Source organism: Botrytis porri, assembly GCF_014898465.1.
Source record: "Botrytis porri strain MUCL 3234 chromosome Unknown BPOR_002, whole genome shotgun sequence".
Taxonomy (NCBI): Eukaryota; Fungi; Ascomycota; class Leotiomycetes; order Helotiales; family Sclerotiniaceae; genus Botrytis; species Botrytis porri.
In genome coordinates, this window is record NW_024066076.1 from 2,500,681 (window position 1) to 2,957,295 (window position 456,615).

The following is a 456,615-nucleotide window of genomic DNA, read 5'->3' on the forward strand; positions in this document are numbered from 1 at the left end:
CCACCATCACCAGACCTCATCCTCAAACCCCTCACATCGAAAAACCATCCTCCAGCACCTACATAAACCAAGCCCCCAACTTCCCACCCTGAAACAACAACAGCGATACATCAGCCTCCATTGACCTCGTATTCTTGTCCGTACCCTCGGTTCTCTGTCGAAGATTCCTAGCTTTCCAGACCCAGTTATTACTTACATATATAGGTATTGAATGTACATCCGCAAACTCATACTACTCAAAACCAGCACAGTATATGCATAGGACCAAGTAACAATAAAAAGCAAAAGCGATAATAACAACAACAACAACAACAACAACAACAATAACGAGATCATCATTGCTACTTATCCCAACCACAATCGACGAGATTTCATTTTCTTGCTCCATCCCTCTCCCTCTCCCTCCCCTTCCCAATCTCCTCCCAAAAAGTACAGATATAAAACAGAACTTCCATTCTCACCCAAAATATCAAAGCAACAAAGCAACAACCTAACCTCCATCCCCTCTAGCAAAACCCCCTCTCTCCACAATTACCGTCTCCAGACCCTACATCCTGCTCAGGTTCTCTGAGTTCTGCAATACAAATACAAATATAAATATCCGAATCAAAAAGGAGGAGGCTTTTACACAAGCCCACTTCCGATTTTGCGTATCAGATCCATCTCGTTTTATCATATCATCTCATTACTTGCAAGTAAGCGCTCTGTATAAGTACAAGCGCCCCCATTAGAATTTAAATGCAAGCAACACTTGGTATAAAAACTCTTTAGATTCCGGAACTTCTACATTGATTATATCAAATATAGCTAGGTACTGTGTGCTATGTGCTAATCAATGAATCAGGGAGAGAGTGACTCGGGAAATGTTATGGATGGATGGGCGTAGATAGATAGATCTTCGTGGATGTAAACTATATAATTCGACTTGTGGAGAGGAGAGGAGGGGAATGGGAGGGAGGTGTGGACGATATAGTATGGATGGAGAGAGAGGAAAAAGAAAAAGAAAAGAATGATTAAGTATAAAATAGTGAAAGATAAAAATATCAATACTCCTACCATACCATATCAAAACGCCCCCCAACAACGAAAAAAAGAAAAATCCATCTGACAGCAGGAACCCCCCCCCCAAAAGAATGATAACAATAACAATGACTCCACTCGCCTCAACTCGAAAAGAATGCTAAGGATCCCTCCCTACGCTCGCGGTTCGAAATTATCTCCATACAATTATATCTTTTTTCTTTACATAGATACGTACTCATAAGCAGCACAGCACAGCATGGTATACCCAACTCATACTCAAAACTTGATCGAGTATATCAACCTCTATGATATATAGATTATGCAATCTATGACTCCGATTTGGAAATTGGGTATTATATCCCCATTCCAATATATACATACATACAATAGTGTATCTATACATATCTTTCCCACTTCCGAGAACCGAAGATTGACTGACATAGAAGGGGAGTTGTGCTGGATTGAAGTAAGCAAAGATGATGAAATATGTAATAACCAACCTCGCGAGAAGACTAACGATGGAGATAAAGTGATTTTTTCTCTTACGTTTCGATTTTGCTGTCTGTATATGCTTGATATGAGGGGGTATGATCTGCTTTCCCCCCTACAGGAAAGAAGTACACCTAACTCACAAATTCCAACCAATCACAAATACCACTCCAGCTCCCAATAAATATAAATCTAGAATCTCAACAAAACAAAACCCATCCAATCCCATCCCATCCCATCCATCAAATATAAAACACATCACAAACTCAAACCCGCAACGCAGAATAATTAAAGAAGGCCAGGCCCGAAAACCCCTCGATCCAGCCTCTCATCCCATCCGAGCCTCGCTAATCTCGCCTCTCAAACAACCCCCCTTCATTCCTTCCAGCCCCGCCATTTTATCCAATTCACGAATTCTAGTTCGCGCAGTCTGCGCAATCGAACGAAAACGGATGAATGATTCAAACAGCCATTTCCCAAAAAATAGATACTTTGTCAAATTTATCTCTAGCCACAAAGCCACATCACAAAAGTCCTGCAATGCAATTCTGGAACAGCTGTCTAGGTAAGTGGGGCAAAACAACCCCGGATTCTTTGATATCTCGTCATGCAGGAAGGTAAACTAGAAATGGATATCGTAAGCCCAAAATGGGAATGGAGGACTGGAGTTGAAGGATTAGATTGCACTAGTTAGTTTTTCTTCTTCGAAAATGGGAGAACTGTTTTTTTCACCACTCATATCTCATCTTATGCAGTATTGTTTATCTCAACAACTTTTTCTTTTCTTTTGATCGGATGCGAGTTTGATCAGAATGTGACTCTTCAATTCCAAATTCACATCCCGGAATTTTCAGTCCGGTACCCTCAATGCAACCTATCGGCTCGGCAAATCAAACATATACCAAAGCCCGTAACCGAACCAGGAGGGGTTGCATTTGCAGAACGCATGAGCCTTGCGGTTATGCACATGAAATGATGGTTTTTTGTTACTAAATCTGTGTGTATATATTTGTGTATGCAATTTGAAAGCTGAAGGAAAGTAATATCATATCATGCATGCAACTTTTTTTCAGGAAGGAGAGTAAACAGAACTTTCATCACAAAATTTTCCCCTCTAAAGAAAAAATAAAAATATAGACTCGACGCAATATCGCATGATAGAAAAAGCTCAGATTCCCATGTGCACACCGTTAATGTGGAGGTTGAGCCTTGTCCATCCTGCATCACACCAGCCAGCGCGCAACCCCAACCCCAAACTAGCAGCAGAGAAAAATCAGAGCTTTGCGAGCTTACCGCGCCTTACCGCTCTTTGCCCACTTACTGTTTTGAGATGGTTACAGGCTTTTGATAGGATTTCGACAGAGCTAGCTGGAGTGTACAGGGCTGGCTAGCTATACACTTGTACAGGCCCAGTTACAGGCTGACAGGGCTAGAAAGAGCAGAAAGTGATCCACGCCTCATCGTTACATTTTACCGGTACACTTACTGGCTCTTACTTTGTCGATTTTTTTCTGTCTCCAAAAGATGAACTGATATTTCCCCTCGTGAATTTCTGATTATGCAATTCGATATCTGCGCGAAGACCGAGAATGCGTAGATAGAAGTTAAACGTATAGTGCAGAGAAGATGCCAAAGGCGTTACCGTATCTGAATCATGCTGCAGAACATTGAATCGTAACTGCAGATTTTGGATTTCTTTCATATATCGTACAGGAATTGGTTCGCCAGTGCCAAATAGGAAGAAACGAAAGGGGATTGTACAACGAGTGGTGCGTGGGTAGATGCATGTATCGTCCATCACAGCTGTACTTTGTGTACTTATTCAGTGATGGATCTGGGTAAATAATGAATACGAAAGTATATGGGTTAGGAGAATAAAATATGATGAAAACCCAGATACAAGCAGATATGGTTACAGACTTACAGTACAAACTATACATACTGTACACTGAAGTTTCAAGAAGAAGACAAGATTCAGCCCCCAATTTATTCTGCCCCCAAATATCTTTTAGCGGCGAAGACAACTTAATTGTAAGTGGTGATTGGTTCAAAAGAAGAACATGTCGTAAGCGTTAAAAGATGGGAATAAATTGAATAAATGCTGGCATGCATAGTAATGCAAGGAATATGCAATATATATTATATTATGCATGCATCAATCCTCCAGTGCAAACCTCCCTGGGTGTGGGTTCAGATTGGGTTGTCAGATTTGATGTTGAATTTCTATTTGCTGATAGTGAAGACTGGAGAATGCCAGAAAACTTAAAACCGACTCAGGGGATGATTTCATTGCCTTGACAGAAATGATTATCGGCGGAGGATTGAAGACCGTTTCTTCTTCTTTTTTCGCTCCAAGTGTGATGCCGTGTCGAGGATGTGTGACATGTCAACAATGCAACCATAGCAAAGATGGGGAGATGATCAATGGGACGGGGATGAGGATGAATGTTGATATGTGAGATATAGATGGGAATGATGTAGATGATGAGATCAGAGCCCCCTCCCCCTCTAAAAAGCTTGGGATTCAAGAAGATAATGATGGAGAGCTCGGGTCGCGATGATGTAGATGAAAACCATGGAATTCCTTCGACTCCCCAGATCCAGATCCAGGTTCAGGATTCCCAGGTAAAAGGACTCCCAATAAAAATGATACAATGGTGGCCCGAAGGATTCCAATGAATTCTTATTAAAAAGATAAGACGCAACAGGATAAGATTGACTCGATAATCAACACCATCAAGTGTAGTCGCATGGCCATCCTCACATTCCCCCATCAGCAGTCAGTCAGTCAGTCAATCAATCAATCAATCAATCTCATGTACAGTAGGCATGACGCGTAAAAGATCCGAACCAGTGGGAGAATAAACTTTGAGTCAGTTCACCACGTTCGCGAATGAAGGATTAGATATCTTGTCTTTCACGTTTCCAACCATTCTTTCTGTCTAGTTCTCGCGGGGAAAGGCTACTAATAAGTATACTATCATGTTCCAGGAAGATGTCAAGATTAGATGGAGAAGACGATCGGATTGGATTGGACAGGACACTGGCTGACTGGGCACTGAGCAGTAAGTGAATCAATCAGTCATGATTTTTACTTTATGCCCAGTGTGCGAAGAGATGCACAATGACAGCCTCGTCCAAGCGTAAGTTTTTTTCTGCCAGCCGCCAAATCCCAATGTCTCTTGTATGTGGTCGATCTTTTGAGAACGATGTTGTAAAAAAACGAGGGTGGTGGTGGGTGGTATGTGGAGAATTATGCATGTAAAGCTGTGTCACTATACAGATTAATATGGCACAGCTCGATCCATCTTGATTCTTGAATGTTTTGAGCGATGATGAACGTTGATAGGTATGATTTTGCGAATGTACGTTGTATAGTTGATGCAACTGTACATTTTCTCGTCTGACACATTACTCGTGTTGGCCAATAAATGCCGAATTTTGACGATGGGCGGGAAGAGATGAATATGGATTCCGTATGGGATGGTAATCTCCTACTGACTGGCCACTTCGAACCAGGGGAGATTGAAAAGGTTGTCGTCTCATTCCAATCTGATGATTTTCTGGGAAAGGTAGGTAAACCGTAATTATTCGAAATGGGAAACATCCCGAGTCCAAACCGAGAAATAGATTCTTGTGAATAATAGATTAGTCGAATACAAGAGGAGACTCTAGGACCCCGAAATTTGAATATCAATAATTCAATCATTCAAGCTTATCCTTGAATGGAATCGAATCTCCATTTCCACTTCTCTCATCCATCTTTCCTCCGAAAAATTCTAGAAGCCAAAGAAAATCAATGTTGGCTGCACCTCAAGACGGTATACTGGGATACGGTAGTACCGTAGAACCGCAGCACCGCAGCACTCTGAAAAAGTTGTGGACCATTCGGAACCGATCGTGATGAAACTAATCATAGGCTAAACCGAAATCAACGTTTGAAGATTTTTTTTGGCAAAACATGTGGATGTTCATTGGTTTGTTTGAAGATGGTGGATTGAGAATTGGAGAAGTTCAAGGTTGACGAGACGACGAGACGACAACTTGACGAATGATAATCGAGTAGCTTCGGGCTTTAAAAAGAAACCTTGTCGTAAACATGGATCTAGCTTTCAGTTATGGAGCTTGACGTTATGGTAATATCGTTTGTGGTATGTGGTAGCATGCACCTTTGTGCGAATCTTTTCAAGTGAGTCTCAGAGTGAAGTAATCATTTTTGGATGGTTTGATCAGACGTGTTTTGAATCCTCCGTAGGCTGCATCGATATCTAGATGGAAGTCTTGTACTATTTTAGATAGTCTAATTGAAACCCTCTGTTGCTTATGGCAACTCTTTTCTCGACGCAGTTCATACTGGTTCTTTACTCAAGTCAAGTCAACAGTATCTAGGAGTCTAGATACTTGGATAGATAGATAGCTTAGGAGCTACCTACATCATAATCACCTACTTATCCCTTGGTGCAAACTAAACAAGAAAGGTTCAATGTTTGTTGATGCTGCACGGAGGTACCTCGTACTCAGATATCTCTGTTGGTAATACCGGTGATAATCATAACACTAACCTCTACATATCACGAAGAAAAGACTTTACCATTAGTCTTTTTAGTTTTTGGGTTTAGTTAGTTTCGGTAAGAAGCCAAAGTGATCAACCTCTCTCAAAAGTCAAAAGGACCAGTCTCATTGAAGTTTGAACTTGCGGGGCAATTATTCAGACCCTCTTTTCGTGCTCAAGGAAAATCCCCTCTGTAGCCCCTCCAACATCATCTAAAGTTCTAAACTGACCACCTAGCCACGAGCCAAGTATCCATAAATAATATAAAGACTCGACAGACTCGACAGACTCGACACATGAGTCTATGGAGTCTATGGAGTCTATCGAGTCGGATGGAATTCGCGACTCATGTGGATATGGCTCAACAATTTCAACCACTGATACGTTCTCCTTCGCACTTTCTTGAGGTTATTTCGAGAATTCCACTCACTCCACCAGACCCTGCATTGAAAAAACTCGGTACGAAATTCGTCAAGTAAAGCGTCATCCTTGATGAATGATGGAACTTTTCGGCATATCTTTCTATCCCAGGTTTTCCCAACAGATGAAGAAGTCATCAACCATCTCATTCTACCGGTGATTCCGTATTTTGTACGAAATGTTGACGCTTGAGATGTGAGGGATAAGGTAATTGAGTTTTGACATTATTGAGAAGATTGTTAGTTATGATTCTTTTGGTAGGGTTAGTTAGATCTGAAGTTAAATCATGGGGAATCTCCAGAGTCCAATACATAGACAGGTATTTACGAAGCATGAGATTCTAAATAGAATTAGAAAAGGGCAAGTGTTTACTCCTTGTCTAATGAATTAGCTTTGAATTTTGAAGATATGATATCGATTGTTCTATCTCTGACCCCCTGGATGTCCTAGATGGGATAAATAGTTGATCGTTTGGAATTTGATTCATTGAATGCTACACTACAAACTAGTTTTATATTAAACAAGAAGATGATGATCTTTAAACTTTCTACTTTTGATCTACGTTAGTAGATTCTCTTGTCTAAATCATAGCTAAGTAATGATGATATCGGGAAAGCGTCGGGGGAAGAATACTTCGGTCTCTCATGTGTTGTAGGGAATGCATAGTTTATCTCCCAACTATTCTCAGATTCAGAACAACTTATCCACCGATACTCGTACGTCTATTGATACATCCATTGACACATCCATTATATACATCCCTTATTCATCATAAACACCATTACTATTAGCAGCAACAATCTTCCGATTTTGAAACAACACTCGGACTTTTCCATTTATCCATTAGGGGAATATCATTATTGAATTTGGACTAGAAATCCCCCGTTGTTGAAGTAACGATACACAGACCAAATCGATTTCTTGTGGTTCTATTTGAAGTTCTAGTTGTATGGAGAACTGCTTTCCATCATCGAACCTATACTCAGGATATTGACAGTTGACCAGCCAGCTCTCATCATAAGATTGAATGCTTAGAGAAGATCTATTCACATTTTATCTACCCATCCATCTACCTAGAGCTACCTCAGCCTGCCTGCCTACCTACCAACCTACCAACCTACAGAATATCTACGTATTCTGGTGTACGGGAGTACGATAATAAGACGATTCATCACCCCTGGTCCATACCAACCGCCTCCCTTGCCGCCATCAAGAGACCCGTTTCCCTACACCCACGCAACAGCCAATCAATTCAGCCCTCAATTCCCAAAAAGTGGACGAGAGGAGAAAAGAAAGAAAAAAAGATTAAAAAAGTCAAAAATCAAAAAAATTAATACCAACTTGGAATCCCCCAGTCTTGCCTTGGTGTAAAACTCACACATCCACGCCATCTGCTGCATTCCGAACGACCTTGTACCCAATGAAAAACGATACAATCAATTAATCCGTTGTTACGAAGATCATATTGCAGGAACAACAAACCTTAGACCCCTTCTTCGTCAGATTTCCCGCGTCGCAAAACTAATTTGTTCCTCCCACCCTCCTCTGTTCCACTCCCTCCCAGATAGAGTATCGACCGACTCAAGAACCACCCAAACAGCAATTCCTCATATTTCTCTCTCATCGTCGTACTCTTTCTTGACCTGGAATTATCTTTGCACAACAGTAACAATCACTATTCCAAAGTTGCTTCACTTTATAAATCCTTAATCATGGGCTATGAAACTCGCGGAAAACAATTGAATTGGGGAGTGATCGGTATAAATTTACCACAGACTCACGCTGAGAAAGCGGCCGCTCGACTTTCACCGCCTTCCATAGCGACGTCGACATCGGAACAGCAACTTTCGAAGAAACGGTCACGTCGAAATTCTTTCTCATTATCGCCTCCACCCAAACGAAAGAATTATACAATTCCAGAAGATCTGAATACGCCGCCACTCTCACCACCAGCCGAGGATAGCTCGTTCGAATTCCACAATGTTGGAACAAAAGATGAGGCGAAAGAGAAGAAAATAGACGTGGTTGAAATTAAAGTTGAGGAGGGTAAAGAGAGTACATCCACGGGTCAAGGGGACGAGGAGAAGGAAGACGTCGAAGAAATCGACTTGACGGAAGTAAAGGACGAAATTGTTGAAGGAGTCATTGTTCAATTACAAAAAACTCGCAATAGACCTCATTTAGTTAAGGAACTTGCAGCTATTTTGTCTCCAACCGTTAAAATCGTGGAACAGTAAGTGCACAATCATTCCGATTCATTCCGTCATCTCTCGAACCTGTGAACTAATAAAAAGTTTAGATCTGCCAATCCGTGTGCAATCATTTCCTCTCGACTATCCAACTATCTAAAACGACCATGGACTGCGTCATCACCTTGTCCAGTAGGAAAAGAGTTAGAAACTGTACATCCGAGAAGAACTTACTTTTACTTGACTACTTACGCGCATCAACCATTTCCTAATCCAGCACAATTAGCTCAACGATCGATCATCACCCCATCTATTTCAAGCGCAGATTCGACCGATGAACCAGAACGAACTCGTGATGATTCACCTGAAGTCGATTTATCTTCCGAGGAATACGATGATGATGATTCAATTACACCACCAACTCCAACTGGTTCCTTTGCTGGTCGTTTCGAACGTCCCGTGAGGAATCATCGTGCTGCATCGGTTGGTCTTGAGAAAGATGAGAAAGAATTCACGCAAACAGCTCGTGGAATGCAAAAACGAAGATTTAGTGGTGAACCACCATCATCATCTTTGGCGAAACCATCTGATATGAACGACATGCCTTCAAATATTTCAGATACCCCGATGAAATCTGTGGAATCTGACCCATTTTTTGGAGAAAGCCGAGGTGGTTTAAATGCATCGTTGTTAAACACGCCGGGTTTTATGAATAGCCCCGCGATGAAACCTGTTTTTGCGTCGAAAAAATCATGGGATTCAACTGTGGAAACTTCTCAAGCGAATTGGGCGCCAGCGAAGATTGAAACATTAGATTGGGATATGAGAAGTCCGGAAAACATCGAATTAGATGAATTAGATGGCATGCTTGATGGATTTTAGATTCTCAATCTTTTCCTTTTTTTTTTATGAGTATACGCACACGAAAGATTCTACCAGTGTTGAATCAGGAATCTCTTGATTCCTTTGTACAAAAATATTTTTTTACTTATTATTTGAGATTTCTGTTGGGAGAGTTGTACGATTTTTTTACTAGAAGAGATGGAAAGATGAATGGATGAATGGACTGGAAAATGCGAATACAAAAGGAAAGACAAAACAAAACCGGTCCTGGGGATTTATTAGGATATTTTTAGGGGTACTCTCGTTTTCTCTACATGAGATATTATATGTTTGAAGTCGGGTCTTTTCTGCGTTGGTGTTTCGGATGGTGGATACTTGTTTTGCGGGAGTGCATTATGTTTCAGCCTCTTCTCTTTCCTTTTCTTTTGTAAACAATAACTTTCATGACCCGAGATGATTGGAGATGGATGGATTTGGGATATGATATGATCGTGTAGTCGTAAGATCATTAGGTTGGGAAAGGGAGGGAAGGGGGACTTGGGAATGGAGGAAGTGAAATGATTCGTTATATCGAGTTGAGCGGTTTGGTCATAAAGCGTATGATTCAGATGAATATGAGCGAATACGAATTTCTCACGGATATACATATTTCGTTCAGGATGAAATCAATTTCTTAATTAAGAGATGGAAAAGGATATTGGGAGATTATATATATACATCTACATATACACGAGTAAATATACATATAGATGAAGAATATGAAACATTCCTCCACCTACCCAGATTTTGGTCTTTGGTATACATATGGGTGATTGGGATGTGTTTAGGTGAGTTCTTAAATTGAAATATACACGTGTAGTGTACTTGTAAGATGTTACTTTTCACTTTGTTTGTCTGTCTACTGTGCCCGAGTATTCATTGTGAGAGGAGAGATTGAAAATGAGGAATTGGGGAAGTGAAGAAGTGAAGAAGTGAAGAAGTAGTGGTGGTGGATCTTGGAGATGGTGGTCTTGTGGTTTGAGTGGGTAGGTGGATAGATAGGTATCTTGGGCTTTTATGATCGATTTCTCAATGATCGATATCTAATTCCTGGTTTTCTGATTTGGGGTCTCATATTTGTACACGCTATTTCATATTTCATATTTCGATTTCGATTTCGATTTTTTTTTTTTTTTTTTTTTGGAAAGGTATGCAGGAGTGGAGGGGGGAAATGGAAGGGGGGGAGGCATATATGTGTTGTGGTCTTGGATATCTATCTACGTACTTATAGGGGTAGTTCTGATTTAGTTTCTCATTTGGGGGTTGCGGAGAGGGATGGAAAGGAGATAGAGGGGGATAGAGGGGAATAGAAGAGAGTAGAGGATAGAGGATAGAGGATAGAGGATAGAGGATAGAGGATAGAGGATAGAGGATAGAGGATAAAGGATGGGAAAAAGTGATTCCTTATTCTGGATGGATGTGTTGGACTCCGGATCTCCGGATCTCCTTGTGGGCTTTTGTAGTTTTTGGGTTTAGGTTTGTGCTGGGAGAGGGGGGCATGGATGGATGGGTATAGTGCGTTGTATTGCAGAGCAGTGTGTTGCAGGGTAGGGAAGGTAGGTAGTGTAGCGCCATTTCTTGCAAATGCCGAACACTGTTTAGATACTTATGGGGTGAAGAGGAAGGAAGTCAGGAGGTGAAAGTTAGGGTTGGTAGGTGAAGTATGAATGGGTCTTAGATGTGAGGTGGCGAGAAGGGTGGCGAGAGAGTGACGAGAGAGCGAGGCGAGAGGAGGTGCAGAGAGATAGAGTTTCCGAGTGGGAAGACTGGGGCAGGTACTAAACTGGAAAACTTTAGATGAGACCAAGGGAAGTGGATAGTGGATAGTGGGAGCTGTAATTATATGAGGGTGTGTTAGTTAGGGTTGAGGTTGGAAGGATGCAGATTTGTTGGTTTTGATATTGGCAATAGAGATTTTGTTGATGAGTGTTGTCGATGAAATGCACTCACTGCTGCATATATTGCGGTGAGTAAATACCTTTCATTAGATTATTCCGATTATCAATTCGCTAATTCTGTCATTGTTATCATCGCTGTCGATTATCTCCGCTGCCAAAACTAGCAAAGGAATATATTAGGTTTGGAAGCAAGTCTCTTGGAATCAGAATACAGTGTTTTGCCTGTTTGATTGGGAACACACCGGGCGGAATCCCTTTGCTCAATAGATGTCTCTTGATTGTTTTTTGTTTGGGGAAATTGGATGTTAGGGAGAGAAGTTATTTATACACATGTACAGGGTTGTTGAGTAGGTGTTTGAGTGAGTGAGTGAGGGGAAAAGAGGGGATGGTGAGGGAATAGGAGTAAATCATGCAAGGTAAGTTAGTGATATGATGCGAGATTCAGAGGTTTCTTGTAGACTGGGGAGTGTGGATGTCTGATTGTTGTTTGAAGAAGGTTGATGTGAATATTTAAGTGCGGATTTTGAGAAGGGGCGGAGAGAAGAATGAGATGATAGGGCATGATTGTGCTTTTATTCTACATTATTCTTGTGTATCTCGTTAAGAGTGCTATGGTGATGCAGCGGAGGTAGTTAAATGGTGGGTTATGCGAGCTGGAGAGTTAAATTCCTACTCATGGTTGTTGGGGATCGCGGTGTTTGGATGGTGAGGCGAGGTGAGTGAGCAAAAGAGGTTGAAGGGAAGTGTTATTGTCGTTTACTTTCCTTTCATTGCCGATGATATTTTTATCACCACCTCTATCATTGTCAGCATTATCCGCTCCGTCCACTTCTTCCTTAATTTTCCCCAGTCCTTTTCCTATATCTTCTGACACAAATTCTTCCTTCCACGCCCTTGAGCCCTGTCGGATAATCAGGTTTGCCCTGCATCTGTCTTGAGATCGAAGTCCGGCCTCAAGCAGCCTGCAATTCTCGAGTGGATGTCTTTAATGAAAACAAAAGGGAGTATTTGTTGTTTATATCTCCACAGCTCTACCGCCCAAGAAAAAACGGTACGGTATATGAGAAGCGATGAATGTATATCGGAGTTGAAGTGGAGAATGATGTTGGGGATTAGTGCGTGCTGTTTTGATAAAGTTCAAGTGAATTTGAATGTGCTTGCTAAACTATTAGCATTCCCTCTGAACCAATGGGGCAAATGAATGGGTTATTTAAGTTCTACGTCTCTTTTATGCTTTGCTATCAATGACAAAACCTCAGGTGGAAATTGAAGACCCATGGTTGAATGAGTGGTGATTTCTTCTTTGGTCATGTGCAAATATGAAGCTGCATTCGAGGAGCCTTTAGTATTCGAATTACAGTCATTGTATACTACTACTAGCCATTTGTATAAATAATTGTATAATTAGATTAAAAATTAAATGAAATTTATTAAAAATTATGAAATTTATTTTTAATAATTTTCTATATTGAGGAATAAAAAAATTAAATTAATAGAAAAAAATTCTTTAAAATATTGAAATTTACTAATAAAAAAAGCGAAAATCATAAGATGAAAGTCACAAACATATTTTTAAACAATATAATTAACGATTTAAAAGAATTCAAAAAGTATTAAAAATATGATTCTATTAAATATTAATATCGAAATAATATAACGTAACTTGACTAGAAGTGGGTCATGTTATGATATAGGTTAAAATAACCTTCTTATTTCTTTATTTTACGTATTTATTCAATATATAATGGATTGAAAGTCATTAAATCGTAGTGAATTGGAAGATAATATTCAAAAGGCTATAGAAAGTCTAAAAAATAAACAATTTATTTCAATTCGAAGTGTTGCTATTTATTTTAAGATTTCGAAGTCAATTTTGATAAATCGAATGGCTGGATGACAATTATGCTCTCAATTTCACGAATCCTTTTAAAAACTTTTTAATGTGAAAAAGAAGATTCTAATATGATGAATCTTATAATTAACAGCTATTGGATACTTTACAATTCTTGGGTTGTTGAAAGAAATGGTTTAAGAAATTCTAAATCAATGTGTCATTTTCGTGTCATTATCTACCCCTCCATTCTTTCAATTAAATCATATAGGTCAATAATAAATCTATAGGTTTTTAAATCGATATTTCAAACTTAAAGAAACTTATTCTTGTAAATTGGAATCTGTAAGGTATAAAGAAGCCACATTTGAAATAATTTCAATATGGTTTTCAACATTTCAAGTACAAATCGAAGAACGATATTATAAACTCAAGAATATATATAATATGGATGAAATAGGATATATAATTGAAGAAATAGAATCAATATGTATAATCGTAGATTCTATTCTCAAATCGAATTGGAAGGTTACAGTAGGAAAGTAAGAGTGGATAACTATATTGGAATGTGTGAATGTAGATAAAGGCTCTTTACCCTTTATAATCATTTTCAAGGCTCAGAATACCAATACTGTATAGATTCCAACTAACACTCCTCCAAATTGATATTTCTCAACAAGCAATAGTAAATGGACTTCTAATAGTTATGGCTTTGAATAAATATGTAAGGTTTTTGAGTCAGAATCTCGAAAAATATTAGGAGATCAGTTTCAATTATTGATTATGGATGGTCATTTTAGTTATATTACAGAAAGTTTGATTACTTTTTATATTGAGAAGGAGATTGATTTTCTTATTCTATTACCTCATTACTCGCATCTACTTCAGCCATTGAATATTGGAGTGTATAGACCAATAAAGCGATATCATACTCAAGAGGTTGATCGATACTCTCGAACAGGAATACAATGAATACAACGATCTGATTAAATACAGCTTTTTCAAAAGATAAGAGAAAAAGGTCTTACTTATCAAAATATCAAAAGCGGATGGAAAGGAGCAGGTTTGAATTCATTTAGTCCTTGTTAAGTTCTAAATAATCTTCCAACCCCGCTTTTATCATTACCTTCCATTTCAAATAAGTCAACTACCCCACTTTCCGACCACCCCCTGTTTCCGACCACCTAAAAAATTCATATTATCTACACTTAAAACTTTAATAACTCAATAACTATTGAACTTCAATGAAATCGCCTGTAGAATCACTTTCTATAGCACTAGAGCTATCATCTACCTCATCTTCACGATCTCCAGCTTCAATTTGTGTACGCCTTATAGCTCTAATCCCTGCGAACTTCGAATTTGGAGATACCACAACCTTTCGCCTTTTTCTAGGTAATGCTTCATCTAATTGATATTCTAGCTTTCTAATCTTATTCTCTGCCTCTAAGAGTTCATAATACTTAGCATCGAATCCTTTTATAATCTTGCGAAATAGTAATCTTCGTGTTGGCAAATCGATCTCCTTCTCTTGAATCATTATATCTCTATATTTTCTGATATCGGCTCCTTTTTTGAGGGGTTTTCCATTGAATAAACGATGAATATATATTCCATTGAAGAATAGGATCATCATCAGATTCAGGATTAAGTGATAAAACCTCTCTATTGCTATTTTCAAGCAAAAGTCGACTCATAAGAGGTTTAGCCATATTTTTGGGCCAAAGACCACTAGCTTGCCACCCAGACTTGATATTTTGAATAGTTAAACCTTCTATTCTAGCCTTCTGATAGCAAGAAAGGAAATTGCGCTTTCCAATTGGTGAGGAATCGGATAATAGACTTAATTTATTAAGTTCGATTCGATATGCACTTTTTAGGGGTGAGAACACAGATAAATCGAGTGGTTGTAGTACGTGTGACGTATGTGGTGGGAGAAATAAGAGATATATGTTGTTATTAAAGCATTCTAACATAAATGCTGTAGTTTCATGGCTTCCGTGTCCGTCCAAAATGAGGAGTCTTGAATTTTCCGGCTGAATAGGGGTAGTTTGAGGGATATAGATCTTTTTCAGCCATTCTAAAGCTGTAGCATCTGTAGTCCATCCATTTTCTGTAGCGGTAAAGTTCCAACCCTTGAATAGAGTCAAATCTGTTGGAAACCATTGTTGCTGAACTGATTTTCCCTTATATATTACAAGGGGAGTAATGCTTTTTCCATTGGCTGAAATGCATTCTATAAAAGAGGTCCAAATTCGAGATCCAGGTTGCTTTTTTTGAATAAATCTTCGATCAGTGCTTCCTACTACTAGTCCATTAAGACCCTGACCCTCCATTATACCTGCTTCATCCATATTCCATCTGTTGGCCGGCTTAATAGCCTTGATTTCAGGGATTGCGAGGTTCCGGAACCACTTCTTAATAATATCAGATGTAGCACCTGAAACTCGTGCAGAATCGATTTGATGTTGCTTCTTAGTTCCAATATTAGGATGCCTTCGAAAAAAGCTATGTATCCATTTCTTTCCAAGTGAGGGATCCTCCCCTCGTACAATAAGGAGGTGCTCTGCCATCTCTCTGATTTGACGATGTGTAGGGCTAGTACCAAGAGCTTCCTGTACTAATATCCATTCTGCTAGTCGATTCTCCTGAATTGGAGATAACTTTTGAAGTATTTGGGCGCCTTTTTGATGCGAAACTCCACCATATATTCGATCGTGAAGTGTGGTACGTGGAACACCATAATCCAAGCTAGCTCTTCGTATGCTTGCTCCATTTGTAATCGCTCTAAGAGCCTCTGCGATATCTTCTTCGGTATATCTATTCTTCATATCACAATTATAATAATATCAAAATTTCAAATTAATTGATTAAAGCATTGTTGAGTTATTCAAAGTATAAATTTTATAATTACTCAAAGCGGTGTGGTTTTTGAGGTGGTCGAAAAGAGGGGGTGGTCGGAAAGTGGGGTAGTTGACTTACACTAGCAAACCCAGAAGATCTAGATCTCTCTTTGCTTAATAGCTCTCCCCCGAATGATATTAAGCTGCGATAAGCAAATAAGGTATTCAATTCAGCTTTATCCGCTAATAATCTGCCTACTTCTTCAGTATAGAGATATACAAAGCGAATAATTTATCAGATTGAAAGCTTAAATACTGAAAATGCTATTCTTTGAAAGAAACTTCAAGAATATAAAGAGTTACTTGAAATACAAAAGAAATGAAAAAATGAAAAGAGAATAAAATTAAAAGGTGAATTTGTATTTAGTATTGAAAAAGTATTGAAAATTATTGAAGAGGTTGAATAGACATTCTTACCAAAACGACGATATGGTAGATTATTCAAGTGTCAAATTGATTAGGTAGAAGGGGAGATGGAAAAGGAAGAGGATAGTGATAGTTCAGTTGGATTAATGATAATTGTAGATCACCCTGTAGCATGTAGGACAAGGTCAAATAGGAAAATATGATTTTTGTGACCCATATCATGACATAACCCACTTCTAGTCAAGTTACGTTATATACTAAAATTCAAATAAAATATTTAGTTGAAGTTATTGATTTTATATATAATAAAAGTAATAAAAATAGCTTTTTAGATATGATTTTGATAATTGGCTAGTAGTAGTACGTTAGTATTGTAGCAAAAGAAGAAATGTCAAATGGAAAGATAAGGTAATGTATCGTTGGCTTTTCCCCTCAACATTGTTGCTGTTCTTGAAGTTATTATCATTGCTTCCCTTCATCTATCTCTCAAATGCTAACAAGATATTTGACTTTACGAATTCTAATATACCAAGCTAGGTATATCAATTCAGTGTGGGGAATATGGCGGGTCGTTTCTCTATTGTTTGAACAACTCCTGACGTATGGTTTGGACGAATTGGATTCTTTGATAGGCAAAGGCAATGTGGAAGAGCATATTTATATATTCCAAGTTGAGAAGTCCTTGATACTAAAGGAGAAGAGCCCTGATTGACAGAATAAAGGCTGATACGATCTGGAACGAAGTTCGAAGACGGAACGGGCTAGGCTACACAAGGTATAGTTAGCGGATGTGGAAACAAGTATTGATGATGGGTTATAAAGAAATCTCACGATATTCCTATCTTACATTGTAAAGGAATACTCGTGCGGCCAGAAAGTATGCCATGTGCTCGGAAGCAAGCATCATACGTAGCTAGAGTCATGGTTACGTAGATTTGTGATAATAGATTTGTAGATATGGAGTTTAGACGATGATGGTGATAGCAAGAAAATAAATGGAGGCGGAATTTAGATGTTGCTGTCGCTCTGTTCTTGCTCGTCATCTGCTCATTCACTGTTGTTTCTATCACGATTATCATCAATCTTCCTTTGCACTAAGTTGTCTACATGAAGACCTCGGAGATCTCGCAACAGCTTCTTCGAAACCTCCTTGGGCATTTGTATAATCGAACATGAATTTTGAGTTCAGAGATTTAGTACTCGCAAGAACAATTAGTGCACCTTCTGAAGGCGCGGTAGTGATTTTTCGGATTCGGTATACTGGCGTTATCCAAGACAGTCAAATATCGACTCTTTCCTGTTGGACCTAAAGATTTACTGGCATTCCCAGAGGCTCTTGCTTCTATGTTGAAAACCAATTCAGTACGAACTCGCTACGTGGTACGTCATCAGCTACCATCTTGAAAAAATCAGTAATGAAAACTTACTGCATGTAATGCAAACATATCAACTTGTTCATGCAATCTTATGGGAATAAAAATAGATCTGTCGACTTTGCGACGTACATATCAAGATGGAAGACATTGGCCTATTGAAGTGATCGATTCTGAACGCCTGTGATGATGTCAAAGATCAATCATGAACAGTCCTCTCACAGCGGAGAGACTCCCACTATCTATTTCTCCGTCCGACACCGCGAAACCTATATCTCCATTATTCAAATCATGATCTGAATAATTTCACTGAAAAAAAGCTTGTCCATTCACCCACAGAAGAGATTGAGCCTCACAATCAAAATTCGAGACGGCAGATGTGCAACTATTTTCCTCCTAGCTAATAAAAAGTGCTGAGCTTTCGATATCAAAAATAGTGGATTTGTTCGAGGCCGCAGAGGATGTGAATTTCAACTCCGATGGAAGACTTATCCAGATAGTGTGGAAAGACGAACAACGGTAATAGCCTATCAACGTATCACCCGCTGCGGAAAAAAACAAGTACAGATTGGATGTTGGTAAGATTAAAGAGGTATTTACAGCAGATATGGATTTAAAAATTCCAGTACTCCCACAGTCAAATTCCAAAATTGAATCCTACAAGCTGGCGAGAGTACTATTGTTGGTGACATCACCAAAAGTAGCCCAGTCCTGAATAACCAGAACTTTTTCCAAGTAATTTTCGTCAACCAAATCGTCATCGATGACGCCGAGAGTCAGACAACAAATACTAGCTGTGGAGAGAACGAATCTAAAGCGACACTTCGGGACGAGACTTCAATGTAGAAGTAAGTTGTGCAATTGCTACCACTAAGCGAGGAGTTCCTAAGTTCGACGATGCCATTGTGCGAGTAGATAGAAGTGGAAATGGTATTAGAGGTAGATGGGTTGATTGGGAAAAGTGAGACATCGAAGGAGGATTGTATCGTTATAAAGAGTGCCGATTATCTGGAAGAGTTGAGAAATCTATAATGACTAGTATTAAATGGATCATTGAGATAAAATTCAGTTTCACTTGAACTTACAGATGATTGATCACTAGTGGCAGTTCTATAGATTACATCGAACGACTTCTATCAGCGTAAAGATATTGAACCAGTGTTGTACAACCCTGGATTGAGAACTAACTCGGCGAAACCAGTGTCAATTAGAACTTTAACTGACTGTTGAGGCTCCGGCCGTTAAGGTTGCAAACCAGAATCCTTGGAAAACATTAATTATAAAGCGGGAGAAAACAAAACTAGAATATCAAAGCCCTAACCTCGTCATAAGTCACAGGCTCAGTGACTCGCGTTTGCCTTTAATGCAATGGGGCTCTCAAGGACCTTGGGATAGAAGCTTGAACAGACGAGATGAGTGCTAATTAAAGCATTAAGACAGGCTCCAGTCAATGATCTTGTAGTCAAAGTACACATACACGTAGGAATGTCGAGAAAGTTCATGAGAGAGGAAATGAGCAGTTCCTAGAAGATGAGATGGGAAAGCAACAGAAATACGATAAACAGAATTATACACCAATATGCAACAGACCAATCTTTCAGCATCTCTCAAGATACCAAAACTGATTCACTTCAATCCTCTTAATGAAGACCTAGTTGCGGACAACTGAGCCAGTCCGATGGTAGTTCTCATACTGAGAATGATTTGGGGATCTCAGCTGACCTGATTGGGGCAACCCATCTTTCAAATTTCACATCAAGCATTTGGAAATATCAACGGTGTATGCAATAAAGATTCACATAACGTGAAACTCGGACCGAGTGTTGATTCTTAACACAAGTTCCATACCAGTTCTGAACGAGTAGACGAGCGAGTAGCCAGAAGAAGGGAAGATAAGGGGCAGGGATTTTCTCGTAGACTACTAACCGCTTTAAGCCACACTAACCCCCTTCCAGATATACCCTTAATTTTATGTGAAAAGTGGGGGTGACATATTTATGTCAACATTTCTTGAGCAATCAACGATAATTGGTGTTTTCCGTGCAAAAAGGTGGGTATTATCGACAACGACACGGCTCGACAGTCTATACTACCGCCACGTCTTGTAATTGACTTGTAAACCGCGTGCGAAAAAAGAAAATGAGCTCCAGTATTATGCGATTCCGATACGGTGGTAGTAAAGTCCGATCGGGTTGCATTACATGCAAGTAGGTAGTATTCTGGGCCGAAACCCTCCGGAGAATTCTTTTCATTAAGCTTATTTGGTATTAGGGCGCGCCGGGTGAAATGTGACGAAGGCAAGCCGACATGTCAACGATGTCTCAAGGCCAAACGAACTTGCGGAGGATATGCACCTCCATCATCCATGTCCACCTCCTGTAGCCGGCCACTCAAATTCGTTGTATATTCTGCTTCCTCGCCTGTTGACGCATTAAGTCTCCTACCCGGTATCACACCAAGAGAGCAAAGATTCTTTGATTTCTTTCGGCTTCGAACAGCGGTAGAGTTGACGGGACCTTTCGAAGCGGATCTTTGGTCTTCTGTTTTGTTACAAACGGCTCATGCAGAATCGGCTATTTTTAATGCTGTTGTTGCCTTGGGGGCTCTTCATGAGAATTTTGGGCATTCAAGAGATGTCCAAGCATTGGATTCGAATTATGCCTTGATTCATTATCAAAAGGCTATTCAAAGAATAGTCAACCCCAAGGCTTTAAACATTGATATTGTTCTTATGATGTGCCTGGTTTTCTCCGCTTTTGACAATCTAAGGAACAATTATGAGGCTTCCTTAACCCACATCGCTGGTGGTATAAAGATTCTTATCGAGGAAGATAAGAGACTTGGGGGACTCAAGGATGGTTCTTTGCAAAAGGATGTTTTTCTTCCTATGTTTGCTCGGTTAGAAAATCAAATTACAGAATGCGGACAAACAGCCACTGCGGCTAATACTACACGCCTCCTTCAACTGCCTACCCTCAACATACCTCATACCTTCACGACAGTAGAGGAAGCGCAGAATGCATTCGATTTATACCTTTCTTATCTATGGAATATGATGGAGCAATTGGGAGAAGCCAACAAACATCGTATACCTCCTCCTCCGGTGCTTCAGCGCTACCACAGATATGATGGCCTTTCAAGATGGTTAGATCCTTTGGATCCATTACGAAAACATATCGATTTTTCTACATGTCAGACTCCACCAATTCATGGAGCAAATATGCGATACGGATTTTCATCTTGGTGCGCGGCGTTTGATGCTTCCGACTTTCCACCATTCCATCCAGCAGTTCTCTTGTTACAAATGAGTCGTACGATAGTTTCAATTCTCCTCAATATCGATATAGCGATAGGTGAAATAGCTTGGGATTCTTACCTCCCCCAATATCAAATGATACTTGATTATGCCGAGATGACCTCTCCAAATAAATTTATGATTAGTCCTAATCAGGGAGGAACTCCTCCAACCTTTCATTACCATCGCGGCTTCCTTACTCCTATCTATTTAGTTTCCACTAGATGTCGAGATCCGTCAATGCGTCGTCGAGCTTTGCGTATTCTTGAAAATTGTAATCGAAAGGAAGGCATTATTGATAGTATGATATACACTAAAATTGCCAAAAAAATGATGGACATTGAAGAAGGAGCCGCGATTGAAGAAATGAGGAAAAAGGGCACAAGTCAAAACCTTGGTGATTATATTATAGAGAAGGCGGAGCAGATATCGGAAAAATGCAGGATTAGAGAGTCTATCGCCAAATTTGTGCCAGGAGGAGGAGGATTGGTCGGATATAAAAGAGAAGGGATATGGCACACGGTAGATAATGAAGAACCAGTATCAGTTGATTGGCAAAAGTAATAGTACTTATTGAGCGTTGGCGAATCAGGCTAAGGGGGACCTTATAAATAGAGATGGTGGAAACTGGCAGTGCTGTGTACATTAAAAAAAGGATACTTAATAAGACACTATAATCGCAGATATATACAGAGGAAATTATGATTTCTTCAGAAGATTCAAGCGCAATCAAAGCTTCAGACATCATTGGAGGACCAAATTTGAACCACGAGGAGTGGTGAAGATCCTCCCTAGCCTGAAAGTCGAGCACGTTTTGAAGCCGCAACACATCGCGCTCAAGGTATGAACTAGCACGCAATATACGATATAAAAAGTGTTCAAAATCTTACATGAAGCTCAATTTGTACGTTCCTAACTAAGCATGAGAATACGGGAAGGGAAATAGCTGAGCCGGTACATCATGCAACAACAAACAAAAATCTTTTTGATGCAAACAAGTATGATCGACGATAAAACTAATGATAGGGCTGTGGATGAATCTTTTAGGAGGAGAACCATTAATCAATTGTAATTACCCGTTATCATTTACACCCATTGATGATGTTGTGGCATGGATAAAATCGGAGAACGATCCGAGAAATGAATGACCGAACTATCAGGCCAGTTATGCAGCAGTCAATTTCGCCAAGAGCTTTTAAACGTTCATCCGGATGAGAATTCCCCCGCAAAATGACTTCGGCTGAAAAGTGTTCCAGAAGACATGCAACAAAAAGTATTTGGAAAAAAAAAAAGTGAAGCTCGAACCGATGATCATAAAGTCAATAAAGCCAGTTATCAAGTAAGTTGATTCCTGTACTAAGCTTGCGCTTGCAAGACGTGGCAAAGGAGTGTGAGTTGTGTAAAGACAAGTAGTACCTAGGTATCCAAAGCGAGTGGTTGACTATCGATTTCTGGTTTGCTTCCTCCTCGAGATGCAAGACATTGATATGCAGCCGAAAAGCTTTGATGTGTTGGTAAATGCATGAAGAGCCATGTTGTAGATATCGTCAAGAACCCCGCACCTCGATTGTAAGATTACCAACTTTGGGGACTGTCTCAAGATCTCTCGCAGCCACTGATATATACTCCACCGCCAGCAACTGTGTTCGGATAGTTCTGCGTAGGATATAGTGCAACGTTTCTACCCAATGGCGTATCAGCTACATCACATTTAACATTTTTGGCGTGTTATCGATGAGATCCGTGTGCGCTGCGAAAAGAGTGGCAATGGCGGGGTTGCTGAACGGGACGCACAAAGTGTTGAAACGCCCGCGGGACGAAAATTCAGGTATAAGGATATGAAAAGCAGGAAAATTTGCAGAGCTCGAGACGAAACCTCATCGATGTGAGAAAGAGAATGCTCGACGGGGAAGCCATAGTGTGCGAGAGCGTAGAGGATTAACGGATACAAAATGAAGGGGACAAACCTCATGATAGTGACTAGATTTGAGAAAACCAATAGGGAGAGTTACAAGCCCCCATTAACATTTTAGAATACACGGCTATTGATACGTACCTAGGTATGCATATATATATATGACAAAGAGTTTTGAGGTAAAAGGACAACAAGATATTATTGAGCTGCAATATCCGATCAATGCCGTTAACCTCAGGCCGAGCGTGCCGGAAAGGCTCAATCGACTCTGGTGGGACCACTGGTGGGCTCGTAGAGATGATATGAAATAGAAAGTTTGCAAACCTCGGTGCAGTTCTTAGTTGTTGTGGATTTCTTGATGATTTCGTTTTCAGGGTCGTTCCATGATCACTGTACCAGGTAAGGTTAATGTCCCTACGTAGCGTAATGGTAGTTTTGATACCCCGCCATACCTTGGCGAAAAGTTTGATTCCTTGTGTCCCTTGAACCCCAGAAACTTCACTCGCAGTTCACGACATGGAAGAATTTTTTGACGTAATAATATGCGAATGTCTGGATTCATCTAGCAAGGCCTTTCAATATGAGATACAGATGCTAGAATGTCTGGAGGCTTTAAATTGTCTACAGAACTCTTCACCTGACCAAATCGGTTTCGAGAAACCATGAAAAACAAATTTGCTGAGAATGAGATGTTGCGTTGTTGGGAAAGTTCTCGATCAATGTGCTTGCCATCTTCGGAATCTAGAGGGTCTACATTCGCCGTATCTCATGCTCTTATGCAACGTTCAAAACTCTGCTTCGGGTATGATTTAGATCTCACAGACACCAATGCAGATAGCCTTCTGCAATGGAAGTTGCAAGAACGTGGTCGGGGTTTGACGTGCTTGCCTGTTCCTGTTCACATGGCTTGCTCCTTCCTCTGCTCTGAAAATTGCCCTTTATCTGTCACTATCTCGTTCTTGAGTGGGGATGGTCAAATTTGGTCAAGTCAGTCGAGTTTGCCCCCTCATTATCTCTCTTTCATCTTTCCAAGGAATAATTCACACTGGATTCTGCAATATCATGATCAGGAGAAGACCCCGAGTCCTAAATCTCTCTGCTTGATTCATCATATCTCCCTTCACCAATACCTGAGTATTATCATTGCATGCTATCATATATTTTCATATCGCCCCTCCAGATAGATATTGGTATATGAATAACAAAGGTAAATTGCCGCAACCTCTACAATCTCTACAATCTCTACGGCAAATCCAGGCAGAATCATAGCGAGAAAAGCCTTTGGAAGAGGAAAAATCTCCAAAGTATCGGAGAGCTCGCACCATTCAAAAGAATAGGACCTCAATGCCAATATATCGTCTCACCATTTAAACAGAGGCGAAAACCATCCTCTCGACTCTCGTCGTATATCGCAACTAATTCCGGTGCAAATAAATCTCCAAAGAGCCTCAACAACATGCTATTCTCTTCTTTTTACATTACCGTGCTTCTTACGGTGATCTGCAGTGATGTTTTAGTTCAAAGCCTCTCATCTACGGACGAATATAGAGATGCGGATTTGCAGCAAACAGGATATTTGTAAGTACTTTTCTTCCCATATACTAGAGCAAGATTCTGAATAATCATCAGGACTAATCATAACATGGACCCGGGAATTATTGACAGTTCATCATTTGGTCAGCTGTGGAAAGTCGCTTTCAATTACCAAGAACAGGTTAGTAATGCCACCATTGTTTCAGCTCAATCTCAGAATTGAACGGCAAGATATTGTACGTGATACCCGTACAGATCAACCATCAAAATGTCTTCAAGCGTTGACTTTTGCATGATTCTAACTACAACGTTTGTGATATGAAAATGCCTTTTCTGGGTATAGGATCATTTTAAAAGTGCATGAAAAACTGCTGACAAAAACAGTTCTATGCTAAACCATTAACTTATACACCACTTACAGGCGGCCCCCAATTGGTATTTCTTGCATCTAACCAAAATTATATCAGAACCCTAAATGCCGAGACTGGAGTTCTTATAAACTTAAGACAAGTTCATACTCCTTTCTTACAATCTGATATAGGATGTACAGGTAAGTTTGAATGTGAAAGAATGATTGGATTTCATTGAATAACATGTTGCAAGATATTCCCAATTACATTGGTATCATAGGTAAATAAGAGTTATGTCCTTATCTTATTCCACCACTAATCAAGTTATAGGCACACCAACTATTGACCCCGCCACTGATATAGTATATTTCTTTTCCAAAACTTATATTCCAAATTATAGAGCTCCAGGAAAGTAAGTATCAGTGGTTTAACAATTCCATCATCTTACTGCCTAACTCCGTTCCCTGATTTCATACTATCAATTCTTCATTCTTCTCATTTGGCTTCAGAGTATATCATTGATAAATCTTACTGACTCTACGATCTCGCAGTACTGGAACAGCAAATGGTGTTTATTACTTTCATGCGGTCAATATCAGTACTTTACTTGACGTGGATTCTTACCCAATTCTTATTGACGGCGCAATCGCAGATAATGCCCCCGAAAAGTATTTTATAGGAGGGGTTATTCTACAACGTCCTTCATTGACACAAATTGGAAGTGTAGTATATGGCTCCTTTGGGGGCCATTGCGATCTATTCAATTACACTGGTCTTGTCATGGGTATCGACATTAACAAAGCCAAGATTATCACAAACTGGGCGGTTGAAAGTGGACCATTAGTTCCACAAACAAATATTTTGCTTGACGGAGGTGGAGGCGGAGAAGGTGGTATATGGATGAGTGGAATGGGATTGGCAACTGATGGAGCTAGAATTTTCCTTGTATCTGGTAATGGTGGTGTAAGTATGCCATGCTCCCTAGCAGTTACTCAATGCCACTTGGTAACTGACAGTCTTCTCTAGGCTCATCAAAACCAAGGGACACCAGCTTCAGGTTCGAGTGGCTGTCAAACACTAGGAGAGGCAACCATAAATCTCGCCTTGGACAGCGCAGGTGTAATATCCGTATCGGATTACTTCCAACCTTATGACTATCAGAACATGGATGCTGGTGATCAAGATTTTGGTAGTGGAGGTATTGTTCTACTCGATCCCATAGTATTCAAAGGCACAGGTGTAGAAAAAATGGCCGTTACTGCTGGTAAAAACGGAAAAATTTATATCCTAAATGCGAATAATCTTGGTGGATACAAGCTAGGACCTGGACAAACGGATAATATCTTGCAAACAATCGTCACGAGTGCTGCCGTCTTTGGTGCATGCGGCTCTTATCCTCTCGAGGGTGGTTTTATCTACTGCACTCCAGTCGGGTTGGCAACATCAGTCTATCAACTCACATTCACATCTAGCGGTCTTCCCCAATTTTCCAAAGTTGGTCAAACGAATGAGGTCTCTGCAGGTCGTGTTGGAGTTGGAATACCAACTGTCACTAGCTTCAATAACCAAATCGGTACAGCAATTCTATGGATGACAGACCCTGATGCTGGCCTCCGTGCATGGTATGCTGTACCCCAGAATGGTGTTTTACAAACAATCAAGCTATCTCAAATAGGAGGCGCAAACAAATTCCAACGTCCAGCTTTCGGAAATGGTCGAGTATATACAACAGATTCAAACGGCGTTCTTTATTGTCTCGGAGCTCCTGTTAATCTTCCCTGTGAGTATCACTATTTTCTTGAACAATTCTTCTGTTTGATTCTTCCAAATGAAACAGCAATTTATGCTAATCTGTTGTTAGTAAACTGTTCCTCTCCAATTGATTTCGGCATCATTGCGCTTGGAGATAAGTCTTTCCAGACTGTCAATTGTACAACAAATATTGCGATTACTTCAATAAACGGTGCGACTGTTGGAACCGGGTACTTCTCCGTTGATAATTCAACATTGCCAACAGGTCCATTGAAAGCGGGGGCCACATTTACATTTCCCGTCACCTGGGACTTGACAAATGTTCAAATTGGAGCAACGCCGAATACATCTTTTGGAAATGTATCTCCTGGAATAAAAAGCACACCTTTGACAATTCTAACGACAAATGCTGTCGCCGGCTTTGCTACTCTTTATCCAATAAGTTTGACTGGTACAGAGGTCTCCTCAAAGCCCTTCCTAGCTATTGCTCCGACTACGGTGGATTATGGCGGAATTATTATCACAGATGAAAGTGATATAAATTCCCAATCGGCTATCTTTACGATATCAAATAAAGGGTTGATGGCGATGACAATCCTGGGGTATGCATATACTGCGGATGACTTAGATGATAGTCCGATATTCATCAACAGCACCGTGATAAATGGGACATGGGATTTGGGGTTTGGTTATTTCAGTGCAGTAGGTCTTCCGGAAATTGGAAGTCAAATTGCTCCTAGCTCGCAAATATCTATCCAATCTTCCTTTGAACCAACCAATGGAACCAGATCATATAATTCTTATTGGCAAGTGTGGTCCGATGGAGGTACGGTCAACATTATTCTTGAGGGTATTGCCTCAACGGCTCCAATAACCAATTTTTCAATTAGCAATGGCGAAGGTGGATGGCTTCCTCAAGCCAATCTTCTTATGGACTTTGGCAAAGTAGCACCTGGAAGTTCATCTTCCCAGCAAATACGGATTTGTAATGTTGGAGGCTCATCACTAGAGATTAGTAAGAGCAAGCCACCAAATGGCGTCTTTCACATTAGTGACCCAACGGAATTGCACGAATCACAACAGATAGCTGTCAATGATTGTGCATATGGAACCGTTATTTTCTCAGCAAATGTGGAACAATACAATCAGCCAGACTTCGTGCTCAACAATACTTGGACTTTGAATACAGATGATGTCAACTGGGGAGTTCACGTTGTCGAAATCACTGGAATCGTCATCTCGAAGAAGGTTGGCCCAGTAAATTCTACAACCGGGAAAACAATCTACAATTATCTCGGATGCTTTCGGGAATCTAACATTGGACCACGTCTGTTACCTAATCAAGGGTATACGCCCAACGTCACTGGAAACAGCAATAATATGTGCCAAGAAGCATGTTATGGAATCGCACAATACAGCTTTGCTGGTACAGAATATACTAGCCAATGTTGGTGTGGCAAGTAAGTTTCCAAGATTCACTATTCTCTTTGGTTTTACTGCCTACATTTGTTCCTCGATTTCACCCTTCATGTTCGTATTTCATTCCATGTGCTATTTCTGGTTCTTCATGCAACATTCACATTCCACTTGCTTCATTTGCTTCGTTTTCCTTCGAAATCTGCCCTTTATGCGATCATAAGGTCGAGGCTTTTCGTGTTCTGTCAAATCCCCTCAAGTAATATCTGCAGGTTCTAAGTAGCACCTGGGCATTATTTGATTTATCCCCGAGGATCGAGATTGGGTTTAGCGTATCCACAAGCGAGAACGCTAGATTCAATCCTGGCCCTTTATGGGATTACGTACGAGAGATCCCCTCGGATCAAATACTGGAGGATCTCCCAAAGATTTTCAACATCCATATTGTTCTTGTATGCAATACTGACTCCTCAAACTTATAGTAATCCACCACCTCTAGCTTCACAAGATCCTACTAATGCACTGTGTAATTTTGCTTGCCCTGGTGACCCGACCGATGGATGTGGAGGAACTGGCTATATCTCCATTTTCTATAACCCTACAGAATATGTGGCTGGATCTGATCCAGCATTGTATGGTCCCAAGACAGTCAATAGTGTTGGTAATTATAATTACTTAGGATGTTATAGTGAAGCGACAAATGATCGTGCTTTGGGTGGTTTCAGCCCTCAAGCACCATCTACAGGATTTACAATCGAATTATGTGCAACTGCTTGCAAAGGATTTACATACTTTGGTATGGAGTATGCTAACGAATGCTATTGTGGGAAGTGAGTATATCCTCGTTTGACTCCAAAATTTCCACCTCGTAATGCTGACTCCGCGAACTTATAGTGCATTAGGTGTCGGCTCGGTCAATCAGACTAGTGATACTCCAAGCATTAATGGATGTTCCATGCTTTGTAAGGGTAATGCCAAAGAATATTGCGGTGGACCAGGAAAACTTGATGTATATATGCTTAACACAGCAACTTCTTCGTCGCCATCTATGATCTCGACAAGTACAACTGCGTCTACTACCAGCTCAAGCGGTACTTCTTCAATTTCTACGACGGAGAATACTACATCAACTTCCATATCAACTTTGTCGTCCTCAATATCCCCAACAACGTCAACACCCTCAACAATATCAACAACCTCGGTATTTCCTACGCCCACAGGGCCCATCACGGTAACAAATCTTACCGGCTATAACTATCTAGGATGCTACAGTGAAGCAACCACAGGTCGTGCCCTCTCTGGTCTACGACCCGCGCCTCCTATCGGAGGATTCACAATAGAGTCTTGTCAATCGAGCTGCTCGGCTTTTGAATATTTCGGAATGGAGTATTCTAATGAGTTAGCCTGATCCAACCTCCACTCACTGCATTGTCGCAACTAACTTTCTTTAGATGCTATTGCGGTGCAACCATAAATGCCGGCTCAGTTCTTCAAGAAAGCATCATCCCGAGTGTTAATGGATGTGATATGTTGTGCGCTGGAAATTCTGGAGAATATTGTGGAGGTTACGTGTCCAAATTTTCCATCCCATTACCTTCCTACAGAGATACATCTACTAATACATAACAATAGGTGGTTCCAGACTCAACATGTACCAGTTTAATGGCACTATCTCGGCACCATCAGGACCAATCACAGTCATGAATTTAACGGGCTGGAATTATTTAGGATGCTATAATGAATCTACAAAAGGTCGTGCTTTGAGTGGTTTAGAGAATCCAATTCCGGGGATGAATACTAGTGTGGAGGCTTGTTCTATGGCCTGTGGTGGGTGGACTTATTTTGGTGTTGAGTATGGTGAGTACATTTCATGTTATCTAGGTTACAAGATAGAAAGAGATGGAAAAGTGATAGTATGACTGGGGTTAAAATTAGTGCTAATGATGACTGCGAACTTTAGGAGATGAATGCTACTGCGGATCAAACATAAATGCAGGCGCAACACTCCAATCAGGCCTATCACCGAGCATGACAGGGTGTAATATGGTTTGTGCTGGCAATAGGACGGAAGTATGTGGAGGGAGTTTGAGGTTAAATTTATATCAGGTCATGTGAGGGAGGAAGCTATGGTTAGAGAAGAGCGTTAGAGGTATGTTCATCCATAACTGGACATCTAGCTGGGCGCTTTTGCTTATAATTGGCCTTAAGCTTCCGTCTCTGACGAAAGATTACTGCCAGAATGAGGACATGAGAGATGGTGGGAATGGAAGGAAGTGGAAACACAGGAAATTGTTGCTTTTAGACAGTATTTCATCATTGTGGTGGCTTCAAGTGAGCTTCTCAGCAAAATGAGCTTCATATTTTCTTGAGTTAGAATGGATTTATCAAAATTGCTAATCTGAAAGGAAAATGATGATTTGCGGCGCACAATGGATGATTTTGGGGAGGTAATCGTTATGTCCAGAAGTTTGATAATGAAGAGGAAAATCGTGCCGGTTGAGAGGTTTCGTGTAAGGAATACATAGGAAGATGATATGGGTGATCATCTGATGTATGACGGAGGAGGGAAAATGTGTAGAGTAGTGATAAATGGGGGTTTGGCGATGAAAGAGATAGGAATGCTACAATAATCGGCATATTTAGTTGGTTAATAAAGAGTATCAGTAGCACTGAGGGCCTCGGGAATTTATGTTTATCTCTTCGTTGTTTCAAATAAGATGACAGTCATTAGGACTATATGATTTGCGTGGATACTCATCTGAATATTTAAAGTTTAGCTCTTTTAATACCTTAGATTCTGTCTCAGAGGTCGAGATGTTGAATTTTGGGATTGTAGCTTGGATGATAGTATAATCTGGGTCCTCATAATCTGAAGGATAACAGAACAGCAGGAATAGTTATGTTTGTGTAGAGTTTGGGGCTGGTATTTATACTCCTGGCAAACTTTTAACTTCTCAATTATCGGAAAATAGAGAACGATCTGCTAACTTCTATGTATTACATATAGAACGTGTATTCTTCATTTAGCGACTATATCTCCTCATTTCTAATGTCAAAGCCCATATCTCCCAGCTCTCTCAAAGTCAACGCCAGCCTGCAAATCTCAAGTCCTTGTTTTCTCCGGTGATCCATTATCAACAAACTTGACGGTAAAGCGGAGAAAGCTTGCTGGATGAGAATCTGGTAATGTGGTAAGAGCAGTATCGACCCTTGATTCTGGTTAGTTTCGGTCAATAATCCACTGTCGTCTCGGAAAATTATCTGTAGCCACGGAAGTCCTTCGCACGATTAGAGAGTACAGTAGCGGTCGCCAGGATCGAGAACTTGGTTTTAACTAGGCGACGGTTTTATGTGATGTGAGCCATGGTGTCACGATTCTTTGAAATATGCGCTTCGTCTACGGTGATGTGATTGAATAAACCTTCAATAATGAGCGACAGCGAGATTGCGTTGATTATTTAACTATGGAACTTATTAGTGGTTGGTAGAGGACTGGCATATTGGAATCCGCGAGAAACTTACCCGTGTTCAGAATCCGACGATTTGATAATCATACCCAACCCTGTGGCATCGGCTAACAAACAAGTTTTCACGTTAGGGTTATCCAGTATCCTTATCATCTGTCTCATTCCGGTCACTTGCTAGCTTTTGCACCGGAAGGTTGGAATGTTGGAAGGAAAGCGAGGATATTAAGGATTGAAGCTAAAGAATTTATAATCGCTGATGTAGCTGTGTGGTTGGTATTCTGCAATATCCAGAAAACTTTCCATCTTGGCCATTTTTGCCATGGTAGCGACTGATGCGGCCACAAAAGACTTGGAAGCGTTTAAATTGAAGAGAGCTTCGAATCTCCCTCTCTCGAAAGACGCTCTCGTCGTTCATAACTTCGGCATCAGTACCCACATCTCTTTCTGCAACTTTGACGAGCTAAGAATTTGTCCTTGAAATTTCTCAAAACTACTTGGATGTTGAGGTATTGTCCACACTGAGTGTTCAAGATCGTGGTTCTTATTCCGAGGTGCTTTCAAAATCGTTATTTGCTGTATAAATTTGCATACATCAGGCAATTTCAATACCACGCGTGGGGCAGACGTCATCTCACCTGCTGGTGTTCGCGAGGAACTACCAGAAGCGGCAGATCTTTGGTTTAAAGAAAATGATGGAGGAGGACGTCGATCAACATTTATAGCTGTCTGTTCCGACAATTGATCCAGGCTTCCCATGTTAATACCAAACGAACTCATGCGTGGTGATCGAGGAGATGAATGCTGTATTACCTTCTGCAACTCTTTGGGAGTGGACTTATTATCTGGTGTGTCTCCGAACACACTCCCAGATGGATGCCGATTAGTGACTCCCTTCACGCTAGGATTTTCGACACCAGTGCTTTTTCTCTTCGAGGCTTTGATTTTTGATGGTTTTCATCCGCGGTAGCTCCAACAACACACATCCAGTGTCTGACCTGCTTCTCTTTCTCACTCATCTACCTATTAGTGGATAGACCGTTGCGTCTAGTCGAATTAAAGATATACAGCCGATACAAGCATAAGACATAGTGATCAGCATCCTGCCAACCCTTCATATGCGGATCTGGATCAGAGTATTTGCCGTCACCGTATGCCCGTCCTTCGATGATCATCTTTTGGACTGTTACAATAGAGGAAACTTTGGGATTAGGTGCTGTTAAAGTGCGCGGGTGGATAGCACTCTTATATAATAAGTCGAAATGGAGGCAGAAGTCATGGGATTGCAGAAAATCGCTAATGGCGTCTGCATTAGGAAGTCCCAGGTCAGGAGGCCATCTTTCTAAAGTTCTGAGAGGCATTGTGATCGATATAAACACCTGCCGACTTGTTGGTAGATGGACTATCTTCACTGGATAAGAGCATGTCTGCCAATGTCTTTGGCTTCTTGGCGTCTGCTGCAGCACTTCTAGCACCCGCTGATAATGCCATGCTTGTAGTGCTGCCTGTCTCGAGTTTCGAGCAAAAGTGGTCTAGCTGTCGATCATAGAAGAGATCGAAAAATCGAAAACTGATAAATTGGAAAGGTCAGTTATGCTTCTGAAAAAAGAATTTTTCAGGTGATTACCTTGGAAAGAGAAATTGTGATTGAGAAAGATACTCCGGTAGAAGAAATCGAAGAGTTTGAGGTGTTTGGAGGTTTGTATTGATGACGGTGGCGGTTATGGTGGAGATTTTTGTTGTTGTTGTCGTCGTCGTCGTTGAGGGTTAAAGGATGGATGGAGGAAATTGAAGATTGAAAGCGTGAAAAAACAGTAAAGCGTGCTAGTCGATCCAAAATTGAGATTGACGCTGAGTTCAAAAAGAATTTTTGATTCGTCAGACGATTTCATTCCAAGTGAGTCTTGTTTTCAGTGATGACCAATTTTGTTTTCACCGATATGCAGTCTTGGATTCCATGAAAAGGTTGTTGGGAAATTGATGAATAAGAAGTTAACACAAAATTATATAAAATCTGGCAGAATTTTTTGGGAAACACCGATGAAGGCTGAAGAAGATGATTTGAGGGAAAGTGATGCAGCCGCATGGTCTGCATCCCGCGCAGACTCTTCACCTCGAACACCTTGTAAGCGACCACGGCCTTATTACAGTTATATGGAGGATGAAGACGAAGACAAGCTCGATGTTCCGCTCAAGAATGAAGCTTCCGATTCAGGAGAATTCCCCCTGGCAAATGATATTTGCAGCTCTTCAAAACGTCAAAAATCTCTACAAAATGACCTTCCAATTCCTCGTGGCCAGTTCAATCTCTCTAGACCACGAGTGAATGAACGTTCTGTCGAATTTCCTTCCAGCAATAGAAGTGATTACGAAGAATCAGAAGAACGTGGATCCAGCGACAATGAGAATGATGAAGACAGCTTGTTTGTAGCTGCGTAAGTCCCACCATCTCGAAACGAGGCAAAGGTAACGAAGAATTTTCGTCAAAGACCATCCAGATGCGCTGAAGAATGGTGGAGTCGCCCAGAAAATACGAACACCAAATTGACCAAGTCGCAAAGTCGCCGGGCCTTTGCAAAAGATGGAGCTGAAGACAAATTACAAAGCATGATGAATCACGATCCTCTTGCAGGGAAGGGTTCCGAGCGTACTGGAGCACCAACTCAATTTCTTGATGTATCCAACAAGAGTGAATGGTTCAAGTTATTATCCAACCTTAATCTACCCGGAGATTGTCGAGGAGATCCAAGTTCATTGAAAGTTGCGAGTGAGAGCTTTGGACTTGGCAAGATCAAGCTTATACATCTTGAGAATGACAAGAGTCTTCACAAAACAACATGGCTGCTTAAAGGCATGAAAACTCGTGAGTGGCACAAAATTTCTGTTTCATTGATGTTCACTAACTTCAGAGTGCAGCATTATGGCATCACCAGCTCATCAGTGTTCACTGGATGATGGGTCGGGAATTTTCCAGGGAGGGACCCAAAGGGGAAATTAATGCAGATGCCATGGGACTGGGCAAAACCGTCGAAATGCTAGCGGTACGTTTAAGCTATCAATACATACTCGTCAAACGCTAAGGTTCATTGCAAGGCAATCGTCGCAAATCCGAGACCTAAAGGTGCTATTAAAAAGAAGATTGGACCTACACTGATCATTTGTCCTGCTTGCATTGTGAGTCTTGGTTCACGCTGCATGAAAGTTTTGACATGTTCTAACTCGGATCAGATCGACCAATGGCAATTCGAGATCGAGAAACATTTGGAGGAAGACAATTACCAAAATGTTGTTATTTATAAAGGAGGCGCAGGTCCCACAAAGGCGAACTTGATGGGTGCAGATATTGTGCTCGCTTCTTATAGCCAGGCCAGAATCAGTTGCCCTTGGCCGCCAGAAACTATTTTGCGAAGACTGAGAAAAGAAGCCACGAGTAAGGGTAATAAAGCACCGATGAATCCAAAAGCGGTTGAAGACTGGATGATAGACATCGCGAAGAGCAAGGTGGACTTCTGCATAAAATTTCCTGGTATCGAGTAAGTCCATGTGCCAGACTATTCTTTTATTACATTGGTTAACATAGCCTACAGGTGGTTCTTGATGAAGCAGTATGTACTCCATAATCACTTTGAACAATAGTCATTACGCAGCTAACATACGCAGCAAAACATCAAAAATGAGGCTGTTCGCACGAGTCATGCAGCGAATGCTTTATTAGGTCAAAATAGATGGGCCATGAGCGGAGTAAGATACTCCTCCTTCGACCCAACAGCTTCTATCATACTAATGTTATAGACACCAATGATGAACCGACGAGAAGGTGATATTCTTCCTTCTATCTCTAAACTCCAATGACTGATTTGAGAGTAGAATTGTACCCCTACTTTAGGTTCCTAAAAGATCCAGCAATCACAAACCTCTCCATGCAAGTCAAATCGCTCGGTGGTAGACATTATGACACTAGAACTAACAAACTATACAGGTTCACGCGCGAGTTCTGTGAAGAAAACAATGTTTGTGATTATCCTTTGTTTTTATTTACCTTCTATTCAATATGATAGAAAAGATGTGACGAGCGAATTGATAAGGTTCTAGGCTGCATCATCCTCAGGTGATTAAGAGTTACTCAGGGAGTCCGTTAGACCTAGACATTGTTCATGACTAATCTGACAATAGACGAACAATGACCGATAGAATACTTGGGAGAGAAGTTGTGGAAATTCCTCCTTTCACGAAGAAGAATAACCTGATAATGTTTAATCAGGCAACTGAAATACTTTATCGAGCAGTTGAGCAGCGATTCCGCGACCTCGTGAAAGAAGCATTCCAGAATGACGATCCGCGGAAAAAGATGCAATATTCCATTGTTGCTGTACTTCGACTCCGACAGTAAGCTTTGAATTGTACTCTTGAAGCTTTTCACTAACCTGGCATGAAGATTTACTGCACATCCTCTGATCATTGAGTCGCAAATGAAGGTTATTCATCCTGTGGTTGTTATTGACACAAAAGATGTTCCAAGCTCATACTGTATAGATCATGTTCGATATCAAGGAGCTCAAGGAGATCCAAAAGCAAGTGAATGGCGCAGACCCCCAGTTACACTATCGTAAGTATATCCCTCATATACCTTTCTTTTCTTGTCTAAGGATTCCTAGGAATTGATCTGTGGATCAGAGATCTGGAGTGTGGGCGCGAGAATCCCAGATCTTTCAAGTTTCAAGATGCAGATGCATGTGGTATTTGCGATGAAGTAGAAATTGAGGATGCGCAGCAAGTTCGTACTTGCAAGAATCGTCATATCTTCTGCAGATCGTGCATTAATCATTATTGTACTACTCAAGCTGCCACAGAACAGGTTGATGTAAGTTTAATTCGAGAATGATTCCCACTCTTCACATTACTAATCATGATTAGGATGGTAAAATGAAATGCCCAGCAGCTTTTTGCGAAGGAACATTCGAATACGACCGTCTCAAAAATGTCAACAGTACCCCAAAAGAAAGATCATCTAAGCAGAAAAAGGGAAGAGACGTATTGAGATATGTCCCTCCTCTAGGAGCTCGATCAGAATGGTTAGAAGATGTCGATGCTGGAAGATTTGGTCTACCACAAAGTACAAAATTAGCAGAAATTCGAGAACTGCTTGTGGAGTGGAGAAGAGAAGCACAATCAGATAAAACCATTATCTTTGTTCAGTGGAAGGCGATGATCCTTCTCATTGGCATGATGCTCGAGGAAGAGGACTTTAATTTTGTGTATTACACCGGTGATATGAGCAAGAGAAAGCGTGCAGCTGCTATGGATTTATTCAAGAACATGAAAGAAGTTACCGTTATGATCATGGGCTTACAGGTTGGAGGTGTTGGGCTTAATATAACCTGTGCTAACAGAGCAATTATGGTTGACCTGTGGTGGAACCAGACAATAGAAATGCGGGCAAATGCTCGAATCTATCGAATCGGGCAACTAAATGAAACTCACTTTCGGAGAGGGGTCGTGAGGCGCACCGTTGACATACGTCTTGCGTTGATGCAAATGAGAAAGAATGCTTTGATTGCAGGAACTCGCAAGGCTCTTGGCGATCATGGTCAAATGTCAGCTTTGGGTCGTGTCATTGAGGATGAGAATGGCAATCCTATTGACATCGTTGCGGATTACAGAGCCCTCGATAGAGCGGAAGTTCTGGCTTGACTCAAACCATGCGATTCTGATATGACAGGACCAGGTGTATATCATAGTTCAGGTCAAGAAGAGGACGCAGGAGAGGGCGGTGCTAATGAGCCGATGGAAACTGAAAAGGCAGGCCCGGAGATCGACGCGTACCCAGAGGCAAACGCATTTGAAACAGACTTCAACGGCGAGGCTTTACAAAAAGAATTTAGAAGAACAAACGATATTGCTGACAACGATTATGAATTTCCGCAACTCTGATGTGGACGCAATCCTTGCTTTTGTTCGAACAACCATCGCCTGGCAGTTTTGCAAAGACGTCGACTACAACTTTTTCCTCGATGACATTCTCATAATGATCACGAGATTACTCTTTGATTCATCGGTGAGCACATGGAGGATCCAGACCTCCAGCGAAACACCAATTCCATGTCATCCTCGCAGTATCCGACTGAATCCGTCTTTTCGTCCTCAGTAGTTTTTGTCATCAGCATTTCCGTCAACTATACCTGAGGATTTCGAATTCCAGATGTAGTTGGCGCCTATCGACACATTTCTGCAGAGATTTTTAGTCCGCCCGGGAGAACTATCGAAGAAAATTGCAATTTCAACGTCTTCAAAGGCTCCCTCCCCACCAAAAGTTTTATCCCCGTGCTTTCATCAATATTCACCTCGCGTCACCAAGTTCTAAGATCCACCTCCATCGCATTTTCAATTCGACATTTTTGCTGTCATTAGCAACTGTCTTTGCTCCTTGCTCTGAACTGCTGCTATGATCAACAAAATTTATCGACCTTCGCTAGAAACCTTTGCTGTCATCCCCGAAATTTGATATTCCGCATCTAGAATATCTCCTATCCTTAACGACACACGGCGACTGCTCAGCTGGGACGAATGCAAGGATGGAAATCTAGAATTCCCCTTCCACAAAAATATCACAAATGGCACCATTTCATTAGCACGACCCCAGTTATCTTTTCTCAAAGCGAATTTAATCTTGATAAATTTTTCTTTAGACGAGAATAAGGACGCAAGCGAAAAATAGTTAGTTCCATACATGTCTTACCATTCTCGGGATGTGAGAAAAAAATGATCATCAGTTTTTAAATAATGGGGCAAATTATACTGCGTGATATATGTGACTTCGATAGTGAAGTGAAAATGTAAGAGTTCTAGATCCTCCTCACTGTACACGTAATTGTGACGATTGCATTATTTAGAATATTAAGGTAAAAAGCTAAAAGAGCTTTTAAAAAAAAAGTGGTAATATACAGAATTGTAAATTATATAAGTCCCTAAATGATTTATTAATAAAATAGGATTATTATATTACTTTTTTTTTTTTGAAAAGTTTGTTTTTGAGCGTATAATAGTAGTATTTTAAATATGGTTCTATAATTTAGTTATATTATAATCTATATTTTCTATTATTTTTAATATTTGATTTATAGTTTTAATATTTTTTATAATTTAATTGGTAGTGTTGTTGATTGTTTTATAGAAGTATGTATTTTATAGTTTTATTGTTTTTATAAGAAAAACTTTGAAATTAATAGGAAAGGGTTTTGAAAGTTGTTAAAAAATAAAATGAGTGAAAAAAAGAAAATCTGTTTGAGATACAGTTTTTGTTGATGGTGCTGATAGAACGATAGAAGTGTTAGTAAAGTATGAATTGATTTGATAGATTAATTAAATAAGCTGTTTTGTTATAATATTGATTATATAAATATATTAATGTTTTAAATTAATTAAATTCTATAGTTTGTAACGTAACGTATGGGGAACTCGGACATATGGGGAACTCGGACACTTTTAGCCCATCACCAACTTGAAAACCGCAATAACTTTTATTATGCATACCCAATCACCTTCTACATCTGCTCAAATTGAAGAGAAGCTTCAAAAGGCTATAATTTCACTTCAATTGAAAGAATTTAAATCAATTAGAAAGGCTGCAGAGCATTTTGAAGTCCCTAAGTCTACCCTAGCTGATAGGCTGGCTGGGAAGAAAACACGTTCCCAAACCCACGAAATGGCTCAAATTCTTTCAAACGCAGAAGAAAATACTCTTGTACGATGGATTTCACGACTTAACATCACTGGATTCCCTGCTACACCTATGTTGGTGAAGGAAATGGCCGACGAAATTCGTCTTCGACGCGTTCGGGTCGCATCATCTCGAAATCCTACCTCGACAGAAATTCCACCTATAGGCCACGAATGGATCTATAGATTCCAAAAACGACATCCAGAACTTAAAACATACTATTCATGTCAATTAGAGTCTAATCGGACTAAAGAAGCAACTCCGGAGAATATTCAGGCTTGGTTTGACACGTTTCGCACGCGTCTCATTAAGCGAAAGTATGAATTAGATGATATGTATAATATGGATGAAACCGGATTTGGAGTTGGAAGTACTCAAAGTACGCGCATTATAGTCGATTCTACTCAGAAATCGAATTGGAAAGTTACAGCTGGCAAGCAAGAATGGATAACTGCATTTGAATGTGTCAATGCAGCTGGAAATGCTCTATCACCTATGGTCATTTTCAAGGCTCAGAATACGAATTCTGCATGGATTCCAAAGGACACACCTCAAAGCTGGCAGTTCTCTACTAGTACAAATGGATGGACCTCAAATAGCCATGGATTAGAATGGTTAAAAAGGGTTTTCGAACCAGAATCCAAGAAAGTGTCAGGTGACCGACCTCGACTTTTGATCATGGATGGCCATTCAAGCCATATTACAGATAGCTTTATTGCTTTCTGTATAGATAATGATATTGATTTACTTATATTACCTCCTCATTGCTCTCACTTGCTTCAGCCACTTGATATTGCGGTGTATGGGCCAATGAAACGATATCATGCTTTAGAGGTCGATCGATATTCTCGAGCTGGTGTAAAGCGAATCCAAAGAGCTGAATGGGTAGAACTCTTTCAAAATATTAGAAAAAAAGCATTGAATTCTTCTAATATTAAAGCTGGCCGGAGAGGAGCTGGTTTAGTACCTTTTGCCCCACGAAAAGTACTCGATTCATTACCATTTAACTCCTCCCAGCAACCTTCTACTCCACAAATGAGAACCCCCAATCAAGACCTAGACTTGTCTATATTCAGGAGTTCTCCTTCAGATGGAACAGAACTAAGGCAAGCAAATCAGATCTTTAATACAGCTCTAGCAAGCAGTGGTTCTCCTGCATCGCCAACTCGTCGATATGCCAAGAGAATGACTAGGCTTGTAGAATCTCAAAATGCTGAGATAGCCCTACTTCGGAAACAGCTCTCTGATGCTCAGGAGGTAATTGAGACTCGAAAGAAAAGAACTAAAGGCAAAAGAGTCAAATTACAAGGTCAATTTGTCTTTAGTACTAAGGAAGTATTGAAAATGGTACGTGAGGCGGAGGAAAAACCGAAGGAGAAAAAGCCACGAGGACGGCCACGCAAACGCCCAATTGAAGAATCAGAAGAAGAGATTGAAGAAGAAGAGCTAGAGAATAGTTCAAGTGATTCGGAATTGGAATTGGAGGATTGTGTGGCTCGTAGAACAAGATCGCGTGTAGAATAATTGAAAAAGTGTCCGAGTTCCCCATATGTCCGAGTTCCCCATACGTTACGTTATATTAGATTTAAAATCTTTAAATTTATTGTAGAGTAAGAAAACTTTAAATAATATAATAGTAAGGTATTAGCTTATTGGTGAATAAGATTTGTAAAATGAAACTAAAAAAAGGTTTTAATCGAAAGTCGTATGAATGATTATATTAAGGGAGTAGGTGTGAAAGGTAGTAGGTATTTAGTGAATGAGCTAATAATAGAAAGCTTTGTAGGAGCGATTATGTTACGACGGCATCCAATATACCGCGTCACATGGTCAGGAAGTCACGTGATGGACCTAGAGGATCTAGGGGATCGAAGAATAAACATCTAGATCCATAGGATCCAGAGGATCCAGACAAGACAGAACTGTAGGTTCTGCAGAGCAGGAAGGTCTATATAAGAGAACAGATTTCATTACAATGTAGAGCTTCGTGCTCAAGAACAATCATTAGTTTCATTACTATAGTTACGAGAATTGCAACCAGTTACAACCTTATTGAATTCCTACTTGAAGTCTAGTCTAAACCACCTCGAGAGATCTCTAGACACTTCCACGTGACCCTAGAGGCAGCTCCCGTAACAGATTAAGAGCTTTCAAATTTTATATAATCTTAGTATAATATAACAATTGTATTATTTAGAATATTAAGGTAAAGAGTTAAAAGAGTTTTTAAGAGAAAAGTAGTAATATACAGGATTGTGGATCACATAAGTCCCTAAGCGATCCACTAATATGACAGGATCGTCACAGTAATACTTTTCTGACTAAAACCTTTGAATTTTCAACTTTTCAGATCCTAGTTTAATCATTCTCATATGAAATAAATTGAAGGATTACTTCTTTAAATTATAAAGAATTAATAAAAATATAAAAAAATTATTTCATTTTTTTATAAATTTTTTTTAGTATAATTATAAATATTTAAAATAGAAAATTTTAGAGTGCTAATGTTCTTTAGAAAATTTGCTTATTTTATGTAGGAAAAATATTACAAGTTAGAGTTTTTAACTTTTTTAATTTCAAGCTGATATAAAACTTCAATCAAATTAGTAAAAAATAAAACATAAATTTTTCTATATTCCAACAGATTTCAATTATTGATTCAAAAAGTTTCAATTCAATAAATAAAGAATTGAAATAGTTATTCAGTTATTCAGTATTTTAGTTTATATGGGAAAACAAGAATTTTGCAGGGATTATGTCACAAACCATCACGGTGTGCGGTAAGTAAGTTCGATATCTCTTACTTTGATTTCCTTATCGTATGAGATCTTCCCAATACTGTCATGGCTGTCTCTTTCAGAAAGGATATGTGCGTAGTATCTCCCTAATAATGATGCATTCTGATCCCTAGATTGGGATGTGTCCAATCTTGTACTATAGAGGATTGGTTATATAATATCCCACCCAAGCTCTGTAGTGGATTACATATCTTTTTGCCTTCCATCTTCCCATTTCCATTCTCCATTTCCATTCTCCATTAGCTTCTCACGTCTTGCCATCTCCTCGTCCAGAAATCCCTCTTCCCTTTCCATTCTCCAATTTTCTCCTCCCTCTCCCTCCTCCTATTTTCTCCACCTCCTCCCATATCCAAACTCATACCCATCCACCTCCGCCTCCGCCTCCACATCTACCTCTATAGTCCCCCCCCCTTACCCCCGTTTCCCCCAACCTAACCCTCGAACCTGCTTCTCATTCCACTACCTACTCTAAAGACCAGAACAATCCAGCCCCTTCCACAAAAACTCAATCAAACTTCTTCCAGCTCTTTCTCTCACCCCCTTCTTCCAGCCCTTCTCCCTCATCCTGTGATTCAATTCCTTCAAACAATCCACTCAAATAGGTACCCTATAATCTCCCTACCAGTCCCCTCCAGAAAACCCAACCCAACACATCTCAACCCCCAAAACACAGCATATCAAAAGAAGACAAATCAATAACACCGCAGACATAGCAAACCGAAAAAATTCGACAGGCAAGGTGCACGAAATCAAAATGGTATCATTACTGCTTTAATAAATTTCCCTTTAAGCACCCACGGTACCACCCACATATCCACCAATCCATCCCCCTCCCTCCCTCCATTTCATTCCCTTCCAATCCCTTTGCTTTATCATCCAATTCCCTCCTCGGAAAAAAAGTAAACCCCCTATCTCAAAAGAAACAAATGTAACTCAATGTAAAGAAAAAGAAATGTACTTGATATCCATCCACTTCCATCTCATGCCATCTCAACCTAACAGATCCTATCCCATTCCAACATATCTCCCACCTCCAAATGAATTCTCCGACTTTATCTGCATAAAAACATACCAAATAAGAGAACCAATCGAAAGTCTTTTTTCATATTTCCTGTTTCGTACTTGCGACTTGCCATTCACAACAAATCAGATACCCCGCATATTTGTCTTCTTTAGCACCACAAAGATTCAAGATTGGGTTTCAAACCCCATCTCGAAACGAAAGTAAAAACTAACACCGGACCTTTCCAACTTCCTCGTGACTGATCCTCAGCTTCGGCTTAAAAGGGAAAACTGATTTAAGCCCGTTGATTCATCGTATTAAGTAATTTATTGAAGCACCGTCTTCAAGTCCAGTGAGTAAGTCGTTAATGATCGATCATGAGTAGGCTTTTGATCCACTCACTCCCAAAATTTCATCCAAATCCACTGCTGGCCGGAAAGTTTTGCGGATGAAAGTTTCATCTATCTCTGCCCAGCATACCCTTCATTAATCTCTGCCTCATTTCCTCGCCACCATCAAAACCCCCTGCACTACCACCCGCTCCGTAACTTCCACTTCCCGCCCTATTGTTCCTTAATAAATCATTCGCGCCTCCATCAAATGCATTGCCCAATCCAGAGCTCGTACCATAAATACTGTTTGTATTTGCATTACTTCTTGAACTACCACCACCCAAACTATTCATGTTCGTTTGACCGTAAGCGGACGCGGATGTGTGGCCCAAGGTAGGAAGATCGAGAGTGGGGAGGTCAATGTAAGAAGGATCTGCGTATTGATTATAAGATTGTTGTTGATGAGTGGTTGGGGTAGCACGAGTATAGGATGAGGTTTGATTCAAAGCGGAAGGTTTATAATCAGGTTGCGAGTAGGATGGAGTTGCAGTGGAAATAGATGTTGTGCGAGGATTATAGGATGTTTCTGGTTGCGAATAAGTTGGTGAAGGATTAGCCAGGGACGATGAAGTTCGGTATGACGTATCAGGTTGAGAGAAAGAGGGTGATGATTGAGCTATGGTGTGAGGACTAGCTGTTCGGTAAGAATTTTCGGCATGTGCGAATTGTGGTGAGGCTTGGGTCATAGTACCAGCTCGGTAGCTGTTACCCATCTGAGGCGATGGTTGGTGAGCGCCATATCGTTGGTTTGCTTGCGGATTCGAGGAGTATTGTGAGACATAATTAGTACCACCATGATTCGGGAAATAACTATTCGAAGCATTTCTCGGAACATTTTGCGACATCTTTTGAGTCTGATCATCGCGTGGATGGCCTTGCTGTGACGTCTGATGTTGCATTTGAACTTGCTGAGGTTGTTGAGAAGTTTGCTGAGTCATTTGTTGTGGTGTTGATTGTGGAATTGATGCAGATTTTTGATGTTGACGTCCCTGAGGTGTGATTGTCGAAGTTGTCGGAGTAATACTGCGTCCATTCTGTTGTCCAAGGTCTTGTTGGAATCGAGCATAATGAGCTTCCAATCCATCAGCAGGTCGAGTTACAGGTGTATTTTGTTGCGTCTGTTGGATGCTTTGTACTGAAGTAGCCGGGGAATCTGGAATAGAACTTGTTGAGATGGGAGGTGTAGCGTTACTGACGACCGAAGAGCCAGGTTTTTTGCCAGTGGAAGGACCATTGGTGCCGGGAACCTTTGGCTTTCGCTGCCGTTTAGGAGGTGGTGGAACAAGAGTTTCAACCATTGGAGGTACAGATTCCCATTGCACATTAGAGGTATCTTTCTGCACAACGGGAATTTCAGCAGGCGCGGGTAGAGGACTGATGTTCTTAGAAGTATGACTAGTTTGTGATTGCGATCCTGACATGTTTTGAGATGTGGTCATTGGAGCAGTTTTAGGCTTATTGGGACCACGCTTTCGTTTTGTACCGCCAGCTGTAGGAGTACCGTTGTTTACAGGTGTTCCTTGAGTCGAATTGAAACTAGTAGGACCTTCTGCAGGTGTTTGAAATGCTTCAATAACGGCACGTTCCTCGGGGCTATATTGATCTGGTGGGGGAATTGAAGAAGTATGATTATGGTTATTGTTCGAGTCTGTATTCCAATGTTCTGCCGAGTATGTGAGTTGTGGCTGACCACTCTTATTGTTTGTGTCTGTCACTGGGACAATTGGTGATTCCTTCGTAGAAACGGGTTTATCAGCTACCATCTTTGCAACTGCTGCGGATTGATGCTGAACGTTTTGTTCCGATGGTGTTGGATCTGCTGTGGTAGTATCGACATTATTCAATCCCCCAGTATTCTCACTCCCCGTTGATACTTCCTTTCCCTTGTTTCTTGATCCTTTAGGTCTACCTCTTCTTCGCTTGCTTGTAGATTCGGTATCAGGAGCATGATTCTCGATTTGTCCTCTGAAGGGAGTGGCTGGTCGATCTGACTCTGTCTGAATCGGTCGACTAAAGTTTGGACTAGCCATTGCCGCCGATGGGAGTGGTGCCGCTGCTGTTGTTACCGGTATTGGTGGAGCTGACATCGGGGGCGCAGTATTGACTAAAGCTACGGATTGAGGTAATCCCCAAGTGGGAGCTTGAACAGCAGGGCCATATCCAAAACCGTTTGCGGGACCAGGCGCCTCGGATGTACCATTCTCTGGACCTTTCGAGTCTCTCGGTGGTCTTCCACGACCCCTCTTTCCCTTGGCAGATGGTGGTTCTTGTGGCCTTGGTATTGGTGGTGGTTCAGGGTTGGCTGAAAGATCGGGAAATATTTCTGCCAGCCATCCTATGAATAATGCTCCAGTCTCTCTTGTATTCGCGCTTTCAGGAAAGATACCATCTTCCGGTGGTGGTGCACCAGGTATACCTCCAAAATATGCCACTGCTTTACAAACCTGATCGACGACAGTAACTGGATTGATGCTTCTTAATAATGTCAACAATCGCGCTTGTTCGTATTTAGTCTCATCAGGAGTTAGCGGCCTCGCACGTTGTTTGTGTTCATCTCGTGAAGCAAACGGCGACGCGCGATTCCCACCTTCATTTTTTGCCGCCTCGAGTCCCCTCTTTTTCGGCGGAGCATATTTTTCATTGGCAGCAGCTTTCGCTCGTGATGCGGTATTCTCGCTCGTCCTCCTTGCTGCAGCATCACGTTCAGCTGAAGCATCTTTCCCTGGTGCCTCTTTCTTTCCTGGCGTGCTGGCTCCCATATGCATCACACCAAAATTGCCCTTTTTATTATCGGTCTTGCCTTTTAACTTTGATGGTACGGGGTTTCGAACCCTTCCATCTTTATTGGGACCTAGGACCCCATCGGTAGCCTGGTTCGAATTCAATTCTACCAACTCCAATGGCAACGCGCCGAAACCGCCTCTGGGCGAGGAAGATGATTGATCTTTCTGTATGGATTTACCAGGAGCAACTGTAGGCGTAAGATCCGTGGTATTCTGACCCGACGGAGGGCGCGATGATTGTGCCATCGAATTCTTCGTGGTGGATGTGATGTCGAGAGCGAATTTACTAACTTGGTTCGCGTTGGGTGATTGTATTTTAGAATGGAGCTCGGTCGCATTAACGATATCGGTGTCAACAAATCGATTGATATGAAAGTGACCAAAATTACCTTTACCTGCTACAACTGAAGATAAACTAGATGACACTGTTGACATGATCGAGATTGAATGTAAGATGTTGTCGCCATCCCAATCTCTATTTTGTTGTACAAGGGAATTAGGTAGTTTTAGGGTAAGAGCTACTTTGGTTTAGGTTAATTGTTAACCACGGGATCGCGTTTAACTGAATAAGCTATGGCCCCCAAAAATTGTAAGGGAAGGCGAGCGAGGCAGTGTTTACTAGGGACGAGCCGTAGATAGAGAGATAGATAGATAGGATAGACCTTGGTATAAGACCAGATAAAAGGGTGATTGAGAGGGAACAAGAGTGAATCATGCAAAGTGTATATATGTCATTTACTAAAGTCGTTAGTATTTACCCCAGAATTGAGACAATTGATGCTGGTTTATTGTGGAGTGAGAGAAGATTGGTGATTAGTATATCTTCAAGTTTCATAGTCAACATCATCCAAGACGTGATTATAGCTGTTAATTCTGATTGATACATCTATGATCATTAGGTATCTGTTTTACGGTATATTGCTATATAGATAAACAGGTTTATAGTTATTTATCATGAAGAGTACTTGTTGTTACTGGATTTTGGCCTGATACATATCTTATTATTTACCTGCCACTGGATTTATGCTCTTTCTCTTGCTCAGCCTCCTACCTAAACCATCCATTGTTGTATAGATCGGTACCTATGTATATACACTGGGCAATCTATTATACTATTCCCTCCATCTCTCCCTCTTCCTCGGCCTCCCACCTAATTCACTGTTATCTATATCACACAAAACCTACAATATCACCATTATCACATCTCAGTAGACACATATCTTGTCATCCCCTCAACCTACCAACCCTTCACCAAATCCAAATCATCCTCATATATATTGACCATCACAACCCGAGTATATATCATTAATCCTCCAAAACACTTTATCGACATTTAGACACCTGTATATCCATTTCTTCTAACAAGAGTCTATCTATCTACAAGTCAAAACTCCCTTCCTACCACTAAATCTCCTCTTCTCCCTTCTCTCTTCACTGCCTATATCACGATTTACGTCACTATATTACCATTTTCACATCTCAAACCACCATTCGAACCAACTTATAAGTACCTAACTTACTACCTGAATCACTCACCAACCAACTAAACACATCATCTCAAACCACTCTACGGGATACACCTACCTACCCAACAAAGCCTATCCAGTATCCCGCAAAGCCATTCCATCCATCCGATCTCAGCCCATCTCAGCCCATCTCAGCCCAGCCCATCAACCCTCCCAAAATACAACCATATTTGCGCCGCTTTTCCCATTCCCAGCTCACTACAGCACCACCCATACCATACCATACCATACCACACCAACAGCTAAAACCAAGTCCGTCAGCCTTTCCTCATTCTCCCACATCTATATTAATTACCCTATACGAACAATTCTCTCAATTTGATAGGCCGAGAACCGCATAAACAATACTAGGTATATCAATGCTTACTAACAATACCTTGACACGAAACGTTGACCAACTGTTTGTTTTGTTTGATTTTGTTTCTCAAGGCGAAATTAAGTACCTGAGCAAAGTACCTACCTACATAGAAATCTACTCGAGTATGAAATGCTGTAATAAGTAATGGACGATTGGTAATATCAAGATCAAAATGCACAAGTAAATCGATTTGGGAATACCTAGTTTGTAAATACCTAGTGTGGTATTTCATATTGTACACACCAACCATTATAATTTGCAAGCCATCCTTTCTCCCAGTTCTGTGTCCCGTCGGGCGTTTACTCTCATCTCAACAATAGCAGGTTGATATGAAGCCATTAAAGAGGTATCAATCGCAACGGGGGTGGCGTACCTAGCCTTCTGTCCCACCCAATCCATCCTGATGTCCATCAACATCTCATTTAAATTATCATAATGAAGATCGAATGAGAGTTTTCACCTCCAAACCATATCATCATATCATACAAATATCTATGGTTTGACGTTCCACAATTCCGTCGTCCATCCTCTTTCCTTCATTTTCTTGCTATTTTTCGATGTTGTACTTCTCTTGCTTTTGCTTGACACGAGGAGAAGCTCTTTACTTGATGAGGCGAGAGCATTCACAAGTTCTGGCATTCTTCCGGTTTTCGAGAAGAGTTCCAATAGATCGGAATCTTCGGCAGCAACGACAGTAGCTAGATCCATAGAAACCAGTAAGAAATCACGTGTCAACATAGGTCCAGCGATCTGTAATGTTGCGATCCAAGCCAAGATAGTCTCAGGGAGATAGGTTTCTCGTAATCTTGCAAATTCAGGCTGATCTATGGAAATTCGTTAATTTCTTTGCCGAAGGATTAAGGAGATCTGCTTACCTTGTAGACTTGTTGTCAACCATCCATCAAGTAATGGGTCTGCATAAAGTTTAGCTGTTGGAAGAATTTGGGCTAGGGACCGCTTGAAAGCTTTAATATCACTAATTTTAGTGGCCCTATTGTAACAATGTTAGTATAGAACTAATCTCAGATACCAAGTGACTCACTCTTGCATGAGATAGTATATACCCCATGCGCTCTCTATGCGATCAAAAGTCAATGCCAATGTTTCGAGTTCTCGAAAGCTCTTTGCTTGCTCAACCATATACTTTTTAAGATATCTCTTTTTGTCTGCTGAGCCATCAAGGACTTCAGTCAGATCTTCATTGTCTTCCGATTCCAAACCTGAGAAATCGAGGCTCTCGCCCAATAATGCTCGAGTTTTACTCAATGCGATTTCAGAACTTGGTATTCTTTGGGATAAATTGAACGCGGCGGCAAGATGCATATTTTCTAATAAATTAGTATCTTTTGAGGGCTCTGGATGGTGAGAACTTACTATAAAACCGTTGATATAGCATCCTGCCAACCATGAATGTCTCAGACCAAAGTCCATCCACAAGTAGATACCACTCTAGACTTCTGATAAGTAGAAGATCAATCCTATCCAGGGTCTCGGGATCCTGTCCCATAAAATCTCTCTTTATCATCTTGCCTCCTTTGCCATCATCTACTATTATCTGAAACTCCTTAGGTGAAGGATAATCTTTAGCTCCATCAGGATGGTCTGAGAGGAGGAATCTTGACTGGTAGTTCACAAATTGTTGAACATCCAATCCAAGCTCTCTCATTAATCTGATTTGGGTGACTCGTTGTTCATGATCTGTAATATCAATCAAAGTACGACTAAGTGTAGCGTATCTTCTTGCTCCGGAGAGTTGAGAACAATATAGAGGTATGAGTTCCCCTTTATTGGCAAGACGCAAGAAGCTGATGTACGCAACGATCACGTTTTCAATGACTGACTCCTTAAGTACACCACCCAAGTCTAGCCCGAGACCTCTGAAAATAAGGATAGCATGAGTGAAAACTCGCAAACTGTCGTGGTCACCCAAATTGACATAATTGGTGATGTCCTGGTCTTTAGGTTCTTGATTCGTTCGAGGTATTAAATTTGAGGTGGTCTCGGCGTTCGCAAATTTTGATAGTGCCAGACCTTGTTGGTAAATGAAGTCGGCAAATTGCTCTCCAATCAACACACCTTGAAGCAATTTCATCGGCTGTGAGCTTTCCCCTGCAGTTCGAGAATCTGTCTTTAAGCTTTCTACCAATCGTTTCCCGGCAACTGAGTTATCCCCATGAAGTACAACAGCATCAAGTGCTCCAAAGCCCAAAGTTCCATTCATCAATACCTGTGTTCCCGATTGAATGTAGTTATCGAATTGTGTTCTCAGCAAAGCATTGTAATGTGCGAAAATCAAGTCATCCCATGATTGACAAACAGGTTCAACACTCGAGATGTCACCAGAGAGAATTCCATATACTGCTCGCTCGTACTCATCATTACCGCCTTTTCGTGCAAGTGCAAAACACATGCGTCGCCAAAGAGCACCAGATGCGATATCCCCTTCCTCGTCATCTTCCAATGACTTTTCATCCGGTAGTCCAGACATGCTAACTGCTCTCCATACTTCGGTTCGATCCATACACCATTCTCTGATTTCAGCTGGGCTTCTGCCTCGGCGAAGCATTGCATAACACCCCAACCAAATGGCGCGCTCGAAATATTCGTCTTGTACCTCCAGCTTTCGGCCTTGACGAGTTACTGAATCAGGATCCAGCTGAGTGACTAGGGGTTCAGTTTTGGATGCATTCCACATCATTTTTTGGGTTTCATTAGAATTGAGGTCGACAGTTCGAGGCCAAGAGTGTTGATTTTTCTGAAGCTTGATAGCTGCTCTGGTGTGTAACCATCCATGCGCGATAATATCTCCCCTCTCCGCATTTTGCTGTAAATCCTGTACTAAAACGTCAATTTCTTCACCCGATTCCTCAGCCGTATCCTGAAGCCATCGAAGCACGGTTTTTCGTTCCAGGGCTAGATTATCTGTCTGTAGAAAACGATCCCAAGCTTCTCGTTCACTCGAATACTGATTTAAAGGCGTTTGTTGAGGCTCGAACTCTTTTCCGTTATCTGGTCCGGGAAATCGTAAGTGTGCCAATCTTCTCAAAAGGTCCCAAGTTTGCGCCTCCTGTTCCCATCTAATCAGATCCTTCACTGTTGTTCTGGAATTGGTTATAAACTCCTCTTCCTCGTCCGAGTTTTCCATGTCCACTTCACCAGTATCTTGCGTGATTTTGAAACCTCTCATCTTCTTCCTCCAACTCAAACCCTCCATTCTTCGGCGTTCGGATTCATGACGATCCCGTAAACGGTCTAGAGTATCGAGAGCAGTTCTATGATAGAGCTCAATCAAATCGAATGCCATCTCTCGTCTCTCATCCCCATCTGTCACTCTTAAAGGATTGTAACCATCAAGAAATTCCGCAAACTTCTCCACCTCATTTCCGACTCGATTCGCAGCATCTTGAAGGGGGTATAAGACGGCTTCTGTTTCTCCAGAACTTTTTAACATAGCTGGTTTTTCATATGCAACTACCAATCACAGAAGTTAGTAAATACAAGGCGCATAAACATCATTGAAAAATCATAAGAATTACTGACATCGCTCTTGCTCTTGCTCTTCTCCATAGCGCGACATTCCATCGTAAGAAGAAGGGTCTTCAGAAAGTTCTCTTTCAAATCTTGATTCCTGCTGCGCGTAAGGTTTAGCATTCTTGAATATTCTGAATTGCATTCCAAAGAAACTTACAGCTATCATTTGCCAACTTCCTTCACGATGATTCTAGAAAAAGGAAACTTCAAGTCAGCTTCAATTCCCGTGTAATTCAGGCTATCAATATTTATTTACCTGTGACTTTGGTACATCCAATCCATTTGTGTGGTTATTCATCGCAGAATTGCGCGTTGACATGGGCGCCATATTTTACAATGCGATGCGATACTTGGAAAGGGAAAGGGAAAGGGAAAGGGAAAGAAACAAGAAAAAGTAGGTAGTGTACAATTTGTTTAATGTTGATATTATATGGACGGACCAAATCCTCAAATCAACAAATTGAAGCTTCGGCCTTGGAACAATTTGGTCGTGTCCTGAAATGTCAGGGATTATTAATTTTTATATGCGGTCTTAACTCTTCAGTACTGCTAGGTACCAGGTAAAGTTTAGCGCAATATGCAATTTAACGCTAAGGAAATCTTCTATTTAAGAGATTTCTTGCTTGCAAATTTAGACATTTCTTCTTTACAATGTTTTTACCGCCCTTCTAATTAGAGTCTCGAATCAAGCCTTCAATGTTTGGTTAGGTCCGTTGGGATCTCTTTGCGCGCTCATGATCGGCCATATTAAAGACTCTCCCTGTTTCCGTTACCTGACCTTTTCGGAGGTGTGAAGGATGGCAGTAAACTTGGAGAGTTACATCTTTTCGTAAGAAACTCGACTGTAATATTGATGTGCCTAAAAACGTGATTTGTGATGATGGTGTTTTATGTAATGTATCTACCAATATCGGCGTACTTTGAGAGTATACTATGAGAGTTGCAGTATCAATGAATGGATGGATATAGAAAGCTCTCAAGATCCCTTCTTATCTGGGTCGCACGTCTATTACTTTATGCCCGTCTCTCTTCTGATCTCTGCTTCATCTTCAACCGTAGCAAATTTGCCTTGGGACAGGAGACACTCTTTGCGTCATCACCATTCTTCTCATAGAATGCATTACAGCAATCATATAGTGCATCAATCTGCGATCTACACTTGTCTTGGTTGTAATTATTCTTTGCAAGACAATCTAATATGTCAATCATCAGTTGAGTTCCTAATTGGCTTTGAGAGAAAGATGCTGACCTTGGATGGCACACTTTATCCAGCTCAGTATTGTCAGCTATTTGCAAAAGGCAATGTGGATTGGTGGGTGTAACATACAGCTTTGGAATGGCAAGGTTGTTCTATAGTTATATCATTTTTGAGTGGCTGAAAGTCCATAGATATTAGTATCAATGACTTCTAAAAGAAGAAAAGGCAATTTGACTTGATAGAAAAATGGTATCACCATATTCAATCTGGGTTCTCAGCAAATGAACCACCAGGGAGTTTCCTTTTGACTGAATGTATATAACTGTGGCAACCTGGGTCCTTAGATACTGTAGAGATCTTTGATCGCAAATACGAGAGCTGCAATCAACCTCTTTCAGAAGGGTGTCCAATTGTAGATAGAAGTCTGAAGTTATTGTAAGTTCTTTTTCATTCATTCTTTGGTTCCTCAAGAATCTTTTTATATCTAGATGAAAGGCTACAATAGCCTCCAGCAAACCACACTACACCAATCAGAACCCCTCCAGCCACACCACTCCTCTTTCCTTTTTGTGTCACTACCTACCTAGGTAAAGCTTAGCGTCATCAGCCACAAGCGTGAATTTGACTTCCTCATAATTCCTTACCCACCACTGGACTTTCTCTTAATCTTCGACCAACACAACTGATAACTTTTACAGACACTTTGAAAGTAGGTCGATTTACTAAGGTCAAATCTACTCCTGTATTGTAAGTTTATTTCATACATAATAATCCTCTTGTTTCATAAACTAACTAATTTACCACCACCTACAGCCTTGAATTCAGAAACACCCACCCCACGAATTTCATCTACCCATTCCCTGAACTTCAACTTTGAAATGTCCGACAATGAGGGATCCCCAGCTGGCGAGCGACCCGAAGCCCCTGTTTCCGAGCACTTGAACATCAAGGTCACCGATAACAATAACGAAGTCTTCTTCAAGATCAAGCGTTCCACTCAGTTGAAGAAGTTGATGGATGCTTTCTGCGAAAGACAAGGAAAAGCACCAAACTCCGTTCGCTTCCTCTTTGATGGCAGCCGTGTTCAAGCTACAGATAGCCCAGATAAGGTGTGTATTCAATTTGTATATTTTGTGGAGGATCTGATATTTGTATTCATCGGGGAATATTTCTGTGCTACGGTGTCGCATCACTTTTGACTAACGCATTTTACCTCAGTTGGATATGCAAGATGGTGACACTCTTGAAGTCCATCAGGAGCAAATTGGTGGCCAATAAATCATCCCTTACTTTCTCATCCATTCCACTACACGACGATACGATACCATAACAATTCGGCACACGCACGATAGGGAGGGGCGAAATGGTACCAGGGCTTAGGATAACTCTGGTTGGAGATGACTGATAGCTCAGACCGAAGGAGAAGAATGTGCAACGCTGCGTTGGCAGTTAACATTTAACATCTTGCAAAGCGAAAACGATCTTCTAATCTGGGCTATTTTTTCCTTGCGTTTGGGGGATGACTCGTCAGTTTTACGTCGCGGTATTGGCGTGGTCTAGGGAGGCGTCAAATAGTGTTTCTTCATACTTCAGGGCATATTTTCTGGCTGCAGCCACGAAGGACAGAATTTAGATGCTTGTTTTCCTTGGGTGGAAGAAAATAAAGATGTTCTCAAATTGTGACAGGATTTTTCAGTATCGCGTCTGATGTGCGTTTTGATTTGGTTGTGATTTTTAATGTGTTTCTAACATAAGATTTGCTGTTATATTGGGAGTGCGTGCGCTATGAAGTACTTTCCACTGCCTTCATTTACTCTCTCATTACATTGTTGTGACTTTGCGAGGAAATCATCCTACAATAAATCCCGAATCCTCGGTATGAGTATCTAGTGTGAACTTCCATCTTCATGAAGGATATAATTCTTCGTTGCTACCAAACCGGCGGCCTAGAATCAACATGGCTCATTGCTCTGGAATAGTAACTTGTGCATCTATACATGCACACATTCGATGCGTGCTACACCTCGGCGTAGAATGCGTAAGAGTACAGAACATATATGCATGGCCCTCCTCTTACTTCTAAGCTCTATACCTCGTGCTTATAACTCCAAATCAGATCTCTCTTAGCCCTCAACCCTTCTTCCATCATCCTTCTTCATACTTATCTCCATTTCTCAATGAAACCAACTAATCATCCCACACCCCTTTCTTGATTTTTTCTGCCTCCTGCCTCCTCCTTTCTTCTTCATCTTTCTCTTCTTTCCTCCTCTTCATCTCCTTTTCCTTTTGCACCCGTTCATATTCCCTCTGTTCATCTGTTTTCTTCGGTGCGCGAACACCCAATGCACCTGCTATGAGTCGTCGAGCTACAGCATCTGTTTTTTCCTGTCTGCGTTCTGGGCCCCGCGCAGAATTGGGAGAGGAGGATGAGGGGCCGGGGTAACCATAGGGATTCTCAAATTCTTGGGCAGAGGAGGAATTGATGGGTTTTTTGGAGGAGGAAAATGGAGGAGGTGGAAAGTGTTCGCTAGGTGGAGGGGGTGAAATAGGGGTAGGTGGTGGTGCGGAGGGGAATGAAGAGGAGGTGGGGAATAGTGTGGTTTCTGTTGATGGGGGTTGGGGAGGGTCGGTTTCGGTCTCGGTGTCGGAACCAGAGGAGGCTTCGTCTTCCCAGGAGTCGGCGAGGGATTTGGATTTTTTGGCTCGGGAAAAGGGTTTGGGGGAAGTGGAGGAGGGATTAATGGTGAGGTTGCTGAGGGTGTTGGAGAGGTCTGGGAGAGGAATTAGCTGCGGGGTTCGTGGGGGGAAAGGAAAGATGGTAGAGCAATTAATATACCTTTTGGTTCAACTGTCATGATTGCGATTGAGATTGAGTGAAAATGGTTATTTGTGTTTGCTCGGTGTTCTAATAGGTAGAAGAATTCAATTCAACTGCGTTCAATGGTCCAGAGCAGGAAGTGTAGTGTGTGTGCGGGTAACAAACGATCCCTCACTCATAGAGACGCGTAGCGCATTCTCCAGCTCGGGATATCCACGGCTAACCCAAAACGAATTCTCCGCATCGTGGATTGGTGGAATACGCTCTAGCTGATCTTTTACCTCCCATGAATTATTGCTTGGATGGACGAACGGACGGCGCAAGACACCGAGTAGATACATATCAGGTGACGGGAACGGGATATCAGAACTTGGGTTTTATCATGTGGAACGAGGTATGCAGCATTCTACTAGGCTTTTTGTGTACGAGGTGGAAAACGGAAAATGAGTGTGTGGAGGTACCGTAGAGGTCCAGATTTCAATGCAAGAGATCGTGCGTACCTACCTACTACGTACTTTGCTTCCCCACATATGTGAAGACGGGGTTTAGGTGATGCTCAAGCTCAAGCTCAAGCTCGTCGGCGTTTATTCCCAATACATGTTCCCGAGGCTTGAGGTTTGTAGCTTGAGATACCTACATCTTTCGATTACTTCGTGACAACTATATTAAATATTGCGACGGCGAGACTATTTTATGATTTGTTTATACCCCATAGTTTGTCCATTTTATATTGTACATACTCCGTAGTTTCTTTCTACCTCCGAACAGACAAAATGATACGTTCAAAAGCTCTCACGCGGGGTAGATTTGGGTACTCCGGCACAAGAACGTTGAAGCATTTTGTACGTAGGGATGATGGTAAACATACACATGAGGATAGATATGGAGAAACAATCAAGAAATTGAAGATCGGAAGCCATACTAGAGTTATATTTCAGGGGTTCACAGGTATGATAATGTGTAATTGACTGTTTTGGGGGGGGTGTATCATGACTGACCTGGTACAGGTAGACAGGTGAAATCCCAAAGTTAAGAATCTTTAATGATTCCCATGCTGATCTCAATATTCTATGAAGGCCACAGCAAATGCAAAAGAATCGTTAGAATGGGGAACTAATATAGTTGGTGGTGTGACACCTGGAAAGAGCGGAGAGCATTTGGGATTACCAGTTTTACCTACTGTAAAGGAGGCAAGTATATCACGATTATGGATGTTAACTATACTAACAACCGGAGGTAGGCAATGGAACAACTTAAACCAGATGCAACTGGAATTTATGTAGCAGCTCATCAAGCACCAAGCGCAATTGAAGAAGCCATTGAAGCAGAAGTTCCTCTCATTGTTGCTGTTGCTGAACACATCCCTATCCATGATATGTTAAGGGTATGATTCCAATAATTTACAAGAAAGCAAAACTGATATGTTTAAGATACATAATATACTGGATACTCAATCAAAAAGTCGATTAGTTGGTGCAAATGCCCCTGGAATTATTTCGGCAATTGGAAAATGTCGAATTGGTTTCCAACCCCTTTCTTGCTTCACACCAGGTCGAATAGGTATTATCGCTAAGTCGGGAACTTTGAGTTATGAAGGCACGTTACTAGGCAGATGATCTTGATCAATACTAATATTGATAGCCGTCGCATCAACGACCAGGGCCGGGCTTGGTCAAAGTCTTTGTATTGGAATGGGTGGTGATGTATTGGCTGGCACTAATTTTGTGGATGCTTTAAAGATTTTCGAACATGATGATAATACTGAAGGAATCATTATTATCGGTGAAATTGGTGGTGAAGCAGAACTTGAGGCTGCAGCTTGGATCAAGGAATATAAAAAACGTTCCCCAAATCCCAAGTAAGCTTCCTACAGACGTTTTGAATTATGCTAACCTTTCGTAGACCTATCACAGCACTAGTAGCTGGTGTTCATGCAGCTCCTGGTAAAGTCATGGGTCATGCTGGAGCTTTCACTTTACCAGGAGAACCTGATGCGTTGACAAAAATCAAAGCATTCGAAGATGTAGGAGTTACTATGGTCAATCATCCAGCCAAATTTGGTAATGCTATGAAGGCTTTATTAAAGAGCTCCGGAAGATCCAGTAATGGCGTGGCTACAGGTGGTCATTCTCAAAAGCGAGGTTACCATACAATGAGGGTATGTCCAACACCAAGCATTTCACAAATGAACATGACGCAAAGAAGAACCATATATCTCAAAGAGGGAGATGCATTTAAATTGCTTGACGAAAAGAAAATCATTAGAAGCCCAGCTGGTCACACTTACCACCTTGCTATTGGCATTGATCGAAGTAACCGATGTCCATGTTTAATAATACAGGGGCCGGGTAAAGAGAATGAGTCCCCTACAAAATCGATAAAGCTTCCGTTTTCATACGATGCAGCCAGAATGTCTAATGTCCTCCATAAATGCAGCTTTCATTTGGGATTGAGATCTCAAAGCAGGTTGTTGAAATCACTCATTTTCGGCTTGTATGGACTCTTCAAAGAAAAAGAAGCCTTCCTCCTCGAATGCGTCGTAAAAAATCAAAAAGCAACGAAACTAGAAGGTCATCAGAAAATGGTGGTTGTGAATGCACGTTTTGGTTTCGATGATGCCGCATTTAAAAGTACGAATCGTCAATCAGAGATTCATTCTCTTCCCCGCGCAGATAATCAAGATCCTGCCGAAATAGCTGCCGAAAAAGACGGTATAGTATACATCAGACTTGCCGGTGATGGTAATATCGGGACACTGGTGAATGGTGCAGGGTTGGCTATGAATACCGTAGATGCTTTAGCAGATGCAGGGGGTAAAGCTGCCAATTTCTTGGATACTGGAGGGAAAGCAACTGCGGAAACGGTGAAGAAGAGTTTCGAGGTGATATTGAGAGATGAGAGGGTGAAGGTGGTTTTAGTCAATATCTTTGGGGGGTTGACTTTAGGAGATATGATTGCCGAGGGGATACTTTTGGCTTTCAAGGAGTTGGGAGTTAAGGTGCCGGTGGTTGTTAGAATTAGAGGGACGAATGAGAAAGAAGGGCAGAGGATTGTAAGTTTTCTTTTTCTTTTAGTTGTGATCTATTTATTGGTTTGGAACGTGGTGAGAAGAATAATTGTTTACTGACTTTTCTCTTAAAATTATAGATTGCTGAAAGTGGATTGCCACTATTTGCATATGATGACTTTGATGAAGCCGCGGCTAAGGTGATAGAATTAGCGAACTCCAGTGGAGCTTGAGACTACTTTTTAGATTCAAGTATCTAGTATGAATATCAAGATGCCTTCGACTCTTCAGTACTCTATCAACAGAAACAGGAACACTACCGAGGAACTTCACAGGTGGCGTGATCTACCAAGAATTTAGAATCTGAGAAATATCTGCATGAAGGATAGCTCCGAATGTTAAACAAGTACGAACACTTGCTAAAATTGCACTGAATTTCCATCTCAAGAATAAACAATTAACTACTGCCAGTCCACTGCCATCACTGTCTCCAATCTGTCATTTTAATCACTCAACCGGTAGTCGTGGTTCTTTGGAAGCACGAATCTCTAGAACCTATTCCTCAAACTCGTAGCGAGCCCTGAAAGCAGTTCTGCTTTCCAAACAAACTGTCTCACATCTATCCTAGGTATGCCTGGTTGCCCTATTGTGTGGAAATTATATACCCGTCTGAGATATCCAAATCCTTCTTTTTAGAATCCGTCTGCGAATCTACTATCTCATCATATCTAGTTATTGGTAGCGAAGTTTATTTACTGTCGAATGATAAATATACTACGCGAGATATTTGATCTAGGTTATTCGTCTAATGTCTTATTTCGTGATATTAACATTGTATCATACTGCGATTTAGGGGTTCATTATCGTTCGCTTAATTTTACCCGTATGAATCTATGAATTAGTTGTCATCTATACCTACCTACCTACTCGAAGTTCATACGGCGAGCGAGATGAAGGGTCGTGGGATAGTTATCGGACGGAATGTACTACGCTGTGTCTGGTTTTTCAATCTCTAAGTTTCCAATCAATTTCTAGACAGTCTAGCGGCGTATAGTAGTACTAGAGCCATATTCTTAGGCCACACAGTTCCAATGTCACCATAAGATCTGCGCTTATGCCATATAATTCTAAGTTGGCAATGGAGGGGTAGGTAAGATCAATAGAAAGAGCTTTTATATACCTACCTGAATATTATTCGGGACGTTAAGAAAATTCGCTTAAAGATCGATGTGCGGAATAGAGAATGGGAGTAAAGATCGGGTGGGGGATGGAGATTGTGTTGAGAGGTTGGGAGTGGGGATTGTGGATTGTGGAGTTTGATTTTGGGATTCGTGTGGTTCGAAGTTTCTTAATCATTTGTTGCAAATGCTTCTGCTGGAGTGTAGCTACAGAGATTCACTCTGTCAGCGAGTCATTTTGTTGCCTCTTTTGATTTGCAATCTGTCATTGTGAGTGGTTGTTTATATATACACAACTTGCTCTATTTCTGTGTTACAGTTAGGCACTTGAGGGACTCAACGACAAGAGCGTGGGGAGAGAGGGAGTTTGTGGGCCTAGGAGGAATTTCTTTGGTATTGGTTGAGGAAGAGGGAGGGGTGTCAAATTGAAAGATGGGGATGGGTTTGCGTTTACTCCGGTGGAGCTTGTATATTTTACGGGTAAGAGGGGGATTTAGTTGTTGATTTGATTGTTTTAGATGTTCTTATGGTATTATTCGGTAAACGGACGGTAGGATTAGATTAATGAATGATTGGATCATATGATTATATGATTGGAATAACGGATGGGATTGGCATATGGGATTCACAGATGGGATGGTATGAATGGATGTTGCTATTTCCCGTTTTTTCGATATTATCAAGAATGAAGAGAATCGGAGTGTGTATCGGATGATGTACATTGCAGCACTGTCTTTCAAAAAGGAGCTCGAGGGAGCGAAATCAATGTTAAGTTCATCTAGAGGTAGATAGATATATTGCTAATAGCACAGCTTTCAAGTCCAATCCAGCAAAGCCATGTCCCAGTCGTATAGCTTGGTTTCAGCAATATTGGACTGCGTGATTCTAGGAGTTGAGCATTTATAAAAGGCTGGGATTGGAAGTTTTGGAATGAATGGTGAATTGGGGAAAGAAATAGGAACACCTTGATGCCCATTCTAGTTCGTTGTTTTGGAGACTGTGAACTGGAGATCATGTGCTTTGAGTGAAATATCAGGGTTTTGGTCAATATAGTAAGTCTATTCACTTCGACCTGCATTTGCAACTAGAGAACTACAGAATCATTGATATACTAGACTTGGAAGTTACTTGTGTCTGGAGCAGGGACGAGTACTATTGGGTGAGTGGTAGGAGTGGTTTTGTCTCCAAGAGACACTTTTGGTAGTAAGTCAACTACCCCACTTTCCGACCACCCCCTGTTTCCGACCACCTAAAAAATTCATATTATCTACACTTAAAACTTTAATAACTCAATAACTATTGAACTTCAATGAAATCGCCTGTAGAATCACTTTCTATAGCACTAGAGCTATCATCTACCTCATCTTCACGATCTCCAGCTTCAATTTGTGTACGCCTTATAGCTCTAATCCCTGCGAACTTCGAATTTGGAGATACCACAACCTTTCGCCTTTTTCTAGGTAATGCTTCATCTAATTGATATTCTAGCTTTCTAATCTTATTCTCTGCCTCTAAGAGTTCATAATCCTTAGCATCGAATCCTTTTATAATCTTGCGAAATAGTAATCTTCGTGTTGGCAAATCGATCTCCTTCTCTTGAATCATTATATCTCTATATTTTCTGATATCGGCTCCTTTTTGAGGGGTTTTCCATTGAATAAACGATGAATATATATTCCATTGAAGAATAGGATCATCATCAGATTCAGGATTAAGTGATAAAACCTCTCTATTGCTATTTTCAAGCAAAAGTCGACTCATAAGAGGTTTAGCCATATTTTTGGGCCAAAGACCACTAGCTTGCCACCCAGACTTGATATTTTGAATAGTTAAACCTTCTATTCTAGCCTTCTGATAGCAAGAAAGGAAATTGCGCTTTCCAATTGGTGAGGAATCGGATAATAGACTTAATTTATTAAGTTCGATTCGATATGCACTTTTTAGGGGTGAGAACACAGATAAATCGAGTGGTTGTAGTACGTGTGACGTATGTGGTGGGAGAAATAAGAGATATATGTTGTTATTAAAGCATTCTAACATAAATGCTGTAGTTTCATGGCTTCCGTGTCCGTCCAAAATGAGGAGTCTTGAATTTTCCGGCTGAATAGGGGTAGTTTGAGGGATATAGATCTTTTTCAGCCATTCTAAAGCTGTAGCATCTGTAGTCCATCCATTTTCTGTAGCGGTAAAGTTCCAACCCTTGAATAGAGTCAAATCTGTTGGAAACCATTGTTGCTGAACTGATTTTCCCTTATATATTACAAGGGGAGTAATGCTTTTTCCATTGGCTGAAATGCATTCTATAAAAGAGGTCCAAATTCGAGATCCAGGTTGCTTTTTTTGAATAAATCTTCGATCAGTGCTTCCTACTACTAGTCCATTAAGACCCTGACCCTCCATTATACCTGCTTCATCCATATTCCATCTGTTGGCCGGCTTAATAGCCTTGATTTCAGGGATTGCGAGGTTCCGGAACCACTTCTTAATAATATCAGATGTAGCACCTGAAACTCGTGCAGAATCGATTTGATGTTGCTTCTTAGTTCCAATATTAGGATGCCTTCGAAAAAAGCTATGTATCCATTTCTTTCCAAGTGAGGGATCCTCCCCTCGTACAATAAGGAGGTGCTCTGCCATCTCTCTGATTTGACGATGTGTAGGGCTAGTACCAAGAGCTTCCTGTACTAATATCCATTCTGCTAGTCGATTCTCCTGAATTGGAGATAACTTTTGAAGTATTTGGGCGCCTTTTTGATGCGAAACTCCACCATATATTCGATCGTGAAGTGTGGTACGTGGAACACCATAATCCAAGCTAGCTCTTCGTATGCTTGCTCCATTTGTAATCGCTCTAAGAGCCTCTGCGATATCTTCTTCGGTATATCTATTCTTCATATCACAATTATAATAATATCAAAATTTCAAATTAATTGATTAAAGCATTGTTGAGTTATTCAAAGTATAAATTTTATAATTACTCAAAGCGGTGTGGTTTTTGAGGTGGTCGAAAAGAGGGGGTGGTCGGAAAGTGGGGTAGTTGACTTATTCGCTTCTGGCTTCAAACTCTAAGTGAGACTCCTACTTCTTTTACCAAACAAATCCTTGGTGTATGAGAATGCGGTGGCAGCGAGAGCTACTCTGGAGGGTGTCTGTATTTGAGTTGCAGAATTTATGCTCTGTTTTGTGAGTTTTTGTTGGAAAATTAGGAGAGACGTAGGGGGAAGGTAATGAGAGAAGAGTGGGGAATAGGGGGGAGGTAGAACATACCTTAACAGCTGGTTTAAGACATTGAATTTACTATATGTTCCCAGAATTGTGCAGATAGATTAAGAAGTGGTAGCATCTAGTCTCTCCTTATGTGGTAGTTATGTCTTACCATGTCTATCAACCAAGCCATTCGAAAGTAGGAGAAGAAAAAGATCAATGAGTTAGTCAGTATTATTGTGTAGCTAATGTTGAGATTAATATACTTGCTTCGTTTGTGATATTGGGTGGAGCGTGATATGCGATCATTTTGAATATGTCGTTACATACGTCCGCTTGACAATGCCATTCCAAAGGATGTTAGTTGCATGCCACTTGATTTGAATCACGGAGACTCGAGCTCTTCTCGTGCCCACGGTACTTTCTAGTTTCTAAAACAAGATCTAAAAGCTGTAGTAAGACATAAAGTGGAGAGGAAACCCAAGGATGTATTATAAATTAAATACTGTAGAATACTAACTCCATTTGAAGTAAGACTGGTCGAATCCATCTAACTTAAAACTCAGTAAATCTCTAAGATATCAGGATCAATTAGAACATAAATACATCTGAACATGGTGTATAATTTTGAGGTTGAAAGCCGTGAGGCCTGTATGCACGCAATAAGCACTAGCGTGTATCACGTGTATATTCATCTACATCGCAATAATTACTATCAAGTTAAGGTCATTGGTGGGATTTACGATACCACCTTGTCGTACACGGAATTTGCAACCACAGGGCTTCGGACACTTATGAAGGTCTCCAGACTAGCCCACATTATCGACTACTTCTGCCGACCATTCCTCGACAGCTTAACATCTCCTTTCGAGTACAGGAATTCTCCCAACGAAATACTCCCTCGTACGCCATTCTTTCTCATAGGTGGGTGGAAGAAGAGGCTACCTTTGAAGATGTCAGAAATGGCGACTTCAATCAGAAGAAGGGTTTTGCGAAGCTAGAATGCTGTCGCAAAAGGGCCAGGGAAGATGAATACGATTGGGTCTGGGTTGACACATGTTGCATTGACAAATCAAGCCCCGCGGAACTTAGTGAGGCCATCAATTCAATGTATCGTTGGTATTAAGAATCTGCAGTTTGTTACGCATATTTATCAGACTTAGAGGAGATCGGCTCTTTGGATCAAAGCAAATGGTTCACTCGTGGATGGACATTACAGGAACTCATAGCACCACGTCATCTACTACTATTTGATATGCACTGGCGACTATTAGGAACAAAGAACGAGCATGCAGCTGCTATCGAACGCATCACAGGTGTTCTCAGGGATGTCATACTCGGAAATCTTTACCCGGGATACTGCAATGCTGCCCAAAGAATTTCATGGGCTTCAAAACGAGAAACCACCCGGAAAGAAGATATGGCCTATTGCTTGATGGGGCTGTTCGATATTCATATGCTGCCAATGTATGGGGAGGGCTCCGAAAATGCATTTCTTCGACTTCAGCAAGAAATTCTTAAGCGAACTTCGGACCAAACTCTATTCCTATGGACGGCTTCTCATGAGCCCTACAATCAAGGTCTACTAGCAACTTCCCCAAGTGCGTTCTGTACTCATTATGAATGCTTCAGTTGGCTGCCGTCTTACTTGACGATGTACGATGGTTTCTGGAGTCCCTATGCTTCCCTCATTCCGTCAAATCATACACCTAGCAGTTTGCAGTACAACAAGCAAACTGCTAGGTATGTTAATGGCCCTTCAGTCGATGTACAATCTGCTTTCGGATCTAATGGCCTACAGTTATCTCTTCTTTACTGTGACAACCACAGTCAAGGTTCACATAAATTCAACAATCCACTTCCACAAACGTACATAATAATTTGCCTCGACGTTTTGGCTCGGAGCGAGGATAAAATATTCCTAACTCTGATACGCGAATACGCTCCGAATCCTTATATTACTAGAATGAGTATAGATAGAATGGGGGCTTTTTGACGTCCGGCTTCCACAACACTTGAATCCAGACCTCGAATCAACATGCCTTTAACCATGGAACGAAGAACAATTTCCGTTTCTCAAGTAGATACATCAACACCTGGCAGCCCTATGAAGTTCGGGTTTTCCCCTATAATGTTTGAAGTAAGATTCATCAAGGCTTTAATTTTTCAATCTGATGGCTCAAACAGTCACTTGAGTTCTTTTTCTCAACCGTTTGAGTGTGTTGGGGGTGTTGTCTTATTTGAGTATATATTGCCACAACACTGTAATCACGGACAAGTGATGCTGGCATTTGGGACTCGACAACGACTTTCGCCCACCTGGTGCACTTTAGTCAAAATATCCGTCAAAAACCCTTCGGACTTAAACATTAAACACATATATTCCGAGAAGAATGCTCTCAACTCTCGTTTGACTTATCGTGCAGATATTTTTCTAAATGCTTGCCCACATTTTGCATATATCAAGATTTTCAACTATGTAAATACCATACATTTTGCTTAATGAACAGCTCAATCACAAATCTTCAGTGAGATTAGTGACTTGATAATCTTTTTGGTCCAGTGAATGATTCGATGTAAGGAGTGAACATCTCGGTTAGGTTGAGGCTAATCCCCCTCTTATTTAGCTACACTCACATTTGCTAGGATTTCATTGCAGTCACTGGATAATTTATCAATGTACGGGCTAATGATCGTGCTTTAATATGTTGATTGTTGGTATCCATTTTCTGGGAGCAGTTTAACTGATGATGCAGCAATTGGGAAGATATGTAATTTTCATTGAAAACACTGAGGCCATGGCTTCTGACTACGTAAGAAAGCGATCGATGAAATCATGATGAGTTCATGGATTTGGCCTGTATTCCCTCACTATACTGAGGCCCCTACATACAATTCCCAGATAAATGCCCCACAGAATGCCCGTCCCATCTCAAAGGTCGCTATTTCAACAATCCTTTCCAGCCGCAAAGCCCCGAGAAGTGATAATGATGAGAACCCGATACCTAGCAACTGTTGTACCATCACACGCAGCAACTTACTGCACTATATATAGAATCCTTGCATGCGACAAGATAAAAGCGCACAGTCAAACTACACCAGCCAGAAATCTTCTCCGTCTTCGAAATCACACTTCTACAAATTCACGAGTTATATTCCGAAATTCGCAACAGGATCATCGTAATCATATCATCTAGTCTATTCTAATCATCGATTGCGTACCTATATCATGAGCTATGAAATCATCATCCATCACTCTCATCATCTGATGTTTCTTTCGGAAAAAATGTTCTTCTGCTAATTGTCAAGACTACAAAATCTAAAGATTTACATTCATCCATCTAATTTTAACTGTGCCACAATGCCTAATCTACACAAGAACAACTGGAAACCGACTCTAACCTCAATAGCGTTCATTTATTTGAAGCTCGCACAGCATTTCTCTCTATTAAAGGTATTTATTCCCTTCTAGTTCTACCCAGAGTATTTATATACAAATTAGTGAAGACAAAAGAGACAAATCCGGCAAGAGCCAGGAAAGAAAAGTGGATACTAGCACTCCATTCTTTTCAACCCATGTGAGTGAATCTACACTATTATTCCATTTTTCACCCCATGCTAAGCTCTCGATCCTGGGTTGAGAATTATCTACTTAAATTGGAGACTTTGCAATAGAGATAAGCTTTTGAATTATTGGAGAAGCGAAGATGTTGCGAATTTCAGGACATCACCACATTATACTTTGGCCTTGGATGGTATTGAGGGGAGGATCACAGACCAGACATACCAATGAGCTATCAACACTAACGTGTTCCTCCCTCCCACTTACAGAGCTCTGAGTTACAACTTTATAACTGCACTAATATTCATAACTCCAGCCCAAAACGACAGGATTTTCGATACCATATATCTTTAAGAATATAATGGAAGTAACAGGCCAAACAAGCAAGTCTCACAGCCTATCTGTGACTTGTACCACCATTTTGAATGCAAAATGCTAATAGAGTGGGATTCTGGCGCGTAGTCGCACTGGCTATAGATGATTAATTTAATAGGTGAATAGACCAATTAGCACCCTCAATATTCGGCATCCCTTGTTAAAGAGTAATATCGCCTATCGTTGCATCACGAAACATAGCAACAGATGCCGATGAGAGCAGTCTAGGGCCGCTTGATTGCTGCAAAGCCCCACAGACTCTGGGTAAGGTAAGAGATCCATAGCTTTTTCATTCAAACAAAAATATTGGGACATTTTGTTACACTTCTCATATCGTGAGCAGAGAGGTGTCAGAGAGGTATGTGACAACCTAAACAGGAAACAGCAAGTTGAAGTTTGAGATGACAGTAATACTTATCGGATGATAATGGCAGAATATTACTGTTGTCCTCGAATTGCTTTCTCGTCACATTCTTGCTTCAAATCCTGAGAATTTTCATATCCGATCAGAGGTTAGAGAAGAGTCAAGACACCATATTACAATCAAATTGAAACATACTGAAATTCTCTTTTAATAAGTAATAATATTTGGAGTTTGTGATTGAAAAGTTGTGGGAGGCTTTCTCTCCAAAAGTAGAAAATCAATTCCATCCCCGCGCATTTCAGAACTGATCCAAAATTCAAGTGTGGAAGAAGATTCACCTCAATGTCTTCCCGCACAAGGATAGTTATCAATACGTTATGACCGATTCAGTTCATGAGCAGCTATGTAGTCTCAATCCATCTTGTGTAGCAGTCCCTCAATCCTAGCGTTGTAGTCTTCATTTCCTGTTCTCCACAGGTCACCACAGTTCTCGTCTATCATTGAGAAGCTACATTGTCACTGTTGTATTTCTCCTGGCAAAATCAGTTGCAAAGTAGAGATGAAAACTAACAAGTCTCTCTGATGATTCACCTTTGATTCACTGCCACCCTTTACTCTGTTTAATTAAGCGCCAATCAGGTTCGCCTTTTATATATCGACCGACCACTCTTCCGTGCTTACATTCCATTAATTTTCATCCCACCAAAAGAAATGCAAGAAATATTAAAAAAAATGCAAAAAATATTAATCCTGTTCGGGAAAGCGCCGCAGGATTGAATTAAAACCAGGCGAACTGATTTTTAACAAACAAAGTCTTCGGTTGTGAAGCAGTGATCCTGTTTGAGAGGATGTGAAAACCAAGTGCGCCACCACTGAGCCAACTGGACTTTGTTTGTTATGAAATAAGGTGTGTTGTTTTTGCATTTAACGAGCGCTGAATAGTACTGATGTTGTTGATGATTGGTATTTGGTGGACCCGAGCTTCTCGTAACGTTGGTGGTCGCATCGCGAATTTATGAGCTGTACTAGAACTGTAGCCGTCGAGTCGTTCTGCGTTACGTTTCCTTTGACATGATAATTTTGAGTTTGGTTGAAAGTTTGAACCATCCGGCAAACTTGCATAATTCATTTGGATTCCAAGAACGGCGCTGAGTACTGGAAGTATCCACAGTAATCAAATACCAATCAGCTGCTATTGATTCAGGCAATTGCGAATCCATTTCCCTCATGAATGATAGACTTCTATACAGCAGACTTTGAAATGTGAATACTTGCTCAAATTTGAGAGGAATTCATCTCGTTCTGATCACAAATTGGACAAGTCTCTTGTGGAAACAAAATGTATGGCCAAGCGTCTTCCATCTAAGCAATTACATGCTTCTCGTGTAGACATCGTGTATGATCTAGAGAACTGCAAATTCATCCAAGCAAAGACCATGCGTCATGTGTAACTGTGTAAAGATGTAGCCAAGCCACCAGTGGTTGTCCCTTTCCTGATCTTCAGCTCTCAGATATTTGAGATTTGAAGCCCCTCATCTTAAAGGGCCTCAAGCTTCCTTCATCAACAGCAAGAAAAGACAAGACGTGCGTGTACCTACTAATCTCCAAATGAAGTCTGCATTCCGTAGAAATTCCTCGAGAAGTGAACCAAGGGCGTTCCAAAAGCTCCTGCACGTGGTGGATCTTTGTCTTTGAAATCTCCGTTCAATTCTACCGAATGATGAAAATTCTTTATCACGACTCAAGACTCACGATTTACACTCGTAAGCCCTCGTAAACGACTCCATGGAGTTAATATCCAAAGTTTCAAAAGGAAGAAAAGAGCCTTGCTATCTTCTATACCCCATACGATTAATATACTCGTATAGTTATCATGTCATGTCAGTCAAATAGTGGATCATATAATGAGAATCAAACATATCATCCATGATAGTGAAATGAGTTCTTCCCGATGATCTGCCACGAAACAAACGGTGAAGGATCGTTAGTAGTGTAAGTGCGGAAATATGTATGACTTGAATAGAAAATAGAAAGATCTCCATAGCATCTCGGTAATGGCATATTCTCGGTAATATGCCCGACTTGATTCATTTTGGGATATGGATGTTGTATGATTGTATCGGAACATTTTTGTTCCCATGACTATGGATTGATTTATGGTGGAGGGGGTGGACTTTTCGTTTGTGAATTGGGGGAACTTGGCATGCTTGGGTTAAGCAAATTGCTAATCTGCATGCAGGGTGATGGAGATTTGAGAGGCAGTAGGGTGTTAAGCGTGGATCAGAAGGAGGATTATCGTAATATAAGACTCTAGAAGTGAGGAGTTGTGGACACGCAAGTCCCTAGTTCCTTGTTCTACTATAGAATATCTACATTCTCAAGAATTGCCATAACTGGTAGGTCCAATCCAGGACCAATCCATATAGCAGCCTGGAAAGGAAGTGTGCATTGCGATTACGCTTTGATGTTGGGCCAAGAATTTAAAGAATATTGGCAGGGAAAATTCTCCGAAGATTGATACTCGGGTTGGGCATTACGATTTACGAAGTAGAATATCAGAATATTATCGGAATCCGCGGGGCAAGGGATCAATTAACTTGATACATCTTACAGTCTCTTATCAACATCGCAAACTGGAAGTACTCCATACAGATAAGCCCCGCCACAACGGGAGAGGTCATAGATGATTATGTTGGAACTTGGCATTGAATAGAATACTGGGGTTGAAAAGAAGAGGGTGTTGGATAGTCATAGACATCATGTTAATGCTATGAAATCAATAGATCAATCCTTCACTTTACTTTTTTCGTCACATGAGGATATACTTCGTATCTAAGAACCAATTCCGCCATAGCTTCGGCGCGTAAATGGGTAGAAGCGGATGTGCTAGTTGGTATCAAGATGCGGGATGGTCTTAGATCTCTTGCAGATTATGACAAACTTGGAAGCTTGCTTAAAGTTAAATTCGAGCCCGATTCAAAAATCCGATAACCGGAAACACTCTTTGAGCCTTGAGGTCTAGAGATGTTTCCGTGATTCTAGAAGATATTTGGGGATACTGGAGAGGATGTATGCAAACAAACATGTACATAGGTACATACATATATACATACATATATGTAGTATGAGTAATCAGCTACCCTTCGCGGAGGTCTATGGAGGGATGAGAAGAGAGGTCACTGGATAAGAGACCGCTGGCCTGTTCTGCGACCGTAAAGCTACTCTATTCTCATGTACCCTTCCTTCCAGGCTGAGGATCACTGTAAGATACAGTAGGACAGAGATCTCATTGAAATTCTCCTGATTGGTTATGTTTACATAGATTAAGCGGTGAACAGCGAAAAAGGAGGAGGCGAATATGCAATGGTTAAGTGCTTGCAGCTTGCATATGCAAGGGCGCTCTTTTCTCTCAGTGCCAGTACCTTTTTGTAAGAAAAATTTGCTGTGCCGTTGTGCAGAACATGATGTCTTACCTAAAAGAGGATGCTCGTGTTCTGCATGAGTTCTTAGGGATACATTTCAAATGTAAATACGTGCATGATTTGAGTAATACGGCTAGGTCATGCTGGGACGCGTGAATGATACATTGAATCAGGCTTTGTGCATTTAATATGCGATTGCATGATGTCGTTCACAAACAGGGCAAGTAGACGTGACAAGAACGCGTCTCAATAATCCTTCTATATACGAGACCAAAAGTGGCTTTTCTGACGTATCATTTTCAAAGTAGATTTTGAAAGCGGGATGAAATGCGCTGGTGTTTCAGATTGGGGTCTAAAATGATTAGAAATTGGGGGTATAGCCGAAAGAATCAACCAATCTCCTGGGAATTTTGCGATTGGTATCGTATTTTGAGTTCGTACTCGGTGAGAAGGCTGAAGACTGAGCTTTGGCATCGTGCTCTAGGTGTAGTTCTAGAAATTTATTTGATTGTTAGCTAACCATTGGAAAGCTAAGGTCGATCCTCCAGAACCTACATAGTTTGATAGCCAAGAAGGGGAAAAAAGCCATAGATGGTGTTTGTGGAGTAGACAATTTAACTAACATGTCTTGGATCTTGCCTCATAGTGAAGTACCTACGTAGGTAGTTAGTCTTCACTGCTATTCATCCGCACTTCGGAACACGCCAAAGGATTAGATATGAGATAGAACTGAATGAGGGGGAGAGTGTCCGTGGCTGACATTCAATTTCCTTTGAACCGGGTCACGGTCATCCAAAACTTTACTCTTTTTCTCGCGCCGTCGTGGGTTTGGATGAGCTAAAGATTCTAATTATGATGACTCGTGAGACATTGAAAGCTTCATACTATGACATCTCGTAAGGCATCCGACGTTACCGCATCAATATGACGATTTTTTACATCGCAGAAGCTTAAGATTCGGGAAGTATTAGTCGTTTCGACCAAGATGAAAACGCGGAGAAGCGATAAAGGGGTTTCTATCTTCATGTTCTTTACCACTTCATGTTTGGGGGATCGCCATGTGCCAACATCAGCAACGCCCACAACAAGTTAATACCTATGTAGCTGTGTGCGCTTTGATGTTGTGTTCCCCCAAATCGGAGTGAATTTCAATAGCACAAAAGAAAGTCAAACGGCTTTCGTAGATCATAATATACTTTGACGAGTTTTGTGGAAGTGCGGAAGTTTCCTTTTCATTGGTCCACTCGGAACATTCGGTTTATATTCTGAAGTTGGTTGTTACACCGAGAGAACTCAAGCCTTTGAGAAAGGTATGAAACTATGAGATGGGCAGGGGAGGGGCAAGATAGCTAAGATATCAGGTTAAGGAACCGTAGGTATCATGTCAGGTACCGTTCTCAGCTGACAGTACTACTGAATATAGGCAGAAGAAGTCATATCAGTGGCACGCATGCTCCACGTTTTGTATGGAGAAGAATTTCAATATCACATAACCTGCCTTATCGAGTAGTGCAATAATGGTACCACATCGAGGTTTGGACAAATTGATTGCAGCTGACATTAGCATCGAAAAACAGGATAATCGGAGTTCGAAATGAGTATCTTGAACCGGAGTTTGTGAATCAAGAATTTCTACTTCTCTTCACCCAATTGAATGCTAGTCTTTGGTATGTATTGGATTGCAGATATTTTGCACATTTAGGCTTGAAAACTTATCCCTCCGCCACTCCACTCAATCTCACAGAGCTTTCAATCTTGAACGACAAGCAAGGACGAGGATGCCATGCTGACATGATTACCAAGATCCGATCAAAATTTCTACTACTCGTGTCACCATTCGAAACCCTGTTTGGATGATTCATCGACATGACGGGCTGAGATTGACTGCGTACTACATGAATCTGGAGGCGATTTATGATTATCGCCCCGTTGCCTACTGCACTGGATGACTTGAGTTCCTTAGGTATTCACCGCTTCATCGCTTCAAGATCTCTTCCCGTCGAAATCACAATAGTAAATCTCGGGAAGCCTTCTGTGACTTGATTCATGTTCCTTTTTTTCCTCCGTTGCATGAATTAATGGAAGTTTACTATTTCTAGATTCTAGCCTACGATACGGGACCTACTAAGATATTGTTCACTACTAGTCACTGTTTATGTTACAGTGCGTCAACTGACTAAACCGTCACATGAATGACTTGCTCTAGATGTGCATATTTTGCGGCGGCGAACGTGGTATTTTGTGGTTTAAATCCGTTGAAGATCCGAAGAGTTCGTTTGTCGAAGATTGGAGTTTGAACAGGGTAATTGATAGAATAATCCACTTCTTCTCGGCACGTTTCTGCACGGTCTAGTTTCTATATTAGCAAATGACAAACCCAGTCCTTTTCAATATCAACCACTCCATCACGCTCGAACCCGTCCTCTTGTTGACTAGCTTTAAAATCATTTTAATCCACTCTTGAATTGTATAACCCTAGCCATAAGTTTTTTCCATGTCACGTACCTTGTAACTCAATATGCGAGGCACGTTTCGGCAATGGCGTCAAATATCATGTCAAGTTGTCATTCGTTCACTTCAGTGACTACGCAAAATCTCCGAGGACTTCAACTAGGTTACATCGGAAAACAGCTCAACATCAACCACTCAATGGTCTTCAAAGACTATTGGTTTTGAACCAGGGAAACTGCTGGAGCCAATAGATATTGATTTCAGTGTTTGTTCACCCCACCAAGAATAGTTTACACTTACCCCTGGGTCCTCGATCAGGCTGGGTGGGTGTATTGACCGCCCAAGGTCGGAAAGATGACCAAGGATCTAATTCTGCACTTCTGCAAACCCACCTGCAGCTCAGTTCAGTTCTTTGTTTGTTCGATGATACCATCATACCATACAGCACATACGCATCCATCCATCAAATGATCCCGATCTCACAGACCACAGGTAAGACGCTTATGTCGCTCCATAGTCCAACACAGACATTTTCTCCACTTGTAAAAGTAGGTCCAGCTACTAGATACGACCATTGCAAGATTTATATAGGTACTGGTGCCTACATTTTGAGTTGATCTTGGACCTTCATTACGTCTGAACTAGATCTGTCAGGATATTTGGGCTGGTCTCTGAGGATCAATAGATCCTAAGACTCGTTCTCTTGTTTCTTTACCCGAGCCTTCTTCATCCTCTTCCGTTCATTACGATATTTTTCAATCAAAACCAAGAAGTGAGAAGTAAGAAAAGGACCCAGTCGGTTCAACAGTCTAACGACTGATAACAATGTTTTGATAATTTAAATCGAGCTTGATTCTTGCTCCTTGGCCAAGCAACCTCACTTCATCATAATGCGGGGCATTCACTTATTGTTCGCAACGTTGATGTTATGTCTTCTATCGTCCGCTCAAACACTCGTTGCTATAAATGGTTTCTCAATATCAGAATCATCACCTTCAGCATCTCCTAGCACATCAAAACCAGAATCCTCGACATCGAGGAAGGATGAATCGACATCTACGTTATCTACAGCCACATCATTGATCACAAACACAATCGCTATCTCTTCTATTCTATCAGCCTCTTCAACTTCTGGATCAGAGCAACTTACGGGCAATGCCCAAGTTGCATCAACAGCCACAACAAGTGATTCTCTATCGACACCAACAGCAGCTTCATCTACAAGCTCTGGTACAAATCGCAATACACTGATCATCATTCTCGCTTCTGTCCTCGGTACACTCGCTATCATTGTTGTTTCAATTGCTTTATATCTTTTTAGGCGATATCGAAGGGAACGTAGTTTCACTGGAAGAGGAGTGACTCCGATAGATGATAGCGAAATCGAGTCATGGCGACGCTCTGGGAACGAAAGAAAAGTGTTTATGGGTGAGGACTTGGTATTCGACAAAGAGACTGGAGGGCGAGATTACTTTCAATCCAACACAATACAAATGGCGCACTCTCCGGGTTGGACGTGGACTGCTTCTCCTACATCTACTCGAACACGATCTACCTTTTACCCTTCAGGTATCTCAGGATACGTACTTGATACTCCTACTTTTCTCGCCCAGGCTCCGAACGCTAGAGTTGGTCTTACCGACGAAATCATGCCGGGTGCAGAACCATTTATAAAACCAGCAGAACGACATAGATCAAGGTTATCGAAGTCAGGTGGTCATTCACGCACGAAGAGCAGGAGGAGTAGTTTGAGTGCGAGAAGTATGTGGAGTATTAAAAGTGGCAATGGAGGCGAATCAAAAGAATTGAGAGCCAACGACAGGGTAGCAACATGGTACGATCCAGAAGATGACTTTCGAAGCCATAGAGATTACAGTCACAACAGAGACTACAACGATTCACCCATGTCATTTCGAGAAATGACACCAGGTCCGGGGGCGCCGGGGCCAGTCACACCATTATCACCAAGACCACCACCGCGTGCTGCGTACCCGTCGTTCTGGGATAGCGACCGTGAGATTGGGTTAGCCATCTCATAGTATTAGGCCTGGACGCCAGTTTTTCTTTAAATGCATTGTTTGGGTTATGGGGGGCAGTGGAGTTCGTTTGTTATAAATGATGGAGGGTTACTTATATTGATACCAAGGAGGATTTGTTCATATTGATGGAGATCGACAACTCGATGAAGAAACCGTGCTGATCGGTGCAACATTATTGGCACTTGTAGATTGGGAATTTGAAATTCACCACTCGATGAAAGATTTTATTTATGATATGCACAGTCTGGTGACTGAAGCAACAGGAGAAACACACAGAGGCATCATATAGCATGCAGATACGACAATTTAAATGTAAAATCAATACCCAAATAAGCTTTGGCTTCAATTGTTCCTAGTATCTCAATTCGTGAAATCTGTAGATTGCGCTCACATATTTGAAAAGGTCAAAGTAGCGTCGTCCGAGAACTCTGCTGAAGGTTGGTTGAGGAGATTATTGACCTCGCAAGCTAATCTTCAGCAGAATACCTTGAACTTTCAAGATACAAGCAGGCGTCAAATGATACAGCCTCACTAACAATTCAAAAGCCATACCCCTCGAAAGCCACAGTGTTAAAACTTTCACGTGACTCTACACGGGTTTCGCGTCAGCGCGTTTCCCAGGCTTAAATGATTCACCGCCTCCCAAATGAGGAATGAATTGCCCAATCGCATTTGCTTAGAGACAAACCCATAAACTAAACTTCTATTTCCATTCTCGACGTCACTACCACCGCACATCCCACTCCTCCTTCTTACGAATACGGATATTTCAAAATGCCGCCACGAAAGAGCGATGTCGCGAAGCCGGTCGTTGGAGATGAAGCTACACCTGTTAAAGAAACGACAGTAGTTCGAGAGGGAATTAGTATCGAGGTTTGTTTTTATAGTTACTTCCCTCAGACGGACGGGACTCCAGATTCTTCTCCTCGATTGGTATTGCCCGAATCGGGTTCCATTGACGCTGGGTGACCTCAATTACTTCGATTATCTCCTCGCATTCGAGCTACATGTCAAGCTAATACATATGGTGATGGGCAGGATCTTAGTCTCCCGAAAAGTATCGTAACGCGATTGGCGAAGAGTGTGTTACCGCCCAATACGCAGATCCAGGGAAATGCAATGTTGGCGATGGGGAAGAGTGCGACGATTTTTGTGAATTATTTGGCTACACAGTGAGTAGATTAGGGTTCATTTGAGGACCGGAAAATTGGGAGGAGCAAAAGCGATTGAAGATTGGGGAAACACTGATAGTGAAAGTTTAAAAGGGAAAAGAAGAATGGAAGCGGGAGACATTGTGTGGGCAAATTGCTAATGCGATTATGGATGAAATAGTGCGAACGAGCACGCACACAGCCGAAGTGTTAAAACGATAGCGCCGCAAGATGTTTTCAAGGCGTTGGATGATATAGAATTCCCTGATTTTAAACCGAGGTTGGAGGCGGAACTTGCGAGTTAGTACTTCATTCCATATTGGATGGGGCATAGGTGTTTAGGGAAGGCAAACCAAGGGGAATACCACATGCTAATCATGCATCAACGAATATCAGAGTTTATCGAACTGCAGAACGACAAGAGAAATACACATAGAAAGAAAGTCGCAGCGGATAAAGTAGCTGGAGGTCAAGCGGGAGGTGAAGACGGAGAGGGCGATTTGGAAATGTTGGATCGAGAAGGGGATGGAGAGCCAAAAGCTAAAAAGGTTAGGCGAGATGGAAGCAGTGGGGGCAGTGGAGAAACACAAGAAGAACATGATGAGGAAATAGATGCAGATGAAGAGCATGATGAGGAGGTGGAGGGGGAAGAAGGCGAGGATGAAGAAGAAGGGGAGGGTGAAGCAAGGGAAGATGATGACGGAGAAGAGAAGTTCGATGTTGAGGAAGCAGAAGAAAAAGAGGTAGATGACGAGGCGCTGGATAATGGGGAGGATAGTGATTGAAGCTAGCATTGTTGTGTGTGGCCATCAAAGAAGGGTGAATGTAAAAGGAAATAAACTATTTGTTAAGGATCGGAATTGGAAAGGAAGCGAAGCGTGCATTTGCAATGATGGAGTTTGGTTTATGGATATAGGTTGTCAAGAACAAAAGTCCGCCAGGCATAGCAATATATGATTGTAAATTCTATCCGCCAAGGTTCCTTGAATCTAAATTTTACAGCGAAGGGTGGTCCAAAGCAAGAAAATCTTGTATTTTCGTTTCTGGGTAGAGAAAAGACTAGTGTCTATCGCCGTCGAAAAGGAAGAGGACGAGAACCCACAATAATATCTCGAGCGAAGTAATCCCCAACCTGTACAACCAAACTTTTGCATGAAGTTAACACACAAGTTCAATCAAATTGCATGACCTTCTGAAAATATGTGCCAGGAAATACGGCAAGGGCACATGCATTGGGAGTATCTATAAAGCACTTTTCCTAACCACATCTCATTGCCAAGTCAGACATGCATCATGTTTCATCTGAAAATATCTCACGTTTGAAGAATTGCACTATATTGCTAGCCATTTCTATGATTACAAGTATGCCCTCCGAATCAATACACTACTAACAAGAATATGCCGTGGTTTTGCAACATCAAACCTTCAAAGACTGAGAGGAAATAGAGAACGAACATCGTCAACAAGCGGTAAACGTTGCCGCAAAGCGAGAAACGAAAGAGTGCATACAAGGGAAAGCTCTGGCAAGCTCATTCTAATGTACGTTTTCTCACGCAGTCAAACGCAGAAGATATATCATCAGGTAAGAGTTCTGGAACCTCCTTATCGCACCTTATAAGTTTTGTGACAAAATCCCTGTAAAAATAGCGTTTTTTATATAAATTAAAAAAGTTAATAACTTTTTCAATTCGATGAATTTATTTTCAAAATTTCAAAATAAGTAATGAATATTATATATTATTGAAAAAAGTATATAGTTTATTTTTTGTTATTTTTGTTATTTTTGTTATTTTTGTTATTTTTGTTATAAATTATATAGATTTAAAATTGAAAAATTAGAAAATTTCTGATTTATAATACTTTTTCTATACAAAATAAGCGATTTTTTAGAAAATTTATGATTTTTATCTTTAATAGCTTATAACTTCTTTAATAAGATATTTAAAAATAAACTAGCTTTCATTTTATTTAATTGAGATACTTATTAATTTATTTTAGCTTTCTTTTATTATTTAATAGAAAGATTCAATAAATAAACAGGGGATTTAAAAGTTAAAGAACTAATAGTTTTAGCGAGAAATCGAAATCTGTACGGTGAGGAGGTTCCAGAACTCTTACAACAATGTCCAGGGTGATGTTGTATGCCGATTCTGGATTTTATATATATATATATATATGCAAATCGCAATACTAGACTCTCAAAAGTATATCATCATAGTGCTTCGGGGGGTAACAGGCTTTTAGGTTCACTTCCCTGCTGTGTGGTGAAATACAGATTCGACGCGAGCGAGCACATCAGGGAGAAGGCATTCTTGATCTCGCGCATGGACCACGCTATCTATCTCCTGAGGTCATACCGATAGGTATCTAGGTACTTTGTGTATAGGAGAGAATTGCCGTATCTAGAACTATTACAACGTTTGATATAGTTTTAATACTCAAAACCATTTTATTATCCGAGAAGATCTTCAGCGAACCCTCGGCAAAATTTCCTCAGCTTCATCCCTTTAGACAAATTGTGTTCCTGTTGAGACTCTACTTCTCGATGTCATCACCTACTAGGAAGCATTAGAGGTGTTTACACCTATCATATGCTGTATTTCTCGCCACTGATATGTTAGAATGCACCGGGTAGCGAACAGTTGGATTGAACTTCTCTTCCAAAGGGCAGAAAACAAATCCAGGTCCTCGAATATTTAAGCAAGATTCGATTCTTTCGAATTTGAGAAAATGACTGTGGCATTAAAGGAAGAAAATACAGCGCCTGCTCCTTCACACAAATCAAGCCAAACAGATAATGTAGAAATTAATACAGAGATCAATATTCAAGCCATAATCCCAGATTACTCTTCCGGAGAAGACGAAGAAGCGATCAAACCCTCTTCCTCCACTCCCATTCCCAAACCGAATTGTCAAAACCTTCGCAAACGATCACGATCTTCCGCGAGCGTCGTGACTGCATAATATTTCGAAAAGTTCGGTTACCACCAGCAACCGAGAAGAAGCTCAGAGAAAAGTTCGCTGTCCGTATGGCGAAGGATGAAGAAATAGCAAGATATAAGGAGATGTCGAATCCTACCACAAAGGGAGGAAAGGTAGCGAGACAAAGTTTCTGAGAGCGCGACGGAGCAAAAACAATTAGCACGAGATCTCGCACGAGATAAAGAAGTACAGGTCAAGAATTCAGATCTCCAGGGATTTACTACTGACGACAAAATGAACTAGCGAGCGATGGTGGATTAACGATTTTGGATAGATACATGAGGGTTATTAATTGGATCACATCTAAATAGTATCTAGTATGAAATCCTTGTGTGAGGACTTAGTTATCAATGAAAGCGCAATGGAGTATTTTGATCGCTATATAATCATGTTGTAGAACGAATTTCTTGTCCCAAATGAAGTGAGCAGAGTGGAGTTCTACTTTTTAGTCTGTTCCGTTTTACTATCTGATATTGTAACTGATATGCTCATGCTCGTTACTGTAACAAGTAACATACAATCGTCATTCAATCTCCTCTCTACCACACCTCTAATAAACTACTATACACCTTTCTCACTACTATTATCTTTAGGCTGCGCACAAATTATCTGTACTCATAGATTATCTGCGAATGATTCGCTCCACAGGTTATTCGTTAAAGGTTTTATTTGCTCTATAGATTATTTATTAAAGCTTTAAAATTATTTGTTTTATATAGATAATCTACAGATTATTTACAAATAATTCATTTATTTACAAATAGATAGATTATTTATGGATATAGGGTTATTTATGAATAATTTGTAGATTATTTATAAATAATTTGTAAATATAATGTAGTTTATTAGTGGATTGGTTATATTAATGAATCGATCACTTTTACCTTGAATTATTATTCTATATTTAATAACTATGTATTTTCTTTATAATTAATTATGAAAATTCATTTTAAAGAAGTATATATAATCTTAGTTATTTAAGTTATTAAATTAGATAAAAAATTATTAATTCGAAAAACAGCTTAGTTTTATTATATATTTCGAATTATATTGGGTGATAGAATTTGAAGTAAATCTAATATGATTGAGAGTTGATTAAAAAGTTATAATTTGATTGAATTAGAAGAGAAGGTATTTATTTAATATATTTTTAATATGAATTTGAAAGATTTTTTATTTAAATTTAAGAATGTGGAAGATATAGTGAATTATATTTTTGAATTGAAAGATATGAAATGTGTTGGGAAGCTTTGGGTATATTGATTTGTAAAGTATTAAATTAAATTAAAAATATGTTTTAATTGTATTTATAATTTTCAAAGAGTTCTTTATAAGGATTTTAAGTTTATTAAAAAGTGGTTTCGATTAGTTATAAATATATAAGCGAAATATGGTATTTTGAATAAAGATTTTTATAATTTCAATAAAACAGATTTTATAATGAGAATTATATATATAGTAATGATTATTATTAGTGATAAGAAATGTAATAGAAGTAAATCTATATAGTTAAGTAATTAAGAATAAACTATAATAATAATATATGGAAATGGAAAGAACAAAACTATTCCTTTATTTTTAATGATTTAGAAATAGGTCCATCTTTTCAATTGATATATCAAAACCAATCTTTTTATAAAATAAATTATTAAATTTATATCTAATAAATGAATAAATAATAAAATAGGTTTAAATGATTGAAATACTTCAATAAGTATATTAAGAATTGAAGAAAGAGTAAATATTGAATATTAATACTGGATAAGTATGAAAACTATAAATCAATAGTTTTTTAAATATATTATAAAAAGAATAATATTATATATTTATGTTTATTATTATATTTAAGTTATTTAACTTAACTATTTGATATTGATTATTTTAGTAATCTAAAATGTTTATATAATAATTAAATTAATGAATTTATTAAAGTATATATTAATTATATTTTGAAGATTGAATTCTTTGTAGTTTTTAAAACTATATATAAGAAATCAATTACCTTTTAGAATATGAAATTAGAATTTCGAAGAATAGGTTTAATTTTATTTAATTTTGAAATTAAATATTCAAATTCATATATTTACTTTTCCCTTTTTCAATTTAAATTAATAAATCTTTTAAACCCTTTATAATCTAATTAAAGCTCTTTCTCAATTAATATTAATTAAATCTTAAATAACTTATTATTAAGTAAGCTTCTCTATATTTATATTTAAAATTATATTAATTCTACTTAAAAATATAAAAAGATTAGCTTATAAAAATACACTTTTAAATATAAAGAATTATATACTTTGAATAATAAATAAAGTATTAAGTAAATATTAATATATATAAAAAACTTAATTACATTAAAGAAAAGTGCTTACTAAACAAAAAACTCTTGATATATTATTTTAATAAAAAATTGATATTTAAATTTAATATAATAAATATTAAAAAAGAAGGAATTCTAATAAAAAAGTATTTTCTAATTGATATTGTAATAAATATAAAAAGACAGGTTATAATGTAAGAATCTGTTTGTTACGATGGGTAACAGAATGCCATGTGACAAGTGTCACGTGGTGGAGTCCCCAGGAGCCAGGGCTCCAAGGAGGTCCTTGGGAGCCAGGACTCCAAGAAACTCCAACCAACATCAGAGTACGAAGATCTATATAAGGGAATGGGATTTCATTACAATGTAGAGCTTCGTGCTCAAGAACAATCATTAGTTTCATTACTATAGTTACGAGAATTGCAACCAGTTACAACCCTATTGAATTCCTACTTGAAGTCTAGTTTAAACCACCTCGAGAGATCTCTAGACACTTCCACGTGACCCTAGAGGCAGCTCCCGTAACACTGTTAAAATAATGTAATAGATTCTAGATTATTAGATTCTTAATAATTTTAATTAATTGATTTAATTGTTGTTGAATAATATAACTTTGAAATGACAATTCGAGGTAAAAGTGATTGATTTATTAATATAACCGACCCACTAATAAACTACGTTATAGATTCTCTACTTTTTTTATTTAAAATATAAAACTATTTTTAAATTATTTTTTAGTTTAAAAGTAATCCAAACTTAAATTTATATTAATTTTTATATTGATTATAAAATTATATTAATATTATAAGAGATTATAAATAGTTATATAATATATAAATAGATGGATATTTGCGGGTAATTTGTACTTGTTTTATAGGTTACCCGTCTAGATTCTGAATTATCTGCTTTGTAGACAGATTATCCGCGGATTATCTGTCGAGGTTATTATTTGCCCTGCGGGTACCCGTTGCGTAGCCTAATCATCTTGAATATCGGAGACGAGAGGTTGACGTCGACAAAACGCAGTGTAAGGGGGCAGGAATACTACGTCAATAAAACCAACCGTTCAAGTAGATCAGATCAGTAATGGCAAATAGTTGTTTCAAGAACAAAAATAAAAATGGGTAGGTGGTACGATGAATTGCGTTATAGTAATATAACCATGGGGAGTATCTAAATACATTTTGTTCAAGCTAAGCGAAGTAACAAGGAAGCGAATGAATAACGTTGTAGGGACAAGGGGTGAACACGCGAGCTTAACGATCAAATTCACTATATAGGATCAGAATTCCAATGCTATCAAAGATGAGAGCATGATGATATTGTTTTTGAGAATAATATATATAACAAGTAAGTGTCTCAAATCAGAGACTCGGAGACAACCATTTCCTCATCCTCAGCTTATAGCTTATATCTAATCGAGTTTCTCTCTTTACTTCTGTTGCGATCACAGACTAGAGCATATCGATAGAGGTTAATCAACTAGAATAAGAAAGCCAGAGAGGAAAGAGATCTTTAGAGATCTCTTTATCTCTTATATAATAACAATCGCTTAGTTCAAGCTAGTCTTGGACTAAGGTAAGCGTGATGAATAATCGCAATGTCATGTGATATTCGTCACAGGATCAATGATATCACACCACATAAGTCGGGTAACCTACTTTCGGGCCACCCCCCTTTTTGGGCCACTTTTTACACCAAAAATGGAATTTTTAACTCTTTTATTTATAGATAGAATTTATTGAAAATTTGTATATATATAATTCGGATCTTTTTGAATTTAATCTGAAGTTTTTAGATTTTTAGGATTTTTCTGTATTGAGATCTAGATGTTACGGGAGCTGCCTCTAGGGTCACGTGGAAGTGTCTAGAGTTCTCTCGAGGTGGTTTAGACTAAACTTTAAGTAGGAACTCAATAAGGTTGTAACTGGTTGCAATTCTCGTAACTATAGTAATGAAACTAATGATTGTTCTTGAGCACGAAGCTCTACATTGTAATGAAACCCATTCCCTTATATAGACCTTCGTTCTCTATCCTGGTCTCTAGGACCTCTCCAATATGTTGGATCGTTAAGGATCGCAACGCGCTCCAGGAGCGCTGAAGCTCCTTGACGCTCCATCACGTGTAATTTATGTCATGTGACGCGGTATGTTGGATGCCGTCGTAACACTAGAGCTTCAAAATATCGATTTTTAAATTTATATAGAAATCATATATAAATTTGAAACTTTTATAAAATCTTTAATAACTTTTTAATAAAAATTATTAAAAATAAACTATAAAAATTTATTATAAATTTATAATATATTTATTTTAAAGGATTCAGGAAAAAAGGAAAATTTCCTATAAATAGATATTTAAAAGAATGCCCTCAAAATTACAGGGATTATTTATATTACTCTAAACTCACTATATACTATATCTCTATATCTATTAATTTCTTTTTAAAAAAAATATTTAATTTCTATATAAATTTAAGTTTAAAACTTTCAAAAAGATATATAGTTTTCTTTTAATAGTTATTATTAAAAAGTTATTAAAGATTTTATAAAAGTTTTAAATTTGTATGTGATTCTTATGTAAATTAAAAAATCGATATTTTAAAGGTCTGAATCTCAATATAGAAAATTCCTAAAAATTTCAAAATTTCAAAATAAGCTTAAAATAGCTTAAATTATATATATTCAAATTTTTATTAAATTAGATTATATATTGATAGAGATATTAATAGACTAAAAAAGCGATTTTTAATGTAAAAGGGTGGCCCTAAACAGGGGTGGCCCGAAAGTAGGGTGGTCGATTTAATATTCCAAACAATATTCCACACCCTACATATAAGAGAGTGTAGAGCACTAGATATATCAATTGTCCTGGCGACCGAAAGCGATGTCCTTTGACGAGCCGACAATAAAACAAACAAAAAAGGTACTGCAAGTCAAAGTCGAAGATATGGGTGATCAGGAGAAGTGCAGTATCGCTGGTGAACGGTCCACGCTCTAAAATGTTGAAGGCGGAGAGAATCCAGCCAGTCATCTTGAGCCAAATGGGTGGCTTCGAGCTCAAGTTGAAGAATTGATAAAATAGTGACGTTGTGATGACTCCTATGAGACTTTTGGAAACCGTTGTATTGATGACTCGGTATGCAAGCTGGGCGCGCTGGCATAAAATGTGAAGTCTTCCGGATATAAACGAGGCCATGCATAACATTAGAAACATGTACGTTATGACAGTGACAATGGTATTGAGAGTGCTTTCTGCAAGACACTTTCGAGAGAAGAACAAGAATATTGTGAAGGAGACTACAGCAATTAATGCCTCAAATCGTTTTTGAAAGAGTTTCTTCGCCCCAAACGTAGCCTGAATAGGTTCAAGACAGTCGAGATGACAATTTTCGCCGCTCGATACCGGAATGGAGAGCACGAGTGTTAAATCTGGCGGATGAAGCACCCTTTCCTGTCCACACACAATTCTACATTGCCAAGCAGGTTGCACAATTTGAAGAGCCTCTCCAAGCACGTCCATATTCCATAACAACGGTGGACTGATGCCTGCTGTGTCGCGCTTAGCAAATCCATCTAAGCTAGCATTGCTATTTGCTCTACAGAAGTTCGAATTAACGATAATCTAGAATTCATCAGCGAGGTCTGTTTTGGTGTGTAGTCAGTCACACAACATAAAATATGACTTGCAACTTACCGGCTGATCCGAAAATGATATACATGCCGTGAAAAGAGCCAATCGATTTGCTTTTGCAGTGGCATCAGCAGCAGTACTCGAAAGTATCCAAGTAGATGTTCCATATGTGACTGCGGCGATAAGACCGAGTAATGTTACAAATAGCGTTAACGGGCTAGTTTTAATTTCTGTATGTTTCAACCAACCCCACAGGGCACGCTTCGAAACTAACTTCGTAGGTGTAATTCGCGGTGCTAGAAACACCGGATAGACGTTTAAAACTGCTGCTCCAGAGGAAGCACGAGACGCGGGGTTGCTGAGAGAAGTATCAGTTGCAAGATGCTCACTCGAGGACACAACGAGATCTTGTCCTGCCGAAGTTGGGGGAAGCGACCCTGAATGAGTTGTCATCTCAATCGATGCCATCTTATAGTTAGTTGTCTTTCAAAAGTTAAGATGGATAAATCAACCAGACCATGAGAAGTGTTCACGGAGTTTATTGATTCACAATCTCACTGATGAGGCTGAGGTGCTATTTCTGATTGGTGGACAGTAAGGCTTGATCACGCCCAATGCCAGGCTATGCACCACAGCCACTTCAAGAAAATATAGTTATCTGTAACATCTATCTTTGACTTTCAATCTAGCCGACATTTCCCAGAATTTGGATTCGATCTCCAACAAGAGCGACTAGTTTCTTCCCCCTTGGGTTGCTTGTGCCCGGATCACAGAAAGTCCACATATCCATATCGTACCCTTCCTGAGAGCAATGTCAGTGTCAAAACCAACGAAGCTAGAATTGGAGGTGATAACCTCAAATTAACAGAGGTATGTGATCTCACCTGTTCCGGTGTACTGGTCAATATCATGTAACACATCAAGTAACTAGATTAGCAAAACCTTCAACCGACTATCTACATCTACCAAACTTACCTACTTCAAACAAATTCTCCTTGAAATTAAGACAGACACAAATGATAGTACCACCCCTCGTGATCAGTGTATCACACTCCAATCCAGGGCCAACGATACTACAACCCCTATAGAATATCAATTCAAGAGAAAAGAGAAACCCAAACTCAATCTTCCTCCAAGCATTCCATTCCATTGCCCTTCCAACCTTCTACCATTCACCAACCCTGTCCTCCTTCCCTCCTTTGACAACGCCATCAACATATCCATACCTTAACAGAATTCCAAAGTAACCAACCATCACATCAAGCTGCACTAACAGACGAAGTCCCATCATCTCGATGTTTCTATATCAAAGGTCATATCAACTTGTCCAGACTAGTAGTATATAGCAAAAAAAAATGAAGAAAAAAAATGATGCCGATTGTATAATCCAAAATAATTCAACTACACTCCCAAAATATATTTACATCGGACAAGAAGACCATACAATCGATCGAATGATAAGATCCTTCGCATTTGCACCTCATATGGTGTCACATACACCATTCCCCGAAAAGACCGACATATATATCGACTTTAAAACCCTAGATTGTAACTTTCTTCCAAAAGTAGTTCTCACTCATCTGTGTTCTAATGCCCAATGATTTCTATGAACCCATCAACACCTCTCCCCCCTACCCTCTCCCTCTCCCCAAAAATTACATTAAACTCAACGAGAATACGAAGAAGAAAAAAAATACACACAAAAAAGCTGCTCTGTCCACATCCCAAGGTTCCCAGGTCCAAAAATTAGACCGACTATAGATGTTTCATCTCACTCTGCCCATTCGACTATATGCAATACCCGCTAGAAACTTTTCCAGATAGAACGAAGACTCGCAAATTCCCTTTTCTCTACGCACACTATTGCGAAACCCAGATACATGGTCGAGATGTAAAATCAAAGCAAGAAAAATACAAGTTTGAAATCACAACAATAAAAGCACCAAAGAGATGATTCAACACAATCCATTCATTCCATTTGATTCCAAGACCAAGTAAGATACTTGCAACCAACCAACTAATTCTTCTCCCTATCCCCTTCGTACCATCTGGTTTCTAAAAATCCAGTATATACAATATACAACAAATAATCATATAAGCCACTGCTTCCCATTTATCCCTATACCCTTATGTATCTGTCCCTGTGTCACAACGAGGTCTATTACCAAAACAATTACAACCATCTCCATTCCTTGACCACCACTCATCATTGGTTCCACCACCTTTGGAACAATATTAGATAAAATACCATTCAACTCCACCAAGATATCTGTCGACCTTAGTATATATAATATGATGTAAAAGCCACCAAATTGGCTCATTCCATTTGATGCATTTTGTCGATGACTTAAAAAAATAATGCCAATCAATAATAAATAAAACTCCATATTCACCCATCCGTTGAGACTCATTAATTCCGGAGCTCTTGGGTGTTCGACAAAGTAAAAATGCTGATAGGAAATCACCACCAGACTGACAAACGCTAAAGCCGCTTGATGAAACAATCTCAAAACCACTCTCAGCCTCAACATCCCCAGATTCATTATGATGAAGAGTTAAGAGTAGCAAATCTCCCCTCGAAAGCCTTCAATCTTTCTTGTTCAATTGTCTTCTGTAATTTCCTCGTTTCACGTACGGCCTCTTCTCTTTCGTTCTGTAATTCCATTACTTCGATCTGTGCGATATTCATACGGCCGACAACTTCCTCCATCTCTCTATCTGCTTCTGCAAGAGCAGCTTCAAGGTTTACAACTTGCTGTCGCAAAATCTCAACCTTCGAGTCCTCGGTTACTGACATTCCTTTTCCGGATGTGGTAATAGAAAGACGCGGTGTCTTCTTCGCATTTGCGAACAATGGAGACATGGGAGATTTAGGCCCAAATGAACGAGGAGAGCGGAGTTCCGACTTAACGCGAAGAAGCTGGATATTATGGCTGTCCTTGATATCACGAATCTCATCTTCATGACGAGCAATTCTGACTTCAGAGATATTCTGAGCAGCCATAAGCTTTTCCTCAAGAGCCCTGAGCTTAGTTTGAAGGAATGTGATCTTTTGAGCATTGGCTTTCTGCTCCTTCTCTCCTCGCTCAATAGCGTCAGCTAGACGCTGTCTAAGAGTGCTATTTGAAGCAAGTTGTACTCTGACTTGTCCAGCCAATTCCTCAACCCGTCTGGCGGATTCACGTAGCTCATCTGCCAATTGCATCTCCTCTTGAAGATGTACCTTTTCGGAATCTCTCAAAGATTCTGATTGCTCTTTGACTGCCTCAAGCTCTTGTTTTACAATGTCTCTTTCTGTAATTGCGTCAGATAAGCTTCTATCCAACTGCTCCATAGCTTTTGCAGTATCTTCGTCATTAGAGGCTGAGATTTCAAGAGCCTTGATTCGCTCCAAGGAAGATGAGTAAGCCGCCTGAAGATCCCGGTACGATCGCTCGAGTGTCTCGGAGGTAGCGTGTGAGCTGCCGGGCCTAGAATCTGTACTAGATCGTTTGATCAATATGTCCTTCTCTTGTAACAAGCTTCGTAGTGAGCCAATTTCCTGTTCAGCACGATCGAGATCCATCTTCAAACCACCTAGACCTTTTTCACATTGCCACTTCTGCTCAATTGCTTCATCAGCACGGCGACGAAGGGTATTGATTTCCTCTCTAAGATTTGAAACTTCCTTATCGTATCCTTGCCGCCTCGGGGATTGGTTCATAGCACGATCTCTTTCCATTTCCAATTGGCGAATTTTCTTTTCATTTTCACGATTCTGGTGCTCTTGACGTTCAAGCAAACTTTTAAGAGCACGATGTAGAGAATCTCGTTGAAGTTCAATATCCTTTACTCGTTCTGCCAAGGCTTCTCTAGACTCAGCAGTCTTGACGGATGTTGTCCTAGATAAGCCAGGTGATCTAGCGGTGTTGCCAGTGTGCGCAAGAGAGTTGGCCCGTTTCAATCCACCTAGACCCCCACTCAAACCACCGAGTGCACTGATACCACCGATGCTCATTATAGATGATCTCGACCTGGGTAGATTGCTTATGCTGTCTTCTTCCGAAAGAGAATTGAACTGGTTCATCTCCATTTGTAGCCTTTGGGCATTTATTAATGTGATATTCTCCTTCTTGAGAATCTGAATTTCTTGATTCATCTTGCTTTGCTCGTAGGTCAACTTTTCATGTTCTGCAGCTTGTGCTTCAAGTCCTTCGACACGTGCCTTGAGCTGAGGAACAATTTCATCTCGTAAATTGTCACGCTCGTTATGTGAGGTTTCAAGGTCTGCTTTGAGTGCAGTCAAAAGATCTTCGAAGTTTTCCCTGATCTGTTTCTCTTCGGACAATTTGCGTCGAAGATCTTCACAAGTTGCTTCCAACTCTTTAAGTCGTCCATTAGCATCCACGGAATTTATAGCTGCAAGATCAACCTAGGGTATTATGTTAGTTCTATTCATTCCTTTTGACTGGGAGAGAATTACCTGGGCCGCTCTTTCCTCTAAAGACCGAATTTGTGTTTCGAGTTGCTTTCTTATAGCTCTCTCATCTTGTAGCTTATCTGTGAGCTCTAATTTGATAGAAGCCTTCTCTTGCTCTGTCTTCCTCTGTATTCGATCAAGCTCATCCTGCTTAGGGTCGGGTTCTCCATATCTGGGAATCACACTTGTTCCAGAATCTGAGAAATAATCACTTGTCCGCTTGCTACCATTTGTTCCTGAATTTTGGGCTTCGAGTTGTAACCTGTCTACAAGATCTTCCAGATCCATCTCCCTTCTTATGGAAGATGCCAGCTCTTGGCTGATTTCTTTCAATTCTCGCTCCATCTCTTCAACTAGTAGAGGAGGTGGACTAGGTGTCGCTATGGGTATTTGTAGATATGCGTTTTCGAAGTAATGGGCAGCATCTGCATTGGCTTTGGGAATATCGATCGCGGCCGGTGGCGCTTTAGTATGTGCCCTTGAATGGGAGTCTTCAAATTCCGAGAGTTTATGCGGAGATGCATTTGACGACGGTAAGGGTGAGTTTGGTGAATAATCTGCCTTATCTTCCGAAAAGGTCGTCGTTGAACTCGATGGGGATACGGCACCTCCCCAGCTACTAAAGAAAGAACCGAGTTTCCCTGGTGATTTGGGTTTTTGTATAGTTGATGTAGAGTCGTGAGATTCGTGAGTATAGGTTCGTGCCGGAGCATTAGGTATAATATTATGTGGTGGTGTAGCTTTGGATGAGAAAATGGACATAGTAGCAGAACCCGGACGACTTCCTGGACTTGAATCCCCGTACCAATGACCGGTAGATTCAGAATCAGAACTTAATGGCGAATCGCTAACCAATCTTTCATGCCTCGAGGCTCCCGGTGGACGTGAATGAGACGGGACTAAAAGGTTCGGACTCTTTGGACTAAGGATTTGTTCTTCGTTATCCGTTGGTTGTTGTGGTAGCGTTGGCGTCACTGAATTCCAAGCGATATGTTCGCTCGAAAATCTCCTAATTGAGTAGACTTAGCATCAACATGAAACAGTGAATATGGTTGATAGGATGTTAGAGATGGTGAATGCCTGGTAAACATACTTTGATGACGGTCGTTCTTGTTTCGAAACACTCTTAGAGCTTTTAGAACTTTTGGAGCTCCTTGAACTTCTTATTGAACTTCGGATGGAATTTCTACTACTAGAACTTTCTGGGGAAAATGGTAAAGCGCTTTTGAGGTCTGACGGAAATTCGTAAAGTGTTGGACTATCAGCAACATTCGTATACCGAGAATATGGAAGATCCGGCTCTGGCAATTCTTCGATAAATGGACTGAAGTATTCCGCCGTGGAATACCTGGTGGAGAACCTGGTTGCCAAAGGCGAGGCACTGACAGGTAAAGGTTTGCGACGAACGGAATTTACTGACGACGTGGAAGTTGTTGAATATGCGCGTGATCGGGTTGTGGCTGACTGTGTTTGTGAGAACTGCGAATATGTAGGATTCTTTGGACGAGGATTTGGCCGATGTTGGTTTTCATGTGGATTTGGTTGTGGAATGGTGACCGGGGTAGTTGAGTCCGTGAGATCAGATGGATTCAATTGAGTATTCGAAGCGTAATGAGTCTCGGAATCAGGAGTTGAGGGGTGAGCTTCTGGTTGTATATCTGCGACGGACGCCATTCTTTCTATAAGGCCCAGATAGCAATATCAAAACATTCGGGTTTAGATGAATACCGGAAGAAGAAAAGGAAAAAGATGTGCAGTCAAGGAAGGCCACTGAAAGAGGTTTGGTTCGAAGGGGGGGGGGAATTGAGGTATGGGAGATAGAATGGATCAAGAGGTCGAAAGAGGTTGAACCCCCGACTGTGAAAGATAAACGATCACGGGAGTAATTGGGCTTAATGATGTCCAGGATTGAAATTGAGGAGTAAGCTGGGGGTGGAAGAGGAGGAGAATTAGGTTTGCTCTTCAGATTTGGAGATGGAAAGTCTTTCGATCAAGAATTGAGATCCAATGGAGAGGTGGTAGACTATGAATTAAGATTTACCCTTAGCAATAATAGTAAACAATCGAATTTACCATTCACCAGAATCTCTCTTCATTTGTGCTTAGTTCTTACTCTTTTCACTTCACATGGGAAAATGAGTTTTGGCTCAAATTGGTAGTGACTGCTGCCGTTGAACCAGGATCAGGATGTGAAAACGGAAAAAAATGGACGCGCTACTCATTTGGAGTTAGTACCTGATTACGGACGAACCTAGTGCTACTACCAATATGGGTTAGTCCGTTGGGAGAGGTGGATAGATACAATGGAAACGGAATCAATTTCAGGTACACTTCAATTTTCATTGGTCGAATCGTTCTCAGGGTGGATCATCAGTTAACGCAATCCCAAATTTCGATGTTCTGTCCATCCAATCTTTGGCTACACAGTAATAAATCATGAATCGTCAACCGCTTCATTCTAAGCCAATAAACTCAATAACAGGACTCTCACCTGTTGATTTGATTTCTCTGCCGAAGCTCTGCGTGTGCGCGCCAATGTGCATATATGCCACATTAATGGTAATAACTGAGTGGAGAGGGAAGAAAGAATAGGGAAGACAAGGACCAATAGATCTGATCTTCTCCTTGCCGACAGACCCATTACCCCTGATTAACAGAGGTGCAGTAAGTAACGTTGAACGTATCAAAGATTCATACTGCAATATGCACGCTTGGCTTTGATCAATATCATATTATCAAGATCCATCCAAGTCTCCGGTGTACTTGTGCTTAGTCCTCGAATCATCGACGAAAGGATTCATCTATTCATACAATCATTACGAGGAACAATAAGCAGCCAAATAGTCATCTTATTACTGCACCCATCACATCATTGGTAAACCAGGTAGTATTCAGCCCCGATGCGCATATCATCTTAAACATATGCAGCATCCACAGCGATTTACACACGACTCTGATTGCGCTTTTCACGCAGCCAATGCTGTGTAGACTGAACATGAGGATAACCGCACAATCGTGACCCTACCTCAGCCTATGTAGCACATAAGGTTTGAGTGAGACGTCTTACAATTACCTTACATCATAGGGCTTCAGCCAAACAGATAGATCATTCGATGATTACCACCACGAAATTACTACTGTTTGTCTTGAGACAGTCTATCATAAACATCCAAGTTCAAACTATTCTTAGAATATTATAACCTTACTGTACATTGAGATTCTCCCATTCATATGACCCATCCTCTGATATCCGAATCTCCGTATACAGACAAATAAACAAACTACAAAGCTACATCCATTGCGTACATCAAAATGGCACCTCATCCTAGAGGAACAGATGACAATGAATACTATACCTATGTAGTAGGTCTAAGAATCCTTTGGTGAGCGCTAAACATTCCCTAACTTGGTCCATTGTACCATTGAATGGCCCGTTTCGGTAGGTAGCCAGGCACTGGAAATTAGTATACCCCTCGCTTGATCACAGCTGCCATTGCCACACGTTGCTCTAGAATCCATCTGTCCATTTCTTCACAGCCACCCGATCGAAATTTCATTCAACGTAGATTAACAAATCAGAGTAAATTTAATATTGTCTCTTGATCCTTTACTCGAAGGTTAATTCATCTACCCCCAAAACTCTCATCCGTTTTAACTTCCTACAAAACCAGATGGTAATGTTCCAATGTTCTATATCATTGCTGTATTCACTACAAGTGCTCCATCGCGAGAAGCTTAAACCTCTTAAAGTTTTACCGAATACCAACACCATCTCGACGGATGCTTCCACAACATAACACATACCGAGAACCGAAGGTACAAACTACACAAAGTCTAACCTTACTCTCGAGTATCATGTACAAAATAATCATATTGAATCCCCGACGACTAGAACTGGCCACAGTTGAGAAACCCCCAAACTCAATTCCGAAATTAAGAATCCCTTCATAGTGTTCATCTTACTAGATGTTCTACTACATACAGTCTACAGAAAGAACTGTATAGACTATCTACTACATCTACTCTATCTACTCACCTTGGCTACCTGCCTCCAGCTCCACTTTTCATCTCCCTGCTGACTGATGGATCTAGATCGATCTTGAAGAAGATATTCATCAAGATTCTATTTCGAGCCCATTTTATCAAATTTGTGAATTATGCCCTAGAAGAATTATAGAATTAAAGAATTACACTTCTCCATGATAGAATTACTAATTACATTTCTCTGCACTCCATATTACCTTTCCGTGTCTACTTTTACATTTTTCATGCTGCGAACCCCTTCGATGCCAGCATAAACCTACAAGCCTTACCTACCCATTTACACAATATGTCAAAACGCTACCCGTCCTGTCAGCTCCACTCGTCCATTCCATTCATGCACACTTTCGTTTCTATTCCCTTACTTCCATACATAGGAACCTATGCATATCTCTCTTCCATCACCCCCAAAATCGAAACATCAACGTTTTTTTTCCCCTCCCCTCTCCTCTCCCTTGTTTCGCTTTCCTCCCAAAAATAAATCCAAAATACATAAGCTCCACATCCATACCTCGTTTATCATTATCATTATCATCATCATCATCCATGTACCGATCATTCATTCATTCATTCATTCATTCACATCTCCACCTCCAATATCCATTTCATTATCCATCAATTTATCCATTCTCCATCCATCCATATTCAAGGCTTCAAGAAAATCAAATCCAAGCTCCACCGTCTAAGCCTCCCCCTTAACAAAGCAAAGATCGTCACCCATCTCCAAATCCCCATCCCTTTTGAGAAACACCGAAATTGGAGTGGAGGAGGAGATGAAGCTCGAACCAAAGAGGTATCCGATCGCGTCGTTCATCGAGGTTATCGCGTAGATGCTTGATAGACGCCGGCTTCTTTACCTTTTTCTCTTCAAAGTTCGATTCAATGGTTGAGAGGAATTCTTTACTATAGGCTTTGGTAAATGTATCTCTTTTGATCTACCCGCGTTAACTTCAGGAAATGAAAATCATTAGAGGCTATTATTTATTGCTGAAGAAATCTCAAGCTATTGATTTCGTCACATATTGCGCGGTTCATGATCCAGTAATATGATCGAAATCGTCCTCTTCTCTGGAAGTTTCTCATGAGCGTGTGATTTGAAATTCGTCATCTGGTTGATATCGTATCACTGCAAGAATTATTCACATCCAATTCCACCTTCGATTGATGAAAGATAGTCTGCAGTCTACATAAACACACACGGGTGAAATATGGGTGTATTGTGATAGAAATCATTCTTGTCTGCCGCCCTATCTTTTTCTGCATTGAAACCTGGGAGTATCAAAGTTCTTGTCCTGATACCCCTGATCTACATATATTTTCTATCACTACTCATTATCGCTTCAAAATGTATGATGTTGCTTGTGTGATCATCAATCATCACCCAATGCTATCTCTTCACCTACCCATCGACGAGATACCTATCTATCCATTATTCTTTAATCGACCATCCATCCATCCATCCATTTCCACCAAACCGCCCAGAAGTGTCCCATCTCAAACTCCCAATTCCATTGCAAACCCTCACAAATCCACACATGTCCCGTCCCCCTACCCACAATATCCCTTCCTTCCCCTCTCATTCTCACATCCCACATCCCAAGAACCACCCCCCGAAGAAAAAAGAAAAGAAAACCACTCAAAAACATCATTTGTCCTCGGAGAGACTCGAACTCTCGACCTTTGGATGGCTAAAGTGACTGTTTACAATCACCTCATATGAGGATATGAGACCAACGCTCTAACCAACTGAGCCACGAAGACTGGGGAATTTGATCATGTGATGATTTATGAAAGGGTCATCTGTTTTTGAAAATATATACGACGTCTATCATTTTTTGAACTTGCAAAAGGTGTAGGTATCAAGACAAAAAAACAGAAGTAGATCACGATGGAGACGGAATTAATATAATATACTAGTTTTCTATGCTGATTTTTCAATTACTTATTATCTTCTATAAATTTTTCTTTCCTACCATCTATGTTAACCCATCAAGCTCTTTTGAAGAGACACGAAAATCTTGTCTACAGGTATTCTTTCTCTGGAAGATAACTAACTAACTACTCGAGTATATCATCTATCCTTCCCCATTCCATCACATATATACCTACCATCTCGTCCATATCCCTCCCTCTTTCTCTCAGTTCAGCTCCTCTCGCAATACCATTAACTCGAACCTGTATTACCATCACAAAGCAATCCCGACGTTCCATGCTATTGATATCCTCCCCTCTTTCTCACCCACTTACCACTACTTCGACTAACTCCTCTCGTTATCTCACATCCCATCTCACGTCTACATCCACTTCCACTTCTACTTCTACTTCCACACCCACACTCAATAAGTATAGATACCTATCAAACATTCACCCACCCATTCATACTCATTGACCCTCCGCATCTTTTATTCATCCCCTCTCCCTCTCATTCTCACTCCTATCTATGCCTTGATCCACATTCCTATTGGCCCCCTTTCCTTCATCCTCTCATCCTCTTCCAAGTCGCCCACATCATCTCTTATCATTTCCCATCCCTACCTCTCTATTTACATATCCTCTGCATTCATTCATTCCCCTTCATCCCAGATCTCCCAACCAGAAACCAGTCCAAGTTCCAAATTCCAAGTCCCAAGTTCCAAACCACCCCGAATACTAACCCACCTACACACCTCAAACTCACACCTCAAACTCACCCCTCCCCCTCCCATATCCCTCCACCCAAGTCCGACAATACCCACTAGCGCTCTCCATCTCGTCATTTAGCCACCCAGTTACACACATTACCTCCAATACTCTCTATCCAATCCCAATCCCCAGTACTCAGTCTCAATTACCATCCTTCTCCAAGCTCCAACCTCCAAGCCCGATTCTATCCACCGCAACTATGTTATATTTTCTTCCATGTATCCTTCATTCACCTATCAAATCAGATTGAAGTCAAATTTCAAGCTCAGCCTCGCGCCATTCATCCCATCACCAAGTAAGCATACAACACATCAAAGGATTTGAGAACAATAGAAACCCGCTCACAAAGGGAAATTTCTGTACAATAGCAATTATTTTGTCAAAGGAGATACAAATCGAGGAAAGTTTCGGCAAAATTAAATATGGGTAGGAGGAATTTTCAGTGCTGTTGGTGTGACTATTGATCCCCAAGTTCTTGAGTTTACACAAATCAAATAATCAAATTCACTTCATATCACTAATATGCATGTATCAAATAATAAAAGTAGAGAAAGAACAGTAATCTTAAATTGCTATCCCCCACTAAATCCAAAAAAAAACTCTTCTTCTAACCATCAAATCATGATTAGATGAGTGTCTATCTTCAATTCAAATCGAATCAAGTTGAGCTCCATGCACAATAGCAACTGAGAATCCTCTCCAAGACAACCTGCCCAGGGTATTCTCCGACTATATTGAAGATGTTGAAGTTCTCCGTAACGCCGAATGCTATGTATGCCACACCTCCCATCCCCGAAAAGAGTAATAATCCATTGCCCGCCATATCTACGGTCTATGTTGAAAGACTTTTATCTCCGTTTGTGTCTTTTGCTGTATGTAATCCTTGAAAAACAAATGAGAAGAAACTCAGAAATAGTGCTTTTGTCATGCAATAAAGCGCTGTTCAAAGCAGGTGTAATAAAAAAAAAGTGTGAATGATATCATAAAAAAACTCCCGCCATATATTGGCCCCAAAGGTCGTTGAGACCATGCCTTTCATCAATCATTGCGCCGTTAGATATCCGTAGGAAATACAGGGAATCCTGGTTGTACAAAGACGTTGAGTCTTGTACTGATGTTGTGTTTGAGTTTATTATATTTTTATTTAGAACTTGAGGGTCTTGGGCTTCTCCCAGCTGAATTCTTGGCTGGTGAAGTGACCGTTCTTGGCAGTCTTGAAGTAGATTGGCTTGGCCAAATCAAGCTCCTTGACAATGACACCAGGTCTCAAGTCAAAGTTGGCTCTGATAATCTCAACAAGTTCATCAGAGGTCTTGTCGGATGTACCATATGTGTCAACGAAAATAGAGAGTGGCTCGGCGACACCAATGGCGTATGAAAGTTGGACGAGAGCACGTCTGGCAAGTTTTGCATTGACCAAAGACTTGGCAATCCATCTAGCGACGTAGGCGGCAGATCTGTCGACCTTGGAGAAATCCTTTCCGGAGAAAGCTCCACCACCGTGAGCACCCCATCCACCGTATGTGTCGACAATAATCTTTCTGCCAGTAAGACCGGCATCTCCTTGAGGTCCACCAATGATGAAAAGTCCGGATGGTTGGATCTGAGAAGGACATGTTAGCAAATTGTCATTGCAGAATAATTACAGTTAACTTACGTGGTAGATAGTCTCCTCAGTCAAGTATTCGGCTGGAATAACCTTCTTGATAATCTTCTCCAAGATCTCCTTTCTCAAAGACTCGGTGGTGATGTTCTCGTCGTGTTGAGCACTGACAACAACGGTGTGAACCTTTTGTGGGACAACAGCTCCGTTGTCGTGCTTGTACTCAATGGTAACTTGAGTCTTGGTATCAGGTCTGAGCCATGGCAAGCTTCCGTCTCTGCGAGCCGCGGACATAGCAGCGTTAAGCTTGTGTGCCAATTGAAGGGTCAAAGGGAACAATTCAGGAGTCTCATCAGTGGCATAACCGAACATGATACCTTGATCACCAGCACCCAATTGCTCAAGAGCTTGCTCGTAGTGAAGACCTTGAGCGATATCTGGGGATTGTTCTTCAATGGCAACCAAAACGTTGCAAGTCTTGTAATCGAAACCCTTGGAAGAGTCATCGTATCCAATATCCTTGATAGCTCCACGGATAACCTTTTGGTAATCGAGACGTGCCTTGGTGGTAATCTCACCAAAGACCATGACCATACCAGTCTTGGTAGCAGTCTCACACGCAACCTTGGAGAGAGGGTCCTCAGCTAAGCATGCATCGAGAATAGCATCCGAGACTTGATCAGCGATCTTGTCTGGATGTCCCTCACCAACAGACTCGGACTAGAGAGAACGATCAGTACAGCAAATTTGTTATCGAGTCAAAAGGCCAGCTTACGGTGAAAAGGAAAGTTCCTTGGTTGTGGTGTGAAACCCCGTTTGATCCGTTGGCTTGAACCATCGTTGCGGTTGGTATGTGTGAGGAGATGATGGAGAAGAGAGAGTTGTTGGGGAGAAGATGGGAGAATAAGATAAATGATTGAAAAGTGTTGTGTTTGTGAGAAGAAGAGAAGAGACAAAAGGTTGAGGGGTCGGAAAAGAAGGATCTATGTAGTATGTAAGGAAAAGGAAAAGTTTTGTGATTGGGATTTTTGGGGGGAAGGTGGGGTTAAACAAAGAATATGTCTGTGCTACGAATTCCAATTGGTTAGGAATGAAATGGGAGAATTGCACCATATCTCCAGGGCTGGTACAGAATACCTCCCTAGTACCTAATAGAGACTGCCAGGCTGGCCGACAGTCCAGTACATACATAGCATATTTTCCCATGCCTAGGTAGGTATGATATTGGACACCTCACCGCTGGCAATCCTCTCTTTTCTTTTGATTTTGCAAAGTCGTAATTTGTATGTAAGATTCACAGAAGCTCATGCAAGATTGATTCCATACATCCCATGTTGATTCCATGCAGGGGTATTTGGGATGAGGGACTTGCAGTTCCAGCTGCCTTTATCAGGTTATCATACAGATATGAATGAGGATCTGGAGATGTTGAATGTATTGATTGGTTGATGGTGTCAATAGTGGCTCATTGGCTCCAATCACCTAGGACACATCTCGGACGCCGAACATTGGGATTCAAGATGCCCTTCGCTCCGAGGTTGCTTGTGGTATTCTGTATCATACTATGCTTGGGCAATCTAGATCATCGCATCCACTCCGTTATGCAGCACAGGTAGTTTCTTAAGTAACATTACCGCCGAAGAATTGTCAATAGATGCTCATCTCGATCGGTTTGATAGTTTGTCTGGTGTCGATATATTGTTGCGGTCGTTTATTGAGAAAGATTCGTTCACCCGTACCGAGACGGGCCTTGCCTAGTATCCCGTAGGCTAGGTGGTACTAATTTTCTACTAATTTCCTACTAATTTTCTAGCACCTATGCCTAATGATGATAACGAAAGCTCGACTCCTTCTAGAAACATTCCATTCTCAGCCTCGAGTCAGCCTTGTGTGAAGAAACTTTTATTTGCTTGGGTAAGCAGAGAAGGAGAAGGCTGAACCTTTTTTTCTTTTCTTTTACTGATAGAAGCTACCCCACTATCAACATTTTACAACCTTCTGATAATACTTCGTAGGTCTTCACAAAATATCATTGCTCTCCTGGGCTCATTATTTACATACAAATACAAATACAAACACTGTTGTCGTCGCACATTCCTCACCACTAGTACCAGGTATCTACCATAAACATTCAAGATGAGTAAATTCGGTGTTTTAGTAATGGGACCTGCAGGAGCAGGGAAAGTAAGTCTTTCCATTCTATGCGCGCCTTTTTTCTATTTCTGGGCCTTAGCCATTCCCAATCTAAGTTCTGATTTTTGTGAATCTTCTCCTAAATCAAGTCAAGAGAGGTATATATTTACTAATCCCTCACTCCATCGCCTCTAGACAACTTTCTGTACCGGTCTTATAAATCATCTCCAAAATAATCGTCGTTCCTGCTTCTACATTAACCTTGACCCGGCCGCCGAGACCTTCTCCCACGAACCCGATCTTGACATCAAGGATCTTATATCCCTTGAAGATGTCATGGAAGAGATGGGTCTCGGCCCCAACGGTGGTCTCATCTATTGTTTCGAATTCCTTCTCGAAAATCTAGATTTCCTCTCTGAAGCCATTGAGCCTCTTACCGAAGAATATCTCATTATCATCGACATGCCAGGCCAGATAGAATTATACACACATATCCCAATTTTACCTGCTCTAGTAAAATTCTTGACCAAGACGGGCGCATTGGATATTAATCTATGTGCGGCGTATCTGTTAGAAGCGACGTTTGTGGTTGATCGCGCGAAGTTCTTCGCAGGCACTTTATCTGCTATGAGTGCGATGATTATGCTCGAGGTTCCACATGTCAATATATTATCCAAGATGGATTTGGTCAAAGGACAAGTCGCAAAGAGGGAACTCAAAAGATTCTTGGATCCGGATACGTCGTTATTGGATGATGATCAGGAAGAAGATGATGGGGAGGGAGAAGCAAAGGATGCGCAGACGTTGATGAAGGGCAACAGTTTCCGCAGATTGAATAAAGCGGTTGCGAGTTTGATTGACAGTTTCAGTATGGTATCGTATCTGAGGTTGGATGTGCAGAGTGAGGATAGTGTTGGAGGAATCTTGAGTTATATTGATGATGCTATTCAATTTCACGAGGCGCAGGAGCCAAAGGAACCAAACGATGAGGTGGAATATGATGAGGCAGAATAAGCGGGTTTGGTTGGAAACTTTGGGACAAAATGAAAATGCGCTACGTGGAATATTCAGACAGCGCAAAAATCGGTAGTCAAGTATATTTCGAATCTTGACACAAGCAGAGGCGCAAAGCTGGTTAGGAGGCATGGATTTGGAGGCGGTACCGAACCGGCGTTAAGGAGAAATAATTGTATGATGCATAGCGTTGGCGTTTGTTTGGTGAATTATCATATCCAAGAATATCAAAAGAATCGAAGATTGGGGATATTTACAGATTTTGTATCTTTGTCCCGAGCTTGCTCTTCAAAATGTGCAAATGTCCGTATAACGTCATAATATGTTCATTGTTAAGTTGCCCTATTCGCTGATGATAGATGGTAATTACAACGCTCATCCAATCATTGCCGATGCTCTGAAGCATATATCCTTCTATCCAATGCATTTCCCATCACCCAACCGCCTCTTCCTCTCCATTGCTATTCCCCATTTTCCTCACATCTAATCACTACCTCATCCAAACCAAAACGCCAATCAAACCCACCAACCCACAATATCACAAAAAGAACCCCCCACCAAACCAAATCATACCAAACCGAACCCTACCTCCTCATCTCTTGCTCCCTCCTCGCCTTCAAATACTCTTCCCAAAAAGCATCCAACAACCACCTCCCCCCCTCCACCAACTCCGTCCCCGTCCTCCCCACCCCTCTCTGCAAAACCACCATCCCCACTCCCCCAAGCACCCCCCAAAACACCAATCCAAACACCAGGCGCATTCCCCACGCCACCATCCTACGCATCAAACTCATCAGGAAGAATATAAACCAGATAATTACCAAAACACCGACCACGACAGCGATTCCGGGACTTTGACTCGCGACTTTGAGAGAGGCTTCCAGGAGGGGGAGGAGTAGTGGCATGAGGTTTGTGACGGTGAAGAGGTAGAGGGGGCGGAGGAGGGAAGTGTAGATGGTTTGGAGGAGCGGGTAGGCGCGGAGGAGATACGGGTAGGCTTGCATGAGGTAGGGAGACAGGTGCTGGTAGATGTCTGGGGGAGGGCAGTTAGCTTGGATTTGGTGGTGGAAGTAGATAGACATACCATTTACAACAGGATTCGCCTGCATGAGCGCCAGAATATCCATCTTGTGAGGTGAGACTGAGACTGAGACTGAGCGAGTAAAATAGGAGAGTTCGGGGTTTTTTTGCTTGTCGAGTTTCCTAAAGGTTCTTTATAGGGTGAAGAACTCGCTCTGATTCTTTGTGTGTGTGTTTTTTGTTTTTTTATGGCAAAATCCCCGAGAATGAAATAAAGTAGAGTAAAATAATAATATCCTTTCTTTCTCTTCAATAAGAAGCTTATTGATTGTCTCCTTGATATCGATATTGATCGTTCGTTCCTTCTTTACTTCCAGTAGCAGTAGCAGTAACAGTAGCAGTAGCAGTATCTCAATCTCAACCGCATCAAATCCAATCCGATTGAATTGAATGTGACGACCAGATCAGACTTTAGATACCCAGATATTTATACTAGGAATTCAGCTCTGAATGCTCCGCTCTGCAATCAATCAATCAATGAACTAAACAAATCAATCAATTCCCAGAACCCAATCGAAAGAACCAGAAGCAATCGACGTGGATTTATTGAAACATTTTCTTCTTCTTTTCTTTCAAATGCAAATGCATATAAAGTTTGTTTATCATTATCAATTTGTTCATCGCGGTCCCCGCCATGCTCCACTTGCTATTGTGTTGCTTGCTTGCTTCCCGGTTAACGGGAAGGTAAGCTAACGTTAGTCGTGTTTGTGCTGGGACGAGACGTCAGGCATATAAGGTTACGGGTACCAAGGTAGGCCGGGGGTTAAGGAAGAAAGAAAAGTAGACATTGTCGTTTATTTCAAACATCATATTGGAAAGTCTTTAGATAAGTTTAATAATTTATTATATATTCATGTATTTATATCTCGCAAATACCTGTGAAAGTGTGTATACCAGGTACGATATGCGATGCAACGCCAAATTATAAATAGTTCATACAATACGCCAATGCTATGCTAATAAGCCCGAACCTTCCGCAATGCAGCCAACCAGTCATGAAAACCATTCCAGTAATTGGTCTTAATTCAAATTACTCCTGTCAAATGCAATCATATCATGCCAAGTCATCAATATCATCATCATTCCATCCTAACGCCTCATAATACGATACCTCTTTCTTATAAACTTGTGTAGGTTTCATCTTTTCTAGTGCTACTGGCACATCTCTTATATTCTCTTGGTCTTCTTTCGAGGAGCCCGCAGGATAGGTGTAACCTGATATCCATTCTGATATTTTACGAACTAGAGTGCCTTTTATGGGTGTTTCCTTTAACGGTATTTCTTTCAGTGGTGTTTCCTTCAATGGCGTTTCCTGTATACCAGTAAACAATGTTGAAGGTGAAGGTCTTTTGATTGGTGTTTCCAAGTTACTTGGGACAGACGATAGAAAAGGCCTTTTGACCACGGAATCAGGAATGCTGTTGAACAGTTGTGCGCTAGAGCGGCGCATTTGCAACGGTGAAGAAGGTGGTATTGCACCATAATCAGCGTCAAAGTTTGTAAGATTGCTCGTAGATCTCAATGAACTTGACATGGGCTTTCGAGTTGGAGTCGCTTGTACAGAATCTCGAAAGGGGTCAAGATCATATGAAGGGCGAGCTTTGGATTGTGGTATAGTAGGTACACTCGATGGAGGAATGATGCCAAGCTCCATCTGGTCAAAATCACTAGATCGGCCAATAGTCGATTGAGATTCACCGAACATGTCTTTTTGACGGTTGGTTTTGGGAGTGGCTTTGATCTGTACCGATTGAAATGCTTGAAACAGCGGATTCCTGACAGGCTTTTTGGATTTTCGAGGATGTCCAGCAGAGGCAGATCTTCGTTCGGCAGTCTCAACTAAAGCTTTACCAGCTAGCTCACGATTTGGTTTCTTTAGTGCCGATATGGCGTCCTTCAATTCTGCTTCAATGGCAGCTTGTTTCTTTGCTTTCGAATTAAGGTCTGGCGCAAGTGTACTCATATCCACCTCTCTTTGGGAAAATCTTTTGGAGTTCAAAACTCCGCCTCTATTAACATGAAGAGGCTTAAACTCGGCAGAAGGTATGCTAGACAAAGATGGTGCTTCACTCGTCTCTCTTTTCAGACCGGGGATGGTGGGATCGGTAGCCGACCTCATCAAGGAAATAGCTCTATTTGAGTCTATTGACATACTACGTCTCTCTCTATCGTCTGTCAATACACGCTGCAAACTCTTCTTTTGCTTTGCGGGGACAGGACGCTTGGTGATAGTTCCTGGCCGAGTAAGCGTGTTTGAGAAACTTGCAGCTTTAGAAACCCTAGGTTTTGAAGCTGATTTGGTAATGGGTCCTCCAAGTTTGCGATTTATTGCATCACAACGATCAGGGAGACGGGCCGAGAAGAAAGGGACAATGACTTCTATACAGAAGTCCTTGAGAATATTGTCAGTATGCTTCAAGGTATTGTTGGACGTTAAGCCAGAGGTTGTATCTGGAGCCTTGATAGCTTCACTTGCAATGGACTGCCAAATACACAGTCGGTCAATGTGAACATCAATAAGCATCGTGAGATGATCCTGTTTTCGAGTCTTGGGTGTTCTTTCTTTGCTTTGTATTATCCCATCGTTAATTGGTAGACTAGGTAACCCTCCGTCTAAATTCTCATTTGTCGAAACTAAAGGTTGAAGAGCAAAAATCTCAAGTATCACAATCATTTGGAGTTGTGTTTCGCGAATACGTAGATTTGCTATACGAGTTTTTGCTAACTCTTCTTTGGACGACCCTGGAGCTCCGGGCTCTATCTCCTCGTCATGGCTAATCCACCATTGCTTAATGAGCGACTCCTCATTGGGATACAGCCCATTCTTGCCAGGCTTCATTTTCTTGTTGCTCTTTCTCTTTTTTGGTTTCACTGTAGTATCGTCGGCACTCTGGTCATGAATATCGATGGATGAGACGCAGACAGGTACACCATCGCGATATTTCTTGTCCAGAAGGGTACTTGATAGTACAAGGCTCTCTAAGAATGCGATGTGTTCACCCATATCGAGATTTGCGTCAAAGTCGATGTGAAATGCTGCGCGTGCTCGTGATAATGGACCTTTTGCAAAATAGGCTAGTGAAGTTTTGGAAAGATAAAGTGATTCGAAGTACTGAGTCCGAACGTTATCGAAAATATCAGTGGACGTGGCTTGTGTCTTCGTCTCCAAAGCAGGTAAACATATGGTTGCTTGGGTATCATTTTGAGGTTCGGATGCGGGCACTTTTTCAGCGACAACTGATTGAGGGCGAGATTCTGGCAGTAGTGGCGTAGATGGGCGTTTGATCATAGACTGTATCGCTTCGATAGCGAGTCTCTTTTTTTTGGTATATTTGCTCCCTTCTGGTGTGATGAATGGTTCGGTCGAGGTTTCGAAATGAGTTGCACCGAAAAGGAGTCCCTTCACCGGCACATCTGTGCGCTCGGTCTGGGCTACCACGGCCGATGATCTCAACTGATGTAGGTTGATCCAAGAACCCAGTTGTAAGACTACATATAATCCTCGCGATTCTCTCTCGACAGCGTATAAAGTGCGATTGTCATCTAACCTAGCTATGAGAACCATTGGCTGATTTCCCATTCGTTCCTCCAATTCCAGTATCTTAACATGGGTCTCGAAAAGTCGTGATTGGGGCAAAGAATTGGTCGCAGATCCTATGTCTAGATATGAGAGTGGTAGTTGTGACCGTGGTAATAATATTATGGGTTGAAAAGTTCGAGGTCGGGTGTTGGCTTTGGATGGGTATGGCTATTCTTGAATCAGACATGATATTGTAAACATACGTAAATGGATTACCTACCTTGACAACGAATGTATCTTTCAACAAGTCCTCCAATGAATTGTCATCTCTCTTCCGCTTTTTGCTTCCCAAATTTCCTATATCATCGTGACAAGTTGATTGTGAGCTTGGAGTCAAGACACCAGATTGTCGACGCGCTTGATGAATCGACGCGTCGGAGAAAGGGGATGCATCTTGACTTGACATAGCACCCGAATATTAATATTTGTTATATCATGAGGAAGATATTTTATAGAGTGATCTTTAATTGATATAAGGCAAAGACTGTTTGAAAAAGTTATGTTGTTGGTGAACGATAGGTAATACCTTGACAATGTAAAAAGCAATTTGCAATATAACATTTCTATCTCTACATCTAGATTCTAGACGCGTTCCACGCGAGGCTACCAACTGACAGGGATTGAGCACCTAAGTACTTTTTAGCACCGGAACTTTTTCTCCGATACGATCGATCATTGGAACTTTTTACATCGTATATCAAAGCAGCCTTTCTGAAAGTTCGGCTCGTACTCCGAACGTATAAGATATACTAGCTACCTACCGACCGACCTATTTGCCTTTGAACGCTCAGACGGGCCAAATAAAATCGTTTGGCTTGTGTACCAGAAAAGAGGGTACGACAAGCCTCCAGTTCCGAACAGATCACTGGCATCGAAAGGTTAAGATAGATATGATGTTGAGACAACACGAGCTACTTTCACACTGTAGATCTTTACATCTGTATCTCTGCTTTGAATGGCACGTACACACTCTGACTGAGTACAATACTATATCATATGTGCTGTCCATGCTGTGTTCAACTAACATCAATTAAGAATTTTCAAGATGCTCCAGCCGCCAACAAACTATAGCCTACCGTTCCTTCTACAGCCTCGAGTCAAGGTTTCCAATTTTGAACTCCCCTCGCTCCCTCGCTTCTATCATAGGTGGTAGCTCGGTAAATGGTGGCTTGGCTTTCGAGGATTCACTTTGAAACTTATCAAATATGGAATCCAAGCTTGTCATTGGAAGTGGAGGATATGATCGTCGTGGCGGGTGGCAAATGAAATAATGTCGCGAGGTGAAGTATGGCCCGCATGGATGGTTTTGTTTTTGGAATGACAATCATGACATCCCGAGGTTGGTACTAGGAAAATGAAATGAATTCCTTAATAGGTGATGGGTTGTGAGCAAAGAGCAATATCTACCATACAATGAATGTACCGCAGTATCAGTAGTATTAGTAAAACGATACAACGAATCTCCTTGGCCTTTTCAAGGAATTCAATTCTACTCTGTATCATGACAGGAAAGAATGTTTGTTGGGTATCTATCTGAATATTGTTTATACGGAGCACCGAGAGCACCGCTGTCTCCCTCTCCCAATTCATCTACTAGGCATCTAGGTAGGTACTACTCAATCACTATTGGAGCTAGGTAGATATCTAACTCAAATCATTCACTTCCCGACGTCGGTGTTCGGCATTCACAGATGGAGGAATGAATACTAGATATATATACGTATACGTATAGGTCCTGGGTATACTTCGTAGCTGGGGACCAAAGTGCATCCGAAGACATCGACATCGACTACGATGTACTAGTCCAAAGCACAAATCGGATAATTTTCCATAATTTGGCATTAGAGCGGGTCTCGAAGATCGATGATTGTGTCCCAATCAACAATCCCTAGTCCTCATCTTAAAAGCTACCCAATAGCCTTACCTACCTTCTTGAGTCTTGATTGGTATCATCTCATCTATTCCGTATAATATTTATGAGATATTTCAGCTAACTTACAGGTGATCAAACATATATCAACATACCTATGTAAACATATATAAAAATATATATTCTCTCGTGTAAGAGTTGATTCCTATTCCGATTGGAAGCTTCTCAAAACAGAATCCCCATCTACCTATCTACCTACCTACCTACCTACCTACCCACCCACCTAGTACTCATTTATCTCTCTCGGTCTACATACCTAGGTGCATCAGTGCGAGAGTCAACCTAGATTTTTTCTCGACTTTCGACTTTTCTCTCTTATATCTTCATCCCCCATTGAGAATTTCTCCCAAATCTGCTTTCTACGTATCTGAATCGAAGTTCTAGACATTCACCAAAAACAAGTACCACTTCAATCCATACCTATCACCACTTTCACTCTCTCACCCCCCTGCTTTATCGGTACCAGGATGACTTCCCATCGACGCTAAACAAAGAGTAAATTAGGTACTTTTCGCAACCTCTGATTTTTCTAATAACTAGTTTCACTCTTGACTATGAACTCGGAGATTTCACCTCGTGCTGTACGTTTCACAAACGGAGACGACAATCACAGGTTCGAATCATTAAAATCTTCGGTGATCATGGAGCGCCCACATGTTGAGACCAGCGACTCTGGAGGCTCTGGTTCTTCTGCAGATTCCCACGACTTTGTCGAACATTTAAGTCCGGATGCTGCACACGATGCACATCCCGATGCATTTCTCCCTATTGAATCTCGACCCCAGATGAATAGTCTGAGTTCAAGCATGCGTAGTCGAGGCAGCAATCCAGAAACAAATGGGGCAATATACAGCCGCGAAACGGCTTTCAGCCCTCCACCACAAACACCTTTGAATGGCGCAACGGCCAGATCGCAGAGGCCTACTGCACCAGCCCGAACTCCTTCGAGTACATACGCGCCTGCGCGACGACCCCCACAAGCTCCATACATGTCAATTTCGGATCGTCATCGATCCGGTTCAAACTCGAGATTTAATAGACAAGATCCTAGTGGCGCATATCGTGCGCAAGAAAGAGCTTACGTGCAAAGATTACGGCAGAATGATCCACCCTTCGAATATTTCGCTGAACCTTACACACCTAGTCTTGGATATGGAACAGGGTCAGACACTGAAGAGGAATCGCCATCAGAGTTACAATTCGACGGTGATCCCTTCGATCAAGAGACTGTACTTTTCTACAACAACGATGACATACAACCTACTCAGGAAGACTTGAAAGATCCCGCAAACAGAGAGCGTCTAGAATGGCACGGGATGTTAGCATCTGTGCTAACCGGAGATGTAGTTAGGCAAGAGAAGAAACGTTTAATTGGTAATTCAGAAAACAAAGCAGAGAACATTGGGACAGAGATTTGGCTTGGTATACGATCGAAGGTTTGCGGCAGAAGCTTAGGGGCCCAGCGACGAATATTAGAAGACACCCGGGCCAACCTTGACACCGTTTTAGAGGAAATCATCAAGTTTCAGGTGCAAGGCGAGAGTGAGGCTGGAAAGTCACCTATTGATCAAGTGCGGGGCATAGTTGCAAAGATTGAGAAGTGTGAAAGTCTATACCCATCTCGCACTGGCTTGGAAATGGCGAATAAACTGGCAGCGTCTACACAATTCGCTGCTACCTGCGACGCTGTCATATCATGGCACAACACCACCGAACTCATCAACATTGAACTTGCCGTCCTGCAAAACTGGGTAGGAAACCCGGAACTCGACTTCACCAAAGTGAGAGAGCGCTCACCTTCAGGACACGGACTCTCCGATGAATCATCATTTATTGATAGATTGCTCAAGGAGGATGGGTTAAGATCTCTACAGGGTGATAAAAGCATACTGTTAGGTGTATCTGAGGTTATCATGAAAGCAAAGAATACATTGATCGAGAACTCCGAAGGTTTTGCGAAACGTCATTTACCTCCTTATATCGAAGAGTTACTCACTCTCATAAACTTCCCATCGCGCCTCATCGAAGAGATTATCAAGGTTCGACTAAATTATGCCAAAAAGATGCGAGAATCCACACAACAGAACGCAATGATGGCCGAGCAGATGATTTCGCAGTTCAGAATATTACTGAAACTTGCCATATTGATCAAGCAGGAGTACCTTACCATATCAAATCCTGAGCCTGGGTGGGACTTACCACCTTGTATTGACGAGTCATTTGACCAGGTAGTTTTAGATGCACTTAAGTTTTACTTCAAGATGCTCAATTGGAAATTGGGCGGAAACAAAAACACTTTCAAAGAAGCTGAAGTTCTTGAGCAAGAATGGGACTTCTCCAACGAGATCGGGCGACATCTACAAGGTGGTGATGTTGAAGTGGCGGAGCAATTTAGTTCTTTAACCCACAAGGCCTTCTTCCGACTGAATACCACTTTCGAAAAAGAGATGGTGAGAAAGCCAAAGGAAACAGCTTCTGAGATGACGAAGCGATATAAGCAGAGTCTAGACTCCGTTCGTGTGCGGCAGCGTATGTTGCAAAGATTTTCCAGGGTTTTGAGTGATCGTTTCGAAAACTCGACGGACTTCAGCATTGCTATGAAGCAGAGTGGTTTGCAAGAACTCTACTCCAGGCTTATTGAAACCGGTCACTTCTTGGTTTATACTGCAAGCATCGAGCACGATGGTATTTTTCTCATAGCCTCTCCGTCTTTGTACAATCGACCCCAAGACATCCAGTCTATTCTAGGAACTTGCTATCAGACTGAGGATACACAACAAGACCCTAGCAACCCTTATATATTAGTTCTTCGCCCCGAGGTCCCAATAGGATGGGATGGTCGACAGGTCGACTCAGCTCTGATAAACATCAACATAGATTTGAAAGTTGGACATCTTCGACTTATTGCAGATGGATCACAAGCCAGATTATCAAATGCTCGAATGGCGTTTTTAGATTCGATCGGAATACATCTGGATATGGTGGTTGAACAGAGATCCCATCTCAAGAAAGTGCACATTAAATTGACCGACATCAAGAAAGTCGTGTATAAGCTATCAAACTTGATTATGGACAGCGTGGAAATTGTTCGAAAACAAACAAAAGGGTTGGAATGTCAGGAACTCATCCAAACCTGTTTCATCTTCGCTACCGAGTTTGGTCAGCGGTCTTTGCCTTATATGGATCGAAACCGAAAGCAAATGAACAACATCAAACTCACAAAGATTGCCCTAGACTGGGTGAGCTTCATTTGTGATGACTGCGTTCCCACGGATCGTAAAACATTCAGATGGGCGGTACTTGCACTTGAATTCGCAATGGGCATGACTCAAGGCCAACATATTCTAGCTCTAGGGGAAGACGAGTATACAAGACTTCGATCCAAGGTCTCTGGATGTATGTCTCTATTGATTTCACATTTTGATATCATGGGTGCAAGATCAAATTTGGCCGCTCAAGCAGAGAAACAGCGGGTGGAGACATTGAATGGCCAATTTAGGAAGATGGATATCAGGGGAATGGCTGACGATGAGGAATCAGCTGCGTTTGTTCTTTCACAACGTCTTGAACTGATAGCTGAACTTGATGAAGAACGAAAGGTTATCGAGGCGGAAAGACAGGCTCTCGGCAGGGTTCTTGAAGAAAATAATGAAGCAGACCGATCTCTCACACATCTTTCTGCTTCTCCATCCAATATCAATATGCGCTGGCAACAAGGTAACTTCGTTGGTGGTGGTACTTTTGGATCAGTGTACGCTGCGATCAATCTGGACTCTGGTCATCTTATGGCTGTGAAAGAGATTCGTCTACAAGATCCTAACCTGATTCCTACAATTGCTGCTCAGATTGCCGATGAGATGCACGTCTTGGAGGTTCTCGATCATCCCAACGTGGTTTCATATCATGGAATTGAAGTCCATCGCGACAAAGTCTATATTTTCATGGAGTACTGTTCTGGTGGGTCACTTGCAGGTCTTTTAGAGCATGGGAGAATCGAGGACGAACAGGTGATAATGGTGTACGCTTTGCAACTTCTTGAAGGTCTAGCATATCTTCACGAAAGTGGCATCGTTCATCGTGACATCAAACCAGAAAGTAAGTTATCTTTTTGCCTCATTCATATCACGATCATCTCTCTAACAATCAACACAGATATTCTCCTTGATCACAATGGTGTAATCAAATATGTAGATTTTGGCGCCGCAAAAGTCATTGCTCGTCAAGGTAAAACTCTAGTCACCGCAACTACAGCCAGTCTTGCCAACAAGAACAAATCTATGACTGGAACGCCTATGTACATGTCACCCGAAGTAATCAAAGGAGAGAATCCAGGACGAGCTGGTTCAGTCGATGTCTGGTCACTCGGTTGTGTTATTCTTGAAATGGCTACAGGTCGTCGACCCTGGACATCTCTTGATAATGAATGGGCCATCATGTACAATATTGCCCAAGGCAATCCTCCCCAAATGCCGTCAGCAGATCAACTCAGCCCTCAGGGTATTGATTTCATCAAAAAATGTTTCATTAGAGACCCTAAGAAGCGTGCTTCGGCACCAGAACTCCTACAACACGAATGGATTGTCGCAATCAAGAACCAGGTTTCTATCGAGCCACAAACACCAAGCGATAGTGGAAGTTCCCAGTCTAGTACCCGAGGAAGTTTCACTAATTGAGGCACTATCAGTTCTCACCTTCGTCAACTAGTCTTGTCGGTGGTTACAACATCTTTCTTCTACTTTTCAAACAAGAAAACTTTTCCTTTGCATTTGCATTCGTCATTATTGTTTTTCAAGTCGTTTTGGGAAAAAGCGCAGTACATGAAGCGCCTTTGGTGGGCATTTGGGTTGGGCACAATGGGTCGAATTGGAACTACATGTATATGGGGAATATACATTTACACGAGATTTTTTCATCAGCGATTGAGTTGGGAGTTGTTGTTTTTCGTAGCATATACGTGTTTATGAGGAAAGTTAGGTTGAACTTTCTAACGTCTATTTGGTTCTGCGAACATAAATGTAGTCTCGAGTTGATGTCGAGGGTAAAAATGGAGAAGAAGCTAGAGGTTGAGATGAGGATCCAGATGGTTAGGTGTAATACATGCATGGAAGAAATGGGCAAACCGAAATTCGTCTCGAGGCGGCGAAGGAGGTAATCGCGGTACGATGTCAGTAGAAGATGAAGTCAACATTGAGAAGCGTGGCCAGAACACCTCTCGTGATGAAAGAATGGTAGTGGTAGAGACTTGTAGTATAATCAGAACAATAATGAAACATGATGATATTGCCGGTATGACAGTATGACAGTATACCATTACAATAATCTTCAAGTTGATTTTCACCCATCAGATCTTTGACAATTGCTCTCAAAATTGACTAATAACCCGGGTACAACATATCGGACACTGCTCGGCGCTTCCACTCAAAAGCCCCACCCCTTTATGCCGCAGAGGCGATATCCGCGCTCGTGATCGACGGTTTTGACATGGAAAACCCAATCATGAAGTATGCAAACTAAGAACAAAACGCAAGGCTGAGAAAGATGCCGTGAGTTTTCGGAGATGTAACGGGAAGGGTCCCAGTTTTTTCATGGTCTAAACTTTAGAAGATTGGAGACGGTGCGGAGATGCAGGTTGGGATGGAAAAGTCTTCGACTGTGGAGGGTGGATGGATTTTGTGATGGTAAAATAATCTGTACGATGTACTAGAGGGGTTGGTGTGGAGATTCTAGAGGGGGACATGGATGACGAGAATGGCGAGAATGGCGAGAATGGGAGGGGGGTTTTGGAGGAGGGGTGGAGGGCTATATTATGTATATCTTGGGTGATGATCCTTGTGTTATTTGGATCTTTGTTTCTGTTTTTATTTTTTTGTCTTTTCGTTGGGAAGGAAATTACGAAGGAGTTTTTTGGATATTGTAAAGATTTGAATTCTTCATACGAGAATTTTGTCAATTCTAATTTCTCAGATTGTACGCAGTTCAAGTAGAGTCGAATTCTAACAATGGCTGCATCAGAAGATATCGCCAAGCGGGATGTATCATCGATGACAGCGGGGGGAGAGAAAGATAATAAAAATAACACGGCGGAAGAATCGAGAGATGGAGAATCAGATGCTGAGTCTATGAACACTAAAGCTGGATCTATATGGACGATTCTGGGATCTGTAAGTTGTATATCTATACGACAGTAGTTAACGATGAATGTATTAATAAAATATCCACAGGCAATGGCGAATTATTCAGACGGATATCAACAGGGTTTAGTAAGTTTCCTTCATTTCTCTTCTCCCTACACCACCAGAATAAACGGCATACAAATCTAACCAAAACACAGGCTTCAAGCACAAACGTCATATTCGCCCACCTCCTCCGCCCCAAACTCTACACCTCCACAATCCGAACCCGCATTTCCAATGCCCTCCTCATCGGTTCCGTAATCGGCATCCTCATTCTCGGTTACACATCCGACAAATTTTCCCGCAAAGGCGGTATGCTCTTCACATCCACCCTCGTGATCCTCGGATCTCTGCTCTCGGTCTTCACATTCCAAATTCCTTCCTCCTCACACATGTTCTGGTACCTCACCATCGCGCGCGGCATCGCCGGCGTCGGCGTCGGCGGCGAATATCCCACTTCCGCCGCCGCGGCCCTCGAAGGATCCGCCGATTCGTTCGATGCGAAAAGAGGACCCATCCAAGTCTTCATCTCGACGCTCATGGCCACAACCGGTTCGCCTACCTGTACACTGGTTTATCTCCTCTCTCTGGTCGCCTCGGATAATAATCTCAAAGTCGCATTTCACGCCATCTACAGCACAAGTACCATTCTCCCGCTCTTCGTCATCCTCTTCCGCTTGCGCATGACGGACGGAAAACTCTTCCAGAAATCGAATCTTAGGAAACGAGCTATTCCCTGGCGCTTTGTGCTCCGCAAATATGGATTACGCTGTCTGGGCACCAGCACCGCATTCTTCCTCTACGATTTTGTCAATTTTCCAAATAGCATCATGAGCGCCGCCATCATTGACGGACTTGTCCCCGGGAAAAACATCCGCACCGTCGCGATCTGGCAATTCATCCTCGCCATCTTCCCTATCCCCGGTGTGCTGCTTGGCATGTGGCTCGTGAACCGCATTGGAAGAAAATGGACTGGGACTCTAGGGTTTTCAGGCTACATCATCTTGGGCTTTATCATCGGGGGATGTTATGGTACTCTTACCACATCGGAAAATCTGCCTGCGTTTGTGGTGCTGTATGGATTGTTTGCGAGTCTGGGACACATGGGACCCGGTGCTACGATTGGGTTGATGAGCGCGGAGAGTTTTCCCACGGCGATTAGAGGGTTGGGGTATGGGGTGAGTGCGGGGTTTGGGAAGGCGGGCGCGGCGGTGGGGACGCAGGTTTTTACGCCGATTCAGGAGGTGGCGGGGAAGAGTAGTACGTTTTTTGTGGCGGGGGGTGTGGGGGTATTGGGGGTGGGTGTTTATTGGTTTTTGCCTGAGGGGAGGGAGGTGGATTTGAGGGAGATGGATGAGGAGTTTGAGAGGGGGTTGAATGGGGAGGTGAGAGGTTAGGGGATGGTTGGGGTTGGAATAGAGAAGGCTCGAGTATTGGGATCGTATGGATAGGCGCACACTATTGATAGTATGTAAAATATAATCTGTCTATCATAATGTGATTATCTCGCCACAACATATCCATGCTCTTGATATTGCTTCTCCAAGATAACACTTGTCTCTCATTATATATATATATATATATATATATATATATCACTACTCAAGTCGATAATTCACGAATGGACATAGCAAGTATGATTCCCAGCAGTCAATGTGCATTTCAAGAAGAACAAAATTATCTTCTATCCCATCCATTCCAGCACATGCACATGCACATGCATATACAACCTCTAACCCACTCCTTAACTAAAGATTCCAGAAGGAAAGAGGAATGAGAGCTACAAGTACGAAGATCAAAGTCAAACAAATTCAATAGGAAGACAAGACACTATTCCAAGGAGAAAATGAGTTTGAATTTTTTTATTTTTTTTAAAAAAAGCCTAAAAAAATGGCAAGACTCCAGGCAGAAAAGAGGAAAATCGAAGAATTCATTCAAGGATTTTCTTCAAAATGGTTGAGAAACGTAACCTTTCTCATGACATTATCAAAAGTAACCTCTTCGATTCTGTAATCCTTCACCCGAATGACTACTACTATTTCTCAATTCCTCAACCAAACACACACACCAAATCTCCATCCCACCAATCCAAAAGTCGTAGATCGACTTCCTCTTTTCCCAATTTTTTTTCTTCTCAAAATCTCAACTCAAGAGAGAGGGAGGGAGGAGAAATTAAATCAATTTTCTCAACGAGATGCAAGAACCGACGAGTCATCAAAAGAAGGTGCTCGAAGATCCAGCGAAGATCCGACGAGAAAGAAAGAAGAAAAGAAAGAAAACGAGACATCATCGAACACCCGCACCGTCTACTAGATATCGAATGACTCAACCAAAGTCCGCTCGCTGCATTCTTCCTCACGAAGAGCGAAACAGATATTGCATGAAGTATACCCAACGTGGAGGAATATACACTATCCGTCTTAACATCTAGCTGCTAGTGAGCTAACCGCAACTTCTTTCCTCCGTACTTCGTATTCGTTTTGAAACTAGCGAAGGTCAGGAACCTGATGGTTAGAAGTCAAAATTATATCCATGAAACCGATGGCTCTTGAACTCGCATTGCGCATGTTTTCGAGAACAAGGGATATTTAAGATCCTGCAAATTTCCAACTCTGTAGAGAGAATAGCGATGGCAGGGTTGATATTGTCTAGACAAAAATTTCAGGGCGATGGTTACGTATATTAAAATAATGAGACTGGGGATATTGCCGGCTTAAGCTATCACTGGCATGTGGATTCAATTAGATCTCCGGTACATGCTTTTGCTGGAAAGTCGTAGGGTTATCTTCTCTTTCCGACTTTGATAGAGAAAAGCATCACTAACTTGGAATATCATAGTGCTGAAGCTTGTATATATCTCCCTACTTGAATGACGACCGTCGTACCAGTCAGCGCATCGTCACTCAGTCATTCGACAACATCCCCGAGAAATCGTACTATCTATGCGAGTACGATCATACCGGTGGCGAGGGGGATCCATATATCGACCCTGGCCTACTGATCCCCACAACCACCGTAACTTTCAGCGGCCCCGCGCGACGTCCACAGTCACAACATACAATGCTACATTCTAAGGCTCTGCATGCTAGAGGCGTCGGGCTGAACTTGAGTGGAAAATCCATCACGTGCCCGCCTATACATTAGAAATAGACCGTCTATCTGTCCAATTAGGGCGCGTCCAACAGCGACTATTACCCCATGACAGAGTGCGAAAAGGGATTTCTCGATAATTTGCGCTGGTGTCAAACCCGATTGGAGATGTACGAAGACGGAGGATAATTATATGGATATCTATGTGCAATTTGATACTGTTGTCGGGTAAGTCTTCTTCCTCCCATTCTTTGCTGTTATGTTCCTCCAGCTAATGATCCTACAGATGCAAATATTGGGATTTTCAGCATGCGTTCCAGACGGCCAATAGGGGCACGGGAGGATTGGAATGTATTCGTGAAGCTTGTGAAGAAAGTAGTCCTCGCGAGGACGGTTCCGAAGGTGCTGCCGAGGGAGGACAGGCGATTCTTGAAGGGATCACCGTTTCTTTAAAGGAGGCTAGCCTGTAATTATGAATAAAATGAGTGATATTAAGGGAACGATTAGTATAAACGCGAAAGCTGCGATGAAACGGTTTACAGAAGCTCGGAGGAATTCTTTTGAAGGTGTAGAAATTTATATAGTATACGCGTGTTACATACTAATTGATGATTAACGATAGCATAACTACAATATGTCGATGTACAAGACAGTGGGTCTATCTGCTCCATATATTTCTTGTATCCATGTCATCAACAGCAAACGACCTCCTTCATCTTCGCATATTATAATGAATCGAAGCCAGGAAGGAGGAAATCGTAGAAGATATCTGTTTGAAGCACTTACTAGCCCTCTACGTCTAGAGAGAAGAATTCATTCAAGACAAAAAAGGGAAGTGTAAGATCAAGCCGGTGATAATATAATAAAATTATACCTAAGCAAAGAATAGCATCGCCACACAAGATGTTGTGACGGTGAGATATAGTACAAAAGTGAATGAATGTATCACCAACGCCACTGACCGAATGAGATCATATGAACAAAAGCCAAGCCCAGATTAACCCATTTCTGGAGGCGAGGCAAATGCAATTAGCCTTTTGATTCCTAGGGCTTGGTTACAACGATACACTAAATGGAGTTCTGTATAACGTGTGGCGTGGGGAGGGGCGAGATTACAAGGTATCTACCTCTTCGTCTCGACATGTACGGTGGAACTTGATGAAGGAAGACATGGGGAAGTGATATTCAAGAGAAAGATACAGATTGTAATATGATCTGATAGAATTTCACACGTAGGCAAAGCAAGCATTTTAGAGATGGAGGAAAGAGGTGAGTAGTAGAGTGAACCATTCATTCACTCATTAACTTCTCGGGTCAACTCTAAGAATTGGAGCACTTGATCCAAATGAAAGACAATTAAAAAAGGGTTATGAGTCCAGTGCAATAACAACAACAGCAATTATAAGGTTGAAGATAAAACTCTGAGCTGTATTTCGTTTAAGCCTTGTACCATTGTGGAGTGACACCAAACTCAAAAGTGCTCATCTACTTTCTCGAGATTTCATGTAATCAATGAGTTTGTACAACAATAAGACCACTCATATTCAAGCAAATCATGGCAGCTGGCTTGCTTATGGGCGTACGGTAGGAAGCCCCTCGGCGGTACCTGAACACTAACCCTTACCTGCACATGCACATGCATGATCAAATCTCCTGTTAATTCATGAAACCTTGTGGGGTTGAGACTCCTTTTCTGCTGAAGCTTTGAACCATCACTTGAAAGTCCACCCGCGCAGGTTTTTTGTGACTCGATATTTTCGGTCAGAGATATTCGGAGTATTACACAGTTCAAGTACTCTTATCTCGGCCACATTCTCCTCCAAGGCTGGTTGGTAGGGCGGCTCAAAGATTCCCAAAATAGAAGGACCCCCGGCCGTTTTAAATCAATCAGTTCGGAATGGATGGTTAGGGACCGGATATATGGCAAATGGATGAATGAATGGCATGTTAATAGCTTTAGTTTCAAGTGAATCAAACCACTAAAGTTTAGTTCAACTGTTTCAGGGGAATTGCCCACGCGTAAGAGGCGTAGAATGTTTTTTTAAGTATAGAATTATCAAGTGTCTTGAAACTAGTAGGTATTGTAAAAGTTCCCGTTCGTTAAGGTTGATGGTTCATTATTGATGATTCGTAGTGGATATCTTTTGAAATTTGATCGACCCTGGATGTAGAATGTAGTATTCGCATGTAAGGTATGTATTCGTATGTATGTGTAGATATATGTGGTTCCCATGTTATGATTCGGGAGAATACACCGAAGAGATGATGCGCCAAGAAGGCAGAGTTACCTTTCACACGTTTCAGCTATCGATTTGATAGATGAATTAAACCGGTTCAAATTTTAACGACTCTTGGAGGTAACTAGGATGGAGAGATGGATGGAGAGATGGATGGAGAGATGGATGGAGAGATGGATGGAGAGATGGATGGATGGATGGATGGATGAATGAATGGATGAATGAATGAATGAATGAATGATTGAATAGATGATTGAATGGTAGGTGTAGGTAGCTTGTACCATCAAGCTTTACCTACCATTCTGATATAATCTCCAGGTTCGAGGGTCTCTTGAGGTCTTCCAAAGCTTCCAAGGAGATACCTACTCCTCAACTAGAACGATCCTGGCGTAGCTTTTCAATGTTTGAGATCCTATAGATGAAATGTCTAAGATGATCTAATCACGACGTTATTCATACCAGCGCCATGTAATGTTGATAGATGCATGCGATGGAATTCCAAACAAGCAATCATAGATCTTCTAGAAAGCGACCAAGTTGGTAAGTTTTGGAGGGAGAAATGAAATCAGATCGAATCAGATCAGCATCATCATCATCATTAGATGGTTAATAATAAGCCTTGGATCAACCAACCGGATCCACTGATAAAGTTACCCACCCTACCCTGGCCCCCTAGTAGAAATCCATCGATTTTCGAACCCAAAGAGCCCCACAACTGCACTTGTCATCAATTATAGATATCGGCCGAACCAGACCCAATCGAGAAAGTCTGCGCAATGTGAGGATTGGAAGAATCACGCACACTTCTCATCTCGCCATATTGTTCGCCCGCTCGTTCATGACGATAAGAGGATCGAATACAAAGGGTCTTGGTCATGTTATCTCTTTCATCGTGTCATTGAAAGTAGAAAGAGACCATGAGGAGAAGGATGATGATATGGTAAACGAGATTGACCAATGTAGGTAGTAATGGTATGGTAATATCTCATGTTTGTATGTAGGGAGATGGGGGATGTTAAGGCTACCTATCATATGAATTGCTGACTCCTGACTCCCTCCTGTATACCTAGTAACATACTTTGTATTTCGTGCCTCGTCCTCGCACAATAAAATGCTATACGGCTCCTACCAAATACCGTGAGCCTCGCTTCCATCTGCCGTGGAACCACAAGGCTGTGACTGTAAGAAATACCTACATTCCCAGGTAGTACTCGAGAGTTTGTCGTATATTAAGATTATATAGATAGTAGTGGTAGTAGTAGTGGGATTGGTAGTGATACAACATAAAGCAAAAAGATCTGGGCAAAATTGACGGAATGGATTATGCCCGATTTGAAGCTTTAAACCTTCGATCTGCATTTCGTTCCTCTTCATAGGTGGGACCAACTCAATGGAACAAAACCGAGTATCAGGTACATTTGTCAATCGGTCAATCGGTCAATCGGTCAATCGGTCAATCGGTCAATCCTCCACAATTCGATGTTTGTATGCATCCATTCCATCTCTTGGTACTAATATAATAAGTAGGTGCTGAGTGTACTCCGTAATGAATTTCCCCAGCCCTGAACACCTAGTAATGCATGCTATCATTTCTCTCAAGGCTGATAGTTTCCATGAGTCTCATAGGTTTCCGATATCTTGGCAAACCACCCATGAAAGCTTCTTTGCTGACTTCGGGAACTAATAAAATACGATGTAGACAGTCGAAAGCATTTCTGCAGAGTTAAAAGCCATGGCACGTGGGGGGGAATACCAAAGAGAACCAATCACATTGGATACCAACCGTCGGATCTTCTTATCTCATGCTAACTTGATGAGGAAACTACCTTGATTAAACCCTGCTGCTGATACATGCTTTTTGATAGGTCAAGACAGGATAATTTAACCCCTGTCTATCTTTTATCTTTTTACATTCCCTAATAATATAAGTGTATGTAGGTGTGTATGAAGAAGGATAGGCAGAAGATGGATTATACACCAGGAGTGAAGAAGGAATGGGCCAGGGAGTCAGTCTTCTCAGTCTTCTCTTTCTTCTCTTTCTTCTCTTTTCTTCTCTTTCCCCTCGTAGAAGAGATAGAGATGGAGATAGCTAGTGATGACTGATGGAACAAAGTAAAAAGAGATGCTGATACCAACATCAATCCCCAACACCGTATCAATACCAACCCCAACGCCAACCGTAATACTCATAATTCAATCCAAAGATAAGAAGAAATAATATCCGGAATTTCTCTTATTAAGTTTCAACACACACACTCCTCCATATCGGAATCACCATCCAGATATAGAAATTGACCAACTCAATAGAGAAAAGCTACCGATATCTTCTCACATCTTTTTCCATCTTTCACATGTTACGCAAACCCCAAAGAGGACAAGGAGAAAAGGTTCACATAGATTAAAGATTTGCCCCAAACAAACAGATCAACCATTGGTCCTTGTGTGACTACCCGGGTACGTAAGGAATAATATGAATTACCCAGGTGTACGCAGTGAAAAAAGAAAAAAGACGAATCAGATGGCTATTTTAAATCTCAGCATCGACTTATCTTTTCCTTTCCTCTCCTCTCCTTTCCTTCCCTTTCCTTTAGCGGAATGAAACTTCTTTTTACATCGTAGTCAAATAACGGGTTCGTTCCTTGTCACGATACACCTCCACATCTTGCTCATCTGCACGCACGTACAGGCTCCAGCTTCGGATAAGGTTGGATGTAAGCATGGCATGACATGGGATACTAGTAGGTTTGGTTGGGTTTGTCGGTGGTAGCTTGATTATTACTTTGCTCGTAAATTGGAGCTTTCTTGGATTCGATTGGAATCCATAAAACTATTTCCCTTCCCCCTCCTCCTCACCTCTTTCCTTTTTTCCGTCATTGTACTTCCTTCCAGTGGTGTTGAATAAAATTCAAAGAAAGGTAACTTGAGTCTTGCCAGTGATTAATCAATATCATCACTATCACTCCTCACTCATTTTGTCCTCTCTTCACTCTCGACTCTCACATTCACCTAAAACTCAGCTCCCTTCACACACGTTGGGATTGCATAACGATACCAAAATTCACCAACAGGAAGCTTCCCACATCAGCCTCTCACCTTTGCATCTGTTCACATTAATCTCTTTATATAATTAATTCTTTCCGACTTCGCCCGTTATCTTTGCCATTGAATACTCACAGCCCTATTCATAGCCCAGTACCTTATCCGACTTCGGCCATCTGGGTATAATACTCTTTAGTATCTACAAAGTTCTTCTTCTTCTTCCTTTTGCAATTCGACCTCCTCTCACGCCAACAACCTTTCCCTTTCGATCTGTGAGCTTCTTTGCTAGCTACGACAATTTATCCTTCATCTTCTTGATGACCTTTCAGTCTCATCTGAAGACAACTATACCTCATTTGCTCCAGTAGAGTTTACAATTTTTTGACGGAGGTCAAGTGTATTCAAGATGGTTGTTGAATACAATGGTACAAATGCCGCTGGGGGTGATTCATTGACTGAGGACCTCAACATCTTTTATGATGTAAGTTTTGGTACACAAAACCCCTCAAATCAGACCTCGGAACTAACCAAGTGTAACAGGCTGGTGACATTGCTTGGATGATCACTTCCACTGCTTTGGTCTTGCTCATGATTCCTGGTGTCGGGTATGTACTTCCTATACATGCATGGCTGTACCATAGATACTAATCGTTCCATCTTCACAGTTTCTTCTATTCCGGTCTTGCTCGTAGAAAGTCTGCGTTGTCGTTGATTTGGCTCTCAATCATGGCTACCGCAGTAGTTTCTTTCCAATGGTTCTTCTGGGGTTACTCTCTCGCCTTCTCTCACAGCGCTGGAAAATATATCGGTGACTTGGAAAATAGTAAGTACAACGTCTTCTAGAACATGGTACAACAGTAAAGACTAACCACTCGATTCGAATAGTCGGCTTCAGAAATGTCCTCGCAGCACCATCTGTTGGTTCCACCAAAATTCCCGATCTCATGTTCGCCGTCTACCAGGGTATGTTCGCCGCCATCACTGTAGCGCTCGCAGTTGGTGCCGTCGCAGAACGTGGTCGCATGCTTCCAACCATTGTTTTCATGTTCGTTTGGTCAACCATCATCTACGATCCCATTGCTTGCTGGACCTGGAACGCCTCTGGATGGGTTTTCAAGATGGGTGGTCTCGACTTTGCTGGTGGAACTCCTGTGCATATTGCTTCGGGTTGTGCAGCTCTCGCATACAGTATCATGTTGGGCAAACGTCGTGGACATGGTACTCACGAATTGAACTACCGCCCACACAATGTTACACACATTGTCATTGGAACTGTTTTCCTATGGGTTGGATGGTTTGGTTTCAATGCTGGGTATGTTTGATCCAACTTTCTCTGCTGGACTCAACTTTGCTTCATGTTTTATTTCACATGACTTGAAGAACGACCAACTTTTTAGACGAAGAACTAACAATTGTATTCTTTAGTTCCGCTCTTGCAGCTAACATGCGTGCTGTTATGGCCGCAGTCGTTACCAACTTGGCCGCCTGTGTTGGTGGTATCACATGGTGTGTCCTCGATTACCGTCTTGAGCGCAAATGGTCCACTGTCGGTTTCTGCTCTGGTGTTATTGCTGGTCTCGTTGCTATCACTCCAGGATCTGGTTTCGTTCCTGCTTGGGCTTCCATCATCTATGGTGTTGTCGGAGCTGCCGGTGCTAATTATGCTACCAAGCTCAAGTTCGTCCTCGGTGTTGATGATGCTCTGGATATCTTCGCCGAACACGCCGTTGGTGGATTCATCGGAAACATTCTCACTGCTTTCTTTGCTGCTGATTACATAGCGCATCTTGATGGTTTCACCGAGATTCCAGGTGGATGGCTTAACCGACACTGGGTCCAACTCGGATACCAACTTGCCGATTCTATTTCCGGCGGTGTTTACTCTTTCGTTGGAACATGTATCATTCTCTTCATCATGAACCTCATCCCAGGTCTCTCCCTCCGCGCTACCGAAGAGGCCGAAATTCTCGGTATCGATGATGCTGAGATCGGTGAGTTCGCTTACGATTACGTTGAGCTTACTCGTGAGGTCTTGAACGATACATCCGAGACTGGAAGCAGATACTCAGGTCGCGATACTGCTACCACTCCTTCTCCTCACCACGAGAAGGAGGCTAGACATTCTGCTCAAGATATGGAAGCTTAAATTATCACCTTTGATAAGTAGCTCCAGTCTTTAGCCTTCTTTGTCTTTCGTCTTTTTAGATGCTCAGCGACTTCGCATAGATATGGTCTTGAACAATCATGATTCATGATCCGTAATTTTATTTTCCTTTCTGTTTACCTACTTCTTCGCCATGATATCAAGTTCAATGTTTATTTTTTTTTCCAACAAGAAAGCTAGCAACTCACTCGAGATACCACATTTTTTTTCTTTTCTTCAACGTTTTTCTTCGATGTATGAAACTGAGGTTTACTTACGGCATACATCTATACAGTGACTATACATGCAAACTTTGCGTGTAGTTTCTGACTTTTTGTATTTATTGACCATTGAATGGACGGTGAAAAAGTTGGTTACGGGAGGGAGGAGGTGAGGCTTTGTTCTCGCGGGGTGTTCTCTTTTTCTAATCTCGATTTGGATTCTGATTTGTATGTACCGTAGCACACAATGATGAGGAAATTGGGATCAAATGATATTGAATGATTTTTAATGAATTTTGAGATGTGTGTGTTTGTTTTTGAATATGTGGAGATGAAATGTTGAATTGAGTTGGTCATATCCGAAGATGATGGGAGGATAAATGGCGGAAGCGATAATACGAGGAAAATATGACGATGATGAAGAATTCGATAACATGATACAACTAACATACAAGCACAACACGATACTAAAACACAAAAGATAACAGTATTGGACCCTCTCTACCATAGACGTATATATGTATACAGATTTCATGACGAATAACCACCGTAATTTTAAACTCTCGACAATGGACCTGGAAATATTTTCTCTTACGCTATTTTTATTACGTGATGGAAATGGGAGTTCCGGGGATGAGGATCGGGGGGGGTGCTTTAGTGAGATGATGGGCTTTGAGATTGTGGGTGGGTGGATGGATGTGGATTTGGATGTGGATTTGGTAAGATTGGAGGGAAGGGGGAGGGGAGGAGAGAAAGAAGGAAGGAAGGAAGGAAGGAGAGAAAGAAATCCGGGGAAAGATGGGTATGGTGGGTAGTTTGTGTGGAAGGATGCTTTTAAGGATGGGGATAGGTGGTAGTTTATGGATGGATGATATCGAGTATTGAGTTGGGAATTGGGAATTGGGAATTGGGAATTGGGAATTGGACTTGATTGTATATCGAATAAGTAAATAGGTAGGTAGATAGATAGGTGAGTATATATATAGATGTGTAGATATATACATACTGTTGATTCGAGAGAACTACTAGGAGGTGAGTAGGTGTATGAATATTAAGTAGATACTTGGAAGTTGGGATGTGTGTTGGTGTTAGTGTTAGTGTTAGTGTTAGTGGTATTAGATTACCTATCATCTATCTTTTTGCTATATAAGTTGTAAGTCCTAGCGCTGGGGATTCCATAGAGATAGGTAGGTTAGAAGAGAAGAGCAGAGAATAGGATGGGATGGGATTGTGATCATGTCAACTCGGTGGGACATGTGATATGTGATGTATATAGTGTATGGCGTTGTATTGGAAAGATGAGAGGTGCTGGATAGGTAGGTGGGTAGGTACTTCGTCGGCAGATCAATTGCGAACTGGACATAATACAATCTGGTATATTGGCTAGGTAGGTGGGTAGGTAGGTCGACTAGGAAGGAAATCGAAGATATGTATATAAACTTGGTTTTGATACTCAAAATTCCTCAATCTAGATTCTAAAAGCGAATTTATTTATTTTTGAACAGCCTCTTTGGATCTTTGGTATATGCTATATATCTATGTTCTCCTCATCCTCCATTCTCGACTATCAACTCTCGAATTATCTAGCTAGTATGTATAGTATGTACTCAAGTAGTTGTTATATACCATCCCTGAAAGATGGTCATCTAGGTAATCGTTCAAACCCAATTACTATTTATCTACTGCCCATCTCTCTCTTACAACTTACACGAATCGCATGTATCGTACAACTTAAATCTCCTCCCAATCCCATATCTTTAAACAACTCTGTTCAGATCAAATACAAACAAGTATGTAACATTATATTATATATACACACATATATATATACCTAGTTTTCTTTGAAGGGCTGTAGGTAAAGGGGTTTATTATCTAATTTCGCAGCTCTCGAAGTATCATACCGTTTTGATTTCTTATTTGTAGCGATTGGATATATTATACGTCGAGTGTATGTGACATCGAGTGTATGTGACATCGAGTGTATGTGTACAAGGAAAACATGACGAGATAGAAAACTTTCTTTTCATTATCCATGAAATCAATACCTACTTGAAACCTCGATTCAATGCTAATAACAAACCATCTCACAGATTGGGATCATGAAATTGTGTTGATGTGACCAAGTAAATGATCATACACATACTAGGCTTATATCCAAAGACAAAGATACTAAAAGCCAATTGCAAGCGAAGAGACGCGATGAGATATGATAAATCCCTAGTACCCTGAAACATACATTCTATATTAATATACTCATAGCTATGACCATAAAATCGTACCTGCCACTTTGGCTCTTCACTCTTCACTCCTCACTTCTCACTCCTCGTGCCTTCCTCTTCCTCTTCCCCTTTCTCCTCAAATTGTCAACCTAACCACACAATACATCCACTTCACTCCACCTATCAATCTTCCTTCCCACCAAAAAAAATGAAGATATAAATCCAAACAAACCCCATCCCATGTCATAACCCGAGCCCCCCCAAAACCCCCAAAAAGGTTCCACCGCGTCCGATGTACATCCTTTGTCTCCAAACCCCTCAGTAGCCCCATCTCCTCATATAAATGTGCAGGTATGACGAATTGCCCATTGATCTATCCATACAAACCCCCAAACCCCACGCAACACAAGATACTCCACAGATACCTACCAGCGGGCCCCTCTAGTAGGTATCTGCGTCTCACGACAGTCTACTCCCCTTGGTTGCATAAATGTAAAAGTATGACGAATTGAACATTTATTGTGCCGCTGCGCCATGGACACAGGGCGGGGGGGAGGAGTTATGATGGCTTATGTATTAAAGATTGTGGGAGTGTGGGGAAGGGAAAGGGGGAGGTGGATGGAGACTTTCGAGTTGGGGAACTAGGAGATTTGAGTTTGTGGGGTGCTGGCTGGCTGAATTGTGAGAGAGATGATGGAATGTGGGAAATGAAATGGGGGATATGGTGTTTTGGAGAAAAAGAGATTGATAGTGATGGTTGAGAGGAAATGTATAGGATTGAATGAATTTTTCATGCATTTGAAGTTATCATCTATAGGTGACCTTTCTTCGGGGATATTACTTCGGATAGACCAAAACGAGATAGTCATGAGCCGAGCACTTCGAACCCAGTACTTTTGATTACCTAGGTACTATCTTTAATCTATTTCCACTCATGATCAGGTGTTTAAGAAGATATAGACATTTGAAAACATTTCTTATATGTGAGGAATACGTTGGCTCAGGCTTGCCTTTCCTACTTCATAAACATCCGTGTTTGAATCCAACGGCATTCTATGATTTCTCTCTGGTTACCACCTTTACGTAAAGGTAAAGGTTTAAACACGCGAGAAAAAAAATCCATATGAATGAGCTCCCGTTGGTACACTAAATGGTTCAGCAGTATCTGGTTTTTCATCATAGCCGACGGGGGATGTGAAAATGGAAAGAAGTTAAACAGAATATGTGAATGAAACTGATTTGCATATGTGAGATAGGTTATGAAATTAAGGTAGTTCCTTTCGTTCGTCCAATTTCCATCTTTGCTGTTCGAGCACCGAATTGTATCTAGTGATGTAAGTAATAGTCAGAAATATGGAATCGGTAGGTAAGACTCACAGCACGTTTTTTCTCAGTAGCAACTGATCTCATACCCAAATTATAAGCCAAGAGTCTTAACACTTTCTTACCGGGCTCTATATCTGGCGTCTCAGGGCCTCGTGATTCAGATGTAAACCCACATTTTTCCCATATAGGAGATTCGACAGCCCACTTCACTAAGTCTTCATCCAAATATGGGAACCGAGCTTCTCTTCCCCAATGTGATATCACACGATCATCTCGACCGAGATTGCGTTTACCAAGTCTATTCACATCTAATTCTAGTTCGTCTAAAAGAGCAGAGAAGCCATTCCGATTAAATGCGGTTGCATGACGTGTATACCCACCGAATAATTCATCGGCGCCGAGTCCAGAAAGAAGAACACGCGCAGGCGTCGTGTATAGGGTTTCCCCTGTATCAGTGGCTTGCGATGCTAAACCAACACCGCGAGATGCAAAGTATAGAGCAAAAGCTATCGATAGATCCATTTCGGTATTATGTGGATGTATCAAGTCTACAATTTTTGCTCTGTGCTTCATTGTTTCTGTATAAGGGATATTTATCTGCTTCGTGTCAATTCTTGAGAACCAATGTCGAGTTAAATTATTGACTCACTGCAACAAATCTCCATGTTCGGCCAGGACAAACAATTTGAAGCTCTTGATGAGCTTTCCTCCCCGTTTCTCTATCGGGACAGAGCTCATATGGAGAAGCTTTCTTATCCAGTACTTGAGTAGTATCCAGAGGCGGAGGGTTTGCCCCTTTCTTCAGCCGAGGTCCGGTTTCTGCAGCTTTAATGACACGAGGATTTTCAAATGCAACGTTGAGAAGATCAATCTCTTGATCTGATGGTAGTAAATCGTGTGCCAATCTTGCCAAGACTGTACAATCAAGTCCACCTGAGAATAAAATGGCAAGCCTGACATTGTGAGAGTGACCTATACTTGGAGGAGCGGGAATAGTCAAAACCCTAGGTTTCAGAGACTCACATAGATAATGTCGTAATGACATTACTGATGGGGAATCAAGGCCGAGTATATGACTTTCATCTTCAATAGTTTTGTTGAATTTACCAAGTGAAGGAGCCTGTAAATTTTGAGTTAGTACTGACTTTATTGGGACAGAATCATAGCTAAATGACAAAATAATTGAGCATTATAAGGAATACCCACCGACGAATCAATCTCTGGATTTTCCCAATCGAACTTTTGATATGGCAATAGCGATCTCGAAATATAATCATTCTGTGAATAAGACATTGGTGAAGGAAATTTGTTCTTATCAACACAGGAAAATTTGTAAATGCCATCTGCTTCAATTTCTTTCCAATCGCCCTTGGCAGGATCAGCTGTACTTGCAAACTCTATAGATCCAGCTGGCCCCAGATCTCCAGATTCATTATCAACATTGTAAAGGAGAGATCTGCGACCAAGGCGATCTCGGCCACAATATATAGAGCCGTGAAAACTATCCAAGAAGACAAATGCAAACGGTCCAGAAATACTTCGTAAACTCTTAACTATAGCAAGTGTCGCCTTTGATGTCGAGGTAGCTGTTGAAATAGCTTTTACAAGCATCTCATATATGACTTGGCCATCATTACCATTAACGAGCTCACCACCAACCTTCCATGCCTCACCATTCCAGCAAAGAATTGAGCCAGAGTTGGTAGCAGACGCGTCAACACCGGTTGAACCACCAAATGGCTGTGGAGTGATATGATCTCCCCTCAAAGCTAAGACCGTTGATAAAAAAGACAAGAAGTATTGTGTTCCATCACTTGAAGTATAATTTGACTGTGACAAACCTGTGTGATCAGGACCTCTGTCACAAAGAGAGTGTTTCAAAGCATGACTCGGAGTTTGCAATCCTCGCGTGGATATCGACGCGTAAATACCACACATCTGCGAACTTGTTATATTGGTAAATTCCTAATTGACCGAATCCATTTACTTCGTGGATAGAACAGATTACCTAGGTATCTTCAAAGTTGTGCTGTCGTTTGGTGTTTGATTCTATATTGGATATTGATATTGATAAGGTTCAAATTGACTTTTAAAATTTATTTTTTAAGTTCAACCTTGTGTTGCACTACGGATCGTCATTTTAGCGAATCGACCAGATTACTTCATTGTCGAGGGTTGAGGAAACTTAGCAACCAAGATAATTAATTATCTTGTCCAATAAGAAGAGAAATAATAGTTTTGGTGCCTGGCTCTCAATATCCTTCTCAAAATACTCGAGTACACTCTGCAAATCTACGAAACCTCTTCTCGAAGCTCTAAGATACCCTGGACCTTGAAGCTCGAATACCCCGCTAATCCTACAATTACACAAACGCCGATCAGAGGCGCTCGCGGATGTATGTCGTCTCCCACGCAGTTGGCAGAAGTTGTTCAGATCCCAGATGGACTATCACATGGGCTCTCATCGATGGTAAGCTCGAATGAAAAGCTTGACAATCACAATGCTGAGCCAGCCTCGCCAACCAGTAAAGACATGGAGGACCAGGATGTTGGCAAAGAGACACCGTTGGCAGACGGAAGCGAGCCAGCGGAAGTCAATTCTCATACGACACTGGACAATACTTTGGATTCACTGAAAGATAAGGGAAAGGGCAAAAGTACGGAAGGAAACACTGTGGACGAGCTACTAACCGCGACCAACGAAGAGCCCGTACCGCAAGACATGGAATCATCTACTGCGACTTTGAAACCCATTCAAACCCGACCCCCGAATATTTCTACACAAAACATGTCACTAGTTGATCAATCGTATCTGGATCCTACCCCAAAGACACCTGGCACCTCTCGGCCTCCTTCACGATCTGCCTCGATTGCAAGAACACATCATCTACATGCGGAAAGATTGGATAGATCACCTACGAGATCTGACGCAGGTTTCGACGAAAAAAACAGCGCAAGTGAAGACGAACGAGAAGGAGGGTCTAGGTCAGAAATACAAAGCATAATGGATCAATTCGGCGAGGACAGACAGGGCCCAGGGCATGAAGAAGTAATGTCTCCTCGTCTTGAGTTTGCTGGCCCGCTTCTTGGCAGTCCAGTACAACACCCACCTCGGAAATCGAGCCTGGAACCCTTAAATGCAAATATTCTAAGCCAGAGCATAAGCGATTTACAAATATCATCAGCTCCTTCATCAGGTCAACGAACGAGGAACGACTCTGACGTCGGTCCAGCTGTCCCACCGAAAGCAGACTCTATACGTAGCTTTGGTAAAATGCAGGACGATCGTTACTCCTCCACCGATACCCCATTATCACCCCCTCCTTTGCATCGGCCCCCACCTCCTGAGCCAGAACCTGAACCGGACCTACCTTTCGATTTTCATCGATTCTTGGAACAGCTGAGGCACAGAACAGCGGATCCCGTAGCAAAGTTCTTGCGGTCATTTTTACAGGAATTCGCAAAGAAGCAGTGGATGGTACATGAACAAGTTAAAATAATAGGCGATTTCTTGGCTTTCATCACCAACAAAATGGCCCAATGCGAGGTATGGCGTGAAGTTTCGGATGCAGAGTTTGATAATGCGCGTGAAGGCATGGAAAAATTAGTTATGAATAGGCTTTATACCCAAACATTCTCTCCGGCAATTCCTCCGCCCCAGCCTATCCCAGGTGCAAAGCCAAGAAGGCGGGGTGCTGATCGACCCATGGGTCCCGGTCGAAGAGGACAACATCAAGAAGATGTCGAGAGAGATGACATCCTTGCTCAGAAAGTCAGCATTTATGGTTGGGTAAAGGAAGAGCATTTAGATATACCACCAGTTGGCGACAGTGGAAAACGGTTTTTAATCTTGGCACAGCAAGGTAAGATTGGAATTCATGTAAGGTCAGATATTACTGCTAATCATGTCACTAGAAATCCTGAAGATCAAAACCTACAGAGCTCCACGGGACAAGATTATATGTGTTCTCAACTGTTGCAAAGTGATTTTTGGTAACCCCCTAAGCTGGTTATTTTACCGAACATTCTTACTAATTTCAATCAGGGCTACTTAAACATTCAAAAACAGATTCATCGGCAGATTCTTTCATGCCTCTCCTAATCTACGTTGTCCTTCGAGCAAACCCTGAGCATCTTGTATCCAACGTTCAATATATTCTTAGGTTTAGAAATCAAGAAAAGCTAGGCGGGGAAGCGGGATATTATCTTTCATCTTTGGTTAGTCACTTCAAGTATATCTGCGCATTACAACATTAACTCGTTTGAAGATGGGCGCTGTCCAGTTTATCGAAAATCTGGACCGAACAACTCTCACAATTAGCGATGAAGACTTTGAACGAAATGTTGAAGCCGCTGTATCCGCCATTGCTGAAAAGCATCAAGCTGAAGTTGCTTTAAGCCCCGTCCAACACACTCCGCCAACACAGCTTTCTGAAAAATCCGCTCTTAGCCGTCCCGAGGTAACTCCCCGACATTCTATGGAAGGCGAGTCGTCAGCCCCCAGAAAATCAACCTCATCGAGCGAGTATGAAGCTGGGGATAGTGTAGACGAGAAAGCTGCCATGAGCGGTCTGCTCCGTACTATTCAGAAACCACTTTCCTCCATAGGAAGAATGTTCTCGGATGACCCTTCCCCTCCAGCTTACAGTGGACCCGCAAGGACCCCTAATCCGGGGAGTACACCGCGAATGACACCATCGCCACGAGTTAGCATGGATGGACCCCAGCCCCCACATCGGAGGCCTAGTGAACGTGAATTAAACGTTAGGAATAGGATGACAGCCGAAGATGCAGCTGCAAGACAAGCAAGTGCCGAGGCTGCAGAGGCACATCGCCTTCAGCGCGCAGAGCACGAGAATGTTGTAGAGACTCTTGCAGGAATGTTTCCAGATTTAGACAGGGAGATTATTAGTGATGTGGTTACTCAAAAAGAGGGAAGGTGAGGATTAGCCCCTTCAAGAAAACTCCCTTAAAAGTTTACATACTAATTGTTAATCTAGGGTTGGTCTGGCAGTCGATGCATGTCTTGCCCTCAGTTCTTGAACAACAAGACACGAAAGCAGTTTATTATCATATTATCACGTTTAATATTCACAGGTTTTATGCATTCAGCGGGTGGAATCATAGCGTTGCGTGGTCGCATTGGCGTTTTCCTCGTGTTGAATCTTCTGGTATATCCCTAGCGCATTTCGGCTTCAGAAGATCAGTAGCGAGAACGAAAGTAGAAGGAAGATACGAGGTGGTGTTTTATATAGTCGTAATTACTTTGTCCGAAATAATGAAAGATGATTATGACAGCCTGGCCGTACTTTCATATTGAATATACTTCAGATGGAGATCAAAGAACCGTATATACCATCTGAAAGATGGACATATATTTCATAGCGTGCAAAAATCTCGGTTGAAATTGCTTGTGCTATCAACCAAATTTTGTCTCGGGAGGTATTTTGGTATTACCATGATTTATTCATTTCCAATATAACTGAGGATATATCTTAATCATGGCCAAGAAGAAGAATAAGAGCCAAAATAATGGCGATTCCCCAGAAATCCAGGTTCCCGCGGCTTCTACGCCATTACCAGCATCAACTACATCAACGAAGACGAAAACAAAAGATACCAAGTCGACGCAGCAACCCTCAACATCTGCACTTATTATTTGTCGCAACAAGTATGTGAATTGTTTACAATATCAATCCCCTATTACACAATTATGCGCAGATGTCATGGCTGTTTTGCGGATGCCATGCCTGATCTTATGAGGCGAAATTGTGCATCATCAATTTTTTTCCAATTTCCCTCAATGCGCGTCCCGCATTTATATTAAACTCATCCGACTAACACTTTCCTCGCAGACATTGGCGTTATATCTCTTCCTTCCATGGACCATGGCTACAATTGCCCCCCGAAGTTCTAGAAGCTCTCGCGAACAACAATTATGCCCTTCCTCGGCCCCGACCGATTGACCCCGCGGTCTTCTTCGATATTCTTAAAATCCGACAGCTTGTTGACGATGCCACGAATCTCGCAGTGCGCGCCGCCAGTGGTGTAACATCTTCTTCTCTCTCGAACTCTTTGAATGCTGGAAATGGCTTATTAGGGAAAGGGGGGACGGCGCTGGGCCTGGGGATTGGGGGAGGAGGGGGGAATGCGAAATTGAGTAAAGAACGAAAACATCGGATGCGAGAACAGGCTACACAAAAGCTATCCAAGGCATATCATCTGGATGAGATCGCATGTAGTGTCGCGACGATGCAGTCTGCATCTACGCTGGAGGATGTGGCTCAGCTTGTCCTACAGAGAAATCCCAATGATTCGGATGCCAAATACGTTCACTTTTTTCACGAGAAGATTCCTTCGCGGCAGCTGGCAGAATGTACAAGTTTAACACCATTGGATGAAGTAGTAGCAGACAGGCCGAGTGAAGGCGAAATATTAAGGACCCGCGCCGTTACAAAGATATTCAAGGAGGATTTTGTGGGAGCGACGCAAGATCTTACTTCTGCTTTATCAGTCTGTAGATATTATCAAAATCAACATAAGGCAGGCCGACAGCAAATACAGCTAGCAAGGGAAGCCGCTGCCGAAGCCCAGCGAAACAACGGTGGAAGATGGAGAGACGAGTTTAAGTTAGATGAAGAGGACCACCCGAGTAGTCTTGAGACCCAACTTCTGTTTCACCGTGCTGGTGTTTACTTAACTATTGCATGCCAACACGTTAATGCTGCTCTGCCACCTTCGTCCCACCATCACGGTGACTTATTTACATTCGAGGCTGTAGACAAGGCCATGAATAGTCCCTGGCCCACCAACGGAGCGGCAAGTAATGAGGACACAAGTAATGGAGAGAAAATTAATGGAAAGACCAATGGTGCGAACGGCACGTCAAATGAAGAGCCCCAGCTATCCGCAGCTGACAAAGAAGCACATCGAAAACGCCTGGAGGCACGGAAAGTTGTGAAGACAAATGCAAAGAGGGCTTTAAGAGATTATGTAGCATATCTATCGCACCTGGACTACACCCCTGGTCTTCCAGCTGAGATCACAGAAGAATTTGTTCGCAAGGTGAACTTAGCTGCGAATGGTTACAAAATTCCTCGACCACCCCAGAGCAAGCATATTAAGCGGGGCCTTGATTTGGAAAGCAACGCGTCATTGAGTAATGGCCAATTGTCTGATGCGCTCGTTCCTCATAATGGCCATAACGGAAGAAGTCGTCCTCAATCTAGCACTTCTCGACCCCCCGATTTGCCTTCTCTACCTCCGCCCAAGGTCTACCAAATTTCATCTCTATTCTCCTCCACTCCACCAGCCGATCTTCCTCCCTACCCAGAAACAGCCACAGCTTTAACGACTAAGCAACAGCTTCGCGCATCCCAATCTGAGGCAGCCCAGCACATACTCGCCCAGGCCGATTGCCACGAAGCCCTTACCTATCACCCCCTTTTAACTGATGCCCTCCATTCCCTTTTACTTTGTCACTGTCTCGTGCAGACCTCCGCCCGTGAGCTCCAGCGCCACGCCCACATGGTTGCGCGACTTGCTCGTGTTTGCGACGGCTACCCTATTTTCCAAGCCTCGAGATCGCCGTCTCGCGCCGACTGGATTGAAGTGATTCGCCGCAATGACAATTGGATTTCTCTCGCCGCATCATGGGAAACTCTTTGCGCACCCGCGCCACTACCAGGTCAAAGTCCGACCAACCAACAAAAAGAGACAGCCGCGGAAAAGAAAGAGAGATTAAAGCAGCAAGCTATCATGGAAGCACTTGAAGATGATCGTGTCCATGATGAAGCTAGTTTTCATGCGGCAGTTGCGGCTAGACAGAGAAGACAGGAAGAGGAAGCTAGGAAGGCCGAGGGAAGAGAAATGCCTAAGAGATGGGCGCAGGAAGATGGAAAAGAGTATCCTATCAGTACTGATAGGGCTCAAGCGATTGTTAGATGGATCCGGGAAGCCCCTCCTGGGGGCGATGGTACTGGGCTAAAGAAGAAGAAAAGAGGTGTCAGGGGAAAGGGGAAGAGTAGTGTGAGTAGCCTTAACGGGTCAGGAGGCGCTACTCAAAACCCAAAGCCTTATAGGGAGGGAGAAGGCAACGAAGAGTTCGAGAGGATTGAGGAGGAAGTCGACTGATTGCCTGTCTCAGCGCACCAGATACCAATTTGATACACAATTTTGGACATGCGGCAAATCATTATGAAATGAGGCAGTCAAAAACAAACAATTACGTGTATATATATTTGCGATTAGCGTGTCGTCTAAGAGAAGTGACAACTCTTACTTTAGCGTATCATGAGTTTAGAATGCATCAATCAAGTCATCAAGCGGTAGAAATAATATTACAGCCATCGATTCCATACATATCATTCTACTTCTAAAATGAAAGCAGGGGTGAATAGAAGAAGCGATCTACATTGCATGTCACGGTCGCCCTTCACTCAAGATCAATCTTGTCCATTATCCGTTGAAGCCTATAGTCTCGTCTTTCCCTGTTATAAAACCAAGGTATCGTGCGTCTAGATTGACGTCGTATCATGGCGAAAGTAATGTTGAGCCTGTAGATCACGTCGGTGCCTGGCTTAGTGCGGGGTTTCTTGTCATCTTTATGTTTTTGCATCGGTGTTCATGCCCAGGTGATATTGTAAGCAGGAGAGGTGAGGAGTTCTATAAAAGGTGGTTTGCGCTTGTTTTACTTTGAGATAGTGTATGAGTTTGTTTTTGATTGTGTTGATATTAAGATTTCAGATCACCGGGAGTATTGGAGTATTGCAACAGAATCAGCAGTAACTTCAGGAAAAATGGCAGGAAACGTCGATCCTGATGATCCGAGGAAACTGACAGATTTTAAATTATTATCTTTCGATGTACATTCCACGTTAATCGACGAGAAAGGTGCGTTTCTTACTTCTCTCATTACCTCTTTCGCCATCACAGCAATGAAACATATCCGTAAGCACCAACTCCCCCTTCCCTCCAAACCCCCTCCTCTCCCGACTCCCTTCACCCCTCGCACCCAACTCTCTCACTTCCCACGCCTCCACCCTCCAATCCTTCCAAACCCACGAACACCACCTCCAAAAAACCCACCCTACACTCCCCTACCCCTCCATCCTTTATCTTGCCTACCTATCCTTTGCACAATCTCTATCCATCACCCCTCCCCCCTCCCCCTCGACTCTCGAATCCGAAGCCCACGAATTCTCGCAAAACATTCCAAACTGGCCCGCGTTTCCGGATACCGTTTCAGCGCTACAGAAAATGCATAAATATTATAAACTTGTGATTTTGTCAAATCTTAATGAAGAGTCTATAGAAAGCACATAGAAAGAACGATTTGGAATAATATGGATGTAGGATGGGATGCGGTGTATACGGCTCAGAGAATCGGGAGTTATAAGCCCGATTTGAGAAATTTTGAGTTTTTGATTGAGCATATGGGACAGGATCTGGGGGTGAAAAAGGAGGAGGTTTTGCATACGGCGCAGAGTGAGTTTTCTATTCTTACTATCTTAGAGGGTGGGTTGCTTGAAGAGATTTGGAGAATATGTAAATGGGATGAACACTACTGATGATATTAATCTAGGTTTGCGAGCCGATCATGTGCCTGCGAAGAAAATGAATATGACTGGAGTTTGGATCGATAGGGAAAATGAAGGTCAGGATTATGAAAAGTTGAAGGATGAAGTCGCTTATACATGGAAGTTCAGCACTTTAGGGGAGATGGCCGATGCAGTAGAAGAGGCATTCGAAGCCCAGGAAAAAAAGGTATAGATGCCAACAAACAGCAGTAGTATGCAAGCATAATATCTGGGTCTCTAAATACGTTCCATGAGTAACAACGTAGTACACTTTGTGACTTGAAGATTTGAATGATAGATATATATGCAAAGAACCCAATGACACGTGAAGTCGATCCCTCCTGTAAAACCCAACACTCAACACCTAACACCGAGTAATGATTTCGTAGCTCGTTCGCTCATCTCGACATGGATATCAAATAAAATGAAAAATCGCGACAAAACATTCAAGCCCTGCGGCTCTGCGGGGAGTGTGGCTATGATACAGACATTGTTTTCTACACTGCTACTTATGATCGAAACTCAACCGCAAAGGTTATTCATCAACTAGCTCATTGTTCATATTTGATGGGGAGCTCATACTGTGGGACGTGATTCATAAAGTTGTTGATCTCCGTTATCCCTTCAGTTTCTAAGCTGTGCATCAATTCTGTCTGTTGCTCTTGACTTAAACTACCTGTTCTCAGTTCTGCTTCGAAGTTGTCCTGTGAGAACAAATGAGGTGGAAAGTTGTAGTATTCAGGTTGCGAAAAATAAGGCATATTAGTTACTAACGAATGCTGCATCGGTGGTAGTGGCGCTTGAGGCGGTATTTGGTGCTGCTGTGTGTTTGAGATAGGACCCCAAGGTATAGGATAAGATTGCGGTTGCTGTGGTTGTGTAAATTCTGGTGGAAAGTAGCTAAACCTACGATCGGATTGCCCACTAGAGGGACTTACAAAGATTGAATTGGACCGGAAGGACGGTTGCAGCGGAGGTAAGGGATGGCTGTAGTCATATGGAGGTATTTGCTCTGGCATTTGGTTGAAGACGTATCCGAATTGTGGGGGGGATTGATACGCATTGTTAAGCTGCGCATTGTGTTGCGAGTGAGGAAGTGAGGTTGGTGTTGCGCTGGAGTGTTCGGATGCAGACGGCGAGTTTGCGTCGGTCAGCGACGGGGAAGTGGCAGAAAAGGATGAAAGCGAATTATCGCCAAGTTCATAACTTTTGAGGCATGCTTTGGTGAGAGTCATGTAAAGTTCTGATGTTGCTTGAGTTCCTGGCCACCGTTCGCGAGAACGTGCAACGATGTCTAAAGCTAGAGAAATATGTTCTTCAAGTTCTTCCTTCGGGTGAAGAGCACGAACTTCAGAATACGAAATAGACCATAGTACTGTATTTATGGCCATAAATAGCGATAGGAGAAATGGCCATGTCAAGTCTATCATGGCAGTTTTTATTTGCTCGCTTTGCGTCCTGATATTACTTGAAGCAGCATCATAACACATTATCGCGGAACGATAGGACGGCTGGGGAACTTGAGGTGAAGGACGAAACAAGAAAATTATCATTGTATTGTACCTCCCGTTAAACCTAAAAAAGTATATTAGTACAACCATGTTTTGAGGAGATTAACTTTCGAATGGGTCAAGCCGAATTGCGTTTAAGTATAGTTGAGTATGAAGTGTTACCTACCAGGTTTTACTCCATGCGGGCTTTTCAGGAGAGGCCTCGAGCCAATCTCCCAGTTTCTGAAGCATCTGGGCATACCAAGGATGCTCCTCATTCTTCGGCTCATTTCTTTTTCGCAAATAAAGCGTTCTCCGGATCTCTGCTTGCAACAGTCTCATTCGAAAGAAGTGGATGGCTAACCGCTTCTTATCTGACATGGGACCAGGAAGGATACCATCAGCAGTTATGTACTCATCATCTACTGTTTGAAAAAACTGTATGTTCAAATGGTCTCTCCCAATTGCGAAAGCATTCGGTCTGCCCATTGACTGCGCTAAACCAAGCTCCATAGATAAAACAATCCAAACAAGCCTTCGCCGCATGTCGAGCTGTAAAGGATCAACTATACCAATAGATACTCCTTGAGTAATGGTCTTCTCTTCCGCTAGACCTAACTGTTGACACAGTCTCGTAGCAAGTCCAACAATATAGTATATAGCAGTGCGAGTGGGGGTGAGCATAGAATATTGAGCGATCAGAACAAGACACTGTAGCGTCTTGATGTCTTTCGCTCTTATAACATCTTCAATGTACCCCATAGCAGCCAAATAATAGCTATCAGCAAGGCCTGCATACTGCATGTCCAGCTTTTGCATGCTTATAGCTAGAACCATGCGAAGGACGAAATTCTTGTATGGATCGTTATCTCCATCATAAACTTCTTGAAGATTCTTGGCGAACGTAGGCTCGTGTAAAGTAGGGAGCATATACTGGGCTGTGTTGTGGTTAGCGAAAATTAGAGGAGTTCAACGTCACAATGCGGATGAGGGTATAAGCCAAAATTGAGCTCACAATCAGCAATAAGTGATAAGGCTTGTTCGCCAAAGCATAGTTAGCAGCTTGAAAAGACACGCATGTTCTTGAGACTTCACTCAGTTCACTTTTATCCTTCAAATTTACCATTGGTATCACGAAAAACACAAATGCTATGAAGCAATTCACTACTCGACAAAACAAAAAGATCGAAAGAAAATCATTGACTGACCTTTCTGATTAAATACCTCCACCAATTTATCGGTCACTAAGCGACTTGGTAATGTTGGCGCCGGCACAGCAGATATCATAGGATAAGATTTCTTTCGTTCCGAGGCTATATCTGGCGACTGTGCAGGACTTCGACGTTGCCGCACTTCAGGGACGAGCTCCCGTATACTCCTGGTATCTGTGTATTTCTTTGCCTCCTCCATCACTATCCGAGTCATTGCAATGCCACTTGAAGGCCCCAAGTATCGTGGCGTCTCATCATCATCGTTAAGTCGGATCAAGCCTCCAGGGCGTACAATATCTTCCGAGTCTGGAGGATTTCCCTCTTCTTCAACCAATTGGCTAAGTTCCATCTCAAGTGCCCGAACTTTTTCTTGCAATTTTATCACATATGTCCTAGAGATTTTCTTGCCTTTCGTTGTATCGAAGTACTCACATACTGCCCCCGCACGCTCGCAAGGCAAGCATCGTGGTAAATTGGGATCACACCTTGTTTTCCTCTGGAGAATAACAGAAACATCATCAGTATTTCTATACTATAAATTGGTAGATTGGCTAGTGTATTACAAACCTGGCGGCATCTGCAGCAGGCAGTCAAGGTATGTGCGATCCTCGGCGAACTATCCTCGCTCTCATGCGAGCTTTCTCTTGCGTGAAGGGACTTTGCATCGCGAGCTCTATTGACAGAGCCTAAGGCTTGTCTGAAGAGGTCTGCTGTGTCCATCGACAAAGTGATAATGTTAGATAAGAAGGTTGGTGTTGTCGTTGTAGCCCCAAACTTTTGTAAGGCTTATCATCATCGTTGGGGTGGGTTATGTTATCGTTGAGAGATCGTCACCAGAATTAAAGTTGTACTGAACTAGGTGCGCTATCCTCAGATAAATAATCAAAACTCCAAAAACACCTGACGTTGTTTTAGTCAAAGAAATTTATATTCGGAGCCATGCGAAGAAGTTGTGGCAAAGAACAATGGTCGTTACAGAGGCATCGTAACAAGTGGAAATCTTGACCGTTGGGAATTTAGGATGGATCGCAATATTGTATGGGTAAAATCTGGGAGGGGGCAATTAGGATTAGGGATTAGGGATTAGGAATTAGGAATGAAGGAAGCCATCCGAGTCAAACGACTTTTGAGAAATATCCCCGCGATCAAAATGTGGTCCTGTGGAGCAGGGGAATTCATCCTAGTACGCCCTCTACTTCCTAGGTCAGATTTGTCGATACCACGGGGTTGCAAGAATGTTGATCTATCATACCAGAATGGGCATACCAAAATGTCTCGAGAAACATAGAATCCCCTGCTTAATGGAGGACACATCTAGTAAGTTGATGTTGTTCTGGCTCGAGTTGTGATTATATACGCAGATATACGAAAGTTCAGTGCGAGAATTGGTCTTGCAGCTCGTATTAATACATAAGAGCTTGGTCTCCTCATACGTATGAGGTGAAGATTGTATCTATTAGTCAACACACCTATCGAATCAGACGCCTCCCTATGTCAACAGCGAAGGCCTGAGTGATATTCTAATTCCCTCAATGATTAATCCAACACATTGATGCTAAGTAGTAGGGTAATTCAACGACATCGCGATGTTTTATGGCATGCGAACACTCATTATCAGAAATTGAAGTACTGGGTGATAATACTTGATTGAATATTCTATCCATATTCTAGCCTTCTGAATGATTACATCTCTTACCGAGGGACATTGAGGGGTGGATGTTGGGGTGTGCCACAACCGGACAATTGGATTATCGAAGGATTATTGCTTACTATGGTCGTATTATACCAAAGCTCGAGACCCTCAAGAGATACCGTAGTATTCCTTCGTTCATAATCTTTTCCTCTGCCGCCCTTCCTGTCCTCCTTTCCTTCCTTTCTCTGTCTGGTTCTATTGCCGTTCGAGATAACAGAAGAAAGCAATCATCATGCTTCATTGACACACATGCCCGCAGCCATGAGGCGTCGGATGGTAAGCTGTATGTATTTACCGGGTAGTGAGTGTAGTTATGCACATTGGGAGGAACCGACAAGCCATTGGTATCACGATGACCAGTATTCCGGACTGACAGAGTGAATATACACTCTCAGCGATCGAGAGTAGTGCAGTCTCTACCTCCCTAGGTATTCAAAGTAGATTCAGTATTCCATGACCGTTGAATGTCCTGATCATTAGTTTCGAGAATTGAAAGCTTCTGATTGTCGGATTACCATCCGAACCATTGGAAATTATGATAGGTATCGGCTAAAAGTAGTAATAGACGTTGGCTTCTCCTGGAACGGCTCGAACGGTTCGACTGCAGATATACTTATTACTGCATTACAGTTAGCGTACTCGTAATGTTTTCTCGATCGATTTTATTGGGTCACGGGATCAGGACTTACACATCATTCTAAACTATGCCGATGCACGATACACGCTCGAGACACGATCAGAGCTGGTCGTGCAGGAATAAGCGGCCGTTTCTTTCTTCACCTCCAACGTTGTCCTTGTGTCTTTGCGTCTTTGCGTCTTTGCGTCTTTGTTTTCTTTCAATCACTTCTCAACTATCCTGCCATCTTATGCCCTACAACTTCACCTACTCCATACACTAGTGGGGCGTGAAAACCAAAAGATCATCAATCATCAATTTTGCCCGCTCGTAAGATTTACCGAGTACCGAAGGAACGGCTGTACTCAAGGATTCTGCAGCAATCCATTATCAAAGTGCACATATCTTCAGTGGACAATTTGATGCAAGTCTTTCGGGCCCTCCGAGCATCATCAAGTCACATTAGACTCGAATCCTCTGTCTCTGGGTTCCTGGCTACATATATAAGTTGGATCGTGAAAGAGTAATTTTCAAACGCGCAACGTGTAAATTTGGTGGAGGGAGGCAAAAGTCGACTTTTTTCGACGTTCAAAATAATTATTTCTCCGCGTATAATTATACGGGAAGTCGAGTAATTAAGGCGGCCAGCAAGTACTATTCATCTATCGATACACAAGAGCATGAATCCTTCCTGAATGCAACTTTCCTTACACCCTTGGACCCCGCTGCGAGACGATCCAGACGGATTAATACTTTTGCTTCCGCTGCAATTTTAGACAGCAAATTTGTTGGTCAGAGTTCCGCTTCTTCAGAAGGTGGGTTAAGAAATTCCACTTTCGTCTGTCTTTGTGGATCTCTAAACCCATTTCAGTGCGGAATGGTTGCTGTTATTCATTCGCGCATGATACTGTCTTACCCTATGCTATTTGCTCGTGGATTTCTAGATCCGGCTCCATGGCAACTGCGATAGATTCTTGCCCGAGTCGCGCAATCAAACGAGAGAGAAGCTATTGACAGGTAGTACCTTGCATAATCTGCAACATGCATGATCTGGCGGATGGTGCTTAGGAGTATAGGCTGCGCTTCATTGAACCTGCAACTTTCCTTTTCAGTCAGAATTTGAGTTGAATCACGAGGCCTTATATTCAACTGACGTTCCGTAGCTACCCCTTAATGGCAAGAGGGATATGACATATCAATAGTAAAAAGTCTTCATCTGAAAATTCCGAATATTGAAAGACCTAGTGCTAGAGTAAGGATGCGTCGAGCCGGGCAAAGCGCGGCTGATACCCCGCTCCTACGAGTATCTAGGCCAGTCTCAGCATGTTCAAGATGTCAGTCCATCTACCAATAATTATAACTCCATTGGCTAATGCATACTAGGTCGAGCCGCAAAAATTAAGGTCTGAATCTTCCGACCTCGAGCGTAAACTCACTAACACCATTTGAAGTGCGATGGGAAATTACCTGCGTGTACTGCGTGTGAGAAATCTGGACGACTAAACGAATGCTCAAGTGCAAATGATCAGTTTGCGAAGGGAAAGGAAAGGAGGTAAGACACCGCCGCAATAACATTTATGCATACCTAACCGTCAAAGTTATGTTGCTTCTCTTGAATCACGAGTCGAGAAACTCGAGAAGCGCCTGGCATACGCTCGGTTGAGGAAAGCATCTGTTGCGATGCATGACGTTGATACGCCAACAGAATTGCCAGATCGGAAAGACTCTCTGGCTACTATCAGAGCCGCGATTCATGGAAAAGCAGCTAGAAGGAGAGAGGCTGCTGATGTGAATGAATTAGTCTCCGACTTTGGTTTCCTGTAAGACACCAATGCTCATCATCTTTGGGGGACTTATACTAATAACTGTAGATCTGTCCATGCTACCACGCGCGATTTTGAATCATCAACAACAAATATGACATTTGCTAGACTCATCCTTTCAGCGGCCAACCATGACGAACTGCCTGAATCCGATTCTCTACAATTACCACTGAGATCTGTGGCGACAGCATCGATTCAATATTATCTCGATAACATTTTTGCTCTCTATCCAATTGTCTCTGAGACAGCTCTATTCAATGCATTAGATAAAATTTATCAAGGTGGCAGTCAGCCGGTGACTGATTTTGAGCATTGGCTATTCTACATGGTCTTAGCCATATCATCTACCGCTCAATCCCGAAATTATTTAGACTCCAAATATGAGGAAGGTGTTTCTTGGGCTGGCCGTGCTCTTGCCTACGCCGATCATGTTCTTATGCCTGGTCATGTTTCTCAAATCCAGGCCTTGGTCCTGTTTGTTCAGTATGCAATGCTGGATCCAGCCCACTTTGACAGCTGGCAGTTGATGGGGTTTGCTTGCCGGGCAGTTGTCGATCTGGGATTTCATCAGGATCCGCCTAAAGAGCAACAACCAGACAAAAAAGCATTAGATATGAGGAGGAGGATATTTTATTGCGTTTACTCGCTCGATAGGTAAGCAAAATTCTCATCATATCAAGAAAACCCAGTGGATGTTAATAAGACTAGATCTATCAGCATGGTTCATGCAAGAGCATTTTCCTTTACGGACGACTCATCTAGCGTTGAATATCCATCCGTATCACCCTCGTTGCCTCCAATGGGTCAGGCAGATTCAATAGTTGGACCCCATTCCATGGATTCCGCACATCTGTTGTGGCAGTTACGACGTGCTCAGTCAAGTTGGTATCAAGAGCTGTTTCAGTCCAGTCGAGAACCATTGCCACATGGCTCAACATATCTCTGGAAGATGTGCCAAGAAATGCGGGACTGGTCTAACTCCTTTCCTGATTCACTTCCGCTTGCCTTCAAGGATTTTTTCGACTTGGAATTGCTCTATAGTTACGTTTATTGTCTTGCCCCATCATGCCGAGTTCACGTAGTATCAGATTATGCAAAGAATCTGATCTTCGACTACGCCATAACATACATGCAAAAGATTTTTCCTATCAGTCAAGATCCTATCAATAAGGCATTCTATACCTATCATGATGCTCTACGAGTTTATTTCATTGGAAGTCAGTTAATAGCGGTGTTGTCAGACAGTCAAGATCAGATATTCAATGGCTCATGCAACACTGGTGGAAGGAGCTCTCCACCACCATCTCTTCCGATAGTCACTGGATCTGATCACATAGATCGGAGCCTCAACTGTATAAACCACATCAAGGAGACTTTGAGGACATTCGGTCAGAGATGGGAGGATTCAAAGGCACTTCTGTCGAGTTTCGACACTCGAGCCGAGCCAATCATCGCAAGCCTGCACCGGAGAAAACAGCAACAGCAACAATATATCAAAGAAGGGTCTCCCATTGATCATAGCCCGAATTATATGTCACCACCTGGCTACGATCATAGAACTTATCAAATGAAGAATGAGTGGCCAAATATGATCCCAATATATCCGGACGCCTCAGGATTTGGCGGAGCCGGTCATGGAGCAGGAGCAGGAGCACCCGGCTTGTAGAACAAATAAAGTACTTGACCAACCGTCGACTACCAACTCTTTTTTGCTTTTGACTTGCTTGATAAAGTATCAATCTATCGATAAATTCATGACATCACCATCGCTTGAACTCGCAGCTTCCTATAACGGAAAAATCCGATTACTATGGAAAGAGTGACCCCCGTTTATCAGCTGTTCACTTGAACATGCTGCTCGTGCCTTCTTCGCCTTCTAAATTTCATTCTTTATTTCTTAGGGCCAATCTGGTTGCCTACACCTTTCTGTTCCTTTCATCAAGCCTCCTTCATCTGCAATCTTTCAGACACGGTTGTGTCGTATTGTTAACACACTTTTGGAGACAAATATCGTTCTCAGCATTGTAAAATTATTTTACTTTATATCACTTTTACTCTACTTGTATAAGTTGGCCAGTTGGTTCATCCGACAGGATGCCGCCATTCTTTTCGTGAGTAAATGTGTTCTTTTGAAAGTGTGCCTTCTGACATTTCCAGACCAAGGAAACCGAAGGCACCTAGTCGTATCGATACAGAGCAGCGGGCTACTAACTCGCACTACTACACAGCTTTTAAAGTTGTCCTGAAAATTACCGTTATCACTCTCGTTATTTGCATTGCTTTCTTACCAACAGTGGCACTTCGTAACAAACACGGACATCGTTCTGACGAAGTTCTTGTTAAAAATCTGGAACATCCTGCCAACTTCGATGTCTCGACTGAACTTGAACGTCAAGTTACTCATGTTCCACTTCGCTTTGTGAAGTCTGCGAAGTTACTTGTTCAACAATTACGCATTCGTGACTCGAAATTGGAAAAGTTGACGGATGCTTCTTCTAGCGAACGGGTCGAACGATCTGAGGACGTTACTGATGCTACTACGAAAGGTAGTCAATATGGGGATTACTTACTTGGTGGCTCAAAGCGCCAAGCCAAGTCTGAAATCGAACGATTACAGCATTGTTCTCCAGAGATCAAAAGCAAGAACGAAGGGAAATGTATCAGACAATTGCCTCTTCCCATTAGAGACGATGACCGTGTAATTTCAAAGCGTTGTTCTTGGCAAGAAAGACGCACGCACGGCGGAAGGTGTGTCTCTCATGAGTGGCAACCCACACGTCGCTCCTTAATCGTGGATGAAAATACTGCTCTTTCCTCGGTTCATACGCTCACGCCCACTTATACTCACACGCCTGAGGTCACCAGCACTTGTTCCTACGATAGTGGGGTCAAGAACGGAGGAGTATGCCCCAAGGGATTAGTAAATGGTCTAAAGCCAGCGGAGAACAAACCAATTTCTATTTTGGTCAGGCCACCACCTGTCGATCCCAATAGAAAACAACAATCACGGGAAGCAGCAATAGATGAGGAGACCAGTGTCAACTACAGACCCTATAAGGCAGATTGGTGTAGACATGGCTGGGTTCGTACCACTGATGGTTGGTGTATTTATCGAGGTAGCTTTGAATACCAGACGATCAGACCGGAAATTCTTAATAATCCACCCACTTCTAAAAGATCGGTACTATTAGAACCACGGCGTCGTGAAGCGATACTGAATGAACCAACTAAACTCGAATCTAGGCCTTTTCCGGCTAAATCATGTCCAGAGTTTTGGGTTCATACCAATGACGGTTGGTGTTACTATCGTGGCTCATCGAGTAAGCTGTTGGGATTTTGGGGACCCGATACAAAGAAGTCATTATCTCCAGAACAAAAACGTCGCGATGATGGTGTGAGCAATGGGGCCAAAGAAACAAACACTGGCCAAGATGACTCATTTCATTGGATCATAAACGATGACGGTACCTGTGTTCCTGAAAGCACACTATGGGCTGATCACGAAGATCCGGGATTCTATTCGGGGATTCATTCACCATTTGACTCCGGGCTTCACACAGTTGAGTCCATAAATTCAGATATCCCAGATGACTGCATGGGTGCAGGCTTTCCGGCTCCTTCGTGCCCATCTCCTTGGAAGCACGATGATGGCTGGTGCATATGGCTCGGTGATGGTATCGACGATTGGGATTGGAAGAGATCATTTCTAGAGCCTGTTGGATCAACTTCTCAACGTCGTAATAAAGCTGAAGACCAGAAGACACAGGTTCCTTCTTCACTGACTAGTAATGGACTTTCATCTACCATAAAACCTAAACTTTCTGTTGCAATATCGTCATCGAAGCATCCCGCGACTACCACTGCTACACATACTTCTGGTTCCAACTCTATCTCTACCGCCATCTCCCCTACTACCACTCTCCCTTCCCGCACAGTTGGAAAGTGTGACCCCCCTTGGATCCGTACTATGGATGGCCGGTGCTTCTTCGATCCCAATTATGAACGCAAGCATCCTCAAGATCCATTATCCCGGCCTCGAAAGACAATCCGGCAACGACGCGGTGGTTCCATAAGCAAAGAGCGTGATGTTGCTCCCAGTTGGCAAGCTGATTCATGTGAGCCGCCTTGGATTCGTACTGATGAATATTGGTGTATATATAGACCAGATTACAAGCATGGAACACATGCATCTTTGCCTGAGAATACAGAACAATCCAATACCACGAGCCAATCCAATGATACGACACAACCGAGTGCCACAGTAAAACTAGATGTAACAGATCAATCCACTGCTACAGCTCAACCAACTCCCATACAAACAGTAACTTTAATCCGCCACTGTATCAGTGACTTGCGAGGAAATCTTCAATGCTTTGATGAGTCGCCTGGACATTGGCCTGCAACTACACAAGTTTCATCAGCTCATCATCGTCGAGGTCTTTGGCCCGCCGATTGGGTACCACAAACACCAAACGACTGTGATCGTTTTCTCGGAAACACATTTAAGCACTACCAGTGTCTCCAATCGGTCAAACATAGAAACGTCGGATTGAAACTCATCATGGCTTTCCTACTTCTCGCTGGATTTGGTTCTCTTGTATTCCTCATCATCACTTGTGTTAATCGAGCTACACGTCCGAAAGCTCAGCCGTTTCGACAATTCAGCGGGATTGTTGATGCAAATGGTATGACTCAACATTCAGCACCTGTGTGTAACACTTATCCTTGGAATAAGAAAGGAGATACAACGAACCAAATGGACGGAGATCGATGGGCTAGGGGTCCGCCTGCTTACGATCCCTTGAGGCAATTAACTCCAGAGCATTCAGGCAGTTTAGTGGCCTGTACCAGGAAAAATAATTGCGCAAGTGGTAGTTCGGATTCGAATCAGAGTTGGATTAGAAAATTGTGTAATAAATGTTTCAAGAGTCGAACTAATTCGTCGGGCTCGGATAGAGAAGCACAGGCTGGAAGTTTGGGGCATGGGTTGAGGAAAACTAATCATAGGATTGATACGCTGAGATTGCCGAGTGCAAAATTGGCGACGGTGAGGAGGGCAAGTGGATTGCCGAGTGAAGAGAATGGAGATGCGTTCGTGGGTGGAAGTATGGAGACGGTGGTTATTGGAAGTGTAGGGAAGGGGTCGGGAAGTGCGGTGGGTATGAGGGGCTCGGATAGTGGTTCTGCTGGGATTGCGGGTGATACTGATGGTGATCTTGCTGGTGCAGCAGCGAGTGCTTTGATGAAATTGGGAAATCTTAGTGGTGATACGCTTGTGGAGCCGGCACCGACGATGTTGGAATGTAGGAAGGGAAAGGGCGGAAAGGATGTTGGGATGGGGGGTGACTTGAAGACGGGAAATGGTAATGCGAAGAAGGTGGAGTTTCAGGGGGAAGAGGAATTTGAAGAGGTGCGTGGTTGGAGGGATGTTGAGAGGGTTGAACCGTTGAAGATTGAGAAGGTTGATAAGGAGAATTTTAAGAGGAAGGGAGAGGGAGAGGAAATGGGTGGTGAGGTGGAGATGATGTTGATGACAGTTGTGGGGGAGGAGAATGATGAGGATGAGAGGAGAGAGAAGTTGGAGAGGAGGTCTAGTTATGTTTGTGTTAGTGGATGTTAGGTGTGGGAGAGCGACAGAGTATTCTTTGAAGATAGATGGATAGGAACGGAGATTATGACATGGGTCATACGGTATTGGGAATCGACGGTTAGGAGGCTACAACTTCCTTCTTTTCTTTTCATTTCCGTCGGATTATATCCCTATTCATGAAACCAAGAAAGAGAAGAGAAAATAGGATGGAGAAAAGGCGAGGCAGCGGTGGTGTATTCATTATTTGCTCATCTGGAGCAGGAAGATTGTGGTGTCTGCAGGAGATGATTTTGTGGTTTTGTTTTGTTTCTTTTGTCTTGTCTTGTTTTGCGTATTAGTCATTCGTTTAGATAGATTTATAGGGTTCAAATGCTAGATGCTAAGTACTAGCCAGAGAGTTCGAATCGAAGTGCCTTTTTACTCGTCCACTCGTTTACTGATTTATGTGTCTAAAGAAAAGACTGGTGACTGTGTGGTTGACTATTTCATATATTGTAGTGAGGCGAAGGAGGAGGGAAAGGGGAACCATAGGTGGGTGGAAGGTTTCCCCTGATGGAAGGGGAAGCGAGAGGAGAGTCTTGACATTCGGGATTTGCAATCGGCATTACAATTACTGGGAAGGTGATATATCGAATTACTAGGTAGGTACCTCACCTCGAGGCTCGTAGGGATACATGAATATTCACACTCTTGTTTCCATATCATATATGCTAAGCTCACTTTAGCTAAAGATTGTGTTCTATTCTCTTTCGTTCTGTGCACTTTTAATTTCTCTTGCAATACAATCACAGAGTATGTAAATCTTGTGTCTTCATTTCTTCGTGCATTTCTATCTATCTATCCATCTACCACTTTCTTTTTCGCTCTCTCCTCTCGTCGCCTTTTCTGACTCACTCACTCACTCTCCTCTCCAATCCTCGCACCTCCATCCGCTTCGCCAACATAAAGAGAAGAAGAGATAATAACTAAATAACCAAAACAGGGGTATCAAAGAAGAAGAAGAAGAAAACCTCTCCAAATCTCCAGAAAACTACCTTTCCCTTCCCCCCTCCAAAAAATTATAAAGAAGAAAAAAAGGATTATGTAAGATATATTACGTTGTGTTGTGGGAGGTAATACCTAGGGAAGGAGTTCCCAGCAACCAACAAACACCCTGCCTGCCTGACCTTGGAATACCTAAGCTTCCGCTCCCTCTTTAGAATTATTGCCGTGCCGTCTTAAATTTGTGAATAACCCATTTTTCTATTGTTCCCATTGCCGTTATTGTTCGACCCATTCCCCCGCATCATATTGATTGATGGTATCCCGTTATCTCCAAAGAATTAAGAGAAAATATTAACAAATGAAATAAAGCTGTTATTTTTTGCATGGCGACATGGTGAAGAGACAATGAAGTCTTGACTCGAAACAAAATCAAAAGGCAAAAAAGAGAGAGAACGAGAGCGCAGGCTATTAAATGGCCCCCTCTTCACCATCCAAAACCCTCCTCGCAGCATCTAACCTCCGTCTCCAAATTCTCGAATCGTAATTTCCCGCTTCCGTGTCCTGCAATTCCAAAACACATTTTCCCAGGCTAGCGACTAATCGTTCAACGAGGATTTGGTCGTCTTTGGAGAGCATCTGTACTGGTGATGTTCGTGTACGATTGCGGTTATTTTCAAGGGAATCAGAATAGATTGGGTGGGAATTGGTGCTGGAGGCAGTACCAGGTGGAGTAAAGACACTGGGTTGTTCTCTGGGTTTGACGGAGAGAGGGGCGCTACGTGTCGTGCTGGCAGAGTTTGCTGAGTCGAGGGAAAGGTTCCTGGAGTGGACGCCAGGTATTACATCAATATCGTATAATCCAGAGCCTCGAGCTATTCCAATATCGTTGTAGTCATTGATAATAGTATTCCTGGGGGGTAAAGATCCAAATGTAGATCGTTTGGTTGCAATAGAAGTGGTTGTAGCTGGCTTATAAGGAGAGATTGTGGGTGAGTCCGGGGCGTCAATTTTACGAGTGTCGGTAATAGGAATAGCTAAATCAAAAGGATCTTCATCTTCATCTTCATTATATTCATCCTCCTCCACGTTTGACTTGGCAGTTGCGAAAGTTGCTAGAGTAGAAATCGAAGCGTTACTGTCAGATCTAAGATGTACCATGGAAGATCGTTGACTGGGGTCATGGCCGTTCTCTACAAGTGGTATTGGAACTGAAGGTCCTCGAGTTGTTTCCACAGAATCCTCTGAGCTAATGCTTCCTCGTCTTTCTCGACTCATCGTACCCATTGCGCTGTACAAGAAAAAATGTTCATAATCGAATGCATCTTCACGATCTTCGTGTGATACCTGTTCGGTTACTGATTCGTGATAAATTGATGCATCACTGTTGTCCTCGTTGTCAAATTCGTCAAATTCCGAACGGTCGTCACTGTAACTATCATTGCTTGAAATTTCAGACACCTCTGAGCAAGTATCATAGCCCTCCTCCTCAACTACTTGTGTTTGATTCTGATGGGCAGGGAACCCAGGTGGCTTTACCTGGCCCTCATCAACATCTTCATATATACTTGTAGCATCCGATTCGGCATATGTTGGAGCTTGTCTCGTAGATACTTGGGTCGGCTGTGCAGTGTACCCCTTCTTCGTAGGGTCGCCACTCTGAATCCCATTCGACTGAACATGATCTACTACTGAATTTGCCTTGGGAACGTCTTGACTATTAACACCTCCACTGTACCACTGTTCTCCTACCGTAAAGGGACTTGGAGTACGTAAACTTTGGAGACTGCGACGTTTCATATTATCATCTCTAGCACGATCTCGCAAAGCGGACAATCTTCCTTTCAAATCACTCATTTGATGTTGTATATCCTGCATTCTTATGCTTGAAGTTGACGAAGAGCGACTTAAAAGTCCGTCTCGGGTAGTTGAGTATTCTCTATCAGTCTCGGTCCTTCCATTAGTCCTGTCGTCAAATTCAGGAACGCCATCCTCGACCAGCGGTTCAAGATGCGATGGCTGTGAAGGAGAAATCCTGCTATGTGGTGAAGAATGCCCGGATCCTCTTGGCCTTCCATTTTCACTGCTCTCCTCCTTAATCATTCCCGGAGAAAGTGGCGATGCTGGTTTTGGTGTATGCGATCCCATAGAACTTCGAGCTCTGTATGTAGCTGCCGCGCTCGAGGCGCGAACAGGAAATGCTGTGGCTCGCGAAGGAGATATGTTATTTTCGCTCCAGACCCTCGAATGACCAGGACTCGAAGCAGTTGAATCTGTATGAAAATTGGAAAATGATCGTTGTCTCGAAGGAATACCACTGATGCGCCGGTCGACTTTTAGGAGAAATGGATTGGTCAAAGGACTACTACTGTAAATCGAAGGCATGGAAATTGATGGCGTTACAATAAGGGAGCTTCGCGCTCGTGTTAAATTCCCTTCCATATTCTAAAGAGGCAATTGTCAGTGTGTGAAGACATTTTGTGACATGTTGAAACTCACGTTGAGTCGACGTTTGGCATTCAATAGAATTTGTTCCGCCCTCCTACTCAAAGCGGCACTCGAATTCAGATCATCTTCCCCCTCTCCCAAATTTCCTTCCCTGCGCGACAATCTGCGTGTCTCTTGTTCCACAAGTTCTTTGCGATAAGGATCCGTATATGATTCTGCCACACTCTCCTCATCATCACCCTGGAAATTACTATCATCCACACTGACTGTATCATCGATATCTCCAAACATGGCCGATTGTGGCTCTGACGTGACGGTACTAGTAGATTCCAGAGATATTTTTCTCTCGTGCGTTCCGGTCTTGGTTCCCGCCCTCCTCAAATCATGTCCCAATGATACTGAACTTACGCGATGACCATTCTGAAGCTGCTGTTGCTTGATGAACCTGCGTTCAGCGGGACCCGGTAACTTCTTTCCTGGCGTACTTTCCACCTCTGTGACCTCACCTATATCTGATAACATTGTTCCATTCCCATAGATAATTGGCGTGGTTGGTGTCCTAGGCGGCGGGCCACCTAGATAATCTGAATTATTTGATCGTTGCCATGGTTCCCCCGACGAAGAAGTAAATTGAAAAGAGGTATGCCGCGATGAAGGTTCTGAGTCGTAATTCGTTTCATTATGTAGTGGGAGGATCATGTCTGGTTCAGTTAAAGTTGGACTTTGTGAACCAGGTCGAGGTGGATAAACCATGATTGCTGTAGTACTGGAGGATTGACTCTGCATGATGGCCTAGCACCAGGCACTACCACGAGAGCTGAACAAAGTTTCTTTTTTTTTTTTTTTTCCCTCTAGAGTCGGGGAACTTTGGAACAATGTATTAGGTACTGAGTCTGACAATTGAGCATCCAATGAAATATGTGTATTTATTTTGACAGTTTTTTTTTGGCGCCAGCAGTTGTTGGTAAGACGATTTATTCGTCGGTGATTATTGATTTATAGATTGGGCTTCTGGTGTGCTATGAGGGTTGATTTGGTAGGATTCGGGGATAGGGGCCATCCGGTTTCGTTTGGTCTATATCACGGTCGTGCGAGGTTGCAGTCAATTCATATATTCATGGTGAATAGTTACCAAATTTGACAATTGGATATTTTCAGGAGAAGGAGGAGAAGGCGGAGAGAGAGAAGGAGAAAGAATAAAGTGAAGTGAAGTGAAGTGTAGGCAGGGGAGAGAGATAGAAAGGTCTATGAAAGTTACTGGTATCTATCTATCTATGCTCTCCCTCTCTTCATTATTCGACCTACCAGCCTACCTAGTCCCCTAGTCATAATGATTACTTTTAATTCTCCCTTTCAATACTACACCGTATTGCATGCATTGCATCTTGCATCTAGCATCTATCATCTAGCATCCAGCATCCAGCATTTGTTCGCATATCCCCACGCCACGAGCAAAATAATGTCGGACATCGACGGTACAAGCTACTTGTTACCTACGTCGAATCCCAAAGTATTAGCTACAGCAATAGCACGAGTACCAAGTCCATACCTGGGAGGCATTGTGAAGGACAGACAGTTCACGGTTCACACATTGCACTGAGAACTGAGATTATTTCTCCGTGGGTGGTTTTGTATGGAGATTCATATCCAAACAAGTTCCACAAGTTTAATTTCTATACTTCGTAGTATTATGTATCCCGATGATCTTCGTCGGTAGTGAAAGTGGAGGTGGAATTTGGAACTGGCATTGGAGCTGGAATATGAAGGGCGGAGCTTGATGAATTGATTTTTATATTACTGTCATGTTTATCCTTTTTGATCCTTTATTGCTTGATTTCTTTTACTTCTCTTTCTCTTTCTCTTTCTCTTTCTGTGTTCCATTCTCCTCTTCATCTCTTTTCTTCTTCTTCTTCGCAACTATCCATTCTTGCTACATGCTAGGTACTAGTCAAGCTGGTATGAATACAGTACTACCTACCTACTCACCCATGAAAATGAAGGAGTTCCGGATGGTACACAGAAAAGTTTCTGTAGTTGCAACTGTACAACCCTCAATCCAATCCAAGATTATCTTTCACTCTCAACTCAATTCGTCCCACCAAGTGACCGACCACTATAATAATCTGTAAGGTACACCATACATACACAGATTAATAAGACCCGGCTTATTATATGCACAAAGCACCTTCGACTCCGGGGCCACAAAATAGCCCTGGATGGTCCCATCCTTGTAAAGCCACGTTGATATACGATACTGATGTTAATCTTTTACTCAAGAAGTGCAAGGACAATTGAAATTTGACTCCATAGGAAACATCAAAGCAATCAAAATCTAGAACGTGAAGAAGTACACACCATAACCTTACATGGTAGAAGAAAAAAATAAAAAAAATAAAAAAAATGGAAAAAATAGGAACTTGGATCACCAGGGCCATCAAATTCATAAAATAAGATTAAAATCATCGGATTTTCACATTGAGCATTGGAAATACCCCGTTATGTTGGGTTCTCGAAAGGGAGTCATTTCTCGATTTCACCTCTGATCTTCTGTCAAAGAGCGTATTCGTTACTACATGATCATTGCCGAAAGTATATAGATAGCAGTATGAATTTAAATACTGGTTGATGATACTGCAGTTGTATCAAATCCCCTCTCTCCCATCGTTCAAACTTCAAAATGATTGATAATGAACCCAGATACACAGGGAAAGAGGGTCAACGACTCAACGCCGATTCAACGGTCATAAAACCCTCCGAAATTGCATTCAGTTACGAAGCGGCAACGTTTTTAATTGAGTAATATATTTCATCTATGGTTCATATATCATATTGCTGGCATGAGATTTGGAGATAAAGAGTCGTATCATTCATTATACACGATGATTGCGACATGTTTTATCAATCATTTCAACAAGGCTGAATGCCGAAATATGTATTCGTCGGGATAAGGAGAGGAAATTCCATAGTAGGTTGGTTATGGGGTCAAAATATGAGTTGTGGGGTGGGAGTCTGACTGCTAACAAATCACAATCTTTTCTCTCTCTCAATGATGGAACTGTACACGATGAACACCGACAGGAATTCGGATTTGTATGTTGAACTGGCTATGGACCCGGTATATATTCAGCATCTCAGTGGATGAGTCATTATCAGACTATTGGTAGACTACTTGCCCGGAAAGTGGGAGGAGTCATGGAGGTATAAGTATATTCTCCAAATGCTCATTGATCACGTATCTTCAATGAGATAATTACAACACATCATATCCATTACCCTAACAGTATCTGTATACTCAATACCAAATATTCAACACGAGATTTCATACTCATACTCAAACTCATCTATTGTTCTACACCCATCCATTCTCCAAACCCATCCATTCTCCAAAAACTTCCCATCCCACAAACCCCCCTCCTCTCCACCGCTTTCCAAACCCCTCTCCATCATGCCCCCCATCCCCATCTCCCCCAACCCCTCCTACTCCATCCACCCCTGCACCCCCACCGACCTCCCCTCCATGCTCACCACCTACAACCTCTCCTTCGCCAGCGACCCCTTCCGCCTCGCCCGCTGGCCCTCCTCCCAAGTTTCCCCTTCCGTCTTCACCTCCTTTCTCACCAACATCTTCACCAAATATCTGCAAACCCCTCACACACACACCTGGAAACTTGTAGAAAATTCCACCGGGAATACGGCCGGCTGGACGCATTTCGCTGAACCACATGTGCTGAGTCGAGAGGAAGAAGAGCAGAGCAAGATAGAAGAGGAGAAGGAAGAGAAAGAGAGGAGAGAAAGAGGAGAGGGAAAGTTTCCGGAAGGCTCGGTGTTGGAAATTTGTGAGGCGAAGATACAGGGCTGGGATAGAATGAGGGAGAAATGGTATAAGAGGGAGGAAATGTTTTGTATGTCACTTTTTCTTCTTCTCCTTGTTTCCGTTTTCTTCGTAGTTTTCTTTGGGGTTTTCGGTGCTCTTGACATTTCTTAGCGAGTACTTCATTCTTCCTATATTACCCTTTTCGAGTTCTTTCCTTTCATTTCGAAGAAAATGAATAGTCACCTCGTGTCAATCTCATTTTGCACCAGAAAGAACGCCCTTCATTTCCATACTCTTCCCTTCCCCTCACTATCATTACCCTCTCCCTGATTTCCCCATCCACCACCTTCCCATACAAACCCCCAAAACCCATCTAACCCCCACTCAGTAATTTACTTCCTCTCCATCTCTCCCCCCTACCAAAACCTCGGTCTTGGTACCCTCCTCCTCACCGCAATCACAAATCTCGCAGATGCCCAAGGGAAAAGTAGTTATTTAGAAGCGACGGCCGCAGGGTATCCGGTGTATGTGCGCGCGGGGTTTAAAGAGGTGGATTGTATGGAGGTGGATTTGGGAGAGTTGGGGGTGGGCAGGAATTGGGCGATGGTTAGAGGGGGGAAGAGTAGGAGAGAGGATGGGGAAATGAGATGGATGCGTAGATAGATGGATAGGATGTATTGCTTTGCACTTACTACATACATTGCAACACTAGAAATATATATAGAAAGCATTCAAGGATTCATCACATGTTTAATCGCTCGTATATATCGAGAGATAATTGACTAAATTAAGTAACCGACTGACTGACTGACTGACTGCATGTATGATCAATAATAAAACTAATAAACCAAAACCAATCCAATGCACTCAGTAGTTAACATCTAATCGCATATCCAATTACGATATTCTAAAACAACGCAGTGTTTACTCCAACCAGTATGCCGTAAGTTCATCATCCAACCTAGAAATCTTCCTGCTTTACCCAAAAACTTTCCATCTGAGTTCAATTCCAGGTCTTGACTTGGGTTCCTGACGCATATTCATAGTCTGTATGAGTATTCCCAAACCCGGAACCTGGGGCAAATATGAAGATTGGTATTTCCCCTCCACAACCATCAATACACCACCGCCTGCTCGCAAGCACCAAGCCCCCCGACAAAAGTCCCCTACCCCTACCCCCTAATGCAAAACCCTCCCCCAGGGTTCCCTCCACGGCACTCCCAAGGCCTCAAAAATGGCCCTCTCATCTCTCCCCTCCACCAAAGTCCCCTCGGTGACTTTCTTCCTACTCTCCCACTTCCCCCCTTTCATCCCACCTCTCATAACATCTCTATACAAACCACGTTGATTCAACCTCATCCCCTTTTTCCCAGCGAGTAAACGCATACTCCGATTGAATATATCGTCGCCGGTGAAATAGATGAGTGCACCGCCGATTTCGGACGCTGGGACAAGGAGGAAATCGATGCGGCGCCAGGGGCTGAGAGGAGTGTGTTGGGATTGAGAAGAGGAAGAGAAAGGGGGAGAGGGGAGAACACAACATCCGTGCCATTTTGACCCTTCGTTATTATGCGGTACTGCAAGGGCTGCGGTCAGAAAGTGGGAATCTGTGAGAGATTTTACGAGAGAAGAGAGGAAGGGTGTTAGTTGTGTTGTCTTGGTAGTGTGGGGTTTAGAGATGATGATATCGATATCGCCTGATGTTTTTGCGCCGCGACGATAGGAACCACCGATTGTGATTTCGATTTCGGGATCGATGGATTTGCTCGTTTCGATGATGAAGGTACCCAGTTGTTCGATTTCATGGCGGGGAATCCGGAGTTGTAGATCATCGTAGTGTTCGATGCCGATTTGTTGACTGGGGGTGAGTTTGATGTTGTTTTTGAGATCGGCAAAGGAGCGATGGCCTTGAGAAATCCATTTTGAGGCGAGCTTGTAGTTTACACCATAGATGCCCATGAATAGTTTGAGTATTTTATCATCTGGTTCTGCTTCTGCGTGGTCGAGACGGCGGAGATGACCGGTAAGGACTATTTCTTCGATTTTTTTGGCGATGCGTTGCCCGATTTTGGGGATTACGATGGCTTCGGAGAAGGTGCGGATCAGGGCGGGTTGGTTTTTGAGTTGGCCGCATGCGAGCATGTAGGAACGGGTACGCCATTGATCGCCGATTCTTTCATAATAGTCTTTCATCCGTGACAGAATTTGGATTGTGTGATCGTTGGGATTGGGTTCGTCGGAGGCGGTTCCACCTGTCATGCATTGGAAGTTACTTAGACTTCCTTTGCCCGCAGGAGCTGTTCGACGGGTTTTGGTGGGAGCTTTTAGAGGGGAGCGACGACCATCTTCTGAGTCTGATTCATCAATGGTATCATCAAATTCACTGAAATTCGATGTTAGATCATCGTCAGAGTTGTCATGATCGAGTACACCTTCGGTTGCCCTGGCTAATTCGATTGCTTCATTTAGGATACCAAAGTCTGCGTGATTTGGGTTGGGAGAAGATCCTTGACTAAGGTGCTGCGAGCTCTCTTCCGTTAAACGATTTGGATCCGTTCCCGGTGACCCTGGTACAGAATTTGAGGTCGAGGGAAAAGAGACCCGTTTGACGGTTGGTATTGAACGTTGACTACGTTCAGGTGTTTCTTTTGGAGGCACATATTCCCACTTATTAGGTTTCCTGTTACGAGGTTCTAATTGAAGAGATTCATTCGACTGTTGTGACATTGATGGTATCGGCATCTGCTTCTTTTCGACGACTGCATCTGGATTTTTGACCTGATATTTCTTCCCAGTTGGTTCATACAGGAATTTCTGTTCAATGCAATCTAATAACCATTCCTCATTTACCATACTGGCTCCAGGTGGAAGAACTCCGAGGTAGGTCACAACATCCTTGCGTGTCGAGGAGTTGTCAATGATAAGATGCGTGATGGGCTCGTTTATATCTCTAATCCATGTTGCGCCGCGCTCTCTTGCTTTAATGATGCGAAAACGTCTAACTGGAGATTTATCATCGTTAGGAAGGAAGAAAAAATTAAGACCTTGGAAGACCCGATCCTTTGGGGGAACAAACTTTAGAGGTTTCTCTTTCTTCTTGGTGGGTTTTTTGGTGGCCCCGTTTTCCTGGGCATCTCCTTTTCTCTTTTTGCTAAGCATTGATGCGATTCCTGTACTATTGGTAAGAACTAAGGTAGCTGATGTTGGATTTGATGTGCTGCGTTGATCTTTAGTTGGTCTTTTTGCTGAGCTATCTGCACTTCTTAAAGATGACGAAGTTTCCTTCTCAAATGAACTACCAGTAGAAAGCGTAGCACGCGATTCACTTCGAAGACCAGACCTTTTACGAGGTGACTCAAACGGTTTCTCCGTCGTACTATCTACCGTATCTTTAGCCGTACTTACACTCCCTTTTGGCTCCGAATGACTTCGCTGTAATGTTGGAACATTTTTGAGAAGCGGTTTATGTAGCTTTCGAGGTGGTGGTAGATTTGCATCCTTAGATAAGGGAGGTAGCAAACTACGCTTTCTTTGTGATGGAGCATCCAAAATGGGATTCTTGCATTTTTTCAAAAATTCTCTCGATTCATTGAGCTCCCCATCATCTGAATCCGAATGACTTAAAGCATAGAGCTGTGTGAAGTAGCTAGCTTTGTCTGCCTATTTTTGATGTCAGATGAGATCATTTGGAAATTCTCCGTTGCGTTTTGCTTACCATGGTGAGTAGCGAATAGAAATACAAAACAAGAAGCAATATATATCCATAGACTCCAAGATCAAACCATGAGAGGTTTTATGCTTGTAGGTTTTGGGAAAATCGTAGACAAAACAATGATGCGTGATGTCTCAGAGTGTGTGATTCCTTTGTTTTGATATTGCGCCTGGTGATCGATCCCGCCAAGAAAATGTACGCTAGTACTGGGTTACCGAGCTACCGCTCCTTTCCCTTCAGCAAAACAACATCAAATTCTACTCCCTACGACTACAACCAACATCAAATCTTCAAGAGTGTCGAATATTAATTGGCTTTTGAATATGTGTGGAATGTTTGAACTTTGACACCACCTCAATCCGGCTCCCAACCCGGTATCAACACTTTTAAGACCCCGTGCCGCCCCGTACGCCCCTTTCCTTCTGGATTGCTGACTTCCGAAAGCTCCTATCGATATCATCAGTCTCAACGGTATTCATCCGATCATGAATACTGCAAATACATTTCTCCGCTTCCTTGACCTCCCTTTGGAGCTGAGAGTACTCATATGGGAGCTTGTTGCTTTTCACAAACGTATTCTAGAATTGAATTACGACATTGTTGATAAGAAATTTGTCAATTATGGCCCCCCTCCAGCCATACTCCATACGAATAGAGAATCCCGTAAAATTGCTCTCCAATCTTACAATATGTCATTCGGAACGGATACACAGCCAGCGGATATTTACTTTAATCCCGTTTGCGATACAATATATTTCAGTTCGAGACAGTATGTGGATGAAGTGATGGCTATCGCAAAGCATTTTTCTATCCAATCACCATCTCAACCCTACCATCATCAGATTCAATCCATTGCTCTGGCGAAACAATTTTGGGGTGCAGCTGGTTACAGCCTTCCATTTCATCTTTCTCGCGCTCTGGGAAGCATTACTCGTTTCCGTTCGACTTTTCCGCACATGAGAAAAGTCATCCTAGTGAGAGGAATCCCAAGCGAGAAAGAAGTTGATTCGTGGGACCGCTATTCAGGCATAACGCTATTGGAGTCAAACATAGACGAATTCAAAGATGATATTTTGAACCTTGTTATGTATGCATTTGCAGAGGATGCGAAGGCGCGACCGGACGAAATAATCGAGGTGAAGGTAATGGAGCACCCTCAAAAAAGATGCGATTCTCATTTCCAAGATCAGGATCATTTGGTTCTTTGGTAGGACACTAATATTTTCGCATTCTAAAGCACCAATAGCAATCGTGCGGAAAGCACGCAGCACAGCACTTATCTGTTTGGTTGATGGCATATCACCTTATTCACCAACTCGAGCTATGCAAGAGTTTCGACTCATGAATATGAAGTATACAGCATAGCAGGCATTACCGGGTTGCACAACTCACATGTCAAATAATTTCCCTGTCACATATTTGGTGTTAAGCGTTTGGACGAAACACAGAGATACCCCCTTGTTTTTGTGTTGAGAGTACATAGATCAAAAGTAGCCTGCAGCTTGCAGATTCTGGCAGATTTCCACGCGTGTAGATACTCACTTTGGATGCTCATGTGGCTTTATCCTTTATCCAATATTTTACAAGGCGGTGGTGAGATCTCCACCCCCTCAAAAGACTGGTAAGATGGGTAAGATGGGTAAGATGGGTAAGATGGGTAAGATGGGTAGGATGGGTAAGATGGGTAGGATGGGTAGGATGTGTATAGATTTATTGAGGCGACCCGAAATTCAATCAAATCCTTTGAAATTGGGTGTAACACTTAACACATAAACAAACAACAATTAAGCAGTGTCTCAACGCTTTGTTAATTTACACATTTACACATTTACACATTACGATGACATTACGATGGAAACTTGGGTAGCAATTTAAAGCAGGCGTAACCCTTAATTAATCGTGTCTAGGTACGTACTACCTAGGGATGTTTGTCACTCCAATACACTAACCCCGCATTACGATCTATTATCCGGAGTTGAGTCTCCACTATGTATGGTTTATTGCAGGGGATGAAAACGTATTAACGGTTCTAGCACCAGATATACTTCGTACATACATTGCCACTCGTAATAAGTATGGTGTGGGTGGCATTGGTGGATGTGTCGCCATTTCATATTGTCAAGAGATACTTACTTGAATACACATACATGTGCATACATTAGGAGTTTCCATGATAAGTATCTACTCCGCTGAAATGGTATGGAAGCCTGTACCAACAATTAGTTCCTGTTGCTATTCGAAAAACATTTGAGTATGCATTAGCGCGCTTGGTCGAAAGCAATTTAAAAAGATACTGGCCTAAATATACTGGGGTAAAAGGTTTCGGTTCCAGATCCCATGTCTGTATCCCGTGGAATGAGAAAATGCCTCCTTCGCTGGAGTTGCAGGTTTGAAATCTCGGTAGGGTATTTCGAACCAGAGGATTGGGATTGTTCTTGTCCTTTAGGTAGGTGGAATTACAATGAAAAAGCCACCACTTGTGTTGTCGATTTGTTATGATTCGCGGATTTTCTTAATGTGGGATTATCCGCTTCTATTGATCTTCCACAGAAGCTTTTTCTGGAGTATGGGGGATTGCAATTGTCATCTGCTAATGTTGGAAAGTTCCTTGGTCATTGGTTCAAGGTTGTGCCTTAGTCTACCGCTATACTTTCCCCGTTCGTTCGGTTACCATTTCGAGTTTCGTTGGCGTAAGCTTCATGGTTATAAGCTTCAAGGGGGAGCCAAAATCGCTGAGAATGGGGTGCGGGAAACGGCCTGCTAGGTTATCATCCTTGTCGCATCGAGACCGTGTGCAGGCACAATTTACATAAACGACCGTAAACTGCTCAACATGCGATGCTCACGCAATAAAGTGTGGGTGGAGCCTTGTAAGAAGTTCTAGCGGTCGATCTTGTCTCTTCCATTTTTAATTGACAATCTTTCCACTTTTTCGTTGTGGAATTTCTCTTGTATTAATATCAATATCGATATTGAGATCTACCTTTCATTCTATATCTGATAAGGCTGGGTCCTAGTTGACCAAAATGGGGATCTTTAACGCGGATAAGACGAGGGTGTACAACTGGTAAGGCTTACAGTACTTTTTTGATAGTAATGGTGACCTAACGCTACATAGGTATATCTCGCTCGTCGCAGCATCATGCATGGTGCTATATGGATATGATGCATCTGTATACAATTCCGTACAAGGCTCAAAGAACTGGGTAGCTTACTTCAACCACCCAGTATGTTTCCTATCAAAGAGTCAGCATTTGATCCAGACTAACAAACGATCAAGGATACCGAAAAAATTGGGGCTGTCAATACTGCCTACACTGTCGGTGCCATTATCGCTGGATTCTTTCTCGGTGGTCCAGTAGCAGATTGGCTTGGTAGAAAATGGGGTATGGCAATTGGTTGCTTTGTGACTATTGTCGCTACTTTCATTCAAACATTTTCTCCTCGAGGTCAACTTGGATGTTTTATCGCTGGTCGTGTGATTATTGGTCTTGGTCAGGGTGTTGCATTGAGTATGTTTGTTGAATCCTTCTGTTCAAGTTTCTGCTAATCAGATATACAGCGGCGGGACCTGTGTACATTGGTGAACTTGCACCACCTGAGATTAGAGGAAAAATAATGGCCTTTGTGAGTTTCACTGTACCGAAGTTTTGGGGAACTCAGAATCGCATGCTGATATAGACTTGTTACAGTGGCAATTGTTCTATTCAGTTGGTTCATTCATTGCCTATTGGATTAACTTCGCCTGTCAAAAACATGTTGAGACGCTTGGAGAATGGGGTAAGACTCTCACTGTTTACTTTCACGTTCTTAATTTTCAGATGTGTTCAACCACCTCTTGTTTATCCTTTCACTTCAAATCCATATCAACTCATCTCCACCACCAACTAACACACCCACCCCACAGACTGGAAAATGGTCGTCATCTTCCAAATGCTCGTCCCCATCATAATCCTCACCCTCCTCCCCTTCATCCCCGAAAGTCCTCGTTGGTACATCCAACACGGCGGACGTGTGGAAGACGCCCGCGTCGCTCTCCGTCGCGTACGTGCCACAGAACAAGACGTCGAAGACGAAATTCTCGTTATCCGGGAAGCCCTCGAGTTCGAAAAAGAAGCCATTTCCTCCTCCTATTCTGCACTTTGGAAAGATCGCTCGGTCCGAAAACGTCTCATCCTAGCTTTCATCTTGAATATCGGGCAACAGCTTACCGGACAGGGAACACTGAATACATACAGTACTGCGATTTACAAGAAGGTTTTCCCGGATGCTAGCACGATTGCGTTGATCAATGCGTTGAATGCTACGTTTGGAATTCTCTTCACGCTGAATGCGGTGTGGACTGTTGATCGCTTTGGACGAAAATTCCTTCTTATTGTGGGTGCGATCGGTATGTCGATTTGTATGTTGATCGTTTCGCTCGTGGGTACCCTCACCCCGAATACTGGCGCCAAGGGAGATTCAAAGTCCCATCCTGTTGCCATCGCGATTGTATTCCTACTGTTCCTATTCATCTTGTTCTATAAACCCAGTTGGGGAGCTACGGTGTGGATTTGGACCGCGGAAGTCTTCAGTATGAATGTTAGAGCTCAGGCGGTGGGTATGTCGAGTCAGATGCAGAAGTAAGTTATGAGTTTTCTTGTCCTGTCTCCTCTTGAGATAATCCCATAGATTACTAACACTACCTAGCGTAGCAAACTCCATCTTCCAACAATTCTTCCCAACCTTCTTGAAAAACCAAGGCTTGTACGTTCCCTCCCCTCCACCCCTCTCCTTCCCCTAGATAACTAACCCCTCCCCCACAGTAAAACCTTCTACTTCTTCTTCAGCATCAACATCTTCCTCGCGCTTTACGTCTGGTTCCTCGTCCCCGAAACGAAAAAAGTATCGCTTGAAGAAATCGACGTGTTGTTTGGTGGTTCCAACCACGTCGAGAAAGGTGGTAATCTGCTGCATGTACATGATGCGCATCATGCTTCGCTGGGCGATAATGTGGGAACGGGAGCCGCGGTGGAGATGGGGGGTGTGGGTAAGGGGAGAGAGATAGGAGAGATTAAGGAGGAGGAGATTGGAGGGGGGAGATAGGGTGGGTGGGGTTGGAGACTGGTATGAGAGTGGGTGTACGTAGATTGTGAGTTGTAAGATGAGTGAATATAGGGGAGATGGACGAAAAGCTGGAATTCGAGTTCTGATATTTTGATGATTAAAGATGAGGTTTGGTTTTGGGGGATTAGCATTGTTTGGCTTGGTTTGGTTGGCATGGGATGGGATAGGATGGGATGCTCAATGGCTGGCTATCGCTCAGACCAAGAAGAAACTGTTTACTTTCATTCTCTATACCCTTGTCGTCTTGCAATAATTATGGGTGCAATTAGGGTTAATTTAGGATAAATATCATTATTCAATTCAAGTCTGCTTTTTACAATCTAAATACATTATCTCCAATCAACTCGAGTAAACCTTTCTAAGATCTTCAAAGATCCAACTGCAAAGCCATTTACCCCTTTGGTTCAGGTTTAACGACGATCGTCGGTAAATCCTTGATATCTACATGCTCTTGCGTTCCTAGATCTACCACCCTTACGGCTTCTACTCCCACAATCCCTTCCTTTAACGCCATGAATTTGAGTTCAACTTCGTAACATGCTGATGGTGCAAGTGGCCCTACACGAGTATCTGTACTTAGACAAACTAGTTCGCTGGATTCCATTGCTGAGTTTCGCTGTATGGCATATATTATATTTTCATCGAGGACAGCATCCGCAACTTTTGGATCCCGACGTGTGCTGCCATGACCAGCCGAAGGAGGGCGTGTTACACGAGCTTCAGTTCGACGTCTTTTTGGTAATACAAGAAGAGCAAGCTTCCGGGGTCTGTCAGATCGGTTCACTATGAAGATCGACCAGATGAAAGGATGACCTGGGTAGATAGGAGATGTAGATGGAGAGGAAAATGTCATGGTAACGCCAAAATCTGGGACAGAATTTTGATGACGATGATGTGGGCGTGTTGGAGTGGTCGCTTCGATTGTTGGAAGAGCATCGGGATGATTGATTGCTAGAGAGGAAATCGTTGGAATGTTGTCAAACGTTGCGCCGATAGATAGCGCAGAGGGTCTGTGAGGACGTTGAATAGGTTTCGTAGGTTGACCGAAGCCGTTATTAATCGGGGGTGTGAAGTCTAGAGATGTTGACCATTGCATCAGAATCTGTGGCTTACAGACAGAAGTGACATTGGCATTGGCGGTGATAGATATGTCGATGGCTCGAATTTGAGACTTGTTAGTAACATCAATGTCATCAGGCAATATCCGGTAAAGAAAGCTAATATCGTCTTGAGGTCGACAAGTGATTGGAAGCGCTAGCCCGGGGATTTGATTTAAATCTTGTACCTGTCCGCCATGCACCTTCAATTGTATATCTGTGAGTATGATGTCACAATTCGCAAAAGAAGTAATATCAATATCTAGCGAAGCTATTACTGAAGTGTTGTTGGGTACACTACTTGGTCTGGAATATCGCACACGGGCATTTATAGCTGGGTATACTTTGATTGATTGCCGTGAGATGTTCTTGAAAGGTCGAGCTAAGTCGCGAGAAATTTGCGCTGCTGGTGCAACTCTTGCGACTCGCAATGCAGATAGTCGTGGCCTGATACCGTTCAGATATGCATCACCACTGAAAGCTTCAAGTAGATTCAAGCCCGATGGGATCTGACTTGGGAGATATTCCTGTCGCAACGCATCCGTGTCGACCTGTTCCGCTGCTTTGAGATTCGCCGTGGCCGCGAACACCAAGGAGGGATTCTGCAAGCGTAGTCGTGGTCTTGCAAGAAATGCAGATAATTTCCATATCAAAAGTATATGCCCGTTATTATTGGCGCTATCAGCCTCGTCTGAGCCCTGCACAACTATCAATGGCTCATCGTTTTCCTGCACGGAGCCCTTGTAAATCAGTTCACGCCCCACCGAGCTATCTTGATGCTCGCCATTCGCATTGATGACCTGGCCTTCTACGCTGATTATAAGTCTATTAAGATAGGATCGAAGAGACCGTTCGTCAAAGTAGGGAGTTCGTAGGATGACATAAATATTGACCGTTTCATCTAACATCTACGAATGAGTAAGATAGAGAGCTTTTCCAGTAACTCGGGGGACTAACCAAAAAATAGAGCTTGCCTTTGAGGAATGGCAGCTAATGAAGAACCATTACCCTCATCAAGCTTTTCTACACTCCCGCTTAAAGCCTCCTCTATATTCAAATCGCTGGCCAGTGGAATGATTGTGTCCAGGATTGAGCTCTCGGTGAACTCCAAGCTGCTCCTAGGAATTGGCTCTTCTTGCGATTCTTCCATCATTGTGAGTGATGAGCCTTTAAAACAAAAATAAGTACAATAGACTATAACTGGTTATATATTTGTAAATCGCATAATTTGTTAAGAAAACGAGTATGTGTTATGCCGTTGGAAACTCACATGAAAGGAGTTCTGGATGGTAGTACTGTAGAGTAGTGGCTAGCTTCCGTGCTGAAAACGCGCTAAATAGCGGCCGAGCAAAACCGCGAACCTTTTTCTGGAAACCGCAAATGCGATCTTGGTCTGCGCTTTTAGTAACAACTCAACCAAAAATTCGCTTTCTGCTTTCAGTTTCATCAACATGAACGGAATGAATGGTCACGCAGCTGTTCCTGCTCTCTGGCAGGAAGCGCGAAATGCGGATGGACGGGTTTATTATTATAATACAATCACGAAGGCGACGCAATGGACCAAGCCGGAAGATTTGATGACACCTGCAGAGGTATAATTCTTATCTCCCTAATTCTATCTATCATATAGCTTTCACTGACAACTTATTTAGCGTGCCCTATTGAATCAGCCATGGAAAGAGTATACAGCGGAAGGGGGGAGAAAGTATTGGTATAACACTGAGACGAAGCAGAGCTCATGGGAAATGCCAGATGTATACAAGGAAGCTTCGTCAAAAGAGGCTGCATCGCCTGCAGTCGCCGCTGCACCGTACGTATTTTCCGAGAAACGCAAAGAATGTGATTCTAATTTTGATTTATTAGAGTGCCAACCTTCGTCGCAGGAGGTGGATTCTCGGCCTCTCAGTATGACCAACCGCGAGATAGAGAACCTTTAGGAGAAGCTCGTCAAATTGCATACGGCAATGATGTCAATGGAAGCCGTGCCCAAGCTTTTGTGCCTGCTAATAATGATCCCGATTATTCCACCTTTGAAGAAGCAGAAGCAGCTTTCCTCAAGCTTTTGAAACGACACAATGTTAAGCCTGATCTTACATGGGAAGAAGTTATGCGATCAATTATCAAGGATCCTCAATATCGAGCGCTCAAAGACCCCAAAGACCGAAAGGCCGCCTTTGAGAAGTATGCCATTGAGGTTCGCCTACAAGAAAAGGACCGTGCAAAGGAGAGACTTGAGAAACTCAGATCTGATTTTGCTATTATGCTGAGAAGCCATCCAGAGATCAAACACTACACTAGATGGAAGACAGCTCGACCAATTATTGAAGGAGAGACGATTTTTCGCTCTTCGAATGACGATGATGAAAGACGTCAGCTATTTCAAGATTATATCATGGAACTCAAGAGGGCGAATACGGAGAAAGAGGTCGCAACGAGAAAAGCTGCGATGGACGATCTTGTTGATCTTTTGAAAGGATTAGATCTCGAACCATACACAAGATGGTCAGAAGCACAAGGTATCATCCAGTCAAACCCACGTTTCCAAGGTGACGAGAAACTCAAGGCACTCAGTAAATCGGACATGTTGACTGCTTTTGAGAATCATATCAAATCTCTTGAGAAGACATTCAATGATGTTAAACAGCAGCAGAAGACCCAAAAGCTAAGGAGAGAGCGTCAGAATCGAGACCGGTTTGTAGGCCTCTTGCGAGACCTCAAAGCTGGGAATAAAATAAAGGCAGGAACAAAGTGGAGCCAAATTCATCCTTTAATTGAAAATGATGACAGGTACGTCGATATGTTGGGTCAATCGGGATCTTCTCCTCTGGACCTATTTTGGGATGTAGTCGAGGAAGAGGAACGCGCACTGCGTAGTACACGAAATGATGTTTTGGATGTTCTTGATGTAAGTTCAATAGATACTTAATCTGGTGAAGCTCAAACTGACCAACTTGTAGGATAAACGGTTTGAACTCCAGCAAAAGACTCCGTTTGAAGAGTTCCTAGCACTGATGCAGAGTGATCGACGAACTGCTAACATTGATCGAGACTCATTGTTGCTAATATTTGATCGGGTTAGTACCCCTTTGTTGCAACAAACTTGCCCTCGGCTAACTATCGAAATAGTTACGTGAAAAGATTTCTCGAAGAAATGAGGATGATAAGCATCACGCAGAGCGCCATCAACGCCGAGCTGTGGATAACTTGAGATCCTACATTAAGCATCTCGAACCTCCTATTCGCATTGGCGATGATTACGAACGGGTTCGCGCTCGTTTTGAAGGGTCCGAAGAATATCTTGCCGTAACAACAGATGAACTCCGTCGCTCAGCTTTTGACAAGGTAATTCGCCGGCTTAAAGAGAAAGAGGAAGACGCCGAAAAGGACCGAGCCAAGCGTCGTGATCGAGCCTCAGTTGATCGACCAACACACAAAATACGCGACCGAGAGCGAGACCATCGTGGCTCCGGGTCCACCCGCTCTAGGCGTAGCCGCTCCCCAGAACCTGACGCGTATGAAGCAGACAGGCGAAAAGCTATCGCAGACCGCGAAAAGAACTACCGAAAGGGCGGCATGGCTGATACATTACTTTCTCCAAATCGTCGTGATAGGCGTGATCCTGATGCCCATGATCGTGAACGCGACCGGGATAGATTAATGCGGGATCGTGATCTTGACAAACCCCGCAGTAGACGAGATGATTCAATGAGTCATTATGAGCGAGAAAGGAGAGACCGCGAGGATGAGAGAGAGAAACTCTACAGACGACGCGGGGATCCTCGAGGTAGCATCGATGAGTTGCCTTACGGGGACGAAAGATCCAGTGCACCAAGAAAGAGAAGAGAAAGCGAAACTGAAACTCGCAGGGATAGTAAGGTTCGTTGCAGTTCATTATCATTATTATTCCGTTCCTCCCCCCCCCCGAAATGAATATCTACACTTTCTAAACTAACACCAATGCAAAAACAGAGAACCAGAAGAGAAAACACACCCAAACAACGTGAGCGCTCCCCAGTTCCCCCACGTGAACGGCGTCACAGGACTAGGACACCACCCGCTGCGAAAACCCCCGCCAAAGAAGAGCCTGCTGTCCATTCAGGTAGTGAAGAAGGCGAGATCGAGGAAGAATAGAGAAATAGATTGGACCTCTTTTTATGGTCAAGGTCATCATGCACCAATCAAATTGAAGAAAATTCGCCCTACCTGTACGTATCTGCACGCACCGTACTTCTATTTTTGGCTTGATGATATCGGCAAGCAGGCAGTTCACGATCGCGTGGTATTCAGGCAACGTTAGGCATTGTTCCAATTGAGCAACGGGGATGATAGAAGAAAGGGGGGCGAAGTGAAGAGAGAGATGAGAGCATGAAAAATTCGGTGTGTATTTTTTCCTTCTAGTTATTTATTGATTCTTCGCATTCAATATCCTCTCCAATCACATTTAAAAATCATCAAGTTTGTAAAGTAATAAGTTTCTACCATTACCATGTACTAAGAATTGAATTGCAATTCTATTGCATTGTACCCCTTCGCCTTGAAAATTGCCACTCGTGAAATGTTTTCACCCATCTTGGCGGCATGACATCCAACATCTTTCAATGCCCCTCAATCTACTTCTGATAAATCAGCCTATGCATGGCCTGCTCACCAAATCTTGGCGGTCATCAAAGTAGGACCAGGCATCGAGAGGATAGACTGCCGCCACCCTTGTTAGCCGCCTGGATCATCATCCTGGTCGGATGAGCCTTCCTCCATTACCATGCCTTGCCCATCGCTTTTCCTAGTCTCCTGAAATGCCGACCCCGTAACGCCATGCAATGCCTTTTCTGAAGGGTAAAATGAATCTTTCTCAAAAACCTCTTCAACTAGTAGCAGCCTTGTCATCCTCATCCAAGAAGAACTAGAAAATGTTAGTAATCATACACTTCAACTAATAGAACTTGGTACTTGCGTAGTTGCCGTTCAACTTCTGCTCCTGGTCTAATTGGGAGTTAAGCTTGTTGATACGAGGTCTGTAGTTAGATGGATCACGACGGAAAGTGACATCGAGGTTCTTCAAGAATTTATTGCAACCAGTGAGTAACGACTCGGGGGTATTGGCGCGAGCGTCGATACCAGGCTGGCCATCAAAGACAATAACACGATCCGCGAGGTAAGTAGCCATAATGAAATCGTGCTCGACAATGAAAGCGGTCTTCTTCGAGTGCATGATGAATCTCTTAATGACACGAGCAGCAATGATACGCTGTTCGGAATCAAGGTAGGCAGAGGGTTCATCAATAAGGTATATGTCTGCGGGGATACCAAGAGCAAGGACGATAGCCACACGTTGCAATTCTCCTCCGGACAAAGTCTTGACTTCTTGATCGATAAATTCTTCGAGCTTGAGAGGCTTGACGACGTCGGTCTGGAATTGAGGCAGAAGGAAGGCAGTCTTGATCTTCTTGAAGAAGAGTTGTCTGACTGTTCCCTCGAACTTTGGCGTGATCTTTTGAGGCTTCATACTGACCTTCATACCTGGAACTTTTTGATTGCCATCGGGTTGAGTGGCACCAGCAAGCATCTTACAGAAAGTAGTCTTACCAGTACCGTTCTCTCCCATCATAACGACAATTTCGGAATCGGTGAAATCTCCTGCCTCAATAGACAAGTGGAAGTTGCCAAGAGTCTTTTCCATGGATGGATACTGGAATGCTCGAGATCTGTCTGCCATGAATTCATCGGCAGCCTCGGCAATCTTGAAAGTTAAAGACTCTTCTCGGAATCGCAAGTTCTCAGTTGGGATGTTACCATCTAAGAAGATATTGATACCTTCTCTGACAGAGGCTGGGAGAGTGACAACACCGTAGACAGCGGGTTTTCCGTACAGAACGCAGATGAAGTCCGACAAATAATCCAACACCGAAAGATCGTGCTCGACGCAAATAACGTAATCATCTGGTCTCAACAATGATCGAATGATTTGAGCAGCAGCAAGACGTTGCTTTACATCTAGGTAAGAAGATGGCTCATCGAACATGTAGCTACATCTCAGTCAGTATGAACTTTGGGGTGGGGGGAGGGGTTGTCAAGACCACGTACACATCGGCCTGCTGCACGCAAACAGTTGCAATGGCGAATCTTTGTAATTCTCCACCGGATAAAAGATTGACGTCACGGTCCATAATATGATTCAACTCTGGAACAAAGTCAGTACAGTACTGTCAAGCTTGAATGATTGGTAACAAAGCATACCCAAAATGTCGCAGACCTCCTTGAAATTCTCCATTGATGCAACACCTTCGATCAAACCTCGAACGGTCTTATCTGGCCCTTTGATGGCTCTTGGAATTCTGTCAACATATTGGGGCTTCACAATTGCTTTCAAATCGTCTTCCAAAATCTTCGTGAAGTAGTCTGTATTCGTGTAAGCGCATTTCAAGAAATGTTAAAGATTTGAGGAACAAACTTTGTAACTCAGAGCCACGGAAGTATTTGATAACATCTTGCCAGTCGGGTGGGTTATCATATCTACCCAAATTTGGCTTTAATTTTCCACTGAGAATCTTGAGTGCTGTACTCTTTCCAATACCGTTGGAACCAACCAATCCCAAAACTTGTCCCGGACGTGGTGTAGGCAATCGATGCAACTTGAAACTGTTGGCGGAGTATCGATGAGTTACGTGAGACTCCAGATTTGTTGGCAGATTGATAATGTTGATAGCACCAAATGGGCACTTCTTGGGGCAGATACCACAACCAATGCAAAGATTCTCGGAGATGAAAGCGATTTTCGACTCGGGGGTAACTTCGATACAGAGGCGACCACTTCGAACGACCGGGCAGGACTTTTTACATTCTTGTCTACATTTCTGTGAATATATAATTAGCAACTTGCAGAAAGTGCTGAAAAGAGTAGACGCGTTTATTTACCTTTGGCTTGCACTGTTCAAATGGTGGATAATGTCAGTGATGTTCATATGGCGGGGTATGTGGTGGGGCAAGGCTCAACGCAAAATTTGTCGCACCTTGTCAGTACTGATGATAGCAATACTAGAGGTAGGAGAGTCAGCAAGCTACTCAAGCATAGGTGTTGAATATCACAGAGATGCGAGCTATACTGCTCAGGCGACTTTGTAAGTAGGCGTTCGTACCGGGTAAGTTTGTCAGACATCTTGGATGCTGTTGCTCTCTCTCACAGAGCACTAAAGATTTGTGGGAAAAAAGAAAAGCAGAGAATTCTCTGGGAGACCCTTAAGGTTATCGACGGACTTGTGCTTTTTTCGTCTTCCACGGTTGTCGTGAGTGTAGCGGACTGAAATGCTGTAGAAACCTTGCGATGAATATGAAGTTGGTTGGTCTTGATGTGGTTGTGAAAGATAAAAAGTCTTTCAGTGTTCAGATTGAAATTCGATTATTACACAATTGATATTATTGGCTGTAGGAGCTTAAACCTTAGTGCGGTTTCACTGTAGGATATTTTGGCAGGAGCCACTATTCTCTTTTGTACCCACTGGAAACAATAGAGTAGATCTGCTAAGACGAGTCTGTAGTCTTTGTAAAAAGTCGGGGTAGAAAGATTCATCTACCTTCCATCCATGAATGATACATATTACAAGCAATTAGATATTGCCCTTCTCATACCAGAACCATAAGAAATACACAATGTTGATACTCGATGCCTTTCGTTAAACCGGTGCTGGTGGTACTAGGTAGATACTGTAAATGGGCAACATGCCTCCATGCCAACCAGTGATCTAATTATCTAGATATGAGTTCAAAATCATATATTAATTCCATCTGTCTATTTTATCCAGGAAAACTCGATAGATGTGTTCATCATCTTTTCCCTTCATCAATGATATCAGTTCCGAAGGCTTCAATACCTTCTGTTTTCTATCAAATCCATTACATAGATACCTACTAGGTACACAGAGACAACCAGATGCGAAAGAATGCTCGAGGCATGTTCCATTCTTGCTACAAGAAACGACCAGGAACATCAACATCATATTGTTAAAAGTGCATATCAAATCAACCAACCAATATATTCTTGTAAATATTCATTTGTATAATAGCTTCCCTCTTAAATATTAATGCTGCTAGTTTTTAGAATATTTGCTCATTGCGAAAGGGTATTGTTATACTGTTGTATTCACAAGAATACAATCTTTACTTTTGATGGTTTTCATCATTGTAGGGTTTGTCTGGCTAAAGTACGGCTGTATCACGTGATACACTAAAACATCCTAGCTTCTGCTCGGCTAAGTACGGTAGACTTGTGGTTCTCCTCTGACCAACTGCTCATGTCAATCATTATGGGAAATTCATCACTGATTGTGTAGACCTTCAGATCCGCTCTCCAATTTTAACGTCCGAAGTACCCAACATCACTACCATCTACCTTCATATTCTTCAAATTAAAGATTGACTCTCAATTATTTTGAAATCAGGGGGGCCTTATTAAATATGGCTTGTAAGTTTTCCAATTTTCCCACAAATTCCACGCAAAACTATGATATACCTATTCCCATCATCAATCATAATGCATCTGCTATCCTCGAATGCCATCATTTCCATCTTCATATCTCCTCATGCAGTCTTCGAACTATATAGAGTCCCCTGATCTTCACTCATGTCACTCTCCCGTTGCTGTTTTCTTGTCCTTGTCATGCTCTTCGGCACACAAAGCTCCTATGAGCTGGCCTCAATCAGATTGTATCATTTCCATCGACTTTCATCGCGAGATTGCTATCAAGCACACGAGAATGCGCCGATGACATTCAGTATGTCGTTGTTGCTGGGCTCATTGCAATCTTGGTGTATATAGGATCGCGGCTTCTTTCCCTTCACGGGCGTGCAATTGTCAGAGTTTTCACCACACCCATTCATGGGTTCATACTGTTCATATTAGCTAATATCGTCGTCGCAGCCCCGCAGGATACAATCGAAGTCATGAACTCGACATCCCCGTTACATATGTCCAATGGACACGATGAATCATTTGCAAGATCCTCGCCATCAAATGATGACGCACCAGGCGAAAGTGAGTCAGAACTATCTGATGTTGGCAACCCTACCGTCGATGAACCCTCACCGGCCTCCTCAAACCAACAACCAATGTTTGGTGGTCAAGATTCCGATGCAACTGAAGACTCGTCACCTGAAGATCAAGAACAATCCGATGATGCGGACTTTGATGAAGAAGAAACTCCTGCGGCTGCAGCTTTCAATGGCCAACGATCAGAGCGTTCGAGCACTGTCGAGTCGTCGCGTCCTGCTAAACGCAAGCCGGGCGTCACTGATCAAGATCGGTACATGCTAGAGAATCCCGAGCTTTATGGTTTACGGAGAAGTGTAGGAGCTTTCCAATCTCACATCCCTCTTGAACTAGTGCTAACGGATTTTTACAACTACAGGCGCGACCAGCACAAACTCGAACTATTGTATGTCGTTCCCGAGTCATCCAATTAATATGCGAAATACAATCCAGTTGGTTATAAGTGCTGACTATTACAGGTTGAGTCTGATGATGATGATGAAGAGGAAGATTCCGATGCTGTTGCAGCTCATAGAAATAAGCGTAGGAAGCCAGAGCGCTCCCAACAATGTAAGCGCCTTCTTGTCGCGAGTGAACTGGCTGTGGCAGAAATCTAATCTTGTGTACAGCTTCCAAACGCCAAACACCAGCTCTGCAATCTGCATCTGCCTCTGATACTGACGAAACAGAGGATTACGGTAGCTTACGAGCACGTAATACTATCAAGAAGAATCGACGCCGCCAATTAGAGACCGGCAACATCGCACTTCAATATCAAGAGAAGCGGTGGAACAGCCGTCGTGCTGCGCAGGTCACAACCGGTGCTTACCAAGAGAGCGATCCCGACTTGGAAGATGAATCTGAATTGATGACCCCAAACCAGTGGGCGGAAGATGTTGAAGATACCTCACCATATATCGATGTTGTCTTGAAGCACAAGATCAAAGCTGATAGAGATGCAAAAGATGAGAACCTTACAAAGGACGATTTTGAGTACTATATCAAATGGCAGGGCAAATCGCACTGCCATGCTACTTGGGAGACAACATCCACTTTGGCAGGAGTTCGTGGTTTCAGGCGCCTCGAAAACTATTATCGAAAAATCGTCATCGATGACATCTACATGACGCAAGGTGCTGAGATACCACCGGAAGAGAAAGAAAAATGGATGCTCGATAGAGAGCGTGATGCAGATGCCCTAGAAGATTACATAAAGGTTGAAAGGGTTATTGGCTCGCGAGAAGGTGATGAGGAAACCGAATACTTCATAAAGTGGAAGGCTCTATACTATGAATCTTGTACATGGGAGACTGCCTCTTTCATCAGCGAGAAGGCTCAAGATGCTATCGACCACTTCTTGGATCGCAGCTCTAGATCTCTGGTCTCAGACCGAAAGGAGTCGAACCCAGATACCAGAAGCCCTCACGTCCCTATTCGTGAGCAACCAGATTATATCAAGAATGGTCAATTGCGAGATTTCCAGATCACAGGTCTTAATTTCCTAGCTTACAACTGGTGCAAGAATAAGAATGTCATTCTTGCTGATGAAATGGGACTTGGCAAGACTGTCCAGACTGTTGCTTTTATGAATTGGCTCCACAACGATAGAGGCCAAGAAGGTCCGCATCTTGTCGTGGTACCTTTGACAACCATCCCTGCTTGGGCTGATACCTTTGATAATTGGGCACCAAGTCTCAATTATGTTGTTTACAATGGTAAAGAGTCATCTCGTCAGATCATACGTGAGTATGAACTGTTGGTCGATGGAAACCCCAAGCGTCCAAAGTTCAATGTCCTACTCACATCTTATGAGTACATTCTGGCCGACTCTGTTTTCCTGTCACAAATCAAGTGGCAGTTCATGGCCGTCGATGAAGCACATCGTCTGAAGAACAGAGAATCTCAACTATACCTGAAGTTGCTCGATTTCAAGGCTCCCAGTCGTTTGTTGATCACCGGCACCCCGGTCCAAAACACTTTGGGCGAGCTGTCGGCCCTCATGGACTTCCTCATGCCAGGCGAATTGGAAATTGAAGACAACATGGACCTTACTGATGAAGCTGCTGGTGAAAAAATTGCTGCACTCACCACCAAAATTCAGCCATACATCCTCCGCCGGACAAAGCAGAAAGTCGAGAATGACCTCCCTCCAAAAAGCGAAAAAATCATTCGTGTCGAGCTCTCAGATGTTCAGCTAGATTATTACAAGAATATTCTTACTCGCAATTATGCAGCTTTGAACGAAGGTTCCAAAGGCCCAAAGCAATCGTTGTTAAACATAATGATGGAACTCAAAAAGGCCAGCAATCACCCCTACATGTTTCCGAATGCAGAGGAGAAAATCTTGAAGGGAAGCGAAAGACGAGACGATCAGCTGAAAGGTTTGATTGCCAGTAGTGGAAAGATGATGCTCCTTGACAGATTACTTGCCAAGCTCAAAAAGGACAATCATCGTGTTTTGATTTTCAGCCAGATGGTGAAGATGCTGGACATTCTCGGTGACTATCTTCAACTTCGTGGTTACCAATTTCAACGCCTTGACGGTACTGTTGCTGCAGGTCCAAGACGTCAAGCCATCGATCATTTCAACGCCGATGGAAGCAATGACTTCTGCTTTCTCCTTTCTACACGTGCTGGAGGACTTGGTATCAACTTGATGACGGCCGATACGGTAGTCATTTTCGACTCTGATTGGAATCCCCAAGCTGATTTGCAAGCCATGGCTCGTGCACATCGTATTGGTCAGAAGAAGCCTGTAAGTATTTACAGGTTTGTCTCAAAGGAAACCGTCGAGGAAGAGATTCTTGAGCGTGCTCGTAACAAGCTCATGTTGGAGTTCATTACCATACAGCGAGGTGTCACCGATAAGGAGAAGAAGGAGCTGCGAGAAAAAGCTGCAAAGGCTGGCAAGATTGATGATCCTAAATCATCCGAGGATATTTCCCGTATCCTCAAAAAGAGAGGCCAGAAGATGTTTGAACAATCTGGTAATCAGAAAAAGCTTGAAGAGCTGGACATTGACTCGGTCCTTGAGAACGCTGAAGAGCACCAGACTGAAGTACCAGAAGGCATTGTCGCCGATGGTGGTGAAGACTTCCTCAAAAGTTTCGAATATACTGACGTCAAAATCGACTTGGAATGGGACGATATCATTCCAAAAGATCAGTTAGAGGGAATCAAAGCCGAGGAAGAAAAGCGCGCTCATGAAGAATATCTCGCCAAGGTCGTCGAAGAGAATGCACCACGTAAAGCAGCCATGAAAAACACGGCTGAGATTGAGCGAGAGCAACGACTTGCAAAGAAGCGCGAGCGTGACCAAGTTAAGCAAGAAGAGCTCGAGGAAAAGAGAGAAGCCCAAGCGAATCGTTTGGATCCAAAACGTCCTCTGAACGAAAAGGAAACGAGAAACTTAATGAAAGCTTACCTCCGTTTCGGCTCCATGGAGGATCGTGGCGAAGAACTTGTAAAAGAAGCTCGTCTTGTGGGCCGCGATGAGGACTTGATGAAAGCTACATTGAAAGCCCTCACCGAAGAAAGTAGCAGACGTCTAAAGGCAGAGACCGAACGGGTTGAAGCACTAGAGCGCGCAACCAATAAGCCATTAACCAAAAAGGATAGAAAGGCAGTGTTGTTTGATTACTCTGGAGTAAAGAGAGTCAACGCTGAGACTATCATGGAGCGTCCAGGTGAAATGAGAATGCTAAGAGATGTTGTCGGAAACTGCCCCGATTTCAAAACCTTCCGCGTCCCTGACGCTTCCAAAGGTGCTCATTACTCATGTGAATGGGGTGCAAAGGAAGATGGCATGCTTCTTGTCGGGATCCATAGGCACGGCTATGGTGCTTGGACGCAGATCAGAGATGATACCGACTTGGGACTCGGAGACAAGTTGTTCCTTGAAGAACATCGAGTGGACAAGAAAGAAGAAAGAAGCAAGGCTGATGAAAAAGTCGCCAAGGCTCCTGGGGCCGTTCATTTGGTCAGACGAGCCGATTATCTTCTATCTGTTTTGAAAGCCAAGTATTCCGATAACCAAGCTGCCAAGCGTGCCGTAGAGAATCATCATCGAAACAACAAGAAGCACGAGCGTAATGGATCCAGAAGAAGCGAGGCAAGAGGGTCAGTTTCTGCTTCTCCCGCTCCACCGATCAAGAAAGCATCTCGACCATCTGATCACAGTAGTCGTGATCGAGAAAGAGATAGAGCACGCAGTCACAACTTCAGTGATTCCCGTGATTCTCGTCGGGAGAGTGGAGGCTATGGTTCTTCAACGCCATTGAAAAGAAAGTATAGCGACGGAGACGATGAAAAACAACTAGAACGTCGCCCCAAATATCGTAAATCCGACAATGGTGAACCTGCACAGAACGACATGCTTCGTAAACTCTTCAAGCCAATCAAGGAGAGCCTTCGACGTCTTCAAAACGGCACAGCTAAGAACATTCCCAACAAAAAGGAGCGTGCTACTGTCTTGAAAGAGGAGTTGTACAGTACTGGACTGTTTATTGACTCTATCACTGCACCTAAAAAGGATGGTTCGGTCGACAGTAAACTGAGAGATAGCCTTTGGTAAGTTTCTCCTTCACGTCTTCAAAAGATATATTTACTAATACTATTCAGGGAATATGTCATGACTTACTGGCCCAATCCAGGACAATCCACACAGGCAGTGGCATCCATGTATTCGAAAGTCAGGAGAGACAGGTTAGAGTCAAAAAATTAAGATGTGAATTCGTAATGTAGGTGTTTGGGAAAGTGCTTTCACCTCACGTCTAGAGGGATTAATGTCTTGAAGAACGTGTTGCATTGGCGTTTAGATGATGGGAATTCATTATAATTTACATTGGCTCAAATCACGGCAAGGGCTGGCGTACGGTTTAGTGGGTTATGGGAAATTTCTTGGTGGGCGGAGTTGACAATACTCATTGCATGGGAGACGGCGGGGGGATCATTGTGCAAATTGCACCGGCGTTTTATCAGGATCAAGCAACTTTCACCAGTCAATTGATCCACGAAACAACACGAGAACATGTACAAAAACTGCGAGCTTTGAATGATCGTCAGAAGGCACTTGGCGCCACTTACTTAACACCATGATAGAGTTAGCTATTTATACAGACTTTGATACAATACGATGAAGTTTCAGTCAAAGAGAAGAATGTTTGCGATATACTAGTCAATTGATTGTGATTGTATGCGTCAAAAACGAAAGGATTGCCTTTCGATTGTCTTGCAAAGTACTCGAGTAGATAGATATATAATACTAGCATGATAATCTACTTTCGATACCTTCTTTCTAGATGAATGTGCTGGTGCAAATGCTGAGGTTATGACTTGCATGTCAATTCATATTACCTTATTCACGTACAATGTCAAATCTATCTTCTCAAGGTCTCATTACATTGATTGAAGTTCTTCAAACCCATCAGACGCTAATCTCCGCATTTTTTGGCATTGAACCTTACCTTACCTTCCTACTAGGTAACTTCTCCACGCGTGCACGGTCAAAGTTGGAGATCCATTACTTAGTCTCATCTTTTTATCTGGGTACCTACTAAATAAGTGGTAATCTTTTATCTTGATAAAACCTAATATTCACAACATAAGACACCATCAAATTCAAAGGTCTGCCAGCCTCATGTTTCTTTGTTCATCTATATATACATCATCGAACGATTTTTCAAAGTCGTGTACTACGATATCATAGATCGAAGTTGTACTATAACCTAGAGCTGATGTTCATGTTGCGTTGCATTTCGTACGTATTGTACGACCCGTGAGGTGATGGAGGATGCCATCCTAGTATGATTGCTAGTTCTAGGATCATACTGGTCGCTCACTACAGTGGGATTTGCCAGTATGGTTGGGGAATGTCACTGGCCAATGGAAAATGGAGAGTATATGGCGGGGGGCGCGAGCAGATAAGAGGCACAGTAGTGTTATGGATGGGACAGATTGTGATGTGGAATATGCAACATTGGATTTATCCGTAATGTCATGCGAATACGGGGATAAAGTGTTTCAAAGGGTGTTCGCTGGCTGGTCAATGAGGAGCCAAACCCCAAAAGTATTTTGTTTAGGAAACAATACCGAGTATGTTTGTCCAAACACGCTTTGATCTTGTACCGAGTAAGCTCTAGATCTCGTGTCAAGTTGAGGTCTTGTTGGAGCCTAAATGATCAAGTGACAGTTATGCAAATATTTCCGACGGCGAAGAAAAGTTTCATGATGTTTACAACATGAAGGCTAGGAACTAGAGACGGGCTGGCATGCTGTACAGTATTATTGTCGTGGATATGGACCACTCATGATACCTCGCCGTACTTGTACTTCAAGAACGAGCGTATAATGTCCAATTCGAGGACGAAAACCGAAGGACGAAGGAACATGTCAAACATTCTTATGTGATAATAGTAACAGGACTGGTATTCGGAATTTTGTTTATTCACCGATAGCCATGGGCTAGAATATTGATAGTTCTGCTAGTCCACCTACGCAAGTGCTCGCGAGGGCTTGACTTGGCTTGCTCGCTTACGGATTATGGATACAATTTCTGCATGGCTCAATAACGGTATATCGGGGATAGTTGGGGGTTAAGCTTTTGCAAATCTAGGATATCTGCCATGCCGTCGTCAGTCAAGAGTTCAAGTCTCTCGTCTATAGAGCTTGTTATAAGATTGATGAACCCTTATCACTTGCTACCTCTAGAACCTTATTATCATCTTTTGCGTTCACTAGCCCCGTTGCTTTTGCTATCGTTTAACGCTTTTCTCCACACATTCCTCCTTTATTGTCGATTATGCCTTGTTCAGATTCTTACTTTCTCTATAATCCGTCCTACAATTCGGTCCGACTCATTCATTTTACAAGGGCTTAAGCAGAAAAACTGCCCTAGTATAATGTATCATATAAGCCACACGAATTGTATGGCTTACATGACACCACTTCACCCCATGCCCCCTGTTCCCCGCATGTCTCAACCCCGATAAGTCGATCTTCCCCACGAGGGCAACACCTCCGCATTTTACTACCCAAGGGATAAATTAGTCTAGAACCGACCTCTTCCTTCATACGGCTCACTACAGCAACAATGATGTATAAGAGTGAGTGGAAATTGAAAGCAGGTGTGGATGAGGGAGGAGCAACTTCCTTTGCGTTTGCATTGTTTTTGTTTTTATTGTTAGTGTTTTCAACTCATCAACTGTGAATTTTCTTTTTGGATAGGTGTCAATGCGGGTTCGGTTCCAGTAAGCTTATTTCTGTAGTATAGAGAAAGTTCGATGCTGAAAACAAGTCCCAGTAGTTTAATTTCGTATTCCAATGTTTTCGAATGACATACTACCGGTATGTTATTCGGAGTAACTGTTGTATTTTTGATTGGCCTGTCTAGATAGATAAGCGAATGTCAATATGTGAAAATTGACTGTAAAACGACATCTCCGCATTCTACGACGCAGGGTATCGTTTGGCCTGAAGTCCCCGACTTACTTTAAACGGTCTAAGGAAGATGAATGCAATAATCGTATATAACCCCGGCTACTTGGCAAATGTATAAGAGGTTCACAGAAAAAGATTTTCCTGGGAAGAATACGGCGTACAGACCGCGTGCACACAATCTCAGTAAAATGGCTGCAGCTTAGCAGGGGTTGCTCCTTTGTGTTTCCTTACTTTTGACGGCTCAAGGAATTCTGTTCTGAATCATTCCCTACATATTGACTAGTAAGAGTAGGTCCGGTTAAAACCATCGACTTCAGCAGTGACAAGCTTTTGTTTGTTGGATGCATACATAAAGTGCGGAGAAACCCCAGAGCTTTGCAATCGATTCTTCTGATCTCTGTTGATATAAACAAGCCTGTATCTTCAAATCTCATATAGGCAGGCAATAACAACTTTTCATATCAATTGAATAGCAATAGTCTTCATCATGCCTGGAGGAGCAGTTGTTCATGGCACGACCGATACCTCTCGGGTAAGTAATGTTTCCTCAGCTATTTCTCGCTATTGTGTATCTTCGTTGAAGTTCTATCGAGGCTAGTATCTTCAACACCTCATCAATGTTTGAACTCATCAGGTGTCTACCTTTATATTTCACAATACTGACTTGATAATTTATAGATCGAGGCGCCAGTAACTGTCAAGGCATACTTGATGTAAGTTCCTTATATCAACTACTAAACTTTTGAGACCAAGAACAATGACTAAGTTTTGCCCAGGTGTGCTTTTGCAGCATTCGGTGGTATTTTTTTCGGATATGATACAGGTTGGATGTCTGGGTATGTTCTCCTGACTCATTAGATGCTGTCTCCATTTGTTGATACTTTGAAGTGTCTTGGCGATGCCCTATTTCATCACTCAATATACTGGATTACCACAACCCCCTGCAGATGCCCCAAAAGCCACTTTGGACGCATTCGCCGTCTCTGCTAGCAATCAATCCTTGACCACCTCTATTCTATCTTGCGGTACTTTCTTTGGAGCTCTTATTGCTGGTGATATAGCCGACACAATTGGACGTCGTATGACTATCATCCTTGGTTGTGCAATCTTCTGCGTGGGATGTATCATGGAAACCGCCTCCACTGGCCTGGGCCTTATGGTAGCAGGTCGTCTAATTGCTGGCGGTGGTGTTGGATTCATTTCTGCTATTAGTAAGTCTTATTAAGTATCAGCTCTCAGCCTCAAGTTGTCTGACCGGTCATCAATTATAGTCATCTTGTACATGTCAGAAATTGCTCCGAAAAAAGTCCGAGGTGCCCTTGTCTCAGGATATCAATTCTGTATTACAATCGGAATCTTACTTGCCAATTGTGTTGTGTACGCTACACAGCATCGAACTGATACTGGCTCATACCGAATTCCCATTGCAGTTCAATTCTTGTGGGCTATCATCTTGGCGATTGGCTTGTTCGTTCTTCCCGAATCACCCCGTTATTTTGTCAAGAAAGGTCGTCTTGAAGATGCAGCCAAATCTCTAGCCAACGTTCGTGGTCAACCAATCGAATCTGAATACATTCAAGTAAGTATATTCGAATTTGCAACGCGAAATGTTTTCCTAACATGCATATAGGATGAACTTGCGGAGATTATTGCAAACAATGAATACGAACTCTCCGTTGTCCCACAAACATCATACATTTCCCAATGGACCAATTGTTTCAAAGGTTCGTGCCTTCGGTCGTCCCGAATCCTTCATGCTGTACTTACATACTTGCAGGATCTATGTTCGATGGTTCCAGTAACCTTCGAAGAACTTTTACGGGTATCATGCTTCAATGTATGCAACAATTCACTGGTATTGTAAGTACTTCTCTAAATTTTCAACATCTTCAAGTCACATCATTTCATCCTTCGAAACCAGCTTTGGGAGTAAATCAGTACTAATAATTATTTCACAGAATTTCATCTTCTATTTCGGGAATGTCTTCTTCAAATCCCTCGGAACGATCAAGAATCCCTTCTTGATCTCCCTTGTTACCTCATTGGTCAACATGTTAACGACCCCTCTCGCTTTCTGGACTGTCGAGCGATTTGGTCGTCGTACCATTCTTCTCATTGGAGCTTCTTGCATGATCACCTTCCAATTCATCGTTGGCATCATTGGTGTCACTGCCGGGGAGGCTGACAAACACAACAGCTCTGCCGTATCTGCTATGATTGCTTGTGAGTATTTACCAATTTGCGTCTCAATATCTCCATAATCCATAATTTACTCTGTCAATATACACATCAAACTAACCCACCCAGTCATCTGTCTCAACATCGCCGCCTTCGCCACCACCTGGGGTCCAGCCGCCTGGGTCGTAGTCGGCGAGATCTTCCCTCTCCCCATCCGCTCCCGCGGTGTTGGTCTCTCTACCGCCTCCAACTGGTTCTGGAACTGCATCATCGGAGTCATCACTCCCTATCTCGTCGGCACCCAAAAAGGCGACGCGAATCTCGGCGCCAAGGTATTTTTCATGTGGGGTTCTCTCTGCGTGTTAAGTTTACTATTCGCGTACTTTTTCGTCTCCGAGACAAAGGGCTTGAGTTTGGAACAGGTTGATCGAATGTTGGAAGAAACGACCCCGAGAACGAGCGCAAAATGGGTGCCGCATAGTACGTTTGCTGGGGAGATGGGTTTGGCGGGAGATAAATTGGGGGAGCATGTACCACATGTGGAGAAGGGGCATGCGTCTGGTGAGGCCGCGACAGAGGTTAATAAGGATGTTGTTTAGGGGTTTTCTTGGAAATCTGGCATGAGCTTCCATTTATGGCGCCAGGATAACTTTTGTGCGAGGGGTCATTAGTTCTCTGGGTGGATGTAAATAGAGAATGAGGTTTTGAGTTTGAGTTTGATGTACACAGTACAGTACCACTTTGTCGAGTAGGTGTCTGATAGTTGTTTCACGAGTAGAGTTGAAGTTACTATACCCAATAATTATTCTGCTTCTTACATTATATCTCTTGCGGTGTTTACTTTATTTCATGTTTGGTTGGTGCTATGCTAAATACTGCGTCTCTATTTATATCGATATACGATATTTCCGATGGTAGGTATGTATGATGTATGTTTGCGGTAGTATCAATGTACTATTCTCTGAATTCTCACGTCTCTAGCTTGTTTTCTTTAGGTTTGTATATATTTTTCTTCAATGTCAACTCTACCACTTTGATCCTCCTCATGTACAATGCCCCTTGCTCCGCTCTTCGGAGCTTATACTTCACCCTGACGTATAAAAGTCAACGTATAATCTAAAAGGAAGCACATAGCATGAAATGTGTTTATTGAATATCCCACAAGAAACTAGATAGGAATTCGAGAAGAATGATATCGAATACAAGCATCAATGTCCTGTTAAGAAATCCATGGGTTCGAAGTATACGATACTTGACTTTCAGTAGTAAATAGGGGAGATTGTTGTCGTTGTTACGTATATATGTCATTTTGTTGCAGGGTGTGTTGATTTATTGCATCCCGTATTCTTTCTTTATTGTGTATTCCATAATCGTATGCATGATATCTCCTGACCCTGTCTCACACCCAAGTAGTAACTTATCACCTTCAGATCAATGACCTCTTGAGGATATTCGGGAGAAGTGCTCACCCACCTGCCATCAATTTGTCAGATGCAAAAGTACGAATCATTTTGCGGGTTTGCAATGACTTTACAAAGGATTTTGTACTCGTCAGATGTCTAGTTTTAGGAGAATTGAGACAGCGGGGGTATTGAGAGGCATGGAATTATTCATATAGCAGATTTACTACAGAGTTGATGATAGAAAATATCTTCATCTTCGAGATATATAAGTCACTCTGATTCTTTCATGCTCATCTTTCTCTATATCCTCATCCTGTAATTTAGCTCTTCTATCATCGATAGGAGAACTGGAGATTTCGAAAGAAGAATCATACAAGAAGAAGTTGATGGCTTTATTGTAACCAAAGAAAATGACTGGGATCAGTTATAGCAATTGAGAGTATTGAATGGATCGAATCTGCTATGTGCGTCTTGAGAGTGGAGAGGATGAGTATACCCATGGTGAATAACAGTGACGGCAGTGGAAAATTCTTATTGCTGTGGGTGAAAGACGGAAGTACTGTCGTTTATATTACTTGATTTGTGTGGAGTTACTGTCGAATTTCGTCGCCTTGGCTTAGGAGATTCATTCAATGATATTAGCGCTCTTCCCTCCTTCTTTCTAGGGTCAAACAATCCACCAAGAGGACAATAGATATCAGCCACGAGTTTCCAAGGCTAGGTGATTTCTTAACAAAGTAATCCATCTTCATATGGTATGGTCTCTTACTATGCTTACAATCAAGTATGAGATGGATATTTATACTCTCTGATATGGGATGAAACAAAGAGGGAGGAACGGGAGAGTAGCTATAGTGTGTCTTCCTTAACCGAAAACGATGTCACAGTAGGCAGGCATATAAATATTTTAAAGGAGTGGAAGTGTGGCACGCTACCCCATAGCGCCGCTTACCTAAGAAGCATACATAAATAGCATAGTCTCGATAGAGAAGAATAGGACAGCTTTTACAACTATTCCATGTTTGCCCCCACAGGAAGAATGAAATTGTAAGATATAAACAAAACTGCTTAGAAAACATTCAAATAGGAATTGATTTTGAATGGAGAAGCATACGATATCTTGATTGGAGATGAGAATGTGAAAGCGGTGGAGGAAGCCGCTTCCCCCCATTTCCTACACAATTATAGAGAGAAATAAGTATCAGAATCGGATGATTCGCTTCCCCACCGGTCGAACCCATTTTCATTTCTTACTCAACTGGGAGTCTATATAAATCTCCAAGTAAATAGACCTGTGCAGTAGATAAAATCTGTAAGCCGAAAAGATCGCCTGTGAGGCAGTTTTGTTGATCAGAAAAACGAATGTAGGGAATTAAATCGTGGTAACTCTGGGAGCTGAATGGCGGAGAAAGAGACAAGCAAAATGATCGAGCTGAGGACTGGGAAAATTGTATGTTTTTGAATGATTGTAGATGCTGATGATAATAACGACGACAACGAATGTAATCAGAACGTAGAATAGCAGCAACAGCCCATTTCAATGGCAATATAATCTTACATTTCTTCCATCTTTTAGAGATACTATCCCGATATATTCCAGATGGCCCTCTTAAGAAAAGAGACCACTAGCACAAAATACCCGTCTACTTTCCACCCACCCTATACCTGCTTCAGGTACATGTCCTGTTTTGCTTGTCCCATTCAACGTTGAAAGTACCGGTGTTTAAATACCTATTACTTAAAGAAGTAGTCGATTTGAGTGAGTGTTACACAACTTGTAACAGCAAACTGGAGGATCACTCGATAGGGAAAGAGCAATGCTTTAACAGTGGTGAATATCTTTGGTCAGACACGTACTATTCAACAAACCCTAAAGGTACCGGAATACCAAATTTCAAAATTATTCACTCAAACGATATCCAGAATATCTAAATTCGACACTATATAAAGCACAAGTATCGGCACTGGAGGCAAGTATAGTCATGGAAATTTGCGCCGAAAGTCGCCTACTCAGGAGCTCGATCTAAGACGGTCTTGCGACCAATATCTGGAATTCTTGATAGCTGTTGAAACTCACTGGTGGTTAGGCCGAGATTTCCTCTTTTGGTGAATGGGTATGAAAAGGTAGCGGCTATGGAATATTGATGATTTTAACAACTGTATATTCTTTCTTACCGTCAAAAATTCATCATCACTGTATTCTCACCATTCCAAATTTGAGTCCATAGCATCCTCCTCCATTCTCTAGACTATAGTTCCTAGGCTAGATATGCATTTGTCTATTTATTGTGAGGGACAGAACGCTGGAGCAAGCGTAGCAAAATTAATTTTTAGTTGTTGATGTTGGAAGAGGAACTTAACATGTAGTTCTCAGTAAACAATGACTCCCTCAAATTTATACTTCCAAATCAAGACTCAATAAATACGCGATGTCACTCTTCCAATACCTTCTCCAGCCATCATAGAACAGGGCTATATATCGATACTGTGAACAACGTACAGTTATACACAGAGGATTTGTGCAATACTATGATTCACCACGCAATCGTATCACGAGACCTCTCTATATCAATCCACCACTCCCCTATAAAAACTTGAATCTAAACGAATCACTATAAAACAGACCCAAAAAGCCTTCAACAATCAAATGACCGGGAGCAAAAAATGCGCGAGAGTTTAAAGATGCTTGGGGGAACTATAAATCAACTCCCTAAACTATGAATCTCACCCACATAATCCTCCGCTGTTCCACCTTGTATAGACACTAGCTAGTGAGAGAGAGGAAGAGACGAGAACTCTATTTGAAGAGAAGATAGTGAGTATAACGACAGTAGGGATGCTTTGTTAACAATAATAATATGATTATTCTCGTCATCTGAAAACATCTCACCCTCTTCCCGAATTTCAATCTACTACTGCCAAAACCACCATCTATCATTCTCTCAAACCATCGCAAATCAGTACACATATCCCTGTCCATTTGGTCTTCCCGCACAAATCCAAATACACGACGCAGAATCTTGTCTCGAGCTGTTAAAGAGGCAACAGGGAACTTTGAATCAACCTTGAGAATCATTCATTATACTCTTCGGTTGATACCGTAGCAGACCAGACTTGCTCTAGAATAGAGGAGAGGAGAGGTAGATACTTATACCCATTCCACATATATATTTTACTGAAACTTTACAGCAGATATATACGGACTCCATAAAAAGGTGAGGAGTATCAGTCCAGTGTATACTTTTCAAAGCGGGGAGAATGTCCTTGATTTTCAAGCGATTCTGTATCCACAACCAGAAATCCAAGCAAGAAAAACAAAGAGGGGAATATAAAAATCTCCTTCCCTTCTCTATTCTAGAGAATTCTGCTCTCGAGTGTGCTGGAGGCAGAGAAGCTACAACAGATATTTAGGATTGTGTCCTATCCCATCCATCCATCCATCCATCCATCCATGCAAAACAGCAAAAAAAACCCTCAAACACCAAATCTCCACTCAATCTCTCATCTCATCTCATCTCACCAACTCACCAACTCACCACCTCATCTTCTCCACCTCCGATACAGATGGGTACCAACCTACATAAATATATCCCCCGACAATCAGAAACCACATCGACAATAAAAACTGCCTTGTCCCATAATGTATGTAAATCACAGCGACAATTTCGCGTAAAAATCAATGGTAGTATAAACCACCATCACTATCACCATCACAGCAGTAAACCCTTTGCCCCCCCATCCCTCATCCCTCTAACACTCCTGCCTTTCACACACCCGATACACAAACCCAAAACTCAATATCCCAATCCACACCCCAACCCAACCCAACCCAACCTACCCCAACATCCAATACTCAGCCCCCTCCCCTCCCCCTCCCACTCCAACCCCAATTTCTCCAAATCTCCACCCAAAATCCATCCTTCCTCCCCCTACCCCTCACCTGCCCTTCTCACACACTCTACCGCACAATGGACAGACATAGACAGACAGTATGATTATCATATCCTCTCCACATTAATCCCTCTTGCCGACCACAAATCCATACCTATACACCTAGTATAGTGTACTTTTGTACATAGGGAATAGCTTTGCGGGTCGTACATAGCACTTGCCTACTGTTACGCCTAAATCCATATCTCTAGACGACCCCTCCCCCTCCACCTCCTCAAAACAGGAAGAAGCAGAAACCAATCAAACCATTCACATTCACATTCACATTCAAATTCAAGACATACAGTGTTAAAAAGCTGCATGCAACACACAAAGCACTGTATCATTACACATCCCCCCACGCTTGTTCCCAAAGTACCACACATATGTATGTACAGAAAGGTATCTCGATACCTTGTATTGTGCATGTACTACTTTAAGACTATAACATACTCTGTTTTTCTCTATCCGCCTCCATAATCTGCATCCTGGCGACTTTCGCTTTCTTTGCGTCTTTTCGTTACCGATTCCTTAAAGTGAAACCTCCCAACACACCCATGAAAGCCCATGTCAAGCCTCCCTACTCCCCAGCAATGCAAAAAACCAACCCAGTATTCCTTTCCTGCATTGATCCGACTAGGGATCAACAGAAAAACAACCAAAACGCCTGCCATTTATTTCATAACACGAACAAATGGACTTCCCAGAAAAGTCAAAATTTAAGGTTACAATATTATTTGTATCATAGTTGCATGTAGAATGCTAAGCCGATACACGAGAACCATCCGTGATCCATATGTGTGATAATAAAACCCAATACGCCGCCTGTAATGTGATTTGGAACCATATCATGTCATTAGAATTCGTATGATCATGAATGGACGAACGCCAGAGACTCCAAATCCTGTAGGTTTATGACAGTAAGATATCAAGCTGCCTAATATAAAACATGAATGTTCTGTAGCGGTTGAATAATGTAACAAAAAATGGTCTTATTTACAAACAAGGAAACAAAAAGGTGATGAATCGACCTCAATACTATCTTAATCAATGAGGTGCTCCATTCTGTTAGGTTTAGAAGGAGGAGTGATCGTCTCGTTGCGATCAAAAGGAGGACTTCCAGGAGGACTCGGAGTCTCAGGAATAGTGCGTGTGCCAGATAGAGGTGAGGATATGACTTTCTTGGAAGGAGTAGTGTCTTGACGACGTGTAGGTAGCGGTGCGACCTTTCTAGGGGAAGTAGTTCCTGAACGATTAGGTAAAGGTATTGCTACAACGGGCACAGTGGACTTTAGATTTGGAAATAATGCGGAGGTAGGAGTATCTGAGAATGGACTCTCCAGTTTTACTGATTCCAATTTTTCCGCTTTCGAGGGCAATTTCTTCCTAGGATTGCCCTTAACATTCTTGGCTTCTCCAGTGCCCGATATTTTGGTAGTGGCCATGGAGAGCTTCAGGTTTTCTCCAGGCAAAATTTGCTTCTTCGATTTTGTATTCGTCTTGGGCTTTGGTGGTGCCCTTGGTTTCTTGACCTTCGCATCGGCCGGCGCCTTCCTCTTTGTTGACTTTGTTGCAGCTGCCTTCTCTGATGGTCCCGTTGGTTTTGTGATTGCCTTCAACTTCGAAAAAGCGTTTGTGGGCGTCGGCGATTGCACCCTTGGACTGGCTCCTGGTGTTGGGAATGCATCCACGGCTGCGGTACTGCGGGCAGGTGTAACCAGAACCTTGTCAATTCCACGTTTCTTTGCATTTGTAGCCTCGCTGAGAATCAAAGGATATTGCCCAAGGTCTTTGTCATCCCATTTTGGCAAGCCTGCATGGCGAGCAACCTCATCGCACTCGCCTCGCACAATCATATCCCAACAATCCTTGAATTCGGGACCACCAGGCTCACCATCGAGGTTTATCCAGGCAGTGAATCCATTCTTGCGATCCCGAGTGGTGCTGCACATTTCCTTTACAAGGCGCCGAATTCCAGGTATCTTAAGACTCGTACCGACAACAATGACCGCATCAGCCACTTTCTTCAAATCCGCTGCGCTGACTGCACCAATTGCCTCTTCGTCTGGATTGTATTCGTTATATAGAACCATTCTAGGTCGCATCCGGCCAATTCCGTGCCTTCTCGAACCTGCTGCAATTCTGACCGAGTCGATTTCAACACAATTACCGCAATCTGGCGCTTCTGGACCTTCAAATTGGGCCCCATCAAAATCTTCCAAGTGACCACATTTTGAGCAAACCATCTTGGCCAAGCCGCCGTGAAGTTGAATCGTCTTGGGCCAGGGTCCTTTACTATTCAATGGAACCGTTGTGGCAAGGGGCTCCAATGAGGTATCAATCCCATCCACATTCTGACTGTAAAGTCGCAATAATCTGCCTTCTTCTGCAAGCGTTGCCAACATATGGTGAAAGGGGGTAGGTTCGGCATTTTTCGTTAAACGGGACAGTTCGCGAACCATAGAGTGAAACGAGGTTGTCGAAGAATCATCTTTGTATACCGACGCGTCGAATAGTTCTTTTCCAGACGATTTTAATTTATGCTGACTTCGAAGGCTTGAGAACAAGCCAGTGGAGGATCGAAAATCGGGTACTATGATATTGTTAGCAAGGATTGGAGTTGTTAAACTTAATCTGACATACTTCCGGCGGAGACCGAAATACCAGCACCGGCCACGACCACAATCTTCCGCTTGCCTCGCAAAACCCTTACCAAACGCTTCATTTGCGCATCTTGTTGTGCAATTTCTTCTGGCGACCCTTCCCCAAAGTTGCGCAAGTCGAGATACTCGGTTGTTCTGGGTTTTGGCTCTGTGGATTTTGGCTGCGTCATCTTACGACGTTTCGCCGGTGGAGGGCCATCGCAATCCGGAGCATCACCTGCCTCGGATGGAACTCTCGTGTCTGGTACACTACTACATGGTGGAGAGGGGTAATCGACGGCTGGCGAAGGCGATGATGGTTCTGATATGGTGCCTATGCTGGAGAGGGGCGATGAGAGGGGCGATGAGCTGTTCATCGTGCTTCTTGAGTAATTGAAGGATGGGAACAAGATGAAGTATTGAAAAAAGGGGATTGTTCTAATTGCTCCGAGTAATCATTTTTTGACTTGGATATATTTAGGGGATATTATCGAGAGCCAATTCCCGGTTGGATTGGAGAGTGATTGTTGGGTTAGATGTTGGTGTCGGTGGATTGAGAAGGCGATTAAGAAAGAGGATGCAAAGTCATATTTCTGGGAAAGTAGGTACAGACAGACGGAGCCTTTTAAGTTTTTGATATACATACCGCTAGTCAGTTAAGTAAGTAAGTCATTCCATCCCGGATGAATGGTTTCGCCTAACGATAATTCAGAATGTCTTTTGTGACGGACTACCTGTCTAGGTAGGTACTAGGTAGGTAGGTAGGTATTCATAGGTATGTACAATGTAAAAATCCCCTTTTAATTCCTGTTGATGAAATGAATACAATAGCATCCATTGTTCATAATTTTACCCAGATTTCTGTTTGTTCTTCTTCTTCTTATTATTTTTTTTATTATAGAGGGGGGTTCTATTGTGACTGGAATCATGTTCTATTATTCTCTGATGCGGTACCATATGCCTTGTTTCCCCATCAATTTGACTACGCAGGACGGAGTACATGATGAACTCAGACCCCTAAAAAAATATAACGACTTCTTCATTTGTCATTAGAGTAAATGTCTTACATATATGATAAAAATACCCAATTATAGTTAAGTAGTTAAATATTGTATAGGTAAAATAGACTAATTGAATTGTGATGCTATTAGGGTTTCCAAACCCCTTCGTATGTGAACACCGTTTGCATTTGTTGTGGTTTATACTCGTAGTGAAATTTTGCCTTTTCTTTTTCTTTCTTTTGTTCTCTCATGCTATGACGCTTCATTCCATTTCTTCATTCACCCAGCAACATCTCTTATTTCACACTTCACAGGCTTGGGGATCCACCGAGCCACTCACATGAAGTGATTACCTAATCAGGTAGGGATTCTCCACCCAACCAACCTTAAGAAGTTAGTTCTAATATGGCTCTAGCCTTCCCTCCCCATTCTAATCCTTACTAGCTTATGCAACAGGCGAGGGTGGAAACTTTTGAGAACAAATCACTTGAACAAGGCTGGAATCTTTCAATCCTTCTCCAAGTGCAATTCTCGGGGGGACAAACATATAGCCTCAGCCTTATCATCACTTTCCATGCTTACCTCGTCGTGACCATCATCAGCATCATATATTCTTATTGATTATCTTATTAATTTTTAGAAAGCAAACTTCACACTAATTAATTAACACTTTCTTCTCCATTCTCTTGATTTTACTGGCAATATTTCGTATTCAACTCCCACCACCCATTACCAAAAGGTGATGCCACTCATGATGGAAGACGTCGATACTATGGAAGTCGATATGGATGACCTCTTTGGTGATGGCACGGGTTTGTCTTTGCCATCTAGACCACCGCCATCGAAGGAACTTCATCAGAGGATTGATGAACTGAGAGGAAGCGGATGTTGCCAGTAAGAAATAACCCCCGGTTACATCAGTATTTTGACCTACTAACCTTACCATTTAAGAGGTATCGCCTGGTCAAAGTGGGGAAGCATTGCTTCTATAACTCCAAGCGGATCTGGTCTGGAGTTAAGGAATTTGAGGTGTCACCCGGAAGATGGTACATGGGGTTTAAGTGAAGCTACAGTAATACCACAATTGACTAGCAACCTCGATGGTGGGCCGTTGAAGCATCTCTCCTGGAGTCCCACGGGCTCCGAGTTAGCAGTCATTGATTCCGCTGGCCGTGTGACACTTTTGCAAATATTCTCTTCTCTAAATAAACCTATGATGTGCCGTCCTTGTGGTCCAGAACAAGCGGATGATTTACATGCAGTTGTGGGTTGTTTCTGGCTGAATCTAGGTCCATTTCAGAATCGATCTGTAAGAACCGCCCTGTGAATGATTTTGTACTATTCTAACCAAGTCTTCAATAGGCCCCTAGAGTGCAGCAAGGACCAGCGATTAAGGAAGCATCGGGCTTTCGGTATGATGCCTCTACAGCGCCCAATCTTGGACCTACACATCCCATTCCCACCAAATCGGCATTTTTATATGTCACTTCTAATGGATCTCTACGTCTCTTGTGGCTACAGAGCAATGGCAAATGGCTCGAGTCACACACAGAACTAGAAAGTATTGTTTCATCCGACGATCTAATCACCCATGCAGCGATATGTGCAGAGAGAAGTAAATGCTGAAATATGAGCTTGAGAGATATTCGACTAATTATATCGCTAGGCCCATCCCTTTTAATTGCACTTGCTACTTCCTCGAAGCAGTTGCGTATATTTCGAGCTGTTATACACTGGGGTCTTCCTCAAACGCAAGATAAAGGAAACCCAATGACAATGACCTTGAATGCAACGCTACAAACCAAGCCTCTTACGGTTACGAGTTGGTTGCATGATGTTCCAGGTGATACTTTGAATGCATCTCATCTGGAATCATCAATGGTACAGCTTTCTCACCTAAAGTTTTTATCTCCAACAGTAGATAGTAAAAATCACATAACACCACCAATTGTTATGGCTGTTCGTTCTTATCTACCTAGATCGACGTCTCATTACAACCAAGAGGTCTATTCCACTGTAGATAGGTGGGAGTTTAGGGAAAGGGCACAACAACCAGTACATTCTGCCTTTGATAATTTGTCATCGCGTAAGAGTACCGATGGCTCACAGCCGACAAAACCTGGGGTAAGTTGCATGCTTTGGTCTACATACACTGTGCTCACATTTCTAGGTTATTGCTCAGCTCAAGAAACTTGAAAGTCTGACAGTAAATAAAGTTATCGTTGCCGTGCAAACTATGTATCTTGGAAGGGTCATCAGCTTTGCATATAGTGATAGTTCGGTCGATTATCGTGATCGAATCACTATGGTTGAAACGTTCAATGATGACGATTTAGATCGGGTTGTTCATCTTTCTCAAATAGGATTTTCCTACACTGAAGACGAGCCCTGTGAGTCTTCATTCACCGTGTGAAACTATCTTCTAACCATTTTTTAGGTTTACAAGTTGCGTTGTCCCCAAGTACTTGCTCGTTGGTGCAGATAAGAAACGACGGCAAGGTCAAATGGAAGCAATTAGATTATCACTTGGGAGATGTTGGGTCAACAATGGAACACCGTATGTTGATATTTCGTTTGTCCAGAAGCAAGAAATGCTAATAAGACATAGCACGGTATGCGGCAATGATAGCTGCTCTATCCATATCTTGTTCTACGTCAGTTATTATGTCTATAAACTATGATGATATAATTGCTACTGCTCACAATCTTGCAAAGACGAAAGATAGTAAGTTTTTGATGAATTAGATACATTTTGTTTACCGATTGACCTGTGTTAGATCTTGCATACGATTGGCTCAGTGAACTAGCTAAAATTCTGAAAATAATTGCTGATTATTCGGAAGAAGCACACTATGATGTACTAATACGAAATACCATGATACAATTGTGTCTTAGCATTCAGAATTCGCTAGGCTTCACAGGAGAATTCAATGCTCGTAAATTTGCTGGAAAATTCTCATGGCTCGTTTTACAGTTGCGAAATACTGTTGTGCTTGTCACCATGGCTGCAAACATGAAAGTTCCCGGTCCAACTCATGATACGAAATCAACGCCTCTCGATGATCCAGGTATGCAATATTTCCATCTCACTTTCTCGGAAGGCTAACAAGACCTCTAGAGGTAATCACTGCCCTTGCTGGTTCTGTTCGCTGGGTTCTAGATCTCATGGCCTGGATAACCGACACTCTCCTCGAACTTCCCAGTACCCTTCCAGAAACTCTTTCCGTAACAAATCCAACCAAACTCTCACTCCCAGAACTTCTCGCCTACCTCCATACCACCAACAACGTAACACTCCATCTCCTCCTTTCTTCTCCTACCCGTGGCTTCCTTACTGCTATCTGTCGCCGCCTCCAACATCTTGACTACGTAGCTCGCAAAGCCATCGCAACCAATACCAATCATCCAAATCAAGGAGGACAAGGACAGCAAAGCATTTCCCCGACACTGAGGACCGCTTATGTACAAATTGCCAATTTGACGAGTAACTGCATCGTCCGTATCAAAACATTCGAAGCTCTCCTCTCATCCCTAACCTCCTCAATCAAATCCGCATATACAAATCATAAACCCCCTCTTTCAGGAAACACAAATAATAGCATAGGTCCTTCGCGTAATAATCTCGAAATAAAAATGCTTCTGGGCGGTGAGATCCCCACAGCATTCAAAGCAGTTATCATCGATCTCTTCAGAGGCATACAAGATAACGAACCTAAAACTCAAAACGATTTGGGAGCCAACACAGCAGCACCTGGTTATCTATCTAGCGTTCGTCTCGAAATCGATCCCGCAAATCTATGGTTCGCAGATTTCACAATGTTGGAAGTAGACGAGGATGAGGAATCGGTGGCGAAGAGAAAGCGTTCAGGGGTGACGATGGACTGTTTCAGGAAAACTTGGTTGATCAACCCTCCCCCGACTTCCTCGAGATCATCTCTGAGTAAAGCAATTGAAAATGTAAACTCGGTGGATAAGGATAATTCGCTACCAACGATCCAGGGACTGGCTACACCGCAAGGAGCAGGCGGCAGTGGTAATACAAATGGTAATGCAAATGGTAATGCGAATGGTAATGCGAATGGAGGGCATGGAAGTGGAAATACAACAAAGCGCTGGAGAAGATGTGCAAGATGCGCATCGGTTATGGAGGATGTGTTGAGTCAGAGGCCAGCGTTGCAGTGGTTGGTTATGCAGCAGAGAAGATGTTTCTGTGGAGGCTATTGGGATACGCTTGTTAATGGGGAGATGGTCGCGTAGAGCTTGGGATTGGGATGTGGTAATGTGTGTGTGATGGAGTAGAGAGGAGAGAAATGAAGAGAACGGAAGGGGGAAAAAAGGACTAAAGCTGAGAGATTTGTGGATATTGTAGAAATTGGCTACACTGGATCTGTGAATGGATAGTTGGATAACTGAATCAGGGTTATAGGCGGAAACCTAAATTGTATTTTGCTTTCAGAAGGGAAAAAGGAAGACATATGTAATACATACAACATGCACATCTTGACCTTCTCCTCTGCTTTATCATACCACAACATTGGACGTCCAAAATCTCATATTCTTAAACATTCAGATGAGATTCTTCATTATTGATTATTCTACTACCAACAACCAACTGAACTAATAACTAGCATTATCATGATATAAAAGAAGGATTCCAAAGATCCATTGGATTTAGGATGATTCCAATTCCCCCAACCAGACGTGTCTTACGTTCGAAATCGTAATTTACCATTCGGCGACAAAACTTGAAAACAAAACTGTTGGCCGCCCCTCCCACGTTGTAACCAGCCCCTAAACTTGCGTTGCGTCGCATCGCGTTACATTGCATTAAAGAAGATCATTAGGTACCTTTCCCACCCCTCCCATCCCATCTATCTTAATTCATCCCATCCCCCACAATATTTACAACCCCCTTCCCATCCCAAACCGAGCCCCGACTCCCGAGCCCCTAAGGTAAATTGAATCCTCCATTGACCGCATCCGCTAGCTCACTCGTGCCCGGTCTATTCATCGCATATCTCTCATAAGAATCAATGTATAATTCATCCGCACTAGTGGTCGCTTTGACAGACTCGTTATTCTCAACCGCATCAAACCAGATCGCCCAACGACTGCCCGGTTGCGGATCTTGCCAATCTCGATAATGCTTGAGTACACGACGGCAACGAAGAATCCATGGCGCGAAATGGACATCGGTGTAAGTGAGTGTTGGGCCGAGGAAAAATGGACCCTGAGGATCGCACACGTCTACAATTTGCGAGATTTCATCGCGAAGTTTTGCGCTCAATTCTTCTTGCTTTTCATAATTTTGGGATTGAAGAAGTGCGTAGAATGTGGGGATAATTTTACGGTCAATCTAGATTGTTGTTAATGGATTGGACGAAAGAAAAGGATTGGGGAAACATACGTGGTCGGCCCAGAGTCTGCTATGAGCTTTAATTCGCGCATCCTGTGGAAATAGAGATGGGCCGGTTTGAAGGTCTTCGAGCTGTAGGGTGTTAGATGGTTGTGATATGATTATCGAAGACTGGGAACTGCTTGAAATCCAGTATAGAAAACTAAGAAAGTGTAAGGCTTACATATTCCATCAAAACAGTACTTTCCCCACAACCCCAATCTCCATGACGAATAGCAGGAACCAATCCTCTGGGATTGACCTCTAACAAGGATTGAGGTTTTTTATATGGATCAACTTCAATATATTGATACTGAATACCTTTGGCTTCCAAAGCAATCCAAACTCGTTGAACAAAAGGACTGGCACGGAATGTTAGTCCAATGCGGCTTTCTACTGATATTGCAGGAACTTTTATGTGAAGGAAACCAACCAAAAGCAACTGCCAAATAACTTCAAATCATTCTCCTTGGTATGTTTCTTTACGGTACTCAAAGCTAGGCCGCTGGCTCTCTTGTGATAAGTTTTCTGTTCCCACGTTGTGTTAGTCATTTTATATGTGCAACTATTGCTTATGATCGAAGGATTGAGATTAAGATCTTCTGGGTGAACCGTTTCGATTCATGTTCCGAAGGCATTCAATGTTTAGAAAAGAAAATGCTAAGGGAGGCTTGTTATGATGTAGTTATACATTACGACACGAGAAGGAGCGGGGCAGAAAAGGGCAATCGCGACCCAAAGATCTGCGATGGCCAAACGCCCTGTCGCTGCATTTCTGGCGATTGCACTTCTCCATGTGGTGTTTGCTGGATAATATTACTGATAAAACTAGAAGATCTTACCTGGGTCTTTTTGTCCTCCTTCTCTCTCTTTTGAAGAAATCGAAGAATACTGTTCTTTTTGATCTCATCACTTCTCGCCAGATCATGCTTGTGAGGTCCTGCAACGCCATCACCCTTGCCGTTGCCACCGTTTCCATTGACACGCTGGATTTCATAGTATCGTTGACCTGTGGCGCCTGGATGATTGGGTGGGATATTTATGTTGTTGAGAGGAAGGGCAAATTGCTGTTGGTGAGGTCCAGCTTGCGCAAAAAAGTTGTTCGCTTGGGATGGATCTGCCGATGCACCTCCATCTGGTTGAAAATCTGCCCGCAACATAGCACCCGGAAAGTACTCTGTAATCTTGATTTTGACATCGCAAAGATCTCTTTCTCGCGCAGTGCGCTTTCGCTTCTTTTTGTTCGGATCATCGGATTTGGCAGTTCCTGGCGGCCTACCTTTGAGACGACAATCCCAGTAGTGAGAAACAAATGGCTTGCGCTTGTATTTTTGAGTTGACCGATGAGAGTAAACGTTATCGACATGAGGAAAATATGTATTATACCTAAAATCGAATCATTCAGCAAATTTTTACTCCGAATCTGAGTTGGTGAATTTACTCTTCTTCACTCAGAGTGATCATCTCATTGACATTAAATAGCTTCTCTCTCCATGCCGCCAAATCCGGAGGATTGGGGACAATCTTGTGAGAATGATGTCCAATGCTTTTCTGATCTGTTTCATCAGGTGTGCCAAATAAATTATCATCTTGCTGCAAATCTTGTGGCAAACCTTGCTGCAATCTGCCAATTGGGTTATGGTGAAGAGAGGGACCTGCAGTCAAGATTCCGAATTGTCCTGATCCAGGATGTTGTTGCTGAGGGGTATGGGGGCTGCCATCATTTTGAATGCTGTTTTGAAGTCCGGTATTTTGAATGCCAGTATTCTGAACATGCATTTGAGGGTGTCCATTATTTCTTTCGAAAGGGATTGGGGAAGGATATTGATGAGCAATAGGATGTCCTGCATTTGGATCCTGCAAGCTTCTCAAGTCTGGGTGATAGACGGAATTGTTATCATCTTGGACCAAACCCGACAGATCGAGTCCTGCCTGGGATGTAAGAGTGTGGTGGTGAAGATGAGGTTGACCATGCTGGAGAGCTTGTTCTGCTTGTGGCTGCAATTGTCTGTATGTTGTGGGTATCTGCTGGTGAAGACCTGAATTAACTTGATCCATTCTGAAAAGCAGCACGGAACATGCGTGTTTGGAAACACAACACTCGCTGCTTTACTGTGATATGATGCTTTGGCGCGTCGCCGCTATCCGATCTACTTTTGATTGTTAGAGTGGAGTTTCGTAAGCCAGAACTAAAGAAGTAAAGCATTGTTACAGCCCTGGCTTTTTGAAGGTGCACTGTTCAGGTAAAGTCTTATCCGGGGGTCTGGTTAATCTTCGGGCCGTCTTCTGCATCCAAGACTATTCTCGAACAACTGTGCAAATGTACTGTTCAAAAGCACAAGGGTCACTTCTCGAATGTTATTATACTCGTACCGGCTGATTTATAGAGGATTTATCTATCAAGCAAATAAAGCAAGCTGCAAAGTCACGATTTGCTTCAAGGTCCTAGTGGGAAAGCCATACAAGATATATTCATTACGATTTACCCCTCCTGATACCGCTCTTTCCTGGCCATGACAGTATGGGTATCTTTCATTCCCACATCCCTTCAACAGTACCAAACCCCATTCCCAATGACTCAAAAGTCTACCATCCGAAACCCTCGGCATGCAGAAAAATACCTTGAGCTCCAGTTCCCTTATGAACAGCCCTATCATTACTACATTTCGCGACCGTAGTCCTCACATTACTACTCAATCCAAGTGGTCCACAAACAGCAATCCCAGTTTCCCCCGCGGCTTTCACTAATAGTTCCCCTATAAGAGGATGGAAATCAGGTCTCCCACTCTGGAATACTGCGCATGGTAAAATTGATGATCGGGTTCCTGAAGTAATACTAGAAGCACTTGTGATTTTTGGCTTGGCGCTGATTTTAGTGCCCTTTTCATCGATAGATGTGATTTCATCGTCATCAGTATCAGCATTGACAGATATACAGCAGCAAGGACCGAGACTTTTGTCGCAAGTACAACAACTAGCTAACGTGTTACTGTCTCCGGTTGTAAAGTTGTTGTCGCAGGTTACGTGGATTCGAATTGTGAGCTCGATTCCAGCGGCCGTCAAGCTTCTCGGCTGCTGATGCGAGTTCGTCTGCAATCCATGATGTCCATGAAGTGTTCTTGATTATCCAAACGAAGACGATGCGCTGAACTGGAAGTCGTGTACTTTGTGCACGATATGCAATGTCTAAGAGAATTGGAAGCGTATAGGTTGTACCAGTTGAACCTGAGATGAGAAGAACAGTGTCGAAAGCAGCATAGTCAACAGTGTTACCATATGGTCCATCAATTCGGGCTTTCCATGGCGAATTCGATGCTGGCGAAATTTCTGCTGCGTATAATAGGCGACCTGTGAATCCCTTGTGGGCTTTAAGCAAGAAGACTAGCTTGCCATCATGTGACGATGGTGTGGAAGCAATCGTTGCTGGATGAGATTGCCCAATGCCAAGCTGAGGTATTGCTAGGAGAACGTGAGAGCCAGGGCTCCACTTCTTGATAGCTTTGCTTTCGATGCAAACCCGAGTAACACCACCTTCTAAAACATTCAATGTTGCCGTTGGGGTGCGAATGTTGTTCCAAGCATATCTCCCGGTACGGATTGTCCTGTCGATTATGTAAAATGCAATGGGGATATAAATGTAAACTCTAGAGTATAGAGCAGTATCTGGAAGATGCATCATAATGGCAATGATGAATCCGAAAAAAGTGATGATGTGCTGAATTACAAAGAACTCATAGGAGAAATTTCTGATAGGCGCGCAAGTGCTAATATTCATCCATAGCAGCATGGCATATGCTCCCCAGCCAGTTGAAATGCACGAATCGGTAGAATATTCCAGAGGCCCTAGGTCAGATGCATTCCAAGCTAAGTGAAGGAAAATCACATGCAGGGTAACAAGAAACAGAAGGATCCTTGAAGTCCATCGGTGAACAACATTCAAGCGTTCATATAAGATACCACTGACAAGTCCCAGTGGACTATTCTTTCCAGCTAGGAGTATCAATAGAGGGACTTGTGCAACAGCCAACCAGGATGCGCGAACACCCAATGAAGTAAAGTGTTGAGCACCCGGAACGTTGTTGTTCGCAAACTCGAGGATAATGACCCACACTAGATGCAATACCAAGAGCATGATAGTTCCGAGAGGAGGGATCTTGAAGTACTTCGCGGCAATTGCATTGTGTGGTATGAATTGGGAATACGATGCTTCCCGGCCAATTGCTGTTATTGTAGCTAGAAATATTGTCAAAGGATTGGATGGTGATGCTGGTCGTGCTTTGTTCGAGGCAGCAGCCCTCAATCTGTGAAATGTTAATAACTGTAGCAGCAACACTTGAAGATGAGCTTACCTGAAAAATATAGTAGTCTTCTGTGCGAAGTTGAAAAAAGCAGCTATGCCGATAACCGCACAGACTCCATACCAAAAATTTCTGGCAGCAGCATTTCCATCTATCTGAAAAACAGAATCATCCAATATTTCTCCCAAATAATCCGCAGCTTGCGTCATGTTGGACAGCTCAAAGCCAGTAGCATTCAACGCAGAGCCATCTGTTGGTGCACCACCCATTGTCATGCCATCTGACATATCCATCTTGAGAATTAGAGGAATTAATTAGAGATTATATAAAGACAATTAAAACACGGGTGAGTCCTGCCCTTAAAATTGTGTGATGATGTACACAGGAACAGAGTACACGGTATACAGCGTACAAAAACGTTGATACAAAGAGACTTTGGGAAACTTCAAGTGAACATCACAAGTGTGTGGTACAAAGGTTTATGGGAAATTCAGAATCTAATCTGGCGTTCTGAGAGAAAAAAGAATTGACAATTGAAACACGCTTGATGGCGTAGCGTGGGGATGTCGGTTTAAGAGAGTCTGATCAAACAATCATAAACTTGCTCAATGCAGGAAAGGTTATGACCCGCGTCAAACGATGGTTCTTAAGCTTACGACACCTACTTCGATATCGGACTGGTGTCTTTTTGAGCTCTTGAAGGTCGTTTGAATCGGTACCGGTGTTTTGTAGCAACAATCTGACTCACGGATAGAGAATGTGTAACAAAGTTTTAATGAGTGTACACTGTACATAATGGAAAACTGCGGACGAACCCCTCTCATGTGTGAAGACATAATCGCCAAGGGGGCCAAGAAGATTCTTCCAGCACAATTGTTTCTCGCAGACCTGAAAGTAAAAAGCTTGTCTCTGCTTTTCATGGTCCCCGAAAGCTTGTCATTTTAGCTGATCTTGTTATGGATTTCCAACTCAAAAGCGTCCACTTGTTTTGAAACTTTGACAGCGTTGAAGTCTGGGCTGAGCAGAATTGAGGGAGTTGTTGTAATTCTGGGTTACAGTAGCTCCATTAGAGGTGCCCCGGTTACATAGTCAGAATGATAACCGATCAAGCTTTGACCAATCCAATCACGCGAATTGCGGATGGGTGGGACATCAGGTTATCTGTCGAACCTCAACTCTTGACTTTGATCGGTGATATCTCAGAACATTAGGAGGTGAGATTTCCCAAGCTTATTCATTCATCATGTACCGAACTGGCACCCAAGATGTATCGGATTACCTAGGTAGTCTGAGCGAATGAACCCTGCCGAGTTTGACAGGTCTGATATCATTCAAACAATATTCAGATTAAAGCAACGACGAGACTCACATGTCTTGGATGCTTCTTGTTTACAGCTGCTTTTTAGCCCGCAATAGCACCATTTTCGGAGTTCTTGAATATCTTTGTTTACATTAGCGACCTGAGGGCTCCATAGTTCTTAACAAAATCATTGTTTTGATATCAACTCCAATCTGAACAACGAAGTCCTCAATTATAGTGAAGGTTTTGAGTTTTTTGATCTTGCTGTATTAATGAACCAATTATATTGAACTTTGGGATGTAAGTACGTTGCTTCGTTTCGAAGATCCTGTGCAGGCTGTACATGTTCTGCCTTTACACGCAAGAATAATAAATTGAAAAGAAAATTGCAAAAATCAATAAAGTAAGTGCACTAGGCTCCAAGCTATGTGCACCGCATCTGATTCAACCGATCAGGTGGATTGCAGCGCCTGTCCCTTTTTCTGAAAGATCAACTCAACTATTGGGGCAAACTATGCGTTGGCAGTAATGAAATCAAGATACATCAAGTTGAGCGATGTTTTCCATGATTACTGTTTCGTTGTCATTTATCGTTCTTCCAGATGGTCTTTATTGACAACATTATACATGAAAATTACCATTCGTAGCCTCTCTAAAATCGTACTTCGATGATTTCCGAGCTGCAAACTCCAGAACATTGATAATTCTGTTATCTGAAAATATTGAGGTATCATTGAACTAGTTGTCTTCATGCGTGAGACATTCCCAGCGGTAGAATGCCTCTCCGAGGTATATTTATAGACTTGCAATAAAGCCGGAGATACTCAAGCGGGTATCAAAGAAGCTCGCGAACATGGATGGAAAGCAGCAGCGATCAGGCACGAGATTCATGGTAGCCTGATACCTCACGCGATAGCTTTCAATCAATTCACGGTCGCCATATCGACTTTTCTAGACTTTCGAACTCTTTAAGTCGATATAAAGTTATACAAAACGCATAGTGGCAGTGCCATATCGTTTTACCAGAAGGGTTTCATAGAGGCAATCCTTCCGTGTGGGATTGTGTTTATGGCCCTGGAAGGACATACAAGTCACACCCTTAGATCCCGAATCGTTCAAAGCTTTACATATATCTAGTCATCACTACCATCTCATCTGAAAAGATTTTCTCACTCACTGTCAGAAGTTTAGTTTTTGTCGCTTAACCCTTGTCATTGCTCGGGTAATAGAATGTGTATTTGAGTTACTCCTCGAGCTACCCGCGTTGCGAACACTTTTACAATTCTCGATGGAGAGTGTTAGGGAAATCTATGACTATCCTACACCCAGCATTGAATTCCAGTGCCTTCTTATTTCTTGAGCCTGAGATGAACCATAACAATAGGAAGGTCAAAAGTTCTTCTACAAAAGATTTCTCATTTCGTCATTTGTGTAGTAAGGACCAAATTAGCTTGAATTATCCCGGAAGTCACCCTGAGTGGACAGATTCACTGTATTCCAAATGATCTTATGACTCCCATCCAATCATATGATACCTACTCATACCTTTTAAAAGTCGTTACATTTACTTGGTAATGAGGATCGCCAAGATATTCAAGAACAGACACCAGCAGAGCCCCTGATATATGTATATATAAGTCGTGAAGAGCCTGGAAATTTGCTCAATGAGTATGTCAGATAGATGACGTGGACAAAGATATGTGCTTGGCCTTCAACTCTTAAAGATGCGTTCCGACATGCATTTCGTATCTATAGGATTACATATCCGAAATATATCTCGTTCTGCGAGGACATACTCTTAAGACTACTTCGGCAAATAACAGTAAAAGATACTTGAGATAACAACTTTTGCTATCTATGCTCAATGCTTGTTGTGTTGTACTGAATGCTCGTCGGTTGTGGTTCTTAACGACAAAAGTCAAGGCATAGCTCCGGCCGATCTTGCATACTGGAAAAGCTTGATCACCGTAGGAGGTTCCATTTCTGAATAGCCTTGATGTGCTGTCGAAAACCTAAGTGAGCAGCTTTTCTGTGAAAGACTTACATGCTTGAATTATTGTTAAAGCTTCAAAATCTCTGACGAATTTTGTACAGGCTGGAACAACCAGCCCGTGGTGAATAGGATCGAGTTAATCTCTGCTTTGGGAGTTGAATAATCTTGATATGTATTGACTGTATTTCTTGGTCATGAAGTGTTTGTCAATGACTCAAGTCAATCCCAGTGGGTGGAGCTTATGATTCACCTCGCACACGGGACAGATCGATGCACTTGAGAATCCCGCCTCTAACTACCATATCCTATGGATACATTTAACGATACCTCCTTACAATAAACAGGAATCCATCCTATAAAGTATGTAAACTCCTAGATGAACTCAAAGTGGTGTTTGATTGCCTGTCAGCCAAGTTTCGCTTGGGGGCTGTAACTTACTGCACCGATACAAATGTTGTGCTTATATCTTCTGACTGCAATCCAGACATATGATCTGATCTTCCTGGCCTCATCTGTGTGAAAGTCTCACTGTCGTTTTTCGTTGTAGTCTTGTTGTCGTCTACCTTGCTAGCTTTACTCTGAATGCGAATCTGTTGGTCCACAAGCGATCGATTTGCATACTCATCGAAGTCCTTTGGACGTATTTTAAAAATAGCACTAGATCTCTTGCATGAATATCAAGATATTTTTGAAGCTGGCGATTGGCGTGATTTTCTCCCCGACTTACAGCTCGTTGTTTGAAAGAAAGGAACGTTAAATAAGAATATTTGGTAATACTGAGCTCTTTATTCTCTAGGTGATGGTCAGTCAAGACTCTGAAGTACCTGGAACTATATTTGAGAGTGCATGTAAGTGGTAGAGAAAATCAAAAGTTAGGTCTTCGATACCGATAGTGGTATAGATTGTACCTTTTGAAACTTGATGATAGATGTAGAGGGAAATGTTTTCGCCGATTTGATGGCTGAACATGTCTATTAACTATTGAATAGAAGCGGATAATAATTTCCATCTTAGACGAGACAATTGCCATTGTTTCTTTCTCATGCTTATCGTCATTCACAATACCGGACTGTCCCTCATTTCTCATTCCATCTTCTAGTTTATCTCTTCTATTCAGGACAATCTCGATGACTACTCTTCTCTCATTAAAGAAGTATGGATCCAGAAGAGGGGTTAGGTTTCACGAATGCTATACTTTTTCTATCGAGCACAAACTTGCTTTATTAATGTCCACCGCAGTAGGTTAGGAGATCGAAGATGAGTTACTACCCTACTGTCGGTAGATTCACTGCTATTCTCACATCACCAAACAGTGATCCTGGTGTGAAGTAAGAAGTGGATGATGGAACTAGCGGGGTTGGCGGAATATTGAATATCAAAGCGTAGATATTTGTTAGAAATTTCCTTTCACATAAATAACACGGATTACGACACCTATCCCTAGAATTTGCAGCGTCCGTTTACAAATAAAGGTCGAATGTTGAGGCTAGACGAACGAAGATTGTGGATTTCTTGAGTAAAAGATTTCTGCTTTTAACTTGGCATACACCCAATCATCAAATTTTCACTTCACTACAGAAAGAAGATTATTGCTGTCACTAAAACCATACACTATGACGTGAACTCTCCTCACGATTCCGTGGAAATTTCATTGTCGATACTTCTCGAACTACTGCGACTCTTCGGATGAGAATACATAGCCATCTGAAAACTCATCTGGCAAAGATAAAATCCGACAGGAGAAAGGTCTTGCAGATTTCAGAACTTAAATCCGAAGCTTTTTGGCATAGAGACTTTTCCTTGAAAGCTACACCAGCCAGATTTGTACTGCTACGCTTGAGCAGGTTTGAGATTCTCGAAGCCTTAGTCCTCCGTTCTCTTATGCGAGTCTTGGGCCGAATTTGGATCATTAACTTACTAGTATTGTTGTATTCACTTGGATCACCAACTATCCATTGACATGTTGATAATAGGGATCAAGTAGTAGATGATAGCGCTAGTAGAGCTAGAAGCACTTTTTTACATATGATAGGGAAGAAGTGTTGTCTCAAGATTAGATTGCAGGGCGAGGTTTCCATGTTGACGGCAATAAGTAAGTTTTCGTAGCTAGATCAGTTGCTACTTACTACCGAGTCGGTCACATCAGGAATGGCCATTTCCTGTTGAATCTTCACGCTAAGATGTGAAGACTGTATGCCTGTGTACTACTCGGATCTTGAGGAATAGCTTTAGGAATTTGATATCGTATAATAATTGTGCTGTCACTACCTATCTTCCGATCAACGTTAGAGTTTGACTGTCATTTCTTTCAGAGTTGTGTCTTATGTCTGTTGCATTACAGCCCACAGGGTGAAAGAAGCATACATATCTACATATAGTACAGTAGAATTGCTGTACTCACGAGATAGGAACTGCACTCCTACTAGACATTCAGAATGTATGCAAGATCCATAACTGTAGTTCCGATGTATAAAAAAATCTACCAGTCGACTATAGCTATATAAAATAAGTAGAGAAATTTAATTAGTTTATCAAGCCATACTCACGAATAGCGAAGAATTGTGCATTCGCATGCCCATATATTATTCACCTTTTGCTCTAGAACCAAAATCCAAATTCCCGCTCGTACCTTAAATATCTTATGAATGGATGTGGATGAGGGAATTTGTGAATATCTTCCAGAAGGTATATAAACACAAGGTATATAGCTCTTTTCCAGAGATACATCTAGCTATAGAGACGAATATGGACTGCCAAAAGGAGCTGTGTACCCACCGAATTCTAATCCGCAACATGCTCCCATCCCATCATACGAGACAGCAGAGGAGCAAGTAAATACTAGTAAGTCTTTGATGCTCAATCAAATCCTATTTTCATCATCGTTCGATGTTTCGTCTATCACTCGCGTGTTTTTGTTGTCAATCGGACGGATTCCTTTTGCTTGTTATCGGCATAGGTTACTTCTAGGAGGTAAGTCTATTATGTATATATGACCTCGAGATGATCACACTTGCATGAAATAAGTGTTGTCTGTACGTAGAAAATTCCCACCGATTGTTTAGCTTCTTTCAAGCATTAGTGACCGAGGTGCTGTAATTGTGTTGCAATTTCTGTATACCCAAAATAGTGCTAACTTTTTCGTTTATACACATACATTCCTGGAGTAAATTATTCTCGGAAGCCATCTTGTACATTCACTATGATTCCTCCTGGGCTTGATATGCTGCTTTCTTGTACATAGTACAAGTAGATTCCGCTCAGAGGATTGGTGAGTATCGAGAAACAGGTTGAAATTCAAATAGCTGCGTTGTCCTGCGCATGAAACGAGATTGTAATATACCGTAGACAAACTCTAGGTCAAATTGGTGGAACTTGAGATTGAACCCACGGAATAACAACCCCTGAGGCTATCCTCTTTTTTCTATGGCTCGAGAAGAGATGAGGTCCAGAGGACCACCCAATTTAGCGTATAGGAGGGAATGACCATCCTTCTTTTTAGTTATCACTCGTCTAGAAATTCTGACCTAAAATCTTCTCATCCCTTTACTCATTCCTCAATTATTGTCAAAAATAGCATCCCGACTATCATTCCCCATAAACATTATAACATCCCATCTTTCAAACCACCAAACCACCATACCAATTTCTCCAAGCACAAATTCGCATCTACACCTTCCAACTCACTCACCCACCCACTTCATTCCCTCCCCCCTGAACTCTTCCTCTTTGCACTCCACCCACCAATCCTGCTGGTGTTGATCGCGGTATCTTTTCCACTGACTCTCAAATCTCAAACCGCGAAAGAAGCCTTCCTTATAAGCACCAAAACCAAATCCCTCCAGTGAGTATTTGCGCGCATCAAGCGAGGAAGGAAAAGTGAGCTCGGGCATCTGCGGGAATCAAATGAGGGGTATCAACTCTATCAGGCTCTCAGCATTACTAAATGATTCGATGCGTAGCTTCTCAAAGTGAATCCAACCGCTGTGTAATAGATCGGTTGTTCTAAGCTGTGCCAAATTGATACAGAGGAACTTGTAGTGTATATTCGATCTCCTTCAAAAAATCTATCATACACAAGCGCTGGCCCCAAAAATCCAAGGTCAAACGTGCCCAACTTCCGAAGGATGTGTATTCGGAAATCGCAAAACAGCATACTCCCGACTCTCAGAATCTGCAAGCTTATTGGAACAGCACACTCCTCATGTCGAACGGGTAGCAGAAAGATATGGAGACACTATACCTTTGATGGAATACTGAAGAGTTCGTTGCCAATAACAGTATCGTAGACTACGGAAATACGTACAGCACAGTAGCAACAAATTATCTTCCCCCAAGGATATTGCGGAGTTGAAGCAGATTGCAAGACGGAAAATCACACAAATACCTAGCCTACTTCAACTGTAATACCCACAGAGATCAGTTAGCCAGTATGGATTCTGAACCATCAATACTCATCCGGTATGTCCCATTCCACAAACATCATTCTCATTCTCATTGTCATTTTCCAACCCCAAACTAAATCGCACTTCCCATTTCCTTCCCAACGTATATTGCATACCTACCTATACCAATATCTACAATCCAGAGCATGAGAATCGCACAAAATAGGACCACATCACTCCTTCCTATTGCCGACAACAAACTTACTAAATTCTCCTCATTCAACTACAAATCATCTAAATATATCGTGTCTTAAATCAAGCAAGAATACTCACCACCCACACCCTAATAGATAGTAGCGAATGGGGTATCTAGCCATCCCATCCCTCTATCCTTTTTCTCCTCCCAAAAAACGCGCATTTATAGCACAGCGCTGACCTCCAGAGTAACTCCCACACTACCGAAAATGAAATCCTTGCGCGTGCAAGAAAGCGGAGTACTACGATTCCTATGATAGTATTAGTATACAAGTGAATAGAATACAGTTGTAAACACGCCTCCCCCCTCTCCGACCCCCCCTCCCCCAATCCATAAGAATGATCAGATATAAAAACCTCCCCAAAGGCTAATCGATTTACGAGAAGCAACGAAAACGGATACGACGTCATGACAATGAACCCAGCGGCGGCCAAAGTCTGAATATAGAATTAACACAGGGGAAGCTCATTTTATACCTTTCGGGAGGGTCGTTAAGCATATTCATTCCATACTGACCCGACCATCTTGGTTGGTATTTATCTTTGACTATTGCCATTATTCGGAGTTTTCGTCACTTCGATCCCGTTTCCTCTTTCACTTGAATAAGGTATGGTGAATCTTGAAATTTTTGGGCCCTTCTTCGCGAGTAATGTACCCTTGCACTCAGCCTTACTGAATATGGGTATGTACACAGAATAGCACTGCGTGAATCATCCGCTTACATGTCATAAAACATCGGAGCAAACTGATTAACTTGATTAATTCTCAGGCATAGCCTTCACAAGGAAAGGTATCAAATCACCGAAATATCCACTAAAGCCATGGTATCATCCTAACCTATCCGTTCCTGGACTTTCATAACGCCGCATCAACCCTAGTATCATCATAAATCATCGTCATAGCATCCACCATTTTATTTCCTCAGAAGATCATCTCTGTAGAAGAGAAAGTAAAAACCCCAATCGTCAACATCTACCAATGTTTCATAACTAGAATCTGCTCTTGATAAGCCATCAAAACATTCCACGTCTCCTTACGCTTCATTCCCTCCTTAGCCCAGATATCTTCCAAAGCAGTCGTTCCATTAAAGTACTTTACGAACTTTGGCCACAATGCTTTTGCCTTGGGGTCAGTCCAACGCTTACCAATAGCTGCAATGTACATCGTCTCTACATGGCTAGCCTTGTGAGGATCAACAATGGCATAGGAGGATATGTATTTCAAGTGCTCTGCATTGTTCAAGGAAGGATGTTCAGTAGCTTCTGGAACGGGCATTTTCTCGAATTCGTCTTCGGCGGCTTTAGCTTCTGCAACTGTCTTAGCGGCGAGTCTTTCAAGGCGTGCAGCTTCGGCTGCTTGCTCGGTAGTGAGTGGTGCTGTTGAATCGAGAGTTGCCGCCTTCTCAGCATCTGTAGCTTCTTCAGAAGAGTTGCCTTCCGGGGATCCGGGAGCGGTATGTACAGGTGGGTTCTTTGTTCTCTCGATAGCTTCGGCTTTCAATTGGTATTCGACCTCGTAAATGATCTCAGGCCAGACCCAGATCCAACAAAAGGTTCGCAGATGAGTAACCCAGCCCCCACGAATGAGCCATGCAAGCATTTCCATATACTTTTCACGATGACTCTTGGAGGGAACGAAAGACTTGTAGGGGCGAGGAGCATAGGATATTTGGCCGAGGAAACTCTGTAAAGATGGAGCAAAAGGAAATGCTTTTTTCCACTGTTGGCTTGCTGTAATTAACTTGTGCATATCACAGTTTGGAGAAACGATAAACATGTCGCGAGCATGAATAGGTGGAATAGCAATTGCTTTGCGCCAATAGATCAAATGTTGTGCGAGAGTAAGAACTTCATCGAGACCAACGTTGTTTGCTTGAGCGACTTGGTGGAAAGACAATGTAGGTTTGGCCCATTTAATGACCTGAATCAAAGGTGCAGAAAGCTCTGTGTCTTCAGATGATATCTCCGCGATAACGTCAACCTCATCCTCTAGAAGTAGAAGTGCAAAATGCTTATCAAGCTGCGTAGGGTCGGGATTACCTTCCTCATCGACAAGAGGGTTTGCACTAGAAAGTAATACACCGGGTTTCGCTCGCTCGTTAGGGTTTGGAAAGCTCATCAAAAATGTTGGAATTGGGATATGAAGAGACAAATCAATGGGAGGCTTGGTGTCGAGACAAACGGTAGTGATGGTATTGTTGACAACGGCATCGTAAACGTCGCGCATTGCATCTGCCAATGTGGACTTGATCAATATTTGGCTCCACAATTGACTCATCGGGCGCTCTATAAACAAGTTAGATTGTAAAGTAAATTCGTGTAGAAGGAGGACTTACTATCTTCGCGTGCTCTCTCCTTCATTCCAAGAATGGTCTCGGATTCCTTCCAAACATAATTACTCTGAGCTTGAGCATGGTTGAGGGCCTTGTTGAAAGTCTTAATAACATGCTCATAAAGCTCCTCGATTCTCTCATCTTGTTCGTGCCTAGGTAAACTGACGACGAAAACAACGTTAAACATTGTCATTTCTCCATGATCATCACCTTCGTCCGAACTACTGCCTTTTTTTGCCTGACTGCCGCTAGTCGCCTGCCCTTCTTCTGCTTCATCCTCATCCTTGGCTACCTCTTTGCCCTTCTTGGACTTTCTCGGCTTCTTCCAAAATCCATCCTCGCGGATGTGCAAGGGATAGGAAACAAAGTAGAGATTGTCAATTGACAGCTCAAACTTCTTTTTATGGTATGCGCGTGGTGGAGTCAAGATACTCGCAAGATCAACGGTAGGAAATTCACCGAATTGTTCCCAAGGAACAATCTGTTCGCCGTCTCTGCCTTCAAGGTGATCGTCGTTTTCGATTTCCACGTGACGCGATCTACTGCCATTTCCACCATTCACCTTTTTTCCATTCAAATTCAGTTTTCCAATCTTTGAAGCAATTGGGTCTTCAAGATCGGAGAAGTCGTCACTCTCATCCTCATCACTCGCTGTCCGCTCTTCAAGCTCGCTCTGGTCTGTTTCCGTGCCATATCTATAATTGCGTGGTGGTGGAGCAAATGATGGTCGAGGTGGATAGTGAAAAACAAAGTGTGGTCCTGTTTGTGATTTGATAACAAGAGCAACGGCAATTAAGCCGGAATCAATGAAAGGTTCAGATTTATCCATACTGAAAACTCTTCCTTCAAGATTGTATGGAGGGTTTGAAGGTTGATTCTTGGAGGTTGTGGCTTGCTTTCGAGAGCTTTGTTTTGGTTTGGGAGGCATATTGATGAAAGAGGCCCGTGCAGAATGCTGGCCCGAGCTTCTCATATATAATGTTAGTAATTGTTACCCCTAATAGGAGTTCAGAACTTTTTCAAAAAAACAAAAAAAAATACTTACAGATTCTAGATTGTTGTTGTTGGAGAAAGAAAGAATTGAAGTTGAAGTTACTGCTGTTATTCACAAGTTCTCACAATGGCCTGCTCTCGGCAGTCTAACCAAGTTTGAATTGAACTTGCTTAGTCGTTCGAGAACCATTGTCAGTAGCAACCATCACTTACAATATTGTCATTGACATTGATATACAGCTTGAAGTAGAAATCATATTTGAAACAAATGATGACATTCCTACAAGATGAGAGTGATGTTGGGTCCTATAGAAAAGCAGGTATCAGCTCACAACTTTGAGTAGCGAGACGCTCCATTAGCCTCCCTTTTGACTCCATCTTATCTTTAATCCTGTTGATATATCTGAATACTTTGCTTGACTGAGCTATATGCTCAATTTAGTGATGTATACTAGGCGGTACTGAAAGGAAATTGCTTGACAAAGCTGGAATTCCTACTCTCACTTATAAACCGAAGTACTTTGTTGACAATGACATTGATATCCACCGAAGAGAGATCACTCGGTCAAGTCAATCCCATATATATATTCCAACCGTTATAACTACTAGTTATACCTAATCTATTATCAAAACATGAATAATGTATAACATCTCACAACTTCACCAAATTCCATAAACCTCGCTAATACGCCCAAATCTTCCTTTATCCTCGCTTCAACCAACCAACTAACCAGAGATATACTATTCTTCCTTCTCCTCTCCTCTCCTCTCCTCTCCTCTCCTCTCCTCTCCTCTCCTCTCCTCTCCTCTCCTCTCCTCTCCTCTCCTCTCCTCTCCTCCTTCACATCTTCATTCCCCCTTCCTTCTCTAGCGAAATCTCAACTTAAACGGAATGCCCCGGCAGAGAAATACACGATCAAACATTACATAGACTCAGTGAATGAATACACAAGTTATTCCTTCTTTAGGAATAAAATCTCACAAAAGGACACAAAGTCGAGACATCGCCACCGGTTACCCAGGGCACAACTTCAACTATCTGCAACTCACAACTGTAGCCCACAATTTCAAACGTCACATTCCAGACCCATATTTCAATGCACAAGCTAAGTAGAGGAGTAAAAGATAAGTGAAGGTGTTTGACGGGTACTAATTCTTGAAACCCAAATGAAGTGAATCTGTGGTCATAACACATCGCTTTCCCATTCCTCTCTATCCTCATCATAAACACAATAGTGATGTCTATACCCAAGCCCCAAGTTAACGCTCCGAACCCAATAACTACAAAGTTCAAACAGGGCAATATTTGTCTCATTCCAAAATCAGGCTCAGCTCGCGCGGCAAGGCTTCTCATCCCAAGTTCGCATAACCACCGCAATAATCATCAAGAAATCTATTACATAGCAATTTAGGTTCAAAACACGCACTAATTTCATTGTGTCCTCCCTCGCTCGTCACCTCCTTCATCACACATTCGTTTCTTTTCCATCCTCAACGCGGACCCTACCCATCCCATTTAATCCATTTCCATCTCGATCTCTATTTCTACTTCCATCTCTATTTTCATCTCTATCTCCATCTTGATTTCAATCTTAAGATCAATCTCCATCTTCGTCCCCATTCTTCACACACTCCATCACCACTTGCATGAACTCCACCCCCAACCCCAAGAACCCAATACCCATCCATCATCTTCGCTCACAAATCCGACAGGAAAATACAGCGTATCCCTCACCCCAATCCCCAAGACCAACTCCCCATCTCCACCCACCTATGAAATCCCACCCCCTTCCACCCCCCTCAACCCATCAACCCAGCACCCTCTAAACCCACACAAAATCTCACCCAACAAACACCATCCATTCCCAATACAAACAACAACTCTATTCTCCATCAATCCTCCAGCGCGAGCAACACACATTCCAAGCCCTGCACAGAAACCAAAAAGGACAATAACCATCCGTAGTATAGTATACCTAAGCTAGAATACCATTCATAGCAACACCAACAAAAACAACTAGCAAAATCACACAAACACAGAATTCCCAAACAGCGTTCCTTCCTTTCTCACTGGATGTTCCAACTAAATCTACCTATCTCATCAAACCTCATCTCAGCTCCAAAACCCATCTTAGGACGATTGAACCGCAACGCAATCCGACCTTAAACTCTCGTATAGGATTTTATAGTTGCCATCTACCATCAAATCAAATCCCGCGACTTTATTTTCTTTTCAAGTGAAAGATTGGAACGCAAATCAATAGATGAATGGGATGGTATTGCGAGTGGATATGTGACAGGAATTGAGAGCAGAGGATCTAAAGAGGTTAATAGTACATTTTCGGGTCCCAACACTAGCTCGGAATCAACGACGGACCGACGGCACAAACGCCGAAGAAAAGTTTTCGGCAGAATTTTACTACAGGGTTCAAGCACCGAAAGATTTGAGTCACAGCCGTGTTGGGAAGGTGAAAGAATTCAATGCTTCATTTCAGAGGCGTCATGTAGAGATTGCATGATTGACCGATTACTAATAAACAAAATCCTATTCTATTACCAATCATAAGCCACAATATCCATCCCCTACATACGAAAATTTCTTCTTCACACTCCAGAAAAATCCAGAACTGCAATCAAAAAAAAGTATTAAAAAAACCGATCAGACAACCATCAAAACCCACCCAGAACCAGCGTCCTAAGACCACCAATCAAGGGACGAGATCATCACCACTTTCTATACAATCAAATCTGTCACCAGACTCAATCGCCTTCCTTGCGGAAAGTGCGAAAGCAAAAACGGTTTCACTCTAGGGTTTCGAGGCTCGACTCATCGTCTCGGTTGGAGTCTGTGGCTCTTGTAGAGAACACAGAAGAAGGACGTTTACTAAAGAAATGATTCTTTGACTATTGAGAAGAGGAATATCAGCAAGTATTGGATGGATGGATGGAGGAGGTGAAATAATGGGGTAGGAAGTACTCACAGTATTGTCGATGAAGAAGAAAGGTAATTCGGGAGGGAAGAGAGACTTATATAGCGATAGGGGATGGTCTGTGCGTGAAAGAATTTTCAAAGGAAAATTAGTGCGAATATCAGGTGATGTGTGCAAATGGGACAAAATGGAACGGAAGAGTTTGGTAGGAAGGTTGGGCACGAATCGGAACTTGGGGATTGGGAAGCGAAGTTTGGAGAGAACCGTGTGAAAATTGAGGAAATGGAAATGCAATGGCAGTTTCGGCGATGAGAATTCAACAGTCTTCTGCACATTCAAGTAATAAGTACAGAACTACCCAATTGATACATCGCATCAAACCATCTCGCACTTTAGAACTCACAAATCATTCTACACACAAGTTTCCCATTTACTGGGTATATCTAACATCTTCGATATCATTCGTAAACACACCCGCACCCACTCACACTCCCACTCCCACTTATTAACCATTTATTACTCTCAACCCTCCCTTCCCCTTCACCCCTTCACCCCTTCATCTCTCCCGAGTCCCAGCTATCTAATCAATCCCCACCCCCATATCTGCATCCAGATTCCAGATTCCATACCCACGAGCAACAAGACCCAGTACCCAGTGCCCAGTTTCCAAATCTCCATCTCCATCTCCATCTTCATCTATAAATAAACAACTTCCGCATTCACAGGAATTCACATTCAAAGTCATATCATCTATAGTCTCTCTCTTTATATATTTCGCATACAGTATAATCGTTTCATTCCATTCATTCTGTCATTCAATCATTCATTCAGATCATACCACTCTATACCTACCCATCAACATCACCATCACCATCACCATCTCATCCATCCAATAAACACTTTCCCCCCCAAATTCCCCAAATTCCCATCTTCCCCACCTCCAACAAAACCAAAGGAAAGAAAGAAAGAAAGAAAACGAGCTGGACCAAAAATCAAAGCACATCATCAAGCCATCAAAACAATCTACCGCACACATACGGAGTACAGAAAGAATCAAACCCCCAGGAGTCAGAACCAACATCCCACCTCCCAAATTCCCATCTTCAACTCAACCCCCACTCACACCGCTCCAGCATCCAGAGGTAACACAAACTACAAACTACAAACGCACAATCTCATCATCTGTATCCGCATCCACATCCTCCCGTACGTATCCATCTTCCAATCCACAACCAACCAACCAACCAACCAACCATAGGATCATCACACACATCAACGCATCACACTATCCCCAACCCCCAATCCACCGTATTCTCTCCAAACTTTAAAATTCACAAGCTCACAAACTGTTCAAATAAATAACTTGATAAATAAATAAAATTCATAGCCAAACCAAACCCAACGAGATCAACATCCCAAAGGATGAAAACCAAAAAAATCCAAAAATAAACAAATAAATATCCCAACTAAAACTAGGTACGTAGATCAAAAAATCATCAATTCATAAATAGTAAAATCTTCTCTCCAACATCTCATTCCCATCATCCCCATCATTCCCCTTTCCCACTTTCGTAATAAATCGTCCATCATATCCAAATGCGTCATTCCACACTAACGTACCCCCCCAATCCGTCATCCGTTCCATCCTTCGTTCCACTTCGATGCCCGCGCGTTACTACAAGTGTGTGTGTGCCGAATGCGGGTAGGTATGTACGTTGTACGCTGTACATTATTACACTATGCATTGCGCCGGACATAAGCTGTGAAGCTATGCTTCTTAATGGCGATGGGAGCGAGCTAATATGGAGAAAATATACCAATCAGTTATGGTTCTCATGTAGATAAATTTGGTAACAATATAAAATGTAGACTGGGACTGTAATGGGTATGTAGGATCGTTATAAAATTTCTTCATCTATCTTTGACCATGTAAAATGAAGAAATAGTAAAGTAACGAAATGACAAAGGAAATGTAAATCTCAAAAAATTCAAAAAATTCAAAAAAAGAACAACGTCTGGGTGTTATGGAAAACATGTGAGAGATAATGAAATTCGTCAAGGCATGGAGAAAATCTGTGATGTGTCGTGAATTTATAATACCATCCTTGCGCCGAAGAAAGACCCCAAAGGTAAAACCAATCATCATTACTTCTTTCCGTAATATCGTTTGCTGTTTCTGGGTTTTCATGATATGGTTATAGGCAAAGCTTGAACAAAGGCATTGTGCTTGGTAGAAGCCGGAAACAGGAGCGTGATTGTTGTGTTTGTCGATATGTGATGAGATAGTTGAATTATCTCTCATATCCAACAGGAGGAGCTGGTAACCCCGTAGAGTATGGATTTCCATCATAGTAACGAGGACCCGAATTGTGGCGACGATCATCATATCGATCATCATAACGACTGTCATAAGCCGGAGAATATGTGTCGCGAGAATCTTCTCTTTGTCTTCTGCCACCACTCTCCAATTGTCTCTTTTGTCTTTCGAGACGTTTCTTATGACGTTCACCCTTTTTCTCTCGAAATTCTTTACATTCGTGTCGTATCTCATTTGCTTCCTTGATTTCCGAAATGGCTCCTTTAATACCAAGTGCGGCAATGCCAACAGATGCTGCATCTTGTAATGCGGCCTTTGCTTTAAGCTTCCTTGCCTCCTCTGGGGTCATCTCTCCTTCTTTAACAGCCTTGTGTCGCGCATCACGTGCCTCCATACTTGCGTAGACATTATGTGCTGCATGTATTGTGGCAATAGTTGCCAAACCGGCTGTAACAAGTTGCTTACCTTTCATCTTTTTAACCCTCCTCTCATCCTCTGAAGACGAAATCAATGAATCGTCGCTATCATATCCATTCTTTCCTTCAGCAATCTTCTTGTTTCTCTGTCCATCCCTTGCCCTAGCACCTCCACGGCTGTCTACACTTCCACGAGAGTCGGCATGACGTGGATTGCCATACACATCGCCTCTCGAGTTCTTAGAGCGTCTTGGGCGTTCTTCGTAAGAATCATAATCATCGTAATTATCACGATTGCGGCTACGGCTACGATCGCGGTTACGACCGACTTCATTGGCAACAGCTCCGGCTCCAGCTCCAATACCAAGAGCAGCCAGGCCCTTTCTTGCCATCGAGCTGACACTCTTGCTTCTGCTACGCTTGCTACGATCTGGTGATGGACTGCGGCTGTAGTCATCTCTGCGTCCCCGAGACTGAGAACGGGCTCCTCGAGATCGAGATTGGGAGCGAGCCCTGGATCTAGATCTGGAACGATCAAGTAATTTCTTGCCAGCGATGGCTCCAAGACCTGCAGTTGCAAGAGCGGCAAGACCGGTTCCACCACCTCCACCACCTCCACCTCGGGATGAAGAACGTGCTCGAGATCTAGATCGAGAGCGTCCAGTAACAGGATCTTCTTCGACTTCCTTTCGTGATCCGTTAATAGCACGATTTCCAACGAGACCTCCAACAACTGCCTCAAGGATATGACGCTTGCTCTTCTTGTCAGAATCTCTGTCGATAGCCGCATCTATACCACCAGCTCCGATGGCTGCAGTAAGGATACGCTTTCCCTTCTCCCCACCCCAGGCTCCAGGCTCGTTTCGGACTCTGAATGCTTCGGCAGCACCCGCTAAAAGGGCAGCTTTGGCAGCTTGTTGATATTTGGCAGTGCCCTCACCTAATCTGGACTTTGATCTACTTCTCTTGGAGCCCGATTCCTCATAGTAGCTATCTCCGCTACCTCTGCGGCCTCGATGGTGTTCAGCACCCTTTGCCGCAGCTCCTAGACCGGCGAGAGCCATAGCACCCTCGACAATTGACTTGCGGCGACCCTTCTTCTTTTCAGGTTTGACCTCCTCGTCTTCGGAGTAATAGGATTCTTGAACTTCACCATTTCGACCTCTGTGAGCAGCATATTTCTTAACTTTCTTTTCCTTATTTCCATGTTTATCGTAAAGTTCTGTTCCTTCGTACGCGGCAAAAGCTCCGGCAGCTCCGACCATAGCAGACGCTATTGGGTTTCGCTCGACTGGTCTACCCTCGGCAGATCTGCGATCCCATAATTCCTTTGCACCAACCGCTAAAGCAGCTCCTCCAACGGCGGCAGCAATTTTTTGATTTCGTGAAAGCGATCGTTTATGTTCGACTTTTGTATCTTCGTAATAATCACTTCGTCGATCGAGATCTTGGAAAGAGCGTCGTGGATCGCCTCTGCTATCGTCAAGGTACTCTCCGTAGCGACCATCACGCCCTACGGAACGAGATCGGCGGGCTGGCGCGCCGTACCTAGACTCACGGACGGTCGTTCGCTGGTCTACATAGGCACCACCGGCTGGTGGTGGAAAATCTCTTCTCACCTCTTCGATTGACAAATCGCTATCTTCACGACGAGGTTGACGTACGAGTTCTCTGGTTTGAATAACTTCTCTTTCTCTTTCTCTTTCTCTGACCGGAGCGTCGGGAGCATGGGTTACTGTAGGAGCGGCTGAGCGAACATACGTTTCTTGAGTTTCGACGTAACGTGGCTCGTCAGCATATCTTGGTTCGCGATCATGTTTGCGATGACGATGGGAATGGTGTCGACGTGGTTCTTCGACCGTCTCATACTCATAATCGTAAGAAGTCATGATTGATGATTGATGGCGGGGTTATTTTCGATTTGCGACGGGAAAGTATTTTTCGGGCTGTTCACTTCCGAGAAAAGTTGTGAGGGACAGCACTAATAATTAATTAGGCTTTTTGATTTTGAATCTAATAAGTTTGCTATTCTGGACTCTTTGTAAATTATTCGAGTCTATAGTAGACGATGTAAATAATTGTTTTGGTGTTTTGTTTTGGTGTAAGAGTTGTGATGGAAGAAATCAAATCACAACAGTCATACCCCAAAAGTCAGGGTAATGTCGTAATATGACGAGTGAGGGGAAAAATGAATCAAGAAGTGAATGTCGGTGAGATGTTCAATACTGGGTGGGTGGATGGGTAGGTAGGTAGGTAGTTACAGGGCCAGGTAGATAGTCAATATGAAAAGCGAGCACAAGTTACAACAACATGGGCAGCGCTTGAATATCATACGAAGGAGGTGGCTGGAGATGGGAATCAAATGGAAAGGCAATGAATGAACTTCTTGTTTTGGGCGGTTCTATCGGATATGTATGATATGTATGATTATGAGTGTGGTGTGAACCATACTTTGTACATATGATAACCTACCTAGCACCCAGGCTCGCCAGGTATGAATCCATCTGAATCCGTGTGTATGATAGGTAATCTTACATAGCGGTATATATTATATATTTGATAAATTATCCATAACTTATCCACAATTTGGGGGAATTCTCTCTTCTTTCATTTGGCGCGCGGTTGAATTCCTGAATACTAACTTAAAAGTATCGAGTCCCTACTACGCAACTAGCCAGGTACTTTATGAACCTTTTTTTAAGGGTCGTCCGGGGATTTGCCTGGTCTTGAATGGCTCAGCTAGCTGCCTGTCGTGATAAAAGCTGAAGATTTTCCAAGTGTGATGCAAGAAGAAGAAGAAGAAGAAGAAGAAGATGATGATGATGATGGATTCAATAGCATGCATGGATCATATCAATTTATCACCAACCGGAAAAGAAAAAGCAAACATGCTTGCCATCTGAGATCTGACAAACCTACAAAGTCATGGGCGGATCACTCCACCACTTCATCTGTTCCAACCTTCTAGAATCTAGAATCTATATCAAATATATACAAGGCAACCCAATAGAGTCCCAACACTCCACGACAATCCTATTCTGGGAGTAATTTCCGTGTGTTGAAGGTTGAAGGTCTGTTGGAAACCTTTTTCGAGGATACACTTGAGAACATGAGGGTGATGACACTGATGACACTGATGAGCTTAGCATCCGTACTATTGGCGGGGTACTTGTAAACGTTATCGTCATTGGGTATCTTCGGGCTCAGCGCGCCCAATCAGTTAGTAACAGGATTCATCTCTTTTACGAAGGACGTTCTCCATCGTATATATATGTATATATGTATGTCTTTTAGTTGATATAAGACTCAATATACCTTACCTAGGTACTGCCAGGGTTATTCAACTGCGCCCGTGGGATGAGATCGAGGGGCTGAGATCGAGTGTTGGCTTTGCGGGAAAAATTGTATCACGAGAACAAATCATCGATAAGCCAATAAATCCTTCTGCTTTTCCTAATAAAATAAAATAAATAAAACAAAGTAAAATATCTGCTTCGTGGCGAGAATGTTAATACTTCCTAGGTACCCAAGTAAAATTACCCAGCCATTGTCAGTAAAGTTGAATCCCTTGTTACACCGTTCCAAATATTTCATAAGGCTATTGTTTTCCGGGATATCCTTCATAATGGTGATGAGCTGTTCGATGGAAGTTTTCCATAATTCGAATCTTCAGGAAACATGATGTCATATCGGTTTTGTAACTCCACTTGGTATACTGTTTCTACGATGTATTGATGCTGTCTAGTATCTCCAGCTACCTACCTAGGTATGTATTGATGCTCGGAAGTTCCTTGTTGACTTTACCATACACGCACGGGCACAGGAAAGAATTTGGACTCGGTCTTGCCCGCCCCCCTTTATTTGATTCTGGGGGAATTTGCTTAGAAGTTAGAACTGAGAAGTTAGCATCTGAAAGCTAGAAGCTAGAAAGCCATCAACCTTAAGGTAAGGCTCGGAGAGGCCCGAATCATGAGATCAAAATTCAAACTGTATTGGTGATAGTCTACAATGTAGAGTGTGTAGTGATCATTAGTCAAATGATGCTTGTTTTCTTTAGATCTGGAACTTGCCCGAATCATCATCTTCTTCTTCTTCTCTGCCAACATTTAGTATGCATCTTTGCATCCCCGCGAGTGGCTGTGTCGGAGTTCTGGCATTGAGGCTTGTACTTTCTGTCGCCAACGAAGATTCCTTCATGAACCCCTGCACAGAAATCTTGTATTGCTGCAGACATCACTTCATCGTACACCCAACACCCAACACCCAACACTCAAGTGAAATCTCTATCCATACACAAAAAGACACACGAATTTTGCGATCATTACTAAATGCTAAAATGTATCTAGAATTACAAGAGACTGTACTATGTCGAGTCTTGTGAAAAATGGGGTTTATCAAACGAAGGATTGGGTTCTATGTGCCGATGTTATATGTCTTACCTTTTCCTCCCAAGACCAGTTGAATTCTGTAACTGTTTCCTACCCATCCATCTTTGAAATAATACGACGATGGTTCCTTGGAAGAAATGAATCTCCGAAATATTGCTGTATACGTTTCTGTTTAAATCAAATCGAGATGTAGTTATCAAGAACTGGTGGATAATGTACTGCGTACCAGGTTGTCTTCAGAAAGATCATCTATGCGGAATGATTCGAAAGAAGGATCCAAGCGATATACTTCTATCCATGACCACCGAGAAATGATGGACATAAAATCGAAGCTGTTCAGTCATCTTGAACCAGTCTCTATGTTTGTTTGCTCGTCTATTTAGGACTGGAACATCTTCGTAACATACCAAGATCGAGTAGATTTCTGGTCTCGCAGCCAGACGAGGTCATGCGACGATAGCTAGCGCATCAAAGTATAGCAGAAAGCCCAATGCTACAACCACCACATCAGTGAATCTTTCTTATATTAGTGTCATCCAGAAGCGCAATTAAAGAAAGCCTTCCACCCCAAAATCCTAGCAATCACATAACACTCTCGTCCAATATTCGCCTATTCACGTGTTAGACACGTGCCACTCCAACATCAAGAAGTTTTGTTCCACATCTGGGGGCCTTTCTAACGTTTGCGATTGAGATATTTTTTAGATTTTGGAAACAGAACCGGAATTCTGCATACTTGCAGATCTCAAATGCGAAGTTTCAGGGGGTTTGCAAGGGAAACGGGGCTCGTCGTTTTTGTCTTTGTTTACTTTTGACTTTTTTTGGAGGATGTCGAGGTTATTTTGATGCCAAATTGACCTTGATGGATGGGCAGAATTCACCATTGAGAGCTTTCGTCGGGTGTGGGAAGTGAAGTTGTAGAGCTCGGACAGTAACCTGAATTGCGGGCGGTACGGGTGGATAGTGAATGAGTGAGTCCTGAGGAGACTTTGTTGCACATCTGAAGTTTCCAGTTAATGTACTCTTCTATCTCTTGGTCAAACTTCGTGTAAGTGACCCCGGTGGGTGACTGGGGTTTGGAATGCGCGTCTGAGGTGCTTTTGTAATATTGCGATCGTTCGCCTATTTGTAGATTTCTTGGGTTTCGCTTGAGTGTTCCAACTTCCATGGGAAGTGAAGTGTGGACATGATCTATATACACCTAGTATTTCATCCTAGTCATCCTGTGTATTAATAACATACGACTAGATAAAGGATGGTACCGCCATTGTTCCCATTTCATCTCATCGATTCCAGACATCTCATCCCATCTCACCCTTCAAAATTCACCCAGCTACACATCAGATCCCTTTTGTTGCACATCTGAATTTCACACCACAATGCGATCGGCCATCCATTGGTCCGAATCTCAGTTTCAACCTTTGCGCTCGATCCACTAGCTCCCCATAGGGCTCCCACAGCTACCATTAGCTCACAATACCTCAGCCCTACAAGATTTCCCCAGATTCCTCAAAATTTCAAAGAACCAATAACCTTCCGATCGCAAAGCTCAGGCCCCTTTGCGCTCGATTGCAAATTCCTGAGAGTCTATAATAGCCACTCATTCTTAGCGCTCTTTCCTATTTGGGTCCTGAAACTTTTCACTTTTTGCAGATGTGCAACAAAAGATTTGGAGGATCGGGGAATGCTTGAGATTGGTCGGTTGCTTACTTGGACCATGCGTAGGGCTGTGATGGCTGGTAGCTGCGGTGTATTCACTTTGTTTCGGGGGGCAGGGGAAGGTGAGGAGGTTTCAGGGCAGATTCCTCTGGTCTTGTCTCGTGGTCTGCGGCTTTTGGTTTTGTTGCATGTCTGTAGATTTGAATAGCTTCATGTTTGTTCCTGAGAGGGAGAGTTGATGTTTTGAATCTTGTGGTAGGAGGGGGAAGGACAGCATATGTCTGATGAAGTGTTAAAGGAAGGGGAAATCAATTTGTATGCTGTCGCTGGCGCCTATCTCGTCTCATCTTTGGATCTCATCTTCATCCTTGTTTCCTATTCATTCATTCACTTGTCAATTTCTATCTTATCTCATCCCATCTACTCAATTCTTCCAAAATCTTACTTCGCTATTGGCTACAGAATTCAACAAAAGTTTTGTTGCATGTCGCACTTTTCACTTTGATAGTCGGCTCTCATAAACGGCCGAGGAAAGCGAATTGTCCCCGTGAGATTTTGGTAATGTTTCATTAAAATCGTATTTTTTGTGCTAGAAAATCTTATTTTTGATATACAATTATTCATTGTGGTTTAAACAATCATAAAAGTGGATATGTTATTAGCTTTATCAAAACAATAACTATCCAGCTATATAATTCTCTATAAAATTAGTTCAGATTTATTAATAGAATTGGTGTTAGAATCTCATAGGAACAATCCGCTTTCTGGGAACATTCGGTTCCCCCAATCAGGAACCAAATGGCTGTTTATGAGAGCCCACTATTACACCCTTTTTATATCTTCTCAGAATACAAGTTCCAGTAGGCTAGGCTATTGGGATGTCTTTAATTGAATGATAAAGGGGCTGAATGTCAAGTCCTTTGGGCAATTGAAAGAATCAATAAATACCTGGGTAGTTGGCTGTCTTAGTATTTCATCTCAATCTTGAGGCTGTGGTCTAATGGTCGGATGATTAACGATGAACTTTAATTCGTTTGTTGATCAAGCTTCAGGCAAATTCAAATTGGCAACTTCGTATAATTCATCCAATAAGTTTGTTGGTTTACTTGAGCCTCACTTGCTCTTTTTAAGAATCTCTCGTCATCATCAAATTGTGGGGGCCAAGTACCGTCTTACCAAGTAGCAATGCTACCTAGGTTTATTTTGTATGATTCACGGCCTCTCAAAAGCAGAAAGGAGGCTGGCTATTACGATTTTATAGCCGAAGCAAATGGTTGCCTCTTAAAATTGTCTTGCCAATCAATTTCGACAAAGCTAACTGAATTTGATCATTGGGTGTAAGGAGCTTATCCACTGACGCTGCAGTAAGCAGCACCAGCCTATTTTAACTATCGAAATGTAATCCACATGAAATTCGAAGTGTCTAGAGCGCTTGTAGCCCTCAATACTTCTAGCAGTATCTACTTTTGATTCGAGGGCTTAATCTTATCAAGAAACTTGATTAAGTTTACCGAAGGATTCGAGTTACACATCGATTTTGTGAGGCTCAAGATGTTTCGTATGCGAGGCTTCTTTCTGGGCCTTTGGCTGATCATGAAGACATTCAAATTCAGATAACTATCCTAATCTAGACAATGATACAACGTATTGTTAGCCTTTCGTTCACATGTATCTGGAAGGTGTGGTTTGGAATCTGACAGCATGTGGTAAATATACATATAAAGGACTGCATAGTCTGCATACACGCATCTATGCTAATCATTTCATTTCGAGCCCCAAAGTGAACTAAGCCCATCTTCCTCTTGCCCCACATGAATGTCATCACACGATTTCCACGCATGTATCTCTTTTATCTCCTCTCCATACCATCAGTCCTCGCGGACAACACTCAAAGGAACGCCTTCACCGCCGAAGCCTCGTGTTATTCCCTCCCATATGGTGGGTGGGGCTTCTTCTCCCACATTCTCACATATTACACCGTCATTGTCATATGTTGCCACAAGAGACCCGCCACACCATGGATAGACTCTACTCCAGACAGTACATGGAACAGGCGATTGCGATAGTAAAGCTTCTCTTTACACTCGTACCAGTCATCAAAACCATGGTTACATGTAACCACGCCTGGTGCACCTCCCCTCGATACATCATCCCATCTCGCGAAAATCAAACTTACTATAAATTCCTCAGGCAATTCGAAACCATCGCAGCGATGAAATTAGCTCTCTCGCTCACTTCAGGCTTCATCGCTATCTTCCCATCTCTCTGGTGGCTACTCCTCTATCTCCCCGGTACCATCTCGCTTGCCTCATCTAATTTCTCGTCGCGAATGAGCACCATCACTGCGGTGTTCGGAGGCGTGGGGTTAGCAATCTCAATCGCAACTGTAATTATCTTTTGGCTTTTTCTCTCGGGTAGCGGAAGAAATCCTTTTGGAACGGGTGCACTGATTGGACTTAGTGGATATGCGTCTTTTGTGCCCATTTGTTTGGGTTTCGGCGCGCTGTATTCGGATTGGGAGTTGGCGATTGCGGCAAATAATTTGATGGGGTATCCATCTGGTGCGTCGAAGAGCGTGCAGGCGTTGTGGGTTTTGTGTATGATTGGGAAGAGATTGAATTTGTTGACGATTTGAAGGAGTGGGTTTGTTAATGTGAGTGGTTGTGGGAAGGAGGAATATCTCATGATTGTGATGGGTTTTGGTATGCTAATTCAAAGAAGTACTCTTCTGGGTCAATATTCATGAATAAAGCTGTCATTAATTTGAGACTCATTCAGGCATTCGTTTAGCTCATTGAAACAAGGATCTGGAAACACAGATGTGCAATGAAATCTTTGCAAAGCTATAATCTCATGTGTTTTGCCAATACATATCTTCACTCAAAGTTTAAAGCGAAGATGTTGCGGGGGGAGAATTCCTGGTGAGTGGTCAGAATGAAGGTGAATTCAGGAGTATCCCAAGCAAACTTAATCAAACACGCTCCTCATTACATGTCAATTCTCCTCAATTCTCCTCAATACTTCAATCCCCCCATGATTCCTCATCCCTTCTCTTCCGCTCACTCAACCCATAAACCCTTCTCCTTATGCCACCCCTCGATACTAAACTCCCCATACCCCTCATAAACCTTCTTCTTTCCCTCCGGCCACCTCACATATTCCGGCTTACTATCCCCTTTCACACAAACCATTTCTTCCGCAATCGGTAATTCCGTATCAATTGCACTTGCAAAAGGATGAATTAGCTCCGGCCATGTTTTATCCCAGAGCCAGAGCATCGATGCACATTCGCTACAGAAATTGCGTTCGGATGTGCATTTTTTGGCGGTGGGTTTGCCACGATCGGCGGTTGCCGTGTATTTTCTGAGAAGATTTAGATATCAAGGGAAGGGGGAGGGGGAAGAGAGGAGTACTTGATGTGTTCTTTGCCCTTGGTAATCTCGAGGGTAGAGGCTATACCGCCTAGATTAACGCATCCACCATATCCCCCACATTTGCGACAGATGGAACAAGCACAAAGTTGGTATGGAACGGGAGTCTGGGATTGGAGAGAAAACTCTACGAGGCCGCATTGGCAGCTTCCTTCTAGTTTCCTGAGATGGATATTAGCACCGTGTTTCAGAGCTTTGAAGAGGGGTAATCTGAACGGGGACTTGCATTGGCATTTTGAGTGTTTGGGGTGATATATGAGGTGAGTTAATAGATAGGCTACTTATAAGTAGGACAACTTTTTACAAGAATATTAATTTCTCAATACAAATGTTTCGTTTTCTACTCAAGTAGTTGTCATCAATGTTGACCCCTCATTAGAGCTCCAATAGCTTACGTCATAAATCCGGGGTTAAAATATCGGAACAATAGAAAATCCTTCTCCGACCAGGTCCATCCAAATTATCGATAACATCGGATCATTTTAACGGCAAATACACATCAATAATCATGAGTACATTTGGAAGCCCGGGTGGGCGTATGGTCAATAACAAACCTTCGCCGTATGTTACTCTCACGATTCTCCAGTTTGTGATGTATTCTGGCAAAGAGATAACTAACAATTGGATTGGGAATACAGACCAGAAAGAGGAAGTTTTCCATTGGATCATGATGGTATGGTTTACTTTTCTCTCTTGAATACGAATTCACGAGTGCGCAAATGGAAAGGGTTTTGGAACTTGGAATGACAGAACGATATACTAATGCGACAATGCGACTACAGGTGAATGCAAATCAGTAATGCAAAGTTATCTCAATTGTATGAAGAAAGTTCGAGGCATGAATGATCCAGAATGTAGGGATCTGGCGAAATCATATTTGTCCTGTCGGATGGATAGGTGGGTCACTGGCTTTCATACATATCTTGGGTTGGAAATTGGGATTTGGATGAGGGTTTAAGATATTGAGGACTAATGATTGGGGCGTGCTGCAGGAATTTAATGGCAAAGGACGAATTCAAGAACTTGGGCTTCGCAGAAGAGACCTCAGAGACGAAGGGTGCGGATAAGAAGGATGATGTAAAAGAGGGTGGCGACGATGCGAACAAACATAAGAATGAGCTAAGGTGGTGAGGGTGGTTGTGGATCGGTTCGAGGCGAGTTTAAAAGAAACGAATGAAATTTTGGGGGAAAGTGAGAGGTTTCTTATCATCTTCTGTAAAACTACAGCATTGGGTCGGCGTTTTTGGGGGGGGGGGGGGCTGTGGGATGGATGTCTGTCAAAACGTTCGAATTAAATTATACGGAGATTCATTTCCGCACATGCAAGAGAATATTGTTTCAGCTACAGCGTTATTCTGGTGCTGGTAGTCGCGTCTCAATATCATTTCTACTCCAAATATCAATATCACTCATGTGTTTCTTTGGAATTGACGATCCCATTGGGTCTAGATTCCAGCCATCATATTTATGATCTGCTATATTGCCTAACAAGTCGTGGTTTCAAACACGATACTTTCAAGTACGAGACCGTCGACAAGTGTAGACGATAAATGTTGCCTTGACAAAAACCCTGCCATGTGGAGTTGAAGGACAAAGTATGTGCTTCTCCATTTCCGTCATCTCCAGCAAGCGATCTTCCACGAGACAGCTCAAGAGGTATATCGAAGGACCCTATAAAGTATTATGTAAGTCTGATCAAATAGATTTACTTAGGAATGAAAAACATGTTTAGAGTACTGAATAATTACCAGGACTATTTCTCCCAATTTTCAGTTTGCAACAACATGTTTTGGATAGATTTGCCAGCTGAACAAACCGTCGACATTCGAGTGACATATTGAATAACCATATTCAATTACAATTTTTCGGATTTTGTTCTATGGTCTTAGAATACTATGTATTCTTGGTGGAGCAACAACAGGTCTAATAAATTATGCAAAAATGGAGTGTTAGTGAAGCGTGCAATATTTATGGTGAAGAGGGGACACCACTCCCAATTACTCTCGGGGCAGCCCTATCTATCAAAACGACACCAAATAGACAAACTCCAATAACAATGGATCAATGAAACTTCCACCCAAATTCCCAGAATGAACATAACTAAGCTTGCCGTGGTGGTGGGTGGCTCTTGACGATGCGACGATAGCAAATGAGCAGTCCCAGACTTAACTGCTCTTTGATAATGGTTTACGAGCATGCTCCGTATGATTCCTGGCATTCTTTGGTCTAGAAACCCGCGTATCACTCCTCGATTCTCTGCTCTGTTCCTGAGGATTATCTATCGCAAGAATAGATAGTGCTTCCTCATGTTTTGCTTTGAGTTTCAAAGAACTTGAAAGAAGTTCCTGTACTACTTTCTTCTTATCCTCGTTCTTCTGACAATCATCTGATTTCAAAATTCCACTATATCGATCTAAGGTGAGCCGTAAATACACCCCGATTGTCTTCATTGTTCTCGTTGTCTCCGATGTCTCCGATGAACTCCCTGGAACATCTTTCGATAAGTCATCATGAGCTTTTACATTACCTCCTCTTTGCATCGGTTCTTCTCCCTTGAGATCTTTTTCTTCCTTTTTGATATCTTCTGATTGGTGTTTTGAGATTTCACGAGATATCTCTTACATCGTTTAACATCAGTTCCTACCGGGCCTAGCCCAGATAGCCGTTCATCGGTCTTGCGTAACTCTTCTAGTTTTCCCTCTGCATCCTGTAAGAGAATGCCGACGTCTCCCGCCAATCTAGACATGGTTGCATACTGGCCGATGGTGCGTCTAAGATTGCTCTCGCTTGTAGTTTTGAAGGTCACGTCATATGGAGGTCTTTTGTGGTTGTCTCGAGATGAAGCTCTTGAACCTCCTCTAGGTGCCTCTTTTTGATCATCTCGATCGTGTCTCTTCTTTTTAGATTCGTCGTCTTTGCGACGAAAGGGGTTGTTGGTAAAAATTGTTTTGCTCCCCAAAAATAAGGATCTTTAATGCAATGAACTGAAAGGGCTTGAAAAATAGTTTATGTACACGGCTAAATTTAAGATTTAACTGCGTTCGAGGTCTTTTAATTATTGAATCGTCTATGCATATGTTCTAACAGATTCTGACAGTGTTGGGAACGAATTTCAGGAACTAAACTTTCTAGAGGTATATACACCGATGCCTAAGTCTATAACACAACCTTGAGACTTTCTCATGAGCGGCTACCGTGGTTTGTTGCCGCCTGCGCTTGTGGCCCCCTTGAGGTCGCTTATGGCCGATCGCTAGATTACAGCGGTACACAGGAGTGGGTTAAAGGAATAGTTATTGCCATGGAAAAACATATCGAAGCATGCAGACTCGTTGACTAGAAAAATATGAAATAAAAAGGTGTGGTAGTCTGCGAAGGATTTGCAGCTACGAGAGGTTAGAAAATTAAGGACGTGGGTACCGTGTTATTGGAGTTGAGAAGGGGACGGAAATCCACTCCTCAAAATTTAATACACACACAGTATCTTATTCTTAAAATGAAACTCAAATGATAAATCTATTCGATAAATGTACACAGATACAGCATACAAACTTACAAAGCTTGAACGGTGCACCTTAAGATCCAGACGACTTCGTGCCGACAACATATACTTTTTCCAGGGAAGTCGATGCCAAAGATTGATGAATGCATCTACAGAACAGGAAAGAAAGTGCGAGAGGATAGGCGGTTTCACTTGTTGAATCCGCTGCCTGAAGACCCTGAAGTTAAATTCATGCCTTTTGGGAGATTAATCTGACACCTTTTTGGCGACCAATGCGGGCTCCTCAATCTGGTAGTTATGCCATTACCGCCCAGCCTCTTGAAAGAATAATGAGGTGAAATGAGGTTACTGATAGGTAGGAGCTGGCCTCTGTTGTGCCACGGCCATTGTTCAAGGCAATCTCAGACATATTAGATATGCCTCATGTTGATAGTACGAGCACGGTGATAATTTAAAATTTAGTGAAAGAGCTACAGACGTTTGAGCTGGAGCTCTTGGTAAAAAGATAATCAACAAACAGTTACCACGCTGTAAAATTATAACAGTCGTTGCTTTCAGTTTGCATCCTGCCATAGGTGGTATACCTTGACCATTGCGCTATATTGTAATTTGGTGAATTGTAAACTAGGTCCTGAATATAAGATGTAACTTGAAGAACTCTTTCCTATGACGAAACAGATAGGAGGGAGAGGCACTAGTATAAGGTACACAGGCTTTTGGTTGCAGAGTTAGCTGAGCTGGAGTCAATTAGGTGTTGTCATTAATAAAGTTTGTTCACGCCACTGTCTATACGCATTCTTCTCATAGAATACTAATCATAGCAATAGGAATCTACTCACTAGTTTACTCATCTCACGAGTTCCTCCTTAATGCCAAGATCTCACTCAACTTTACAACCCCCTTTCCACCCCACCCTGCAACACCGCTCTCCACCTCTGGTCTAACCTGCACATACCATCCCCAAGCCCTCCTATCTAACTCCTCCTTTCCAATATGCTTCACCCAACTCACAAATAACAAATCTAGTGCTCCCATCAGCAATCCTAGATTGTCTTCTTTTTCTTCAGTTAACGCTTTCGCAGTTTTCTTCTTTTTACCCTTCCCTTTCTCATCATTTTCATCCACGGGAGGCGAAGCAAAGGCATTCAGGATATATTTTCTCGCCCCCTCTGGCCTATGAATCGGTATACTTCCTCCACCCGACGAACTAATAGCTTCAATATCTAATCCCCATAATTGTTCTCCCCCTCTGATGTTTCCTGCGACTCTTAAGCGTTGTGACAATGCGTCATTAGAAACTTGTGTCATGATCCGCCAGCGGTCAGGTCCTAACATAACACCTCCATACCATCTTGAGACAACTAGCAGAACCCCAACTATATTATTATTTTGAAGCACTCGAAGGATGTGTTTACCGCCACCTGATTCACCATCGTCTTTACAGTCTTCGATGATTCCATGTTCACCTTGGACACGGAAGGCTGTAATATTATGGCTTGCATCCGAGATGGATGTATCCTCAAGAAGGGTTTGAAGATGGGTGCGAGCTTGACTGGATGAAGATACAGATATCGAGCGAGCAATAAACGTTGAGCCCTTAGATGTTATGGGTGTAGAAACGGCCCATTCATCGTTCGAATTGCTTTGAACCGCAAGAGTGTCTTCTTCCTGCTTAATTCCACTCTCTCCTTTGACATTCTCCGGCTCATCATAGCCTCCTCTCTTCAAAACGCCGATCTCCCTCCCCATGATCTTTACCTTAGGCCATCCTTTCCCTTCATCCTCATCCTTTCCTTTCCCTTTCAGACCTAGGCTCTCTGCTTTACTCCTACTATTCGCACTAACCAGCGCCTGTGCCAAACTCAATCTCCCACTTAATCCCTGCCTCGGCATCGTATACTTCAGTAATTGCAATGTCCATGCCAATACCAACGGTGCTCGATTCGTATAAATAGTTGTCTTCTCAATCCTCTCTTCATCCCTCACACTCTCTGGTAGCTCCAGACTCTTCTCTAATTCCTCCTCTGTTTGTTCAACTGGCAAAGAATATGCCGATTCGAATGTTTTAACGCGTTTCGTCGCTCCTTTACTTGTGGCATCAGTCTCGCTGGCGGATCGTTTTCTTGTCGTTTTACTAGCATTTTTACAAGCAGTAATCAGAGACTTTGCAGCTTTCTCATCCAGAGAAAGCGCGGACTGGAGGGTATCAACAGGCGTGGATGCGACGGCTGAAATAGAGGGGTTTATGGATGCGATTTGTAGGGCTTTGACCCGTTGCATTGCTGTAAGCATTGGAACTTTATTGCGGCCTGTTGTGAGAAGACGGAGGAGATCTTGCATGTCAGCTTGGGAAGCCATTGTGTCCGGTGATGTTGCGTGTGGTCGAGTTGTAGTGTATGGCGCAGATAGAGGTTTGTGAGCTTGATTGTTTGCGACAGCAATGAGGGTATTCAGAGTGGAACTTCATATCAGGTTGTGTATGCTTTGATAGTTCATTATTATTAAAGCTCTAGTTTGGTCAATTTTTATCAATTTTGTGAGACCTTCAATCTTTGCCACTTCTCAGCGTCGCTCAGGTAAGAACATAATTGCAGTCCAATTCCTGAGATTACGATCAGGAACTGACAGAGCTCCTCACCGGGAGTTAATCACAAGCCCAGTGCAGGGGTTCCTTGGAGCCCGACGTCATTATCACCCAAGCGTTGTCTTGTAAACATCGCCCATGAACCTCACAGCTGAACGCGCTTTCACGTCAAACTACACTCCAAAGACTTTCATGTTCTCATTTTAGTTTCCATCACAAATAATGTAATGCGATAACAAGTCCACGCATCAAAATGGTAATTATTCCCAATCTCATCGCCGCGCACCAGTTTCTTTCCTACAAACTTATTACATTCCTCATTCTCAGATTGCTAACCATACACCTGCGAGTAGGATACCATGATTCGTAAGCCGATTGCGATCGCGACCTCGAAACCGGCGCGCAAAACATACCTCAATACTATATTATTCCTTTCGACGTCACTTGTGTTGTTTGGGTTTGCTGTGGTAGCTTATGCGGGGTTTTATTGGAGCTGGGTGCCAGCGCTTGGGGTGGAAAGGAGGGTTTGGTTGCAATTTGCGTGCGTATTCCGTTTCATTTGAGAAGCCCCTGTGTGTGTCATTGCTATGGTCGTAATGAACCAATGACTACGAGATATTCTAACGCAGGAACAAACGCAGACCAGGCCAGCATCCTCATGGCATCGTACCCCTCGACAATTCCCTTGTAACACGTCAAGAATACGATATTCAACTGGAACTACACATGCCACGTTCTCCACTCAATTTGAACGCCGGAAACTTTATGATCCATGTAAATTTCCTTGGACCTAATTATAAAACCCCTAGCTTGATGCCAGGCGTCGAACATCTATTGCCTCTTTCAAGAATCACTAAGAATGAAGATGTACTCTTCTCGTCTCGGCGACCTACAATTCTGACATACGAAAGTGAATTGGTATCTGGATTGGGCAAGCTGGTAAATGCACCACTGTATGTGCTTGGGTGGAAGAGAGAAGACGAAAAAATCACCGCGGAAATGGCGGAAGGTGTTAGTTTTCCAAGAGGAAACAAGAACATACCAAGTGCAGTGGAAGTGGTCATCGAGAAAGACTCGGGCGAAGTACAAATATATGGATGTAGAATATTTATAAGAGCGAAATTAAGTGGCCTGCGGTGGTGGATGTGGAATTGGAGAATTAGCACTGCCATCATCGTGGTGGGCGCGTTTTGGGGGGCGGAAATGCTAGGGTGTATTGTTGGGTGGGCAATCCTGAAGTTATGTTTTGGAGGAAGGGAGAAAGAAAGGGTTGGAAAGGGACAAGAGATTGAAAAGAGTGAAGATGCAATCAAAGAAGAGGCAACGGATGATGAGCCAGATCTTTCAGATACTCCGAGAACATTCCCGACTGTAAGGGGTCAAATGCCATTGATATATCCACCAGTAGGCATCAAGAAAGAAGAGGATGAGGAAGATAAAACATTGGAAGAAGCGGTGATTCTGCCTCTTGGAGGGGATGCGGACGATGAAGACGAAGACGGGGAAGGCAGTTGGCAAGCTGGTAGGAGAAGTGATTCTGGCCTGGGCACAAGTTTTAGTGAAGGTGGTACTGGAGGCACGGCCCGGCTCACTCGAAGGAGAAGTCGAGGTGGTCAGGCGAACGGATTGTGAAATTGCTCAAAGAGTTGGCGTATTGGGTTGGATAGATGAAATGGAGATACCCTTAATTGTAACATTTTAGTGATCATAGGCCGGTAGGGAGATTCGGAGTTTGGGGCAGGTTCGAGAATTTGATCTACTTCTGACATTAGTTTACCGTGTATTCCTAATGGCAAGTGTTGCATATGAATCTCAAATTTTGGCGTTCACAGCCTTACTATATTATCAACTTAAGTTTCACTACTCTCACCGTCTAAGCAGACAAAGTAACGAATTCTCGAATGAGGGTATCATGACCCAAGTTAAGAATTCGAAGTAAGACTCTCATTCATTGTACTCTCCTTAGACTAAGCAGTTCCAGTCCCGTCTTTTTTTAGCGAGAGTTGAACGTGGCAGCGGTAAAATATCATTGCCATTGAAGCTACAATTGTGATTATCAATGTGCTTTGAGGACAAATAAATGATATCAACAAGAACACTTTGTACCATGAGCGAAATTTGCTTACAATTACATGTCTTCGCAACTTCAATTCAACCAAGAGATAGTGCGATTTAGATTCAAGACACAGAAACATCACCAACAGCCTCCTCCATCGCAGCACACTCACCCACCACATGACCCAACACCCCCGTCACCGGATCATACCCTCCAAAAGCAATCCCCACCGTCTGCGCCGTCACCTCCAAGCCCTCGGGCACCACCTCCCCATTAGCCCACATCAACCTCTCAATCATGCCCGCCAAACTCGCCAGATTCGTTTGCGTCCCTCCTCTTCTCCACCCCTCCCTATACGGCAACCGTTCCTCCTCAAAAAACACCCTCACCCACTCTACATCCGCGATTCCCTCGATCGGATCCCCCAGCGTACTTAAATATAACGCCGTTTCTCCATAGCTTAATACGAAATGCTGAGCTGAATATGAGAAATGTGGATCGTGCTCCTCTTCATATTTCACACGTGCGTATTTGGCGGCTGCGGCGACGGGGATGGATGTTTGGGGATAGGTGAAAAATGAGAGGAATTGGTTGAAGATTGTTTGGTTGAATGAGTAATCGTCGTGGTTTGCAGAGGAGTAGTAGTCCGCGCGGGAAAGAGATCCGTCGTGTTCGATGGGAAAGTTGTGTTCGTTTAGATCGTCGAGGTTGAAGGATGTAGCGAGGAGACGGCCTTGGACTGATAGCAGACCGGCGGTGCCGATAGCAGTGGCGAAATCGGCACCCACGCTAGATTAGGGATTAGATTTACAGTGATTAATGTATTGTACAGTTTGGAGAAAATGGACGAGACTTGATGCGACAAAGAGAAATCATACTTCAAAGCAGCATCTAACGCGGTGATAACATTAGGGATCGTAATCCCTTTCCTATTATACGGGAGAAATCCATGATTGGCGAGGGAGTTCATCGCAGGACATGGAGAACGAACATCACCTGGACCAGGTGGTGACCAAGTCGTGAAGCTCCCTTGAGCATGTGCACGAAAAACTGGCAACACTGCTGTCAAGAAGATTATGCTACCAAACATTAGGTATGAAGAACGAGAACTAATACTAGAAGAGAATCAATATGAGTGCGGAAATAAGAATAGGGAAATGTATGGGCATCGATAACATGTAGGTTTTGTAAAAGCATCCCTCATCAGGTCCTCGAGGTCTAACTGACAAGTTGATCACCCTTTCTTTCCCAGCCCGTCCAGTAGATATATATTATGTTTGTGAATATCTCTGAGCTCGGCCACGCTTGCAGAGTCCCCAATTTCCCGCTGTAGGGCAGCTCTGAACTTGAGCCTAGTTAGCCACAATCAACTTTCATCAAACCAGAAACAGTGAGTTTCAATCAAAAAATGAGAAGATCTTTGCCAACTGAAGCGAGGGTTTCTCCACAATGTAATTCTAAGAAGAGCTAATAAGAGCGGCAGTTTTGGCCACATCGTCATAATAATAAAAATAAATCCACTCATTAAAGAGTGTCAGTTGTTAGTCTCGTAGGAATAAAGGAGAACGATCGTCACAAACGAATGTCATTATTTCCAGAAAAATATATTGAACTCCATTTATGATACATAAAAGTTTGCCGCCTTCCCACGTAACAGCAAGTAAGCCAAACCATTCCCACGCCATATGTCTGTTTTCCCCCACGCCACCAGAATTTTTGCCCACCCTTAAATTTCTGTCATACAGAAGGTAGGCAAGGAAACATTAATCATGTAAGATGCATTAAATAAAAGTTTTTGTCGTTCCCTGTTCCCACCATAAGTATAGCAGATCTTGCAAAAATCCCAATTCCTTTCACTCGCTATGCAGTAGACAAACCGGAAAGATCTGTAACATGGAACGCCGAATGTGACCTAAGAGGTTATGTAACAATGATACAGATCTTGGAAATTTCAATCACTGGTGCGACACATCTATATGTTTGTGCCAGAATCAAATTATCCAGATCTGGTTGATGGTGTGTAACTTTATCTTGAGAGAGAACGCTGCACGATAACAGCAATCCGCTCAGCGACCTAGTTGAAATACTGTCAATCATTTGAGCAAAGTGAAAGGGCCACGGATCTTACCTCTGGTGTCGACTTGATATATGGCAAGTCAAAGAATTTGTACTTGTTCTCGTTCTTGGCGAGTTCGATGACCATGTTAAGCACGCCCCAAGGGATCGGTAGGGACACGAATGCTCTTTCTAACAAAACCCGAAGAATTTGTTGACTGATATCCGACTCCTCTTGATCATTGACGTCATTTCCGAATAGTTCCAGGAGCGCTTGCACGAAGTAGTTCGTATGGGCGTTAGGGAAACGAAGTTGGTTCACCATGCTGATCAGAAGGTAATGTCGAGCCTCTGGATTGAGTTCGTGAATAAGCATCGAGAGCAAAGCAGCATCAGTTGAACCGCGAGCAAAACTATTAAGCTCTCCCTTCTGACTTGCTCTCGTCACAGCGTACATACAGATGTGTAAAACGATACACTCAATCAGCTGCAAGTCAACATTGACGGGCACAAATCCTGGACCGCTCACTTCGGTTTGCTTGCGTTGTATAGTATGTGTAATGTGAGCTACCGCATCCTCTGAAGGGCCATTGTGTAAGGCTTGTTCGAGAATCTCATACAAACCAGTTGATTGTAAGGTTCCCTCAATATCGATGCTGACAATCTCTGGTGATATGCGGATTTCTTCAATGCGTTCAATTTTCAATCCTGGCTGCAATGGATCTGGCAACTGAGTCTTTGTTGGATGAGCGTTGAGAATGAGATTCAATAATTGGACACAATGACTTGGCACGTTGGCACATAGCTTCGATGAGTATGCAACTACGAAGTCAGGATAATCATGTTGTAACACAAGGAAGAACTTGAGAACTCCTTGATAAATATCCCTTGCCGCTAATGTCAACTGTAATGGCTTTAACAGCTCGCCTGTGTAGGACAGTAAACACTCCGCAAGTTTCGCAAATGGTTGCCACCCCATATCATCCGGAAGTCCCATCAATGGTACGAGGAAGAAGCGGTGAGAGATCAAGGTCATCCAACCGTATACAAAGCCTGGGAAATAAGCTGGTTGAAGTTTGATGAGCTTTTCAGCAAATGTCAAAATAATTTGGTGGTTCTCCGTTTCGGACAAATCAGTCGAGAAAGTATTCAAATGACAAAGCATCGAGGAAAGAAGTCGTGTAAAGACCTTTTGATTGAAGCCCTCGCCCCGCATGACATGATGATGATTTAAAACCAACGTTATGACTGATAGAACTGATTCCAGGAACGCGGCTTTGTCACCCTTCACTTCGCCTTCGCGTTCATAGCCCCTAACCAGTAGAGATATAAGCTTTGCCAATGCATCGATAGGGACGTAGGCATCATTAAGGAAGCCATGCATTTGAATCTGTTGTTCAAAACGTTCGACTGATGTATCAATCGAGAGGCGCAAGAAAAGGCAGAGGTCTTCCTTATCGTTGATGAGCTGCCTGTTATACATGTGAGATATGAATACCAGCGCTGCCCTCTCCGGAGCAATGGGGTTGCTAAACAAGTGAATCCACTCCTCGAAGACATATTCCATTTGATCTTGACGGAAGGCAAGTCGGTCATTTTGACTGCGACCGACACTTTTTGGAAGGGCAGAAGCTGCAAGCTTCTCCTTGAGCTGCTGGCCAACTTCCAAGTTGGGCTCTTTTAAAATCCATTCGAAAGCGACTTCCAAACTTTTCGCGACATCAGTATACAGCGCTAGTGGTCGATCACATAAGAAAACTTGCTCCAGGAGAGAAAGGAAGAATTCTAGAGTCCCTTCTTTGCGCTCCGCCAAGGCTGTAGATGTGGCGAAGTCGACGCGTGCCCAATCAATCATTTCAGCCTTGACCAATGCAATAATCAGTGGAACGTGGAGAAGTGCTTCTCCAACTTGCTGTCCAATGATCATGGAAACCCGAACGGCACAACGACCACCAATCCTGATAATGTTCTCGAGTACATGTACCAAGCACTCAATCACTAAAGTGTTTTCACTTCCACTAAACACTATTCCACAAATTTGCTCTGCAATCCAGATGTCATAAGGTTCTTGTCCTTGCTGGCTTCTGATGATTAAACCGTATAAGGCATCCAAGATCTCAATGACGGGATGGGGTCGAGGGAGATCCATATAGTGCTGCTCAGGAATATCGGCAGTGGTTTGTTGTAAGTCAGCCAATAGTCTTTGCACCTTTTCCGGCAACCCTTGGGGGTTCATGGCCATGTTTGGCATTCTTCCATTGGACAGAGCAGCTGAAGGCTGGCTGTAGGGAGCTTGCTGGTTGTTGACGAGTGGAATTGTAGGAGTCTCAGCAGGCGCTGGAAGGTTTGGGGCCGTGGGAAATTGATCCCGCAGAAGATCATTGGTGATTGACGTTGTTGCATCTGAAGCTGTAGCAACGTGGGTCGTACCGGCCAAGGATCCTGCGACCGAGCCTCTATCGACTAGAGGTAGTAGTCTCGGCTGACGAGCAAACTCATCGTAAATAGCCATTTGCTCCTGGTTAAGGCCAGACATTGACGGCTGCAACTTGTACGGGCTTGGAATGGTCCAGGCCCAACGACTGAGTTGGGGATCAATATATGGATCATCTGGTCGCCTGATGTGGTGAAGGCGCCGGGCTTCTAGTTCTGGCTCTAGTATCTCTTCGATTTCAGGAACAGCGCGTTCCTCGGCCTTCTTTTCGACCTGGCTACAGGCTAGATCGAGGTTGGAATTCACACACATGATTATGGTACCTTCAGGTAACTGATGTTCGACTGATAATGTTCTAATGTAATTTGTCATGCTTGCACGCAACGGCTCTTTAGAAGTGACCAGAGCGAGGCTACCAGCAGTTTTCTTGACCATGTTGATAGCTGCAGAGCGTACACGAGCTTCGTTAGGCTCGGTTGCAAAGTCCTTGTGAATCATTTGAGCGGTCGAAATAGCAGCAATAGTGACAGAACGTTCTACAACCGGCGAAATAATCTCATGAACTGCTCGAGTAATTGCAGTCTTGAGGATATCATGCAATTGGCGTGTGTTCACCATGTCATTGCTAGGGGGGTAAGTAAGAAGAGGTCCGAGATCAGGCATGGTAGAAAGGATTTCTTGCGGGGAAAATCGGCCACTGGCGATCCCGCCTCCTAAGCCATTCACAGAAAGGTTCTCGAATCTATCCAGACCATCAGGTACTGCCATTGGCTCGGTGGCCTCCTCAATAGGTGGGATACGGCTCTGGAATTCTGTAGAGGGCTTGATACTCTTATGATCTAGACTCAAGCCTTTACAGAGCACTTCGATTTCAAATTTAAGATTCAGTTTGAGCTCCGCGTTGTGGTATAATTCGATCAAAAGATGAATGATATCCATAAGCCACGGATTTGGTGGTTTGAAGACGACCGAGTTTCTGCCTTCGAAGAGAACTTTGCAAACAAATGGAATGACAACAATGAGTCTTTGCGTATCGCAAGCCTCGAGTAATAGCTGCTTGAAGGCAATGTTCCTGTGCTTGACGGGCTTATCATTAGCAAGTGTCATAGAGCCCAACCAACCACCGAGATTTTTCAAATGCGTGCGGTCGATTGAAGACTGCAAAGTGCTTTCAGCATTAAGCAGCTTGGAAACACTGATAAAAGTCTCTCTTAATAACTGGTTCCATAGAATCTTGTCTTCGAAAAGCTTGACTAGCTTAAGATATAGGACGTGGTAGTTAGGCTGAACTTTAGCTCGTTCCTCTACTAAATGGCCAGCGAACCACCTTTGATTTGTCTCATCAAGGGCGCTCTTTAATTCGACGAATTTCGATTGCACGTTGACCTCGGTGATGTTGTTCAACAAAAACTGCACTTTGCCTTGTGCTTCGGAGACGGGGTCTTTGAAGTCTGCATTTGGAGGGAGAGGGTCCACGTTGATAGAGGCGAATGGTGGTGCGGAAGGTTCAGCGGAGAGCAGTACGTCGATATTGCCATTTGTAATTCCCCCCCCATTCATTAAGTCGTTGTGTCCGTTGCGCAACATGTCTTCTTGTTGGTCGTGTATAACATTTTGTGCTCTTTTCCAGGGTTCCGTACCTTCGAGACCAGGCACTTGCAGCAACTGATGGCAGAATCCAGGCCATTCCGATAAACGAGGTATGAATTGCAATAAAGCTTGTAGTCCGAATTTGTACATAGATTCTTCTGGGAGGTGATCTCGGACTGCTTCAAGAATCATGCCTAGACCAATCTCAAGAGGTAGGTCGGCAATGAGCTTATTTTGGATGATACCACCGAATAAAACGGCGGTTGTTGCAAGAGCCTCAAGCGGATAGGTAGAATAGAGGGTGTATTCGTCAAAAAGACCATGTATCATGCAGGCAAATACATCTTGCTGGTAGGGGTCAGGAGCAGATTTGTAACCAGCCAATGCATCGACTATTTGCCGAACCTTGAGCTCTTGACTATACATTTGCTTGTAATGCTGTTCCATCATGTGTTGTGCGTTTTCGCTTAGCATGTTGGTTACCAAGCCGTTGTTATCAATAATTCGGTCTAGCTCGTCATCCTGGCCATAGTTTATCAAACGAGGGTAGGCAGTGATACAGGTCCGCTGCACGGCGATCAGTTCTGCGGAAGGCTCCTTTGGTAGAATCTCCTCCAAGACATTCAACATGGCGAATACAGTTTTAACAGGTAGCATTATACTGTGTGGCTGCGAAGTTTTTTGACATACAATCTCGTGTTGAGCTTTGATACTCAGGAAAGTCAATAAAGCCGTGCCAAGTTCCTCCTCTCGTGGCGAATTCGTAGCCTTCCAGTCTTTGATATCCAGATAGCTACGGGAGTGTGCTAGGGCAGCAAGATCGAGGCCGAAGCCGTTAAGCATAGAGGCCAATTCATGAAGCCAGTCATGCTTTATTGCATGCTCTAATATAAGAGGAAGCTCGAGAGGTGCTTTAACATGTGCGTCCATCAAGCGTTGTGCCACCCAGGTCTTATCCTTTCGCCATAAGCTTGCTAAGACAAAATCATAGTGACCATCGACCCTGAATAGAAAGCGTTCGAAAAGATTGTTGATCGTCTCCACTGCTAACTCGGGCCACGGTCGCGGTACGCCGAATGCTGAGACTAAGAATATATCTAGGTTTGGTACAACCACTTCTTGGAACAATCGTTTCGCTTCAACTGTTTCTGAGTATTGGGTCTCCCTGAGAGCAACGATGAAGACGGATGTTAATGTGATAACGGACACAAGCGGATGTCTTACTGCCCATTCAGCACGCTCTCGAACCTCTGGCTTAGCATCGGCATAGTCGTCCAGCGTGAATGATGGCCTAAGCTTTGGAATGGTGGAAGCATCAAGCTCGTGAGGATTTAAGGATGCATATGCGCTGATGAAGGAAAGCTGGGTTTCAGTATTTTGCCAGACACCACCAAGCAGTTGTGGAATAATTGCAGGGTCTTCAAGCGCAATTGGTCGAATAGCTTCGTAAACGGCTAGAAATTGTTGTGGAGATATTCTTAGATCTGGTGTATCGAAATGCTGTACAACTTGCAGCCAACTGAACCCTGCGGGAACTTCCTTCCGAAGACTGCTAACGAATATTTGCGGAGAGAATGTAGGGGCTCGACTGATAGCAGTATACAGTAAGGCATCAGAAACTTGTGCCTCATCGAGACTGATATCCCCAGCATGTCGAATATAATTTCTGCATGTTTCCTCGTCCGACGTGAACGCCGCTCCGGTTTTTTGTATGTGTAATATTAGTCCATTCCCTTCTGTGATTATCGACATTAGGAAGAGCGCCGCGAGAACTTCTGTGGGTGCGGGAACGTCTTGCTCTGGATGGTCGCGAAAGCGGTAGCTGATCGCTCTAAACAGTAGAATTTGCGCTTGACGATCGAAATTCGGTGGATGACCTTGGATAAATCTATCGACTATCGTGGCGAGGAAGGATGGTGTGAGATCTTCTTGACCTTGATTCGCCTGAGATAGAGCTTCTACGAAGCCTTGATAATTTGCTGATAGGATAGCGTCGGCTATACAGTTGTGTTAGCTTTCAATGGAAAGGAAGGGATGGTGGGATCAGGAAGCATGTAATAACCTTTAGTTTTAAGATCTGACCTTGATCCGGTTTTGAAAGCAAGTGCTAGAATTGTCTTCTCGAGCGCGTCTAGCTTGAAATGATCCATAAAGGTTGAAAGGTCAAAATCACGGAAGATGTCTTCATTCCCCGTCTCTATGGATTCCGCAATCTTCCCAGCCTGGTCGACATCATGGGCAACCTTGTGTACTTCATTTACTAAAATCTGATAGTTACCTGAATTAAGAACAGGTCGGTTAATGCCAGGAAATATCTGCGGTGCGTTGCCAACCACAAGTCGGCTGAAGTATTTTGAGAATACTTCCATGCCGTGCTCATCAACTAGCTATAGCAAGCAAGCTTCGTGTTAGATGGAACTTTGAGGTAATAAACAAATAAGAGCACATAGGTTACATACCTTTCTGAGCTGTTCAGCTTGTTGTTCCCACTTTGTGCGATCTTTATCTTCTTTAATTGTACCGAGTAACAGGTAAACCTGAGCGACGACAATTTTGTTGACTCCGCTGCCACCGATTGGACTGTTTGTAGATGGACTTGCGCCAGCACTGAATGTACTATGATGCGAGCCGTGAGGTGAATGACTGACTCCTGTCACAATTGTTTGCGCCGGTGAAGGTGTGAAAGTCCCCCCTCTTGAATTCACCATCGAAGATAGTTGTATTTTGGCGCAGACCCACTCCCGCAGAGCTACCTCTCAATCTTGTTCAAGATGAAAGGTTGATCTATCTGGGAGGAGTGGACATGGATGAATCGTATTTTGATAATGCGCAACGATATTATAAGGTTCAAACTTCGAAGGGAAGGAGGTAGAAGGTTTGTTGTTAGAGATTGAAATTGTGAAGGCGATGTGTTCTGTGGGGGCAGTTCGTTCGTTCTACTCAAGAATTGAAGTTGGATGTTCGTTTTCATCGCCTAACTAGTAAGGCTGTTACGGGATTATAGTATAACCTTGGCATCTAAGAAACGACGACCAAAAGAATGAATACCTGGGTAGGCACGACAAAAGTGAATAGAATGGATATTGATTTGTTTCTATTCATTGATCATAAATACAGAAGCAGAAGGTATTTCTTCCTATCTTCACTTCAGATTTACTTATGGTTGCTGGGTCCCTAAGGTATATAAACGGTTTACCTACCTACCTGCTCGGGCGATAGGTTGATATTGGTGTGTATCAAAACATGCAGCTCGAGGGCATCTACGGTGTGAGTTTATGGGACCTTGTCATAAGAATCATCCACCACCAGTCATTGCTTGCTACAGCTAAAGGTTATGTTTCCGCATTCTTCGACTATATGATGCCTATGATGCCTATGCTACAGCTGCGGATCGATCATACTATCGCACTACTTGGCATTGGGCACATTCACAAGACTTTAAAGACTGCAATAAAGCATCATTGGGTTCAATTCTGAATGGGAAGGTGGGGTTATCATGCAACCCCTGACATCGAGTATCGTTCAATTCATGTTACGACTCTGCTCTGCCGCTGCCAACAATGACATCGAATACTTGTATCTATTACCCTTCCTATGTGAGCATTTTTGGTGGAAATGTAAGAGAATTCATGGATGATGGATGTACGTGCTACCTCCTATGCATATCGGTCGGTATAGCTATTGCTTAGCTGAATAGGCACCTACCTGACCCTCACCCTCCCTTGAATGAATGAATGAATCCCTAGAGTGGAAAAATCCGTTACTTCCTCCATATCCCGCCGCCGGGTATTTTCAGTTGAATTACCATGGCCAATGTACAAAGTATATACTCTGTGCTATTATACTCGTATCAATTGCTTATATCAAAGTGGTCAAATTTCGGCCTGCCGCCCTTTCTCCCAATAGAAGGAGTATCATCCGAATCACCCCCACATCACCATGACAACGATCCACGAGAGCTGACTTGGTTGGTTAAATCAACAAAGAGTCAAAAGGATAATTATACGGTCTGTACTTTCATTAATTAAACTCCGCAATTAACCCAATCCACCTTTCTGCATACCGATCATTTCTGTACGGAGTAGATTGTTAGACAACTTTCCAGAACACAGCTTTGCTTTTAACTTCATCGATTCTTTTTTCATCACCTCTCAATATCTCTAATCAACTCTTTGCCCTTCGAAGGGCCGGGTTTGAGAGTTACCTACCAAACAGCGATTTGAACGACCAACCTCTTTAATACTAGTCAAGATGCCCGGAACGATATCAGATGGTCCCTCCGTGACCATGAGTTTCGCAAACAACTTTTGGGGGAAGGACGACGCTGGTGTTGAGCCATTGATACAGCGTATGGTCCATGCGAAACAAACTTGTGATGAATTGAAATCTTTCTATAATGGTATGTTTACCAGGATAGCGCGTTGGTGCGTAGCTAACCCGTCGCATAGCGCGTGCCGCTCTCGAGGAGGAATATGCTCGCAAGTTACTACAGTTATCACGAAAACCATTAGGATCCCAAGAGACAGGAACTCTGCGCCATTCATTGGATGTTCTGAAGGGGGAAGTCGAGGCAATGGGGAAGGCTCATCAAACGATTGCTGGACAAATGAAAACAGAGCTTGAGGAGCCGCTGGCGGCCTTTGCTGGTGCAATGAAGGAGAGAAGGAAGATTGTTCAGCATGGCACAGAAAAGCTATTGAAGATCAAGGTACAACAGACAAATCAAGTCAACAAGGTAAAGAATCCGAAATTTTAATGCTGGATAGTTATTGATCAAATGGCAGACTCGAGACAAATATGAACAAGAGTGCCTCAAGATTAAAGGATACCTCGCGCAAGGACACATGGTAATGGGTCAGGAGGAACGAAAAAATAAAGCAAAGCTCGAGAAAACTCAAGTGAACTTGGCCACGTCTAATACCGAGTACGAAAACGCAGTCAAGATACTTGAGGAAACAACAGGTCGCTGGAATAGAGATTGGAAACAGGCTGCAGATAAGTTTCAAGATCTTGAAGAAGAGCGACTTGACTTTATGAAAAGTAGTTTGTGGAGTTTCGCAAATATCGCTTCCACTGTTTGTGTAAGTGATGATGCCTCTTGCGAGAAGGTTCGCCTGGCGCTTGAAGATTGCGAGGTAGAGAAAGACATCATGTCTTTCATAAACGAGTGTGGGACTGGGCAAGAGATCCCGGATCCGCCAAAATACATTAATTTCTGTCGCGGTGATGCCGATTCACAATCTGAGGCTTCTGAAGACGACGCTTACTCGGTAGCACAATTTCAACGGACTATAAATCCAGCATATAGAAGTTCTTCGCCACAACCATCCACCTACGAATCCCACCATGATCCTCAAGCCGCTCTTGCTAAGGAGTTAGCCCATGAAGTTGAAACACCGAAGAGTCGAGAGGCAACCATCACTCCTCAGAAGCTTACACCATCAAATTCAACCCCGGACAGGTCACGACATGCCCAAGTGGAGGATTATGAACCAGAGCCACCTATACAAGCCCCGCCTGCTCAATTGGAGTATCAACAACCAGCTCGGCCCAGAGCTCAATCCCAGGCCAGTTATTCCCAACCAGGCCGAGCTCGCCCCGCGTCTCAAATCGATTATCAACAACCTGGGAGGCAAAGACAGCAACCTCCACAAGACTATCAGCAAGCTGAAAGACAAAGGCAGCAAGCGCACATCAATCAACAACAAGCAGAAAGGCAAAGGAAGCAATCCGTTGATTATCAACAAATTGACAGACAACAACAAAGCGAAAGACAGAAGCAAGCACAAGCCCAGGCTAATTATCGTCAACAAGAACGCCCAAAACAAGCTCAGCTTGAGTATAAGCCTCAAATCTTGCAACAACCTCAAGTGGACTATCAACGTCCCGATAGCTCTAGGTTACCGAAGATGGACTGGTCGAAGCCAATACAGATGCCTTACGAACAACAACAAGGTCAATTGGTTCCAAAACAGGGACAAATTGCTCAAGTGCCCCACAACCCTCATCCTACCGATGGCATGACAATGTTGTGTCGAACAGGGCCCTCGGCACCTTCAGATATGAGCTCCGCCGCGAATAGCCCAGTACGCCCATCAAGTCGGGATTCCCAAAGCGATTATTCAAATCCTACATCATTCTCAAGCCAAGAGCCTCCAAGCGGAAAAGCTTCACCAGTAAAACAAAGCGCGCCGATTGTTGAGAAGCCGATCCAGAAGAAAAAGAGTGGAATATTCCATAGCCCATTTCGAAGAAAGAGCACCAAGAGCGGAGAAGAAGTTGCTATTGCCAGACCAGCTCCATCAAATCGCAATACATGGTCCGGCCGAAATGCCAGTGCTCAGAGTACTCAAACTGGCAGACCAAATTCGAGAATGATACAGCCAGCGCCAAAAACTATGATGCTGACTGATCGACCCAGCAATAGCCCAGAGCCCGTTGATCCAAGGGCCAACTTTCAATTGAATATCGGAAACAATGTTTTTGATGTTGCAGCGCCTGAAAAGAAGAACAAGCTTGCTCAAAGTACCCCTACAGGCCAAGCAGCAGAAGAGTCTGATCCCATAGCTCAAGCTCTTGCTGATCTCAAAGTTGTTACTAAAGCATCATCTACTAGGGTATCTGCAGATAAATATCACGGAGTGGCTACCCCCGCCCCGGATGCGGCGCCTACATCTAGACCTATCGGATCTCAAATGGTCAATGGGGCTTTGATGGCTGGTATGCGTGGCACACCCCCACCATCTTACGATCCAGCTCCTGTTGAAAGACTTGGCCTTCCATCCCCCGCCTTCACTTCAAAGTCGATGCAGCAAACTCGTCAAAAGTACGTCGACCAAACGGCGAACATGTTTAGTCCTCCCCAGCCAAGACCAGATTCACAGCAAGCCGGGTATGGCTCACGTCCCGGAACAAGGGGGTCAGATATGCCTCGAACTACATCACCAGCGCCCACTCGAAGTATCTCCCCTCGACCTGGAACGCAGGCTGAAATGAGACAAGCTGCCTCTCCTAAGTACGCTGGAAGTACTCACTCTCGTACCGGATCCGCTCCTCAGCAAAATCGGGGCTCTGATACTTATTATCAACGAAATTCCCCCAGCATTTCTACTCGTGGCGTCTCGCCAGCCCCATATGCACAACAAGAAAGGCCCAGCAGCAGCCACGTCAAAGCTCCCTTTCAGCAACAAGAGAGACCTAGCAGCAGTCATGTCAAGGCCCCATTTGCACAACAAGATAGGCCTTCCAGTAGTCATTCAATGGGCATGGTAAATAACAGCATGGCAATACAATTAGCCTCGGGTCATGATGACGGTTACGGTTCTCAGGGACGAAGTGGCAGTAGAGCTAGTGCCGGCTCGAGAGCCATGAGCCATTATGGGAGTGGAAGTGACCAGCAATTGGCAGCACGAAGCAGAAGTAAAAGCGTTGCGGATGTCCGTCAATTCAACAGTCAAGGCCGCCCCATTTTACATTTCGGTAAATTCACCCTGTTCTTGATCATTTGAGTAATACTAACGATCTATTAGCTCGCGCACTCTATATGTATCAAGCTGCTATTCCCGAAGAACTGAGTTTTGCAAAGGGAGACATTCTTGCCGTTATGACGCACCAAGATGATGGATGGTGGGAAGCAGAAGTAGCTGGAAAGAATGGTCGACCGGGTTTGGTACCAAGTAATTACCTTCAAAACTGTTGAGCTCATCAACAGATTCGAGAAGATCGGAGTAATAATGATTGGGCACGAGGTTTGGGTATGATATGAGAATTTGTGAGTATGATAGTTCATGAAATGATGATGCAATGTACGTAGTTGGATGATGGATGATGGACTTCACTTTTGTTTCTCAATTTCTTTCTAATTTTTATTCGATTCGCACTTTACGTGTTAAATTCTTTTGACTTCTAGCGAGGGGATGGAGAGGAGAAGGGTGGTTCTAGGTTTCTTTTTAGCCAGCGAGAGCGTTATGAGGATAGGCGGATTTGTGTTATACCTTTTTGATGGATGAGCTCATTAGATTCTTTTGATGTTATCGTTTGCTGTTTACAGATTGGAGGGGCCACAAGGAGAGCAATATTGGAGACGGAAGATTGAAGGACATAGGCATATAAGCACATAGGCTAAAACAAATATTGTTTCTACACATGATCTTTTCCCTGGTAGGGTTTATTCCGTAATCGTGAAGTTGTCCTGATATCGAGAGCTTTAATTGAAAATTTCAGATGCAATAATAATTATCAACCTAATCTGCTAGGTAGCATATACCAACTACATGGTATAACAACTACTCATTCGGTAGTCTTTTTCTTCCTTGATGTTAATGAGAGCTATTACGCAAAGGCAAAGTTTGATCGTGAAAGCTATTACAGTAGCACTAAAGTAATAAAAGTTCACTACTTCAAATCCCTCGATCCGGGTTACTGTCCTCAATTTTTCACATCTATTATCTCACTATTACGAGGGGGTCCTGACAAGCGCTTAGAAGATGATGGTTGATGGTTGTTTATTCTTGGAATTTATTCTTGGGTGGGGAGGGGATCTTCTCCGCTTTTTTATGTTCGCTTAGCTTATGAACTACAGTACAGTGATTCAACTAAATCTGGCGATGAACTGGGAGTTCTCTATGCGAATTTTTGAAAGAGAGTTGGGGTTTTTTTTCTTTATATTGTATATATGTATATATGTATATATTATAAGAGAAATCTTGATAGATAGATGTGTAAAATGAAAAAGGGTAATTCTATCTAGGTCCCTCTCTGGCTGTTACTTGGTTAGCGAATACCATAGTTTTATAGTTAACATATCTGCTGAATTTAGCAGTTAGTTCTGATCAGAGATTTTGTGTATCTGTGAAGTTGTTTTGTGCGCTTTAGTGTGATATAGTGATGTGGTGATGTTGGTATTGGAGTCTTGAAAGCTGCGATGGAGTATGCTGATAAGTTGTGAAGGGGGAATTTGGGGTGGGAATGAGGAATGGGTATATGTCATGGATAATGGTTGTGTGTCCACCAAAATTCTTTCCGCAAGTGAGTTTTGCGATGGATAGTATTGGTTCACTTTGGTTTAGATGGTTGGTCAGTTTTGTGGGTGGTACTTTTAGAGTTTGGAAGGAATCATGAAAGTTTGAGACAGGTTGACTATACTTGACTAAGGTGAGAAGAGAGGAGATTATAGATGAGAGCATCATGAAACTTAATAGGAGAATCTGACATAGTGCTTAAGAAAACCTTAAATCAAGGGATTCTATTTAAGCGAACTAGTTCTGAATATATCTACCAGATATTCCTCTTCCAATAGAATTGTCTAATCACTCATAAACACGTTTTATAAATTTCAATAAATTTCAAACTAATCGAATTTCCTTTCACCGAAAATCAGCTAAATCAAGCTCATCATGCGCGATACCGGCTTTTCTCAACTGCCATTCTACTTAGACCCTCGATTGATGTATTGCCCAGCAAAATAAATACTGCAATATCTGCACCTATCTCCTTTGCCAGCCAGTTTTTTAAGTCAATCGCAATTAGCGAGTCAATGCCATAGGTGTGGATTGGTTTACTCGTATCAATATCTGAGACAGCCAGTCCTAGGATTTGACCAATCTTTCCTGAGAACCACTCGGCAACCAAAGTGATTGCATCTTGGAAGGATGCTGCCTTTCTCAAGAGACCTTCGCGATCAAGGATTACCATGGCGCCATTCTGCAATTGCCCTTTTTCATTCGAACCTTCTGGAACAACTCGGAATAATTGGCGGAACATTGGTCGAAATATAGAGTGATGGAGATCAATACCTTTCGCCAGAACTGCCGAGGGCATTTCAATACCGACTAAAATCTGAGCCTGATCGGCAGATAAAACAGGCAGTTTGGGATCACAGTAGTAGTCTAACAATCCGAGAAGCTCCTCCTCCTGAATGTCCATCAAATGACCGATACGACGCATGAAATTAAGCACAGACTCATTCTCTGCGACTACACCCTCATCCACCATCATTCCTAGGTCGATTGACACTGCTTTCTGCCCCAGCGCTACTCTATAATGAGCGAGCGCATCTTTGAAAGTGTTACCCGCAGCATAATTTGCCTGTGCGCGACCACCAAAAATGCCGTTGATGGAAGAGAATAGCACCAAAAAATCGAGGTCTAAAGGTAGCACTTTGTGGAGATTCCACGACGCTGTCACTTTCGAGCGTGTACTGATATTCCAGTCTTCATACGACATCTTTTCGAATAAATTATCCTAATACCAAATTAGCATACTGCGGTGTGCTTAGAATTGTCTGGAAACAAACCCTTAATGCCACAGTTGCTTGGATGCAGCCTCGAATTGGAGGCATTTCTTTTGAGACCTGGCTCAGCACTTTCTGTAGACTACTTAAATCGCCAACATCAACGATCGGGGTAGCTACGCAAGCTCCTTGGCCCTCGAGTTCGCTCACGAGAGTTTGTGCCGCCTTCTTGCCATTGACACCTGAGCGTGAAAGGAGGATCATATTGCGAGCACCTCGGTTAACCATCCATCTCGCAGAGCTTCTACCGAGCCCTCCTAGTCCTCCTGCTATGACATATGTTGCGTTTGCTGGAAATTGATATTCTGGTTTTGTCTCAACATTCACCTTTGGCACAGGGTCAGCTAACTATCAAAGATGTTACGGCACTAATATACTCTAGACATACTTGTATAACAGAACCGGGAAGTAGTTGGACAACTCTTTTTTCCGCCATACTTCGGTTTTCGAAGTGTCGAAAAGCAGCTGCAATTTCATGAGCCTGAAATATTTGAAGTGACTGCGGTGGCTTCAGATGTTGCTCGAAACAGAACTTTGTCGCTTTTCTATATGAATTATAGGCTAAATTTGGGTTCTTATTGAGAAGGTCAACCATGTCTATTGATGCCTGTAATGAATTGGTAATCGTATATCTGTATGGCTTTATAAGTGATCGCTGCTCACCCTTGATCCCCACATCTATGAGTCTGCCGAATGGTGCAATGAGGTCAGAATAATTCACGTCCAAATTCTCCACGATTGGTCCTATAATGACATCGACGCCCTTTCCATGGGTAGCTCGATATATGCTGTCTTTGAGAGAGATGCTCGAGTCATCATCGCAGAGAAAGTTCGTCTCTAGGAGATCAAAACTTTCAAGGAGAATCTTCTTTGAAGCCGAACTGTCCATAGCGAGCGGTTCTGCACCTAGGCTTTTAGCTATTTGAAGTGCCATCTGCCCCAAACTGCTCGAAGCTTGAATGATCAGTACCGATTCTCCTTTCTGTACTCTTGATATTTCAACTAAGCCATGATAAGCTAGCCAAAGTGAAGTAGGTAACGCAGCACCTTCTGCAAAGCTTATTTGTTGTGGTATTTTTGCAACAGCTCCTGTTTTTAAGCGCAGCACAGAGCAACCTAACGATTGGCCAATGACACACACACGATCTCCAGGATAAAGACCAGATTTGTCACCTACTTTTAGAACTATTCCGGCACATTCTGTTACAAACCCCCCTGAATTGTTGAGCTGGCCACTGACAAGTAGATAATCTCGTAGGGTTAACCCTAGAGCCCTTACCTCAACCAAAACTTCGTCCTGGTCTAGCGGCTTTGAAGCTGATTCGTTGTCATTAGAAATCCACTGTAGTGTCTCTAATTGACCTGGATTCTCCAAGTCCAGTGAGATTCGTATGCCGGTCTCAATATTGAGTTGCTTCATCTGGCGTGGTAGAGTGTGGCGTGCAATTTTATCATTCATAGATCTATATTCACGAACACGACCAATCTGCAATGTTCCATCCTTACTCATATAATTGTTTTCTAAGTCCGCAACTGCAAAATTAGTGATTTTGACGATAAGATCAGAAATGAGACTCGCGATACGTTGTACCTCGTAATCAAATTTGCTGTCCAAGGAAAGTGTAACAAATTTACGCTTAAAGCTCTCGGAGGCCAATGTCCGACCTAACCCATCAACCAAGTGATGTCTTGGCTCAAAACAATCAGACGGGCTTCTAGTGACCCATAATGTCTTCGATGTGTTATTCAAAATTCCTTGTAGATACCGATAGTCTGTTTTGCTGATACCATCGAGGAAAATGGCATCTAGCTCGACTAGAAACAAGTTTAGAGCAGAGGCAGGTATATCAGCTACAGCACATTCAGCTAATGTGTAGATTTTACATCTAGCATGTTGAACCTCCAATAGTCTCGCAATATCTAACTGGCCTGGTACCTGGGTATCCACCACAATCGCAATATCCTCGTCCTCGGAAGTTAGTTGTTGTTGAACGTTAGGCTCGGCCTTTTTGGAGATAATGGTGCTACTGTAGCGGCATTGTAGATTTTCCTGGTTTGGGATGGCTACTTCAGTACCGAGGAAGCCTGCTCTTTTCAAACGATTGTCCCATTGCTCTGTTGTCAAGCATGGGCTGTATTGGGATCGAGATTCGTGAGAAAGTGGACTCCACCATCCTTTCAGCAGACCAAATGCAAATCCAATATGAAGGACTTCCGGTCGAGTAGTCTCAAACATTAGGAGTGTTCCTGAAGGCTTCAGAAGTCTTCGAATATTATGCAGTGTCTGGTCGAGATCACTTGTGGCATGAAGTACATGTGATGCAATCACAAGATCATAGCTTTCTGTCTCGAATGATTGGGAAGCAGGATCCTTGGATATATCACAAACACGAAACTCCATCTGATCGATATACTCATGAAACTTGGTTCTTGCCTGGGCAAAGAACGCTGGTGATATATCAGTGTAATCATATCGAGACCACATTTTTGTTTTATCTGTAGTCATCGCCTTGAGAATAGGCAAAGTTTGACCCCCAGTTCCGGCACCCACTTCTAAGATCTTCATTGAAGGGTTTTTAAAACAAAGTAGTTCAATAAAGGCTGATGACGGATGAGTATAGTAATCACTTGAAAGCATTTCCTCATAGTAACGATCGGCTAGACCGTCATTAAATATTATATTGAGAGGATTTACTTCCCCACGAAGTACTTTTGACAGTACCTGTCCGATTTGTATGAAGAAAACTCCCTCAACTCCAGAGTTTCCGACTTGGACAGTAAGCTGATTGCGTCTATCACGATCTTGGAGCAGTTCCAAAGCTGCTCGTAGGTCGTCATTGCTGAGACAATCGCGTTGGTACTTCATCCATTCGAGATAGATTTCTAGATGTGGGACTACTGACGAGGCTGAATGATCCATAACATCAAGGGCTTCAAGTATGAATAAAAGGATGACGGTATTTAAGCGCTCGTAATTGCATATTTCATTTGTTGCCCCTGTTGGTCTGTTGATAGTACACCAATGAGTTATCTGTTGGTTGCTCATCATGTCGATATCTGGTTTCCAGACTAATTGCGTGCAAAGGTTGCGCGGTTGAGAGTGCTTGATATTCGAGGGACTAGCAGCCGTGATGAAGCTAGTATCAAGGCCCTCGAGAATTATGAGGGGAGCGGAAGAACCTATGGGGGTCGCAACAATATTTCCAGTTGCTCCACGATACCCTCGTAGTTTACATCTCGCAGCCCCGTGAATCTTCGCTCCCTCAAGTGATTGGAAGCCCATAAAGTCGATCCATATATTGGAGACATGGACAGGTACCATTGTTTGTTGAACAATATAACCCTTGGCAATTGTCGGTGCCATTAGTTGTGCTAATCCATCAATTGTAGATGGATGTATAGCATAGGCTTGATGGAACGAATTGGCACTCTTTGACGTCCACGATCTGGTGTTTATCTCCGCGATCGCTTCTCCTTTAGGACCAAGATACACGTTACTCAAGCTTTGGAAGCATGGCCCATATTTTACGGTAGTTTCTACCGAGTAAGGATCTGCTAGTTCTCGACAAGCATCAAAAGTATTCGACAGCCACTCTGCGAGTGGTTCATCATCTAGAGAAAACAAACCACACAGAGCGTATCTCCGGTTCTTTTCATCAAAAACAGGCCGAATATAGCCGCTGCAGCATTCCATGTATTTGTCACTCTCTATCACAAAAAGACGAAAGTAAGACCAAGAAGCAGAGTTACTGATAGAAGATGTCTCTGTCAATATATTCAGCTGAGTTTCGACCTTATCACTTTCTCTTGGAAACGCAATAGGATGAAGAAAGTGTATATCTTTTATCTGGACTCCTTGAACGTAAGCCGTTTGGTCGACTAACTGCTTAAGCCCTTCTATGGCCATGACCACCATACCTGCGGCTGGGAACAGAATTTCTCCTTGTACTTGGTGGTCTTCTAGCCATGGCACTTCAGAGAGTCGCATAACGTTTCGCCATTGGGCCATCTTAGGGTTCCAGTCGAGGCTGCGTGTTCCCAGAAGGTCGTCTCGGGCAAAAGAAGGAAATCGAAAGTTCTTACTTAGTCGACCTTCTTTCCAGTACGAACTTTTGTGGTTGAAAGGGTATTTTGGCATATTCGATGGCATACGACACTTTCTGTCTGTCAATTCGCTGTTGTTAACTGCGACCAAATTGACCGGATACCCAGAGCTTTGCAGCATTCCTACAGCGCATAAAAGGGCTACGGACGCATCCTGACCTCGAACGAGAGAAGGCACGTATGTAGGCTTTGATTTCTGTGTTTTGATATCCGATATAATGTCGCGAATAGGTCCCTGGAGCGTATTGTGTGGGCCAATTTCGACAATTTGAGTGAAGCAAAGATTTTTGCCTACATTCTCTCCACCTAAGACCTTGCGTGGTTTCTGAGAGCTCTGTCCCAAAAGTTTTGAAACTGCGCCTTCGAAGTTGACGGGGGACTTCATATTCTGTACCCAATAAATGGGGTCAAGAAGATGTTCAATGGTCACTATGTCTTGCGTTACTGTGGATAGCATGGGAATGAATTTAGATTTTCGCCCCTTCTCGAGGGGTCCTAGCACAGCGTAATACTCGCTAGAGATGGTCTCCATATATTCTGAGTGATAAGCCACGGAAACACGCAGTTTCCTAGCAAATAGTGAATCATTCGTGAGCCATTGAGCGAGTGCTGTTAGTTGTGTACTATCTCCACTCAAGGTAATACTTTTGGGACTGTTGACACAGGCAATATTGACATGAACGGAACCCTCTACTTCTCTCAATCTGTCCAGATAAGCAAGTACCGCGCTTTCTGAAAGACCCACAGCCATCATTCCCATGTCTTTCCTCAAGGCCGCAAGCTTAGAAGATACTATTCCTCTATAATACGATACTCTAACAGCAGATGACCGGGACAGTGCGCCAGCAGCATAAGCCGCAGCAATTTCCCCAGAAGAGTGGCCAATGACACCAGATGGTATGATACTAAAGCTCTTTAGTAGGTCTACAAGGGCAATTTGGAGACAGGTAGTCAGCGGCTGGCTATATTCCGGATTGTCAATAGGAAAATCATGGTGAGATTCTTCAATCTTTTCCTGAATAGACCATGCGCAACCAAGACCTTTTAAACACATATCCGAGTCCCTGAGGCTGTCTTTGAAAGTCTGGAAAGAAGTGAGTTCTCTACCCATACCAAGGTACTGAGCTCCCTGTCCAGTAAAGATAAATGCAATGCGCTGCTCTTTATTTGCCTTTATTGGCTTTATTGACCCGAGTATTTCGAACTTAGTGCTATCGTACTGTCTTGTGACGATAAAGCTCCTCCATTGGAAATGATTCCTTCTAACTGCTTGTATGTGAGCCAGGTCGTCTATACATGGTTGTCCCTCACGAATGAAATTACTGTAAAGCTCGGACATCCGCTGTGCGCATGTTTCTTCGTAGGCCGACCATACGACTAGTTTTGGTGATAAGTGAAAAGCCTTAGCCGTGTCATTACCGGATCTGTTACCGTTGCTCTTTAGTAATGCTGTCGAATGATTGCATGAAGTCACCCATTCTTGGCTGTACTTGATGTGGTTGCGACCATTGACCTCGCCTCGGACCAATCCCAGTGTTGTGGGTGTTAATTCCAGAGTTTGATGAAAACCATGCAGGCCGTTCGCTTCCAGGTAGTGGTATACATCGTCAAGTATAACAAGTGCATTTGTGCCTCCGAAACCAAACGAGTTCACCTAGCGAATTTAGTAAGCATTTTCCTCCAGAATACTGTTGGCTGACTAACACAAGCTCGACGTAGAGTGGACGTAGGCCATTGTAATTGTGTCCTAGGGAACTAATCATATCAGTTTTTTGGTTTAATCAACAGGAAATACGTCTTACACAGATATGCAGAGCCTCTGTGTCTATCTGCTTGTTCACTGATTGAAACTCAGCTATCGGTGGAATTATTCCCCTTTCAAGTACCAATAATGCCTTTATAACTCCCGCAAGTCCGCTACAACCCTCTAAATGACCTATATTAGCTTTAACGGCTCCAATATAAAGTGGATCTTCCTTGCTACGACAGTGTCGGAATGCTTTGCCGATAGCATTTGCTTCAACAGGGTCTCCAGCTTTGGTCCCGGTACCATGAGCCTCGAAGAACCTCGTAGGCTCCATATCAAGGTTCGCATCCTTATAAGTTCGTTCAATAAGCTCGATTTGGCTTTGCTGACTTGGGAGAGTTATTCCCGGCGTTCTACCATCTTGGTTTGTAGCTGATTGTCTTATGATAGTTCTGATAGTGTCTCCATCGCGTAGGGCATCGGAAAGTCTTTTGACGACAATCACAGCAATACCCTCTCCACGTGAGTATCCGTTTGCACGGTCGTCAAAACTCCAGGACTGACTATCTGGAGAGAGAAAATTGCCATTTGACATCATTTTCATGAAATCGGGGTGGTAAACAAGGTTGGCGCCCCCTACCAGAGCCTAGTGAATACAATTAGCCATTTAATCTTCGATATACAGATAACTGTAACAGACCATGGATGATGTCCCAGCGCGGAGATCCTGACATGCAAGATGTAATGCGATCAGACTACTTGAACATGCCGAGTCCAAGTTCATGGATGTTCCCTTGAAATTGAAGAACCAACTTAGTCGGTTGGCCAACATCGATGGCGTAACACCCATAGCAGCGTGTTTCTGCTCCGCCTCAAAATCCTTTTCAAGGATACTCAGATAGTCATTCGTGAAGCACCCCGTGTATACCGATGTGTCTGAGCCTGAGCATTTGTGCAGTGTAATACCGGCTGTGAAAACATTATCAGATTGTTCAGCTCTCGTATCATTGTTCTGCTGTACTCGCCATCCTCAAGAGCATGATAAGCTGTCTCGAGCATCTTACGATGCTGTGGATCCATACATGCTGCTTCCGCTGGCGTTATGGAGAAAAAGGGTGCATCGAACACTCCTAAATCTTCTTCCAGAAAATTTCCTCCTCGGAGCGGTATCTGTCATTGTTTAGCTTGAACTATTTCAGTAGTCTTGTCAGTTATCGACCTACCGTACTTGTTCGATTATCGTCCGGATGATAATATCCTTGTATATTCATGCGATCAAAGGGGAAATCCGAGCTTGCTGTTCTACCTTCGCAAATCATCTCCCAAAAACTGGCAACAGACGTAGCTTCTCGCGGGAATTCAAACGAAAACCCCACGATCGCAAGAGGTATATGGCTTCCATCTCTCCTAGTTTCCGAGTTGTCAGCTCCCGAAGAATTGAAGTTCATGATTACTCGCGAGTTGTTTCTGCACAACCGTAATCAATCATTGCAAAGAGAAAGTTGAGTATCTATGATCAAGTTCTGTCACTTGTTCATGCAACAATGTATTTTCATGTGAACATACCACTTACAGCTCAAGCCTGTCATTCACATTGGGTTCGAAAGCTCGGCTAATGCATCCATTCAAGTGACTTCTTAGGCTTGGGTAGAGTCTATGTGCGAATCATCTCTTGCTACTCTGGAGGCCGTGGTCTAGTTTGCCTCTCTTACCTATTCAGGCGTCCCCGGAAATGAAAAGTTTCAGCTTGTGTAAGAGTGATGTTCGGTACAGCATTGAAATTTTATACCCCTTTAAGTTACAATCATAAAATCAATGTGATTGTCATTTTTTGGTATTCATGTTCGTTCACAGTTTAGAAATGGTAAAGCACATTCCGAGACTGATCATCATTGTAGTTTGAACGTCACATGTCAGAAACGCATAAATATAACGGACGGAGGTCAAATAGTAATTAAATTATTTCGTATGGATCGAAATAAACAATCAGATCATGTATAACTGCACCCTTTTGTCATTCAATTCTTCTGCAAACTAGAAACACTGAAATACTTGCATTCAAAGTCGTCTCAATTTCTGGCAAACGCCTCTTTCAAATAGTGCTAGGCCATGTCGGATGGGGTGATCCGATGCATAACTTCGACATTTGTAACTTAGTGGTTTCATGGCATGCCCGTTTGGTTCTTCAAAAATCACAACAAGCGGTACAGCCAAATTTTCGGGTCTTTCGGGGTTTCCTGGTTGCATAACAAAGCTTCAGCATGTAAATATATCTTGATTTGTTAATATTTGCGATGTTTCCTGTGATCAACGAGCGTACGTACGGCAGCCACAACTATTTTCAATTTATATGCAAGTGATGCCAAACTAAGGTTGCGATCCTAGTGAAGTAAGTAAGCTGCGTTCAGACTTACCCGCCGTCTGATTGCAGCAGAGCTACTGCACGAATTGGAAGATGTGGTAATCTCGGTAATTGCATCCATGGCGTCAGGCGGCACAGCTAGCCATGACTTTACTTCAGTCAATCATTGTCGGGCGATAACAGTCATACATTCTATGATATTGAGATCAGTAGCATTCAATGTCATGCAAGTCAGCTTCAACAAAAGACCCTTTGCTTCGATTAACAATCATGCCGTGGTAACGATTGCTGCAGTTGCATCTACACTACACCTCGTACCCGCCATACTTATTGGACAAATCTGGAGTTGATCGACATTTTACGCGGCTGATCAATTCTCATTATAGGACGGTAGAGCTATTTTTTCTATCGGTGATGCGGTTTGTGGAAGTAAAAGGGTGCTTACTGCCCATGCAAGAACAGTTCCAGGTTAGACGTGGAGATGCTGACCCAACTCTGTTAACCCTATATCTACAGAAGCTTCACTGAAGTTTGATTTCTTCAAGAAAAAGCATTATGATATATATTTGCATAGTATCAAACGTGTACAGATGATAAATAGTACGACTGTTACCGCATAAACGGTGAAGTTACTGCGAAGATACTCCTGTGGGCCTACTCTGTTTTTTCTAAACACTGCAACGTTACCATGGATTTCGGTGAGAATTCTAAAGAGAAGAACAAGATCAAGGTGTTATGCCTTCATGGAATTGGAACTAATGCCGAGGTATGTACTATTAGTTCCTAGTCATTTTATTGGTGATGTATCTGACTTATTGCAGGTTTTGGAAGCACAAACAGGTAGGCGTCGCTATTCCAGTGAAGAAAGAGCATTCAAAGAATTGATGATCGACAGCTGCTCTAAGGTATGAATTAGGCAATGATTATGAATATGATTTTCTGGAGGGAGGATATCCATGGCCTGTAGCTCCTGAGATTGGCAAAATATTTGGAGACCAACAGATATATCGCTCTTACTTTGACGAATCAGGAGATAGCCTGAAGGACGCCCTGGACGATCTTGATCAATACGTGACTAACAACGGCCCGTTTCATATTGTAATGGGATTCTCCCTTGGGGCCGCATTTGCTGCAACGCTTCTCCTCCGGGATGAGATGCGACGATCCAAATCCGAAGCTAATCACTACCACATCCTTGCCAAAGCGAAGCCTCGTTTCAAATGTGCAATTTTCATATGCGGCACTCTACCACCCGATCTGGATGCACTTGAACACGGGGACATCCAAGCGTTACGAGCTAAGGATTTTCACTCGGTGATCACTGTTCCTACCGTACATTTATGGAGCACAAGGGACGTAGATCACGCGACGCAGAGCAAAGAACTGGTTCGGATGTGCGAAGAGAGGAGTCGGGTTGAAATCTTACATGCAGGAGGACACAGTGTGCCACACCAAGGCGATGAGTTGAAGGCCGTTGCAGCTGCCGTCCACGAATTCATCAATAGAAATGCCTAATTTCAGGTTTTGCTGTTTGTAGCTTTGAAGAAATCCATGCGCGGCTTCTCTTTGCAGAGTGAGTCTGCCAAGTATCAAAATGTTGAGATATATTGTGAACATCTAGCTATAACTTGGGGTGAGATCTGAGAGGCTACCAACACACTGGGTCGGGCCAAGTTTGGCTAAGCCGATTGGCGAGTGTTACTTATTTGGCACCAGGACCGTTCTATTGATGCCACAGGACTGTATCTGTGACTAATCCGGACCATTGAGATAGGAAGGACAACACCTATTAATCTAAAGCAAGGAATTATCAGGCGGTATCACTTGGCAACTCGGGAACTCGGCACCCAGTCGAAGCCGTCCAGGAAGTATCGAAAGTGCTCGGTATTTATTTCTTCAACCCGCAATGCAGCGGTATCATGCAAAGCCCTTCACAAGAATTGTTAGGTTACTGACATTCACTGGGAATATTCGCACCCGTCTCTACAATGTTAAATTTGGAATACATGTGGGTGCGCAACCAAGTTCATAGCGATTTCTTGCCAACAACAGTCATGCGTGTGAAAGCCCAACAAGAACCCCTTCTGGTTTCTTTGGCAACTTCTGGTAACAATTCTCTCAATTGCTCGGCCATACCTTCTTTCTTAGTCGTTCTTGCGAATAATTCATGAATGATCATACTGCATTCGTGAAAGGCAAGCTCGTGGTATGGTGGCGCTATCTTGACATCGGAGATGATATCCTCCAAGCCAATTTCTTTGTAAAGCACTGGAAGATTGGGAACCCATGTTGGGCTCAATCTTGCATCTTGCCCTTGAGAAACTTTGAGCAGTCGGTTCATAGCATTGGTAGGATTCTCCGGGTTTGTTTTCTCTATGCGAAATGACGCTACATCTGGCTCTGCCCATTGGAGATAGCCGCCTGGTTCTGAAACAGAGACGTATCTGTTAGCAACATTAAATAATGTAGAATGGCAATTGACTAACTGATCATTTTGACAAGGTTTCCAAGGACATGAGAAATCTCGTGGTTTTGCAACACAAAAAGAAAGTTGCGAATGTGGACAATATCGTAAACTCCAATAAGATCTTCTGGTACGTCTTTCTTCACATCCCAGTGACGAAGCGTCACGTTGGAAGGAAGCCACTCTGACGGAGGGGCTGCGTCGAATGATACATCTAAGCCATCCAGCTGTACAGACTCGGGAATTGATTTGGCTAAATCAGTGAGCCAGATGCTGGCCGAATTAACGTAAAAACTTTTCAGACTGAAAGGCGAGTACAAACCCCGTGCCGGTGCCCACATCTGCTATTCTTAAGTTTGGATTCTCAGTGGAAATTTTGGGATGAACAAGATACCCAAACAGTTGAATCCAAAGATGATGTTGCAAATTGATTCTAAGTACGTTAGTAAATTGTAACAAAAGACCTAGGAGTAGAAAGAACATGAAAATTATGACTACCGATTATTATCAAGATAATCGCGAGTGAGGACATATTCAGGAGGGGAGCTCATCTTGGCAATTGTATATGTTGACACTGGGAATCTAAATTTAGGTAAGAATCGTGTATTGACAGATGGTGTCTTGTTTGGGTTTTGCAAGATTTACGATTCCCAACGTATTCACCCCTACTTTATATACTTTTTGCTATCTATGTGAACAAATTAGAGCATTGTGTAAAGTTGGTTTACCAAACACATACCAACCTGTGCCTCGTTTAAATCACACCAGCCAACGGGTTGACCAACGTAACATCATGTTTTACCGTCGTAGCTGATCATGTAAGCTGATGTTTTCGAAGAAATAAAATAGGAAATTGTCATGGCGATCGAACTGGCGGATTTGTCTAGGAACACGCACCAATACATCAACTGTGCAGCTAAAATGCTACATTCTAGGTTGAGGCATTGAAAAATATACACTGACATGGGAAGTCTTACTACGCCTCCCCACGACAGGAATGGAGTTGAAGCAACTTTCCCTGATCAACATAATGTGTCGAACTCGCCTGCACACCAAAAATATAGTTTACTCGTTATAATCAGTCAAATTCACCACTCACCCAAGACCATCTGACAACAATAATCTACCGCATCATCTTCCACGTTGAACGTTTTTGAATGATAACAGGTTATACTTTCGGCGGACACGATGGCATCTACATCTTTAAACTCATTACCTGACGGCGTCGACCCATCTTATGGAGGGCTGAAGCTTACTATTTTCACTTGCATCCTATTGGTTGTCGTATCTCTTTGTGTCTCTCTTCGATTTTATACTCGGTGGTTAGTAAAACCACCTTGGGCATTGGATGATGTCTTGGTATTTGCAGCTCTTGTATTTCAAGCTGCCTTAGCTGCTATATTGTTCGGTAAGCAACAAACTATCAAAGGAGTCTTGAATATAGATCGAATAACATGACGAATTGCTAAAATGTTACCATAGACGCATTGAGAACCGCTGGGCTGGGTTACCATACATCATATCTCGAATTTACGGCTCCTTGGAAGGTGCAAAGATGGGGAAAGGAGCTGTTTGCTGGGACGATAGTGTATCTACTTTGCGCTACAGCCCCGAAATACGCGATTTTGCTCCTATATAAACGCCTGTTTATCACAAATAAGGTTCGGATTTGTGTCTATGTATTGATGGCAACATTGGTTGTTTACACGATAGTGATGATTGCAGTGGCACTTGCAGCCTGCAGGCCATTCGCGGCAAATTTCGACCCTACGATACCCGGCGCCAAATGTATAAATAAGGAGGACCTATATCGGTGGGGTCCAATCGTAAATATTGCCACTGATATTGCCATGCTGATACTACCGATGCCGATAATATGGAACTTGCACACCACCCCTCGTTTGAAACTGGGATTGACTCTCACGTTCCTGACGGGAAGCCTGTAAGTTATAGCTCCAAACATCTCCCATGAGCTAGCTAATCGGCTCTAAGAGGCCTCATTATCTCGATCATACGTATTCCAATATTCTTCCAAGCAAACTCATTCACAGATGGAACATACACCGGCGCGGAGTTAATGATATGGACTCAACTAGAGACGGCCTGCTATTTGATTTCTGCCTGCCTAATGACACTGCGCCCATTGCTTGAGAAAGTTGGACAGTCAAGAATTGTACAAACGATCAAAGGCAGCCGACCTGGAGAAGCCGCACGTGGAGTCTTCAATTCACCCAAGCCTAGCGATGGCATGAGCGGAGAAAACAAAGCGTTCGACCTCAAGTTACAATCCTTGCAACCATCCCATCAGATTAGAATCCATGCTCAAGGATTTCATCGCCTGAACAACAGTACGGTGGATATTGAAAGCAACGAGGTACTGGTTCGCACTGACGTAATGCAGAGAGATGAAAATACACGTGGATCTATAAGACGAAGCTCATTCAATGGCTGACAGGCATTTGTACAACTTGGTCTGAAAAGAAGTAAGGGTTGGATTGGATCAAAATATGCCACTACCCTCTACAGTGGCTAGACATATACATACGCAGATGGACCTACTGTCAAGTAGATCAAAATCTAAAGTCCTGGATCACAAATTCAAGAAATTCTCTTTTCTCCTTAACTCTTTTACTGCTACGTAAAACTGGATGACCTCTTCAACCCTTTCTTCTCCCCGCATTACACCTTCACTCCGACTTTCCTCAAATCCTTTCTATGCTCTCCACTGCCACTGGATAAATTACTTTTCATCGATAGAACCACCTAGACATACACACAATTATTATCGACTTGGCTTTTTTCCGTGAGCTTCTGACCAAAAATGAGCAATCCTCTAATTCTTGTTCCCCCCTCCCTAGTGAATCTGAAAAAAGAACCTACTCCGAAAAGTCCACATCTGACCTCAATTACAATCAATCATTTAAAAGTGTCCTTATAATCCCTCCAATAAAAGTGTGTATTAACTTGCAACTATCAATTTCCATTTTTGATATTTCCAATTTCACATCTGTAATGCAGGATCTACTTGAACCCTAGCAACAGACGGTATTCCACCACACCAGAGCCATTATGTACATATCTCTCAGTAGCAAGATGTAACAATATTTCCAAGCATCTTACCCCAGGTGCTTTCCGAGATGTGAGATACGCATACCTATGACGAAGTCCTGTGAGGTTGCAGCAAGTATCTCGTGTATATGATACATGGCACTTGCCATCCATCTAAAGCAGATGCAACATGCTGTAGATACCACTAGCAAATGCTATCCGAGCATTTAGCGCTACTCTTTCACTACCTTTGATTCTGAGAGGATCGAGATTACATTTCCATGCCCATTTACATAACTCACAAGGAACTGACCACATAATTTATTTATTGATATTATTCATCTTATCTGTTTTCAGTCCATTTGTATGCATGACCATCCACCCATCCCTATACGAGAAGACGTAAAACCCACCTATTCTCTGTCCGCCATGAGGCAGTCAAATGAAGGAAGCAGTTCTTGCCAAGGTACCACCCACCACCCAGCTCTGTAGCCAGCCATGAAACCATAGTGCAGCAGACGCTCAGGGTATTAAAGGAGATCTTTTACAAGACATACTGTGAGGTATGCAAACAACTCATCAATCCATAAAAACAAGGTATCCCATGTAAAGACTCAGGTTAACAGGTATAAAAATCATACTGTTTATATGATATGATATGATAAGCCTGCCACCCCTTTCACAAATCACCAACCAACCAAATATCACTCGCTGCGTGTCATGCCATGCTCGTTTTCGCTTTCCAATCCACCAAATAGATTGAGAAATAGATGAGACACCCATTAGCGTGTATCTCATCATGCCATGATGTCTATATCAAAATCTTTAGTGTTCCTTCCATCCTATATGGCCCCTAACCATCATAACTCTTCTTCATCTACACCCTTCATTGCTGGTTCTGGGAGGGGAGTTTGCGCAGCTTCGGCTGCTGCTACGATGTCAAGATCACTCGAAAATCCTGCTAGTCGTTTATCTAGAGACTCATTACCGATGAGGCTAGCTCTCTGTTTCTTCATAGGACTACCAACAAAGTTGTCGTCTGTGAGGCTTTTTCCGAATACGTTGTTTGGTAAAGTTAGACCATTGTTGTCTCCATCCGTAGCGGGAGTAGCATTGCCAGATGTATTGCTGGCTGAGTTAGGTGATCTGCCCAGATTGTTGTTCAAATTTCCGGCGGAATATTGACGTTTTAACTTCAATCAATATTAGCATACTTTCTTACAGGTAGAATGTGATTACCATACCTTGATTCGTCCAACCCCATCTGCTAATTCTCCCTGAAACTTTGCATCTTCTGTACTCAAAGTCTTATTTGGATCATCCTTATCATCCACTTCTTCCATCTTTACTCCATTATCGTCATCATCTTCATCTTCGCTGTCTTCCATCATGCCGAGATTTCCATTACTCTTCTTTTTAGATCTGCTGCGCTTCGCGGAGGTGTCGTTATCTCTAAAGGCGGAAAATCCAACGGTTCCAGTGTTGCTCAATTTGCCAATATTTCCGAAGTCGAACTGTGTTGACCTTCGTTTCGCAGCACTGCTGTTTATCTTTTCCTGCTTTGAATTTGGTAGAATGCCCATCTTTTGCAATTGACCTGTGGTGACATGTTAGAGAGTGGTATTGTGACAGAAAACAGAAATAAAGCTTACGTTGACCTCGGTAGAAGAATGTAAAGACCGCGAAAGGCTTCTCGGGCCCATCTATTCCAGTGACAGTTTGTGTGCTAATAGATTTTGGATCTAATGTCTTGGGCTTTGCAAAACTTGTGGTGTGATCAACGTCTCCCTCTCCTCCTTCTCCATTGCCTTTCTCTCCTTCTTCATCATCATCATGAGCATCGAATTGTGGAGAGTATTCGCCGCGTTTGATTTCTCCAGATGCGAGTACCCGAAACATAGCAACCTTGATTTGTCCTGCAGCTTCCGGTAGAGCATCATCGTCGTCCGAGTCTGAGCTGAAACTTTCGTCATCTGAAACGGTCTCGACCGGCGATTGGTCATCTGCCCCGTATCGTAGAACCTCTCGTGCCGTGGATCTCTTTCTTGGTGTCATCATGTCTGCGAGTTCATCATCACTGCCAATTTCCTCCTTTCTGCGCCTACGACGCTTCTCGAACTTTTGTCGACGCTTTTCGATTCTTGCAGCGGCATCTTGTCCGTCAAGATCAAGTCCGTTCAACCATCGCTCTAGTCCCACCTCACGGAACAAGAACTCTCGCTCAGCCAGTCCTCCTCCTTCAGAGTCTGGAACCTGAACCCATCGAGAATTTACCCATGTCTCTTCGCTTGGTCGTAAAAGAGTAGCCACTTCTTCCTTTGGTCTGCCATCAAAATAGATATATGCAGCGATTGTTTCATTTTCCGACTTGGTGATTGGTATGTAGGGACCGACTTGACCAGCGAAGTTTGTTTTCTCGCCAAAGCCAGGCAAACCAGTGACAGTTTGAGGCTGAGGATAAGGGTTCGCGGGGGTTGCTTTCGGTGTGCTATAAGGAATGGGAAGACCTGGGGTTAACAACGTAATTGAGATAGCAAACTTTGCGGCTTCAGGTTTATTTGTGGTCGAATCGCGGGGAATTTTGGGTTGAGGGACGGGGATGTATGTGTTAATACGACTGAATCTTGATTGTCGAGTTACTCCATATTCAGGGAGCGGTGATCCTTCAGCATGGACACTGACAGCAATACCTTTGAAGCAAGGCATTTTACCTCACCGATACAATATGGCAGACGAAGCTGCACAGCCTAGAATGTATAACTTATAAGTATTGTACTTTGTAATTGTAATTGTATTTGTGTTGAACGTGGGGGATGGATTAAAGTTGAAGAGACCGAGCTTTTGGAAAGCTCCGTCCGATTGTAGGTGATAATAAGGATGGGATGAGGAGGCTGAAGGTCTGGAAAGGGAAATGGATGGTTGCCTCTTTAGCGTACCTTGTTACTGAAAGCCTTGTGCGTTCGGTGCGTTTGTTTGAATGTTCTGGGCGGAAGTGGGAGTACAAGTAAGCAAAAGCCAATCGTTGGAGTGGTTGGAGTTGGGCTGGAAACTCCTTGACTTTTCCTCGAGTTGCAACTTGTTGCGGTTGTATGTCTTTGTATGTCTTTGAAGGGTGAGTTCGCGTCTGAGTTTGAGTTTGAGTTTGAGTTTGAGTTTGAGTACGGTAAGATGGTACCGGTAGGGAAGTTGAAGTTCATGTGCTACCAATACCAGGCAAAGAGATTCCAGATCAGAAAACAAATGAATTCCTCACGTTTCGCTAGGCTGAAGAACAACTGCACAGTGCAGACCAACAACAAGTCAAAAGGACTGATCGAAGAAAAGAAGAGGGGCATAAATATGACTTTTACCAACAATACCATGTATAATCAATAAGTCACAAGTGGTCATCACGAAAGTATTGATGTGTGGGAGGGAAGACAATACTAATAAATCCTAAATCACACCGCTTCATCATTTTGGACATGGAAGAATCTTCAAACGGAATATTGTTTCTCAAAGATGGCCTGGTTTGTGGTCAGAGTGAATCACTTCAATTCAATTCAATTCCCGAGAGCATTCATTTGGATGGGAGTATCCCGAGGTTCCTTCAGACAAAACTTGAGCCAAAAATTTATTATTATTACTATGTATAAAATAGAGAATCTTGAGCGATGGCATGAGAAATACTAGAATGAGTAAAATTATCTTCATAACCCGCCCCGGTGATTGATTGAATATAACGAACGAATCGTCCATATTTATCATGACCCCGCGTCGGTAAGCCATGGTTTGCTGGATTGAACTGTGTGCTTTGATGTGCGGCACCTGCAATCTGAAATATCTTCCATTTTGAAGATTCCTATAAAAATCTTGATGATTGTTAGCTAAATTCTCATCAAGATTTCTGCGACGATAATAATGAAGGGCATTTGATAGATGGAGTCAGACTGTTGAGCTTGATATATTGATTGAATCGACATGGTTATTCAGAAGGCCGTTCTTAATGGAAGGTTTTGTCATCATACAAAAAAATGCTGGGAAGTGTGTGCATGCGGTAAAGCAAAAGAAAACCACAAACATACCATGAGGATTAATCGCTGTTGAGAGCGGCTATTGTAAGTAGTTGGATCAACTTAAAAAGATAGAATATCAACATCGAATCAAAGTCAAATCCCTATCCATATCCATATCCATATTCTCATCAGGTAGAGGATGCTCGAGAAACGAAAGACTTTGTATGTGTGAATAGATGGGTTGAACAAATATTAGGCAAGTAAGATGGTTGAAAAACAAAAGCTTTGAATGGATTTAAAGGGAAGGGAAGGATTAAATTTTCGAGCTATTTGGCGACGTGACTAAGCTATATTAGGTAAAGCGTGTTACAGCCCAATTGTGGTGTCCACTCTACTGAAGTGTCTGGTATTCAAAATCACCCATAGAAACCCCTCTATAATTTCCCCTCCAAATCAAGCAAACCAACATCACAAAACATCCTTTCTAAATAACCTATCGTAAGAAAGTCTCATAAACTTGAAGCAAGATGGCCGGTAAGTTAATTAGTTCACATTCCGAGTATCTCACAGATAGGACCAATATGTTCAAAATTTACTTGATATTATCCATTCGTTAATTTATCTACATATCCATGATTCCGAGGCTGACTCTTATTCTATAGACTTCGAAAGTGTCGCAAGTAAGTTTGTGACATATTCCATCGCAGATGAAGAACGGCAACTAGCATCGAATCGTCCCGAAATCTATGTGCGATGATGCACGGCTGTTCGAAACTTCTAGCAGCGGCATGCTGACAAGGCCAACCTTTAATAGAGCAATTCACCGAATTCTACTACAACCAGTTCGATGCGGACAGAAAGCAGCTGGCTCCTCTTTACGTCAGTGCCAAAATTGCCCCGAAAAGATTTCTTGCTAATAAGCTTTCAGCGTGACAGCTCCATGCTAACTTTTGAGTCCGCTTCCGTCCTTGGAGCCGGTGCTATCGTAGAAAAACTTGGAGTAAGTTTCACTCCCTTCTTATGCAGATCAATACTAAAGCAGCCTGGTACAGTCTCTTCCTTTCGAGAAGGTCAAGCACCAAGTCTCAACTCTCGATGCGCAACCATCCGGACAACACGGTGGAATTTTGATTTTGATTACAGGAGCCTTGTTGGTAAGTCGAAACTTTGATAAGTTGCGCGCAAATAGAAGTCATTGCTGTGGCGTGGTACGTATCAGACGCTGACGAAAAAATCTTTCAGGTCGATGAGGAGCAAAGACCCATGAACTACAGCCAAGCTTTCCAACTTATGCCAGATGGAGCTGGAAGCTATTTCATTTTCAACGATGTCTTCAAGTTGGTATTCGGATAAATTATTAGCTGGGAATGTTGGGTAAATAGGAGGTTGGTGGTTGATAAGAGGAAGTGTTGGTCCATTTTGCAAAACTTTATACCAGGCCTTCTATCGTGAAGCAAGGAGAGGCAACGAAGTTATCAAATATAAAACGACATAAAAGGGCACAAGTCGATGATCCTCATATTTCCCCTCCATATCGTATGCATTTGCCGATCAAAATATATGTGGAGAGATAGACATTGTAACCCTCACCCCCCATAGTGTTGCACGAGCTTCAATGTTACCTGAGTACGATGAGGTAGAAACCCCCGAAGACAGCGTATGAATTCGCCATATCTATGTAATCGTTTCTTAGGCAGCTCTATTAAAAGTTCACATTTTCCTTTAGGACTCAGCCTCATTCAATCATTTCAGCCTTTGTGTTTCTTATTAAGGACTAGCGCCATACGCAACTTCTCGAATTCACAGAACACGAAACAAGTAACTCGTAGGAGTCAATTTATTTTCAAATTTGAGACCCATACACTTCTTCAATCCATTTACCCATCAAAGCTCAAGCGAAATAACTCGGATATTCTCTTACGAGTTTACTGCATCTTGAAACGATTTATGTGTTCGCAAAGAAACAAAAACAAACATTGAAGAACTCACAAACTACTGTACGGCTCTCCACATCAACTTGAACTTCACCTATACATACCCATACATCGACCCATTCAAACATTCATCAACCACACCTCGAATAAAGCAATTATGACTATCGCAGAGGAGTTCGCAACGCGCAATTTCAGTATGGATTCCTTTCCTAGAGCTTGTATAACTTCAGCTAATTGCGCTTCTAGGTATTTATGGTCAATGGTAAGAACATGCGACTCTTCCGAGCTCTCCATCAATCCCACTCAAGCCCATTACATCATGAAGCATTATCGACTTTGCTTGTCAAATTTTGTCGCAGCAAATACTCTTCTTCCTCGAATGTGCTAGAAGTTAGATGATGAACATTTGAGGATTGTGGAACAAACTTTCGAATTGGGTCTGACAGAATGATACAGGACTGGAGTTGTATGCATACTTCTATGCTTTGCCCTCGGGATTGCGAACCTCTTCCACATAAGCTTGCTTATCATCTTTAGTGCGCTATGCCTGTGAGTTTGAATTCCCCTTTCTACTTGATTTGTCAAAATTGACAAGTTCATTCTAGTGTGAGCTCTTTCCTCATCATCTTCATTGAAATTCCATTGCTTCTTCGAATTTGCCCCACATCCTCGACCTTCGACACCTTCATGCGCCGATTCACAACCAATTATATGCGCGCTGCTATCTACATGGGAATGGCTATTGTTCAATGGCTCAGCATCATCATTGCAGCATCAAGTCTCATCGCTGCCGCTGTCCTTCTCACCATTGCAGCTGGTTTCTACGCATTGGCTGGTCTCAAGGGACAAGGATTTGTGGGAAGCAAAACACTTGGTGGTCAAGGTGTCGCGCAAATGATCCTATAAACTTGTAACATCGGTAAAGAAAAAGAGTGAACGGAAACAAGTGGTTCAGATTTGAGTGAGAAGATGAGACTTACTTCATGGAGACGAGGGTGAAGCACAACTCTGAGGTTGATTTACGAAACAGAAAATGGGAGAGCATGTGGGTTTGGTGCAAGGCGTCAAGGGTATGGCAGCGCATTGAGTATGTCTGTTTGTTTTCATGTTTGATTTTTTCAGCCCAGAAAATCGGGAGTTTCTTGAGGCTTCAGATTCCCTCCTCTTGCGGGTGTACTTTTATACCTTCCATTTCTGATTTTCAAGACCAAAGCATCTCAGTGTATCTGGAATGCATCCTGTTCGTATATGCATTTTTTCTTTTCGTGTGGAGTTAGTCAGTAGATAATTCGGTATGAAATTCAACGGAATATGAGTTATGAAGCCTTTCTATGGAATTGTATTGAATGTTTAGTATAGTGGCATGACATATGAGCTGGTGAGCGAACGTGAAATTGGTATTATGAGATACTGGGTATGTCTTCCGAAGCAGTGTGACAATATTGAAGCTTTGTGTCACAATTCGCGGGATGTCATAATCAGGTATAGATCACGAGCTATTATGAGGATCTAAATGACTTATATGATGTTAATTGGATGTGAGATCTTAGGGGCAAGTTTCAGAGGTGGGAAGCTAGGGAAGACAGAAGCTCAGAAGCTCCAAGGCTCCGGTCGTACCGTACTTGTCATGAACCCCTCTTATTCACCGGAACAATAAATCTTCCATCTTTTCATCGCTTTACATATCCAATCACATTATCAAATACAAGCCAAAAGTCATGAGCCATGAGCCATAAGCCATAAGCCATAAGCCATTTAAATCGGTTTGTAAATATGAATACAAATGGAAAGTTGACCATTGGCTATGGCTTATTAGTGGGGTGTCGAAATCAGTAGATAGATACCTACTACCTATCATACTACTCGAGTAGATAGAGTTGTGTCTCACCAAAACCCCACCTATGATATACTCCCGTGTCTGGGCTTGGGTTTGAAGCATCGGTGAAGTGGTGAAGTACAACGAGGTTTTGGAGATAAGGATACATATGCACTCTGTACACTTTTGAAGGGAATCATATGTTTATATGTACCTAGTATATATCTATATCAATATCATATTGAAGTGTAGTGTGCTTTCGGAAACTACAGCTAAAAAATATCTGAATGCATTTTTGATTCACACTTTTCTTGAATCCTTATGCTGTAATTAGTAACGATGACGATTTCTTAGACGCATTGCTTGGGGTCACATATCCTCCCAGAATCCTTGCTTAGCGTTCAAGCCGGACAATATCAAAGAACGCAAATAAACCAACTTCATGTCGACTTAATACCCCTCAATCCAAACAGATCAGCTTCGATGATTGAACTTTAACTTTTGATTGTCTTCAATTATTTGCACTTTGGTACGTTTCCCCATTGTCAACTACCCCTATCGAGTCGTTTGTTCGCAGATTGTACAGAAAGCGTCGAAGCCGTCATGTCTACTACTGTCTCATCTCAGTTTTAAGTCTACGGCGACGAGTTCGAGTTTCAATTGGGAACATTTGATTGTGCTGTACAACATGCTACTTGAATCTCTCAATACTCCGCACGGAGAGTCTACTTATTTGCTTTCAGAGCGTATCATAATTCACGATTGGCTCGATAAATCGGCATTGCTTATTTAATATCTTGTTGGCTGAAGTCTAATCCAGTCAACTATCACTCTTCTGGATAGCACATAACGGGTCCTAATATAAACAAGAAATCTAGGCCGTTACACTTCCCATCAATTTCCACAACCTCTATACATTTAACAAATATGTCGACGGGGACCCCACAAGTACCTCCTAGACCTAATAAGTCCCAGGAGCAGGGTCACACCTCTTCTGGTGCTCCCTCTCTTGGTAGCAACATACCGCAAATACCTCCAAGACCTGCCAATAGACGTGCCGATCGCTCCGTCTCCCCTGCTCGTGAGAGCTTCGCGCGATCTCCTCTCAATGATATGCCTATTCAACAAAGCCATGGAAAGTCCTCCTTGTACGCCATGAACAGTGCCAATAGCTCAACAACAGAGCTCGAGATCCCGCACCGCCCATCGAGTGTAGCTCTGCCTTCCATCGGCCAAGAGGGCAATGAATACGCGGAGGTTTTTGGAGCATCGGAGGATCTCGGTTCATCGCCAACTCAAACGAGGAATGTTGCAAACGATTTGAAGCTTCATGCTCCTAAGCCTTCTCATCCCGAGTCCAGTGCTAAGCAGAGGGTATCTGCGGTCACTCGTACCGATTCTGGTCAAGCTGCTGCATATGGCATAGGCAAAGCTGGAAATGATAAAGATCCTGGCTCTCGATCTTTGAAGAACAAATCAAGCTTTGCTAGCAATGCTTCCGCCATCGAGCGTCCCCCATCGAGTACCGGTCATGAGGATGAGCATGGAATTCCTGAGATTGGGCAACAAGTTCCAATGTATCCAAATGCAGGAGACGTTCAAGCACCATCTCCATCGCCATACTCAACTCCCTACACTCCTGGCATTGGCTTCCACAACGATGGATCAAAGCGTCATCATGAGCGTAAAATAAGTGGTCGTGGAGCAGACATTCCACCAGGAAGTTATGGTCTTCACGGACACGGCATTATTCCACACGATCGCTTTGAAAAGGCTTATTATGAAAAGCACCCCGAGGTAAGTTAACAAGTGAATTCAGTTTGATTGCGTGAAGTCTAGTTGCATGGACAAATGAAGGTTACATAAGTATTTCATATTACTTAAGTGATAGTATCATCAAATGATACATGCTATTTCAAGTTATATTCTAATCGTATTCTACAGCTTTACAAGAAAGAGACTGCTTCTTATCACGGACCTCTCGGCGAAGGCAGAGCAGAATGGGCTATGAGCAGTGACGACTTGAACAGAATTGTTAGAGACACTGCTAGTAGAGGTGCTGGTCTTGGTAAGGTTTACGAATGTGCTATCCCTATATGATTCTAATCATGAATAGGCACATCTCCAGCAGTGATGAGTACTCCTACCGAGCAAATAGGATTTCAAGCTTCTGAAGAATATGCGTCTCGCATGTCCTCCCCTCGCCCACAATCTAGCGGACAACAATCCACTGGATACAACGTTGCGCATTCTAATGCATCTCAAACGCATGTTGATTCGCCTTTGAAGAAAGAAAGCTTTCCTCTTGACGGTTCGAAGAAAGCCGAGTTTGAGGGTGCCTTGTCAAAAAGTCTTGATGACAAGTCTGAACGTGCCTACGAGAGCGAAGCCGATCCTGAAGATACCATTCACATTGATGCCCCTAGTCGACGTTCTAGTAGAATAATCGATCCGGCGAATGAATCAAGACCATATTCAGCGGCTGGTAGAGATGAAGATGAGCTTCGTGAGGAACATGGATACAGCGCTCCCATTCTTGCTTCTGATGAAGTTTCAAAAGAGAATTTCGGATACGAGCTACAACCTGCCGTTTCTCCATCATTTGAGCGCAGAAATATCTATGATGATCTAGGATATGGCAGCACTCCTGGAAGCAAACAAACTAGTAGACCTGGAAGCATACATACACCATCAGTGCGAGCAACTGAGTCGGCTCCATTGGAAGAGGTACATGAATATGAGCCGTTATTCCCAGAAGATGAAAACTTGGGTGCCGAGGAAAAGCCCGAAACTGCAGCTGATCGTTTGAAACGTCCGGAGGTCCAAAAACGTAAATTCCCAAGTCAAGACGTGTGGGAGGACACTCCCAATAGCTTGCAATACACTGCAACAGTGTCAACACCTCAACTTCCAGACCCGGATGAAGATAATGAAGATGCTCACAAACGATCAAAGGAGACGCCAGAGCAAGCATTTGCCCGACGACAAGAGGAATTGGCCGAGAGAGAAAATGCAAGCACAGATAGTTTCTTGCACCCTCAAAAGAAAGTGTGGTCTCATAACCCACACCTTGCTGCAGAAACCCGGCCAAAGAATCTTCAGCAGCGCTTCCCAAGTAGAGATGTCTGGGAAGATACTCCAGACAGTCTTCAGTTACAGACGACTGTTTCAACACCCCAGACCCCAGAGGTAGATCCCATTATGAGTCCACTGGACGAAAGACCCACCACTGGTGCTGTCGTGTTTCATCAAGAGAAGGCAGCAGCAGGCTTCGGACTTGCTCAAGATGAAGGTCGCGCTACGACTGGCATCGCAATGACCAAACCAAGCATCCCTGCTCGACCCGTTAGATCAAATTCGCCTGATAAAGCCCAGCCAGTCATTCCTGATCGCCCCGCACAGAAGACGAAGCAAGATGAAGCGGCTCCTCCTCTGCCATTAAAGTCCAAGCCACAAGTTCCAGCTCGTCCAGCAAAACCTTCTACACGTGAATCGTCCGAGAACATTCCATTAACCACAGTCCTTTCGAATTCTTCAGCAAAGTCGATAGGCTCTGATACCGGCGCTCCTACCGCTGTAAAGGCAAAGCCACCTGTTCCTTCAAGACCGATTGGTGGTAAAATTGCTGCCCTACAGGGTGGTTTCCTCGCAGATCTTAATTCACGCTTGAAACTCGGACCACAAGCTCCAAAGAAGGAGGAGCCTAAGCCAGAGGAGAAGGTTGAGGAGAAAGAAAAGGTTCCTCTATCAGATGCGAGAAAGGGTAGAGCCAGAGGTCCTGTCCGCAGAGCACCTGCTAAAAGTCCTGCCCCTGTCTCAGCGGCCTCTCAAGAATTTTCTGCTGTCACTTTGGCAAGCTCAGTACCCTCTACATTGTGGTACATTGATTCCGATGAGGTCTTGCACGTGGAATCTAAGACAGACCCCAAGCCAGAGGAAGCCGCCACATCCGTCACAAAAGCAACTGAATCTTCAACTCCAACTTTCGCAACAAACACTGCTGGAGAGAGTCTCCATGATGCTACGGAAATCGCGGCTGGTGCTGAGAAGAGCGCTTCTCCTCCTTCGGCTGAAAATGATATTCGATCAGAACAAAGAGAGAAGATCAAGAAGGAAGAAGTTATTGCTGATGCTCATGCCGATCATGTTGTACCGGAGAAATTGAGTGATTTGCCTCCTGTCAAGGATGATGTTGTGGAGAGCGTGACAGAACCTGAAGCGCAAACTGAAGCTGAAACTGTGGCCGAGAATTAAGATGGCAGGTGTAGATAGAGAGGGGGTGGCGTAGTATGCTTGGTAGTTGGGGTTATCGGCGAGCTATAAGTCATGATATGCAATGAGAGTACTATTGAGAAATAGAAATCTAGTGCTCTACTGCTTTAACTCGTGTTGCTGTCTGATGATGTTGTCATTGCTTCTTAGTGTGAACCCCTAAATTATTATATGTTGTGAAGAATAAAGCTGTAAGGTTCCTGCGAACATCATAGTCTTGATAATATTTGAATTGTGGCATGGAACTTGGATCAATTGTCAAATGAATAACCCATGATGAATCTTGGGAGATGCATGAAGAGGAGGAAACGTAATATTATTTGTTGTATAACGAGAAAGTAGTCGAGCGGGATGAGGATGAGGAGGAAGGAAATTCTTGTGAACAAAAGGGAGAAGGAGTGGGAAATGGGAAATGGGTTGGAGTGAAAGGTGTGTATGGTGGGATAAGATGCGGGGAATGATGACGATTGGGGGAGCGAGGAATGAAGGGTGAGGGGTAGTGGGTGTGTAGGTAGAGGGTGATTATTTCTGACCTTTCTTATTTTCAAGTCTTGTAGGTAATTTTATGTGTTATTTGTGTTATTTGTGTTGTTGAGTGTGTGTATATAATAATAACTGATTGATGCATGCATGTAGAACTTCAGAGTATTAGGTAAGGGAGTTAAGTACATTGTTATGTGTATACTTGAATCAGGAGGTTGGTATATTGGTATAGATCGGAGGGTTAGGTAGAATTAGAATTAAGCATAACTGAGAGGTTCTAAAAAGAGGGAATGAAGTTTCCTTCAGGTAGTAAGTAGGGAACTATGGTGGGTTATACTTTATATATGCAATAAATACTAATCCTTCTCGGGTAGATCATGGGAGATGATGAAATGAAATGAAATGGATGGATGGAAATCGAGATCGACGGTTGGAAATATTCTTCGTCTCTTACGACTCCTAAGAGACGAGGTAGTCCTAACACCTGAGTTAGGGCTACATGGGCTCATATAAAGTTTGCGAGATGATATGGCAAACTGTAATTAGTGAATTATACTGGGTAAAGGAATATGCCAATACACACTATCCTGTCTATGACTAGAGATGGAACGGGAAATTGATCAGTTAGTTTCCACACCGTCTAATTTGCCACAGACGTTCGATATGCAACAAATATAAATCCTTCTCGAGTAAATCACGGGAGATGATGGAATCAGATGAGTGAGTCGAGATCAACCGTTCTAAAATCTTCTTCGGCTTTTGTTAGGTTGATTTGGGCTTATAAAGTTTACGAAATGATTTGATATATGATGATTAGTGAATTGTGTTAGTTGAGAGAATGCACTGATGTGTGTTATTCTATCTATGACTAGAGATGAATAAAAGAATGTATTGGATATTATGCTGTTTGATTTGCCACAGATGTTAGACGGGCAACAGATGGCTTGTTTGGAACGCTAGTTTGTAAAGGGGATGCTATGTGGGCTGTGGATGGGAAGTAGATAGGAGAATGGAAGTATTGGTTGGTTGAACAATAATGAATGGTGGATATGGGCACCGGATAGGATAGGTAGTTGTGATTTGTTGGTTGAGAGGTTTTCTGGAGGGGTATCAGTAGTTTGGTAGTGTTAGGTGTGCTCGGAATATGACTTGTTAAGATATCTATGAGGTGATTTATTGTCGATTTAGTTTTATGAGATAAGGTGCCGGGAGTGGGAGTGGGAATATCATAAATCGAATTTAGATTTTAACTTAGGACACCAAGAATATGGAGATCGGGGTAGATCTATGCGTTTCTGTCTGGGAAAGAAGGTGCTAGCCTGAGTTGGCATATAATGTATGATTAGATCGGTTCTAGAGCCTAGGGGGTATGGCTGGCATTATGCTAGTTAAGTCTATTATAATAAACTCCATTTTTCTGGGAGTTTATTTTTGGATCAAGCCATGTGTTTATAAGTCATGCAAGAGGGATACATATACACATAGAGCATATCAATTAAGTTCACGAGATTCTGGCGATAATGAGCCGTATGTAGGATGTACTACGGTGGTGTGATAGTCTGAAGGGTAGTCCGTCAATAAGTTGTGAGATAGAAGTTGTGACAAGTGTAGGTAGTTGGATGTTTGTATAGGTTAATAGGTTAACGAGGGTAAATCGTAGCTCTATTAGTAAGTCGATCTTCACCACATGTGTCTATCGAGGAGAACGATTCTCGAGATCTTCCGAATCAATGACTTGGAGAAGAAGGTGTTAGCCTGAATAGGCACATAATGTATGAGCAAATGAGTTCTAGAGCTCTTACGGGTATGGTTGGTATAATGGTAGCCAAGTTCATTAATATGAACCCATTTTTCTCTTGGTAAGGACTGGCGTGGTCTTTGTGGTTCAACTCTATACATTTTATGTACTAATAATTGTAAGTTGTTCAAGTCCCCCACTTAGCTACTCCACTTGGTTAGTCAATACTTCATACTCGATCTGTCATGTAATCTTTCGAAGTTTGTGAAGAAAGATATTGAGAATAAAAAACGTTGTTGAAAAGTTTGTCGTTATCTATATTTAGCCGCTTCTGTCTATTCCCAGTAAAGATGATCGGGGCTCAATGCGAACGTGATCGATGGTGAGGAATTTCCAGAAAAAATCTTTCTTATGATGACTTTCTTAGCGACAATGTCAGAATCTTGAGAGATATCGAAGTGCTTAGAGACAGAAAACTAAAGAGCTAATTTAGTTCAACATTTAAGTCATAAAATCATCACCTAGTGATCTATCGGTTACTATCAGAGAGTTTTAAGTAGGCTAATGTTGATAACGCTGACCTAAGTTTTTGACATCCAAGTTTTAGCGAGGTTTTTGATAGCTCGCTAGTTTAGCCCCTTTTAAGCTTTTCAATGCCAAGAGTACGACTACCGGATTGAACTCCCAAGGCTCGAATGCGACTGTTATGAGGAAGTTGTTGTAATGAAACTTTTTACTTTGGGAGTTCATTTTGTGACATTTAATGTATATTAATCAATGACAGGACGATCATGTCGACGATAGGTAAGAATGAACCCACGAACTAGCGGAGAGAAATTCTTGACAGGTGTGGGGATTCATCGACTGGACAGGATCGATGAATTGGTGTGAGTTAGTCAAACTTAGTTACATTTAGGACGAACTAGTCACCTCCCAAGTCTAGCTTCTGTAGTTATGTAGGCACGTCATTTATTCTACCATTCTATAAAAATAAAGTCTTCGCCCCGCCTCCAGGTACCAGAATATAAAATGCGATTCCTAGAAGTATTCATCACATCGATCTCGCGCTTTACTTAATTCTATAAACTCCTCTTGCAGTTTTCTTTAACCCCTCTCTTCTCAAGAAAACCCTTGGGGTATGTTATAGTTCTTGCTTTGCATACAAGTGAAGAATTCACAGCTGATTTTCATATCCAGATCGATCGGCTACTTCAACATGATTACAGGCGTGTCTCTGCTGCTGCCTCTGGCCGTAGTTTCACTTTTCCCCGCCCTCGCTTCTGGTGCCGACTATGGCGACGAGGTCAATCCCGCTTCACAATTCAAAACGAAGACGATTCCAGATGGAACGATGCCTCCATTGCCGGATTTTGGGGTGCTCGCAGAGAATCGTTTGAGTTCTTGGGATGATGACAATCTTACGCTCACTACTAATGTTTTAATACCTGGAAATTTTCTGGCAAGGAAGCACTTATCAAATGGGTATGTTTTTGCTAGTCATCAGTTTTCTTTAGGATTCTCGATAGTCTGGAAGGCAGTTTAAGAATGAGGGAATTCATATTTCAGATCTAGTCGGAGCACGCAGATGATTGAACAGTCGACATTATCTCGAATGTTGAAGTTGCTTTCTACAACTGCGGCTTTGTCTACTTTGATAGAGCATTCTGAAATTGTTCACTATCTTCAACGTAGTACTAGTATTATATACCAAGGTATGTGCTGATATTCTCTTCATAGATACATTGGCCTTGCTGAGGCTTCACTTGGTCCATTTTTTGAAAAAGACTTCAATCAAACACATCGAGATGGAAAGCAGCCAACGGAACCATGGCCAGAATTCAATCCTCGTCAGAGTTTTGCAGGTATTATCGGATTCTTCGACCGACAACATAACACGACGGAAACAAACTATCCGGAACTTCTCGATAGAGGTGATGAGAGTGTTATCTCTGGTATACCTCACTTCACTGATATACATGTCACCGCTGGTGATCAGGTGCTCAATTCTACTGTGGACTTGGCTACTATCAGCAATTTTAGCAGTTCGCTGAATTTAATGAATGCCACCGCAAGTTGGAGTTACACATGGACTCCAAATTTGAATGGCAATTCAAGCTTTGGGATTGAATATGTGGCGTTTATTAGTGCAGCCAGAGTTAACGTCGCGGCCGTTCAGCTTATTGTCACACCATTGAATAACACAACAGAAAATATCACTTTAACTGATATACTGGATGGTAGAAGTGCTGTTAGATCGTTTTTGGAACAGAAGGGCCATGATGATGATGCGGCTATATATGTTTCGAATCACCCAAATGGTCTTCCAGATGTTTCGGCATGGACATACTCTACGGCAAAGTTATCAAACAGCAGCTTAAGCTCTGTTTCGCTAAGATCTATCGTATCTCCTAACAATAATTCTATGACTATTGGACAAGAATGGGATCTCGAGCTACTATCTGGACATCCAATCACCTTTCAAAAATTTGTTGGTATCGCCTCTACAGACAAATTTCCCAATGCACAAATGACAGCAGCTCAAGCATCTGATAATGCAACAAGAGATGGATGGGATGTGCTTCATACTGAGCACACTGCAATCTGGAACCAACGTATGCAAAGCAGAATCGTCGATTACAGGAACCCTACCACCGGTCGTCTACCAGAGAACGATACTACGGCTGAGGTTGATCAAATCAATGCTGCTGTTAGTCGATACATGATCCTTCAAACACTTCTTCAAGAAGATGATAATGATCTAAATGACAACGGCATTGGTGTTGGCGGAATTACTGCTGATCCATACGCTGGTATGACTTTCTGGGATATGGATATCTGGATGTTCCCTGGTATAGCTCTGACTGATCCTGATTATGCTCTTCAAATGATCAAATATCGTGTCAAGATGTATGCTCAAGCCAAAGTCAACGCTCAAGAAGATTACGTACAGGAAAAGTACAAGTTCGATAAAGATTCAATCTTGTACTCGTGGACTTCGGGTAGATATGGAAATGCAACTGGAACAGGTCCCACATTAGATTATGAGTATCACATCAATACCGACGTGGCAAAGATGATGTTGGACTACAGAAGAATCACTCGCCATGAGGAATACTTCAGAAAGGAATTGTGGCCAGTGGTCGAGAGTGTAGGACATACTATTGAATGAGTACTCCAGAAGGATGACCAGGGGAAATGGAATATCTGGAATATGACTGATCCTGACGAATGGACTAATCACGTCAAAAATGGCGCTTTCACTCAAGCATCTTTCTTTCAAATCATGAACTCTATCATTTCCATTAAAAGGGAATATAATGAAACGATTCCATCTACTTGGCTCGACATAGCCGAGAACATAACTATCCCCGTTTCTTCCTCTGGCATCACTCTCGAATACGAAGATATGCCCTCCAACATAACCGTCAAGCAAGCCGATGTAACGTTGATGCTCCATCCTCTTTCCCTTCCAGAGTCGTCCAAGCCTATCAATTATACGCTCGAAAGGAAACAAGCCGACCTTCAATATTACACACAAAAGCAATCTCTCCATGGTCCAGCCATGACATTTGCCATCAACACCATCGCTACACTAAGATACGGACATTCTGGCTGCTCGGCCTCTACCTACAATAAGATAGGTGTATTCTCCAATCTTCGCGCACCATGGTTCCTAATGAGTGAACAAGCCAACGATGACACTAACGCAAATGGAGGATACCCACCCGCATTTCCATTTTTGACCGGTCATGGTGGTACGATGCAAATTGCTTTCTATGGATATCTAGGTCTAGATTCTTCACAGGACGTTCTCACTATTCAACCAACTCTTCCTCCACCTAAACAATATCTCACGCTTAATGAGTTCACTTGGGCAGGATATAAATTCAGTGCTAGCATGAATAACACTCATACTAACATCACCTTTACTGGAGTCTCACCTTCTTCCTCCAATCCCCAGAACACAACCTCGGTTCCTATGGTTCAAAACCTCCCTGCATCTCGCCATCCACAACTCAAGTTCATGCTATCTTTCAATCAAACCCTCACATTAGAAAATGATATGTATTGGCAGGATTTCACCACGCCAAATAACCTAATTCAATGTCTTCCAATCATCGGATCTGACGATACCGAGTTAAATCGCTGGCCAGAGAGTGTCAATGACGGGGATGTAGGAACGAGCTGGCAACCCGAGAATACAAATGGGTCCTCTATCTCTATTGATACAACTTCTGTGGCAGGCGAAAGAATCAAAACGATTAATGTGGTATGGGGACTACGAATTCCTACCAGCGCCTATGTCATGGTTTTTAACTCCACCAATGCTTCAGAAGGAGAAGAGTTTCTCCTTCCTCTTCCTAATCTCGATACTCCAGATGTGGCAGATGTTATCATCACTAGAGATGTTGATGAGCTAGCAGATGCTATGTCTTCAGATGATTTTCCAGAAGGAAATGGTGAAGTGTATTCTGGGGACGATGTAAGACTTGAGGAAGGTTACAAAACGACGTATACACTACCTGATGATAAAGTAGTGTATATGGGAGATACAGCTGTGCTTCAGATTGCTGGGTGTATAGGTAGAAGCTGTGGAGTTTTTGGAGATGAGGCAGGGGCTACAGTGGAAGAGTGGGAGATAATTGGTGAAGCTTAGAGAGAGGGTGGGGGTTTGAAATTAATCTGGAGGGGAGTTGGGTGTTCGTTACAAATTAGGGTACGCTTCTAGGGCAGTGGGATCTTTAATGTATAGTGCTTAATATTTGATAGTGATTATATTCTTAAATGATTATGTTTAATAACCGATGGCTGGTCTAATCTTATCTCTCGATTCTGCTGTCTGCAAGTACTCGGTTATGTATATTGTCCTGCTCAAATTCTAGTGACAATTGAAATTACTTTTGGTCGTTGCATACAAGTAAATTCAGCCCCGTCAGTACAACTCTCACCATATTCGGAAGCAGTTCTTTACTTCTATGGGAATTGTTATTGTATCTTTCATTCACAGTTAGTCAAACGGGCTACCACCGATAGCTTGGCGCTCTTCAAATTGATCTCTAACATAGGGCAAAGAGCTCAAATTCGGCATCGAAGATCTGAAAATCCAAAGTTGCATAATGCATAATTGATACATTTTCTGCGTATCATTGTGATAATCCACAAAAGCAAACTTAATTCCATTCCAAAATTCTATCCCAAGTCATCTCCTTCTCTCCCAACCCATCCATCAAATCCCAACCAAATATGCAAACACGATATACACGCTCATTGGATATCTAACATTTTGTATTTGATCATTAGACACACTGCTTTTTCGCAATCCAATTCTGAACCTTGACAAGCCCCTTTCCTCCATGCGGGCAGCCGACGGCACATAATTATTAGTGGGGCTTATTGGTTCGATACTAAGTTACACAACACAATCTAAAGACGGACTAAATAGCAAACATCACATCATGAAGGGTTTTCCTCGATGACGGATTGGTATACGATCTCTACTGTAGAATCTAATTGCAGCACAATTTTAGCCATGAGTCTCTACACCGGTTTTGACCTGGTTCCACGCCTCTCCGAAAGGACAGAAGACCAGAAGAGCTGGGAGTGTTTCATCCAAGCCGTAAAAGAACGCTACAAAAACGATAATTTGGTAGAAATTACGCAGAACTGCATAGTTGTCAAAGTAGACCGAGATCTTATTCTTCCATTTGAAGGCCACAAGCTTCTGCGATTTTGTTCGAAGATTTCTGTTCGTCATGCGGAGGGGGTCGAGGATTATTCAGATACGATTACTCGGATTGCAGAGGAAAGTTTGGGCTCACGAGTTCGTACTTGGGAGGAGGAACTCGGACAGGAAGGATTTTATAGATGGGTTGATGTTTATGATTCGCGAAAGTCTTTTGAGCAGGTATACTAGTCTTGGTTTGCTTATCGTCAGGGGTATTTTCTAATACTATTTAGCCGGGTGAATGGAATGCTTCAGTTGAAAATGATTGTAATGCGCTCAAGAATCATTCAAAGTCTGGGAATGATGTAAAGATGTTCAGTATCGAACAGGTGCCAGGAAAAGGAAGAGGCCTGATAGCTCGCTTCAACATCGACAAAGGAAAACGAATACTTTCGGAAAAACCTCTTTTGAATATCACAACTACCTCAGCTTCAGCAGCCTATCTCGAGAGTAACATTTCCCAAAAAGTTAAGAGGCTTCCAAAATCAGTGCAACAACAATTCTTTTCACTTCAGAACAATATTTGCAAGGAACAACCCTTTTCCGGTATTCTGGTAACCAATGCTATAGGTCGCGGCACTGGTTCCACAATTGTCGATATATATCCTACAATCTGCCTCATAAATCACGACTGTCTCCCCAATACGCATACCTACTGGAACTCGGAAACTGAGAGCAGAAATATCCACGCAGTGTGCGCTATAAAAGCCGGAGAAGAGATAACCATAGCGTACCGTCCCGGTAAAGGAGAAACCTTCGATGCGCGACGTGCACATCTCAAGAGAGCGTATGCATTTGATTGTACATGTCTTCTTTGCAGTCTCTTGCCAGTCGAGACTCAAGAGAGCGATACTCAACGTACCAACCTTGAGTTTCTTAGACTTGAAGTGCATAAGGAGAAGCGAATTTTTGAGCACCCTAAAGAAAGTCTAGCAGACTGTCACACCTCTGTTCAGATACTCAAAAAAGAAAATAAGGATAAGGCGAATACGTTGATCTCGGAAATTTACTGGGATGCTTTTGATATTAGCATTGCGCAAAGTGATCAAGCTCGAGCGAGCTGTTTTATGGAGAGGGCTTATAGTGAGAAACTTCTGTGTGAAGGAGAGGATAGCCCAGGTATTCAGAACATGAGAAGATTGATAAAGAAACCGTCACAATATGAAAGTTTCGCGCTGACAAATAAGTGGCAGACTGGAAAGAAGGAAGTACCGAAAGGATTGAGTACCGAAGAATTTGAGAAGTGGTTGTGGAGAGATGGAATGTAGATTTGTTATATTAGTGGCCCCTTGGTGTGTACTTTTTGAGATCATTTCAGTCAGTTATTTTCAGAACATGTAGGAGGGGTACATTGAGCTTTGACTAGTTGATTTGCCTTGGTTCTAATCCACAACAGTATAATTTAATGACAGATTTCAATCACTTGATGATAGCGTTCATGAGTTACTCTCAAATCACAAAAAAATAGGTGCACTACGTAGCATGAGAGTAGTTTACCAAAACATAACTACATGAACTGGTGAACCGAAGCTCCTAGAGCTCGGCTCAAAATGACAACCAACCCTACCTCTGACCACACTATTCTAGTATCCGGCCTCGAAGGGGAAGAACGATCGTGTCTAGATCAACACAAACCCTTCGTCGGAGGTTGAAAGGATCATGAAACGTATCGGGAATGAGTATACGCCAACAACAGTATAGTGAAAATCGTTCCATTAAGATTGACACGGTGGAGAACATCGATGCAAAACTGAGCCGCAAATCAAAACCACCGCCCAATAGGGAGAAAAACTAAAGTGAAACTTTTGAGATGACTTGTGATTGTACTTCTTGGTATCTATATACAGTTGCAAAACGTGTTCATTGATTCATCATTCATTCAGTCCTCCCAACCCGAGTCCCAAGTCCATGTCCATGTCCAGTTCCATTGTCAATGCCAAAAACGATACTGATGATACTCCTTCATTCCTTCCCTCCCCGGATATAATATGCTAGTACTCGAATGAAATATGCCCAAAACGCGCCAGAGTAGTATTCCCGGATCAATCACGAAAAAACGACAATTAAATGCCCGACGTTCTTATACATACAGCCGTGAAAAATTACAAAAACTCCTAATCCAATTCAATATCCAGTTCTGGACCTCCCAAACTTTCTCTTCCCGCCTCTCTAATCCCCTTTGCAGTTACGAAACGAGTCTTCTTCTTAATTCCGCCAATTGTATTGACTCGCTTACGCTTGTTAATCGGGCTCAATCGAACAGAAGGTTTGGTACCAATGAGGCCTAGCTTCCTAGCATCCGGTGGAGACATTTCTCTTTCGCTGTTTCTAATATCCTGTGGGTTGAGTTGTACCGGATTACGTCTCTTCATGTAATCAGCACCGAGTCCTCCACCCATCATTCCTAACTTCCTACCGAGCTCCCTTTCTTTCTCTTGAGCCAGAAGTTGTTTCGTCATCCGGTCTTCCTTTGTGCTTCCTCTGTGAAAAGCATCAGGGTCAAAATCAACGTCATCTAATAAGCTTACGGCGCTTCTTTTGCCAATGTAAATTTGGCTATGACTCTCTCTGTCATATTTCGTCTTTTCGCCCTTCTTGAGTTCTTCTCGGCGTTGCTTATAGCCCGCCATATCTCGAGAGTTGTATTTTGATTCCGTTCCACCTCCGCCAAAATTACGTTTTGGGCCGAAGTTCATAGTATTGACTTCCATGCGGTTTGCGTGGGTCTTGGTAAGAGAAAGATTGACGTGATAGTCGCAGAATTCGGTATGTCGTGTGTTGACCCAGGTATCACAAGTTTTACCGTCTCTTTTGACGCTCTTACAATATCCAAGGTCTCTATTTGTGCCAATTTCAAGTATTGTATCGTCACTTGAGCTAAGCGTAAGGCTGAATTTTCCTGTGTCAGTTTTTCCTCGAGCTGGAGGCATAAATCCGGGGTTGAGGAGGGCAATAACAGTTCCAGGTGTAAGCTTCCAGAACTTTTCAAAGGCAGTTCTGAAGAGAAAAAGTTCGATTTCCCATTTAAGATCGGTAAGGGTAAGGACCATAAATTTGCCGCCATTCTTAGCCTGGTCCTGGTGCGCGCGTGGTGCAGATTTTGCTGCGATAGTTGCGAACACAACAACATCTTCTTCGATCTCAGGACCGGCAAAATCGGGGGCTTTTACAGTCCTGAGTAAATCGGGTATAAGAAAAGTTTTCTTTCCCTGAAGGGTTCGAGTGAGTACTTGATGGGGAATGATTCGCTTGGAGAGATGGGAGGTAGAATATGGTTCGAATTGCGAAGTTTCACCATCAGAAGTGTCTGATGACGCTTTGTTAAGATTGCTATTCGAACGCGTTCGATTCAAATTATCGAAAGCACTTCGCGCATTTGTATTTTTGTCTTGTGAGTCTGGCCTGTTCAAGAACTTTGCTTCAGTGCCGTTCCTCAAGGCTGAACGATACGTATCAAATGAACTTTGAGAGCTCTGCGAGCCATTGCCGTTTCTGATAGCTAAACGTTTCGAGGCATCAAAGGAGTTTTGAGAATCCTGTGAGCCTCTTCTCAGGCCAGCGTATATTTCATGACTATTTCTGATTTCGGGACGTCTCGAGCTTTCAAAGGAGCCTTGTGGAGCTTGAGTTAGTAGCCTGGCGGTTGTTTCGTTGATGTTTATCGGCATTGAACGTAAATTTGAAGTGGTTTTATGCCGTCTTAATTCCCCGTTCGGATTGTTGAGAGAATTCAAGACCTCCTCTCGGCTGAACTCTTTGGCGGGAGCAGGATGACTAGGTAATTCGATTGCATTAGATTTGAATGACTCCATCTGCTTCTGATCTATATCGAATGCTGTGCTGCGAGTTTTCTTGATCCGAGCTGCCCTTTCCTGTCGCTCAGTATCCGTAATCCTGGCTGCAGCCATTCTTTCGCTAAAAGATTTCGGTCTCTCCGCCTGATTAAAACTTTGCGATGCAGGTATGCGATTTCCAGTTTGTGACTGACTTCGTTGTAGGAATGGCCCGGTTCGCTTCGCATTGTTAAAATCCGGCTCTAAATTCTTCCTTAAGCCCGGTGCTCTCTTGAGCGAAATGTCTATTCCTTTCAACCCTTTATCAATGCCAAGTAGAACCCTTCCAGGAGATTGTGGAAGTTCAGCAGGCTGAACACGGCGCGGTGGTGATGCAGGAACATTGATCTCGGTACGCGATTTTGGGCGTTGCGATGGTCTCTCTCTTGAACCTGCTGCTCCTAATCCTGCCAATCTCGACGGCGCTCTATTTGTCGCTGCAGAGTTTGCTCTCAAAAGACCCGATGTGGGCCTGTGACTCTCAAGTTGCTCGTTCCTCTCGATCTTCTCGCCCTCCGAATCCGAACTCTGTTTGTTCTTCTTTTGCAACTGCTTTAATCGAAGTCGCGCTTGGATTTCCTGTAGTTTCAACTGTAAAGTTTCTTCGTCGTCTTCGTCGTCGCCCCCAACCTCTTCCATACACATATCGGCCTTCATCCGATCTTTGCCTGTAGCCTGTGGTGTTTGTGACGCAATGGGTCGTCGTTTCGAAGGGGAAGCAGTAGGAGAAAATCCTGTTGCGTATCGTCGTAATCGATCACGACCGCCGGGGGTACTTAATAGTGCTTCTCGGGGAGATCTTGGTGGCCATTGAGCCTCTTCAGCACCGCCTTTTATATTCTCAGTCATAAATTTTATACGGGAATGACAGCGCACATACCTTGGGACATAATGAGCACAATGATAATGTGCAAGTAATAGAATATGCAGCTAAGGAAGCGGTTTAAATTAATTCGATATCGTGATATCAATTCTCGCGAAGGATTGTTGTTTGTCATATATACTGCAGATTCGTGATAATTGTTGACTTGTCTTGCGCTTTGCTAAACGTTCATCTAGAAAAATCCGCACCGTAGAAGGTTGAAGAAGTCGGATCGCATACACTGTACAATAATCAACGAAATAGAAATTTGATGTTGCTTGTGCTTGAAGAACGCAGTTGATCTGCAGAGGGATCGAAGATAACAAGATTGTGGGATATCAAATGGTAAAGGCAGGAATACCATTTGAATTTATGATGTGATTGTCATTCGTTTCCGAGGAAGCTTGTCCATTGACAGATAAGATTTTCAGCTCATTCAGATGAGATTTGAAGTAGTGTGAGCTTTAACTTTGGGTTATCGTTCGCTCTATCGCTCTATTTCCAAATCCAGATGTTTGAATTGAAGCAAAAGCGCAAAACCCCGGATTTCAAATTATAGTGCAAGCCAATAGGCGCTCCCAGCCTTGAACTTCAATTTAAAGCAAGTGGCTTTATTGGTTGCTGTGCATGACTAAGCCGACGCGTTTCCATGTAACGCGACAAGACGCGACTTCTTAAAGTGGTTGAGTCTCATGGATTCTAGGATGGCTAGGTATATATTCACCCAAAACTCAAATACACAACACGGTGGTTTATTTGCGACTCACTGGGCAATTCTGCAATAATTATACATACAATTGTTTAGGATATGGTGGTTAAAACTAGAGGGAGACCAGCCACCAAAGCTGCTGCAGTGGAAACAGAACCTTCGAAAGTCGCCGAACCAAAAGTCAAATTACAGCCAGACGATGTCAACCCCCCGAGGGTTTTTATATTACCAAAGGATATCAGTACAGAGGCTCGGATTATCACAATCGAAAATCCTAGATATGCCAAGGATAGTCGATATCTTGTATGCCCCAATAAAGGTTTCTATGAATTTACTCGAATAGCTGCACCAAAAACCACACCTAAAAGCTGGTTACTTGTACCGGAAGATGAGTCGACGGCACCATTAGAGGACGAACTACCCAAAGATGAAACGAATGATGAGGAGGACTCTTCGTACAAAGCCGAAGGTTATGTCACAAAAGGGGCAGATCTATTCATTGCGACGCCAATTGACTCTCTATTCATTATTCTTCCAGCTCTTGCACCTCTTCCCACGACCAGAGTTTCGGATCCACCCAAAAAGTTATTCCTGTCTGGCGATGATTATTTCGACAAATTGATATCTATATCACCACATTTGGGGTCTTTCCTAAGAGCTGGCCCATTACGATCGACGCTAGAAAAAAGAATGACGGCAGTATGCGATACAGTGGACGCTGGGGACGAAACAATGTTCAGAATAAACGAGGAAAAGCTATCCAAGGAACTCTTACAGAAGGCCAAGAAAATGGTTGAGCACGGTTTGCCTGCCAGCATGGAGGAGAAACTCGTTAGAAAAGCGCTGGACGTACCAGTGCTGAGTATTAACCGTGGAGAGGAATCTACTCAGGAAGGATTGAACGAGGAAGCGAGTATATCGGCAAAGTCAGGAACTTCGACTCCACGAACCGAGTCACAAATCACACAAATTACAGACTCATCCACAGATACTGTAGCAAGTTCGCTTTCTGAAGCTTCAACAGCAGCAACATCAATATCGAGCGATTTGGCTGATGTCTCTAAAGATGCGAAAATAAGCATGCCATCGATCGATGCACCCGAGGGTGTTGCGGATCTGCTGCGCATCCGCACGTCATTCTTTTTCGTTTGCTCGAATTACATAGCTCCTCACCTCAGTGACATATTGAAGAATTCTTTGAAATCATCAGCATCACCTATCGACTTCACTTCCTTGGATAGCCATCTCGCATATCTAACGAAATTGCGGCAAGATGCTTTGGCGGCAAGATCTATGGGAGATTATTCGAGAAAGCGAGCAACGGTAGGTGATGATGAAGAGATAGAGACGCGCGCAGAAAAGAAGCGCAAACAAGACGAGGAGGATAAGAGGAAAAAGGCTGGTGAGAGCAGAGGCGTCAAGAACCTAAAGAAGGTCAACACTAGTGGTATGAAAAAGATGAGCGACTTCTTCAAGAAAAAATGATTGTACTTATTACTGCAAGAAATTTGGCGTTGTGGCAGGGTATAGTCTTGGGTAATGGTCGATCCGGGTTGGCACATCTGAGACACCATCATGTAGAATTTTGTAGCGAATGATTTGAATAATTCATCGTACTCCGCGTGCTCTGCCTCGTGGAATACCTCTTCCAATGCCTGTTCCACCTCTGCTTGTGCCAGTGCCTGTGCTTGAGCCGGTCGAGCTTCCACGACCATATCCTGACGAGCTAACACTTCCAGGTCTTAAGACTCCTCCTCTGGCTCTGCCTCTTCCTCCTCGGGTCCCACGAGATGTTGTGCCAGCTTGTCTTTGCCTTTCTTCATTCTCTGCTCTTTGCCTTGCAGCTTCTCTTCTTCGCTCTTCCTCCGCAGCCCGACGTTCAGCAGCTTGAGCCTTCAATACCTGCTCGTTTTCCATATCTGCAATATCCTGACTTGCGCCCCGCCAATTTGGATTCAAGATTAATCTTTGATTATGTTCCGTCTGCGATAGTATGCGAATCCATGTGTTAAGTAGCGTTGAAGCGGATGAAACCGTTTGTGAGACTGTCTGAAATAATTCTTAGCTATAATCCAATGCCTATCATACAAATTTACCTTACATCCATATTTCCCTTCGCAAGATCCAGACTGCCCAGAACTCCTTCTATGAGTTCATTGATATTACGAACTCCCTCCAGTTCCTTGTGTAGAGCCGCTTCTCTTGCTGTCTCGGCATCATATTTTGATCCCCCGCTTCTTTGCGCCGGCGCATGGCCTTCCGAACTCTTGTTTAGAGCCTTGAGATCAGCCTTTGGGGGTTTGGAAGGGGATGCAAAAAGGTCATCATTGTCTGAGTCTGAAAGGTCTAGCTTGCCAATATCTGGGGTAGCCATGATGGACCAAGAGGTAAGGGCAAGGGCAGGGTCAGGGTCAGTGTCGGTATCAGTGGGTCAGTAAGGAAGAATGTGACTTTGAATGTTTCTAGAATTCTTCGAAAGACGCCCAGAGAGTATGTTTTGACGCGTAAAGTCACGTAAATTCACCTATTCACGTCCATTTGGTCCAAATATTCGCTGTCATTCACCAATCTAACAGAAATTGTCCGAGCGTAGGGGACACTAATGAAAGCCCAAGGAAATCAACATGGCTGGGAATCTTTCTTTCAACCTCCTGGTTTTCTGGTCAAGACAGTAAACAAGACCAATATTGCCATCCCTTCGACCTTATTCTTGTCTAATTCCTTCATTTATGCAATATCCTCATTTATACAAGAGTACTTTGATTCCTTTGCTTAGCATTTCAGCGTCATCGTCGTGATTTCACAAAATTCAGATATTTTCGGTACCACATCAACAAGCAAGCAATACAACCACTACCGTACCAACAGCTGGTTTATTTACATCGTCGCTATTCAACAATCTATAAACATACACTCAGTTGTAGATTCATTTCACCTTTCACTAAGAATCACTTCTCGATATCTTTCAACTCTATCCTATCTTCAAGAACAGGGTTTTGAGTAGCTTCTGAGCACTGGACTGAACGACGTTTACCTTACCGACCAACCTTGAAGGTTCTTTTTTGTTTGCGAAGATGGCTTCCGCTACCATGAGACCAAGTACACCACCACCTTCCACTTCCCTCAAAACTCCATCAACACCACGATTTGGTTACGATGATAATTACGAACCGTATTCACCCAGAAAATCAAGTCGAGTAGCTTCAAGGGCAATTCGTAACGCGGTTACTCCATCACCTCCATCTATCAAACACAATATTCGCAACAATCTTTCTACTCCGCAATCAACACCTCGAGTCGCTAGAAAGGTTGTCTTCTCTGGGACACCTCAACATATTCACTCGTCGCCACCTAAATCTCCTCAAATTGCGAATAAACGACGCGCACCTAAATCGTCTACCACAATTGCCGGCCGACAAGTTTCTGGCGCATTAAATATTGGCAGCACATCATCCGCAGCTACAGCTCTCGGTCTCACTCCTAAAGATAAGAAAAAAGAGCCAAAAATGGACAACCATCAACGATCTGGTGCGATGGTTCGCGGCGACGGCATGCTACCAACACCTTCTAAAACCCCACGCCATCCTAAACAAACAGAGGAATTGAAGCAAGGAATTAATGCGGTTTCACGTACTCTTTTCACCTCGATCCATGCCGACAATTCTGCGGATGCGATGCCAAAGCCCAAGAAGAATCGCAAGAGATACGATAATTTTGACTTTGGAAGCTCATCTGCAGATGAACCAATTGCTATATTCACCGACTCTGAGGACCGCATTCCAGAGGTTGACAGCCATGTCGATAACCCTTTCCTTGGTAGTAGCCCTCCACAAAATACTAGAGGCAGAAGCCGCAAACCCAAGTTGATTCACGTTCCAGGAGAGGAGGATCAAACTATGGAGCAGCTTATGGGTCGTGAGGATGGACATGTTTCTAATTTGTAAGTCGCATTATCTTCACCCGGCCCAAGATTGATATTTTACTAACAACTACCACAGCCGTGGTAAACTTATTTTCAAGAAGAATTCAAACGCCTCCGCAAGTCATAGTCCAACCCGAGGTGCAGGCCGTGCTGAAGTTATGATTCTCGATCAAAGCTTTGCAGGTGAATTCAATGGACCTGTTACACGTTCATGCAGACGTCAATTGTTCACCAACAATCGCAGAGCTCCCGTCATTCCACAAGTTCAAGTTACCACCGAAGACGAAGAAGAGGCTTTGACTGATATCGAGGAGAAATTTGACACCGATGCGACAGAGAGTGATGCTGAACTACGCACTCCATCCCACATCCAAGGTCTTATGACTCCAGATGCACCAAGATTTGGACCATCATCTTCACCAACTATCAAAAGAGCTACACGTGCTACAAAGAGATATGATGTTATTGATTCACCAGTAACTCCTCCACGCCGTGGTCGCTCCCACGTTACTAGCCCATCCAAGTCCTCTGGAAGTGACAACAACTTCGAACGCGCAACCAGAAAGCGAGATGGAGAATCTGTTTCAAGACCTACCGAGGAAGTGAAGAGAGCACGCAACTAAGAATCTCTTAGAATTCTGGTTATGACTTTTTTATTTGTTAAGGGATATTGGAACGAAGATTGAATGCATATTGGTGAACGCATGGGACGGACTGGGTGGGAGTTTTTCACAGAGGTCCTCGAGATATCTTCTCATGAGCTTTCTTTGACTGCAGAAGCATGCAGTGTTTATTTCTTTTAATCACCACCCACTTGATGCTTTTTACTTCTTAACGGTCATTCCTGCCTGATTTGATGAGTTCTTCGAGGCCATCGCACATAGCAGAATTTGGACCCTTTCACGCGCACCTTTTTTGTAAAATACCAGGCAATGGCGTTTTCAGTTTTCAGGCATAGCGAGAATTGGTCTACTACTGTACCTAACGAGATAAAATGATGATCGAGCATATTAATAAACGTTCCTTTTGATGATTCGATTGTGATTGTCATGCATGTCATGTAAATGATGCCATAGGTACCCAAAGTACCTAATACTAGTAATGTGTCAAACTTAATAGCTCAAAGAGCCTTGTATTGAAGCGTTTTAAATCCCTGACTAAAAAGATCTGATATCGATAAATATCCCCCGCACATCCCACCAAAATATCAACAGCTCTTTTAAACACAACAACTTTTCAGACAACCACATTCAAGATGCATATTCTCGTAAGTGAAAGTTTATATTGTATCAAATATTGGTATTTTAATTGACAATCCATAATAGGTAGTAAATGATGATGGACCTCCATCCAACAAATCGTCTCCCTATGTCCACTCCCTCGTGCAAACTCTCCAAGCCGCCGGCCACATAGTCTCGGTCGTCCTTCCTCATACCCAACGTTCATGGATAGGCAAAGCACACATGGTCGGTCAAACCGTCAAGCCCACGTACTTCAGACCCGGTACCCTTCACGAAGATGACGGTACAACACATGCTCGTCCCTCGAGCGATAATAAAGAAGAATGGGTATTGGTAGATGGCACACCTGCATCATGCGTACAAATTGGTCTTTATCATTATTTCAAAGATAGAGGACCAGTCGATTTGGTTGTCAGTGGACCAAACTATGGAAGAAATAGTACGGCGGTTTTCAGTTTGAGTAGTGGGACTGTTGGGGGGGCGATGGAGGCGGCGATTTGTAAGAGAAAGGCCATTGCGTTGAGTTTTGCGTTCTTTTCGAGAAACCATGATCCAGAAATTATTGCAGGCGCGAGTAGAGTTGGAGTGAAGATTATCGAGTATTTGTATAACAATTGGGGTGAGGGAGTAGATTTGTATACGGTCAATGTTCCGTTGGTGGAGGGAGTAGAGAAGAACAAGATTTTGTGGACAACTATGTTGCAGAACTACTGGGGAGAGGGAAGTTGCTTTGAGGAGGTAGACGGAAAGGACGAAGATGCCGATGAGGAAGAAGAGAAGATTAGACAGAAGGAAGGACAGCAGGGAGAAGGGGATGGAGAGGAGAAGAAGGCTGTCGGACACACACATAAACATTTCAAATGGGCGCCAAGGTTCACAGATGTCTATAAGAGTGTAGAGGAATCTGAACCTGGTAATGATGGCTGGGCTGTTAACGAAGGTTACACAAGGTATGTTCCATTTTAGATGATTGACTTCTTCTGAGACTAACATTACTATAGTGTCACTCCATTAAAGGCAAATTTCATGCATGCTACCGCGGCGACACAGGGAGAGTTGAAGTTGTGAGTTATTAATGGCATATCAATAGAGCATTAGATATTGTTAGACCAATACAAGTTCCTTTCCACTCATTTTGAATGCACCAACGTAATCGAGCACCTCTGACCAATCCTTTCGCCAGACCATCTTCAGATCCAATACCATCTATGTCGGATCTCTCCCTTCAAGAACCCAAGTCAGAACAACCTCATTTCTACGCCTATATCGACTATGAGGATTCCTATGTCCAGCCCTTAATCCTTTCGGCTCTAAAGCAACTCCCTCAATCTTCATATACACTTCTCTCTTCTCCCTCCGACCTCCCAACTCCAGAATCACCATACCTCCACATCTCATCATACGAAACCATCCCTTTCGATGAAATAACATCAAAACCTACAACCTCCCTCACAAACGCTTACGTTATTCGCAAAGCCCTTATTCGTAAACACTATTTGAGTGAAACATCCCATATATGGTGTGTTAAGAACCCTAACTCTATTCTCAAAACAAACATCAAGCGCGCAGAGCATTTCGAGGTCGACTACGCCGAGTTCTTAGATGATGCTGTGGTAGAATGTTGGGACTTGAAGGAAAGTTTTGCACGAAACGAAAAAATTGATGGAGAAGGAGGCAACGCCTCAGATAGAGAATGGTGGATATTGAAACCAGGAATGAGTGATAGAGGACAGGGTATTAGGTTATTTTCCTCTTACGAAGAACTCCTTGCCATCTTCGAAGGATGGGAAGAAAATGCCCCTGATTCCGACGAAGAAGACGAAGAAGTTGAAAATCATGACGATGAAGAGAAAGATTATATCCAAACATCCCATCTCCGTCACTTCCTTGCACAACCATATATCCATCCACCACTTCTCCTCGCCCCAGATGCCGATACATCAGCGCCTAAGAACACAAAGTTCCATATCAGAACATATGTTCTCGCTTCCGGGGCCCTGGATATCTACGTCTATAAATCCATGTTAGCCCTGTTCGCTAGCTCGGCATATATTCCTCCTTGGTCTTCATCCTCTTCTTCCTCGGGCGAAATAGATCTCAATCCGCATCTTACAAATACCTGTATACAAACCTCGGACGCGAAGAAAAATGCCGTGCATCTCCTTTCTTCTCTCCCCTTCTCCGCCTCTCTGCATGAGAAAATCCAATCCCAAATATCTAAACTCACAGCAGAGATTTTCGTGGCAGCCGCGAAGGAAATGAGTATTCATTTTCAACCATTGCCAAATGCGTTTGAAGCGTTTGGACTGGATTTCTTGGTGGATGCGGATGGAGAGGTTTGGTTGTTGGAGGTTAATGCATTTCCGGATTTTGGACAGAGTGGAGAGGAGTGTAAGGCGGTTGTGGAGGGATTTTGGAAAGAGGTTGTTGGGAAGAGTGTTGGTGGATTTTTCGGCGTGGGATTGGAGGGTGGGGAGAAGGAGGGAGAAGGGCAGTTGGTGAGGGTTGGGGGTGTGGATTTGGGGAGGAGATAGATGGGTGGACGGATGTGATGAAGGGGGTGTGGAATGTATTGGGGTGGTTGATTATTGTATTGTGTGTTGACGAGTTAGTGATTTGATGGGATAAATCTGTATATGCTGAGGTACATCATCTTATTTTGAAGTACATGAACAAGAAATCTTTCAGACTCGAAATATACATCTCTTGCTTGAGCCAACACTCTGAACTCTATAGATCCAATCTCACATTTTTATCTCCAACCCCTTATTATAACCTCGTACTACCATATCTATCGTGTGAGCTACAATGGATATGCACACATCCCCCTCACATCTCCCATCTCCCATCTCACATCTACAATCGCAGAAACCACTCCCTAACCAAAATCTCAAAATCTAGTATCAATATTAAATTCAGAATCTAAATGAGAATAAGCCAGACATAAGATTAATTAATCTACTCTGCACGAAACGAACCTAGAATACTGCATGTACGAGGAGTTCATGTATGTATAGCTTTCTTTGATTTGAGTTTTTCTTAGCTATGTTGTTATATGTATACTTCTCTCAAATTTGAGATTCGAGAGGGGGTTGTCTGAAATGGGAATTGGAATTGTGGAATTGGAATTGGAATGGTATTCTTGGGATGTGATTTTATATGATTATGGAATGGGAGGGAGGGAGAATTTCATTTAGTGCATGAGAGCGTGAGGATAGGTGAGAATGAGAGGGAGTTGGATGGAAGAATGAGTAATGGTGTTACGGATTCGTGTTTAATTTTGGGAAGCAATCATAGTTTTGGAGGGGGTCGGGGAGTGTGTAGGTTTCGAGAGGGTATAGCGGGAATCATAGAAGGGACAGGTAGGTAGTCAATATGGATGTGAAAACATACATGAAATGAGAATTGTGACTTGATATTTATGTATGTTGGGTAGACAAGACAAGACAAGGCAAGATGAGATAGTCTAGTCTAGCGTGGTTAGATTTGATTCGAAGGAGATACAAAAGACCACCCACCCACCCGAGCCACCCACCTAGCTACCTACTCAAAGATATCCAGGTTTCTACTAATTATACGATCATCCAAATCATTTGGAAACCTATACATACCTAAGTATACACTAGATAGTCCTTATCTCATTTTATCCTCTTCCCACTCTGTCGAAATGCATACCTATAGAGTCTAAACTCCAGATGTAAAAGTCATAGAAATATGTATATATCATTCTGCAACTTCCCCTCCCCTTTCATCCTCTAACCCCCCTTTCATTTTTCCTCCTCTCCCCTCGATTCCATATCTATCCCATACACACATTACCCAACTATACCACTTCCTCCTTCTCCACCCCTCAGAATCCCCCACAGAATCTTCCATTTCCAGAGATATATCTCAAATCCCCCAATCAAAACAATGAATCAGTATAATCACGCTATAAACGAACCAAAAGCGACACTAGAGCTATACCCCCAACGATATTCCAGAAAGTCAAACAGGCCAAAATACAACATTATAGGGAGCGAGGGAGAGAGATCCAGAGAAAATCATCCCAAGATTGAGAAATGCGAGGCGGTAAACTTGGAGCAGCTAGTGGGGGGGAGTTTGTACGGAGAGAATCTGTGTGAGCATAAGAAGCAGAAAGACTCCTCAGATATACAGGAAACGATGATTGTCAGATATCCGAGGACTCAGTATTTCCAGACTTGTTGTAAATTATAGAGGAGGTTGAAGAGAAAAGCTGGAAAGAGGGGGGGGAAAGAGTGAAAACGGTTTATGGGAGAGAAGAGAAAGTCGGGGATGTATCGTGATGATTTTTGTATCCATTAGCAATGGGTACTTAGTGCTGATTATGTTACTGATAACAAGAAGTCTTCAACTAGCAAGTGGGTATGAGAATCTACTAAATAGGGACATGTAGAATTCGGAAGACAAAATTATGGAAAGAAAGTTGGCGGACAAAAATCAGAAGAGGCATAGAAGAGGCATAGAAGAGGTAGTAAGTCGGGTATGCCATGCTGGCTGCTATTAACTGAATGTACACTCCTACCAATGAAATGGTTAACGCAGGTCTTCAACTGAAGTACGGTATCACAAGACTTAAAAACAAAAACAACTGAAAGCATTCAAATCGTTCGGTATAAATCATTTACAATTCCTTTAGATCCATCATCTGTTCATTTAACAAGCTATTCCATCTTTCCAAAATCTCCCTCATCACAATTCTTCTTCCAAAAGTAGAGGTAAAGAAAAAGCATTCCCCTATTCCCAAATACGCATCCATAGATACCATCTAGATACAGTCCCCCAAAAGATCCACAAGTCATAACATTGAACATAGCATTACCACCTTCGACCCAAAAACTAGAAAACGCCTGAGAAACGCCAGGGCACATTCATATACACTCCAAAGTAACGCTCGCTCAGAACATAGATATCGGGTATCAACTAGGAGTGATTGTATGTTCAATCCAAAGGGTTGTTATATTGTAAAGGCTCTTGAAAGAGACACCTCCATATGCATTCCTGGAGAGCGATTGATTTTGATAGAGGTGTTTTTGCTTAGGCCTTGACGGCGGGTTTCTTAGAAACGGGTTTCTTGGTGACAGGCTTCTTTGGTGCGGGAGTTGCCTGGGAAAGAATGGTATGTTAATAATGTGAGAATAGAAAAGGAGTTTGGGTGAAGATCAAAGTATATAGAAGTATAAATATAACATACCTTCTTCTTGGGCGCCGGCTTCTCAACAGCTGGCTTCTCAGCAGTAGCCTCATCGACTTTTTCCTCAACGGTGTCTGCGGCCTTCTCGGCGGCCTCTTCAATTTTCTCTACAACAGGTTTGGACTATAGAATAATCAATATCTAGTCGTAGATATAGCAATATCTAACATACCTTGGCAGCAACTGTGGGCTTCTTCTTTTGGGCGGGTTTAGCACCAATACCGGTTGGCTTAGATCCCTTAGTTGGAGCAGCAACCTTCTTTCCAGTGTTTGCCTTTGGTGCGGCCTTCTTTTGCTTAGGAGGTTCGACAGGTGCTAGGACAGTCCTGGCTGGAATTTTGCCTAACATATCGAGTTAGTGAAGCTCCAATTTCACGCGATTTTGCGACCGTATATTTCAATAGCTGAAGAATGGGATCTGGGAAATGAATATAAAAAGTAACTCACCAGAGGCGGTTCTAGTGACACTAGGCATTGCTTCCTATGGAGATGAGTTAGTAAGAATGTATGGAGTGGAAGAATCACAAAGATTGGCGCAAGATGAAGGGTAGGCGCGTCAACAATGCGATATGCGATGCAAAATGGGCATAGATATCGGATAGTTACTTACTTTGTTTGAATGAAATGGATTTGATGGTTTATGAAGAGATTGTCGTCGCGTTAATCTATAGATCTGATGGATCAAATTTGAAAGATTTATGGATTGTTGTTGTTTTGTGGGAGAGGAAAGGAAGGAAGATGTGCTGGGAGAGGTGTGGTGTTATGGTCTGGGACCGACCACGAAGCCCGCTAAGCGGAAGGAGACCTTCTCAATTCCATCAAGGCCCAAAATGATAAAATTGTTGTTAATATTTGTATTTATATATATTTGTAATTAATTTGGGGTAAATTTGTATATTTGGAATTTTGATTTAAATGGTGATTGTTTAGCTTTTGATATCATATTTATATATGTAGTCTTTCTTTCTTCCTTTCCCTCTTCTCTTTTTCCTTCTCATTCTCATCTAGTTCATTTTGATTTTCCCTCAACATGTCCCTCATTTCTAGCCATCACGTGTAACACGATAGGACTTCCCTGAAAAGCCCTGGATCTACCCGCTAGAAGCGAAAAAGATGCAAGTTATCACTTATCTTAGCACCAGGTGGGGCAATAACTAGAGCTTGGAAGAGGAGAAGGGAAAGAGGAGAAGGAGAAGGGGAAGGGGAGAAGGGGAAGGGGAAGAGGAGAACAGGAACAGGAACAGGGCACCAAACGCATCGGAAGATAAACAATTCTCCAAGCTTTTTAGTGAAGCTCAAGGGAAGCTGGTAACCTAAAACAGGGGAATCCTGTCTATCCCAAAAAGATGATGCATTTACACGGGACAACATATAAGGTTACAGAGTATGAACATCTTTCATATACGAGTAGAAGGGTTACATTGCAACCTTTTACAGAAAAGAACAACAAATTCAGGGGTTGTGAAATGGTTCATCGTAGTGATGATTTGCAACCTAATAACCCCATCACATAATTAAATCAGAGAATGAATATTCGAGTGAGTATTGGAGATATAGAATGAGATGAAATGATGGAATTGAGCTGGGAGCTTCAAATCAAGAGAATATCAAGTGGTATTTCTTATTAGAGATGTTTTCATATAATTAGTTGAGATATATCTTATACGCTTATGAAGGCATCTTCTATAGGGCATTCAAAAAAAAGAATAGTTTTGAAGTCACAGAATTGTTTTCATTTCTGCTACTGCTTTCCATTCGAAGTTGCACTCTTTCTGCTTCCAACATTTTCATCATCTGTCTCGAAGTTTATTTTCCAATCTACAAAATATTGTGAAATGGGTGACAGCTCCAGTCTTTTATTGGGTTTGCTGTCTTTGATCCTTGATTTTCCCATCATTTTTCCGAGGCCTCTAGAGAGCCCTATATTGTCATGGAAAGAACTGGTGTAGTTGTGAATTAAGGTGCTAGCTAGTGATGTAGGATCCATGGCTCTCGATTATGCACGACCTAAGGTTAATAGCAACAGCGACAATACCCAATGTCGTCAATTCATTATCAATTTGGTGAGCAAGTGCCTCGCCCTCATCTACAATGCTGTAGTTCCCATACGTTGAAGTGAAGTGATGAATGAGTGGAGAGCTGGAAGAATTCTCAGTCCTTGTTACCTCAGGTAATTAATTAGACTTCAATGTTGATTAAACGTTTATTGAGATTTGGTATTTCAACAAATATAATTCCAGAAGTTGGTTTTACTGTGATCCTGTTCTTCATTGTGTGTGTCTACAGTGAATGTGATGGAGTACATTTGTAAGCTACATCAAGTGAGAGTGTTGAAGCTCATGAAACTATCTACCTAGGTAGTATGTTTAGTTGAGCAAGTACAGTGATACTTGATTTTCATTCATAACAGCAGATGTTTTTTTTATTTCTTTAGTAGGCCAGATATTTGCTGTACACTGGTCGGAGATCAATATTAAAATGTTGATAGAAATAGAAATGGAGGAGTTCAAAGGTATCCTGATAAAGGGAGAAGAGAAACCAGTGAAATGAAATGGGGAAACATACGATAATGCGAGTCCAAGTATAGTCACTTGATTCTCTATTTCAGCAACATCCATACCATGAAATAGTACACAAAAGAAATCAAGGTATAGGAATGATACAAATTGTAATGAGAGGTTCTTTATTCATCCATCTATGTTTTGGTTGATGTTGTATCTCAGGTTCTCATAATAACATATCACTACTATATTCCACTTTCACATTTCACATTTCCCCTCTTGATTTCACTCTCAGCACATACATCCAGATATTCCTATCACAAATAAACAACATGATATTTCTATTCCATATATGATTTTCATCTGCACTTATAAAACACGCAGTAGACAGTATGCTAGACTACCTAGTATAAAACTCACCATATCTATGCATCACCATCATCATCCAACAAAGCTGTAAACATTCACACAAGATGATATGTTTCCAAGGAAGAACAAACTCAATCAATACCAAAGAATCAATATGGTGGATCTTCCTCTGCTCTTCCTTTTTCCGCCCTGCCCCTCTCAAATACTTTACTTTTTCAATGGAAAAAAATAACTAAATATTTAGAAATCCTCCTTCAAACACCTTGATTCAAATACCAATAACACCAACGTATCAAGCCTAAACAAGCCAATAGTAATAGAGTAAACAAGTTTTATTTTCATATACAGTATACTTATCACTTCATCATAATACAGCATACAATCTCCACACTCTCTAATATGAATGAACATCAATGATTAATAATCCCTGGTACCTATTCATGACGATGAATTCTATCTCTTTACTCTCTCTCCTTCTGTATACCCTCTCCTTCTATACCCTCTTCTTCCCCCTTCATCTAGTATCTCCTCACACCTCCCACATCCCAGATCTACTTCACTTGTTTTCAATTTCCCTCCAGAATCATACTCGAGTAGAAATACTTCACTCTCTCTCCATAACTCTATTCATACCCACCCCTCACTCATCAACCCCCCCCCCCCAGAATATCTACTCTAATCCGTCTCCTATGCTATTAACACAACCAGTGAGTGAAATCTACTTACTATTACCATCTTTAATCTTTAATCTTTAATCTCAGCCTCCTCATTCTTTCTTCGTTATTACTATCTCAGTCCCTGGGCCTGGGTATCTCAAAACTCGAACTTTATGTGAACTTTGCAGTATGAGTTATTAATTATTGGGCAATGTGAAATGATACAAAATTATATAACATAGTGTAGTCCGTACAGTACAAAACTTCTCTCATGCCTATCTCTACACCTCGGCATCTCTTTTAATACTCATTTTCTCATGCTCTCATTATCTCTTTCATCCATCCATCCATTCATATCATTCTTTCAAATTTCTCGTGTTTCTTGTAGCAGTGTTGATGAGGTATAGAGTAAATGGAGTTTGGACAATAATGAAGAAGTATAAAACTATGAAGTGTAAATGAACCATCTAAGGAACCTTCCTCTCTCTTTCTCTCCCTCTCTTTCACCCGCTCGCCACCAGTCTCTATTGATCAAAAGAAAAACATCTTCCTGCAGTCCCCTTTCTCTTCCCCTTACCTTCCCAAACCGAAATCCCACCCTATTCCCATCCAATTCCATACTAACAATAAATTCTATACCCTATATCCTTACTGCTCATCGAATCAAATCAAAATATCAATATAACAAACCAAATACCCTTCTATTCCCATCATATCCACGAAATCCATAACATCTAGTACAGCACTGTGAGTACAAATACGAATAGATCCATATACAAATACATAAATCTTTCCCATTCATCCATTCCTCTATTCTTCCACGCTACAAACTCATCTCATCTCAACTGACCTATCTCCACCCACGATCCCCTTCCACAATCCCCACATCAATCCTCAAACATCAGAAACAGAGACAGGGAATCTCTAAAACATACCTAGGACTACCAAACCAACCATCCAACTAAGTATCACCCCCACACCCCTCCCAAAATTCATAGCACAATATCAAGATTTTCCTAACGTAGTGTGTACACTCTAACATCTCAATTGCCCTCAATATCCTAACTTATCTTATCTCACCATATTAAATTCCGTCAAACCAACCAATCACTCACCCCTTGCACCCAAAAAGTTGTTCCTTCATTCCTTCCCTCTCCACTACTCCCAGCGTGATGATCTCCTATCCCCAAAAGAGCAGATCTAATATCTACCACCTACCACCTACCATCTGCCTCCCACACACATAGACGACCAGCCAACCATCCAGCCAATTCATCTATTCGCTCCCATTAAATCAACAAACAACAAACGCGACAATCCAATCATCCAAAACCTCAAAGTTCCAATCCCGAGAATCGATAAAGAAGCAACAGATGAAAATTTTTCCTCTCAAGATATACAATAGAGTTAATTGTAAAACACAAATCACGCATCACATATCCACCCAACCCCCATCCATACAACCGATCGATCAATGAACAATCTCATCGGTAATGTATGTATGGATAGATCTCTAGCCCATGAGCCGTAAACATCTAAAACTAAAAAAAACTAACCCTATACCCAATAACTTATTCCGACTCCGATCTCTCGATTTTCATCCCATTGCATTCCATCCTTTCCCATGATTCTCATCTGATCACTTAAACATAGACATAAACGTCAACAAATGTATATGGTGTATGTATATCCTCGATAAACAATGAATAATAACACGACGCGTAGAACCCTTCTTTCCCCTCTCTCATGCGTAGCATGCGTAGTGCAGTTGTATTTCTACAATTCCACTTCCGCTTCCGTGATTTTAATCCGCATGGAAGGAAAACGGGGGGAAGGGGCATAGAGATTCTCAATTCGTTGTTCTTGTCGTTGAGCACATTGAGTATAAATAAATGATTGCAAGATACGTAAGTACATGGTCACATACAAATCTACTTCCTCGCCAAGGTAACACAACACATCTCCTCTCGTCTCCATCTATCCTCCAACTCCTAGCATCCTTGAGGCTGTGAAGACTGCGGGATAAGAATCATAATACAGCGCATACATAGCGGGCTGCGGTTCGATATACGATACGATACGATACGCACAGCCGGGATAGAATACGTGTATGCATGTATGCTTGATACATGTGGTATGTCACCGTGGAATCTGAATGGGATGGAATGGAGCTACTTAGCTAGTACTTGTTAATTGCGATGTACACGAGGTAGGTGGGTATGTGTGTGGGGGGAGGGGGCGGAGGAGATGTATGCATGGAGTGCTCGTGTGGTGATGAGATGTGGATGCATACATACACACACACACATATACTTATATAGATAGTGTCATAGTGCCATTGGGAATCGACAATTCCACATTCCTTGTGAAAAACATTTCAGATACGAATCTGCCACATGGAAGTGTGGCTGAGGTGATTTGCCTCTTGATTCTGAATCAGGGAGTATTGGGTTGAGTCTTGCGTCTCAAGTCTCGAGTCTGGCTGTGAAAGCGCGACAAATTCATCGCGGCTTATACGTACTTACACTTGCAAGCAGATACATCATGATCAGCAGATACCGTATGAATAATGAGAGTGCTAACACCCATCACCCATCCATTGTAGCTGAAAGCTTCTCGGCAAGATATTCATCACCATAGCATAGTATAGACAATATCAAGGAACGAACGAACTAACAAATCGCCCATCCATCTTGCACTTCGCCGGCTTAGCCAAGTACATACCAACACAACCGTATTCGAATTCGCGCTTCCATGCACAGGCAAAATGACAAGCACAGTCCCATCACCATTACTATCTCAGAAAGACGTACATTGAAAACCTGATACGAAACATAACATAACATAACACAATATTCAAGTCAAGAATGAATAACAAGCCAAGGTGGCTTAGCGAAAGATTCATCTCTCGTACAGGTACATGAAATTGCGGGGTGGAGCTCTGGACTCCATACGATAGTATTCATCTCCGAGCGCTTATAAAAGCTTGAAAGATCTCGAGTCTTGATAGCTTATCAAGGTATCTACCATACGCATAGATACGGTATAATGCTAGTGAGTGAGTGAAATGATCTAGAACGACGATCATAGTGTTCCACATCTACACAGCCTTCTTGGTTCTGCTGAAAAAAAAAAAAAATTCTCGCCAAAAAAAAACAAGTCCTGCTTGAAAATGTGATGTGATTAAATGGTGTGATAGATAGCCATCTAATCACTAGTTACAGCAAAGAGAACATTATCTTACCGTTACACGCCTAGGTATCAAACCGATAAGCTCCCACGTCGTACTAAGCGACTGCGCCCCCTTTACCCCGATTTTGTTGCCACCTTATCACAGCGTAGAACGCCGTTTCCGGCAGGTACAAAACATTTTTGATGGATAGAAAGTCCAAAGAAGAAGGAAGAGAAGGTTACGATATGATATATCCAAGCTTATTTTAATTTGCCTTTTACAGAGCCCACCGGTGTTTGCGAGCAGTATCTGATCTGATCCGGCGGAGGTCAATAGATAGATAAGCACGAGGACATTATGAATTTAACCGAATGCATGGCATACAGACGCAGTGTTGAAACCGGAACCGAGAATTGCGTCTTGGGCAATATGGATAGCTGTACATTCTTCAGAATTCTCCGATGTCCGCCTCGGGTAACCCCCAAAATTGAACTCGATGATTCTTTTTCTTTGGAGGCGCAAATGGGCGTATCTCGAAAAATCTGGTACTCGCTACCAAGCATAGCCAAGAGGGGCATTGCTCTGGGCACAAGGAAGAATTTGGAATATCTACGCGAATCAAATGCCTCAAGGCGAGGGATATTGAAGGAGGCGGCGCCTGATGAAGTGTACGGAACACTCTGTAGAGATGTAATTTTGTTGATCAGGCAATCGACGTAAATAATTGGAGGGTGGGAAGCGAATAGGAGTGCACGGTGGGAAATTCCTGTGATTCTGTAATTTTGGCGGGCGGGTGTATCGAAGTAGAGGAAAGTTCGAACGGATACCGTGATCCAATCCAATGATGAATCATGAATTAGAGAGAATATCATCAGCCTTCTCTCAAAGGTGTGGTAATCCTTGTCTATGGTATTCTCAACCCCCAACATGAGATTTGAGGATTTATCAAACAAACGTTTATCATAAATGATAATTTATGAAAACTTTTATTAGTCTGAGGCATCCTATGGATTCAAGAGGTTTCTGACAGGTATAGCTCCGATCCTATAGATTACATGCCAAGGTTGATGCTTGATGTCGTCGATTCTGGAAGACTTCAATGTGGAGAAGAATTTGTTTGAAAAAACTCTTTTTCCTCTGCCGCGTTTCAAGTGAGGGTGGTGCCGTCATTATTAGGGCAACATATTATACCGGTATATCTTCGTTTCGAATGGTTGAGATGGGGCAATTTGTACTACAACACATGCTCTAGCTGTAATATTAAGGCGACACAAACTTGCATGTGCAGATGGGGATGGATGAGAGCATACTCACACACTCACACACTCACATACCCCCATATTGATTGTTTGGTACGACCGTGATCATCCGTTTCCCTCGTACAGTTGTTGAATGGTTGAAATCCATCAAAATGCCTCAAGTTGATGGTTGATGATATCCGATTGATAATTGATTGGTGATATGGTATGCCAAGCAAGCGTTCATTGATCAATATAGGGAATCTCTTTGACCTCTTTGATTGGAGACAACAAATATCCAAAGTTGTTGTGACACTTCCAAGCATTTTGATCATCATATTCGATTTCTTCTAGCTCTCTCCCTTTCCTCCACCCAAATCATCTGTCGATGTAATAGTTGAGTTGGGTTGGCTTGATTAGCTTGGACTTTCCTTTCTGGCACAAGGTCTTGGAATTCCATCATGTCCTGATAGTGAATAAATAATAGTCTTTGATGATGACGACGATATTGATAAGAAGATAGAAACGAGAGACATCAATACCAACCACTGAATCCTGAAATTCTGAGCTGTGACGGGATTCAGTGAAAGCCCCGATGTGGAGTATCATGGAGGAGAAGGAGAGCTTTCAAATTCAAAGTGGAGAAGGTGCCTGAGTAGGACTAATCCTCATCAAGTAATCCAGTAATCACCCAATTCCCGTAGGATGTCTAGAACATCGGAATGAAAAGCTTGTCTGTGATTATGCTACCTAGGTAGGATAAGTTGAGTGGGAAGCTAATCCGGATAAAGTAAGATGGAAAGAGTTGGCCATAGGATGGCAACAAACGGGCGGGTCTTCCAAATTGGTGTCCGTTTGTTTTGTTTCCCATGTCGAGTGCCGTGGGTTTTTGAATGTGTGTTAATCGACATTGAATCGTGATTGTGATTGTGGTTGTGACTGTGTTGTGATGATGAGTTTGGGTTGAATAAAACACAGCAAGAGATTGCTGTGCTCAAGTAGGTAGGTACGTTCTAAATCATCATCATCATCTTCTTCTCTCTCTCTCTCTCTCTCTCTCTCTCTCCCTCTCTCTCTACCTAGGTAAAAGGTATATCTACAATCAAATGATGATGATAGTGATGAGGATGAGGATGATGATGATGATGATGATGATGATGATGATGATGATGATGAAATCCAATCAAACTTCCTTATCGTTTTCTTTCTTTTCTTCTCCTGTACTCCAGTCTCGACTCTCCAGTCTCTACCGCCCTTTTCGTTTCGTGGGTAGGAGTTCTCCAAAAGGATCCGTGGTGTATCGATTGTTCATTCGTTCATTTGTCCAATTTGTTCCATTGACGCTCTGTTGCAAAATAAAGTTTTCTTGCACTGCCTCAATGTAAAAGGCTTGGCACTAACCCTGTCCAAATATCTCCTCTCTCTCACTGAACTACTTTTCTCTATCTATGCCTACCTACCTATCCTATCGTGGGTTACTACGGTCTTACGATTCTACACCGCGTACTCCTTGAAATACATTGAACTCAAGAACAATAAGAAAGTTTCAAAAGAAAAGAAAAGAAAAAAAGAGAGTAGAGTGCTCGGTTCCTTCAATATCAACTTCACCAAGCTACAGGAGAGCTTGTTCTTGTTGTCGCAAACTATATTGATTTGCGAATGGATCGAAACCTCTTGGAGCCTTTCAATCACCAAATTGCGCCTACCTCCCAAGGAAATTCCAAGCCATTGACCGCCAAACACTTTTGGTGAAGTTGCAAGTCAAAGTGTTGTGGCCTGTTTGATGTACAAGTCCTCTAGGTGAGCTATCATACTCCTCTGCTGTTGTTCATATCCACAATTGCACAAGGCTTCAATAACCCTTTCCCCTTCCTTCTTCTCTTCATCGTGGTTTCTCTTGGATATTCTTCTCGGACAATATTTTTCGACCAACTTTCTGTCATGATTATTGGAAACTGGCATGTGAACAAAATTTAAAGGTTCATTTTCACATAGCTTGGAAGACCTTGGCTTATATATCCTTTGACTCTCTAGATTTGCGCTTCCATCATCCATAACACAGCCTCTCTTCGATGCCTACGAGTCATAAGAACCTTCATTCCATCAAATAACCGCCAAGGCTTGCGCCTCGGGCTGTGTATTGACGAAATAACGAAAGAGAAATCAATTTAGTATGTCCGACTCAAGTGGAACTTCTCCAGCTCCAAGCTCGGGGGCGAAGAGGCAAAGAGCGTAAGTCTTAGACTCCTTACTTCCTATACATACCAACAATTCCATGCCCAAAATGGCTAATGTTTCACCGAGTAAAGTCCTACGATAACAATCGATACTTCTGCTGTTCGTAACATGAGTCCACCTCAAGCTATGGATAACGACGCGGTTGCTTTGAGGGCTCTACCCAACTCCCCTTCAACTTTACAAGGCGATATCAGTCCTACGACATATGATGGAACAGGATCACAACCTCGAGCTCCTCATCATTCTAGTCAAGGAAGTCATTCGTCGATACCACAATTAAGAGCAACAAACTCTTTTGACAGTCGAGACAGCAGGCCGACATCACCACATAATGTCTCATCACCAACGTCGAGAGGCACCCCGGGATTCCTAGCAGTTCCTGGTCTTCGATCACGACAGAACTCGATTGAATCTGACGATGGAAACCATTCAAATACAAATTACAGTGGAGACACCTGCGCTGGAGGTTCAACCGCAGGACAGATGGATAAACACAGAGAGTTGGATGGAAATAATGATATAATGAATGATCCGGATGCTTTGAAGCCGGATCTAGGAACTGAAGAGGACTTTGAAGTTGAGAACAACAGTTTTGGATTCTCTCAAGGACAACTTAACAAATTAGTTAATGGTAAAAGTTTGGCGGCTTTTTACGCCCTCGGAGGTCTTGCAGGGTTAGAAAAGGGATTACGGACGGATCGAAAAAGTGGTTTGAGTGTGGACGAGCAGTCATTAGATGGAACGATATCTTTCGAGGACGCAAGAGCTGCCGCGTCTCGAGATTCATCGGATCTCAGTGAACAATCGAAATCCTCGAAGCACCCTGTAGCTACCAAGGTGTCTTCGTTGCCATCAACAGGATCTGGACATGGTCAATCGCATACTCAAGCACAGGGCGCTTATTCTGATCGAAAGCGCGTCTTCAAGGATAATCGATTACCTGAGAAGAAAGGCAAAAGCATTTTCGAATTGATGTGGATTACTTATAATGACAAGGTTCTGATCCTGCTATCGATAGCAGCCGCGATATCTTTAGGTGTTGGGCTTTATCAGACATTTGGAACGAAACACGACTCGGAACATCCTCCTATCGAATGGGTCGAAGGTGTCGCTATCATTGTAGCCATTCTGGTTGTGGTCATTGTGGGATCCCTTAACGATTATCAAAAGGAACGCCAATTCGTCAAGCTCAACAAGAAAAAGGAAGATCGCGATGTGAATGTGATTCGGTCTGGAAAAACTGTGGAAATCTCGGTATTTGATGTTTTGGTTGGTGATGTTATGCATCTGGAACCAGGAGATATGATTCCCGTGGATGGAATTTTCATCGAAGGACACAATGTTGTTTGCAACGAATCTCAGACAACCGGAGAGTCCGATCTGATCCGAAAGCGACCAGCTGATGATGTCTACAATGCAATTAAAAATCACGACAGCTTGAGGAAATTGGACCCTTTCATTCTCTCAGGGGCACAGGTCAGTGAGGGAGTCGGAACATTTATGGTCACAGCTACAGGTGTGAACTCTATGTATGGAAAGACATTGGTTGCACTTCGAGAAGATCCTGAGTCAACACCTCTTCAGACAAAATTGAACACGCTCGCCGAATACATCGCAAAGCTTGGTGGTGCTGCAGGTTTACTTCTCTTCATCGTCCTGTTTATCGAATTTCTGGTCCGTCTCCCTAAAAACCACAATACCCCAACCGAAAAGGGTCAAGAATTTCTCAACATTTTCATCGTCACAGTTACAATCATTGTGGTCGCTGTTCCCGAAGGTTTACCGCTTGCCGTCACATTGGCCTTGGCTTTTGCTACAACTCGCATGTTGAAGGATAACAATTTGGTTAGACATCTCAAAGCTTGTGAGGTCATGGGAAATGCTACTACTATCTGCTCGGACAAGACTGGTACTTTGACTCAAAATAAGATGTTGGTCGTTGCAGGAACCTTAGGAACCAGTTCTCGATTTGGTGGCATAGTTGAATCGCTTGACAAAGATCAAGTGGACAAAGGCAAACAACCACAGCGAGAAGTAGACAATTTGTCGCCCGGAGAAGTGGTATCTACATTGGATCCAAGTGTCAAGGAATTAATCAAGCACTCGGTTGTTCTGAACTCTACAGCTTTCGAGGGTGAGGTTGAAGGCCAAAGCAGCTTCATCGGTTCCAAAACAGAAACTGCACTCTTACTTTTCGTACGAGAACACATCGGACTTAGCTCACTCGACCAAGAGCGTTCTAATGCCACCATTATCCAATTGATCCCCTTTGATTCAGGCCGAAAATGTATGGGAGTTGTTGTACAACTTGACAATGGAAAATATAGGCTCTACGTTAAGGGTGCTTCTGAGATTCTTCTCGAAAAGTGCTCGGAAATCATTCGCGACCCAACTAAGGACGCTAGCAGCGTTCACATGACCGATGATAATCGTCAAACTTTGACTTCACTCATTGACAATTATGCTTCCCGATCGCTCCGTACCATCGCCCTCGTATACAAAGATTTCGATAGATGGCCTGCCAAGGGCGCTCGAATCATCGAAGGAGAGAAGAACCAAGTTGTTTTCGATGACATTTTCAAGCAAATGGTTCTCTTGGGTATTGTAGGAATTCAAGATCCTCTTCGTGATGGCGTTCCCGAGGCGGTTCGTATTTGTCAAAACGCTGGTGTGGTTGTTCGCATGGTTACTGGAGACAACATGGTAACTGCTAAAGCTATTGCCGAAGAGTGTGGTATCTACACTCCAGGTGGTATCATCATGGAAGGTCCCACTTTCCGAAATTTGAGTCAGGCCAAGAAGGAGCAGATTATTCCACGTTTACAAGTACTTGCACGATCCAGTCCAAAAGACAAAGAGGATTTGGTTAAAGCTCTCAAGAAACTCGGCGAAACTGTTGCAGTTACTGGTGATGGTACCAATGATGCGCCTGCCTTAAAGAAGGCTGACGTTGGTTTCTCTATGGGTATCGCTGGTACTGAGGTTGCAAAGGAAGCTTCTGCTATTATTCTTATGGACGATAACTTCAACTCCATTGTCAAGGCTATGATGTGGGGACGTGCTGTCAACGATGCAGTAAAGAAATTCTTGCAATTTCAAGTTACTGTCAACATTACTGCCGTCCTTCTAACCTTCATTTCAGCTGTTGCCAGTTCGGACGAAACATCTGTTCTTACTGCTGTGCAATTGTTGTGGGTTAACCTTATTATGGATACTATGGCAGCTCTTGCATTGGCTACCGATCCACCAACCGCGAGTATTCTTGACCGAAAACCGGACCCAAAATCTGCACCCCTTATCACTATGACGATGTGGAAAATGATTATTGGCGAATCAATCTATCAACTTACCATTACCTTACTCTTGTTCTTCGGTGCTGAAAGCATTCTTTCTTATCAATCAGATCGGGAAATCGCACAGATTCCAACTCTTGTCTTCAACACATTCGTATGGATGCAAATCTTCAATCAATGGAAGTAAGTATTTTCTAAACCCCAAAACTTTGAATCCATACTGACTCAATATAGCAACCGTCGTCTTGATAACAAGTTCAACATCTTCGAAGGAGTCTCTCGCAATTGGTTCTTTATAGGAATCAATGTCATCATGGTCGGTGGTCAGGTTATGATTATCTATGTTGGTGGCAAAGCTTTCAATGTGGTTCATCTTAACGCAGCTCAATGGGCATACTCTATTATTCTTGGGTTCTTGTCTATCCCAGTTGGAGCTTGCATACGTCTCATCCCTGATGAGTTACTTATCTCGCTGGTTCCAAGCTATTTGATGAACCGAAAGAAGAACCCAGAAGTTACCATCTCTGATGAGGAAGAGCAATTCAGATTCCCTAAGCCATTGGCAGATGTCAAAGAAGAATTGACTTTCCTCAAGAAATTCAAGGGTGGTCGATTGAATAACTTGAAATTTGCAATGCAACAAACTCGCGATCAATTATTGCCACGTTCTAGGAGTGGTTCTCGATCAAGAGAAAATTCTATAGCACCAGGAACACCTTCAGACGATCCCAACCGTGAGGACGCTTTTGGCAAGAATGGCTTCTCAACTCCTGAAACTCGCAAACGTGGACGAAGCACCAGATCTCGATCAAATTCAGCATTGGGTGCCACAACTGTCATGGCAGGTATCATCGCTGGTAGTGTTGCTGGATGGTCTCCGATTGAGAGAAACTACGGTGAGAGCGACGCGATGGGATTTACACGTTCTAAAGGAAGATCGGAACTGGAAGCTTCTGATGAAATTCAAATTCACCCAGATACCAAGCCAGATGATCCAATCATCACCGAAAATCCAACTCATCTCAACGCTCCACCATCACAAATCTCGGAAATCTCTCCAGTCCCTGCGGCTGATATTCCGACATTGAAGATTCCTACCCCAACAAAGAAATCTTCAAACGATGAATAACACCAATTTCATTCATCATTTATTTGATAAGTACAGAACCCAGACTCTATGTAGATATGTAACTTTACATTAGCGCTTGAACCCTCGTTTTGGGGTTTTGCTCTTCATCGCGAAAGTCATTGTGCTACTCAACATGAGCACTCGGCGTAAAGGGTGGAAAGAAATATACAACTATGGCGTTTTACCTTCAATTATTCCTTTTTTTTATTTAGCTTCAACGACGGTCTTTTTAATACACATACCACATTTAAAGTTTTGCTGAGGGTGGAGGAGATAAAGGATGTAGATAGTCGAGATGGAGGGATGGATCAGTGGGTGAGCGGAGGAGGAAAAGAGCGACAGACAAAAATAAGATACCAGCTTAGTATGTTTTTGAGCGAATTAGATATGAATATGAATGAGATATTGATAGCGAATGAACAATCGCCCGGGATGTTTTTATGGATAGATGGATGGATCGTGATGAATGAAGGAGAATGGATGGATGTAGGCGTGCATGTGTGTACGCATAGATTTTTAGTTTATACCTGCCTTGAAGTTGGCACATTAGGGAAAATTACAGATCAATGTGACAGAGGAACCATAAAATTGATGAGTACAGTTGTGCACCGTGTGATTGACTGACTGATTGATTGATTGATTGATTGATAAATATGCTTACTACCCATACTACCCTGTATCTCCATGAACAACCCTCAATAAAACCCCATTCATCCAAAACCCCTTGCTACCGTATGTATTACGCGATTGACATGAAATTCTGACGGTACCCATTCTTACAGATGAAGTGTGTGATCGACCCCTAAGAAACTCTATGTATATGCGCCTGCCCTGGACAGATTTTCTATCTGCAAGGGTTTGTCCATGGACATCCAAATTGGCAAATTAAATAATGTGAAGAAAACGACCCCCCTAACGCCATGTCGTTATGTGATTTCGCATCCGTAGACCAGACTCCGGAGCTCAAGTCTTGGATGAGGTAGCTGTTGATGCCGGTGCCGGTTTTGGTTCGGGGTAGATTTGTTTGAAGTCATGACGATGGAGATGGACGGAGTGCGTCTTGAATTCAACTTCTTGATCTTTGGGAATCATCGCGTGATTGAGCTCCCAACCTAACTCCTTGCACAATTTCGAGACGACGATGTCGCATTCGCCGATGAGGTCGATGTCGAAAGCGAGGTGACAGATGGGATCCCGATTGATTTGAATTTGTGGGACGTGGCTAGGAAGGTATGGAACTACCTCGCTGACTGGTGCGACTTTCAAGGATGTACCGATTGTGATGACGAGATCGACTTGATCTCTATCATGGTTGCTGAGTCGATCCGAGAAGCTATCGGGAAGATTTTCGCCGAAGAAGGTGATGTCAGGTTTCATGATGCCAGGTTCGGGAATATCATCACTTTCATTGTCATCACTATATTGTCCGTTTTTTTTCTTCTTGCCACCTGTCGAATTTCTCTTACGCTTGCGAGAGATAGCTGATTGAGAATCAGGTGGGCAATTTGCCCTTTTGCATCGTGGAATTTTCCCAGCTTTGATCTCGCCAAAAATTTTGTCTCCATCTACCTGGTGTCCGCAACCTTGACATGTGGCGGTTGCGAACGACCCATGGCAGTGGATAATCTTTTCTGGAATTATTCCCGCGAGGGATTCGATATTGTCAATATTTTGTGTGTAGTTGGTGAGTAATTTGCCTCTTCTTTGCAAAATTTCGATAAATTGATGGGTTGGGGAGTATCGAACGATTCCTGGCAGAATGGCCTTTGCAACATCAAAAAAAATTGATGGATCTTCTTTGAACTTATTAATGTTGAAGATCTCTTGAGGATCTTCGAGACCTAGGTGTCCGTACTGTGCGTAGAGTCCATTTTCAGATCTGAAATCGGGTATGCCAAGAGAAGTGGAAATACCAGCGCCGGTGATGACAATGATTTTCTGGGCATGTCTAATGAGGTCTATAGCATCGTCGAAAGTGTTATACGTCGGGATTTTGATACGCTTCTGTAATTCACGGCGTATAGCGAAACTTAGAAACTGATAGTATTCTTCGTCGGGTAGACCTTCAAGGTGCATTGGTGGGAGGACACCAAACGCAGTCAAGAGCTTTTTAGCGGTGATAGCGTCCGCTTCCACTGTAACTGCACAGAATTCTCGGGGTCCGAGTTTTCGAAGCAAGTTACGATAATGCTCACTTTCCTTACGAGTACATCGCTCAGGGTCAGAATCTGATATCTATTTTTAGCATATTTGACGATCGGAAGATAGGGGTGAACTTACGATTATCAAGAATTTCATCATTAGTTAAAGCTTCTACCGTATCTGCCATCAAACTACTATCCATAGAACCATCGTCATCTTCACCACCACCATCATCATCATCATCATCATCATCGTCTTCTTCTTCCTCTGCAAATTCGTCTCCAACACTGTTTTCATTGGCATCTAACGCCGCTTCGAGATCCTCCGACGCTGCATTTTGGTGGTGCTGTGGTGTGCCACGTGAACTATCACGAACGACACCGTGGGGCGCTGCATCATCAATTTCCGAAATTTCCTCATCGGAGACCAAATCGATGACTTTTGAAGAGGACATCTTGGTAGAGCCTACACCGTTTAATGTAGCGGAACTCATACTGGATGAACCAATCTTGAAGTCTGATATGAAAGATTGGGATATCGAGAAATGGGTGATGTGGAGAGTGGAGATATTTCCCAGGAGGTGTGCGTTTGCTTAGCTTAGGACAGGGCTCGTTAGGTTAGTCTATTATGCACGTGCACAAATTACAGTAGTCAAGAAGAGACCCTTGTGAAGTTATTAGTCATCATTGGGTACTGAAGACTGGAATTGGATTCAAATTCAATAAGAGGTTCATGAACAGGGGCTTCTTTAAGAAAAACGGAAAAAGGAAAGAAAGGACCTGAATTCGTGCCCGTGGACCTAAGTACGAAGTAGGTAGTTTATTCAACTGCCCAATGTGGATATTCCTTTTATTAGACTTATCCCACAATGAAGCTTTTAAGTTTCCCTCATACCGCCCAAAGACTGAAGATCAAAATAAATCCCAAGTCCCCATATTATTTATTATTTTCTACCTAGTGGAGACATGAAAGGTGGAAACTTGTAAACATAAACTCTCCTATTACTTGGAACTACCGGTACTCTCTTTGTTTTACCCATATTCTCAATTGAGTCGGGAAATGCATTTGAATAGTCTCATTTGCGTCATAGTTTCTCGTCATTCTCCGTTTGATCAGCCACAATGGCTTCCACCAGAGACAGTGAAGATAACAATCAATCATCCCCTCCATCATCCCCTCCTCCTCCTCCTCCTCCTCATATCATTTTCTCTACTCCATCCTTCACTCCCAGGTTCGGTCGAAGGGAGTCAATTACAGCAGCAGCAGATGATGGCTCACACATTCGTCGAAGGCTTCACAAGCCCGTCGTGAATATTAGATCTCATACTAATGATAGACATATCCGAGTACAAGAACCAGAAGGAAGTCAAGCAAAATCGCCAGCTGCGAGTATATATATGGGATCATATACTCCACGACGATCAAGATCTCTGGCTGGTTCAAGACCTGGTTCTATCAAAAGTCCTCCAACATCAAATCCAGCTTCTCCTAGAAGCAGTTTCAGTTTTAGTCATAGTCACATGAGCCACTTGTCGGACCTTCTACAAGATTATAATTTAGATCTCGAAACATATGGCGTTGAAGAATTGAGAGATGGGTTTTTCGATGCTGCCTTCTTTAAGCCGCCGAAAATAAGTCATGAAGAGCTCATGAAAGATGCAGAGTTCACATTGCCAGCGGGTTTCAAGAAGCATCATCCATTGTCATTAAAGCGTTTCTTCCCGAGACAATGGCATGGAATCAAGGAAATTTCCAAACAATTGGTGACTACACGAGCTGGTATCAAGCTCATCAAATCGTTCCTACCTTTCTTTATTTCTTACATTATGTGTTTGGTTCCCGTTATCAGAAATTGGCTCGGTCGTTACAATTACATTATGGTCATATCGACAATTATCAACCATTCAGGTCGAAGTGTTGGCGCTCAGATTGATGGAGCGATACTAACGATTGTTGGAACTGCGGGAGGACTAGGGTGGGGGGCTTTTGCGCTGTGGCTATCAGATTCTACGGCCGTTGCCAGAAGAGGATATGGAGGAATTCTGGCCGCTTTCCTTCTTGTTTTCATGGGCATGATAGCGGCACTCCGTTCGTATTACATTAGATTGTACCAACTGGTGCTGTGTGCTGGGATGGCGGTTCTATTTACCTGCCTTGCCGATACATCTGAGACTATTGCTTGGAGGGTACTATTTGAATACGGTATACCATGGTTGATTGGTCAAGCTATTGCTCTCATAGTGTGCTGTGTTGTAAGTGAAGTTCCTTTTCATAATTATCCCGGGAAAATTGTTTGTCGGTGAGACTGTTGTTATTTCACTCTGTGAGTCGTGCCCATATTGGAACTTGGCAGAAAATTGCATCTTCGGAATTCAATCAACCCTTTGCCTCCCACATCAGACACCGCTAACATCATCTAGGTGGTTCCTGACGCTGGCGCAAGATCATTGGCTGTGAGCTTACACAATGCTTTTGAAATTATGCAAAAAGGACTCCAACTCCCTCAATCAGAGCCAGTCACTGTTCATAGACAGCTGGCATTTACTTTCGTCAACCTTTCTCAGGCATACAGAGATCTGGTTCTTGACATATCTGTTACCCGCTTCAAGCCCTCGGACGTTGAGATATTGCGAAATTTAATCCAAGCAGTGATAAGATCTTTCTTGTCTCTCCGAATGGAAACGCATTTATTCGATGACTCCGATAAGGAAGAAGATTCCGAGATGGCTCTATCGCCAGATGCGTCAGCACTCAGTATTCGACGATTTCATTCTGCTTCGGTGATCAATATTGATGGTCCACGACGTCCAAAGCTACAGAGATCAGATACTGAGGACCGAGCAGTGGAGTTGGTAGCCAGCAAACTTGCAGAACCTACATCGAATTTATTGTCATGTTTGAAAATGGCATTGCAAAGATGCGATGCTGTGTTAATGGACATGTCTGGACATAGAGTATTTCTCGGCCCTCCCAAGGATGTTTCTTCTGACATTGTGGGCGCGATCACGAGTATCAGAAAGGCCAAGATCAAATACGACGAAGAAGAAGAGCAGTATGTAGTAGTTTCATTCCTTGTTTGTTTTTCTATCACAAAAATACTCAGTCTCCATGATTCTGTGCTATTCACATCAGCGTATTGGTTTTATAAATCTTTGATAGCCCAAATGACATTCTGATGGGATAAGATCTCTGCATCTGTTTGGTACATGCTATTCGCCCAATATGTTGAGTTTTGTTTGGAACTCTCATCTAGGCTGCACGTCATTTCTATTTGAAGTATTGAACGACCTGGAACATTGACTGTTGGCTATGTTCAAAAGTTCGCTGCTCTTCAAAGACTGAAAAATGTGGGAACAAATCATACCGTCCATTGATACTGACTTGAACAACCTTAGGCTTCTCCAGAACCCAAATTTGCCTCCAACATACTCTGACCATCCTGAAGTTGTTGAAATATTCTTATTTGTCCATCCTATCAGACAAGCCGCAAATACTGCTGAAGCTCTTCTCGTTAAAGTGAACGAAATGCAGCAGAGACGCCCTGGTTGGCGAATCTATCTGCCATCTTATCCATTTGGCAAAGCTCTCCAACGTACAAATGGACAAGTTCGACATGACAGAGGTGGTGTAACAGCAGGTTTCTTTTTCCGAAGTCAAAGAGAACTCGCCAAGACAATGAAAGGAATGGCAAATGTTTATAAACCTGCTCCACGGAAAGAAAAGGCCACAGTGGAAGAAGAAAATTATGATGACCTTGAGCCTACTGATACTAGAGGGGCATATGCCGAAGAGGAAGAAATAGCCATGGACAAAAACTCACAAGCTTCTAGACAAAAGCGCTTAAGATACAGAACCTGGAAAGTCCTTCATCGTTTACAAGGCTTTGAGACTAGATTTGCGTTCAAAGTTGCGATAGTGACTTCTCTCTTATCGGTGCCAGCGTGGTTAAGTCAAAGCAGAAGTTGGTGGAACAAGTATGAAAGTTGGTGGGCAGTTATAATGGTCTGGATAATGATGCATCCAAGGCAAGTACCAAATCGTCGATTTAGATATAACTTGAACTAAATTCTGACAGAGTTGGTGGAAATCTCCAAGATTTAATAACACGAGCTTTTTGTGCTATAATTGGCGCTGTGTGGGGTGGTATAGCCTATGGTGCTGACAATGGAAATTCATACGTCATGGCTGTATTTGCAGCCATCTTCATGATACCTATGATGTATCGGTTCACACAGAGTCCCCATCCTCGGTCTGGTATTGTAGGTTGCATCTCATTTGTAGTTGTTTCATTGGGTGCATATACAGCTCCCAATGATGTCCCAGTTGTTACTGTGGCTTGGACTCGAGGAGTTGCTTTTCTTGTTGGTACCGTATCTGCTGTTATCGTTAATTGGTTTCTGTGGCCATTTGTCGCGAGGCATGAATTGAGGAAGGCGTTATCGTCGATGCTCATCTATTCAAGCATAATCTACAGAGGTAAGCTATACTTTGAGGATTACTGTACTTTTTATTAATCAATGCAGGTGTTGTGGCAAAATATGTATATTATGAAGACGGGGAAGAGCCAGGTGTGAAAGATGTGCAACAATCTGGTACGTGTTTGTGTCCATACCCTTTAAACAGGACTAATTCTCTTCAAGAAATGCTGGAAGGTCGCCTGAGAGAAGGATTCGTTAGGATACGACAACTATTGGTATGTTTGAAAGTTTCTATTTGGTTACCTAATAATTGTAAACATGCTGACGGTTTGCAGGCTCTTACTCGTCATGAAATTCGACTTCGCGGTCCTTTCAATCCACTTCCTTATTCGGCATTGATCGATGCTTGCGAACGGTTCTTCGAGTATCTTGTCTCTGTACGACAGTCCTCACTCTTTTTCCAACCACATTATCTTTCCGAGAACGAGCAGGCATCTGAATCGCTACTTGCCTTTCGACGTGATGCCGTCGCCTGTATCCTCATGAACTTGTATGTTCTAGCTGGGGCATTGCGAGGTGATAGGAAGGTTCCTGTGAGTTTCATTGTCTGATCAGTCAAATATTCAAACCTAATTAGAAAACAGCGATATCTTCCATCCGCAGCATCCGCTCGAAAACGTTTGTTAGATCATATGGCTCTACTGGAATCCATGAATGTTCCTGCGACATCTAGTAGTATGTCCATTAAGTCGAAACGAAGTAGAAGGAAAAGTAAGAGTAAGAAAAATAATGATACAAATGAGACGGCAAATAACTTACCCGGGGGGAAAAAATGGTCTCAAATTTATAGTTACAGTACGTACCTTATACTTCCGACACTCAGGCTCTTCAAAAATTTGAGCATATTTGTCTACTTTCCCAAGACATAATTAACATAAAACTTCTAGGCTACAGTCAGTCCCTTACAGGATGTGTAACACAATTAGAACAACTATGCAGATACACCAAGGAAATCGTTGGTGAGCAAGGGTATGTGTTATTGTTACCTTTCTTCTCTGTCTATGTTCTTCGTCTGCACACTGGACTATTAAACATTACTAACCAAAACTGCAACAGCTTCGATCCCGTTCTTGAAGACGAATATGAAGATCTTACTCGCGATCGCGTGAGTGCTCAAGGATTTCTTGATGGTCAAATCACACCACGAACCACTAGAGGTTAAGAGCCCGAGGATATAATGCATAACAGTCCGACTACTCCTTATGTGAAATTGATCAACAGGACCGCTGGCGCAACGGTAGCGCGTTCGACTCCAGATCGAAAGGTTATCCGTTCAAATCGGGTGTGGTTCAATACCTACTCCTTTGATTAATCTATCTTTTTGCTTTCCTTTATACTTCTTGCCCTATATGTATAATTGCTTGGAACTTCTACGAACTGATTTTGGTGTGCGGTATGTGGTGTATAATGATACATTTTTGTACAGTATGTACTTATGGTACGGCGGTCCAAAGGAGTTGGTGTCCGATAGACTTGTTGCAGCAAGCGTTGCTTCTATCCTATACAATTAATTTTACTCTTGTAGCGAAAGATACAAAACGGTGATATATTCTGTCTGCTCTTTTTTGGCACTGCCATAGCTTCTTTGCTGAATTCAATAGTTCGCATCCATTTCGGTAACACTGTACCGAGACTTGTAGAAAATTTATCATCCCACTTTCGCCACGTTGCCATCCTTGTCCGAATTGTGGAATCTCTGCAAGGGTTAAGATTTCTAAGGCGGGACGGCAAGGGATAATCCACATGGGTAGGTATGTACCTCAATGGGTAAATCTCCCGAACGGCTCTGAAGTGGGACTGAATAGTGAACATCGAGTAACGAGATCCGCTTTTCTTATTGCGTTAACGAATACGCATCGAAGAGCTCGAGAGATCCAAGAGAAGAATATCGAAGACTTGGAATGAAGGAATGAGTGGGACTTTTCGATCGCATATCATATACTCCGTACTTGAATTCGAGATTTTCGTTCACAAACTACTGAAGGTATTCTAGAGAATGTCATTAGCTAGGTAGAAAGAAGATCTTTGCCTGATCCACATCTATTTATCCATCCATCCCTTCCCCTCGCTACCCCTCATCAAAACCCAAACCCAAACTCAAAACCATACATCCTACATCCCCATCCCACCACCATGACCAACTCCAGCCACCAGTACGACACCATCCAACGCCCCTACGACTACATCCGCACCTCCTCCATCGCTTTGATTGAGCGCTCAAATGTACACAGCGCACTCACACCATACATCCACAATGCACGAATCCTCGAGCTCGCCTGCGGCAGCGGTTTCTACACCCACGCCTTCCAAACCTGGGGCGCGCAATCCGTTCTCGGGGTGGACATCAGCACCGTGATGATTTCATCCGCGCCGCGTCTCGCAAACATTTCTTACATGCAAGGCGATTGTTCTATTCCGACGCCATACTTTCGCGACGAGGACGAAGCCTTCGATATCGTGTTTGCGGCGTGGCTTTTGAATTATGCGGGGGATCGACGGGGACTGGTGGATATGTTTCGCAATATCGCGATGAATTTGAAAGAAGGGGGGAGATTTGTAGGGGTGACTGTACCGCCGACTTCTGATCCGCGGGGGTCTGTGAGTGCGGAGGCGAGCGCGAGACCGATGAGTAGGGGTGGGAGTGGATATTTGGTGTATGAACATATTCGGGATGTGGAGGAGGGGATTTATTTTCGCGTGCGTGGGGATACGCCGGTGGGGGAGTTAGAGTTTGAGTGTTATCATTTGAGGAGGGAGGTGTATGAGGAGTGCGCGCGCGAGGCAGGGTTGAAGGGGAAGTTGGAGTGGGGGGTTACGGAGGTGCCGGAGAGGTGGTTGAGAGGGGAGGGAGAGGGAGGAGCGAGTTTGCAGGAGTTGGAGAGTTATAGGGAGATTCCCAATTATGGGATTTTGGTTATTGAGAAGTAGTAATTGGAAGGAGTTGGCTGAAGAGAGTTTGCTTGAATATTGCTTCTGTGTGTGGCTGGAGTGGAGTCGGCATATCGAAGGGAATATTCCAAGTCACATATATGAAACATAGTACTGTGTATGCGCCGTGGCGTGGCCCTGTACTCTGATTAACGAACCACATCCGAAACCCGACTTCTCTTGGCATTGCCGTCATGTCTTGTGACGGCACTAGCCTAGTCTCATCCCCAATTATTCTTCTTCGGCATTCGTAAAGACACTCGCCTCATATATCATCCACACTTTCCATATAATGAAACTAATTGACCGTCCTAACCTCCTGTATCTTAGATTTTTATATCTCCCCCAACGAAGACTTTTGCGTCGAAGGCCCTGACATCAGAGTTCGAGCTACTAGGAGCCATAGATATGGAACAGTGGCTACGATTGTCGAGGTAGAGATTTCGTCAACATACCAACTGAGGTAGATAAGAGAGATCTTGAGGGGCTGAGATTGAGATTGACATAAAGACTGCATAGACAATCCGAACAGGTTAAAGAAAGAAAGGAAACGTATCATAGGAAACATAGACTCGACATCGCCATGACAGTAACATTTCACAAAGCTTCGTAAACAGACACCGCAGCAAGAAGTCATTGTACCTATCCCATCCCTTTCTAAACACGCAAAAAGCTTGCCGAATTCCAAAGCTCCTTATATAAATTGAAGATAGGTAAATGAATATCAGTTCCCAGAAAATATTGCTGGAGTCGAAAACTGAGACTAGCAGTAGTGTTGAGATCCTTTCGCTGCAGTCGTCACGAGAAAGAGAATCAGAATCTAGTAGAGAAAATATCACGCCATGTCAGCTAACAGTTACAAAAAGTGTCTAGTTCCAAACACAGATATCCCTTTCCAGTGATCAGTCTGGGAAGAGAATATGGAATCTCGAGGCGGCCATTACGCGAACAGACGAAGTAAGACACACAAAATTGAGACACATGATGTAATCCTCCCAATCAAAGATCCGAGATTTACCAAGGGGATTCGAGGGTCTGTTGTTCCCTCTGTTAAAACACTTGTGCGTTGAAGCATTGAGGGAGCGTTGATATGGGTCAGGAGCTGTGCAATATTAGAGAGATACTTCGACTGAGAAGATATTTTGAGGAACTAGCTCATATCTTTACAACGTGCCCTGTACGATTCGCACAATTGGACAAGTTTCAATCTGCAAGCTACACTAGTGGAGATGAAATCGAGGTGAAATATCAATGGAAAAATTACTCCTGGTGTCAGGCGGATACCGTACTATTGTCTCCTTGATGTTGACATCACTTGAATCAAGCCTCGGTGTCCTTAATCATTGCTGTTTAGCTCAATGTTCGAAATGAAGCTATCAAACAGCATGATCTTTAATTCCGTACAGTGAAAAGCCACGTCTGTGCTTTAGCAGTATTAGAGGATTAGGAATACAACTCCTCACCGTGCAATGGGGTAGAAATTAGCATGCGAGCTCGCCTGTCGAGGACCTCTCGACAAGATGGGTTGACCGCAATAAAAATTAATACTTCGTAGAATAGCCAATCCACTTTTTAAATTATAGCAAGATTTTATACGTGTTGAAATCAGATGTCACTTATCTCTTTGCCACCCTTGTATCTGGGGTCTGGCCAAGAGAACCCTGCCAAACCCCTGGAAATTCGATGGATCGGCCCCATACACCGCACCACGGCTAAATGCCAAATTTCTTCAAGCGATGTGCCCACTCGCGAACTATCGCATGTATTGTCTAATCGGGATGCCATATTTTGTCCATACCCCATTTATGCAATGCATGCTCTACACTATATACTCTATTAACGTGAGAGGCGGCCGAAAATGCAAACCTTTTAGGCGCGGTCGCCGAACTGGTGGAGTATTGACGAAAGGAAATAAGCCCAATTCCAGTGGTATGGTAGCTGTTTATCCTACCGGCATTTCCACCCTTCAATTGTCAAACTCTTTTCCTCTTCGTTGTTTGTCGACTTTGAGCCCTGAGAATTTTCACAATGGAGGCTGCTACAGAGCATGATATCGAAAAGGGTGTACAAGTGCATACCGCCGCCGACAATTCCACAGACCGCGATGGGAAATCTACAATCGATGCTGAGAATGACAGTTCTCGACATTCTGGTTCCGAGCGAGGCTTGAGCTACTGGAGCGTCAAATTGGAGCAAATCTGGGGACTGGAAGCTCGTGGTATCACCCGTGTAGCTGACAACGAGAAACATGTGCCGCGTCCGCTTCACGACTATTTCCACATGTTCTCGCTATGGTTCAGTATCAATTTGCAAGCCATGAACATTATTGTTGGGCTGCTCGGACCCTTGGTTTACGGACTCGGCTGGGTGGATTGTATTTGCATTGTCATTTTCGCGAATGCGCTCGCCTCGACATCAATCGCGTATATGGCAACCTATGGACCAGAAAGTGGCAATAGAACTCAGGTATGCTTCTTCATTTCTTTTTTGTTTGACTAGGTGCTAATGTTTGCGCTTTGATAGATTATTGGACGTTATTTCATGGGTTATTGGCCCTCGAAAATTGCATGCTGCTGCAATGTTGTTCAGCAAGTAGGCTTTGGTACGATTGGGTGTATCATCACTGGTCAGATGATTACAGCCGTCAACGGAGGGAACTTGAGTTTGGCTGTTGGATGTGTCATTGCCGCAATCTGCATCGGTTTAGTCGCTACTTTCGGTATCGAGTACCTGAACAAAATCGAAAGGTAAATATAACCGCCGTCCTTCGAAGATTGATGATCAAGATCCTAACAAATAAATAGATTTGGATATATCCCACAAGCGATTGTTATGTTCGTACTGATCGGTTGCACTGGTGGGGATTTTGATACCCACGCAGTCTCCGTTGGTGATTCCGGAACCATTAACGCTAATCGTTGTTCGTTCTTCGCCTTGGTATTCGCTAGTATCATTGGATTTACCGCCATCAGTGCCGACTTTTACGTCTACTATCCCAAAGATTATCCAAAATGGATAACATTTGCATCCACGTGGACTGGCATCTGGACCTCTGTAATTTTTGCCAACATAGTTGGAGTTGGTATCGCTACCGGAGTTCCAAACATTCCAGCTTGGAGCGACGCCTATGCCATCTCGTCTGGTGCGCTTCTCTATGAGTGCTATGGCAGACTCGGAGGATTCGGCGGCTTCTGTGTCGTCATTCTTGCCCTTGGTTCCATCACCAACAACGCACCATGTAGTTACAGTGCAGCATTGACCATTCAGGTACTCGGACGCTGGGCAAACAAGATCCCTCGTTGGTTCTGGTGTGTTCTCATCACAGCAGTTGAGGTAAGCTCATTCTACATCATCTTATTTTCATCTGTGCATGATGCTAACTCCAGCACTCCAGCTCGTCCTTTCCGTCTGTGGTCGCAACAAGCTTTACACCGTCTTCGAGAACTTCCTTCCTATGATGGCATATTGGATTTGCCCCTGGATTACCATCAGTCTCGAGGAATATTTCATCTTTCACAAACTCCAAGGCAAATCGTTCGACTGGTCCATTTATAACGACAGAACCAAGCTACCAATCGGATATGCAGCCCTCTTATCATTCTTGATTGGATTTGCTGGCGCGATCGTAGGAATGTATCAAATCTGGTACACCGGTCCTATTGCTTTGATGATTGGTGGTGAGTATGGTGGTGATATTGGAGATTGGCTCGGTATCGGCTTCACGGCCATTGTGTTCCCACCACTGAGATATCTCGAGTTGAAGAAGTTTGGACGGTAGAGGCTGCCTGTGTATCCAGTCATAACACACACACCCAACAGCTTTGTATATATTCGTGGTGTTAATAATAATTATATTCGTTATACTAGTAAACTAGCATTGTTCATGTGAATTTCATGATTGGGCAGTCGATCGAATGGTGTAATCGGTGCTTGATACAAGCTTTCTCCATCATGTTGCAGCACTATCGCCATGTGCCCTAATCAAAGCTTTTAAGACCATCAGGTTTCTGGGAGCGTGAGCAGAATGGTATTGTTGTACATGTGTGGCATGTTGAATCGAAAGGTGCTTGAAGAGCATGTGTTTATGTGTCACACCACGCTTTTCACACCACACCACGAAAAATCGAAAGGGGGCGGTTGTATCTCGAAATCTACACAGTAGCCTCTCACATCTTGATGATTGCTTGCCACATTCTGATCTATTCTGGTGAAATGGTGATATTTCAGAGTCATATATCTGGAATAGATGACTCTCGTATCCTACAAAAAGAGAAAAAAAAAGGCAAAAGAGAAATTCGACGTCGGCATGATTCGAACATGCGCCCCCGAAAGGAATTGATTTCTAGTCAATCACGTTAACCACTCCGTCACGACGCCAATATATCAATGTTTGATACCGACAGTTGGCTTATTTATTGATATATTTGTCGACACATTTTTAGTGTAATCATGAATCAATCCTAGATGTTTTGAAGAAATTTGGTTGGATACCAAGTCAGATATATGGATCGACGCCCTCCCGTGTATTATCCGAGGTCCCGGTCATCTGCCTACTCCATAAGAGCACACCGTTCGAGCCTCTATCTCATATACAAACAATGTATACGGAATAGTAGAACAACGATGGACTATTATTTACTGCTGTAACATGTTATCGTGGTTGAGACACGACCGAAATATTTTTACAACATTTCAAAGGCTCTCGACGATGGAAAATGGCCAAATATATCCGTCTACTTGAAGTTGAGTTGTTGTTGTTTATTAGTCCTCAGGTAGGCTCGCAGGTACCTAGACATCATACATACATACATACCATACCTACTTATGGCGGTTTGGGCGCCACGACTTTAGCGATGGAAAATCAGGGTCCACATGTCAACACCTGGGCAGTACTGTACCGGTACTTGAAAATCTTCATGCAGATTCACTTCATAGCACATCTCAAGTTCTACAAAGCATGCTGAAATCAGTCTCGTCTCACCCGAAAATGTCAAGATTGCATTACAACATTCATTATTGAGTTGTTTCAAGTCTCGGTAATGGAAAAGGGGTCAATAAGGAAGCATCTTGGACTGAAGTGTGGAAGGGGGAAACTCGATAATAAAGGAGGACATATAATACTATCTATGTAGTCACCAACATTATTAAATTCGCGCAATAATCGTCGCATTACTTTACGTGCCACTCTCAAACACAATCATCAGGATGCAGGCTGCATCTGTCTAACGGTCATAAATATCCATGATATCGTCATTTTAGCGGGAAAGTGTTGTCGCGTGAGTTAATGTGCTGAATTAAGCTTTCAAATTTCTCCTCTTCTCCATCATCTCTGATCTACTGAAAGGGATTCATCTTAGAAGGGGCTTTAGAAGAGGGTGATCAAAACCAAGAGTGACTCGAGACTCATCCACGTGTCCTGATGATTGGCTGGATAAACCCTTTGGAAGGGTAACTATAACTACTGCCAATTGACTCTTTGATGAGTGAGACATAAGAAAAACACCTTGAGAGTTACTGGGCAGTCAGAACTGTCAAAAGTTAGTATGGGCGGAGGATTATATGAATCAAGGAAACTTTTTCTTTCCTTCTAGAGTACTTGGAACTCGAAACTCCGTAAAGCCAACAGACAAAGATTCATCATATTTGAGAGACGGCACAACTCATCACAAGTTCATTCTTCATTATCGTCGTGGCTCAAGCGAAAATTAAATATCTCATCTCTTTCTCATCTCTTTCTCTCTCTCTCCAAGAAAGAAACCAAGCTTTGGAATCGCACAGGCACCCGCCGTTCGGTCGCGAATCTTTCCACGAGGGGGGAGCAACCAACAATCAATTTACTCTATTTTAATCATAAAAAGACAGGGAAACGGAGTCAGTCATTAATCACAACTCATCATTTTTTTCCGTGGGAAGAATTTGGCATCCTTTTTCCCTAAAACTCTATATACCACCTATACATGAGAATGATTTCCTTTTCCTAAGATATACATACTCTTTTCTTCTTTTCCAGTTTGATTTTGCAAACATGCGTCCAAACGAAATATGCATAGCAGTCTGTCTGCTTCAATTTTCTCCTGCTGCCGTTGCCAAACCCCTCGGTACCACCCAATCAAGCCTGCAAGTGCCATTGGAGGACCTGGATACTACACACCATCAGCATGTTGCCTCCAAACGTCTGCATGGCAGATTCTTGCACATTACAGGTGGGGTTAAATCCTTATTTTGCGATTCAATGTTCCTGTACGATGCTCACTTATTATAGATTTACATCAAGATCCGCACTACAAAGTATTCTCCTCCACTGACGAGGACGATGCTTGCCATAGAGGCAAAGGAACTGCTGGCACATATGGAGCGGAAACCTCAGATTGCGATACTCCTCCTACCCTTATCGATGCGACTTTTAAATGGATAGAGGAAAATCTGAGGGACAACGTGGATTTTGTTGTATGGACAGGGGACAGGTTGGTTCTGCTTTCACGAACAGCCAATCGTCGCAATGACGATTTGGCTTTGTGCGAGGAGAGTTGCTGATCCAGAATAGTGCACGACATGACAGCGACGAAAAAATTCCTAGAGTTCAAGACGAGGTCCTCGATACGAATAGAAAGATCGCAGACAAATTCCTGGAGACTTTTGGCGATGGGCACGATTTATCGATTCCGGTTATATCAACGTTTGGCAACAACGATATTCTTCCACATAACATCTTACTTTCGGGTCCGAATAAATGGTTGAAGACGTATACAGATATATGGGATAAATTCATACCAGAAGAGCAGAGACATGGGTTTCAACGAGGAGGGTGGTATTATGTCGAGGTTATTCCTAAGAAATTGGCCGTCTTCAGTCTCAATACTTTATACTTTTTTAGCCATAATGCCGCTGTGGATGGTTGCGCATTGCGCTCAGAACCCGGATACGAACATATGGAATGGCTTCGAATTCAACTACAATTTATGCGCGACCGCGGAATGAAAGTTATCCTTACTGGACATGTACCACCTGCTCGAACGGACAGCAAATCACTTTGGGACGAGACCTGTTGGCAAAAATATACCTTGTGGCTACAGCAGTATCGGGATATTATTATCGGAGGTTTATTTGGGCACATGAACATTGATCATTTCATGATACATGACACTAAAGATATTGATATCTTATTGTTTGACGGTAAATCTGTTGCGCCTCCTCGCGCGCTAATGGACGATGAGTTTACAATTTCATCTGCGGGAGATTACTTGGGTGATCTTCGAGAGGATTGGTCTGGATTACCTAATCCGAAACACCTACCGATTTTCATGGACGCTGACGCGGAAGAATTGGACTACTCAGAATCGGACAAAGAGCCGAAGAAAAATAAAAAAAAGAGTAAGAAGGACAAGAAAAGAGACAAAAAGAAGAAAGAGCTCAAGAAGTTTGGAGGTCCATGGGGTGAAAGATTTGTGGTGACACACGTTGGGCCAAGTATTGTGCCCAATTACTTTCCTACTCTTCGGGTCATCGAGTACAATATCACAGGGCTGGACGACTTGCCGAGGTGGTCCAATTCAGTTGTGAATAATGATGAACAAATTGATTGGCTTGATCAAGAAGAAGAAGAAGATCGATTCAACGTCGATGCCGGTGAAGATTCGATTTACGCAAATAATGGCGATTTTTCTACTGAGAAGAAGAAGAAGAAGAAGAAGAAGAAGAAGAAGCACCACCAGAAAGACAAGAATAAGTTCAAGAGCCCGACACCGTCTAATCCAGGATCCATAGTTCCATCGCCCCCTTCAAAAGATGCGCCTCCGGGACCGGCTTATTCTCCTCAAAGTCTAACATTACTTGGGTACACTCAATATTCTGCCAATCTGACTTACATCAACAATCTTGAACTAAAATCAGAGGGGTCGGACGATGAGGTTGACGTGGAGAAATGGCGTAAGGGTAAACACGGCGGAAAGATTCCAAAAGACGATGATCCAAATCCACACGCCTTTCATTATGAAGTCGAGTATGACACTTTCACCGATCCAATTTACAAGTTGAAAGATATGACAGTCAAAAGTTACCTCAAGCTGGCTCATAGGATTGGTCAATATAAGCCACAAAAGGGGGATCGTGTTAAAGATGGAGAAATTCTGGAAGAATCCAATGTCTACGAAGATGAGGATAGTGAGAACGATGACAAGAAACAAATTTCTGTATCCGAGAACGAGACTATCGAAGATACTGAGGATCATGATATGGATGCAGAAAAGAAGAAGCAAAAGAAGCACAAGAAAAAGAAGCATCATCGCAAAGAGAAGAATAGAGTGTGGCTCGCCTTCGTTAAGCGTGCTTTTGTCGGTACAGTAGATGAGAACGATATTAAATCCTTTGATGATGGGCTGGAGGAGCATGTTCAAGAACCATTGGTTTCTGTTCCAGAAAATGGAGAAGGGCTACATAGTTTGGAATTGTAATGTTCTTTAGCGTACATGGATTGGAGTTGCATCAGATTGGGTTGGAGTTCGGTTGTTTTACTTGTCTTGCAATTATACCATTGCGATGGAAACGAAACATGCATTTGGAGTTCGGTATCGTGTATGGATTATTTACCTTAAATGAGGTCGTGCTATGCATTGTGGAGCGGTGCGTAAGAATATGACATGGCACCGTGGAGTTATGGTTTTATGGTTCAGATGAGTGTATGGACTATTGTATCGCAGCAGCGTGGATATTATCCGTCGAATACTCTTTCTTACAATACCTAAATAATTTCATACGAAAAGCATAATTGAGGCAAGATTTTACGATCTCACGATGTCTTTCAAGCTTCTCTGCTGTGATGACCTATCCTACAATTCGAATTAGTCCTTTCAATCTTACATGCTGAATTTGTAACTTAAAATCAGTTGATACTGCGACTGATCAATCAGACAATCAATCGCCATTTGAAGATGCATATTTGAAACCCGAATGTTCAAATCCCGATGTAGTATTTAGAGACGCAACGCAATTCACCCCAAGTTGGAGTAAGCACCTCGCAGCGTGGTGGGTACTAATTAATGGCTAATCCGATCGCTGGTATGTATTATAATGTATGACACCAGACAGGGGTTCTGGGGAGCCTTGGGGTCTGGATTTAGTGAGGGAGCTCGGGGAGGTGGGATGAATGACGGCATGTGGGGTAGGTAGGTAGCTTTGGTTCCAATTGCACATTGCCTTTACCGGTACACAACATGTGTGGAAAATGATCTCGATGACGAATAGGTAATCTTACATTGTGTTAAAGTAGGTAGGTCTACGATTGCGCATTTGTAAGCTACCGGCATATGAATTGTAGCTCTGCTTGTAAAGCATTTTAATTGAAATGATGAGATTAGCATAGCATTCCCCGGACTAGCTTCTAGATCTTGGAACCCCTCATTCCATCCATAAGAGGCGAGCTTCCCCTTCCTTCAATTAATATCTAGGTACCGTCTTCTCTATTTCAACATCTGATTTACCATTGACATATTAACTACACACACACACACACATACACATACACATACACATACACATACACATAAACTACGCAACAATAACTCCACCCATCAATCCCAACCCTCCAAACCATGACCTACGAACGCCAACGCGCCATCGAATCCTACGGCTGGACATCCGTCCCCGCCTCTCTCTCCCAGCTCATCCAACTCTCCCCATCAGCCTCTACTCCCGCCTCCACCCTCAAAATTTCCGATCTCCCCTTCCCTACCTCCCCCCTCGTAAAAACCATTCAAGAATACGCACGCAGCGAACTACCCCAAGAAACCTACCACCACTCTATGCGCGTCTACCACTACGGCGTCGCAATCCTCATTCACGCATTCCCCCACTGGACAACGATCAACGCGTCTAGTAAATTTCTCGAAAGCTACGCGCTCACGGCTCTGCTCCACGATATCGGGACCGTACCGAAACATTTGCAGGAGACGCTGATGAGCTTTGAGTTTTATGGGGGGTTTATTGCAGATGGGGTGTTGAGGGATGCGGGGGCGGCGAGGGAACAGAGGGAATTGGTTGTGGAGGGGATTATTCGACATCAGGATTTGGGAGAGGTGGGGACGCAGACGAGAATTGGGGGGTTGGTGCAGTTGGCGACGATTTTCGATAATATGGGGGGGAATGCGCAGTTGGTGGATGAGGGGACGATTGAGAATGTGGTGGGGGAGTGGCCGAGATTGGGGTGGAGTATGTGTTACCTTTTTTTCTTCTGTGTGGTTTTTTGTGGTGTTTGGGAGGGATTGGGGTATGTTTGATGGGGTTTGGAGATATTAGGAGACATGTGGGAAGATAAGTTGAGGTGCTAATCTGGCGTGACTAATAGGTAAATGTTTTTCGCACACAATCGAGCAGGAAAATGCTCTCAAACCATGGGCTCACACGACACATTTGGGGGAGAGGGATTTCCCCGACGGAGTGCGGGGAAATAAGTTGATGGAGAAATGGGATTGAGAGTCCCAACAGCACTAGACACGGAAGCAGGTGGATGAGGGACGACTAAGTAGGCTCACACTGGATGAGGAATGACAAGTGAATAAAATCATGAGACAACGAGGTAAAAGAAACGGAAAACGCACTCGGAAATCATACGGGAAAAGAGCCATAGCTTGGGAAAATAGAATGATATCTACGGCGTGGAAATACCATCTCAATGACATTTCAGTAGCAAAATCTGTCTATCTTCTTGTACTATCCCAATTTCTCTCCAATATATGTCCAACCCTCAACCCATTCATCAACAAACCAATCCAGGCGTCGTGACGGAGTGGTTAACGTGATTGACTAGAAATCAATTCCTTTCGGGGGCGCATGTTCGAATCATGCCGACGTCGATTTATTTTTGCTGGAGGGATCTATCAATTATATCCATACCACTTTAACTTTTCTACACATCTCCCATCTTCCAACTCTTTCTTATTTATTCATCTACACACCAAGGCAAACACCAATCCCTCGGTATCAGTATCCTCTTTTGCCTTCGTCTCTCAGATTATCAAGCTTTTGTGGACAGCTATGGATAGCTATGGATAGCTATGGATTTATCCTATGTGTCCTATTTGCTGTATGCGGATAGATGGATAGATATGTGGATGAGAGAGACGATAAATGTGGATTCGGCAGTGAAAACTTGTGCGAGCGGTGGGAATGAAGATCCGTTACAATACAACTAACTTACTTATCAGGGGCCAAGCGAGATCAGATTGGATCCACCCCTTCAGTTCATTCTCTAGTCCAGTGAGAGAGATAAAAAAATGTTGAAAATTATAGTTATACGATATGTACGCTCGTTAATTTATTGTATCGAATCAGATTGTTATTGTTAAGTTAAATTGGGGGTGGTATAGGTATAGATAAATTTCATTGTGGGGTTTTGACTCAATACAGATATATATCATTATAAGATATTGCCATAAGTTATCAAGATTTTCAATATATGATTGATTCCCTTGGAGGCCTGGAGAGATTTGGTGTACCGCTTTTTTTTTGGCTACATGGAGCCAACTTCCACCTCGTGCCAGACCCAAGCCGAGCCTCATGAACATCCTTATGCCCCATTCTGTAATTAAGCATTTGTCTGTATTGAACGTAAACAGAATTTCCGATTATGTTTCTGCATTTCCGAAAACCGAGGTGCGAGATTGTTCTGGAGTGTGGAAATATATTAAATACAGAACACATGATGTCGAGGGAATGAGGATTAAGAGGGGGGTGGTTGTTGATCGATGGGTAGATCTAACAGATCTACCGCCGCCCATAGTTTCGGAACTTCCAAGGCTGTTTTCAATATGTTCATCGCATCCTTTGCCTACCTAACAACTAATGTCTGGAAGAGATTGCATGGAGCATGGAGAAATGATGAGTATCAGATCAATCCGAGCAAGTATAGACTAATGTGAAGTATGCAGAGCAATGTCTATCAACCATGAAGACTCCCGAGGTTATTAGAAGAAATCGTGTTCTATACCCGAGGAATTGGATACAAACGTGGCACTCTTATGTAGCACAATGGCATAGAAAGCCAAGCCATTCTTTGGTGTTTTTTCCATACGCCATTGCATCCTCTGAAAGTCTTTGATCATAAACCTCCCAACGAAGGTATCTGGGTAGGCCGTCAAGGCATAAGGTGATCCTGTTCGATTAAACCATCAACCGACGCATTGTCGGTCGGGCTGGCATTGTGATGAACGGTTCATCATCCAACTATGAACCTATCCTTTGTCAGTCGGCCTCCAATCTTGAGTACCGCAACAGTTCACAACAGTTCACAACATTTTTGTGGTTTTGTTGTGCATTTGAGCCGAAGGGTGGAATAAAGTTCTGGGATATCAATTCTCTGGCAGCCATGCTCATGAAAGATTAGCAATTCATAGCTGAATTTCTGAACAGGCTCACAAAATTCCCTTGCGCCTTGCTTGCATATTCCAAATCCAAGAAAACAGTACTGTAGTTCGGCGGTCAACTTTGATTTGAGCCAGCAAATATCAAATTTCGAAAGCGAATGGCAAAATGTTAGTATACGAATGGGTGGCTTTACGCAGTTATCTGCAAAGATTACTAGACAACTTGATGCTCATGCAATAACAATGCTGTCTACAGCCATCTTAGCCATTTTGAGGATCTCCAAGCACCCCCTTGTTCTCTCCCCATAGCATTGCTTGACCGTCAAATCTGCAATCTTCAAATCTGGGAATTGGCCATGCTCTAGCGATCGCACGCCCGCAGCAACTTGTGCATCTAATATATTGTGACGAGCGTTCTGTCTTTGCTCCATCTCGGAAACGAGATCTTTCAATCCTTTGTATTTGAATCCAGGTTGGTCATGGCCATAGACGTCAGCACGCAACAAAGCTCTTACGGTAGTTCGCCACTCTGCTGGTTGCATTTCTCTATCTGCCATGGATGATTCGTTACCTATGCATGCTACTGCCTCGTTTATTGGTCTTTGGTGCTCGCATAATCCGCCATATTCAAGATACCTAAAGATTTTGGTCTGCCCTTTAGCAATTGCCTCTGCAGTCGCTTCATCAACCATTTTTAGTAAACGGCCGTATCCATTCGCAATGATAGGTAGTATAGTTCCGATGAGCATTGTATTTTGAAAGGCCTCAATAGAGGGTATGGGCGAAATTAGCGCTATCGCACCACACGAGGGGCACCAAATGGCTTTCGATGCCACAATACTAGCGCCACGAACTACCTTTAAAGCTTCATCGATGTCACTTGGGAACTGCTGCAATGCTGATAGTGACAAATACATCGATGATAGGCAGCTGCACTTATCGCCTGATATTGGAAAAGGACCATCACTACCACTAGGCGAAGAGGAGGAAGGATTTGACCCCGTTGATAATTCAGCTTCTTGGTTGGCTTCAGGTTGAGCTTCACCCAGTTTTTCCATATTCATATTACTAAAGTCGATGGGAACAGAGTCTAGCATATCACCGTTTCCAAAATGCCACATATTCCGGCCATCATCTACATTTGAGGCCCAGAGAGGGGTTGGGGTGTCCAGAGGGAGAGTTTGTGGAAATTGCTGGGCAGGATCAAATCCATTGAAACTCGAATTAGTGTAATACGGTTCAGCAAAGTCGTTATCATCGAGATTGTAAAGTTCATCGCCAAAAAAGGGGAGTAATGTGCCATCATCAAGAAGAGGTTGTAGGTTGTTTTGTGTATTGGGTGGTTCATCTCTAATAGTTTCGATAAATTGACGCTTTCTTGGTCTTCCCATTTGTTTCTGTTGAGAGTAATGACATGATATGTTTTCTCGCACACATCTTTCACAACCGTTAGGGTCCTTTGAGCATGCAAGTTTTCTGATTCCTATATCCAATGAGTAGTTGTACAGAGGATGAATGCTTTCGAGTTCAAGGTAACTCACTGCACTCATCACAAGCCCGATGTTTTGCCGCAGTATTCTTTTGTTTACCTGTTGAATCCATCACCATGAGAATCACCTTGCTGGTGAATGGAATTGTTAATTAAGATAAATGAGGAAGCAAATTGATCTCAATTCAATGCAAGACGGTGAACAGTTGTTTCTGACTGTATTTTATATATGGAACAGGGTTCGAGAGGCTCAAAAGAGGCTACAGACCATGCTCCAGAGCAACAAAAGACGCTAAGATAACAACCTCTGATAAGCCCTTCGACCAATTTTTTCCAGGAAAAAATCTAATGAAGCTTTCGGATTTCAAACAGTGCCCAAATTATTGCAAAATATTGTAACAATGGCACCCCCAACAACCCAACGAAAGCGCAAAGCTGTTACCCGAGATGAACCTGAGATATCCGATGTCGAATCTGAAGCAGAATTTGGTGATGGAATTCTGGAAGGAATCTTGTCGCAAAGTGAAGATGAATCCGACGACAGCGCAGCAGAGGACAGTGAAGACGAAGAAGATTTGGATGAGGAAGAACTCGAGGCATTGAATAGTGATGAGGTACCCTCAGAGAATGGCGAGGGAGAAGAATCCGCGACAAGAACTTCCCTCAGCAAAATCAATGCCAACGAAGACGATGACAAGCCCAACTACACTGTGGTGAAGGATGCTAATGGAGGAGAACGTTATGTTTATGAGGAGATAGACCCAGTCTACGACTCGGATGATTCAGATGCCCAAGAGCCAACTAATACTATTGGAAACATCCCATTGTCTTTCTATGATTCTTATCCTCACATTGGTTATGACATCAATGGAAAGAAAATTATGCGACCTGCAAAGGGTGAAGCACTTGATGCATTGCTAGATAGTATCGATATTCCAAAGGGATGGACAGGTCTTACAGATCCTTCTACAGGCAAGCCTCTCAACTTGACTCAAGAGGAATTGGAGGTTCTGCGCAGGATACAAACAAATGAAGCTCCGGAAGATGGTTACGACCCATATCCTGTAAGCACTTCTTTTTATATCTATGTTGTATTTTCGAACTAACTTGGAATAGGATTATGTTCCATATTTCAGCGGCGTCGAGGAGATTATGCCTCTGAGCTCGGCTCCTGAACCTAAACGACGTTTCTTGCCATCCAAGCATGAAGCAAAGCGAATCATGAAGATTGTTCGGGCAATTCGAGAAGGTAGAATCTTACCATATAAACCACCACAAGAGCGCGAGGAAGAGGAAGAAGAACACCACTACGATATATGGCAGAACGAGGAGGCGCAACCAGATCATATCATGAAGATCCCAGCTCCAAAGCCACCCCCACCAGGATACGATCTAAGTTACAACCCACCTCCTGAGTATCTCCCATCTAAAGCAGAAAGAAAAGAATGGGAAGCTACAGATCCTGAGGATAGAGAAAAGGAGTATCTACCAACAGCATATGATTCTTTACGAAAAGTACCGGGATATGATAAGTTTATCAATGAGAGGTTCGAACGTTCGCTTGATCTCTATTTGGCACCGCGAGTTCGCAAGAATAGGCTCAATATCGACCCTGCTTCCTTACTTCCAAAGTTACCAAAGCCAGAGGAACTTAAGCCTTTCCCAACTATCACGCAGACGCTATTCCGTGGCCATGGTGGTAGGGTACGAAGTTTGGCCATTGATCCATCTGGAACGTGGCTGGCTACCGGCGGTGATGATGGTACTGTTCGTGTTTGGGAACTTTTGACCGGAAAACAACTCTGGAGTGCGCAGATAGGAGATGAGGAGGCAGTTAATGCTGTTAAGTGGCGCCCAGCGAAGGACGCTATCATACTTTCTGCCGCAGCTGGAGAGGATATATTCCTTATGGTACCAACCATAATTGATCCGGTTTCTGAGAGCAATAGCCGAGAATTATTAGATGCTGGATTTGGTTACGCAACAAATGCCACACAAGCACTTACGGCTAACGGACAGAAGAAAGAGCCTGTCGCTACCTGGACTCGTCCTACCTCACGTCTACAAGATGAAGGTGTACTAATCAAGATCACTGTAAGATCCACAGTCAAGGTTATCAATTGGCACCGAAGAGGTGACTTCTTTTCCACTGTATCTCCTACAGCCCAAAAGTCCGCCGTTGCAATCCACACTCTCTCGAAACATCTCACACAAATTCCATTCAGACGTCTTCCCGGTATCGCCCAGACTGCTCAATTCCATCCCTCTCGACCCATTTTCTTCGTTGCCACTCAACGCACAATCCGCAGTTACGACTTACAAAAACAAGAATTGGTCAAGATTATTCAACCTGGTGCTCGCTGGATCTCTTCTTTCGATATCCATCCTGGAGGTGACAATCTCATTGTTGGTTCTTATGATCGTCGTCTCTTATGGCATGATCTCGACCTTTCTACCCGCCCATACAAGACTATGCGTTTCCACAATAAAGCTATTCGAGCTGTCAAATACCATAAAGGTGGTCTTCCATTATTTGCAGATGCTAGTGACGACGGAAGCTTGCAAATCTTCCACGGAAAGGTTGTAAGTGATGCGATGGAGAACGCTACTATCGTACCAGTGAAGGTTTTGAAAGGACACAAGGTCAAGAGCGCTTTAGGTGTCATGGATCTGGACTGGCATCCAAAGGAGCCTTGGCTTGTTAGTGCTGGTGCGGATGGTACATGTAGATTGTGGACTTAATAATGCAGTGTTCAAAAATGGAGTACGAAGGTGTTTACAAGGTTGTCATAAGGTTCTATTAGATATCAATGGTAGAAAAGCATGAAGAATTTGATAATTTTTGCAATTGATTTTGGTTTGTTATTTTATTTCCTGGTCTCTATAAGTGTGTTTGAGTAAGAATGGGAATGGCAATCCGTCATGCCCAATATTTGATCCGCGACATTGTCGTCATGATGCGTATGCTTTACTCCATGTACTATCAGGCAGCTGCTTACTCGTCCTTGTAGGTTACCAGTTTATGCTTTCGTGCCTGCGAACTAGCACAACTTACAAGTTAGGGTACAGTGGAAGATACATACGTCACATAACATGCAAAACCATACTAGGAATACTCTGAGGCTCAAATACAAAAGGACCAGACATGAAAAGCGTCTTACATTCCAAACCACGCGGAGGGCGGCGTCTTCCGAGAATCCCCTGGGGTCGATTCCTTGGCTCTACAACCTCGCCCTAGTTTTGCAAAACACGACATATTGGAGACTCCGATATGAAGTTTTGTGCTTACTATTCCAGCTAGCACGACTTCCAGCCAACCAGACAAAAGTCGCTCCTTTCAGCCCTTGCTGTGCGACTCAAGGCTGCACTTGGCGAGCGGTTATCTTTGGTATCGGTATTGTGCAGATCAAGTGAAAGAGAGTAAGTTGAGATGATAAATCATGTGCTGAATCATCGAGGGCAGTATCGGATGTGAGACAAAGGGATCGAATTTGCGCGTCATTATAGCTAACAATTTTTAACCGAGAGAACATCTTCATGTCTTCGTGCTGTGTGTATATCCGGATGTAACATTCAGGGCAATTCCGAGATTCTCAGAAATCTAGCTATTTGACACAAACCAGTTGATGAGTTCCCGCACAATGGCAGTTTTGTTGTTTTGAAAATCGTGAATATTCATGAAAGAGGCAGAGACTCGGAGTGACCGCTCATGGCATGGAACGAAAGCATGTGATAACCTCGGTTAACCGATATCCCTACATCTTGCACAACCCTATATCTTGCACATCTTTATTTCTTTTCAAAATGATATATTAAATTCAATTAATAATTGATTAATTATTATATTTTATCATAACTTTTTATTAAGATATAATTATATTATTTTTATTCAAAATAAAAATTGAAATATTGAGAATATCTAAAAAGTGTAATATAATTTCAATATAAAAATATTGATATTAAAATATTATATATTAATTTATTTAATAATATAAATGAAAAGAATTATTCTTTTTTTGAATAATTCAAAATTTTGATTTATTCTTATATAGAAAATTAAAAAAAAGTAAGCTTTTATATCAAAAATTCCAAAATATTTTAAATTATTATAATAAAATTTATAAATTATCTTTTTTTAAATTAAAATCAACTATAAATTAAGTATTTTATAATATTTGAATAAAAAGCTAGTTTTATAATAATATTTATATATTAATTTAAATGAAAAAAATAAAAAAAGATATATTTTATGAGTTATATATACTTATAATTATTTATTAAAAAATACTTATAATTAAATATTATAATAATTTTATTACAATAGATTTTTTTTTTTTCAAATAATTTGTTTTTTAGTATAATTATTAAAATATATTATTATTTTTTATATCAATATCAAATATAAAATATTATAGGATTGAATTAAAAATGAATTTTGAATTTAGAATTCTTAAAAATTTTGAAAAAATTAAAGATAATTTTCTAAATAAAATTCTTTTAAAAATAAGTTTATTATATATTTCTTTTAAAAAAAAACTATATAATTTTAAAGTTTAAAAGAAATAAATAATATTTTCAAAATTGTCATTTTCTTATTCATTAATTTATAATAGATTTAATATTGATTTTTATATTATTTTTTATTTTTAAAATGATTTTATTATTTTTATATTACATTCTTTTATAATAATTAAAGATTAAACTTATTAAATTTAATTTGATTTATAATTTTTCTTTTTCTTTTTACAAAAAGAAAAGTAAATATATTTTAAAATAATTTTTAAATCTTTTTTAATTTTTTTAATTTAAATATACTTTTAAAATCTTATTTAAAACTTAATTCTTAATGTTTTTTTAAATGTTTAGACTTTTCTTTTAAAATATTAATATAAAAGAATTTGAAAAACTAATTTTTAGTTTAATAAATAAATTTTAATATAATTTTTTATTATATTTTTAATATTTTACAATAATATTATTTTAAATTGATCAATATTTTGTTTTATATTTTAAATCTTTTAAGAATTCAGTTTGCTTTATGATACTTTTAAAACTTTTATATATTAATTTTGAAATTATTATAATGATTTTTGAATTTATAATCGATTTTTAATTCAATAAATAAAAGTGTGCAAGATACAGGGTTGTGTAAGATGTAGGGATGTCGATTAAAAGATCTATGTTCAATTGAAAGTAATCCTGGGCAACATAACATACAGGCCACTACTTTCATGATTGCAAACTTGGATCTTCTTCCAGATAACGTGAAGTTTACCTCATGATTGGTGTTGCCCTGGCTGGAGAGATGAAAAGTCAAGTCATGTCACCCGAGGATAAGCGCAATCAACCGGTGATTACTTCAAAGCTTTACTCACTGTTCAGGAGAGCAGCAAATTCTAGCACTGTCGATAATACTATGCCAGACATCATTGATTAACAAAGTGAGGCGGACAGCACCGCCTCGATTGAATGGTTCAAACTCAATCTCGTATGCCACGGAATTCGATTCCCGCCCTTTATCGGCGGTTTGTTCTGCTCCTCCAATTCAGCCACATTCATGAATTTGCGCGCAGAGGGGCGTTGGTAGTGAAATTTACAACAAGTTGTAAATGTACCTTTTCGATAATGCACATACACATTCAATTCTATGTGCTCCGACGTTCGGATACCTTCATATGACCCCCCAAAGGTCTGGGCCAGCACAGAGTTGATACCTGAGCCGCCCTTTTAGCAAAATATGTATCCGAGCTTTGTAGTGTAAGAAGGGTCGAAGTAGGTTTATAAGTATCTGGTTTTCTCCTTGATTTCTCTCTCTTCATTCATTATCAACGAAGTTATCTAACTTTCAAGCCTTGTCTTGGTATTCACGCTTCAAATCAAGCATATAAATATTGTCACTTCAGCCTTCTCTTCTGGTAACATATAATTTCTCTTTATTTGTCCCATTAGTAGCATCCTACCTGACAAGCAAACCACCAATCCAATCGGCCTCCTTCGGTTAATACAATCATCATTTGTTTCTAACCTATTTCGTAAGTCATTTACCCAAGCCTTGTCAGACGCCTCATATCTAATATTCCGAAAGTTCTTTTAGCCTTTCAGCATGGCTCCTCCAGTTTATAACAATAACACCAAAGACATTTATCGAAATGATTCAGATGACTGGGCTGTCATCTGTGAATTCTGTCTTAAAGCCGTCTTGGCAACCAGACCTCCTTTTTACAATGAGGTCAATTGTAGTTGCTCGGAGCTTGGCACTCATTCTGCTGGCATTGTCTTGGTCACACAGCAGGATACCCAAATGTTGGAGCCAAAGATTACCGTCTATGAAGAACCTACTTATGTATATCAACGCCCTATCCCGGGATATGTTTCCTCATATAACCAGACTTCAACTCCGCATGAAGAACTTCTTGTTTGTGAGAGCAGCAACAACTTTCAAAACTTCAACATGAACTGGAGCAACGATGATCTCAGAAATGGTACCAAAAATGCAAAAGACCAGCCATACTCTGTCGAAGGCTACTCGTGGGCTCTCCGTTCCTGGCTGGAGAAAAACGAGTCCTCGTGTACTCTCGCATCCAAAACCTCTTCAATGAAGGCGAAGAAGGGAAGCAAGCGAGGTGGATCCAGTCTTCATAACTCTGGTAGTAGTTTGGAACTCGAACACAAGGGGTGGGGACCTAATCCTCTCACAGAGACTGGAGCTTGGACTAGTGAGCAGTATCAAGATACGATTGAGAGCACATTGGCCATGAGTGGCATGAACAATTCTTGGTCGCGTCAGTTGGTGTAGTGGTTTTTGTTTTGATTCGGTATAGGTATTCTAGGAATGTAATCTAAAGGACAGGTCATGTATTATGAAGCGTGTTGGTTTGACAATTTATGTTTCTTGGTGTAAGGGGTTAGCATGAGGGTAAATTGACTTGGCAACAAACTTTCGTTATGGGCCTGCGAGATTTGGGTACTAGAAGGCGCTAATGGGAGTTATTAAATCTAATCGTTCACCATTTCTAAAGATCAAAATATTTTGCAACTCTTGTATGTTGAGCATTGCCAGCTTACAGGGTTGAGCGGAGACGCGGTCGTTCCTTCCTCGTTTCTCCAGTTCCCTTCCCATCTTGCCCGTCACTTCATCAAATTGAAAACCTCAAGTTCCCATTTCCCCTGCTTTCATTTTTTGTTTTGTTCCATTCAATAGTCATATTCCCAATAAATGCCGAAATATATGCAACTGATTTTTCTTTCGGTTTATCTCAGACTTCTCTTCTCGCTATCTTTTCCCATTAGCACTTATTCTTCTGTATTCTCATATCTTCGTAATTTACATTAACATATCCCCCTTCGTTCTCATCTGAACCTTCCGATACCACTTTGCGAGCCCAGAGTTAAGGGGTGGAGCTGGCTGACCAAAAGAAGCGAGGCCCTTATGCGTGAGAAAGAGGCCTCGGAAAACTTTCGAGTAAATGGTGAATCCATCTTGGTATTCTCTTTTTCGCATAACATATTCATTTGAAATTTTAACTATCATTGGATCATTCTCTACAAGTTCAAAATTTGGTTTGTAATCCATTGTTTGTTTGTTTTTTGCTCTTTCTCGTCTCCTGTTTCTATTTTGTCCACTATTTTCTGCATTACATTCTCTGTGAACTTATCTCTTTCCTCATATAGTACGATTATCTCTGCTTTTCTCCATGACGTCAAATTCGTCTAAACTCTTTCTTAGTTTTAACGGTATCTTGGCTCCCAATCAAGCGATTTTGTAGTCAATTATGTCTCTCGATTGAATATAAACTGAAGCTAATAGCTTGACCGAGGCTTTCATGTCAGAAACTTTGTCTTTTGGATTTAAAGCTCGGTCTGTAAGTAACAAGCAAGTGGAAATCACCTGTTCACTTCAACAATGTACTAGTTTGAAAAGAAAGCAAGATTAAAGATGAGCCTGGTAGACAATGTTCGTTAAGCAAAACATCAACTTCTCGTATATTGATCTTAGGTACCAGGGAAAATCGAACTGAGCTGAGCTGCCGTACATAAAGATCTCAAGGAAATGCCAGCCATTTTTGAAACTGATGAAAAGTGCAAGCCCAAAGTCCAAAGTCCATAAATTCAGCAACACAAACTCCCTTCTTTGTAATTCTGGTGTTCAGGTGCGGTACAGATACAATGATACCCCAACACGTCAGATTTTTGAACATCAAGTACAGCAGCTCAAATTAGAGTTCCTTGTTGATGTAGTCATTGGTTGCTGAATATATCTATATCACATAGAACCATTCAATTGAAACATACTACAGTGTTACAATATTATGATCATCGACCTCGTACCGGGCACCCCGTATCGAGCAGTAGAACGTGATCGAGCAATCTTTATATAAGATCGATGGCGATATCCCACAACTGAATTCTCTTTCCTGCTCTTTACCATTAATACATTCTCACCTTCTACTCATCTTGTCTCAGCAAGGCAGCTTCTTTAGATATCTCTCCCCGAACAACGAGTTCACCATACAACTCATCAAATCATCACTTCTTTCGCAATATCTAAAACTAAAATGCCTCCTTCAAGCTATTTCAAGCAATGGCCGGAATTCCCTTCCAATGTACCAATCGCCGATATGTCAAGAATCTCCTTCAAGAACTTGCAAAGCAATAATTCCAATGAATCTGCGAGATTGTTTGACGCATGCAGAGACCAAGGTCACTTTTTACTTGACTTGACAGATTCTGATAACGGAGAGACCCTGTCTAGTGAGGCAGGATCTATGATGGACGTTGGTAGAGAAACACTTGATCTCGATCGGAAGATTTTGGATACATTCATGTATAAGCCACCAAAGAGAATGGTTGGGTATGTAGTCTAGATATCTCTTCTTGAGAGAAAAGAACTAACAGATGGGTAGATATAAGCCATCTCGGACTCTTCAGACCCCTGACGGACGCATAGATTCTGTCGAGTTCTTCGCCATTTCCCAAGATGATGCCGTTGGAAACAAACAACCACTTACTAATCCGCAGCCAGTAGAGCAGGACCGCGACAACATCAAGAGATTCTTTCAACACGCTCACGCAGCACTCGACCTGATCCATTTTCATCTAGACATGAGTATGGGGCTAGCGCCAGGTACTCTTGAAGCTTTGAGCTCTATCAACAAAACCTCCGACTCAAGCATTAGAATGTTGTGCACTCGACCCAAATCTGTCAAAGAGGAGTTCGTCACCCTCAACAATCATACAGATATTGGCTCAATTACATTATTGTTCACAGTTTGTGGCGGCCTACAGGTCTTGGGAGCAGGAATAGAGAATATCGAAGCTAACTGGAGATATGTGAGACCGGAGCCCGGTTGCGTCATTGTTCTAATCGGAGATACAATGGTAGAATGGACTGCGGGAGCTGTGCGTGCTTCCATACACCGCGTCGTTACTGCGCCGGGAAAACAGGCTGCGGCAACGAGATTGGGTCTAGGATATTTCCTCAGACCTTCTCATACTACGAGAATGACCAGATTGATTAGCGACAATGGTAGTATCCCTATGCTTGCACCAGGAGAGGTTGGAGACGAGCGTGGTGTTACGGAATGGGCGCAGTGGAAAGCCAATGGAGATGTAGCGGCGGTGATTGCGGCGGCGGGCAAGGGAAAGTAGGCAGTGGGGTTAAGTGATGATATGAGTTAAGGAGAGACAATGAAACATCCTTGTTAGTTCGTAATCCAATTATACTAGGCAATCTACAAATATAAATGCAGGTTCATACAAAACTCTCATGCTCTGTTTCTCTTTTTCTTTGCGTCTTTTCCTCAATAGCTCATACTCTTAAGCTCTCCAACCTACCCACCACAAATTCCATCAATGCCCCCGCTTCAGCCCCATTCACATCTTCTCTAACCCCCAAACACCTCTCCACCACCTCTCTATACCCCCTCCCAACTTTGCTACCCAACCCCGGCACTAAATTCTGCACCACGATCTTATCCCTAAATTTCTCCGCTGAGTAGTGCGGTTTATGATATGTCTGTAATGTTTTCCACAAGCCAATCTCTAGTAATATTAACCCTAGAGAATAAATATCAAAGGATTTACAATACTCTTTGCGCGGACAAGAAGAGGAATGTAGAGACGAAGGATGGCGGTGGAGATCCGCTGCTGTAGGATTGCGAGATGCGATGGACATTTCCCCCATATGGTCTGGACGGGAGGCGTCAAAACCGAGAAGATATGGTGTGCTTATATCTGGTACGTTTTCTCGTTCCTTTGAGATACGAGGACTTTTTGTGTATGCACTGGGGAAAAAAAGAATATTGGAACTGCAGAGGTTTTTATGCAGCCAGTCTAAGGAGTGAAGGGACCAGAGAGCAACAGAAAGTGTGTGGGCGAGTTTAAAGCGGTCACCTAGATCAGGGGTGCGGAAATCGTTGCTGGTGATGAGAGAATTGAGGGTTGAGGAGGAGGGAGATGGGGAGCGGTAGATGAGTCCGTAGCGAGAAGATGTACTATCGTCTGTGTAGCCGAGAGAATCAATTGTATGGAGATCTGGATGACGATTAGAAGCGCTATGAATCATGCGTGCGAGGTCGTCTATTCGACGAAGATGATTTAATCGAGCATCGATATCTTCTTTTTCGTATTCTACCCATTCAACTATAATGTCTTGTGGCTCGGCTGATGATCGGTTTCTATACTGCCCATGCGTCCTTCCTATGTCTGAATTCTTGACCACTAACGCATGGCGTTGAATTTTCAAGGTATAGGTTGGTTTGAAATTCTTGGTTTCCTTCTCGTCTAGATTGATTCTCAATTGTTTGAGATTGGCCGAGACATTCAATGCCGGATAAACCCCACTACTCGCCGCCTCCAGATCTTTCAGCTTGTGTAAATCTCGATGTGCACCTTGTAATAGTTCATTCGTCCACGTCCTGTGGAGAGTTGCTAGTCTTGACGGTGGAAATAGCTGTTCCAGCCCATTATTATAATCTTTCAGATCCTGCAAAAGTACCGTGAACTTCTCCTTATCACTAATAACCCATTTGACTCTCTTCGACAATTCACTCCTCAAACTCAATTTCCCTATTCCAAAGCCTACTTTCTCTTTCTCCACCTCCCTGTCGTAACTTTCTCTTCTCTCAATCTCATCTCTCCCTCCGCTCTGTTCTACGACCCCATATTTCTCTCTCAACCTCTGAAAGTCCGTAATAGTCCTGTACAACTCACTCAGAATCTCCATCGCCAAACCTCTCAACCTCGCATTGCCAATCCCCTCTTCTCTTTTCAATTCCTCCTCAAATCTTCCCTCTAAAACTCCCCACTCCCTACCCCAAACCAGTAATCTCATCTCCTCAATCTTAATTTTGCAGATAAGTTTTTCCGAGTCTCGTGAGAGATCAGAAGCAGTTGTGAAGAGTGAGTAGGCTGTTATACAGCCGGAGAAGATTTGACCAAGAACTCCAACGGCTCCGACAATCGAGAGAGCTGTACCGAGGGCTTCTGCCATGGCGTTGGTCATACAGTGGGGGTATGAGATGAGAGAGGTAGTTTTGAGGGGCACGCGAAGTGTAGGTATAATGCAATGTTAATGCATAAGTATATATATATACAAGAGAACGCTACCGAATAAATAGACCTGTGTATAACCAATAGGCTAATACCTAATCTCGTGATAAATACACATCAACATGAATAATAAATGTGGATGGAAGATGTCGGTTATCATTAAGAAATACCTTATAACATAAATCTGACAGATCAGCTTGTGGTTAGTGAGGAGAAGAAAAACTTTGGTTGCAGGTGATGATAGTGGCTTACTAGGATTAGCAATGCAGGTCAGAGGTTGGTCTGCGGCTGTCTGCCACTCGTGATAGGTGGGATGAGCCATCTTGCATTTCATGAAGCCTCTTAAATCGTGCAAGAACTGACTTACTTACTTTCACTTGCATACGGAGAAATATTCTTACCTATGGCTTCTTTGTGATAAAGGGCAATCTCTTTAGGATGTGCTAATAATAATACTATGTTGTTTCGAGTCATGTTGATGGCCCGGCCTCGAAACAATAGTCTTTTCATTTTATTGAAACGTGCAGGAAACATATTTGGCTCATAAGTCATTCATATACTTTGTAGATTTGCCAGCTCTGAGATTTACAGTCAGAAGATGTTGACGCTATACTTAAAGTAAGCCGCCCATCCGCTGAGTCTTCCTTCGAAGGAAGAAACGATAACAATAATAGAAAACTTTCCCTCATCAAATTGAACTCCGCCCTAAATGCACGGCTCGCTGTTTGCTTTTTCCTGAACCTTCACTGCTCTGCTCTCGTTTCAACCTCACCACTCAAGTTTAGTAGACCTTCTTCTTCTCGTCGATGGAGTATTTCCCTGGTCCGCTATTGACGAGGAGGAGGAGACCGCCTACAATAGATAGAATTTGGAAGAAATCGTACTTTGCGAAGTCCTTGTGGGGGTGGTGTTCGTGAAGCTATGGTAAATTAGTCTAGTGCCCCGCGTAAGCAATAGAGCTTTACTTACAGTCCAAAAGTTGTTTACCAATACGTTGAAAACACTCAAGATAAGCACAAGCATGATAGCACTGAACTTTGCCTTGAAGCCCACGACAACCATAACACATGCAACGAGACCGAAAAGTGCCACAATCACTCTCCAAACACTCCAGGTACCACTGAAAACGAATCCGACGAAGAGGAAGATCAACAAGACACGGCCAGCAAGCTGGAAGTACATTTTGCGGTCCTTCTCATCGATCTCCGGAAGACCAGCAAAAGCCTTTGATTTGCGGACCCATGAATCGGACAAAACCATCAATAGACCACCCATGACCGAAAGATTTCGGAGGAAAAAGTTGAGGTCGAAGATGAGACCGTATCCAAGAGCTTGTACGACTACTACGCCAATCAATCCACCAACAGCGTAATCCGAGTATCTTCGTGTGATAACAAGTGTAGAGCATGAGACCATTGCGAGTACGTTGACGGTCAGGAAAAGATGTGTAAGACCGCTTGGGACTAGAAGATTGTTAATTATGCTGTGCCATGTTTTGAGCAGATAGGTAGCATACTGTGTCGGTAATCATGCAGATATAATAGTTGATCGCTCCACTGTGTAATGATTCTCAATGCATCCTCCAGGAATGTAACGACAATCAAGAATCGTCCGATGGCTGGCAAGTATCTGCAGAAAATAAGAGTTAGAAGATTGAAGAAATACGAGTAAATTCAAGCACAGAATTAGACCCCCCAAGCTGTCCTCTGCGGGGTCCTCTGAGGGAACATGGACATACGGCTTAACAGGATCACTTAATGTATCCAAGAAATCCTCAATCTTGCTTGTTTGTTCTCTGATCGCATCGAGAGTACCGAGTTCGTTCTGTTTATCCATTCCACCCATACTTGGTCCTCCTCCGAATGAGTTCTGCCCACCTAAACCATACCCTGCATTGCCGCGTATCGACATTGTCGCAATTTTGCTGAACTTGCACCAAATCAAAGAAAGTAAAAGGGGTCGAACCGAATTGTAGTCAATTAAGACCAAATATTGTCATGTACCTGCGAAAGGTGGACTGGTATTATTTCAAAGGGGTGGAGGTATGAAGAAGAGGAATGGATGAAGCTTTTGAAGTTTAAGGTCTTTCTAATAAGATTCTCGGTAGAATAACCTAAAGGACAGATTGAATAATGATCCGAGGAACCTAACGAACCTAACGAATTACCCCATTTAGTACTGCTGCTATATGCGGAATGCAATACAATTAATCTATTAATTATTTTGTCAGGTGAATAATAAAATTAACAAAGCTCTTTGTATTCGTATTGAGGTCAATAATCTTAATCACAATCGAAGTATTTATAACATCATCACATCATCATTTTTGGGTTTAAATCAAAATAAGAGAAAGATAAATATCAAAAGTTTAAGATTCTCCGTACTCATTCTTAAGGCTCCACTGTGGGATTTGCCCATCACACATGATATCTATAGCTGTGATTTTCCCCTCGGTACCCAGCGTAGTGAGCTGATGTTTCTCGTCAATCTCCATCTCGCGATTCAGGGGAAATTTTGTGACGATCTTCAGTTTCCTGATGTATAACTCCCAATTCAGATAGCTTGATGCCGCCTTACCAGATTCTAAACGATATCCCGCTATAACGCCTTAAATCATAATGGTAACACATAAATACGATCCGAAGAGTTGTTGTTTTTTAATAAGCGAAAATTCTTAATGGAAAGCACTCAGATCCAACGGAACACTACTTCCACGACCAGCCCGGTATTTTTTGGGCCCACCAATAAAATCTCGAGGTTTTGGGAATACCGATTCATCTGTAAATTTCCATCGAGGATCATTGATTATGATTCTTCGGCTAGAACTAGAGGCTTGCGGTAAACTGCCATTTGATGAGAGGGTGTAAGAACTAGAATCCATTGTGTGAGTTCTTCCTTGTTGTTGACTTTGACTTCTTGATATTGGTGCCGCTGGGGGTGCAGCGGGTGGAGATGGTGCTCTGTGTGACAATAAAGAGGGAGGCCCATTAGATGGAGGAGGTGGAGGTGCACTCATTGGTGATGCTTGACCAGCAGCACGAATTGCTGCTTGCATAGCAAGACTTTGGTTACCACCGTTAGTCGAAGGTGGAGATGTTGGTGGTGGTGGTGGAGGTGCATGTGATCGAGGTGGGTTACTGGGAGGGCGTGGAGCTGGGGAAGGTGGTGGTGGTGCAACAGGTGGCGGAGGTGCTGAAGAAGGAGGTGGAGGGGCGAATGCTGGAGGCGGCGGTGGTGGGCCTGATAACGCTGATGATGGCTTTCGAGTTCCGGGGGGTGGTGGAGGTTTTTTGCCAATAGGGGGTGGGGGCCCTTTGAGAGAGGCTGAGGATGCAGGACGAGAAATAGATGGCCCGCCGGTCTTTCTCAGATTCGCAACAGAGGGCGCAAATGCGGGAGAACTAGCGCTGGGCTGAGGAGGAGGCCTAATTGATGGTAAAGGCGGAGCTGCGTTTGTTGGAGGTCTGGGAGCAGCTATACCTGGCGGTCTGGGAGCAGAGAATTCTGGTTCTGATACAGTCGATGAGTCGCGGTTTGCTGTAAGAAAATTAGACATATCTCAATTATATAGAATGTAAAATCTTACCGCCAGTATCCACTCCTCCACCTCGTTTCTTCAACTTGGGCATGCCACCTGCGAATATTCCTCCTAGCTGTGGAGCTTGTTCCATCCCCGAGACTGCATTATTGCTTCCTTGGTTACTATCACTTCGAGCTCTATTTCCTCCTGGTACTGGCGGTGCGCCAAACCCACTGGGAGGTTTTGCCATTCCCGGTACTGGTGGAGCACCTCCTATTGGCGCCGGTCCAGAACCATTAGATACTTTGCCTACTATCGGTGCCGATCGATCGTTCGTTACAGCTTTTTTGAGTGCTCTTCCCTTCGTGATATCCGACAAAAGTGCGCCCTGTGGTTTGATTAGCAACACTAACTTGACAATCTCAAAGTAAATGTACAGCTGGGAATTTTTACTCTATTGGCAGCAACTTTCGCAGGTGGTCTAGATGGCATAGCTCCTGGAGCTCCTCCTGGCGGCGGTGGTGGAGGTGGACCCCCAAATCCTCCAGGAGGAGGAGGTGGTGGTGGTGGTGGTGGAGGAGGCATGATTTCGTGAATAACAGTTGTTTAATCTTGAGAAGGAACAACGTTTAATGCAATCTCAAAGGGGTCCTCTGGCCGAAAAACTTGGTGTCGTGTTTCATTCAAGCTTGAAATTTCAAGAAAATGTGTTCAAATGGAACGAACTAATTGAATGTTTCAATGCTTCAAAGAAGATGCCTAATAAATAGAAGCTAGGAAAGTTATTAAGTCGGATGCATACATTGAGTTCGTCGTCACGATTGTGGCTCATGCATCGAATTCCGCCTTCTTTATTAGTCAGCCATATCACGCACAGGGGTGTCGAGCAGGGATATGACATCTTGACAGGATGCGGGCTTATTAGTGATCTTGACTACAGCTTGTCGAAAAACCTCAAATTAAAGACACCGGAAACTTGATATCGCCCTACATAATGTCCAAACGACTTTTCAAGCCTCGGTCGGACGTCTGCCGTATATGCGACTTCATAACGTCTCAATATCCGCAAGCAATAAACACTATTCCTCGCACATTTACCACCACTACCAGGAATCGATCAAGCAAACCTCCAAAGTCTACCCCTTTCAATCCTTTGCGCCAGTATTCAAGTCCAGCTCATGTACGACCATCCCGGCATATCACGGAAGCAGAACTCGAGCAAGTATTAAGGCGTGGAATCGATGCCTGTAATAAATTGTTTTCGGAAACTGTAACTTCGGAAAAGGCCATTCTGGATGTTTTACATACATGCCGATTGATTGCCACGGACGTTGCTGGAGAGCCTGCTAAATCATCAGACACAAAGAAGGATGTAACTGCCGCTGCATCTTTACTTTCCTTGGCTGATCGAGGATCAAAAAAGCTGCGAGTCCAAAAGCTATCCCGTGAGAATCCACTTTTAGTGGATGAGCTTTCGCGAGCCCTATTTTCGATTGTCTCCCATGAGTCTGTCTTCATATCACCAGAGATTTTAGAAATATATATCAGCGCACAGTCATGTCTAGGAAAACCCGAGACTTTTCCAGAAGTATTTTACATGTATGCGAACAAGCCGATCTCAATCGAAGGCTCTAAAGGAAAACAGTTCAAAAAACAGAATCCAAATAAGGTCAACAATGCCATACCAGTTGCCGTGGCAGATCAAGCTCTACAAACCGCAATAGATGCTAGGGAATTAGATGTAGCTATGGATATCGTTGATACAGCATATGCGCAAAAATCATTTCGTCGTGCTAAATTTATCCGGAAAGGACTGTTACCCACCACCGGGCTTACTGTGGCACCTTTTGGAGCTTATATTGTTGCATCACAACTTGCTATGTTCCAGGACTCCATGGAACCCGGCATGGCCACAAATATCGCATTTGCTGGGATATTAGCATATATGGGGTTTACCACCACTATTGGTATTGTAGCCGTGACTACAGCCAATGATCAAATGGATCGCGTGACTTGGGCCCCAGGTATGCCACTGAGAGAGCGCTGGATCCGTGAAGAAGAACGGGCAGCGATAGATAAAGTCGCGGGATCATGGGGTTTTCATGAAGAATGGCGGCGTGGCGAAGAAGAGGGCAAAGATTGGGATCGATTGAGATTGTGGATCGGCAATAAGGGAATGCTGCTCGATGCAATAGAACTTATGGAAGGTATGGAGTAGTTAAGCTTTAGAGGGGTATGAATCACTAGCCTGTCAGCTTGAAGCCTGTTGCTTTGATTTCGCTAGCGCGGATATCGCGTATGATCATGACTCTGGAAATTATCAAACTCTATGGCTTCAATTTGGTAAAGGTTTCATATACGTTATTCTTTTCGGAATCTCACTTCGACTCGAATGATTTTGCGAGCGCACAACTCAAGCCAAAGCGGTACATGAGTACGACAAATCCAAGATGTACTCAAGTAGATCCCTCACTCGCTACCTGTTCTCGAGCAAAAAGGTAGAAACTATTTCCACTAGTCTCATTAGTTTCACAAGCGCAGAGACGGCTTTATTGTCAGTGAATTCTGGGGCAGTCTAAAAGCTCCGAAGCTCTTCCACTACAATATATGATGATTTCCGGATGAGCTATAAAATTGTTCAATCCGTGTCTTTTTCCAAGAGAGTCTGAAAAAAATTACTTTAACTACAAGCCACACATTAAATTCCATTTTTCGTTACTAAACTTCTTCTCAATATTCAACATGCCATCCAACATGACAGATCCAATGCAGTCAGAGAAATGTCTTAAGCATGGCCATTTCATGCACAACCTAAACGCGAGCGCAGTAAAGAGTATCTTCTGGATTCTCTTCTTAATTGTTCTCATCATGTTAACCATTGCAACGAGTGTCTTTACTAAAAGTGCCCACATAGCCACGTATGTTTGTCGCCTTGTCACCCCATTCATCTGCTATAAGTCCTCATCGCCAGATAATTAACACGGGTGCTCAGACACATCAGAAACGCAGAATTGCATCCGACAATTTCTAGAGATCTCTCCCCAAGACTGCTCTCCATCAGTAAAGAAAAGCAGCGTCGCACTCAAATTCGATGCATCTATGTCTCTTCCCTTTGTCTTGTTGTCGCAATAATCTGCACAGTTTTCGAAGCCTTCGCCGCATCCAGTCTCATCTTTTGTCATGAATTAGATATGGCCTTCCTATATTGGTCATTCTGGACCTTGCTTCAAGTTGGCAGTACTATTGCCATTTTCGGTATCGGATTGGCTCAACTATGGTCGTATTTGGGAAGGGAGTCGCTTCCGGTCAAGTATGTATTATAAGCTACCCCTCGACCACGTTCAATCTCTCATCTTGGTCAAATATCTCATCTTGTTGGGAAACCAGGCTAGCTCGAAGTCTGACTGACTGATATCTACGGAATAGTGTCGCAATCGGAACACCGGTTTTAATCATAGCCTGGCTAGGTGTGGCAATTGAATATATATGTAAGGGATGGGTGAGTGAGAAGACATTAAAGAGCTTTGAAACTTTTGTCGACGATTTAATAGATTCGCCTCGGTAAGTTCTTTCTGACCTGTCCAACTTTCAAGGTACCTATCAGTTTGCACTATAGTCCGACAACCAGGGACGTCAAACTTTCAATAAATTTGAAATATTCAAATGTTTTGAAAGGCTGGATTCATTTTCAATGTTGAAAGGCTTTCAAATACTGAACGCACCTGATTGTCAAATCAGTATCAGGACTATTTATTACCCTATTTCAAACAATTCTAGGATCTACAACCCACAAGCTAATATCCAGCAGCCAAAGTGAACTCACCGCTGAAGCCAAGAACCAAGCCAGCACGTCCTCCGTCCCAACTGCCGAACTCTTAGGGTTTACACTCGATAATCGTCCCATCATTGCGTTCAAAAGATTATCCGGCACACCTCATCCCATGGCTCGTCACGTAAGTACTACTGATGACGGTCGTTCAATATACATATATGGGGCCATGCCGACTGACCCCATTGATGTCGATATCAATAACAACTCTGTGAGACCCAGTTTGTCTATGGCTACTGGGCAGATGGAACGACTAGGCAGAACGTCTCGCACCGTAACCTTTGACCGCGAACCTGAAGCTTCGTATGCTCCTGCTTCGTCGATGACATCTCGAGCAAGTTTACTTCATTCGATACGTGGTGAGAGGTCCACGTCGAGAAGCCTCAACAGCGCTGGTGAAAGTAGATTTGGATCTGACGAACGTGTTTGGAGATGATGTGCAGGAAGAATAAAATGGAAACAGGGCTCTCAATGGTCGCGATTACAATCCGAGAGTAGAGGGTCATTGGTTTCTTTCGAAACCAGCCAACAAACCTGGTGCTCCATTCTAAACTATTAGACAAGATGGGTGGAGGATCTAAGCACTTAGCACGTGAGATCGCTATCTGCACACAGTAATATATCGCTTCATTCTGGAATAGGAGAGGGAGGAAAAGGCCTCTGCTTATGCCGCAGTCGTCATTGGGATGCTCAACATGACGACACAAGCGGTTTACATCATTTAGGATATTTAGATACTCCTATGAATCTCTAGCGATGCATCCAACAGACCAATAAATAATTGATTATCACTGTGTCTCCGTAATGGATGTTTTCCGTGACATCAGGATTCAGATGACACCCCTTTTACCCCATATTTGATGTACAAATCATTGCCCGTATTCATCGTCTACACTAGCTTAAAATATTCACTCTCATCATATCACTCTCATCATATCACTCTCATCATATTACTCTCATCACATCACTCTCATTGTCGTCCGCCTCTGAAATACACCATATGCATAAAAATCATTCCAAAAATCGACTTCTCAACCGCATCAAAACCAAAACCATCAACACTTTCCGCAAGTTCTCACATCCGAACTATTCCCATCGAAATTTGAAGACAAACACATATTCCCGGTGAGCTCCAGGTAGCGTCGTTATAGAATCATAATCCCCGACCAGCTTTCTGTAGACAGAAATACAAGCCGGAACATAGTATATTTAGGTAGGTTTTTACTACGATCTTTCCTACCACACTTTCTACTTCCTTCTCAATGGGATTGATTTCCTTATTCGCTTCGATCATACTAGCATTCGCCTCCTCAATTCATTCTCCTTTATTCACTTTTGTCTTCGGTAAACTCTCTCTCCCCCCTATGCTTGCTCGTTTCTTTTAATTCGAGGGTAGCGTTTCACATGTTAGGCGTATGTATTAGAAGCAAGCCTCCGACTGCCAGGTTGGCTACAAGTTTCACAGCACAAATACAGAGTATCCGAAATTCTGAGAGATATTTAAGCTTTTGCTCTTCTTATAAAACCTCACGCTATGCATAACAGGACATCTACTTGATAAGGATATGCTCAATGCTTTCGTAATCTCATCCCATCTCATCTCATTCCAAATAACCCCATCCTAAACCGCTCTCCCCGCCTTCCCAACCTGTATAATTTCGCCCGTCCTCTGCTCATCACTTCTCAACACTGGCCAACTAGCACCATCAGCCTTCATCAATGTAACTTCCAACTTTGTGCCCATAATTTTGAATGACGATGCTTCTGTATCGATTGCGCCAAAGAGCGGAACTATAGTCTTATAGCGTTTGGGAACTGCGTCTGTGGTAGGAAGATCGAGAGTGAGTTCTTGAGGGGCGGAGAAGGATACGACTGCATCCTCCTTCTTGATCTTTTTGAGGAAGAATGAGGCGATGACAGAGGTTGCTGTTTGGTAGAAATCGTGTCTGGATTTTATTATCATTAGTACTGCACTTATAACTTCTTCAAAGAACGCCGTCTCATAACAAAATAGAACTAACTCACCTAACCGTGTCCAAAATCTCCTCACCCCCCTCCTTCGCCTTCCCCTTCCCACCACTACCAATGAACAAATGTGAACCCTTGGTCTTACAACCCTCAATTTTCATAAATTCATCAAACTCCAAAACTCTCCTTTTGCAGCAAGTATATCCCTTACTACCCTCATGAAAAATGGGCACACCGGGATGAAATACACATTTCTCCCCCTCTCTACTCTTTCCCTCATATTGCTGACCGCAAGCTTTCCTCCTGCAAGTTTTACCCACTGGAATTTCTAGCGACGCATCATCATCCTCGGATTCTGGTGCTGGGGGAGGAGGGGTAGCTGTAGCTTGAGGAGCTGGCGCAATTGGTGCTCTAGCAGGTTCGGGAGAAGGAGAGGGCGCTGAAGCTTCAGATACATCTGGAGCTGGTTTCTTCTCTACCTGAGGTGGGTGATCTGTGGTACTGTGTTTACCAGTTGTGCAGGGTGGAATGGCGAGGAATTCGTCGAAAGTTAGGACGCGGGGTTTGCAGCATTTCCAACCTGTTTTTTGGCACATTTTAGTTTCATAAATAAAAATATAGAGCTACATAAAGTGAATGGCATGAGCCAGCATACCTTTTTGACCCTCATGGAAAACCGGTGGTCCAGGATGGTACAGACAGTCTTCCTCAGGATCAGTATAAACCTTTGTACAAGATTGATGTACACATTTTTGCGCCATCTTGTCTAACTTTCTGTTCAATAGAATCTCGGGAACAATGAAGAAATCTTGAGAAAAGACTGCTGGTTCGAATATTAAACTTTGTATATCGTGTAAATTGAAAAGTCGCCATCAGATCTTCTTCCCCAACTTCTAGAATACTCTAAAGTATTCTGCCGTAAAGTGACTCTCACCGCCTCTTGACATCCCGGTCCGTTGGAAGTTTAATCTGAACGGGGGGAGGGGAGGACAAATCAACCCTTGCCCCGGAGCGAATCATCCTTATTGAGCTATTATCAAACTGATCTGGAGGCTCATATCAAGAGATCTTTGAAATATAAGAAATTGGCATCTTAAATCGATATGTTTCCAACAAAACGATTACTCCAAGCATGTCGAATCACGCTTTTCACAAGAGCTAATTGTTCACTCTGTACCAACGCCAAAGATACATTATTTAAAGTTCGAGACACAAGACCATTTGTATATAGAGAGATTGCGGTCATGGAAGATGGACAAAAGCACTGGAAGGATTTATACGAATTTGATACACCTGTGGTTGGTTTAGGTACCTTGACCCAAATTTAGCCAAAGCTTGCTGATATATTTTGTTAGATTCATGTTAGCAGGGAGGATGCTGGGGAGGAACAGTCCGAATTGGCATCTAAAGCAAGAAAGCTGATGCATAGATTTACCGAGGAGGAAGTCAAGGCAAAGATGGATGAAGTGGAAGGGAAAAGCTCTGTTTGATATCTGCCGAAACTGTACCTCTACAATCTATTCTAATACCCGAAGGCCTCTTCGCACGGTTCTGATTAAGTATATGTACACCAATCATCGGTCTATCGGCCGTAAGGACCAGTCAATTTGGGGCCATCTTCTTGACCCTTTGCCTTGTTCACGGCAGCGATTACACCCTGTGGTAAAATATGCATATCTGTTGCAACACTCATCATGTGAAACCCCTGATCTGCGTACCCTTTCGCTTGTTCTCCACTCGTACAAAAGATACCGGCCTTTTTTCCAGCTGTGTTTGCCGCCTTCAAGATCTTTGAAATTGCAGCATGAAGGTTCTCGTGTATTTGTCCTGCAACGATGGGATGGCCAATGTTGTTGCCAAGGTCGAAAGGACCAATGAAAAGAACATCAATACCAGGAACAGCAGCAATGGCATCGACATTCTCCAACGCTTCCTTGGTTTCGATTTGTACCATGGTCAGAATACTCTCATTGGCTTGCTTCAGATATGCATCAGAGTTCAATTCGGGGTTGAAGCGTTCATGAGGAAAAGGTGATCCAAAACCTCTTTGACCTTGAGGCGGAAACTTAGCACTTTTCACGAGCTGTTCAGCTCCCTCGGCTGTTGTATAGGAGAGGTACAAGTACACCATGCGCACCACAGTCCAAAGCCCCTGTTGAGCCATTAATTTTTTACAAGCATACTGCAATGCGTCTTGATGACTTACGCTTAACCATCCATCCTTGATTATCTGGAATTCTAACTATCGGACTCACCCCGCACGCAGCAATTGCTGGAACTGCATCATGCATTGCGGCATCTGTTGGGCATTAGATAAGTGACGATAAATTGTCAATTTTTTTTATTAATTTGACGTCCTATATTGATTGATTCCTGGGTTTAAAAGATCAAGCTAGAAGTGCTGAGTGTGTGAATGAAAGTATCTCAGCAGAAAATAGAATAGGCATTGAATAATGAACGGAGATCCAAATAGTCGAGACTGCAGTCCAAACCCTGGAATTTCGAACGCTCGAGATTATTTGAACACCGGAATGTAGCTTAGTTTCCCAACTGTAGCCACTGCTTCATACAAATCCAGTGCCTAGAATAGATCCAAGAAACAGAAACCCTTCATTGCCTGGCGACATACCAGACCACCAGCAAATCAACGTGGCGGTGATTGAAACCACTCGGTTTAGTAGAGTCATTTAAGCTCAGTGACTACGTCTGTCTCATAACTCATGAATGTAAAGAACACGAACGAGTGGCTTTACACCACTCCAGAATGAAATGACTCACCGTCTATATTCCCATGCTCGCAATCCACCAAAACCCAATCAACACCTGTCCTCGCCAAAGTCCTCGAAACGTTGGCCCCTGGAATCATCTGCCAACAGCCCGTCGCCGGTCCCTTGCCCTCCCCCATCACCCTTCTCAAACGATTTGCTTCTTGCATGATTGACGCCATTTTATGGTAATTGTGTCCGTTTTTTACTAGAAGGCTATTCGCTAAGAACTTTGAAGAAGGAAGAAAAGTCGAATTAGATCTCAAAACAAGGTTGCAACGAGAAAGCATGAGGTATCAAGAAGCTGAGAAGTAACTTTATCTTTGTGTATGTCACTGATATGGAATTGCGTTATCGGATAATAACACTGACGGGACATGACGACTGACTATTACCCCACATTTTGCTGTCCTGCATAATGAACGTTCCTGCTTGAAGGACATGGGAAGGAGGGGTTGATTATGTTATAATTGATTGGGCACTCATTGCCTACTGTCCAGAAGTTACTACTAGAGCTTTCTGTGAGGTTTATATATTGAGAGATGATAAATTGGTGCTCGGTTGGCTGTTGCATGTCGAGAAAACAACTCCCAAAAATTAGAGATTCGTCTCGAACATTGAGCCAACATGGAAGATCAAAACTTGTGCAATTTGTCGACATTGCCAAATGCGGTAAAACATTGGGTTTCCCAAAAATGGGAATTTGATACCCCATCTCGAGAGAGAGAGAGAGCTAAGAAATTACCCAAATAGAAGCTCGTGGGGAAACAAGTACCTCAGGAGGAAGGTGGGGGATTGTGGTTTAACGTAAATCATGTGAGATTGCCCCCCATGAGCTTTATTCCTTGTTTGCCGTCCCTTGAGCCGAGATATGTCCCAAAACATGAAACATGAAGGTATTTTCATGCTCGTTGGCATCCTTGTATACTAGCTCGATGTTGATCTTAGCCATGTATAAACTAGAATGTTATTAGAACGCAAGCACAGATTGGAGAACTCGGCCAAGTTTGAATGTTGCAGATGTGTTGATGTCTACCTACTCCGTACTTGTTCATGAAGCCTGCTCCCTTTTACCCCTCATATTATACTTTGTAACATGGGTTCCCCCATACTTGAAACATGCATGATAATTGCCTTAAGCGTTTGTCATAGAATCATCAAAAAGCCCTCGAGTGGAACATCAATAGGAATTCCATCCTTGAGCCCCGTAGTAACACGGCTTCGACCGGAAACCCGATTGCATCTTCCGGATTTCAAGTTACAACAGAATTGCTTGGATTTCAAAGAAGGTCAGCTGCTGTGATCAAAAAATGCATATAAGCGGCGGTGTGACCGTGAAGGATTAAACTCATTGAGAATTCTCGACTCGGACTCGGCGAATTGAGGTAGAAAGAGCTTATTGCTCAAAGGTCTTGATCAATTGGGGCTCCACGCTCCTTCCCACTCCGTACGATGAGCCGCTCGTGTGAATGCTCAGATGCCGCATTTCGATAGCGAAGCTGCAATGTGACCCCCACGGGCTTTGAAGTGGGACCCCATGAAAAACTAATGTACGCCACAGCATGGGATTCAATACATGATGCGAGAGTCCCGATCGAAGACCCGCTACAAGGACTAGGGATCATCAGCGTGACTTCTCGACCATAGTTTTGGGAAGAGAGGGTGAACTATGGAGTTGAGTAAAAAGGAAAAGGAGAAAGGAATGCACAGGGTATAATTCCTCTTCTCCACAACCCTTTTCTGTCATCAGAGATATGAGCCATGATTCATCCATGTAAACACATAAATGGGCACTGGACACGAAGTTGGGCAATCATCTATTCATCGTTTGAAAAGTGTATTTAGTGAGACGGACGGATGGTGCAGATTGCATGCAGTAAGAAGAAATGATGTTGACGTTGGGCAAGGCCAATCTGATTGACCTTGCAAGCAAGACAGACGAATTAAATGGCAGGAAAAAGAAAAAAAAGTTCGCACTAACCTTGCTCTCACCCTTCTTCTAAGTTCTCACCAACCTGATTCTACAATAAGCTTCAGTAGTTAGAACTTTCGACCACCGAAATGATGAAATCCTTGTGAGTTATATTAAATGTCCGAAATTGGATTACGATGAATGAAATCAATGGATACCTAACATCATTACCCCTACATCATAATTTATCCTTTCCCACCAAAAATCCAAGAGACTTGTTAGAGAATAGAGACGTCAAACACCACCGGGATCAAAAGTTAAAAGTTCATTCACTCTGTAAGTATGTACTAGGTAGGTAGGTAGGTACAGGAAGTAGTATCTGCGACGTCTAGACGGCTCGCGTGAATCCTTTCCCTTCCCCTAGACTTGTTGAGCGACGTATTGCATCGCTGTGCTACGTATTAAAGTTAGACTTACAAGTCACAACTTATACTCCGTATATATCGATGGCTATGACTATCATCTAGCATCATCACCTGCCGTATCACTCTTACACCTAATCGACTGTACAGCCAGTACCTAGGTACGTCCCGGTGCAGAACTTCCATTTTCGTCACAGTGCCTACGTACTCTGTAGAACATCGATCCTAATGGGTTCCACGTTTTTCTTTGCGATGTACACATTCTCCGCTTTTCCCTTATTTTTCCGTGTTTAAGGAGAAATTTAACAACTAATCACGGTCAGTTCAATCGAATCCATGAACTTGGATCGGGATTCTTACTTTGTAAAAGTCTTTTCCATTGTCAGATACTTTTGCGTGTGTGTGTGTGTGTGTGTATAGTATGTAGTGCAAGGAGGGGGGGTACTACAACTACGTATAGGTCAACATTCCAACGTCTACTTCGTACTCCGTAATAACAACAAGAGTGGCTGATTTTTCTTCTTTTTCTTTCTGCTTCTGCTTCTGCTCCTGCTCCTGCTTCTAGAATTTCAGATACCATACATAACCCTGCTTGCAAGGAGATCTTGATCAACAGGGATGGTGTAAAATCACTTTCCCCTTCCTCTTCTTTCTCTTCTTCCTCCTCCTCTTCTTTTAACAGCGGAGGGGGGGGGAGGAGCGGTGATGAAAAAGAGACTCGACTAGATCTCTAAATGGGCCACCAGGGGTTTCTCGAGGCTTGAATCCTTCTCTTTCCGTAAACCTTCCAAACTTCCTTTCTGTGGGTCACATCACCGTGCCAAGGTCAAACTTCCTGGGTAAGATGTACAATTTGCTGCCGTCACCCATACTTGTACATTCAATTATTACTTTTTCAGTTGACCTCGTACTCCATATTCTGTACATGTCGGTGTTTATTTCAACTTTCTTTCTCCTTACTAGGTCGATAAGGTCGATATGGCACACGACCCACCGCCACTTGCCCGTCATTTGCCTAGGTAGGTCCTTCTTATTACTCCGGGACCCTAACCATTTGCTATATACCTCACTTCCTTCCCACATCGTTGAATACCTTGATTGATTGTTTAAAATTAACTACGTTTACTTCATTATTCGGCATATATTGTCATCTTTCCTCACTCAAGTCAAAACAACTTCAAGAGCTCATCAACAAACAAACCGTTCGTGAGAAGAAAAGAAAAAAAAGTATATTTACTCTCGGTGAATTTCATTTTCTTGTTGCTACACTTCTATCAATACATGACATCACTCTTCACATTGACATTGACTTCCTCCCATTTCATTCGGCAATTGATAAATTTTGACTTTGACGTTACCGGCCTTTCTTGTATCATCTAAAGAGAATACCCCGCCACGCTTCAACAAAGAACCTCCATCCATCATGCTGTCTTATGAGAATCGTTCCTCAAACATGGCTCAACCAACGCCAGCCATGCCAGACCATTTACCTATATCAACTTCGTCGTCTTCAAACTCATTGACAAATGGCTCATCAAGACAGCCCAAGACTGGTCATTCTCACATCTGGTTGATTACCGGTCCTGCTGGATGTGGTAAAAGCACAGTGGCTCAATATGTTGCCAAAGCTATGAACTTGCCATATATTGAGGGAGATGAGGTATATACACCAATTCCATTATTTACTACATTAAGAACGCCATGCTAATGAAAGTAAAAACAGTACCACCCGCAATCAAATATTGATAAAATGGCTCAAGGCATACCCCTCAACGATGCCGACCGTTGGGACTGGCTCACCAAGCTCCGCGACGAATCTGTTAAAAGTCTCAACTCGGGCTCCCAAGGCGTTGTCCTCACCTGCTCCGCCCTGAAGCGCAAATATCGCGACGTCATCCGTGTAGCTTCCTACTACGACCACAATGTCCTCGTTCATTTCGTGTACTTGCATGCTAGTGAGGAAACATTACTCGCGAGAGTCGGTGCTCGAAAGGGTCATTTTATGGGCGCGAATATGGTTCACAGTCAATTTGGCATTCTCGAACCACCTACAAAAGATGAGACAGATGTGATCCAGGTAGATGTTAGCGGATCGTTGGAAGAAGTCGAGCGAGATGCGTTGGCGAAGATAAATACGGCAATAAAGGAAGAATTGGCCAGAGACTCATAATCTTCGTACATTTACACCATTGCTATGTAGAAGACACTCGCAGTGGAGAGATAGAGGGCGTATTTTCTTTTCAGATTACAACACGGCGCTCGGTGACCAATTGGCGGACTAGATATCCTTCATCATTCATCTACGGTTTAAGCAATCACGGATATTTTCTCGGCTACACGGTTTGGAGTTGCTAAGGGTATTTGTTTCTTATTTTATGTGTCTACATCTACATTTCGCATACGGATCTCGGTGGGGCTAGCAAAAAAGGATTTGGCGTATTTTCTTCTAGCTGTAGTTAGACATGGGTTCTTTTACGTTGTTCATACGCATGATTTTCTTTAATGGGTGGGGCTCGGTTCATGACCAGTTGCAAGATGAGAAGATGAGAGGGAACAGTTTGCAAAGAAACAGAGCGAAAATGGAAGGAGGTGAAGGAAATATATGGTTGGGACAAGTACGCAATTAGATTAATTAAGAGTATCACGCATCAAGATTTCTCATGCAGCCATTTATAAATGGTTGAAGTCGTTCCTCGTTTTTCTGTTGATGCACACCGTTGGGAGAATCTTCACACACCATCCCCCTGATCTGCCAATTATCCTCATGCGAATGCGGGGTAGCGACCAACCCCAGAAAATCAGTCGTTATGTACCCCAGTCGGACAACGCATTCTGTCGTACGACAAGGCTGAATGAATCGTGCATGCATGATGGTATTGTAAGGGGTTTTGGGAGATACATGATATCACTTATTGGGTATCGGTCAATAAATGGCAGTCTTTCACTTTATGTACGTATGTATGTATGCAGGCATCTTTGCTTGTATTGTTTCTGTGTGCTACGCTAAAATGCTTCACAATCTTCGCAAGCTTCGCAAGTGCAAAACCTATCACCCATTCCAGAGAAATCCGAAAGCTGAGCCCGAACCCCCTCTTTAAACACCGAATGCAACGCAGTCATTTGTAACAAGTTAGTTACTTTTCGAGGCGGTTGCCTAATTCATAAACGTGAAAGCATACTTCGTGACTCTGTTTACCCAATTGGAAGTAGGAGACAAAAATATATCCTTGTGTCCGTGGGGGATGGTATCACGATCTTTGCGTATGTTGTGTTTCTGTCAACTATCATAAGGTGATGTAGAATGCAGTGTAGAATGCAGTGTAGAATGAGATCTTGTGAGCTGAAGCGAAGAACGATCTCGTGGCCTTGGATTTCTCAGCCGCTTTTACTCCGCCTCTATATATGCAAGACGTGAATGATGAGATGATGTCATGTGCGTTGAATGCACAATAGTGCATCATTTCATATGTAAAAGCATGATTTCTGGATCTTCGATATACCCTCTAACCATTTCGGCTGCACGGGCCATAGTTGCACCATCTATTACGCGGTGGTCGGCGCTCCAACTGAAGTTGATGACTTGTTTTGGAATAACATTTCCATGAGCATCGAACGCGGGGATAGTGCGTAATTTGCCAATACCGAGGATGGCGAGCTGGGAATCGACAATGATAGGAGAGAGGTAGGTGCCGCCGATGTTGCCGATATTGGAGATGGTTATGGTGCCACCGGAGAGGTGAGAGGAGGTAAGGGAGGAGCTTGAGGCAAGGGACTGAAGATTGGTGAGAGATTGAGTTATGGTTAGGAGGGTAGACGTGGATTGGGCGTGTTTTAGGACAGGAACGAGGAGACCTGTGGGAGTGTCCATTGCGATGCCGATATCGTGTTGGGGACGCATTGTCAAGATGGGCTTCTGCGAGCTGGGATCGATATCGAGCCGAGCATTCAGAACGGGGTAATGATTGAGAGTTAAAGAGACAGCTTTGATGATGAAGGGGAGGTAGGATAACTTCGCAACCCCATTGACGGGAGAGCTTGCCAGTTGTTTGTTGATACGACCTCGTACTTGGGAGAGTTTCGTAAAGTCAATTTCATCTGTGTAGAGGAACTGAGGTATGGTCAAAGACTTCGTCATGACTTTGAACATTTGCTGTTGGACAGGCGTTAATGAAGTGGTATACTCCTTTTGAAGCCCTCCAGCTGCCTCTACGAAGGGCTCCTGGGTTGTTGACGGAGCCCCATCTCTCAGTTTTGCAAACTGATGTACGTCTTCCTTGAGTACGCGGCCGTCTCTCCCTGTACCTGTCACATCTAATATGTTGACATCTAACTCCTTTGTAAGATGCCTTACTGCTGGTGTTGCCAAGGACGCATGCTTTCCTCTTGGGGTTGATGAGGGGGACCGAGTCTCGGCAGCTGGCTGAGAGGCCCCTGGAACATCTACTTTATATTCAATTGGTGACTTGTCCACGGGTTGAGCTCTAGCGTCCTTGCCAGCACTTGACCCCTCAACCGCATCCGCACCCTCTTGTTCAATCTCCCCTTGTATATCAATATCTAGGAGAGCTTTCCCCACTTGTGCCATGTCTCCAGCTTCATAGTGGAGTTTCTTTATGACACCCGAAAATCGACTGGTAATCTCGACCGACGCTTTGTCACTTTGCACTTCACATAATTTGTCCCATTCCTCCACCCGAGCTTCTGGTTCTACGAACCATTGTATGATTTCGCATTCTTTGATTCCTGAGGTACCTATTAGTATGAATTCTGCATCTGAATGTTCTGATCTTCTGACCTTCTCCAATATCTGCCAACATAAATGGTTTTATGGCCAATCGCTTCGCAGATGCATGGAAGTATTTATATGTGGTCGGGCATCGTTTGGGGAGATTGAGACCTTGATAGACGTTCCATTGCCTACTCAACACTCTGGAATAGAAGTTGTAACGCATCTTGTATAACCTTAAATCAGGAGCTCATGCAATTTTCGATCGGGATGGGAAGAAAAAGGTTGTAATATTTGCATATTCTTTGGAATAGAAAGTTACATTCATGATCTTTACGGAGGTTACAATCTGGGGATTTCGGTTATCGGCGGCTTATCAGCGCTCGGGAAACTCTGGGGAAAAAATAAATTCTGGGGTAAAAGAGAATCTTTCAGGCGCGCATGCTGAATTGCTAGCGGGGCTTCTAGGTTTCCCGCACGACTCACCTTATCAGAACGAATATGATCCTTACACGATTGCCGATACGATCCGCAAGGAAGCAATTAGACGCTTCAGCATGTATGATATGCCAATGGCGTTCATTTACTACTACATATCGACGATGGGATGAAAAGAAAGAGACGCCATCACCGGTGCCAGAAACTCCTTCAGTTCTAGATGAAGCCCCAAGAGCTTCGGGGAAGAGGGTAGAAAACTTCACGCCCAAGCCTTTGGATCGAGCAATAGGACTTCCGCAACCACCTAGAGCAGGTCAGAATAGCGGAGTGGATAATAGGACAATCAAAGAGAGAAGAGATGACTTCGTCAATTGGGATAAGCATCTTGAAAAGCGCAAGAAATTGTGAGCCTCGCTTGTACAAATGGAAGTGTGCAGGTCACTAATATCAAGGATCCAGGACTGCGGCAATGGCCAAACCGTATTACAGAGAATGGAGCAATATGAAATATCATAAGGGAAAATCCTTCCTGGCACCTCCCCGAATCTTCAAAGCCGATCGCGCGCTCTATTTCCCTAATTTAAGCGGCCGAACTTTAGAACCAGACTCTACCCTATATGAAAATACAACACCCATCCTAGAGGGCAAGATATCAGTCGTGTCCGTATTCAGTGGTGCATGGGCAGAGAACCAGGCGGCTACATTTGCATCTGAGAAGAGTAACCCAGGTCTACATGAGGTGGTCAGAAACAACAAGGAATTGGCGCAGATGGTACATATCAATATCGAGGAGAACTACCTGAAAGCTATGATCATCAAATTCTTTCGTTCGAGTTTGAGGAAAAAGCTGCCAAAATGGATGTGGAAGAGATATTTTGTGGTCCAGAAGGGTCTTACAGATGAGATGAAAGATGCTATAGGTCTATTAAATAGTAAGGTCGGGTACACATACATTCTAGATGGGGATTGTAAGATTAGGTGGGCGGGCAGTGGTCCTGCTGAAGAATATGAGAAGGATGTCCTGGTCAAGAGTGTTTCCCGACTCTTGGAGGATGCTAAAGCACCCCCCGCGCAAAAGAGAATGGAAAGTAGTGCACAGCAATCAGGGGATGCTGCCGCAAAGAAGGGGGGTAAAGAAGAGGCAGCAAAAGCTGGACGTCGAGCATGATATCCCTGAATATACCCATAAGCCATTCTTATACTGTACAACAATTTGGTCATATCCCAGACCCTTCCACTCCAAACGCCTTGCCTGTGTTCTCGTTACCATAAAATGCATCGTGCTATCCTATCATTACATAAAGTACAAAAACATCAAGAAGCAAAATGCGATAAAGCTGCCCATAATAATTCCATCTCTCCTCTTCTTCGCGCTAATCCTCCCAATCAAACTATTCAGTCCCGGTACCTGACTTGCAGCCCCAGTGATCCTCCGATTAATACTAGCCAGCGTTTCTCTCTGTAGCCCAAAACTCTCATTAACAGCATAAGCTTGGCTCAGCACACTATCCGTCATGTTATGACTATTCTCAATACGGCTTCTTTCTCCCAACATATAATCCGCCTCTGCGGCTTCTGGATTATTGCTGTGATAAGCGTCGATATCAGATCGCACATTTGAGAGCAGGTTTGCGCGGTTACGAGCTTCGGAAATGGAGGAACGGATGCGCGAAAGTTCGCGACGGTGGTCGAGAAGGATTTCTCGGTGACGGGTAAGATTATTTTGACGGGTTGCAGAGGCTGTGAGGGAAGAGTCGCTGTCGAGGAGGCGGGACAGTTGCGATATCAGATTTTCTCTCTAAAACGTAAGTGTGAGACTAAAGTTCTTGAGCTTGCAGTGAAGATCTATTCACCTTTTCCAGAATTTCTTGTAGTTTCATTTCAGTGGATCTTTCGTCTTCTGAGGGTTTTGGCGGAATATTGGAAACGGCCGAGAATTGTGAGTAGGTATGGAATAGTGTTTCTGTCTGTCCGGGTCGTTAGTTTCGTGGGCGATAGCTATTGGGAGGTATGTATAATTTACTTGTGTTTCCAACGACCTAGCTTGTTGACGAAGCTGTGCCCAACCTGTCCCAGTAGATGTAGACATCGTTCCTAAGTTGAAAGATAAATTGGGATGTATGTTTGCTTTGCAATGATTTACCGCATTTGCTGTCGGCGCATTATTGTTATTTTGTGATGCTTGGTTACGTCGCTGGAGCCGGATAATAGGCGGCCCGCCCCTTCTTTGTCGCATCATCAAGTGAACCAATCATTTTGCTTGCTCATCAGAACGTACCTAACCATATCAACATCACTGAATCAGGTCACGGAAGTTCTCTAATAAATATTACTCAAACATAATTATATATTGACAGCACCCATATTTTCATACTTTGGGTGTCCCTATTCTATCGTCCAGCTGGAGTATCATAAAATCTCTGCTGTAGTTTACCTAGGTATTCATTCTTGACTTTGTACATACGCAAGCGAAGCATCGTGGAGATTATTTGTCTACCTAGATAAGTTTTATAACGATGGTTAAAATGTGCAAGGAGAAGGTCACGAATGTTCAAAGCAATATTTATCATTTTCTGCAAAATGCTAGAGCGCATTTACATATGAAATATCAAGTTTGAAAATCTGGGCACTATTCTCTTCAAAAAAAACAAAAAAAAAAACAGGAACGCCAGCCCGAAACATAACCACGCAAAACCATGCAATCAATCTTTGAGATATCTCGCAAAAATAAGAAGCTTTCATATGCAATCGTCAAGCGCATCATGAACCCTTCTATCAAATCGCTTTCCTAAACGCCTGTATGCTTGTATTGACCTACACCGATCTTACTAACCGGCAGCTTGAAGAAGTCTCTCTCCAGCCTTAAGATTTGCACACGCGTATGCCTTAGACTCAGGTGGAAATGTTCCATTGGCAGCCCAGAGGTCAATCAATGGTTGCATGGGCTCCAATTCATGTGGCTTCAACATGTCAATCTCGGTTGCTGTCAAAACAAAGTGACTAAAGCAGCTATTCATGTGTTTGTCGAGGTTAAGATGGTAGAAAGGCTCAATGAAGTGTCCCCAGTAGAGATGAGCATAGACTCGGAACATTTGCCGGAAGATGGTTTGGCATACATCAACAAATTCTTGTGGAAATCCACTACTCTTGCCAATCCAATCGCCAGCTCCGGCGAGTTGAGAGAGAGAGGTTGTGAGTGTGGTTGGGCCAGCAGGAATGGGCGTGTTTGAACCAGGTGTGTTGACTCCACCAGAAGCATAAGTTGAGCCAGCAATTTCAGGACCGGCACTGTTGTGACAGTATGAAATGCCGGCAGGATCTGTGGGGAAAATAGCGGTATTATCGATCTTTCCAGAGATCCAGCGCTGCATGAGTGAGATGTACTCGTGGGCCGGTACTTCGACAGGCTCTCTACGTGAGTTCAACCATGTGAAAGAGTGGTTTCTAGTAAAACTTATCAGATATCAGATCGGTAGGTCTTAGAAAATGCAGGCTTACGCGCCAGCAGACATGCGGGGGCAAGTCTGGGGGTTACAAATGGTGTTACCATCTTCTTCTTTTTCATGGATTACTCGAACAAAGTTCCATAAGATACGATAATGTTCAACCACTACGATTGTTAGCACATGACTGTTAGCTTCTCCTCATTGTCTTACCTTGATGGGCAATCCACTCTCCAGGCTCAACTGTCTTTGGGCGAGCAGATAATGTCATAAAATTACCCTTAACAATGTGCTTAGCATAGGCATTATTAAGCCAGAGCGGCTTTGGACGAGGAAGGTTGTAGGCCGCTAGTGGATCATTGCCTGCAGGGGGGGCTTGCTGATCATCCATAGACATGGTTTGTGAGAGCGAAGGCGAGTTGGGGAGTGGCGAGATGCGGGGTGCCATGTTGGCGGGCGACGAAGAATTGACGGGGGAATTGCCTGTAGGAGAGGTTGGCGAAACTCCGTTAAGTCCACCCGGACTCTTTGCGCCAGAACTCTTACCACTGCCACGAAAGCGGCCACTTCTACAGACACAATATTGTTAGCGATTTTCTTCGTCAAGTTGGCCAGAAGCAAAAGGTAGAGTATTACTCAAGCTTGGAGGACAGCGAGAACGTGTGGAAAAATTTAGGAAGGCGCAAAATAACAAATACGAACGGCTCAATGCATCAACGACAAATCTGGAGAGCAGATATGCCTTCAGTCAAATAAACACATATAATAGGGATCATTCTTGGTTAAAAAACTACCCCTTAGCCAGACTTATAAGATTAACAGATGAGGTTGCTCCTAAGGTTTCTCATCTGATAATATAACTCAAGCAACTTGCTTGCTGATAGATCCATTGAGCCGTGATAAAGCTTTCGGGGCGGTGACATTAAGCCAACTTCTCATGTCACTGCACCCCAAATGAAATGCCCTCCATCAATCGAACATTTTCCCCCGTCCTTATTTTGCCACTAGTGAATCCAAGTGGTGAAATAATCAAGAATCACCACAGGTGCTCCAATTATCAAAAGGCAACCAAAACAACAAGTAAGAAAATCCGACCACGTACATTCCTGAAAACAAGTTTGACATATTGCTGAATCTTTCAAAGTCAGACAATTTATCGAATCTCAAAAATCACCAAGATAACTCAGTAAAGTCGACTTTCAAAACAAAAGGTGGTTGAGTCGAGAGGTAGTTGAACGATTGTGGTTTGTATTTGATATCAAGTAGGAATAGGAGACAAACAGAAAAGCTTAGGAAGTCTTGAATAGATTAGCGTCGGGTTCTTCCTTAATGTTCTTCCGTCCACTATATCCAAAACTTCCTTGATCATTGGTTAACAATTCGAGAAGGCGGTGTATCACTTCTTGCTGCCCTTGCATTATTTTGCTTGCTGCTTTGTATCCTCCACTGGTATCAGATGTTTGGTATGTCTTCATTCACCAATTGATTGTCCAGAACGGCTGAAAGAGGTGTTAAATTGAAGACGATTCACTGAGCACGAACAAACTATAGGGCCTTCTCACGTCGGTTCAAATTGATTCGATTTTACTTACAATATATCGCTTTCAACAATACCTATCAAAGCTTCTCTTATTCGCATCTAGCTTTACGCGAAGTTTACGAATTACGATACGACGGAATTTCGCGATTTACCTTTTGGACATTTTCTACTCTACAACCATTAATACACACACCACTTGAAATGGCGTCCAACTCAGAAGACGAAGTTATGAACAATATCTCTGATGTTGATGAGGAGGATGATCTATTTGGAGATGTTCCTGATGAGGAGCCGGAGACCGCACCACCACCACCCCGAGTGTTGAGTGACGCAGAATTGGATTCGGGAGACGATGCGGGGCGCGATGATAGAGTGCCTGATAGGGAAGATGAGGAAGAATTGCCTGTGGAAGATACTCGAAATGCGCGAATTCTCGAGGCTGATATATTCAGACATCCGGTTCCGAGACCTTCAGATGGAGAAGTAGATGCGCCTCATTCCAGTCATCTTTTATGCACATAGCTAATAATTTCACAGTTCCATACGTTTCGCCTTCCCAAGTTCTTTGGAATTGAGCCTCGAGAATATAATCCCGAGACTTTTGAAATCCCCGTCTCCGATCACCATGTCTCTACCCAATCCGCAAATTTCTCGGCCAGGAATGTTGCCGAATCAACGATCCGCTATCGCAAGTCAGATTCTGGTAAACTCGAAAGTAACACGAACATATACAAATGGAGCGATGGAAGCACCACTCTAGCTATTGGCGATCAGCATTATGAATTACAGAGTAAACCTCTTGCGCCCGCCAAGGATAGCAAATATAATGAAGTCTTAGACTCACATAGTTACATGGCTTCACCTTCAGTTACATCTCAAATTCTTGTTGTCGTAGGGCACATGACCAACGAGTACACAGTCAGGCCCAACAAGTCTATTGAAGATGATGCTCTGAACAGGTTGAAGAAGAATCTTACTGCAGCTACTGGTCTTGAAGGAGGTGAAAAGAAACGCCTAAATATGATTGTCAAAAATGAAGATCCCGAACTTCAAAAGAAGCGAGCAGAAATGGCAGAAAAGGAACGTATGCGTGCTCAACGTCGTCGTGAGGCTCAGCTTGATAGAGCCAGTCAATCAACCGGTCGTCGTGTGGGTGTGGGGGCAGGTCTTACTCTCGATGATTTAGACGGTCGCCCTGGACGTCGTGGACCACGTAAACCTGCTGGAGCTAAGCGTCCTCGTCGTAGACCAGATTATGATTCGGATGACGACCTTCCTCGTGGTAGAAATCGTGAAGATGAGTACGACAAAGAGGATGACTTTTTGGCATCTAGCGATGAGGAACTTGAGGAAGGTGGTGGAGACGACGATGAGGAAGAAGAAATCCTTGATGAGAGTGATGAAGCTCCTAGACACAAGAAACAGAAGACGTCAAAACCTGCCGAAGATAGTGATGCTGACGCAGATGCCGAAGCTGATCTAGATGACGAGGATGTCGTTCAAGCTCCACATGCAGAAGCTGGTGGAAACAGGAGAAAGCGTAACATTATTGAGGATGATGATGATGAATGAGCTCAACTTTAGAAGTATAATAGTGGCCATAGATATTGCGTTCATATACCAGGCACTTCGAAAGGCATTTTCTGTGTTTCTCATAACATACCCGATGTTTTCTAACAGATTGTACAATAGCTAACTAAGCCTCTACTACACAAGGATGAGGCATTGGCATACATGCAATTTGAGATACATGTGTGTTTTCCAAAGATTCTCGAATTACCAAGGGCTACATTACATGCAATAGCATTGTGACTGAAAGATTAATTCAACACGAATGGTGTTACGTTTATGTGAAAACTGTTGATACCTCTCTCCCTACCTACTCGAGATGTTGTTGCATAAAGAAGATGGGCCAAAGCTTCATCCCTGACAATCTGGGGAAATCATCACATGCTAATCCTCATTCTTATTAGAACCCTTCTTTTGTGAATCCATAAATTGTCAACCTTGTACAATCAAACATGTAGTTCAGGTCTGCGAGACTTCAATTACTCTCAAAATGACTGGAATTTTATCGGGAATATGGAGTATGCTCTTGGAGGTCATGTACTTCTGGCAAAGAGTAAGGAGATTGATAGCTTGTTATGAATGTTGTAAACTGAGCAACGCTAATAATGGCACAAACAGAGGTTCATGCAATGGATGACTCGAAAGAAACCAGTACGACTTTGGTTAGATCTTTTACAAGATGCTCATACATATGAGGAATGGGAGGAAGCTGCTTTTCAATTGGATGTTTTGTTGGGAAATGATTTATGGTCTGTTCACACCAAAACCCTCTTTACATGCGGTGAACAATAGCTAACAGAATTGCAATCAGGCGCCAGAATCCTACATCCAAGTACTACGATTATCGATTGATACACGAGCGATTGCAATCAATCATAATAGCCCGCGAAGAAGGAGATATCCTACAACTGGTCAATCTGCTGAGATCTGGTCTTGTACGTAACCTTGGGAATATATCCGCTCCTCGACTTTTCAATCGCGCATTTGCAGGGACGAAACTCTTAATCGAAGATTATATTACACAAGTCGCGCAAGCGGTAGCAGATGTGACTCAATTGCCTACGACACCCGGCGCTGATGGCAACAATGGGGCGGTGATGGGCTTTAGCAGTCAGGCGAAGTTGGATCTTTTGCATGATACTCGGCAGGCCTTTGGAAGAAGTACATTGGTATTACAGGGCGGAGCAATATTTGGACTATGTCATTTGGGAGTTGTGAAAGCGTTGTTTAATAGGGGTTTATTACCCCGAATTGTAACGGGTACAGCAACGGGAGCGCTCATCGCAGCATTGGTGGGAATTCACACGGAAGATGAGCTGCCAAAGTTTTTGAATGGAGAAAGTATTGACCTATCGGCTTTTGCGGGGAAAGAAAGGGGACTCCAGGGTACGAGTGGGTGGTGGGAGACATTGACGAGGAGAGTAAAAAGATTCTACAGGGAAGGATACTTTTTGGATGTGAAGGTACTAGAGGAATGTGTGCGGGCAAATGTGGGTGATTTGACATTTGAAGAGGCATATAATAAGACTAAGAGAGTCTTGAACATTACGGTGGCTACTAGTGGAAAGGGGGGGGTACCAAATCTACTTAACTATCTCACAGCACCCAACGTTGTACGTATACTCTCTTCATTCTCATAATTCATTGCTAACTGAAGTAGTTGATATGGTCAGCAGCCCTAGCATCTAACGCATCAAATCCCTCTCTTTATGGGTCTTCTGTAACCTTGAAATGTAAAGATCCCCTGACCGGCACCATAATTCCCTGGTCCGCTGCAGCAGATGCTACATTCCACCCCTGGACCCACGCTTCATATACTGACCGCGACTCGCCCCTCTCCCGCATCGCCGAGCTCTTCAACGTAAACCACTTCATCGTCTCTCAGGCCCGTCCCTATCTTGTCCCTTTTCTACAATCTGACATGCACGGCCCCTCTCGCCTCTACACTCGCGGGGGGCGTACCTCTTTAACTGGCGGCCTATTACGTCTCATAACCATGGAAATTCATCATCGACTACAACAACTCGATTCCTTGCAGCTTCTCCCTCTGTCTATTCGCAGGTTTCTGGTAGATGAGCATATACCTGCCGCATCCGTAACACTCGTTCCAGTTCTGTCCGCAGGCGATTTTATCCGTCTTCTTGAGACGCCTACTCAGGAAAGTATAGACTATTGGACATTGAGGGGAGAAAAAAGTGTATGGCCAGCTGTCGGAGCACTTAAAGTTAGATGTGCTGTGGAGACAGAGTTAGATAGAGGATATCAAATTGTGAGAAGGAGAAAGGCAGGGGGGTTAAGGCGAAGGGGGAGTGTAGCCAATGACGGGCACAATGGAAAGAGGGAGAGGAGAGCGAGTAGTGCGGGGCCGAAGTGGTAATTCTGTCTTCGTTCATGCTTGATTTTTGTAACAAGATAAAAGTAGTACAGGTTCATTCGCTGTACATGAGTGTTGCAACGGTTGGGTAGGATTAAAACGGGTTATTGGGATTGGTGCATGGCATGGGAATTTGGGAATTAGACTGGCTATGAGTATACTTTTAATCAATTGATATATTATTCACATTCAAGTTCATATTTAGATCGAACCTATTCTTCAACTTCTCTTATCCCATGTCAGATTTTGTTCTGAGAAAAACCAGAAAGATGAACAGGGCATAGTAGTACGAGCAAGATGGCGACAATGAATGGAAAAATTGGTATCTAGTATTTATATAATAATGCCTCGGATGTATTACCCATCAGCACAACCTAGTCGCGACTTCTGACTTCAGCCACTCAATCCTCATCATCCGAGTCAGCAAACATATCTACCGCGCGCGGTCTTGCTCTTCTCGGCGGTACCGACTCTTCAGCCTTCGCTGTCGGCTCTGGTGCTGTGTCCACAGCAGGAGGAGGTTCATACGTGTCCCCTTCATCGTCTTGTACTTGCATGGGTTCTCCATCCAGATCGTCGCCATCATCACTATCGGCCATTGGTTCCCCGTCCACATCTTCCTCTTCCATTGGTACACCGTCTACATCCTCATCATCTTCTACCATCGGTTCACCATCCAAATACCCTTCATTAGTTTCCTCGTTAATTTTCTCCTTTGGAGCCACCTCCACAGCTTTCCATTTACTCTTCTCTTTGTTTTTCTCCTCCTTACCCTTTTCCTCTAGTTCTTTCAATTCCTCCGCCGATAAAGGAGGTTCTCGGAACACCTTGCCGAATTCGTCTTGGCTTTCCTGTGGGAATACACACCAACCCTCCCATAAACCCAACACATTCCCTACACTTCTCTTCCACTTCTCAGCCCTTAATCGCCCCCATTTCATTTTCCGCTCCATCCTCCCCAATCCCTCAAATGTCTTTTTCCTTCGCATTTCCTGCTCGAACAACTGTCGATAGCGCCACGCGTGTCTAACACCACTTGTAGAACTACTTGATAAAATATCAGACACAATGTATAAGCCTATTAGCGACGCAGAACTAGTGTCTTCCTCCTCGGCATTATCATCTTTCTCATCGCCACTATTATCTCTCTCTTTGTCCTTTTTGCGATCTGGATTTGCGGATGTGTAAGCAAAAGGCTTTTCGACATTAGATACAATTGCAGAAACAACTTCATCGGCTCCTCGACCTGCATGTGAGATTGCAAATGCAGTGACTCGAGCCACGTCTCCTTTTCGTAGTTTACCAGTACTAGTAGGTAAGCGTGATAGAAGGTGTGTAAGTTTAGCCTTCTCAAGAGGGTTCAGATATGCTTTTCCGTCCTCATTTAATGTATTAGGGTCAATTGGAGGACGTCTAGCACCTTCGTCGCCAGAGTCATCTTCATCGGAGGAGTTGTACTCGGAATCCGAAACGAATTCATCTAGACGGGTCGTGTATTCATATGCTAAAGGTTGATCGGGTTGCTTCCATGCCGAAGAGCCTTCAAATAGTGGAAGGTATTTTCCTTGCCCTCTCTTGGATTGCGAACCTGTCAACACCTCCCATAATCGCCATCGATACCAAACCCCACCTGTACTTCTCGAGTCCCATAACCATGCCCATTTTCCCTCTCGCTGAACGGACGCGCGTGACATTAAGAGCGCTTCGAACTCAGGTCCATGAGTGAGAAGCGATTCGATCGTTTTGTGAATGAGTTTTAATTCTTTGATATCCTGCGGTGGCTGGACTGGAACAAAAAGTGTGGATCGGCTTAATTGGGGTGTGTTGTTATAAGAGGTTGGTGGAGCAAAGCCCCCACGATGAGACGACCCTGAAAACCCTCCGCGAGCTGCTGGTGGATTGACTGGTTTGGCGCCGAAAGGTTGCGAGGCTGCTGCACTCCCTATGTTTGAGATCTGCGTAGAAGTTGACATCGCTGCTGATGACAAATGCCTATGTAAATTCAAATAATATCCAAATCCTAAGTATTTGTTTTGTAGCGAGTTGACTGTTGTGTCAATGTCATTCGCAGGGGTGTCTTTGGCTAATGTGACGATCGCCGACATAGACTTTCTTTCCGTAAATGATGTTGGTCCAGAAGGTGGTATGATTCTGACAGCATCGACTGTCAAGTTTGTAGGAAGTAAAGCTTTAATGACGGCTGGCGAGGTACCAGGGGGTAGAGATGCCAGTCGTAAGGTGGGTTTGGCCACAGCTCTCTCCTCGTCTCTGCTGGTCCCCATACTGTCTTCATCATGATCGAATGTCTTGAGGACTTTTGATGCAGGTCCATCATGGCTGTAGTCGTCAAATGCAAATGGACCTTTGTCGTCTCTGCGCGAGGAGCTTTGTGCGAAGCCTTCGAATGCTCTTTTCTTTGGTAAAGTATTATTGCCCATATTCCCTGGTAAAGGTCCTAAGCTCCCCGGTCCACTACCCGTCCCTAGTCCTCCTCGTGGCGCGATTCCTCCTCTACTATCCCCAAAACCCCCTCTTCCCATTCCACTACTAAACCCTCCTCTTCCAAAATGTCTATTTCCTCCCATGCCGCCCATCCCTCCCATTCCATCAGCCCCAGCTGCAGGCGCATCATCTTCATCATCAAAACTTTTCACAAAATCCTCATACACAGCCTTCGTTTCTGCCTCCTCCCTCAACCTCTTAGCTTCTGCATCTGCTTTCTGCCTCTCGAATAACGATTTCTTGGAAGGAGCTTGAAGCTTATTCGAAACATCTGGAAACTCGATGATCTTTTTGGAACTCATTTTGCAGTACTACTTTCCAATTCCATATGCGTTATATTTGGCATATCCCCTAGAGAATGGGGAATATGTGCACGAAAAGCGATGGTATTATAAAAGGCGCGATACTTGTTGCGACAAGGCTACGAGTTTGTTTCATTGGTTAAAGCTTGACATGCGCCTTTCAGTTGACGCTTACTAAAAGGTCAGCTTATCCTAATTGCCGAAGATTATTGGTCTGAGCTGCCACATTACTTCTCATCTCAATGATAATCAGCAACCAAACATCAAAATTCCGCACAGAAAGGAATCATACTGACATCTACAGATTAAATCGTTTCTTTCTTTGAATGTGAATCATCTCACCAAATCCGAAGTATGGATTTCACAGTCACATACTCAACATGGAAACACCGTGCTGGTGGGCCGCGTTATTTTCTAGCTTCTTTTTATCATGTATCTTTTGATTTGGTGCAGTTGCCAAATTTCTCCAAGGTTCTGGGGATCCTCTACCCCCACTATAAGTATTTGTCTTTGGGAGGAGTTATAGACTTCTCTCTTTGCATTCCCTTCTCGTCGATCTACTTATCTAGATTCTCATCGTTTTTCATGTGTTCCCCAGAATTTAAGTGACTTTTCTCTAATCATCCATTCGTAATCACACACATTCCACCCGTCTACACTGTGCGAATTCTATTTTGCTTCACTACTCTTCCATCATGACAGTCTATACTCCCCCTTCGTCGATTCTCATAATCGGCACAGGTGTGTTCTCTCTAAGCACTGCCCTCGCTCTTCTTAAGAGACCCGACTACCAAAACACAACCATAACTCTCCTCGATCGCTCTCCCTTTCCTGCTCCAGATGCCTCCTCCGTCGACTCCTCGCGCATTATCCGTGCAGACTACGGTGATCCCCTCTATGCCGAACTCGCGGACTCTGCCCAGAAACAATGGCGACAGACAGGCGATGATGAACTTGGCGGCCAGGGTCGATACTCTGAAAGTGGTTTATGTTTAACCTGCGACACTTCATATGAGAACAGCGGGCAAGGATATGTCCGATCGAGCTTTTTAAATGTCCAACAATTGATGAAACAAGCTGGGGACACAGACGGTGTCTTAGAATTACCCTCAGCCGAGGCTATACAGAAACGCTTCAATGTAGGGCCAGGGAGTGGAGAATGGGGATATATTAACCGACGATCAGGGTGGGCTGACGCGGGAGCCTCCCTAGTCTGGCTACGAAAAGAGGTTGAAAAGCTTGCTGATGAACGTGTCAAATTCATCGTCTCGGAAGTCACATCGCTTATCTTCTCGCCCGATCAAAGCACGATTCTTGGGGCCAACACTGCATCTGGCACCCAATACTTTGCCGACCTCACGATTCTCGCAGCTGGAGCCTGGAGTGCGAAATTCCTCGATTTACGCTCTCAAGTGCATTCTAGCGGGCAGTGTTTGCTATACATTGATATCACAGATGAAGAACAGGAAAGATACAAAGACATCCCCGTACTCCTCAACATGGCTACCGGTTACTTTATCCTCCCACCACGGAACAATATTCTAAAAATCGCACGCCACGCCCACGGATACTCAAACCCAACCATGATTCCCCATCCCCACCCCTCCTCCTCAGGCGAGATGATCAGCGTCTCCCTACCCCAAACAACTTACGACCACGCCGACAATTGCGTCCCCGTCTCTTTCCAAAAGGAAGCCGCAGTAGCCCTCCACAGATTCCTCCCCGATCTCCCACCCCGTCCCTTCTCGCACACAAGAGTATGCTGGTACACTGATACCCCCACCGGCGAATTCCTCATTACCTACTGCGATAAACCGCAAAGTAGCGGCGGCCTCGGTCTCAAAGGTGTGTTTTTAGCAACGGGTGGTAGCGGACATGGATTCAAGTTTCTCCCCGTGCTGGGAGAGAAGATTGTGGATGTGATGGAGGGGAAGGATGCAGTGTGGGAGAAGAAGTGGGGTTGGAAGGTGACAGAGGGGTGGGATGGCATGACGGATGATGGGAGTCGGGCGGGTCCGAGAGGGGAGATACTTTGTAAGTAGGAGAGAGGGATTTGGATGTGCTCTTACTCGTCTATCTATAACGTTTGGATGGATAATCGCGGAATTAGATTTAGACGATACATGGCGTGATTTACTTTTGACATAGAGTACAACTAGATTGCGAGTGGTTAGATGGTGAAGGGTCATATAAAGGATTATAAAGAGGATTAAATGGTGGATCAGATGGAAACTGCACATATGCAGATGGCATAGGAGTAAAGGCTGTTACAAACATCATGGTGTATATGCATGCAGTGTAGTTGAATCTAATAAACTTATCATTATAAAGAGAATCATTACCATCACATTCGGATAATCTCGAACTCTCGCTTGGTCGGGTTTCGTTAATATTCTATCACATAGTCATTAAACACAATATGTATATAAAAACCAATGTTTTCTTTATTATTTGTTGTAAAATGTACCAACTAAGGCAATTTTGAATACTTGCTTTATCAGAATAGAAGTAGCAATTAATGACGGCATCGCAGGACCTGCGCACCAATGCCATCCGTCAAAGATGATGCTTCACAGTCTATGAGTACTAGTAACGCGTAAACATGCTGAAAAGCACAAATGTATGAGTCCCTTCTTTGACTCTTTTGCCCCCCTTGATACGCCTACCATGCATGTTAATGTTCGTAAGATCGTGAAATAATGTTGTACAATGTAAAAAAGTGGTGGTACATCTGAATTGAATCAGACCTTCTTAAAATCTTGGGGGCGATGTTAGCAGATGTCATGCATAGAGAGAGAGAGAGATAAATATTTACCTTGAAGCACGGGATAGATCATCTCGAAAGCTTGGTAAATCTCCTCACGAACTTTTGCTCCTGTCAAGACAATTTTGCCACTGACGAAGATCAAAAGAACGATCTTAGGCTTCATCATTCTGTAGATGAGACCAGGGAATAATTCAGGCTCGTAAGAGCTGAAATTCATATGGCGTGAAGCAAGTCCTTCCAAGCGAATGGGGAACTTGATATCACAGGAACCAACGATGTTCTGGATCTTGAAATCGGTGAACTTTGCGTTGAAACCAAGCTTTTGGATGATACGTGCGTATTTTCGGGACGCCAATTTCGAATCGTCTTCGGACTTTGCACCAGTAACAACCATCTTGCCTGAAGCAAAGATCAGAGCAGTAGTCTTGGGATCGCGAATACGCATAATAACCGCAGCGAAACGCTGGGCAGGTTAGCAAAACGAAATGATAGATAGCAAGCCTAGAGAATCAGTAGTCACCTTTGGATTATATTCTGCGTTTCTTGCATGTAGTGCGATGGTCTTCAAGTCAAGACGGCAGTCCAAGTTGACGGTGGCAACGATGTTTCTTTACATGCAAGATAAGCCTCATGAAAAATATGATGAGGCATCAGGGTTATACATACTGTAGTGTGGGGACGATTCCACTGACACCTTGGGTCGCAGCGGGGGTTGCAGCAGGAGTGGCAGGTGGTGAGGCAGCGACGGGAGCCGCAGGTGTGACCTGTTGCTTTCCAGCGACAGCTTCGTTAGTAGATGGTGGAGTGATATCGGCGGCGCCACCAGGGAAAGACAGTGAGCCGGGTGCGATGAAGTTTTTAGCGTCAACGGCACTGGAAGGGTGTGTCTGAATGGAATCCATGTTGACTTCGATGATGTTTCTTCAAAGAAGTGTTTGTGGGAAGGTGAGCGAGCAGATCTATTTGTATGTAAAATGTTAGATCGCAATCGGGAAGCGATAAGAGTGAATGTTTTTTTCTTTCAAGGATCGTGAAGGTCCGAGAGTAGATGGGGTACAGCGGACGTTCGAGAGAGCGTATCTTGATTTGAAAGCGTAACTCGAAAGTAGCCGCCGATGAGGTAGGAAAGTAGAAGAGATTGGGGATAGAGAGATGTGACTATAAATGTGTGTTTATAATCGCCGACGTAAATAAAAGCCGTACCGTTTGTGGGAGATAAACAACTCAATGTCTCCCCTACAGTTGCTGCTCGACGAAGATGACTTGTGATTGACCGGAAGATCTAGATGATGATCGAGTCGAAGTCCTAGCAATCACTGACTGATGGGGTATGATCAGTGTGTGAATAGCAAGCTCTTGTTTTAAGAAGTTCTTGTTGTTGTTGTTGTTGTTGCGACAATGCGACAAGGTCCAAGGTCCAAGAATCAAGGTGATACGTCGCGAAGGTGAATCACGATGGTAAATCGAGGTCGCAACCGACGGATTTAATTATTAAAGGAATGGATGATACTTTGCACAATCAAGCGCAACGTATTCTCGTGGGTTGGAAGAGGAGGAAGAGGACTAAGGCTTCTTAGAATATTCGAGTATATTCTAACGTGGTGGTAAATTGAATGGATTGGATTGGGTTGGATGTGGATGTGGGATGTGGTTGTGGTTGAAATCGTAAAATTGAGTAAGATTACGAACAACCGAAATAAAGCGGGACCGGGAAAAAATTCAAAATTCATTTGAATGTGGCAGCAACGATTCTATTTATAAGAGAAGAGAACTGCCACTTTGGTCTTTGTGGATTCCCGTACTGGGACGGAACCCATAATTAAATCCTTTATTTTCCAGTTCGGCGCGAGGAAAGTGCGACGTTATCGACCAATGAAAAGAAAACTGGGCTTACAGCGATCTACCCTACTGAAATCTCTTGAAACCAACACCACCACCCAAATCTTTTATTCAGGTAAAAATGAGAAGAAGAAGAAGAAGAAGAAAAAGGAGTCAAATCACATCCATCACGCTGGCAACGCAACGCGTCCTTCCAACCGCTTCGGACACTTGAGAGGTCTCCTTTTTCTTACCTTTCGCCATCGTACATGATACGTATATGATACGTATATACATACATACCACCATACGATGAATAAATTTGAGTCGGTGTGTTGAGAGTACTTTTACTTACTTGTCTTCGGTTGAATTGATTGAAACCCTCTCCATTGTAGTGGCACAGTTATTATTCGTAACCACCTACCGGTACTCTGAAGGTGGAGGAGGAAGGAGAGTGTGAAGGAAGAGCGAGAGAGAAGAAGAAAAAAATATGGACAACAAGTAGCAGAAGTCATTACGGAAGCCGATTTCATAAAATCATGGCAAAGAGGCGAACCATCGGTCACTTATCAATAACCAATCAGCCATCAGAGAATGAGATTTTCATTATTTCCCAGGTTCCACCATTTTAATAGCGCCACGGCTAGTGAATTCAGATGCAAAAAGTGAAAAAGAACCTTGGGGCGCTTGGGTGAAAAGTTAAAAGGCTCTGGAGTCTTGAGTCTTGAGTCTTGAGTCTTGAGTCTTGAGTCTTGACGGTTGGACCCTTTGTTGCGATGTTCCATCAGGTATCCGCTCTCTGTGCCCAAGTGCCCAATAATCAATGATGATCTATCTGGCCTTTTGTTCCTTTTCTTCGCATCTTGATTGTACTTTGTAAGATCTTACATACCGGTACCATACAAGTGGAACATCAATATTGATAGATATTGATAGATATTGATTCACTGAGCCTCTTCATCACACGAGAAGAATGTGATATATCGAATACGATTTATTACCTTGATATATATATATATTAATTACTTGCATGAGAATGTATACCCCCCGATTTATTCTCAGGTTGAGAAGGCTGCGAGGATTAATTTATCCCTTTAGTATATGCATAACTCGGATGCACTGGCGCGGATAAATTGGATGTATCTCTGGATTATCGTGCGTGGTATTATAAGTGTATGAGTCACAGAGTTATAAACATGTCTGTCCTGCAGCAAGAAGGAGGTGTGTGCGTGCATGTGGCACAGTGGAAGAGACGATATCAAACACCAGCCTCAATTGTGTTTTGTGTGTTCCAAGGTTCTCCAGGGCTCCCTGTACAAACAAAGGAATGAATGTGATTGTGGCGTCATTACCTAAGGATCGGTACTACCTAGAGGTTTTGTAATAGGACGAAGCACAGAAACCTGGTAAAGAGAGGTACCTAGGTAGAGAGGAATAAGAAAAATACTCTAGGAACATACTTTCATCCTTTTGCTTATGCTTTGTTTTTATTTCCTCCTCGGGATTTAAAACAATTCATACCACATTTACCATATTTACCATATTTACCATATTAATACCGAGCGATATGAATAATATCGATATCAACATTATCACATTCACAATTCACAGTTCCCAACCCTCAACCCCCCCCCCTCACCCTAAAGAAGCATAGTCTCTGGTATGATCGCCGTCATAAATGAAAGAAATAAACAATTTAATTTTAAAATCCGGCTTAAGCTTACGCCAAGGAGAACGCACCAACAATTTTCTTATCGAAAAGTTTACCTCTGTGGTTCTAATGTCACGGCTGTTTGTACGTACAACGATATAATACCACTTCCCCCACGATTTTATTTTAGTCTTGTACTAGCTATTTACATGATAGTGATTATCAGTAGCTTATGATTACTGAGATGGATTTCCCCCTTGGAGTACTTGTACTGTAGTTGGAACTTGGGGCTGCCCAGATAAGATCACAATGATGAGGTAACCTTATATTGATACTCAATGAGAATGGGATCATGATCATGGTTATTCATGAATAGACTCATCCTCATTTCGTGTCAACTACCCACGAGCCTCTGTATAGAAAATATGATTATGATCATCTCCTCGATGAACAAACAATTAATAGTAATAACAATATCATCCCACGACGTCATGTCATCAAACAAACCCTAAGAATGTCAAAAACTCTATATACCTAGTTTTTACTACGGAGACACGAAATACCTCAATACCTAATTAGTACAGAGTCAATGAATGCTAGGTACGAAGTATTGATCGATCATCGATGAAATAAATAATGACATAATGTTACCAAGATCCTGAATCTAGAATGGAGAAGAGAATCCCATGGATGGATGGATGGATGGATGGATGGATGATGATTATCGATTCGTCGTTACTACCATCCCCATACCGGTAGCTAAAGTAAAGAATTAGCTTGGGAGAAAACAAAAGCTTCTTCTATGGTGTACAATGTAATTTTCAACATCAACATCAACATCAACATTAAGAAAACATAACATCTATCGGTCTAGTACGCGATAGAATCTTCCCACTATATAATATAATATAATAGCAGTATCAGTATCAATACTATAACACCTCTATCTATCTATCCCTTTTCCAAAATCCGAATCACACATACATACCTACCTACCTCCTCACGAATCGCAGAACACAAGTTGATGATATTCTATATTAGCAGAAGAGAAACGCTACGGACACCAAAAGTCCAGCCTCGAGGTGAGTCGTGACCGAGTAGCGAGCATCCTTGATGAATTTAATGTGTTACTGCATTGCATTGCATCTTCCACAGAGTCCACACTTACTGTGCAGTAAAGGTACCTAGTATTCTGTACCGAGTGCGGATGCACTATGGTTATGGACTGTTGTGGAAGTTTTGTTGATAGAATGAGATCTTGTTTATGTGTGTTTGTGTGTGTGTGTGTGTGTATATATGTATGTATATATGTATGTATAATTATATATATATAGTTATGTATATGTATGTATAGTTATATGTATATATGTTTGTATATATAGTTATATGTATATATGTATATGTACGTACTCTGTATAACGATTTAATCTACAGAAAGAAGTTTGTGTTTGTGTGTACCTTTGTATATACGGAGTACAAGATGTTTGATTTGGAATTTGAATTTTGGGTTGTATGAATATGGGTTGTATAGGTATAGAGGGCATAGAAATGTTGTCACACTTGATAATTCTCGGTTGGTTTCTTGACTCTCTTTCATGTTGATATCATCTTTTTTATGATAGGCTTCGGGAAGAATCCAAATTGGAATCGGTGTGTCTGTTGGTAGTAGGTAGGTAGGTAGTATTTTATTTTGGGATCTCTAGGTATATATCTATATATATATTGTTTGTTTCTTTGAACTGGTGCAATTGACTGGGGTTCTAATGGGGGCTTGGGGATTGAGATGAGTTTGGTGCTTACGTATTGAGGGGTTGAGATTTGGGTTGAGATGTTGAGATGTTAAGATATTAAGATATTAAGACGGTTTGGTGTGGTTAGAATGATGGTGGATGTCGAGATGAGGGGGAGTAATGGGATGAGGCTGAGTATTGATGGGTTTAGATATTGAGGTGGTCTTGAGTCTTGAGGTGGGTTTGAACGCCGAATAGGTTTGATCATTGAAACTTTTGTGAACATTAAACTTCCTCCACATAGTACAGTATGAGATCGCAAGTTCACAAAGGTAACTTTGCAATGGTCTCTAGTCAATACTGAATATCTCCGTGTATTCTCATGATAAAATCTACCTCCAGACTCCAAGTGGAGATCATACTGCGCAAATCATCCTTTGGCTAGGGTAGATATTGTGCCTTCTCCAGTTTCATCATGATCTCTTTCCGACTTCTTCTTGAACGTTAGATGCGGTCATTTTATATACCTACACATCAGTAGTGTAAAGTTCTCCCTGTAGTCACGAGGTTGTATTTCAGGTTGACAATGTGCACAGATCAATACAAAAACTAGGCTGCAGTCCAAATGCAGGTAATGAGGGACTTTGTATGAATCTTGAGATGATGTATAAATACCCAAGTACTTGAGTAGATCTTTGCTAGGTATCCTTTTTATGTTTTTTATTCTAGAGATTGAGGGTGAAAATTATCAAGCCGATTAGCATCCCAAGTTGATCACTCAATCAGGAGACACACACATATATGTTCGACAATATAGCATTGAAATGGATGCAGACTCGAGTCGCTCTACCGATGCTAGCAAGAGTGTTGATCTAACAGATCATACTCTTACAAACTCTCGGGCTTCAGCTAAGATAGAACAAGCTTCTACCTCTGATATTACCAGTCATGGGAGTATTGAGGAACAATCCAACCCCGTCAATCCTTCACCATCTTCAGCGACACCTCCTAAAATCAAGAAGCGCATCACTCCTACTCTGATCTCCGGCCCTCCCAATCATGAAATCCCCACTCAGAATAACCCATCAATCCCGTCCTTCTCCGCAGCACCCACCAGCCCCTATATTCACCATCCACAACTCAACTTATCAGAACAACAAAACCCATTGCAAGAACAACAAAGCCAAAACACCACCCAACCATCCCCTTCAAACCTAGCAAAACATTTTCAACGTATCGATCTTCAGAACAAGAGGAAAGATCCCAATGCGCCTAAACGAGCCATGAGCGCGTACATGTTCTTTGCCAATGCTCATCGTGAGAGAGTTCGTCAGGAGAATCCTCAGCTCTCGTTTGGACAACTTGGTATATTATTGGGTGAGAAGTGGAAGGTGTTGAGTATGGGGGAACGTAGCGTGTATGAGGAGATGGCGGCAAGGGACTTGAGAGGATGCGAGGAGAAATTTGCTGGATATCGTGGTTGAGTGTCTCCGCTTCATGGATCGATTATGAGATTGCTGTTTTCAATGGCCTGTGTTTACGATGGCTCATCTGTGATTGCTTTATTTATATGCATGCACGTCCTACTAATGAACAACTGTCCCGTCTTTGGAAAATGTCAAGTGTGAGCGGAAGGTGAAACTGGGAAGCATTTAATCGTCGATCCACGCGATTCACCACAACAACTAGATAGTTCTGGGACAAAACCCTATAGTGCATCACTTGAATAGGGACTTCCGTGGTTAGAGACCGATCTAGGATATTACGAGCTCTTCCTTCTCTACGATTATCAAGATCGTTTATGGGAAAATGAAAACGCAGCCATAGCGACCATTTCTCCCATTCTCCTAGATATATATCTGATAGACCCATAACAATCCTTCAAGATCCACCACAGGCGTTGTAAAAAAAAATTGACTCGGGATCGTTTAAGTTTGTGTATTAAGCGAAAGGACTTGCTTCATGAGATTGCGCTACTAGATGCTTTCTATAATATATACGCGGAAAGGACGAGTTGACAGATAATACTCGCATTCTCGGTGCGAAGTTTATGTTTTCAAGTCATTATTCTGTTTATATCTAGAGTCTCCTTTGTTTCCTAGACAGGAGACTATTTTTATGTTGACGATAGCATGGTGATGAAACATAATCTGTAGTCTCGTTATGTTAATCAGGGGGTTGAAATAATCAATAGGTGTAGAAATCTCAACATTAAAATCGCATCAATGAAAAATCAACCTATCTCGTGTCTAACCTTCACACCATCCCAAATCCAACACTACTCCATCAATAAACGAGCAAGTATACTAAAACAACACCACAGTAATCTTCATAATCATCATTACTGAGAACTCGAGATTCTAGATCACACAATGTATCTCCTACTAGTGGTATGTAGCATTATCCATCCTTCATGATGAGGAAGTATGTATAAACTCACGTCGCCAAATCTCTAACGACTTGTCCGCATTTATATTTCATCTCCCTCATCTTTTTTCGACAGTGTTCGCTCTGACAGAGCTACCTATCTCTCTATCATAAGATAGAGCTAAGTTCGGATCTGAATCATTGATTCTATTCACTAATCCCATTGACTCATCCCATTCACTCATTCCATCTCATCCTATTCATACCTGTCCAACCTTGTCATTCACTCCAGCCCCTCCCACCCTTCCGCTATGGAGATTACTAGTCTTTAAAGCAATGCGCTCGCAAAATCATTGGTTCCCTAAGAAGTGACGTCAATTTCGATGGTCTCGAGATATGCAACAAAACCTCGCTTCAAGTGTCAATCTAATTCACTGTACTATTTATCACTTCTATTCACCTGTCTCGTCTCAACCTCTCCTTATATACTCCTATAACAATCTTTGCGCTCTGAAAACCATTGGTCCCCCCAAGAAGGCGACGTCAATTTCGATGGTCTCTAGATATGCAACAAACCTCTTTTCAACTCAACTCAATTCACTCATCTCACATTTATACCTATCCAACCTTGTCATTTATTTCAGCCAATCTTATCCCTTTCACTTTAGAGATTAGTAATCTTTAAAGCAATGTGCTTACGAAACTATTGATTCCCTTAAAGAGTGATATCAATTTCGATGTTCTCCAGATATGCAACAAAACACACCTGCACCTTCAAGTCTCAATTCACTATACTATTCATCTATTCTATTCTATTCACTCCATCCTATCCCATCTCAACCCATCTCATCTCATCTCATCCCACCCCAACCTCCCCCCAACCCCAAACCCCAAACTCCAAACTTCACATCCCACCATCACCATCATCCCACACCCCTCCCCATCAATCTCTGCGCTCAGTACTCTCAAGATCCTTAATTCCCCTCTCAAAAATAACCTCAATCCCAACATTCCCCAAATCCCTACCTACCTCCCCACCTACTCCAACAAACACAAGACTATTCCACGAACTTCAGCGAACTTCACTTTCCCAAAGACTACTACTATTACCACTAACACTTATTAAAACCCCTTTCAGTATATCCAGTATAGTCAGCACCCCAATCGACAGCAAGAGTATAGAGGATCCTAAAGTTCATATCTTGTAAATCCTATGTACATATACATCCATTTAACTCGACTAGAGCTGACAACAAAGTTCCTATTAACGATATCCTGTGGAATTTCGAGCGAAGGGTCTTATTATCATTATCATGAGAATTAACCCCTTCCTTTCTTCTTCTTTTCCTCTCTTGTGATGAATAGGGAGGGAGGCGTTGTCGCTTTATTAGTTCGGTTACAATATGTAACCAACAATCAGTGGACTGTGAGCGCTAGTAGGAATTCCATGGGCCGATGAACAATGACTTTAGCTGTGACGAGAATTCGAATTATGTCACCTCTTTGCTTGATCACTGAGCGCATGGATAGGCATGATACTCACAAATGACGGAGAACAAGAGCCAGATGGAATAATTACATGTAATCACATCACACATCAAAATTGCCAACTCTCAAATCATCCTTTCCATTTCTCATTACTACTATTCCCCCAAAAGAAATGTATGTATGCACAAAAGAAAATGCTTGCTTGCTTGCTTGTTGTCTACCAAACGCGATCGCTCATGCTTGCAAAAGACATCACTAATGAAATGAACACGACCGCCCAACCCACCCAAGCCTTGCAGTGAAAAACGTCAGACAAGAAATACAGATGCGACCATATACACATCAGTCATTCAACCTTTCATTGCTTTAATTCTTTCTCCATGCACCCCGTACAAAGTACAATTACTTCACCACCCTCCCCCTTATTTCCTCTCTGACAAGGGAAAATCTGCCCATCATCGAATCCACCCGCGCAATGGCCACATCGAAAGCATTCATCATGCCATTCACCGCCTAGTGCTTGTACGTATTGACCTAGAACGGCTTTCTTACATCTCTTACATTTTGGGGCTTTGCGTTCTGTGCGTTTGGTTTGGCATGAGAGACACCAGGCATATCCGTCTTTTTCTATATGCGTCATTCCTTGTTCGAAAGGATCTCCGCACTCTGCACAAAAGAAATGACCATAGTGCCAGTGTTCCCCGAGTGCGACGGCATGTTCACCGATGATAGGAGTTTTGCAGTGTTTACAGCGAGGAGCATAGAGTTCGTGCCAGTCGAGATGACAATAGAATCGTAACCTAGCATCTCCGTCTTCGGCTTCTGTTTCACCTTCGGTATCAGGGATTGCCTCTCCCTGTGCACGACGCTTTATACGATCGAGACGTGCTGCGCGAGAAACGGCGGGCTCGGGGCTAATTTCGAGGTCTTGAAGAGCGGTGCCACATGTGAAACAAATAAAACATTCCGGATGAAACCGTTCGGGTACACCACGGAGAGCTACAACTTTTCCTTCAATTGGTAATTGGCACTGATGGCAAGTTGCTGTGGCTCGGTTACCTGCAGCGGGAGACCAGTGGCCTCGAGGAATCGGTGTGGGGGCTTGCCGTGGATTGGGGCGTTTTGAGGCAGTCTTGGGATCTGGAAGCGGTCTTGCTTTTGATTGTGAAGAGCCAGGCTCCGAAATCGTGGGTATTTGAGGTACAGATTGAGATACTGGCTCGTTGATAGTTGGAATATTTATCGTTGGTACAGCCGGTGCTGACTTGGTTGGGCTTGATCCCGGTTCAATGATCGTTGGAACACTAGGAGCCGAAATAGAAATTTGAGGGGAATCAGGAAATTTTAAGGTAGGGACTGACGGTGTTGATTCTGCGACACTTATACTAGGAACTGGGACGCTCACTTGGGTCGGTGCATTAAAATCCTTGTTTGATGTGATAGGCGTCGGACCTGGTCGAGCAGGTACGCTTTGCTTTTGGCTATTTGGCCGGCGATCGAACGGCGATCTTCTTCGCACTTCTGGCTTGTCATCAGCCTCCTGCGGCTTCCAATTTTTGTCAAAGCTTACAATTGGACGGCCAGGTTTATCACTGACTGCAGTGGGCGTGGGGAGCTTGGGGCTGCGATCACTAAGACGCATGCTTGTCGCTTGACGTATATCATCACCTCTGATCTCAACACCATTCTTTTTGGGAATCTCTTCCTTCACAGCATCTGGTTCATTTGCCGGGGGCGTATTTGCAGTATATGCGGGATTTCTTGACTGTGTTGGTGGATTTTTATATATCTCGGTTGTGGATATCTTTTTGGTGATTTCAGGCGGGGTACTATTGGATCGTGGAACATCCCCCGAAAATTGAACACGATTGAGGGGATTTCGAGGTTTGATTTGTAAAGCAGAGGTAGGGCGGCCATCCATGGGTCGACCACGATCGGAATCGTTCGTGCTTTCTTGCTGGGGTTCCTCCCAAATCTGTTCGCCAGTAAAGCTACCTTTGATTTCGCCGCTAATGTTTCTCTTGCCACCACCGCTCATTCTTCTTCCGTTTTGCAGTCGGCTAATACTGCCGTAAGTCTTTGTAGCTTTTTGAGCCATTGCATCTCGACCGGTATCTAGGGATCCACTTAACGTTGGTTCTGGAGTAACACTGTTCTTCAATGGGGAGGAAGGCCTTGAAGTTACGGGGGTTTTTGGTCCATCTTCATCGCTCACAATTGAGTCCTTTCTTGGAATTGCAACTCTAGCAAGCTCCGTAGCCACAGCAGGGCTATTGATTCGTCCAACGCTTTGAGTCCTTGCACGCGCATAACTGTTCTTTCTTAAATGGTCTTTGTATCGATACGGCGCATCAGGATTTTTGAACTTATCCCCAAACTGGTGCGTGTAGACCAACTCGGATGCTTCCTCTTGCGCAGCTTTATGGATCCGCACTTCGTCGTCGTGCTCTCCGTTTAGATCCATATCCTCCATAGCCTCTCGCAGAGACGCTGCCTCCTCCTTTTCCATCCATCTTAGACCTCGTTCGATATATGTAGCACTGGGTACAACTTCGGAAGGTTTGAGAGGAAGCTCTTGAGGTGGTGGTTGAACAAGGGATCGCCCTGCTCTAGAGCTGACGGAAGAATATGATCCAACAGAAGTTCGAGTTGGTCTGCGAGAAAATGAACTTCCGGGCCGCGGTTGAGGATCGACAGAAGCTGGGGTCTCTGGTGGGGCATTTGTCTGCGGGGTGATAACTGATGATACCGATGATATTGAGTTGGATTGTCGCCGTTTACTCGGAGGGGGAGGCCTTGCGCCACTCGGACGAGCAACACGATTGTTTCTCAGATCTGCCAAGTAGTCCGCTGTCAACTGTCAGTAAGAAGCAGCAACATTTCTCAAGGCCTTGAGCTTTGCCGGTAGCTGCAAACAAGAGAGAAGATAGATCGAGCTTACCAAATTGATCGTTTGACATATACGATGGCCCAGGAGGAGTGACATTATGGTCGGTTGGCTCTTTGGATTTCCCTCTCAGTAACATTGTAAAAATTCGAAGTTGAAGAAAGTTGGTTCAAAAAATTATAGTTTGGCAAAGAAGCTTTAAGTATCGATGGCAGTGTAGCGAGGATTTGTTGGCGGTGTGTTGCGTCAGAGTTTCCATCCAATGTGGAAGTTCCAAGTATCTGTGATAATGTTTGAGATGTAATTCGAGGCGTGATTCGTGCGTATTGCTTAGGATATCGTAGATAGTATGATCGCAAAAAGGAGGAAGAGGATGATGAAATTATCGAGGGGAAAGTAAAAAGGAACACAATGCTTATCAACAAAAGAGACAGTAAAGAGAGACAAGCAACAACAATAATAATAACATATACTTTTTTTTATAGGTCTGTGATTATAGAGTTGATAGTAATAGGGAGGAAATCAAGTATCGCTTTGTATTCTTCAAACATTCAATGTTTTCTTATATAAATCACACAGTACAACCTACCTGTGGAGGTTGGTTCTATTGCTCTCGCGCCGAAGTCAATAATCGGCTGAAGGTTAAACAGTCGTCTCAGCAACAACCTTCTCTCGGATTTGAGCCTCCAACACGTACCTAGGTATTAGATCAGATCTAAATTATGGAGACATGCTTTCCCAAATCAGAACCTCATAAAATACACTTTATGTACTCGAATCCTTCTTCCTCTTTCTCTCCTCCTTGAGCTTTGGAAGTTTCGATCGATTTCCTCGATTTCCTCGATTTCTTCTTTCTGCTATGGATCCAATTGATGGAGAATTTGGGGGAAAACGAATACAACAAGGGGGGTTGATTAGTAATACGAGGGAGAGCGAATGGTACTACGACAATGATAGATTATGTAAGCGAGATAAGGTACACCGCATGCTAACTGTGAGTTATGGTACACCGCTTTTGTTTTACCACCAATTAAATCAATCTGCCCGGCCAAACGGATCTGGGCTAACGAAGGCGGTATAACCCTTCACCTTCGTACTGGTTGTTTCCGCCAGCAGCTTTCCATTTCTCTTCTCGATCCTTTTCCCCTTGTCCCCTCGTACATGGTCCTTCTACCAAACACCATAACATTGACCTTGCATCTTCATCTTCTTCCTTTTCTTCAATGTATCCAATACATTCAATATATACTGTGTACACAGCCTCTACCATCATAATACGAAGTATATCAATCTCTCGATAATAAACCCAGTACATTCTGGTAGGTATCCACAGTCCACATGGCTAAGCAAGTTGATTGGTGGCGAGGGCTATGGACGGGCCATCGGCTTCAATTATTCCTACTGAAGAAGGATTCTCAATATCTTATTTCCGATTCTATACCAGTAGCACTGTTAGCTTCGCGGGGAGGTAAGAAAAAGCATTTCGTGACTAAAACTTTTGCGCCCTTCACAATCATATTGATGCGCCGGTCCGGTAAGTGGGAAGGTCATTGCCTTCCTCAAATACAGAGGTTCCTTAGCATTTCCTTTGGAATCTATCTTCACGGATATGTATCTTTAATCTGTACTTGTTTCCGTTCTTCGTGTATATCTTATCTATGCTCTTTTCGATTGATTTATTTCCTTCTGTATCTATCTTCAAGGATACACCTTTCTGTATGAGATGAGTGCCATCAACAATGAGCGGTCAGGACGAGATGACAACAACGAAATAAACAATGCGAATATGGTGGAGAATGTGGACAAAGTCATAAGGGGCCCATCGGATAATAATCTTCTGGCGGAAGATCGAAAGCATCACACCGATGACCTAGAAAGAATTGAGGATTCGAGCCCCGTGGATGTACCTCCTGATGGCGGATATGGCTGGGTTTGTGTCGCAAGCGTATTCTTGATCAACGGGCATACTTGGGGGGTCAATAGTGTTAGTGAGCAAGCTTTTCATGCTTTTCGTTGCTAATGAATCTATTAGTCTTATGGTATTTTCCTTGCTCACTACCTTGCGAGTGATACTTTTCCTGGTGCAACTTCCCTTGAATATGCGTTTGTTGGCGGTTTATCGATCTCTTTAGCCCTCATCACCGCACCGGTAGCCACGAGTTGTACGCGCAAATTCGGAACAAAAGTCACTCTAGCCATCGGTATTGTCCTCGAGACAGCGGGGCTTCTTGGGGCTTCTTTCGCATATGAGATATGGCATCTATTCCTATCACAAGGTGTCGCTTTTGGGTTCGGTATGGGCTTCCTCTTCGTAGGTAGCGTTGGAGTAGTCCCACAATGGTTCTCGAAACGTCGATCTTTAGCCAATGGCATTTCAGCAGCTGGAAGTGGGCTGGGAGGTTTGATATATTCCTTGGCGACAAATGCAATGATTCAATCCATTGGGCTCGGTTGGGCTTTCCGAGTATTGGCTATTTTGGCTTTTGCAGTCAACACCGTATGTACAATTCTGGTCAGGGATCGAAACCATGCGATTGGATCTGTCCAGAAAGCTTTTGACATACAATTGTTCAAGAAGCCCGAATTCTTTCTTTTACTTGGATGGGGATTCTTCAGTATGCTCGCATATATCGTTCTTCTCTTCTCCTTACCTAATTACGCGAGGAGTATCGGCCTTTCAGCCAAGCAAGGTTCGGTCATTGGTGCTATTTTAAATCTTGGTCAAGGTCTCGGCCGGCCATTTGTAGGAGCATTTTCAGATGCAACTGGGCGAATCAATATGGCGGGCACTTGCACCTTCCTAGCAGGGCTATTCTGTCTCGTTATTTGGATTTTCGCTAAATCATACGGAGTTCTCATATTTTTTGCTCTTATTGTCGGAACTGTATCAGGCACTTTTTGGGCTACAGTCGCCCCGGTGGGTGCAGAGGTAGTCGGTCTCAAAGTCCTTCCTTCGGCTCTATCTATTATCTGGTTAGTGCTCGTGATACCTTGCACTTTTTCTGAGCCAATTGGACTAAAATTGAGAGCCCCATCTGGGGATATATACCTACATGCACAGATCTATACAGGATGTATGTATATAGGAGCTGCACTGTGTATGTGGGGCCTGAGGGCTTGGAAAATCAAGGAATTGGAGAGCTTAAGAGATGGTGAAAGGGAGAAAGAAATAAGGGATGAGGATGAGGCAAGGAGGGAAAGAGAAAGGGAACAAGGCGAAGAGAAAGATGTTGAAGAGGGTGCCAATGTTCCGATGAGAAGGCAGATGACAAGAACACAGAGTGTGAAGCGAGCCACCAAGGGGCTTTGGGTTTTACAGAGAGTCTAGAAAGATGCTATGACACCCCGGTATATTCCAAATAAATGTCAGGAGGCATACGTATACATATATATATACACACATATACTTATAATCAATTTCAACATTAGTTCGGATTCACTGGATACTACCAATCTCTTGTGGAACACAAGTAGATATCATCATTAAGGCTGTACCTAGCTTTGCTTTCCAGATCATGTATGTATTTGCGGCGATTAAGACCTTGTTTTGTGTATATGATCTTTAATGGTTTTTGCGATATGCCGAATTCCGATGGACAAGGAGATATGAAGCAGTCTGTCTCAAGGGGGTCATTATTTTAACTGAACAACGAGAGTTTGATATACTACTTCGCAGGTAGTTGAAGAGAATTACAACGCCCCAGAGATTTCCGCAATCACAATCACAATCACAATCACATGTAAACAATTAATGATTACCTAATTGATTCTGATTCTGGTTAGTGCGGGAAACACACCTTCCTGATTGTTGAGATTATGCGGAATGTTCCTGGGCCTACCTAATAAGCGGGATCTTTTTTCAGGGTCTTCCTAGAGAGCACGAGACCCTATTTGGAAAATAACAGGAAATTCCCAATCCCCTCATCTTGGATTAATCTTCTCCTTTATTCACCATTTTATTTCGACCCTTTCTCTTGGAACATTGTCTAGTTGTAACACTTTAAAGAACCAAACAGAAAGTTTTTGAACCTCAATTGATTAACATTGCATTACATTTCTCAAAGCTACACACACACACACAAGACAATTGCAAGCAGCGCAAAAGTGTCATTTGAGAGCACTCCTATTGCTCTTCACCTAGCCATCATATTTTGGTGATATTAATATATTATAGAGGTGTTCGAATATCAAATCTTTCATACCTGTCGAAATTCAGCATCTATTTGTTCAACGTGGTTCTCTGTAGGTCAATCGCGTACGAACATTATTCTCCCCCCCAGGGCCTCATAGTCCTATACCATTTAAGACAAATCCAGTTCGAGTAGGTCCGTTTTGAAATCCTATCATTTTACAGATTATTAATAGATTTGAAACAGCATAAAGACTCTGCATCGATTTGAATCCTTTCGCTTGCGGCCGGCTCCTTTCGTAAACAAACATCATGGCCACAATATCAACGCCGAATACTCCTTCGAGTGGCAAGATTCGCTTCATCCCCCTCTCTTATAACTCCGCCGAGTCTCAAACATCCGCTCTACGTCTAATCCTAACTCTGCGCCCCGAATGGGAACAAACCGATGGAAAAATCGAGTTCATACGATTTACGGATGGCATAACAAACACATTATTGAAGGTTATCAACAACAGACCCGGGCTCACCACGGAAGAGATTGATAATGAGGCAGTTCTGCTGCGGGCTTATGGCCAAGGAACCGATTTAATTATCGACCGAGAACGTGAGACTCAAAATCACGAGTTACTTACGCAATACAATTTAGCGCCAGCATTACTTGCCCGATTTAAGAATGGAATGCTATATCGATTCATTAGAGGAGCGGTTACTAGTCCAGCAGACCTCAGACAGCAAAGAATTTGGCGTGGAGTAGCTAGACGATTGGCAGAGTGGCACGCAGTTGTTCCTTGTCTGGCGACGAATCATGAGGTCCAACCCACAGAAATAAATGGTAGTGAACAATTTGCTTTCCCAGCTGCATTAAGCAAGATGGAGCCTGCTCTCCAATCTGCTATTGACAATACCGCTCCTGGCAAACCAGCCCCTAATGTCTGGACGGTGATGCAAAAATGGATATACGCACTTCCAGTGGGATCAGAGGTAGAAAAGACTCGACAGGCAACTTTGCAAAAGGAACTGACTCGCCTGGTTGATGAGCTCAGTAATCGACCTGGTCTTGGTGAAAATAGTGTGAGTGACCTTCGTGAAACCCGATGCGATCATAGTTGTCTCTGGACGCAAAGTAGTGCTACCATAACGATGCAACTCCCGCTGTAACATCCTGCCGCCGAGAACCGTGCTGACATTTTCCAGCTCGTATTTGCCCACTGCGACCTTCTAAGTGGTAATGTTATCGTGCAACCCCAACCCACTGGCACTACTACCCCCGCTGCAGTAGAAACAGTCAGTTTCATCGATTACGAATATGCCACTCCTTCTCCAGCAGCCTTTGATATTGCCAACCATTTCGCGGAGTGGGGAGGATTTGATTGCGAACATCAATACATGCCCACACGCGCAGAAAGACTCGATTTCATTCGGGAATATATTCGAAACTATTTTGCTCAATTGAAGCAAACTTGTGACGAAGAAGCAGAGGTTCAGAGAATGTTTATCGAAGTGGATATATTCAGGGCGGTTCCAGGGTTCTATTGGGGGATTTGGGCATTGATCCAGGCCACGATATCTCAAATCGATTTTGACTATGCTGCATACGCAGAAATCAGACTGGGAGAATACTGGGCCTGGAGGGGAGAGAACGATGGTAGTCGAGCGGCTTCTGGCAAGGAAATGTCTTTGAGAGAGCGAAGATGGGCGCAGGACGCATAACTATCCCCCAAAAGTTGATGCACAACATACATTTAGAATTTTTTTAGATCGACTTGCATATTTATGAGGCTTCAACGCCTAGCAGCGTAGCCCGGTAGGAACACTGGAGTCTTCAACGACAAATTTTCGAGATACCTAATGAAGTTAAAAAGTTTCAAAAGTACATAGCTTGATTTTAAGCATGAAAGAAAGAGTGACGATTCGCAATACAGAAACTTTCAAGTAAATGCCGTGCTGTCGCCGCATCCTCTTTCACATTAAGGTTAACTGAAAAGACTGGGAGGAAATGTCAAAAGCAACATAGTAAAAACAAGCTTAAATTGATGACTGTGCATCATGGGATAAGCCCGATGCTAAGGTGACATTCGGAACCGGCCAGTACCCAGGCTCAAGCTCCAAATGTAGTATTGTACGCAAACGAAGATCAATTACGGAAAGGAATCAATAGAAGAGGTAACATGGATGTTTCATCGGTAACTGCCTCGTTTGATCTAAGAAGTCCACCCTCTATAGTCAATACCGAGTCAGCCTTAAAAGATGAGACAAGATCAGACAAGATTCTGTACTATATGGATCGAGCTATGGATGTTTCGCCTCCCTTTGTATTGATGGAAATGAAGGTTCGGCTTACGCCTCTCTACGATCCCCGCGTGTGGTAGCATTACGGCCTATCCGTTGGATCCATGGAGAAGGATGCCGCCATGATTGCTCCGTGCTTGTGCCACGCGGCTCATGATTCTAGAGATCTATATTCATACCTTCACTTAGCACCATCACCTAGTGAGATGCACGGCCACATCCTCTCCTTAGGTTTCTTAGCTGCATCATACGTACCTATATTTCCTGCATTGCCGGGGCTATTATCAGCTCTGGTTGTCAACGGAGGAACAGAATTGGAGACTCGCTGGATTCAAATTGTAACAGCCATAGTGATCTATATTTGGCGGCTAAACCTTCGCGAGACAACTGCCTTATTGTGACACTTTACGGAACCCCGAAAATCTGCAGTCTGAATTGTCAATCTGTGTGGTGGCCATGGCAGTCTGGCAGTGACCGGTATTTTCCAGATACTTAAACAATCACCCAGTCTATCCCTTAGCTCGCACTACCCAATTCGGATAACTGTAGCGAATGTCTAGTCTCTAGATAGTGAAAAGATTGACCGTGTGGAGAGCAGCCAGTAGTGGTTTTCGTATCGTATCGTACTTACTCCTTTGCGATTAGCGCCAGGCAAACTCTCTAAATCCAAAGTTTGATTTACCACCGCATTCTGGGCCGTGTACTTACTTACTACTTACTCGAGTATAGGTAGCGCTCCGGGGCGTTACGTCGATTCTTACCATTGTTGAATTATCATAAGGAGCGGCTAGTCGATATTCCATGGCAACCAATCCCGATTTTCTCAAGCTTACTTGTTAAAATCTGTACTAATTCGTGGAATGGGCCATCAAGATGTTGAAGGATTGCCAAGCAAGACACACCAGTCAATGCCACAACTAAGCGGTTCTCGAGTACAGCACAGTAGGTACTAATAAACACCAGGAAGAAAAGTAATATTTGAGGGGCAAGCCGTTGGGTTTTCAGCCCGAAGAAAAAGAGAGAGTGAGAGAGAGAGAGAAAAGAAAATAGATCAATGTCCTATTTGGGTTCTGACCTCAGAGTGCGTGTCGTTTCAAACATTCACGACTATGCACTGTATCATGATTATGTGACCTTCTATAGATTACAACACCGTTGTTGGATCTTATATCTTATGAGTGACGTGTAATCTGCATGCTTACTTTTGTATGTCAGCACTTGAAATCTATCTATCATGGGCGGTGGTGACGATCTAATAACCACATAAACCTCTTCAGTTGATACCACATTCTATACCACATTCTCACACGCTACTAATTTGACACTATCAATTATAGACCGTTACCCCATATCTGCGATATCACACTATCCTACTAGAGCAAAGGCAAGGCTGATAGCTATTGCGCCTCTCAAGTCCTGTCTTAGATATTTTCGGTACTTTTGTGCGACAAAATGTCTTGCATTACTGATTTGACTCGGAACGAACTACACCCTCATTTTTTTTATCATTAACAATTGAAATCAAAAGGTTGTTGCATGCACGATTAGGATTTGTGAAGCAACTGCTGGGAACACCATTTAGGTGAGGCAAATTCGGGTTTTGGGTCCAGTTCCAGGAACCAGGGACAATCTAACGAAATATCTTCTAAAAATATCCGATGCAACATATGAATTCCTATTTGCTGGGTTACGATTTCGTGTGGCAACAACGTTAATTCGACGTCAATGTCACAGTGAACAATCGGTAAGAATAATTCAATCAGATACTACTCGAGTAATGATGGGCCTGGGACACCCGAGTACATACACCGGATGTACCTCCTTGTAAGAATATAGGCCCGGATGTACATGGCACATGCTGCTCATTGTCTCCAGAATCAGAATCTGACATCGTTCCATAAAACTTGATGGCTTTTTGTTAATCTGACCCCAAGGTGATGATGCCAATTCAACCCTAGCTCTTTACCATAATCAGTAGGCTGTCAAATCAAGAATCTTCCCATTGACGAATCTCTAGATTGGATTAATTTAGCTCGATTTAGCTTGAAGCTGCTGATTGGTGCGTTGAGCAATGCTTTGATTGGCTCTATCGGGTTTGGGAAAACCTTCAAAGCTTTCATGGAGCTGAGGTCCTCTAGACAAATCACCTCGAAGGATCATCATTCTTTTAGCCTTACAGAGGTTAACACATCAGTTATACCGCCTAGGATCATCGTCACGGTGCGAAAATAGCACGCCTTGAAGTGTTTGGATTCGCAGGATACGTAGCTAACCACAACTCTAACCCTATATTGAAGTTCCAAGTGTCTAATAGTGTAGCTAATCACATAGATGCAGTTCTCATGATTCAACAGTCGATAGATCACAAGAATACTCTGGAGGTTAGTCTGTTTGTACGACAATACTGGGATAGCAATGACAGGTGACGAAAAAACCTCTGAGGACAAATCTAAAGGTTACATTGAAAAGCCAAAGTAAGCAAACAAGAAGAGCAAAGTGTTAGTGCGCGGCTTCTTCCATTGTTCAAGAGGACATGATTTATTACTACTTTGTGTAAGCATGTATAAACTTTTGAATTTGGCATTCTACAGAGTACATACACACTCCGTAAAGCTAGAGCCAATAGCTAAAGCTCGCATTCGCTTGATTCCTTCAACGAATCATCAAAGAAATGAGTTTCTAAGTGTCTCGCTTATGTCGAAACTAATCCTAGTCGAGAGCGCATGGGAATATACACGCCCATCCCTGAAGACTATAACGGGTGGAGTTTGTTGTTAAAAGCGGTGGCTTCCCCCACCTCTGGTCAAGATCAGGGATAGTCCTAGAGATTCAAGGCTGAATATTAGCACGATAGCCATTCCTAAATTGGAGAGGTATGGATCCATGCGCCTAGGAGGCATATTTGGTAGGATGTAAATGCTAGTGCTCAAGGATAAGATGATCTCACTGACTGCGGACCTGAAGGAATGACTGATATAACTCACTTTCCTTCTCCATCCAAACCGTTTTTGTTATATATCATCTAGGCATCACCCAACACAACCATGGCCACCACTTTCACGTCCACCATCCACGACTCTAGGCAATATTTTTATTCAACAGCAATGGATTCTTCAGCGGATAAAGAAGAACGCAAGCGCGAGGTATATTGCTTTCCTATAGGCAACTACTATACAGAGACTAATAAAAAGTTACAGTACAATCGTCTTGCACAAAGAGAATTCCGTATGCACTCTAAGGTCTACATTACGAGTAACTAAAAACTAATCATGAGTTTACCAGGCCGAAGAAGAAAGGAACACCTCAAGAACCTCGAGCAAGCCCAAAAAGAACAGAGCTCGGAGCAATCTGAAGAGATTGAGCGCTTGAGATATCAAAATGACGAACTCAGAAGAGAAAACGAAACTCTTCGGGCGCAACTATACGGCTCAACGACACAAAGTCTCCTGCTTCAACCAGTAGGACAAATTCCTTCCGATCATCGACAATACTCTTTATCCCCATCTATTTCTGGCGCATCTATTTCAAATGCCGGTAGTCCCCCGGCTTCTTTAAGCTCAGAGATGATGTCCATGGGCTCAATACCAATGACATCGACGATGATTTCACCATCCACATATGCATATGCCGATTCGGCTGCTTTATCTTCTCAGCCATATATGGTACATCAATCCGGGCTCCGTCCACATAACTCACAAAGCTCACCTGATACATCAGGATACACACGGAATGCTCAATCTGCAATGGGGCCTTCAAATTTTCAACACCCCTCTCTAAGCGTCCCTCGAGCCAGCGGCAGTGGCAACGCTACCGATCAACAACCTAGGGCATCTTCCTCAAGACAAAAGTTAGTAGCTCCTATGGACGACGCAGCTTATGGGTGGTATTAATGGTCTGAAGTGTCTTGGTGGCTACGGTGCCATACGATCGCAAAAGATGTTGCATTGAGATTCGGGAACTTTTCCGTCCACTCCTTTCCGACCCTGCTATTGTAGATGGCTCCTCTCCAGACCGTCATCTCGCCCTTCTGCGCTCCATGACTGACATGCTTCCTCCAAGCCTCAAGCCCAACAAGTCACAACTCGAAAAAGCTCACTATTACGCTATTGATATGATCGCTTCTCCTTCATTGCGAGAACGACTGATGAATTTAGCTGCAGATATAGCGCCAAGTTTTATTCAGGACTTTGGGAGTTGCATTGGAGAGGCAGATGACACGGGGCAAATCATCATATGGGGAGACAATCCTTACAACGAGATATCATGGGAAGTTTCGCAACCTTTATCAGAGCGATGGGGCTGGTTACTCGGCCGGGATTTTGTGGACAGAAGCAATGCGTGGAGAGCACAACGAGGTGCCCCCCCTCTACCTAATTGGTAAAGAAGGAGTTTTGGGAGTGCCGTTTGAAAGGGTGGGATTTGGGTATGAAAACGGACTTCAACGAAATACGGAGTGAAATTGAGCATTACAATATACCACAGCATAGCGAATGGCGTTTAGCATATTGAGTATGTATTATTTTTTATTGGATTAGAGGTTTTATGTATAGAGACCATTCTGGGCCCGATAGACATGAGACGAATACCAGGTCTGTGTTTGGCAATCGGATCCCAATTTTGATTTTGATTTTTCTACCAGCCTACTCTTGAAAATGGTGTTGATGAGGCTTGAATTACCTATCTATGCATGTGATGAAAACCATAGAAGAGGTATAACCAAGGGTCCGAGGGCCAAGTTGTTGGTACTGTACTACGGCGTTGCAACTTGCACGCGATAAATTAGTGGACTTTAGTTTGAGGGGTACACCAAGAGATTTCATGTCGTTCCTATCTTCCAATAGATTATCAGACAATCGACTGAGTCCAAGAAGATCTAATCAGGATAAGCTCTAGCCGGATATTCTAATCGACTTATTTTCAACACATGATAATCTTTGGTATAATCCGGAACTTCACTCCGAGCATTGAATCTACATATGAGACGCGTAGTACACCATCGACAATACCGCTACACCTCCCAAGCATGTCAAAACTGCCAATAATGCCTTAGCATAAGGAGTTTTCCGAGTGAGGTGTGAGTGGCAAGGTTCGAATATTGTTCATCGACGGGGTCCCAACGAAGAGATAGACTTATCAATTGTCAGAGTTGATCTGGTCAATTGGAAGCTACTGAGCCACTGAGCTACCCCGCCATGTACGTATGTATGTATGGTTGTATTGAGATCTTAGATCTCAACAAGCTAGGTGCTCGTTGATATTGGGTATTCGCGGCTATCGTTCATTGATTTATTAAATATCAGACGGCATTTTCCTTAGTGTAGTATGTGTAGGTCGGTACACAGTGGCGAGACGGCTCGAATTGAACTTAAAGTATCGACAGGGCTACGTTACATTGCACTCACATTCAGATGGCTCCGGCGTGACATGCAGACGAGCTAGTTTTGGAGCATCGACACTACTCTTCCAGATCTGTAGCATAAGCCTAATATCACTTGGTGCGCTATTCGTGTTGAATATTCAGTCAGGAGATCGAGCTCCCGAAATGAGAACTATAACACATTTCGTAGATTCGACGAATTTACTCAAGTATCTATTCGCGTGTGAATACCTAGGTAGACATTGTATTGTCTTGTCTTGGAACATCTGGTCAGAGCGGCTGGCACGGGGGAAGGCGGGGGGAAGAACCACGGAGTCGGAATTCCGATGGGCAACGGTAAAGGACGGTAAGTGAGTGGGTAAGATTTAAGCCGGCTGAACCATGTTCACTCTACTAGTCTAGATCTAGATGGAAGTTGCAACGATACTTGCCGATGTCGATATTTCGAAATGCGACTTTGGAGTTTGATTCAAGCCGCGCTGTTCGACTTCGAGTCAGTGTGCAAAATGCATGGAGGGAATAATAGTGTCAGATCAAGTCAGAAAATCACGCATTTCACAAGTTGGTCGGTATTTCCCATACTTGGTAAATATTCCCCTTTCCCCTATTGGCTATGTCGTTACGATGGATAAACAGAGGAGTGAAGATTTTCTTATTCGTCTCTCTGGGTATGCATCGTACATGTCCAGGGATGTGGGTAGACGTATGCACTGCAACATCTCTTTCCCCGCGGCTACCCAATACAAGGATTTTAGATTACACATTGTCGGATTTTAAGGTTACATCCTGCTTCCATAGCGAGCACCGCGAGCATGGTTACGAATCCAGAATTTTCAAGACGAGCCAGCACGGTTCCTCGGACGGATCTGGAGACTAGGGATAATGGTCAAGAAAGCCTTACAGGAAGCCACCACTGTTATTATGTATCCTGGGGTATGGAATCTTTGATTCGTTCCCTGTTCATTTAAGGTCTCAGTAGTGTACGGAGCAGGAGCCTCTCAAAAGCCTCTTCCCGCTGGCACTAACAAGTAGGGATTAATGTCTGGGAAAAGATTGACGGTTGGAAAAAGCCTTCTTATATGGAGACTATGGAGACTGTGGAGCACTCCACACACTGTATAGTGTACGGTCTAGAATTCTCATCAGGCAACCTTTTATTCTGTAAATTTCCCCTATCTAATTGGTCTGCTCGGATGGGTATGGGTAGGACCGGCTAAAACGTTCTGATCTCATGTGGAGATACAGGCTTTGAAGCCTGTATCTTATGGGTATGAACCGTTTAATTACTTTGGTATCTTGTAGCCTACGATTGATTAAACAAATAAATGTTTGGTACGGGGGCGAGACCTTTGACTTTGATCTCGCCCAAGTCTTGGCTTCCTTTTTTTCCTAACCATTTTTAGTATACCGTGAATAAAATCATGGTGTGAATATTCAAATGAGTAAAGATCTCTCTTTACCAACCCCTATTCAGCTCTACGGTCGCTTCTTATGTTTCTCGCTGGCCTATTATGGCCCAATTCTCGTCCATAGTTTGACAGAATCGACCTGTTCATTGAACTAATGCATGCGAAGAAAAATGGGTCTGCTACCAGTAACCAATGCTATCTAGCACTTGGTCAGATACCACGGCATTCCATCTTAGTACCAAGCAACCAAAGATTCTTAAGAAAAAAATAACCTTAATGAAACTCCCGGGCCAGCGTCAGCCACCCACAGCGTTGTGGATCAGCACAAGGAAGAAAAGATCTGACAACAGCGGACAGGTTGGCGTGCTGGCATGCAGTAGGCACGTTGAGTGAGTGAGATGAGCCCCGAAACAATCAATCTCTGACTGAAGGATCATAAGCCGACATGTCAATACATGACATTTGAGGGGAGCTTTTTGTTTGAGAACAAGACAAACAGCGAGGATGAGGATGCATGCGGGAGCGAGGCGAGGTAAGTCCCGAAGAGGAAGTTCAGGGCGCGGTATGTCGTGCTCACATCAGCGATGCTATTGCTAGCACCATCGACTGTGTAGAAGAAGTTTGAGGGATCGACGATTTTTATGCTAGCTTTGGCTGCTAGATCTAAATATTCATTATTTATTATCACGAGATGGGTATTTCCAGTATTTAATCTTGCCATAGGCAAACGCAAACCGGGAATGGAATTCGCTTATCTCTCGCGCGTCGAGCATCACCCTTTATCTTCATTCGTCGGGATACGATTTCAAAGTCTAATCTAATTTTCTGCTTCTGAGGAGACTAACCTCACACCAAAGAACTGACTGGCCAGGTCGATGCGTACGGAGAGGTGCGCTGTGCCGTCTCCGTTGCATGACGAGAGAGCAGATAATGATACCTAATATCCACAAGGCTGAATCTGCAGATCGGCAGTGAGAGGATGACGATTGCGATTGGTGCTTCTTTACGAAGTGCGTGAAGTATTTCTTAGATGGCTTTTAGCAGCAAACTACTAGCTATAGTTAGCACTTACGGTATCCTAGTGAACACAGATCGCAACCTTACAAGCTGCATCGGATACGGGGACGTGCTGGGAATGACGAGTGTGATGCGAATGTAAATGAATAGGCGTTTCGTTAGCATGCTTGGTTTTCGCATTGCGCGGCTGCGTATTTTGCGGTGATGATTGAATACCCGCTGGATACTCGTAGAGATGAGTGGGAAGATGGAAGATGCAATATGGGTGCTGATGTTACGTTGGTTTCTCCTGAGCGCAGCGCGCTCAATGTATCAGAAAGTCTTGGTGTGAAAGGGAACGATAAGTGGATGTGAGAGAACCTTGGCATGGCAGACCCGACAGCAGAATAGCGGTAGGCGGTTAAACTCGAGATTTCGATCCTGTTACAGTCTTCCTACCTACCCTCCCTTAACAACACATTTCGTAGGTAGGTAAGATATTTCATCTGTTGTGCAAGCATGAGAATACAGTGAGAATGGAGATATTGTACAGTATCTCCGTGATCAAGTGAAACAACAGACGGATATGATTTTATCTCCGCTGTTAGATGGAATATCTAAATAGATATTAAGATGCATAGGTTGGCACCTGGTGCATCTGTATTACCCTCCTCCTAGGTGTTCCAGAATATGCAAGCCAGGAGTCTCACCAGGAAGGAATTAAGGCACAATGGCTGGAGCACATGCAGACGAGAAAGTTCTCAACATATATATACCTACCTATCTGAGGTGAGATGAGATGCATACGTTTGCACATATGTGGATGAGAAACCGCACCCGAGAAACGCGGCGCAGGATACTCCTGTCTGTTTTATCGACTTATGCTTTATCCCATCGTTTTGTCGATATTTACGTTTCTGTTTTTCTGTTTTTCTGTTTTTCTATCTTTTTGAGAGGAGGGTTGCGGTGTTTATATCTGGAGAAGAGGAATGGGGAATAGGGTACTTTGTATCGGGTATTCTCATATAGTATATAGTATGGTGTCGGATTTATTTTACAGGAGTTGGGTGGTTGGGGTTACGGTTGTTTAGACTGGGTGTTGGGGTTACGAGTAGAGGCTTCGATTGTACGAATTGCAGACTGGAAAATGTGTGGGGTTTGAGGGATTGGGGTTCCTGCATAGGTTGATTGACTCGATTTCATAGTTTTGATTCTATTGGTAGATTGAGTATGTCTCTTGGATTGAACTTCCTTTAAAGACCAAATCCGTCCCCACAATTGAAGAGAGTCGAAGCATCCAATTTTTGAATTCTGGGTAATATTCAAGCTTCGAAGCACATCAAAAAACCACCGTCGAGTATTCGCAGCAACCAAACCTATGGAACAACCCGATATTCTCAAATCTAGACGATAATCCGGATTAGTAACATGTTGATCAAGATGGGCATCGGTGTCTTCTTTCTCGACGCCGTGCTTACTCAATCTCTCGACAATGAACGTGGATGTGGAGCACGTCGACAGAAGTAATACATCGTGTTGGTATTGCATTCTGAAATTGGTATGTGTATCTATACTCAAAGTCTGTCAGGTTAGAATAAGATGCTTCGAATTAGATGAGAAGCAAGATCTTTCATCGAGTCTCCGATAACTGGTCTGGAAATAGCACTTCGTAGCTTGGAAACTTGAAGAGGTCATGTAGCATTGAGGCTTTTAATTCCACAAACAATTTGTGCTCTGTCGAAGGCAGACACTCTCATATGGTTCCGCAGGAGAAGTTATGCCTTACTGTAAGTTTGAAAGCAATGTTGTTATTCGTTCCCTTCCTTATTCTCTTGTAAATATATATATCGATTATGGCAAAAATCAATGATAACGATGATACATGCGGTATGCTCCATCGCATAGCTAAAACTGTCGGGAAAAATAGCCACGCCTAGCTTTTGTTTGAACCCATCCTTTTCAGTACAACCCATATAAAATCCATTATTCCCATCCGAAAGTTTGCCTTCAAAGAAAGCCTATATACCCAAGCCAAGTCATGATTCGAATCCTAATCACTCATCATCCACATCATCATCATCTTTACCACTAATCGTTCCTTTCCCCTTCGCCTTAATTTTTTTCCTCTCAAAGCCTCTCAGAAGACTGACAAAGATATGCCTAGATTTCTTTCCTAAAGCCTTCGCCCATATATCCAGGGTCTCTGTTACCCACATCAACAATTTGCTGAAGAAGAACAAGCAGACGAATGACGCCGATACCACTACCGCAAACCCAACCCAGTAATCATACAGCGAATACTTGCCTTCAATATCACTAAGCTGGGTTGAAAAATAAGAGGTCATAAGTGATACGGGAAGGAAAAGCACCGATAGTTTGGCGAGTAGAGTAGCCGAGCGATTGAGGCGGGCAGTAGCTTGAGAGTCTTTTTGTGAATTGATGCTGAAATACAGAGTACTGAGTGCCTCTTTTTCGGCTTGAAATTCACCCGTTTCGCCCAGAATTAATAATTTTAAGCGATCGCCGAGTCTCTCGAACCTTTGACTCGCAGAAGCAGCTAGCTTGACCCCATTTCTCCCACTTTGGGTCATGAATGAGCCGTCTGGTGTGCCGGCTTCCCACGTACTAGAGTTCTTTGGTTCCAGAATCCTGGTTATGAGGTTATGGTAGCCGTTGTATAAATGCTGCATCCGACGAATTCTTTTGCTAAGGAAGTGAAGATGGGGGATGATTCTTATGTCAGGACCTTTATTGGACTTTCTTGTCATGTCTTCAAATATAGAGGTCTCCAACTCTTTTAAACTTCCCCTGAAAAAAGCCACTGTTTTGTAAACAGCTCGCCAGTCATCAAATAGATAGTAAAAAAGATTACTTGCTCCTTCAATTCCGCTATTCGCGTGCGCTGTATTCAAATCCAGAACTTGTCGGACAGACTGCATGGATATTGGATCCGCCGTCTCATGACCGGACTTAGAAAGTTGGCCTAAAACGCTCAGGGTATTGCCACGCAGTGATTTGAGATCCTTCTTCGTCGGCTTGATTGGCCCTGTATCTTCATGTACGGCTATAACTGTATTATCGTCGCAAAGTATAAGCCAAGACCAGAGCCTGCACTGAACTCTGTCTCTGAATAAATTTTGAACTGTTGGATTATCTTTGTCCTTCATCGGTGGATCGATATCATGCATCCAATTCGCGCCAATGCACATGAAACGTGCCCCTACATCAACGGATTGGTAGTTGATCATTTGTTGTGCAATGGTATAATGACTCGTGGTTGCCGGGGGCGCACGATGAGTTGCATGTGTTCTGGGCATATTCATACTCGCTCTGCCAGTTTCGATATCATCCTTTTCGAACAATCTCTCTTTGTAACTGACTCTATGATCCTTACTGCTCTGATTATTCGGTGGCAGGGTTTTGATGATGGCCAGAAGCCTTGGAGAAAACCCATACCGATGTGCAAGAACATCTATTATATCAGTCTGTCGGTTTGGACCCCAGATATTGCTGTCGCATATTAGCAAACACTCTTGCAAATTTGATACCATCACTTACATCCATCGTATAGGAGGTCGATCGCGCTCGGCTTGCGTGGAAGGTTCATCTAGGAGCCTCCTCACTTCGCCTGCGTTCAGATCAAAGGCAATTCGAGCCTCGAGTTTGCCAAACTCGACAACAAAGTTGCAGGTCTTTTCATCTCTCGCTCGGTCGAGGCTGCCTTCATATACAACTTGTTGGTCGAAATCCGCGAATATTCCGTCTTTCTCCATGTTGTATAGGCTTCGCATGCATACTATGCAGGAAAATGAAGATTGAAATCATGATGGGCAAACCTCATGAGTTTATATGTGTAGGCTGTGCTGTGCTGTGAATGCTGCCGCCGAGAGGCGCACAAGGCTGATTTTGGAGCTGTGAAACATGAGGGGAACCTATTCGTGGTAGTATTCTGATGTATTTTGGCTGAATGACTGGCTATCGTTTAGCGATACGGGTTTTGGTGTTCTTCCCCCCTGTTGGCGCTTATCTATTTATTATCAGTTCCCAGCATTAACTTGGAGGCTTTTAACCAGTCACGCGAGGATATCAGCAGGGGAACATTCGCAATAACATAATTTCTTGTTGGTGTTTCTCTTCAACACTGTTTTCCCAATTGGCATCATATAATAGGTTACCCAGAGAGTGGTTCCGAGGAGAGAAACGCTTCTTGTTGATATTTGGTGGTGTCAGTGTACCACTATTTCAGTGCAACGTTCTTCCTATCTATCAATAATAGTGAAGCTTATTACTTCACACCTTAAAGCGTCAAAATGACATACGAAATCATGCATATATCCAGTGGAGATCTTGTGCGGTCCTATGTCGGAAGGTACAAAGAGTTTAGGCTTCTATCTCTGCAAGTCGCACCTGAAGCTTTCGCATCTAATTACTCTACGGAAGCTGCGTTTTTAGATGAAGTTTGGTACGAACGTCTTGCAAATCCACACGCAGCTACACATTTCGCGCTTGAAAATTCTGAAATAATCGGTACTGTTTCAATGCTAGGCCCATTGATTCATGGCCCAGAAGACATGACGGTCCTTGGAAATCCATGGCAAGCGATTGGTGATAAGACATCCAACGAACAAGCAACAGGCCATTATCGAATGAACGGGGTATTTACTCTACCAGATGTTCGTGGACAAGGTGTCGGGAAATCGCTTATTGAGGCAGCCTTGCAATATGCAGGAGGTGAAGCAGCGGGGCAGGGCAAAGCGTTTGTATGCAGTGTTGTAGTAGAGTCAGACAATGCTAGAGCTCGGCGATTATATGAAAGGTGTGGTTTTGTGGCCATGAAAGAGGTGCCAAATGGAGATACGGGCATCATACTCATGACAACACCAGGCTAGAAGTCACGAATTGAGCATACTATATTAAGTCGAGCATTCTTGGCTTTTTCCATACAAATACCTACAGGGTTTGGATGACTGCAGAATTTCCAAGTAGCTGGTAGGCATTGAATATGATTTGATTACCATATACTTTAACTCATCTAGAAAGCTCGAATTTGTCACTTCCCACTCAACTCCCATATATTATAATGATGTTATACAATCACATAGTTTTGTAGATTCCATTGATACCATGTATGCAGATAGTTTCATATATTATGTCGATATCATGCAATTATCTTATTTTGATGTAGGAAGGACCTTGAGGGAGCCAGGGCGTGGCAGAGGGATCACAAGGGTCTCATTATGTCTACATATAGTGATAATCATATAACAAAGAGATTACATTCAATCAGAACGTATGTAAATTTGAGATCATACTTCTACTGGTATCATATCCATGCATCCTCCAACGCCCATACCTAAAAAAAAGAGCAGAGATCCGCCACAACATGCCGCTGAAACCATTTTTCATAACCCATAATGCATGTACCATCCGTTTTTCAACCAATATTTTACACTTCCACAGCTCCAGTGCTCTCAATAGCTAAACCATTCCTTTCAGCATTAATTTTCACCACCGCATTTTCGCCAGTCTTCAGTTCTCCCCTGATGATCATATCGGCCAGTCCATTGCCGATCTCCTTGGAGATGAGTCGGTTGAGCGGGCGAGCTCCAAACTTAGGATCATAACCTCTATCAGCAAGCCATTGTCGCACCTCGTGATCTACTTCAAGTGTGATTCGGCGATCGTCTAGCCTCTTCTGAAGTTCCAAGAGTCGAATATCTACAATATCTCGGAGAGCCTCGTTGGAAAGACGTTTGAATATTATAAATTCGTCAATGCGGTTGAGAAATTCAGGGGCATCTGTGATTATTGTTAGTTATGAGTGAAGAGAAAAACATAGCACAGGAGGCTAGGCAGACTTACAATTATGTTGCACAACATCCATTACAGCGTTGCGGACAGAAGGTGTAATATCACCATTTGTCTCTTCTTTATATGGATGCGAGGGGTTGAGGCCAACGAGAATGTCTGCGCCCAAATTGGAAGTGAAGACGATCAAAGTGTTGCGAAAATCAACTTTATGGCCTTGACTATCCGTCAAAAACCCTTCGTCTAATACTTGCAAAAGAAGGGCAGAGATATCTCGATGGGCTTTTTCGAATTCGTCGAATAGAAGAACTGCATAAGGTTTTCTTCTGACAGCCTCAGTAAGTTGACCAGCATCATCATATCCAACATATCCGGCGGGGCTACCAATCATTCGAGAGATCGTATTTCGCTCCTGAAATTCACTCATATCAAAACGAACAACAGCTGATTCAGTCGAGAACAAAAAGTTTGCCATCTTTTTGCAAAGCTCGGTTTTTCCCACACCCGTCGGACCGAGAAAGAAAAACGATGCAAGTGGTCTATTTTCGCCGTTCAACCCTGCTCGTTGCATTCGAACTGCATTGGCAACCGATCTGAGAGCCTCATCTTGACCACGGACGGATTGTCTCAAAGTATCTTCCATGTGAATAAGCTTCTCAGCGTGCCCCGAAGTTAACTTTGTAACAGGAATACCAGTGACACGTGATACAACAGCCGCAATGTCGTCAGCAGTCACAGCATCGTGGATCAAAGAACCTCCGGCAGAAGGGCCTGTCTCTCCGTCTTTGGGTAACTTTGCTTCTAATGATGGGATTACGGAATATCTTAGCTCTCCAGCGCGGCCATAATTGTTTTCGCGCTGTGCCTGATCGAGTTCAACGCGAGCTTTCTCGAGATCCCCTTTTGTCTTCTTTATGGCGTCAATCTCAGACCTCTCTGCATCCCATTTCTCTGTCAGCAATTTCGCTTCCTCTTGACACTCTTTTAGATCATTTTCGAGCTTTTCCCGTCGTTCTTTGCTGGCGATATCTGTTTCCTTTCTGAGACTCTCGAGCTCTATCTGTAGCGTCATGATCTTTTGGTCAAGCTGCATAATGTCGTCCGGCTTGCTCTCTTGCTGTAACCTCAGACCACTTGCAGCCTCATCCATGAGGTCGATTGCTTTGTCGGGTAAGAAGCGATCTGTGATGTAACGATTGCTGTAGGTAGCAGCAGCAACCAGAGCCCCGTCTGTAATGCGAACTCCATGGTGCACTTCATACTTTTCCTTGATGCCTCTCAGAATGCTGATTGTGTCCTGAATCGTCGGCTCGTTGACTTGAATAGGCTGAAAGCGTCTTGCCAGAGCGACGTCCTTCTCGATTAGTCGATACTCGTTGAGTGTTGTCGCCCCACAGCATTGCAATTCACCCCGAGATAGTGCAGGTTTCAGCAGATTACTTGCATCAACACTTCCTTCAGCCTTCCCTAATCCTAACAACGTGTGCAATTCATCCACAAATAAAATTACACCTCCATGAGCTTCTTGGACCTAGGATTTGTTAGAACAATTTCATACATTTACAAATTTCAAGCAACAAATGGTAGGTCTTGCACAGCGTGCAAAATGATATTGCGAAATACAGCATTGTGAGCAGGTCTATGTCTAAATCGACAGCTTGTATATGTCTCAAGTGAACCACTTGGTCGTGCGTACTTGAAAAACGTAACCAAACGACTATATCTACTGGCAAGCTACCGCCACGATGGAATTGAATACCCACCTCTTTCAAGACCGACTTCAATCGTTCCTCAAAATCACCACGAAACTTCGCCCCAGCAATAAGTTGTCCAAGATCCAGCGATATCACTTTTTTGTCTTTCACACTCTCTGGCACATCGCCTCTGACTATTCGTTGTGCTAAGCCCTCCAATATAGCTGTCTTTCCTGTTCCTGCACTTCCAATCAACACCGGGTTGTTCTTCGTCCGCCGCGATAGTACTTGTATAGTTCTGTTAATTTCAGAATCTCTACCAATGACCGGGTCTAGTTTTCCCTCCTTTGCTCGCGCAGTTAAGTCGACACCATATTGTTCTAAGGCAGACTTTTGTTCTCCGCCACCCATATCCATGCGATGCGTACCGCCTGGGGGGTGTGGACGTCCATTTGCATATGTGCGGAGCGCAGTAAGAGGTGCGATGTTTCTATAGGTAAATACATGACTGCTATGTAATGGGAATTCGGTCAATGGTCGTCCGATTCGAACTTGTAGAGGAGCTCCTCTAAAAAGACGAGAAGAGCTCTCAATTTGTCGTAATACTTTGATATTTCTCATTGTCGTGAAGTCGAATGTCTTGGGGGTCTTTAAAACGGAAAAGAAAAAGAATACTATCAATGAACATGTCTTGAATGAAGGACAAAGTATATATATATATGTGTACGTGAATCTAGAAATTCTATCTAGAATAGTCTCGGGCATTCTGAGCGGAACGTGGAAGCTTCCCGCGATCTCCCCCCACTAGCTCTACGCCAGCTTAGGTAAGCAAACCCTTTTTGTGCCTTATTATTGACGGCAACCATTGGGCAGAGAGAATCAAGCCTGATCCCGCCCCGCCACTAGGAATCTCATGATTGTACCTACTAGTTAATTTAATTTCGCTTTAAGCGATTGTAGACTATGCCTGGGCCAATCAAATTCTCACACTGTGGAAAGCAGCCGAAAGCACCATTTTTGAAGTTCCATCTTCTTGCCAAAATTTGACTCACCCCACCACTCCTCATTACAATCAACATCACCAATTTTGTTTGTTTTCCTCCTTTCTTAAAAGATAAAAAATCTCTTCACCTTTAACATCAAGAAAGAAGATATCTTGAATTTCTCACAATGGGATTCACAGACTTTGTCAACGATGCTGGTCTTACCAGTAAGCTTTTCCCCGCCATGACAGAGATAGATAATCTCGAGTCGAAGAATTTTGGAAAGCGCAGAAATTGACTTGACTTAGTGCTCAACAACTGGTTGGAGACTCGTTCATACATCGTTGGGTATGTGTATAATTTCTTATCTGGATATTCATCTGTTTTTATTTCTGCCTGCGAGCCAGCATCCACGATGTGTCTATTTGCGCATCAGTACCCCTCCTCAAACAATTCCTAATATGATGAGCAACATTGGTCCGTGTTACTGAGCGGCCTCAAGAACCGCGTTATGGCGATATACCAAGCTTTTTTGCACCTCTGATTTCTCCATTCTCGTTACAACAATTTACCAAGAAAACGAGGGGAAAAAATATTAATCAAAGATTATAGATACTCCCCAAGCCAAGCTGATGTAGCCGTCTTCAAGGCTCAGCAATCCGCCCCAGATGCCGCAAAATTCCCCCACGCTGCTAGATGGTACAAGCACATCAACTCCTGGACCGAGGAATTCGGTACCCTCCCAGGTGATGCTTCCAAGGAATACACTTCATATGGCCCAGATAAGACCGAGGCTACCTTGAACCCAGCAAAGGCCCCAGCTGCCGAGGAAGAGGATGATGATGAGGTCGATCTTTTCGGAAGTGATGACGAGGAAGAAGATGCGGAGGCTCTCAGAATCAAGGAGGAGCGTTTGGCCGAGTACAAGAAGAAGAAGGAGGGCAAGACCAAGCCTGCTGCCAAGTCTGTCGTCACAATGGATGTCAAGCCATGGGGTGAGTCGAGTTGTTGATTTGATGCTAATAGTAATACTGATCGACTTATAGATGATGAGACCGACATGGCGGCATTGGAGGCTGCTGTTCGTGGTATCGAGAAGGAGGGTCTCGTTTGGGGTGCTTCTAAACTTGTTGCTGTTGGTTTCGGTATCAAGAAGCTGCAGATCAACTTGGTCATTGAGGATGACAAGATTGGTCTTGATGATTTGCAAGAGGAGATTGCTGAGTTCGAGGACTATGTCCAATCCTCCGATATTGTATGCTATGCCCCTTCTGATCCCATTGACAACGGCTAATAAGAACAGGCTGCCATGCAAAAGCTATAAAGCATCATTACGTCTAAGGTTTACCTTCGCCTTCCGCTTCGTTCCTGTTCCTGAAATGATTCCACGTTACCTATGGAGGTTTTGACTCTGACTAGTCAATAAATTATTATGATAAAAAATAAGTTTTACGAAATGATGATAATCATGGACTGGGATAGAATTGAAATGCAAAAAAAAAGCCATAACAAGTACATAAATTTTACATGCAGATTAATTTTGTGATTCATTTGTGCTAAATTAATGATTCTGTAATATTTCACTCGCATATCTGTAAAAGACAACACGATTGCCCACTATCGCGCTTACGGTTCCTAAGGAGCCGCATCTTACTAACGAGGACAAGCTGGAACCTTGAACAACCCACAACCTTCAACAAAACACTGCATTCTCCAAGATGACTTGGATATCCAAATCAATTACGGGCCTCGGCTTGCTGTTTCTCACGCACGCGTATGTATACCAAAATACAAACTATCCTGCAATCACTGACAGATATTATTCCTTCAGCTGCTATTCTGCCCACGAACACTCGGCCCTTCAATCTACAGGAACTGGCCATCTATCCTCTATATCCTCTCACGCTACAACTACTGCCTCTCTACCAATCGACATATCTATCGAGACCATAGTGTCGATTTTTATTGTTTGCCTCGGCTTAGTATTAGGGACACCAGAATTACGACCTATCCAATGGCGGGTTTGGGCAGGTAAAACTGAGCGAGAGGGAGCGAAAGGTTTTATGAACGCTGATGGTGAGGTGGATAAAGACTTTGTTGGAAACCCTTTCAGAGTTCTTGAGAGTCGACCAAGCTTCATAGACATCAGAAGGCAAAGATACGAGTTTGCGGAGTGGATCCGGGAAGGAGGGGAACAAATTCCAGCAAAAGAGCTATAGGTTGAGGGGGCAAATATCGGGGGTGGTGTATGATATTGATTTTGTGGACGCTGAGACGTAAATGGTCTTGGATGGAGGACTACGTTGCACACAGTTGAAGAAGTGACGTTTTGGGTTGCAAACAAATATCATAAAGTGGCACAAAAATCATATACTGTTCAAACGACCCAATTTTGAGCCTGTATGTACTACCTAGTTAGTATTGAAACATTTCATTTACATTTATTGGCCTGAAAATCCCGAGCGTCTTTGGCCGTGTACATACAAGTAGTAAAGTTGTACAAATGAGGGAGGAATGATTTTCGCTTGGCAAAATCACTTCGATAGTGCTCTCACCTTTCACATTTCGAATCTCATCTTGACTTATTTCAAAATGTATTTACCTTCTTGATTATGCCCTCTCACTTCCCTTATTTATTAAATTGCAGTATTTGAAATCTCAAGAGAAGCATCAGTATGCCACCGTTTAAGCGTCGGCGAGTTACTTCCGGTGCCGGTTCTGACCATCAGTCATCCTCCCAAGGACAATTGTCAAGAATCGGGTCTAGCTCATTACCAGCTAGTTCCATACCACTAGATGGATATCATTCGTTTTCAATGCACCTTTCTCCTCCCTGTAATAGAATATCGATGAACTCAAAATCAGCACGTGTAGCTTCACCACCATCAGTGCAAGATGAGGTCAACATTCTCGAAGCGGGAGAGAACGAAGCTGATATTCAAGACCGCGAAGATTGCGATTCCATGAATGAAGTGGTCATGGCTGTCGAAATGAAACGGCGTGGCACAGTAGGGTGCACATATTATCTCGCGAGAGAAGAAAGATTATGCATGGTGGCAGATATCAGTATGGCTGGACTTGACATAGTCGACACCCTAAAAGTTCATGTGAATCCTACTGGTAGGGTGTTATGAAAGTGTTTGTATATCATTTATACTAACGATATCAAAGTAATCCTAATAAGCACCCGCTGCGAGGAGGTACTTGAAGAGCATCTTCAGAAAGATGCCAAGGGTATCGACCGAGGAGATGCCAGTATGTTTTTGGTGAAAGGTGCCAGTTGATGCGAAGCTAACCTTACAGACGATATATTTGGCTCATATATTCTTGATTCCCGACCGGCCTCAGAATTTTATTATGAGACCGCAAAGAACAAATTGGCTAGCTTGGGCATTGAAGGCCCAAGGGGAGCTGGAATGATGCTTGCTACACCTGCCGATGAACTAGCTGGAAATAACACTCATGATCAGGTAGACTCAAGTGGTAAAGGTCGTCAAGGAAAACTCATGAGACTCGCAGGCTGGATTGATTTGGAGAGCAGAATCTCAGTAGGTCATACACCTTGCTTTCTTCACCCAAATGGCATTACATCTCAATTTCAATCAAGTAGATGTAGTCGACCTATAACAATTATTGAAGTGAGAACAACAAGCACCACATTTCTTTGCTAATAAACGTGCTTATAGGTTGGCTGTGCCGGTGCGGTGCTTAATTACCTCGGACGACGACGAAGTGTGGATTATCTTCCTAATGACGAGGCCGCATTGATTGCATTCAGGGTCCGCACCATCGAGATGTCTTCATTAACGGATATGATGTTCGTAAATGCAGACACATTATCATCACTCCAGATCATCCAGTCTGAGTCTCATCCGAACTCTCATATGCAAGGTCCAAATAAGTCTACTTCAGGATCAAAAGAGAGCCTATCTGTCTTTGGGCTGTTCTATCATTTGGCTAGCACACCACAGGGTAGGCAGAAGCTTCGAAAGATGTTCATGAGACCAAGCATAGATATTCCAGTAATTAAGGAAAGGCTCTTCACAATAGGTGTTTTTTTGATTCCAGAGAATGGACCTATATTACAAGAACTTCAGAGGAGCCTGAAGAGTGTCAAGGATATCAGAACCGTGGTAATACATCTTCAGAAAGGTGTAAGTGGAGGATCTACAAAGGCAACAGCAGTCAAAAGTGGCGTTTGGGGAAGCATCCTCTCGTTTACCTACCATTCGCTCAAGATACTAGAAGCATTGCGAGGGCTGACAGGCGATAAGACTATCATTGCTGGCAAGGTGAGAATGCCTACATCGTCCAAACTAAATAAGCTGATTCATTATTCTAGCTCCTCGGTGAAACACGCCCCAATGACCTTCTTGGTATTGGTCAAGCAATTACCAAGACGATAGACTTTGAGAGATCGGCTGAACAACATCGTGTCACTGTCAGACAAGGTGTAGACCCGGCGCTAGACGGGATGAAAAGAACATATGATGGAATGGAAAGCCTTCTCACCGAAGTCCAACAAAAAATGTCAGATGATATTCCTGAATGGGGTCGCCAATATGTCGAAAATTGCATATATTTTCCACAACTCGGCTTTCTGACGGTAGTACAACTTGATTCTAACACAGGCGAAGGAAAATATAAAGGTGAGGGAACTAACGAAGATGAATGGTCTCAAACGTTTGTCAGTGACGAGAAAGTATACTATAAGAATGGCCATATGAGACAAATGGACGAGTATATCGGTGACATGTATAGTATGATTACAGGTGAGTTAATCAGACATCATTCTACAGCAAACGCTAATCGTACGTCATTCATTAGACAGAGAGATTGAAATCATACATCACCTCACTGTGCGTGTACTGGAACAGGAGAATCTTCTTATCACAGTGTCAGATCTATGCGGAGAACTTGATAGCCTCGTTGCACTGGCTCTTGGGGCTGTTAAATATCGTTTCAATCCACCGACTATCACTCAAGCCAATGTAATTGACATACGAGGCGGACGACATCCTCTTCAAGAGCTTACAGTCCCATCATATGTACCAAATGACTGTTACCTTGTGGGCGGATCAGGACACTCCATTCCAATTGACCAAGAACCTCCCTCGAGTACTTACCAGGACTCGGAAGGCATCGAAGGCCCAAGCATGCTCCTTATGACTGGGCCAAACTATTCTGGAAAGAGTGTTTATCTCAAGCAAACCGCTCTGATTGTTTATTTAGCCCATATTGGCAGCTATGTCCCGGCGGATAAGGCGGTCGTGGGTCTTACGGATAAGATATTAACTCGAATAACTACTCGTGAAAGTGTTTCCCGAAACCAGAGCGCCTTCATGATTGACCTGCAACAGATAGCTCTCTGCACAACCCTTGCAACCCACCGTAGTCTTGTGGTTATTGATGAGTTTGGTAAAGGCACCAATTCAACAGATGGCGCTGGCCTGGCTTGTGGCGTGTTCGAATATTTCCTTGGGCTTGAATCGCGTCGACCAAAAGTTCTCGGAGCAACCCATTTTCACGAAATATTTGAGAATGGATATTTGCCCCCAAGACCGGAATTGGCTTTCGGTCATATGGAAGTTCATGTGAACAAACAATCTGACCTAGCTGACAACCAAGTTACATATCTATATAATTTTGTGTTAGGTAGAAGTACTTCCAGCTTTGGTACATCTTGTGCTGCAATGAATGGAATTGATCCTGCTATTGTCGAAAGAGCTGAGGATTTAATATTGTTAGCGGCTCGGGGAGAGGACCTCATGCAAGCTGTTGCGGCAAATGCCTCGGAAAAGGATGCTCAAGACTTGAAGGGTGCAGAAACTATTGGCAGACGCTTTCTTGAGCAAAACTTTCCTCTGTCAGGTGGTAATAATGTCGTCATCGACGTCCGAAGTATTCTCCGAGACATTCTGGATGTCGAGAGTGGGCATGACATGAAACAAGGTTTCGAGAATTCGAGTTTGTAGAACCGCTGTCGATCTTTCTCACCAATGTTCGAAATTATGTTGATCAAGTTGATCATTCTAAATATAGCTTATAAATATGCAATGATCGCTATAATATCAACCAAGTTGCAAGATCTCTCAAACAGATACAATTTTCGTCTGATGATTGCAAATTATATTTCTACTTCCTTCAGATTGATGTCGAGATGCGAAAGATTCGTCTTTCGAATTTCGAAAATGTTTGGAGTAGGGCATGGCGGGGATCTCTTGGAACTTGTTGGGGCCCACATACTCTCCTGATAGGGCTGGAATGAAGCAACTAGCTTCATCATCAAATCACTTTGATGAATACTAGGCAAAATAACATCAATGCCTTGATCATTTTCGTCCAAATAAACATCACATCAAGTTTTTAACCCAGAATTCACAATTGCAAATTCTTTAAAACAAGCTAGTGAACTGCCGGGACCGAATAAGCAAGTATCTTTCCGTCTGTGATACTCGTCTAGTTTCAGAATAGGCCAATGTGCCCGTGATACTCTGTATAATTTTCATTTATTTGCCTGATCATGAAGGCGATACCAGCTAAGGATACAGAATTATGGTCCATATTCCTGCAAACAATGTCAGCAGAGACGAAGTCGTCTCTCTTCATTTCGATGGGACATTGAGACTGCAACGCGAATATATCAATTATTCATGCAGGAATACAGAGATTGAGAAATTGAATTTCACCGTTGGGTATATGCAAAAGAAGACGAGAATATAGTAATTTCTGATCAGATTAATGAATGAATAGTCCCGTCGTCCGAGAAAATAAGAGTTGATGGGAGGTATCGATGGTAAAGTCTGAGGGTAAAAGACTCCCCCACTGCGACTCGATCAGACCGTCAGTGCGAGATGTCAAGTAATGACATCTATAACTTTAGCCGCCACAGAGTTGTTGTTACTGGCGTCTATCATTTTTAAATTGGTTGCTAACAGGGAAGTTGGATGAAGATGCATGAATTACTCGCCTGCAGCTTCTTTCTGCTCGTTGCGTTGACCTCTAAGAATAGAACGTTCAACATAAGGGTATGAGGGGCGAAGAATTCCCATTTAAATTTGTCTTGGAGTTCAACTAGATCTTCAGTGGACCAATGCTTCTGTGTTGCACATTATGTGGGATATCTTTAGCGGGTGGTTGAAGTTTATGCTTCTTTTTTGGATACTGGAGTTGATGTTGCCAAGGACTTTGACAAGTTATAAGGTGGACTGTCATCACCGTGCTTCCCAATTCATCATCCTCATCATTCATACATTCATCCACTCATCCACCCAATCCCCAACAAAAAGCTGGTCTTTCCCAAAGCAGGTCTTTTAGTCCAAATATATATCATCATATCCACATAAAAAAAACCCCCCAGTTCAGTATCCATATCCAATTTTTACAATGCAATTCTCGAGCGTTCTCTTCTTGGCTCTTGCTGCCGCAACTGTCTCTGCTTCATCGGTAAGTTATTTCTGGCTTTCCACCAACTCCTCATCTCATCTAATATATTCCTAGGGCGTCTCTAGAAGCGGAACCGCTGTAGGTGCTGCTAAGGCAACCGAATTCGGAGCTGCAAAGCCCAGCATGGCTCCCCGCATCGTTCACGGGCCGTACCGCCGTAAAGATTCCAACGAGTCAGGGTCTGCCAAGGAAACCGGAGCTAAAGCTGATGGTGGCTCTGCAAAGGCAACTGGGGCTCAAGGAGCAGGATCTGCTAAGTCCACTGGGGGAGCAAGCTCCGGTAACGATGGCAATGGCTCAGCCAAGGGCAGTGGATCTGGTGGAAAGGCTTCCAAGACAGCAGAAGCTGGCTCTGCAAAGGCGACTGGAGAGAGCTCGACAAAGGGATCTGGAACCGAAAATACTGGCAAGGGATCCGCTTCCTCTTCAGGTAAAGGAGCAGCGTCAGCTTCAGGGGCTGCATCGGCATCCGGAGCTGCTGGCGCTTCTGCCACTTCTACTTCTCCAGGTTCGTTCTCCCCTGTCCATCTTAGAATTTTTGAAATTATCTTGCTGACTTCAATGCATTAGCTATCTCCACTGGTGGTGCCGCATCTTTATCTAGTAATGGAGGAATGGCTACAGTTGCTGGCCTTGGCGTTGCCTTCGCTGTTTTCATGTAAAGAAGCTTGCATTCTTTAGCGGTGTGATATTGCTCAAAATCAGAGTCATATGTTGAATTAGATGGAATTGGGTGGAACTGAGTTGAATTGGATTGAGTGATTTGTACATACCTTCCTGACTTAAATAGGGCGGCGTATTGGGCATTCTTTTGAGCGGGTGGGCGGCTTTGGTATTCAAAGATCGAGCTGGTCTCTGGTGACAGACGAAATAATCACTCGTTCTTATTTTTGACGCAACAGAGGATTTTGAAATCTGGCTATTCTTTTATGTAAATATGATTGAAGGGATCGTTCTTCAAACGCGAATGTTTGGCATTATTTGACTGCAAATAGAAAGTACTGCCACCGGTGAATTTTCTATTTGCGGATGCTTGGGGTCATACTTTCGTTCTGTATCCATTCCCGCCCAAGAAAACACAGTGGTCTTTTGATTGGTCAAAATTGCTGTCGAAAGCTTGATGAAGATGATAACAAAAGATTGTCTCCTAAGTAGGAGAGGTATGCAAAGATCCAGCCTGCAATAAGCAGAACAGCTGCAAAATCCGTCTGGCATATCGTTATATCGGATAGTGTACTCACTCTGAACACCAAATTAAGTTCAATTAGCGTACCTGTTCTTGATGCAGAGCTCATTCTAGACCATAATCCATATGAGTTACCTGAGCTATTTTGAATGTTCAAACTTTATGTATATTGAAACCATTCAGAAGATCGAAACACTGAGTCTGATGATACACTGCCCCAAGACTTGGTACAATCTGCAAAAATGATTAAAAATAATCAACTACGCTGTGCCATAATTTACATTACATTGAAATTTTAGCATTCGTTCTGTTTGCTCTCACCACGCAGATCAGAAAAAAGGAGGAAATTTCTTAACTCTGAAAGCAAAAGGGCATGTATGTCATTCTGAAACAAATTACATAGCGTAGGAAGAAGACCACATGCCGAGGAGTAACCTTATAATAACATCAGGCTGAACTTTATGTTGGAGAGATGTTGAATCTTCTCTGGTCAGATTGCTATCTTATCAATGCGTGGACTATCTATCTAAGACCCTCGCATTCTGAAAGATACTCGCTAGCAATATTCGTCAAACGGTCACTACAGTACACTCGAACATTGCTGACTATGCAATCCTTCTGAGTAGGTTGTACCAAATGACAATCAGAGACAATGAGAGACAAGGAAAACTTTCCTTGGTATGAAAATTCCTTTTCGGCCGAAATTTGGTACAAGGAGATAGTTCTGGAATTTTCTTTGACCATGAAGATGAATCAGTCGAATGCATAATGCCCGTATATGTAATATCTATCAATTTCGCTGACGTGCACTGGGATCAGACGCGAGTTCCTGAAATGTAACTGCTGGCGGTATCGCCCAAGGTACTAGGGCTGACCAGAATACGTGATCAACGAAGGGATGAGTGGATGGCTGTAATCGATATATCGTATTTCTCATCAACGGTATGTCCGCAACTCCCGCAGTGGAATGCGGAAGTATGATAAAGCACAACCACATATAACTTTATAGGATTCATTAGGTTTGTTAAAAATGGAAAAATATGACATTTGAAACAAATAACCTGAGGTTATTATAAGATTTTTCATATCCACTCAAAAAGACCATGGGTACCTACGATTATACGATTAGACCTGGACTTGGTATCTTCACATCCGGGTAATCAATCACATTAATTACGGTTGATTGGCTGACTTGTCTGTCAATCTTGGAATGCATTTTCTTCTTCAAAATAAAAGCCGATTCGGAATTACTTTTTTTTTATAGAAATTGGGTTCTGGGAGGAACCGAAAGAACAATTAACGTTTCCGGTCGAACTTCTCCGTGGCTCTTACTTTTGGGTTTTGACTCAAGCAATCAATCAAACTTTGGTTCCAGGACGAGAAAGAAAAGCTACGAGAGTCATTGCCTCGAACCTACCTAATTGGGTTAATCTCTTCATCCAATGATACGGTGGGAAAGAAAGGAAATGTGGATTTATGATTTCTAATCCCATGAAGATCTTCAGGGCAAGGTTGCAAACAGAGAAAGATGATATATTTCGTGAATCGTGATCTAGATAGTCGAGATAGTAATAAACCAAGGGAGTGGAATCACTGGATGGATCTTCCCTTGGAGCTTGATCGCTTATTGCCTAGTTCCGGCTTACCTCCCTTATCACCGTCACCGTTACCGCTTTCATCGCCCAACAAACAAGCGGGGGGGAAGCTCCTTTTTCTGGATACTAGCGCTAGTTGCAAGGTGCCATATATGATATATATATCGCACTAGAAAATGGGCCTCTTTCGTCATACGCTACACCACAAACTATGTTATGGTATCTTGGTAGCTTACCCGTTCGTCATCATTCTATTCTCCATCTCATTCGACTCATTAATACTCATAACCTTACTACTCGATACCCAATCCACTTTTCTTTTAGCTTCCTGTTCTAGAATAACATCCCATTCGTCTAGTTGATGGGTGGTATGGCAATCTTCGATTTTGGTTACACAATCTTTTGCCAATTTCCAGTTAAATTGTCTCTCTTCTTTGATTGATAAGCTGGGCACAGATCAGAAGCAAAATATGCTGCACCCCACCACATCCACAATCTGATACTACTAGGTCCAGGTGGCTGATAATATTTCACGGTATATTCTACAGGTCTCCCTGGAAGTGTAAAAACGGGCACACTAAGCATGCATGAGCCCCCTAAATTACTACCCTTTTGATATTATTGATTATTGATTTGTCGATTGGTAATCCTTCTCAATATTTGGAGCCAAGTTGATCAATTTGCTAGCACTAGTTTCTAGCATTACCTCCAATATGTCTTTCTAAGCCTCCCTTGCTCTTATATATATCTAGGGTCCATTTAGATTTAGATCTTTATTCTGTAAACACTCTATTCTCCCATTCACCGGCACTTTGCGTGCGACCACCGTCAAAATGTTTTATACACATGCTGAGCGGATGTACGCAGAGAGAGCTATCGAGGGACGAGAAGCAGCTCAAATTCCACTGCATTCGGATAACTATCGTGGAGAACTGGTTCAATCTCAGGACGGCTCGTCCTCAGAGAGCGAGATAAACAATGATGGAACATGGGGAGAAAATGAGCAAGGCAGGCCAGTCAATTGCTTGGCTGCTATGCACGACTACGAAGACTTGCGCCATCAACTCACGCATTTGTCGAGAACTCGTTCACAAAAGAGTGCAGCTACTGCCCGAAGAACATCGGCATTGAAGAGAACTATAACTAACGCAAGTCGCCGCTCACGAGCGACCGCTGGTGAAGATGTAGAGGCACAAGAAGAAGAGGAAAAGCTCGAAGAGGTGACGGCTGAGGACGAGGATGAATTTGTGCTGGGTGACTTTCTCAAAGACGGTCATTTTGAGAAACGAAACACAAGAGGGAGCGCGAAGAAGGTCGGTGTGATATACAAAAACTTGACTGTGCAGGGGGTTGGTGCGACGTCAACATATGTCAAGACTCTTCCATCTGCTATCATGGGTGTAAGTATTGCTCTGTTCCAAATTCACACAATGTATCAATCTAATTTGTACATTGTAGACTTTCGGACCCGACTTGTACAAGTTATTGACGCGGTTCATTCCTGTGCTTCCTAAACCTGGATCTAATGGCCTGAGACGCGATTTAATTCACGATTTTACTGGTTGTGTAAGGGATGGGGAAATGCTGTTAGTTTTGGGAAGACCTGGTTCTGGATGCAGTACATTCCTCAAAGCTATTTCCAACAAGAGGGGTGATTTTGCTGGTGTCACGGGAGAAGTCTCATACGGAGGGATTTCTGCTGAAGAGCAAGCAAAACACTACCGAGGAGAGGTAAACTACAACGAAGAAGATGACCAGCACTTTCCAACTCTTACAGTTGAACAAACTTTGGATTTCTCACTCCTAAATAAGACAAAGAAGCACGAAAAAGGAGATATCCCAACGATAATTACAGCGCTTTTGAAGATGTTTGGTATTTCTCATACGCGTCATACCCTCGTTGGAGATGTGAGTTTTCAATCCCTCTACCTGATTGCGATTTCGAAAAATGTATTCTGATAACTTTTGCAGGCTTTCGTCCGAGGTGTTTCTGGTGGTGAGCGGAAGCGAGTTTCTATTGCAGAAACCCTCGCTACTAAGAGCACAGTCGTTTCTTGGGACAACTCGACTCGTGGACTCGACGCATCAACTGCATTAGACTACGCAAACTCACTCAGAGTGATGACGGACATCAGCAATAGAACGACACTAGTCACCCTTTATCAAGCTGGAGAGCAAATATATGAGCTCATGGACAAAGTATTGGTAATTGATGAGGGACGAATGGTGTATTCAGGACCAGCAAGTGATGCCAAGAGTTACTTCGAGAGGATAGGATACTATTGCCCGCCAAGACAGACCACCGCAGACTTTTTGACGGCTTGCACGGATCCTGCCGAACGCCGGTTTCAAAAGGATTTCCAAGGACCCATTCCAAAAGGCCCCGTTGAACTTGAGAAAGCCTTCAGAGAAAGTGAAGATTACAAATTACTTCAGGAAGATGTCGACTCTTATGAGAGGATGCTACATGAAACCGACCATGCGGACGCACGACAATTCAAAGCTTCCGTGGAAGAGACGAAATCCAAGACTGTTGGTCCCCGGTCACCTTACACAGTTTCATTCTTTCGTCAAGTCCTTGCTTGCACAAAGCGTGAAATTGAATTAACTCTGGGAGATAAGACAACTTTGTATACCAAGTTTTTCATTATAATTTCTAACAGCTTGATTGTTGGCTCCTTGTTTCATGGTCAATCGTCCAACACACTTGGAAACTTCTCCCGGGGTGGTACTCTCTTCTTCTCAATTCTGTTCCTTGGATGGCTTCAATTATCTGAATTAATGAAAGCTGTCGGTGGTAGACCAATCATTTCCAGACACAAAGATTATGCCTTCTACCGTCCGTCAGCCGTTGTAATTGCTCGTGTCGTTCAGGACTTTCCGCTTTTACTGCTGCAGGTTGTCCCTTTCTCGATTGTAGTGGTATGTACTTGGTTACTGGTGATTGTGTGGCAATTATACTAACAAATCATAGTATTTCATCACCGGACTTGATGTGGATGCTGGAAAGTACTTCATCTACGTGTTGTTCATTTACCTGACGACAATTTGCATCACCTCTTTATATCGTATGTTTGCCGCACTTTCGCCATCGATTGATGATGCTGTTCGATTTTCGGGTATTGGACTCAATCTTCTGATGTAAGTTACACTCACAATTTGAAGGATTGCCCTATTGACAATATATAGTATCTACACTGGTTATGTAATTCCAAAACCACAATTAGTGTCCGAATATATCTGGTTTGGGTGGCTATACTACATCAATCCTCTGTCGTATTCCTTCGAAGCCGTCATTTCAGACGAATTCTATAACAAGAATATCCCTTGTGCACCGGATCAAATTGTTCCCAGTGGTCCAGGCTATACGAATCCTGAGTTTCAGGGTTGTGCATCCACTGGTGCTGAGGTCGGAAGCTTGAGTGTGTCCGGAGCTAGATACCTTGAGCAAAGTTTCAACTACTCAAGGTCTCATCTTTGGAGGAATTTCGGTGTCGGTTAGTAATGATAATTTTCCGTATGAATTTCGGTATCTAATGTGTTCTAGTGATTGCCTGGACTGTACTTTACATTATTGTCACTGCTGTTGCCACTGAGGTATTTGACTTTACTTCTGGTGGAGGTGGTGCACTCGAATTCAAGCGTTCCAAAGCCGCGAAGAACAAGGTCAAGGCGGAAAATGCCACACCTGATGAGGAAAACTCACCAGCTTCTACCAGTCCAATACCTACAAGCGGCGCCTCTTCCAGCAACACCCTTGAACCACCCAAAGAAGAAGCACTCAAAGATATCACTGGATCTGAATCTGTGTTTACATGGGAAAACGTCGAGTATACAGTGCCATATCTTGGCGGCGAGCGCAAACTTCTCAACAAAGTCAACGGTTATGCAAAACCTGGTCTTATGGTGGCACTGATGGGAGCTAGTGGAGCTGGAAAGACGACACTTCTGAATACCCTTTCTCAACGTCAAAAGACAGGTGTAGTTACCGGTGATATGTTAGTTGATGGACGACCACTAGGAACTGAATTCCAGAGAGGTACAGGATTTTGCGAGCAAATGGATCTTCATGACGGCACGGCTACTATTCGAGAAGCTCTTGAGTTCTCGGCTATCCTTCGACAAGAACATACGGTTCCAAGAGCCGAGAAGATTGAGTATGTAGACAAAATCATTGACCTCCTCGAATTGGGAGATATGCAAGATGCTTTGGTCAGATCTTTGGGCGTAGAGCAGAGAAAGAGAGTCACCATTGGTGTTGAACTAGCAGCAAAACCTAACCTTCTCCTCTTCTTGGATGAGCCCACCTCTGGTCTCGACTCACAATCCGCCTATTCCATCGTTCGTTTCCTGAAGAAGCTTTCTGCAGCTGGTCAAGCTATCGTTTGTACAATCCATCAACCCTCCTCGGTCCTCATCCAAGAGTTCGATATGATCTTAGCCTTGAATCCAGGTGGTAACACATTCTATTTCGGGCCTGTTGGCGAAAACGGTTCGGCGGTGGTAAAATACTTTGCTGACCGTGGAGTACAATGCCCACCCCAAAAGAACGTCGCGGAATTCATTCTTGAAACTGCTGCCAAGGGTGGAAAACGTCGCGATGGCAAGAAAGTTAATTGGAACGAGGAATGGCTTAATTCGAACGAAAACAAGACTGTTATGCAGGAGATTGAGCGCATCAAGTCCGAGCGTGGCCAAGTTGCCGCTCCAGAAGCTAATTCCCAGCGTGAATTTGCTTCTCCGGTTATGCTACAAACAACTGAACTGACTAAACGCCTCTTCACTCAATACTGGCGTGACCCATCCTATCTCTACGGCAAGCTATTCACATCTGTCATCATCGGTATCTTCAATGGCTTCACATTTTGGCAGCTGGGTTACAGTATTATTGATATGCAGAACCGAATGTTCACTTCGTTCTTGATCATTCTTATCCCGCCTACCATTGTTAATGCTGTTGTGCCTAAGTTCTACCAGAACCGCGCACTATGGGAAGCCCGAGAACTCCCTTCGAGAATTTATGGTTGGGTTGCTTTTTGCACTGCGAACATCGTCGCTGAGATACCAATTGCTATTATCGGGGCAGTGATTTATTGGGCTTTATGGTATTGGCCCACTGGTCTCCCAAGTGATTCTTCCACTTCTGGTTATGTATTCCTCATGACAATGCTATTCGTAAGTTTCTCCCTTCTTTGCCCACTCTCTCATCACAACTTACTAATTACTTCATAGTTCCTCTTCCAAGCATCATGGGGTCAGTGGATTTGCGCTTTCGCTCCATCATTCACTGTAATCTCCAATGTTCTACCCTTCTTCTTCGTCATGTTTGGTCTCTTCAACGGTGTTGTACGCCCTTACTCTCAAATGTCCGTTTTCTGGCGCTACTGGCTTTATTACCTTAATCCAGCCACTTATTGGATTGGCGGTGTTATCGCTGCTACACTCTCCAAGGTTCCTGTTGAATGTGCTTCCAACGAAGCTGCTTATTTCAATCCTCCATCGGGACAAACATGCTCCTCTTATGCTAGTGACTTTGTCACTTCTGCTGGAGTAGGTTATTTGACGAATCCAGATGCGACGACAAATTGCGGATATTGTCCATACGCCAGTGGACAGGAATACATGAGGAATTTGAACGTCACTCCAGATGACAAATGGAAATATTTTGGTATTTTCTTGGCATTTTGCATCAGCAATTGGGCGTTGGTTTACTTCTTCATCTACACGGTGAGAATTCGAGGATGGAGTTTTGGATTTGCTACCTTATTTGGGGGATTGGGCAAGTTGGTCGGGAAGGTCAAGAGTGCCTTTAAGGGAAAAGAGAAGAAGAATGTGGATGAATCAAAGTAGGGTATTGATGAGATATGGAGACGATGGACTAATGAGGAGATGCCATTAATTAATCAAATCAGATTTTTGTATTTAGCGTTGGGATACCTAGTGTTAGTGTGTTAAGAGTCAAGACACACATGGGAAATTGGATTAAAATTCGGTTCCAGTTCCGAATGTGTTGAAGGGAAAAGCTATTCGAGGGACTTTTAGATAGGATAATGATTACTTTAATTATGAAGATATGTAACTTCTACTTTACGTTTTTTGTGCTCAAGACTGTGTAGTAGATTATGTTTGCTCTCTTTCGATACTTCACTGGAAATTTCGTATACAGCAATGATAAACCTTTGGATCTAAGCAGTGGAAGACGGGTTATCCTGTGTAAGGGGGATGTTGGGAACTGCAAATCGGTATACTGGTTTCTTTTTTTGGAATTTGCTATGCGGTGATGAATGAGGAAAGGAAAGAAAAGAAAAGAGAGGATTTAAGTTCTAGATCTTTGGACTTCGAAAATGAGACGCGAACAATCAATCTTGCCATCGCTCCTTCTGAGCTACATGTCCTACTAATTCACCACGTCTTTGTCAATTCAATCTTTTGACGTATCTTGATCTCATCTGTCATGTGAACATCCATTTGGAAATCTGGCGCAACTCACTTCATACTTCTTCCTTCACATGTCCGAAATGTGCGAAGCCAACTTCATTCTACTATCCATCTCATCTCATCTTCCAAAGACCAATTCATACAATGTCATCCACTACAACTTTATGCTCGCCCAGTCGAAAAAAAAAGCACATCGTCCTTGCAGCATAATCGAAAGACGTGATAGGATGATTAGAGCTCACATATCCAAATACCGCAGGGCAGTATTGATTCCAGACCATAGTCGTGTGTGCATGTGAAGACTTTCTCAAAAACATGAACCCGGTATTATCTTCACATAGGTCAACTCAACGAATGGCTATTCCTTGAGTCTGAGAGAGTTCAAGATCGTTAGGGAGATATTATATTGGGTTCATCTGTCATAGAGCATTCCCCTACGTGCGACGATACGAAATTGGTGATACGCGACTTTCTAGACTTCTAGAGGTCACGATGAAGAAATGTGAAGACTTCATTTAGTCTTGTCATTCTAGCTCTAGAATCGATCATCGAGTAATATCATGACATTCCACACACTTCAGAGTCCAGATAGCAGAGCTGAATATACAAACTACCATGTACGAAACAATTCCCTTCTCCTTAATCCGTGAGAAGCTACGTCTAGCCAAGTTCGAACCAAGCTTCTATCCTTGTACTCGTATACTTCCAGGTAGTCCCACAACCATCTCCACCTCCTCGCTTACCATCAAACTTTTTAAAGATTTTTCCTTCACTCTTATTCTACAGTTCATATTCTTAAACAAGAAGCCGACCTTAACGAACTATCAAGCAAAGCCCGCCCGGCTAGCTCAATCGGTAGAGCGTGTGACTCTTACTCATCGCAAGATGTTCTAGTCAATCACAAGGTTGGGGGTTCGACCCCCCCGTTGGGCTCAATTCCCATCGTCAATTGAAAGTACTTGATTTTTTGTATTTTTGAAGGTTGATTGACTATTTTTTGAAATCTGTTAGTTTTGATAATGGGCACTCACTGGGAGATTTAGAGTCTTAGACACGAGAAGGGAAGGAGAAGGGAGGAAAATAGGTAAGGGAGAGTTTTTCTTCTTTCTGGTGGAGTAGAGGGAGGGAGGAAGGGGTCCCTGTCGAGACGAACTTTTCCCACCCTCGCTCCCTCCGCTCCAATATTAAATCTTATCTCGTCACCCCACTCCGTCCCACTACCGGTAGAACAGCCCGCCTAAAAATTGAAGCCAAAATAAAAATCTCTCTCCAGCTTGTATTATTAATTCTAGAAAAATTAAAGCAGAAAATTGAATCATCATCAAATCCTCAATAATAAACAAATACCTAGATACTCTACTTATTTTCCGCACCACAGCGTCACAGTATTCAAAGAGTACTAATAAAAAAAGACTCTTCTATCCCGCTCGCGCCCTCTCATGCCCGCTCGTACCCCTCCTTCACTTATATAACCGACTCTTTTGCAAACTACTCCGTCTCCGCGTAAGCGAAATAAGACGCGGAAGCTGCGTACCATCCAGAAGGACTTTGATGATTCGAATCTCTCTTCAATATTGTATTAGATACATATAGTTCTCACTGTTAATATAAAGGAAGCTGAAACTTTCATTCGATCTTTTCAGAACCCAGTATTTGACTTGACATGAATTCATAATGCAATTAAGAAGTTCTATGGAAGAGGACTCGATTCCCGCCCTCTTATTTCGCTTACGTAGAGTCCGTGCAAAAAACCTCCCCAAGCCAAGAGACAGAAGAGACTCATCGAAATTCAAACTTATACATGGAAATAGAGCCCAATAAAGCATCCAGATCTTTCCTTTCTTAATCTTTCAACATCCCTCCCCCCCAAAATAACCCCAAAATATTCAAATCACAACTTTTACTCCATACTCCACTCTACACCATATATACACATACATACACACAAAACCCCCCTCCGTCCTTCAATTCTTCAATATCACCACATATCCACCTCGAGAAGAGAAAAATCCCACATTAACACTCAAGCCTATATTTCTAGAAGCTCGATCGATAGTGAAGAAAAACAAACGATGTTGAGATTGATATTGATATTGATATGTAGGTAGCTACCAGTACGTATATATAAAATATGGAGAGATATAAATCTAGAGTGGGAAGCGAAACATGTATACTTGTTGATGGCCAATTCTGGAGGTTCGAGATCTCTGGGTGGGTAGGTAGATACTAAGTAGGTGTATTGTTTGTTTAATAATAAAGCCTTTGGACGCAACGAGACGATGGGTCCCCCGTCTGCCTCCTGGCAGGTAGTCTTAGGATAGTCAATATTGCGAACTGTTGGCCGAAAATATGAGCTTCTTAGTGTTTGAATTCACTCAGAATGTTCGAATTTACGGTTCACATCAAGCATTCAATCTAAACATATTTTAGATTCCAGATCACTCAAATATTCTGTAACATCTAAACAGCCGAGAACATTCAATCTCAAGCATTCACATATATCCTGCCATTCTGGACTATTGGATTCCACGCGTAGTTCTAATATTGAATTTTATTAATTATGTAGGTGCGTATTGCACGGCATGTTCTGTATGAAGAGGAGGGGTATAACTTTAAAGACAAAAATGACAATTCGCTGATAGATCCGATGCATGAATACACAGGTAGAACCAACTAAGTTATTCCAACCAGATTCGTTCCGCCTTTTAAAGCCTATCCTATAACGCCAAGTATGGATGGGGTATTGCCCAAAGGAAAAACATGAAAACTGTTATTAGTTCGTAATGTCGTTTGTAGAGGAAGTGCTGAGCGAGGGTCGTTATTATATACAACTTCACTACGACTCTCAATTCGACGTTGTTTTGCCTGACTCAAGTACCCAAGCATTAACAATATGACCTTCCTGCCACCCCTGTGCTGACAATGATGTACTTTCTTTGAGAAGTTTGCCCATATAATTGATTTTCACATGCTTGGGTGGAGAAATCTAGTTCAGTTAATTAGCTTTGGAAGTTGTAGAAAACCGTTGAGAGATACAAACCTCAAGTCTCTGCGTTATTATTTTGATGAGTGAGCGCACCGGATCATTCTTCCCAATTTTGAACACTATGTCTCCATTGATACCGTGTTGGAACCTCGCTTTCACTGATATCATCTCTTTCGCCTTGGCTTTTCCTTTTGTTTCTCTCCTCTTTAATATTTCCTCATCAACTTCCTCACTTTCCTCCGCCAGGTCTCCTTCATCATCGCTCTTCCCTGTTGCTTCTGCCGTAGTATCGTCCAAGATATTCGCTGGATCAGAAACAACATGTTCGGGTACACGATATAATGCACCTGTACTGTCATAACATCCCCTGATTGCCATATCTCCATCAGGTAGCGTAATTTCTGCCGCATTCAATATCATTTGCGCAGTGGCTAGACCCCCATCATCCTCACCAGGCTCTCCACCTTTCCACATTACTTCCAATGAAGCTTTTATAGCTTGCCATATTTCGGGTCTCCCCGTAACGCGAGTGTCGAAGAATTCTATTCGTGCTCGATCTATTTCTCGCCGGGTCCATAACTTACTTCCACTCATCCATACGTGGGGCTTAAGAGGTTTGTTTAGATGTTCATCGAGGGGAATACGGTGGTGGGTTCGGGGAGGAGGATTGCTATTAGAGGAGGCATTTGTCGATGGTCTAGCTAGACCTGATCGAGATTGAGGTCGCGAGGATGATGCGATTGCTTGAGAAGAGGAAGCACCAGCTCCGGCAGAGTATTCAGTGCGGGGTCTAGAAAAACAACAACCCTGATTGAGAAGTTTATGTCAGCGGTTAACTTCTAGACCTGATTTGAATATTTGATTCAGTCATCTTCAGTAGATGGGAAAGATTTGCCTCTTGAATTTGATTTGAATATTTCAACCCATTTAAAACATTTCAGACATTGAGAGTTGGTGCGTGCAACAGAATCCTACTGGGAAAGACGAAGGACATATTTGAATAGGTTGTAAAGAGAGAACATACCATGATGCATCATATGCGAATCAAGTATTAACGTGCACGCACGTATTATTGAATTAGATTTTATAGATCTATGTATGGAGATTATGGAGATTATGAAGAAGGCGTATCAAAAATTTGAGGGGATTCCCCCCAAAAAAAAGATGGGCTACAATGAGATCGCCACAACCTGATGGTTTATAGAAGAGAGGAGATTACTGAAGAGTATGAACGAAAGCGGATACAAAATGTATAAGAGATAGAAAAGAGAAGGTTTGGATTATTCCATCGTTGCGTGGTTGAGTACTACCAGAATTGTCGATATGATTGCATATGATAAATTGTTGGTGCTTGCATTGCATGAGGTTGTATGTATGTATGGTGGGATGAGAGAGCACAAGCACGAGTTTGTTACTCTGGAGATTCAGGCAAGGGCTAGATGCGGAATGACAAGGATATCATAGATATAGATTTTGTATGAGAGGATGATTGGTTTAAGTGAAGGATCAGTGAGTCCGTGCAATAGAAAGCTTAATTAATTATCGCAAATTCGCAAATTCGCAGATTTGTTTATGTAATATAATAAGTCTTATTAATTGTTATTACTAGGTTAGGTAGCTAGGCTGGTTCGATTGGGTACTCGAGTAGGTACTGTACGAAGTAGTCTGTAGAATGCCCAGGTGGTACGAAGTATAGGAATCGGTATTCATTCGATTCGAGTTGGATTTCAGTATAGAGTATCGGTATTGATCATTAGGATAGGTACAGCTGGAGGTGTTATCAATAGAATATGGAAGATGGTTAACTTAGCCATACTGTGAATAGATATTACAAAGGCGCATAGGCATAGGGAAGGTTATCTAAGATAGGTAAATAAATGATTTAAAGCCTCCAGTACGTACCAAATCTGCTACAACACATCAGCAGTACAGCAGGACCACCTATCTCTTTGAAAGTACCAGAGACAATTCATGCAGGCATCTCATGATTCTATCACAACAGAAGTACTAAGTTAGGTACCTACCTACCTAGTCTCTGAACACTTTGACATCTATTTTGGGAATCCTATCAAGATCAAGATCAAGTGAAAATGAAAATATATTCCGAGTGAAGCTTAAAGACTAGCGTTTTGATATACAGAGGTCCCTACCTAACCCCAAAGTGATCTAGCCTATTATCTCGTCGCCCGTACCCCACAATAATTTCTCAGCCTTCCGCTCAATAATAATCCATCGCTCTTTGTAGGAAAATCTTCCCGCTACACCTTCTACCACAACCACATTCCACCACTTCCACCACCACAAACCCCCCAACACCAAAAACAATCCCTTCAATATGTCAGAAGATTACCAAGTACCCACCTCCGTCCCAGCGACAAACCCCACACAAGCCCCCAATCCATATGGCGCATCCGGAGTTTTGGGCGATGGACCTGCCATCAAATATCTGTGCGGTGATTGTAATGCGAGTGTTATGTTGAAGAGAGGTGATCCGATTAGGTGCAAAGAGTGCGGTCATCGTGTTCTGTACAAGGAGAGAACTTCTAGGTATGTGGGCTTGTTTTCAGAAGAGCGGGGTGTTGAATTTTGCGGAAGAGAGAAACTTACTTTGGTGTTAGAATGGTTCAATTCGAGGCAAGATGATTGGGCAATGTGCGGAATGGATGGGCAAATTTGAAGCAAAGGAGGTTATGTGATGGAACATGTGAGGATAGAGAGATATGGGAGGGGATTGGAAAATGAAGAGATTTGGGAGGGGCCTGGGAAATGGTTGATACAATTTTGATGGAGTGGTAATGGTCAAGGTACGAGACATATCTCGAGGCGCATGGGTATAAAAAGATTGTCACTACTCGATGGCCGGCGTATGTTCCATAGAGGACTAGGACAATCATGTTGTGTACATTGAATTACATTTTTTCTACCCAAAGCTATATTTTGGTATCAATATGCGCCATCACATAGCATAGATGCGCCGTTAAATGCTAAAACCCCTAAGCCTAAAACTCCTTTGTCCATTTCGCCAATCTTGCCCCTACTCCACGCTTATTGCATATTATTCATTTGGCTGGCTCTAATATACCGAGTGAAGCTGTGATCGTCTGCATTAGATGGGCCTCCTCCATCTGCCAAAGCTGCCTTGTATCTTGAACTTAATCCTTCAATGTTATCCCCACCGTCCTCATCGTCATCTCCACCGGCCGCTAGATCGTCATCAGAGTCCTCCATATCACTTAGCGTATCCATGTCGGTGGAGGGTTTAACGTTTGGTGGACCTTTGGCTTTAGAAGATGAAGGCTCTCCCGAAACGGCCATATCTTTCATCAATTTGTCCAACTCCTTTCCTCGATTTTCCTCCTTCTCTGCATCCCTCTGTTTTCTTCGTCGTTCCAATTCCGGCTTATAATCTCTTTCAAACTCCACAGCTTTCTCTGACACAGCCTCAAAAAACTCATCAATACCCGCACCAGTCATGGAACTGACGCCCACCACACTCAAATGACTGTAAAACTCTTCCAACATCAAACTCATGCTATTGAGTAATGATCCCATATATCCACTACCACCACCTAATCCACCAGCACCTCCCTCTAGACCACCGAAGCTTCCTGCCTCCTCCTCTTCTCTGAGAGCAGCTTGGAAAGACTCGAAGTCTGTCATCCATTCCTTAGCAAATTCAGCATCCTTAACATCCGTTTTGTTGAAGACCAAAATCATTGGTAGTTTTGTCTTGTATAGAATACTGCATGCATACAGCATGTTACTCATAAAGGTACTCGTAGATGATGTTCTTGGTGTATCAATGATATATGCAATAACCGTCGGAAAAGTCGAAGCCAAAGAATCCAATAAGATGCTTCCTGAAGCACTCCAAACGAAAACCTCAATTTGACCTGGCGTATCGACCAAAATATGTTTGATAGGAATCGCATCTGGCTTCTCGGGATCGGGAGTAGTGCGCTTTTCGAGTACGTTTAATATCTGATCAATCTTTGTGGCAAAGAGGTTGAGCGATGTGAGAATTCCTCCGTTCGGTCCAAGGTTGTAACTTTTCATCACCTCTTGATAGTTGACAGAGTCGCGGATATCGATGTTACTCTCGAATGGAACATTTCGTACAGCGGGATCCAGATTGAGAACATACGGAGGCTCTTTTTTGCCGTGTAGATGAGAGTTTATTCGTTGCATAAAGGTAGTTTTACCAGAACCTGTCGGAGGAGAATTAGCGGGCGCATTCATCAAATACAGATGAACATGAACTCACCGGCCATGCCTACACACACAATAGAAACAGGCTTAGAAGCCTCTGGTTTCTTAGAATCCGCCATATCGTAGATGTTTTATTTATTTGTTAAAGAAAAATCGACTTGTGTTTGTGAGGTTGAAGTAGAGGAATTTGGCGGGGTGCGAAGTGGGATGCATTGTCCTTCAAATAAATTTCGTACCTAGCTAAAGTAGCGCTCCCGTAATGCTTCTCGCTACCGGTACTGGGCAACCATCATTAAAAACATCAAATTTCATTACAACGATAAACTTTACAACGATGGACGGCTTGGACGAATTTGAGAGAAGCTTAGCAGCGGAAAAGCTAGAGAGGGAAAAAAGTGAAAGAAGCTCGCGCAAAGATAAGGATAGGAAGCATCGACATCATCATAGATCACGACACCACAGGTCCAGAGAGGATGACGATGAAGATGGAGACGACCACCGACATAAGCGATCGAGACATTCCAGACACGATGAAGAAGATGATGACAGAAGGAAGCGCAAGCACGAAAAATCATCAGATCCTAAGGAAGATTTACCAATTCCAGATGAGGAAGAAGCAGAAGTTCAACCAAAAGCAACTCGCGATTCTTGGATGACGGACCCTACAGCTATCGAATTCGATTATACACAAAAAGGATCCAATAAGCCTACAGAGCCAAAAGTTGCACCCAGACCCGATTACGATTTGAAGATTCATAAGAATGAACTCAATCAGCATTTACAAGATCTAAATGAAGGAGTTAAAAAGTTGGATGACATCGAAGCTGGACATGACGTCGATTATACATTCGGAGATTCAGGAGCTCAATGGCGCATGACAAAGCTGAAGGCAGTACATACACAGGCGGAACAGAGTGGAAAGCCCATCGATGAGATAGCTATCGCGCGATTTGGAGGTCTACGGGAGTTTGATGATGCGCGAGAAGAACAAATTGAGCTTGACCGCCGAAGATTATATGGGGAAGGCTATGTTGGAAAAGAGAAGCCCAGCGGAGAATTATTCCAAGAGAGAAAATTAGATCTAGGGATCAGAAGAGATTCGATACTACACCGTGATGAGCCAGCAAATCTGCCGCAAGGGGAGATTATGGAAGAAACAAACGTACCCCTTGTTCAGCTCGATGCCACGGCTCTGAATCGATTGAAGGCTCAAATGATGAAAGCAAAGCTCAAGAAATCGCCTGATGCTGCGAGACTCGAGGCTGTATATAATGCTGCAGCTTCTGCTGGATTGGCAACCACTTCAGAACCCAGTATGGTAGTATTGGGCAAGATGGACAGTAGAATGTTAGCGGGAACTCGTGGAGAAGTGAAATCGATCGACAATAAGAGGGGCCGTGAGAGAGGCTTGGTGGAAGAGAATGAAGACATGTCCATTGAAGATATGGTGCGTGAAGAACGACGGACAAAGGGTCAAGCTGGCGGTGATGGTATGCGCGCGGCTGAACGCATTGCGAAGGATGCTAAATTCGATAATGACCTCGACTACATGGATGATAATGCAAACAAGCTTGCAAAGCGCGTGCAAAAGTCCGAAATAAACTTGAGGAATACAGCTATAGGGGATTTCCAAAAGATGAATCGCATTCTGGACTCCTGCCAATTGTGTCATCATGAAGACAAAAATCAACCTCCCGTTGCGCCACTCGTATCTCTAGCTACACGAGTCTATTTAACACTCCCGACAGAGCCGGAATTGAGTGATGGTGGAGCTGTCATTGTACCCATTCAACACCGGACAAACCTCCTTGAATGCGACGACGATGAGTGGGAGGAAATTAGAAACTTCATGAAATGTTTAACACGCATGTATCATGATCAAGGACGAGATGTAGTATTTTACGAAAATGCCGCAACACCACACCGAAAGATGCACGCAGCCATGCAGGCAGTACCCTTGCCCTACAGCCTAGGAGAAACCGCGCCAGCCTTTTTCAAAGAAGCCATCCTATCTTCGGATGAAGAATGGACACAGCATAAGAAGCTCATCGACACTGCAGCACGCGCACGAGATGGTCTTGGAAAACTAGCTTTCCGACGATCAATCGCTAAGGAAATGCCCTATTTTCATGCTTGGTTTGACCTAGATGGTGGATTGGGACATATAGTTGAAGACGCCAATCGTTGGCCCAGGGGAGATCTGTTCGCGAGGGAAATTATCGGCGGCATGTTGGATAGTGAGCCTGATGTTATTAAACGACAGGGCCGGTGGAGTCGAGGAGGAGATAAAAGATTGGAGGGCTTCAGAAATCGTTGGAAGAAATTCGATTGGACTAGGGTGCTTACGGATGAGTGAGCGCACACAAAATTGAATATACTGGCACACGTATCATAATCATATCATATCATATCATACCCTAGCTCCTCATATCACATCATAATCCCAATTGCACAATACCCATCTGAACTACCATCAAAGGTACAAAGTACGCACCTACAAACAACACATAACAATCTGATCCCCATCAGGTCACACCGCGCCGGATTGGGCCAAATCATCTTCTGGAATCCCGGCCCGGCTCCCGGCTTCCAGCTCGTTTTGCTCGTCTGTTTATACGTGGTTAACATGTTAGGAAAACACAATAAACATTGTTACATACCATACAATACTGTCTTTATTATTATGTATGAACGTACATGCGTACGTACCATAACTGTTTCCTGTGCACTCTACCGGTACTCGTATCTCTTTCGGTCTTTCTTACTTTTCGGGCATTAAAAAAAATCAAGAGTTGAAAGTAGGTAGATTGACTGTGACTGGTTATGGACCCAATTGTCCGAGGTAAAATAGTTGATCACATTTTTCAATTGATTGTGGTTTGTAGATAGGTAAATGGATGTTTCTATCTTTCTATCCATCTCGGTTTGGGTCGGCGTAATTGTTCGGAGGTACCTAGCTACCTACCTATGTATGTTATGTTGAACAAAATACCTACACAAACACAAGATTGCTGTCTCTCCGAGACGCATATACATCTATTCTAGAGCCCGAAAGAAAATGAACAACGATTTTGTGTTAGAGGGAGAAAAGGGATGGATGGGTAGGTGGATGGTACTTGGTATCGTATCATAGCATATTGTTTACCGGTGATGAGATACTTACAGTAATACATAGGTACCTCCTCTATACGACCATGCACGCGATATCGGTGCATAGACGTAGATATAGATCATTTATGGATAGGTGTAACATGAGCAAGGGGGCAATCGCACAAGATTGATGCAGAGATCCTACCGATGCGTAGAAGGGTTCTAGAAGGATAGATTGTGAGGTGTGTATGTACCTACGTGCTGTTTGTGAAGACGTGGAAAATGTGCAGAAGATGTACGGCATGGGTTTGGTACGCCGTCCCATGTTTTTTGCCTCGTGGTTGGGGTTGTTGGGTTTACTTGGGTGCGTAGATACATAGGTACAGCATGCTTGTGACGCTTTTCGTAGTGCGTCTTGTTCTTTGGCGATGCTTCCGAAAATAGGGGAGCGCGCCACATTCGGACAGATTGGCATTGTTTTCGGACAATCTTTCTAGCCATTAGGTATTTGTCCTGCAGAGGATGATCGAAGTATTGTAGTGAAAAGTATGTGATGGATGTATTCATCCTACATCTTATCCGCATCACAAACCGCAGAAATTGAACTTTCACGAGGCTTTTTTTCTTTTTCTTTTTCTTTTCTTTTCTTTTCAGCCTTTCTTCTCCCCATGAACCATGAATGCATCCTCGGTCGTACCCGGTTAAAAGAAAGGTAGAAGCGAAGCAAGCAATTCACGCAGGCAAGCAAGCGAGCAAGCAAGCTAGCATGAAAACCATCATGCTTCGATGTAGGTAAGGCAGGTGCAAGTGCAGGTACCCATATGGCCCGTTTCGAATATTTGCTGAAACAGATGGTCAGAGAATCCTTGTATACACCTTGTTCATGTGAATACTTTCAGAGATCTTCTTTTCTTCTTTGGTAGATAACGAAAGCTTGGCTCCGAGATAGGATGTCACCGTCGAGAAGAGAATTGAATATCTCATACACAGCGGCCGTTAGATCGCGAATGGATCACATCCTGCGTTGTAGTGAACCACGAGGCTGAGGAGTTGCGGGAGATGGCATGCATTGATTGTACGCTTGGTGTGCGCTAAACCTCCTTTCTGCTCAAATGCCGGGTACGAGGATCTAAGATTAGAGTTTGGATGGGAGGAGGATAATGCGGAGACGAAATTGAAAAACGGGTCGCGTCAAGCGTGGTCGTGTACGGAGTAGGTCGAAAGACTGCAAGTGGTAACGAGCTCGATGAAGTTGAGGAGATTATGAGATTGTGAGAATATCCTGTCCTGTACATATTATCCTTCACTTTATGCGCCTCTCAGCCGGTTCAACTTCCAAGATGGTTTGTTTCGACGTTGCAGTGGCTTGTGCATTCAGGCTATCCAATTAGCTACCTATGTCTAGGAATAAGGACCAGGGGTATTCTTCCTTTGTAAATAGAATGGAAATCCTTCATTATTCGTCCAACAAGCATTCTGACATGCATAATTTCTGAAGATATGTATGACCAAAGAAGGACATAGGAAAAGATTCAGAAAAATGTGTAAATGGTAAATTAAGCTCGACATCTTCATTCTACTCTCAGTATGTACTTCAAGAGGCATGTGAGAGACAGAGCAAGAAGAGCACTTATGAGTGCAACCACAGTTCATAAGTTGAAAAGGACGTATTGCCGATTTGGGAACGCTCTACCTAGTCAGCATGAAGAGATTAGAGAAACGATCTTCGTCTTCGCGCATGCTACTCTCTTTTCGCTCCCCGTCGGTTCGTAGCGAAGCTCGCAAAGGTCTTGACATGCAGCGAAGATTCTGTAATTCTTCCATCGCTTGTTTTCAGTCAAGCCGTACCGCAGCTAGATGAATTAAACGGTAATCATCCGAGTTGAAGGGGTCATTCAAGTGGCTATTCTTTGCGACAGGGGTTCCGTATGTGTTGTGTCGTGCATGAAGGGGAAAAAGGCGAGCTACCTGTGTAAAGTAGTACAGTCATGAAGTAAGGTAAAGTAAGATGCATCGGAAATGATGGTATGATGGTAGATTGAGGGTTTGGAGAAGGTATTGTTGGTTCGAGTTTTACGAATTGAGTTGAAAAGGAGAAATGGACCTTGATAATCGAATTAGGATAAGGAGATGGATAGATTTAAATTCACCATGTCCATTTCGAGTCAGTTGTGGAATTTATCAATTAGGTAACGTGGACCTTGGAAAACCTATCTACCACCCAATCAATACCTACTCAAGTACAGAGTAAAGTTGTTCAAAGTTGTTCTTATTGCCTAGGTAGGTAGTTATTAGTATAGGTAGCTATCAGGAGAAAGATGAATGGTTTTGGAGAGAACACTGAGCTATACGAGTAGATTTTTGATAGTACCAGCTAGTACCTAGTATGCAAGTGTATAACGACTATTAGCTCCCACTTGATGGATAATCAGACAATAAACAATTTGAGACTAATATGTACCTATTTATGTGATATGTAATATGTAATATATAGTATGTAATCTTCAATTCAATGAAGAAGTGAGTGTTTAATCAAGTACTAGGCTCAAGCTAAATTGTCTAGAATGAATAAAGGTCGAGAGAGAAATTCGAATGACAAAGTGAATTCATAATTGCACTAGACACCTTGGATTTCGGGCATATAAATGAATAAATTCACTCCAAGGTTTCCTTCAACCCAACCAGCTTTTTAGAAAACCAGCTTGCAGCCGCAACTTCTTATTCCGACTGATCTACCTTTTTCACTTTACTTTACTTTACCTACTTACCTTACATTTAACATGACATGACATATTCTCTACCTCGAGACTACCCTACCTTAGCATTCAACCTTTTACTTTAAACTCTCTCTAACCCAACTTTTCCTTAAACCCCTCGCAAGGAATTTCATTGTATCTTCCAACCCACCACACAATACAATACAATACAATACAATAAATACTATACCGCACCATACCAGCCAGCCTTCCTTCCTAGGTACAAATCAAATCTACCAAATCAAATCAATCCAAATTAATTCTACCTCTCTGGCTCCCTTTCAGAATCCATTTCCGATTCCTTCTCTCCACGACAAACAAAACCTTACCACCTTCTTCTAAACTCTTGACTCGTACCTTTCCTCTCGACACTTCATATCTCTTCGAAAGATTAAACTCGTTTCCATACCTACCTGTCTACTTACCGCTACAGCTCGCTTTCGTCCCGTAAACGAGTTTCGCTACGAACTCCTAAGTACAGCAAGCCGAGGGAATTTATCGAATCAAATAATTCCAGCTCGATTTAATTCAAAGGACTTGAGTAATTTCTATTCACTTCAAATTTCCTGTTCTTTTTAAGGCGGTGGTTAGATAAGGTTTCAAAAAAAAAGAGAATATCAAAATAATCAACGCAGCGCGACCGTGTCATAATCAATCCTAATATGGCACAGCAACACAATAATAGGAATAGTCCGCACTTAAATCATCTGCAACAAAACGGTTCGGCGCCTTCTTCTCCATCAATGTCGGGCTCCCAACAAGGTTCTCAACGACAACCAGTTAATTACCCAAGTCCAACTTCCTACCCGTCGCCTTCTTTGTCAACTTCACAATATAATTATCCGCCACCAGGTAACCAAAACGAGCCATATCGTGCGAGTCCGACCGGAAGCAACGGTTCCCTTTCTCTTCCAAGTATGCGTTCCTTAGATCCTCTTCAGCAGCAGCAACAACAGCAGCAAGCCGCACAACATCAGCACATGGGATCACCTTTACCTCCACCAGTTGCGCAAATGGGCGGTCCGTACTACCAAAATCAACTCCCTCATCCATCCCATCAGCACCAATATCCAAATGTTACATCTGATCCAAATATGCGATACGCGCTTCCAGTAGATTCTCGAGTCATGAGCGGAGGTCGACACAAAAAGGTATGTAGGATTCGTAAATCATCTTCATTATCGTGTCATCGCGTCATTTGAGGTATCGCATCGTGCTAACATATTATTTTTCCATCAGGAGATCAAGCGTAGGACCAAGACGGGTTGTTTGACGTGCAGAAAGAGAAGAATTAAGGTCAGTTCTCGATGTTTTAGTTTCGTCGCATTATTGAAAGAATGAATTGAAGTTGAGGTTGAGTTTCTTCGCGATGGGAATCTTTTCGTCTATATGCAAGCGAATCACCTAAGTAGGCGAAGGCACATGAGCGAGCGAGACGAGCGACCTTGATACCCAGACCCACGAGCAGAGCGAGATTATCAAATTTCCAATTTGTTTTCGTTGGCAGATCAATAAATTCACTTGTTGTCGCCATCATTCATCCTCATCACTATCTATTTGAAAATTCTGCTAACCTCTTTCATCAGTGCGACGAACAACATCCTGCCTGCCGAAACTGTCAAAAATCAAAACGTGAATGTTTAGGTTACGATCCCATCTTCAAACAACAACCAGGTCCTGCTGCCATACAACCAGCACCTAGCTCGGCACCTTCGCAATCTTCATCTATCGCGACCGCAAATCCTTACGGAAACCAACCGCAGATGCTACAGAGTGGTTACGGTGTTCAAGCTTCAATGGCGTATGATCCTGCTCTGACTGCACCCAGTGCTGGTCAACATTATGACTATTCATCTGCAATCGATCCAAATTTGGAAGCAGCTGCTCCAATTCCAATTGTCAGCACATTTCACAATGCTCCTCCAGGTATGCCCAACTTCCGACTTCACCAAAAAATCATGCCAAGTGCAATCCCGTACCCCTTCCAAGTATCCGATGCTATTCGCCTCAGAGGTGGTGCTGGTTCCCCCTTCCCCCCTCCCGTTGCATCTTTTGCAGACGAAACAGCTGACACGATTTCTCTTCCAGCCCAACGTTCTATCGACGATTTGCTATTGTATGGCAACCCCCCTGCACCTGCCGATCAGACGGTGCAAGATGTTTCGCAGAATCCACAAGCACTCGAGGAAGCAAAGCATCTCTACTACAGTATCTATTCTCCTGGTCTAGAGAGTTTCCTCGAATCCAAATGGTTCAGTGCCAAAGGTGCTTCCAAACTCATGAGCGACAAACCACTACTCGAAAAGTTTGGAACACTACTCCTCCAATTCTCAAAAACCATTGTTTCTGATCCTGTCGCAATCGCACACACGGCTAGTGTTGAGGCAAAGGTTGTCTGGGCTTTGGCCTGTATGGTCAAGCTTGGTGCAGCCGATGCAAAGGAGGCCAAGGTTGAATCTAAGAGTGCGCTCCCTGCCCAGGACGATCCAATCGAGGCGGATCATCGATTGACAGTCTTTGAGTGTCTTCTGACGGGCAGAGTTGCTGAAAGTAACTCGCTCACTGCTCCTGTCCAAGGAAGTGGAGATCACCACAGATTGCGGGAACTGGAATTCTGGTACACTTTGGCAAACTTTGTATGTCTTCGAGAAGATGATCCCAATTGTGTCAAGGACGTTGATGAAACTCTTGGTACCCTAAGAAATCTCCTGGATGGCCGAGAGAATCGCGATGTCTTGTACTCGATTGCCATTATTCGAGCCATGGGACAACGTGTTTCTGAGTACACACCTAGCGATACTCCACTTCATTTCGATGAAAGTGACAACCGCAGTAAGCTTCTTGTGGCAAAGAAATTTGTTCAAGATGAAGCAAGTGGTGCTGGTACCACAAATGTCATCCGAAGATTGTGTGAGCTTGCTACACGCACATGGACCACTCCAGCACCTCTTGTACCTGGCCCCAAATAATTCAACGCATCTTCACACAATTCCTTTTCAACGAATTTACTTTCTCCGGCGTCTCAGAAGCGTTGATGTTACTCTGCAATCAATACCAAATGCATTAAAGAATGGATGGACGGGTTCTTGCAGTCTCTTGCAAGTCTTTTGACGGCAGCCTTTTCTTTTTTCTTTTCTCGACAGTTTGGCAACGCATTTGAAGATTGTGGTTTCCAAAAACAAAACAGCTAGCAAGGGTTTGGGGGGAGAGTTTTCAAAACTATCGTCGTTTACTACACATGAAGTACTCGAGCAACTGCTTGGTGGTCATCTCCATGTATGCATGTAATCTTAGGAACAAATGGTAAATCTGGGATGGACTTTTCAAGAATGTATTTCCTTTATTTCATACGACTTTCTCTTCTCTTTCCTCTCTAGTTGACTTCTTGATAT

General features: G+C 42.8%; 122 protein-coding genes across 122 annotated transcripts; 69 read left to right on the forward strand and 53 right to left on the reverse strand.

Annotated features, from left to right (window-relative positions):
* Window positions 1-8,196: 8,196 nt before the first annotated feature.
* On the forward strand, window positions 8,197-9,555 carry EAF01_001751 (uncharacterized protein; the record flags this gene model as incomplete). Its single annotated transcript, XM_038910001.1, has 2 exons — window positions 8,197-8,717; window positions 8,784-9,555. The coding sequence occupies 2 exons, from the start codon at window positions 8,197-8,199 to the stop codon at window positions 9,553-9,555; spliced, it is 1,293 nt and encodes a 430-aa protein (XP_038774813.1).
* A 4,960-nt stretch (window positions 9,556-14,515) lies between these two features.
* EAF01_001752 (uncharacterized protein) lies at window positions 14,516-16,115 on the reverse strand (the record flags this gene model as incomplete). Its single annotated transcript, XM_038910002.1, has 2 exons — window positions 14,516-14,831; window positions 14,884-16,115. The coding sequence occupies 2 exons, from the start codon at window positions 16,113-16,115 to the stop codon at window positions 14,516-14,518; spliced, it is 1,548 nt and encodes a 515-aa protein (XP_038774814.1).
* A 3,950-nt stretch (window positions 16,116-20,065) lies between these two features.
* On the forward strand, window positions 20,066-22,031 carry EAF01_001753 (uncharacterized protein; the record flags this gene model as incomplete). The annotated part of the gene is made up of 2 exons (XM_038910003.1): window positions 20,066-20,133; window positions 20,198-22,031. 2 exons carry the CDS (start codon window positions 20,066-20,068, stop codon window positions 21,783-21,785), a joined length of 1,656 nt encoding a protein of 551 aa, XP_038774815.1. The 3' UTR covers window positions 21,786-22,031.
* A 2,561-nt stretch (window positions 22,032-24,592) lies between these two features.
* Window positions 24,593-30,302, forward strand: EAF01_001754 (uncharacterized protein; the record flags this gene model as incomplete). Its single annotated transcript, XM_038910004.1, has 13 exons — window positions 24,593-24,714; window positions 24,766-24,850; window positions 25,054-25,219; window positions 25,273-25,299; window positions 25,350-25,431; window positions 25,571-25,982; window positions 26,046-26,799; window positions 26,881-28,231; window positions 28,670-29,017; window positions 29,082-29,585; window positions 29,639-29,751; window positions 29,820-30,044; window positions 30,148-30,302. 13 exons carry the CDS (start codon window positions 24,593-24,595, stop codon window positions 30,300-30,302), a joined length of 4,344 nt encoding a protein of 1,447 aa, XP_038774816.1.
* A 988-nt stretch (window positions 30,303-31,290) lies between these two features.
* On the reverse strand, window positions 31,291-31,816 carry EAF01_001755 (uncharacterized protein; the record flags this gene model as incomplete). The annotated part of the gene is made up of 2 exons (XM_038910005.1): window positions 31,291-31,396; window positions 31,710-31,816. The coding sequence occupies 2 exons, from the start codon at window positions 31,814-31,816 to the stop codon at window positions 31,291-31,293; spliced, it is 213 nt and encodes a 70-aa protein (XP_038774817.1).
* An 854-nt stretch (window positions 31,817-32,670) lies between these two features.
* Window positions 32,671-33,142, reverse strand: EAF01_001756 (uncharacterized protein; the record flags this gene model as incomplete). The annotated part of the gene is made up of 2 exons (XM_038910006.1): window positions 32,671-32,993; window positions 33,031-33,142. The coding sequence occupies 2 exons, from the start codon at window positions 33,140-33,142 to the stop codon at window positions 32,671-32,673; spliced, it is 435 nt and encodes a 144-aa protein (XP_038774818.1).
* A 549-nt stretch (window positions 33,143-33,691) lies between these two features.
* On the forward strand, window positions 33,692-37,342 carry EAF01_001757 (uncharacterized protein; the record flags this gene model as incomplete). Its single annotated transcript, XM_038910007.1, has 14 exons — window positions 33,692-34,086; window positions 34,150-34,514; window positions 34,568-34,692; window positions 34,745-34,825; window positions 34,880-35,184; window positions 35,232-35,256; window positions 35,312-35,392; window positions 35,444-35,468; window positions 35,519-35,661; window positions 35,710-35,759; window positions 35,825-36,037; window positions 36,087-36,257; window positions 36,326-36,512; window positions 36,566-37,342. 14 exons carry the CDS (start codon window positions 33,692-33,694, stop codon window positions 37,340-37,342), a joined length of 2,943 nt encoding a protein of 980 aa, XP_038774819.1.
* Window positions 37,343-43,626: 6,284 nt separating this feature from the next.
* Window positions 43,627-46,779, reverse strand: EAF01_001758 (uncharacterized protein; the record flags this gene model as incomplete). Its single annotated transcript, XM_038910008.1, has 1 exon — window positions 43,627-46,779. One exon carries the CDS (start codon window positions 46,777-46,779, stop codon window positions 43,627-43,629), a length of 3,153 nt encoding a protein of 1,050 aa, XP_038774820.1.
* A 1,941-nt stretch (window positions 46,780-48,720) lies between these two features.
* EAF01_001759 (uncharacterized protein) lies at window positions 48,721-52,087 on the reverse strand (the record flags this gene model as incomplete). The annotated part of the gene is made up of 7 exons (XM_038910009.1): window positions 48,721-49,052; window positions 49,104-49,219; window positions 49,271-49,556; window positions 49,603-51,699; window positions 51,769-51,856; window positions 51,917-51,949; window positions 52,016-52,087. 7 exons carry the CDS (start codon window positions 52,085-52,087, stop codon window positions 48,721-48,723), a joined length of 3,024 nt encoding a protein of 1,007 aa, XP_038774821.1.
* A 686-nt stretch (window positions 52,088-52,773) lies between these two features.
* Window positions 52,774-53,216, reverse strand: EAF01_001760 (uncharacterized protein; the record flags this gene model as incomplete). Its single annotated transcript, XM_038910010.1, has 4 exons — window positions 52,774-52,952; window positions 53,009-53,021; window positions 53,087-53,134; window positions 53,214-53,216. 4 exons carry the CDS (start codon window positions 53,214-53,216, stop codon window positions 52,774-52,776), a joined length of 243 nt encoding a protein of 80 aa, XP_038774822.1.
* A 619-nt stretch (window positions 53,217-53,835) lies between these two features.
* EAF01_001761 (uncharacterized protein) lies at window positions 53,836-54,235 on the forward strand (the record flags this gene model as incomplete). Its single annotated transcript, XM_038910011.1, has 2 exons — window positions 53,836-54,066; window positions 54,176-54,235. The coding sequence occupies 2 exons, from the start codon at window positions 53,836-53,838 to the stop codon at window positions 54,233-54,235; spliced, it is 291 nt and encodes a 96-aa protein (XP_038774823.1).
* A 909-nt stretch (window positions 54,236-55,144) lies between these two features.
* On the reverse strand, window positions 55,145-55,812 carry EAF01_001762 (uncharacterized protein; the record flags this gene model as incomplete). Its single annotated transcript, XM_038910012.1, has 2 exons — window positions 55,145-55,728; window positions 55,794-55,812. 2 exons carry the CDS (start codon window positions 55,810-55,812, stop codon window positions 55,145-55,147), a joined length of 603 nt encoding a protein of 200 aa, XP_038774824.1.
* A 477-nt stretch (window positions 55,813-56,289) lies between these two features.
* Window positions 56,290-59,037, forward strand: EAF01_001763 (uncharacterized protein). The gene is made up of 8 exons (XM_038910013.1): window positions 56,290-56,723; window positions 56,783-56,790; window positions 56,852-56,956; window positions 57,016-57,159; window positions 57,206-57,362; window positions 57,417-57,633; window positions 57,678-58,827; window positions 58,923-59,037. Exons 1-8 carry the CDS (start codon window positions 56,549-56,551, stop codon window positions 59,013-59,015), a joined length of 2,049 nt encoding a protein of 682 aa, XP_038774825.1. The 5' UTR covers window positions 56,290-56,548; the 3' UTR covers window positions 59,016-59,037.
* A 2,219-nt stretch (window positions 59,038-61,256) lies between these two features.
* EAF01_001764 (uncharacterized protein) lies at window positions 61,257-62,855 on the reverse strand (the record flags this gene model as incomplete). Its single annotated transcript, XM_038910014.1, has 1 exon — window positions 61,257-62,855. One exon carries the CDS (start codon window positions 62,853-62,855, stop codon window positions 61,257-61,259), a length of 1,599 nt encoding a protein of 532 aa, XP_038774826.1.
* A 923-nt stretch (window positions 62,856-63,778) lies between these two features.
* Window positions 63,779-65,160, forward strand: EAF01_001765 (uncharacterized protein; the record flags this gene model as incomplete). The annotated part of the gene is made up of 3 exons (XM_038910015.1): window positions 63,779-64,035; window positions 64,089-64,279; window positions 64,301-65,160. 3 exons carry the CDS (start codon window positions 63,779-63,781, stop codon window positions 65,158-65,160), a joined length of 1,308 nt encoding a protein of 435 aa, XP_038774827.1.
* Window positions 65,161-74,228: 9,068 nt separating this feature from the next.
* On the forward strand, window positions 74,229-75,377 carry EAF01_001766 (uncharacterized protein; the record flags this gene model as incomplete). The annotated part of the gene is made up of 1 exon (XM_038910016.1): window positions 74,229-75,377. The coding sequence occupies one exon, from the start codon at window positions 74,229-74,231 to the stop codon at window positions 75,375-75,377; it is 1,149 nt and encodes a 382-aa protein (XP_038774828.1).
* A 774-nt stretch (window positions 75,378-76,151) lies between these two features.
* EAF01_001767 (uncharacterized protein) lies at window positions 76,152-77,313 on the forward strand (the record flags this gene model as incomplete). Its single annotated transcript, XM_038910017.1, has 4 exons — window positions 76,152-76,250; window positions 76,416-76,549; window positions 76,710-76,828; window positions 76,925-77,313. The coding sequence occupies 4 exons, from the start codon at window positions 76,152-76,154 to the stop codon at window positions 77,311-77,313; spliced, it is 741 nt and encodes a 246-aa protein (XP_038774829.1).
* Window positions 77,314-84,766: 7,453 nt separating this feature from the next.
* On the reverse strand, window positions 84,767-85,932 carry EAF01_001768 (uncharacterized protein; the record flags this gene model as incomplete). Its single annotated transcript, XM_038910018.1, has 3 exons — window positions 84,767-84,932; window positions 85,052-85,455; window positions 85,528-85,932. The coding sequence occupies 3 exons, from the start codon at window positions 85,930-85,932 to the stop codon at window positions 84,767-84,769; spliced, it is 975 nt and encodes a 324-aa protein (XP_038774830.1).
* Window positions 85,933-85,982: 50 nt separating this feature from the next.
* EAF01_001769 (uncharacterized protein) lies at window positions 85,983-86,695 on the forward strand (the record flags this gene model as incomplete). The annotated part of the gene is made up of 3 exons (XM_038910019.1): window positions 85,983-86,000; window positions 86,119-86,334; window positions 86,396-86,695. The coding sequence occupies 3 exons, from the start codon at window positions 85,983-85,985 to the stop codon at window positions 86,693-86,695; spliced, it is 534 nt and encodes a 177-aa protein (XP_038774831.1).
* Window positions 86,696-88,006: 1,311 nt separating this feature from the next.
* Window positions 88,007-91,597, reverse strand: EAF01_001770 (uncharacterized protein; the record flags this gene model as incomplete). The annotated part of the gene is made up of 3 exons (XM_038910020.1): window positions 88,007-89,875; window positions 89,927-90,932; window positions 91,017-91,597. The coding sequence occupies 3 exons, from the start codon at window positions 91,595-91,597 to the stop codon at window positions 88,007-88,009; spliced, it is 3,456 nt and encodes a 1,151-aa protein (XP_038774832.1).
* Window positions 91,598-97,191: 5,594 nt separating this feature from the next.
* EAF01_001771 (uncharacterized protein) lies at window positions 97,192-99,087 on the reverse strand (the record flags this gene model as incomplete). The annotated part of the gene is made up of 3 exons (XM_038910021.1): window positions 97,192-98,249; window positions 98,304-98,969; window positions 99,025-99,087. The coding sequence occupies 3 exons, from the start codon at window positions 99,085-99,087 to the stop codon at window positions 97,791-97,793; spliced, it is 1,188 nt and encodes a 395-aa protein (XP_038774833.1). The 3' UTR covers window positions 97,192-97,790.
* Window positions 99,088-100,385: 1,298 nt separating this feature from the next.
* EAF01_001772 (uncharacterized protein) lies at window positions 100,386-101,396 on the forward strand (the record flags this gene model as incomplete). The annotated part of the gene is made up of 2 exons (XM_038910022.1): window positions 100,386-100,433; window positions 100,578-101,396. The coding sequence occupies 2 exons, from the start codon at window positions 100,386-100,388 to the stop codon at window positions 101,394-101,396; spliced, it is 867 nt and encodes a 288-aa protein (XP_038774834.1).
* A 584-nt stretch (window positions 101,397-101,980) lies between these two features.
* On the reverse strand, window positions 101,981-103,275 carry EAF01_001773 (uncharacterized protein; the record flags this gene model as incomplete). Its single annotated transcript, XM_038910023.1, has 2 exons — window positions 102,481-103,275; window positions 101,981-102,429 (listed from the first exon to the last, which is right to left on the reverse strand). Exons 1-2 carry the CDS (start codon window positions 102,521-102,523, stop codon window positions 101,981-101,983), a joined length of 492 nt encoding a protein of 163 aa, XP_038774835.1. The 5' UTR covers window positions 102,524-103,275.
* Window positions 103,276-103,530: 255 nt separating this feature from the next.
* Window positions 103,531-106,462, reverse strand: EAF01_001774 (uncharacterized protein; the record flags this gene model as incomplete). Its single annotated transcript, XM_038910024.1, has 2 exons — window positions 103,531-106,224; window positions 106,277-106,462. 2 exons carry the CDS (start codon window positions 106,460-106,462, stop codon window positions 103,531-103,533), a joined length of 2,880 nt encoding a protein of 959 aa, XP_038774836.1.
* Window positions 106,463-108,540: 2,078 nt separating this feature from the next.
* Window positions 108,541-112,659, forward strand: EAF01_001775 (uncharacterized protein; the record flags this gene model as incomplete). Its single annotated transcript, XM_038910025.1, has 2 exons — window positions 108,541-112,081; window positions 112,139-112,659. The coding sequence occupies 2 exons, from the start codon at window positions 108,541-108,543 to the stop codon at window positions 112,657-112,659; spliced, it is 4,062 nt and encodes a 1,353-aa protein (XP_038774837.1).
* Window positions 112,660-113,985: 1,326 nt separating this feature from the next.
* EAF01_001776 (uncharacterized protein) lies at window positions 113,986-115,556 on the forward strand (the record flags this gene model as incomplete). The annotated part of the gene is made up of 3 exons (XM_038910026.1): window positions 113,986-114,147; window positions 114,208-114,246; window positions 114,318-115,556. 3 exons carry the CDS (start codon window positions 113,986-113,988, stop codon window positions 115,554-115,556), a joined length of 1,440 nt encoding a protein of 479 aa, XP_038774838.1.
* Window positions 115,557-122,931: 7,375 nt separating this feature from the next.
* EAF01_001777 (uncharacterized protein) lies at window positions 122,932-124,671 on the forward strand (the record flags this gene model as incomplete). Its single annotated transcript, XM_038910027.1, has 5 exons — window positions 122,932-123,006; window positions 123,066-123,130; window positions 123,191-123,348; window positions 123,411-123,837; window positions 123,951-124,671. The coding sequence occupies 5 exons, from the start codon at window positions 122,932-122,934 to the stop codon at window positions 124,669-124,671; spliced, it is 1,446 nt and encodes a 481-aa protein (XP_038774839.1).
* A 3,694-nt stretch (window positions 124,672-128,365) lies between these two features.
* Window positions 128,366-130,372, reverse strand: EAF01_001778 (uncharacterized protein; the record flags this gene model as incomplete). Its single annotated transcript, XM_038910028.1, has 4 exons — window positions 128,366-128,434; window positions 128,486-129,031; window positions 129,084-129,554; window positions 129,641-130,372. The coding sequence occupies 4 exons, from the start codon at window positions 130,370-130,372 to the stop codon at window positions 128,366-128,368; spliced, it is 1,818 nt and encodes a 605-aa protein (XP_038774840.1).
* A 460-nt stretch (window positions 130,373-130,832) lies between these two features.
* EAF01_001779 (uncharacterized protein) lies at window positions 130,833-133,477 on the forward strand (the record flags this gene model as incomplete). Its single annotated transcript, XM_038910029.1, has 5 exons — window positions 130,833-132,297; window positions 132,350-132,427; window positions 132,480-132,652; window positions 132,703-133,373; window positions 133,435-133,477. The coding sequence occupies 5 exons, from the start codon at window positions 130,833-130,835 to the stop codon at window positions 133,475-133,477; spliced, it is 2,430 nt and encodes an 809-aa protein (XP_038774841.1).
* A 458-nt stretch (window positions 133,478-133,935) lies between these two features.
* On the forward strand, window positions 133,936-136,567 carry EAF01_001780 (uncharacterized protein; the record flags this gene model as incomplete). Its single annotated transcript, XM_038910030.1, has 2 exons — window positions 133,936-134,105; window positions 134,290-136,567. The coding sequence occupies 2 exons, from the start codon at window positions 133,936-133,938 to the stop codon at window positions 136,565-136,567; spliced, it is 2,448 nt and encodes an 815-aa protein (XP_038774842.1).
* A 1,211-nt stretch (window positions 136,568-137,778) lies between these two features.
* EAF01_001781 (uncharacterized protein) lies at window positions 137,779-138,205 on the forward strand (the record flags this gene model as incomplete). Its single annotated transcript, XM_038910031.1, has 2 exons — window positions 137,779-137,920; window positions 138,018-138,205. The coding sequence occupies 2 exons, from the start codon at window positions 137,779-137,781 to the stop codon at window positions 138,203-138,205; spliced, it is 330 nt and encodes a 109-aa protein (XP_038774843.1).
* Window positions 138,206-138,563: 358 nt separating this feature from the next.
* Window positions 138,564-141,433, reverse strand: EAF01_001782 (uncharacterized protein; the record flags this gene model as incomplete). Its single annotated transcript, XM_038910032.1, has 5 exons — window positions 138,564-139,587; window positions 139,690-140,440; window positions 140,518-140,538; window positions 140,711-141,209; window positions 141,281-141,433. 5 exons carry the CDS (start codon window positions 141,431-141,433, stop codon window positions 138,564-138,566), a joined length of 2,448 nt encoding a protein of 815 aa, XP_038774844.1.
* A 931-nt stretch (window positions 141,434-142,364) lies between these two features.
* EAF01_001783 (uncharacterized protein) lies at window positions 142,365-146,511 on the forward strand (the record flags this gene model as incomplete). The annotated part of the gene is made up of 8 exons (XM_038910033.1): window positions 142,365-143,031; window positions 143,103-143,837; window positions 144,186-144,356; window positions 144,406-144,425; window positions 144,474-144,574; window positions 144,621-144,842; window positions 144,894-145,499; window positions 145,554-146,511. Exons 3-8 carry the CDS (start codon window positions 144,281-144,283, stop codon window positions 146,509-146,511), a joined length of 1,983 nt encoding a protein of 660 aa, XP_038774845.1. The 5' UTR covers window positions 142,365-143,031; window positions 143,103-143,837; window positions 144,186-144,280.
* Window positions 146,512-146,939: 428 nt separating this feature from the next.
* Window positions 146,940-150,465, forward strand: EAF01_001784 (uncharacterized protein; the record flags this gene model as incomplete). The annotated part of the gene is made up of 2 exons (XM_038910034.1): window positions 146,940-146,956; window positions 147,003-150,465. The coding sequence occupies 2 exons, from the start codon at window positions 146,940-146,942 to the stop codon at window positions 150,463-150,465; spliced, it is 3,480 nt and encodes a 1,159-aa protein (XP_038774846.1).
* A 763-nt stretch (window positions 150,466-151,228) lies between these two features.
* Window positions 151,229-154,745, reverse strand: EAF01_001785 (uncharacterized protein). The gene is made up of 2 exons (XM_038910035.1): window positions 153,916-154,745; window positions 151,229-153,861 (listed from the first exon to the last, which is right to left on the reverse strand). Exons 1-2 carry the CDS (start codon window positions 154,648-154,650, stop codon window positions 151,888-151,890), a joined length of 2,709 nt encoding a protein of 902 aa, XP_038774847.1. The 5' UTR covers window positions 154,651-154,745; the 3' UTR covers window positions 151,229-151,887.
* Window positions 154,746-157,309: 2,564 nt separating this feature from the next.
* EAF01_001786 (uncharacterized protein) lies at window positions 157,310-158,341 on the forward strand (the record flags this gene model as incomplete). The annotated part of the gene is made up of 2 exons (XM_038910036.1): window positions 157,310-157,766; window positions 158,067-158,341. 2 exons carry the CDS (start codon window positions 157,310-157,312, stop codon window positions 158,339-158,341), a joined length of 732 nt encoding a protein of 243 aa, XP_038774848.1.
* A 516-nt stretch (window positions 158,342-158,857) lies between these two features.
* EAF01_001787 (uncharacterized protein) lies at window positions 158,858-161,396 on the reverse strand (the record flags this gene model as incomplete). The annotated part of the gene is made up of 2 exons (XM_038910037.1): window positions 158,858-161,338; window positions 161,394-161,396. 2 exons carry the CDS (start codon window positions 161,394-161,396, stop codon window positions 158,858-158,860), a joined length of 2,484 nt encoding a protein of 827 aa, XP_038774849.1.
* A 479-nt stretch (window positions 161,397-161,875) lies between these two features.
* Window positions 161,876-162,601, forward strand: EAF01_001788 (uncharacterized protein; the record flags this gene model as incomplete). Its single annotated transcript, XM_038910038.1, has 1 exon — window positions 161,876-162,601. One exon carries the CDS (start codon window positions 161,876-161,878, stop codon window positions 162,599-162,601), a length of 726 nt encoding a protein of 241 aa, XP_038774850.1.
* A 1,396-nt stretch (window positions 162,602-163,997) lies between these two features.
* Window positions 163,998-166,475, forward strand: EAF01_001789 (uncharacterized protein; the record flags this gene model as incomplete). Its single annotated transcript, XM_038910039.1, has 8 exons — window positions 163,998-164,457; window positions 164,509-164,617; window positions 164,671-164,902; window positions 164,953-165,017; window positions 165,083-165,170; window positions 165,298-166,012; window positions 166,080-166,136; window positions 166,196-166,475. The coding sequence occupies exons 1-8, from the start codon at window positions 164,417-164,419 to the stop codon at window positions 166,473-166,475; spliced, it is 1,587 nt and encodes a 528-aa protein (XP_038774851.1). The 5' UTR covers window positions 163,998-164,416.
* Window positions 166,476-166,887: 412 nt separating this feature from the next.
* EAF01_001790 (uncharacterized protein) lies at window positions 166,888-168,746 on the reverse strand (the record flags this gene model as incomplete). Its single annotated transcript, XM_038910040.1, has 2 exons — window positions 166,888-168,494; window positions 168,551-168,746. The coding sequence occupies 2 exons, from the start codon at window positions 168,744-168,746 to the stop codon at window positions 166,888-166,890; spliced, it is 1,803 nt and encodes a 600-aa protein (XP_038774852.1).
* Window positions 168,747-169,044: 298 nt separating this feature from the next.
* On the forward strand, window positions 169,045-171,724 carry EAF01_001791 (uncharacterized protein; the record flags this gene model as incomplete). Its single annotated transcript, XM_038910041.1, has 6 exons — window positions 169,045-169,185; window positions 169,246-169,403; window positions 169,457-170,498; window positions 170,551-170,667; window positions 170,720-171,469; window positions 171,563-171,724. The coding sequence occupies 6 exons, from the start codon at window positions 169,045-169,047 to the stop codon at window positions 171,722-171,724; spliced, it is 2,370 nt and encodes a 789-aa protein (XP_038774853.1).
* A 730-nt stretch (window positions 171,725-172,454) lies between these two features.
* Window positions 172,455-174,746, reverse strand: EAF01_001792 (uncharacterized protein; the record flags this gene model as incomplete). Its single annotated transcript, XM_038910042.1, has 8 exons — window positions 172,455-172,493; window positions 172,545-173,616; window positions 173,675-173,771; window positions 173,828-173,989; window positions 174,042-174,444; window positions 174,506-174,517; window positions 174,601-174,625; window positions 174,727-174,746. The coding sequence occupies 8 exons, from the start codon at window positions 174,744-174,746 to the stop codon at window positions 172,455-172,457; spliced, it is 1,830 nt and encodes a 609-aa protein (XP_038774854.1).
* A 1,174-nt stretch (window positions 174,747-175,920) lies between these two features.
* Window positions 175,921-181,837, forward strand: EAF01_001793 (uncharacterized protein). Its single transcript, XM_038910043.1, has 6 exons — window positions 175,921-176,048; window positions 176,505-176,929; window positions 176,992-177,018; window positions 177,092-177,182; window positions 177,242-181,181; window positions 181,233-181,837. Exons 1-6 carry the CDS (start codon window positions 176,042-176,044, stop codon window positions 181,333-181,335), a joined length of 4,593 nt encoding a protein of 1,530 aa, XP_038774855.1. The 5' UTR covers window positions 175,921-176,041; the 3' UTR covers window positions 181,336-181,837.
* Window positions 181,838-184,536: 2,699 nt separating this feature from the next.
* EAF01_001794 (uncharacterized protein) lies at window positions 184,537-186,826 on the forward strand (the record flags this gene model as incomplete). The annotated part of the gene is made up of 9 exons (XM_038910044.1): window positions 184,537-184,581; window positions 184,728-184,762; window positions 184,826-184,885; window positions 184,938-185,260; window positions 185,321-185,628; window positions 185,680-185,773; window positions 185,827-185,909; window positions 186,008-186,272; window positions 186,357-186,826. The coding sequence occupies 9 exons, from the start codon at window positions 184,537-184,539 to the stop codon at window positions 186,824-186,826; spliced, it is 1,683 nt and encodes a 560-aa protein (XP_038774856.1).
* Window positions 186,827-192,603: 5,777 nt separating this feature from the next.
* EAF01_001795 (uncharacterized protein) lies at window positions 192,604-194,579 on the reverse strand (the record flags this gene model as incomplete). The annotated part of the gene is made up of 2 exons (XM_038910045.1): window positions 192,604-194,153; window positions 194,204-194,579. The coding sequence occupies 2 exons, from the start codon at window positions 194,577-194,579 to the stop codon at window positions 192,604-192,606; spliced, it is 1,926 nt and encodes a 641-aa protein (XP_038774857.1).
* A 1,050-nt stretch (window positions 194,580-195,629) lies between these two features.
* Window positions 195,630-199,720, forward strand: EAF01_001796 (uncharacterized protein). Its single transcript, XM_038910046.1, has 9 exons — window positions 195,630-196,097; window positions 196,155-196,512; window positions 196,566-196,818; window positions 196,870-197,327; window positions 197,374-197,593; window positions 197,641-197,760; window positions 197,812-197,928; window positions 197,981-198,271; window positions 198,322-199,720. Exons 1-9 carry the CDS (start codon window positions 195,946-195,948, stop codon window positions 199,458-199,460), a joined length of 3,108 nt encoding a protein of 1,035 aa, XP_038774858.1. The 5' UTR covers window positions 195,630-195,945; the 3' UTR covers window positions 199,461-199,720.
* Window positions 199,721-200,151: 431 nt separating this feature from the next.
* On the reverse strand, window positions 200,152-202,656 carry EAF01_001797 (uncharacterized protein; the record flags this gene model as incomplete). Its single annotated transcript, XM_038910047.1, has 6 exons — window positions 200,152-200,559; window positions 200,611-200,691; window positions 200,783-200,960; window positions 201,032-201,126; window positions 201,441-201,984; window positions 202,040-202,656. 6 exons carry the CDS (start codon window positions 202,654-202,656, stop codon window positions 200,152-200,154), a joined length of 1,923 nt encoding a protein of 640 aa, XP_038774859.1.
* Window positions 202,657-203,184: 528 nt separating this feature from the next.
* Window positions 203,185-205,189, reverse strand: EAF01_001798 (uncharacterized protein; the record flags this gene model as incomplete). Its single annotated transcript, XM_038910048.1, has 3 exons — window positions 203,185-203,576; window positions 203,623-204,899; window positions 204,948-205,189. The coding sequence occupies 3 exons, from the start codon at window positions 205,187-205,189 to the stop codon at window positions 203,185-203,187; spliced, it is 1,911 nt and encodes a 636-aa protein (XP_038774860.1).
* Window positions 205,190-213,799: 8,610 nt separating this feature from the next.
* On the reverse strand, window positions 213,800-216,087 carry EAF01_001799 (uncharacterized protein; the record flags this gene model as incomplete). The annotated part of the gene is made up of 2 exons (XM_038910049.1): window positions 213,800-215,112; window positions 215,163-216,087. 2 exons carry the CDS (start codon window positions 216,085-216,087, stop codon window positions 213,800-213,802), a joined length of 2,238 nt encoding a protein of 745 aa, XP_038774861.1.
* Window positions 216,088-221,373: 5,286 nt separating this feature from the next.
* Window positions 221,374-223,704, reverse strand: EAF01_001800 (uncharacterized protein; the record flags this gene model as incomplete). The annotated part of the gene is made up of 1 exon (XM_038910050.1): window positions 221,374-223,704. The coding sequence occupies one exon, from the start codon at window positions 223,702-223,704 to the stop codon at window positions 221,374-221,376; it is 2,331 nt and encodes a 776-aa protein (XP_038774862.1).
* Window positions 223,705-230,142: 6,438 nt separating this feature from the next.
* On the reverse strand, window positions 230,143-230,547 carry EAF01_001801 (uncharacterized protein; the record flags this gene model as incomplete). Its single annotated transcript, XM_038910051.1, has 1 exon — window positions 230,143-230,547. The coding sequence occupies one exon, from the start codon at window positions 230,545-230,547 to the stop codon at window positions 230,143-230,145; it is 405 nt and encodes a 134-aa protein (XP_038774863.1).
* Window positions 230,548-230,921: 374 nt separating this feature from the next.
* Window positions 230,922-231,527, reverse strand: EAF01_001802 (uncharacterized protein; the record flags this gene model as incomplete). Its single annotated transcript, XM_038910052.1, has 3 exons — window positions 230,922-231,225; window positions 231,276-231,455; window positions 231,520-231,527. The coding sequence occupies 3 exons, from the start codon at window positions 231,525-231,527 to the stop codon at window positions 230,922-230,924; spliced, it is 492 nt and encodes a 163-aa protein (XP_038774864.1).
* Window positions 231,528-231,801: 274 nt separating this feature from the next.
* Window positions 231,802-232,424, forward strand: EAF01_001803 (uncharacterized protein; the record flags this gene model as incomplete). Its single annotated transcript, XM_038910053.1, has 4 exons — window positions 231,802-231,854; window positions 231,932-231,966; window positions 232,076-232,190; window positions 232,286-232,424. The coding sequence occupies 4 exons, from the start codon at window positions 231,802-231,804 to the stop codon at window positions 232,422-232,424; spliced, it is 342 nt and encodes a 113-aa protein (XP_038774865.1).
* A 1,034-nt stretch (window positions 232,425-233,458) lies between these two features.
* Window positions 233,459-235,179, reverse strand: EAF01_001804 (uncharacterized protein; the record flags this gene model as incomplete). Its single annotated transcript, XM_038910054.1, has 3 exons — window positions 233,459-233,874; window positions 233,916-234,262; window positions 235,142-235,179. 3 exons carry the CDS (start codon window positions 235,177-235,179, stop codon window positions 233,459-233,461), a joined length of 801 nt encoding a protein of 266 aa, XP_038774866.1.
* A 465-nt stretch (window positions 235,180-235,644) lies between these two features.
* Window positions 235,645-237,150, reverse strand: EAF01_001805 (uncharacterized protein; the record flags this gene model as incomplete). Its single annotated transcript, XM_038910055.1, has 1 exon — window positions 235,645-237,150. One exon carries the CDS (start codon window positions 237,148-237,150, stop codon window positions 235,645-235,647), a length of 1,506 nt encoding a protein of 501 aa, XP_038774867.1.
* Window positions 237,151-237,528: 378 nt separating this feature from the next.
* EAF01_001806 (uncharacterized protein) lies at window positions 237,529-239,227 on the forward strand. Its single transcript, XM_038910056.1, has 3 exons — window positions 237,529-237,632; window positions 237,730-237,917; window positions 238,018-239,227. Exons 1-3 carry the CDS (start codon window positions 237,630-237,632, stop codon window positions 239,006-239,008), a joined length of 1,182 nt encoding a protein of 393 aa, XP_038774868.1. The 5' UTR covers window positions 237,529-237,629; the 3' UTR covers window positions 239,009-239,227.
* A 327-nt stretch (window positions 239,228-239,554) lies between these two features.
* On the reverse strand, window positions 239,555-240,522 carry EAF01_001807 (uncharacterized protein; the record flags this gene model as incomplete). The annotated part of the gene is made up of 2 exons (XM_038910057.1): window positions 239,555-240,221; window positions 240,311-240,522. 2 exons carry the CDS (start codon window positions 240,520-240,522, stop codon window positions 239,555-239,557), a joined length of 879 nt encoding a protein of 292 aa, XP_038774869.1.
* Window positions 240,523-241,458: 936 nt separating this feature from the next.
* On the reverse strand, window positions 241,459-248,219 carry EAF01_001808 (uncharacterized protein; the record flags this gene model as incomplete). The annotated part of the gene is made up of 4 exons (XM_038910058.1): window positions 241,459-241,506; window positions 241,561-247,508; window positions 247,574-247,898; window positions 247,971-248,219. The coding sequence occupies 4 exons, from the start codon at window positions 248,217-248,219 to the stop codon at window positions 241,459-241,461; spliced, it is 6,570 nt and encodes a 2,189-aa protein (XP_038774870.1).
* A 1,543-nt stretch (window positions 248,220-249,762) lies between these two features.
* Window positions 249,763-253,210, forward strand: EAF01_001809 (uncharacterized protein; the record flags this gene model as incomplete). Its single annotated transcript, XM_038910059.1, has 4 exons — window positions 249,763-249,910; window positions 249,960-250,246; window positions 250,296-252,990; window positions 253,041-253,210. 4 exons carry the CDS (start codon window positions 249,763-249,765, stop codon window positions 253,208-253,210), a joined length of 3,300 nt encoding a protein of 1,099 aa, XP_038774871.1.
* Window positions 253,211-254,904: 1,694 nt separating this feature from the next.
* On the reverse strand, window positions 254,905-263,101 carry EAF01_001810 (uncharacterized protein; the record flags this gene model as incomplete). Its single annotated transcript, XM_038910060.1, has 8 exons — window positions 254,905-255,753; window positions 255,806-256,129; window positions 256,191-261,560; window positions 261,611-261,661; window positions 261,709-262,299; window positions 262,354-262,622; window positions 262,679-262,823; window positions 262,877-263,101. The coding sequence occupies 8 exons, from the start codon at window positions 263,099-263,101 to the stop codon at window positions 254,905-254,907; spliced, it is 7,824 nt and encodes a 2,607-aa protein (XP_038774872.1).
* A 1,602-nt stretch (window positions 263,102-264,703) lies between these two features.
* EAF01_001811 (uncharacterized protein) lies at window positions 264,704-265,530 on the forward strand (the record flags this gene model as incomplete). The annotated part of the gene is made up of 3 exons (XM_038910061.1): window positions 264,704-264,781; window positions 264,837-264,855; window positions 264,911-265,530. 3 exons carry the CDS (start codon window positions 264,704-264,706, stop codon window positions 265,528-265,530), a joined length of 717 nt encoding a protein of 238 aa, XP_038774873.1.
* A 511-nt stretch (window positions 265,531-266,041) lies between these two features.
* On the reverse strand, window positions 266,042-267,030 carry EAF01_001812 (uncharacterized protein; the record flags this gene model as incomplete). Its single annotated transcript, XM_038910062.1, has 4 exons — window positions 266,042-266,442; window positions 266,502-266,752; window positions 266,802-266,912; window positions 266,978-267,030. The coding sequence occupies 4 exons, from the start codon at window positions 267,028-267,030 to the stop codon at window positions 266,042-266,044; spliced, it is 816 nt and encodes a 271-aa protein (XP_038774874.1).
* Window positions 267,031-267,391: 361 nt separating this feature from the next.
* On the forward strand, window positions 267,392-269,713 carry EAF01_001813 (uncharacterized protein). Its single transcript, XM_038910063.1, has 3 exons — window positions 267,392-267,887; window positions 267,962-268,421; window positions 268,472-269,713. The coding sequence occupies exons 1-3, from the start codon at window positions 267,668-267,670 to the stop codon at window positions 268,929-268,931; spliced, it is 1,140 nt and encodes a 379-aa protein (XP_038774875.1). The 5' UTR covers window positions 267,392-267,667; the 3' UTR covers window positions 268,932-269,713.
* Window positions 269,714-270,387: 674 nt separating this feature from the next.
* Window positions 270,388-272,233, reverse strand: EAF01_001814 (uncharacterized protein; the record flags this gene model as incomplete). Its single annotated transcript, XM_038910064.1, has 3 exons — window positions 270,388-270,720; window positions 270,772-271,124; window positions 271,180-272,233. 3 exons carry the CDS (start codon window positions 272,231-272,233, stop codon window positions 270,388-270,390), a joined length of 1,740 nt encoding a protein of 579 aa, XP_038774876.1.
* Window positions 272,234-274,049: 1,816 nt separating this feature from the next.
* Window positions 274,050-274,875, forward strand: EAF01_001815 (uncharacterized protein; the record flags this gene model as incomplete). Its single annotated transcript, XM_038910065.1, has 6 exons — window positions 274,050-274,056; window positions 274,185-274,202; window positions 274,337-274,401; window positions 274,451-274,522; window positions 274,575-274,676; window positions 274,765-274,875. The coding sequence occupies 6 exons, from the start codon at window positions 274,050-274,052 to the stop codon at window positions 274,873-274,875; spliced, it is 375 nt and encodes a 124-aa protein (XP_038774877.1).
* A 738-nt stretch (window positions 274,876-275,613) lies between these two features.
* On the forward strand, window positions 275,614-276,362 carry EAF01_001816 (uncharacterized protein; the record flags this gene model as incomplete). Its single annotated transcript, XM_038910066.1, has 4 exons — window positions 275,614-275,650; window positions 275,703-275,718; window positions 275,913-276,005; window positions 276,062-276,362. The coding sequence occupies 4 exons, from the start codon at window positions 275,614-275,616 to the stop codon at window positions 276,360-276,362; spliced, it is 447 nt and encodes a 148-aa protein (XP_038774878.1).
* A 1,837-nt stretch (window positions 276,363-278,199) lies between these two features.
* On the forward strand, window positions 278,200-281,526 carry EAF01_001817 (uncharacterized protein; the record flags this gene model as incomplete). The annotated part of the gene is made up of 3 exons (XM_038910067.1): window positions 278,200-279,069; window positions 279,217-279,340; window positions 279,389-281,526. 3 exons carry the CDS (start codon window positions 278,200-278,202, stop codon window positions 281,524-281,526), a joined length of 3,132 nt encoding a protein of 1,043 aa, XP_038774879.1.
* A 3,419-nt stretch (window positions 281,527-284,945) lies between these two features.
* Window positions 284,946-288,422, forward strand: EAF01_001818 (uncharacterized protein; the record flags this gene model as incomplete). The annotated part of the gene is made up of 3 exons (XM_038910068.1): window positions 284,946-285,247; window positions 285,503-286,904; window positions 286,956-288,422. The coding sequence occupies 3 exons, from the start codon at window positions 284,946-284,948 to the stop codon at window positions 288,420-288,422; spliced, it is 3,171 nt and encodes a 1,056-aa protein (XP_038774880.1).
* Window positions 288,423-289,295: 873 nt separating this feature from the next.
* On the forward strand, window positions 289,296-290,758 carry EAF01_001819 (uncharacterized protein; the record flags this gene model as incomplete). Its single annotated transcript, XM_038910069.1, has 2 exons — window positions 289,296-289,670; window positions 289,724-290,758. The coding sequence occupies 2 exons, from the start codon at window positions 289,296-289,298 to the stop codon at window positions 290,756-290,758; spliced, it is 1,410 nt and encodes a 469-aa protein (XP_038774881.1).
* A 532-nt stretch (window positions 290,759-291,290) lies between these two features.
* EAF01_001820 (uncharacterized protein) lies at window positions 291,291-294,671 on the reverse strand. Its single transcript, XM_038910070.1, has 2 exons — window positions 294,204-294,671; window positions 291,291-294,153 (listed from the first exon to the last, which is right to left on the reverse strand). The coding sequence occupies exons 1-2, from the start codon at window positions 294,319-294,321 to the stop codon at window positions 291,605-291,607; spliced, it is 2,667 nt and encodes an 888-aa protein (XP_038774882.1). The 5' UTR covers window positions 294,322-294,671; the 3' UTR covers window positions 291,291-291,604.
* A 322-nt stretch (window positions 294,672-294,993) lies between these two features.
* On the forward strand, window positions 294,994-296,379 carry EAF01_001821 (uncharacterized protein; the record flags this gene model as incomplete). Its single annotated transcript, XM_038910071.1, has 1 exon — window positions 294,994-296,379. The coding sequence occupies one exon, from the start codon at window positions 294,994-294,996 to the stop codon at window positions 296,377-296,379; it is 1,386 nt and encodes a 461-aa protein (XP_038774883.1).
* A 123-nt stretch (window positions 296,380-296,502) lies between these two features.
* Window positions 296,503-297,268, reverse strand: EAF01_001822 (uncharacterized protein; the record flags this gene model as incomplete). The annotated part of the gene is made up of 2 exons (XM_038910072.1): window positions 296,503-296,943; window positions 296,996-297,268. The coding sequence occupies 2 exons, from the start codon at window positions 297,266-297,268 to the stop codon at window positions 296,503-296,505; spliced, it is 714 nt and encodes a 237-aa protein (XP_038774884.1).
* A 158-nt stretch (window positions 297,269-297,426) lies between these two features.
* On the forward strand, window positions 297,427-299,831 carry EAF01_001823 (uncharacterized protein). Its single transcript, XM_038910073.1, has 2 exons — window positions 297,427-298,834; window positions 298,893-299,831. The coding sequence occupies exons 1-2, from the start codon at window positions 297,969-297,971 to the stop codon at window positions 299,437-299,439; spliced, it is 1,413 nt and encodes a 470-aa protein (XP_038774885.1). The 5' UTR covers window positions 297,427-297,968; the 3' UTR covers window positions 299,440-299,831.
* Window positions 299,832-300,071: 240 nt separating this feature from the next.
* Window positions 300,072-302,591, forward strand: EAF01_001824 (uncharacterized protein; the record flags this gene model as incomplete). Its single annotated transcript, XM_038910074.1, has 4 exons — window positions 300,072-300,083; window positions 300,142-301,007; window positions 301,059-301,121; window positions 301,241-302,591. The coding sequence occupies 4 exons, from the start codon at window positions 300,072-300,074 to the stop codon at window positions 302,589-302,591; spliced, it is 2,292 nt and encodes a 763-aa protein (XP_038774886.1).
* A 1,968-nt stretch (window positions 302,592-304,559) lies between these two features.
* Window positions 304,560-306,035, reverse strand: EAF01_001825 (uncharacterized protein). The gene is made up of 5 exons (XM_038910075.1): window positions 305,883-306,035; window positions 305,720-305,753; window positions 305,445-305,614; window positions 305,273-305,395; window positions 304,560-305,184 (listed from the first exon to the last, which is right to left on the reverse strand). The coding sequence occupies exons 2-5, from the start codon at window positions 305,745-305,747 to the stop codon at window positions 305,116-305,118; spliced, it is 390 nt and encodes a 129-aa protein (XP_038774887.1). The 5' UTR covers window positions 305,748-305,753; window positions 305,883-306,035; the 3' UTR covers window positions 304,560-305,115.
* An 8,466-nt stretch (window positions 306,036-314,501) lies between these two features.
* Window positions 314,502-320,449, forward strand: EAF01_001826 (uncharacterized protein). The gene is made up of 4 exons (XM_038910076.1): window positions 314,502-315,008; window positions 315,243-315,440; window positions 315,518-318,922; window positions 318,974-320,449. Exons 2-4 carry the CDS (start codon window positions 315,382-315,384, stop codon window positions 319,866-319,868), a joined length of 4,359 nt encoding a protein of 1,452 aa, XP_038774888.1. The 5' UTR covers window positions 314,502-315,008; window positions 315,243-315,381; the 3' UTR covers window positions 319,869-320,449.
* A 382-nt stretch (window positions 320,450-320,831) lies between these two features.
* Window positions 320,832-322,503, reverse strand: EAF01_001827 (uncharacterized protein; the record flags this gene model as incomplete). Its single annotated transcript, XM_038910077.1, has 2 exons — window positions 320,832-322,096; window positions 322,149-322,503. The coding sequence occupies 2 exons, from the start codon at window positions 322,501-322,503 to the stop codon at window positions 320,832-320,834; spliced, it is 1,620 nt and encodes a 539-aa protein (XP_038774889.1).
* A 628-nt stretch (window positions 322,504-323,131) lies between these two features.
* EAF01_001828 (uncharacterized protein) lies at window positions 323,132-327,650 on the forward strand (the record flags this gene model as incomplete). The annotated part of the gene is made up of 10 exons (XM_038910078.1): window positions 323,132-324,262; window positions 324,431-325,062; window positions 325,406-326,035; window positions 326,086-326,486; window positions 326,534-326,602; window positions 326,651-326,703; window positions 326,764-327,021; window positions 327,073-327,283; window positions 327,376-327,457; window positions 327,545-327,650. 10 exons carry the CDS (start codon window positions 323,132-323,134, stop codon window positions 327,648-327,650), a joined length of 3,573 nt encoding a protein of 1,190 aa, XP_038774890.1.
* Window positions 327,651-328,621: 971 nt separating this feature from the next.
* EAF01_001829 (uncharacterized protein) lies at window positions 328,622-329,416 on the forward strand (the record flags this gene model as incomplete). Its single annotated transcript, XM_038910079.1, has 1 exon — window positions 328,622-329,416. One exon carries the CDS (start codon window positions 328,622-328,624, stop codon window positions 329,414-329,416), a length of 795 nt encoding a protein of 264 aa, XP_038774891.1.
* A 2,028-nt stretch (window positions 329,417-331,444) lies between these two features.
* EAF01_001830 (uncharacterized protein) lies at window positions 331,445-333,194 on the forward strand (the record flags this gene model as incomplete). The annotated part of the gene is made up of 4 exons (XM_038910080.1): window positions 331,445-331,882; window positions 331,940-332,163; window positions 332,221-332,749; window positions 332,811-333,194. The coding sequence occupies 4 exons, from the start codon at window positions 331,445-331,447 to the stop codon at window positions 333,192-333,194; spliced, it is 1,575 nt and encodes a 524-aa protein (XP_038774892.1).
* A 2,247-nt stretch (window positions 333,195-335,441) lies between these two features.
* Window positions 335,442-337,866, forward strand: EAF01_001831 (uncharacterized protein; the record flags this gene model as incomplete). Its single annotated transcript, XM_038910081.1, has 3 exons — window positions 335,442-335,619; window positions 335,679-335,880; window positions 335,961-337,866. The coding sequence occupies 3 exons, from the start codon at window positions 335,442-335,444 to the stop codon at window positions 337,864-337,866; spliced, it is 2,286 nt and encodes a 761-aa protein (XP_038774893.1).
* Window positions 337,867-338,916: 1,050 nt separating this feature from the next.
* On the forward strand, window positions 338,917-340,209 carry EAF01_001832 (uncharacterized protein). The gene is made up of 2 exons (XM_038910082.1): window positions 338,917-339,619; window positions 339,756-340,209. Exons 1-2 carry the CDS (start codon window positions 339,004-339,006, stop codon window positions 339,881-339,883), a joined length of 744 nt encoding a protein of 247 aa, XP_038774894.1. The 5' UTR covers window positions 338,917-339,003; the 3' UTR covers window positions 339,884-340,209.
* A 561-nt stretch (window positions 340,210-340,770) lies between these two features.
* EAF01_001833 (uncharacterized protein) lies at window positions 340,771-343,455 on the reverse strand. Its single transcript, XM_038910083.1, has 2 exons — window positions 343,314-343,455; window positions 340,771-343,255 (listed from the first exon to the last, which is right to left on the reverse strand). The coding sequence occupies exons 1-2, from the start codon at window positions 343,378-343,380 to the stop codon at window positions 342,003-342,005; spliced, it is 1,320 nt and encodes a 439-aa protein (XP_038774895.1). The 5' UTR covers window positions 343,381-343,455; the 3' UTR covers window positions 340,771-342,002.
* A 207-nt stretch (window positions 343,456-343,662) lies between these two features.
* EAF01_001834 (uncharacterized protein) lies at window positions 343,663-346,003 on the forward strand (the record flags this gene model as incomplete). The annotated part of the gene is made up of 2 exons (XM_038910084.1): window positions 343,663-344,325; window positions 344,378-346,003. 2 exons carry the CDS (start codon window positions 343,663-343,665, stop codon window positions 346,001-346,003), a joined length of 2,289 nt encoding a protein of 762 aa, XP_038774896.1.
* Window positions 346,004-349,364: 3,361 nt separating this feature from the next.
* Window positions 349,365-350,057, forward strand: EAF01_001835 (uncharacterized protein; the record flags this gene model as incomplete). Its single annotated transcript, XM_038910085.1, has 1 exon — window positions 349,365-350,057. One exon carries the CDS (start codon window positions 349,365-349,367, stop codon window positions 350,055-350,057), a length of 693 nt encoding a protein of 230 aa, XP_038774897.1.
* A 1,759-nt stretch (window positions 350,058-351,816) lies between these two features.
* On the forward strand, window positions 351,817-352,909 carry EAF01_001836 (uncharacterized protein; the record flags this gene model as incomplete). The annotated part of the gene is made up of 2 exons (XM_038910086.1): window positions 351,817-352,112; window positions 352,165-352,909. The coding sequence occupies 2 exons, from the start codon at window positions 351,817-351,819 to the stop codon at window positions 352,907-352,909; spliced, it is 1,041 nt and encodes a 346-aa protein (XP_038774898.1).
* A 160-nt stretch (window positions 352,910-353,069) lies between these two features.
* On the reverse strand, window positions 353,070-354,752 carry EAF01_001837 (uncharacterized protein; the record flags this gene model as incomplete). The annotated part of the gene is made up of 1 exon (XM_038910087.1): window positions 353,070-354,752. One exon carries the CDS (start codon window positions 354,750-354,752, stop codon window positions 353,070-353,072), a length of 1,683 nt encoding a protein of 560 aa, XP_038774899.1.
* An 840-nt stretch (window positions 354,753-355,592) lies between these two features.
* Window positions 355,593-356,722, reverse strand: EAF01_001838 (uncharacterized protein; the record flags this gene model as incomplete). The annotated part of the gene is made up of 4 exons (XM_038910088.1): window positions 355,593-355,730; window positions 355,781-356,274; window positions 356,328-356,440; window positions 356,550-356,722. The coding sequence occupies 4 exons, from the start codon at window positions 356,720-356,722 to the stop codon at window positions 355,593-355,595; spliced, it is 918 nt and encodes a 305-aa protein (XP_038774900.1).
* Window positions 356,723-357,485: 763 nt separating this feature from the next.
* On the reverse strand, window positions 357,486-358,916 carry EAF01_001839 (uncharacterized protein; the record flags this gene model as incomplete). The annotated part of the gene is made up of 3 exons (XM_038910089.1): window positions 357,486-358,348; window positions 358,398-358,719; window positions 358,785-358,916. The coding sequence occupies 3 exons, from the start codon at window positions 358,914-358,916 to the stop codon at window positions 357,486-357,488; spliced, it is 1,317 nt and encodes a 438-aa protein (XP_038774901.1).
* Window positions 358,917-359,325: 409 nt separating this feature from the next.
* On the forward strand, window positions 359,326-360,549 carry EAF01_001840 (uncharacterized protein; the record flags this gene model as incomplete). The annotated part of the gene is made up of 1 exon (XM_038910090.1): window positions 359,326-360,549. The coding sequence occupies one exon, from the start codon at window positions 359,326-359,328 to the stop codon at window positions 360,547-360,549; it is 1,224 nt and encodes a 407-aa protein (XP_038774902.1).
* A 524-nt stretch (window positions 360,550-361,073) lies between these two features.
* EAF01_001841 (uncharacterized protein) lies at window positions 361,074-362,932 on the forward strand (the record flags this gene model as incomplete). Its single annotated transcript, XM_038910091.1, has 4 exons — window positions 361,074-361,249; window positions 361,324-361,641; window positions 361,758-361,892; window positions 362,140-362,932. The coding sequence occupies 4 exons, from the start codon at window positions 361,074-361,076 to the stop codon at window positions 362,594-362,596; spliced, it is 1,086 nt and encodes a 361-aa protein (XP_038774903.1). The 3' UTR covers window positions 362,597-362,932.
* An 849-nt stretch (window positions 362,933-363,781) lies between these two features.
* EAF01_001842 (uncharacterized protein) lies at window positions 363,782-364,889 on the reverse strand (the record flags this gene model as incomplete). Its single annotated transcript, XM_038910092.1, has 3 exons — window positions 363,782-364,106; window positions 364,186-364,708; window positions 364,784-364,889. 3 exons carry the CDS (start codon window positions 364,887-364,889, stop codon window positions 363,782-363,784), a joined length of 954 nt encoding a protein of 317 aa, XP_038774904.1.
* Window positions 364,890-365,145: 256 nt separating this feature from the next.
* EAF01_001843 (uncharacterized protein) lies at window positions 365,146-368,967 on the reverse strand. The gene is made up of 6 exons (XM_038910093.1): window positions 368,875-368,967; window positions 367,934-368,507; window positions 366,907-367,852; window positions 366,312-366,427; window positions 365,484-366,280; window positions 365,146-365,426 (listed from the first exon to the last, which is right to left on the reverse strand). The coding sequence occupies exons 3-5, from the start codon at window positions 367,181-367,183 to the stop codon at window positions 365,711-365,713; spliced, it is 963 nt and encodes a 320-aa protein (XP_038774905.1). The 5' UTR covers window positions 367,184-367,852; window positions 367,934-368,507; window positions 368,875-368,967; the 3' UTR covers window positions 365,146-365,426; window positions 365,484-365,710.
* On the forward strand, window positions 365,232-365,618 carry EAF01_001844 (uncharacterized protein; the record flags this gene model as incomplete). The annotated part of the gene is made up of 2 exons (XM_038910094.1): window positions 365,232-365,426; window positions 365,484-365,618. 2 exons carry the CDS (start codon window positions 365,232-365,234, stop codon window positions 365,616-365,618), a joined length of 330 nt encoding a protein of 109 aa, XP_038774906.1.
* A 1,683-nt stretch (window positions 368,968-370,650) lies between the features above and the next one.
* Window positions 370,651-371,397, forward strand: EAF01_001845 (uncharacterized protein; the record flags this gene model as incomplete). The annotated part of the gene is made up of 2 exons (XM_038910095.1): window positions 370,651-370,887; window positions 370,951-371,397. The coding sequence occupies 2 exons, from the start codon at window positions 370,651-370,653 to the stop codon at window positions 371,395-371,397; spliced, it is 684 nt and encodes a 227-aa protein (XP_038774907.1).
* Window positions 371,398-372,684: 1,287 nt separating this feature from the next.
* EAF01_001846 (uncharacterized protein) lies at window positions 372,685-374,179 on the reverse strand (the record flags this gene model as incomplete). The annotated part of the gene is made up of 2 exons (XM_038910096.1): window positions 372,685-373,970; window positions 374,023-374,179. The coding sequence occupies 2 exons, from the start codon at window positions 374,177-374,179 to the stop codon at window positions 372,685-372,687; spliced, it is 1,443 nt and encodes a 480-aa protein (XP_038774908.1).
* Window positions 374,180-374,454: 275 nt separating this feature from the next.
* Window positions 374,455-375,559, forward strand: EAF01_001847 (uncharacterized protein; the record flags this gene model as incomplete). Its single annotated transcript, XM_038910097.1, has 2 exons — window positions 374,455-374,795; window positions 374,851-375,559. 2 exons carry the CDS (start codon window positions 374,455-374,457, stop codon window positions 375,557-375,559), a joined length of 1,050 nt encoding a protein of 349 aa, XP_038774909.1.
* A 126-nt stretch (window positions 375,560-375,685) lies between these two features.
* Window positions 375,686-376,480, reverse strand: EAF01_001848 (uncharacterized protein; the record flags this gene model as incomplete). The annotated part of the gene is made up of 3 exons (XM_038910098.1): window positions 375,686-376,189; window positions 376,245-376,358; window positions 376,415-376,480. The coding sequence occupies 3 exons, from the start codon at window positions 376,478-376,480 to the stop codon at window positions 375,686-375,688; spliced, it is 684 nt and encodes a 227-aa protein (XP_038774910.1).
* A 739-nt stretch (window positions 376,481-377,219) lies between these two features.
* On the reverse strand, window positions 377,220-378,959 carry EAF01_001849 (uncharacterized protein; the record flags this gene model as incomplete). The annotated part of the gene is made up of 4 exons (XM_038910099.1): window positions 377,220-377,835; window positions 377,890-378,001; window positions 378,048-378,403; window positions 378,937-378,959. 4 exons carry the CDS (start codon window positions 378,957-378,959, stop codon window positions 377,220-377,222), a joined length of 1,107 nt encoding a protein of 368 aa, XP_038774911.1.
* Window positions 378,960-379,575: 616 nt separating this feature from the next.
* On the forward strand, window positions 379,576-380,946 carry EAF01_001850 (uncharacterized protein; the record flags this gene model as incomplete). Its single annotated transcript, XM_038910100.1, has 2 exons — window positions 379,576-379,857; window positions 379,912-380,946. The coding sequence occupies 2 exons, from the start codon at window positions 379,576-379,578 to the stop codon at window positions 380,944-380,946; spliced, it is 1,317 nt and encodes a 438-aa protein (XP_038774912.1).
* A 487-nt stretch (window positions 380,947-381,433) lies between these two features.
* Window positions 381,434-383,320, forward strand: EAF01_001851 (uncharacterized protein; the record flags this gene model as incomplete). Its single annotated transcript, XM_038910101.1, has 4 exons — window positions 381,434-381,496; window positions 381,562-381,692; window positions 381,755-382,556; window positions 382,604-383,320. 4 exons carry the CDS (start codon window positions 381,434-381,436, stop codon window positions 383,318-383,320), a joined length of 1,713 nt encoding a protein of 570 aa, XP_038774913.1.
* Window positions 383,321-383,718: 398 nt separating this feature from the next.
* Window positions 383,719-386,121, reverse strand: EAF01_001852 (uncharacterized protein; the record flags this gene model as incomplete). Its single annotated transcript, XM_038910102.1, has 1 exon — window positions 383,719-386,121. The coding sequence occupies one exon, from the start codon at window positions 386,119-386,121 to the stop codon at window positions 383,719-383,721; it is 2,403 nt and encodes an 800-aa protein (XP_038774914.1).
* A 695-nt stretch (window positions 386,122-386,816) lies between these two features.
* Window positions 386,817-388,163, forward strand: EAF01_001853 (uncharacterized protein; the record flags this gene model as incomplete). Its single annotated transcript, XM_038910103.1, has 1 exon — window positions 386,817-388,163. The coding sequence occupies one exon, from the start codon at window positions 386,817-386,819 to the stop codon at window positions 388,161-388,163; it is 1,347 nt and encodes a 448-aa protein (XP_038774915.1).
* A 699-nt stretch (window positions 388,164-388,862) lies between these two features.
* EAF01_001854 (uncharacterized protein) lies at window positions 388,863-389,790 on the reverse strand (the record flags this gene model as incomplete). Its single annotated transcript, XM_038910104.1, has 4 exons — window positions 388,863-388,879; window positions 388,937-389,351; window positions 389,409-389,496; window positions 389,555-389,790. The coding sequence occupies 4 exons, from the start codon at window positions 389,788-389,790 to the stop codon at window positions 388,863-388,865; spliced, it is 756 nt and encodes a 251-aa protein (XP_038774916.1).
* Window positions 389,791-394,911: 5,121 nt separating this feature from the next.
* Window positions 394,912-395,571, forward strand: EAF01_001855 (uncharacterized protein; the record flags this gene model as incomplete). Its single annotated transcript, XM_038910105.1, has 1 exon — window positions 394,912-395,571. The coding sequence occupies one exon, from the start codon at window positions 394,912-394,914 to the stop codon at window positions 395,569-395,571; it is 660 nt and encodes a 219-aa protein (XP_038774917.1).
* Window positions 395,572-398,062: 2,491 nt separating this feature from the next.
* Window positions 398,063-401,658, reverse strand: EAF01_001856 (uncharacterized protein). The gene is made up of 2 exons (XM_038910106.1): window positions 400,884-401,658; window positions 398,063-400,792 (listed from the first exon to the last, which is right to left on the reverse strand). The coding sequence occupies exons 1-2, from the start codon at window positions 400,966-400,968 to the stop codon at window positions 398,301-398,303; spliced, it is 2,577 nt and encodes an 858-aa protein (XP_038774918.1). The 5' UTR covers window positions 400,969-401,658; the 3' UTR covers window positions 398,063-398,300.
* A 319-nt stretch (window positions 401,659-401,977) lies between these two features.
* Window positions 401,978-404,265, forward strand: EAF01_001857 (uncharacterized protein). The gene is made up of 2 exons (XM_038910107.1): window positions 401,978-402,813; window positions 402,862-404,265. Exons 1-2 carry the CDS (start codon window positions 402,553-402,555, stop codon window positions 404,155-404,157), a joined length of 1,557 nt encoding a protein of 518 aa, XP_038774919.1. The 5' UTR covers window positions 401,978-402,552; the 3' UTR covers window positions 404,158-404,265.
* A 1,005-nt stretch (window positions 404,266-405,270) lies between these two features.
* EAF01_001858 (uncharacterized protein) lies at window positions 405,271-406,671 on the forward strand (the record flags this gene model as incomplete). Its single annotated transcript, XM_038910108.1, has 2 exons — window positions 405,271-406,032; window positions 406,156-406,671. 2 exons carry the CDS (start codon window positions 405,271-405,273, stop codon window positions 406,669-406,671), a joined length of 1,278 nt encoding a protein of 425 aa, XP_038774920.1.
* Window positions 406,672-410,059: 3,388 nt separating this feature from the next.
* On the forward strand, window positions 410,060-412,501 carry EAF01_001859 (uncharacterized protein). The gene is made up of 5 exons (XM_038910109.1): window positions 410,060-410,155; window positions 410,215-410,393; window positions 410,448-410,475; window positions 410,533-411,097; window positions 411,151-412,501. The coding sequence occupies exons 2-5, from the start codon at window positions 410,295-410,297 to the stop codon at window positions 411,629-411,631; spliced, it is 1,173 nt and encodes a 390-aa protein (XP_038774921.1). The 5' UTR covers window positions 410,060-410,155; window positions 410,215-410,294; the 3' UTR covers window positions 411,632-412,501.
* A 4,304-nt stretch (window positions 412,502-416,805) lies between these two features.
* Window positions 416,806-418,918, reverse strand: EAF01_001860 (uncharacterized protein). Its single transcript, XM_038910110.1, has 2 exons — window positions 418,591-418,918; window positions 416,806-418,542 (listed from the first exon to the last, which is right to left on the reverse strand). The coding sequence occupies exons 1-2, from the start codon at window positions 418,821-418,823 to the stop codon at window positions 417,087-417,089; spliced, it is 1,689 nt and encodes a 562-aa protein (XP_038774922.1). The 5' UTR covers window positions 418,824-418,918; the 3' UTR covers window positions 416,806-417,086.
* Window positions 418,919-419,342: 424 nt separating this feature from the next.
* On the forward strand, window positions 419,343-419,921 carry EAF01_001861 (uncharacterized protein; the record flags this gene model as incomplete). Its single annotated transcript, XM_038910111.1, has 1 exon — window positions 419,343-419,921. The coding sequence occupies one exon, from the start codon at window positions 419,343-419,345 to the stop codon at window positions 419,919-419,921; it is 579 nt and encodes a 192-aa protein (XP_038774923.1).
* Window positions 419,922-420,245: 324 nt separating this feature from the next.
* Window positions 420,246-423,155, reverse strand: EAF01_001862 (uncharacterized protein; the record flags this gene model as incomplete). Its single annotated transcript, XM_038910112.1, has 3 exons — window positions 420,246-420,831; window positions 420,895-422,371; window positions 422,604-423,155. The coding sequence occupies 3 exons, from the start codon at window positions 423,153-423,155 to the stop codon at window positions 420,479-420,481; spliced, it is 2,382 nt and encodes a 793-aa protein (XP_038774924.1). The 3' UTR covers window positions 420,246-420,478.
* A 281-nt stretch (window positions 423,156-423,436) lies between these two features.
* Window positions 423,437-425,068, forward strand: EAF01_001863 (uncharacterized protein). Its single transcript, XM_038910113.1, has 5 exons — window positions 423,437-423,744; window positions 423,826-423,865; window positions 424,130-424,512; window positions 424,564-424,772; window positions 424,821-425,068. Exons 1-5 carry the CDS (start codon window positions 423,705-423,707, stop codon window positions 424,839-424,841), a joined length of 693 nt encoding a protein of 230 aa, XP_038774925.1. The 5' UTR covers window positions 423,437-423,704; the 3' UTR covers window positions 424,842-425,068.
* A 167-nt stretch (window positions 425,069-425,235) lies between these two features.
* Window positions 425,236-425,736, forward strand: EAF01_001864 (uncharacterized protein; the record flags this gene model as incomplete). The annotated part of the gene is made up of 2 exons (XM_038910114.1): window positions 425,236-425,291; window positions 425,349-425,736. 2 exons carry the CDS (start codon window positions 425,236-425,238, stop codon window positions 425,734-425,736), a joined length of 444 nt encoding a protein of 147 aa, XP_038774926.1.
* A 456-nt stretch (window positions 425,737-426,192) lies between these two features.
* Window positions 426,193-429,492, forward strand: EAF01_001865 (uncharacterized protein; the record flags this gene model as incomplete). The annotated part of the gene is made up of 6 exons (XM_038910115.1): window positions 426,193-426,637; window positions 426,689-426,772; window positions 426,821-427,065; window positions 427,204-427,809; window positions 427,860-428,289; window positions 428,345-429,492. The coding sequence occupies 6 exons, from the start codon at window positions 426,193-426,195 to the stop codon at window positions 429,490-429,492; spliced, it is 2,958 nt and encodes a 985-aa protein (XP_038774927.1).
* A 1,411-nt stretch (window positions 429,493-430,903) lies between these two features.
* EAF01_001866 (uncharacterized protein) lies at window positions 430,904-431,951 on the forward strand (the record flags this gene model as incomplete). The annotated part of the gene is made up of 3 exons (XM_038910116.1): window positions 430,904-430,963; window positions 431,018-431,471; window positions 431,534-431,951. The coding sequence occupies 3 exons, from the start codon at window positions 430,904-430,906 to the stop codon at window positions 431,623-431,625; spliced, it is 606 nt and encodes a 201-aa protein (XP_038774928.1). The 3' UTR covers window positions 431,626-431,951.
* A 2,626-nt stretch (window positions 431,952-434,577) lies between these two features.
* On the forward strand, window positions 434,578-439,594 carry EAF01_001867 (uncharacterized protein; the record flags this gene model as incomplete). Its single annotated transcript, XM_038910117.1, has 7 exons — window positions 434,578-435,144; window positions 435,203-435,652; window positions 435,716-436,666; window positions 436,719-436,885; window positions 436,934-437,241; window positions 437,292-438,919; window positions 438,977-439,594. The coding sequence occupies 7 exons, from the start codon at window positions 434,578-434,580 to the stop codon at window positions 439,592-439,594; spliced, it is 4,689 nt and encodes a 1,562-aa protein (XP_038774929.1).
* A 3,433-nt stretch (window positions 439,595-443,027) lies between these two features.
* Window positions 443,028-444,195, reverse strand: EAF01_001868 (uncharacterized protein; the record flags this gene model as incomplete). The annotated part of the gene is made up of 3 exons (XM_038910118.1): window positions 443,028-443,168; window positions 443,223-443,975; window positions 444,193-444,195. The coding sequence occupies 3 exons, from the start codon at window positions 444,193-444,195 to the stop codon at window positions 443,028-443,030; spliced, it is 897 nt and encodes a 298-aa protein (XP_038774930.1).
* A 1,308-nt stretch (window positions 444,196-445,503) lies between these two features.
* Window positions 445,504-445,811, forward strand: EAF01_001869 (uncharacterized protein; the record flags this gene model as incomplete). The annotated part of the gene is made up of 2 exons (XM_038910119.1): window positions 445,504-445,715; window positions 445,787-445,811. The coding sequence occupies 2 exons, from the start codon at window positions 445,504-445,506 to the stop codon at window positions 445,809-445,811; spliced, it is 237 nt and encodes a 78-aa protein (XP_038774931.1).
* A 402-nt stretch (window positions 445,812-446,213) lies between these two features.
* EAF01_001870 (uncharacterized protein) lies at window positions 446,214-447,496 on the reverse strand (the record flags this gene model as incomplete). The annotated part of the gene is made up of 2 exons (XM_038910120.1): window positions 446,214-447,376; window positions 447,433-447,496. 2 exons carry the CDS (start codon window positions 447,494-447,496, stop codon window positions 446,214-446,216), a joined length of 1,227 nt encoding a protein of 408 aa, XP_038774932.1.
* Window positions 447,497-447,636: 140 nt separating this feature from the next.
* EAF01_001871 (uncharacterized protein) lies at window positions 447,637-449,733 on the forward strand (the record flags this gene model as incomplete). The annotated part of the gene is made up of 1 exon (XM_038910121.1): window positions 447,637-449,733. One exon carries the CDS (start codon window positions 447,637-447,639, stop codon window positions 449,731-449,733), a length of 2,097 nt encoding a protein of 698 aa, XP_038774933.1.
* A 4,152-nt stretch (window positions 449,734-453,885) lies between these two features.
* EAF01_001872 (uncharacterized protein) lies at window positions 453,886-456,192 on the forward strand (the record flags this gene model as incomplete). Its single annotated transcript, XM_038910122.1, has 4 exons — window positions 453,886-454,374; window positions 454,463-454,519; window positions 454,810-455,149; window positions 455,312-456,192. 4 exons carry the CDS (start codon window positions 453,886-453,888, stop codon window positions 456,190-456,192), a joined length of 1,767 nt encoding a protein of 588 aa, XP_038774934.1.
* Window positions 456,193-456,615: the final 423 nt, after the last annotated feature.

Coding starts and splice junctions, on each gene's coding strand:
- EAF01_001806 (XM_038910056.1), top strand. Junction 237,918..238,017: donor AGGGTTTGGTTGCAATTTGC/GTGCGTATTCCG, acceptor GAACAAACGCAG/ACCAGGCCAGCATCCTCATG.
- EAF01_001823 (XM_038910073.1), top strand. CDS start 297,969: ATGGCTTCCGCTACCATGAGACCAAGTACACCACCACCTTCCACTTCC. Junction 298,835..298,892: donor GATGGACATGTTTCTAATTT/GTAAGTCGCATT, acceptor CAACTACCACAG/CCGTGGTAAACTTATTTTCA.
- EAF01_001813 (XM_038910063.1), top strand. CDS start 267,668: ATGGCATCTACATCTTTAAACTCATTACCTGACGGCGTCGACCCATCT. Junction 267,888..267,961: donor CTTAGCTGCTATATTGTTCG/GTAAGCAACAAA, acceptor ATGTTACCATAG/ACGCATTGAGAACCGCTGGG. Junction 268,422..268,471: donor ACGTTCCTGACGGGAAGCCT/GTAAGTTATAGC, acceptor ATCGGCTCTAAG/AGGCCTCATTATCTCGATCA.
- EAF01_001856 (XM_038910106.1), bottom strand. CDS start 400,968: ATGTTACTGAGAGGGAAATCCAAAGAGCCAACCGACCATAATGTCACT. Junction 400,793..400,883: donor TATGTCAAACGATCAATTTG/GTAAGCTCGATC, acceptor GACAGTTGACAG/CGGACTACTTGGCAGATCTG.
- EAF01_001825 (XM_038910075.1), bottom strand. CDS start 305,747: ATGCCTAGTGTCACTAGAACCGCCTCTG. Junction 305,615..305,719: donor TGTCACTAGAACCGCCTCTG/GTGAGTTACTTT, acceptor TCGATATGTTAG/GCAAAATTCCAGCCAGGACT. Junction 305,185..305,272: donor AGCCGGCGCCCAAGAAGAAG/GTATGTTATATT, acceptor ATTCTTTCCCAG/GCAACTCCCGCACCAAAGAA.
- EAF01_001796 (XM_038910046.1), top strand. CDS start 195,946: ATGCCACTCATGATGGAAGACGTCGATACTATGGAAGTCGATATGGAT. Junction 197,328..197,373: donor CACAGCCGACAAAACCTGGG/GTAAGTTGCATG, acceptor TCACATTTCTAG/GTTATTGCTCAGCTCAAGAA. Junction 198,272..198,321: donor AACGCCTCTCGATGATCCAG/GTATGCAATATT, acceptor CAAGACCTCTAG/AGGTAATCACTGCCCTTGCT.
- EAF01_001785 (XM_038910035.1), bottom strand. CDS start 154,650: ATGCAGAGTCAATCCTCCAGTACTACAGCAATCATGGTTTATCCACCT. Junction 153,862..153,915: donor ATGCCAAACGTCGACTCAAC/GTGAGTTTCAAC, acceptor TTGCCTCTTTAG/AATATGGAAGGGAATTTAAC.
- EAF01_001863 (XM_038910113.1), top strand. CDS start 423,705: ATGGGATTCACAGACTTTGTCAACGATGCTGGTCTTACCA. Junction 424,513..424,563: donor AATGGATGTCAAGCCATGGG/GTGAGTCGAGTT, acceptor ATCGACTTATAG/ATGATGAGACCGACATGGCG. Junction 424,773..424,820: donor ATGTCCAATCCTCCGATATT/GTATGCTATGCC, acceptor TAATAAGAACAG/GCTGCCATGCAAAAGCTATA.
- EAF01_001832 (XM_038910082.1), top strand. CDS start 339,004: ATGACCTACGAACGCCAACGCGCCATCGAATCCTACGGCTGGACATCC. Junction 339,620..339,755: donor GTGGCCGAGATTGGGGTGGA/GTATGTGTTACC, acceptor CGTGACTAATAG/GTAAATGTTTTTCGCACACA.
- EAF01_001826 (XM_038910076.1), top strand. CDS start 315,382: ATGTCCGACTCAAGTGGAACTTCTCCAGCTCCAAGCTCGGGGGCGAAG. Junction 315,441..315,517: donor GGGGCGAAGAGGCAAAGAGC/GTAAGTCTTAGA, acceptor CACCGAGTAAAG/TCCTACGATAACAATCGATA. Junction 318,923..318,973: donor CAAATCTTCAATCAATGGAA/GTAAGTATTTTC, acceptor GACTCAATATAG/CAACCGTCGTCTTGATAACA.
- EAF01_001833 (XM_038910083.1), bottom strand. CDS start 343,380: ATGGTGATGGATTCAACAGGTAAACAAAAGAATACTGCGGCAAAACAT. Junction 343,256..343,313: donor TCGGGCTTGTGATGAGTGCA/GTGAGTTACCTT, acceptor CATTGGATATAG/GAATCAGAAAACTTGCATGC.
- EAF01_001857 (XM_038910107.1), top strand. CDS start 402,553: ATGAGTGCCATCAACAATGAGCGGTCAGGACGAGATGACAACAACGAA. Junction 402,814..402,861: donor ATACTTGGGGGGTCAATAGT/GTTAGTGAGCAA, acceptor TGAATCTATTAG/TCTTATGGTATTTTCCTTGC.
- EAF01_001843 (XM_038910093.1), bottom strand. CDS start 367,183: ATGCTTTCTCGTTGCAACCTTGTTTTGAGATCTAATTCGACTTTTCTT. Junction 366,428..366,906: donor CGAGCATGGGAATATAGACG/GTGAGTCATTTC, acceptor AATGCCCAACAG/ATGCCGCAATGCATGATGCA. Junction 366,281..366,311: donor AGTCATCAAGACGCATTGCA/GTATGCTTGTAA, acceptor ATGGCTCAACAG/GGGCTTTGGACTGTGGTGCG.
- EAF01_001763 (XM_038910013.1), top strand. CDS start 56,549: ATGATACGTTCAAAAGCTCTCACGCGGGGTAGATTTGGGTACTCCGGC. Junction 57,363..57,416: donor CGCTAAGTCGGGAACTTTGA/GTTATGAAGGCA, acceptor TAATATTGATAG/CCGTCGCATCAACGACCAGG. Junction 57,634..57,677: donor AAACGTTCCCCAAATCCCAA/GTAAGCTTCCTA, acceptor AACCTTTCGTAG/ACCTATCACAGCACTAGTAG.
- EAF01_001859 (XM_038910109.1), top strand. CDS start 410,295: ATGGCCACCACTTTCACGTCCACCATCCACGACTCTAGGCAATATTTT. Junction 410,476..410,532: donor TCTTGCACAAAGAGAATTCC/GTATGCACTCTA, acceptor TGAGTTTACCAG/GCCGAAGAAGAAAGGAACAC. Junction 411,098..411,150: donor GCATCTTCCTCAAGACAAAA/GTTAGTAGCTCC, acceptor AATGGTCTGAAG/TGTCTTGGTGGCTACGGTGC.
- EAF01_001793 (XM_038910043.1), top strand. Junction 177,019..177,091: donor CAGCACAAACTCGAACTATT/GTATGTCGTTCC, acceptor TGACTATTACAG/GTTGAGTCTGATGATGATGA. Junction 181,182..181,232: donor AAACTGAGAGATAGCCTTTG/GTAAGTTTCTCC, acceptor AATACTATTCAG/GGAATATGTCATGACTTACT.
- EAF01_001860 (XM_038910110.1), bottom strand. CDS start 418,823: ATGCGAAGCCTATACAACATGGAGAAAGACGGAATATTCGCGGATTTC. Junction 418,543..418,590: donor CGACCTCCTATACGATGGAT/GTAAGTGATGGT, acceptor AATATGCGACAG/CAATATCTGGGGTCCAAACC.
- EAF01_001820 (XM_038910070.1), bottom strand. CDS start 294,321: ATGACAAACAACAATCCTTCGCGAGAATTGATATCACGATATCGAATT. Junction 294,154..294,203: donor TGTGCTCATTATGTCCCAAG/GTATGTGCGCTG, acceptor AGAATATAAAAG/GCGGTGCTGAAGAGGCTCAA.